Genomic DNA, 487,587 nt, shown 5'->3' on the forward strand with positions numbered 1-487,587 from the left:
TCAGCTCTCTGAGTTTATGGGAAGTACTAGTTCTATTCTGATGATCATGAGTGAGTTTCATAAATGCGAAACTTTGCTTTCGCTTAACTTCGGAACTAAATGACCTACAGACTTGAAATTTAGGATTTTAAGTATGTGATTATAGCTTACTGGATGACCAAAATTTCTGCGTTCTGGTCTTATCCAGAGGTTCTCAAATAGGGGCCTGAAAATGCGGCGAAATGGTTCCAGTAAAGGATGGTACGGCAGTGTTTGCTTCGCGCTCGACTTGGCGGGGGCACTGCCGTGCCCCCCGATTTGTTTTACAAGGGGGCAAAGTTGTTGTTTAACTGCTCGTGCTAATATTGATACCCGAGCAAGCGAAAGATTCCAAAATTGAACCACGAGCGTAGGGTAAAAGCACCAGTAGTCAGCCTTATAACGAAATGTCTATGTTCAAGATCGTATAATTTGCACACTTATGGACCAATAGGTATTATCAATATTTTTTCCGTTCAAGAATTTAATAAAGTTAATTTTTTGTAAAGAATAAAACATAATTAAATTCAACTTTTGGAACTATTTAATTAAATATAATAAAATGGCATTTTTGCCAGTAATCAGCCCCCTGTATACCGATACACAGCCTTTAGGTACCCAGTGGCCAGCCATCCCATTCTAATGGCTGATTAGTGGGTTCGAATAGAGTGAGCTTATTGTCCAGTGGTCAGCCACAGGCTGACTACTGGGTATTTAATGTATTTCAATCAAATAAATTTATAATAACGTAATTTTTTAAAGGGGCTTGATTTAACGACTTATACTTCATTTTAAAATAATAACAAATCCTAAATCCTATGGTCAGCCTCCCCCGGCTGACTACTGGGTTTACGACCTTTTTAAAATTACTGCTTTAAACCCAGTAGTCAGCCAGGGGAGGCTGACTATTGGATTTTGTACAAAAAAGTAGTTTCCAATAGTCAGCCGCCATAAAAATGTTACTTCCACATGGATTAATATTAATCGTTTACGTTTTTCAGATAGTTTAGGTATTAATTAGGTGAAGCAGTCCATATTCTTTTAAAAATAAATCACAATTCGGCTGCTATCGTCTTATCAAAATACCATGTGACATTCCAAAAAAAATGGCGCATATCTCTTAACCTTTCATGTCAGAAGACACCACCACTTTGAATTTTTTTTGTGGATCATCGTAGCGTATTCGTTAAAAAATTAAGGTATTTTTCAATGAATAGCTTATCAATCTATAATATTACCTAGTTTTCGCGTGAAAATTAGAAAAACTTCATTATTTACAGCCAAAAATAGGCAAGAAAGGCTGACTACTGGTGCATGGCTGAGCACTGGTGCCTTTACCCTAGCGAGTGGTTCGAAAAATGGAATCTTGAGCGCTGCGAGGGTTTCAAAGCGCGAGGGTTAAACAAAATTTGCCCCCGAGTAAAACAAAATTTTTCACCACACCAACCCGAAGCAAATATTAAATGTAAAATATCAAACAAAATCAAACCAAATCAAATCCAAATGAATGTTATTAAATATTTATTTAAAAGTCATTTCTACCAGCAAACATAAGAAACCAACTCAAAATTTGCATTGGATTACTTTGTCTCACATGTGAATAAAATACAACTTTGCTATCAGTTTTTGAAGTGCAAAGTAAGCCTTTCCGAGCTGGCATGGCAATTACAAAAATAAACTTAATCCGGGGACAAGGAGAGTTAACTAATAGGAACAAATTGACTTTTGTAATTTCTATTAGTTCTTGCAATTTCTATTATCTGTTTGTAATATTTGGGATTACTGAGCTGTTTGTAGAAATAAATAAACTTTACAGAAATAGTGAAACGTCCATAATTATTACTAAAACTTCATTTTTTCTCCCAGTACAGAACTGTTTTTTTAATTCCTGGTGATGATTTTTCTCTCAGTGTATCGGGCTCCGTATGTTGTACACGTGTAAACGTTACCTTTGACACAATCTCCGGGCGGCGAAATACGGCGCGAGCAGGAAATTGGTCGGCCATTGCAGAATCTTACTAACAGCTTAATGTACGATTCACATCGACGCTGTAACAATATGGAAGTTCTTTCTTTGACTAAAGTGTGGAACTTCAGTCGGTCGGTGTGTGTAAATGCCCTTATACCAGGCGTGGCTCACTCCGTGATTTCGTCGCTTTGCTACAGGTAGCTAAAAGTCCATCCGTTCGACCCCAATTTTGGGGTTTGCCATAAGCCGTGCGTGGCGCTGTCGCCACCTAGTGGCCATATCTGTGCTGATCGTGACAGACGCGTTTTGTTAGAGAGTGAGTCTTCTGTACCTAGTACTATTATTTATTCTGTGCTTATACCAGGATATGAACTCGGGACCTCCTACTTCGTAGGCAGTAGGATCACTACCGACTAGGCTCCTAATAAAGTAAGATTCTTAAAAATATGAATAGTGTACTCCTAGTTCACCTAGTTGACCTTTGTAAAGTATTAAAAAATAATGATATGATACGATCGCTCGCGGTGATTAATACGCGTGAAACGCACAGCAAGTCGTATCGTAACACTATCAGACCTTAAACAAATTGTAACATTAGAATACCGCTCCCTAAAATCCTCTTCGATGATCTGCGCTACCTTTCGCCGGTTTGCGCAGGTCTAGGGGCACAGACATTAACCAGTTCGCCGGACGATATCAGCCTGTCAGTTAATCGCAAAAGGTGACAGCTCCGAACAACTGACAGGCTGATATCGTCAGGCGAACTGGTAATTTGTGGGCCCCTTTAAGTCCACACTTCGCTCTGTCGATTATTTAAAATGAAAAGTGCCAATGCCCCACCATACTGCACGCAGACAGATCTTCCGTATCGTTTATTAATCCCAGACTAGACCCGGCACCCAGTGTTCGCCTAATAAGCGAATAAATTCAATATATGAAACAGTACTAGTAGAGACGAGCTTTGGACTGCTTCCAACATGGTTACGAGACTGCTAACACTGAAGAGTTAGGCAATATTTAGGGTCAAGTTACTTCTCGGAGCGTCCGATAGATGGCGTTAGTGTTTGTTGTTTTTACTAGTTATAAACTAAGTATGGCCACAGAATAAATAATAGTACTAGGTACAGAAGACTCACTCTCTAACAAAACGCGTCTGTTCCGATTAGGACAGATATGGCCGCTAGGTGGCGACAGCGCCACGCGCGGCTTATGGCTAGCCACCAAAATTGGTGTGGAACGGATGTACTTTTAGCTACCTGTAGCAAAGTGATGAAATCGCGGAGTGAGCCACGCCTGGTATGGCTTCAAGCCAACTTATTGCATAAAATAATGGTAGTGGAGACGGACATTGGATGGTTTCCATCAAGGTTGCGAGGAAACTAACGCTTTATGACCTCTCTCTATTTTTTGACAAATCTGAAAGGCAAAAGAAATGCCCGCAACAATACGATGCACGGGTGAGTAATATCAAAATGAGATCGAATTGACAACAATCTGTGAACTCGAATCAGCCCGATCGAAATCCCAGAGAAACATTAGCCTCGATTGTACGAAAGTGGCTTATTGGCGGCGGGTTCATGTGACTCATAATTAACAACCCGTAACGATATTTTCTTCAAAAACTTGCCAAGTTCTCACTCGCAGTAGCCACTGCCACTCCCCCAGGATACTTCTAGAATTTTATCTGAATTCAGCTACAAAGAGGTTTTGGATCAATTTTACCGTTTTATTCCTTGTCCGCCTGTGCCCGGGATGTATAGCCGTTATATAACGTATCGGAACAAAGGATTTAAGGCCTTTATAACACTTTTATGTGACCATTTGTACCTAGTACAGTCAACTGTAAAAATATGGGTGTAGCCAACTTATTCAAAAATTATGTCCCATAGATCTTAATTCACTGACATAAGAGCTATGTGACATATTTTTGAGATAATTTGTGCACCCATATTTTTACAGTTGACTGTACCATTACCCACACTGTTAACTGTACATTGGTGGACCTCTTGTAATAATGTCTTTTGTAATAAGGTCCACCGATGTACAGTTAGGGTATTGCTGTTTGTACGTACCTAAGGTATAGGTTATTCGAGTAACACAGCAGCTCACTAACTATGTTTTTAACTGACGGATGAAAACGAGAGTATAGTCTATGACAAATTAGACAAATATGTACAGTCAGCAGCAATAGTTGCTAGTTTTAAATGATCTTGACACGACTTTATAGTCAAGAGAATAAGAGCGCGTCAAATTTTGAACACCTCGCCCGCCTAGCAACTTATGCTGCTGACTGTACAATTATTAATCCTCAGATATCGAATTCTAGGGGGAATTTAATGCTGGGTATAGAGTTCCTATATCGATAAATTAAATTATCTATACTTTTCCCTAACACTTTATTTTATTAACAATAGTGATCGCTCCAGATGCATTGTCACTGTATAGATACCTACCTATTGTTTGTAAGTATTAGGTATCTTAGGGTCTATAATAAAGTTAACTCGAAATCATAATTTAAAATTATATTTTTACCTGCAAACAAAACTTCGAGTTATCACTATAACATACATACCTACATTTCATTAAATTTTGCCTCTTATTTCGATGTCTGTGATTCTCCTGTCTGTGATTATACTTAGCACGTTTTCATTTGTCCGAGATCCACTCAAAACCTTGTAAATAGGTATTAACATTTTTTAATTTTCTCAAAACAAAACCTCACCAAATAACAGCGAAATATTAAATGTAATTATTGTGTAACTGCAAAATATTAAATGTAAATTAATATTTTTTTACAACGCGAGAATACTGTAAACAGTATATAATGACTTTTCGAATGTGGCTTACTGTTGTTATGTTGTCTCGAGACCGTATCACGAAAAGAAAACAAACTTTAATTAGTTCTGTCCCCGGCTTACAGATGATCCCAACTTGATTAGGTATTTGATAAACGGGACACCTACTGAATAATTCCCTTTTTTCCTCTCTAGGGATTAAATGCCTCCATTTATTTACTTTAGTGGAAGACAGTTGGATAGAGAAAACTAAGGTTTTGATTTTGTTTTGCAAACAGGTAAAGACGACACAAAATATGGTAAATTCGACGACACGCGTGGGCAGCCTATGAAGCCGATCACGATGGTCCCGGGCTTAAATCCTGGTAAGGACATTATTATTCTTATGATGAACACGGATATTTATTTGTTCCTGAGTCATGAGTGTTTTATGTGCTTAAGTATTTATATTATATACATCGTTGTCTAAGTATCCACAACATAAGCCTTATTGAGCTTACTGTGGGACTTTAGTCAATTTGAATATTTTTACTTGTACTGGTTTAATAAATTAGTTTTATTTGGGTACCTAAGAACAAGTAGTATAAACAACAAAAAAAAGCGGCCGAGTGCGAGTCGGACTCGCCTATGAAGGGTTCCGTAGCAGCAAATAACTTAATAAAATTGCGGTTTACGATTTATGACGAATTAAAAAAAAAACGCTCACTAGATCTCGTTCAAACCAATTTTCTGTGGAAGTTTGCATACAGCAGTACAGCCTACAGTTTAATTTTTTGCTCATATTACAGGCCACACCCGGTATATATTTTTTAGTTTTATCATTCTCTTAGTTTAGAAGTTACAGGGAGAAGTTACACACATTTTACCTCTTTGGAAGAGTCTCTCGCGCAAACTATTCAGTTTAGAAATAAATTAAATTAGAAACCTCAATATCATTTTTGAAGACCTATCCATAGATACCCCACACGTATGGGTTTGATGAAAACATTTTTTTTTAATTTCAGTTCTAAGTATGGGGAACCCCCAAACTTTATTGTTCTTTTTCAATTTTTGTGTGAAAATCTACTTACCAAGTTTCAACAGTTTCTTATAGTTTCGGAAAAAACTGGCTGTGACATACACGGACAGACAGACAGACAGACATGACGAATCCATAAGGGTTCCGTTTTTTGCCATTTGGCTACGGAACCCTAAAAAGGCCTCGTAGGTATATTTGTCCCAATTTATTCAACATCAAGATGGAAGAACAAAGCCTTATTCAAACTAACAATGTCACACAAAGCTTAACAATAGTACTTCAAAAGTTCAGGTGTAACCAAGTTGACCCGGAAACCGGATGTCGGCCATGTTGGAATCAATAGCAAGTATATCCTTATGAAATATGCAACGAGTCCTACATACATTAACGGATGTTTTCGGGATCGTATACAGGGTGGCATGCTAACAAGGTCGTTTTATCACGTTTGTAATGTGCAGTGTCGATTCTTGTATAATTTTAGCTTGTTTATGCGGTAGGGGGTCGAAAGACCTGAAGCTAGCTGGCGCGGTTGCACGAAACGGGTTAACGAAAAATAGTATAAGCATTGAGCAACACTAGAAGGTAGAGAGGCAATCGAGAGTACTCTCTCCAGGCGGGTGTTATGCCTGTGAAATAAACAATGTATCACGCAAAATAGGCGCAAGACGTCGAGTTGCGGAAAATCGCCCGTACTACAATACAATACAATGCCTGGGGACCGAAGTCCACTGAGAGCTGGTCGGAAGTTATATATATAATTATATATATAGCAACTATAGCACTTTAAACTCTCACGTTTTGTACACATATTTAATTACACAAACGGGTCTACCGCGATATAATTTCATTTATACCTTTAATTCCGACGTTTCAGCTGAGTTGCACCAGCATGTGGTCACGGAAAGACAATTAAATTATATCGCGGTAGACCCGTTTGTGTAATTAAATAATGTATATAGCAACTGACATTTAAAACTCCGTAAGCGCGATGTAGATCTTTTACTAATTGCGTTCTAGCTTCCTAACGCCATCTGTGTTATGGCACGACGATGGCAGTGACAGCTAGAGGATTCGCCACATATACCTAATTACCTACACTACAATGGCACCAGCGTTGGGCGAGCTCGCTCCATCGTTGGGCGAACTCGCTCCATCGTTGGGCGAGCGAGCTCCATAGTTCTGGGCGAGCTCGCTCCATCGTAGGCCACGTCTACGCCTCGGCTAGTCTGTGGCCATGAGTAAGCCCATTCATAATAAAAAAAAAAAGCGTGCGTGTGCCTAGTCCTAGAACCACTAGGCGTCAATTGTTGATGTGTTAAGGATGACTCATATTAGACCGGGTCGTATCCGGGCCGGAGTTTCCGGCGCATCGTTTTCTGTGGAAAGCATCTCGTGATAACCAGTCATGTCATAGAAAATTAAGCCCCGGAAGCGCCGGCCCGGACATGGCCCGGTCTAACGTGTCATCCTTTATAGTCTTATATTGTTGATGAATAAACGCAGATTTCCGTATTCTACCTAAGTAAACCTAAGTTTCCAAACCAGCAACGGATTCAAGTATTACAACAGTGCTAAACGACATGGAATCCACCGCACTAAGCCGAATTTAAGTAAACTTGACTTCGGCACTATCTATAGTTGACCTAGCGTTTAGGCAGTCGAGACCGCAAGCTGGGTTCTCAGGAAATTCACACATGTGACCCTACAACAACCAACATAACTCTACAACTAAACAAGGAAATTTAGACTTTGAAGCAAGGGGTTAAAGTTAAAAGAACTGCACGTAAATTTTGGACGAGCGCCTAAATTTACAACATTATAACTTACAGCTACGTTAAGTGAAAGCAGACTTTATTCACTTGTAGTAAGGTTGATGGTAAGTGAAAATAAAAGGAGGTTTACAGACTAAATGCCTCATAGGACTAATGCCCCAGTTGTTTCTCTTACGGCTTATAAGTATGTGTCATGTGCTCTGGGGCTTGTAAATGGAGGTGAATTAAAAAATAAAGGGTGGTTCAGGCCTTTTTGGATGGGAATGGGCTTTGCCTAAGCTGATATAATTACCGTTATGTAATAGGCGTTTTATAAAATGACGTTTTTAAGTGCAAGCCCAGCTCGTATACAAATGAGTTTTTTTTATGATATAACACAATTTATGAGGCAAACAAGCACACGAACCACCTGACGGTGACCAATTACCTTCGGCCATGGGAGAACCATGGCCACCTTTCATAATGTCCACAGGAAAGAGGCCCGTTGTCCCGTAGGTTTTTGACACATCTGAGATATTTGTAGCCCCAAACACAACCGATAGTAATATAAATAAATGAATAGTGTTAAATAAATGAAAAACAATGAAAATGACCTCCAGGAGTCGACTATTAGAACACTTTTACTGCCAGAGACCCGCTTGTCGGTTTCTCTGTTCGTAGGCGCTTTTCGCTACATACGGTTTTTCTGTGTTTTCGGCTACGCTCGAACAATATGCCCATCGTGTTCGTACTTATTATTGTGCAAGGTATCAACATGAGATCAAAACTTTATCAACTGATAAAACAGAATAGCCCTCCAAATGAACGTTGCAGGCATTGTTGGATCTCAATCAGGATTCAATCCCGGCTGTTTTCATATCGGCCGATCGAAATATCATCGGCAATGTCGCGAGCAGCGACTGTGAGCGCGTACGGGGGGGAATGGCGGACGGGACCGAATAATCACAATTACTTACCGTAAAACGGGGTGAGTAGATTTCGCGGGGAGAGTTGGGTTATGAATGGGGAGAGAAAGTTCGAGAGGGGGGTGAGAAGGGATTTTAAGGCTAATGCTACAAAAATAATGTATTCCAATTTAAAATGGGGCTATAGTAATACGCATAATAAAAAAAATCGTTCCAACAATCTTCCAAAATCACCTTTGTATGAAAAACCCTCTTACCCCAAATACGAGGCACTACGGGGTGAGGTGGGTTTTCCTCTTTATCGTCAAAGTTATGAAATGGAAATACCCAAAATAAAATACAAACTAAAATACAAACGTCCGAACCACTTATTATACAGGGTGGAAAGGCACGACGATCCTTTCCGCAAAAGGGGGATTGTTTAGCCTAAGCTCTATATTTTCTCCATAGAAACTATGTTAATATGGGCAACCGTTTCTAAATTATGACCTTTTAAACATCCATGCAAAAAACTACTTTGTTCTAACCCTAACAGGTGACAGGGTCAATGAACTTACTTGTAAACAATCAATAAACGACAGGAAATTGTAATAATTTGTTGCCATCCAACTATTCTTAGGTCTGCTTACAACACGGTAAGAATCGTAGCAGGATTTTCGCTTTCTTAGTGGTTCCACTTGTTCAATACTTGAATGAAGTAGTTATTTTATTCCTTAATATTAATAATACTAACCACAACATTGATTACAACGACAGTTCAAATTGTGACATTGACAACCACTCAAAAGTACGCAATCGTCTTATAAATATCTCTGGTTTCCTTGACTGATGAAAAGGTTTTAGTTTCTTAACACGTTTCACAAAATTATTTTCGAATAATTGGAAACTATCTAAAATAATTAAAAATTACAAGTAGGTTGTGTTTGATGCAGCAAATGAACTTGCAAAAATGAAATACTAAGAATAAATCAAGAATAAATACTTCTTAAATACCTAACTAACAAACCTTCTTGCGTGGTAGGAAATAGACAAGAAGTCTGATGTTTGAAATTAAATTGTCATTGAACGTCACTTCATATTTACTTTATTTCATATTCTTCAAATAAAAATGCCGTTGTTAGATGCTCGTGGTTATTTAATTTTGTGGGACTGTGTAAAAAAAAAGTGTACCAAATGGAATGTAAAACTGCGGACGAAATGAGACATTAAAGGCTAATTGCTGCAACATACATCTGCAGAGGAAACATGACGAAGAGCATACACTTATCGCATGGGCAATGTGCGCGGGCTCGGGTGCGGGCTGCGGCGTACATTATAAGACACGGAGGTACATTTGAAAACCGTATGTGAAGAGAAGATAGTGTTAAATATTGGCAAAAAGTAATTATCTAAGGAAGTAATAAAATAGTTTATAATATTTTTGCATTCATTTGATTTATTTGTCATTTATGCGTCATTCATTTCATATATCATTAAATTGCGATTCTGTCAACGATCGGAAAAAAGCGTGAAGTCCCGAGCTTTCCCGACGGAGATCCTTAACCTAGCCGTCATGTGCACATGCTATAGGGTTATCACCAGAGTTAAATAGTAGAAAATTTGGTATTTTTATTTTTTACTCAATTAACGATTCTTACCATTACCAATCTGCTCAGTATCACTTAAACGACCTAATACTTCCGGGAAGGATCGTCGTGCCTTTCCACCCTGTATACACCATTCAGTTTTCACATGTAAAAATAAATTACTAACGAGGTTTGAAAGTCAAATTTCACCCAACTCACCCCATTTTACGGTACTTAATAGCTTATTACCTAAGTTTTTTTTTTATAAATATGAAAATGAATGGAGGCCTTTGCTTGGATAGGTGGTTTTTTGTCCTTCGTAAAACGTCCTAACCAGCGCCATTTCCGCAGAAGTATTATCTCCTTAGCTAAAGGGTTTTGTCCGGTCAATTCCCATAATTTAATATTGGAGATGGTCCGTGGCCAGTAGACTCCTTCGATTCGCCGCAAACACTTGTCGTTCATAAATGAACTATGAGCCCGTATGTTTCCACCGCTGAGCGAGTCGAAGCAAAACGATTTCTCGTCGCATTTCGTGCCCGTACCTTTTATTTAAGTTTATTTTCGCTCAATCCAATATTCCTAATTTTTCCGAAGAAATTGGAGATTCATTTGGTATAGGCGCGAATTTCGTCTGTTATTATAAAATATTATATGTCATGTAATGAATTGGTAAGGTAAACCTTGAACTTTGAAGGAATAACGTTATTTTTGTATTTCATTGCCATTTATTTTATCCGACTGGTACTTAGTTAGACGAAAGATAGAAGGTAAAGCAATGATTTTGGAGTTTAATACAATATGTATGTCCATGTCTACGGTTTGTAGCATTTAATTTTTAGCCAGTGAGAACATGATACATTCATACTTTTTTTTAATGATATAAGAGACAATCGAATAGACGAATCGCCTGACGGTAATCAATTACCGTCGCTCATGGACGCCTGCAGCACCAGACGGATTAGTGTTGGCAAAAGTTCATCTGAGAACATTTCACGTAAGTTATCTTCTCCTTTTTGCGAAAGTCTTAAAATTGTCCAAAGTGTATTGGGGTTATTGCCATAGGTTTTAGGATAACTTAAGATTTAGACTTAAGATCTAGTAATGATTGTTTCAATCGATCATAAATTATTGAAATTTAAAATTGAATTAAACACAATTTGGTATGCTGTTTCAAAATATTTAATAAAACTGAATAATTTGTAAAGACGGGTATTTCCACAATCCGTGGGATAATTCCGAGAAACAGTAAGTAATAGCTTGTTATTGTATAAATATAGATGTGCCCGTCATATGATAGACTCCTATCCATCTGCCGCTGAATCTCTCAATTTCCTCGTTAACATGAGTGACATTCTGCTGCTCATTCTACTGCTGCGATTATGACATTACAAGTGACATTCCATTTCCAACTGCAGCTGCAATACTGTTCATTTTACTATGGAAACGCGTGGCTGTCATTGTCAATTTCCATAGTAAAATGAACAGTATTGCAGCTGCAGTTCCATTTCCAACTGCAGCTGCAATACTGTTCATTTTACTATGGAAACGCGTCGCTGTCATTGTCAATTTCCATAGAAAATGAACAGTATTGCAGCTGCAGTTGGAAATATTCTGTCACTCATTTTATCAAGGAAATTGACAGATACTTACCAGCGGCGGTATCAACGACGAGTTCCAGATTAACATTAGCAAATGTTGCTAGAGAACAGGAGGCGTAGGTATTCTGATTGTAATAACAATTGATAAATTTGATCTGGATTTGTTATGGATATGATCTGTCAGTATCAAAAGTGAAGTTTCTGATTGAAAATCATATCCATTACAAACCCAGATCAAATTCAAAACCTCTTTAATCTTTTTATAATCAGAATTCGCCTTCAGGATGCTTCGAATGGTAGTTCGAATTTAGTATTTACGATTGACGGTTAAACCCATTTATTGAATAACCCCAATATACCTGACGAATCCGCGATCTTCCAAGTACGTATTTATTACTAAACTTAGCTAATAAATCGACGAACACTGACGGATCCTTACTTCTGAGTTTTTTCGTTTGTTCGAAAAGCGACTTTAAATCAATGAATTTACAGTTCATGTTTCGCTGAAACAACCATGACTTAAAAGCAAGCTTCTTAGCACCTTTAAAATGTTAAATGTTTGATTGCAGTTGAAAGTTTTTGCCAAGCTCACTGTACAGTCGCCATCAGATATATCGGAGCGGCCAAGGTGCTCACAAATATCTGAACACGCCTCTATTTTAAAGGCGTTAGAGTGCGTGCTCAGATATTGTGAACGCCTTTGCCGCTCCGATATATCTCATGGCGACTGTACATCGGTGAGATTTTAAAATATACGAGGTGATTTTATAGTGATAAATTATCATAACAATGGGTCCGATTCGGATTTTGAAATAGACATCTTTTAGATATCTTTTAGACATCATTGCGAGATTCTGAAGATACTCTTGAACGCTTTCCTCACGATATGACTTAGAGATCCTATTCACATCTAATAGATAGGTAGGTATCTTACGGTATCTAATGTAAAAGTGACATTGGTTGCCCGAATTGCGCTGCAAAAGAGAACTAAACTATAACGTATCTAGAATGGATCTAGTACGTGATGGTTCTCTTGTGAATACCTTGAAGTTCGAATACGGCAGAATGACCAATGTAGGTACGTAGGTCATACTCTTTACCATGAACTCTGAAACCGTGAAAAAATTAATTAAAACAAAAAGTTTACGTGCTAGTCAATCAGTGCTACACGACGTTAGACCAGGCCGTGCCCGGGCCGACGCGTACGACACATCATTTTCTAGGGTCTCTATTGTTTCCCAAATAGTTTTAAGTCATAATGTATTGTTTGTCCGAATTTTCGTTAGTCATAATTGGTTTTTCTCAGAAACGCGTAACTTTTCAGGGTTGTCATAAAACAAACCTAACCTAGCCTAACCTAGATAGGTTAGGTTAGGTTTGTTTTATGACAACCCTGAAAAGTTACGCGTTTCTGACCTAACCTAGATAGGTTAGGTTACTTAATAACCTTTCAATAATCCTGAAAAGTTAACGGTTTCAGTTTTATGACTAACGATAATATGACAAACAATACATTATGACTTAAAACTTTATGGTAAACAAAGGGACCCCCATTTTCTATGGTTGGTGATTGGAGCTGTTCATAGAAAACGTAGCGCCGGAAGCTACGGCCCGGCCGGGCCCGGTCTAGCGTGAGTCATCCTTTATACCAATTTTTTTGGGTATTTTTATATGCAATTAATCGTTAAAGAATCGTAGCAATATTTATTCTGTCTTAGCAACAAAACTACATATCTATTCTATACTTCAACCTTTCTATCGGCGCCATTCGGAAAATGAATTAGAGATTAACTAGAAACGATATAGTAAAGATATGTGACTTCCCACGGGTAAAGGTTCCTTATGCCGGTTGGCGCTTACGCTATTATTAACGCCGCTCCAATATTATTGCGGCTATATGCGACGTAAGCGCCGGCCGCCATAAGGTACCTTTTTCTGTGGAACGTCACATATCTTCACTATTTCGTATCTAATGAATATCTAATTCATTTCCCGAATCGCGGCGCCAGCCGCCATAAGGTACCTTTTGCAGTGGGACGTCACATATCTTTACTATTTCATATCTAGTGAGTCTCTAATTCATTTCCCGAATCGAGCCGTATGATTGCAAATTTTATTTCAAACTATAAATCTGTGGGCCGTGATAGGTTATTTGATAGATCCAAGGTCGCAGACAACTATTTAGGATAATAATATTTTGTCATATAAGAGGTTTCTAGCCGATAGCAATGTAACCAGTGTTACACTGGACAGGGTTACCATTGTGTTTTCATTGGATTAAGGTACTGTTCCAATTCAGACTACATCAGTAAATTAAGTACTGCTGCAGTAATATGTCGCTGCAATACTGCTGCAGTATATCCAGTCGACGAACTTAACATTAGAACGACGGGGCTCTTCACTGTTTGCTCCCAACGTGTACTTGGTTTCTTCGGCCATCTGAGCAGGACAGGGCCAGATAACCCGGAAAAGCTCATTACTAATTATTACTGACCATGGCAAGGAAGCATAGGAGTGGATGTATGACCACGCGTTTGGCGGACAGAATAACGTCAGAGACCAACGCCACATTGTAGGCTAGCATGCACTGGGTCCAAGACAGAGCGGCTTGGAGAGCGCTGGTGAAAAGTGTCTACATTCGTCACATCCCTCAGCCATGAGGATACGACAAAGAAGAAGAATCCAGCAATGCTGCCGATGATATAAGCAGTAAAATTGCTACTGATATAGCCGAGGGATCTTATGAGCAAAATTGTATAAGTATATTTTCAGAGTAATTGAGATAAAAGGTAAAAACCCGCGCAATTGCCATATCTTCCGCCGCAAATTTCGCGCGGCGCGCCATATCTTTTGTTTCCTTCTAATTTCCTGGCGTTACATGAGTTTTCATTTTACTCACAGCAGTGGCGAATGGGGCCTCTTTGCCCACGGCCTCTCACTTAGGGGGGCCTCGCAAAGCCAACCTTTTTATTACCCTGGGACACTGAAAAAGGCCTCGCAGGTGTAGTTTTCGCCCACGGCTAGATTGGTTCACGCCACTGGCTCACAGCATTGAGCACATATAATACATATATTCATACATATAATCACGCCTATTTCCCGGAGGGGTAGGCAGAGACCACGGATTTAAGATAAGATAAAGATAAAAGATAAAAAATAGTTTATTCAAGTAGGCATATTACAATGCGCTTATGAACGTCAAATAAACCTTTACCGGCTCCAACCGTACACCTCTGCCCCGAGAAGATTTAAATCCCCCCTCAATTGGAGGAGGGTATCCCAATATGGGACCGGCAACAAACTCGGCGGGACACATCTTTTCAAAACATTATTACATCTTATAATTAACATGCATTACGAGTAATTAAGAAAAATACAATTTAAATTACTATAGAATTCATGCAATTATACTCAGTGAGTACATAACTTTATAGAATTTGATATAAAAAATAAACATATATGTACATGAAATCACAAATACGTAGCTCTTTCAGAAAACATATCAAATCTTACAAAAGGAAAAGAAATTAAAATCAATAAAAGAAATGAGAATACATATTATATGAATCTGACTGATTGTTATGAGATGCTTTTATACAATTTGATGTGCTTTCTTACCTGAGCTGAGTCACCTTTAACTCTACACATAATACAATATTTTTAATTGCTACTTGTCGTTATTACAGTTTCTGGTTTGGACCATGCATGTTTGTCTGTCAAGTAGTCCTCGACTCTGTAATAAGCCTTCAACATCAATGACTTTTTTAAGTAATTCTTAAGAGCTGGAAAGGGTAATCTTAAAGCATCCTCAGGTAACTTGTTATAAAAATGAATGCATTGCCCAACGAATGACTTCTGTACTTTACGAACACGAAACTTTCTGATAGCAAGCTTATTTTTATTTCTAGTATTATAGTTATGGACATCAGAATTCTTAGTGAAGGAGTCTAGATTCTTAACAACATAAATAATACTATCATATATGTATTGGGAAGCTACAGTTAAAATATTAATTTCTTTAAAAAGTTCTCTTAATGATTCACGCACCCTTAAATTATATATAGAACGAATGGCTCTCTTTTGTAAGACAAATATAGTCTGTATGTCAGCTGCTTTGCCCCAAACCAGAATACCATATGACATTACACTATGAAAATAACTATAATAAACAAGGCGAGCTGTTTCAACATTAGTCAATTGTCTAATTCTCCTCACAGCGTAAGCGGCCGAACTTAATTTGTTTGCTAGTGTTCTTATATGAGGACTCCATTGTAGATTTTTGCCCAATGTTAAACCAAGAAACAGTGCTTTATCTACCATCTCTAAGCATTCATTATTCAAAAGTATCTTAGTATCGACTGGTTTAACATTCGGCAAAGAAAATCGAATGCATTTAGTTTTCTTAGCATTAAGAAGCAAATTGTTCATAGTATTTCCACTTGCTACGATCCTGACATACCTCTTTCGCTTCCTTCACATTCATAACATTCCTCATACACGCTCGCCGGTTTAGGGTGCTCTTGACCTGGCCTTTCTTCAGGATTTCCCCGATCTGATCAGAGAAAGTCCGCCGAGGTCTACCCCTTCCAGCTCCCACTTCCACTTCTCCCTCATACACTCTCTTCGTCATCCTTCTTTCACTCATTCTTTCCACATGTCCAAACCATGCATCATCAATTTACACAAAACTGTGATCTCATCTCCAACAAAGTTGTGAGAATATTTAGTAGCACCGCAGACCTCTACGGGCCTCGCAATAAAACTTTATAGTGGCATATGTTGCTATAATAAAACCTTTTGCCCAAAAAACTACCTTTTACAATCCGGCCGGGCGCCGGGCAGCCCCGTAAAAATGGACCCTCGTTTTTCAAATCTTAATAGGTTTCGTAGGATATATTTAAATGTACTAAGTAAGTTTTACATCAAATAGGAAAAATCATAAAAAATGTCAGAAAAATGGACGCTTTGAAGAAAATTATTTTTTTCTCACTGGGCTTATAAGAAAACCTTAAGAGGGGGGTATAAGAAAACCTCACGTGTAGTTTTCTACAGTGAACGAAACTAAGAAAAAAAACCTACCACATGAGTAGATACTTTTTCTCGGTTTCGTTAAACATAAATCTTCACTCTGCACTTCAAAATAGCGAGCCTGTTTAACGAAAATAGAAAAATAAACAAGATTTTCTATGTACTTATCTTAAAATTAGGTCGAATGAAAAAAATTCAAAAAAATACACGTGGGGTTGTATGGGGGGAGGGGGGTAGCCAAAAACCTCACCAAATGGTGATATTTGGTGGAGGGGGGGGGGGTCAAAAAGTAGCCGAAAACACCTCGCGTGATTAGTGCACAACCCCTTATGTACCTATACCTACATACGACAGTGTTGCCCTATGACTGTTTTCCCTGTAATACGTTAGTATAGTTTTCAAATCAAGAGTGAACAGGCACCTTCTGGGCGAGCTCGCTACATCGTAGGCCACGTCTACGCCTCGGCTAGTCTGTGGCCATGAGTAAGCCCATTCATAATATATAAAAAAAACTTACATGTTACATGCTAGATTTCCCCACATTCACCTTATAGAAAAAATGTCGCAAGTTTGCCCTTTGCTCATCATCCATACAAATAAATGATGATATAGGTACTTACCTAATATTGGCAACAAATAGTCCATTTAAAAATCAACCCTGCACGTTAGATCATAAAGTCTCTTTTCCAACAACACCTACCAGATACGAGAGTATTATACTCTTTCATTTCTTACGAAGTCCTCGATTGGGTATAAATTAGTTTCTTTGTACAACTTCTACTTCAAAACTATAACGACCTAATTCCATATATATTTCTAAGCGATTCTCGTCCTTACCGCTTTGTTGATATGTCATAGAATAGCTAGTAGAGTTTCCAGGTATTATGAAAGAAGTTATTAATCACATGGTATTGAGACGATACAGGATACAGTTAGGTTTAATGATCCGTGGCTCATAGATCTGCCTAAAAGGAAGTTGTAGGTATTTCTGTCGTTTCGTCATTAAGATAAGATAAGATAAGATAAGATAATGTGAGCGTATTCAAAGTTTTTATGGTAGTTCATTAGCAAAACTACTAAGTATCGGGTCGCCACTTTCCCGGATGAAGGTTGAGGGAGGCGATGGCTGAGATACGCGTCATACTCGTGAACGGGTGCTGTTTGTGGACACTGGAAGCCGATTTTTGAAATTCGACCCCTCGAATTCGTGTATTTCATTAAATAATGTCTCCACTACTATAGTTCGTTTTTTTTAGCATTAGAAAGAACTTGCAAGAAGGTAAGCGATCTTGACATGTCTTTTAATTGAAAAACGCTTTATAAAAATATAAAACTATTACTTATGAAAGCAGAAGAATATAAATGATCGTATTAGATTCATAATTGTTACATATTTGCCGTAACTTATTTTTAAAATATGTTTTTCAATTAAAAGACACATCAAGATTGTTTACCTAATTTCTAATGCTAAAAAAAACGAAGTATAGGCATTTAAATTCTACTAATAAAATTGAAAACGAGTAGTCAATACAACTAGATTCCTAATTTCTATCGCTCGAATTTCAGAAATTAGCATTTCGCCGTTTACCATCGATTTTCGAGTGACGAAATCGAATTATCGAAATCCAAAAATCGCCCCCCTGGTCTGTTTTGCTAACACGAGCTATTATACTCAGAAACTTTATTTTAGATAAGCATGGCACGTACTTTAAATTATCACATTAAAAACAAAACACGAACAAAATGACAATTATTAAAGCATCAAAACCCAAGAGCCTTTTAACCGCAACCAGAATTGACAACCCTAATGGCAATCACGTTAATCATGTTGGCGCGGCGGCCGCAGCGCGCGCTGTGATTGGTCCGCGGCGATGGTAATTGGCTCTGATTGGTGGGCGATACAGAGATTAGGGCTGTCACTGGAGTCGGACGTAATGAGCTAATTGGTAGTGACAGTGGCTTGTTGGTTTTAATCTGCGGTTAGTTCAGCGTGGTTATTTGATATTTTATGCTGAAATTAAATAATTGGTTTTACCGGGTGGGCCCTGTAACACGTAACTGTACATAACATAATTCATTAGGCATTAAAATACTCACGTAAATCTTTTATGAATCTTATTTCATTCGTTTCATAAACCCACTTTCATATTTTAATGCCTTGCATTATGTAGCAGTCACATAATAAACTACTACTCGTAGTAAGTACCTAAGTCTTATTTACATTCAGCAGTAGATACATCTTTGTAAGCACTAGAACTTATACCGGGTGTGGCCTGTAGTACGAGTAAAAAAATTTACTGTAGGCTGTACTCCTCATACTGACCAACATTTGTTCAGCAACTTTTAAAAATAACCTGTGGTTTGATTTTTAATACACTTTAAAATTTATTCTAAGACGCAATGTATTGCGAATTTTGTCGTGTTTAAGGTTAAGCCAAGTAACGTAAAGTTACTTGTCAAGTAACGTCAATCACAATGATATGGCGTGGCGATGGCGTCCATTTAAGATAATATTTATTTTGTATGAAAAATAGGGACACTAAATACTTCATAATTTTCAAAAGTTTTTGAAAAAAACTGTCATCGTTTGAGGAGTACAATCTATGTTTTTATTATTTGCTCATGTTACAGGCCACACCCGGTATAAACTAAGAAAACTAGAAAAATAATTATACTACCTACCCACTGAAAGCTTGTAAATACTTTGTATTGTTTGTAGTTTTATCTCAAACTTGAGCGTCGAGTTGAAAGTCTACCGTCTTACAAATGACTTGAACTCTAAATAAATGACCATAATGTCGCTAAATTTAAAGCAAATTCTGTACATAAAGTTCTCACGGTTCTGACAAAGCTTAATTACAGCTCATTCAGTAAATTAGTTGGGCAAAGTTGAAAGAAACTTCGCGGAGCGATTTTTTGCCCGGGAAAGTTTAAATTGTCCACGTTTAAATTAAGGAACATTTTACACTTAGGCCCGGCTCTGAGATAATTGGAGGGCTTTAAGGTTAGAGTTCATGGGTGTAGGTAAACGAGGACACGGGCTATCATCCTCGGGAACCAGCACCGGTAGCACGGTTGCATTTTTTTCGCTTGTCACCATGCCTGTCATGTTCTAACAAGTATGTAAGTGTGAAAGTGACGGACATAGTGACAAAAAATAAAAATGGAACCATGTTGCGCCCGCAGGAACTTTGGTAGGTTTTTGGTGATATCGCCACCATACCTCATTCGTTAATGTCAAATTTATATGAAAACATGACGTTTATAATGACACCCCGTAATTTTGTTCTGTTCAAATCAGTGCAAAGTTAGCTTAGACGGACTTTACCCACTACCCGTGTTCGTAGAGTTGAGATTTATTGATTACGGGCCCGATTCGGATTTTGAAATAGACATCTATTAGATATCTTTTAGACATCACCAAGATACGTTAATTAACGATATTGTATTTAAGATCTAACCTGTCAAATTTGTCATTTGCGCGAATCTGGAGATACTCTTGAACGATTTCCACAGAATATGACTTAGAGATCCAATTCACATCTAATGAATGAATGAATGAATAATATTTATTTCAGGACTAGTCCCATATTATGTTAGTAACAAGTTTGGTACATACTTAAATTTAGTGTTAGTGCAAAACAACATAACATAAACAACATAAATAAAATAAATAGATATCTTACTCTATCTAACGTAAAAGTGACACTGGTTGCCCGAATTGCGCCGCAAAAGAGAACTAGTTGATATCTAAACTATAACGTATCTAGAATGGATCTAGTACGTGTCGTCTCTTGTGAATATCTTAAAGTTCGAATACGGCAGTACCTACACATCTTATATAAATATTAGGTATAACGTGCCTGATGTAAATCCTCAAGCTTCTGCGATACGTTGCCAGCACTTAGGAGGTAATGAAACAACTATGTAACCATGTAACAATATAAAACGGTGTGCAAACTTGCTTACATCTTCCAAAGTATAAGGCGAAAAATGATTAGCCCCGCGCTCGCATGAATCATTAGTATTATCATAAATAAATATTCAGGGGCGTATTAAATTTCATCCCGCTGAGGCTTGGCGAGGCTCCAACCTATTGGTCATTGATGGCGAGAGAACGGAAGAGGCCTGCGATGTTGAGCGTAGTCTTGGAATAGCCAGTTGTAACTTCAAGGAAAAACGGATTAGACGGCGACCGAAGATCTATCCCTGTATAGTACCTTACCATGATCCTTAATGCGATTCTGTTTAGGATCTAAACTGAATCGCTAAAGGACGGAGCTATTTACTTGACCCCTATTCGACAAGCGACGTTTGACGTATCGTGTTGATCTCCCGTTGATGTGGGAAAAATCATAAGTTCTCGAATACGTAGGTACAATGTCAAAATTTGACATTAACAATCCACAGTTAGGGTGACAACTGCTGACAAGCAGTTGAGTTTTGGTTGTACCAAATGATATTATCCACCGTTGATGGAGTCAACACTCAGTATGCATAAAAATCAACTGTTGATTTGACGTGGATGCGAAATCTGACAGTTGTACATGTCGAATTTGGCCCAAGTTATATCGCAATAAGGACACCATGGTAAGGCCCCAGGTGACATTCGGATGTCAACTTAAAACCATTAGTTATAATAGTAGTTTATGTGACTGCTACATAATGAAAGGCATTAAAATACGAGTGTGGGTTTAAGAAACGAACGAAGTGAGTTTCTTAAAAGGATCACACGAGTGTTTTAATGCCTAATTATGTACAGTTACATACACTACTTTATCTACACACATATTATTACCTTCTATTAAATATTCACTAACCTCATATTTCAACCGACATCCATCGTTGCTGTCTGACTTAACTCGCAGAATTGAGAGGTGGCGGCTCCTAAATATCTTTTTATCACTCATTTTACACGATACTTTTGCTTAAAGTTTGTTTAAAAACAACAATCAAATCAATTTTATAACCTAAAACTAATTAAAAGATGAAACTGTAAGTCAATGGCGGTAAATGAAAACTTTTTTTCACAAATGTCACGCATCCGTAGTTTTTTTTAATTCATAGACAAAAGAATGAAGTCCCTATTCTCATGCCACTCGAGATCAAATGTCGTACGGTTTATATTAAAAAAATATACCGAATTGACGTTTCGTATCGATAATTGTTTTAATATCTATGGATACTAGAATAGACACCCACTTGAGTTTTGACAGCTGTTCCAAATTTAAAACTCATAACCTTACAAAAATCTGTAAAGTTATAACTTTAAAGTACAAATTTTACCTACTACCACAGATAAGAAAGTTCTCATAGTAAAATTGGTTGTGATAATGCTGGTCATTTCCTACGGTTTCTGAATGCATTTTAGAGCAGTAATGATATGTGCGTAGATAAACTATAGTTGTAGCAAAAGCAAAAGCCCCCAACTATGGTCCAAAACTGAACTCAATGATCTCCGTTGAGGTGTGAATATTATTTTGAATGTCATCGCTAAATGTTTTCATGAATGAAATAAAGTGGATACTGGTAGAGAGGCATAAGTGGGGCAAGCCCATATATGGCAGGATGACCTGCATCTTCCTTAACTCTCAGCAGTGGGACCTGAAATCGGTTAGTAAATATAAGTACTGGATTTACAGGTCAGTTCGTGTTTTAGTTATTCGATCTGATTCCGCATATGATACTAATCTGACAGTGTCAAAGAAGACGTTTTTGGTTGAAGAAATGATTTTTTGACATTTGGCGCAGCTGGAAAGTTCAGACTACCGAATGCATGGCAGTCTGAGTTACAATCTTAACGGTTTTAATGGACCTCTTACTACATCTATTAACTTTGTGCATAACACACACACGAAATCCCTCAGACTTCGCTGGTTCGGTCACCTATTAAGAATGGGAGAGGATCGGGCTGCCAAGAGGGCGTACCTGGGAAGACCGACTGGTGGCCGCCCGGTCGGTCGGCCCAGATACCGCTGGGGAGACAGTGTGGAAGCGGATCTGCATCACCTTCAAGCCGATAATTGGCAGGAAACGGCGCATGATCGGGAAAAAAGGCGTGCTCTCGTTTCGGAGGCCAAGATCCTCTTTGGATCGCTGAGCCATATTACCTAGTTAGTTAGTTATGGACCCGGATATGTCCTTAAACCACGTCCAAGACCACCGGTGGACGGGCAGCAGCGTCCCTCAAATTCGGTGTACTCGACTGCGATCACCAACCCGCCTGCCAAGCGTGGCGATTATGGCATTCACCCCCCAAAAAAGGGGGAGGCCTATGTTCAGCAGTGGACGTCTTATGGCTGAGATGATGATGAGTTAGTTATAACACTGTGTGTGTTCTCTATCTCTATCGTGTCGTATCATTTCCAGTTCCTCCACACCCGTGTACTAACTGACTATGCAAAACCCCCAATGCCGCGCACTATCCATTCTCCTTCCATTAAGGGCCGATTCTTTCCGCGATTGTTTGCCTTAAGTGAAAACTTGAACACTTTGATGTCTGAATACATTCGGCTGTTGGTCGTTTGTTCAACTTTGTGACTGAAAAGTTTGAGTTTGAATGTTTCTTCATTGGGGTGATAGAAGCTTAAAGAATGACTCAAGTTGACCGGGCCGGGTCCGGACCGGAGCTTCCGGCGAATCGTTTTCTATGGAAAGTATCACGTGATCGCCTGTCATGTCATAGAAAAATCGCCGGAAGCTCCGGCCCGGATACGGCCCGGTCTATAGTAGATTCAAACCAAACAGACGACCGGGGTCGTAAAACTTCTCATTCACGCTCGCATGGTTGAAGGTGGGATGAGAGAGATAGAGATATGATCCTAGTCGTCGGTTTGGTTTGAGGATAGTATAACGTGATCCTTAAGTTGTTAAAGATTGGTTGGGTAGGTTGGTACTGATGTCTGTTTTCTGAGTAAAATATTATAGCTCCTCTACACAATGGCCCAGCGGTGGACCAACGAGATGGCCATGCGATGGTTATGGCTCCTCTACACGATGGCCCATGGAATGCACCGCACTACGGAATGGGCCACGTGGCCATCGCTGACCACTTTTGGTGTGCGGGCGAAAAACCGACACCGTCGCCATTCCATCGCAATCCCGCCGCGCCATAAGCCATCGGACACCACTACTCTGTTTACAAGCTGGCCCATCTTAATAGCCCAGTATCATGGCCCATCATGTAGAGGAGCCATAAGTGCACATTTGCACAACCATAACACAACATAGCATAACATAAGTGTGCATAAGCTCGAAGAGACATATATAACGCTTTATTGATTTCCGAAACCTGCATAATATTGGTAAGTAAATAAATAAAGAGAAATATTTTATAGGTAAATATTTGTAAAGTCGCCATAGCACCAACACCCACATCCACAGTCATCTTATTTACCTACGAAACGCACACAAAGACGCCAGTCCTGAGAAAAACATGTTCATACCGGCTTAGAATCAGAAATTGGCAGTTTTTAAATTCACTGAGCGTGAACCTAGCTTCTCAAACTTCATATATGTACTTAAGTGTTATTTTATTAAAAATACCGTATATTTTCAAAGCATTTGAAATTCTCTAAAATGTCAAGCCTTTAAAAAATGCTCAAGCAAATAGCCGAGTTTATTTACTGCGTATTCTCAGGGTAGAAATATTTATTTTAGAGATGGAGATTGTATGAAGATAGATATCTCGAAAAATAGACCAATCCATAAAGTACTTATTGTGATATTTGTGCAGCAGACTAGATGGGTGGCTTTAACCACGCGATAAAACAATTAATATCAGTTTTTAACATCGCGTGATTGAAAGAGACAACAACCGCTCACGCTGTCATGTAGACAAACACGAGTAGGTATATCTACTTCCTTTAAGGTTAGATCCCAACTGCAGCGGTATTACTTTACGACATTACTGCTGGGCCTTGGCGAGTGCCCTGTTTATCAAAAGCTCTCCTAGATATTATCTTAAATGTAAATTCACTTTCATCACCCCCCGTCCAGGATGTGAACTTCGTTCCTCCCGTTCTCTCAAACTTTCGATTCCTTCTCACCGTACTGGTTTTATGTCCAACTCTTTCGCCGTTGAGGCAATCCGTCTCTGGAACTCCCTCCCTCTCTCTATTCGACAAGCCCCAAGCAAACCTGTCTTTAAACGACTACTCCGCAAGCATCTTCTGTCAGAAGAATTTAAATAATGTTCTCCGTCTTATCGTTTTATAATGTCTTCGTCGTATATATATATATATATATATATATATATAATTTATATTTATTAGTTTATCTTTGTATCTCCTGCACCAACATTTGTCTCTGTTTGACCCAATGGTTGACTGGTAGAGAATGCCTTTAGGCATTAAGTCCGCCATTTGTACATTTTTCCTGTGCTTGTGCAATAAAGTTTAAATAAATAAATAAAGCTTGTAACTTGTAATACAAGTGAAAGTCCCTTTTTAACAGCTTTTGTTAGAAAGGAACTTCCATTTGTATTACAAGTTGCAAGCTTTTGATAAACGGGGCACAGAGCCTGCACCATGAGTTACTGACAGTGTCAAAACTGACACATACGCTAACATCTACGTAATTTACTTTCTATACATCTCGCTCACATAATATGCGAGACGAGCGAGATGCATAGAAAGTAAGTTACGTTCTCGATAGCGTTTATTTCAGTGCCAAACTCGTGGTAGACACAGTGTGCCACCAACAGGTATGTATTTAAGACTTTTTTCTGTTTTTGTATGCCATACGATGACATTAATAAATGTATGTATGAGAGTTTTGTTTTGCTTTCTGTTAAAGACTTTAAATAAGTATTTAAACACTACTCCGTTTATTGGTATACGCACCATCTGTCGAAAGTATTCGTTGAAATATCTCGAACAAATATTTCGGGAGTTAAATATTCAAGAGCAATCATTAGTTGCCAAGTTTGGGCGTTGCTTTAAAAGTGCCTCGGGGGAAATTAAATGTGGAATTATCAGTTCAGTATTCTCTGAAAAAGTCATTAAAATAAAAATTACCTATATCTGTTAAATCAGGTGCAGCGGACAGTTACTGTACAAATTGCAACTAGAACTGCAAAGCAGTAAAAAAAAACTATAGGGATAGATATATTATCTACACTGTTTCTCATCATAATTTTTAATTCTTAGCCATCTCTTTAATATTATAATAACAATCTACCCAGAACATAAACCTCCTAAAAATCAGCACTTGTATATTTATTTATATATTTTCAAACAAACACAAAACTATAAAAACAAAAAATACCTATATATACACATGTGCAAGTAAAAAATGGGAGCTAGCTCGGCACCGGGTGGTAGGGTGCCCAGAAGGCTGGCACCATTGCCGCGCTGAATGGCGATGCCAATTCGCTGGGCAAGGAAGGAACCAGATGATTTATTTCTGTTGCCGCTATAACAACAAAACTAAAAAGTACGGAACCCTCGGTGGGCGAGTCCGACTCGCACTTGTTTTAACCAACCGCCAATAAATCGAAATCTTACAAACTCACCTCAAGAACATTCAATAAAACAAGCCCGACTGCGACTGAGCGCGATAAATTAACCCGTGGTTCAACAAAAGACTGCCCGTGAATGGGAGCACATTGCTCTGTCAGCCAGACAAAGCGTCGCGGCGATTATATGCCGACACTCATTATAACTTACGGACGCTGTTCACGGGGCGATTTAGAGACGCATAAAATTCTCTGTCTCCAAGATTTTAGTAAGAGAAAAATGTTTTCAGAGTTAAAGAAATGTGGCTTGCGTTTCTGTTACATATTGTTTTGGAAACTTTAAAGCTAGGGGTTTATTATTTAACGTGATATTCGGATGAAGCTGCATTACTGTTGCGGCCTTAACGCGGGCGCTGTATGTATTTGTCAATTTCCTTGATAAAATGAGAAACATTCACGGTCGCATTGCAGCAGTTGCAGGTCGCTGCAAAAATGTTACCTTATGTACCATCCGGATTCAGATTATTCATAAATGTCTCGATAACATATTATCAACAAGGTCATAACCTTTGACGTTTCCTGCAGCACTTCAGTCGGCAGCATTTCCGCAGGAGCACTGAAGCGTGTTAATATTGCCGACTGCATCGGTACCACAAACGTCAAATACGACACCGCCCGGATATTTGACATCTGCGGCAGCAATTTCACGCCGCAATACTATAGCAGTAATGCTGGTGTAGTTTACAGACTAAATACACCATCAAGCGGCCTAGCCAAGGTGAGCATCGCTTGCGCTTACCATCGAATCGCATTGTGTCTCTCTATCACTCTTCCATATTAGTGTGACAGTGACAGTTGCGTTTCGTTCGTTACGTAGCGTTAGCGATTGTCATGTTGTCTACAGGGCCTGATTCATCCAAACTATATTAATGAGTTCGCGTCAAGCCTACGCAGTGCTGTGTTCGTTCCACGAATGGCTAGCTTTACGTAAGAATATCCACCGCAGGTGCTAGTTTATCTCTTGGTTGCCCTTTAGCTGCCTGGGAACAGTTGAAACCATTGTAATTTGACCCCTAGGATCCTAACTATACCTTTATATGCCTATACCTACCTTGTATGGCTTCTCAGTTTCTCCTCTTAGATCATCAAAGCACTAAACCTAATAGCAAAACTAGGAACATCTTCATAGATTGAAACTAAAACGTATTATTACAATAGGTCCAAATCAACCATTATGTTCTTGACATGTTTATACCCACTTCGCAAAGCCAAAAGTCCCTTATCGATGAGCAAATCCCGAATAAATGCTGCGTCATGAATAATAATAGCCTAAACGCACTAAGTCCTATTTCTATACTAAAGCGGAGTCACTTAGGTCCTTTTGACAGTGAGTAGGGTGTTGCCATCACGCAATGTATACTCCTATTGTTATAATACGAGACAGATATATTGGAGTCGTTACTGTGTCGCGGTGGGGTGTGGGTAAGTGGGAGCGGGTAGCGGGGATGGTAGCGGAGCGGGTGGAAAAACGATTGACAACAAGAGAAGACATATGAGCATAGACTAGGAATCCTCTAGACCGAGTTTAGAGCAATTATTACATGCAACCGATGATGCCAAAAATGTGGGGGTGCGCGGGACGAGGTGAGCGAAGTCCCGTGCCGTGATCCGTTCAAAGACACGGACGCCACACAAAGACACTTTCTACTCGAACATGGAGTAAAATTACCGTATGCGTCGCAGAGGGGGTAGCGCGACTATGCTAAGTCAGGAGGATTCCTAGTCTATGAATATGAGAGTAGGTATATACAATTCTTGGCTGGGAAGACCGTCGTATCGTAGAGTAACTCTCGTTTTCGTCTCGCTCAGATAAAGTCAGAAAGGAAGAGCTCTCCTTCTGCTCTACCGAGTTTCCTTAAGTGGAGTGTGCGCGCACACACAAGAGTTAGAAACAAGGAAAGAGCATATAGACAGTCTTGCCTGATAGACGGTCTTATTTATATTGACCTTAGAATCCGTCTATGCTAACTCTGCACCGACTGTGAGGTGACAAAAGTTACAGTACCGTTATAAACGTAATATTTTCATAGAAATTCAGCGTGTATAAGAACGCTTTTGTTGTTGTCTCTGTATAAATTCACATGAGGTGGCCACATGAACTCTGTTATAAAACAACACAACCTAATTGGGTTTGACAGAATTATCTATACTTGGTCAAGCAGATCTTGTCAGTAGAAAAAGGCGGCAAATTTGAAAAATGTAGGAGCGAAGGGATGTCGCCCCATAGAAAATTTGAATTTCGCTCCTTTTTTTCTGACAAGATTTGCTTGACCAGCTATAGATGAGTATTAGTTGCCTGATGAAAAAAAAAGTACAGTATATATTTTACTTGATTTACTTCGCTCAAAAGTTACGTCTTTTTCTGTTTGTTTCTCACTGCACCCACCTTTACACTTTTCTATTTTGCCCTATGGTTGCCTCCTGTTGTACTCTTTTTTATGTGCAATATTTTTTTTAAATAAATATGTAAATAAATACAGCCACCGATAAAAGCGTGTATCGAAAATTAAATGTTTGATGAAAGGCTTATGGCTCCTCTATACGATGGGCCAACGCCGGCCACTCCAAGGGACGCATTTATGCGTTAAAGGGAGCAAGTGATATTGCTATCTTATTCTACCGCATAGCTGCGTCCTTTGGAGTGGCCGGCGTTGGCCCATCGTGTAGAGGAGCCATTATTTGCCATACAAATTCACCGCTCTAAGTATAACTCCACCCCGTCGCCTGCGATCATTTCCCGTCGCATTGTCACCCGTCACCTTGTTATTTATTTCCATTGCTTCATACATAGGGGAGAGTCGAGTTATGAGTTAACCAGGATAAACGGGACCTCGGGAAAGACGGACATCTTAGAAGTATAAAGTGTGACAAGTTACATGTCATTGGATAGTATATTAAACATAGGAAGGTGGATCTTAGGTATCATAGAACTATTAAGCATGACTCACGAGACCGGGCCGTGCCCGGGCCGGAGCTTCCGGCGCATGGTTTTCTATGGAAAGCATCACGTGATCGCCTGTCATGTCATAGAAAAGTAAGCCCCGGAAGCTCCGGCCCGGACACGGCCCGGTCTAACGTGAGTCATCCTTTAAGAAAGTGTTTGTTATATATCACTTCATAGTTTTTTTTATGATATAGGCTTATAGGAGGCAAACAAGCAGACGGATCACCTGGTGGTAAGCGATTACCGCCGCCCATGGACACCCGCAACACCAGAAGGGTTGTAACCGCGTTGCCGGCCTTTAAGATAGGAGTACGTTCTTTTCTTGAAGTTTAGATAAGACATATTAAATATATTAAGAACGGGTCACTCACGTATTCGCCGGTCCGTCACCGTAAACGCAAGCTCCTGATGACAGTCCTCGGTACGGAGTGAAACATGTCGAGCGTTTTTCGACTTAAAATACGTGAGTGACCCGTTCTTAATATACTTATTTAATATGTCTGTGTCTCACGGAAGTTTTGTTATTAAAGTTTAGATAAGACTATTAGGTTAAAATGTTTATAAAATTGATTCGTTATTTTCTCTACACCATACATGTTAAATAAAAACCCCATACTATACAAACACGAGCCATCAAAGCCCGTACGGCGTAGAATCGATATTCTGTAATCGAGGTCTAACGCGCGATAGATATCAATATTGCACGTTGCGATTCGACGGGGCGATTACAGTTCGCCCCTACTATAGAAACTCGAGACAAACTGACAAACCATCTTCAAGATATTCACAAGAGACGACACGTACTAGATCCATTCTATATACGTTTTAGTTTAGATATCAACTAGTTCTCTTTTGCAGCGCAATTCGGCAACCAATGTCACTTTTAGTTACGTTAGATAGAGTAATATATCTATTAGATGTGAATTGGATCTCTAAGTCATATCCCGTGGAAATCGTTCAAGAGTTTCTCCAGAATCGCGCAAATGTCAAATTTGACAGGTTAGATCTTAAACATATCGTTATCGTATCTTGGTGATGTCTAAAAGATATCTAATAGATGTCTATTTCAAAATCCGAATCGAGCCCAAACTTTATCTTTCATAGGTGTGGTGTGTGGTAGCCAAAAAGTATGGTTTCAAACCTCGGTTGTGCTGTAAAGAACAAAAAAAACGGCCAAGTGCGAGTCGAACTCGAGCACGAAGCGTTTACACAAAAAACGGCAAAAGGTCACGTTTGTTGTATCGGAGCCCTGCTTTAATATTTATTCTATTTTGTTTTTAGTATAAATTTGTTGTTATAGCGGCAACAGAAATAGAGCATCTGTTAAAATTTCAACTGCCTAGCTATAACGGTTCTTATTCAGAGCTTCCGGCGCTTACTTTCCTGTGACGTGACAGGCGATCACGAGATGCTTTCCATAGAAAACGATGCGCCGGAAACTCCGGCCCAGACCCTTCCCGGTCTAACGTGAATCGTCCTTTAATTCAAATGGTACCTGTAGAATGACACATGAAAAATTCTGTAAGTAGATGACCTACAGACTTTAAAAACAGTCCAGTACGGCTACCATTACGGCAGTACGGCATTGACAAACGCTATCGTGAACGTAATTTACTTTCTATGCATCTCGCTCGTACTGACATATTACGTTCACGATAGATTTTATGTCAATGCCAAACCGCCGTATTCGAACTTCAAGATATTCACAAGAGACGTCACGTACTAGATCCATTCTAGACCCGTTATAGTTGAGATATCAACTAGTTCTCTTTTGCAGCGCAATTCGGGCAACCAATGTCACTTTTGCGTTAGATAGAGTAAGATATCTATTAGATGTGAATTGAATCTCTAAGTCATAACTATCCTGTGGAAATCGTTCAAGAGTATCTCCAGAATCTCGCAAATGTCAAATTTGACAGGTGAGATCTTAAACATATCGTTATCGTATCTTGATGATGTCTAAAGATATCTAATAGATGTCCATTTCAAAATCCGAATGGGGCCCACACTGATGATAGTCGTACAGTTGCCAATATTCGAGAAAGCAATGTCAGCCACGCGAGTAATTCTCACTTTGATTATCAAAATTCAGGGCAAGGTGAAAATCGTTCGAGTTCCCTTAGTTCGTCCAAAGATACAATCGTCGCGGGCAATGGCGTGTTCTGTTAATAATTGATAGCAATATCTCGGGCTTGCTCGGAGCAATCTCGAGCCGTCACCAGCTACGAGTCATTCTCATTGTCACTGCCATTTCACTTCATCACAGTCATTTTTTAGGGGTACGGACACGGGTAAAAACGGGACCCTATTACTAAGACTCCGTTGTCCGTCTGTCCGTCTGTCAGTCTGTCAGTCTGTCAGTCTGTCAGTCTGTCAGTCTGTCAGTCTGTCAGTCTGTCCGCCTGTCCGCCTGTCCGTCTGTCGGTCTGTCCGTGTCTGTTCGTCTGTCCGTCTGTCCATCTGTCCATCTGTCCGTCTGTCTGTCACCAGTGTCAGTCATGAACCGTGATAGCTAGACAGTTGAAATTTTCACATATTATGATGTATTTCTGTTGCCGCTATAACAATAAATACTAAAAACAAAATAAAATAAATATTTAAGTGGGGGTCCCATACAACAAACGTGATTTCTATTTCTATTTCGGACCAATCTCGAGCCGTCACCAGCTACGAGTCATTCTCATTGTCACTGCCATTTCACTTCATCACAGTGTACCTACTTTAATGTTCATTTTTAGAGTTCTGTACGGGTAAAAACGGGACCCTATTACTCTTAGTAATACTTACTCCGCTGTCCGTCTGTCCGTCTGTCCATCTGTCGGTCTGGCCTTGTCTGTCCGTCTGTCCATCTGTCCGTCTGTCCGTCCGTCTGTCTGTCACCAGGCTATAGGTAATTCATGAACTAAGCGCAGCGTTCAAGAGAGGGTGAAGGAACACATAGCAGCTGTTAAAAATCACCATATAAACAAATCCGCAATAGCTGAGCACTTGCTGACAACAGGAACGAATCACTGGATTGAGCTACATCTACATAAACCCATAGTCCTCTCCAACGAGCGACACTATTATCCGCGGATCGTGAGAGAGGCGATTGAAATTAAAAAACACCCTAAAAACTTCAATCGAGAGGACGGGTACAAATTATCGTCTACTTGGGGGCCAGTGATTCAAATGTTGAAACCAGCGGATATATCTTCGGACCAGTGTACGGATACTGTGAGTGTTGCGTGTCGTGCCGTGGACAATAAAGTATAAACATTAAACATTAACGGGTAGCTGCAATTTCTTTGTCTACCCCGAACATTTTTATAAACTAATTTCGGGTAGTTTAGTGGTGTTTTATTAATATCTCCGTTGACATTTGTTGGGACGTCAGTCTTTCCGTGACCACAGCTGGTGCAACTCAGCTGAAACGTCGGAATTAAAGGTAAAAACAATGAAATTATATCGCGGTAGACCCGTTTGTGTAATTAAATATAGGTAATTCATGAACCGTGATAGCTAGACAGTTGAAATTTTCACAGATGATATATTTCTAATATTGCCGCTATTAACAACAAATACCTACTCTTCAAACTGCCGAATCGACTTCTATAACATAGATTATAAAACATAGAGCTTAGAACCATTGCACCACAAGGTAACTCGCTTTTACGTAAAAATAGGTATCTACGTCAAACGGTCTCTGAGAAAAACGCATTTAACTGATTTGCAAGACCGAAGTGATTCCCTTAAGTGTTACGTGAACAAAGTTTTGTACGGAACACTAAAAACCGTATCGAAATCGGTCCAACCGAGAGCTACGATGCCATAGTCTATGCTTCTGAATAAATCCCAATTGAGCGTTTATCTATGTACCTAAAGGCCAAGTAGTCGGCAGCTATTTTGATTGCACACGTAATGCAAGTGTTATTGATACGTCATAATTTCCCAGAAGTTTGACGTTTAAAATAATACTTGCACTGCGTGTGCTATCAACATCGCTGCAAACTTTGGTCTAATTCTAGCTAATAATTTGATCCAGAGCTGCTACCGCGAAAATCAAATTCGCAAATTGCGGGGATTTTTCTCTTTTACTCCAGTGAAGGCGTAATTAGAGTGACAAAGAAAAATCCCCGCAATTTGCGAACTTCGATTTTCGCGGTTACAGCCCATTTATCATTTGACCAATAGTGATTGAATGTCAATTTTAGCCCTTATTGTCTATCAACTAACACTTAATACGTTATCCGCCCCATTTCACAAATACACGGCGCGATTCGGGAAATCAATTAAAGTTTAACTAGATACGATATAGTAAAGATAGGTGACGTCCCACGGGTAAAGGTAGCTTATAGCGGTTGGCGCTTACGTTATTATTAACGCCACTCCAATATTATTGCGGCGCTATGCGACGTAAGCGCCATGCGCCATAAGGTACCTTTTGCCGTGGAACGTCACATATCTTTACTATTTCACGTCTAGTGAATCTCTAATATCTCTCTAATCTCTCGTAACATCACAAAAGCCACAAAAATCCGGCTCGTTAGAGCACTCGTATTCCCCATATTTCTCTACGCCGCTGAGACGTGGACCCTGCGGGAGAGTGAAAGGAAGAGGGTGGATGCCCTGGAAATGTGGTGCTGGCGAAGAATGCTTGGGGTATCGTGGACCGAACACCGCACCAACGTCTCCATACTCCAAGAGCTCGGCATCAAGCAGCGTCTATCCTCCATCGTTCAAGCTCGCATCCTCACTTTCTTTGGACACGTTTCTCGACGTGGAGATGTATCCATAGAGCGACTGGTGGTGCAAGGCAGAGTAGAAGGTACCCGAGCGCGAGGAAGGTCGCCCATGAGGTGGACGGACCAAATAAAGGCAGCAATGGACGGCCCCTTGCACGAATGCGCTAAACGCGCAGCCGTCAGGGAGGAGTGGAGGCGAGCCGTCAAACGTGTCACAAAGGGAGACTTCCAATGATGACCACGACCGCTCTGTCAAGAGTGTCCCGATCAAGAAGAGAAGAATCTCTAATTCATTTCCCGAATCGCGGCATCAGCCGCCATAAGGTACCTTTTACCATGGAACGTCACATATATCTTTACTACGTGGGCAATACTGAAAGTTTCGGGATTCTGATATATGACACGACTTATTTTTTCTAATGGCTCGATTCGGAAAATGAATTAGGTTTCTACTAGCCTTCAACAAGTTACGATATGGATAATTCAAAGATATTTGTAAGATAGATATGTCATGTCAAATTTGACGATTCCGCGATTCTGGAGGTCCTCTTGAACGATTTCGACAAGTTATGACTTAGATATCCAAGTCACATCTAGTCGATATCTAATGTAGACCTAGTTGATCTCTAGATCGTCTCTAGATCTTGTGATTATCTCGAAATCCGAATACAGGCATAAGTGACCAGTCCAGGAATTTTTTAGTATGCCCTAAGTATTTCACATCTAGTGAAACTCTAATTCATTTCCCGAATCGCGCCGACAGTGTTTGGACACGTCAGCGGCAGCTAAAAGGCCGGCGTGCAAATATTTGCGGCGGCGGCGGCGTGACTTCTCACACGATGAATATCCCTGTCACGGTCCATGTGACGGGTCGGGTTTAGCTGTAGGTGTAGGGAATCGTAACTTTATACCTACTAAAATTAAATTATTATACATTACAAACTAACAGACATACTATAATAAAAATCTTAAAAGCTAAAAATGACTTCCGGTTCGTTCCTTATGCAAAGGTTGTCCATCGCGGTTCAACGTGGCAACGGCGAGCGTGATGGGCTTCTTTGCATCTGGGGGGACGCGTGGCGAATTTGTTGAATAGTTTTGTTAGTTGTTTAGTACCTATATAAGCACGATGTCATCATCTTCCTCTCGTTATCCAGGCATTTTTCCTCGGCTCGTGGAAACCTGGGGTCCGCCTGGCAACTAATCCCAAGAAAACTATTATTCGGATTAGTCCGGTCACCATGGTTTCCTTGACCGAAAAGCGACTGGTAAATATTAAATGATATTTCGAGTTTGTTTATAAATTGTACCTACCAGCACGCCGTAAAAGTGAAAATGGCCAAGGTAGGTACACAAATCACAATATATTATATTGCTGTTGTGCGACATAAAAACATACAACAGTCGTATTTTAAATAATAATTATACTTTTCTCCCTATCTCTCATTTCGACATTCGTGTTAGTTAAAAAGAGACAAAGCTTCAACTATCACAGGGATTTCAGTTTTATGAACAGTCTTAGCCCGCAGCCCACCTGTTACACCGCTACAATCGCTTTCTTTCCCAAAATCCCTTTAAAAAGTAAGTGACATCGAAAAACTGCCAGCAGCACCCGATAACGTTAATAGACATAACGTCGGGGTTTATCCCACCCCACCCTACCCAGTCTCCGGGGACCACGGATTACTTAACGCCGTAGCAGATATGCCACACTAAAAAACTTGGTCGTTTAGTCTTAAAAAAAATATATATATATATTATAGGACATTCTTACACAGATTGACTAAGTCCCACAGTAAGCTCAAGAAGGCTTGTGTTGTGGGTACTCAGACAACGATATATATAATATACAAATACTTAAATACATAGAAAACACCCATGACTCAGGAACAAATATCTGTATCATCATACAAATAAATGCCCTTACTGGGATTCGAACCCAGGACCATCGGCTTCGCAGGCAGAAATGCAGGCTTAAATGATGATAGTTTGTATACGAGATGTCTGTTTTTTCGGAGCGTGAAATTGTGGGCCCTGCCGTGCGGGATCTATAGGGACCGTATGCGTTGGAGGGTCTACTATGCCATCTTGTGGCCTGAATCGGAAACATAAACATGTACATTGCCAAAGCAAGTGCTGCCATCTACCGTTCTCGTACGTTTTCATGTGCATGGTAGGTTCTGCCATCTTGTGTGCTACATCGGAAGCATAAACTTCACATTTACGCCTCGCGCCGTAAAGGTGACATTCCATTTCCAACTGCAGCTGCAATACTGTTCATTTTGGTATGAAAATTGACAGTTGTAACGTAATACGTTACATGGTTCATAAAAATAGACCTTAAGAACTACTATTTACCTAATAAAAATATATTTACAATACTAAACTAATGTACACACTAAAATATACAAAAATACTGTCTTAGAACTAGGTAATTTAGATTATAAAATCATCATCACGCTGGTTAATTTAAATATGTCGCGCCATAGTTATAACATTCACTCACAATAATGTTCACATTCGCGAGTGCATGAACGAATGCATTGATCGGTGCGCTGTGTCATCGCGCACGGCGTTGGCTCGTTCATTTTACCATTGCAGTTGAGTGGAACGCACGTCGCTTAATTATCGATCTCTGCTACGGATCAAATATAGAAACCGTAATCGAATTTTAACTTCGTCCCTACGTGTTCCTCAACCATTATAAAATCACTGTGGTGTTTAATTATGTTTTTAAGTGTACCCCGAATTGGGTAAGTGGATACATTTTATATGCTACTTGCTTAGAATGTTGTAGTGCTATTTTAATGCTTTGGAATTTTAACTTGCATATCGAAATCACAACCATTTCTTAGTAATTGCCATTTAACTAAAGATTTATAACTTCATCACTATAGTTTTGTTCATAGTCATCATGGCCAAATGTTAACCGACCCTCCATTTTGTATTAAAAATATAATTGCATTTAAATTTCTTTCTTTCGTTAAATTACTTCGCCCTTTTTGTAATCTCCGTATCTGAATTGTGAACTTCCACGGCAACACAACTACCATAGTGTTTTTCCGCTTGCCGTTGGTGTTCACAAAGGCTTATGGACCGTTTCTAACGCATTGTCTGATGGCGCGTTCCAGGGTCCAAAGTCCAGAGTGACTTGTTGGCTTCCTGCTTGCCGCCCGCTTGCCGTTTTGCTACTGGCGTGCTTCTGGCCCTTTTCCCGACTCAGCGCCACGCAGTTCGAAGCTGCGCTGAACTCAGCGCCGGACAGAAACACCAGCGCCTACCACCTCGGCACCGTCAGGGGAGTACTTCGGCTGCAAACGACTAGCGGAATCCGATCGTTATAAAGTATTAGCGCGAACCACGACATTTACCCATTTTTACCATCTGAGCTGGTTGTGGTAATAAATAATTATTTTGTACCGTTCTTCTGCCTACTCATTTATAATTTCCCATCCCTAGCGGGACATCTAGTAGGTTTGAACGTTCAAGAACGCGATACAGTGACAGCGACGCGTTAAGTACCGGGAGTGCAGCTGCGGTTAGAAATGGAATGTTACCATAAATCTGACGGCTCCTGTGCTGTCTCCTATAGTTCATGCACGCTCCCTATATTTCTCAGAGCTCTCTGGTGACTGCAAGTATCTTATATCTGATCTTACTTTATCTTATAGTGTGAAGGTGTTGTCCATTGAAGCAACAAACATGACATAATGCGACATCATCGCAGTGAAAAGATTGTAAGCATTTCTCACCATACCATGCTAACGGCACGACATACACAGAAAGCTCATCATATCAGCCCTAATCGTCCACTGCCGAGCATAGGCTTCTCGTCTAGTATGCCACTCGTCCCGGTTCTGAGCCAAATCTCATCGAGAAATGACCCGCAATTTTTCGGATGTCATCTACCCAGCGACCCAACGGACGCCAGCCGAAAGCGGCCACCATTATGTTAACATTTTAGTCCATCTTCCATCAGTCTGCCTAGCAACATGTCCCGCCCAATTCTATTTTAGTTTTGGTAACGCAGAAAGCTAAAATCCAAAAACACGACGGTTAGGTTACCAGATGACAGGAATTTTCCTGACATGTCAGGAATTTTGGCCTTTTGTCAGGAATGGGGACGGAACACGAAAATGTCAGGAATTTTTTAAATGGATAGACTTTTTTTATGAACTACTTTTTTATTGACTTAAATTAATACAAATGATAAATTTTAATAAAACTTAAATTAATAAAACGCGGCTACCAGCTCAATCGGGTGGCCATCGCTAACGGCTCGTCGTCGTCGTCGTCGTCGTGGTCGTCGTCGTCAAAAATCGTCGTCAGGAAAAATATTCGAAAATCACGATTTTTTTCAGGAAATTCTGAATTTGTATCTGGTGACCCTACACACGGTAAACACGAACAATCGTCTTTTCGTCGAAACACGGACATACTCGTATATCCCTTTAATCCCTTACTAACACCCATCTACTCGCAAACACATCAAAGGGTCTACCGCGAACCACGTTCGACGTGTTACCTCTCTGTCGCACTTGTGAATTCGTACGCAAGTGTGACAGGGAGGCAACACATCGAACGTGGTTCGCGGTAGGTCCTCAAGGAGCTTAGTGAGAAGATCGTAACTAGATCGTTTCGACACAGATGTTCAGCTACGACAATAAGCAATCATAAAGGGGCCCACTGATGAACAGTCCGCCGGACGGTATTGGCCTATCAGTTGTTCGGAACGGTCAAAATTTTGTTCTAACTGACAGGCCGATACCGATCGGCGAACTGTTAATCAGTGGGCCCCTTTCATCAGTATGTACTGTATATTCCAAAGTGGCAAATCTGACTGCATCATATAGGTAATCTATGCCGGGAGCTCGGGGACCATAAACTAGTATTGATGAGTCCCGACTCAAAGGGTGCGAATGTGAGCCAGTTCGGGCTCCGCACAACTTTGATGAAGACAACGGCGGGGTGAATAATATAGTCTAGAAAACTGGATTGACTTGCCGACTACCTAACTAGAACTATACTTACCCCCTTATTCATAAACGTGTACTAAAGTTGACAAGCCGATAATAATCGTTTGTCCCTTTCCATCATAGCAATACGTCGGAAAGGGACAAACGATTATTATCGGCTTGTCAACTTTAGTACACGCTTATGAATAAGAGGTTTAGTTTGTATCTTTAGGTAGTTATAACATATATTGGTTAACCAACCAAATACAAAACCACCTGGATCAGTCACTGAACGACTTGTCTTTAACCTACATTATTTGATTGTGTAATGTTTTTATCTACCCTCAACTGGCTTAAGGAGTCATTTGAGGGTAGATTTTGTTTACTTTTAAATACGAGTACCTAAAGATACAGAGTATAGTGTTGGTAGCAGCTCGAGTCTTTTGAACAAATTTTTATCAAGCAGAAATGACTGCGAGCGATACTACATTTTTTTACGAGTTCGTGTCTTGCCGGAGGTGGTGCTTTTTTCCTTTAAGGCGATATGATTCGACTCATCAACGAATCTGAGGGGGTGAGGTGCGCGGCAAACCGTGAAGGGCCCGCGCGTCCCGAACCGCTCGACGAGCACGTGAGCGCGCGCTGTGCGCGGCGGCGATAGCAAACGGGTCACAGTATAAGATCTTATGATGGCAGTATTTTAACCATACCGTGCAAGGGTCACGTTTTTATAGTTTTTATTGTATATGTATATATTTTTTGCATTACGTGTTTCTGATCATTATATTTAGAATTATTATTTTTACAGAGCCATGTGTACTTATTATTTAGTGATCGGTAACAACGTTTTAATTTAATGGCAGCGTAGTAGAATTAAAGTACCGAAAGGAAATAAACATTTTAAGGTGACGGTCAATTAAGGTAAGGTATAGTTCATATCATCATCATCTCAGCCATAAGACGTCCACTGCTGAACATAGGCCTCCCCCTTGGACCTCCATTCGTTCGTACCGGTTGGAAGCCACCCGCATCCGCGCATTGTTCATATAAAGGTAAGGTATAGGTAGGTAGGTAGGTAGGTAAGGTAGGTAGGTAGGTAGGTAGGTAGGTATGTAGGTAGGTAGGTAGGTTGGTAGGTAGGTAGGTAGGTAAGGTAGGTAGGTAGGTAGGTAGGTAGGTAGGTAGGTAGGTAAGGTAGGTAGGTAGGTAGGTAGAACCTTAATCAATCGGGGTGAGAGATTAGCATTTTACTCTTAAATACGACAACCTGATAAGAAAACGCAAACATAATCGAAGAGTTTGTATACTACATTGTAAAACACCGGTTGAGTAGAGAGTAATTTTTTTTTATATGACAAATGGTATTCGGTTTTTGAGTATCAAGGCATACCTAAATAAAGAACACTATTCAATAAATTTCAGCAAATCGCTTGAATACATCCCGAAAAACAATACATTAAAGAAAAATAATAATAAAATCATAAGTCAAAAACTGTCACTAGTAGGATGTTGATACTCAGCAAAAATATCCTTCATTATAAGAGCTACTCACAAAAAAAAAAAAATTTTTTTTTTATCGGGTTTAGGGAAAACTCAGTTAAAGGTCAGATGGAGGAGCGGATGATGGAATTGAATTGATAGGCAGAGCTAGACAAAGATAAGTCTGCAACGATTTTGATTTGGTCTAACTCTATAGGCTTAGTATTTATAACATATTTGTAACAGGTTCCGTTTGGCACCCGTGGGTATAGAAACCTACAAAAGAAAACACAAAGTACAGAAATAGTCTAATTATTTAACAATCACTTGTCTGTACCTGTAAGTCATCTATCGCGTTGGCAATATTTGCAAAATTGCTCTCAACTGTTTTGGAAGAAATGGAGCCAAGATTATTTACATACCTAACAACAAAGGTCAAAATGGTTTACCTCGCCTCCCAATATTAATGTAGGAGACTTAGTGTTGGTCAAGGACGACCGAGTTTCTCCTTGCAGTTGGCCACTTGCAATTGTCCAACAAACACATCCCGGTTTAGACGGCATTGTGCGCAAGGTTACTCTGCGCACAAGAGCTAACAATTCCTTTTTGAGACCTGTTAATAAACTGTGTCCTCTGCCTTATACTCACTAAATCCCCTTCTTTTATCGCATTAATTGCATATATTTTATTTTTTTCGCGCCTATACATGCGCAAGTTCTGTTCTCTCTTTTTTCATATTATGAGAAAGCCACATAGTGCTTTCGGTGGGGGGTGTTTAGTATTCATCCTTAATACCTACTGCTATACTGATTTACTTGAGGTAGCGAGGCTACTGGCCGGCGACACACAAGCAATGGTCTAAAAAGTAATAACTAACGGTGTCAGTGTCACCAAAACATCGCGACAGAAAGGATATCTGAATTCGCAAAATATACCATAAAACAGTGCCTTGAAATAACGAGGAAGCCAGCAGCGAGCAATCCACCCGCCGAGGCCTCTGCCAGCTGCAGACCACAAAATCCCGGTAAGCCCTTCTACAATCTGGTAAAGCAGTATAGTGTAGCGAAGGAACTAACTTAAAAAAACTACAGTCCACTGGCTTTACGCCACACGTACATACCGTAATGTAACAAATTATTTTCAATATTATGTTTTGTTTCTTCCAAATATCTATTAAATAATTAACTGATTGTTGTTGAAAACCTGTTCAAGGACGCCGAATTAATATCTACTATTCCACGTCCTTGAACAGGTTTAAAACATCAATCACTTTCTTTTTCTACCAGATATGGTTCAGTCAAATTAATTTCTTCTACCTTTCTTAGCTAAACTCTAGTTCTACCTAAATTAGCCAGACTCTAAAACCAGTACAGGCAGCAGCAGAAATAGATAAGCAGAATAACATGTTCAAAATGATCGACACAGACCTTATTAAGTATCTTGACATTTCCGTGTCATAATTTTGATTACTAGGCCCCGTAGCTATTTCTGCTGCTGACTGTACAATCCAGTAAATTTTAGTGAAACTTTTATATTTTTATTCAGTCTGGCGTATGCTTTATGTTTATTTATTACTATCGACCCGCCCCGGCCTCGCGCGGGTTAACAAATCGCTTAATAATGCTATAAACTTTTGTATAGGATTTTGCTTTGTTCGTCATTCCCGCAGCTCGACTTTCGGCCTCGCCCAAAATTACTGGGGGTGGAGCATGCTTGGACATTCCAGATAAAGCTCCGGGCCTGACGACCCTCCGCGGGGTCGGCCTTCAGCCTCCTTCGGGCTCGCTTAACCTACCTACCTGGAAATTTGAATTTGGCCTGTGTCCGCCGCCATTTTGGATTTTTCCAATTTTTTTTTCACATAGTAATCTTGGGCCTCCAAGCTCGCCGCATGCCAAATCTCAGCGCATTCGGACCAACATGAAAGAAATAAAAAAAAAGTCGCCCTGTGTGAATTTTTTTAAATGCAGTTTGTTTTGTCTTGGGGCCCTCTATGACATTTGGTCGAGCACCCCCCACCCATCTCGCACCGTTTAAAAGTTGCCATACAAAATTAAAATGACCATTATTTCCGCCATCTTGGATTTTTTCCAAAAAAATTTTTTCATAGGAATTTAGGGGCCTCTATCTTCCGCCATGCCAAATCTCAGCGCGCTCGGACCAACTTGAAAAAAAATAAAAAAAGTCGGCCATTTTGAAAAAATTTAAATGTATTTTGTTTTGTCTTGGGGCCCTCTATGACATTTGGTCGAGCACCCCCCACCCATCTCGCACCGTAATATGAATACTTTTTGAGATATTGGGGAAATTAAAGATCTCTACTTTTCCCCCCTTTTTTTGCTTATAACTTTTGATATTTTGTGTGTGCTACTACACGCTTCGAATACATTTTTCTAGGCATTATGACGAATCTAATGAGGTATCACACGTATTTTTAGGAGTATTATCTCTATTTTTCACCGTGTTCAGTTTCTCGAACAAGACTAATACAACCAAGCACAAGATTAACTGCCTGTAGGCACTTGGAACTCTCAATTATATTTAATTCATGTCGACCGTGGTCAAATATTAAAATTAGTGATATGTATTTAGTTCTTAAATAATTGTATTGCGATATGCCTATTATGGTAATTTTTTCAATTATTTCAATTTGACATTTTATATTTATATAAATTTATGATTATGATGATGAATTTGCACGCTTGACGGGCCTGGCACGTTGCATGCGATCCAAAGCCGGGCGCCTTCGGCATCCTCATACTAAAAGCGTAACACTATACATATATTGTAACATCCCCATACTGTGTCAATCCAAATAAATAATTTCTGATTTTCAAAGGAGTCAAAGAGCACGAAGGAATATAATCATTTTGCAGATCGGACGTAGGTATATCAGTAAAGGTGAAATACTGTAAATACACACTTACATACTCACAATTATATTATCTAGGAATATAATATTATTTACCTACATTGAAATTGGTTGCTGACCTAGTGAAAATACTGAAATATTTTAACTGTTGATGTAGTAAAGCTAGGCGCTTTCAAGCACCTCGTAAAGTATTAGATGCTTCTGTTATCAGAAAGTGTGTTTTTATAGCACTTAGTGACTTTTTCTTACGTTTCATATGCTTTGTTTCCCATTGTTTGTAAATGGTAAAATCACGTGACCGCGCGGAACACACTGACGCAGGTCCGTCCTCTACAAGCGCTGCCGCGCGACTGAAGAGGGCGTAAGTGCGTTCGCGAGTGATTGCGCTTGCGGATTTAGTAGGTATTGAAACATAGAAATTATTTTAATGATGTTACCGAGACAAAGTGATCCAAAACGTCTAGATTATCTTATTACCTATACATTTGTGTAAAAAACAAGTCAAAAAAGTTTGTATAGTAGATATAGTTTGGATTTATTGTTAAAAAAAGGCGTAACTTTGGATTTTTTTTCTATCGAGCAAAGTTTATCTAATCATGTTTTTGAGATCCAAAACGTATCTGCCAGATCCTTAAGTATAAGATATATTTTTTTCACAATTTTAAAACATTGTTTCTTATATTTCTAATGGATTCAAAAAACTGGTTCGCTTAGCTCCTACGGAAAAAGCACGCCTTAATATAAAAATGTCGAGTCTCAAGTCTAAATTTGAAAAAATCGACTGATTATTTTGTAATATATTTGGCTCAATGCTCAACAAACTTCCGAGTCTTCTAATTGTAAGTCACGAGTCGAGTCCTTTATTGAGTATTTTTTAAGCGCAACTCAAAAGGACTCTAGCCTCTGAATGGGTCAAACAGAAAACTGTGTTACGTCTTTCCTGTAGACATACACAAGAGTTAAGGGCTATATAAAGGTTAATTTTCTCATTAACCCTTATCCACGTGAAAAGGTCCTCATTTTATTTAGAGAACTATTATAAAATCATTACTTACATGCCCACAAGCTATATATTAACTATTGCCCACAGGAGAGAAAACTAGTGTGTTCGCGCGAACTGTACATTTTTCTCTCCTGTGGGCAATAGTCAACAGCTTGTGGGCATGTAAGTAATGATTTTATTATAGTTCTCCAAATAAAAGGAGGACCTTTTCACGTGGATAAGGGTTAAATGAGAAAATTAACCTTTACAGCCCTTCCTTAACTCTTGTGTATGTCTACACACAGGAAAGACGTAACACAGTTTTCTGTTTGACCCGAATATAGACTGTCTTTGCAATAACTTTTACGAATTATTACTTAACAGTGAGGACGATGATATCCTTTGTTCCGTTTTTTCACGCCTAAACTACTACACCGATTTAGAGGAGATTCCGTATGGAGATGGTTTGAGTCCCGGAAAGGACAGGGGGATCCCGAAATTATACCCTTTGTGAAATCGAGGGTGAAAAATGTAGACGGAAAAAGTCGTGGGTACAGTCGTCAGATATATCGGAGCGGCCACGGTGCTCATAAATATCTGAACACGCCTTTATAGTCAAAGCGTTAGAGTGCGTGTTCAGATATTGTGAACACCTTGGCCGCTCCGATATATCTGATGGCGACTGTACGAGCTAGTTTAAGGTAATATTTAAACAGCGACAGCAGCAGAGATAAGGTACCGTTCAGTTTCAGACTGCACCAGCAGGTACTATCGCCGTATAAAATTTATTACCGGCCTGTAGGGTTAATATGGTCGGCTCTTTATAATTTCTCACCATGCCTGTCACGTTCTAATAAATATGTAAGTGCGAAAGTGACGCATGATGGCATTGATGGCATAACAGGTGGTAAAACTGCGACCATGATATATGCTGGTTCAGCCTTAAACTTATCACCTAACAGAAATACTTAGCGATAACAGAGAATCTACCGCGAACCACTTTCGACGTATTGTCTCCCTGTCACACTTACGTATGAATTTACAAGTGCGACAGAGAGGCAATACGTCGGATGTAGTTGGCGGTAGCCCCGCAGTTTTGAATGATTCACGGTTAGATTCACTAGACTTTATATCGACCGGGATATAAACCGCGATTACCTTTTGTATTGTTTTCGAGCTCCCGATATTTCGACGCAGTTACATGCATCTTGTTCACGGGTAACTGAAGATAGCGGGTATGTATGTATGTCTATGTATGTATGTATGTATGTATGTCTATGTGTATGTGTATGTGTATGTGTATGTCTATTTCAACCGTTTCAGCTTTATTTTCAACCACAATTTTGAAGAAAGCACCTAAAACCAAACCTTTGATTCAATCCTCTGGCTTCACATACCTACTAAATGTGTGTTCAAATATATTATGTCTTTTATGAGAATATAAATATCTCTAAACCTAACCTATATTATAGTGTACTTACGGTCCGGTTCGAACTTTAAGATACGTCGTACGATATTTCAGTGTCAAAAGTGACGTTTTTGTTTGAAGAAGCGTCACTTTTGACACTGACATATCTAATCCATATCGTATCTTGATTATGTGAAATACCTATCTTACTCTTAAAGTTCGAATCAGGCCATTAGCCACACAAACTCATGATATATATACATTATACCTTTCTCTGAAATCTCTAAAATATATACATAGCGACGAGTTTACCTTCATCAAACCTCCTTTTTTTGCACCTTAATAAAAATGTCCCAATCTTTAACGTAAATTCACTTTACAATATCAGCGCGGGCTATAATGTCGTTATCAAAAAATTGGATACTTTTATTAGCCGCGTACGTGTCTCTTGGCACTTCTCTTCTTTTGTAAGGGGGTGTCACACTACACGATCTGCAGTGCCCTGACTTTAGGCACAGGAAGCCAACTTTAAGGCCTGTGCACACCGGCTGCGTGTGCGTGACGTGCACGTGCGCGTGCGGCGTTGTAGTATACAGATCCTTATGAGAGATGGCACACCGCTTGCGTGACGTGTGCGTGTGCGGCTCAAACATTTTAGCGCACGCACACGCGCACGTCACGCACACGCAAGCCGGTGTGGCTCGGCCTTTAAGCTTACATTGTGTCATCAAAAATATGGCCCCGATTCAAATTTTGAAATACACATCTATTAGATATCTTTTAGACATCACCAAGATACGATAACAATATGTTTAAGATCTAACCTGTCAAATTTGACATTTGCGCGATTCTGGAGATACTCTTGAACGATTTCCACAGGATATGACACAGGATAGATATCTTACTCTACGAGTATCTAACGTAAAAGTGACATTGGTTGCCCGAATTGCGCTGCAAAAGAGAACTAGTTGATATCTAAGGGCGCCCCCACATCTGGCGTCTTTCGAGCGTCGGCGTCTACAATTCTATGGCCGACGTCGACGCAACTGAGCAGCGACGTCATTTTCCATAGCGCTGGACCGACGCCGACAGACGCCGACGCTCGAAAGACGCCATGTGGGGGGGCCCTAAACTATAACGTATCTTGAATGGATCTAGTACGTGTCGTCTCTTGTGAATATCTTGAAGTTTGAGTTTTAATCCTTCGACGCTTAAGAATCAATAATGTCGAACTAAAATTTTTGACGTTTTTTACCTTTTAATGCAGTTAGGTGCAGAAAAAATAACGAATAGCATGCCATACTTAATTGTCTAAATTTTAAATTATTTGTTACTTAGACAGTATTGATTCTTAAGCGTCGCCTTACTAAGTTACTTTCAGAAAATGAGGAGGTACCTACTAGGGTAGATTAGTACCCGAAAGATCGCGCAGTGTAGTAACCCCTTAAACCAGGATTGTGGAAACATTTCCCTCTATCACGGAGACTATAAATTCAGAGCGTGTGTACCGACGCGACGTTGTGTACAAGTTGAAGGGGACGTGGTATTGAAATACGTTTTTTTAGGGTTCCGTACCCAAAGGGTAAAACGGGACCCTGTTACTAAGACTCCGCTGTCCGTCCGTCTGTCACCAGGCTGTATCTCACGAACCGAGATAGACAGTTGAAATTTTCACAGATGATGTATTTCTGTTGCCGCTACAACAAATACTAAAAAGTACGGAACCCTCGGTGGGCGAGTCCGATTCGCACTTGTCCGGTTTTTTATTTAAAAATACCATTTTTGATACAAGCTTTCATGGCTGACTGTACTTTTCTTTCAACAGGCAACATAGTCATTGAGACAAATATGCCCTATTCGAACTTTAAGATACGTCAATGAATAGATCTAGAAACGATAATTATGGATTAGATGTGTCAGTGTTAAAAGTGACAAAAGTGACGTTTTTGTTTGAAGAAACGTCATATTTGACACTGACTGACATTTCGTTTTCTAGATCTATTAACTGACGTATGTTGGCAAATTCACCCTGTGCGAAATTGCAGGGAGTAAGCCAAAAACAACTGACGTATCTTAAAGTTCAAATTGGGCTGAATTACGAGTATGCCAAACCCAAACATAAAACATTAGTTTGCGTCGTTATAGTTATCACAGAGTTCTGCTACCTCCTGTGTCCATAATCAGATTAGCTCGATGGTACCATACCACAGAATTAATAATAGTACTAAGTACAGAAGACTCACTGGTCGTTTCTCAAAAAGTTGGCACCGCCACCTGTAAATAGGTTTATGTTAGAACTTTTTTTTCGTTATGTACTATTTTTATATATAAAAAATTAATACATATTTAGAGAGACTTTTTACACAGAGGCCTAATACTTTGAAAAAGATTTAATAAATATTGATTACAAAAAAAAATATTGTAACTACGTTTATCCGTTAACCTGCCGTGTCCCAACGCGAGGTACTGATGTTTCGAGCTATGAAAACCACACAAAATATTAACTTAATTCAACGGCATTACCGTATTTTATTAACATACATATATCCTTAACTTTTAAAGTATTACTATCGCATAACAATATGATACTTATATTTTAAGTTATTCGGCTTCAAAGTTTGTCCAAGGCAATTCTTAACAGTCACCTGGCGCGTCACGTTCACGACGATTGTATAACCCCCATCGCACCTTTCCCGTCTCACTCCGCACGAGCTGAAGCCATCACTCATCAGCTATCACCTGGTAGGACGAAGACGTGGTTATTGTGCTTCGCAAATAAAACACAAACGACAAAGTATCGGAAATTGGAGTTTGTAATGGGTAAGTACTCTTTATCCTGGAGTCGATATCTTGCTAATTATGTAACCTATCGCATTACTATCAAGATATGTAACGTAAACAATAGTTTAGTTTTATATGCCTAAGTATGGAGTTCATCAAACTAATACATTTTGTGTATTCGCGATATAACTGCCATTTTCCCCATCACCTGCATATCGTCCACCTGGCTAAAACTGCCAGGTGGATGAGATTTTGCGGCAGGTTAATGTCACTGATACCACAACTAATACTCGTAACTATATAATTATATAGCGGTTATATCGCTTTTGTGTGTTAATTTAGGAATAAAAACTATCCTGTCTGTTAAAGCTGCATATTATTGAAATTTTTGTACTTTTGTCTTAAGTCTCGTTAACCTGTCCAAAAAAGTCAGGTGAATGATGCAATGGCAGGTGAACGAAGCGTCATTCACCTGCCATATGACAGGTGATCGATAATTATTTAAAATCCACGTTACATATACTCAAACTAGTTTTGTGACGTCCCACGGGAAAAGGTACCTTATGAGGGTTTTTAGTTTTAGACATATATTAAAATGTTTTGTAAAAAGTATAAGTATATGCAAATTAGTCCCGTTCTTGTCAAAACCCAGTTCTGATGATGGGATCTATGAAGAATCGAGGGAACTCCTCAAATCTTAAAGGCATACATATAGTGATTTTTGTGTTTTTATTTACAAATCAAGCATATACATTCACAAAAGTGACATTGGATGAAGTGGAACTGCTGATGAAGATCAGAACGAAACTCTTCAACGACGCATAGTTCACGTTTGGCGATCTGTCCTCTTCGTTATGTTTGTTAAGCAAGATAAGTTTATAAGCTTCATTTTTGTCAATCTCGAGTTCTGATGATGGGATCCATGAGGAATCGAGGGAACTCCTCAAATCTTAAAGGCATACATATAGTGATTTTTGTGTTTTTATTTACAAATCAAGCATATACATTCACAAAAGTGACATTGGATGAAGTGGAACTGCTGATGAAGATCAGAACGGAACTCTTCAACGACGCATAGTTCACGTTTGGCAATTTGTCCTCTTCGTTATGTTTGTTAAGCAAGATAAGTTTTTAAGCTGCATTTTTGTCAATCTCGAGTTCTGATGATGGGATCCATGAGGAATCGAGGGAACTCCTCAAATCTTAAAGGCATGCGTATAGTGACTTTTGGATTTTCATCAGAAAATCAAGCATTTTTATTAAAAACTGTCGCATTTGATGAAGTGGAACTGCTGATGATGATTAGAACAGAACTCTTCAACGATGCATAGTACACGTTTGGCGATTTAGATTGAGACTTGGATTGGGACTGGGGCTGGGACCCGGACCCAGACTCGGGCCCGGACTCGGACCCGGACTGTGACTCGGACCCGGACCTAGACTCAAACCCGGAGTCGGACCTGGACCTGGATCCCGGCTCTTATCTGAACCTGAACCCGGACCTAACCTGACCTAACCTTGCACCAAACCTGAGTTCCACTAGGTACTGCGAGGGTTCAACATCAGCTCTATCTTGGGTACTGCGCTCCCAAGTGCTCATCAAGACGTGTCGAATGACCAAAACAGCATGTGTCTATGTTGCATCAAACCTGAGTTCCAGTAGGTACTGCGAGGGTTCAGCATCAGCTCTATCTTGGGTACTGCTTTCCCAAGTGCTCATCAAGACGTGTCGAATGACCAAAACAGCGTGTGTCTATGTTGCACCAAACCTGAGTTCCACTAGGTACTGCGAGGGTTCAGCATGAGCTCTATCTTAGTAACCACTTTTCCAAGTGTTCATCAAGACGAGTTGGATGACCAAAACAGCGTGTGTCTATGTTGCACCAAACCTGAGTTCCACTAGGTACTGCGAGGGTTCATCATCAGCTCTATCTTGGGTACTGCTTTCCCAAGTGCTCATCAAGACGTGTCGAATGACCAAAACAGCATGTGTCTATGTTGCATCAAACCTGAGTTCCAGTAGGTACTGCGAGGGTTCATCATCAGCTCTATCTTGGATACTGCTTTCCCAAGTCCTCATCAAGACGTGTCGAATGACCAAAACAGCGTGTGTCTATGTTGCACCAAACCTGAGTTCCACTAGGTACTGCGAGGGTTCAGCATCAGCTCTATCTTAGTAACCACTTTTCCAAGTGTTCATCAAGACGTGTTGGATGACCAAAATAGCGTGTGTCTATGTTGCACCAAACCTGAGTTCCACTAGGTGCTGCGAGGGTTCAGCATCAGCTCTATCTTGGGTACTGCTCTCCCAAGTCCTCATCAAGACGTGTCGAATGACCAAAACAGCGTGTGTCTATGTTGCACCAAACCTGAGTTCCACTAGGTACTGCGAGGGTTCAGCATCAGCTCTATCTTGGGTACTGCTCTCCCAAGTCCTCATCAAGACGTGTCGAATGACCAAAACAGCGTGTGTCTATGTTGCACCAAACCTGAGTTCCACTAGGTACTGCGAGGGTTCAGCATCAGCTCTATCTTGGGTACTGCCCTCCCAAGTCCTTATCAAGACGTGTCGACTGACCAAAACAGCGTGTGTCTATGTTGCATCAAACCTGAGTTCCAGTAGGTACTGCGAGGGCTCAGCATCAGCTCTATCTTGGGTACTGCACTTCCAAGTGCTCATCAAGACGTGTTGGATGACCAAAACAGCGTGTGTCTATGTTGCACCAAACCTGAGTTCCACTAGGTACTGCCAGGGTGAATAGGCAGCAAGATTGAATGTTTATTTACTTATTCACAGAAACTTGTTGTTAAATTAGGAATCGAATCGAAGGTGAGGTGGGTCAGAATCCAAAATTTTAATCATCGTGGTGGACAATAAGTTCCCTTTTTATTGAAGATGACACATTTTTCGATTATTTTTAGAAGGCATTGAAATGATGTGGTGGACAGGTGGATGACACTCATTACAGGTGAATGATGACAAGAAACCAGGTTAACGGCAACGGACACAGGTTAATGACGCCTCTCGATAACCTGTCAATATTTTCATTGGAATTTGTACTTATTTCTCGATAACCTGCTTCTACTATCGATAACCTGGAGACAAAATATCTTTCACCTGCCCTTGATATCATTCACCTGAATTTCAAACGCCTATATCTTCTAAACTAATTGAAGGAATTGCTTCCCTTCCACATTTTCTAATAGTTTAAGTTGCCTTTTAACGATCCCAATAAAAAAAAATGCGAAAATGCAAAATTTTTGAAAAACATAAATTTTAACCTGACGGTGCCAACTTTTGGAGAAACGACCCACTCTCTAACAAAACGCGTCTGTTACGATCAGCACAGATATGGCCGCTAGGTGGCGACAACGCCACGCTCGGCTTATGGCAAACCCCAAAATTGGGGTGGAACGGATGTACTTTTAGCTACCAGTACCTGTAGCAAAGCGACGAAATCGCGGTGTGAGACACGCCTGACCATACTAAGTAATATAGCATTGTTACCGAACTTAGATTGCGTTTTAGCCTTAGATTTAGATTTAGTTTTAGCCTTAGATTTAGTTTTTTGGCTACTGTTAGCGGTCACCGTCTGCGATCTAGTGCCAATCTGACTCTAGCCATTCCACCGAAAAAGTCGCGTGCGTACTGTAGGTCTTTCACTGCCTACTCAGTTAAGCTGTGGAACGATCTACCAGTGGACGTAAGGAAATCGCAATCTGTTGCCTCACTCAAGGAGAAGTTGAAAAAGTTGTGGTTATTAGACTCCTGATGTAGTTAGAACTGAATACTTTATATGTATATATATATATATATTTATATATAGGTTATATGTTTATGTATACATATATGTATATGTGTATTTTATGTAAGTATATGTCTAAGTATATATATGTATAGGTATGTTTATAGTTTATGCGTATTTATACTATTTATTAATATGTACCTAGTACTGTTTTTTTTTTTCTTTAAGTGCTTATTTGCTCTCGTCGTCCTTTATGTGTATCCAAAATTCTCATAGTGCTATTTGTCCATATTAAATTGTCTTTCACCTGTTAGTATCTGATCCTTTCGCATTTTCTCAAAGGTTAGCTGGAAGAGATCCCTTTTAGGGATAAGTTCGCCTTTGTACATAACATTTTTATTTTTGTTTTGTTTTTGTCCATTTTATGTAAACCTGTTTATGTGCAATAAAGTGACATACATACATACATACAACTTATATATTATGTACCGTACTACCTACTTACCTATGTAAACATTCAGCTCAATCGAATGTTAGAAAGTAGATATGACCCGAAAATACATAAGTAAATACCTACACTACATACATTTTCAAGTTAAATAAAAGCTTGTAAAAAACTTGAAACTAAAATAAAATTTTCTATACAGTGTTACCCCATAATACACTCCCCTATCTCTGTGTCCCGCTCTGCTGAACTTATGTCCCCCCAGAGACTCTCTCAGTCGCACAACTTTTTTTATTTTTCAACTCTCATTACAAATTTAAAAGAAGTCGTTTTTAAAACTATAGGTATAAAAATATTTTTGCGCGCCTGGATTTTATAGGTGGATTTTATAAAACCGTTTTTATTAAATCCTTTTGGAAATTTCGGTCGGTGCTGATGGAATTCTCAGTATGCGCGTATTAGTTTTTACATTTTTCTTTTATTGGAATGTTTCATTGAATCCTTCGTTATATCGATTCCAGCGAATCTGTATTCTTTTATTAGTTAAAGCGTATTCATGTCTGTAAATGAAAAACTAAGCACTTTTCAATATTCATATAATTAGAAGTCCGGTCAAGAAATTTCATTTCAGTACCATTTCGGACATGTGATACTGCCTACTTTTACCAATTTTGTCAACTTAATGTGCTACGTTTAAGCAAATAAATCCTTATCTTATCTTATCAAAACACAACCTATCTTTTATCTTTTATCTTGACAAAACGCGAGTTTAGTGACCGCGCACATAATCTCATACTAGAGATTTTGCACACATATGTATGTAGATTTAAGTACTTTCTTGGGAAATAAATAGATTTAATTTTTTTTTTTATCTTTGTCACAGTGGCAATAGTATGAGATCCCTAGCGACTTTCATATTGATTGTCACCGTGTCAAGGTACAAAATTAAAATGGTACTGAAATTAATATCCTTGACCGTACAATATTGAATTACTATACAAAACAATACAATACAATACAATACAATACTCTTTATTGCACACCTCACATACACGTTGTTTACATTAAATGGACAATAACATAGTTCGTACTATAGTTCGTTTTTTTTAGCATTAGAAAGAACTCCACAGAAGCAAGCGTGCAGTTTTTATCAGGCTCTTTAATTGTTAATAATTATTGAATTATCTAATGTAGCGTGGTCAATACATATAATTTACTTCAAATTATTACCGCTAAAAGGGCTGGATTTGGAACCACACGCTTACTTCTGCGAAGTTCTTTCTAATGCTAAAAAAACGGAAGAGATAAAATGTATTCTTGGAAAGTTACAATTTCAATTGTGACGTTATCTATGAAAAGGGACCTTATTGTCGATGGCGCTTACGCCATTGCTAACGATGTTCCGATATAAATACAACGCCGCGCGACGCTGTGCGGCGTATGCGCCATCGACAATAAGGTCCCTTTTCATAGATAATGCCCCAATTTTCCATTAAAGAACATTATAATTAAAAATTTGTTATGATGTTATCTTATATTTTCATTATTTTTCATCGATGCTTCTGTATTGCTGCAAGCAGAGATATATATAACTCCGTATAAGATAAATAATAGGCCAAGCAATAAGAAGTTATAGAGGGAAATGCTAGGAACACAATTTTTGACTCCGTAGCTTTGTTTGGACTAGTTACGAGGTGAACATATCAAAAGTCCCCGGCCGTAGCCCCGGTGCTGGGGGGTAGAGGGGGGAAAGAAGGTCTCATTTTTCGGTTTTTCACTTATATCTTGGAAACTTTGCGTCTTAGCGACATGACTACTAAGACAAACCAAAAGCTGATAAAATTTGTTACAAGTTTTATTCAGTCAAGTTTTTCGATATCTTGAATAGTTTTTGAGATATCCGCTCTTGAAAGTTTATTTAGGGCTTTCAATTTTATCTTGATATCTACATTAGTGAAGCTCTTAGGCCGTGTTTGGTATCATTTTCGTATAAGTCGTGGGTGCTGAATTCATTTTTGGTATCACATTGACACCATTCCTAAGAAAAAACACATAAACTTTAAACAAATACCTTTTTTTTTAATTCCTCTTCACGCTTAAACCGCTCAACCGATTTAATTGAAATTTGGTATGCAGATATTTCGAGTCCCAAGACAGAGCATAAGATACTTTTTATCTCAATAATCATCCTTTAAAGTTGTGAAATAGAGTATGGGGGGAATTCAACTTCGTCGACGAAACTGCATTCCTGAGGTTAATACTGCTTAAGGTAAGGTTTATAGTCATGTTTGGTATCATTTTCATCTAAATCACAGATGTATACCATCCTAAATTTCATCTTAACCGGTTCAGCGGTTATTGACTCCCCATACAAATTTCCACCCCACTTTTCACACCCTCAAAAGATGTTTTTCGTTATAAAAACTATCTTATGTCCTGTGTCGAGACTGAAACTATTTCTATACCAAATTTCAACGAAATTGGTTCAGCGGGTTAAGCGTGAAGAGGGATTTAAAAAAATATGTTTTTTTAAATTTTGGTTTTACTTCGAAATAGTGTTAATGTGATACCATAAATGAATTCAGCACCCCCGATTTGTACGAAAATGATACCAAACATGGCCTAACAGCTTCACTGATGTAGATGTCAAGATAAAATTAAAATCCCTAAATAAACTTTCAAGAGCGGGTATCTCAAAAACTATTCAAGATATCGAAAAACTTGACTGAATAAAACTTGTAACTAATTTTATCAGCTTTCGGTTTGTCTTAGTAGTCATGTCGCTAAGACGCAAAGTTTCCAAGATATCAATGAAAAACCGAAAAATTCGACCTTCTTACCCCCCCTCTACCCCCCAGCACCGGGGCTACAACCGGGGACTTTTGATATGTTCACCTCCTAACTAGTCCAAACAAAGTTACGGAGTCAAAAATTGTGTTCCAAGCATTTCCCTCTACAACGTTTTTTGAGCATTCATTTCCTGACCTATAAAGTCTAAGAAAAAAACGTGCCTCGGACGGCCAAGGAAAAGTCGTTCTCGAATAGATGGCGCCATTACCTTTTTACTATTCTCGGCTAGATGGCGTTAATAATAACAATTTTAACACATATCAGTGAAAGAACATGGGTCAGTAGGGAACAATAAAAATTATGAATCATTTATCCGTAAACATATTTTGATTATTTTATACATTTTGAATTTTATTTTAAGTTTTAATCGTGTGTCGATAGATGGCAGTAAATGTACCGTGACTACAAAATTGACAATGACAGGACCCCTCTATACTATCTATTCTTTTTGCTGCAAGTAAAGCTAATTTAATTAAGACATTCATTTTAAATTAGAAGTTTTCTGTAGACTTCGGGAAGAGAGGCTTAAAAGTAGGTAAGCTAACGGAGGCCTAAAAGTTGTAAAAAACCGGCCAAGTGCGAGTTGGACTCGCGCACGAACGGTTCCGTACCATTACGCAAAAAACGGCAAATCACGTTTATTGTATGGGAGTCCCACTTAAAATATTTATTTTGTTATGTTTTTAGAATTTGTTTTTAAAGCGGCAACAGAAATACATTATCTGTGAACATTTCAACTGTCTATATAGCTATCACGGTTCGTGAGATACAGCCTGGTGCCAGACAGACGAACAGTGGAGTCTTAGTAATAGGATCCCGTTTTTACCCTTTGGGTACGGAACCCTAAAAAGAACCTAAATGATTTATCATGACATTTATTGCGAGCCAATTTTCGTGCCAACACAACGGACGCACGTGTGACGTCAACTCACGTCATCAATCGTGTCGCGCTGACGTAACGTCACAGATTAATGACGCTTCATGCACTTGGTTGACTAATGAGCTCTCAAATAAACCTAGATACAGATATAGTCCGTTTTTTTAGCATTAGAAAGAACTTCGCAGAAGTTCGCTTGTGGTTCTAAATCTGACACTTTTAGCGGTAACAATTTGAAGTAAATTATATGTATTGACCATGCTACATTAGATAATTCAATAATTATTAACAATTAATGAGTCTGATAAAAACTACACGCTTGCTTCTGCGGAGTTCTTTCTAATGCTAAAAAAAACGAACTATAGAATAGTGCATAATTGTTTTCCATCGTATTTTCTCGGAAACGTTCGTATTTGTCATGCTACTTCAGTCAACTTCTTCTTCTTCTTTCTCGCGTTATCCCGGCATTTCGCCACGTCTCATGAGAGCCTGGGGTACTCTTGACAACTAATCCCATGATTTGACGTAGGCACTAGTTTTTACGAAAGCGACTGCCATCTGACCTGAGGGTAAACTAGGCCTTATTGGGATTAGTCCGGTTTCCTCACGATGTTTTTCCTTCACCGAAAAGCGACTGGTAAATATCAAATGATATTTCGTACATAAGTTCCGAAAAACTCATTGGTACGAGCCGGGGTTTGAACCCGCGACCTCCAGATTGCAAGTCGCACGCTCTCACCGCTAGGCCACCAGCGCTTCCACTCGCACTTCGCACTACTTACATATTCTGTAGGGACAAAAAGAATAGATAGTATAGAGGGGTCCTGTCAAAGTAAATTTTGTAGTCACGGTACATTTACTGCCATCTATCGACACACGATTAAAACTTAAAATAAAATTGAAAATGTATAAATGAATTAGTATATGTTTACGGATCTATGATTATTAATTTTTATTGTTCCACAATGACCCATGTTCTTTCACTGATACGTGTTAAAATTGTTAAATATCAAACGGTGTCGCCAACGCCATCTAAACGACAATAGGCCAAAGGTATATGGCGCCATCTATTCGACAGTGACTTTTGCTTGACATCCGAGGCACGTTTTTTTCTTAGACTTTATTTATCTTATACGGAGTTATATATATCTCTGGTAGGGAGGAAACCTTATAGCAAAGAGAATTTGAAATCTAGAGTTACTGTCATGTCATGGTAAATTATGTAGCTACAGCACAGTTCTTTTGACAGACGATTAAAACTGTTAGAACGCCTTTTGACTTTGATCATTATTCTTACACTGATGTGTGTTGATTTGTTAAATATTAATATTAACGCCATCTACTCGAGAGTAGGCTGAAGGTTATGGCGCCATCGCTCGAAAAGATTGCAGATTGCTCCATACCTTTGGCCTATAGTCGAGTAGATGGCGTTAATATTAATATTTAATAAGTTATTAAGTTAACACATATCAGTAAAAGAATAAGGATCTAAGTCAAATGGCGTTATAATAGTTTTCGAAAGATGGCAATAAATTTACAGTGGCTACATAATTTACTTTTCATCACTCTCACTCAGTAAATGTGGGATTGCACGCAGGTTTAGCGGGAGTTATAGAAAAAGCGTTCTCCCTAGGGAGTTATGAAGTTTCTAGTGCCATAATTAACAGTTTTTTGTCTTTATACTTAATTTTTGTATCGCAAGTGTGATGAAAAACATTGTGTGTAACTCGGGGCGTAATAATATTGCAAACTCGAGTCTATAAATCGCTCCGACAAGCCGTCGCGATTTTTTACTCTCGTTTGCAATATTCAACTTACGCCCCATGTTACACAATGTACTATAATATTGATATACCGTCTCTATGCACTCTATTCTCTTTGCTTATAGCGTAGGTCGGTAATGGTAGACTAACTGATAAACCCCCTCCTTAACCCCTAACTAACCCTAATCTAAAGGCATTTGCCTAATAAATTAAACCCACAATAAACCCCCTATTAACTCAAACTACCAAATTCTAATATCTAAATTCCTAATACACCAAGTGGAAATTAACAACTTGGAACCAGACATGGCGGTTATGTTATGAAACTTTAGGCGTCTCTATTTAATATATGAATGGGCCAATTCGAGTTTTAGTTATTTGATCTGTTTTCGATACGATACTGATATGTGAAATAAGTGACGTTTTTGGTTAAAGAAAACCGTCAACCGTCATTTTTGACACTTACAGATCAGTATCTAAAACTCGAATTGGCTTATATGGCTCCAAACACGAATAACTAAAACTCGAATTGGCTTATATGGATCCAAACATGAATTGTGCGTCAAAGAAAGTGGGTTTCAAGCAAAGGATTTTGAACGTTATACCTTTGATTTAAAGTTGTTTATTAACTGGTTTTATGTAATTTCACTTGGAGATTACCGACAGATGTTTGAGTTTCGTGTTAAGGAGTCATTGTATTGTTAATTAAAACTTTTCCGTTCAAGGTCGATCAAGGTCAGATATATCGTTTAGCGATTAGATGAATAAGGACTTCACTTGAAATACTTTATGTCGGAAAAGGCTACTTGCCTGCTAGTCAAATCAGCTTCTTTTTTAGAACTGTCAATAGGATTTGCTAATATGTAATTTACATGAAAACGGGTATAGTGACGTCATGGTCAACTCGCCTACTTTTTATATTTCAATCCGATTTATTAAACAGAAATCGTGCTTAAAAATAACAGCTGTATTTATTTAAGTTTAAGCTGTATATATTTTAAGTAGAGGAAACATCCATATTGCCTGAATAATTATATGTTATTTATCAGCCAAAAGACGTCCACTGCTGGACGAAGCCCTCCACCAAGGATTTCCACAACGTCCCTAGTCCTTACCATAGTCTAATAAGGGGCCCCCCACATCTGGCGTCTTTCGAGCGTCGGCGTCTGTCGGCGTCGGTCCAGCGCTATGGAAAATGACGTCGCTGCGCAGTTGCGTCGACGCTGCGTCGACGTTGCGTCGACGTCGGCCATAGAATTGTAGACGCCGACGCTCGAAAGACGCCAGATGTGGGGGGGCCCTAAAACATGGTCTTCTCCTCCCAGAGTGACACAAGCCTACGTCACAATAACATGGCCGCTATATATAGCGCTATCGCATATTACCATATAGCGCTGTCACATGATGACGTACGCTTGTGTCAGTCAGGTGACCTAGAAAAGACGGGGAGAGAGTATATTATTATACCATGGTCCGTACTATGTGATTTTACGGTAAGTTAAAGATGCGAGTAGACCGTAGACCTCAAGCAAGGTGACGTTATCGTTAGTTTTTTGTTGGTTAATATTATTATTTTTTTACTTTTTCTGTAAAGAAATCTTAACCTAAAATCTAACGTAAAAAGCCTTTCAACAAAATCAATGTTTGTGCCCAATCCCATTAGACGAGCTGTCGAAGAGTACGCGGGCCGCATACAGGGTGGCTTCAGCGGCGCTCAATCTACTGGGAATTAAGAGGAAAATGTTTACGTGAACTATTTATTAAAGGGGAGGCCCCGAAACAAGCGGCTCGCGGCCTTTACGCGGAGTTTTCTGGCCATTCTCTACTTATTATATTTTAGTAACACTTTGGTTACATTTTGATTCATTGAAGTGACGGATGAAGTTATGAACCATATGCAAAATAAAAATCTAACAAATAAGTGATTCTACGGTACACGCCTGCGTTTGCATTTTTTGTTATATTGGTAGTTTAAAAATAAAATTAAAAACGTCATTTTGTTGTGATTATGAGAGTTCGGGCAGTAATGTTTTTTTTTTATAAGGACGTGTCCCACTGCAGGGTAAAGACCTCCCCTTTCTTCCGCCACTCGTCACGGTTTGGTGCATGTTCCCACCAATCGCCGCGAAAAGCGTCGAGGTCATCCCGCCATCTCCTTTTTAGGGTTCCGTACCCAAAGGGTAAAACGGGACCCTATTACTAAGACTTCGCTGTCCGTCCGTCCGTCCGTCCGTCTGTCACCAGCGTCTGTCACGAACCGTGATAGCTAGACAGTTGAAATTTTCACAGATGATGTATTTCTGTTGCCGCTATAACAACAAATACTAAAAACAGAATAAAATAAAGATTTAAATGGGGCTCCCATACAACAAACGTGATTTTTGACCAAAGTTAAGCAACGTCGGGAGGGGTCAGTACTTGGATGGGTGACCGTTTGCTTTTTGCTTTTTTTTGTTTTTGTTTTTTTTGCATTATGGTACGGAACCCTTCGTGCGCGAGTCCGACTCGCACTTGCCCGGTTTTTTTAGGTCTGCCTCTGCCCCTGCTAATCTGCAGTGTCCACTCGGTAGCCAATTTAGTGATGACGCTTTTTAATAGTATATAGCCCTATAAAGCTAGTTTTCAATAAACTGCAACATTGATAACGGATATAAACGGATTGGATATATCAGCGGCCGATCGTAAGATCAGGCAGATCGTAATGTTCCTGTGTGATGTTTTGACGTCGTTGTGATGTTGTGATGTTTTGATGTCGTGATAGTCACATTAAACCAATATACAGTGTGTGTCTGACTATGGGGCTTTAAATCCAGGGCTCGATTCTACTCGCTAAACTGAGCTACTTTTACTATGGCACCAACCCCGAAATCCCGAATTTTTTTTTTACTTTTTCATACATTTTGGCTGATCAGATGTCGATATTTTCTATGGAAAAGCCAAAAAATTTTCCCCGATTTTAGAGTTAGTCCCATAGTAAAAGTAGCTCAGTTTAGCGAGTAAAATCAAGCCCTGGATTTAAAGCCCCATGGTCAGACACACCATGTATAGGTAGGATAGGTCCGTTAGGTTGCTTCAGATGCCCGAAGGGCAAACTGCCCAGAAATCGGAGCCCCGCGTAGCGAGGCTCCGTCGACTCAGGGAACGAGTCAAAGATTTTCACGTTTCAGGATATGCCTAGAAATTTCACGATATGCTTGATCTTACGATCGGCCGCCGAAAGATATACTTATATCCTACTTAGGTACTTTATCTTTTCCAAAAATCCTCGCTGGTTTCCTGGCCACACCTCGCGTAGTATTAGTGCGGGCCCCTTTGTAAGTGATATGTGCAATTAATTACTAACTCTTCCGTACACAGAATCGCATTTACATTCATCTCGGAGATACAACAATAAAGCATTTACTGGTGAGCACGTACGCGTAAATAATGTTTGTTTTGCTGGCCTAGTGCGGTAATAATGAAGTGGTTTATTTACAGGAAAGTCGGTAAGAGGTATATCTTGTTATTGAGAAACATTTATTTGGAAAAAAGATTAAAGGTGAATTGGGCTTTTCATGGCAAAGTGCGCACAGTACCTAAATTCACTGTTTATACCAAAACCTACGTATTATAGTAAATGAAAATTAGATATTATGAAGCAAACTTTATTAACTTTTTAAAGTTTTCGTTAGAGTCTGCCTTTACAAAGCTAGTCTAGTTCCACTGTGATTTTGTCCATGGTATTTATTTATCCTTGATTAAAACATGTTTTTCATTTTGATGTAAAATTTCAATATAAATACAATAATTTTACGCCAGCACCCTCTAAGTAGTTAGACGTCTGGCAGCGATACCAAAATGCTTACAAATGAAGGAAAAGTAGGAAAATTCACTGTTTTAGGCAAGACTCGAACTCCGGGTTACCAGTCCGGCGTTCTATTCTACCAATTACTAGAAACAAAAAAACAACAAATAACGCATCACCTAAAACAGACTTAAACTATCTTTAGGTCAGGCAACGAATTCTCAAAAAAAGTTGTAGAGGAAAATGCTGGGAACACAATTTTTGACTTCATGACTTAGTTTGGACTAGTTAGGAGGAGAACATACCAAAAGCCCCTTGTTGTGTTCCTAGCATTTCCCTCTATACCTTCTTATTGCTTGAAGTACTATACTCTGTACCTATCTTTAGGTATTTGAATAAAAGTAAACAAAATCTACCCTCAAATAAGCCATTTGAGGGTTGATGAAAACATTACATGATCAAATGACGTAGGTTAACGCAGGCCGTTCAGTGACCAGTGACTGGTCCAGGTGATTTTGTATTTGGTTGGTTTACCAATAAATGTTATATTATAATAACTACCTACCTACCCGAAAATGTACAAATTATTTGTTTACATTTATTTAAATACCTAAAGATAAAGCCTATATAGTAACAGCACCAGTCATGGGACATTTAAGAGGAAATTTGGAGTATTTATGATATTTCCCTTATAAATGTAAATGGTCTACCGCTTAGCGTGTTAAAAGATGAAAGTCCTATCCGTCTTTCATGTTTTAGGCGTGTTGTATCAAAGATACTGCAATTAGTTTCCACATATTTAACAAATTAAAACTATGCTTTTTTTCTCCAGTCATGGACACCAAAGTTCCAGTAATGGGCCCCCGGTAATGGACGTGGATCCAGTAATGGGCCCCCTATAATGGACATTGCTCTATCAGTATAAAATATTGAAATGGGGAATAAATTACGGCAAAATAAAACAATTTTTGGTATAAGCTTTTATCGCTGAATGTATTTTTCTTTCCACAGCCAATTATTATTGTATTAGATCCATCGAGACAATTCTAATATACCCTAACACAATTAGTTAGGGTTTAATGCGATAAAGTTCCCATGGCCGCCTCCTGTCTCCATCATCAGATCAGGTCCATGTTATCATAATATTGCATTATCATCCGATTTGCATACTTAATACTTAATAATAAATACTTACACAAAATTTCAACTGAATCGGAAATCGAAAAGTGGCTCAAATTCAGCTACCAAGATTGGACCCACACTAACTAACAGGGCAAGTTAAATAAAAGTTTGGAAAAACGATATTAATTTATCCGAAGTCCGAGAATACCTCCTGATTGACATATTTCTTAACTACATTTTATTTCTGTATTGTTTAAACATGAAATTATGGCATAGCAAGCATCATTCTGTCATTTGTCCCATCATAGGAGGTACGCAGTTTTACAGCTCCTATAATGGGATTGGGCCAAATACCACTATTATTTTACATCTGTGGAGTCACAACATAGTGTGTTGTATACCTTATCTCATGGTAAAAGCAATTAACAAAACACATTCTAGTTTTCATCACGTATTAATTATTTAAAATTTAATAAATTAACTCACCTCTCTTAGCGAAGTTGTTAAGAATTTGTAGTGGTATTTTTTTTCAGTGACACGACAACTTTTAGGTTGACGCCAATTTCTTAAAAAACAACCAAATTTAATAAAACTTAAAACTGAAACAGCTCTAGGACTCTTATTTATGATAATATACAGCCAGTGTTTATAAACTACTTTTAGATACTTATTTTAGAGGAATTATGTTTTTTTGTCCCATTACTGGTTCCACGTCCATTATAGGGTCCACTACTATAAGTGTATCAAGCTCAAACATATGTACTTGCCCTAAACATCCAAAGGTCTAAAACAATTGTCGGCCATCTTTTTTCGTGTCCTCATTCGTGTGTCAGGACCTCGTAACACGGTACTACGGTACTCGTCCCAAGGGAACACAGATTATGACCACATTGGGAAGAGGCAGCGGATCTTTTCCAAGAAGATTAGATTACCGATTTAATCTTCTTCTTCGTTACACTCTTAACAGTGTGGTCGTCGCCATTATGTAGAATTTTGAGCGACTCGTTAACGACACGTCGCCATTCCTCCCGTAGAGCTGCTTTCCGTGGGCATTCGCTTACTGTGGCCGACACACTGGCTTTGATTTGGTCGGTCCATCTCATTGGCGATCTTCCTCTAGCCCTGTTTATTACATACTAGACTTATATCGACCGGGATATGAACCGTGATTACCGTGAACAAGATGCATGTAACTGCGTCGAAATATATGGGGCCTACCCTAAAATCGGGGAAATTTTTTTCGGCTTTTCCATAGAAAACGTCGTCATCTGACCAGCCAAAATGTATGAAGGTGAGGTATGCCCGGGGAAAATTTTCAGATTCTGTCAAATTACCCCATTTCACACACAAGCACACGTCACGCACACTACCTCACTTTACCGGGACAGGTCAGTGACCCATCCTATTTTTTTTAAGATGCAAATGAGAGTATTTTGAGTTTCGTCTTAACAACTAGCCTCCTTTGAGGAAGAGAAACTCTAAAAAAGTTCCATTGAAAGAAGGAAGACAAAACAATATATTTTATGTTGCTCTCCTTGTCTGTTCATGTCACATGTGACGTACTTAAATGTAAATTAACTAAATAATCGAATTCATTAGATACTCGAACTAAATAAACCGAATAAATACAGAAGTCGTCAAATGAAAAAAGTTATTTAGGTACTACTCTAATTAATAGGGCTTTCGATAAGGCACAAATCAATTCAATGACAATTTCATTAAAATCATATGTGTATTCCGATGATATTATTATTATATAACTTACCTTAGCTTAGCTTCAATTTGTATATATTTAGTTATACTACCTAGCTACTAAGCAAAATTTGCATGCTTCTTCAAGTGAAATATAGGGGAGAGCGGGGACAAAGGTAACTGCGGGTGGAAAGTAACTATTGCTCTGTAGGTTTATCTAATAGACAAAATACCACTCCGCTGCTATTAAGCGATAGACAGTGGTGCCCCCTTCACTCAGTCAGCGCATTCAGTCGAAACGAGCGCCACGTGCTATTAGGTTGTGTGAGAGGACGCAACGTGACGCAAAATTTTTCGAATCAAAAGTACGTTTTTTGACTTTTAGTTCTTTGATGTTTATGTTGTATTAAAATTCATACATTTTCTGAATATTTGCATATCCCCTAGAGTGGCATTGTCTGGCTAGGTCTCTATGGTGGCGGGGAGCCGGGAGATGGACAGATATAACAAGCCGTTGAATGGCGGCGCCTCAGATTTAACGGTGGCTTGAGGTTGAGTGGTGCGGCAAATTTAGAAAAATATACGTCAAGTGGCGGCGCCTCCATGGGTGGTCATCGCGAATTTGACGTGTGCTAGAAATTTGACCAATTCTCAAAAATATGTATGATTGAATTGAATTCAGCATAAAATAGCTTTTTTGATTGTATAGGTACCAATGAATTTCATTATATTTATTTGAATTATGCTGGACTTGATCAAATCTCATATTACCAATTATTTTTTCTTTCATGTATAAAAATATGTATAATTAGGAAATAATACAATTGATTGAAAAAAAGCAGTCTTTATGACAAAACATTACATTTAACACGATTCACACAGTTTATTTCACTTTTTATCACTGCGTATTCCATTTGTGTACCTTTGTAAGGACAATGTTGTTAGCAAATAAATTTCTGGTTTCTGAATGTTCGCGGCTCGACGGTCGGTGCGTACGAGGTCTGGTGGGGCGTGAACATCACGCCATTTCTAAAAAACATTATTTTACGCGGGAATTCAACCTTTAAGGAATACCATCCTTGTTTAATGAAGAATGCATCTCGCAATGTGAGCAAGCAAGGCATAGTTTTAATGGTTTTATTTTAGGCGCAAAATACGGCGTCGCACAGAGGCCGGGAGACGGTCTCTGCCACACACGGGCTTGTTGTGACGGAACCGTCTCCCGGTTCACCGCTAATTGGGGAGTGTCTGGCTCCCGGCCTCTGCCACGCAGGGGCATGTTTTAAAAATGGCCGCGCCATTTTTCCTACCGTTCAACCGGAGGCCCTGCCACCCGAAGGGATATTGATTAGATTGATTGCATTTTATTTTTCTCACACACGTTGCGTTTCAAATTCAAAGATATCTTTCATGTTTTCAGAAAAATGCGGTCGGGTACAAAAGTAACAAAGCCATACAAAAGTAACATTTACATCCCATACAATATACCTATTGGATCTATGCCATATTAGTAAACGATGTATGCCATATTTGTAAGTGAAAAAACTCTGACCCCTGAATTATCTGATTAGATAACATGTTTATAAGACAATAATTGATCTCATCACTTGAAATAAAAACAATTTCTAACGAGGAATTAATATTGATTTGTTTTCTTAAAATACTAATGTTTATGTAGTTGAAATGCAAATATTAAAGTGTGTTATCAATAATAATTTACATGATTAGTAGGTACTTTTAGGGTTCCGTAACTGAAAAAGAAAAAACGGAACCCTTATAGGATCACTCGTGCGTAGGGGTCACAAAACCGTGCGTATTTTATAAAACCGGTTTTTCGGTTTTTGTGAGATTGCAAAACCGGGTTTTCGGTTTTTTCGGTGATTTCGATCTTACGTATAATTTGTAAAATAAGCAATTATTTTTAGGTTCAATGTTTTGATATTACGTCTTCCACGACATTTCTATTTACTTTACCAAGACCATATCAATAAATTAATCCAAATCCATCAATAAAGTTTTTAACTAAGCAGTAATTCTAAACCGGTTTGCCTAAGCAACCTATTATATGACAACGGTGTTGACATAGTCCTCCTTCTGGAAATACACCGCTGATGATGCCCAACTCGCTAAACGAGATAAAATACCGGGATTTGATTTGGTAGCGGCATTATAATACCATAAACAATTAATATAGAACTTCGACATGCGGCCGGTCTTCTCTTACTGCCCTGGTCAACGTGATTTCAAATAACATCGATGGCAACAATATCGCCACCACGATTATTCAAATCGGCGGAACGCGGATATGCAGCATATATAATCCTCCACGTAGCTGCTGGCATACTCCACGCCTTCCTTACTTGGAACACCCATCCCTTTACATTTGAGACTTGAATAGCCACCATACCGGCTGGGGATAAAGGAAATCTGACGCCAACGAGAAGGCGATCATGGACTGGGCAGATAGGAACAAAACAACACTGTTTTAGTCGTTTCTCACAAAGGCAAAGGAACTTTCAAATCAGCTCGATGGAGAAGTGAACCCGGACCTAGTCTTCACAACAAGAGCAATAGACGGTACCCCAGTGGCCGCCGAGCTGTACGCGCTAGCGGATTTTCCACACTCTCAACACAGCCTAGTATTAGTTGTCATAGGTCTGAAAAGGTCTGAGTCGTATCCTGCCTAACACCACATCGCGGAAGTTTGCTTATGCTGATGATGCCCTTGTGACACAAAAAGACAGCTTGAAAATTGAACTAAATATCCTGGAAAAGGACCTGGATCTATTAGATGACTATTTCTCTCAGTGGCGTTTGTGCCCCTGCCCTTCCAAGACCGAGGTGTTCTGCGTTCACCAGTGCAACAAACTAGCCAACACGGAGCTGATATTAAAATTCAGAGGCAATCTTCTCCGACACAACTTTCTTCCTAAATATCTCCGAAGCATCCTGGATTGAAGCCTTAACTTCAAGGACCATCAAAGCAGTCTATCTGCAAAACTGGGCAAATAGATATAACGTTGGAGACTAAAAAGCTGTTCATTTATACAATTAGTGCGTATAATGTATTGTTTTTTTAATTTGCTCTTCAAAATAATGAAACTATGTCTACAAAAGTGTAAAATCGAAAAACTCGAAAAAGCCGGTTTTATTAAAGTAAAAACCCGGTTTTGACAATTGGCTGTAAACCCGGTTTTTCCGGTTTTTTCGATTTCGGTGAAACCGGGTTTGTGACGCCTACTCGTGCGTCTGTGTATACGTCTGTCACAGCCAATTTGCTCCAAAACTATTGGACAAATTAAGTTGAAATTTGGTACACATATGGAAGTCTGCTACCCAAAGACGGACATGTAATATAAACAAATGAATTTTAAGTATAGGGGGCTATTTTAAGGGGAATATGAGAAAATTAGAAAACCAAGTTTTGCAAACTATATCGTGTTACATATTAAAAGGGCTTATTTTGAGGATCTCAAATATATATTTTTTTATAATTTTATATAAAACAGTTTAGAAATTATTTAAGAAAATAGGCAAAAAATGACCGCCCCCCCCCCCTTATCTCCGATAATATAGGGTCTAAAATTTAAAAAAAAAAAAATACACAACCTTCTACCTCTAGATGACAGGAAAACCTATTAGAAATCTAGAGTCAAGCGTGAGCCGGACTTAAGAAAGAAAACGCGGTTGGGCTGTTTTAAGGACACAGCCGTAATGGTTTACGTGAAACTAGCTGTGGACAGCTTTTTCGAAAGCCGATGGCCGAGCTACGCGTAGGGCCGTAGGCCCAAGCATCCCTCAGAGGCTTTTTAAAACGCACGGCCGAAGGCCGAGTTGCGGGAGGTTAGTGCTCAAACACAGAACAATTATAGTTCAATTGTCTGAATGCGAAGGTCGAAAGCCCTGAAGGCCCGGAGCCTCCGACAAGTGCATGCTCCCCTGAAAGGAGATTGTCGATTTTGTTCTATCTTTTGCTAAGGGGTCATCCATTAATTACATTACACGTTTAGGGGGAGGGAGGGGTCAAGAAAATGTGACATATTGTGACATGGGGAAGGGGGGAGACACAAACTTTGTGACGTCACTTTAACTTCATCAGTAACCGAAAATTTATTTAAATTATTTTATTCGCTGTACATTTCAATAACAAGTTTTTAAAACGATAATCGTTTTTATTCGTTTAATTTTCTTTCCTTAGCAGTATTGGGTTATAAAATTACTAATATTTCATCATCTCAGCCATAAGACGTCCACTGCTGAACATAGGCCTCCCCCTTGGACCTCCATACGTGCCGGTTGGAAGCGACCCGCATCCAGCGTCTTCCGGCGACCTTAACAAGATCGTCTGTCCATCTTGTGGGTGGACGTCCTACGCTGCGCTTGCTAGTCCGTGGTCTCCACTCGAGCACTTTTCGACCCCATCGGCCATCTTCTCTGCGTGCAATGTGGCCTGCCCATTGCCACTTCAGCTTGCTAATCCGGTGGGCTATGTCGGTGACTTTAGTTCGTCTACGGATCTCCTCATTTCTGATTCGATCACGTAGAGAAACTCCGAGCATAGCCCTCTCCATAGCTCGTTGAGCGACTTTGAGTTTTGAGATGAGGCCGATAGTGAAAGACCACGTTTCGGAGCCGTAAGTCATCATTTCTAATATTTATATCGTCAAAAATATTTTGATAAAATATTTATAATACTTAGGTGCTTACTTAATTCGATTTGGCGATTTCGTAGAAAAAATGTGACATCACACTAGGGGGAGGGGTTTGCCAAATGTGACCAAGTTTTTTTTTTATTATTATGAATGGCCTTACTCATGGCCACAGACTAGCCGAGGCGTAGACGTGGCCTACGATGGAGCGAGCTCGCCCAGAAGGTGCCTGTTCACTCTTGATTTGAAGGTTGCCGGGTTATAAGAACACGGAAATATAGACGCCGGCAAGGAATTCCATTCCTTGGCAGTGCGCATAAGGAAAGTAGAAGCAAAGCGCTTCGTGCGAATTGGTGGAATATCTACCAAGTAAGGATGGAAACCGGCCGTGCGTCTGAAATGTGACAAGGAGGGGGGGAGGGGTCAAAAAACCTAGAAATTCGTGTGACGTAATTAATGGATGACCCCTAAGCGATTGGGCCCAATACCTATACATTACTGGAAAAACGCGTAAGAAGTCTGCAACTAAGCGTGAGCAGGTCTTGATAATAAGAATTGTGGATAAGCTCTGTCAGGGCCACAACCGCAATTGTTTACGTGAAACGTGGTGCGGACAGCTAGTGCGAAGGTTGATGGCCAAGCTCTGCGTTGGGCCGAAGGCCTGACGCATCCGAGAGAGGTGCACCTCCACGCAAGGTCGAAGCATGACCTTTAGGAGGTTAGTGCTCAAACAGAACAAATAATTGATTTAAGTACGAGTAGCTAAGTGAGAAGGCTGAACTGCCGTATATCGCGACCATCGAATTTCGCAAATTGCGGGGATTTTTCTATTACACCAATGAAACCGTAGGTAATTAGAGTGACAGAGAGAAATGCCAGCAATTTGCGAACTTCGAGCTTCGATTTCCGCGGTTATAGCCCTGTTATCTTGAATTAACAGAGATACACCTAACAATGAAAAAAAAATGTAGGCACTATGCTTAACATAATACTTGAACAAAAAAAATGGGTAACTAACTATCCTAAGATAGCCAGCTGTGTGTGGACAAATTGAATAAACAGTTGAATGTACTTAAGAACTTCGCTTTGCTCGCTCGTTCAAAAATGTGTGCAGTACGGAACCCTTGGGACGTGAGTTCGACTCGCACTTGACCGGTTTTTATTTTGATTTGATATATCATATTATATTAAATTACAGCCCACTGTGTCTTGTTACTTTTGACCCACAACGTGTTACTTTCTGCACGCCAACGGGGTGATTAGTAACAAAAAAGGATTTTTTAAAAACAAAATACACAATTATAATGTTAGTCAAGACGTTAATGTACAGATCATGCACTGACGTTATATATGATACATTAAACTCATCAAAATAATAAGGGTTAACCAGAAACTAAGGTCAAAGTACAAAGTGTTACGTTTCTCCCCGCTCTACCCTACGCATCCAAAATTACTGTCCACCTATGTTCATCACTATATGTATTTTTTGCAAATAAATATATGGTTATCTTTATCAATAAATTAAGTCCTGGCAGGGTGGAACTTTCATTTTGGCGGATTCTTTCTCTCTGCATCTGACTGTACCTATAGCTGTTACGGCAATTTTTTGGTAAACTTACGGTTATATGTTCAGACTCTGAATCTCTATAGTAATTTAAGACGAAAATATTTAAAATATATGGACATACCTCTGGTCCTTGAACTACGTCCAAAGAGAGGTATGGGAATGGGAACTGAGAATGACATCTCGCTTCGTGTGGTAGGGCACAGCACAGCGGATGTCATTCCAGATCTAGAGCAGAGCTCAACCTTACAGAAATCTGCAGCCAAATAACACTAGCACTAGACTCTACTCATAGTGTCCTTCCTGCCGGTGAGTATGGTTGCCAGTTATCAACGAGGGGTGCGGAGTGTTAGACTCGGCAACGCGCATGGAGTTGCAGGCGTCCAAAGGCTACGAAGATTGCTTATCATCAGACGGGCCGGGCCGTATGCTTGTTTGTTAGCGACGAGGTATAAAAAATAAAATTAAATATGCACAGAATATCATTGAATTAAAAACTTTGTTTTATTTTATAGTAAATTAGTATAACACTCGATACACAGGCAATCACAATCCAGGCCGCAGCGATTTTGGGCTGTAAGCCTCGTAGGCCAGTAGGTATATATCGGCCTCACAAGCCGCAAAAACTCGCTAGGACTGAGTCTAGACCGTAGCCGTTTATTTATTCTTGATTTCATGAAGGTTTGCAGAACAGTACGTAACCGCATTATACATCTATCTTAGACGGACCTCACAGCAACAAAACAGGTTTACCACTGCACGATTTTCAAGTAGTACACGAAATATTTACATAATGTTCCGTATTAATAGGTAATATTTGAAGATCAAAAGTTCTGTAACATAAATACAAGATCACAACATTGTCTTCACAGTTCATTGACGTTGACGTACAAAAGTACGTCAAATAGGTATGCAATATTAATACCAGCATAATGAAAATTAATTCCAATCAGTAAGTATGAGTCTTCAAACTTTTTTCATTCTAAGCCGGGTTTCAAGGAGCAAATTGCTTAAATGATATTGGAATCGTATTGTTTTAAGGCGTGCTTTTTCCGTAGGAGCTAAGCGAACCAGTTTTTTGAATCCATTAGAAATATAAGAAACAATGTTTTAAAATTGTGAAAAAAATATATCTTATACTTAAGGATCTGGCAGATACGTTTTGGATCTCAAAAACATGATTAGATAAACTTTGCTCGATAGAAAAAAATTCCAAAGTTACGCCTTTTTTTAACAATAAATCCAAACGATATCTACAATACAAACTTTTTTGACTTGTTTTTTACACAAATGTATAGGTAATAAGATAATCTAGACGTTTTGGATCACTTTGTCTCGGTAACATCATTAAAATAATTTCTATGTTTCAATACCTACTAAATCCGCAAGCGCAATCACTCGCGAACGCACTTACGCCCTCTTCAGTCGCGCGGCAGCGCTTGTAGAGGACGGACCTGCGTCAGTGTGTTCCGCGCGGTCACGTGATTTTACCATTTACAAACAATGGGAAACAAAGCATATGAAACGTAAGAAAAAGTCACTAAGTGCTATAAAAACACACTTTCTGATAACAGAAGCATCTAATACTTTACGAGGTGGTTGAAAGCGCCTAGCTTTACTACATCAACAGTTAAAATATTTCAGTATTTTCACTAGGTCAGCAACCAATTTCAATGTAGGTAAATAATATTATATTCCTAGATAATATAATTGTGAGTATGTAAGTATGATATATTTACAGTATTTCACCTTTACTGATATACCTACGTCCGATCTGCAAAATGATTATATTCCTTCGTGCTCTTTGACTCCTTTGAAAATCAGAAATTATTTATTTGGATTGACACAGTATGGGGATGTTACAATATATGTATAGTGTTACGCTTTTAGTATGAGGATGCCGAAGGCGCCCGGCTTTGGATCGCATGCAACGTGCCAGGCCCGTCAAGCGTGCAAATTCATCATCATAATCATAAATTTATATAAATATAAAATGTCAAATTGAAATAATTGAAAAAATTACCATAATAGGCATATCGCAATACAATTATTTAATAACTAAATACATATCACTAATTTTAATATTTGACCACGGTCGACATGAATTAAATATAATTGAGAGTTCCAAGTGCCTACAGGCAGTTCATCTTGTGCTTGGTTGTATTGGTCTTGTTCGAGAAACTGAACACGGTGAAAAATAGAGATAATACTCGTAAAAATACGTGTGATACCTCATTAGATTCGTCATAATGCCTAGAAAAATTTATTCGAAGCGTGTAGTAGCACACACAAAATATCAAAAGTTATAAGCAAAAAAAGGGGGGAAAAGTAGAGATCTTTAATTTCCCCAATATCTCAAAAAGTATTCATATTACGGTGCGAGATGGGTGGGGGGTGCTCGACCAAATGTCATAGAGGGCCCCAAGACAAAACAAAATACATTTAATTTTTTTCAAAATGGCCGACTTTTTTTATTTTTTTTCAAGTTGGTCCGAGCGCGCTGAGATTTGGCATGGCGGAAGATAGAGGCCCCTAAATTCCTATGAAAAAAATTTTTTGGAAAAAATCCAAGATGGCGGAAATAATGGTCATTTTAATTTTGTATGGCAACTTTTAAACGGTGCGAGATGGGTGGGGGGTGCTCGACCAAATGTCATAGAGGGCCCCAAGACAAAACAAACTGCATTTAAAAAAATTCACACAGGGCGACTTTTTTTTTAAATTTTTTTCATGTTGGTCCGAGTGCGCTGAGATTTGGCATGCGGCGAGCTTGGAGGCTCAAGATTACTATGTGAAAAAAAAAGGAAAAATCCAAAATGGCGGCGGACACAGGCCAAATTCAAATTTCCAAGTAGGTTAGGCGAGCCCGAAGGAGGCTGAAGGCCGACCCCGCGGAGGGTCGTCAGGCCCGGAGCTTTATCTCGAATGTCCAAGCATGCTCCACCCCCAGTAATTTTGGGCGAGGCCGAAAGTCGAGCTGCGGGAATGACGAACAAAGCAAAATCCTATACAAAAGTTTATAGGATTATTAAGCGATTTGTTAACCCGCGCGAGGCCGGGGCGGGTCGATAGTAATAAATAAACATAAAGCATACGCTAGACTGAATAAAAATATAAAAGTTTCACTAAAATTTACTGGATTGTACAGTCAGCAGCAGAAATAGCTACGGGGCCTAGTAATCAAAATGATGACACGGAAATGTCAAGATAATAAGGTCTGTGTCGATCATTTTGAACATGTTATTCTGCTTATCTATTTCTGCTGCTGCCTGTACTGGTTTTAGAGTCTAGCTAATTTAGGTAGAACTAGAGTTTAGCTAAGAAAGGTAGAAGAAATTAATTTAACTGAACCATATCTGGTAGAAAAAGAAAGTGATTGATGTTTTAAACCTGTTCAAGGACGTGGAATAGTAGATATTAATTCGGCGTCCTTGAACAGGTTTTCAACAACAATCAGTTAATTATTTAATAGATATTTGGAAGAAACAAAACATAATATTGTAAATAATTTGTTACATTACGGTATGTACGTGTGGCGTAAAGCCAGTGGACTGTAGTTTTTTAAGTTAGTTCCTTCGCTACACTATACTGCTTTACCAGATTGTAGAAGGGCTTACCGGGATTTTGTGGTCTGTAGCTGGCAGAGGCCTCGGCGGGTGGATTGCTCTCTGCTGGCTTCCTCGTTATTTCAAGGCACTGTTTTATGGTATATTTTGCGAATTCAGATATCCTTTCTGTCGCGATGTTTTGGTGACACTGACACCGTTAGTTATTACTTTTTAGACCATTGCTTGTGTGTCGCCGGCCAGTAGCCTCGCTACCTCAAGTAAATCAGTATAGCAGTAGGTATTAAGGATGAATACTAAACACCCCCCACCGAAAGCACTATGTGGCTTTCTCATAATATGAAAAAAGTTAAAAGTTAGACCAAATCAAAATCGTTGCAGACTTATCTTTGTCTAGCTCTGCCAATCAATTCAATTACATCATCCGCTCCTCCATCTGACCTTTAACTGAGTTTTCCCTAAACCCGATAAAAAAAAAAAAAATATTTTTTTTGTGAGTACCTCTTATAATGAAGGATATTTTTGCTGAGTATCAACATCCTACTAGTGACAGTTTTTGACTTATGATTTTATTATTATTTTTCTTTAATGTATTGTTTTTCGGGATGTATTCAAGCGATTTGCTGAAATTTATTGAATAGTGTTCTTTATTTAGGTATGCCTTGATCCTTGATACTCAAAAACCGAATACCATTAGTCATATAAAAAAAAATTACTCTCTACTCAACCGGTGTTTTACAATGTAGTATACAAACTCTTCGATTATGTTTGCGTTTTCTTATCAGGTTGTCGTATTTAAGAGTAAAATGCTAATCTCTCACCCCGATTGATTAAGGTTCTACCTACCTACCTTACCTACCTACCTACCTACCTACCTACCTACCTACCTACCTACCTACCTACCTACCCACCTTACCTACCTACCTACCTACCTACCTACCTACCCACCTTACCTACCTACCTACCTACCTACCTACCTACCTACCTACCTACCTACCTACCTACCTACCTACCTACCTACCTACCTACCTACCTACCTACCTACCTACCTACCTACCTACCTACCTACCTACCTACCTTACCTACCTACCTACCTACCTACCTACCTACCTACCTACCTACCTACCTACCTACCTACCTACCTACCTACCTTACCTACCTACCTACCTACCTACCTACCTACCTACCTTCCTACCTATACCTTACCTTTATATGAACAATACCTTACCTTAATTGACCGTCACCTTAAAATGTTTATTTCCTTTCGGTACTTTAATTCTACTACGCTGCCATTAAATTAAAACGTTGTTACCGATCACTAAATAATAAGTACACATGGCTCTGTAAAAATAATAATTCTAAATATAATGATCAGAAACACGTAATGCAAAAAATATATACATATACAATAAAAAGTATAAAAACGTGACCCTTGCACGGTATGGTTAAAATACTGCCATCATAAGATCCTTATACTGTGACCCGTTTGCTATCGCCGCCGCGCACAGCGCACGCTCACGTGCTCGTCGAGCGGTTCGGGACGCGCGGGCGGGGCTTCACGGTTTGCCGCGCACCTCACCCCCTCAGATTCGTTGATGAGTCGAATCATATCGCCTTAAGATAGTTTACTGCCTTTTTCAACCATTATGCCCCAACAAATCAAATCTAAGATGAGACTCGAGCTCCATCTGATGATAATTATTTACCCTGTTTTTTTAAATAGTATTTGTCTACTGGTATACTTTTTCGTATATGTATATGATTTAATGTCGAAATAAATGCCAAAATCAACTGTCATTTTAATTAAATTTGCGATACGTGTGCTTTGATCCGAGCCCAGCGGGCATCTGATCAAAGAAGTTGCGTGCACGGAACCGCTGATATCATATTTTGGAACTTATTTATTGAATGTGAAATTAAAAAAAAAAGTAATCCTGGTAGTCGCTCAAGCATACAATTGCGCGTTATTAGAAGCAGTTTTCATATTTTTATCTTTTGTGCACAAATTGTTACGAATCTTGAAAGTCCGTTTTAGACCTATGTTCGTGATCGTTTTCTATCGAGCAAAAGTCAAAAACTTAGGATTCTAATCACTCTAATCAGTAGAAAAAGCCCTCAAGTTTGCTAATTGAATGTATGGCAGCTGTATCGTGATCCAAAAAAGAGCTACGGCTTTTAAAAAACTCCGTTTTCTGAACTCACTGCACCTGAAGAAGTAAGCATTTTTTTCGGGATTTCGGGGTTGGTGCCATAGTAAAAGTAGCTTAGTTTAGCGAGTAGAATCGAGCCCTGGATTTAAAGCCCCATGGTCAGACACACCCTAGGGAGCTCGAAAACAATACAAAAAGTAATCACGGTTTATATCCCTTTCGATATGTCTAGTGATACTAACCGTGAATCATTCAAATCTCTTAATTACTCCATTCCAGCTTGTATTATATAAGGTTCGGCAGAGGGCTGGCCATTATTTTGCCCAACGGATCAGCTTTGCCATCCAGCGGCCGGGCAATGCGGCCCCAGCCTTCTGGGCACCCTTTTTTTTTTTGACGGAGTGGGAATGCGTTTATTGGCCCTACCCACTAAACCCACTCCGGCGTTTCACCCTCTCTGCCGTTCGTGAGGGCACACTGGGATCGACTAGGATGACATTCCACCACGGCGCCCTCCGGCAGCCCCGGGTTCTCGCCAGGGCCCCCTCACAATAGGGGAGGATCAGAAACGCTTGATCCCCCCCTTTTCCGAAGACGTGTATGGGGCCGTGCAAAGCGGGTTCGGTACCCGCTGGCCCTACTGGGGCTCGAGGCGAGCATGCGCTCTTCGCCCTCGACCCTGCCGTCTACGTCGGAGAGGAAGCGCGTCAGGAGCCGCTTCTCGCACCCTCTCCGCCGCCTCCTTCGGTGACATGATTTCTTCGCAGAAGGAGGCCACCGCTTCCCATTTCCTCTCGCTACCCAGCATCGCCGCTATTATGCTACGTAGCAAGAGGTCCGCTACCCCCATGGTCGCTCTTTCCACGGCCCAGCGATTGCACTCTTCTAGAGTGTGCTGGGCCGTGTCGTCCGCCGCTCCACATTCGTGGCACTGGGGCCCCGACTCCCTCTGTCGCCCTCACATTATATCGGAGCAACCAAGGTGTTCACAAATATCTGAGCACGCCTCTATTGTCAAGGCGTTAGAGTGCGCGTTCAGATATGTAAACACCTTGGCCGCTCCGATATATCTGATGGCGACTGTACTTGAAAAACCATGACCTTTTTTGATTTTATATCACTCGCTGCCATTCACACCAAGCCCTCAGCCGATCTAAGATTTCGTTTTTACGCCGCCATTAAGTATTCAAAGAGAACCGCAAAACTTCAGGAAATAGGGAGAATGTTCACTTATTTATGCTTAATGACTCATGATCGGATGCCGGTTCTATTTTACTTGACTGAATTGACTACCCTAAATAGCCGAAAGGGATAGTGCAATACATTAGAATGAATGAATGAAATGAAATGTATGGGCCAATAGTTGCCTGAAAATAAACATTTTCATTCATTTCATTCATTCGTTAGAAAAGGACAGCATGACTCGGTTTTGCAGGAAGTTTCTTTGCTTTACGATACCTAGTACTATTACTTATTCTGTAGTATAAGGGAGAACGGGGACGAAAGTAACACTTTTTACTTTCATACTGCTATTTTAATAACAAAACTTCCGTGAGACACAGACATATTAAATATATTAAGAACGGGTCACTCACGTATTTTAAGTCGAAAAACGCTCGACATGTTTCACTCCGTACCGACGACGACGGTCCGTCACCGTAAACGCAAGCTCCTGATGACACTCCTCGGTACGGAGTGAAACATGTCGAGCGTTTTTCGACTTAAAATACGTGAGTGACCCGTTCTTAATATATTTAATATTTCATACTGCTATCTCGACAGGTACCTAACGGGTTGAAATGAAAATATTGGATATAAATTTCGTTTAGGTTATATAAACTTATTTCAGCTTCGTATACGTAGTTGTATTGTAGCTGGCTACGATTGACCCAAATAGACATGTGTTCCAATACGTCACCACGGCCGTAACAAGTGGAGAAATATTTTTATCGCAATATAGGGTGAGAGGAGACACAGATCTCACCTATTAGACACAACATGTTTGTTTTACAATACAATATAATACAAATACTCTTTATTACTTTGTTTCAGAGAAAATTTTCTTATTTTAATGTGGTCATTATAATCGGTAATCAGTTAACTTATAATATCATTATTTGCTGACAATTCATGACTGTTCATTTCTATGGACCGATCGATAGGGCAGTATTGAATAAAAGAAGTGACTTTGTTTTACGTTACATCTTAAAACTTTATACAGTAAAATAATTGCGTTACGAAACTTGCATTTTAAGATGTAATTTTAAATAGGATGAAAATATTCACCCACCATACAGTATCGCACCACAACAGCCGTTACAGGCTTTGAAAAACTCATCTATTTGTTTACAGCATTTTCGTGCAAAATAGTTACGTTACAGCAAAATGAGTAGTTCACAGTTCCACTTTGAGTTCACTCGCTTTGAGTTCCCTCCCTTACCTCGCACTAAACTACGCACATAGAAATTGAATGCAACCACGCTAACATTCCATGCCAAGTACCATAGGCGTACCCTGGTCTCTGACCATAAGCTAAGAATTTCTGTTTCAACCGTACCCTGTTACAACGTACCCAGCCTCCCCTACTTCTGCCCTACCCTTTAAAAAATGCTGCGTACGCCCATGCCAAGTGCTATGTCCGCTGCTCTAGTTTAAGCACCACCAATAGGTTACGGCTGCCTGCCACGTCTCCACTCATCTCGCCTCTGTAAAGCAGGATTAGACTTAGCGTGGCTCGAGTCTTGGCAATATGTGATGACCGCCTGGCTTCGAAATATGGAGCTTCACTGCCAATTCTGTAGGAGGTAGTCTGTGCCCCAGGATTTACGGTTCACATGAAATACGAGCGAAGGAGGGGATATAAGCCATGGGGGAATTAGGTAAATTTAATTTTCGCACGCCCGATAGGTTTTTATGAGTTTATAAGCAGCTTTTCGTTGTTCGGCTATTTGGTTTTTGGGTTCAGGATGATTGCAACCTTTTTTGAATGAACGAAAGTACAGTTAGAAGCAAATATTTGTTGTTTTTACACGAACAGCTCACTTCTCACAGACACCGTTGGGCCAAGGGTTACAGGAATAAAGGATGATTTACGCTAGACCGGCCCGGGACTGAACCAGAGCTTACGGAGCTTCGTTTTCTATTAAAAGCACCACGTGATCACCGATCAGCCGTCATAGAAAATGACCTGTCGGACTCCTCGGCCCGGGCACGCCCCGGTCTAGCGTGAGTCTTCCTTAAAATGAACTGGAAGTAACCATGTTTTAAACATGTTACAGTAAAAAACATTGAGATATTTAACTTCGTCCACCACTTTTTATTTGTCGCCTAAAACGGAGAACTATCTCGAGAACGGCACAACTCAAGGTATGGCCACAAAAGAAACAGTCGTAAACATGTGCAATAATAGAAATTCGCATTATATACTCAGAAATTATTTATGTGCAATGATCATCACAGGCCTTTCAGTCTATTGCAGACTGTACAAACAGTGTCAGGCAGGGCGACGTTTTTCATGGCTATATAAGCCAATACGGGAGCGGCAACCACGACCGCAAAACTGGCAGGTGTAGTATGCCCGCGGCCAACAGATGTCGGGCTGATGACGCTTGGCTCGCCTATTTGCAATGATACAGTATGGGTATGGGGTATGGTTGTGTTTATTGGTTTCTTTAATGTTAAGGCACAGTGGAATTATTGCAGTTACAAAAACAATTGCAATTAAAAACTGGCGTTGTCTCCTCCCTGCCTTTACTTTCTTCCCTCGACCTGTTCAACTCCGGGTTGTAAATTCTCGTGGACCCATGCGGGCACGCATCCTCTATATCCGGTATATGCGTAAGCAGGAACGTGCGGTGCGCGAGCACGCGCGTGAGCGTGGCGCGGGCGTGCGTATTGCAGCTGTGCGCGTTGCGTGGGGCGGTGGACGCCACGCCATACAGAAGGGGCCGGGGTTCTTCGGTGTCGTGTCGATGAAGACGAGGTCGCTGTTGAATACTAGGCCGCCGCCGCTGTCGCCGCGGCATAATGACTTGCCTAGACAAGTAAAAGATATACGAGTATAAAAAAAATTGTTTTGGGTTTACACATATTACTAGCCACCCGTCTCAGCTTCGCGCGGGTTACACAAAACATTAACAAATTATATGCTAAAGCTTCCTCAAGAATCACTCTATTAGGTAATAGATGAAAACCGCACGAAAAATCCGTTCAGTGGTTTGATATTTGGGGTTTAAATGCTCTTTCCAAGCGTTATGGCTGCCATCCATCACGCAACCCCACAGTGTCGGAAAGCCATTCACATGACACCCTTCGGCCAAAACTCCTCCTTGGTAAAGCTTGCAAATAAATTCATTCATTCATTCATTCAAAGGTCGCTATACGTTCAGTCGGAACGCTCACCACAAAATTATTAAAAGTTTCATTTTATCGAGATTTGAACTTCGCAAGCATATACAGAACAAAACAAAAGAGAACGAAATAAGAAAGACGAGAAATATTACGAATGATGAGAATGAAAATTAATGATGAGAAGAGAATAATGATAACATTCCATTTCTGACCGCAGCTGCACTACTGGTACTGAACGCGTCGGTTTTATTGTGAACTTCCATAGTAAAATGAACAGCAGTGCAGCTGTCGTTGGAAATGGACTGTCACCTTTAGAGAACAAAATGGTACCTGAGGTAACGCCCGCACAGATTTTGTCACTGGTAATGTACTTCTGGAAGCCGGGGTCTGCGCTGGCGATGCATTCTTCGATAGGCACGTACGGCATGTACAGGGATTGTAGCGTCTGCGCTGGCGTCCCGTCTTCTGATGTCAGGCCCCAACCCACGATCTGTGAAATATAATGAACGAACGTAAATAATACATTCCTATGAAGGAAAAGGGAAAATCTTCATATCGGATTCCAGAAGAGATTGAAAACTCCTCCAAAAATTCCTAATCTTCTACCTACAAACACAGGTTACAAGATTCTTTTCATTTCTCATGCTCTGAAAGAGGGTCATTGTTGTTCTAAAAGGTGTGCAGGAAGTGATACGTTTCTGCACCAGAGCCAAGATCCAAGTACGATTTTTTTTTATGATAATCAATTGAAATCTGGATGTAAATGGAATGGTTACACAATTCCATTCTGATATTTGACTCTCCATTCCATAAATAACTATACTTTTGCCTAAATTGTTAATTGAAAGGACCCTCAAAAATGAGGTACTATAAAAATGTATACTAAGTCATGTTTTTAAAAAACAAAAGAGTGTTTAACTCGGGTGAAAGGCATCCATTTGACGACCGGTCTGGCCTAGTGGGTAGTGACCCTGCCTGCGAAGCCGATGGTCCTGGGTTCGAATCCCAGTAAGGGCATTTATTTGTATGATGATACAGATATTTGTTCCTGAGTCATGGGTGTTTTCTATGTATTTGTATATTATATATATATATCGTTGTCTGAGTACCCACAACACAAGCCTTCTTGAGCTTACTGTGGGACTTAGTCAGTCTGTGTAAGAATGTCCTATAATATTTATTTATTTTATTTATTTAAAAAAAAAAAAAAAAAAAAATCCTTTCAGCCACGGACTATTGGCGCTCTCACTGCGTCGAGCGCCAAACTACCTCGGCAGAAATGAGTGCTGTTCATCCCTTGGTTAACAATCTTGGTTGGTTGTCAATGTTGTCATATATTATGAAAATGAAAAAAAAATTAAAAATGAAAAATGTTTATTGTGTTAAACAATACAATTTGAATACAATTACAATTGAGTCCTCCTTGTAAGTATATGTATACCTGTATCAGGAGAACCCGCTCTGTATTAATGTATGTCGGTACATAATTTTGATTCAGCTTAATTATGCTACATTTTTATTAATAATTAAATATATTTATTGTTGTTTACTATCAACTATACGATAGTGTTTGTGTGTGTGTGTGTGTGTGTGTGTGTGTGTGTGTGTGTGTGTGTGTGTGCTTCAGTTTCATTATAATTAAGGGATTCTAACCATCTTTTTACAGTCATTTTACATTTAGATAGCGGTAAGTGATAAATTGATAGTTTATTATTTATAGTATTATATAAGTGAGCAGATTGTGCCGTGTTTTGTCTTTTAGCAAACGAAGATTTTACATATGGTGCGGGGACAGCATTATGCTTTCGCCGACGGAATGAAAGTTGCGGTTTGTATGTAAGTGTTTTATGTAGTTTTAAGATAGAATTTAGGATGTATAGTTTTCTAACAGTGAGTTTATTCGAGAGTTTATACAGTTCATAAGTTGGAAATCGGTACGGTTTGGAGTACATGACTTTAAGTAGGCACCTTTGTCCTCGTTCTGCCTGTAGAATTTTCGTTTTGTTGGCTCCTCCCCAGACCGTGATGCAGTACGTTATAATAGATTGAGCAAGTGCGGTATAAATTTGGCTTAGTAAGGGTTTTGAGGCGATGTATCTTATTTTTTTTTAAATCCAGATAAGTTTTCTAACCCTGGAATTAATGTGTTCTATATATTTATGCCATGAGAGTCGCTGATCTAGTATTATTCCAAGGTATTTGGTAGAGGCGACTTTGTTGATTTTTAAGCAGTTACATTGTTGATAATTACTAATTGGGTTGCATGTGTGAATATTTATTTTTAGGTAATCCGGCGGCTGTGAGGTGGTATATTTGGGAAAGCACATGTAATTTGTTTTGGAGATATTTAACGTCAGAAGATTACTGTTAAGCCAAGAGGTAATATGATTAAGGCCTATTTCAGATTTTTTGTAGGTAGATTTCCATGTGCTACCATGGAAAACGATCACGGTGTCGTCCGCATATGAGAAAACACGGCTATCTTCAACGGTAAGATTTGTTAAATCATTGATGTACGCTAGGAATAAGGTAGGGCCAAGAACACTACCTTGAGGCACTCCAAAGGATATCGGAACTGCTTGACTAATGTGACTATCAATCTTCACCTTCTGAGAACGGTTATGTAAATAGTCTTTCATCAACTCCAAAGGTTTACCCCTAATACCCATGGATTCAAGTTTGTGTATAAGTGTGGAGTGAGAAACGGTGTCAAAAGCCTTTTTTAAGTCTAGGAACACTGCCAGACATTTATTTCCGTTATCAACATGTTCAGTAATTGTTTTAGTAAGTGCCAATACTGCGTCTTCGGTAGAGCGACCCTTTCGAAAACCAAACTGTGAATTTGAGATGATATTATACTTTTCGAGATAGTTGATGAGCCTATTGTTAATTAGTTTTTCCATAATTTTTGAGATAGCTGGTAACACTGAAATAGGGCGGTAGTTATTGACATCGTCTCTCTCTCCACTCTTATACACAGGCGTAACTATTGACTGTTTAAGTATAAACTGAAATAAATGTCATATACTAAGAAAAAGTGACCAAGGCCTCCAGTGCCCCAGGCTGGAATCGAACCAGCGTCCTCTGCTATCGCGGCAGGTGCCTGAACCACTCGGCCACCGGGGTCACAGAAACGTTAGTCAAATTTTCCAAGTATATGCACTTTTTTTTACTGAAGGCTTGTGGCGCCCCCTAGCCATCTCTAAGGTAGAACAGTATGGTTCGAACCCTTCTAGCTGGATCATTCCCATGATGATACCGAGCTAGCGAGAGAGATGGCGCTGCCCATCAATACAATGAAGTATTTGAACAAATTAAATTATTTCCAGGAAATATTTTAATTTGTTTTTATCAAGTAGAAACACTACTATATAAATTATAAACTGAAATAAATGTCATATACTAAGAAAAAGTGACCAAGGCCTCCAGTGCCCCAGGCTGGAATCGAACCAGCGTCCTCTGCTATCGCGGCAGGTGCCTGAACCACTCGGCCACCGGGGTCACAGAAACGTTAGTCAAATTTTCCAAGTATATGCACTTTTTTTTACTGAAGGCTTGTGGCGCCCCCTTGTGGTTTTTTTCTTAGTATATGACATTTATTTCAGTTTATAATTTATATAGTAGTGTTTCTACTTGATAAAAACAAATTAAAATATTTCCTGGAAATAATTTAATTTGTTCAAATACTTCATTGTATTGATGGGCAGCGCCATCTCTCTCGCTAGCTCGGTATCATCATGGGAATGATCCAGCTAGAAGGGTTCGAACCATACTGTTCTACCTTAGAGATGGCTAGGGGGCGCCACAAGCCTTCAGTAAAAAAAAGTGCATATACTTGGAAAATTTGACTAACGTTTCTGTGACCCCGGTGGCCGAGTGGTTCAGGCACCTGCCGCGATAGCAGAGGACGCTGGTTCGATTCCAGCCTGGGGCACTGGAGGCCTTGGTCACTTTTTCTTAGTATATGACATTTATTTCAGTTTATAATTTATATAGTAGTGTTTCTACTTGATAAAAACAAATTAAAATATTTCCTGGAAATAATTTAATTTGTTCAAATACTTCATTGTTTAAGTATATTTGGGAAAACGTTATTATGTTTGAAAACATTACGATACTCACCATGCCATCATTCTCACTACGCAGAAAATTAGCCTCCAAGTCCTCGTCAAAGACGACGCAGAGTGGGCGGACCCGAAAGGTGGTTACAAACTCCTTTGCCAAAAGTACTGCAGCAATGTCATCTTGGAAGCTGGTGATGGCGCCGCGGAAACGCGCGGGGAGGTGGATTGCGGATATCTGCGGTGGAAAAGTATAAGATGTTTTTCATTTATCTTGCAATGTTATGGAGGGACTTGAAATATGACGAATGGAACTCTGCTAAGGTGGTGATCGCGTTTGGACTACAACAACAATACAATACAAATCATCTTTATTGCACAACCTCAGAATAAATGTAAATGGAAACAAAAATAATGCATGAAGACAGAGGTAAACAACAGGCAGCCTACATTTTAAATATTTTGTGCAATAAAATACTAATCTGATAATGAACAATATCTACTTGTTGACAGATGTAGCTTGAGCATTCCAACAGATTGGAGCTTTTCTTTTTCCCGAGAATACTAGAAAGGCGATTTCTAGTTTGCTTCATCAGACCATTGGCTTTTTGACAGTAGTGCTAGTAAGCGTGACTCTGTGGACACTAGTGGAATGCTGTAAGTATTCTATTGGAAGTACACCACTTACGTCAGTGTGCTGTGCATCAGAGTCATGGCTTTCTTACCACGGTTGGTAACGTTTGCCGGCCGCGGCCGCGAACTGCGCAGCAGGTAGCGCGCCGCCATCCTGCTCACTCCAAAAACAGTGTGCCGCTGTAAAGAAAGAGCATCATCATCATCATCATCTCAGCCATAAGACGTCCAATGCTGAACATAGGCCTCCCCCTCATGGGGGGTGAATGCCATAATCGCCACGCTTGGCAGGCGGGTTGGCGATCGCGGTCGAGTACACCGAATTTGAGGGACGCTGCTGCCCGTCCACCGGTGGTCTTGGACGTAGTTTAAGGACATACCCGGGTCCAAAGAAAGAACATAGGTTAGCAAATAGTTTTATACAACAGGGACGAAAACTTGTTTAGTTTGAGTTAGGGCATGCAGTTGCACGACGTAAATCTGTGGACATCATAAAATAAAGGATGTTTAAAGGCTGCCTTGTTGTCCTTTATAGGCATGTTTAAAACACCTAAAGAAGGACTCACGCTAGACCGGGACGTGCCCGGGCCGAGGCGTCCGACATGTCATTTTCTATGACGGCTGATCGGTGATCACGTGGTGCTTTCCATGGAAGACGAAGCTCCGGAAGCTGCGGCCCGGCCACGGCCCGGTCTAACGTGAGTCATCCTTAATGCAGTAAAATGCACCCAAAACGTTAACTTTTGTATTGTCCGGAAAAATGCCTTCTCGAACGTTGTTAACCTAGCAAAGTAACGTCTTCTATTCTATTCTTACCTGAAATAACAGCTTTAGTAGTAACCAGCGTCCCGCCACATATCTGCATGTAGGGTTCAAAAGCCTTGCTATATATCCCAACGTGCCAGTGAACCAACGGACCTTCGGATGAAGTAACGGTTTTGCCGCCTGCTATAATTCGTGAATTTTGGAATTCATTCATGTTGGCTCCGTTATTATCTGTTGTTCCTGGATTTTCTTTTTTTTCTTCTAATGGGTTAATATTATGCTCAAGCAAGAGCGTTGGTAAATCTCTGTTTTGTGTTTGTTCTTGATTGTGTCTGTTTGTTATGTTCTTGAGGCTGGTGGTATTTTGACTAACATTGCTTTTTGTCGAATTCTGCCAGTATCCTTTTGAGAGTTCAAAATTTTGACTCGCGAGGATTAAAGCTGTGGATGTAAAATGCTCAAGTTATAATGCCGGGGCCACACTAGGAATATTACGCGAAACTCTGGGGTAAGTAATATAAGACATAAGAACTTATACTATAATATTCATATTATATACGCTCATATTGTATAAGTTTGTTTTGTATACCGTTCAAGGTGTATAACGAACGTTAGATATAACATCAAAATATATACTTTTGTTAAGTATACCGTTATTTAAGTATAATATCATTGTATATAATGATCATTATGTATAACGTTCATAATATCTCAGATTTATAATGTATATTACTCAAAACATCTAACACCAAAATGCATAATGCTCATATTGTATAACCTAACCTACTTTTCTGGCAGCAGTTTGTTTTCTATTGGGGTCGCAGTTCTAACCTAACCTAACCTACTTTTCTGGCAGCAGTTTGTTTTCTGTAGGGGTCGCAGTTCTAACCTTACCTAACCTACTTTTCTGGCAGCAATTTGTTTTCTGTAGGGGTCGCAGTTCTAACCTAACCTAACCTACTTTTCTGGCAGCAGTTTGTTTTCTGTAAGGGTCACAGTTCTAACCTAACCTAACCTACTTTTCTGGCAGCAGTTTGTTTTCTGTAGGGGTCGCAGTTCTAACCTAACCTAACCTACTTTTCTGGCAGCAGTTTGTTTTCTGTAGGGGTCGCAGTTCTAACCTAACCTAACCTACTTTTCTGGCAGCAGTTTGTTTTCTGTAAGGGTCGCAGTTCTAACCTAACCTAACCTACTTTTCTGGCAGCAGTTTGTTTTCTGTAGGGGTCGCAGTTCTAATCTAACCTAACCTACTTTTCTGGCAGCAGTTTGTTTTCTGTAGAGGTTGCAGTTCTAACCTAACCTACATTTCTGGCAGCAGTTTGGTTTCTGTAGAGGTCGCAGTTCTACCCTAACCTAACCTACTTTTCTGGTAGCAGTTTGTTTTCTGTAGGGGTCGCAGTTCTAACCTAACCTAACCTACTTTTCTGGCAGCAGTTTGTTTTCTGTAGGGGTCGCAGTTCTAACCTAACCTAACCTACTTTTCTGGCAGCAATTTGTTTTCTGTAGGGGTAGGAGTTATAACCTATTTAGTATATCATACGCTATTATATTTTATAATCAGTATACTAAAAGATAGTATATACTATGATCGATATACGTTATGTATGTTATATAAACTGAATTTAGAGTATTTGAGTGTTATATAAAAAGTCATTATACAAAATGAGTATTATGTTAATTGACCGTTATTCCTAATAAAAATATTGATTTTGATGTTATAGCACACGTTCATTATATCTTGTGAATGTTATTAATATGAAATTATATATTATGTAGTTATATCTCGTGGGACGCACCCGAAACTCTGCGTATGAGGCGCCACTACCACTATCCGTCACAATCTGGGGGTCTACTACGAAACAAGAAAATCGAAATTTCGTTATCTAGCCTCTCTATTACTTTTGCATATTCGAGCGATAAAGAGGCAGATAACTAAATGTCGATTTTCGCGTTCCCGATAGGCCCTTGTTAACAAACCGTCTTGATACATCAATGTCAATGTGTTTATTGTCTGTGAAAACTTGTCAAAAAACAGTTTAAGTCCAAGATACTCCAAGTTCAAACAAAGAACCACTATTCGAAATTATAGCTAACTTAACAAGATTGTATCTGTATCTTGGCTTTAATTGAAGTAACAATATAAAACTCACCAGTGATCATAATCGAACTTAAGGTCATCATCCTTTTTTATGCACAGACTGGTCCGGATCGACTGGCAGATAAATATACACTGGGGCCTTGTTGGATGTTTTAGGTACTTTTAACAGGTTTGTGTTCAATTACATACGAGTATTTTGAGTGGCGATTGACCGAAGTTGTGACGACAGTGCCAATAATATCGAACTGGTTTATTAATAGCAGAGAGTTCATATCGTCGCTGGAATCCGATAATACTGTATCCCGCACATAGGTATCTACTATCCCCCTTATTCATAAACGTTTGCTAAAGTTGACAAGCCGATAATAATCGTTTGTCCCTTTCCGACGTACTGGTATGATGGAAAGGGACAAACGATTATTATCGGCTTGTCAACTTTAGCAAACGTTTATGAATAAGGGGGTATGTATTTACATTTTTCCTTCTGCACCGATTGGTCTATAGCTCGTGGTAATTAGATGATAAATACAATTATTACAGCGTAAGTAGTTTTCAACATATAAATTACCAGTGAAAATAGAAATGTAATCCACAAAAAATCTTATAAAAAATAGCTATTATGGCATTTGAAAAGGAAAACATTGTGAGAGTTGTGCGTGAAGAGATAACATACAGACAGAAATACATACTAGCAAAAGCAAAGATATAAAAAATGTCCCGCAGGACACAGAATAAGCTAATAAGCAGAAAAAGCTTCCATCAATGTCGAAAGAGCGTCTGTTGTACACGGGCATTAGCGAATAAAAATGTATAAAGAATAAAAAGCGTAAAAAAACATACAAATGACTCGGGGCCACAAACAAACACACGAGACGTGTAAAACCGAGCGCTAACATCGCTGGTGGGACTTTGGAAAAAATATGCGTGGAACAAAGGGTTTGGAGAAAGGGTTCTATTAAAGTTGAAATAATAATAAACATTGATAAAAACCGACTTGACAATACAATTGAAAATAGTATTAATTTCTGATTAATGGTTCCACTTAGTGAAAGGGTACTTTTCCGAGAGTAAATTTTAATGCCCAAATAGTTCTAAAACGCTCATAGATGTTTACATGTAGTCTCCATCAGATATATCGGAGCGGCTGAGGCGCTCACAAATATCTGATCACGCTTCGTCAGGGCGTTAGAGTGCGTGTTCAGATATTGTGAACACCTTAGCCGCTCCGATATATCTGATGGCGACTGTACACGTATTTGAAGTCTTTCATCGATTTCTCTAGGATGATAGTAGTAGCCTTTAGGTTATACCTATATATGTACATACAAGTGTGTAAATAAGGAACTACTTGCAGTTGTACGTTTCACAGACCAGTGGTATTTTTATATACCTGAATATGTTTATACCCCAACTTCCCACGCACATAAGCCGTAGTTTAAGCCGCATTAGAAGCCATAGGCGTTTTCCCCGCTCCCCATCCATTCCCGAAAAAAACACGGAAAAACTCGTACACGGTTCGTTTGTAGGAATTTTCTGCGCGCGAATTTTTTGCTTCCTTTTATATTTGACGAGTTTGTATTAAGCGCGGGATCTCACAGGGAAGCGTTTTCGGCCCAAAAAGTCTCAAGTTAGGGTGTTTTGGTGTAAAGATGAGCTGTTTTTGGTGAGATGGGCGTTGGCAGCGGTAATCTTTAAGCAATTTGTCACGGGCGGCCGGAAAGTTCTTTACAACGTCTTGCTGGGCGCGGGTTTGCACGGGTTTAGTGCTTGTACGAGTACTTGTGAAGCTGGCCATACACACTAGAGTAGGTATGCCTGCACAGTTTTCCCAACTGCACAGGTAAAACGTAGCGTATGTGGCATTCGACTGTGCAGTTTTCTAACCAGCTTTACCTGTGTGCAGTTGAACTGTACAGATAAAACTGCGCAGGCGAGCCGTGCCCTAGAGTGTATGGCCAGCTTAGTAAGTGCGCAAAAAAAATCTAAGAATCATATAGAAAATGTTGTATATTTATCATCTTATAAATAAAGAAATACAATGTAACATAATTCTGTATATATTTACAGAGGTATTCAGAGGATAGCCGTGGTCATATGCCACTTACTGAGTTGACAACACAATAGAGTAGAAACTAAACGATAATTACTAAAGTTGGTCAAGCAGACCTTGTCAGTAGAAAAAGGCGGCAAATTTGAAAACTGTAGGCGCGAAGGGATATCGTCATCGTCTCAGAAAATTTAAATTTCAGGCCTTTTTCTACTGACAAGACTTGTTTGACCATCTTTATTTCTAAAATTTCTATATACGTAAGAGTATACGCCCCATATTTTAGTAACTTAACTTGAACTCTCTCGTGTCAACGCAGCACAGCAAGTAGACTTTTTATCGTTTACACTTGCGTTGAATTATGAAAACGAAAGTTTTTTTACGTATTTATTGTTTAGCCTCGAAATTAAATAGGATTAAAGAGCTTCAACTTGAGGCCTTCTCCTCGGGGCTTTCCTGTTCGAATTCTCCGTAATTGAATTTATCGAAGGGAATCTAATTTATTTTTTCCCGACCTGTAGGATTTGTGTGATGGAAGGGCTTTTAAATAAACATTTTGTTGTGAATAGGGGAATTTTTAATGCTCGTCTCTTGTACTAGAATTTGGAACAGCGTGAATGTATGTGACATTTTCATGCTCAACCTGAAATATTTAAACGTTTATTTTTAGAAATCTGATTATCTATTTACGGATATCTACATGAAAATAAATGATTTATTATAAAATGGAAACTTTGAGTCGAAATTAACAAAATCAGGGGGCCGATTTATGAATTTCGTCCTTCGAAAATCTCTGGAAAACGGCGAAATGCTATTTTTGAAATACGAGCAATAGAAATTGAAATCTAGTGGTATCATTGACCACTCGTTTTTAAATCTATTAGTAGAATTTAAATGCCAAGTAGGTACACGAAATCAAGCCCTCGACTTTAAAAAATCAACCCCCTGTTATAATAGTCTAATTTATTTTATAGTACATTTATGGTCCTATTTTTCCTCACTGGTGCGTAAAATAGCACTTTTCGTGCGATGTCAAAAGTTTAAAGGGCCATATGTACTTGTAAAACGTTGTACGATACACGTGCGAATAGATAATTCGCAACTCGTGTCGATTTAAAACACTCCCTTCGGTCGTGTTTTAATTTATCGCCACTCGTTTCGTATTTTCTCTTTTACGCACTTGTATCGTAAATAACTATTATAGATATGCAAATAAAATCCTATCTCGTCATCAAACACAAAATGAGTGAATGATATCAAAATGAGTTCAAACAAATTGACATCAATGTGTGATTTCGCATCGGCTTATTTATCCAATCACTAAAAAGGGAGTCCCGTGTATTTGATTTGATGTTAATATTGTTAATAAACGCAGAGAATTCATCAATCATTTGCATCAGACATTGTGCGAAATTTAAAACAGGACTGTCGGGGATTAACTCAAATCGAATGTCGCAGATTACGTCTAGTAGAAGGCCCATCACTACTTATTAATCCTACTAATGTTAGTGAATTACGGGAGGGGTGATTTGTGTGTATACTGTATTTTCTGGAAATCATTTTTTTCCATTTTGCGATTTTTGTCATTCGCAATTTTTACAAACGTACACAAGGTGGCTCAGGCAGTGGCGTAGCTAGGGGGGGGGCGGTGGGGGCGATCCGCCCCGGGTGTCACCCATTTAGGGGTGACACCCGACCGTGAACATCAGTGCAATGAAAGCGATGGAGTAAGTCCTGAGCTATTTAACAAAAATTACAATTACTCTTTTTAAATATATTTTACAATTTTGATTGAATTTTGGGGTGACACCCACAATTTCCGCACCGGGTGCCACCCATGCTAGCTACGCCACTGGGCTCAGGCTCTCCTTATACAAGGTGTTTAATCGTACATTACATAACTGATTAAACACATTGTAAGAGTCTTACACAACTGTATCAAGAAAAATCTTATATTCCTTATTGAATCGTATCTTAGTTTTTATTCCGGCTATGAAAAAACCAACCCTCATCTCGACCCCTCTCGCTCACAGTACGTACATTGAACAAGGACATCTTTACCATTAAAACAGGGTGAAGGATAATTGTTTTAGAGCGGAAACGTTAATAGGTGACAAATCGACGGACCTTCCATATAAATAGAGGTCATGCGAATAGATTACCTTCGGATAGAGCCCGCGTTAAGTCCTGGCGCGAAACACTTTCATATAAGTTCATTTTGACGCTTGGAGAGCCTTTACCTACATCTCCAAATGTTATTTATTTATTTATTTAATCTTTATTGCACAATACATGAAGGTACAAGTGGCGGACTTAATGCCTTAAGGCATTCTCTACCAGTCAACCAATGGGTCAAACCAGAAAGATTAAGTAGGTGCAGTGTCTTTAAAGTAAATGAATTTGTAAACAAGACACTATATGAATATAAACTTACACATATACTTAATACAAATAGACTTACATAAACATAAATACTATACATATTTATTTACCCTGTGTGAATCATTAAGTTGACGAAGAAGAAAGTTTGTCAAGGAGATGCTTGCGCAGCATGCGCTTGAATGTGAATTTGGTCTGCGCTTGTCTGATAGAGAGTGGGAGACCGTTATTAACTATTGATAAAGGAAATGTATCTGTCACCATCACCAGTAATATAGGAGTACCGAATTTAGAAATTGTGCTATATATTATACGTTATATTCAGAGGTCGGATAGGGTGAGCTATTTGCCTTATAATATGACGTAAGACATGTCAAATTATAAGGTAAACAGCTCACCCTATCCGATCTCTGGTTATATTATAACCCTCTTAGGACCTCTTGCACCATTCACTAACCCGGGGTTAACCGGTTAAACCTGGAGTTACCATGGCTATCAAGTACAATTTGACACTGGGTTAACGGTTTAACCGCTTAACCCCGGGTTAGTGGGATGGTGCAAGTGGCGCTTAATCGTTCAAGAATAGATCAAACTGACATCAATTTACAAGTTCAAATCAGCCTCTGAGGATAAACTGAGTCAAGTCAATCAATCAAACAAATCATTTATTTTCAGGCAACTAAGGCCCATATACCTATGTATACATTACATACCAACTGTATACCTACATATAGTCGCACCAAACAAAGTCTGCAGCGGATTTGATAGCCCACGCAGTGAAGTGTTATGTATAGGTCATAATAGAAGTTTGACGTTTAACATGACACTTGCACTGCGTGGGCTATCAAAATCGCTGCAGACTTTTTACGGTCTGAGTCAGATGATTTTTGAGTAAGTATTTAAGATTTAAATACTTACTAAAAAATCATCTCCGTCATCATCATCATCTTTCGTTTGCTCCATCTAGTGGTAAGTATGGATCTATGTTTATGAGACATTAAAGGGCGCCAGAAGTATGCCGGCTGTATAATGGTCGTTTTAGATCTAGATCTATAGCCAATGGGATGCTTCGGATGTGTCAGCGATATGAATGGGATAAGATGTGTGATAATCATACTGCCGTATTCGAACTTCAAAATATTCACAAGAGACGGACACGTACTAGATCCATTCTAGAAACGTTATAGTTTAGATATCCTCAGGCCGCCCATACGTCAAACCTTGCCAAGCAAAATGAAACTTTATTTTGTCAACACTAAGTTTAAATTAAAATGGAACAGGAGACCTTTTTATAGATCTCTGGGCGGCTAGAGGATATCAACTAGTTCTCTTTTGCAGCGCAATTCGGGCAACTAATGTCACTTTTACGTTAGATGGAGTAAGATAATGTATTAGATGTGAATTGGATCTCTAAGTCATATCCTGTGGAAATCGTTCTAGAGTATCTCCAGAATCGCGCAAATGTCAAATTTGACAGGTTAGATCTTAAACATATCGTTTCATCTTGGTGATGTCTAAAAGATATCTAATAGATGTCTATTTCAAAATCCGAATCGAGCCCATAGTGTGTGTAAATTCTGTGTTGTTTCTCAAAGTAAAGCGGCACGGCCACGACATTAAGCGACTTACGACGGCGGCAGCGATCGAGCAGGCGTCTGTTCCGTAGCTGTACGCGGCAACCACTACTGCTAGACACCAACATTGGTGTGTTTCAATTGTTTGCTAAAGATTCGCAATAATTCAGACAAAACATACCTAATGGTGGCGAATATGCCGCCTATGGCTCCTCTACACGATGGGCCAACGCCGGCCACTCCAAGGGACGCAGCCATGCGGTAGAATGAGATAGCAATATCACTTGCTCCCTCTAACGCATAAATGCGTCCCTTGGAATGGCCAGCGTTTTGGCCCATCGATCGAGCCATTACGCGTTAAGAAAATTAGATAATTACGGATTAGAGGTATTGCATGAATGTTTTTGAAATTGAATTTAAACCGCGCAAATCGAATCGAATCGAATTTTGTTATTGCTTAAGAAAGGAGACCTAGGCTCTCCGAAACATGTCGCGCGAGTGACTAAAAACAAGTGAGTCTAAACCGTAAACTTATGCAATGTTTTTGAAATCGAAAAAAAAGTCAATTTTAAATTTTCACACATTATTTTACATCGTTTCTTTATGATTTCATGATAGTATAAATGTTTAGTATAACCTGCATAATTCAGCTCTCAGAGAGTGGTTCGACATTAAAAACCACCATATAGAAAAGTCAAGTAGAATGTCCAGTGCTCAACAGTGGTTCTCAAACCTCAGCCGTTATTGTTCGGAGCCATTTACATGCGTGCAGCGGTCGAGTATTAGCACAGGGGCGGATTGAGCTTCGAGAGCTCTTAGCGCGGCCGAGTCACAAGCGGTAGCGTTTAGTGATTTGAATTGATTTTTGAGTCTCAGAGAGGTGCCGATCACTCTTAGTGCAACTAGCTAGTTACAAGCTAGCTATTTTGAAAATGGCGAACTATTGGCTATAAGGCCAATGAGAGCATCTTGTGAAGTGAACATTAAATAATACGCATCTTTCAAAATAACTTTAAGCACCCTGTGTTTACAAATTAATGTGTGTTTATTACGAGTTCATACATTTGTCATGAAGCATATGTACCTACCTAAGAACTCGTACTAAACACTAATCAGCAGACATCGTACATCTTCCAGCATTTTTGGTGCAGCGGAGTGGTGTTAACGGAATTGGTACAAATAATTTCAACCCTAATGATTAATTAGCGTTAATCACGTTAATATTAACCTTAATTTACCATTTCAGTTGAAATTATCTATACCAATTCCGCTAACACTACTCTGCTGCACCAAAAATGCCGGAAAATGTACGATCATTGCTAATCAGTAATTGAAATAGGCCATGTAAGCGAGCCAAATTAGAATGGTATATCAGGTGGACAGACAACAGAAGGTAATGCTGCTGTAGTTGCCACACAAATGACACCATTTATAAAGAGTAGGCAGGTACCTACTATAGGTATACACAAAGGATGACACACGCTAGACTCGGCCGGGGCGGGACGAAGCATCCGGCGCTTCGTTTTCAATGGAAAGCACCACGTGATCACCGATAAGCCGTCATAGAAAATGACATGTAGGATGCCTCGGCCCGGTCTAGTCTAGCATGAGTCATTCTTAAAGTAGGTATGTACCTACTTAAATGCGTAATTTTCATTTAGCAACAACGCCCGCTGCCGCTCGTGGCTTGCGCGGCGCCGCATCCGGCACATTTGCAGGCTGCATACTGTGTGCTCCCGCGCAAGTGTTCTAATGGATGCGTACGAGGGCCCCAGGCGACTAAAATCACTGGGTAATAGTTACATTTACTATTTAATACTGTAACTACTGTAAGACTAGTACAGTCAGCAGCGGAAGTTGCTAAGCGAGCGAGGTGTTCAAAATTACCTTGACGCGCTCTTATACTGTTAACAATAAAGTGTCGTCAAGATCATTTTGAACACCTGGCCCGCTTAGCAACGATTGCTGCTGACTGTACACAAGGGATTTAATATAGGTACATACCTTTTTTGTAAACTTAAAAAATGGGTTATTTCTATACAAAGCCAAGTGAAGTTAATTTTGTTTAAAAGATTAAAAGAAAAGAATAAATGTACAATTTATTGACATTTATTTGACGTATGAATTACCCAATTCATACGTCAAAGCTTTTAAAAAGTGTCAATAAATTGTACATTTAATCTTTTCTTTTAATCTTAATGCCTACCTAGCATATATACCTAGAGACTGCATTTTGAACTATCATACTAAATCAAAGGATTCAAGTTCAAAACCGATTTTATTCTAGAACTTAGGCAGCTCTAAATTCTAAAAGCAAGCAATGATCCTCACTGCAGCAAACACCGAACACCCTAAAAGGATTCTTTTACCTATCTGCTGCAGATCTAGATCCAGACACCGCCGGGTCTAGATCCAGTTCTTTCATTAGGCCGAGACGTAACGCGATTACGAGACAAACTACGGCTTGCGGAGACATATGGCGGCGTTGGGACCGTTGCCGATATCGCAGCGAGTGGGTTTTATGAGGAACGAGGTTAAAACGATATGGTACAAACTTTTTTTATACTACTCCGGTGGCAAACAAGCATACGGCCTGATGGTAAGCAGTCACTGTAGCCTATGGACGCCTGCAACTTCAGAGATTGCGTGTTGCCGACCCTAACATTCCGCACCCTCGTTGAGCTGTGGCAACACTGAGCGAGGTCCACTCTTGTCACGACAAAATGTGTGACTCAATAAAATCAGGGTGCCTAGCCAAGGTGACAAACGCGTGCGCTACGATAATGAAACGCTTTGTGCCTCTCTATCACTCTTCCATAATAGTGCGAGAGTTACAGTTGCGTTTCGTTCGCTACAAAAGTTTTATCGTCAAAACACCGTTGCTTCCACTAACCCCCGACCCCCGACGATGGATGCCCGTCTCGACACAGATATGCCGCTACGAATGGCGGGATTACGTTTGTTTATTCCACAGTTTTGTGCACTCCAAACTCTAACCTCGATATCTACAGTCAGATGTGTTATCGTCATATCATCGTTGCTCCCACTAACCCCCGACCCCCGACGATGGATGCCCGTCTCGACACAGATATGCCGCTACGAATGGCGGGATTACGTTTGTTTATTCCACAGTTTTGTGCACTCCAAACTGTAACCTCGATGCCTCGTCTCCTCTCCGGTCTTAGTTTGAAGAATATCTGGATAAAGTTCGCGGCGTTTCATCTTTCTTGGATAAATTTGAAATTTCGAGAAGTGGGATAGAGCTCGCCAGGCGGGTTTTCACTGTTTGTATGTACCTACATATGTACATAATATAAACAGGGTTAAGAAATAACCTATTTTATTGCTCTAAATATAATGACCGTAAAAGTGACATTCCATTTCCAACTGCAGCTGCAATACTGTTCATTTTACTATGGAAACGCGTCGCTGTCATTGTCAATTTCCATAGTAAAATGAACAGTATTGCAGCTGCAGTTGGAAATGGAATGTCACTCTTAGGTATAGTACCTAAAGTCCTGTAGGTAGTAGGTATTCATGAAAATGATGCCTAAAATTTCAAGTTTGAAACCTATAAGTTCAACCGTAAAGGGACCCACTGATTAACAGTCCGCCGGACGGTATCGGCATGTCAGTTGTTCGGAACTGTCAAAATTTTGTTCTACCTGACAGGTCGATACCGTCCGGCGGACTGTCAATCAGTGGGCCCCTTAAATCTAAAATACGTCTGACAATAGATAGTGATATACTTAAATGCTAATTAGGTGCCACTTCTGCTTTACTCTTCACAACCATTTTTATCCAGCTAGGTGATCTTCCAGACTTTAAATAGCTTATAATATTAGATCTACCTATTTAAGTGATTATTTATTTAGGTACTCTCGTCTTTGTTTATAAATATCCCTAGCTAGACTAACTAGTCTAGGCAATTTTATTTAGTGAATTATTCAAATCACCAAATATTATTTAGTGATTTGACCGGATCTAATCAACTTTCTAATGTAAAATAAATCACCTCGCAAACACCGTTTCATCCTGATTTATTTAAACCCCGACTTAAACCAACAAAGGAATAAAACTCCAAGAAGGGGTTGAATTAAACGGGGCCGTAACCTACCGGAAAGGATTTCCTCAGCAACACTAACCCGGTGATTCGCCGTACGCAATCCCGATTTATCGGTCCGGCCCGGAGCCGGGAAGCCCGCAATCCCGCAATGGATTCCCGAACGAATTAGCCGTTTTATTATTGCATTTTCTTCTGAATAATGACTTTAAACGGTATTTAAGTTGGATTTTAAATGCAGGAGCTTTTAGAGTTTTATGTTTGAGCTTAGAGAAATGGTTTTGAAAGATAATGATTATTGTCCTCGCTTGGTGATGTAAACGAAGCCCCCCCCCCCCAGATCTAGCGTCTTTCGAGCGTCGGCGTCTACAACTCTATGGCCGCTGCTCGACCGACGCAACTGCGCAGCGACGTCATTTTCCATAGCGCTGACCAGACGCCAACGCTCGAAAGACGCTAGATGTGGGGGGGCCCGAAGATGACCTACCTACCTCTGCACAGACTGCAGCGTCAAAGTATGGAAGTGTCATCTTAAGAGTCAAATTACTTATATTCTGCTTATATATACATAGGTATTATACTTTCATTATTACATCATACTCGGTGCAGAATTGGCTTGGACGGACTCTTGTTAGAACGATGGTGAGCAGCGTAGCATATTTTCCTACTTTCAATTAACTTTAGAAATTGCAATGGTCAAACAAATTGAATGAGGCCTGAAATACAATGTAAAATTCACAAAACAATGAGAATGTTCAAAGTGTTTTGCCGCTACATAAGGTATACCGGGTGTGGCCTGTAATATAAGCAAAAAATTAAACTGTAGGCTGTCGTCCTCATACAGACCCACATTTGTTCAGCGACTTTTAAAAATAACTTGTGGTTTGATTTTTAATACACTTTAAAGTTTATTCTAAGACGCAATGTATTGCGAATTTTGTAATGTTTAAGGCGTGACAAACAACATCAATCACAATGATATGGCGTGGCGATGGCGTCCATTGAAAATAATATTTATTTTGTATGAAAAATAGGGAGTCTAAATACCTACTTCATATTTTTTAAAAGTTGTTGAATAACAGTTTCACCGTTTGAGGAGTACAATCTATGTTTTAATTATATGCTCGTGTTACAGGCCACACCCGGTATAAGATAGGTAGGTAACTACCCGTCGGAAAATCGTTAGAGCGCGCAATATTTTCCGTTTACCCGTAACTTCCCGGGCCCGTCTGACGGAAACAGGGAAACACGAACAAAGTTAATAAAAACAAAGGAAAATGTAAAGTTTTTATTGCCCAACATAACGTGTCTATTTCCTATAGGTATGTATACTCAACATAATTACCAAAACAAATCAACACAATATATATTTGCACCTCAGCAGCTCGAACAAGGGTACTTTGCTTCTTAAAAACAGTGAGCAAATTGCGATTTTGCTCACTGAGTCATTTAGTCTCACTTAGTGAGCAAAATCGCATTTTGCTCACTGAGTGAGACAAAATGTCATTCAAGTGACCTTTATAGTCAAATGTCATTTCAACATGCGGGGTCTAATACAAGTTCGATATACTTGGGTTCTATTATTTCTGTCCCTCTAGGTATGTTCTCACTGCTTAGGGTGAAAAATTTTGTGTACTATAACACGAGATCAAAGTTATTTACATCTCGTGCGCTTTTGAATCCCTTACTACGCTCAAGATTCTAAATTAGATTCTATTATAGAATCTTTCGCTTGCACTGAACTCAAAATAAGCACTCGAAGAAATATCAAACTTTGATCTCCTGTTGTACAAATAACTATTGTGACGTCCTACGGGTAAAGGTACCTTATGGCGGTTGGCGCTTACGCTATTATTAACGCCGCTCCATTATTATTGCGGCGCTATGCGACGAAAGCGCCAGCCGCCATAAGGTACCTTTTGCCATGGAACGTCACATTTTGTATGTAGATACCGAATTCGGTTCTGCAATCAGAACAAATGTTACGACCCGGCTAACTATGGTGGCCGCCGCCGCCGGTCGCGCAGTGCCGTGGTCGGGCCGTAAAAAGGCTCTCATCTCGGAGGTTCTCATAAGTCTATGAAATCAGCCACAAATCATTGCCACAGAGTAAACAACGAAGTTGATGAAATGATGACGCTGTAGTACGGATTTTATGCAGTACCTATTCCCGAGGGCCTGGTACAGTCCGCATCCAAAACGCAAACTGTAAGCACAGAATAAATAATAGTGCTAGGTACAGAAGACTCCAGTGTTGCCAACTTGGCATAAATGATGCCAGATCTGGCATATTTTCACTCGCCTTGGCACCAAAATTTTCCATTCAGCATCTGGCATATTTTTTAGCATAATTTAGTCTAAGCCAAGTTTGCACCAACTTGGCAGCAACAATATGCGCCATCACCTTATGTGGTTCATATTTTCATATGAATTTTGTCTTTTGTGGACGGATGGACGTCGACGGACTATATAAAGTTGGTCAAGCAGTAGAAAAAGGCGGCAAATTTTAAAAATGTATGTATGTGTTTTAAGTGTCTAATTTCAAGTGACATTTAAGCATTTTTTTAGCATATTTCAAAAAACTTTGGCATAATTTTGGCATAATCTAGACATCAGTCTAGCATTTTTTCATAATCCGAGTTGGCAACACTGGAAGACTCACTCTTTAACAAAACGCGTCTGTTACGATCAGCACAGATATGGCCGCTAGGTGGCGACTGCGCCACGCGCGGCTTATGGCTTTCCCCAAAATTGAGATGGAACGGATGTACTTTTAGCTACCTGTAGCAAAGCGACGAAATCGCGGAGTGAGCCACGCCTGGAGTACGGATTTTACCTATGCAGTATTCCCGAGGGCCTGTTACAGTCAGCATCCAAAACGCAAACTATAAGACATACCTACCTTACTTAGGTATATGTATTTGGAAGAACAGGGTGGCAGATACTTTTGGCGCGTTGTTTTATCCTCTACTAAAGATGCTGAATTGCTGATGGCTGACTGAGTACTAGGTAACTAGTACTCCTAGTCGGTAAGTAGGTACTTAAGTAGTTTAGGAAATGATATGGAACCCTACACAAACAAATGTCAAACCCCTATATTCATGAGCTCATCTTCCCTACTTAGGCAATGAAATTAGCCACAAATCATTGCCGCACGCATAAATCAGCCGCGAAGTTCGCAGGCAAAGTTGCCCCGTAAAAAGTTGGCCGACATAAATTTGCCGGGTATTTATTTATTTTGTTAGCGAAGTTGGTATTGGGATCGCGAGTTGTGATTAACCTCGGTTAGGGTCTGTCTGTATACGTGTCGTGTTCAGACAAAAGAGTACCTAGAAATACTTTATTAGACAGTGGGAAGACCCTCCTGACTTCGGGCAAACTCGGCTCCGTTCGGCTCAGCAATACTCCGAGCAATTATTAGGGTTGGCACCACTTGACGTCCTTTTGCGTGCACGACCACAGATAAGATAATGATTTGAATTTTAACAACAATAAATAGCCGAAAGGGATAGTGCCATACATTAGAAAGGGATAACATGATTCGTCCCAGAATCGCTGTCTAACTTCGGTTTTGTAGCAAGTGTCCTTTCTGTGCGGTAGTACCTACTAGAATTTATTGTGTGTGTGTGTGTGTGTGTGCTGTGGTGTGTGTGTGTGATGTGTGTGTGTGTGTGTGTGTGTGTGTGTGTGCGTGTGCGCGCGTGTGTGTGTGTGTGTGTGTGCGTGTGCGCGCGCGCGCATGTGTATGTTGTGTGTGTGTATGTGCGCGCGCGTGTGTGTGTTGTGTGTGTGTGTGTGTGCGTGTGTGTGTGGCAACATAATTTTAATAACATTGATAATTTTAATAACTTTAATAACAAAATACATGTAACTTTCGAAAAAACAAAACTGACGTTTGTCTGACAAATACAATCATACACGTATAATACCTGTTTTATACTGTGTATTTTACATGTATTTTAAATGCCATAGATTAACGATTCCAATTTATAAGTATTTCGTCATAATTGCTAATTTCAACCTTTTTATGTTCATTTTAATAGTTCAATATTTACTTAAAGAGTGCGCGAAACATACTTCTAAGTATACAAATACCAAGACCATTTCACAAAAAAATAAAACTTGAAATTTTGCAAAAGTGGTGCCATCTAGCGAGAGTTAAGTTTTGAGTAACCTAGGCGAACCACCTTAACTGATATCGAAATATAGTCTCAGCGGAATGAAAAGTCACCTGTATGTATGAGAGCCAATACGTTCCGAGTCACTATTCATAATATTATATAATAATGCGAAAAATACAATGTATTTTACACGTAAAAAACTTTAACTTGCGAAAGATTCAATCGAAGATCCGCAAGGAAAGATACCTACCTACTGTATTTTATTGAAAAATACAGGTGCCTTTGAAAGATAGGTACTTACATGTATCTTTCATGTAATTTTCATCGCTATTTGTGTCTCAATTTTTGCTTTATTGAGACAGTGAGAAGCGCTGACATTGGACAGGTGGAATACCACTCTTAAGAACGTCGCATATTAGACAGATTATGATCGGGATATTGTGGAGACATGGGATTAATATGAACCCACCTTTATAGCAAAATAAAGGTATAAAGAGAAAGGTATAGGTAATGTCGTTTCTTTGTCCCTATAATAGTGGCCGTTGTAATCGTTAAATACGGCGCTTCGTGAACCAAAGACTTCCTTTGGCAGAATTGGTCTGAAACTGTACTGAAAACAAAGTATTAACTTTTTAACTATTTGCACCATCTAGCGTAAGTCTTCGAAACTCTATCTAGACAACGTTTCCAACATGGAGAATTGGATACTTAGTAGCTGTGGCTTCATCATAGTAGTACCACAAACATCGTATAGATGGCGCTAAACTTAGATTGTAAACCTTGTGTGGAAACGGTTTTTTTGGTGTTCTAGATGTCGCTACTTAATATCCATACCAATCCATACTAATATTATAAATTCAAAAGTGTGCCTATCTGTCTGTCTGTTACCTCTTCACACTAAAACCGCTGAACCGATTTTGTTGAAATTCGATATAGAAATAATTTAAGTCCCGGAGAAGGACATAGGATAATTTTTATCCCGAATATCATCCCTCAAGGTTCTGTTTGCTAACTCTTTACGCTTCAACCGCTGAACTAATTTAAGATGAATTTTGGTAGACATGATAGTTTTTATCAATCAATTCAATCATCATTCCGCGCAGACGAAGTCGCGGGCAGAAACTAGTCTAAAATAAAACTCTATAATTACTATATAATTCTACTTTATTTGACTACTACACACTCAAGCCTTATACTTGTCGTTATGTTTATAATTGATCTTCTTATCAATACCAAGCAGTTGCCGTATAATGAACTCGGGCAAACGCTTGTGGCGCCATCTAGTGGGTAGCGGGGTGTGGTTAGCTTTCTCCAGTTTGCTGGCCACATACTGTTCGGCTGAGAAGTCGTTGGCTTGCTTGATAAGGGCGAGGAGTTCGTTTTGGAAGGCCTTCTCTTTGATTTGGCGGCGGCGTTGTTTTATCTGAAATTAGAGTTAAGTATTTAGACTGAAATGTAAGTACAAGTGGAGAAGGAGTAGTCTACTACAGTCGCCATCAGATATATCGGAGCGGCCAAGGTGTTCACAAATATCTGAACACGCCTCTATTGTCAGGACGTTAGAGTGCGTGTTCAGATATTGTGAAGACCTTGGCCGCTCCGATATATCTGATGGCGACTGTACTAACTAACTTTGTAGACCTGAAGAGAACAAAGTGTGAGGATGTCACTATAAATTTGATGTAGGGTGATGTCGCTAGTTTTCATCCGGTGTCAGTTTCCGTTCACTTGACGAAATTTTAATATAAACCTTCATTGCTGCACAAATTTGAATTTATTTCAATCCTTAATATCTAAACAATTTATCTCATCATTGGCCACAGCATCTTTGCAGATGATAGTTGCAGCGACTAAAGAAAGTATTTTGAGGAGGTAGTCTGCCTCCATCAACTGTGACAATTTATCTATCTACATAAAAATTATATTTCATATGAAGCAAATTAAAAAAGCAAATACAAAAGCAAATAATACATTTGTTTATCTGTCAAGTGGACGGAAACTGACACCGGACGGTAAACTAACACAATTACCCTATATTACTAGACTAGTGACCCGCCCCGGCTTTGCATGGGTTACACAATATCTTAACAAATGATAAAAATCTGTTCAGTAGTTTTTGAGTTTATCACAAATATATTCACTACATTTAATAGATGGTCCATTAAAGAAAGGGCTTATGATTACCACCAAAAAGCTTGATTAGTGAAATAAAATGCTTTAACACATTCAGTGCCTAAACCCAGAATATTGAGTATGTAATGATTTCATTCCCAGGCCGGACGACCTGATAATCGGGATCGTGGTACTACTGCTTTACGACGAAATTTTTGTGGCATGGCGTGGATGTGTTGTTTGCCTGGTTGGCAATGAATGTGTTAAGATTTTTATATTAAGAGTAAATTTTTAGCATAAATATCAGTACAAAAGCCTCACCCTCGCCCAGCGATGCCTCATCCTCTTCCACAGCTTCCTCCTATGATGTTTCTTCATCTTCTTCCTCCTAATAACAATCAGCCGAGCCGCCTGTATCTCCTCTTGCTTAACCGCTGGCAACCCCACCTCATCCTTTCTCCAGTCCTCTACCAGAGGAAGGATAGACCGCGGATTGATTATAGGGATGTACGGAACAGGATCCTGCTTAATCCTGCCTATTATCGGCTTTTCATTAATCTCTACACCGATTTCTCGTGGGCAAAAAGAAATGACTTTTGCCTTTTGGAAAACATCGTGTTTAGACGCCAACACTGGCTTTATATTCGATGGTTTACATTCCTTCAGTGTATTTAGAGCTGTTTTGATGTTTATCAACCGCAAATCTGGAATATAAAGCGGTTATTACAGTCAAATCGCTAAAAATAAGGATTGTGACATAACCTCAAACGGTACTTACATTTAACGGAGTTTTGTAGAGAATTCATCATGATGATGAATTGGGTTTACCTTTTTACATAAATTTACGTCTAAGACATTATAATATTAGTGTTAAATGATTTTTTATACAATAATATCGCAAATAAAATATTACTGCGCTTAGCGACTGTTAGTGACGTTTGATCTGACATTTGACGGATAGTGTTGCCATGTATTATTTGTTAGTGTTGTGCCTCATAAATGTTCGGTTTTCTGTAATAAATTTCACTTGTTGGTAATGTTCGGCCAAGAATATCATAGAAGTTTGATGTTCAAAATAACATTTGCACTTTGTGAGCTATCAAAATCGCTGCAGACTGTTCTTGGTCTAACTCTATGCAAGTTTCTTGGTTTGTTAGTTAGTAATTTGTTAGTATGTATTGACCCACTTTCCAATTTCCGATTGAGCTGAAAATTTGCAAAATACAATATTATGGTACCATCGAGCTAATTCGATGCATTCGATGATGGAGACAGGCCACAGAAACTCTGTGATAAAACAACAACATAATATATCATAAGATCAAAACGCAACATTACGATAAGTAAGACGATTTTAATTTCTTAATAAATATTGCAGTGCCTATGCGGTGGTAGCGACAAGGCCTCATTTCAACCGACTTCTGAAAAAGGAGAGTTAAATAATCGTATTACAATTTTAAATATTTTAGAGATTTAATAGTCCATTTTAAATAACATACGTAAACAAATGTATAGTTGGTCAAACAGATCTTGTCAGTAGAAAAAGGCGGCAAATTTGTAAAAATGTAGGCGCGAAGGGATATCGTCTCATAGAAAATTTCAATTTCGCGCCTTTTTCTACTGACAAGATTTGCTTGGCCATCTATAAGTTCTAAAATTATCTGACATACAGATATCTCATAATTTATTGTTATCAACAAGCACAGAGTAGCTCCCGATCATGAGGCACAGCTTGGACGTCACCGACGACAGCCACGGCCATCCTGTTACCTGGAAAAAAATAGGGTGTCTGTAAAGTCGGTTTACGGACGATAATTTTGCGTGATAACGTCATAAGAAAACATTGATGAAAAATTGCATACTTTGGCCGTAACTTTACCAGGGAGATCTGTCCACAACGTTACCATGGACATCTGTCCACAACATGACACTTTTTCGTGCATGCTACCGGTGTTCATCGATTTATAAGACGTTATCACGTCAAAAGGGCAAGTAACATTCGAATTTACAAGTCATCCGAAAATTCTATGAACCGGATATTTTGGGCTCCGACACAAATACAATTTTAAGCCAACCGATGAAATATAAATATTACTATAATCGAGAGACTACTACCATATTTCATTTGTAAAAATTGATGCAAGAAATAAAAGGCTTTTTTTTATAATCGTGATTAATACAGATCGCGACCAAATACATGAAAGTCGAAATTTAGTTATTTGCCTCTCTGTCAGTCTTGCATATTCGACGACTTAACAACGACTATAGGTATGGCCTTACTATTCCAAGTCCAATTATCGGTAATTTGTAATTGAAGACAGAGCTAATTTGCTTATAAATAATACAAAAAAAGTAAAAAAAAAAGAAAGTATACAGTGAAGGAAGCGAAAGAGGTATGTCAGGATCGTAGCAAGTGGAAATTCGTGGTCTTTGCCTACCCCTCTGGGCAATAGGCGTGATTATATATATGTATGTATAATATAAAAACACATACATTTGCTAGCCAAGCAGTTGGCAGTAGCAGTGACCTCCTGGTCAGTGACACTGTTCAAAAGGCTAATGGCTTGGTAGGCGTTGTCGAGACGACCGCAGCACGCAGCCTGCAGTGCCATACCCTCAGAGATGCTTACACAGTTTTCCTCTTGAAGAGCTATGTCCAGTTCTGAAAAACAAAGAGGGGATTCCATTAAATGTCCCGTACAAACGCATTTAATTTCGTATATTACCTGCATTTTATTACTTTTGAAGTCGATAATTTAACTGATTATTATATTTTCAAGTAAAAAACAATTTCGTACTTAGCCTCTGCCTTCCAACGCAAATCTGATCGGGAGCTAGTTTTCCTAGCTTCTTCAAGAAGCTCGCAGCAAATAAGGCAGCCGAGGCTGCGCTACAAGACCGTGTCTTCATGAGGATACCTGTAAACCATTCATTGGAAGTAATAAATCCATAATAACAGTAGTCCATTTAAGCTAATTTTGCACCAGCTAAATTTGACATATATATCTATGACAAAGTATGGAATAAAAAAATTTAATATTACAAACATAATAAGGAAATAGGTTGTGTGAGATGGAAGTGTGACAACAAACGTCATATTATTTTCATAGACATTTTACATTTATGGTGGTTACATCAGACATCACACAACACGTTAGTAGTTTGGGCATTTTCTAAGTAACTCCTAAGTCGAAACTCACCAAACACTCCCGTATCCGCATAAGATATATTGAAAGCCCTGAACTTCGTGTAGACATCAGTAGCGAAGCCCCCTAACGGCGGCTGCGGCACACGGTCCTCCGCGTGTTGTCCGCTAGAGTTGTTGCCAGTGCCGCAGGCTGACGCGACGATGTTGTGCGTCATTAGACAGCTGGAACCAAACAAAATCTAAAGTTTTTAACTTAAGCTGTTGTAGAATCTCGGTGAAATTAGAAATCGTAAGTATTAAATTACTTATATTACGTATATTATAATGCAATATTATATTAGAAAGTACAACATCATGAAATTGCGGCGCGGTTTTTGTACCAGTCGCTATACCAACTGAGTCTTCGAGCAACACCGGCTTCCGACACGTCGGAAAGGAGGGGCCCAAGCGATATCTCGCCGTACAAATCTTTCTGCCATTTTTCGCGGGGGGAAAGGTGCACACAGTCGCATTTCTCACACACTTACATACAAAATCCAATCTGTAATGACGACACATATACATAGAAAATGACACACGTCAAAGACAAATCTTGCAAACCTCGATATCTTTTTGTGTACGGACGAGTGACTAGTGTCACAACACGCACACTAACACATTTTCGTTAAAGTATGTCATTGTATTCTGAGAGATGTGAAGTCGGATTTGTCGCTCGACCGATCCGCAATTTGTACTGAGCGAGCAAAATCGATAAATCCAACAATTACTTGAGACTAAAATATAATAATTGTATTTAAATGTAATTTAACGTATGATATATGTAAAAAAAAAATATTACATGTGAAATGTAACACTTTCTTTTTGTAAATTTGATGTCCCCGACCTCTTTTTATAACAAAAAACCGAGCAAACAGGCATTTTTGTGCAGCAGTGTTCACGCGCGCGTCTGGACTCGGTCTAGTGAAAAATCCAAGTGCAACTAGTTTTATTACCCGCGCTAGATTAGATTGACGCGCTAATCTTGTACCTCGGCAGAGGGGAAATAGTGCGAATGCCGCCTCCCTTCCGTGTTGCTCGAAGAACTGAGTAGAGTATACTGCATATTATTTTGGTTTCAATATTAAGTTCATCAGTCAAATGATTGAACTTGAGCATAGTAGCAAAGCGTGTATCAAGACGAAATAATTGAACTCTCATTCCTACTAATGTTAATTTTCAAATCTTTCAATGAGTACAGTACGAATCTATAGTTCTATAGGCATGTACATATTCAATTCAACCTATATATATTCATTGATTTATGTTAGAGCAGCTTACTGAAGGTCCGTATTTCCACATCCAGGAACGGCAATAGCGATCCACGTATCAGAGTCCGGACCCAGATCGTGGTACTCAAAGCCACCACGAGCGAACGAAGGTGGATACCATCGCGGCTTCGCTGGTCGATCCTGTGACCGTTGAAAACTTTGAATTATTTCATCGCATTTTAATAGTTATTTGTTTTACAAGGGGGCAAAGTTGTTGTTTAACTGCTCGTGCTAATATTGATACCCGAGCAAGCGAAAATTTTCCAAAATTGAACCACGAGCGTAGCGAGTGGTTCGAAAAATGGAATCTTGAGCGTTGCGAGGGTTTCAAAGCACGAGGGTTAAACAAAATTTGCCCCCGAGTGAAACACAAAATTTTTCACCACACCAACCTGAAGCAAATATTAAATATAAAATATCAAACAAAATCAAATCCAAATGAATGTTATTAAGTATTTATCATCCAAAATCATCATTTAAAAGTCATTTCTACCAGCAAACATAAGAAACCAACTCAAAATTTGCATTTGATTACTTTGTCTCCCATGTGAATAAAATGCAACTTTGCTATCAGATTTTAAGATGCAAAGTAAGCCTTTCCGAGCTGGTGTGGTGAAAAATATTTTATTTTCTGCATTATTTTGTGTAACGACGAAGTGTGGAAATGCGTATAAACGTTGCGAATTGCGATGGTGGTTGCCAAGTCGGTACCTTACCTTGGTCTGGCAATACTGTGTAATACTCTAGAGCATTTGATAAACTAAGTTGTACTATACGCCTAAAACCCAAATTATCTGATACCTACATATTTCATGATCTTCTTGTGGAGAAAATAAACGACGAGGCATACCAATTTTAGTATAAGTAAAAATCAAGCTGGTGAGGATTTGTATTTTGGATTGAAGATAATGTTTGAAAGTGAATAGCAACTACCTACCAGATTAAAATCAATCTTCCTATTAAGTAGCGCCATTTCTTCATAAGGCATCTGTACGTTGTCAACTGCAGACTCTTCTGTTTCATAGCTCTATAAAGTATTCCATAATTTCATTTGCACTTATTCGTTTTGTGGTAATCCATAGGTTTAAATTAATATGATATTAGTGATATTACAACTTCACCTGAATGTGTAACTGAGTGAAAATAAGTAGGTATATTAGACATTAACATGTAATTATTTAATCATTAAGATAATATAAACACGGGCAGCACGGCAGCTGAAAACATACCATAACTATTCCGGGAAAGTTAAATTATTGCAAACGAAATTATAGAACACAAATGTACACCTGAATCCCGTGTCATGAAGTATACTTACCCGTTTACCTTCAATCATTTCGCCATAAGTCATCATCTCATCATGGGGTAAGCCATAACTGCCCATCGTACACGTATCAGAGCGCATGTTTAGCAGCGAAAACATGTCTAAGTCATTCGACGACATGCTGTCAATACGTTCCTCCTCGCAGAAGACGGAGTTGTTCAGTCCGCCGCCCCAGCAGGCTTTCTGGACCAGATCTATCACGAGAACTTCGGGGTGGACGGTTTGCAAGTCCCGTTTGAGTTGGGGCTTGTATAAGTCAATCTCGTGTTGGCGGAAGCACGTTCTGCCAAATTGAGGATAGTTCAATCAAGATTAAGTCACACACACAAAGTAAGAGGACTGAGTCAGCCACCACCACAACACATGCATTCAGATATGTAGGCATGCATAAACAAATCAATGCCAAAAGAGGGACGTGGGCTGAATAGGGCTAAGCGGAGGTCGGCGAAAATCACATTATTTTGAATCAGAATAGTCATCAAGGATTGGGATTCATGTTATTGGTTTTTTATATCACGTTGGTGGCAAACAAGCATGCCATCTGCCTGATGGTAAGCGGCCACCTTAGAGTTAGGAATAATTCCAGGGGTGTTACATGCGCGTTTCTGACCCTTGTTTGAAGAGCCCCATGCCTCATACTTTAGGCCCTTGAGGAAACCTCGGTAGAGAGCTCATTCCACAGCAATTAGAGTGTCCGCATTAGGAAATTTATCTTTAGCCGCACAGTGCGCGACCATTAGGTTCTAGGGTGTGAGGATGAACACCCTGCCCATGGCGAGCGGTGATAGGTAACTTATTAATAAATGTAATTTATATGCTCAAACCACTGAGTATTATTTTAATAATTATTTTTCTTAGTTACCATCCAAAAGGCCATTCAAACATGTGACATACCTGGATGCGATATCTAGCAGGTAGTATTTGACGTCATGGAACGCGGGGAGGGGACATTGGAGGGTGAAAGCGATACTTTGGCGGTCCGAGTTGACAGTTATGTACGAACCAAGCTGTTGGAGCACTCTAGTTTTACTGTAAAATCAATGTGAAAAATTTATTTTAAGTATAGGAGAGTACCCAATTTATTTTAAATACAGTCAAATACCCTATTTATTAAGCCGGCTTACCTGAAGGCACTATAAGCACAGCCAGCAGCGCTGGAACATGTTCGCAGAAAATGGGTAGCTCCGAGCTGGTCGTCACACTCGAAGCGAGAACCGCTCTGTACGGAAAAGTCACTACAATTATATTACCGATTCATAGAAATTATCACATCACTAGCAGCACGGCCAGTATGGTATGGCAACATTAGACCTAATTTGTTTTCCCGCGACCACGTTGCCACTAAAATTCAAAAACTTTCTATGTTCATTAAAGGGGTATCCAGACGGGACTGACGAAATCAGTCGATTCGTTCAGGAAAATAATTGGTCAATCTCATCTAGCGTCCACACGTACACAAATTAAATCACCAATTTGCATTCTACTATGAAAATTGGCATTTTTGTGTCCGCACCTGCTGATGTGATCGGGGATCAAATTGGTATTTGCGTCCGCACGGCCCTGTTCGATCGGAGAATTTCATCAGATTGGCGAAAAATTGTCTCGTCTGGATACAACTTTAAATTAAAATTCGCAACGAGTGGCGATAAATTTCACGTTACACGACGACCGAAGGAAGTGTTTTAAATCGACACGAGTTTCAAGAATTTCCCACTTATCGCACTTGTATCGTATTGTACTGTAAGTGTTATTTACGATAAGAACATCGATACCTATCTTGTTTCTTGCCAACAAACTGTTCTGCAGTCTGCAGTTTGGCAGAAGAAAAAACTGTACAAATAGGGTTTATTTCGAATTTAAACTGTTGTGAGACATACTACAGTTCGTTTTTTTAGCATTAGAAAGAACTTGCAAGAAGGTAAGCGATCTTAACAAGTCTTTTAATTGAAAAACGCTTTTTAAAAATCAAAAACTATTACTTATGAAAGCAGAAGATTATAAATGATCATATTAGATCCATAATTGTTACATATTTGCCGTAACTTATTTTTAAAATGTGTTTTTCAATTAAAAGACATATCAAGATTATTTACCTTATTTCTAATGGTAAAAAAACGAACTATAACATTGAATAAATTTACGGTTTAGACTCACTTGTTTTTAATCACTCGCGCCACAACAACAACAACAAGTGAGTCTAAACCGTAAAATTATTCAATTCAAGGGTTTATTTCGACTGAATAAATGATTTTTTGTGATACCAAATTGGCTAAATTGTATTAGGTATTTCTGGGGGGTACCGCGAAAACCCAAATTCGGAAATTGCGGGGATCTTTCTCTTTTACTCCAATGAAGGCGTTATTAGAGTGACAGAGAAAAATGCCCGCAATTTGCGAACTTCGATTTTCGCGGTTATAGCCCTGGGCGGCTACCGCGAAAACCGAAATTCGCAAATTGCGGGGATCTTCCTCTTTTACTCCAATGAAGGCTTAATTAGAGTGACAGAGAAAAATCCCCGCAATTGACGATTTTCGGTATTGGCGGTAGCCCCCCTGATCTGGTTATCGGTCCGAATTGGCTTCCGACGAGACGGTCCAATAATGCGATCCTGACCTGCTTCATTTGGTGTGCTACAAATTTGAAATATAAACTATTAACTCACCTGATAAAGTATGGTGCAGGCAGCCATCGGCGCCCCATGAGGCTTCGTCGATACCAGATTGATCCCGTTCTTCAGCGTGCACCGGTGGATGTCCATCGGGCCGTAATCCGGTTTGACGCCGCAAGCCCCTAACACTTGGCGACGAGGACTGGTGGAAAATGCTCGGAAATTGGAAAATTGAGGAGAAATTATACGTAGTTTGTTCATGATGGTGTCAATGTCAATGTGAAAGAAGAATTGTTTGTAAAAAGGTAAAAATGCTATGATGACTGCTGCTTTTGATAAGTTTGTTATTCAGTGATATCTAATACCTAGAGTCTGGCTACTGAAATTTTACCTAAATTTTTGGCGGGAAATTCAAAAAATTTTGGGCTGGTCACACTTTGTGTAGTAAGAATTATAGTTTTGATACTCGACAATATTTATGATATTCTGTGTACAAGTAAGGTACCTAAGGAAATAAGTTAAATAAACGTTTACGTGCACTCAAAGTCAGCTCACATAATTTCTACCACTATTTAAAGTACAGTCAACGACAAACACCTAATGTTTACGTTCCAATATTTAGATTTTATAGAAATTTTTCAGAACTTTTAGTTAATCCGTTTCTTTGTACACTTGTCATATTTATGAGATTCAGGCATTAATAAATTCACGTACTTAATCAAAGTAATACGCAAATGTTAGAACTAATACTTAAAGTATCAAAATATTTATAGAGCACCAACCTCCTAATTTATTTATATTTGGTTAGGAGTTGTAAACATTGCAGTTTTTCGTTATACAACGCTACACGTCGACTTCGCACATTGTCGTAATTATTTACGAGCTTAAATAATAGTTAGCGAACCTCACTATAGTCAGTTAGTCACTCAGTATAGAAATTATTAATATTATTTAAAATAAATCCATTATAAACCGCAAACAATTTGAATGAATGACATAAATTGACAACTGACTTTTAGCTTTTTTTTAAATCATAGACAATTGGTGATACAACAACGAAATATCTGTCAACAATTTTTGGTTAGCCAGACTCTACCTTCCTCTATGCCCTTTATTATTTAGACTCGTGCGCGAGTGTGGAGGGGGCTTTATGGACTAGATAAATACACCGCCAAATACTATATTACGCAAAACTCTGCGTAGAGGGCGGCACTAGGCCAATCACATGGCGTGAAACACGACAATCGAAAGTTCGGTTTCTGCCTCACTCTATCAGTCTATTCCAGTGGTGGGCAAACTTTGGGCTATTAAAATCGCTGCAGAATTTTCACAGTCTGACTCTAACTAGAAGTACCTACCCTTTCATCATTTTCATACTTTGTTGCATCAATGTCAAAGTGAAAACTTGTCAAAATAGTTATTTGTACAACAAGAGATCAAAGTTTGATATTTCTTCGAGTGCTTATTTTGAGTCCCGTGCAAGCGAAAGATTCTATAATAGATTCACGAGCGTAGCGAGTGAATCTAATTTAGAATCTTGAGCGTAGTAAGGGATTCAAAAGCGCACGAGATGTAAATAACTTTGATCTCGTGTAGTACAGTCACCTGCAATAATATGTTACTCTTCGAAGGCCGCAAAAATATCTGACACGCTCTTATGGCTCTACAAATAAGAGCGTGTCACATATTTTTGCGGCCTTCGAAGAGTAACATATTATTGCAGGTGACTGTACACAAAATTTTTCACCCTAAGCAGTGAGAACATACCTAGAGGGACAGAGATAATAGAACCCAAGTATATCGAACTTGTATTAGACCCCGCATGTTGAAATAACATTTGACTATAAAAGTCACTTGAATGACATTTTGTCTCACTCAGTGAGCAAAATGCGATTTTGCTCACTCATACTGTCTCACTAAGTGATTTTGCTCACTTAGTGACACAAAATGACTCAGTGAGCAAAATCGCATTTTGCTCACTGTTTTTAAGAAGCAAAGTACCCTTGTTCGAGCTGCTGAGGTGAAAAATTGTTTAAGGCCTAGTATGTATAGTTACTCTATGGTTTACTAAACAAATTAGTGCTGCACTCTGGCGACAGAACATTGCAGTAATACTCTATTACACGTGTTCACGAAATCTATTTTTCCCCCGTTTGACGTTATTATTACTTAATCCGTGTTTGCTTTTCCTATAACAACAAGAGGGCAACAACAAGTTAATGCCTTTACGGTGTTTGTAGACCTTATCTGAACCTTGGCATTGCCTGATTATACATAATTATGTCATGGGTTACAGTATGTAGCGCGGATGCGATAGGTGCACGTGTAGTGTTTTTAACCGAGTTAAAAAACAGTTCTCATTTCGGGGAAACTTTTTAAAATGTACCTATAGACACAGAATAAATAATAGTACTAGCTAGGTACAGAAGATTCACTCTCAAACAAAACGCATCTGTTACGATTAGGACAGATATGACCGCTAGGTGGCGCAAGCGCCACGCGCGGCCTATGACTGGCCAAGTAGCCACCAAAATTGGTGTGGGACGGATGTACTTGTTGCGACGCAACGAAATCGCGGAGTGAGCCACGCCTGTTATTACCGATTACTCGAAGGCTACTTGAGGATTTTTTGCCAAAACAGAATAATTTTTATACACAAACCGAAGAGCCCAGAGGTGCAAAGGGCCTTGATAAGCTCGCACCCCGTCTTCGAATCTTCACCGACCCAAATAGCGGACCGTTGCCAAGAGTGTACCTACAGGGCCGCCGTAGCCACGGCTTCCATCCGCAGGGCCGGATTGCTCCCTAGGCCCACAATCCACAAGGCCTGTGCCTAATAGGGGCCCAGGCAACCTAGCAATGATTTTGAGATGGGGGCCCCCTAAATTCTAAGTACCATACTAAGTGCCTAGGGGCCCTAGGTTTCTAAATCCGGGCCTGTCCGTCCGCCGGTTTCCAACCGAAAGCGATGGCTGCGTTATTCATTTCCCCTCTTCGAATAGTATATAATTAATATGTCCTATCCATCTCCATTTCCTTGTCACGATTTCTTCGTCAGTGGGTGTTTGATATGGGTGTGATGGTAGTCGCTATTGACGACCTGTCTTCTCGTGGGTTAGCGAAGAATATTTTAAGTAAATTATTTATTTATTTTAAAAATCAGTGGTGGCCGAGTGGATATGACGCCCGTCTTTCAATCCGGAGGTCGCGGTTCAAATCCTGGCTCGTACCAATGAGTTTTTCGGAACTTATGACCTACGAAATATCATTGGATATTTATCACTAGCTTTTCGAAGTAGGAAAACATCGTGAGGATACCTGCATACATCTGCGAAGAAATTCAATGGTGTATGTGAAGTCCCCAATCCGCATTGGGCTAGCGTGGGGACTATAGCCCAAGCCCTCTCGCGCATGAGAGGAGATCTGTGCCCAGCAGTGGGACGTATATAGGCTGAATTATTGTATTATTATTTCTTTATTGTGTTAGATAGACGTGTAAAGTTTGAAAAAAAATCGTGCCACGTGTTTGACAGCTGAAGATGGTGGCGCTGTACGATAGAATTCGTCTTTAGGTATTTAATACAGTCGCCTCTTAAGGGGCCCACAGATTACCAGTTCGCCGGATGATAATATCAGTCCTGTCAGTTGTTCGGAGCTGTCAAATTTTGGGTTTTACTGACACGCTGATATCGTCCGGCAAACTGGTAGCCAGTGGGCTCCTTTAGACGTGTCGGGTGGTCACAAATACCGAACAGCCTCTATTACCAAGACATTAGAGACCATGTTCGGATATTTTTGAGCTACTCGTCCCTTCCGATATACACAATCCATTGGTCGTAGGTACTGAAAGTTATTAATTGGCCTTATTGAGCTTACTGCGTGGGACTAGGTTGACCTGTGTAAAATTGTCCTATAATATTTATTTATTAATTAATACAGCTTCTGAGCGAAATTTGATAGATAGCGGCGGTCACTGCAGTAGCAAACAGCCTATCACTTTTATGACATAATCTCTGTTTATCTCCACATTATTTTTAAGCACACGTCATAGTAATTACCATGTTTTAATCTACATTGTGTGTCTATGCGATTGCGGTTTTCAGGACAAACATATTGAAGCGTTAGTTTTGTTTCCTAGCCTATTCTGATGCTCCACTGCTGGACAAAGGAGTCCTCCCTAGCTCCCTATACTTAGCGGCCCACGATACAAGAAAAATTGGATACCGAACCCAATAAGGTCTAGTTTGCCCTCTGGGTTGGAAGGTCAGATAGCAGTGGCTTTCGTAAAAGCTAATGCCTACGCCAAAACTCGGGATTAGTTGCCAAGCGGACCCTAGACTCCTATGAGCCGTGGCAAAAGCTGGGACAACGCGAGGAAGATATATTAGGACTGTTGGACGCTAGAGCACAGAATAAAGGATAGTACTAGGTACAGAAGTTTCACTCTCTAACAAAACGCGTCTATTTACGACAGATATGATATGACCGTAAGGTGGCGCAGGCGCGAGCAGAGCGGCTACCGCGAAAACAGAAATTCGCAAATTGCGGAGATCTTTCTCTTTTACTCCAACGAAGGCGTAATTAGAGTGACAGAGAAAAATCCCAGCAATTTGCAAACTTCGATTTTCGCGGTTATAGCCCACGCGTCCGTTCCGTAGCGTCACGTGACTGCTAGACACCTAAATTGGTGTGGGCCGCATGTACGTGGAGCGATGCGACGAAATCGCGGAGTGAGCCACGCCTCGCTAGAGGTTAAATAGTTTGTTACTACATTCTAATCAAATTGTATTTTAATGGGAAACAGAACTAGATTATCTAAGCATCTCCTTGAAGGCTCCGTGCGGCACGCATTGACTATTAGCAAATTAGCAGTTAACAAAAGACAATTTGTCACAAATTATGCGTTGATGACAAAATAATTGGTTTTTGTTCGACATTTTCTACGTTTATTGGCGTTTGGCATGGGATAGGTTTGAAGTACAGTCCGCAGCATCTATAGTAGCGGATAAAACAAAAGAAATGCCAGAAAAAATTTTGGTTAGTTCCCGATTCACAGGATTCTTGTTTCGTCGGATTCTCTTATGTTATTCGGATTGTCCGATTCATCGGACATCCTAACGAAAACCCGGCGAAAGAGGAATCCGACGAAATAAAAATCCGGCGAATCGGGAACCGACCAATATTTTGTGTCCATTTTAAAATTAAGTAGTTCTATTATATATACCAATTTTTTTTATGAAATAGGAGGCAAACGAGCAGACGGATCATCTGATGGTAAGCGATTACCGCCGCCCATGGCCACCCGCAACACCAGAAGGGTTGCAAGCGCGTTGCCGGCATTTAATATGGGAGTACGCTCTTTTCTTGAAGGGTTATAATTATGTAAGTAAGCAAGCAACTATTAAAATTTACTAGGGTGATTTTTGGGATTATTGAAACCAGCAAAAACTATATCAATAAAGTTTATCCTAAGACAGTGGTGATGTGGTTACCGTACGATTTTGCGAAGGTTCTTCCAGACGTAACATTAGCAGCGATTTTGTTCGTAAAAAATTTTGAAAACATTTAGGTACCTATTATCTTTTTTTTAGTCGAATCGAAGTATAGTACGGTTACGGAATTTAATTTCAGTACCACTGCGTAGTCGTATTGTCACAGAGACAATTGTCACAAGGACCTTACGAAATGGTATGGAAAGAATTTTTTTGACTGTAGGTAGGTAACTTACTACTCTTGATTTTGAGTAAATTTGAGTTTATCGCGAACATACATACACACAAACAGCTAGTCGTGTCAAGAGGCTAGCGTCTCTGCAACGAATTTGCGGCATTGTAACCGCATTATGTCAATTATACCTAATCATAATATTCATAATCCCTCAGACAACTTCGACGAAACTAAACCCAAGAACAAATACAATCCTCGACCATCTTGTAAATCTTAATACCCATTCAAACATCATAAACGCCGAGTTTCACGCTGGGTGGCATTTAAAACCAAGACTCGCCGTAGCAGCTTCAGAAACATTTCATCGCCCAGCGTAGTAGGTTCCAAGATGGACAAATTAAAATTTGAAGAAGGCTCAGAATACCCTAAAGAACTCGACAACAATGATCGTCTTGGGCACTTCAGACAACGCTTCTACATTCAGAAAGGCGTCGTATACATGTCTGGTAACTCACTCGGTCTAGCCTCTAAAGACGCAGAGGAAACTCTTCAAATTGCGGTAGAGAAATGGAAAGAAGAAAGCATTAAAATATGGAATGTGGATGGCAGCAAGTATTTCTTGTATTCCAAATACTTGGCTAAACTTATGGCTCCTTTGATTGGCGTTAATGAAGACGAGATAGCAGTGACAGGATCTACTACAATATCTATACATCAGACGATAAGTACGTTTTATAAACCAACGAAAAAGCGATTTAAGATTCTTGTGGATGATTTAAATTTCCCAACTGATCGCTACGCCGTCGACAGCCAAGTGCAATTAAAAGGTTACAAACCTGCAGAAACAGTTAAGGTCGTAAAAAGCCAAGATGGTAAGTTTCTGGACGAAGACAAAATCATAGAAGCAATGACAGATGATGTAGCTGTTATTCTTCTTCCAACAGTACTTTACAGAAGTGCACAAGTTCTAGACATGAAGAAAGTAACAGATGCTGCGAAAGAGCGTGGTATAATCATCGGTTGGGACTTATGCCATGCTATAGGCTCTGTAGAAATGGATTTAGGGTCTCTTGACTGTGACTTCGCAGTATGGTGCACGTACAAATACCTCAATGGCGGCCCCGGATCCTCAGCAGCTTTATACATTAATAGGAAGCATTTCAAAAAATTGCCAGGTTTGGCTGGATGGTATGGAAATAAGCCGGAAACTCAGTTTCTGCTAAAACAAGAGTTTGAGCATAATCAGGACGGGAGTGGATGGCAGATTGGTACCCCATCTATATTATCAATGGCTCCCATTGAAGGTGCATTGAAGATGTTTCATGAAGCCGGTATGTCTAACATTCGTATAAAATCCTTACGCCTAACTTCCTATTTAATGTTTTTAATTGAAAAGAAGCTTAGTTCTTTCGGTTTTTCTATCGGGAATCTTAGGGAAGACTCGAGACGTGGCGGTCACGTATGCTTGGAGCACGAGGAAGCTTATAGGATCAGCATGGCATTAAAATCGCAAGGAGTAGTGCCAGATTTTAGAGAACCTAATGTGATCCGCTTGGCGCCTATAGCGCTTTATACAAGCTATGTAGAAGTATATGATATGGTTGATATTTTGATAGACATCATGGAAAAAGAAGCGTATAAGGAGTTTAGTGCGAAGAGAAATTTTGTTGTTTAAAATATAGTTATTTACGATATATACAAGTGCGGAAAGAGGAATTCGCGCGTGTATCGTACAACGTTTTACAGTACATATGGCCCTTTAAACTTTTGACATACGCACGAAAAGTGCTATTTCACGCACTAGTGACGTCGTCACGCAATAGGACCATATGTACTGTAAATGTGATTTATTATTTATTAACATTAAATATTATTTTACATTAAGATACTAAAATGAGTTTTACCTATCAATATTTTCCATTGAAAACCAATTTAGCTTAACAACAACACTTAAATTATGGTAAAAATATGCGTACATTACCACTACATACTAGTAGGGTCAAGGTAAGAATACGAAACTATAAGAACTATACTGTTGAAGTATAACTTGGTAAGTAGATGTATTCTGTGCACCCCATTAAGATTTTCACACAAAAATAGAAAAAAAAAACAATAAATTTAGGTCTTCAAAAATGATATTGAGGTTTCTAATATTATTTTTTTCTAAACTGAATAGTTTGCGCGAGAGACACTTCCAAATGTGTCCCCGCCCCGCCCCCCCCCCCCCCTTGTAACTTCTAAAATAAGAGAATGATAAAACTTAAAAAAATATTAGGTACATTACCATGCAAACTTCCACCGAAAATTGGTTTGAACGAGATCTAGGAAGTAGTTTTTTTTAATGCGTCATAAATCGTAAACCGCAATTTTATTATGTTACTTGCTGCTACGGAACCCTTCATGGGCGAGTCCGACTCGCACTTGGCCGCTTTTTTCTTCCATTCGCTTATTAAAGGCAAAATATCAACAAATCCCTATTAGTGGTTATATAGGTTATAGGTTCTCGCGGGCTTGGTTTCCGCAACTCGACGTAATATTATTGTGGTATTGAATACCTACTATAATAAAAACACACAACATTACTTTCAATGGGTCCAAAAACCTAATTGAAATACTCTGGAATTTTTATTCGCTTCCTTTAATTAGTTAGGTTTATAAATGAGTACCTATCAAAATAATAAACAAGTATAGTTTTCATTATTTTAATTTGAAAATAGGCTTAAAACTATTTAATCCAAGTCGCAATGTGATTTTACAACCATTTCTCACCCCTTAGGCATTCAGATGTACACACATAAATCACACCACAACTTATATAAATTAAAAAATAACTATGTATAGTATAAGAAAATAACAAATGTCAAAACATGAATTTTTATCAGTATTTCCCTTTCCGTAGCGGGGGACTAAGTTTACCTTAAAAAATATTAAAATGTTCTATTTTTATGTACAATAATTTACATCACATAGTTTGCTTGATGGATAACAACACTCGATAAATTGCCAACTATTTAATAACATATAACATACCCCGATTCGCGCGCGCACTTGTAATGACATTGTATAACGCTTCACGACATTTCGTGACGCTTCGCAATATTTTGTGACGCTTCACAAAATTTCGTGACGCTTCGCAACATTTTGTGACGCTTCGCATTATTTTGTGACGCTTCACAAAATTTCATGACGCTTTATGCCATTTTGCTCACGACACATGTGCGTTAATCGCTAGTTAGAACAGATATTTCAGTTTTGTCAGAACATTGTGAATCACGCGGGATAGGGCTCAACAAGGAACTACGCATTAAGAACAATGTATGACGAGTACTCTGAAAACACTTCGAACATTTATCTCTTTGAAAAATTGTTTGATATTCAATGTTTTAAATTCATGTGTATAGTTATACAAATTGTAGAAAATTATTGAGGGCGCCACTTACTACGTAACTGTCACATTCGTAAAATGCTTAAACATGGCAACAATTTAGTATGGAATTTTTTTTAGTTCCATTTTATTTAATTTCTACTATTTTATGAAATTAGTGCCGCAATGTAATGTTGATTTACTGACAACACTCTTAACAGTCTTAACACATTCAACACCAAGAACCCGACTGTCGGGTACACTGTTCGTAGCAACTACGCGCTACATACGGCGAAACCGTGGCTACGCGCTACGAGCGTAACCCGTAGCACTTAGTGGTAATGAATGTGTTAACTGACTATCGTTGTACTTTATATCTTAAGGGTCGGTTGCACCAAACCATATGTCACCGTTAAAGCGTTCGCTAAATTTTATTGTATGAAAAGTTTCATAGTATACCGCCGCGGCGCGCCGGGTGACGTTGACCAGTCTGTCAAGGGGGGATGGTGCTGGCACCAAATCTTTGGAACGGGGGTTAAGAATTTCCAATAAAAAATTTTATCTAGTTGTTTAGCACGCTTTTTTTCCGTAGATTAGTTTTAAGGTGACATAAAGACAATTGTACCTAAATATTTTAAGTGTGAGTCCGAATGGTCAGAACGGTGACTTGTCACTCACCATTTGGCGTTGATACCTGATCTTATTAAGATTATGAAATATATGAAGTGCTTTCAGAGCTGTTTCCATGAGATACACCTCGAAGGGAATATGAATTAATGCATTCTACTCTATCAGAATCCCATCTCATAACTCATAATATTACTGTAATTTGTTGAAAACACATAAATAAAGTTAGCTTGATCTTTTCCATTTATATATTTTTTTATTTTACAGCTCTTTTGATTGGGATCAGTTTTCGTTTTTATCAAAATTTATAAAGAGGCGAAAATAAATTCCTATTCAGCCAATATAGGTATTATCTTATTTTAAGATAAATTATCTTTTAAGACCTTTTTTCTGAGATAAAATTTTATTTGGTGCCAGAAGGCTGAAAGTAAATTTAATATAATTCAAAAAAAAGTTTGACATGTGTAATGTAAATGTTTTTAATCATCAATATCAACAGTCACAATAAATGTGTATATGTAATGTCTATCTGTGGCTTCGTATCTCCCAAGCGGACAAGCCGATTTCAGTGCGGTTTTCGGTAAAGGATTGCACACCAACGGGTCTTAGATATGGTGTCGGTATGGCGCGCGCAGCGTGCGACGCGGCGAGCCGCAGTACGCGATACACGGCCATCGTGAACGCTGCTCACACTGTTAGTGCTTGAGAAAGGAGACCTAGGCTCTCCGAAACATGTCGCGCGAGTGACTAAAAACAAGTGAGTCTAAACCGTAAAATTTTTCAATGGTATCGGTATTTTTTTTGGCTAAAATTACAGTAATATAATGTGTCGGGCGCTGTATGAAATGCTATCTGGAGTACTAGAAGACTACATAACAGTTTAGCTACGTATTATGCTAGGGCGTGCTTAATCTTCGTAATCGATGAACCGATTTTGATATTTTTGCAGATGTTTTTGTTCCATTTTATTTATTATCTTTTGTTTATCTTTTCTGTAGTTTGAATTGAACACGCTTCTAACATAATACTATAATTTATTGTACTTCGAACTAATTTAAACTATAGTAAAGTAGTTCACGAGACGACGAGCAACGTCGTACGAATTTCACTTTTATGCGATACTTAATAAGGTTGACTTTAAGAGACCAATTTTTGCTACACTACTTTTTTTTGTAGTTTGCTTTATATTTTGGGTTGCGTTTTTTTTATTAGAATTTTTAATAATTTAATAAACAAAATTACTTGTCATCTATTTCTTACTGCAGACGTGTAAATATATTTTTTCATATAAGTTTGACATTTATGGTGGTATTTAAACACTGTCGCTTGCACGATCAGTGTATTATCTAGTACTTGCTCTAGTAAATCCTGTAGTTCTTTGTATATTTAAGAGTTAAATGTAATTTGACAGAAGTCAAACCTCGGTGACGTTTCGTACGACGCCGCCCGCCTTTGACAGTAGAGCGCAGAGCGGCAATTTAGTATGTCTGTCTGTCTGCTCACAGCGCGCAGGATTGCTCCACGGTCGTGTCTTCTTTCTGGTGATCAAATATAAAACATATTTATATTATTTATATTAGTCGTTATAGTAATTACAAAAACAAGGCACTAGGAAAAACATATATAGTGATGAGGTGACTAAAAACTTTGTAAAGTTTAGATCTACTTAGCTGTATATTTACATATTATATTAGAATAATTAAATTTTTCATATTTCTTTCATATCAATCACAAATAAGTGTACAGCAAAACTAAAGTAGGTACTTATACGTACAGATGTGCAATTTGCTGAGTTTCCATAAAATTCTATAAATTCTCGGAAATTTCATGAAACGTTCTCTAGGAAATATGGGAAATATAAATTTAAAATTGGAAAGTTTCAATTCTCATACAAAAATGTAAGAAATTTTCCGAATTTTTCCTACGTAAAATTTCCGAAACATTTCGTATTTTTGGAAAGTTTCCTTATGCACATCAGTACTTATACGGTATCCAGAAACAAGTTATAGGTAAAACTATTTACAAACTCTGTGTCCTACGAACATTAACAAAAACTAAACATAAAAGGATTAAATTAACATAAACCTCAAAAACGGCACAACATCAAATTCTTTATACTGTGTTAAGTTCAAACTGTCCAAAGTATAAATTGCTTTATTGATATTTATGCCCTACAGATCTAGCCAGCAAGAATCTATTTCTACTGTGATTTTACATAAATACTTAACTAAGTAGGATGAAATGTATAGCCTCAGCCGCCCATACGTCAAACCTTGCCAAGCAAAATGAAATTTTATTTTGTCAACACAAAGTTCAGATTAAAATGGAACAGAAGACCTTTTTATAGGTCTCTGAGCGGCTAGAGGATAGGTAAAACAAACTGTAATGATTTAATTTACTATCTAATTGTAATTCCATAATAATTAATAACAAAGTAGGATACTCAAGCACAAGTTACCGATGGACGTTAAAATCCATTTTGTGAGGACCAAAAGCAATTAGAATTGTTCGGTTCGGCTGCGTATTCGTTTACCTGGGAAATGGTGGTATGTAATTCTAAATTATAACCCGTTTATTCATAAAACTTTACGGGCTTGATTTAGTTAAATTATGTTTTATCCCTTTCTTACAAATATATAAGTCAAAAAGACAGATAAAGACAAACGATTCATAGCTAATTCAGGCCAGTAACGCGTTTATGAATAACGCTATAAGACGTTAGCAGGAAGTAATATGTTATATTCATAAATACTTTTTTTAGATTAGCTATTTTTATTTCTTAAAAGAGTTAATTCTGCGTCGATATAACCCAAAAGACGTTAGTTTTTCGAAAAAATAAAGGGTATATTTTTTTTTAAAACCTCAGTATATAATCTAACATTATTAGTTGTTGCACGTAGAGTCATATGTAGAGTTTACATCGGGCTAGTAGTCTGTGTTCGGGCGGATGGTCTGTCTCCTACGTTGTATGTCTAACATTAGTAACTGTAGAGTCACATGTAGAGTTTACATCGGGCTAGTAGTCTGTGTCCGGGCGGATGGTCTGTCTCCTACGTTGTATGTCTAACATTAGTAACTGTAGAGTCATATGTAGAGTTTACATCGGGCTAGTAGTCTGTGTCCGGGCGGATGGTCTGTCTCCTACGTTATATGTCTAACAACAGTAACTGTAGAGTCATATGTAGAGTTTACATCGGGCTAGTCTGTGGCCGGGCGGATGGTCTGTCTCCTACGTTGTATATCTAACATCAGTAATTGTAGAGTTATATGTAGAGCTTACCTCGGGCCAAGAATCCCTCTGCGACCTGGCGGGTTGTCTCCTGGACCGTAGCGGAGGCTCGGCACGGAGCACGCAGCCTTCATTGATGTGTACTGCGCCGATATCCGAGCCGGGGATCTCGAACATGACTTCTAAGAGTAACGATTCCTGAAACGCAGTACCTTTTATTGTAGCACAATAGGCAATATTACGCGAAACTCTGCATAGGTAGCGCCGCTACCACTTTCTGTCACAATCTGGGGGAATACCGCGAAACAAGAAAATCGAAATTTCGTTATCTAATATCTCTATCACTCTTGCATTTTATGGCAGATAACTAAATTTTGATTTTCAATTTGAGGTCAGATGGCAGTCGCTTTCGTAAAAACTAGTGCCTACGTCAAATCATGGGATTAGTTGTCAAGCGGACCCCAGGCTCTCATGAGCCGTGGCGAAATGCCGGGATAACGCGAGGAAGAAGAAGAACTAAATTTTGATTTTCGCGTTTATCGTTGGGCCCTTGTTAACAAGCCGCCTTGATGATGATTTCGCGGTTGAGGCTTAGCCGGTGTGAGGTGACGTTGACACACTCACTCCGCTTAGGTTGAATCAGCAGTCATGCGAGTTTTCAGTGCTATTTTGTATCAACATCGCCTCCCCTTTGTAGTCTCCTCTTCTTAGTCCTTGCTGCAGGATCTGATGGCTGGAGTCAGCCTACGTATCACTATCAGTGACAATAGATATGTTTCAAAACCCTGTGATTCTTTAGAAGGTCCAACCCGCGGGTTTAAATACTGGTATTAGAATATTTCCATGCAAACAAGATATCTGACCATGATGGCCCGGAGGCCTCTTGCGCCGGTCTTGCGCTCCATGGCGAGCGCGGCGACGGCCCTCAGAGCGTCATCGCTGAACGTCAACTCGCACTTGTCCATCGCGAACAGCAGCTTATATTGATTCACCTAAAAAAAAAAAGTTTTATCTGCATATGTCACACCCGTAGGCCAGATGGCGCTGGCAGCCGCCGCAAGTGGATGCGTTCAGTTCTAGGAGGCCGTGCCGTACAGCTGCGATCGTGGCCTACAAAAATGGACTCGCCGGAACATCAGCGCCGACTCTCGGGTCAGCATTATGCTGAGGTGAGCCCATTTCGTGGTAAACAATATGTAATTATGTATATCTAACGTTATAATGTTACTTTTGTATGTTAAACTAATTCTTCACGAGAAATAAATGATTCATGATAATCATGATTTATGTATCTTTCGGGAAAACAAATACACAAAACATTAGCTGAGACTTTTTTATCTTTTCGTGAGATTAGGTTGATCCTTTAACAATAGTTTACTCGTATAGCCTACCATGGCGTTCTTGGGCTCGGTGAGTATCCGGACGAGCAGGTCCTGGTTGAGAGAGTGGAACGGCACCAGCACAGGGAACCTGCCTACAAATTCCTGCAACATCACATTACATATATGTTAGTTTCGTTTATTATGTTATGTAAGCTTATATTATAGCTATAGTTGGGCCGTATTAAACAAAAAAAATGTTCACTCTGCCACTATTTTAGGGTTAGTTGCACCAACACACAGTAGGCTCTCCGAAACTTGTTGCGCGACTTACTACAAACACGTGAGTGCGAGGCGGTTGTAGTCGGTGTTATGCGAGAGGGGACCAACACTGGTTCACGTTTGTATGGGAAAAAATCAAACTCTAACTAGAAGAAGCGGCACCCTCTCATATTGTTACACTTGTTCTGTTTACTAAATATGCCAAGTTTTGTAATCTTATCTCAACTACACGGAGGTGCTCAAACACTTTGAAATTTTTCAAAGTTGTATGAAATCCAAAAAAATCAAGTTATTATTTTTTTGACTTTTATGTAAGTAGTAGTTTTCACATTATTTGATAGTGTGATTTAAAAGTTATTTGGTGAAAAACCATTTTTATTTCTATTTTTTATGTGAAATTCTAAAAATCTTACATTTGAAAATTTATAAAAAATATAAATAAAAATGTTTTTCTACTTAAAAACTTATAAATCACATGTGCAAATAATGTGAAAACAGATACTTAAATAAAATTCTGCATAATAAATACTTGTTTTTTTTTTGGTTTTCATACAACATACAAATCTTAGTTGAGATAAAATTACGAAACTTGGTGTATTTTATCAGTATAATAAGTGTAACAAAATAAGGGGGTGCCCCGTCGGAAAAAAAAATGTTTTTTGTGCCACCCTAACCAACACAGGTAAATAGATTTCCTTTTACAATTGGGTAATTATACTGTATTAAAGTACGTGTCTCACGATAGTTTAAATTCGATAACAGAAGCAATACACGGTGTAACATGAGTAAACCGAATAATTTTAACCACGCATTTCTGAGGTCAAAAGAAGGAAAAAATGTAATATGAGTTTAGGTCAATTTCACAAAAAAAAAAATTTTTTTTTGTTTTTTTTTTCAATTTTTTGAATGTATTTGTACATAAACAATAAATGTTATTAGTAAACTTGTTACTTAAAATTGTCTTTTTACATTTTTTTTCGTAAAACCTTCTTTTTGCAAGGTGTTACTTGTCACTTTTTGACATCTATCAATAAAGATATTTAGACTACGTCCCATAGCAGCAACATTACCACCAAAAAGGCCTTTTACATTAGGTTACAACAAAAACTTGTTTATTTTTAAATTAATATTATCTCTGAAACTAGGCGTTTTAAAAAAAAGTTTATAGGACATTTTTGTCTCTAAATATGATCAGGAATACGCTGTTAAAATTATTCGGTTTACTCATGTTACACCGTGTATACAGCGTACCGGGATCATGCCGAAGTCGATGAGGTCCCGGGCCTGCACCTTGCGCAGCCAGCCGTCGCGCTCCTCGTTCTCCAGCGCCGCCGAGTCCAGCGGCGACGCGTCAGCGGCTGCGGCCTGCAAACAATAACCAATCAATACAGTTTTCATTTTCTAAACAATTTTATTTATTATTTTTATTATTTTATTTGATACACTAGCAGCTCTTAGAACTCGAAGCACTTGTATTTTAGTTTGCACTTGGGGGTCATCCATTAATTACGTCACACGATTTTTTAAGTTTTTTGACGCCTCCCCCCCTCCTTGTCACACTTGGTCACATTTGGAAAACCCCTCCCCCCTAGTGTGACGTCACATTTTTTTCTACGAAATCGCCAAATCGAATTCAGTAAGTACCTAAGTATTACATATTAATATTTTATCAAAATATTTTTGACGATAAAAATATTAGTATTTTTACAACCCAAAACTGCTTAGGAAAAAAAATTAAACGAATAAAAACGATTATCGTTTTAAAAACTTGTTATTTAAATGTACAGCGAATAAAATAATTTAAATACACTTTCGGTTACTGATGAAGTTAAAGTGACGTCACAAAGTTTGTGTCTCCCCCCTCCCCCATGTCACAATATGTCACATTTTCTTGACCCCCTCCCTCCCCCTAAACGTGTGATGTAATTAATGGATGCCCCCTTGTTAATGTTCTAAAATGTGTATCCAGTCTATTTTTAAAAGTGTTGACCGACGGTGTAATATATAAACTTGAAATGTATACATATCTATATCAATCTATAGATTGACTTCGATCGAAGGGAATTATAATTAATTGTAATAGAGAGGTAAGTCTGACAAAAAAGTGCCCGTCAGTATGACATCAACAGATGGCCTCTTCCTGCGGCATGTTTTACGGTCACCGAATGGGGTTGGCAACTGTCAAAGGTTTACATAGATGACGCCATCGTAGCTCGCCCCTTTCTCTAATCAAAAACTTAACTCTACACTGAGTGTCGAGCATGCAACAAGTGTACCATCACCCACAATGTTAACTGTACACAGGTGGACCTTATGCCTTTAGTAATAAGGTCCACGGATGTTGTGTGAGGAGTGTGGGCGCGTGTGTGTGTGTGTGTGTGTGTGTGTGTGTGTGTACCTGCAGCGCGGCGCGGCGGCCGGACCTGGCGTCCCAGGCGCCGAAGCCGAGGTACTTCTCGTTGTTGCGGCGCTGCACCAGCCTGCCACAAATTATACATCACCTTTAAAGACACATTTCGCCAGTATTGTAATGTTTTCTACAAAGTAAACCAAATTTAAAGTGACGATACTTCGAAATTTCGAAAATAAAGTATCGATTATAAATTAAAACGGTCAAAATGGAATATAATAAAATGCTTATAATTAAAATACATAACGTTTTTGTATATTTGAATTTTTGGGTTTAAAACCATTAAAAAACTCTGAACTGTCTTGGACGCAATTTGGCACAACACGAGAATGGTTTACATTTTATCACCCGCCTGCAAAAAAAGGCAAACTGTTTCGTGAAGAAAATGACAGCGATGACATCTCCAGCTACTAAGAGGCGATGGAAGTCGCAGGCAGTCGCTAGCTTATTATAAATATTATCATTGTAACCTGTCAAGTCCGTTGTAGGCCCCGCTCGCCACGAACAATATGTTGGTGGTGTCCACTTGTACCGCGTCTCCCCTGAGCTTGCGCGAGTTCCGCTCGGGGACGGACACCACGGCACCTTCCAGCATTTTGAGCATGCCCTGTTGAACACCTTCGCCTGAAAAATAATAAATACATATCAGTTTTGATTTTGGGGCTAACAACGTATGACCATTTTTTTTAAAGAAAAGTACTACACATGGTCGATAACTTGTTCGGGATTACTCGGGATAAGAATCGTTGATCTTGTATTATTAAATTCTTCGCTCGCTTAACCTTTTACATCACACTTCGTCTGCCGACGATTGCCTATTTAGTTTTCGGCCTTTATTGTCAATTTTATTCACTGAAATGGTCAAGCAAACATACACGAGAAAATACGCCCGCATTTTGAATATTACCTCATCGCGTTGTTAATCGAACTCATGAAGATTCTGTCAATTTGCCGCCGAGACGTGAAATAATTGAACTAGAAGCGAGGTGGTGCTTGGCCACTCTCATCATCATATATTTAAGAGTATGACTCTTGTCGGTGGAGCAATTTCCATGTTTGGCGGTCCTCCGCCTTCTCTTTGACGCCTTTTCTTTTCGGGCTTGGCCACTCTAAAGATACTATTTCTTAATGCCTTTATGCTAAAATCCCTGGACGGCTATGAGAACCAACAAGTCTATCCTAGAGGAGCTGAAGATCACCACACGGCTCTCTACAAAATGTCAAGAACGCGCACTCAGCTTCTTTGGTCATATCATGCGGTCTAAAAAGCACGACCTAGAAAGGCAAATTATCTTGGGCCAAATAGAGGGCAAGCGAGCGCGAGGAAAAGCACCCACGAGATGGTCTGATGTTGTGAAGAGAGTGGTTGGCGGCAACATGCAGTGCGTGACCCATATGGCTTATGATCGCACACTGTGGAGACGTAGCATACATGGTCGCGATCCTCAGCAATGAGGGACCGAGGAAGAAGGGGAACAGGGAACGAGCAGGGATATAGATATATACCTCCGACGTCCCTGAGCTGATGTATGCCGGGCACTGCTCCGATCTTGTCCACCTCGTCCAGAAACACGATGCCCGTCTGCGCCCGCTCCACACTGAAACCATACGACAAACATTACTTAGGCTACTATTAACTATATTGTTATTTAACTATTTGTTTACTGTATATTATATTCTGTATTTAATGTATATATTTTAAATATGAAAGGGGGAAGCATAAAATGGGAACTACCACTCTACCTTCAATGTCTTCGATTAAAACGAGCTCTAATGTCATATGCTCTAATGTAATGTCGAGGAAATCAATTGCAGTGTCACATATATGATTTCCAGTTTAATCTCAAAGTCAAAATCATGTCAATTGGTAAAAGCTCGCTCTCGCCGCCGACCAACGAGGCTGCGCTATCTAGCCTAGTAAAGATTTAATAAATAAATAAATAAATATCTGGAGACATCTTAAACAAATCAACCTAGCCCCAAACTAAACAAAGCTCGTACTATGGCTGCTAGGCGACAATATACATACATACTTAGATAAATGTCGGAAAATTTATTCAAAGAAATATTGCTCACAGGGCGACCCTGCCAATACCAACAATCTTCAAAAAGGAAAGAAACAAACTTGAAATTGGCGTCTTGCAGTAATTTGGCGAAGCGCTCTCGATGTCTTCACCCATGTATCTACCTTGCGTGAAGGTTGTGCAGTCGACGCAAACGGCACGTCGAGGCACTGCGCTATCGTTTGCGGAGGGTGTTATTATTCATTAGGTGGCAGTGGGCTGTGCTATAATGGTACTGACTTGAAGTTGGCATCCTGCAGCAATTTGGCGATGACGCTCTCGATATCTTCTCCGACGTATCCGGCTTGCGTGAGAGTGGTGCAATCGCATATCGCGAACGGTACGTCCAGGCATTGCGCTATTGTTTGGGCGAGGAGAGTTTTGCCTGAAAATTAGAAAAAAAATTGAATTTAGTTGTAAGGAAAGAGTATTGGACATAAGTTTATTATATATTACTAGCTGTTGCCCGCGACTTCGTCCGCGTGGAATCTTATCTTCAACATTTTACATCTTTAGTACCTATAATTTTCATATCCAAGCAATGTTGAAATTAAGTACTTTTCTTTTTTAGCAAGTTGTATGAAGTTTTATTTCAAGTGGATTTTGATATTGGTTACATTTGGGCTGAAATTACTTTTCTTGTATTCTCATAATACCTATGCCCTTATACAAAGATTAAAGTTCCGCACTCACAAAATATCTGATCTCCATACAAACTTTCAACCTCTTTCTCACCACCTTGAGGGATGATTTTCAAAAGTGCATGAATTCGTTTTCATGTTTTTTCTTTTAATACCTTTTTTGCAAAAAGTTCAAGTTCCTAGCTTAAAATTAAATTTACACCCCAAGACGAACTTTCACCCCCTTTTTAACCCCCTTAGGGGTAGAATTTCCTAAAACGTTGCAATTACTTACTTTTTTTTGTAATCGGCTATTATGTTTTTCTAAGAAGTTTCAAAGCATTTGTAATGGATTCAAACTTTGAACCCCATTTTAACCCTGTTAGGGGATGAATTTTACAAATCGCTGAAATCACTTTCATTGTCTTCTAATAATATCCCCAAATACAAAGATTCAAATCCCGCGCTCGAAAAAATGTATGATATCCATACAAACTTTCAACCACGTTTTCACCACCATAGGGGATGAATTTTCAAAAACGCTGAAATTAATTTCTTGTATTTTAATTTAATACCTTTTTACAAAGTTTCAAGTTCCTAGCTTCAAATAAAATTTGCACCTGAAGACGAACTTTCATCCCCTTTTTAACCTCCTTAGGGGTTGAAATTCCAAGAACGTTGCAATTACTTTGTTTTGTAATCGGCTATTATGCCTTTCTAAGAATTCTCAAAGCATTAGTAATGGATTAAAAATTTGAAACCCATTTTAACCCTGTTAGGGGATGAATTTTACAAAACGCTGAAATTACTTTTATTGCCTTCCAACAATATCCCCACATACAAAGATTCAAGTCCCGCGCTCGAAAAAAATTTTGATATCCATACAAATTTTCAACCCCTTTTTCACCACCTTAGGGGATGAATTTTCAAAAACGCTGAAATCAGTTTTCTTGTATTCTAATAATACATCTTTTAACGAAGTTTCAAATTCCTAGCTCAAATGAAAACTTCAACCCCATACAAACTTTCATCCCCTTTTTAACCCTGTTAGGAGATGAATTTTACAAAACGCTGAAATTACTTTTATTGTCTTCTAATAATATCCCCAAATACAAAGATTCAAGTCCCGCGCTCGAAAAATTTTTTGATATCCATACAAACTTTCAACCCCTTTTTCACCACCTTGGGGGATGAATTTTCTAAAACGCTGAAATTAGTTTTCTTGTATTTAAATTTGATATATTTTTACAAAGTTTCAAGTTCCTAGCTTAAAATAAAATTTGCACCCGAAGACGAACTTTCATCCCCTTTTTAACCCCCTTAGGGGTCGAATTTCCAAAACCGTTGCAATCACTTTTTTTTGTAATCGGCTATTATGCCTTTCTAAGAAGTTTCAAAGCATTTGTAATGGATTAAAATTTTCAACCCCTTTTTAACCCTGTTAGGCGATGAATTTTACAAAACGCTGAAATCACTTTTTTAATACAGTTGCTCAAAAAGTGCTACTTTACGTAGCTGTTTAGCGTGCGGAAAGTTGGTTATCTCGAACTAGTGCTTTTTACTTTTCCAATTTTTTTAAATTTATACTTGTTCCAATTCACGACTACTTATTGATGAGTGTTAATATTAGTTTCCTTTAAACGTCGTAATCAGCATAAAAACCTACCGTTAATGTAAGAATACGAAAAATATTACATATTTCATATTTAATTACTTACCTCTTCATCATTATAACACGTTTAATTTTTAATATTCAATATTGAAAATTCCGTTCTTAATAAGTTGACTGAATGGAACGGAATAGCTGTCAAACGCCCATAGATATAATATACTTAAAGACGACGTCTAACCGAGCTGTCACTGTTACCACTTTTGTTTAGTGTACGATTAACAATGTTTTTCTTATTTTTTCGCAACTGTATTAAAAAACGTCGTTCGATACACGTGCGGAAATGTCATTCTTCACTCGTCCCGAGTCTTGCCACTCGCCTGCGGCTCGTGGCAAGATATCTCGGTACTCGTGAAGTAATGACATACCTTCCGCACTAGCATCGAAATGTACTATTCCTGTCTTCTAATAATATCCCTAAATACAAAGATTCAAGTCCACCACTCGAAAAAATTTTTGATTTCCATACAAACTTTTAACCCCTTTTTCACCACCTTAGGGGATGAATTTTCAAAAACGCTGAAATTAGTTTTCTTGTATTTTAATAATATATCTTTTAACGAAGTTTCAAATTCCTAGCTTAAAAGAAAACTTTAACCCCATACAAACTTTCATCCCCTTTTTAACCCCCTTAGGGGTTGAATTTCTCAAAATCGCTTCTTATCTCTTGTACACTTTATAAATGCAATCTGGTGTGCAAATTTCAACTTTCTGGCTTTTGTAGTTTCGGCTCTGCGTTGATGAATCAGTCAGTCAGTCAGTCAGTCAGTCAGGACACTTGCATTTATATATATAGATTATATTATTCAGAGCCCACTGTGTCCCCCCTTCCTCCACTCGTCTCTATTTAGTGCAATATCTGGCCAGCCTCTCAAGAAGGAGTCCAAGTTATCCCGTCATCGCCGACGAGGCCTGCCGGCTCCCCGGTTAGACTCATGGGGCTCCCACTCTGTGGTTAACTTGGCCCACAAGTCGTCCGGCATTCATAAGTTCATAAGCCCTAATATCGCTTAGTCTACAATATGTCATTTACATTCACAATAGAATGTATAGAACACGCAAAGATATGATTGGTACATGACAACAATACAATACAAAACCTCCTCATTGCACAACCTCAACATAAATTTACAAGAAAACACAAATAATACATAAAGACTAGGGAATGCAAATCGGTTATTTTCGGTTATTTTTTGTATGGAAATAATCGGTTATGAACCGAAACCGCGGTTATTACCATACAAAAAATAACCGATTTGCATTCCCTAATAAAGACAGAGGTAAATAAAAGGCGACCTTATCGCTAAAGAGCAGATAACCTTCAGGTAAAACTTTCCTTTGTTGTTCAGTGGACGAAAATGGCAAGAAGGCATATCTAAATTACAGTTTGTGCTATCCTAAGCTGTTAGCCGTTTAGCCGTTGTGCTACATTCATTATGTTACTAATAAAAAAAAGACTATTTCCCTGGAAATTGAAAATTCACTAACATGATTTGATATATTGCAAACCTCCAATCTACATTCATTTAAAATTATATGATGGGAAATCTTAGTTACCTTACACATTGATAAAAATATTTCCAGTCATATAAGTAATTCAAACATAAATAAGAAGCAAATGCATCACCAAATAAACACAACATTTGCATTAAGTATGACGTCATGCATATAAACATATTTTCATAATAGTTGTAAATACAATAGTTTGATAAGATAAGATTTATAATTTTAGCTTGCACCTTATGTAAATGTATTAAGGTACACATTGCATTGTGACCGTTCTTAAGAAGACAGTAGGACAGTAGGGCTTCACGGTCTATATCGTAATGTTATTAACCGACTTTTAAAAAAGTAAGTTTGTATTGCACCTTTGCATATTTATGTTATTGTTATACAATCAACATAAAATAAATAATTCAATTCACGTAAACAATTTAATGCGTTTAAATCATACCAAGGATTAATTACCTGTAAACATGTTAAGTCTAAAACTGTGTTTCAAATTTGACAGCTAACCTAGACGGAGTTGTACAGTCAGCAGCAGAAGTTGCTAAGCGGGCGAGGTGTACAAAATTACCTTGACACGCTCTTATTCTCTTAACTATAAAGTCGCGTCGAGATCATTTTGAACATCTCGCCCGCTTAGCAACTTCTGCTGCTGACTGTACGGCTCCATACATCATTCGGTAACTGTGGTTGACAATAGTTGACGTTTGACAAAACCTCTACCTCAAAATACATTATGGCGCTGTACAGTCATTTGTAAAAATATGGGTGTAGCCAACTTATTCAAAAATATGTCCCATAGTTCTTAATTCGCTGACATAAGAGCTATTGGGACATATTAGATGACTTGTGCACCCATATTAAATAAATAATAATAATAAATAAATGATCAAGGGTCAGATGCAGAAGGCGGTAATTTTAGACACGGCGCGTATAGTACGTCGGTTCCTCACTCTGCGGCCCTGGCCACCGGCAGCTTGGGCCCTGCCCCGCTGCCGGCGGCACCCTAGGTTAGGTTTTTTATAATGTGTTTATATGTATTTTTTATTGTTTTGTAAGTGTTTTTATATTTTACTTTTATATTCATATTATAAATGACCTAGCCTAAGAAGAAAGATAAATAAAAAATAAAATAAAAAAATAAACGATAATAAATGATATTTGATTTTTTTTTTACAGTTGACGGTACAGAACCATCTTCAGCTGTCAAATTCGTGGGTACGAAGTTAAACGTCATAAACTCATAAATCTTCTGTCTTACTTAACTCTTAACGCGGCGCGGTTATTACATTACTTTCGCCAACAAATTGGTTACACTTCGCCAACAATCTGGTTACAATTGTCCAACAAACTGGTTACAATTCGTCAACAAAATGGTAACAGTTTACTTTTGTAATAAGGTCCACTGGTGTACAGTTAGGAGTGTTGCTGTGTGTACAGTCACGCTCCGTGATTGTTACGCCATTTAGGATTCTAGCTACATTAGACACTCCATAGCGTAAGTATGGAACAACCAATTTAGCTAGGACCATAATTCGCCAACAAATTGGTTACACTTCGCCAACAAACTGGTTACAATTGTCCAACAAACTGGTTACAATTCGTCAACAAAATGGTAACAGTTTACTTTTGTAGTAAGATCCACTGATGTACAGTTAGGAGTGTTGCTGCTTGTACATGTACAGTCACGCTCCGTGATTGTTACGCCATTTAGGATTCTAGCTACATTTGACACTCCATAGCGTAAGTATGGAACTACCAATTTAGCTAGGACCATAATTCGCCAACAAACTGGTTACAATTGTCCAACAAACTGGTTACAATTCGTCAACAAAATGGTAACAGTTTACTTTTGTAATAAGGTCCACTGGTGTACAGTTAGGAGTGTTGTTGTTTGTACAGTCACGCTCCGTGATTGTTACGCCATTTAGGGGTCATCCATTAATTACGTTACACGTTTAGGGGGTGGGAGGGGGTCAAGAAAATGTGACATGTTGTGACATGGGGGAAGTCACAAACATTGTGACGTCATTTTAACTTCATCACTATTCATCAGCAACCGAAAATTAATTTATATTTGTTTATTCGCTGTAAATTTAAATAATGAGGTTTTGGAAGTAGGCAATTTTCGTTCTTAATTGGTTGTGTGTTATACAATTACTAATATTTCTTTTACCAAAAATATTGTTTTATTGAAAAATAATGCCGAGTTAGTATTGCCGATTTCGTTAAAAACAAAATAGGTATAGATTCTCCTAATATCTCAGATTATTATATTCCTATCATAGACTAGGAATCCTCTAGACCGGGTTTAGAGCAATTATTTCATGCAACCGATGATGCCAAAAATGCGGGGGTGCGCGGGACGAGGTGAGCGAAGTCCCGTGCCGTGATTGGTCCGTTCAAAAACACGGACGTCACACAAAGACACTGTCGACTCGAACATGGAGTAAAATTACCGTATGCGTGGCAGAGGGGGTAGCGCGAATATGCTCAGTCTGGAGGATGTTTTGTCTGTAATTCCAATATAATGTAAGTATTCTGTTGAGTAGCGAAGAATTCCTTACAAGGTGTCAAGGTGTATCGTAGACCTTGCTAGTGTTAGCGATCAAGGCGGATTGCTTAATGGTCCGTTTTCCGTGTGAATTAATCGCCGCTATTATAACGTAACGATATATAGTAACAATAAACTATATTTGTTGATTGTTCACGATTTTAGTAAGTCCATCGACAAAATTGAGGGCCGATCACACGTAAAAGCAAGTGTGTAATATAATAGAGACACAGACAAAACATCCTCCAGACTGAGCATAGTCGCGCTACCCCCTCTGCCACGCATATGGTAATTTTACACGATGTTCGAGTCGAAAGTGTCTTTGTGTGACGTCCGTGTCTTTGAACGGACCAATCACGGCACGGGACTTCGCTCACCTCGTCCCGCGCACCCCCGTGTTTTTGGCATCATCGGTTGCATGAAATAATTGCTCTAAACTCAGTCTAGAGGATTCCTAGTCTATCAATAGAGATAACGTAATAATAATCTCTAGCGCCCCACCATAAAGAAAAATTGGGAGTCAAATTTGAATAAGTAAATGATATTAGAAAAATAATTGAATTTGTTTCTTTTAAAAACGAACGAAACAAAACAAAAGTAACTTTGTTTCAGTTAATAATGATTCTAATTTCATTGGAGGTAATTTGTGGTAGAAATATTCGGGTAATGAGAGATAATGAAATGTTATAAATTATAATACCGAGAACCACGTTCGACGTGTTGCCTTGCCTCCCTGTCACACTTACGTACGAGTTTATAAGTGCGACAGAGAGGGAATACGTTCGCGGTAGGCCCTCAGATCTCACAAGACGCATCTGTAAGTTTTCGTCACAACTTTTATTCGTGTCACGTACGAATGACAAATGCATTTACAAAAATAGCTATAGCGAATATAGTTGCACGCGCCTCCCATACTTATAGTGTTTACCAAACTATTGCCAGTTCTGTTAACACGTGTGTCGTTTTGGCAACGGATATACTTTTATAATTTCTTTGGTTGACAAAGTGTGTAAATATAGAATATGTCCGTAATTTTGGAGGTCGAAAAAAAAGCGTGGTATGAATACGTAGAATGGATTTGTCGTTTGGCATAATGTCAACAAAACACAGCTGATTTTACTGTTGGTAAACAGAAATACTTATGTATAAACAATAGTTATTTTAAAAGTTAAAGAATTTGATTTCTGTGCCACATCGTCAATTCGTCGCAGTGACGATGAGAACGATATCGGCTTTCATATTGCTTGTCTCTATGGAAACGTACGAATTGGGACAGAAATCAATGATGGTGTAAAATTTGATGCCCATATTTACTACATTTATAGCAGTTGAAATGACTCACCGCAGCCTGTAGGTCCCAGCAGGAGTACGTTGCTCTTGTCCAGTCTCAGTTCATGGTGTTGTCTCTCCAGGACATCAGTTCCACCAGTCTAGTTGCCCGGACATACTCTATACGACCCTTATATTCGATGCCCATATTTACTACAATTATAGCAGTTGAAATGACTCACCGCAGCCAGTAGGTCCCAGCAGGAGTACATTGCTCTTGTCCAGTCTCAGTTCATGGTGTTGTCTCTCCAGGACATCAGCTCCGCCGGTCTGGTTACCGTGACTTAGGTGCAGGAGATCTGAAATAAAATACATGTAATCATTTTCATCATCATCATATCAGCCAGAGGACGTCCACTGCTGGACATATTCTTCCACCAAAGAGTGCCACAATGACCGGTCTTGCGCCACCCGCATCCAGCGGACTCCCGCTGCATACATGTATATCCCTATAATGCCCTTTTTGACAAAACCTCAGTCTCACCCTACAGATAAAAAGGAGTCCAATTTATATCATACAGACGGTGACTGGCCCTGATAAGATTGTCATCCATAAAAAGAACCTGATTCAGACTTATCACTTTATCAGGATCCAAAACTTTCACCAACTTCGTAAGCAGGAACTATGAAATAGGCTAAAGTTGCCGATAAAAGACTATTACTACTATTAGCATACCATCAGAGTTACAGTTTACAGTTAACAGATGATTGTTTTAAGTACATTTGATTTTAATATTTAGATTCTAATAATTACGAGGATCATATGCTTGGGAAACGTGTTTTAAAAATGTATTTAGAACCTATCTTGCTCAGGCTAACTTTGAAATCCCTGTAGCAAATTGAAAATACAAGATCCAATAAAAAGCCACACAGCACGTTAAAAGTTACAAAACAACGATTACACGTACCGAGATGGCATACTAAACAGTTTTTTGTCGAGCGGAAAAACCGATCCACTTTCCTTGAAACGTGAGAGTGTGACCAATCGATGGCGCCCGACCTTCGGAGATTAGTTGAGCTCTCATTTACTAGGTTTCCATTTTATTTCCCTTTTACAATTATTTACTTGTTACTAAGGACACATTCTTGAGATTTAATTGTATTATAAATATGCATGTCTCAGGAAATTCCAATAAGTTGAAAACATTCACAAAAATTCCTGGAATACAGGTAAGAAAGAAAGTCAATTTGGAAGTGGAAATTTTTATTCTATGACTGATGTAATCTAATCAGATGGCGACCGCCACTATCTCTACTAATATTATAAATGCGAAAGTAATTATTAATTATGTCTGTCTGTTACCTCTTCACTGAACCGATTTAGATGAAATTTGGTATGGAGATAAGGACAGAATAATTTTATCAATCATCATCATTATCATCCCACGCAAACGAAGTCGAAGGCAGAAGCTAGTACTGCCACAGAATAAATAGTAGTACTAGGTATAGAAGACTCACTCTCTAACAAAACGCGTCTGTTACGATCAGCACAGATATGACCGCTAGGTGGCGACAGCGCCACGCGCGGCTTATGGCTTTCCCCAAAATTGGGGTGGAACGGATGTACTTTTAGCTACCTGTAGCAAAGCGACGAAATCGCGGAGCGAGCCACGCCTGGTACTGCACACTTTTTAATTGGTAACTGGATTATTAGCTGTTTACAAAACAAACACTGATTGCATAATTCTGCTTTAGATACATATTGTGTCCCGCTCTAATTATTATTTTACTGCAGCTACCTTTAAAAAATGTAGCTGTGTTTTAGTGCATTGAATAAATAATTGCATTATTATTATATTGCGTTGCTTTTTCGGTTCTATTTATGCAATCTAGAAACTAGTTTCAACTTCTTCCTTATGATTTAATTCAAAGTTCAGTAACATTCGTAACGAGCTGCAAGAATATATAATCTGCCAGACCTTTGCTTTTTGCTCTATCGTAAAATGTTGGACCAAGAACACTTCCTTGTGGCAATCCATGCACTAAAGGCTAAAGGTGATTTGGTGGTATGTCTAAAGGTCTAAAATAGCTCACGTACAAGTGCAATAGGCGTAATTTAAACCTCAGATATGGCTGATTTCATGTACAGCCTGTAAAAACTAAATTTACAGAAGTGCTAACGAGTCAAAAGCTTACCTCTGTGCGTGTGGTGTAAGGGATGATGTGCGTCGCTAGGAGTTCCGCTGGTGACGTTGTTGTATATGCGTTTGTAGTGGTTGTAGACGGCAACGGACAGCACTTTCTTTGCGTATTCTTGACCGACCACGTGTTTGTTTAGGTATTCGAAGATCTTTTTAGGAGGCGGTGGTGGTTTTCTGAAACAAAATTGACCTTCAGTACTCTGGGACATATATACGATGCTTATTTTGGTGACAGTATTTTAGGAGCGACTGCAAATTCAGAGATCATTTGAGGACCATTTAAAAAAGACGAGTTTTATTCTGGATAAAAAAGTACTCGCATATAGAACTATTCGCAAAATACATAAGTTATATATTTTTCTGATACTATTAGACATAATTATTACTGTCTCCCAATTTGTGCCGCTGTGGCTTTTGATGTTAAGGTACAATTGTCAACTTAAATAATAAACAATAATTAAACAGATTGACTTGTTTTTCCGGTAAATACTATTCTTAAAGAAGTCAAGAACACGGAACGGAAGACACTTCGGATATGAGGTTCGCCCCTAAGCAAAAAGTTGTTTACCAGTAGGTATTCATTTATAAAAGTATGTCAATGTTCATCCGTCATCACCAATAAAAACAACAAGTATGGGTAACAAATTATACGATCCCAATTAAGCAGCGTTGCATCACAACTGCGTAATTCCGGATTATAAAGTTTTGACTTTTACGATCACTTTCACGTCTCTATACGTGGTTGTTGTAAAACAGTGTTTTTTTGCACTGACTTTAGGAACTCACCCTTTGACGGCGCGATTCGGGAAATGAATTAGAGATTACCTAGATACGATATAGTAAAGATATGTGACGTTCTACGGCAAAAGGTACCTTATGGCGGTTGGCGCTTACGCTATTACTAACGCCGCTCCAATATTATTCGGCGCTATGCGACGTAAGCGCCAGCCGCCATATGGTACTTTTTGCCGTGGAACGTCACATATCTTTACTATTTCATATCTTGTGAATCTCTAATTCATTTCCCGAATCGAGCCGTGAAGTTGCTTAGGCCGATTTGTGGTATTTTCGATTATATTTTCCATAAACCGAACTTTACATTAACCATATACAGTCGCCATCAGATTTATCGGAGCAGCCGAGGTGCTCGAAAATATCTGAAAACGCCTCTATTGTCGAGGCGTTAGAGCGCCTGTTCAGACATTTTTGAGAACCTTGGCCGCTCCGATATATATTATGGCGACTGTACAAGTACCTTGTCACGTGATATATTTTTACATTTTATACCAGTATTTATTAAAACGTAAGGACCTCTGAGGAGACAGACATGATAGGCGAAACTTTAAGAGTTTTTTGTTGATTAAGGAACCCTGACCCCTGAACCTGGTATCATAAAATTTCAATACGAGAAAATGAAAGTAGAGCTACAGTGGTTCAATAGAAATGGCAAATAAATAAAAAATATGACGGATTTCGTTACCCTTTGAGATATTGACCTAAATTATTACGAAGGTTATTTTCACTCGTGTATCAATATTAACAAATATTATAACTATAAATTGATAAAGATAAAATATTTAAGTATATAAATTGTTGATAAGATCACGGTTGTCCTTAAAAAGTGTGAGATTACGAAGTAATGAAGGTAAATTAGTTTGTTTACATTATTCGCTTTTTCTTTTGATCTACACTACATACCGGGTGTGGCCTGTAACATTAGCAAATAATTAAAACATAGATTGTACAGTCGACGTCAAAGAGAAATTTACAGCCAAAGTAACAAAAAAATGTTTACACGACCTAAATGCTATGACAATAAAGTCGTGTAAATAGTTTTTTGTAACGTTAGTCGTAAAGATCTCTTTGACGTCGACTGTACTCCTCAAACGGTGACACTTTTGTTCAACAACTTTTAAAAATTATGAATTATTTATACTCCCTATTTTTCATACAAAATAAATATTATCTTCAATAAAACATACTTAATTAGCGTCATTAAAATGAAAAACAAACAATGGAAGAAAATAACATAATTATATAACCGTTACCATATTTATTACAAAGTGGATAATTAACATTCATAGCTTCCAATCTGAATGACTTATGATTTGCGATATGATAACAAGTTTAAACGAAAACGATCTCAATCGCTACAATAATAGAGTTCTATTTATAAATGCTACTATTTACAATGTCAGTGATCTTTAGCGAAGGTCAAAAAGTTTCTTACGTCAGAAGTTCGCAAATTGAGGGCATATTTCTCTGTCACTCTAATTATGCCTTAGTTGGAGTAAAAGAGAAAAATTCCCGCAAATTGCGGACTTCGGTGTTCGCGGTAAGCCCTCAGGCGTAATTGACAAGATGAGAATGTAAAAGACGTCAGAGCAGAGGAAGTAGACTTTATAATAAGGGAGTAAAGGCGATAATAGTTTGAGTGGGTTGTTGTATGCAATTGTGCATGAAAACGTGATATCTGCACGTGAACGAGTGGTTTCAGGAAGAAGGTTACAAGCGACAAGACCTATGTACAATGTACTTATGTGGATATAAATAATTATATGCAAAGTCACTTTTTATACGTAGAAATCTTAATACTTACCATTGCCTGATGACAAAGATTGCTATCGAAACTTTATGATAATGACCTCGTATAGGGCACTCTTACTTACTACGTTTCTTTAACTCCTAACATCCAAAGCAGTAGAAAGACGCATGAGTACCTACCATCGTCAACATTATTCATCGACAGCTGACCATTGGTATGCCTTAATGCAACGAGATAAGACCTTCCAATGGTCAAATAAGCGTCTTGTTGTTTGTTAGCAACTTTACTGCTAATCGTTGGACTTCATGCTTTTGAAACAAGATTCTAAATGTTCTAATAGTTACAAATGAGTCGCTTAACTTCAAACTCGGGTAAATCCATCTGTCAGATTATGCGATTTTGGTATTAAGAAAAGGTAATAGGGTCGATATTTGCTGAGAGGGTCGAATGGATTTACCCGAGTTTGAAGTTAAGCGACACAAATGTAGTGCATGATTATTTTCCATCGTATTTTGACCGAAACTTACGGACGCGTCTTGCTATTTCAGCCAGTCTCGGTATAAAAAATACTGACATTGACTGAACTACCATGACAAATACGAACATTTCCAAGAAAATACGATGGAAAAAAATTAATACAATTATGCACTACATGTGTACTCGTAACAGTGTTGGTGATGGTACAGTCAACGGTAAAAATATGGGTGTACAAATCATTTCAAAAATATGTCCCATAACTCTTATGTCAGTGAATTAAGAACTATGGGACATATTTTTGAGTAAGTTGTCTACACCCATATTTTTACCGTTGACTGTACTCGATTTTACGGAATTAGAATAGCATTAATTCTATTTATAAAAACTGCAATGTTTTCAAACCGTTTCTGTTGGAAGCGACAGCTAATTTCACTACCAAACTGTGTAAGTAGCGAACAAAGACAGACAAAGAATAACATAAGCTACAAGAAAGATATAAACACATCTGGCCCCTGTTTCACCAACGTGACAGGTGCGACGAATTGTAAAATCACTGTTGCTGACGTCACAGGCATCCATTGGCTACGGTTACCGCTTACCATCGGGCGGGCCGTATTCCTGTTTGCCACCATCATTGTATTATTAAAAAAAACTTTATGATATCGGAAAAAAACAGATATTTCTCTTGCTCAGTTTATGACAATTGTCACAAGAAACACTACAATTGTCACGAAATCCCGACATATAACTCATTACCTGTCAAGAATTACCTACAATTCTTCTAAATCTTTGACAATTGTCAGAAACTTCGCAGGAGAAATATCTGTTTTATTTCGATATAACAAAGTTTTTTTAAATAATACAATGATGGTGGCAAACAGGAATACGGCCCGCCCGATGGTAAGTGGTAATCGTAGCCCATGGATGCCTGTGACGTCAGCAACAGTGATTTTACAATTCGCCGCACCTGTCACCGATGTGAAATTGGGGCCAGAGCAAACCGTCTTCCGCAATTTCGGTCAAGCACCCCACTATCTATCATGGCAACTAGATATCATTGTTTAGGATACTTACCTAACCTACCTACAGACAGACGAACAACGACCTTTGCAGATGGGGCATTGACATTTACAATGTGTGGTAATCATGAGTAATACGATAATGGCTTTGTTGGTACAGATGTAAGGAAATGTCGCTTAACTTCATCGTGTAAATCCATCTGTCAGATTATGCGATTCTGGTATTAAGAAAAGATCATGGTATAATAATATACTCCGCCTGGTACTCTCTTCCCGTCTTTTCTAGGTCACCTGACTGACACAAGCCTACGTCATCATGCGACAGCGCTATATGATAATATTCGATTTTGTTAATATTGTCACGTAGGCTTGTGTCACTCTGGGAAGAGAAGACCATGTTTTATTAGACTATGGAAAAGATAATAGGATAGATATTTGCTGAGAGGTGAGGTGAGCCTCCCCCTTGGCAGGCCTATGGAACTCTCTGCGCGAGCTCGGATTAGTACCTACGAATCTGCTCCCGTTCACGGTAGAAAAGCAAGCCAGTTGGTTACCACACGCGCTCACGTACGCACGTCACCACGCGCCGCATGTCAATTTTTACGATAGTTACAAGCTACGTAGTAGGTATCTACCTACTATTGAATTTTTTTAATTAAACATGTAATGTTTATTATGTATGACAAATGTATAGTTTTAGATATCTATCTATTTGAAATAGGTTGCATTTTTTTTTGGTACTTAAATGTTTATTTTAACGACAGTCAGTTAACTTTACACCGGAAAGTGCCTACTCATTTTTGCTCTGGTTAACTTATAATTAATTACCTGTATTCATGGGGTTTCTATTATTTTTCTTTATTGTGTAACATTAATCTCTATCTAGTTTTAAATTACACGAAGTTTTCAAAAACTAATTCTTGCTGGGATTATTGCGCGGTTTATAAAACGGCGTAAACACTGCGGTTACTGCAGGGACATATGACCTTTTAAAATGACTATTTCGCAAACACGCATAATCAGAATATTCGGTATAATTTAAGATTTAGCTTTCCTTTTATTTAACTCTGCTGTTTAAGTAGGTATTTATTTATTTATCATTTCTAAGCGTCAGCAACCCTAGCGTTGTGCCGGTGCGCGCGGTGCGGGGAGCAGCGCGTTGAAGGTCACTCCATTGTATTTTTGTGTAGGTATCAAAACGGTAGGTATTTGCGTTTTGTTTGAGAGATAAGTATCTCGTAAGAACTATTATATAATCTGTGCCCTTGGTGATATTTGGTGATTTTAACGTAACCCCCGTCCCGTGCCACAAGATCACGTGATAATTATGATGCGGGTACCCGAATGTTTTTTTTGGGTAAATACTATAGTAAATACGCGTATAAACTAGAGAGTCATATTGTTGTTTTTGGCTTTTCCGCTTTGAAAAAAAAAAACAATCACATGATTTTTGGACGACCCCAAAGTGGGACTGTAGACTGTAGATGAGTACCTACCATAAAATGAGGAAATGAGATGCAACACAAATATTTGAGTAAATACGACAGTGTTACTTGTATAATATAAACATCTTTATAAGTGCGCCATTAATTCAGTGCTTGCGCAACGGATGAAATAAGAATATAATTTATGTTGCAAAACTCGCTACACGTAATTCGTTTGCATAACCATTGTTTATTATTGTCATTTGATACGTTTATTTAATACAATATCATTATTTCAGTTCATAAAAGCCAACTTTAACCACAGGTCTACAATGTACAAAGAATTTAATTTCCGACCCATTTCGTACCTTGTCTCAGTGAGATTTCTAGCTCCTCATACTATTGAGGTTTCTAGCGACATTCATATTTATTGTCACTTTGACAAGGTACGAAATGAGTCGGAAATTAAATTCTTTGACTACAAGATTACCTATCAAAAATGCGACCGAATTCGGAATAATGTCAAGTGTCCATTGGAAGTTAGTATTGAATTTTGAATAGTAATACCTATGTGGTTGCATAAATTATTTGCTTTTGTAACAGTATACCTACTCGTATTCATATGTCTTAGATGCACTTTGATGAGTCTTCTGATTTGAGTCTAAATTTGAAGAATTCGACTGGTTTTCTGAGTCTTTAAAGTCCAGTTCAATTTTCTATCAAATTTTGTCAGAAAAAGACGAATGCTATAAATAAACGATCTACGATGTTTTGTTCCTCAGTATGAACACGATAAAACTGCATTCAACCAGTTGGCGGACATCGAGTTCTAATGAATCAGCTCACGATTTGGCAATTGGATGCTAGCGAATCACGACTTAGCCTGATTCTTGGGGAAAACGTGGTGAGAAAACTACTATTTACTGACGATGTTGTATATTTTACATGTTATTATCGTTAGACCAAGAAAAGTCTGCAACTATTTTGATAGCATACTCAGTGCACGACAAGTGTTATTTATAGGTACGTCATAATTTCCTATGAAACTTCTATAAGTTTGACGTTTAAAATAACACTTGCACTGCGTGTGCTATCGAAATCGTCGTAGACTTGTCTTTGTCTAACTCTATTTAGCTTAAACGCCTTTAACTTTAAAATTACCTATCTTCGACGTGTCGAAAAAGCAGTCTTTATGGTCTTGAGGAAAAGCTAGCTAAAGTTGACATTAACATCTAGTTGCGCGATTAGTTGTAGTACCTATACCTATACATACATCCTTCCACGCAAGACCAGAGTGTGTACTGTCTCTTCCGAAAATCGTTTTTTCCATATTGATATTTTTACCATTCGCAATTTTTACCGTTTTACTTTTTCTCGATCGCATCCTTTTCCGGGAGCATTTCTAACCATTCGCATATTTTCCCATTAATTTTATTTTCCAGTAGCTTATTTTCTTAATATGTTTTCTAACCATTCGCATAATTTGGATATGTATTCTTATTATAATATACGAGAGACTAACTAAAAAATAACTTCTTTTTGTAGATCAATATCGTACAATATAATTAGTACTATTAGTAGGTTACTGTTTTGCTCGCAGTTCACCTAACACACTCCTCCTCGCTTCGCTCGTCGTCGCACCTATCTATTCCGTGATTGCCAACAAATAAAATATAGTGGGAAAATATGCGAATGGTTAGAAAACCTATTCGAAAATTAAGCTATTGGAAAATTCAAATAATGGGAACATATGCGAATGGTTAAATATGATTTCGGAAAAGGATGCGATCGAGAAAAAGTAAAATGGTAAAAATTGCGAATGGCAAAAATATAAATATGGAAAAAACGATTTTCGGAAGAGACAGTACACACTCCAAGACCAACCGTACAAAAAAAGTCATTTGAATTTGAAATCAATAGTAGAGGAAATATGGTTGAATTTATTTTGTTTTGAAAGAAAGGAATAAATACAACTGTAAATGCAACTGTTCCAAAATGGCTGTTCCAAAATGGTTTACTACGGAAACATTTTGGCCCTAGGGGCCGATACAGACGGACTGAAACCCAACTGCAATTTGTATAGGAACTGCACGCCGACTGCACGCCAACTGCATCGTCGAGTGTGTACTGTCTCTTCCGAAAATCGCGTCGGTATCTTCTTGAGATAGGTTAGTACTAGTGGTTGTTTTCAAAATCAGTGCATCGAAGGATGAAGAGACTTTCGGTGATGGTCAATAACTTATAAGCAAGAGTAATAACACTGGGGAGTAATAAATAAAAGTAAGTACCAACGTGCTTTTTTGACAAAAAATGGTTTAGCTGTGTTGCATTTAAGTAGGCATTGCGTACTCTCTAATGTACACTAGAAAGGAAACACCGAGAACTACTTAGTTTTTGAACCAAATAAACTAAGCCAACGACAATAGCCGGAGAACAATTTAGGTAAAAGTATATTAAATAACCCACAGTTATAAATAAAGACCTGAGCTGAGCGTTGCGTCACAGCGCGAAAGCGAAAGGTAGCCTGTGTGTTGCCTATGCTATGCCGAGAGGAGGCGAGTTGATAAAGATATACCAGGTTTTCTAACACTACGAGTAGTATCTTATTAATAATATCTTTCGTCTAACCAACCCTTTTTTTTCATGATGACCCAGGGGGAATCCTTTACGGATCCCACTGGCACGGGAGAAGCTCAGACTAAACCACCTGGGGTGTTCCGCCGCGCGCTTTGTTAGCGGGGTTTCTGGAACTCGATTGTAGACCTCCGATACTCGTCTAACCAACCCTGACCTAACCTAACGTGGTGTTCATTTTTAGATTATGTTTAGTTTAATTCGTCGTAATAACGACGTAGTAACAACCCTAACTAGTCTAGGCTTCTATATTTTCGTCTAAGCGAGACACAAAGTAAAATACAGATACACATAATACTTGTATTTCATACATTGCTGTGATTGCTGACTACGTGACTACTTATTTTTGTTTTGGGTTTGAACAGCCTTTTTGATTTGAACAGGTGAAATGTTTTTTTGCAATAATGCAACGGTCACCTTTTTTTTAGCTACCTTTTAGCAGCCAAGGGCCACATAGAGCACTTTGTTATTTATGAGTTTTATGACTTTATCAGACATTGTCGTTTGTCAATATTACATACAAAATAGCTATGGAGCCGACGGCTGCAATAAAGGAATATTTAACGATTTTCGATTTCGATTAACGCGATTGAGACAAGCGTTTATTATAAGTATGTACACTAGGAAAAGTTGTTAGAGAAACTGATGTTATACGGAAAAATGTTAGCTAAGGAATTAAAGAATACCATAAAAAATCGCGATATGTAACTGGTATTCCTGAGCATTCGACACGCTTCTGTACCATACACAATAACATCAGTTAGTAGCGAGAGAGCGGCAAATCTGACTATAATAGCCGTATAAAACGATATAAAAGTGCACAGATTATCATGCTGCCCTCCTAAGCTAAAAAGCAGTATTTGCATTAAGTTTTCATTGAAAATAAGTCCTTTTAGCTTAGTAAGGCAGCATCGACCTAGGACGTTTTGAAAGCGAGTGTTCGAAAGGAGTATAATGATGCTTGAATGCAAATTGTTCTTGGAGTGTCGTTTAATCCGAGATTGAGATGACTCAAGGCGGGATTCCCCGTTAGGGAACAAAGGTATAAACATACACACGGCGCTTTTAGAATATTTATAAGAAGTTCTTTCGAGTAATCGTAATATAGGGTCAGTAAATAAATAAATAATAATAAATAAATATTATAGGACATTCTTACACAGATTGACTAAGTCCCACAGTAAGCTCAAGAAGGCTTGTGTTGTGGGTACTCAGACAACGATATATATAATATACAAATACTTAAATACATAGAAAACACCCATGACTCAGGAACAAATATCTGTATCATCATACAAATAAATGCCCTTACTGGGATTCGAACCCAGGACCATCGGCTTCGCAGGCAGGGTCACTACCCACTAGGCCAGACCGGTCATCAACACAAATAAAATACCTACATAGTGTCAGTTGCACCAACATAAAAGACGTAGAAGTTTTACTCGACACACCTGACGATTGTGGTTTAGAGGTTATGGCGTTAGCCGCGAAAACTGAATCAGTTCGAATCTAGCCTAGGCCACTGGCGACCTAGGTCACATTTTCTTTAGTATACGACTTCTATTTCAGTTGATAAGGTACTAAACCTGTAGAATCCTAACTTGTTCTCGGCATTATCTTTGATGCTCTTCTTCGTGTCCACTTCGCTGAGTACGACGAAGAAGTGATGACACTTGTCGCATTTGACGAAGTGTGTAACTAACGAAGCTGACATATACTAACCTGTAGAACCCTGACTTGTTCTCATCATTATCTTTGATGCTCTTCTTCGTGTCCACTTCGCTGAGCACGACCAAGAAGTGGTGACACTTGTCGCATTTGACGAAGTGTGTAACTAACGAAGCTGACATATACTAACCTGTAGAACCCTGACTTGTTCTCGGCATTATCTTTGATGCTCTTCTTCGCGTCCACTTCGCTGAGCACGACCAAGAAGTGATGACACTTGTCGCATTTGACGAAGCGTGTAACTAACGAACCTGACATGTACTAACCTGTAGAACCCTGACTTGTTCTCGGCATTATCTTTGATGCTCTTCTTCGTGTCCACTTCGCTGAGTACGACGAAGAAGTGATGACACTTGTCGCATTTGACGAAGTGTGTAACTAACGAAGCTGACATATACTAACCTGTAGAACCCTGACTTGTTCTCGGCATTATCTTTGATGCTCTTCTTCGCGTCCACTTCGCTGAGTACGACGAAGAAGTGATGACACTTGTCGCATTTGACGAAGTGTGTAACTAACGAAGCTGACATATACTAACCTGTAGAACTCTGACTTGTTCTCGGCATTATCTTTGATGCTCTTCTTCGCGTCCACTTCGCTGAGTACGACGAAGAAGTGATGACACTTGTCGCATTTGACGAAGCGTGTAACTAACGAACCTGACATGTACTAACCTGTAGAACCCTGACTTGTTCTCGGCATTATCTTTGATGCTCTTCTTCGTGTCCACTTCGCTGAGTACGACGAAGAAGTGATGACACTTGTCGCATTTGACGAAGCGTGTGGAACTGACGAACGTCTCGACGTGAGTGCACGGGTCGCCGCATTTTGGGCAGGTAAGGACGCCGGATCCGCCTTTTTTACCGCCTGAGGTGCCTGTTGACAATATAGGTTAGGTTAGTCCCAAATTTACAGGCTTAGCTATTAAATATCCTAATACAAATTAAATGGCGCCATCTGGTGAATTGAAACCTATCTAAGAACAGTTGCTGCTGTACCTATCACAGATCATTTACAGAAAATTACAATTAAAGCATTTGTCTCCGCTGGCTTGGCCACCTTGATAGGATAGGTGAAGATTGGGCAGTCTTGCATGCATGCAAGAGCATACTTGCCATACTTGGGTCGACCAACTGGACGCCGTAGGTCATCCTAAATATCGAAGGGCGGATAGAGTGGAGATAGATCTCTCAATCCGCGCAGGACCGAGCAAAATGGCGTGCTCTTGTGTTGAAGGCAGTGTTGGCATCAATCTGAACTAAATCAATCCGGATTGATCAATCGAATTGACGCGTCAATCCGAATTGATCAATCCGGATTGATCAATTCGAATTGAATCAATTCTGATTGACGCGTCAATCCGATTGAATCAATTTGAATTAACGCATCAATCCTCAATTCGGATTAAATCAATTCTCAATCTAGATTAACCATAGTCCCTAAGATTACTTTTCAAAGGTGTAAGTTTTTGGGACTTACTTACTGGACTTAAATTCGATATCTGAGGTTCCCAGAGGTTCAAAAACATGTTCCTGATGTCAGTATTGATTTATTTTATTTATTTTACTTATTTTATTTATTTTATTTATTTTATTTATTTTATTTATTTTATTTATTTTATTTATTTTATTTATTTTATTTATTTTATTTATTTTATTTATTTTATTTATTTTATTTATTTTATTTATTTTATTTATTTTATTTATTTTATTTATTTTATTTATTTTATTTATTTTATTTATTTTATTTATTTTATTTATTTTATTTATTTTATTTATTTTATTTATTTTATTTATTTTATTTATTTTATTTATTTTATTTATTTTATTTATTTTATTTATTTTATTTATTTTATTTATTTTATTTATTTTATTTATTTTATTTATTTTATTTATTTTATTTATTTTATTTATTTTATTTATTTTATTTATTTTATTTATTTTATTTAATTTATTTATTTTATTTATTTTATTTATTTTATTTATTTTATTTATTTTATTTATTTTATTTATTTTATTTATTTTATTTATTTTATTTATTTTATTTATTTTATTTATTTTATTTATTTTATTTATTTTATTTATTTTATTTATTTTATTTATTTTATTTATTTTATTTATTTTATTTATTTTATTTATTTTATTTATTTTATTTATTTTATTTATTTTATTTATTTTATTTATTTTATTTATTTTATTTATTTTATTTATTTTATTTATTTTATTTATTTTATTTATTTTATTTATTTTATTTATTTTATTTATTTTATTTATTTTATTTATTTTATTTATTTTATTTATTTTATTTATTTTATTTATTTTATTTATTTTATTTATTTTATTTATTTTATTTATTTTATTTATTTTATTTATTTTATTTATTTTATTTATTTTATTTATTTTATTTATTTTATTTATTTTATTTATTTTATTTATTTTATTTATTTTATTTATTTTATTTATTTTATTTATTTTATTTATTTTATTTATTTTATTTATTTTATTTATTTTATTTATTTTATTTATTTTATTTATTTTATTTATTTTATTTATTTTATTTATTTTATTTATTTTATTTATTTTATTTATTTTATTTATTTTATTTATTTTATTTACTTTATTTATTTTATTTATTTTATTTACATTATTTATTTCTTTTACTTTATTTATTTTAATTATTTTATTTATAATATAATAAGAACACACCACACAGGTAGATATAAAGATAAACAGAGGAACGGCAAAAAAACTTGTTTATGCTGGAGGCTGTTTTCACCTTAGATATCGATTTTGAATGCAAGCAGTCACTTTCAAAAAATGTCACTAAAATGTCCCGAAAGAGGACACCTTTCAATATTGCAGTCGAAAAGATGTTTAGAAACCTCTGGCTACCTCAGATATCGATTTTAAACGCAATCGGGTAATTTCTAGAAATGTCCCAAAAAAGGGCATCTCTCAATATTTCCCTCGGAAACAAGTTTCGAAACCTTTGGGCACCTCAGATATCGATTTTGAACGCTATCGGTTAATTTCAAGGAAAGTCCCGAAAATGTTCCTAAAAGGACATCCTTCATAATGCCGTCAGAAACATGTTTCGGAACCTTTGGTAAACTCGGACACCGCTTCGGAACGCATTTGGTCAGTTTCAAAAAATGGCCTAAATAAAAAGGACATTAGGTGTACATACAGTAGACAGTAATCGTCAATCCGAATTGACGATTGAGGATTGAGGATTGACCGGTCAATTCGAATTAACGATTAGTAATCGTCAATCTTCAATCAGTAGATTTAGAATTAGTTTCGTCAATCGTCAATCGTCAATTCGAATTGATCGGTCAATCCTCAATCGTCAATCGTCAATTCGAATTGATATTTTGCCAACACTGGTTGAAGGCCAATTCTCATTTAGGGTCATCGCGCCAGCCAAGAAGTAATTAAGTACCTAACTACAACTAAATCGATCAATCCGTCATGTCCTCATGTCATGTATCATTAATTCGTGCCAGTGTTGGCAAAATATCAATTCGAATTGACGATTGACGATTGAGGATTGACCGATCAATTCGAATTGACGATTGACGATTGACGAAACTAATTCTAAATCTACTGATTGAAGATTGACGATTACTAATCGTTAATTCGAATTGACCGGTCAATCCTCAATCCTCAATCGTCAATTCGGATTGACGATTACTTTGTATGTACACCTAATGTCATTTTTATTTAGGCCATTTTTTGAAACTGACCAAATGCGTTCCGAAGCGGTGTCCGAGTTTACCAAAGGTTCCGAAACATGTTTCTGACGGCATTATGAAGGATGTCCTTTTTGGAACATTTTCGGGACTTTCCTTGAAATTAACCGATAGCGTTCAAAATCGATATCTGAGGTGCCCAAAGGTTTCGATACTTGTTTCCGAGGGAAATATTGAGAGATGCCCTTTTTTGGGACATTTCTAGAAATAACCCGATTGCGTTTAAAATCTAGTAGCCAGAGGTTTCTAAACATCTTTTCGACTGCAATATTGAAAGGTGTCCTGTTTCGGGACATTTTAGTGACATTTTTTGAAAGTGACTGCTTGCATTCAAAATCGATATCTAAGGTGCAAAACATGGTTTCAATGGCAATATTTAGATTCTACCAGGGACAGGAACCGGTTACCTTAACCGGGGTTTTTCATAGAGTTATTTTAGAAGCGGTTGTAAAAACCCCTACCATAACGGTAACCGTCTGATAAGGTAACACTTTGATTCGGTAACCGTATCAGATACGGTTAACCTCTGTTACCGGTAACCGAAATAAAAACCAAGTCTATTCAGTTACCTCATTATAAAGTTTTTGACCAGTTCAAACGATTGTAATCTTTACGCACACTTAAATTCAAGTTGTTATTGAATAACCGAGGTTGGCATGAGCGATCTATGAAGCCTCCAGCATAAACAAGTTTTTTTGCCGTTCCTCTGTTTATCTTTATATCTACCTGTGTGGTGTGTTCTTATTATAAATCTTATTATATTATAAATAAAATAAATAAAATAAAATAAATAAAATAAATAAAATAAATAAAATAAATAAAATAAATAAAATAAATAAAATAAATAAAATAAATAAAATAAATAAAATAAATAAAATAAATAAAATAAATAAAATAAATAAAATAAATAAAATAAATAAAATAAATAAAATAAATAAAATAAATAAAATAAATAAAATAAATAAAATAAATAAAATAAATAAAATAAATAAAATAAATAAAATAAATAAAATAAATAAAATAAATAAAATAAATAAAATAAATAAAATAAATAAAATAAATAAAATAAATAAAATAAATAAAATAAATAAAATAAATAAAATAAATAAAATAAATAAAATAAATAAAATAAATAAAATAAATAAAATAAATAAAATAAATAAAATAAATAAAATAAATAAAATAAATAAAATAAATAAAATAAATAAAATAAATAAAATAAATAAAATAAATAAAATAAATAAAATAAATAAAATAAATAAAATAAATAAAATAAATCAATACTGACATCAGGAACATGTTTTCGAACCTCTGGGAACCTCAGATATCGAATTTAAGTCCAGTAAGTAAGTCCCAAAAACTTACACCTTTGAAAAGTAATCTTAGGGACTATGGTTAATCTAGATTGAGAATTGATTTAATCCGAATTGAGGATTGATGCGTTAATTCAAATTGATTCAATCGGATTGACGCGTCAATCAGAATTGATTCAATTCGAATTGATCAATCCGGATTGATCAATTCGGATTGACGCGTCAATTCGATTGATCAATCCGGATTGATTTAGTTCAGATTGATGCCAACACTGATTCGTGCTCATAAGATCCATTTATATTTTCCCTTCAGCAGTAAAGGTTTAAATATACGTAGTCCGTCTCTTCGGTGGTAAATATAAAGTTTAATATTGACGTGCAAGAAATGGCCTAATTGACTATGCCGCAATGAGAGGCGTGGCATTCAAAACTGATATCAATTAGAAAAAAAAGCAAAACGGTCCGACACAGATAATTTCATAATCATTTAGATTTCCAAATTTGGTTACGATTGGTTAAGTTTTGGAGGAGGAAACAGAGGGGTACGAAACCTTGATTTTTGAGATTTTTACGCAGAATTTTTCGCCTTGTCCTTATCGCACTACTTTTAGGTGCCGCTTCCGTTAGCGAGACGGGTATATTTACCTAAAATATTTAAAACTCAGCTCCTGTTTCGTCTTAAGGGAAGGACATTACCATAAATAAAAGTGCGTATTTAGAGGTCAGGGGCGCCTAGCCAATTTAATTGTGAGATTCGTGAGGCAAGGGCAAGGTAACCGGTAACCTCGTGAGACGGTTTGATGACCGTATTAATTTGACCTCAAAAATGTTCAATGACATATCAAACCTATACAATAATAATTCTATTCTTAACATATATGACGCATATACATGTGTAAGCCAATGCGGGACCGGCATTTGCGACCGCATTTGTGGCAGGTGAAGCTGGGAGTCATGTCGGCATCATCAGGTGGATTGTGCCTCTTTGCGCGTTTTCGGGCAACGTCTTGGAACCACGCGTTGTCGTGAATTTCGCGACCTTTCGCGATGGCACCCCTCCATCCATCGCGATCTGACGCGAGCTCCTCCCAAGTGTCCCTATCGATATCAAAAGCGACCAGAGCCTCTACCATCAGTTGGCAGAGTGTTTTTCACTTACACTCGGTGAATAAACGTGCCGTGAGTCACGTTTTACGTTTCTTTACGGTCTTATGTACCTAACTTCACTCCACTCCAAACGATACTGTCCCTTTCTAACTATACTAAAAAACAGAGCAAGAGTTACGAGTATATCGGAGTTTTATACAGCGCCTCTAGGAGTCACCTAATGAACTAAATAACAAAATTGTCAAATTTTCTCACGTCTACGTAATTTACTATCTATGCATCTCGCTCTCGCATATTAGTGCAAGTGAGATGCACAGAAAGTAATGTTACATATACTGATGGTAGCCGTGAATATAGAGGTTAGAGGTAAGGAGAATCCTTTATGACTTTATGAGAAAACTCCTTTAAGGGAGAATATTTGCAAAAACTGGGCACGCTGTCAGCTATTATAATTTTTCTAAATCTCTCCAGAGTAGCGAAAAAAAATACCCATAAACCTAGTTTTTCATTGTATCAATACCGTACTAAAAATCATGGAGAATGGAAGATACTCGTATTTATATACAAGTGGAAAAACGTTTTCTCTTTTTGTATGGACGATTACGTAGTATACTTCCCTCTTAAGGTTTTTGACGGACACTTTTTCATTATTAATTACACGGAGATTGTATTCCTTACCTCTACCATCCACTAAGAGCATTTAGAAGGGAGATGTCATCGCTGTCATTTTCTTTACAAAACAGTCCGCCGATTTTTGCGGGGGAGGGGACGTCAAATGTATTGCTATTTCTACATGATTTGTACGTATCGTACAAAAAGCCATGTCGGTCCATACAAAAGTTTTCACAATTGTGCAAGTTTTTCGGCAGAGGGGTAAGTAATAATGTCAACAAAAAAATAAAGAGTATACCTTCGAGACTACTACGACTATGATATTTGATTTATTCGGTTGTCAATATAAAACAAACGTAGGTGTTCTTTCTTCTCGTATGAGACGCCATTACTATGTAGTCTTGCTTGAGATTAATAAACATTACCTATATGGTGTTAAAACAAGCTTTTCTTTCCTGCTTGGAACCCTAATCCTAAATCCTAACAGTAAGCACTCAATGGCCACTCCAGTTATTAAATGCTCTAAGACCAGTTTTGTCACTTTGTTACTGACTCAACCTTCATTCTACAAATTTTTAAAGATTTGACGTTGCCATAGTTACGAAAATAATAAACACATCAATGTTAGTAAACAGTGTATAAATTAAAATATAATTGTATTCAAGACAAAAATTGCAAAATATGATAATTACGTAAACATCATTAATAATCGAGTTAAAATTATGACATTGCGTGTTAAAAAATAGGAAGCAAAGTATACGGCGCGATTATACAGGCTACTTTTGGCTACATATTTATTACCTATGATGAAAATAATACACACATGAGAAGAAATCTTAAAATATTAAAATAGGTATGTATTATAATGGTCCGCTTCAGTCCGCATCATGACAGCGGCCGTCTCCTACTGCTAAGTAACATTATCTAATAGAGTGTCCGGAAAGAGAAAAGTCGTGAAATTTAGGGGAGCCCATACATTATACCTACGACTCTTCTCTTTCCGCACAGACCCTACGTATGACCTTAATAGCGATTTTAATTTTATAGTACCTATATGATCTCGAGTATATTTCAGTGCCAAGCGCCCCATTTCCAATACAAAATGAACCCACGCAGCGGGTTTTTGGCAATAAATGTGTTTAAATCTTATTTAAATTTTCAGATTCAGAACCACCAGCAAAAGTTTTTGAAGAAAGTTTTATATTTCCTGTTACCAAGTTGACATGAAAAACGATTACCTAGGTACCAAACACAATAATTTGAACAACGGAAAATAAAATAATACTTACTTAGTAAAGAAAAATAAATAAACCCACAGAACATTTGTATGTTTTATTTTATATAAGATAATAATGCTTAATAAAATACGTAGCAATTCTTGTGTAAATATTATAATAGGTCTTGCGGTATGGTATGTCTTATTCTTACTATGTGTTATGTGCACCCAGCAACAAAAACAGCAACATGTCTATGTACCGCTCCTTGTATTGAGCCTTAATTCTTAATACATATGTAACTTCTACATGCATACATGATGCAATCCGGGTTTTCATGGAAATGTTGTTTTCAATCAGCTTCTTGCCTAAAACCAAAAACTGCTCGTAAGCAATGTGATTTTCGCAAATGTAGCAGTAGAAATAGGAAAATATGATGTCAAGTATAACTCATTACCTTTGTACTAAATCAGCCTTTTATCGAACTATTAATTGATTTATCCCTTAAAGTTTTGCTTGAAGTTCACATACTGTTATAAATTTATACATATTACGTTGAAAATTGCATTGATATTCGTGAAAAATCTGCGTATTTGTTGTGTTTACAAGTTGACAGAAATGTCACGTTGGAAACGCACGTATTTTTCGTGTCACTGTCACGTTTACTCGCGTTAAATATTTACGCAGAATAATTCTGGCTCAGTTTTCATTATATAATTAGAAAGAGAGCGTTTTAGGTGTGAAGTTAGGCAAGTATGGAAAACTCGCGTAAAAACGTCTATAACTCATGGTACCAATTGAATTTTTTAGTTCTTTACGTGACCGGTAGAGGCTCTGTACAATTACTCCATACATTTTCCTTAACTTTCTCACTGTCTTCACTTCTCACTGTCATTCACGAAACTGATAGTAGAGCTACATGTCGCGTTTCGCGCAGTCCTTAAAACGCAGCAAGGGACGTCCAATGCGGCGCTTTTGAAATGCTATCTGGCTCAACATAATCTGCCTAGGCAGACGAGTGTTATCCATCCGCTGCACATGCCCAAGCCACCGCAAGCGCCTCTGTTTCAGCAGGGCGGTGATGCTAGGAAGCTGTGCAATTTCCACACGACGACGACGACGACGGTGACGTTGTTCCTCGCTTTCAGACGCTGCATAAATCATCTGTCAAGATGCTAAAGGCCTGAATGATGATGATGGTGATGACATGTGTAAATTCCTGCTGATCTATTTTTGACTGAATTCAAAGAGGAAGAGAATTAAGAGAACGCGAGTCCGACTCGCACTTGACCGGTTTTAGGGTTCCGTACCTCAAAAGAAAAAAACCGGGCAAGTGCGAGTCGGACTCGCGCACGAAGGGTTCCGTACCATAATGCAAAAAAAAAAAAAACAAAAAAAAGCAAAAAAAAAAACGGTCACCCATCCAAATACTGACCCCTCCCGACGTTGCTTAACTTTGATCAAAAATCACGTTTGTTGTATGGGAGCCCCATTTAAATCTTTATTTTATTCTGTTTTTAGTATTTGTTGTTATAGCGGCAACAGAAATACATCACCTGTGAAAATTTCAACTGTCTAGCTATCACGGTTCGTGAGATACAGCCTGGTGACAGACGGACGGACGGACGGACGGACGGACGGACGGACAGCGAAGTCTTAGTAATAGGGTCCCGTTTTACCCTTTGGGTACGGAACCCTAAAAAACGGAACCCTTATAGGATTACTCGTGCGTCTGTCTGTCTATCCGACCAATTCCCATCCCTTTATCTCCGAAGCTAGGTACTGGGACTAAAATATTGAAAAAAAAATCACAAATTACCCTCGGAACGCGAGTCAGACTCGCACTTGACCGGTTTTATAGTAACTTGTGCGTCGTTGCTTAGTGAGAGATTGGAGACGCAATGCACATTGGGCCTAGAAATTGGACAGGTGAAATACCAATCTTAGGCATGTTGATATCAGTTACCGAACCTAGAAATTGGACAGGTGAAATACCAATCTTAGGCATGTTGATATCAGTTACCGAACCTAGAAATTGGACAGGTGAAATACCAATCTTAGGCATGTTGATATCAGTTACCGAACCTAGAAATTGGACAGGTGAAATACCAATCTTAGGCATGTTGATATCAGTTACCGAACTTAAAAATATGGTCAAGAAAACAGCAAGAAAATGATACCGAACAAACGCATATACGAGTATAATTCCCAACGACTTAAGACCTAAGTTACGAAATCATGACTCTCTCCTTGTTAATCCTTTACGTAACAAGTTTTATTGGGTACTTTATTGGGTTACTTCATTTTGTCTTTAATCGGTAAAGGGATTTGCATTTAATTGCTTTGAAGCCTTTTATGGACACAGGTGTGTTTATTGTCTCTTTGTTTTCGCTAAGTCTTAACAGTTTAACACTTAGGAATTAATCACCTTAAGTAAATCTAGTACGTAAATTGGAGAGAAACAGTACAGAGTATTATGGTTGCGCTTAATATGCCATGTATATCACTCGTCTAATATAAAAGCTCGGGTCAGAAAGTGATGTATGCTGTACTTCTCATGCCACGTGATAAGAACAACCTTACCTCCAGTACGGATATGATTGTCGATTCTGTCAACGTGACAACGTGATAAAGACTGTGTCCGTCACTTTCAATTGCGCGGTGTTAATAGTGGCGGTTATTTTTATCACGTTGATAATTGATATAGCCATCTATCATAAGCCAGGTACTAAAAAAAGTGGCCAAAGAGACAAAGAAATATAAAAGTTGTCAACTCTACATCATATCCACAATTACTTTTTAAACATTTCACTCATTATGTCAGTGATAAGATTTTATTTTGTATTACCTTAGTAACAACCGACACATTTCATATTATCGTTACAAATGTCAGTAACGCCCAAATTCGTACCGTTAAATAGTTCATTCAACTTTCGCCTAAATTCGGAAAGATAATAACATTAATAACAATGATGAATATACCTAATCTATGTAAAACTGTTTACATATCTAGTAAAACATCTCCCGGCGGCCAGTATGAGATAAAACTGTATGCCAATGGTCACCTCACCTCGTTTTACTGTCACATTTAATGATACACTCAAGAGAAACATGCGGAGATGTCACATTGAACCCCGCCTGCCAAACCCTTGCTGCCGGCCTAGGAGAATTCAGCATAGGATCGAATGAAGTCGAAGCATACAGTGAAGACAAAAGTGCAAGCCTTCGGATAGCGAAACGTGGCTCGCCAGTTGCTTCAGAGGTACAATTGCAAGTCACTCAAAAGACTAAAGCTTGGGAGTTCCTAAACTACGGAAAATACTGTGGTACCTATTTCTACTGTGGTTGGTTCTTCTCCTAAAAAGTTTACAGACCCCTGCAGGCCTATTATGGATGGCTTTATCCACGTGACAAAATATCCGTCACTTTTTAACAGAGCGCGATTGAAAGTGACGGATACCGTTTTATCACGCTGTCACGTAGACAAGAACGACCATTATGTCGGTACTGATATAGGTTGTAATCTCTAAAAGAAAGTAGCTTGTGACTTACCGTCAGAACTGACAGCCTCCTTTGGCGGGTGCGGACCGGGGGGCTGCTCTGTGCTCTTGCAGAGAGTGTTGCTTGTGCTGAGACATCGCGCGCTCGAACGCCGTAGGGATCGGCACGATTGGACGGCTGTGGACAATAAGAAACAGTTTGAAACAATTAAAAAATGCAGGAATCTCGATATAGATAGAGTAGGATTATCATCATCATCTCATCCATAAGACGTCCACTGCTGAACATAGGCCTCCCCCTTGGACCTCTATTCGTACCGGTTGGAAGCGACCCGCATCCAGCGTCTTCCGGCGGCCTTAACAAGGTCGTCCGTCCATCTTGTGGGATAGAGTAGGATAGTACGGATTTATTTCCTAGAATAAATAAGTATATTTCCAATTTTCCATCTGAAGTAAACCTCATATGAAACTTAGTCAAATTTGCGCTTCGAATTTGAAAACCATAGGTCTTTGCAACATACTTCAAATGCAACTGTTGCAGAGAATTACAAGCAGAATAAATTGTTCATTGGCAGTTTTGTTGTAACAGCCGTAACTGCAACTATGTATTTGTAAATTTATACAAAAGTGGACGGACTATGGTGCAGTCAAACATTGTTGCTGCCAAGTTGGTTAACACAGCGTATACAGACTCTGGAGATACCGTCCCATTGAATTATTATACCTGACCACTTTGAAATTTATCGCTTGACAAATGACAATTCATCGTATATTACTGGCCTAACTAATGGACATTGACGCTAGGGCAGTGTTGGCAAAATATCAATTCGAATTGACGATTGACGATTGAGGATTGACCGATCAATTCGAATTGACGATTGACGATTGACGAAACTAATTCTAAATCTACTGATTGAAGATTGACGATTACTAATCGTTAATTCGAATTGACCGGTCAATCCTCAATCCTCAATCGTCAATTCGGATTGACGATTACTTTGTATGTACACCTAATGTCATTTTTATTTAGGCCATTTTTTGAAACTGACCAAATGCGTTCCGAAGCGGTGTCCGAGTTTACCAAAGGTTCCGAAACATGTTTCTGACGGCATTATGAAGGATGTCCTTTTTGGAACATTTTCGGGACTTTCCTTGAAATTAACCGATAGCGTTCAAAATCGATATCTGAGGTGCCCAAAGGTTTCGATACTTGTTTCCGAGGGAAATATTGAGAGATGCCCTTTTTTGGGACATTTCTAGAAATAACCCGATTGCGTTTAAAATCTAGTAGCCAGAGGTTTCTAAACATCTTTTCGACTGCAATATTGAAAGGTGTCCTGTTTCGGGACATTTTAGTGACATTTTTTGAAAGTGACTGCTTGCATTCAAAATCGATATCTAAGGTGCAAAACATGGTTTCAATGGCAATATTTAGATTCTACCAGGGACAGGAACCGGTTACCTTAACCGGGGTTTTTCATAGAGTTATTTTAGAAGCGGTTGTAAAAACCCCTACCATAACGGTAACCGTCTGATAAGGTAACACTTTGATTCGGTAACCGTATCAGATACGGTTAACCTCTGTTACCGGTAACCGAAATAAAAACCAAGTCTATTCAGTTACCTCATTATAAAGTTTTTGACCAGTTCAAACGATTGTAATCTTTACGCACACTTAAATTCAAGTTGTTATTGAATAACCGAGGTTGGCATGAGCGATCTATGAAGCCTCCAGCATAAACAAGTTTTTTTGCCGTTCCTCTGTTTATCTTTATATCTACCTGTGTGGTGTGTTCTTATTATAAATCTTATTATATTATAAATAAAATAAATAAAATAAAATAAATAAAATAAATAAAATAAATAAAATAAATAAAATAAATAAAATAAATAAAATAAATAAAATAAATAAAATAAATAAAATAAATAAAATAAATAAAATAAATAAAATAAATAAAATAAATAAAATAAATAAAATAAATAAAATAAATAAAATAAATAAAATAAATAAAATAAATAAAATAAATAAAATAAATAAAATAAATAAAATAAATAAAATAAATAAAATAAATAAAATAAATAAAATAAATAAAATAAATAAAATAAATAAAATAAATAAAATAAATAAAATAAATAAAATAAATAAAATAAATAAAATAAATAAAATAAATAAAATAAATAAAATAAATAAAATAAATAAAATAAATAAAATAAATAAAATAAATAAAATAAATAAAATAAATAAAATAAATAAAATAAATAAAATAAATAAAATAAATAAAATAAATAAAATAAATAAAATAAATAAAATAAATAAAATAAATAAAATAAATAAAATAAATAAAATAAATCAATACTGACATCAGGAACATGTTTTCGAACCTCTGGGAACCTCAGATATCGAATTTAAGTCCAGTAAGTAAGTCCCAAAAACTTACACCTTTGAAAAGTAATCTTAGGGACTATGGTTAATCTAGATTGAGAATTGATTTAATCCGAATTGAGGATTGATGCGTTAATTCAAATTGATTCAATCGGATTGACGCGTCAATCAGAATTGATTCAATTCGAATTGATCAATCCGGATTGATCAATTCGGATTGACGCGTCAATTCGATTGATCAATCCGGATTGATTTAGTTCAGATTGATGCCAACACTGCGCTAGGGTTAATATGTACCATCGTTACACTGATCCAGAAATGTGCAGGTTTCTAAGTTGCACAACAATTTTAAGTTATAATATGAAATATGTGCATTAGGTTCTGTTACGAGCCCCGATGCATATGTTTTCGTCAGGTGACCCCATTTTTTGAGGTTCTCGCGTTTGTTCAAAACTAATGTTTTTGTTTAATGATTACTAATATTTAATGCTTATACTAATGTAATTTAATTTTATATGGTAATACTCTGCAATAACTAAATCCAAATACAAGAAATACCGTTTGTACTGAAAGAAAAAAAATAATGATTTTATATATTTTTTTTGACGGGTAGGATTACAACATATGTGAAAAGGGCTATTACCAGGGAAAACAATAGGGCTCTGCCAATGTACTGACAATTTTGTTTCGAGCCCATGCATGCAGCAGTGCTGTAAGAGAGGACAATATGATTTAGGCAACGTTTTTGAAAAGTCCTTTTTTTCAGCAATAAAAGTCTTATGCAATTTTATTATACGATCAAAATAAACTACATTAAACATTGCTATTACGGTTCCCATTACTGGGTCATTATATGTTCATGTGTAAAATTTATTAAAATAAACAAAATTGTTGCGCGGAACTAGACGAAAACATATGCATCGGGGCTCGTAATACATTTTCGTCTTGACTCGGTTAATCTATTGAGCAGATCATATTCACACGACTAATCTTATTTTATCGCGTGATAAACTATCATAAACCCAATATTTATGGATAATTTTGACAGAAATGCATTATGGATGTTTACTACCAAAATGAACCAAACGATCAAAGGCAATTGAGTCATTGTTTTTCCTAAATAAAGGTCAACGGACGTAAGACCTTGCGAACTGTGTGTGATAATAATTAACACGATTTATATAAGGTATTTCGTAATGCCATATAAAATAAACCATATAAAGATAATAGCGTGCATTTGTTAAGTCTTGAGTGGGTAAACAATTGTTTTTGATACTTTTTCAGGTTTTTTTAAATGTCAATGTTAAATTTATATATTAAGAACGGAGCACTCACGTATTTTAAGATTTTCAAGTCGAAAAACGCTCGACATGTTTCTCTCCATACCGAGGAGTGTCATCAGGAGCTTGCGTTTACGGTGACGAAACGGCACAGACTGCGTTTTTCGACTTATACAATGCGTAAGTGACCCGTTCTTAATATATTTAATATGTCTGTGTCTCACGGAAGTTATGTTATTTAAATGTGAATGTTTGTAAGTCTTTTGTTCTCGATCACAAAAATATAAACGGCGTCGAAAAAATTTGGCATTGTACATGACATAGGTATCTCTGAATTCATCCCCTAAAAAGTTGCAATGGGGAATTGGGGGTTAGAGTTTAGTAAGAATAATGGAAGGGGATAGTTTAATTAAAGATTACGCTGACAAAGTTGCAGGACTTGCAGGCAGAGGCTATTGTCATGTGGCAAAGACTTTCTACAAACTCTTTCGTAGCTTTAACTATTGCGTTGGTATACTACACTTCCAGAAGGTCGGTAGAGCAAGAGTGAAACTCTTTCTGGCTGAGTCTGAGCGATACACATATAAATGTCGGCGGCCGATCGTAAGATCAGGCAGATCTTAATGTTCATGTGTATTGTTTTGAGGATAAGTCACATTAAACCAATATACATATAGGTAGCGGGGCTCCGTCGACTCAGGAAACAAGTCAAAAAGATTTTCACATTTCACGATATGCCTGATCTTTACGATCGGCCGCCGACATAAATACGAGTTTGCCCTTAATGATTATGACGGTCTTGCCTACACTACATTTTATATGCCGGTCTTTCCCACGTCGACCTTAAGTGTTATAAATGTCATAATTGTTGTCTTACATAACTACTTCTTAGTCAGTAGGAGCCTTCGTCAGTTGATGACATTGGTGATAAGCGTCACATTTTGTAGTCAAAAATGCAGACAAAAACCCCACAAGCACGTTGCTGTTGACCATGACCCAGAAGGGCTAAGATGGCCGGCTCTTTATCACTTGTCACCATGCCTGTCACGTTCTTACAAGTATGTAAGTGTGAAAGTGACGCATGACATGACAGGTAATAAAAACGCGACCATGATACCACTGCAGGACATAAATTGTGGGTCGATCAACTTTTTCATGTCATGGAGAAAGATTTTTTTCGAAAAAATAAATGTTTTAAATATGATTATTTTTCAGACATTTAGCGTACAAGAACATTTAAAGTTTTGTATGCGATTACGGGCCGCGCACAAATTTTATTATTTTGACAACTTTTGGTGTTATATATGTTGTGCTGTCTCAAAACGTGTCCCCTGGGTTACCCGGGATTTATTAAATAAAACTTCATTTAATCGAAATACATATTCGTCTATTATATAAAGGAGCATAAACTCTTTGCTTCTTTTAACTTAAAATTAAAGAGTCCCTTTTTGGTTTTCCTTAAAATCAACTAATAGTGTCTCCTGAGTCACTTATGTCGTAAAATGTACGAAAAGTTTTTATATTACTCAAATACCGCAACCATGCATATTCTACCTATCGGAATAATATGTTAATGTTACGAAATAATAAAAAAATTATAATTAAAAACATTTATTAATCACTCTCCTCCAGAAAAATGCAAAACATGCCTAAAAATTTTTGGGACATCAACATGGGACAAAAGAACTTTTTTTAAAATAAATCTACGAATTCTAGCGAAATTTTAGCATCGCATTTGTAAATTAGATGTCAATACCTTTTTAATTAAGAGTTAGTAGTGAATATGGTGGAGTACATTTTTTACACTGTTAAGTAAAAACCGAAGCCGACATGCGATTGGGACATGCTTTTTTTGTATGGGAGTCTAAAATTATCTCCTGGGTCACCAAAACAAAACTATATTCTTTCAGTTTTTAAGTTCTTGTTTGAATGATTATTTGGTTAATTTACTATAATATACCAGATAAATTTAAAAACGTTACGATTTGTAAGATTTCAATTTTTATATCGTTGGGACACGATATGACATAAAAAAGTTGATCGACCCGTATGTCTCATGTCTCGTCTTTTCGACTGCTGTGTAAAGAGAGGTCGCACACGGCGACTCTTTGCAGTAGTTAGGCAAAACAGTCGGAAAAAGGCCATGATACTGCAGCTGGTCATATACATAGAACCCTCGCACATGCAAACACGACTCAGTAAGGATTTTATGGTCGTTCTTGTCTATGTGAAAAAATTGTGTCCGTCACTTTCAATAGCGCAGTTTTAAAATGAGATGCATATTTTATCACGTGGATAAAGTTATCCATATACTCGTAATACGCCTATGGAGTTACTTACAATTAGTCCCAGAGACAGCAGCTTTGAGCTTTATCTAGGTTGCAGTTGCAATTTAGCATCGATACAGCCGCGATTGCTCACATTTTGGTACAAAACAAGAGACCGGTTTTAGGCGATATAAGTCACAACTCATAACTAATTTTACTCCCGTATACTGAAACTTAACTTTTGCGTATGTATGATCCGTCTTTAGTCAACTACACGCGGTCCTTAACACTACCAGGCGTGTCTCACTCCTCGATTTCGTCGCTTTGCTACAGGTAGCTAAAAGTACTTCCATTCGACCCCAATTTTGGGGTTTGCCATAAGCCGCGCGTGGCGCTGTCGCCCCCTAGCGGCCATATCTGTCCTGATCGTAACAGACGCGTTTTATTAGAGAGTGAGTCTTCTGTACCTAGTACTATTATTTATTCTGTGACACTACGGTCGAATTACCCATGTCCCATTGTATTGTGTACCAACAACAACGCAACTTAAGCCTTATTGTCACGATATAAGCACCACCAATTGTCAGATTGTTTTGCCGTTAGTACCGGAGGTGTCATGAGAACAATGGATTTTCACTCTGAGTAATCACGAAGTTTAGCTCGAGTTTTTACATTGTGACAGTTTTGTGAACTTTCTTCGGTTTTTAGACATTGGTAATGACTAATGCCGTCTATATGCTCTTTTTAGGGTTCCGTACTCAAAGGGTAAAAACGGGACCCTATTACTAAGACTCCGCTGTCCGTCTGTATGTCACCAGGCTGTATCTCATGAACCGTGATAGCTAGGCAGTTGAAATTTTCACAGATGATGTATTTCTGTTGCCGTTATAATTATAACGACAAATATTAAAAATATAAAAATAAAATAAAATAAATATTTAAGTAAGTGGGGCTCCCATACAATAAACGTGATTTTTTTGTCGTTTTCGCGTAATGGTACGGAACCCTTCGTGCGCGAGTGCGACTCGCACTTGGCCGGGTTTTTAAAATTCTCATACTAGGATTTATTCCACAGTTCAAGGATTTTAAAAAACCCGCATTGTCGCGGGGGGTCATACGCGGGTTCCCTTGACACATAAAATCCCGCCTTGACACGCAAGCATCAAACAGGTTAGCGACGTAACATTGGCCCTACAATGTATGGTAGAGCGTCTCCATACAAACGTAGTCCCCATTCTCCTCATTATGGAAAATAATTTTGAACAATTTATTGCTTTTTAGGGTTCCGTACCCAAAGGGTACAACGGGACCCTATTACTAAGACTTCGCTGTCCGTCCGTCTGTCACCGTGATAGCTAGACAGTTGAAATTTTCACAGATGACGTATTTCTGTTGCCGCTATAACAACAAATACTAAAAACAGAATATAATAAAGATTTAAGTGGGGCTCCCATACAACAAACGTGATTTTTGACCAAAGTTAAGCAACGTCGGGCGGGGTCAGTACTTGGATGGGTGACCGTTTTCTTTTTGCATTTTTTCCGTTTTTTTTTTGCTTTATGGTACGGAACCCTTCGTGCGCGAGTCCGACTCGCACTTGCCCGGTTTTTTTTTATGACATAGAAGCCAAAGGTGTGGAAATGCAAGAAATTTTCTAAAATTAGTTCAGTCAAGTGTTTTAAAACACTGAATGTTAGGGCTCATTTAGACGATGCGAGAACTGCAATATCTTGAAGGATAAGGATAAAGGGAGATACTCCGTTTTTAGGGTTCCGTACCCAAAGGGTAAAACGGGACCCTATTACTAAGACTTCGCTGTCCGTCCGTCTGTCACCAGGCTGTATCTCAGGAACCGTGATAGCTAGACAGTTGAAATTTTCACAGATGATGTATTTCTGTTGCCGCTATTACAACAAATACTAAAAACAGAATAAAATAAAGATTTAAATGGGGCTCCCATACAACAAACGTGATTTTTGACCAAAGTTAAGCAACGTCGGGAGTGGTCAGTACTTGGATGGCTGACCGTTTTTTTTGCTTTTTTTTTGTTTTTTTTTTGCATTATGGTACGGAACCCTTCGTGCGCGAGTCCGACTCGCACTTGCCCGGTTTTTACAATAGGTACTTACATCTAAAAAATAGGCATCTTTACGAAAAATTTAAATTGTTGGTAAATTAATGGGTAAAATGAAAATTAATAAAGTTGCAATTAAAACAAAGACATTTTTAATTGACTATGTATGATGGTAAATTGATAATGGACTGGATAGTATGGATAGTATAAAGTTCGGCCATTTATTATTTATTATTAGAATCAAAATAGAAATGTAATTCCAAGTAGATATAACAAAAACAAACGGATACAATAAAAAATAGTGTCTACAGTTTTTAATGGGCACGACTTAATTACATTTCATAATAACAGTTAGGTATTTTGATATGAACAAACTATTACATCCCTTCCCTACTTCTTCTACCTAGCATTATCCCGGCCTGCCATGCTTTCCTTCACTTTGCGCGATCCTGGGCGTCGTCTCATATGAGCCCTTTCACGCTCATATCTCCTTTCACAACATCAAGCCATAGCTGTTATGGTCTGTCTTGGGGCCGTCAAGGGCTAGGTTAAGGTTGAGGCATATGTTTCCTACATAGACAGCTGGCCTGCAACATCCCTTCCCTACTTATATTATAAATATGGAAGTAACTTACTAAACCACTACACAAATTTAGATGAATTTTGGAATGGAGATAGATTCTTCCCCGGGCAAAGCACAAACTGCAACATTCTTAACTGTCCATAGGTGGACTTTATGCCTTTTGTAATAAGGTTTACGAACTGTCAGTTAACAGTGTGGGCGATGGTACATAGGACAATTTTTAGTACCACAATAATTATCATCCAGACAAAGTTAGTGGCCAGAAGCTAGTTAATATTTTGATGAAAGATCAGACATGCATCTGTCTATGTAGGCTGTAATAATATATTTTTCACCACACCAGCTCGGAAAGAATTACTTTGCACTTCAAAAACGAATAGCAAAGTTGCATTTTATCCACATGTGGGGCAAAGTATTCAAATGCAAATTTTGAGTTGTTTTCGTATGTTTGCTGGTAGAATTGACTTTTAAATGATGATTCAGGGTGATAAATATTTGATAACATCCATTTGGATTTGATTTGGTTTGATTTTTTACATTTAATATTTGCTTCGGGTTGGTGAGGTGAAAAATTTTGTGTTTCACTCGGGGGCAAATTTTGTTTAACCTTCGTGCTTTGCAACCCTCGCAACGCTCAAGATTCCATGCCACTTGCTACGCTCGTGGTTCAATTTTGGAATCATTCGCTTGCTCGGGTATCAATATTAGCACGAGCGGATAAACAACAACTTTGCCCCCTTGTAAAACAAATAACTATTTTGCTAAAGTATGTAGTGTTTAGTTTGTTGCTAGCTTTTAGGGTTCCATATCCAGAGGGTAAAAATGGACCCTATTACTAAGACTCCGCTGTCCATCTGCCCATGCGTCTCTCTGTCACTAGGTTGTAACTCATGAACCGTGGTAGCTAGACAGTTGAAATTATCAGACATGATCATATGTCACACTGCAGATGTATTTTGTTACCGCTGTAACAACAAATACATACTAAAAACAAAATAAATATTTAAGTGGGGATTCCATACAACAAACGTGATTTTTTTGCGTAATTGTACGGAACCCTTCATGCGCGATTCCGACTCGCACTTGGCTGGTTTCATTGACATTAATCTCACCTGATAAAGGTCTGTTTCACTACATGAATAGGTACTGAAACAGTTACTACAGTATAAAATTATCATTATTTGTACACACTATCTATGTCATATAACATATAACCAATATCAGTTACAGTCCTTAATTGGCTATAAAATACTACAGCAATTTAAACTTAAATACATCCGAGGACCTCAGAGGGCAGTGTCAAGCATAAATTATGCGATAATGACCTTGATATAACCAATAATTCAGCGTGTAGGTATCCCAAAAATATTTGCTTAAAGAGTCAAATCAAGGAGAAAACAAGTTTTAGGTGAGCGTTTCGTAATAAAAGCATGACAATACGCGAGAAGCGTATAACATAACCAATTTATTTATACTCTGATTATTCTATCACGTTCTGTTATCAAACATTCGTTGTGATGTAGATTACGCGTGAACACAGCCAGGAAAGCGGACTGCGCCACAAAACTTTGGAGCGTAGCCAATGCACAAAAACAAAACCGAATACGAAAATGTAGGAAACCACTTACCTGATGTCAACTTGCAATTTCTCCCGACGGCTAATCTCCCCACAGACACTAGACTCAACCTCACACTACTCATTGCTCGTATGTTTTGACGCGGTTCACAATAAACATCAGCTCCCAACACTCAAGCGACGATCTAATGAAACGCGAACCAAAGAAATGCTAACTATACTCGCCGTAATTCGCTATTCGCAATTTTTATTATATTTTGTTTGTCAGTGAGAGAATCACGATTCTGTCATGACGCAACACTTTTTATTAGTCAACACCGACACTGTTCGTAAAAGATACAACTATTCGGTGTAAGTACGAAAACTGCACTTTCCTATTTTTTTGTATGATTTTACAAAAACAATTTATTTTCTACATATAAGAGCGGCCATACTGAAGTTCACAGCTGATTTTGATGTGAAAGAAGTTGAAATTTTCTTGTACCACGTTGTTTCGAAACTTGTGCTCTCTAGCGACGGAAAAGAAAAACTGGATGGTGGATGACTGCTTTACCATCAGAGCAACATGTCTTCGATGTCTTCCGTGAAAAATGTGTAGAGGGCGCTGGAAAATGTTGCCAGCAAAATATGAATTAGAAATAAAACCTTGCAAATATTATCATCTTTTAATTTTTTTACGTTAAAGATTAAATAATAATGTTGGTTTCTTACTATGACGGATCCACATGAAATGTATTAACTATTAAATAAGTACAACTCATAATAATTCATATGTTCTATTGAACGTGAACGCATCCTATTCGTGTTGAGTTGAGCAATCTAGCCAACACAACAGCACAAAACGTCAAAGTCGTCCAAAATGGCTGAGACAGAAACTGATAATAACAGTATTATTAGACCTGAGAGAAATAATAAAGTTACAACGGCTACCAATGGGCCCCGTCGCGTTACTATCTATAAAACTGACACTGGGTTCGGTTTCAATGTGCGCGGTCAAGTGTCCGAAGGTGGGCAGTTGAGGTCGATCAATGGGGAGCTTTATGCTCCTTTGCAGCACGTAAGCGCTGTTTTGGAGCAGGGAGCGGCTGAACAAGCTGGTATCCGGAAGGGGGACAGGATCCTAGAAGTGTAAGTACCTAGGCTATGTAATCTGTAACCAGTGGGTGGGTGGCACTGGCTGGGAACCTCCCATGAGAGTTCACAGTATTGTTTGGCAATTTTAAGCCTAGCAACGCCTTTTGAAGCCGGTTGGTTCGTTTAAGAACTGTCTGTAATCTAATTAGAATCATTCATATCCTATGAGAATCAATTGCATCCTGCATAACAACTCAAAATACTAAAATACAATTTTTTTTCCACTTTAATTCATATATAATTATAATTTAACTACCATTGTTTTTTTTTTAATTTATTAGACCATGGCACTGATAAACATCTCAATAATACAATTTTTCTTTTTCCAACTATGTACAAAGAATGTCTTGCAAGTTGCATATTATATTTTTTTGGTGAAATCAGACAAATGAGTCATAGTTTGAAACAGGTTTGTTTAGTTAGTGCAAGTCAGTCAGCTATGAAATTGGTTGCTAAAGAAATATTGTTGTTATTTGGTAACTTATGCAATAATAAAAAAAAGGTTATGTAGTTGCCGAAATTATTTATTGGCGTGTTAAACTAGGTTACATTATTACGGAAATGAAGCGAAAGGTCATTGTCTGATTGTGTAATAATAATGAATGCTGTTTGATAACTATGTTATAATTATTATAAAACCTATTATCTATTAAAAACAATGTTAAAACATTCTACTATTTATATTAATTGTAAATAATTAATAAACTAAACATCATTCATTTATGTACTTGAAATCTATTTTTATTTTTTGATGGCTTCATTTGTTGTTGTTCTTTGATATGTAAATTTAATTTAATATTGTACAGTCTCTATCATGCATTTGAATGTCTTTAAATTAGTAGTTTTGTTCAGATATTTATGAACACCTTGGGCGTTCCAATATATTGCTGATGGTGACTGTAGGCTGTACACTAAACTTTAGGGATGTAACAATACATGATTTTGGCGATACAATACTGATACCGATTTTTGAAGCAAATAATTGGCGATACCGAAACAGATACCGATATCAATGGCACAGTAGTTAGCTCATAGATATAACAAATAAGGAATTATATACTTATTATGCATAAAACATACATATGTATTAATAGACACTCGATTTTGTGAAGTGTGAAAAACTGTAAAACTAATAAATGCCAAATCAAAATCAAAGAAAACATTTATTTAGGTAACCACCAAGCAATCAATGCAAAAGTAAATTCTAATCAGTAATTATAGTTCACTTTAGGTAGTTTTTACCCGACTACGGCAACGCAAAAGGAGGGTTATTTGTTATGGAAACAAAGTGTATTCAAATTATTAGCAGCGTCATTCGTTTTGCGCGCTTTTCAAACTGTAATATCAGCTGAATTTAAATCGGCGATGCCGATATATCGGTCTGCCGATTATATTGACCGATATATCGTATCGGTATTGTTACATCCCTACTAAACTTTCTTTTAAAATTTGGGAATTTTAGTGACATTTCTGCTCAGACTCAGCTTTTTTGATCCTTAAGTGTCCCAAAATGTTCATACCATTCATGACTTCCATTCCTTCACCATCACACAAACTATGAAAAATGGTATAGTACATTTCGATGCTAGTGCGGAAGGTATGTCATTACTTCACGAGTACCGAGATATCTTGCCACGAGCCGCAGGCGAGTGGCAAGACTCGGGACGAGTGAAGAATGACATTTCCGCACGTGTATCGAACGACGTTTTTTAATACAGTTGCGAAAAAATGAGAAAAACATTGTTAATCGTACACTAAACAAAAGTGGTAACAGTGACAGCTCGGTTAGACGTCGTCTTTAAGTATATTATATCTATGGGCGTTTGGCAGCTATTCCGTTCCATTCAGTCAACTTATTAAGAACGGAATTTTCAATATTGAATATTAAAAAATAAACGTGTTGTAATGATGAAGAGGTGAGTAATTAAATATGAAATATGTAATATTTTTCGTATTCTTACATTAACGGTAGGTTTTTATGCTGATTACGACGTTTAAAGGAAACTAATATTAACACTCATCAATAAGTAGTCGTGAATTGGAACAAGTATAAATTTAAAAAAATTGGAAAAGTAAAAAGCACTAGTTCGAGATAACCAACTTTCCGCACGCTAAACAGCTACGTAAAGTAGCACTTTTTGAGCAACTGTATTAAAAAAATCTTTCTACAATAATCTATACAAAAATATCTAAATTTGTGCCATTCTTAATCAAAACTTACTGTCAGTTCTCAATAAGGCACTATTTGAAATAGTCTATTTCGATATATCTTAAATTTGAAATCAACCTTATTGACAATTGACAATGTGGTACCTTTTGGTAGAAAACGTCACATTTCAAAATGCTTATACAGGCCCAATAGAAAAATGCCCGTTCTCTAAAAAATTAATACAGCCATATTAAGGCTTCACTCATGCTAACAACTAAACAAACTGTCAATACAGATTATAAACTGTGGCAATTGTAAAAACAAATACAGCTGCTATTACTCAGTCAAACAATCACATGCTTCGTATGGCTTCCTGAGAAAACCTTACAGTGACTTAATTGGTTCACACAGACAACCTTTGTTTGTGTAGAAGTCTTTTAATTGCACCTTAACCTATTCTTCTTAGTATAAACAGCAACAATCTTAACTGCCCATCGGTGAACTAAGTAATCAGTGCGACTCACGCTTGACTGCATATTTCTAATAGGTTTTCCTGTCATCTATTGAAAGAACTAATTTGTATATTCTTTCAAAATTTTAGGCCCAGTAATTTTGGAGATAAGGAGGGGGGGGGGGCAGGAATGGTAATTTTTGGCTATAACTTAATTGATCCAGTACTTTTGGAGAAAATGGGCTGTGACAGACGGACAGACGCACAAGTGATCCTATTTTCTTTTTGAGGTACTGAACCCTAAAAAATCAAGCGTCCTGAACGGATCTGTATTCTTTACGGTACCAGCGCTTCAAAACTTCTTTTATAGACCTCATTTTTCCTTTCATCATAGCTCACTAAACTTTTTGCAGCGAATGCACAGACGAAAAGTTTTTGCATAATTTACATTGTACCAGTATTACGGTCACGGTGCCATCGTCCTCGCTGTTGACTGACCATTTTTAAACCTTATTACAAAGTCATAAGGTTCATCAGTGGTAGAGGGTCGTAGAGCCAGGAAAGTAGAAGGGAATAAAAGATCTGGCGCGCCGCGTGAAACTTGCGACGGAAGATTTGGCCACCGGCACAGAATAAATAATAGTACTAGGTACAGAAGACTCACTCTAACGCGTCTGTTACGATCAGGAGAGATCTGGCCGCTAGCTACAGCGCCACGCGCGGCTTATGGCTAGCCACCAAAATTGGTGTGGAACGGATGTACTTTTAGCTACCTGTAGCAAAGCGACGAAATCGCGGAGTGAGCCACGCCGCCCACCGGGCGGGTTTGTTCGTTATTTCAATTACTGTGAAAATATACGTCTTTTTAAAATTTTGCTCGTCATATCCCTCTGCTTTATCAATTGAATTAATAGGTACAATTTTTTTTTTTTTTTATAGCCTATATTGTGTCCCACTGCTGGGCAAAGGCCTCCCCTGTCTTTCGCCACTCGTCACGGCTTTGTGCATGCTTAGGTACAATGTTACAGTAAAATTTATGCAAGTTTTAGGTACCATCGCTTAATTCGCCTTTTGTTAATAAGGCCCATTTAACGCTAACATTGTTTAGTACAAGGGGATGTGATACAGACGCTATCGCTGTGCAAATGGGAACGAGTCTGTGCAAACAAGGCCCTAGAACACTAGCTATCCGGTTGTATATCTATATGCATAGATAGGTATATAAAACAGTCGCATTACCGTCGTACTGAGCTAAACCATTAAAGGGTTGGATCTTCAAATTAGCAACAAATTTTTAAAATTTTGGCCGAAGTTTCGGTTTCGGTGTACAAAAGAATGTTTCGGCCAAATGTTTGGTTTCGGTCAAAAACCTGTGAACCCGTCGACTGCGCCGAAAATGGGCATAAGAATCATGTTTTGGCCGAAGGTCCGGTTTCGGCTGAAACTAGTGCAAAGCCGAACCTTCAGTTTCGGTTGAAAACCCAGTTTCGGTCAGACACTACTATTGGAGCTGGCTGTATGTAGTGTAGGTATGTGGTATATTTATGCCTCCGCATTAGTCAAAAAACTTTATGTATAAATGCAAAGTCTTCGACTAATCCAAAGTTCTTGTCCGACTAAAAACCAAAGAAAAAAGAGTGCGTTTCTTGTTGCTGTATCTAGCCTAGAAGTATAATATATGTCATCTTTAGATTCAGAGTTGAGCAACGAATGTTTTTACCTGTTGCGCCTGGACGAGCGGCTAAGACAAGCCAGAGGAAGAGGGCCCTGTCCCACCCATCCTCTCCTGTAGGGTGACAGACTGACAGACCTCCCCAAGAGGACTCGGGTACATGGGGTCGCTACTCCCTAACAGTTCGCTACAAGCTTCTTCAGCTTCAGCAAGCAGTCTTCGACTAATCCAAAGATCTTGCTCAACTAAAGAGTGATTTTCTTGTTGCTGTATCTAGCTTAGAAATAGAATATATGTCATCTTTAGATTCAGAGTTGAGCAACGAATGTTTTTACCTGTTGCGCTGTGTGCGTATTATTGTGTAATGCATTGTCTACTAGTTTTCGCAAACGGTAAGATTTATGGTGCTAAGGTGACTGACAATATATTGTTGCCGCTATTGGTTTCACTGAATGTTTTTAATATAAAATGTGCCTAGGATCGCTCAGTTAGTATAGAGCAGCGGTTCTCAAACTTTTTTGGTGACGGAACCCTTTTGGAAAGCGAAATATTTGACGGAGCTCCAAATGAAATATTTTCGTTCGTCACTGTCGACCTATAAAGAGCAGTTTTTTTTTTCTTATTATTACAAGTATTTTCGCGGAGCCCCAACACAGGCTTCGCGGAACCGTAGGGTTCCGCGGAACACACTTTGAGAATGGCTGGTATAGAGTCAGTCAGATGTCAAATCATGTCATTATTCTAATACCTTTTAAACGAGCTATTCTTATTTATTTATTTATATATATATATTTCGGGAATCTCGGAAACGGCTGTAACAATTTCGATGAATTTTGCTATGTGGGGGTTTTCTGGGGCGATAAATCGATTTAGCCAGGTCTTATGTCTGGGCAAACGCGCGTTTTATATGTTTTCCGAGCAAAGCTCGGTCTCCCAGATATTGAGTAACTAAAGTTAGACAAATATACGTATAGATTCCATAATTAATTACATATTTCGAGGATACTTGTAAAAACACCCTGACTAAATTGATGTAAATCTATCGGTAAACTTATCTCGCTACCTATCTAACCAACAAACATATTTTGAAACCGGTTTTACAAATGACCTAGAAATAATGATAATTGTCACGCGCACTTTAGTTTCTAACAAGGATTAGCGTCACACGAATCTAGCCGCCATACAATCGAAACTATTACATGAAACTTAGGCTTGAACATACATTTGTCTGGTATTTATTTTTCTTGCTAAAATTGTTTTACAAAGAAAATAGAGCGTCTAATTTTTTTTTATGCAAAGCGTTTACTAGCTCTACTTGTATATTTTCTGGGGGTGCACGTAGGCTATTTCATTAGAACATCGGCTCTCAAACTTTGGTAAATAAACTCTTGGAAAGCGAAATATTTAACGGAGCCCTAAATAAAAAAAATTCGTTCGTCGCTGTCGACCAGAATACCTAGGTATATAGAAGAGCTGGTTTTTTTCTTATTATTACAAGTATTTTCGCGGAGCCCCAATAGAGGCTTTGCGGAACCCTAGGGTTCCTCGGAGCACACTTTGAAAATGGCTGCATTAAAAGGGAGGGAAATAGCACAAACCGAATCCCAGGCTGAAATACGCGCAAAGCTACAGTTCGAGTATAATAACTATTACTTGTAGCAAATGTATGCAATATTTAAATGTATTTATCGCTACACATTTATCATAAAAATGCATAACTAACGTCTTTATGAACCGTAAAATTGACTGCATTTATAACATTCATACTTTGATAGTTCCTTTCGGTGAACGCTTACATAATAATGTTGTTTTTAGGGTTCCGTACCCAAAGGGTAAAACGGGACCCTATTACTAAGACTTCGCTGTCCGTCCGTCCGTCCGTCCGTCCGTCCGTCCGTCCGTCCGTCCGTCCGTCCGTCCGTCCGTCTGTCACCAGGCTGTATCTCACGAACCGTGATAGCTAGACAGTTGAAATTTTCACAGATGATGTATTTCTGTTGCCGCTATAACAACAAATACTAAAAACAGAATAAAATAAAGATTTAAATGGGGCTCCCATACAACAAACGTGATTTTTGACCAAAGTTAAGCAACATCGGGAGTGGTCAGTACTTGGATGGGTGACCGTTTTTTTTTGCATTATGGTACGGAACCCTTCGTGCGCGAGTCCGACTCGCACTTGCCCGGTTTTTTTTATAAATATGTGTTGCAATAAGTGAAAGGATATCAAAAGGCCGATATACTCGCAATCATATTCCTTTTGTGTCAACTTAAAACAGGGGTTTTCGGGCTTCGGTCCGCGGCCCAGGCTCGGAAAGGAAAAGGAAGAGTAAAGGCCATGCCACACCGGCTGCGTGTGCGTAGACTTGCACGTGCGCGTGCGTTAACGCATTCACTGCCAGGGGGCGTGGCCTAAGAACAAACTTGTATGACGGTGAACGCACATGTGCGTTAGGGGCAGTGAATGTGTTAAAATGTTAGAGCCGTGCACGCACACGTCACGCAAGCGGTGTGTCGTCTCTCATATGGAACTGTATATTACAACGTGCACGTCTACGCACCCGTTGTGCACAGGCCTTAAAGGTATATCCACACCACAGTCCACTTATTGTGGAGGAGGAAAACTGTGCAAACGCAGTAGTAACATTCGGTAACTTACCTACAGCTATAGTTATTGTTGCATAGTGTTGCTCCATAACAGTTAACTGCGGTAAGAATGGACCTTAAGCCCTGGCCTATAAAGGTGCGTCTAGATCTGTATAAAATATTATAAAAATTTCACGTACTATCGGGAAATTCGAGGACATCCGCGGTGAACCAGTTCAGAAACTTTTTGCCTCGATCCTTACGAGAACACTCAGCAAATGTTTTAGTTTAGCACAGAATAAATAATACCCCAAGTACCCAGGCATAAAAATAGCCAGGGATGCTATGCTAGTTTTGCTGACTGTAGACAACATTGTCAATCTAAAAGAACCAACAAGACCTGGCCCTTGGGTCATAAAGTTTGAAAACCCCTGACTTTAAGGATAGCTCGGTGTTTCATAATAATTGTGTCGAACAAACAACCGATAAGTATTTTATAAACAGTATCATTTTATTTGCAATCGGTTTCAGTGTTTTCTTTAAGCACTATTGATATTTTTTACACTTAGAACGTAAAAACCTAGAGCATTATGTACAGTCAAGTGTAAAAATATGGGTGCATACAACTTACTCAAAAATATGTCCCATAGTTCTTAATTCACTGACATAAGAGGTATGGGACATATTTTTGAGTATGATCAGTGCATCGATACTTTTACCCTTGACGTACACAATACTTTATTGGTAAAATACCTACATAAAATATATGTTTTGCAGTGTCAGTTTAATGAAGAGTCATATTATTAAATACTCATTGTTTTAGATTATGTCTCTGTGTGTGTGTGCGTATTTTTTTACCATATACATTTGTGTTTCAGACGTAAACGAGTTGAAGTGTAGTGCTATTGAAAATAGCGAAAATTATAATTTTTACGGTTGTACAGTTATTTAGTGAAAATGTTTAATAGTATGTATTCATTATACGAACATCAGCTGTCATGTAGACATTCTGATGTTGGCTACACTGCTTTGTACAATGGGTAAGTCAGACAAAGACATATTTATTCTCTCCTTGTCCATTTTCATCCTAACCAGCGTCACGGTTTGCCTTGGCAATTCTATATACAAAACACATAAAAATCTAAATAAATAAATAAAATAAATATTACTACAAAATAAATAAAAATAAACAAAAACACAAAACTTATACTCACTCCATTTTCTTTTTATAACATTTTTTTACAAACGAATTAGTAATACCAGACATAGGTACATAAAATGTCACTAAAGAGGGCCACTGACGAGCCTTCCAACAGTCCAAATAGCGTGGCTGCAATCCAAAATCGGTCCGTGAGTGTCAAAAACGTACAATGTTTAATATTAGGATGCCGTCCATTTGGATGAATCCATTGTAACGGCATCCATTTGGAAGGCTCGTCAGTGGCCTGCTTTAAATGTTCATGCCAAGTTTCAGGTTATTTAAGCATGTCGTTTTAGAATGGTAACTTAACTTCGATTGTATGGATGCGGCTTTGACAGCGGGTTTGTGAGACTCAAGAGAGAAATCTCCTGCATCTGTCTGTCCCATCGCCCACACTGTTACTTGTTCGTAAACCTTATTACAAAAGGCATAAGGTCCACTTATGGACAGTTGTAGTTTGTACAGTCAAAATGGGTGCACAAATCATACTCATAATGTCCCAAAGCTCTTAAGTCAGCGAATTAAGAGCTATGGGCCCACAGACAAAGCATCCTCCAGACTGAGCATAGTCGCGCTACCGCCTCTGCCACGCATACGGTGATTTTACTCCATGTTCGAGTCGAAAGTGTCTTTGTGTGACGTCCGTGACTTTGAACGGACCAATCACGGCACGGGACTTCGCTCACCTCGTCCCGCGCACCCCCGCATTTTTGGCATCATCGGTTGCATGAAAGAATTGCTCTAAACTCGGTCTAGAGGATTCCTAGTCTATGTATGGGCCATACATATTTTTGAGTATGTTGTCTACACCCATATTCTTACACTTGACTGTACTGATGATTGAAGTGGCCTCTCCCCACACAATGTATTTTTGCGACGCATTTTTTCCGCCCTAAACCGCCGTAGTTGACATTAATCTTGTTCTAATTACTAATTACTCGTGACATCTAGATTGTGAGGACCTAATGACCTATTTTGCTATCTGAAAGTTGTTCGCGTTGTTGCTGCTGCATTGGACCCTTAAGTCCTATTATGAACAGTCAAAAGGAATTTGATTTCTGTGTTTCTTCGTGCTATCGAACAAGACTCTTCTTTTCTGCAAAAAATTGTCATCTCGGCTATTAGGCTTCCTGCATGGCCCACTGCATGTGAAACCTTTGACATTTACTACCGTTATTGACATTTAAATTGATTAAAAAAGTAAAATTATTATGATATTTGATGTCACACTGCTACTAGCGGATGGTGCTGGGCCTAACATACGGCGTTGCATGAACAAGAGATTTCCTTTGGCAGGATTGGTCCTTGGGACCCAATGATGGATTCAAGAAGTGGAGCCACCCAGATTTTTGATGTAAATTTTTAGGGGGCTCTCAACTTGATCTTGATATCTGTATCATTTAAGCTACTAGGCCAAGATTGGTATCGTTTTCGTATAAATTGGGGGTGCTGAATTCATTTCTGATATCATAATGACACCATTCCGAAGTAAAAACACATAAAATATGAAAAAAAAAACTTTTTTTTAAAGTCCTCTTCACGCTTAAACTGCAGAACCAATTTAGATAAAATTAGGTACAGAGATAGTTTGAGTCCAAGGGAATAACAAAGCATACTTTTAATCTCAAAAATCATCGCTTAAGGGTGTGAAAAGAGAGGCGGAAATTTGTATGGGGATTCAATAACCGCTGAACCGATTTAGATAAAATTTGGTATAGAGATAGTTTGAGTCCCGAGGAAGAATATAGGATAGTTTTTATTCCAAAAAAAAACCTTATAAATGAAAGGTATGGTGTAGGATTGTATGGGAAATCAATAAACGCTGAACCGATTTCGATGAAATCTATGTCTACATCTTTGATTTAGTTGAAAACGATACTAAACTTGACTTAGAACCTAAACCTAATGAATTATTAACCTCAGACGTCGCAGACGCTTAAAAACCCCCCCACCCCCCACCTGCATCAAAAATCTGGGTGGCTCCACTTCTTAAATCCATCCTTGGGTCCTAAGGACCAATCCTGCCAAAGGAAATGTCTTGTTCATGCAACGCCGTGGTTGACCTTTTTATGCTCTGAGCACACTCAACTATACAGCCTTTTTTAAGGTTCCATACCTAGAAAGGAAAATAGCGACTACCGTGTTTTGCTACTACGAGTATTAGACGCATTTATTGAGTGTGATAAAATGCGCAAAGGCAGCTTTGCGTTCAATTTCGATTTCTCTCGGCCTACGCTTATGCGTCGGTGCAGGCCGGTATTGCTTTCAACTTTCCCTGTTCGCTCTAAAAACCTTAGCTTTAGCTTTTTAATATAGTCTAAACTGTCTAAAGAAACTGTGAAAACTTTAGAGCCATTACAACCATTGTGTGTTATGAAATGAAAACATTTATTTTCAGGCAACTATTGGCCCATAGATAAATACCTTAAAACTAGCATACATATTAATAGAGTCTGGCCATCAAAACGTGATACTGAGATTTTTTTTTTAATTTCAAATATGTAGATATGGCAAACCTTTATGAACTAGGAATACGCAATCTTGATAATTGTCAACAGGTGTCAACTGTCACTGTCACTGTCAATGGTGGTTTGCAAAAAGAAACAACACAGTTTTCCCCATCGTTTATTTAAAAAGTTACTAGATAATCAATCTCAAGGCAATTTTATGTTTATAACATTGTATTATTTTATTTATTAAACAATGTTTTACTCGTACATATAGAAATATACACTGAAAATTAAACTCTGACAGCTTAATAAAAAAATAGAAATTAATAAAGCGCATTCACAAAGTTTTCAGTATAATACAAATAAAGATTTAATAAATAAAATTTTCGTTATGAACTTTAACCACAGCAGTTGGACAGAGTAATTAACAAATATATTTTTTTATTATGGTGGGTAGACTTACCTACCCTCCATATATTTTATGAACATTGATAAAGACAGTTGGAAGCAAATATTCATTATAAAACTATTTGGGGACATAACTTTCTTAGGAAGTGAACAGGCCTTGCTGTGAACTGAACTAATCTAGAACTATTCTACCTATAACTAACTATCATAGTCAAAATCAGATTCCAAAAACTCAACTGGCTCCTCAGACTCACTGCTTGAGTCCCTGTCACTGGTTACATTTATAATGAATGGTTCTAATGTTGTGACGATTCCATCTCGTTCTATATATTTTTGTTCCACGTGCAGTACATGATCAGTGCATTTTTTCCAGTCCTCTGGAGTTACCGTCCCAAATTCCGTCGAAATCGCTTTTTCCACTTCTTTTACACTGAGACCCATATTTTTGCTACCAACTTTCCTTTTAGCTAAACTCCGTATTTGTTCAATGGCGTTAAGGTCACAATGGTATGGGGGCAACCGTAGAACTTCATGTCCATTTTCTTTTAAAATTTCGTCGACCTCATATTTTGGGTCGGGCTTGTATTTGTCCACCAGACACATCAGCTCTTCCTTCGACATGTAAGTTTCATAATCAATTCCATTGGTAGTGAGCCAATCTTGAATTTCTGCCTTTCTCTGATGCATTGTGGGTGGTTTATTTACCTGAGTTGAATGATAACTTGCGTTATCCATTATTATTACACTTGGTTCCCTTAAATTAGGGATTAATTTCTCTTGCAGCCATTTTAAAAAGTTCTGTCGGTTCATGTCGTGATGATAATCAGCTGACATAGATTTTGTGCTAAAAACCAAGAGGGCATTAGGCACAAATCCTTTTTCGGACCCGGCATGTACAATAATGAAACGTTTTCCTGGGGAAATTTTTTCAATCACGCCGCTAGTAGATGGCCTATGCTCTCTCTTAAATCTGTTAACAAGGTACGTAAAGTAGGCACCTGTTTCTTCACTGTGTAGTATTCATTGATCTTCTGCCTGATCGCGTTAATGTCAAAACTATCCAAATTGGCAACTGTTGGTTTATGTGGACGCTTTTTCCCGGGAGTATTCCAAACACCTGCATTTGACTGTCCTTCTTTTTTTATTCTTTTGATAGTAGCTGTACCAACATCTGAAAATGAGAAGAAAATACAATATATTGTTTTTAATAATGGTATAGCTTATGGTTATTGGAAGCATCAATCACTATGTAACCTATTATCTATTATTATATTATAAGTGATCTAAAGTATCCCTATGTGGCAAAGTTCCTAACCCCTGACCTGACCCCGGGAACAATAGCGGGTGGTTTGGTTAATAAATTGTTTTGGTCAACTGATCAGAATCCAATGTGAGGGTCATCTAGTGCCTATCCATTTATACATTTCTATAATAACTGTTTTAGCAATATTATTTAAGATCTTTCCCTCATCCTGGCACTATCCTAGTTGCATCTTAGTAGCCCTACATCCGGTAAAGATATTACTTTTACCTAAATGTCAGTTCTTTGCTTATGCTTATATATACCTATATAATATAAATTTGGATTTGAACACACTTAAGTATATTAATTTATTGTCAGAATATCATACCTGTCATTGCAGAAATTTCTTGCACAAATTGAATTTCCGTTTTGAGCCGACTATTTTCCTCTAGTTGTTGTAAACTCTTCACAGCATTATTAATATCATTCAACTCATTTAAGCTGCTGTCATCGGCTTTATCTCTTATCCTCTCTGAAATAAAAAATATATGCAATAAATATCTTTCAGATTACAATCGGAACATAACCTCTAAATGTAGGAGAAACCACTATTTCAAGCTGAAACCAACAACAAAAACATAACTAAACGAATAATATCTTTAATCCAATGAAATATGTCTTGAAATAACTATGGAGTATGGAGTACAAACTATTCAACAAATATCAAAATCATTACAGTGCACTAACCTGTGGCAGCCATTATTTCATGGAAATATCGTTCTTTCTCGCGAAAGGCAGAGGCTCGCTCTTCTTGTTTTGCTTTAAATTTACACATCATTGTATAAATTAACCTCCTAGCTGAACTTTTTATGGGTTTCGACATAATAACGCAAGATAACCGTTTGTTATTCCGAAAATTGACACGACTTGACAAACAACGTACTAGGGTTTGACAAGTGTTGACTGTTGCCATATAAAGAATTCTGTTCCAAGGTCAATATCACGTTTCGATGGCCAGACTTTACAAAATATATCTTAAAACTAAAAACAAAATTATGGCTGCGGTGCAGTTATTAGGTGCTAGTTATTTTTAGGGTTCCGTACCCAAAGGATAAAAACGGGACCCTATTATTAAGACTCCACTGTCCGTCTGTCTGTCACCAAGTTGTATCTCATGAACCGTGATAGCTAGTTGAAATTTTCATAGATAATGTATTTCTGTTGCCGCTATAACAAAAAATACTATAAAAGTACGGAACCCTCGATGGGGGAGTCCGAGTCGCCTTGTCCGGTTTGTTATTTAAAAAATAAAATTTAATTTCGGACTTACATCAACGAAGACAAATTGCTATTACATAACGGTGACCGAAATGTTACCCAATGGACTAGTCTAGTTCTGTCATAAACTTGAGCGTATTAATGGAAGTCAATTAAGATCAACTTTTGATCGATGGGACAGTTACAGACAAGTAAATTTGGATGCTATTGGTGTTATTGGATAAAATGAATTGATACCCACGACACGTGTCTAAACAATTCGTAGTTTATGATCATACCCGGTTCGAACGCTGGTATGTTTTTACATACATACACATTAGGAAGGTTCACGTTCGTACCTATGGGAAAAATTCAAACTCTAGCTAGAAGAAGCGGCACCCTCTCATTTTGTTACACTTGTTCTGTTGACTAAATATGCCAAGTTTTGTAATCTTATCTCAACTACAAGGGGGTGCTCAAACACTTTGAAATTTTTCAAAGTTGTATGAAATCCAAAAAAATCTAGTTATTATTTTTTTGAGTTTTATGTAAGTAGTAGTTTTCACATTATTTGAAAGTGCGATTTAAAGGTTATTTGGTGAAAAACCATTTTTATTTCTATTTTTTATGATTTTTTTTAGGTGAGATCCTAAAAATCTTACTTTTGAAAAATTATAAAAAATAGAATAAAAATGTTTTTCTACTTAAAACTTATAAATCACATGTGCAAATAATGTGAAAACAGATACTTAAATAAAATTCTGAATAATAAATACTTGTTTTTTTTTTGTTTTCATACAACATACAAAATTCTCAAAGTGGTTGAGCACCCCCTTGTAGTTGAGATCGGCTTTTATCTTGCACGTGCCGTCATAGTAAAACCCTAATTATGTTTGAGTGCAGAGTCTAACTCCCAGACAATACTGCGAAGTAAACCATTATCATACCCAATAATAGATGTAATACTTGTAATGTATGTACAATTTGTACTATATCAATACCGACACATATACTTCGGACCTCTTGCGATTCGCACTTATCCTTAGTTTTTGAATAGTGCTTTATTCATTACTTAAATGATATTTTATAATAGTTGTTGCGGAAAACATGTTTAACCAGTGATATTTGGATTGTGACATTTCGAAAATATATGCTGATTAACTTTTTATAAAAACGAGTGTAATATTCGTATGTTTTAGTTTATTAAAGTGTTAGTTTTTCCTCTGTGTCACATCTTAACTGTGTAATAGAACGATTTTTCGTGCAAAAGGACAAGTGATCGGATAATCAAAAGATATTCGAAATAAACTCTTTCGTATAAACTCAACTTTGTAACGACGCTTGGACGCTTTTGACAGATTTTACATGAAATTATATTTACTGGGGTTCACCTCACATTTAAACTGTTTGAAACATCGGTAGTTTAATGTTCGTTGAATAAACTTTTTGACTTTTGAATACAAATTATTAGATTTCTTTCAGTATTGACGGCCAGATATCTTAAAAACGATCTTCTCATGAGTGTAGGTAATATAAACGCGTGAAAGCGAACGTTAGTCACATCCTTCGATGGGTGCTTAATTTTAGTATAAGTGAACCACAGACAAGACATCCTTCAGACTGAGCATAGTAGCGCTACCCCCTTTGCCACAAATATACGGTAGTTTTACTCCATTTTCGAGTCAAAGTGTCTTTGTGTGACGCCCGTGTCTTCGAACGGACCAATCACGGCACGGGATTCGCTCACCTCGTCCCCCGCACCCCAGTATTTTGGCAGCGTCGGTTTCATGAAATAATTTATCTAAACTCCGTGTAGAGGATTCCTAGTTTATGAAGTGAAGTGACAGTTTGGTGTCAATGGTGAGAGAAGCATACGTGAGATTGGAATCATGTCGGTACAGAGGGGCGGGCGGGGCAGCTTCCACTACAAGTACTACTATTGCACGCGGATCGGCTTTGAGATATACGACCTGGAGACAGAGGCGGAGGCCGAGGCCCAGGAGGCCAAGGGAACTGGGTTCGTATCCACTAGCAGCTATCAAGACCAAACCCCGTTATCAATCTTCCAGATCAGGGTTGGGAAAAAACATACTTACTCTAAATTCCCCATTAGGGGTCATCCATTAATTACATCACACGTTTAGGGGGAGGGAGGGGGTCAAGAAAATGTGACATATTGTGACATGGGGGAGGGGGGAGACACAAACTTTGTGACGTCACTTTAACTTCATCAGTAACCGAAAATTTATTTAAATTATTTTATTCGTTGTATATTTATTTAAATTATTTTATTTATGTTCTGTCAAAAGATGGCAGTAAATTTACAGCGGCTACATAATTTTACTTTGACAATCCACATATAGTATAGAGACACACTCTATTCTCTTTGGTATATACTTTATCGCCATTTTCTTGGTAACAAATTGGTCTACAATGAAACATAAATTATCCTTATCTCCCATATGCATGACCTAAAGCCACTGTTGTTTCCCGTGCAATATTGACTTTATATTGCATAAGCTAATTGCCGTTTAATTGACATTGTTAATGGGATATAAATTATGTCGATAAGTAAATTATTTACTTGACTTTGTATGATTTAATGGCGTTTGTGTTGTACACATGACAAATTTTGATAGTGTGAGCCAAGAGTATCAGGAAATTGCGTCATTTTTGGGTCCTTATCTGTGACTCCGATAAAAGAATGACTTTTTGTAGATAAATAGCCAAGTGATTTAGGATAACCAACCAGGACGGTTTCTAGTTGGTCGACTTAAATAGGCCCCTTGCGGCTGCCCGATCTTCACCCATCCTTTCGAGTAAAAAAAACATCATAAAATTATTAATTAAAATTTGCTTAGGCGAAGTTTGGCACCAACAACGGTAAAGTTCGTGTAGTAGTTACTTTTGCCAATCCTAATTTTCAATGATAACGAGCAACTGTAACATTGATAACGAGGTTTGGTGATAACATGCGTATAATTCTAAAACCTTGTTATGGGCACCTTGATGCCTCGATACTTTGATCCGGCCTCGATCCTCGTACGCGCATCTCCTATATTTAGCCTATTGATAAACCGTCTCCTGGTTAATTTTATACCCTATCGCTTTAGAAATAGAGTTGGAATTTAGATTAACTGATATTTTCCTTATAGATCGTTGGGAGATAAAAGCATTCCAGGCATTCTAAAGTCGTTCAGTTGAAAAATATTGGAATTTTAAGGTCGTTTTGATTTTCCAATTTATTATTTTGCAGCTAATTTTTTTGTCTGGCCAACTGATTTTGTGTGTTACTACTGGACAAAGGTCTTTTTTGTTACTTTCACATGTTCACTATTTTCATCGGTCTGATTTTGGAATAATCAATAGTTATTTCAGTGATCAATTACCTATATTAATATTACTCCATAGACAATCTGTAATAGTGAGATGCTAATATGTTTATGGTGTCAATCAGTTTTTTTATGGGGATCATAAGGAATAATATCTTATAGAATTAGGGCGCCGCTCGTCACGCGAAATAAGATGTATTTGGTCACACCTTTAAAATAAATAAAATCTTAATAAATGTTGTTGCTATTCGTCACGCTCCTTAGTACATCAGCTTTTATAGCCGATGTTTCTTCACATCAAATTAGCTCAGCTCGATGTGATTGTAATATTGTGTTGTCATTGTCACCATCCTTACACACGTTTTTCAGATTTCACACCAATAGACATAGGCAAATGGTTCAAATTTTATTTCCAAAATATGATCCGCACTAACCGAGTGAATAAAAAATGCTTGTCAAAACTTGACTCGAATTCAAAATACTTCCAATCATAATGGAAATATAATGGGGTGTTTTATGGTCGCCACTGTTTTCTTGCCAGTATGGTTTAAATAGTGCCTTATTGTATGTATTTGTATTTGTTTCAGAAACGGTGTGAACGTCGAAGGCGCGACCCACAAGCAAGTGGTTGACCTGATCAAGTCCGGAGGCGACTGTCTCACACTTACAGTCATCTCGGTCACACCAAAGGTAATTCAAACTCTTACTCTTACCCTTCCATAAAGTCTGGATGGATTCGATTTTATTTTTCAAACTATTTTCTGAAGTGTTATTTCGAGCAGAGTGTGTAATCATCATACATCGGGGTTTTCGGTGCGGGAATGTTTTACATACTTTCTAATCACATTTGGACCTTACTACCTACTTTTTAATTCATAGTTTGGTAATTATTTTACAATAAACAAAGTTAATACACGAAATCGTTCCCGCACCGAAAACCCCGATGTATGGTAATCATTTAATTTAAATCCAGTTTACATTACCTCCCTATTGTTGAACAGGAGGCCGAACGCCTAGAGCCATGCGACGACGGCTCAGCGCCGGTCGGCGTGATCGGCGGCGCCGCCAACTCCCGTGCGACCGTCTACCAACGCTACGACTACACCGACAAACGCTCGCTACCCGTCTCCATACCCGACTACAGGTATCTACTTAAATACTTATTGAAAACTATAGAGGACGCGTGAAAGGTCAGAATGGCCGAGTCGCAGAACTGAATTTAACGCCATCTGTTGATTTCGCTGGAAATGAAACAATCGATTTTGAGATATCAGATTACTCTATCTACATTAGCAAACTGAGTTTCCTTCGATTTTTGAAAAATAGGTTACTGTAGACGGCAATACCTAATCTATTTCATATTGAACTAGATATTTTTTGTATAGTGTTAGTCAAAGGACTGTCTCATTTCAAACAGACAGATAATCATACTATCTTTGTCTTACACTAGTACTAGCACCCAAAAAAAAGGATGAGTATAGTTTTTTTGTTAAAACCAAAATATTACTTTGCTGATCCGCGCAAAACGCACGCGCGCGGTTTACGTGGATCAGCAAAGTAATATTTTGGGTTTTAATTAATATGGATCTCCGCAAAGTAACGCCTGATTCTATTCACTAGTTTTTTTGTTCTTATTACTGACAAATTTTGTTTGTCAAACTATAGTAGAGTAATCTCTATGGTTTCTCTATACCACACTCAGCCATACTGATATTTCAGGCGTCCTACACGCGTATTCGGGAAACGAGATAATCACAAGATCTAGAAACGATATAGAGATCAACTAGATTTACATTAGATATCGACTAGATGTGACTTTTGGATATCTAAGTCATAACTTGTCGAAATCGTTCAAGAGGACCTCCAGAATCGCGGAAACGTCAAATTTGACATATCTATCTTACAAATATCTTTAAATTATCCATATCGTAACTTGTTGAGGTCTAGTAGAGATCTAATACATTTTCAGAATTGAGCCGCTAATTTGTTACAATCACTTGACAATTCCACCATCGGACTTTTAGACGCACGGCCGGTTTCCATCCTTACTTGGTAGATATTCCTCCAATTCGCACGAAGCGCTTTGCTTCTACTTTCCTTAAGCGCACTGCCAAGGAATGGAATTCCTTGCCGGCGTCTATATTTCCGTGTTCTTATAACCCGGCAACCTTCAAATCAAGAGTGAACAGGCACCTTCTGGGCGAGCTCGCTCCATCGTAGGCCACGTCTACGCCTCGGCTAGTCTGTGGCCATGAGTAAGCCCATTCATAATAAAAAAAAAAAAAATTTTTTATCGAAGCCTTTGCCTTATACAGGGTGGTGATGGAGCGCAACAGCGGCCGGTCGTACGTCGCGTTCAACGTGCACATGGCGGGGCGGCATCTCTGCAGTCGCCGTTACAGGGAGTTCGCCGTTTTACACCAGCTGCTGAGGAAAGAGTTTCTAGGTATGTAACTGCAGTCAGTAGAGGGAGCATTCCACGGGCTGTCCCGTACAAACGCATTCTATTTCCTGTGTTGCGACTATTTTTTCGGCATTTTAAGCAGGTGATTATTTTCCTGTGCGATATTTTGACCATTTGTCATAGAAAAGGAAACTCTTATACCTGCAAATCTTCAGAAAATTCGCGTTTGTACGGGACAAACGGTAGACAATTTCATGGAATGCACCAGAGGGCAAGCACAAGATTGGCGCGAAAGTATCTCGAGATAGACTACCCGTCTTTTTCTAACTATGTTAACAAAAGAGGGACGGGTACTCTATCTCGCCGCGAGATACTGTCGCGCCAATCATGTGCTAGCCCGGCTGTAAAATTTGGCTCGTTCATTCTTAAAATACTAAATCGACATAAAAATCCGTAGATTTATCGAATCTGCACACAAATTTTCACGAGAATCAATTGAGACTTGTGACCTGTAGAGGATATCAGCCGGACATCGAAAGTATTTTTAGATTTTTACCAAAGACGAAGCGGCGCTTCGCTTTAGCTCGGTCAAAAGTACAGCGCCATCTAGAAAAAGTTTTGAGAGTTAAACAATTTTATAATTTATACTTTCATTCTTTAATTATTAGTGTACATGTGACAGACAAGGCAGTCTATTTTTCCATTTTGAATTTATAATTACCGGTAAGATTCATACGCAACAGACCAATATGTGCAACTAACGCTAAACTACTAGCTTCCTGAAATCCTGCGTACAAATCATTGCACATATTTTCACAACTTTTATTAATTAACTCTAAGAGTTCCTAATTCATAAACAATACCTAATTGCTTCTGGGTCTCAGGAAGCTAGCTAATTTAGACCTTATGTTGATTGTCGCAGGGTTCAATTTCCCGAAGCTGCCGGGCAAGTGGCCGTTCACACTGAGCGAGCAACAGCTGGACGGGAGACGGAGAGGACTCGAACAGTATCTTGAAAAAGTACGTTACGTTTATCTTAAGATGATATTCCATCCTTCCAATATCTTGGTCCAATGTGTATTGGCGTCTCACATTTTGCTTAATGAGAGAGTGAGCAATGCACAAGAAATTGGACCGGTGGAATGCCACCTTTATTCAATGGACCTTTATCTTTTTTATAGTCAAAGAATTTGATTTCTGAGCCACATCGTACGTCCATATAAACCGCCATATGTGACGTTCCACGGCAAAAGGTAAGGTACCTTATGGCGGCTGGCGCTTACGTCGCATAGGGCCACAATAATATAGGAGCGGCGGCGTTAATAATAGCGTAAGCGCCAACCGCCATAAGGTACCTTTAGGTACCCGTGAGACGTCACATATAAGGATAGTGTTTATCAAAAATGTGTCAACCCACATTCATTTTGCAATAAGATGTCAACTCAAAAAATTGACGCTTAAAGTTGACATTTTATTGCAAAATGAATGTGGGTTGACACATTTTTGCTAAACTCCATCCAATTATGTATCACTTTGCGGTTTGGTATTACTTATCCCTTGATATATTGAGGACAGATATACAGACAGCGTTCTATAGTAATCATAATAATCATGGAAATTAATAACGGCCTTTGTTATATTATATTATATTATTTGCAGGTATGTGCAGTACGGGTGATAGCAGAATCAGACGCAGTGCAAGAGTTTCTCACAGACTCTGACGACTCTTCCAACCCATCACCAGTAGACCTAAAGGTAAAAATCGGTTATAATAAATAATAAAATAAAATTCGGGTAGTGTAACGGTGCGTGTAACGAAGCGTTACACTATCGACCTCCATACTATTTCTGGCACCATACAAATTCTAAATTCCTTTTTGAAATTCAAATCCTATTCCAAATTCCATTCAATGATTTTTATTTTCAGTTCGATCACATACTTTGATCGATAAACATCATTTTATCTAACGGACTGTACTTCCCAAGTTTCTAAACACGACCGTTTAAGTGTGATTTTTATTAGTAAACGTAATAATTCATAAGTGCGTGCAGTTCAGTATAGTGCTCGTTTTGTGGCCCTGCACACCTTCCAGATATATATCTACATCATCACCAAGGCACATATCGTAAGTTATTTGATTTCTAACCTTCTGAATTACGAAAGTGTTTTTATACATACCTATCTGTTAACACGTAACCTGTATTGTTACAGGTGCCTTTTTATATAATTAATAAATACCCATCATCGCCCTGGTTCCCGACTTTGATTACCTTCCATCATCCTGGTGAGGCTCCCATCTGCCCCCTCACACTATACTCGTTACTCGAAATAAAATAATTATTTCGAGTAACGAGGACTCATAATCAAAATAATATACAATTAAATTAAAATTACATTAAACGAAATAAATAACATTAACATACACTATTCTAAATACTACGCACAACACAACAAAAATTATTTTAGAACATGCCGGTCGCAACAATGCCGCATGTAGGGGCAGTCGACTCTGTCGGTAATCATGGCCAGGACGGCATTGGGGCGTTATACTTGAACTATGTGTGTAATACATTTTTTTTTCAAAATTGGATGAAAATACTGTCATTATACTTTGTTTCGACTCGGGAACAACACGTTTTTAATGAGGCAATTCATGGGAACTGTAATGAAATATGTAGCTGTTGCATATTAATATTTTATGTTGCTGGTGTTCGATCGGTGGTCGGTGGTGTAAAATTATTATATTTAAATATTCTTTATTTATTTTTACTTGAAAAAATCAAGGAAAATATAAAATATAACTCGTATATCCTAAGGCCCAAGATCATACCTCCTAAGTTCGATGAAATTAAAATCCTATTCAATTGGAACAGAGACGCTTTTGTTTTGTTTCGTTCAATTTTCCAACAACGCAAAATCAACTCTATTATCTCTAATATAGGTTCAAATTTCAGTGGCAAATTTTGGATTTTTTTGTATGGCTGGGCCTTAGCAGGATAAACATGGTCAACCGAATTTACCATTTATACGTTTGTTTTTTTTTTCATCCAGGTGCTCCTTCCCGACAAAGAAGTAGTAACCGTCTCTGTTCTCAAATCCACCAACGCGGATGACGTATACCGGGCGGTTTGCGAGAAAATTGGGCTATCCAAGTCCGTGCAAAAATACTTCTACCTGTTCGAGATCGTCGAGTACAACTTTGGTAAGTTCCACTTGATCGCATCTTTCGGGTTATTCCCACTAGTTACCACCAACAGCCACCAGAGAATAGAAGTATAGAGGGGTCCTGTCATAGTAAATTTTGTAGTCACTGTAAATTTACTGCCCCCTATAGTTCATGCACGGGGCCTATACTTAAGTTAAATTTAAGCGTTTCTTGGGCAAAATTTCTTCTAATCTATTCTTCTATTTGATATTTCAGAACGCAAACTCCAACCGAACGAATGCCCCCACTCGCTCTACATACAGAATTACTCGACGGCATCATCATCTTGTCTCGCTGTCCGCCGCTGGCTGTGGAACCCGCGGCGCGAGGCTGCCGTGTGTGCCGATTCGGCCGCGAGAGCATTCATATTTTGGCAGGTAAGTTTAGCAGGTTAATGATATGACGTGTACGTCAGCTGTCGTTCCGTTGAAGAAAGTAAACTTAAGTAAATAATGATCCCCAGGAAGACCATTTGTGTTCTGGCAGGACTTTGAGTCATGATCATGAAAGTCAGATGTCAATTCGTTGATCGTTTGAGAAAGAAAAATCTAGATTATGGTCCATTGGAGTTGCGCTGAGCGAGGATAGGTAAATGAAGTGATTCTACTACATATATAGACCAAAAACCCAGAACGTATGCGTGTAAATCTACTTTCAAAGGTTATTTGCACCTCCATAAAAGAAATTTGTCAGAACGCAACCTCTATTAATGAAAACCTCTATTATTGACACAACGATATTTTGAACCTCGTTAATTGACACGACCTGCTTAAATGAAAAACCTGGTTAATTGACAAAAAATGGCCGGTCCCTTGAGATTGCAATTATCCAGGTTCCACTGTAGTTTAACCCTTCTTTGCACGGTTTTTTATTTTTGCCCGTAATTAATATATGTGTCACGTAATTGAGTACTGATTCTGGGAAAAATAGTAAAAAAAATTACCATCGATTTTCACTGCGAAATCAGTGTCAGAAGTTGCATAGGCTAAATCATATTTTTGTAAATATATAACTATTAGTAAGGGGTATCAGAAAAATTTTACTACCATCAGAAAGGTACACTATTTGTGATATTCCTATGATATAGTTTGTAAATATAAAATAATTACAAACCCTGAAAAATCTGCTCAAAATCACATACTAAAAATCATCAACTTCCAGGTTTTTCCAAGTATTCCGAAATTTCGTCTTTAAACAAATGTATTTTCTATAAATTTAAATACTGCGTAAATTTATGTCAAAAATCAGAAAATGGATTAGTGTTGAAAGTTGACAATGTTAAAAATAAATATCAATCATCTCCGAAAGCACCTTTATTTCATAGGACAATGTTATGATGGAAATTTCCATCACCATGCAAAGAAGGGTTAAACACATCTCTCGCTACGCTACATTCTCGAATATCTTTGGTGGAAACGCAGTCTTACTGAGCTTACAGAGGGATCAGGTCGATATGTGTAAAATTGTCCTACTTTATATATTTATAACTAGTTTTTGCCCGCGTATTTGTCAGCGTGGGACGATGATGATGATAAAACTATCCTATGTCCTTTCTCGGGCTTCAAACTATTTATATGCTAAGTTTCATCTAGATCAGCGGTCGGCAACCTGCGGCCTGCGGGCCGCATGCGGCTCGTGAACCTGTCACTTGCGACCCGAGAGCCGCCTTGGCTATTTTATATGTAATAGTGACAAACGACAATGTCTCATAAAGTCATAAATATTAACAAAGTACGGCCCGCGTCACCTCCGTTAACTACTATGTTGCCCTTGGCTGCTAAAAGGTTGCCGACCGCTTTTAAGCTTGAAGGGGTGATAAAATAATCAGACACAGTTTCGTATTTATAATATTAATTAAATTTTTTAATAAGCAGAAACGTCTGCGAATGAAACTAATAAGCTTAGAATAAATTTAAAAGTGGAAAAATTACTGTCTCGGGTGAGACTTGAACTCACGGCATTTGGTGAGTGGTGGTGATCTGGTAATTTTTCCACTCTTATAATTATTATTCATAATACTAGTATGGATTTAATATAATTTCCAGGCCGTGGAAGACGTGAACCGCGGCGTGTGCGTCGCAGGTGCGCGTCTCTACCAGCTGAAGGCGCTGCAGGACGTGCGCCGCGCCGCCGACTATCTCGCGCTCGCTCGCACGCTGCCCGGCTACGGCGACGTCGCCTTCCCTCCTCTACGCACCGACGCCTGTCTCACTCCCACACTTAACGTCACCGTCGGTATGTGATATAAGATTTTATAGCTATAAGATTCCGTCTAAGATAACTTTTGACTGAGATTGACGTGACGTATGAAAATATCACACATTTGACGTTTATCACTATCACAGACAAAAATGAGCATAGTCGCGCTACCGCCTCTGCCACGCATACGGTAATTTTACTCCATGTTCGACTCGAAAGTGTCTTTGTGTGACGCTCGTGTCTTTGAACGGACCAATCACGGCACAGGACTTCGCTCACCTCGTCCCGCGCACCCCCGCATTTTTGGCATCATCGGTTGCATGAAATAATTGCTCTAAACTCGATCTAGAGGATTCCTAGTATATGATCACTATACAATACTATACACATAGAGCGTATTTACTCTAAGTGGTCACCCAGGCGTGTGCTCTGGTAGTTTAGTACACGCCCGGTTTGTCCCTGTATTCACCATAACACTTGCACTGCATATGCTATTAAAATCGATGCAGACTTTCCTTGGTCTAACTCTACGTTAAACTTAAAACCGCCTCAAAAATTTAAATTGATTTATTTCTTCCAGGCTGGAATGGATTAAAGCTCACAGCGTGCACGGAAGGCAACGCGCAGACCGCCGAGGTGCCGTGGAGATCCGTGAGGGAGTGGCGAGCCGACGATGACGCGGCCGCAGCTAGAATTACCTATTCCACACACGATCATACGAGGACTATCGCTCTATTTACGCCATACGTAAGTTTCTATATTACTACATAATATCTGGGAGACCGAACTTTGCTCGGAAAATATATAAAAACTCAAAAATGCGCGTTTTCCTAGACATAAGACCCAGCTAGATCGATTTTTCGGCCCCGAAAACCGCCATACCAAATTTCATCGAAATCGGGTGTCATTCTGAATCCTTAACAACGTTTGTCCTAATCCGGAGGTCGCGGGTTCAAACCCCGTCTCATACCAATGAGTTTTTCGGAACTTATGTACGAAATATCATTTGATATTTACTAGTCGCTTTTCGGTAAAGGAAAACATCGTGAGATTTGTGAGGAGACCGGACTAATCCCAATAAGGCCTAGTTTCCCCTCTGAATTTGAAGGTCAGATGGCAGTCGCTTTCTTAAGAACTAGTGCCTACGTCAAATCATGGGATTAGTTGTCAAGCGGACCCCAGGCTCCTATGTGAGCCGTGGCAAAAATTCCGGGATAACGCGAGGAAGAAGAAGAAGATACTAAACTAATAGTCGATTGGCTTTCAAAAGCCAACAAGAAACTTACATTTACATGAATACAGAAACAAAAAGAATTAAGATTTTTTTATTTCTATTCCATATTTAGGAAAATATTTTTTTTTATTAAATAGAAAAACGAAACTATATTTTGTTCACAGTACCAGTTCCTGTGCAATTGCTTGGACAGAATAGCCGAGGAGATGAGCTGGGTCGACACAGGCGACTAAGGAACCCTCAGAGCGCGAGCATAGCTAGTAAGACCGTATTACGCCATCAAAACTCCCAAATTGGTAGGAAACTACTGGCAACATTACCAACACAACTGGAGACTAAGGAACTCTCGGTGCGCGAGCTTAGCTAGTAAGACCGTATTACGCCATCAAAACTCCTAAATTGGTAGAAAACATTACTGGCAACATCGCCAACTCAAAATAAATTAAACCTGGATATACAAAATGGGGCAAAGACGAGAGGAACAAGAGAGTATTATGTTGTAAATAATTTCCGAACACAGACAAGACATCCTCTAGACGAAGCTTAGAGCAATTATGTCATAAAATCGATGCTGCCAAAAATATAGGTGAGTGAGTCCCGTGCCGTGATTGGTCCGTTGCAAGACACGGGCGTCACACAAAGACACTTGATCGAAAATGGAGTAAAACTACCGTATGTTTATGGCTGAGGGGGTAGCGCGACCATGCTCAGTCTGGAGGATGTCTTTTCTATGCTTCCGAATTAGTAGAAAATACTGGCAACATTAGAATCCACAGAATCCAGAAAACACTGGCAACATCCAATCCATTCAGAATCCATCCATGCAACATTTCTGAAGAAACCTAGCAAATTAGGCCGTATTGAAAATTTGGGACAAATAGTGAAAATGTAATCAATGTTGCCAGTACAAAAAAACTACCAGAACGCGAATCGTAGAACGTTATTCTTATCATTATTATAAAATATACTAATGTTAATATAATACGTTTATTTATCTTGATAGTTAAAATATTTAGGTAATGTTACACTATGCAAATTACTCGAAGCGTTAAGTATTTCTTTATATATGGTACCATTACTATTAAATACAGGTCTTTGATCAATATAGTCAGACCGTAAAAAGTCTGCAGCGATTTTGATAGCCCACGCAGTGCAAGTGTCACTTTAAACGTCAAACTTCTATGAAATTATGACGTATAAATAACACTTACGCTGCGTGGGCTATCAAATCCGCTGCAGACTTTTATTGGTGCGACTATATGAATTTGTTATTTTAGTGATGGTACCATATATGTTTATGTAAGGTATTCTATGAACTATATGAGAATTAGTAAGTACAGTTGGACACATTTAACTGATCTTTATATCATCTATTGCCGTTTTTTTCGTAAGATTATGATAAAATTTTGTGGATAGATAGAGTTCCCTATTATAATGCACAGATACATTATAAGCGCAATTTCATCGTATGTCCTAAAAAATCTTCCATCCATAATGGAAGGAACTTACAAAATTTTACCAAAATCTGTCGAAAAGAAATCGACAATTAAATTAAATAGGCCCCTTAACGACTTGGAAACTCATTTCAATACAATTTTCAAGAAACTCTAACAAAACGCGTCTGTTACGATTAGGACAGATATGACCGCAAGGTAGCGAAAGCGCCACGCGCGGCCTATGACCCCGATTAGGATTTTGAAATAGACATCTATTAGACATCAGCAAGATACGATAACGATATGTTTAAGATCTAACCTGTCAAATTTGACATTTGTGCGATTCTGGAGATACTCTTGAACGATTTCCACAGGATATGACTTAGAGATCCAATTCACATCTAATAGATATCTTACTCTATCTAACGTAAAAGTGACATTGCAATTGCCCGAATTGCGCTGCAAAAGAGAACTAGTTGATATCTAAACTATAGCGTATTGGATGGATGGATCTAGTACGTGTCGTCTCTTGTGAATATCTTGAAGTTCGAATACGGCAGTATGGCTAGCCACCAAAATTGGTGTGGGACGGATGTACTTGTAGCTATTGTTGGGACGCGACGAAATCGCGGAGTGAGCCACGCCTGACATTGTATTGAAATGACAATAGGGAGTATTACTGCAATGTTCTGCCAAATGTATATACATACATACATACATACATACATACATACATACATACATACATACATACATACATACATATATACATATAATCATACCCCGGCCGGCGAGAGCAAAAATGCGTTGACAGCTTAATAGTGCGAGGACACACACTTTGGTCGATGTCGATAAAAACAACACGATGTACTGGACCACCGTTATGATATGCAGAAGTATTAATTATTGTTGTAAACAAAATTAAAACCAAGTGTTTGTATTTATTCAGTATTTTATGTAATTTTCGTAATATACAATTAGCATTTTTTCTAAATTTTCTGATTTTAAACTCCTTCGCCTTGCCGATAAAATCCATTTCATCCAACTAAAGGACCGTTCTAAATCTACTGTAGTAATCGGAGCAAAACGAAATAATTCATAGTGATTATGAATTTGTTCTGTATTAGGTAGTTCCACTTCTCTGCCAGATATCAATTTATTTAAATTGTTTAAAGTTAAAATGCCAACGTTCTTCTTCAACACATTCTGATACTTATTGTGAATAACTTTATAATAATAATAATTTTATGTTGATAGTTGGTTATTCTTAGAAACGCGTGGAGGTATCAAGTTGAAATAAATAACAAATACTAATGGCTCAGTTTAAAAAAAAATTGTGCTTAATTAAAAGTCGACTATTCTATCGACATCTATATGTCGATAGAATAGTCGATATTTAATTAAGCACTAGGAGCAGACGCATTTTTGCTCTCGCCGGCCGGGGTATGCATATAATCATGCCTATTTCCCGGAGGGGTAGGCAGAGACCACGGATTTCCACTTGCTACGATCCCTATACATACCTCTTTCGCTTCCTTCACATTCATAACATTCCTCATACACGCTCGCCGGTTTAGGGTGCCCTTGACCTGGCCTTTCTTCAGGATTTCCCCGATCTGATCAGAGAAAGTCCGCCGAGGTCTACCCCTTCCAGCTCCCACTTCCACTTCTCCTTCATACACTCTCTTTGAATGAATGAATGAAAACATTTATTTTCTTTGTCAGCCTTCTTTCACTCATTCTTTCCACATGTCCAAACCATCTCAACATACCTTTCTCAATTTTTGTCACTACATGTACATTATAATTGCCAAATGTACATTATAATTATAATACCTATACAATGCCGTCAAACAGTTTTTGACAAGTTTTCACAGATTATTTGTTAGGAATAAAGGTCTTGTTAAGGTCGCCGAAAGACGCCGGATGCGGGTCGCTTCCAACCGGCACGAATGGAGGTCCAAGGGGGAGGCCTATGTCCAGCAGTGGACGTCTTATAGCTGAGATGATGATGATGATGAAATATGACATTAATGCATCAAGGCTGTTTATTTAGTGTTTGTGCTAGTGGCGCCCCCTACGTAGAGTTTTGCGTAATAATCCCTATTAAAAGTGATTCGTTGGTCAATACAAAATGGTCGTCGAAGTGTCTCTCTGTGTGACTTTTATATTAGGCCCCGTATTTCCTATCCTGTAGTTTTTAAGCAACTTCGAGCCTAGGTTGCTATTAATCTATTATGTCTCAATTTTTATACCCTAATTTTAATTTAGGTAATTTTGTACTTACCAACCTTAACTTAATTTATACTATACTTGTACAATTATATTGAATAAATCATGGAGAATTTGTGTGTAGGAAGGTGCAATGCATTTAAAAAATTAAGTAATTGAATAAAAAAAAAAATATAAGTCGTATGTAAACTCATTGGTCTTAACTGCCATCATCATAATATTCCTATAAATATACACGGTGTAACATGAGTAAACCGAATAATTTTAACAGCGTATTCCTGATCATATTTAGAGACAAAACTGTCGTATAAACTTTTTTGAAATTCGCCTAGTTTCAGAGATATTATTAATTAAAAAAAAAAACGAATTTTTATTGTTACATAGTGTAAAAGGCCTTTTTGATGGTGATGTTGCTGCTATGGGACGTAGTCTAAATATCCTTATTGATAGATGTCAAAATGTGACAAGTAACACTTTGCAAAAAGTAGGTGCTACGAAAAAAAAATGTAGAAAACAATTTTAAGTGACAAGTTTACCAATAACATTTATTTTTATGTACATATTACATTTTTTACTTCTTTTGACCTCAGAAATGCGTGGTTAAAATTATTCGGTTTCCTCATGTTACACCGTGTATAAAATTTTATTAAATGGCTCTCTTTATAGAACTCTCTTAATAGATCGACTGAACTCATTTCATATAAAATTATCTTAAATCATTCCCTTTTTAGATTAAATACTAAGTCAGTCATAATATGGGAAAGTAGCTATGCGGCCTTGATGTTCAAAATGACTTACACACACTCATATTCGTTTAAATATAATTTTCAGAATGAATTGCGTACTAAGCAGAAACGTCTGCAAACGATACGACAAAATGCCTCGGGCGAGACTCGAACTCGCGACAGCGAATTAATAATTTGATATTTTAATTATTTTGTGTTTAGTTCATTTTGAACGTCTCTCCCGCTTAGTATTTTCTGCTACTTTACATACGTTCAAGGAATTAGAAGCATATTTGCATTACGTTCTTATTTGCATGCTATTTTAACCCTTTACGACGGTATCTAATGGTTGATCCATGAAAATGTACTTTAAACTATTTTCCATACATATCCTTGTTATGCGAAGTCAATATTTTTTATATATTTTCTGTAAATATTAAAGGTTAGCGTGTTCCGTGTCATCTGTGTATTGCTTTTAAAGTGAAAATAAGTGAATTATATTCATATAATTTGCTGTTAAATTTGATAAATCTAAATATGTGACGTTCCACGGGAAAAAGTACCTTATGGTGGCTGGCGCTTACATCATATAGCACCGCAATGGTATTGGAGCGGCGTTAATAATAGCGTAAGCGCCAACCGCTCTAAGGTACCTTTATCCGTGGGACGTCACATATGTTTAAAAATCGCTTCACTAGCTAAATGTGTAGATATTTTGTAACGGTTTAATGTTATTTAAGTTATATTTATATATGTGATATGGATTACAGTATTTGTCTCAATGTTATTGAGATTTGAGATATATAATTGTTTTAATAAGTATACATATACAGTGTAGCTTTACAAAACTGGTAGTGGTGTGTTTTGAGTGAGTTATCCAAGTAAATTTGTGACGTTCCACGAGAATAGGTACTTTATCCTATAGCCGCCCAGACATCACAACTTGCCAAGCCAATTGCAACTTTGATTTGTGAAAATTAAGATTCAAATTAGAATGTAATATCAGGCCTTTTTATAGACCTCTGGGCGGCTAGTGGTTATGGCGGCTGGCGCTTATGTCGCATAGCACCGCAATAATATTGGAGCGGCGTTAATAATAGCGTAAGCGCCAACCGCCATAAGGTACCTTTACCCATGGGACGTTACATTTTATATCTATACTTAAAATCCGTGCTATTGTGTATATAAGTTTTTTCCTACTCCTATACAATAAAATGAAGCCTCTCTTACTAATTAATTCATCAATATGGTCCTAAAGTTGGTCAAAGTAAAATGTAAGTAGAATTTGTGTATGTGGTAGCTTGAGTATATATCCCAATTTATTTACGTTTATTTGAATGTCCCATATTTGGAACATTTAAAATATGGAACTTGGTTTATAGCACGTGCCATTGCTTAGGAACAAAAATAGAAGAAATGTAAGCCTGTTATGGGTACATTTATAATTCGATTCCTTTTGGTCACAAATATGTATATTTTAACCTTATTTGTGATGTTTTTATCTACTTTTGCGACGTTTGTTCCATATCTGGAACATCGTGTGATAAAATTAAAACTGTGCTTGTAGCATTCCCTCTTTTATTAAATGTTTAGTAAATCCGTTTCTGTCAAATGTGGCTTTCCATCAGAATAGGTTCCTTATGCTTCACGTGCTTAAGATAAACTTTTCTAACAGAAAATTTCCTTTATGCTCCATTCCATGTGCAGTAAACCTTTTCTTATGGGAATTTCCTTATGCACATGAATAACAAGGACCCTTCTCTGATGGAAAGCCACAATGATATGTAGTTCCATAAAAATTTAACACAAAATGAAGTACTGTTCATGTGATTGTTTTTGTGTTACAAATTAGTATCATAATTTTAATTGTATTTTTATTTACCTACACTGTCGTATTTAGTCGTAATTTATGTTTTTATTCACCCATAAATGCCTAGAAATAGTATTTACTTTGGATTTGAATATGAGTTTTTTAATGTATAAAATATAACCCACTGGGCATGTATGGGTTAACAAATATATTAAAGCCTCTCATGAACATGTCAAGGTGTCAAGTACTTAGTCAAGTTAAATTAATTGTTAGAAGTTAATGGAGAATAAATAAATTAAATTAGGCTTGATGCCGTAACGTATTGTTAGATAAAGCTTGTTTTTAAAGGGGCCCACTGATTAACAGTCCGCCGGACGGTATCGGCCTGTCAGTTAGAACAAAATTTTGACAGTTCCGCACAACTGACAGGCCGATACCGTCCGGCGGACTGTTAATCAGTGGGCCCGTTAAGATGTTTTTATGAAACCATCGCCAGTTAGGCAGCTGTCAGAGCGGCGTCGAGAAAGCGATTAGCGATCTACTGTCTCGCAAGGAACGAATACAATTAATTAAATGCAATACAATTAATTAATAGCAACTTAATTTTTACAGTGAACTGTTAAAATAAATTATGCGAACTAAGGTGTATTTGGGTAATTACGAAAACTCCCTTAACTCCATTAAATAGTCCATTTTCCGAATTACCTGACAATCTTCAGTATTCGCAATTACCCGAATGCACTTTACTTATGTGTGCCGATTAGTTTATTATGTTTCTATGGCTGCTATAAGTATAACTGCTATTATTTCTGTTTTGATGTTTTATTTTATTTTACTGTCATTTTCGGTCGCAGCGACATATATATCGAAAACGTGCAATAATTAAACATATTCAAAGAATTTATTTAAAGATTTAATGTTATCGTTCAAAGGTTTGAATGGATTCGAGGCTTTTTAAAATCAATTCAATGAGAATATTAAAATATCGCAAATATCGGTGCCCGTTTAAGCTATCTTTGTACCGCCGACGTCAAAGATATGTTAACCTTTTGCACGCCAATGACCGATATATCCGCACCACAGGTTCAAAGCCAAAGACCGATTAATCGGTCACAGACGACAGAGGACCATACACCTATGTGCATATACATAAAGTTCAATTTCAGTTTTGACACTTGGGTGACTTGGCGTCTGAGTGACAGCTTTTGTGTTTGACACGGCGTCGAAAAGGTTAACAATTTTGCACCTTACTCCTTTGTAATAAGGCGTAAAACGTAAACATATCTTTGTCGTCGACTGTACCAACTTGAACGGAGCGAAGTGAGGTAGTGTCATTAATAAACGTCATCTTTTCATAAAAGTTTGCGATTGATGATGACATTTCCACACTTTCTCATCGCAAATACCATGCAGAGTTGGCTTGGTCCGATATCGACCTTGTCAGCCATGAATCTCTTCATTTGAACGGACAAATTAGTTCTTAAAAACTATATAGTGTAGTCGAGTGTATCATGTTTTTGTATAAAATAGTCGCGAGTTTCTTATGTTATTCATTTGTGGGTTTCCATCAGAAAAGGGTCCGTATGTTTAATCCGCAATAAGGACCTTTTTATCAGAATTTCTATTGGAATTTCAGATCGATGAGCATTTTCATTTTAACTTGTACTTTGAGGTGCGACTTAATGGTAACATTCCATTTCTAACCGCAGCTGCACTACCGGTACTGAACGCGTTGCTGTCATTTTCAATTTCCATAGTAAAATGAACAGTAATGCAGCTGTCGTTGGAAATGGACTGTCACCTTAAGTCGCATTTCAGTATCGTCTATTATAACTGTCACATTCCTGATAAAAAGTATGGGATGTGGCATTGACCGTCAGTTTAGTGACGATTGCTAACCGGCCGTTTATGGTACCTACACAAGTACACAAGTGAAAATGCCCGGATACGTCCTTATTGCACTTGAAGCATAAGGACCCTTTTGTGTTGGAAAGCCACATTTGTTTTTTTATGTTAAATCATTTTTCATTGCTTGGTAATTTTCTACGTTTTATACTCAATGAAATAATTACATTTTGTTATACACATACGTATGGTCTAATGTCTGTATACAGTCATGTTTTAGACACATTTGACGTATTTAAAAACGCTTTCTTATAATGAATGTAAGAATTGAAGACGCATTGGTATAACTGAAGTAAAATAATCATACAACATGGTTTTCGTTATGTACCTATCTATCTATAAGGAACAATTATAGCAATGTTACTATTATATCAAATGTATTTTTAATCTGTTACTCGAAATTACAGTTTGTATGAAATACATTCCAGTACGTAGCATAGTTTCACTTCATACATACATATAGATAAGTGAGTGTGGTCACAGTTTCAATAAATGAACTTATATCAGTATGTATAGGTATCGCTTAAAATAAAATGTAATATTGAACACTGTTTTTTATTTTCTTTGGGGTTTACGAGGTTTAATTTACCTCTAAAAACAACATTTGAGTCGCTTAACTTCAAACTCGGGTAAATCCATCTGTCAGATTATGCGATTTTGGTATTAAGAAAAGGTAATAGGGTCGATATTTGCTGAGAGGGTCGAATGGATTTACCCGAGTTTGAAGTTAAGCGACACATTTAACCTTTTCGACGCCAACGACAGATATATCTGCGCGGGTCCAACGGCAAATACGGATTAATCCGTCACAGACCACAGAGCAACATAGACCTACGCGCATTTGCATAAAGTTCAATATCAGTTTTGACACAAACTTCGGTGACGTGGCGTCTGAGTGTGACAGCTTTTGTGTTTGACACTGCGTCGGAAAGGTTAACACATTCATTTTTTTTTAATATTGGGGACATCTTACACAGATCAACCTAGCCCCAAACTAAGCAAAGCTTGTACAGTCATCAGCAATAGTATCTTACACAACTATAGTGCCATGCCTTATGGGAAACGATCGCAGAGATAGTTCAGAGCCGGAAACCGCTACCAACTTTTAGTATGTTGTTGGGCATGGCATTGGGTCTCCAAAACTGCCGGGAGACGGCGGCGCCGGCCATCTACTTCAGCGGAATGACGTCATCAAAATGACTCCCGCTTCGTTGCGAATATTGCATACTGCACCCAAACTATGCATAGCACATACACGTGTGGGGTATTAAATGAAAGCCAATTAAATAAACTATATTTTATTTATACAAAGTGTATCAAAATATGCAACAGTTTCAGAGAAATTTACAAAATAATAAAAATTACGTAAAAAAATATTCGATTATTTGGGTTTTACAACCAAACCAAAAGTCGGACGATAAAGCAATGTACTACAACATTAAAGATGACGTCTCAAGCCATACACTGATATCAATAAAATCAAAATTGGACCAAATATGTGGAAATTATGCATCAAAATGTAGATATTTGCCCATACAAATGCATAAAAGTAAAAAAAATCCAAATTGGTCATTTTCAGGATAATCCGCATAAGATTCTAGTATGTTATTAGCAATATGACCTGGATTCTAAAACTGCCGGGAGACCATCTTTATTGTCCCCCAGTCACGAATTATGACGTCATACAAATAATCACTGCCGAATTTCGTAAAATGTAAATTATAGCTATACTATGAGTCACACATACATGTGTGTTACATGTAATGAAAGGTTATTAAATTTAGTATGATTCACCTAAACATTATTTGTAAAAAAAATGTACGGTTTAAGAGCTAGAAACAAAGAAATACCACTTTTTATGGAAAAAGTAGATGTATATCAATTTTATAGCTAAACTAAAATCGTCAATAAAACGTTGCATATAACATTTAAAAAACCAGTTATTCAGCTATACATCACAGTTTAAATTTTACATTTTCGATAAAAACTGTGGAAGTTGTGGAAAAAAAACTAAAGCGCGCCAACAATTCTACCTTAATGCGCTCATATTATGCAAAGAATAGTTCTATTGATCGAGTATTAAATGAATGAACATTACATAAAATACATGAAAACGACATTTTCGAATGGAACCATAATTAAAAAAATAATAATTTACTTGATAAGTAAGCAAAATACTGTTTCTTTAAGTGCATAATCTCCTCCTTTCAAAGTCGGTTTAAATGTGGTTTTTGTGACCTGGGCTACAAAGACAAATAAATTGACACCTAATTTATCAAAATCAATTCAGTAGTTTCATGCAAACGGTACCTTCACATGCACGCATAGATAGCAAATTCTGCCGTAGTCGGACAAAAAATTAAAATTCAATAATTAGACCTTTACTATTATGGCCTGGCGTGGCTTGGCATCAAACGTTAAAACCCTCAGGCCGTAGATGTTAGCAGGCCTAGCGGGCGTCGCCTCGATGAGTTAGCAAGATGCCTTATGGAGGCTTCGAAGGACCAGAGGGGTGACCTGTATTTCGGAGGATCAGAGGGAAAATTCTGCCAGCCTTCTCAGCTTAGCCTTGAAACCCTTGCACCACTCAAGATTCCACTTTTATAAGAATACCCAACTGGCGCGAAGTGGCGCAGAATAGGGCAGAGTGACGCTCTTTTGTGTCAGTGGCCAAGATCCTCTTTGCTTTGGGTCATTGAGCCAGTGATGTATGTATGTATAAGGCTAATCGAGGCTTAAATATATAATTATGTATCGCATTAAGTGAACTGATATGGCATTTACCTCGATAAGGCATTTTGTATTAGGCATGTACCTACTTACTGGCATGTAACTTTACATTTCTCTCATAATGTAGCGTAAGAGTCTATTTCATATTAATATTTACCGCGAGTACAGCAGGAACTGCTGTCTACGTATGTAATTATGTATTTTTTACATGAAACAACTGATCTGATTATGATAAATGAGGTGTCAATTTATTTGTCTTTGTAGCCCAGGTCACAAAAACCACATTTAAACCGACTTTGAAAGGAGGAGATTATGCACTTAAAGAAACAGTATTTTGCTTACTTATCAAGTAAATTATTATTTTTTTAATTATGGTTCCATTCGAAAATGTCGTTTTCATGTATTTTATGTAATGTTCATTCATTTAATACTCGATCAATAGAACTATTCTTTGCATAATATGAGCGCATTAAGGTAGAATTGTTGGCGCGCTTTAGTTTTTTTCCACAACTTCCACAGTTTTTATCGAAAATGTAAAATTTAAGCTGTGATGTATAGTTGAATAACTGGTTTTTTAAATGTTATATGCAACGTTTTATTGACGATTTTAGTTTAGCTATAAAATTGATATACATCTACTTTTTCCATAAAAAGTGGTATTTCTTTGTTTCTAGCTCTTAAACCGTACATTTTTTTTATAAATAATGTTTAGGTGAATCATACTAAATTTAATAACCTTTCATTACATGTAACACACATGTATGTGTGACTCATAGTATAGCTATAATTTACATTTTACGAAATTCGGCAGTGATTATTTGTATGACGTCATAATTCGTGACTGGGGGACAATAAAGATGGTCTCCCGGCAGTTTTAGAATCCAGGTCATATTGCTAATAACATACTAGAAGCTTATGCGGATTATCCTGAAAATGACCAATTTGGATTTTTTTAACTTTTATGCATTTGTATGGGCAAATATCTACATTTTGATGCATAATTTCCACATATTTGGTCCAATTTTGATTTTATTGATATCAGTGTATGGCTTGAGACGTCATCTTTAATGTTGTAGTACATTGCTTTATCGTCCGACTTTTGGTTTGGTTGTAAAACCCAAATAATCGAATATTTTTTTACGTAATTTTTATTATTTTGTAAATTTCTCTGAAACTGTTGCATATTTTGATACACTTTGTATAAATAAAATATAGTTTATTTAATTGGCTTTCATTTAATACCCCACACGTGTATGTGCTATGCATAGTTTGGGTGCAGTATGCAATATTCGCAACGAAGCGGGAGTCATTTTGATGACGTCATTCCGCTGAAGTAGATGGCCGGCGCCGCCGTCTCCCGGCAGTTTTGGAGACCCAATGCCATGCCCAACAACATACTAAAAGTTGGTAGCGGTTTCCGGCTCTGAACTATATTCCCATAAGGCATATGACTACTAGGGCCGCAAAAATATGTGACACGTTCTTATTTGGAGCGCAATAAGAGCGCGTCATATATTTTTGCGGCCCTAGTTGTGTAAGATACTATTGCTGATGACTGTACTATGGGTGCTAGGCGACGATATACATACTTATATAGATAAATACATAGACGACCGGTCTGGCCTAGTGGGTAGTGACCCTGCCTGCTAAGCCGATGGTCCTGGGTTCGAATCCCAGTAAGGGTATTTATTTGTGTGATGAACACTAATATTTGTTCCTGAGTCATGGGTGTTTTCTATGTATATAAGTATGTATTTATCTATATAAGTATATATATCGTCGCCTAGCACCCATAGTACAAGCTTTGCTTAGTTTGGGGCTAGGTTGATCTGTGTAAGATGTCCCCAATATTTATTTATTTATTTTATACATATATACATAGAAAACACCCATTAACTCGGGAACAAATATTAGTGTTCATCACACAAATAAATGCCCTTACTGGGATTCGAACCCAGGACCATCGGCTTCGCAGGCAGGGTCTCTACCCACTAGGCCAGATTCATTGCCACTAAGTGCTACGGGTTATGCTCCTAGCGCAGTGGTTCTTAACCTTTTCAGTCCAGTCACCCCTATGACTAACTAGGGAACCTGATTTTACCCCTCCTCCCAATGGTAATAAAAAATAAAACGTGTACGTTTGTTGTATTGTTATATTAGGTTAGCTTATTACCCCCGTAAAATACCAGTTTTACCCCCACGGGGGTAATTACCCCCAGGTTAAGAACCACTGTCCTAGCGCGTAGCCACGGTTTTACCCGTATGAAGCGCGTAGTTGCTACGAACAGTGTACCCGACAGTCGGCTGACCCTGAATGTGTTAAGGATGACTCACGCTAGAACAGTCCGGGTCCAACATTTTATTTTCTAAAGAAAGCATCACGTGATCACCCGCCATAGAAAACGTAATATCGTACAGACAGTCAAGAAAGTGGTTTACCACTTTTCGACTCTATCAATCAGATAATAGAGTCGAAAAGTGGTAAACCACTTTCTTGGCTGACCGTACCTACTCCTCGGCCCGGACCCGAACGATTCTAGTGTGAGGCATACTTTAAGTATCTCTTTACGCGCCTTTTACTATGCGTTAGTACTTACTGAGGTTGACTGAAGTACGAGTAGCATGACAAATACGAACGTTTCTGAGAAAATACGATGGAAAACAATTATGCACTACAACCGAAAAATTGGTCGTTTCAACATTCACGGGCCCACTATAATAGCCTGATGATGATGATTATGTGAAACTCAAACAATTTCTCGCAACAATAGCTAACCACCGATGATGACCCATAACAAGCTTCAATTTGTGCTAACCGGCCGATCACGACTCGCTAACGAACGCTCAGTGCCGGTGACGCCATCTTGTTTTAGAGGGCCTACCGCGAACACCGAAGTTCGCAAATTACGGGCATAGGTATCTCTCTTACCACAGAATAAATAATAGTATCTTTTAGTCCAAGGGCGTAATTAGTGACAGAGATATATGCCCGCAATTTGCGAACTTCGGTGTTCGCGGTAGGCCTTCAAATGTAACATTACTATTGATTTTTGTATACCTTATTTTCTTGGAAATATGGTTTATGTTCGGTCAGCAGTAGTGTCTACGGCGTAAGTAACCAATAGTAGAACTTATGGCCTTGCAATAGAGTTTACGAACGATCAGTGAATATTTAAAGGCTCCTCTACACGATGGGCCAACGACGGCCACTCCAAGGGACGCATTATGCGTTAGAGGAAGCAAGTGACATTATTATCTCATTCTACCGCATGGCTGCGTCCCTTAGAGTGGCCGGCGTTGGCCCATCGTGTAGAGGAGCCATCAGAGTTTAAATCTAGCAGCGCAATGAAATTGAACAATAGTGCTCCTTAAATATCTTTGTTACAAGGGTTATGCATGTCATGATTGATCATTGAAATATTTGGGAGGGTTAAATTACAAATGAGTAATATAAGACCTTATTTTCTTGGGTATAGGGCTTTTAATGATTAATTAAAGGTGTCAATGTGTATAGTGTTTGGGCGGTTGTGTGGCGAAGGCCGTGCCAGTGCCCAAATCATTGAAATGAGAGGTATGAAATTGTTTGAGGACGCATCATACGTTTAAGATCTTTGGTTGAAAGTTTTTACGTATAGTTGTGGTCTTAATTAGTATATACAAGTATGCAATTAATGGCTCAATTCGAACAATAGGTACTTATAGTCACAGCGGTACGATACCGATCCGTCAGTGTCAAAAGTGACATAAGAATATAAGTACCTAAATTTTGGCTCTACGTTACATAAACCATCAGCTACCTTGAAAGTATAAAACTTGCCCTTTAATATAACTTTGCCCACCGCGTCACAGATCAGTAAAAGCGAAATAACTTCTTATACTACTATTTAATTATAGTGGTAGCGTCGTATTTCCCCCCTCCCCTCACTGAATGAGAGGTGGCTCTCGACGGCTCCCGGTCTGTATCTGCTGAAGACCAGCTAACAATCAACTGTGCCAAGTTTCAGCGCATAGTCACAAAGTGCAAGGTGTCGTGCACTAACAAACCGTACATAGTTACAAATACACTTTCAAAAGAAAGTGAAGAAAGTGTATCTACTTTTAAAAGTTATTTCGCTACCACCACCATCACCAGTGACCCTAACCACCACTAATAATATGGTGGTGGACCATATTAGTACCAGTAATATATTTGATATTGAAGTGCCAACATCAATTGTCAGGCAGGTTAATATAGCTAGTATTGATGTCTGCGATATGAGTAGGGCAGATAATCTCAAGTTCTCCCAGTTAATTCTTTAATGAACTCAATTTTCTTTAGGTGCATCGCAGACGAGATTAATTCTCAAGGTATTACTGTCAGTTGATCATATTTTATTGCGTGAAGAAATAAATGAAAAAAGTTTATTGTATAAATTTAAACATACAAAATCACACACACACATACAGTTTACAGTTTATTTATAATCGAATTTAAAATGTTGTGAGATACACTAATATCAAAATCAAAGTTTATTTATGAATTTAAATAAAAGGATTTTAATTTACTTACGCTATTTTAACCCTTCTTTTATTCTCTTCATCTGTGGTTAAGTAACTAACGTATAGAGCAGAAAAAAGCTTTCTCGAAAAATATTTATATCCAAAAAGACGAATTAGAATTCAGTTAGGATCTAGTTATATCATACAACAGACAAAAGGTTAAATGGTAAGCGATATCTGTAAATGAAGGTTTACGTTCACGGTGGTCTCACCAAAAGCAATACAAAAATAGAGAGAAGTAGAGATTTTATAACACCAGAAAATACCTCGAAAAAAATTATTTGTGGCCACAAATAAATTGCACGTACGGTACACTAGATCGTAATAAATATATTAGGCAAAAAAGAAACGTAAACTTAACCTAACTTATTTTTTGGCAATCAGTCCCAGCCATTACCTGCTAGCACTGCTAGTAACTCTACCTAGTACTACCTACGAACACACTCCCTCTGGTCGGTCCCTCATATTTGACGATCGTCGTCAGTATCAGTACGAACACGAACACACATTGCAAGATAAATAGGTGGTACAGAATAGATGTAGTGCATAATCATTTTTTCCTTCGTATTTTCAAGGAAATGTACGAACGTGTCTTGCTATTTCAGTCAGTCTCGGTACAAAAAGTACGGAGGGTGACTGAAGTAGCATGACAGTTTTCAAGAAAATACGATGGAAAACAATTATGCACTACATCCTGTACTCTGTATCTTTAGGTATTATATAAAAGTAAACAAATAATGTTAAATTTTCAGGTAGTTGCAACATTTATTGATTAACCAACCAAATACAAAACCAAATTTTTTAGGCCACTGAACGACCCGACTTTAACCTACATTATTTGATCATGTAATGTTTTCATCTACATCTTAAGAAGCCATTTGAGGGTAGATTTTGTTTTCTCTTTTTTAAATACCTAAAGATACAGACTATAGCGTGTAGGGAGCCTAAGAGTAAGGCGAGTAGCGGACGAGCGGCAGACGCGAGCGCTTCCTCCCAGACACTATTAGCAGGGATTACTTACTTTCCGCTGCACGCCAGTATATACACGCAATCAAATGTACACTCAGCTGCAGAGATAAAGGGCCCCTACAAAGAAATTTGCATTTTTTTGCAACTGATTGTACAGTCGGCAAAAGTAGCTAAGCAAGCGAACCAGCCGGCCTAGCCAAGCTGACAACGAAACACTTTGTGCCTCTCTCTATCACTCTTCCATATTAGTGCCGTAGTGCGACAGTGACAGTTGCGGTTCTACGGAGCGGAAGCGATTGGCATGTTGGTTACGCGGCCAGACGGTTAAAATGATCATGGTTATTGGTTAGATGCCAGTGGACTCTTTATACTGAATGAACAGTCAGTGATGGACATAGGTACTTTCTTAACTTGAAGATCACAAAACTAATACCTATATACTGATGCAGAGTAGGGTTATACACAAATTATGAGAAAATTAAAATTAGGGGAAATTCAAGACATTGGAACGTAAACTTATGTGTTTGTCGTTGACTGTAAGTATAGTGGTAGAAATTATGTGAGCTGACTTTGAGTGCACGTCAACGTATATTTAACTTATTTCCTTCGGTACATTAAGTGTACACAGAAAATCAAAAATATTTTCTAGTATCAAAACTATAATTCCTGCTACACACAGTGTGACCAGTCCAAGATTTTTTGAATTTCCCGCCAAAACTTTGGGTAATACACAGTGTAACATGACCGAATAATTTTAACAGCGTATTCCTGATCATATTTAGAGACATAAATGTCCCATAAACTTTTTTGAAATTCGCCTAGGTTCAGAGATAATATTAATTAAAAAAAAAAACATATTTTTTATTGTTACATAGTGTAAAAGGCCTTTTCGATGGTGATGTTACTGCTATGGGACGTAGTCTAAATATCCTTATTGATAGGTGTCAAAAAGTGACAAGTAACACTTTGCAAAAAGTAGGTTTTACGAAAAAAATAATTCAAAATCAATTTTAAGTGACAAGTTTACCAATAACATTAAAATTATTCGGATTCCTCATGTTACACCGTGTATAGGTATTTCAGTAGCCAGACTCTAATTTGAAATCGAAGCTTGACTCCCATGTAATCCAGAAAAAAAAAACTTTTCCATAAAACGATATTCGTCGCAGAGTGGATGCGGATAGGAAAATAATTATATGGTATATCATTTGGACTTTGTTGTTGATTTTTGACCGACTAAGTAAGTACATGGTTTGTTTATTGATTCAAGTTACCTAATACTCAAAATAAAAATATACCTACTGCTATATTGCATATTTTTATTCCTCAGCTATAAACCCACTGTGGGTGACCAGCACACAATTCCTACTTAAGTATATGAGTTATTACCAGCATAATACTGTAACATATAATAATATAATCGGTTTGTTTGCCCTGTCAAACACTGATGATGTAAGGTCGGAAAACGTCTTTCGATTTTCACATTCAAGATCATTTTTATAAGGTACGCCGTCCATTGAAAGTAAGAAGCGATGATTATATGTATTACCTTTATTATATTAGTGGTTTTAATAATTGAAGTCTCAAGCACCTAGTCATGAACGACTGTGATATACTCTATATAAATGTTTGGTAAGAGGCTGGTAGAGACAGTCAAACTTGTCTTCAAAAAATTAGAAGCGCAGTTCCTCAGCCCTCGGTGTATATTTGATCTAAAGAGTTAAATAGAGCTCGGCATATATTTTGGAAGAAGAAATAACCGTATTAGAAATTATCAGTTTTAACAACCTCAGAACGGCAAATGTTGTTTTCCCTAGTATTGCAACTCTAAATGTTAAGACGAAACAGGAGCTGAGTTTTAAATATTTTAGGTAAATATACCCGTCTCGCTAACGGAAGCGGCTCCTAAAACTAGTGCGATAAGTGCGAAAAATCCTGCGTAAAAATCTCAAAAATTGAGGTTTCGAACTTGACTGTTTCCTCCTCCAAAACTTAACCAATCCTAATCAAACTTGGAAATCTAAATGATTATGAAATTATCTCTGTCGGACCGTTTTGCTTTTTTGGCTAATTGATATCAGTTTTGAATACTACGCTTCTCATTTCGGCATAGTCAATTAGGCCATTTTGGCCATTTTTGAAGGGCTCTAGCGCCTTAAAAAACAAAAATATCAAAAAAAGCAAAACAGTCCGACACAGACATTGACAATATTAATCTGTGTTGAAAAAATCATTGCTCTAGCATCAAAACCCACGGAGGAAACAGTCGAGTACGTTTGTATGGAGAAATGACCACTCCTGTTGGCTCTTAATCTTTTGACCTACCTACTATAAGACCCGCAACATACCTCCTAAGAGCGGCTTGCTAGCCACATTTTGCCGACCTAGCTGAGCTATAACATAGCTTAGCCAGCAGTGGACGAGCAACCTCACCTGAACGGCGCAGGCAAGTAAAGATAATGAGGCAGTGTGATGCGCGCGCTCGGACTCGCGCTGGTTCTGATTTTACCGGTATTTTAAATGTTCCAAATTCAAACGTGCTATCCAGTTGACACATAGATTGTGTTGTTTTTTTTTTAACAATTATGGCGATGCGTGTCCTTAAAGCCATAGATTGTTTTGTGCTTTAGGCGTTTTTTTCCTAAAATTATAAATGTGACAAGCAAATTAATTTAACTATGTAATTCATAAAAAGTCTGGGATTTATAATTTTATATCATAAAATTCCATCACAACGCTTGCAAATTTCAGTTTAAACACCTTATTTTGGATAACTTGTGAAGTTTTTAAAGTAGAATAATTTTATTTTTAGTGATGATGACTATAAATTTAACCCTTTAGCGCCACTTGCACCATCGCATTAACCCGGGGTTAACCGGTTAAACTGTTACCCAGTGTCAGTACAATTTGACAGGTTTAACCGGTTAACCCGGGTTAGTGGGATGGTGCAAGTGGCTCTTAGACTTTGCGCGCGCTTTTCTTTTCCGAAATAAATGGAGTTAGACCAAATAAGTCTGCAACGATTTTGATAAGCACACGCAGTGCAAGTGTTATTTATAAGTCACAATTTCATTGAAGGTTGACGTTTAAAATAACACTTGCACTGCGTGTGCTATCAAAATCGTTGCAGACATTTCTTGGTCTAACTCTACTCTACTTTTGGCACGTTGTTTCATCCGCTGCTATTGATGCTAACTATGCCACTAAGGTCCACTTGCACCATTCCACTAACCCGGGGTTAACCGGTTAAACCTGGAGTTGCCATGTTTACCGGTACAATATGACACTGAGTTAACGATTTAACCGCTTAACCCCGGGTTATTGGGATGGTGCAAGTGGCGCTAAAGGATTTATAATCATTTTTCTCATTTATTGCTATAAAACACAATTTTCATTACACTCCACTGTTGCCGAGGCGAAATGCTATTAAAACAACAATATGTAATTCTAAATCGCCTATTGCAAAGTCATAAAACGTGTCTAAACCTAGTTTTCTTCGCTTCCTTATTACTTTTCCATTTTACATTAACACCACATGCTATTTCCTGTTTCCTAATAAAATTTTAATTAATTTTAGTTGTTAACTGTACTCTAAACTGTACTCAACTGATATCGTTCTAGTAACAATAATAGTGATTGATAATTTGATATTTATTTTTAAAGAACGTAGATTTTACAGATAGCAAAACTTTTAATAAAAAAAAATTTATATGAGTTTATCTAACTGCTACAAACAAATATTATGTCATCATTAAATCAATATCGATGTTATTATTACGTAATAATAACATTTTCGCAGATAAGAAATTTGTTGTAAGAAAAGTTATACTGGCCGCAATTTTCGATATTTGAAGACATCATATAGAGTTTAATGATGTGTGCAAAAGAACTTAATAGATTTATTACAAGCTTTTGGTCATTTATTTGTTTATTTATTACATACCCAAAATCATCCTTACAGGCAAAGCTAATAGGTATGACAGTGAAATTCTTGACTTAAAAAAAAACGTAAATTCATATAATTTTTCTATAACTTCTCCTGAAATTTTGTTACTTTACCTGCAGTTTTTTTTCAGATATTTACTGTAGATTATAGAAATATCTGTCTATATATGTATGTAGTTTGTGCCAAGCCCTTCTTATTTTTTAGGGTTTTATCCGATTGTAGAGACATTAAAGTACATATGCAAAGCTAAAAATGGTCAAATTATAATATTTTTAATTGGATTTCGATTTCTTAACATCTTACTTATAATATCCCTACCTATACTCTATTAAAGATAGAGTATAGGTAGGTATTTAAATAAAAGTAAACATACAATTTGTACGTTTTTGGGTAGTTATAACATTTATTGGTTAATCAAACAAATACAAAACCGCCTAGATATAAGTCACTGAACGATCTGATGTAATGTTTTCATCTACCCTCAACTGGCTTAAGGAGCGATTTGAGGGTAGATTTTGTTTACTTTTATTTAAATACCTAAAAATACACCCCCTTATTCATAAACGTTTACTAAAGTTGACAAGCCGATAATAATCGTTTGTCCCTTTCCGACGTATTGGTATGATGGAAACGATTATTATCGGCTTGTCAACTTTAGTATGAATAAGGGGGACAGACTATAAGTATAGATTTGAAAATAAACTACCTAGGAACAATCAAACTTAAAACCATCATAAGTATCATAACTAAATGACTTTACATCGTTGTGAATGTGTTTACTGAAGGTCAGTGGAGCAGTTAAACTAAAGACCTGCAGTTAACTAAAGTGATGCGAAGTTGACAACGGACTCAAATAAGGTAAGCTGTAAAAAATATACTTGAATAATGTCCTTTATTTATGCTCATGGCGGTTCCTCACAAGATATTTAAACTTCATTACTTGCCGTCATTGCTTCATTCCTATCCCTACACTATTACTAGAAATACTTAGCGTCACTTGCACCATTCCACTAACCCCGGGTTCCACTAAACGGAGTTACCATGGTTACCAGTACAATTTGACACTAAGGGCCAGTTGCACCGACCACAATTAACAGACCGATCAACGTCAAGCAGCAGAGAACTATGAAACTTTCCATACAATCAAATTTAGCGAACGCTAAATCGGTGACAGACCTTTTGGTGCAACCGACCCTAAGTTAACGGTTTAACCGCTTAACCTCGGGTTAGTGGGATGGTGCAAGTGGCCCTTAATCTCTAGATACCACATCTTTTTAGGGTTCCGTACCCAAAAGGTAAAAACGGGAACCTATTACTAAGATTCCGCTGTCCGTCCGTCTGTCTTTCACCAGGCTGTAACTCTTTTCATAGTTGTCACAGATGATATATTCCTGTTGCCGCTATAACAACAAATACTAAAAACAAAATAAAATACATATTTAAGTGGGGTTGCCATACAATAAACGTGATTTTTTTACGGTTTTTGCGTAATGATACGAAAACTTTCGTGCACGACTCCGACTCGCACTTGGCCGGTTTTTTCTCACCTTTTCCCGAGTCAAATATAGTACAAAATATTTGTTGCCTACTTTCTCGAGTCAAATTAATTTATCCCCGCATCATTGTATCACTATAACAGCTAGTTTTTTTTTCACACACACACAGCTAGTTTCATAAATGATAGACTGATAAGTGTGGAGTGGTACTTCAAATTTTGCTACTAACTTCTTACTATTACTATTTACTTATTTAATATTGAGTGGTTTGTGCAATACTAATACTTGGTACAACAGTTTACATAGGGATGTATACTTACCTACTTATTCAATTTGTGTCAGTTCACCGAATGTTAGATGTTTGGCATAACAATATCTACTAGGTATACATTGGAGATGCCACGAATATTCGGCAACTATTCGGTATTCGGCCTATACGGCCACTTTGTCAAATATTCGGTATTCGGCCGAATGTAGCCTACTATTCGGTCGAATAGGTACCGAATATCTGTTACACCTACCTAAAAATAAAAACTACTAAAAAAAAACAACCAAAAATAGGTATATTTCATATTTAAAACGTATTCTTGGAAAGTAGTTAAATACGAAGGCACGTTTTTGAGCATTTGTTTACTACAAAATATTTTATTTTTGTCATGGGTCTGATTTGATTGACTCTAACTACATTCATTATATAATTCTGTTCATCATAAAAATATATCTTAGAAAACGTTTTGCTTTGTTGGCGAAAAGTTTTCATAGTAATTCTAACTCAAAAGGTTCGCATGTCATGCCGAATATTCGGTATTCGGCCGAGAGAGAGGCCGAATATTAGGTATTCGGTATTCGGCCAAATTCACTATTCGGGGCATCTCTAGTATACATATAATAAATAATGTAGGTTATATCATAGGAAAATATGTAAACTAAGTTTCTGTAAATTTTATGTAAATTCGGTTTTGTACAATAAAAAAGTAAGCTTAGGTAGGTAAGCTTAGAGTATTCATTCCGTATATTATACAGTATACATATACAGGGTGTTACTAACAATGGGGCTTTAAATTCAGGGCTCGATTCTGCTCGCTAAACTGAGCTACTTTTATTATGGCACCAACCCCGAAATCTCGATAGAAATTTTTACTTTTTCATACATTTTGGCTGATCAGATGTCGACGTTTTCTATGGAAAAGCCAAAAAGAATTCCCCGATTTTAGGGTTGGTCCCATAGTAAAAGTAACTCAGTTTAGCGAGTAAAATCAAGCCCTGGAATTAAAGCCCCATGGTCAGACACATACTGTATAAATACCTAATTACATTATTTGTAATATAATTTAGGTTTAAGTTTAAGATAGTTTCAGGCGTTATCAAAATGAGATTTTTGTCTGTTTTCCACTTTGCTAGCATATCTCCAAACATCACATCTAATAAACATGGCCCAAATCTGGCCCTAAAAAAGGAAACATTAATAGAATGTTATAAAAGGTCATGGGTAGCGTAACACAGGATGCTGTCGGCGGTAAATGAATTAGGACAGATTGTTTGATAAGAATTATCTGAAGGCCGCCCGCGAAATGTGATCAGTGTTGCCAACTTGGCATAAATGATGCCTGATCTGGCATATTTTCACTCGCTTTGGCACCAAAATTATCAATTTAGCATCTGGCATATTTTTTACCATAATTTAGTCTAAGCCAAGTTTGCACCAACTTGGCAGCAACAATATGCGCCATCGCCTTATGTGGTTCATATTTTCATATGAATTTTGACTTTTGTGGACGGATGGACGTCGACGGACTATATAAAGTTGATCAAGCAGACCACAAGGTCGCCAAATGTAATGCATTTGAAAAATGTATGTGTTTTAATTTTTTAATTTCAAGTGACATTTTAGCATATTTCAAATAGCTTTGGCATAATTTTGGCATAATCTAGACATTAGTCTAGCATTTTTTCAAAATCCGAATTGGCAACACTGAATGTGATACACAATTACTAAAATTAGATTTATAGGAAGTTTACCAATGTTTAACGGGGGCCTATTTGATCAAGGTGTCTCGGGCGACCGCAGGAGAGGCTCCTTATTCGCACAAGATTAATGATTCGGTTAATGTTCTAATGTATGGGGAAGACAAACAAATTATAGCCATTTTATGAAATTACCTTAATTTTTTAATCCTAACTCTAATAATTTTCTCAAAAATTAAAAAAAAACCGTCAACCGGGACATATTTCATGCTAAAAGGGGGGTTGCGTCAGGGGGAGGGGGTGGGACGCTAGTGTGCGTAAAGCACAATACCCAAAGGTATCATACTACATACGTACATTCATAAAATGCTGGTTATAATAAGTTTTAAAAAACACAATTCGACCGAATCAATGGGGGATGGTGATGTCAAAGAGCACGGCCCGGCAAAGATTAATTATTTAGTTGCCGTTCGAAATCTACATACTGAACTCGACACCGTTTTTAATTTGAGCTGTAACATGATTAATAATATATCAAGGATAAATAGTTAATTATGTAAATGTATTATAATTAATTAACACAGTTCCAAAGGCCCTGCATTCCCGAGAGCACAACTCAATCAAAAAGACCTATGAAATCACGCTTATCAGACCAAACTATACTATATTCCAATGATATAAAAGCTAAAATTGATTGTAATAATAGATCGCGATAAGTATGAATATCAAGGTACTTGTGATGTTTTGTTATAGAGACCTAAATAGAGATCTTTGTTCGTTGCATTTGCATTTGCACATGAGTGACTTGTATGAAGGATGCAGTGACATAATGCAACTTATTGTGTACACATGCGTAAGGATAGGAGTATAGTTATTGTATAACAGTAGAAACTAAGTAACTTTTTTGTTTAAAATTTTTAAGGATTATTTCTTACCTTGACACTTTTTTCCTAAAGGTGACAGTCCATTTCCAACGACAGCTGCACTACTGTTCATTTTACTATGAAAATTGACAATGACAGCGACACGTTCAGTACCGGTAGTGCAGCTGCGGTTAGAAATGGAATGTTACCATAACCCTAATACTTTTCTCAAAAATTAAAAAAAACCGTCAACCGGGATATATTCCATGCTAAAAGTGGGGAGGGGGGGGCCAAAGGTTTCATACTACATTCATAAAATGATGGCTATAATTAGTTTTTCAAAAAACACAATTTGACCGGATTGGGTAATAATCCTGGCTGTCAAAAATTGTTGTTTGAGGCCATTGCTAATGGCTGGTTCTCTACAGTATGTATATCACATCGAACGAGGAAACGAATCACTATTGTCACTAATAATACATAATCGACGTTGACTAAATCGCCTCTAAGTTAACATTGTTCCGTGTGAAATGGACATCATGTTTGTAAATACGGTGTCAGAAAGTTAAACGGTTGGCAACAACAAGCAATCTTCAGCTTGACGTTGCTTAAAAAAAGTAACTAAAACGGATCCCGATTCAGAGTTAACAAAGAATTTGTTATGGTTTAGCACTGGTTTTGATATGACAATCGTCAAGCTCGTGTCAAAACCATTCATCAAAATCATAACAAATTGTGAAATTAGAATAGGGCGTTGTTACTAAAAATCCTATATTTAACTGCCTGTGAAATTAATTGTTATTTTTATCTTTTTTTTTTATTATGAATGGGCTTACTCATGGCCACAGACTAGCCGAGGCGTAGACGTGGCCTACGATGGAGCGAGCTCGCCCAGAAGGTGCCTGTTCATTCTTGATTTGAAGGTTGCCGGGTTATAAGAACACGGAAATATAAGTAGACGCCGGCAAGGAATTCCATTCCTTGCCACTCCTTCCTCCTGGCTCTGCGCTCCACTGAGTCCAAAGCGGCGAGTTGGTATTTAGCTGAGCCATCCCACAGGTGGCTGCAATACTCCATACACGACCGGACTTGAGCTTTGTAAAGTGTTAGAAGCTGTCCAGGTGTGAAGTATCGCTTCACCTTATTTAGGACGCCCAGCTTTCTGGCCGCAGTTTGTGCTTTAGACTCAATGAAGCTGCCGAAGCTGAGGACTGAACTCAGCTCCATGCCGAGGAGTTCCAGGCTGTCGGTAATAGGTACAGATGCACCCCGGAAAGAAGGAGTCAGGTCGAATGGACTCCGTTTTGCGGAAATATCCGGTATATACTCGTATACCGATCTTATTAATTTCTTTATCATCTTCGATAAACCCCATATAGAAGTGTGCGAGTTATGTGACAAAATAAAATATATTTTTAATGCTCATTACTTATTTAATTTTATGACGTCACATAACTAATATCTGTTTTTTAACTCTACCATTGCCTGAGTAAGTACAGTCAAGGTATTAAATATTGACACGGTCAAAGTTCAAAAATATGTATACACGACCTTATTGCCCATACATCAAGGTCGTGTATACATATTTTAGTCACTCTGTCCGTGTCTATATTTATTTTAATTATTTGACTGTAGACATCACCGGCTATTTAAATTCGCTTCAGAGAATAATTGATACCAATTACGTTTTATTTAAGGAAACTTCTCTAATAACACCATACTTACTGAACCGGAGCAACAAGCAACTAGTGTATATTGTTAAAATTAATTTAAAACATCACGCTCGGAAATAAACCTTATTTAAAAGTCATAGAGTACACATTTGTATATACAAGTGAGATTGCCATTTAAGAAGAATAATTGAACGTGGATATTTTAAATGCCAATTGTTTTTCATTTTAGCAATGTTTGTCTTTGAGAGTACATGTTTCGGCTAAAGCTTTTTTAAAGGATTTGCTAAACATTGTTTTAGCAACCGATAATTAGTGACGTGTGTTCTAAGTGGTGAATAATCGAACTCAGGCGGTTTCAATTATCGGTATTCGACTAATTATAAACTTAATTTTCGATTCGTTCGCGCTCATGACCGTTAAATCTTCTAACTTGGGCGGAACGTTTTTAGATTAACTTTAAATTTAGAATGCTGATTTAAATTTGAGTAAAGAACTCTTGAACGCGCATTTGTTTTTTAATAGTTATCTTTAGATGTCTATAGTTGTGTTTTAAAGTATTTCAAAGTGTTAAAGATGATTTGGGACTGTGAATCAGGAAAAAGTTGCTCCAAAAAAAATGTTCAGTGTTTTTGGTGTATTTTCTACGTAGATTACATAATATACGCGGTGTTAACTATAACCCTGCTAAGTTTGTTTATATACTTTGTAATAGTCGCGTAGTTTACATACAATGGAAGGCTTAAAGATGAACTATGGGAAGGATGCTGGGTATTGCCTTATTATTCTGAGGTAAGATGCAATTACTCGTATGTAATTTTAGAAAATTTGTTTGCATGTGTGAGAGATTATGATATTATGAACATTTTAACAAGGTTTCCTATTTACCTAATGACTAAATGTGCCTATTTTAGTAATATTTTATTTTCAATATCAGTGATAAGGAATCATCGATGTTTCATTAAAATAGCATAACGCGCACCAATTCATGAGTGCAATTTTGCACTTGGAAATTAAATTGAATTGTTATCGTTTCGAATAGGTACACTGCTTCCAATATGCTTCACGTGAATACGAGTATTTTAGATGCTAGTGTTATTTTAAACGTTATCATCATCATCATCATTTCAGCCTATATACCTCCCACTGCTGAGCACAGGCCTCCTCTCATGCGCGAGAGGGCTTGAGCTATAGTCCCCACGCTAGCCCAATGCGGATTGGGGACATACACCTTTGAATTTCTTCGCAGATGTATGCAGGTTTCCTCACGATGTTTTTCTTCACCGAAAAGCTAGTGGTAAATATCAAATCATATTTCGTACATAAGTTCCGAAAAACTCATACGAGCCAGGATTTGAACCCGCGACCTCCGGATTAAAAGTCGGGCGTCATATATATCCACTCGGCCACCACCGCTTCAAACGTTATAATATGTTGAAATGGTTTGAACAAATCCACACGTGGAAAAATGAGTGAAAGAAGGCTAATAAAGAGAGTGTATAAGGGAGAAGTAGAAGAGGGAGTTGGAAGGGGTAGACCTCGGCGGACTTTCTCTGATCACATCACGGAATTCTGGGAGAAAGACCAGGGCAAGGGCACGCATGTATGAGGAATGTAATGTTATGAAAGTGAAGAAAGCGAAAGAGGTATGTCAGGATCGTAGCAAGTGGAAATCCGTGGTCTCTACCCCTCCGGGATAAAGTCGTGATTATTTCTTATGTAGGTAATAGTATGTATAATTTCATAGAAGTTGGACGTTTAAAATGACACTTGCACAGTCTACTAATTGCTATCAAAATCGCTGCCGAGTCAGCTTAGTCAGAAGCGCTGGTGGCCTAGCGGTAAGAGCGTGCGACTTTCAATCCAGAGGTCGCGGGTTCAAACCCCGGCTCGTACCAATGAGTTTTTCGGAACTTATGTACGAAATATCATTTCATATTTGCCAGTCGCTTTTCGGTGAAGGAAAACATCGTGAGGAAACCGGACTAATCCCAATAAGACCTAGTTTCCCCTCTGGGTTGGAAGGTCAGATGGCAGTCGCTTTCGTAAAAACTAGTGCGTACGTCAAATCATGGGATTAGTTGTCAAGCGGACTCCAGGCTCCTATGAGCCGTGGAAAAATGCCGGGACATCGCCAGGAAGAAGAAGAAGAGAGAAGTTAGCTTAGACAGTCAGACTATAAGCTGACTCAGCAGCTTTTGTTACCATGATTTGACTCTTTATTTAAACTCTACTTTCTAATAGGTAATAAAATTACAAAGGGCTACACACAATGGCGTCACAGTTACGGTACGGCGGAATGGAAGCTGGTAATCTGCGAGATAATCTCGGCACACAGACGGTATCTCGCGACCTTGGACTTATGTGTACAGTGGCGGGCTAGTGTTACCAAAGACATATGTAACTTCGTATAAGATGAATAAAGTCTAAAGAAAAAACGTGCCTCGGATATTAACAAATAGTCATTCTCGCATAGATGGCGCACAAACCTTTGGCCTATTCTCGGCTAGTTGGCGTTGACACCGTTTGATTTTTAACAATATTAACAATATCAGTGAAAGAACATGGGTCAGTATGGAACAATAAAAATTAAAAATCATTTATCCGTAAACATATTTTGATTAATTTACGCATTTTCAATTTTATTTTAAGTTTTAATCGTGTGTCGATAGATGGCAGTAAATGTACCGTGACTACAAAATTTACTTTGGCAATAATAGCTATTCTCTTTGGTGTTACTAAGGGCGTAAGGAATTCAAGACAATTTTATTTCATAACTAGCGACCCGCCCCCGGCTTTGCACGAGATACGCAAAACCTTAACAAATTATACACAAACCTTCCTCGACAATCACTCTATTGAGAAGTGAAAATCGCATGAAAATACGTTCAGTAATTTTTGAGTTTATAGCGAACATACATACAGACAAATAGACAGACGCAGCGGGGGACTTTGTTTTATAAGATGAAGATTTGCATCCGGCCGATTCGAACATCAGAATCATACCTAATTGAATCATGTTATTTAGTGGTCGTCGCGCCAATACATGTAGCTACGTCAGTGTAAGCGAAATGCAAGCTAACTGAATGATAACAGTTTTGAATGATTCAAGGTTAGTTTCACTAGAGTTATATTCACCGGGATATGAACCGTGATTACCTTAACACACACAAAACAATACAAAAGGTAATCACGGTTTATATTAGAGATGCAACGGATAGTTGTTTGGCCGGATACCGGATACCGGATATCCGGCCTGGACACTGGCCGAATATCCGGTATCCGGCCGCCGGATATTCGGCCGGCGGAACTATACCTAGATCTCGGTTTTTCAGGCGCGCATTCTGCAGGTTTGACCTGTTTCCTAGTAAACTTTCGGCTGGACTCATTTCTAGGTTCGAAATGAGTGCGCGTGTAAGTCAGTGGAATGATTAAATTGTTTTAAAATAATAATCAAGTATGATTATGACCGTGTCTGTTTCTTAAATCCAATTTATTTACTCCGAAACCAAGTTATGTTACTATCCGGTATCCGGCCGGATAGAAGGTCATTATCCGGTATCCTGCCGGATAGTAAAATAATGGCCGGATAGGCCGGATACCGGATAGTAACCGGATATCCGGTGCATCTCTAGTTTATATCCCGGTCGATATAAATCTAGTGACTGAATGATATCGATTATTTTCTCTCTTTCTAAATGTCATTTTGATATCGGACGTGACGCGTTTGATTACCTTAATAATCTATCTACAGATACCTTCCTGTATTATGTACCGTTGAATATAAAGCTAAACAATCAAACGTTATCATACCAAATATTAGCTTCTTAGCTTTATCAGAAGTGTTTAAAAAAATAGCGTCACGTACGGTCGGTGCCCCTTACTTCCCGACCCATCTTAAGTACCCGCGGTGCCATACTAATTGCTTAGAAAACGGGATAGGTACTTATGTTAGGGACTTTGTGTGCACAAGGACCCTTTTCTGATGGAGAGCCACAATTATACTTACCAAAACCAAAAATACTTCAAAACGTGCGTCATTACATTTTTTGTTTAACAATGAAATGACAGGTGTTAATGATGACCGACAAGGCTCAACCTTTAATAATGTCAAGATGTAAAAAAAATGACATCAACATCAAAATTATATTTTTATTTGACACTTAAATTGCGTGTTTTTACGGACTAACTTCCGTCTACGACTACGTTCGCATAATAGTTGTAAATAAAAAAATGAACCCGATATATTTTAAGCCCTGAGAGTTGAATAAAAAAACCCTTCCTAGTAGCTCTATTATGAACATTTGAAAAATACATTACAAATTTAATTTCAAGATCGTCGTATCAAAATCGTTGCAGCCTTATCTTTGTCTAACTCTATATCTACTTAGGTATCTTAATAAAAGCTATTTTTTAACACTAAGCTTTCTTACAGGTAAACAGGTAAAATCATAGGTAGATACCTATCGCAGTAGGTAATCGTTGTAATCACTTTTGGGAAACTTTTCAGTATCTAATGTATCTATTAACTTATCTACTAGTATTTATGGTAAGTATTGAATATTGAATAACATTCAGAGATAGTTAAATTGCTACATAGAAGCCGTACATTGACAGTCTAAGATCTGTAGTTGCACCTTTAAATCCTCCTTACTAAATATGGTATACGCTAACAACATTTTTACTTAAATATGTTACTCAAACCAAATGTTAGCATTAGGTAGGTACAGTATCACTAAACCAACTGATTTGGTCACATGTCTCTGTCATTGACATCGGTTATTGTTCATATTTTTTATTAATTTTAGTGTATTTACCTACTTGTTACTTAATAATTTTTAAAGCAGTTATTTTAGACTACAGTTATTAAAACTGTTTTAACATGAAAATAATGGTGCATTGTTTCAAAGTTTCTTACGGAGTAAGGTAATTATAAAATTGTTGTCTTATATTTCATCAACATTTAACTTCATTATTTTAAGTCCTAACTTCTTTTCCCAGCTGAAATACCTATGAAAATATGAGGCATTATCTATGAAAAGGGACCTTATAGTCGATGGCGCTTACGCCGCACAGCGTCGCGCGGCATTGTATTTATATAGGAGCATCGTTAATAATGGCGTAAGCGCCATCGACAATAAGGTCCCTTTTCATAGATAACGTAACGTAACGTAAATAAAATATAGTAAATTCCACGCAGTCAAAAGAATCACTCCTTAACTCAGAATCGTTTCCAATATTCATAACGTAAAAGAAAGGATAGGTACCCTTCAGGTTTCCAGGTGGCAACGTGATTTTATTTAAATGGTGATTGTTGCTGCCTATACGGACAACTTTACCTAGCACCTTTTTAGACTAGCTTGCACCTCACTTTAAAATATAAATAGAATCGTATATGTGAACATCATAAAGACCTGTGATCGTCTAAGTCATTTGAAACAAAATGAGAAGGATAGAAGCGGAACAGAGAGTGGTGAATTTGAGGAGGAATTTATAACACTCTGATATCAGACGACAACAACCCTCCACTAACCAGAGACCTCTTTTTTCAGATTACTGCTGTATGAAATACCAACATGGACGGCCAACCAGAAATAGCAAAAGGCCTCAACTCCCCCGAACTCAAAAGAAACAAAGAAATCCCTTTCGTGGACGACTTCATCGAACTTGACCATGTCAAGCCAGGAGAACCAACCCGACCAAAACGAGAAACCAAAGAAATACATGCTACCGACTTAGGAGAAGTACATTCTTCACCAGACAGTGATACTATAGTAGTTAATACACCTGAAGGAACGCTTTATATAACTTTAGAACCAGATTCAAGCAAATCTAGTAGAGTTAATAGTCCAAGCACGCAATCGACTGATCTCACGTCGCCTAGTACTTCTAAAGCTGCGGAAGAGTCTATGGCTTTGATACAAAATGAGAAGGATATGGAAGCAGAACAGAGACGGGCGAATTTGAGGAGGAATTCGATTTCGATGCCGACGCTTCAGAATTTGGAGTTGGAGGTGCTGAGGCAGCAGTATCTACAGAATCCGCAGGATCAGGTGAGTTACCTTTGTTTACAGACATAATAATTAAATCAAAAAACTAATAAATAAAAAAATTGTCCCAATTCGTGACCGTTTGTAATTCCATATAGACGCGGACCGTGCTAGGCCCCCACAGTCCTAGGTTTCAACCCCAAACACTGTCGCAAATCAACAACGGTGTTGCATACAGAAACAGTAAAAGCGTACCGCATCGGCCTACAGTATACTTGCCCGTTAACCATTGGACGTACTCGTTAACATATAGCATTAATAGCGTAAAAGCATGCATACGCCGCCATTAAAATTGAAAAGAAAAGAATATACATTTATTTACGTCATCCAACCAGTTAAATTGCGCGAACGATTGACTATCGGCAGCCTTTTAAACTTGGAGATTCTTCGAACTAAGTACAAATATATAAAATTTTCTTGCCAATCTAATTTTGCTAGAAATTGCGTCCAAATCATCATTCAAGGAATCTAGGCTATCTTGACCACGATCAAGGCAATTTCATAAACCAAACAGGATAATCCAAAGGCCCGCAAACAAGATGTAACTATGTTAACAATGTTTGCTTTGGGATTATCACGTTTACTATAAATTTACGCTATTTGGACAGTCATTGCTCTCAAGATAGAGGTTTTTATCAGTTTGGTAAATTAAACACACTATCAACATGGTTTAAAGTTGATTATTAAGATTAGGTACATTGTTTCTTTTTTACTGCGGACATTCTATGCACCTACCCCTAGAGTAAACATTCGATAGCGTGCCGTACTCGTTTGCGTTAGGTTAGGTGTCATTGTAGATGGGATTTTGAGTTTGCAAAACGTCCCGCTTGGCGCGCTGTTCAAATTCCTATACAAATAGACATAAGTTGTCACATAACGCAAACGTTAGCTCGTCACGTTATCGAATGAAAATAATGAAATTTACACTAGATATTCTGTTTTCTACTACTCGTAACATAAAGAAAGTATTAATCGATTTAAAATCTTGAATGACTAATATATCTTAAATCGACGTTATAAAATGGTAATGAAACTATAGAAATATAATTTTACTAAGTTATTATTAACGGTACGTTCTATATTTCTAATCAAAGGAGGAAACTATTATCGAGCTAAGAATAACCTATATCCACACTAATTGAACTAACGAGGTAAAACACGGCAATAATTTGCAAGCGAATTGATAAAACGAACACCATAATATCAGTTATGACAAATAATTCGCTATCGTTACGTCACCTGTTATCACTTCACGTGATACGGACAAATTTGATAGTATGCCGGAAAAGAAATTCGGTCGCTGACAACACAATCTTTAAGACATTAGCGGTAGATGCTCAAACTATTTAGACTCTTGCTTACAATCATTGGAGAAACAATTATGTTAGTAAGTTGTTATCAGAACAGCAAACAAAACAATGAAAATTATCTCGTTCAAATTAAGTACTAACTTGTCAGTTTAAATATACAAAGCGTAGTTTCAATCGTGTCTGTGAAAGTGATAAAATAAAAACAGTTATAAATGAAGTTGGAGATAAGAAAGAAGATTAGTAGATTCTGACAAGGACTGATAAGTGGACAATACTAGAAATGTCAATTGAAGACTATAAGTGATTAAAGATCGTACAACAGTGTAGTGCAATAAAATATAACACTTAAGATCTCTAAAGTTAAATTTAAAGCTCAAGATGCGTATCAGAAAGAAACCCGATTTACGAATACAAATACCGTCATACCCTCATGATTTCGTCGAAATGCCTCCTGAAACTAGACGGAGAATATTAGAAGCGACCACACCAAACACCGCTAGAACTCCAACTGATATACCATTCATAGATGCAGATACTCCACAAGCACAATTCCAAGTTGGCGATCCTTTGTCTCCTATAGATGGACCTCAGCTTGAAGGGGGATTTAGAGCTTCAACCCCTACAGTCAAGATTGTAGAGCCAGAGGAAATTGAACTTAAAAGGGCAGAGAATAAAGATGAAAAAGGTGATAATAAAGATGAAAAAAGTGATAATAAAAATGAAAAAAGTGATAATAAAGATGAAAAATGTGATAACAAAGATGAAGAAGCTGAAAATCCGGTGCAGTATAGGAAGATGAGGAATTCGATATCAATGCCACATGGACTGCATGATTATGAGTTGGAGCAGTTGAGGAGGGAACATGAAGGCAGAGTGAGTAGAATTTTTCATGCTTTAGATTTGTCTTGATTATTAATTAGACCTTTCTAATGACACAGCATGCACATGGTAGGGAGACACGTTACAAGACAAGTGCATCATTTTGCTAAAACTGCATTAGATCTCGGGAAATTAAATGAATTTGTAAAACGAAACATAGGTACAATAGGTACACCTTCAAGTAAAACTTTAAATTTACAGTTTTATAAAATATTTTGAGGAAAGTCTCGTTTACTAGGTAGGTAGGACGTGTTGTTAAATGTGATGTAAACATACCTACATAAATGAAAACGTTCATACGAGACAGGACAGTTTTAGAGTGATAATTACGTAATTATCACTCTAAATAAATTGATAAAATATAATTCCGTCTTTTCAGCAAAAGTCCACTACAAAGATAAAGTCATACTTCATTGGATTAGCAACGAAAACTTCAATTTCATTTAAATCATAAATGTAGTTAAATTTCGCCTCCTTTCTTAGTCAATTCGGCGCGGGGTGCCACTGCCGCCACTAATTGTATAATGGCATCCTGTGGAGTGTGGGGCACTAAATCTTAAGCCGCTAACGGACCGTACAAGGATTTTTAGATCTGGAGTACAATACAATACAATACAAATTCTCTTTATTGCACAACCTCAATAAAAACATTTACAGAGAGACATACATAATACATGAAGTCAGAGGCAACAAAAGGCGGGCTTATCGCTAAAGACCGATCTCTTCCAGACAACCTTTAGATAGTGGATAAATGATAATATTAATTAAATTAAATTTAGTCCAAACTTTGGACTAAAGTTTATATTGCAATAGCGACTGCATTGCTGCAACGCTGCTTTGCATTTATCAGGGACATTGAAAGTTAGATTTCCCGTGGTACCTAATGCAGTCTAACAGTGTACATATATCATTGCAATAACTATTCTAATAAACCTAAATCATAGCAAAAACACGAGTTTTTTGGATTACAAGACTTTTTAGTTTCAAAACAATGGAAGCGGATTGAATTATTGTCATTTATGTTTGGCGATATTGGCCTTGTCTTTTCAATTGCGGTAAAAAAAGAGGTAGAGTTCATATTCAGACAAAACTAATACGCTTATTATTTCAAATACCTACCTGAGCTTGCAAAAGATATATTATGTACCTAAAATAGTATAAAAAATAAACGTGTCAATAGGACTGAAACGAAGATTATCCTATAGCAACCGGTATCTTCATTCATATAAGCCAGTATCTTCATTCATAATATAAGCCATTCCATGTATTACTTTAACAACCACGAATCGTAACGATACCGAAATAGTACCTACAGACCCGCAGTTGGCGTCCCCTCCCGGTGTCTTATTTGCCTACATACATTGGTGCCCGTGAATCTTATCCAGTCCCGTCTTGGCCATGTGACCTAAAACTGTCCACAATCTTCACACAATTTCAATTCAATCATAAAACAAATGAAAAACGCGTTAAAGAAACCGACGATTTAATATTGAAACAAATGAATAACGATTCTAAATTACGAATTTAGAATCAACTGAAGAAAGAATACAATCGAGAAATAGAGGTTTGATTATAAACAATTGAAGACGCTTCTTAAATTCGTATTTTGATTTAAAGTTGGTTTATATTTATGCAAAATGAGCAACGAATGTAAATTAAACGCGTTTGCGCATAAGTTCAAATACGTGTCACCGTTATGGATTGAGTCGGATTCGGATATAAGTAAAAGTAGTGAGGGTGGAGGCCTATGCAACAGTAACAGTGATGACAGTTTGCGATGCAGCAGTGGCAGTTCGGACTCCAGTATCAACAACTTCTTGGATTCAAAGGTAAATAATAAGAAAAGAGAGGCCGGAGGCCTAATGTACAGTAAACTGCAGAGTTAAGTGACCCCCCCCTCCTGAAACCTAACAATAACAGCGATGATAGTTTGAGATGCAATAGTGGCAATTTAAACTCCAGTATCAACAACTTCTTGGATACGAAGGTAAAGCAATAATTATGATACCCTTATATTTGGGTTTATCAGATGCCGGAGGCCTATGTTGCAATAGTGATGATAGTTTGAGATACATTAGTGGCATTTTGGACTCCGGTATCAGCAACTTCTTGGGTTCGAATGTAAAGCAATATTATATTCTTACACCCAGGTATAAAAAAGAGAGGCCAGAGGCCTATGTTGCAACAACAGTGATGACAGTTTGACTCTAGTATTATAAACAACCTTTTTAAACACAAATATGCAATATATGCTGTAGCGAAGCAATTGTAAGCATACGAAGGTTTCAAATACGATTAAAAATTAAAGAGCCTGGAGACCTGTGTCATAGCAAAAGGTTATAATAATACTCATGCACCAATCATTACATGCACCAGTGTCCCATAACTGGGCAAAATGATGTACCTACCTAGTTAAGTAAGATTCTATTAATTTTGTTGACATTTCATATTCATTAACCGACTTCCAAATCTCATAAGGAGGAGGTTATCAATTCGGTTTTGTTTTTTTTTAATTCGATGACCGATCTGGCCTAGTGGGTAGTGACCCTGCCTGTGAAGAAAAAGACCCATTAATGCTTAGGTCGTACTGAGCAACTTTGACTATGGGACTAACCCCGAAAGCGTGAAAAAAATTGGATGTTTCATACATTTTGCAGGTCTGATGTTGAAATATCCTATGGGAGAGTCAATTTTTTCCGCGTTTTCGGGGTTGGTCCCATAGTAAAAGTTTCTCAGTATGACCTAAACATAGGGTCTCTTTCTTTGCCTTTCATTCTAATACATACAGTATAGCAGCAGCTAAGGTGTTCACAAACATCTGAACAAAGCCTCTATTCCCAGGACGCTAAAGTGCATGTTCAGATATTTTAAGCACCTTGGCCGCTCCTATATATCTGACAACAGTATCACATCACATAGTTATAAAAACTTAATCTTCCAGAGTTGTTGGCTCGTTACATTAAGATCTAGAATTGATGCTCACTCGTGCAGTGTTAATTTTATCATTATCATGAGCTTTAAAGAAATATATAACTCTGTCAAAGACACTACGAGTGTTTTCTGATTTTCTAAACTCTTCTTCTTCTTCCTGCCCTTTTCCCACGTTATATGGGGTCGGCATAACATGTTTTTCTCTTCCATTCTCCTCTATGTTTCGTCACGTCAGCACTCACTCCTTTCTTTCTCATATCCTCTCTCACACAATCCATCCATCGTTTTTTGTGTCTACCAACCGCTCTTCGTCCATCAACATTCATCCCTAACATTATTTTGCCTATATGGCATTCATCCCTCTCCCTTCTTATGACATGCCCATACCACACTAACCTACTACTCCTCATCTTTTCTGTTACCGGAGAAACCGCGTCCGTGATTTTCTAAACTATACCCTATTGTAACGTAGTAACGTGGATTTTAACAAACACTGTTCGGTGCACGAGTGTCTTGACAAGTTTTTGTTTAAAATAGGTCAAGACCGAATCAGAGTCACCTCTGAAGGGTCCCGTACAAAGAACTGAGATTTAGATTAATGATTTATATATCAATGTTACTTTAAGCGTTGGCGGCCTATTTGGAAAAGGAAATTCACCGGTTCGGCTCGTACCTATGAGTTTCTTGAAACTTATGTACGAAAAATCATCTGATATTTACCAATATTTTCGGTGAAGGAAAACATAGTGAGGAAACCGGACTAGTCCCAATGAGTCCCTTAGGGAATAGAACACATGATGGCAGCCGCTTTGGAGTAGTGCCTATATCAATTCTTGAGATTAGATTACAGAGCGGACCACAAGTTCCCCAAGTAGCAAGATTCCCAAGGCTGTTGTGTATGTATATAAGTATATAAATAGGTATCTTGATGGATAATAAATTGCCAGCCCTTTGCTACTAAAACTGCCAGCCATATAAGTGTTTCATTCCCGACTAACATTTTCCTATTTAAAAAACCGGGCAAGTGCGAGTCGGACTCGCGCACGAAGGGTTCCGTACCATAATGCAAAAAAAAAAAACAAAAAAACGTAAAAAGAAAACGGTCACCCATCCAAGTACTGACCCCTCCCGACGTTGCTTAACTTTGGTCAAAAATCACGTTTGTTGTATGGGAGCCCCATTTAAATCTTTATTTTATTATGTTTTTAGTATTTGTTGTTATAGCGGCAACAGATATACATCATCTGTGAAAATTTCAACTGTCTAGCTATCACGGTTCGTGAGATACAGCCTGGTGACAGACGGACGGACGGACAGCGAAGTCTTAGTAATAGGGTCCCGTTTTACCCTTTGGGTACGGAACCCTAAAAAGACCCTTGTAGCTTGACATTACAATAATTAAATAATGTTTACAGATTATGATTTAGTGAGGACGATGGTACTATTCATTTGTAACCAAGTGTCAACCCTGAATCTAATAACGCGTAAATGCACCACATCGCTCGATCAGAGCAGTTGATTACTGTAATTAATTAGGGTTCACACCCAATTAGTGATGCAGTCTGTGCAAGGAATCATGCGAGGTGCACGGAGGAATAGGGAGTTTGATTGCATACCTTTGACTCAGGTAAATGATTAATTTTAATATGTATAAATAAAATATAGCACAAGAAGACCTTAAAAAATGAAATGTATAAAAAACATGTTTTAAAAATTACTGATTTGCACGGTAATTATCACTAATTACAGTTTTTAATTTAGGTTATACTTTTTGCTGATCATTTAACTACCACCACCCCTGAAAAAAATGCAGTAAGTAAATATCCATAGATCAGTAACTCTATGATGCCATGAAGTATTCGAACAAATTAAATTATTTTTCAGCAAATATTTTAATTTGTTTTTATCAAGTAGAAACACTACTATATAAATTATAAACTGAAATAAATGTCATATACTAAGAAAAAGTGATCAAGGCCTCCAGTGCCCAGGCTGGAATCCACGCCACCCAGGCCAGGCCAGGGGGCGCCACGAGCCTTCGTAAGAAGTGCATATATGTACTTGGAAAAATTTGACTAATGTCGCTGTGGCCCGGTGGTCGAGTGGTTCAGGCACCTGCCGCGATAGCAGAGGACGCTGGTTCGATTCCAGCCTCGGGCACTTGAGGCCTTGGTCACTTTTTTCTTAGTATATGACATTTATTTCAGTTTATAACTCTATGATGACCCAACATGCAATTACTTTAAACAGAAATTTTCATACTTTTTTAGGGTTCCGTACCCAAAGGGTAAAACGGGACCCTATTACTAAGACTTCGCTGTCCGTCCGTCCGTCCGTCCGTCCGTCCGTCCGTCCGGCCGTCCGTCCGTCCGTCTGTCACCAGGCTGTATCTCACGAACCGTAATAGCTAGACAGTTGAAATTTTCACAGATGATGTATTTCTGTTGCCGCTATAACAACAAATACTAAAAACAGAATAAAATAAAGATTTGAATGGGGCTCCCATACAACAAACGTGATTTTTGACCAAAGTTAAGCAACGCCGGGAGTGGTCAGTACTTGGATGGGTGACCGTTTTTTTTTGCTTTTTTTTGTTTTTTTTTTTGCATTATGGCACGGAACCCTTCGTGCGCGAGTCCGACTCGCACTTGCCCGGTTTTTATTTACCTAACTAGTTGAGAGTAGGTTACCTACTAGTTGCTTATGTAATTTAGGTATAAGTACTTCAAAATTCAAATAAAAACATCGTACTAGCTAGTGTTAAAATCAACATGTATGTATGCTTAATCCTTCAAAAAACTTAGAGACATACCTAGATCTCATAAACCGGTAACACAAAAAACCTTAAGATTAGGAATCTCTTTTTAGGGTTCCGTACCCAAAGGGTAAAACGGGACCCTATTACTAAGACTTCGCTGTCCGTCCGTCCGTCCGTCCGTCTGTCACCAGGCTGTATCTCACGAACTGTGATAGCTAGACAGTTGAAATTTTCACAGATGATGTATTTCTGTTGCCGCTATAACAACAAATACTAAAAACAGAATAAAATAAAGATATAAATGGGGCTCCCATACAACAAACGTGATTTTTGACCAAAGTTAAGCAACGTCGGGAGTGGTCTGTACTTGATGGATGGGTGACCGTTTTTTTTTGCCTTTTTTTTTTTTTGCATTATGATACGGAACCCTTGGTGCGCGAGTCCGACTCGCACTTGCCCGGTTTTTTCATAAGTACGGAATCCTAAAACGAAGTTATCTTATAAACATTATGTTAAAATTATCCTCACATACAATAAACGAAATAACCCAAATATTTATCTACCGTATTGTATGTTTTGTAGATTTGCTATAAATAGATAACGTTCATTGTAATTAGGATTCCTTAATGACTAGTTTTGATGTGGGCGAAACGTGGGAAGGGATATATAAGTACGATAGAACACATAATAGTACTAGGAACTCATATATACCGGGTGTTTCCTGTAACAGGAGCAATAAATTAAACAGTTATACACTCGTAGGTAGAGTTCGTCTAAGTTAATTATTATGACACAATATATTTTTATAACACAATTAAAATTACTTTTAATTTTATATGACACACACATTTTATATGACATAAAAATCGTTCAGAAAATTCTGTTTTGCACAGCAGAATACTATTTTGCTGGCACCACAGTCTCAAGTTGTATTGAGAATTCTCAAGTAATGTGCTAGCTAACCCATATTTATTAAACCTAATTTTTATCAAACAGATACCTAAATATTACCTACGCCACGTCGTATTCGAAACCTTATATTTTTGAATGCTGATTGAAATTATCCATTTCCAAAATTAAACTTTCCTTAATTTGCTATAAAAATTTCCTGAAATGTCCGAGAATATTTTCATCTTTTTGGAAACTTTCCGCAAAGTACCTACATCTGTACACGTGAGCTGCGAAATTGCATGGAGAAATTATGAAGAATTCATTGATAAAGTCGCCATGCACTTATGCGACTGATGGTACCTTCATACACTACATTGACCGAGCTAGTCTCTGCAAGGGTGCAAGCGAACCCCGTGAATTAAAATTACTCATACAAATAACAAATAAGTATGTTTGTGCATGTCATAGCGTTTCTTACTGAGATAACAATCAGTAACATAACACTCGCGATTTGAACAAGACGGTGATTTTCTAAGCTATTCGCCATTTTATTTTTGAAGTGAAAATTTCTTTAGCGGCGCTGTGCACTTTTTGTGATGGGAAAAAATGTTAAACTCGCGACAGGTCACGTGACCGTAAGATTCGTAAGACGTAAGACGGACACGTGACCTGATCGAAAAACTGTTACAATGTCATTGAGTTTTCACTTCTGCCGGCACTCCCGGAGTGCAACCCGTTGTTCTTTTTGAATTTGCAAAGTGAAGCAAGAAAGATACATTAAGTGTTTGAATTCAATTTACATATGATGCGTCGTGCTTGTGTTACAATACCTGACGTTATCAATATTATAATAAATAAGCCTTGATTAGGTTAAATCAGTGGTTCCTAACCTTTTCAGTATTTCGGTCACCCTTATGAACTAGGGAAACTGATTTTACCCCTCCTCCCAATGGTAATAAAAAATAAAACGTGTACGTTTGTTGTATTGTTATATTAGGTTAGCTTATTACCCCCGTAAAATACCATTTTTTCCCCCACGGATAAAAATTGGTCCTTATAAAATGTAAGTATAAACAAAACATATTTACGTACATACATACGTTAGGAACCTAGTACGCGTATTTAATTAAAACAATATGTGAAACGGAAACGGGCTGGGCTTTTAAAAAATACTAATGTTCAAAAGTTAAGGCACGTAAGTACTTAATACATGTATGACAAGTAAAAAATATTAAAATCTTCTACGATTCTTTTAGGATTTAACAAGTGTCTCGGGACAAGAGGGCACAATTATTTGAAGCTGGGGGCTATACAGCAACAGATGTTGGGGTTTTCCAGTCGATATTGGCGGAACCCCTATCTAAACATGCGAAGTTCGTGTACCATTTCTTTGATATCTAGCAACACTAATGTAATGTAGAGTAATGTAATGTAGAGGCCCAACGGAGCCGACATGTCCCATAGATAAAGGCTCCTTCTAAATACGCAGATTTAAAAAAAAAAAAAAAAACAAGTGTTTTTTCACTTTTATTAATACCTAGTTATGGCGTTATATTAAGAAAAAAAAATCTCTTCGATTTTGTTTTTTTGGATAAAATAATTTGAATACGCTAAGTTCATGTTGGAAGAAAAAATAGAAAAACATGGATATAGGCTCAGTTATATTGAAAGAGAGATGAGGAAGAAAAATATCTTGCTTTTCGGAGTCGCAGAGACGGAAACGAGCTACGAAAAACTGGAAAATATTTTGATCGATATCTTTACAAATACAATGAAAATACAGTTAACAAGACTAGAAATAGAAGCTGCAGCAAGAAGGGGAAAAAAAGAAGAAAATAAGATCAGACCTATTGTGGTAACACTATCCACACTTGGGAAAAAAATACTAATTTAAAAAAATAAAAAAATGCTAACTAACTTAAACTATTACATCAAGGAGGATTTTTCGCCTGAAATACAAGAAAAGCGCAAACTCTTATCAGGAGAGGTAACAAGGCTGAGAGACGAGGGGAAAAACGCTGTACTGAAATATGATAGAATCGTCATCCTAAATAACAAACCTGCTAGTCAAACAAAAAACCAAATAAATAACAACAAACGCACCCTATCGTCCTCTCCGGAGACCCCAAATACATCATCTGGCAAGGATAAAATTAACAAAGCAAACAAGAAGAATAAAACCGCCAACAGCACCATTACCTCCTACTGGCCACCTAAGTTCATAACACCCCAAGAAACGGAGACCAATCAAGACCACCAAGAACAAATACCTCAAAACTCATAGCAACTAGAGTTAAGGCCTCTCTCTATCAACGAAAATCTATCAGAACAAAACAATCACAATACCTCTCCCAATACGGCTGGTCCCCGCGGGAGCTGTAGACCACCACCCTCCATACACCAAACACATATAGGAACACTAAACGTAAGATCGTTAGTAGGAATCGGACGCCGAGAAGAATTGGAAAATGCTCTACAAAACATAAAATGGGATATTTTGGGACTCTCAGAAATAAAATTAAAAGGAACAAATATAACAGAACACGACAATTACATCCTATATTACACGGGAAGTAAAAGCGGGAGAAACGGCGTGGGATTTATGCTGAAAAAATACCTAAAAAGTAATATTCTAAGTTTCAACGCCGTGTCAGATAGAGTTGCCAGGCTAGACACGAAACTTACAAACTCTACATTCAGTATCATACAGGTTTACGCACCGACAAAAAAGGCACCCGAGAAAGAAATCGAAATTTTCTATAATGACATAAGAAAAGCACTGAAAAATACTCTGTCGCATGTAATACTAATTGGCGATTTCAACGCAAAAATAGGTCAACAAAAATCAAACGAAAAATTAGTAATGGGACAATTTGGCTACGGAACTAGGAATGAAAGAGGGAACTTATTAATTGATTTCTGCTTGGAAAACGAGCTCTACATATTAAACTCACACTTTAAGAAAAACCTGAAGACAAAGTGGACCTGGAAATCCCCTAATGGAATCACGAAAAACGAAATTGATTTTTTCATAACATGAAGACGCGATATTTGTTGTATAAAAAATATAGAAGTGATAAACACAACTCACCCGACTGATCACAGATTATTACGAGCGACATGGATTTTGAATAGTAAACAAAACAAATCCAGAGCCCACTTTAGACGAAAACAATCCGAATTTCAACCAATTGAGAAGGAAAGCCTCAGGAACATGTTTTTAGAAAAATCGGGTACAATACCTGACGCAAATAATATTCAAGAGGCCTATACAACAATCGTTGGCACTATTAAAGAATGCGTCAATAAATTACCCCGCTTACAAAAGGAAAACAAACTGGATCTTGTCGTTACTGACCACGTAAAAAGCTTAATTAAAAGAAGGACAGAACTAAAACAAAAATCAAATCTATCTACACTAGAAAAGAAAGAAATTAAACGACTCTACGAAAAAATCAGAAAAAACCTAAAAAGAAACAAATGTCAGTATAAATACAATGTACTTAAAGAAGAACTAAGCAAAAGAAGATCAGTAAAAAGAGGATATAAAAGAATAAATAATGGGAAACAATGGATTCCGGCTCTGAAACAAGAAACAGGACAATCTACAACAAACAGACATACTATCATACAGGAAGCTACAACATTCTACCAAAATTTATACAGTGAAAGGCAACGGTCGTCAATTTATACTCTAGAATCAAATCAAGACCTGGATGACAGCGAAGAAGACATTCCGATTATACTAAAAAGCGAAGTATGCCATGCAATAAATTCATTAAAAACAATGAAAAGCCCTGGTGAAGACAACATAACAAACGACGTTATCAAAGCGATAAACGAACCTTTAACTCCTTTTCTTACTAAATTATTCAATGAGATCCTAACACAAGAAAGAATACCTAAACAATGGGAATCGTCTGTAATAACCCTACTCTACAAAAAGGGCGACCCTCACAATATAAGCAATTACCGTCCAATAAGTCTACTCCAAAGCACATATAAGCTCTTCACAAATATAGTGCTCTCGAGAGTGAGGAATGAACTAGAGTTTCAACAACCTAAAGAGCAGGCCGGGTTCAGACGCGGCTACTCTACCCTGGATCACATATTTACAGTGAGACAAATCATTGAAAACTATACAGAGTATCGTAAACCGCTCTACCTATGTTTTATAGACTACTCGAAGGCGTTCGACTCTATATCTCATCAAGCACTCTGGGTCGCCTTAAAGGAACAGGGAATACACAAAAAGTATATAAACATCCTGAAAGTTATCTATCAAAGCAGCAGAGCACTGATGAAACTTGACAGAACTGGCGATACCTTTGAAATACAGCGAGGAGTGAGGCAGGGTGACCCCATCTCACCAAACCTTTTTAATTCACTTCTAGAGCACATTTTTAGGAAAGTAGAGTGGTCAGAATTAGAAATTTATATCTACGGCGAGTATCTGAATCATTTACGCTTTGCCGATGATATTGTTTTGCTATCTGAAAGCCACAAAGATCTCCAGTACATGATCGAAACGTTGAATTTTTACAGTAAGGAATGTGGTCTAGAGATGAACTTAGAAAAAACATGCGTCATGACAAATAGGAAGAAGGAGAGTATACACGTAGAAAATACCAGTATCGAATACGTGACTGAATATAAATACTTGGGACAAGTTATCTCATTTAGTGGTCGCTATGTAAATGAAGTGGAACGTAGAATTCAGAAAGCTTGGAACTCATATTGGTCACACAAACATATTTTTAAATCCAAACTAGACATCACACTGAAAAAAACAGCTATCGACACTGTAGTGACACCGACCCTTCTTTACGGATGCCAAACATGGGCAATAAACAAAGAAATTATCGACAAAATTCAGAAATTTCAAAGAGCCATAGAACGAAGCCTACTCGGTATAAAAATAAAAGACAGAGTAAGAAACACCGATATTCGTAAGAAGACAAATATAATGGACGCAGCGGAAATGGCATGCCGCCTCAAGTGGCGATGGGCCGGACACACAGCGAGAGCGAAAGACGACCGGTGGAGCAAAAGAGTTTTACACTGGTACCCACCAGATGGCGGGCGAGGGCAAGGTCATCCGCTCCGCCGCTGGCGAGACGACATAACCGAGCAGGCAGGCATAGCCTGGGCCAGTCTGGCCGCCGACAGAAAACTATGGTGTGACATGGAGGAGGCCTACGTCCAAAAATGGACAAACCCACATAAAAATACTTAGTAATACCTAGTAGTTTTTAAATTCTTTTCTTTGTAACTTTATTTCAGAATAATACTTAAACTCTTAATTTAATTGTAACATTTATATTTGGGAAATAAAAGGCTTTTATTATTATTATTATTTGTTTGTCCTTTCCATATCTCGGGACCATGGGATCCCGGACCTTTGGGAGGCGTGCGTGGGGCCGAAGCCAACAGCGCAGAGGCCCTTTAAGACAGTTTACTCTAAAAGCAAGGGATACACATGGCGGATACCATCCCCGAGCGCACAATATGATACATCCGGAGATGGTCCCCGCCAGGTGCAAAGACTATTGCAGTGCAGCACTTTTGTGCTGCGATGGGAACTAAGGTCATGGGCTATTGATATGCAAGTTGGATGGACTGGATAATGGGTTATGGGAGGAGACTAGCGGACACCTGCCGTGACAATCAGTCTCAAAATTGTGTAAGACAGGTGGTGACTCGCCTACTCATTTAGTGGGCCCTACAACGGCCGCACGCACAGTGCGACAATAGGGCAACACTTCGGAGCGGCTGTAAGGTTGTCGAGAGGTGAGTCTGCGGTAGCCAGATCCCGGTGATCCGTTCAGCAGGCCGCCGGCGTTATGACATTTTACACTTCCAACCTGGAGCATAGGTCCCGCTCTTGCGACTCCACTCTGGCCGGCCAATCAAGGCAAGCACAGAGGCGAGGGCCAGATGACAGGGCCCTCTGGAATAGGGGTCCGCGGTGTCGCCACTCACCGTCAGCTCGCCACAAGCTGCCCCCGCGGGGTTATTATTATTATCTTTATTTATCCTTCGTCTTAAGTTAGGTTTGTTATAATATGAATATAAAAGTAAAATATAAAAACACTTACAAAACAATAAAAAATACATATAAACACATTATAAAAAACCTAACCTAGGGTGCCGCCAGCAGCGGGGCAAGGCCCAAGCTACCGGTGGTCAGGGCTGCAGAGAGAGGAACCTACGTACTATCCGCGCCGTGTCCAAGATCACCGCCTTCTGCATCTGTCCCTTGATCCAACCACCTAGCGAGAGTCTCTCGAGATGTTGGTCGAGACTCTTCGCTATTAAACCGTTCACTGAAACGACTATCGGGACAATGATCGTCGTATCAACATCCCACATGGCGGTTATCTCGTGAGCCAAGTCTAGGTACTTACTGGACTTGTCCTTCTCGGCCTTCACGAGATTCTCATCATGGGGGATGGTGATGTCAACGAGCACTGCCCGACGTTGCGAACGATCTATTATCACAATATCAGGCTTATTGGCTACAATAGTCCTGTCAGTGATGATAGATCGATCCCAATAGAGCGTGGCACGACCATTCTCGAGAACAGGCGCAGGTGAGTACTTGTAGTACGGGACTTCGCGGTCCACAAGGCCATATAGAAGAGCAAGTTGCTGGTGAATAATCCTGGCTACGAGATTATGTCTGTGCAAGTACTCGCCGTTAGCAAGATGAGAACAACCGGAAATGATATGCCTGAGTGACTCTCCGGGACGGCGGCATGCCCGACAAATGTCGACCGTACCGTCCTTCAGGATATATTTCCGATAGTTGTTCGTCATCATCACTTCGTCTGCAATTGCACAGGCAAAACCCTCGGTTTCTCCTAAGAGGTCCCCGAATCGTAACCAGTTCACCGACGCGAGCAGGTCCCGTGAGGGCCTTGTAGAACCGCCCGTGTAGCACCTTACTCTCCCATGCCGCCTTGCGATCCGCAGTACTTAGTACCACAGGTTTGCGCCAGTTCTCGTTTGCCAAGGAGAGCGGCGTGAGGTTCCTATCTACTGCCACCACATCACGATGCATCCCACACTCGTTGTTAAGGAAATAGTTCCTGAGACTATACACCTCACGGTTGTGGAGGTCCTTGGCGTTTAGGAAGCCTCGGCCCCCACACTTACGTGGGATGTACAATCTCATAACTGACGAGCGTGGGTGTAGCATGCGATGTGTGGTCAGCAGTGATCGGACCCTCCGATCCAGGGCGTCCAGCTCGGTCTGAGTCCACCTTAGTATGCCAAAGGAGTATGTGAGTAGGGGCATTACCCAGGCGTTGAAGGCGCGCACTTTGTTGCCTCCTGACAAAAGACTGTTAAGGACTTTTGTGAGCCGACTGAAAAAGCGCTCCTTCACCGACCGTCTAATACCCTCGTCCTCAATACCCAACGACTGTGACATACCAAGGTATTTATAGGTTTCTGATTCAGAGATAGATCTGAAAGACATTGTCTCAGACAGTTGTAAATTTGTTGAATTTACAACCCTCCCCCGCTGTACATGCATAACCGCACATTTATCGACACCAAACTCCATGTTGATGGCACTACTGAAGACTTCCGTGGTTTTCAGTAGCTCCGACAGGTCCTGGTTGTTTGGTGCAAATAATTTGAGGTCATCCATGTACAGAAGGTGAGAAATGACTTCACCCTCTCTCCGAAGCCGGCAACCTAGTCCCAAATCCTTCAGCAGGGTGCTGAGGGGATTTAAAGCTAGGCAGAACCACAGGGGACTCAGACTGTCGCCCTGAAAAATTCCTCGCTCAATCCTTATAAGATCCTGCGGGCCAGGACGGTCACCCCTGCCTCCTGGTTGACGAAGGACTGTGGTCCACTGTCCCATACAAGCGCTTAGGAAGGCTCTCAAAGCTGCATCAACTTTATACAACTCTAAGACCCTCCCCAACCATGAATGAGGCACCGAATCATAGGCCTTCTTGTAGTCAATCCAAGCGGCCGAGAGGGCACCCCTGTTCCGCCGGATTTGTTGGCAGATGGTCATGTCTATGAGGAGGAGCTCTTTAGTACCACGGGACCCAACCCTACATCCATTTTGAGCGGAAGCCAGAATATTGTTTGCGACAATGTGCGCGTTGATTTTTGCTCTCAAAATGGATGTAAGGAGCTTGTAGAGTGTAGGCAAGCATGTGATAGGTCTGTAATTCTTCGCTTCCGTGGTACTACCGGACTTATAGAGCAGGAAGGTGATACCAGTTGTTAAGGAAGGTGGGAGGGAACCAAGCTCGAGGGCTTGTTGAAATTGTGCTGCCAAGCGCGAGTGCGAGCATCGGAACCACTTTAGCCAGAAGTTGTGCAATCCATCCGGCCCAGGACTTTTCCAGTTCTGGGCCGAGCGGATGGCACAACTGACGTCATCGGGGCTGATGGTGACTGCCCCCATAGGTTCGATGGACTCGCACTCACGCTCGACAACACTCATCCAACCCCCCTCGGTGTGTCCGACAGGCACCGACCAGATGCTACGCCAGAAGTCGGTCATGGCAGTAGCATCCGGCGGCTGCGTGTCGGGCGTACGAAGGTTGGTTTCCTCCCACTTCCGGTACACCTTCTTTTGGTCACTTTGAAAAAGGCGATTCTGCTGGAATCGATCCACACGCTCTCTGTAGCGGCGAATACGGTTTGCCCACGCATAGACTTTCTGCTTTAGAAAGTCGATGCGCTCTGTGACATTGGCCATGTAGTCGCAGGGCCTGATATCCGTCCCCGCGAACGCCTGGTTCACAAAGCGCATTACTCGGGGGCGATTGTTGCCCCCCCTGAAGCAGATCAGCTTTGCGATGAGAGTCCTAAACGAGCTGATACGTCGCTCGATCCGCGCTTGCCATGCAGGGACACCTCCGACGGTCCTAGGTGCACGTTCAGCGTCCGGGAACTTGATGCGAGCAACACGGCACGCCGCGATGGCTCCACAGTACATGATCGAGTGCGTATCATCTAAATCTTTACTAGTCCGTAAATAAGGCTCTAGTAAAGCGTTTAGGGCTCCCATTAGCGCTAGATTGCGTCTATTCATAGGCAAACGTGGTAATCGGGGCCTAGAGTTGGTTGTGGCGCGATACTGCGTAATCGCCTCTTCCAAAGTCCTCCTCAGTTGCTCATTAGCAGTTGTACTCACATTCTGACTCGCGAAGTCCCCGTCGTCGGTACAGACATCAACCCGTGACGCCCCCGGTGCCAGGTCGGGTGCGGGCACCGGATCCGGCGACGTGGTGGGCAGATCTCGCACCGAGGTGAGGTCCGCGCGAGCAGAAAGAGCCTCCTGGCGAAGCCGATCAAGTGTCGCGTCATCCAATCGCTTTAGCCGCTGAATGACGCGCACCTGGTCCGATAATCGCTGCTCTGACACGGTGATGGTAGGTTCAAGAGCCTGAAACAGAGGCAGTATTCTCGAACGATAGGCGGACAGCTGTGTTCCCCCCTCTGTAGCCCCATAATAGGCGCGCATGACATTCTCGTTCATGTCTCGAGTCCATCTCATGCGTCGCACTATACCACCGGTAGCGGGAGCCGTGGGCGGGGCAGGATGTCCCGCAGGCCCCAAGCGTGCCGGCAGCGGTGGCCGCCCTCGTCGCGCAGGTGGTCGTGGCGGCGGCGGCGGCGGCCCGCTCTCGTCACTGGACCCGTCTGTGTCAGGCGCCGTTGCGAAGTCGTCACCTGACGACGATGTGGACGAGGAAGTGGACGAGGCGGGCGGGGGTGGTGGGCGTGCGCTTGTTGTCACCGCTTTAGCTTGACTCCTCGTAATCATTATCAATTTCGTACTGGTGAATGACAAATGTCAACTCGGTAGTGCGACTGCGACCCATGGTCGCGGTGTTTATAATGAATAATATTAATTATCCGCATGATTTACTTATAAACCGAGTACATTATCACTATTTTACGGCAAAAACACCATGTAAAAATATTATTTACGAAAAGAAATTTTACAGGACGTCCGTCAGTGTCAGCGGTTTTTTTTTTTATTATTATTATTATTATGTCTGTCTTTTACAAATTCTCGGGACCATGGGGTCCCGGACATTTGGAAGGCGTGCGTGGGGCCGAAGCCAACACGTAGAGGCCCCTTGTAATAAGACAATTTACTCTAAATGTAATGTGACACCAACCGACGATTATCCCTGTTTGCACTATAGTAGTGCACCCAAGGACAAGCCCCGGTTAGTGTAGGACTATTGCAAGAAAATTATTATTATTAAGTTCATGTTATTTTACTTTGTTTGTAAATGTATATGTATGTTTAATATATACCCAACCCTAATTACGCCTAAAAAAAATTTAAAATGAACTACATTCCGCAAACTTTCCGCAAAGTGCACATCTGTACAGAGTGTACAGTGACTTACAGTGAGCTACAAAATTATATGGAGAAATTATGAATGAATTCATTGATAAAGTCGCCATGCACTTATGCGACTGATGGTACCTTCATACACTACATTGACCGAGCTAGTCTTTGCAAGGCTGCAAGCGAACCCCGTGAATTAAAATTACTCATACAAATAACAAATAACTCTGTTTGTGCATGTCATAGCGTTTCTTACTGAGATAACAATCAGTAACATAACACTCGCGATTTAAACAAGACGATGATTTTCTTAGTAGTAGATTTTCGTAGTTCGCCAAGAATCTGTAACGGGTTTGAAAGGAATCTTCAAACTTCAGGACTGTAAGAAATAGCACCATCTATCACACCTCCAAAGCACTACACCGTCTCAGCACCATTCGCGTTGCGTGTACGCTTCGAGTAGAGTTATAGTTACGCATCTTACACGCTAGATGGAGCTTAATGGAAGTTTAGGAGACGGGAAACCAAGTATAGGATGGCGATGGAAAGTAGATGATTCCGTGCCCCCGACAGTAAGTATAGGCAGATTGATAATAAGGTCAAAGTTTGGTTTTAATGGCCTTCTAGACTAGCCGGTAGAGACCTTTTTTTAGTGACCCTACCTACGAAGCAGGAGGTCTCGGTTTAAAGATAAAAACAGATCGCCATTTGACTTTGATACATATTCTTTCTGATATGTGTTATGTTGTTAAATATTAATATTAACGCCATCTACTCGATTGTAGGTCAAAGGTATCTGTCGAAAGATGGCAGTAAATGTACAGTCGCCATCCGATATATCGGAGCGGCCAAGGTGTTCACAATATCTGAACATGCATTCTAACGCCTTGACAATAGAGGCGTGCTCAGATATTTGTGAGCACCTTGGCCGCTCCGATATATCTGATGGCGACTGTACTGTGGCTACATACACACAAAAACTCTCTATAGGTACACTCTAATATCCTCTTTGGTTTGAGGCTAAGATTCGTGTAATGGCTCCTCTACACAATGGGCCAGCGCCGGCCACTCCATGGGACGCAGCCATGCGGTAGATTGAGATAGCCATATCACTTGCTCCTTCTATCCCATAAATGCGTGTCTTGGAGTTGCCGACGTTGGCCCATCGTGTAGAGGAGCCATAAGATTGACCCGAATGTATTTTATTGTCTTCAATGTACTTTATTTATTTTATTTTGTTGTGTCAGATTCCGGAGCACCATCAGAGCTCAGCGTCAGGGTTCAGCGATGGGGACCCGCAGGCAGACCACAACGAGACTGACGATGATAGAGCCAAGTAAGTCCACAATTATACTGTAAACTTTTTTTATAATATTAGGAGCTTACTGCCGTATTTGAACTTCAAGATATTCACAAGAGACGACACGTACTAGATCCATTCTAGATACGTTATAGTTTAGATATCAACTAGTTCTCTTTTGCAGCGCAATGCGGGCAACCAATGTCACTTTTACGTTAGATAGAGTAAGATATCTATTAGATGTGAATTGGATCTCTAAGTCATATCCTGTGGAAATCGTTCAAGAGTATCTCCAGAATCGCGCAAATGTCAAATTTAACAGGTTAGATCTTAAACATATCGTTATCGTATCTTGGTGATGTCTAACAGATATCTAATAGATATCTATTTCAAAATCCGAATCGGGCCCTTAGTCGCTAAGCGATTATGGCGCTCCAGACGTTCGCGAAAATACAGTAGCATTAGGTATAAGATAATTATTATTATACTTAGTTAATACACAATTTATAAGTCTAAACTGTAAACTCTTCTTCAAACTAGCGTTTTCCGGCTTAGCGCCGGGGTCCACTTTCCTGCTCACCTCTGGGGGTAAGCACGAGTCTTTTAGAATTATACAGGTTGATTCAGGAGACGTGAGCAGAACTAACACAGCGCATTTCGTAAATTATAAGCAACTGTTTCGTGCCAGTATTAGTGAAATTAACGTTAATTTTCTAGTCGTGTTGAAAAAAAAGTTATTAATTTATTTACGACATGCATTGTCACCCTAAAATTATAATACTAAACACGATATTCTGTGTCAAATTGAATGTCATCACTGTCATCACGGTCTGGTTACTTTTGAAAACTCGTATTTCACTCAAGTTTGACCATAGACCTAGGATTTGCTTGCGCTTGACAGACAGCTGAAGTGTGCGAAAGGGAAGCCATCACGTATATGAACATCCCATGAGTGCGAAAGAGTCAGACTACCAATGAGAAAACGTAACCACTTTTGAGTTTGACGACGGCCGCGGACGGCCAAGAGCGTATCACGGTAATTTTCAAATTGAAAAATATACACGGATTAGGACGAAAAGTATTAAATAAAGTAATTCAGTGAAGATGGTGTCTTGTAGTGTGCCGGATTGCAGTGTCACAGGGCCAAATAATCCAAGCAATTACTAATTTCAGAGGATTTATGATATTCCGAACGAAATTTTCATAACGATATTGTGTCAAATTAACAGCGTAATAAGTGTAAGAAGCCGGTTTATACAGTTCATTATAAGTTTTCCTTCCGTTCCGTGCTAATATTTTATCATATTAGTCAATAATTTAGGATATTTTGTGTAAAAACATAAACTGTTCGTTTACGCTAGGGCTTGACAAAATGTTCATATGACAGTATCGATAACTTGTCGGTATATTAATAGCTATGTAATTATTTCTTCACAAGACATCATTAAGATATTAGTTTTTATAACCGACTTCAAATAATAACGATTGTTATACCTTTTTAAAGGTGTTCATGTTTAGCGTGTCATGATAACTTCACTTTGCAACACAGTAAGAGTTACATTAAGATAAGTCTGTAACGATTTTGATGGCAAACGCAGTGCAATTGTTATTTATACGTCATAATGTCGTAGAATTTTAATGTTTAAAATAACACATTTGAAAAAGTAGTCGATAAAGCAATCAAACATCGACAGATTAGTAATATGTTGTGACATGACATCACTATTTTTGATCTCACATAGACAATTTACGCACACACTTGCATTTCATTTTTGGTCACACTTTTGAAGATTGAGAGTTGTTCTTTGTCATATAATTCTTTGAGTTTGACAGTTTATTTTCTTCGTAATCAAAATGCTGTCATTACGGTTAAAAAGGTTTTATGTTTATTAATTAGGTCTTGTAGGGTAACCATGATTGTGGAGAAATAAATTTGCTCTCACAAAAATGTTAAAAATAGGAAAAAGTGTGGTAGTTTCACCTAAATATGACGGTGATCGATCAATTCTCAGTTACGGAGTGTGCAGAATTAGTCCTGCTCACGTCTCATGAATCACCCTGTATACCTCGTCTACAAAAACCCGCTTACCCCCTCTCTCTATCCCCCCTATCTCTCGCTTGCTCCCTCATTGCACAATAAACCTCAGTAATAATCAATATAATCATACAAAGGTTAGCTACCTATCATTTTTTTATAATCCAGCTGTGAAATTGTGTCATGTGTCAAATTAAGGCTCATTGCCAGCTCCAAAGGTCCTTATAACCTTATAGGCGGTAATAAGGCCAGTGTGCCACGGATTGGGCATTGCATGCAGCTGAAGTAAGTGGCGGACGTGGGCGGGGAACAGCTTATAAATAACAGCGTAGTCACTAGGAAAAACCGCGATATAGATTTTTTTACTGTAGTTGGGCATTATTTGTTTGACATGAGTCGTAGCTTGCGAAGTAATACTTTAATTTTTTTTATATCGGCGTCATATTTTTGGTTTTTTGAGGTTTTAGAATACAGTTAGAAGGTTTTACGGCTTATGTGTTACAATATTTCACGCGAAAATTTGATTATTCTGTTTTGATAAGACTAAATATAATTCGAGAGTAAATAAAACTGAGCTACCGTCCATTTGACTAAATTTTTTAATCACTTTGAACTATAAATTCAAGGAACATAAATATTATGGAGATATTTTTAACCATCCTTCAAATAAAACCTCCTTGCACAGCACAATACTGTTTTGGTCTGCAATTCATTTGTAGTTAGATTAGAATTTAACTGATAATACCAGCCTGCAGGTAATATTCCGCACATACTGACATACGTCTTTACTTAATGTGTGTTACCAGTGATGATTTACGGCTCCGAAACGTGGTCTTTCACTATCGGCCTCATCTCAAAACTCAAAGTCGCTGAACGAGCTATGGAGAGCTATGCTCGGAGTTTCTCTACGTGATCGAATCAGAAATGAGGAGATCCGTAGACGAACTAAAGTCACCGACATAGCCCACCGGATTAGCAAGCTGAAGTGGCAATGGGCAGGCCACATTGCACGCAGAGAAGATGGCCGATGGGATCGAAAAGTGCTCGAGTGGAGACCACGGACTAGCAAGCGCAGCGTAGGACGTCCACCCACAAGATGGACAGATGACCTTGTTCAGGTCGCCGGAAGACGCTGGATGCGGGTCGCTTCCAACCGGCACGTATGGAGATCCAAGGGGGAGGCCTATGTTCAGCAGTGGACGTCTTATGGCTGAGATGATGATGACAGACATACGTGTTCAAAATAAATCTATGAGAATAACTACAAATGCCGGCGTTTTTTCTCTGTGGTGTATTTTCTGCTCTACTCTGCGGCGTGCAATCTCAAGGGACATTTAATAAGGAAGCGCGGCGAGCGATGACCCGCGCGCATTGCGAAATCTTTGCCCCTTGCACTCGCTCCCAGACCTCAAATGCCTAGCAATAACTGTAGTCTATCATCCATTTGGGAGAAGGGATTTGAGACCTTAAAGCGCCGTGAGTTGAAGTCACTTTAGCGGTCTGAGTGGATTGCCGTGCGTGCCAGAGCCAAATTGAAGAAAAAAATTAAAATCTTTAAATGCAGTTTTGTTTCTTTATAAAGGGACATAAAGGAATGTCTTCTTTAAGTAAAATGAGCCAGCTTAAAGATTTAATGTAGTTTCCCTCTACGGCCCGACTTATCTTTCCACACTGTATACAATAGTACTAATAGTAGGTACATGTAGCCCGTGTAGGTAGTTTTGTATATGTACCTAGGTACGAATAGTACCTACGCATAGAAGTTTTTAATAAAACCTAGTTTTGAATATAATACAAGTCGAAAATTATTCGATTTCACCTCTACTTAAAGCAATTGATTTATTTACCGCAAAAACTGACAGACAGCCAGCTATTTAATAATACTTAGTTGTATAATATGTATATTATAATATAGCAGTCCGCCCAAGAAGCAGTTTGATGGTGCAAAAAAACATAATTATGATGTCCGTTAAGATATCAGGCCCCGTAGACAACATGCAAATCGCTCACGCTCCGTAACGAACGAAACTGTCACTGTCACACTAATATGGAAGAGTAATAGAGACACACAAAACGATTCGATGGCGAAGCGATAGCGATTGTCACCTTGGCTAGGCCGCCAGTACCTACGGTGTTTCTCAAACGACTATGAGGTCAATTCCAATTTACATTTTGACATGAAAATGATGTCATTTTGTTTCGGACAAATTCTAGCGAAATACACGCGCACATGATAACTAAATTATATAATTTATATGAATGTAAGTTCATTGGCCACTAGGAGACGTCAGACTAACGTCGAATATGATTAAAACAATATTTTTTAAATAAGTATTCGTTCCTATAGAAGTTTCTAGTTTTTTCTAGACGTTTGAAAATTCCGAACAATATTCGATTTCACCTCTATTCAACGCAAATGTTTTACATATTTACCTCAGTCCGTCGGTCAGGCTAACGACATTTACATCGAATGGTAATTAGCAGCCGCCCGAGCGAAGCGATACTGCTACAAAGAAAGCGTAGATTGTTCGCTAAATACCATTGCGATATCTAAAGTTTTAACCGACTTCAAATGAAGGAGGAGATTGTATAATTAGAATTTTTGTTTGTATGTTTTATACATCAGGAACTCCGTCATTTAAGAAAATTATGAAATAAAAAAGGAAAAATTAAATTAACCTTAAAAACGACTCCAAAATGGATAAAATAAATACTATCTTTTTTATATGCGGTAGCAACTGATAATGACTGAAGTCTGTGCCAAGCCAAACAGTTACGATACTGGTCAATGAAACCCCGAAACAACTAATGGACTGCAATTTCTTCTTATAAAACCACATCAGGGCCGATATTCAGTACAAAATCAAGTGTGTTGACGCTTATAAGGTGTGGCTTAGCATCGACTTCAGCTATATCAGTTTCATTTCATATAAAGGGGTTAATAATTGAATTTAACCCTTATGAAGTCGGTTTTTTAAATAACATACTACAAACAACAACATAGTTACATATGATTGTAAGTAATTATGTAATTAGTTGCCGTGTGAGCAAATCCGTGCAAAAAAGTAAATGCCGATAACGTCAATACAATAAAGCAAAAAACAATGTCAATGCTTAGCGTGCGATTCGAAATATAATGTTTTCATATCCATTTAATAGTTAATATTATATAATTAATTAAATAGAGAATCTCAAGAATAATGAATAATAATATGTTTACACAATTTGAATATAAGATAAGTATTAAATATATTCTATCAAAGATTGCACTCTGTTTGAGCGTGCATGCCATACGTAGAAGAACGCGAGATTTGCTCAGTCTGTCGCGACGCACATTGACACACTGCCGCGGTCGCTAAGTTGTGCACATAATAAAATAGAAAAGTGAACTTTCTGTATACGTGAGCTTTAAAATTTTACTGAAGAAAAGTGCGAGTGGACATTCTGTAACTTTTGTTTTTTTTCTTTTCTGTGTAAGTGTGATGTAATTTGGTTTACATAAATTACAAAAACAATGATGACGATAATATGATAAGTGAAAGGTTTAGTATTTATTTTTAGTAATTTTATTTGTTAAAAAAATCTATTTATTTCGATTAAAAGTGCGTAAGTCAATTTTATGTACATATGTGTGTAAATATTTGGTATGAGTGTATGTGCGGGGTCAGTAAACTCGCGTTAGCTCAATAGTTCCACATACCTACTAAATTCATTTACTTTATGTTTTTAGTTGATTCTAGTGCTGTTTTTAAATATGATAATTGAAAAACAACTACAATGAGTAAATTAATTGAAAAATGTAAGTATATATAATATATTATAGCGTCATTTAATTTTTTATTTAAATTTAACACTATACATTTAATTTAAGTATTTATTTTTAAACTTTTTTGCACATAAAAAAGAGTACAACAGGCGGACTTAATGCCGCTATAGGTATAAATATAAATACTTAGTTACCAAATTAACAATGTTGATTTAGGTGTGATTTTTTTAAATCATTTATTTACAAACAATATATACACTGTGGTATTACTAAAAGAAGGCGTGAAAATCATTTTCAGCGTAGCTATCAAATCATGTACTGACGTAATCAAACAAATCACATCGCTAAATCAAAAAAATTACGTCCATTCAATGGCGGTATGGTCAAAATTGTCAGTAAAGTTTTTTTTTTCTAAGATGGGCTCTCTTCATCTCTGTCGTACCGCTCTTGACTGAGCGGTCGTGGTCACGTGGTAAAGATGGACTATGATGTAACTAAAAATAAATAAATTTAAATGTGATAGAACAGTTACATTGAACCCATCTGAAAAGCGCAAACCTAAATCTCTAGATTTAATATTCAATTAAATTCAGTATGTACGAGTATATAACAGTAAATATTTATGTAAATGCCAAACGATAGGTATATAAATAGAGCTACAATTACAACATTGACGTGGAAAGGGAGCGTCGGGCATTGGCGGTCCGGAGCAACATGTTGGCGCGCAGGTTTACGAGGTGTAGTACAGAAGTAAAAACCACGCTCTTTAGAGCTTTCTGTCAGTCATTCTATACCTGTAGCCTGTGGGTCAGCTATACGCAGCGGACCATCAATGCCCTCCGAGTTCAATATAATAATGCGTTCAGGATGCTGTTGGGATTGCCGCGCTACTGTAGTGCGTCAGCCATGTTCGCAGTGGCGCGCACGGATGGTTTTCACGCCATTATGCGTAAACGGGTCGCCTCGATGGCACGCAGGGCGCGGGCCAGCTCCAATAGCATCCTCAACGCATTAGCAAACCGTCTAGACTGTCCACTCACTAAAGTGCTTATCGCCCTACATGTCAGGCCCCGGATTGCATAACGTAGTTTGTTTAGTTTAATTTAATATTCTATATTATTTTATTTTTATTTTCAAAATTTCAAAATTATTGATCTAGACATATATTAATTGACATTACATTATATTAATTGACATTACATAATTTAAATTTACATTTGTTTTTATTATTTTTATTTTTATTTAATTTTATTTAATTTAATTATAATGTCTAAATGTGAATTTTGAATTTTTGAATTTTAATAATTTAAATTTAATTTTATTATGACTTAGGTGTTAATTTAATTTAAGGACTTGGTGATAATTAATTATTTAATTTTAGTTATTTTTGTAATTATTATGTATATGGACTGTTTGTCTGAAATAAACGTTACATTACATTACATTTATTGAGATTAGTTAGAAAACGTATTGATTGCACGCATTGGAGCACGACTTTCAGATTAAATTGCATCTGCTCTATATACAGGGTGGCTAAAAATAAGTGCATTCCCATTGTCAGGGAGTGTTCGGGAATCGGGATTATACTGAGCAACTTTTACTATGGGACCAACCTCGAAACCGCGAAAAAAAATTTGGCTGTTTCATAGATTTTGGCTGGTCTATTTTTTATGGGAGGGTTTTATTTTTTTTTGCAATTTCGATATACTAAAAGTTGCTCAGTAGGTAAAATCCCAAAACCTCCCTGGCAACGGTAATGCACTTATTTTTTAGCCATCCTGTATATAATATTTTATTTAATACTAATGTCAATCATTTTCAATCTAGATTATAACTTTAACCGTTTAACTCGTTGCCTATGCAATTGACTTTTGAAAATCGTTCCCAAGATTATTACAAACTAAATATTTTAGTGTTGTGTATTATGGCCCGATTCGGATTTTGATCCAAGTGTCATAATGACATTATATTAAATAAATTGCGTCAGGACTGTTAGTAAGCTAACATCTTATACAATAATGCTACAGAATACATAACTATACCTATACCTATAGTATGTATCCAATAAGTGTATCAAATAAAAACCTGATTAAAGTAGGCATATACTAAAAAACCGGCCAAGTGCGAGTCGGACACGCGCACGAAGGGTTTCGCAAAAAACACCAAAAAATGTATGACATGTACTTTTTGTATGACAGCCACTTATTTTTTTATTATTTTTTATTATGAATGGGCTTACTCATGGCCACAGACTAGCCGAGGCGTAGACGTGGCCTACGATGGAGCGAGCTTGCCCAGAAGGTGCCTGTTGTATTCTGTTTTTAGGATTTGTTCTTATAGCGGCAACAGAAATACAGCATCTGTGAAAATTTAAACTGCCTTAGCTATAACGGTTCATGAGACGGAGCCTGGAGGTCTGTCTGTCACAGACGGACAGCGAAGTCTCAATAGAATCCTATTTATACCCTTATGCTACGGAACCCTAAAAATATAGTCAATGACGTCATATCATGTGACGTCGCCCTTTCCTAGTAACGTCAGAACAGGTTCCAAAACCGGAATTGCTTGTTTGTTTACATTTCGCGGACCCCCCAAACCGGTTGGACATCAAGACAGTATATTACTTGCTTTTCCTTATCGCTTGTACCTATGAGTCCATTTTTTAGGACATCATTCGTACCTACGGTCTATTCGAACGTATAATTTGTTGTGTGATGCCATTCTTTTCTCGTTCGCTCGTGTGTGCTCGAGCCAATATTATACCTACATTTATTTATTTATTTAATCTTTATTGCACAAAAGAAATACCTTATAGTACAAAAGGCGGACTTAATGTCATAAGGCATTCTCTACCAGTCAACCTTAAGGCTAAGCAGAGAGACTGTGACCGGTGCTACAATTGCAACAGCGGAAACAATAAATAAATTACGAGTAACATATTAATTACCTAATATACAAATATACTATAATAAATATATACCTATATACATAAATATATACCTAAATAAATATATAAAAATAAAACTAAATATACAGTGTGTTTTTTTTAAGTGGGACAGTATGGGGAAATCCCAAAGTATAAGAGATACAGGGAAACTGTCTTAGGAAACATTAGGTACTTTTTTGTGAAAAAAAAAATGGTATAGTCAAAATTTTGGTCAAGTGTGAGTTGTCCCTAAAAATGATTAATTTTGATGAAATTTTTTTTTTGACGCACATCTACTCAGTTTCATGAGGGGATCATTTTATTGTATGGGAAGAAAAAAATCGGGACAGCAGAAGTTAGGTAAATTTAATAAAATAATTTTACATTAAAGTAAATGTTCAAAGTGGCCTCCCTCTTGTCGAATGCAGGCACGAGCGCGTTTCAGAACACCTCTGGTAGCTTTAGACAAGGCGTTGTGATGTATGTTGTTCAAATGATAATGCACTGCGTCTTTTAACTCTTGTACCGAGTTGTAAGTATCTGCATAAATTCGACCTTTAAGGTACCCCCAAATGAAAAAATCCAACGGTGTTAAATCGGGTGAACGTGGTGGCCATTTAATAGGGCCATTTGTGCCCATCCAGCGATCAAGAAAATGTTCATTTAAAAACTGTTTCGTAGCGATACTATTGTGGGCAGGGGCGCCGTCTTGTTGGTAGATGATATTATTCAAATTATTTAATGGAATTGCCATATCTACTAAATCCACAGCCATGTTTAATATTTCCTGATATTTTTGACTATTCAATGTTCCATGGTAAATTTTAATGGCAAAGATTTTATTATCTAATATTGCACACCAACAATTAAAGGAAAAGCGGACCTGGTTATGGGTTGCCGTAGTTCGGAAGGGGTTTGTACGTGCCCAAAAATGATTATTTTTTCTATTGTACATGCCATTGTTTGAAAAATTGCATTCATTTGTCCAAATAATCCGGCTTGGAAAAGACGGGTTTCTAATCGAGCATGCTACAAACCACTGGCAAAATGCTAATCTCCGGTCAGTGTCTCCTGGAAGCAATGCTTGTACAAGATGACCTTCTATGTAACACTTGTACTTGTAAGCCTTCAATACCTTTCGTACTGTAGATTTATGCACACCGATAGTGTTAGCAGCTTCCCTCAATGAGGCTTTTGGGTAGGCTTCAAAATATCCTAAGATTGCGATAGTTGTAAATTCATTTATTACTGTGGCTCGTCTCTTCCGTTTTAATTTAAAACAGCCTCCCTTTCTTAAATTTTTCACCAGTTTGTCAAAAATTTTGCGGTCCGGTTGATCGCGGTCCGGATAACGTTCCCGATACCACTGTAACGCATTCACAGAGCTACGATAATTTACAAAATACGCTTCAATTAAATCTACTTTATGCGAGTTTGGTAATTCCATGACGAAAACTTAACATAATGTTAACTTTAAACAATGAAATATCAAGTAAAATACTGTTTGTTTCAAGAAGTTCCAAATTTAAAATTTGTTTTTTTTTTAAATTAGATTTGTAAGGTAAGGCTCGCGTAAGAATATCTTAAAGTATTTTAAAAAACTGTTGCCTCACTCAAGGAGAAGTTGAAAAAGTTGTGGTTATTAGACTCCTGATGTAGTTAGAACTGAATACTTTATATGTATATATATATATATTTATATATAGGTTATATGTTTATGTATACATATATGTATATGTGTATTTTATGTAAGTATATGTCTAAGTATATATATGTATAGGTATGTTTATAGTTTATGCGTATTTATACTATTTATTAATATGTACCTAGTACTGTTTTTTTTTTCTTTAAGTGCTTATTTGCTCTCGTCGTCCTTTATGTGTATCCAAAATTCTCATAGTGCTATTTGTCCATATTAAATTGTCTTTCACCTGTTAGTATCTGATCCTTTCGCATTTTCTCAAAGGTTAGCTGGAAGAGATCCCTTTTAGGGATAAGTTCGCCTTTGTACATAACATTTTTATTTTTGTTTTGTTTTTGTCCATTTTATGTAAACCTGTTTATGTGCAATAAAGTGACATACATACATACATACATTTAATCCTTTTTAAACCAAATAAAGTGTTCCAAATTCAAATGTAAAACTGGAATAGGCAATATTTTTTAAATAAAAACCTTGCAGTGGGCAGTGGTTTTCAATTTACACGGGTTGTAAAAATGAAAACGATTTTCTTAAATTTGACTAACTTCTGCTGTCCCGATTTTTTTCTTCCCATACAATAAAATGATCCCCTCATGAAACTGAGTAGATGTGCGTCAAAAAAAAATTTCATCAAAATTAATCATTTTTAGGGACAACTCACACTTGACCAAAATTTTGCCTATACCAATTTTTTTTTCACAAAAAAGTACCTAATGTTTCCTAAGACAGTTTCCCTGTATCTGTTATACTTTAGGATTTCCCCATACTGTCCCACTTAAAAAAAACACACTGTATAAATAACGAAGAAACATATTATGATACATGCACGAAATGAAGAAAATTCACGCGTGAATGATAATAAAATAATATCAATTTGATATCGGAATTTAAGTTCGAATTGGCCTCCTTATACTGACAGACAAGATGGCATAATTTTTGCTTACATTCTTTATTATCAGTTTTAATCGTTGTTATCTGCATTTACTCTGTTCTGTTGTTTTGCTCTAGTAACTTGTTTGAGGGAAATAGAGTGTTTTTTCTCAATTAGTAATAAAAATAAAATACCTTATCATTCACGATCACCAGCACTGGAATTACAAAAAGGTAGTTTCGTAACCATGCACTTATATAAAGGAAGAGATTTATTTACTTTACAAATAAATACCTTAAGAATACGATCACTTATATTTATTCTATTATTTTTATCTAATGTTTACAATAACAAATCAGACACGACTATTTTTCTCCCAAAAAACAAAATGTTATAATCGCCAAACTAACTTCTTATAAATAATGACTTTTTGATATGAATATAACATACAGTTTACTATGCTGAATACATTGCCCTATTAACTGGAGATAATATTATCTTTGTAACTGTTCTATTTGTTAATGACTCTAGTGATTGAGCTGCATTTATTTGCTACTAAGTAGGTAGTATAACTTATAGGTTATTAAACAATTAGAAATTGCATTGCTTACTGTTAGGGTGAATTATAATTTTTAGTCGGTTCGAGTCCCGGGCGAGGCAAGCGAGTTTTAGAAAATCTCTAAATGCAGTTTTGTTTAATTTTTAGAATAAAGGAATGTCTCCTTTAAGTAAAATTAGCCAGGTTAAGGATTTAAGGTTTCCCTTCAGGGCCCGACTTATCTTTCCACACTGTATATGAGAAATCGCTCGTTAGTATGAAGATGCGTACAAGCTGAAAACATGCGTACGCATCTCCATACTAACGAGCGATAAAATAAAATATGGCTCATGCTCGAAATGCTGCTCGATGCTGACAGATGTGATTCCAGCCCTATTATTTTCGTAGGCGACATCTAGCATCGAGTAGCGGAATTATCAGTACCGCTACTTGATACGAGAACTTTTGCCCATAGTAAAAATTGTATTGAATAACAATTTACAACTAATATTAAAGCAGAAGGAGTTGAAAATAGAGTTCCGGTTAATACGGTTATAAAATTAGCTACAAATTATTGAGCCTTAGACTTTTTCGTCGTGGCAAAAACTATTGTCAGGTAGCAGTACCTAGTGATAATTCCGCTACTTGATGCTAGATTTCAACTATCAATATAATTTAGTCGTTTTGGTATCAATGTATGGAGTGACCAGTCTATATATTTTTAGTGTTCCGTACAAAACTTTGTTTACGGAACACTTATGGGATCACTTCGGTCTTGTTAGTGTTCCGTACAAAACTTTGTTTACGGAACACTTATGGGATCACTTCGGTCTTGCAAATCAGTTAAATACGTTTTTCTCAGAGACCGTTTGACATAGATACCTAAAATTTGGAACAGTTATAGCAATTACCACCACTCATATTGTGAATAAGTCAAAACTGCTTATTTCTTATTAAAGGGGGAAATTTAGGGGGTTGAGAGGGGTAGGCTGAAACTTTTTTCATTTGTAAGAATCGTGTGGGGTACCATTAGAAAGCTTGCAAAAAATTGAGTCGATGGACTGATTTTGACTTCATTTTAGACTGCAATAGTTTCGTCAAAAAATGCATTTAAAGTTGCAAGTTTTCATACAAAAATTTTCACCTCTGTCCTGGCGATTTTCGCGAAAACTATAGCTAACAGGCAGCTGACCAGTCAATACCCAACTTAAAGAAGCATGGAGACGGCGGGAAAATTATCAGCTTAACTTTATCTTTATTAGTTTTTCAACTGCAGCTTGACCTTTGGTTGCTTAGGGCTAGCTAACTGATGCTTACACTGGTCAATTCATATTAGGCGAGAAACATCCTTAGTTAAAACTTTGGCATTGAAATTTATGACTTATGTCTTTAACATAAAGTTTAATTCTGCTTGCTTATTTTTGTGGGATATTTAATTTTATCTTAATAGCCTACTATAAGTATGAGAGAGATCTACAAAATACGACCTTATTATATTGCAAATAAGTTTCAATTTCGAACGGGCTTTCCAAGCAATGGACTAGCATCTCAAAAATCTGAAAAATTCAAATTAAGAATTCCGTTCTTGACTGTCGTTGTGTTTTTTTTTCCACAATAGGACACATAGAGTTAGTAAGGCGTATAGAGATAATAAAGTCATTTAATATTTATGAACAGCTTTGGCCTCATGTATAGATTTTATTGAGAGTATCTGATTCGTCGAAACAATATACACAATATTCCTTTTCATTAAGTACCATTACATTTCTGTATTAATTGTATAATTATAATATCTATTAATTATATTCAGTACTTATGTATATTTTTGAACGGATCGGTGAGCAACAAGATTCAGGGCTATAACCGCGAAAATAGAAGTTCGCAAATTGCGAGCATTTTTCTCTGTCACTCTAATTACGCCTTCATTGGAGTAAAAGAGAAAGATCCCCGCAAATTGCGAATTTCGGTTTACGCGGTAGCCCCTCAGTCCTGTTACGAGAAAATAATTTTGGAAGACATTAATAAATAGTACCTATATGACAGTTAAATATCACAGTTTTTTAGAAACAAAGGTAAAATTGACGAAATATTTAAAGTAAGCCGATCTTGTATTTTAGCAGTTCTAAATAATATTAAAGTCTATATATATGGCATAGAACTAGAAACAAAATCAAATAAAAAATAATAATGAGTTCTAAATTCAAATTGAAGGAGTTATGTTACATTTTAAGGTATTATAGGCCAAGCGCGCACCACGATATAAATTTTTGCGACACGATTTTAGAATCGCGCTGTAATATATCGCAGAAAATTCACTGCGCGCACTGCGATGAAAATGAAAAAGTCGACCAGTCGCTTGTCATGAAACGTGTCTTTAATATGCGATTGCTGTAAGACTGGTGATCCCCGTCTATTTCCATAATTAAATGGTCAACATCTAGCGTCTCATTTTGAGACTCCATTGGAGGTGCAGGTGCCGAGATGTTGGGGTTTGGAGAGCGAAATGCCGACTGAGGTCCGGCCGGGGTGCGATTTTATTATCATAGTGCGCGCGGGGCCATACAACTCCGCATGCTGCAATTCACTTTGCGACAATCGCGTCGCGAACAATTGCGGAAAAATGTGACAAATCACGATTTAAAAATCGCTGCGATTTTTTTGTCGCATATGCGCGCACTTACATATAAACACATACGTTGCATTTCTGCGACAAAATTATCGCAGGACAAAAAATCGTGGTGCGCGCTTGGCCTTACTCTAAATCATTATAATACATCAAGCATTCGCGAGATGCTCGACTTCGGTATTCAAACACAAAGCAATAGTACAAGAATCTAACTAAATGTAAAGGCCGAAGGAGCGATTCGAAGATCCGAAGTGTCCGACAGACGCGCGCCTCCCGTAACTTTTCCAAGTATTTTTAAGTACAAGTGTCTAAGTCGCAAAATCCAAAGGCTGAAGTCGCATTGGGCCGAAAGTCCGAAGCATCCAGGAGGTCAGTTCTAAACACAGGTAATTAATACAAGTGTCTAAATGCGAAGGCCGGAGGCCGAGCTCCGCGTAGGGCCGAAGGCCCGACGCCTGCAAGATGTCAGTGGTTAAACACAGAACTGACAGCCTGGACGCTTCGGGCCTTCGGCCCTACGCGGAGCTCGGCCTTCGGCCTTCGCATTTAGATACTTATACTATTGTTCTGTGTTTAAGTACTAACATCCTGGACGCTTCGGGCCTTCGTCCCTACGCGGAGCTCGGCCTTCGGCTTTCGCATTTAGACACTTGTACTATTGTTCTGTGTTAAAGCACTGACATCCTGGACGCTTCGGGCCTTCGGGCTACGCGGAGGTCGGCCTTTGGCCTTCACATTTAGACACTTGTACTATTGCTCTGTGCTAAAGCGATGACATTTTGCTAAAGCTCGGCCTTCGGCCTTCGCACTTAGACACTTTGTACTATTGTTCTGTGTGTGTAGTTGAATACGGTACCCTAAAAACAGGCAAACAACCTCTGTAAAAAGTAACGATGCGAGCGGTACGGCTACCATCAGTTTGGCATTGACATAAACGCTATCGTGGGCGTGAACGTAATTTACTTTCTATGCATCTCGCTCGTACTGACATATTAGTGCGAAAGAGATATACCTATAGGAAGTAAATTACGTTCACGATATCGTTTATGTCAATGCCAAACTGATGGTAGCCGTACGGAACACTAAATGCCTCGAGCTATCTCGGACTTGGCCAAATTATTTTCTCTACGCCTTAATACTTATATCTCGTAATAAAGTGTGATAACCGGCCTCCTGACCTTGGTCGGTGTCTGGAAACTGGAAACGTAATGAGGAAGCTGACACTATATGTGGAAGTGCCGTCCTTTCTGCAATCTCATTTTAGCGCGCTTTGTTCTTTGGCTATAGAGATATTTGTTAGAAATGGATATGAATTATCGTCGCGTGTGTTTTGTGTATGTAAAACAGTATTTTTTACTCAGACGAGTTATGGATGACTCACGCTAGACCGGGCCGGGGCCGGGCCGGAGCTTTCGGCGCTTCATTTTCTATGGAAAACACCACGTGATCACCGATCAGCCGTCATAGAAAATGACATGAAGGACGCCTCAGCCCGGGCCCGGCCCGGTCTAGCGTGAGTCATCCTTTAACCGGTAGATAGATTTGTTTATACTTCTTTTCACATGTTGGTAACTTAAAGGTGACAGTCCATTTCCAACGACAGCTGCATTACTGTTCATTTTACTATGGAAATTGACAATGACAGCGACGCGTTCAGTACCGGTAGTGCAGCTGCGGTTAGAAATGGAATGTTACCATAAATGTTTTTGTCGACAGAGCACCGCTCCGCTCCCCACGCCGCAAGCGCCGCGGACGCAGCGAATTCAGCATGGACGACGATGACTACTCACCAAACAACTCGGTCGTATCCGTCAACTCCTTGGCTAGTCTGCTACGGGAAAAGTTGCAAGTAAGTTTGGCTTGTTTGTGTTAGCATGGCCCCTAATCCTGTGCTAGAAGCGTCGGTATTCAACATATATGAAGGTAAATAGTTTGCTCAGCAACTTAGTTTTCATTAACTTCGACGACCGGTCTGGCCTAGTCGATAGTGACCCTGTCTGTGAAGCCGATGGTCCTAGGTTCGAATCCCGGTAAGGGCATCTATTTGTGTGATGACGATTAGCACAGGTATTTGTTCCTGAGTCATGGGTGTTTTTTAAAGATAATGGCCACCGTGCCAATTTATTTATTTTAATCTATTTTCGTTTTCCTCTTCTGATTGAATATTTCATTTCCAGAGCATCCCTCAAAAGATCCGCAAGAAGCCGACCGACTACAAGCTCCGCGCGTTCGTCGGTCTCATGTTCTTAGCTGTTGTGTTCTTCGTTGGCTTCGCGTACGTGCTGTACCATCAACAAGCCAGCAGCCAGGTAGAATCACTTTCTCTCTCTGATCCTAGACAAAGAGCATCCCTCAAAAGATCCGCACGAAGCCGACCGACTACATGCTGTGCGCGTTCGTTAATCTCATGTTCTTAGCTGTCCTTCGTCGGCTTCAGCAGGACAGCAGCCAGCAGCCAGGTAGATATTTGTCCGTTTCCGATTATACCAGTCCTTTACTTTCATTGATTTATTTAATTGCACAAACTTTATCACATGAAATTCAAAAATATTTTGATTGTTTCTACCCACAACATCCCTGACATCCCTATCCATCTTTTGCTTCAAATCGCATTCTAAAATGCCGTTTAGAATTCCATGTAATATCAAGATTAAACTATTTTTATTTAAGTATCACGGTATTGAAGAAGTATTGTTCTTCTTCAGTCGAAATGTTGAACTATAAAGTTCTTCGGTCCCTTAATGTTGAGGATAGTGACACCATTATCCTTCTGTTGAAGCCCAGGTTCCTCCATAGGCTTCTATTCTCTGAAAAAGTATAGTGGTGTATTAAAAAATATGATTTCAGGCATATTTCGACGCAGTGCAATTTAACGAGCCGAAGAGATTGCTGAGAATTCATAGTGCTGATGACAATGAGATACTCAGGGCTAGTCTTGGTAAGTCAACTTATCAGTTTAATCTCTTAGGCTCTAGCCAACTATTATTATTTTCCTGGACATTATCATATCGTACATGATGTAGACAGGACTTGGCAGATATGACCTCAGTTTGGGGCGCAATCATCAACAGAAGTTCCTTCCGAGAAGGACGGATTATTTCGAAGTTTTTAATGGTGTGTCTTTTTCTAGCGGTGAATTTGCCAGCCAAGCAGAAGGCGTTCCCCTGCCTACCAGCGCACCGTCGTGTCGGCTCCGAGTGTCTCGAATGGCAACAGTCCGCTCGTTTCTACCTCAAGTGTCTGCCCCATGACCCTGGCTTAGATAACACTACGTGCTACTCGGTAGAGTGGCAGGCGCTACGTCATGGTAAGAAAGATAGCTTTTTGCTAGTTTCCATTACGCACTGACAGATAGGTACAGAATAGAACTTAAAATAATACAATTTACAAGTGTAAGTGCAAATCAGTCAGTCAATTTTATGTTATCACTTCTGTTTTAAAAGCATAAATCACAAGACGGATTATTTTTATGACTGTTTTGACACTAAATTATTTAGCAAAGGAAACAGCATTTTCACGGATTCAGTAAAATAGTCTTCATTTGTTTTGCTGTTTTCAGACGTCTATCCCACCGACTGCTTTGACTGGAGCGAAACGAAAACCAACTGGTACGGCGGTGGACAAGCGTCCAACCTCTCTTGGCCTCTCAACAACGGAACCATTGACTACACTCCCTTTATCACCGGAAACATACAGAAATCACAGTTTGGAAACGTCCTCACCAGATACCTCATCAACTCTAAAGGTGCAGCCGTCATTATTGACGAAGAAACTCCATTACATATCGCAATCAATAAAGGAATTAAACAAATATGCATCAAAGCACAGCATGATAACTTCGCATACGCCAACAAACTCACAGAATTCCCTGAGATGAGGTACAACATATGCACTTCAAGAGACATGAAATCGTTGCATTCTTCAATACACAATCACCAAAGAGCGCCTTTGTGGGATGGTCTCAAACCAGCAGATATGATGACCTTGGAGTCTTTGATAACTGAACCAGTCTGGCAAATAGCACCAAGGTTCAAGCATGAACTACAAGCAGAAACCATTTCAAAATATACCGAAGATGTTATTAATCTAGGCTTCCTAAAACAAGGACATGTTTTGATTAACGAATATTGGCAGAACGAGATAGGCGATCTAACTGTTGATACTAGTAGATTCGAGACTTTAAACATAACTGTAGACAAACTACACCGAAGAGGTTTTAAAGTAGCGTTCACAATCCAGCCCTTCATAAGCACGGAGAGTAAGAATTTCGCTGAATGTGTGCAAAAGAGACTGTTAGTTAGTGAACGAGAAAGCGATAGAAGAATACCAGCCTTAACCAGATTTAAATCTTTAGCGAGCGCTGGCATGCTAGATATAACTAATAACAGAACAGTTCCATGGTTCACTGAAAAGATACAAGCAGTCATAGATAAATATCACATAGATTCCTTTTACTTAGATTTAGGGACAGCTTATGATATGCCGATGTATTATCAATGTGAAAAGCGGTTAATTAACCCTGATCAATACAAGACCATTTTCACGAAGACATTTGAGAAATCCTTAAACATTATTGGAGTGTCAGGTGCCGTGTCGCTACCGAGACCGCCTATCTTTGTGTCACTACCGCCATTTGAGTCGACTTGGGAAGCGTTACGCTCGGTCATACCAACGATGCTGACTTACGGCATTAGTGGGTACCCGTTCATCATGCCTGGTGCTGTGGGTGGAGACATCTACTGGCCTGGTAGCGAGCAGTTCCTGCCTTCTTCTAAAGGTACTTACTTTGATTTCATCACCACCCTTCTTACTTATATCTATTTTAAAAGATAAACAGTGAAAGAAATACTTGTGAAACTACTTACATGTTATGTATATATTAGGCTTATTATGAATGTTTCTCCATGGAAGCTAAAACTTTTATTTGGCTTGATTTCTTCTCATTTCCCCTATTTTAATAGCACTAGCTAATCTTTGCAGTTGCCTTATTTTACCTTGTCATCCATATCATCATTATATTTTCACCTATTTCTGTCTGCTTAGACCTTTGATTTTTTCCAGGATTACTAGAGTCAAACGCAACAAGCACAGAAACGAAGAAGCTGCCAGAAGTGGAGTTGTACATGCGCTGGCTACAGATGGCGACGTTCCTGCCCGTGATGAAGTTCACACATCTCCCCAGCAAGTACAACGACGAGAAGGTGCTGGAGATGGCGAAGAACTTGACCACGCTTAGGCAGAAGACGGTAAGAAGACATGGAGACAGATATTATTCATAAAACTATTTGTAAACCTGTGTTAAATTTTCTAATAAGCAAACAAGAAGTTTTGACAAAATAATAACCTGATGAATTTGAGACTTAATTTTTGGTGAAAGCACTACATATATATAGGTTAATAATCCAGTAAAAGGAAATTATTTTTTTCGCCAAGGACAGTTTGGCCATGCTTACCCGGCTAGACGTCATTTACCCCCAATTAGATTATGGTATGGAGTGGTCACACTCGTAAAAAAACTCAAAGCAACTCATAACAACATTGAATTAGCGATGTGGATCCATAAAAAGCTAAGTTCATCTATATAGTCCAGATAATTTCCAAACTTAAGTGAGGGAAATATTGCTCGTAAAACCGGTGGCGCCGAACTTTCTTAACTTTTAGGCTTCAATTCAATATATTATGTACGATAGACATGAATAGGAACATTAATATTATCTATTCCCTTTTGCAGATAACCCCTCTCCTCCTAAAATACAAGCGCGAAGCTCTAGAAGAAGGTTTACCTCTAATTAGACCTCTATGGCTGGTGACCGGTGGTGACCCCTTGCTGGTGGTAAAGGACGAGTTTGCGATCGGAGACGACATCGTGGTGGCCCCCGTGCTTTACCCGGGACAGACTACTAGAGAAGGTAATATGTTGTAATTTTCTTTTAGCGAAAATCAAAATTCCTAGAACATAGGACATCTACCGAAGGTACACTAAGTTACACAACTTTTTCTCCTACTACCTTCTGCCTTCCAAAATAGAGTTAGATCAAGAAAAATCTGCAGAGATTTTGACAACACACGCAGTGCAGGTGTTATTTTAAACGTCAAACTTCTATAAAATTACGGCGTAACACCGGCACTGCGTATGCTGTCAAAATCTCTGCAGACTTTTCTTGGTCTAACTCTAGTTGTCTTTCATTTTACGAATAATACGTTAGAAGCTTTTATTTTCAATACGTGCAAGCTTGTCATACTATTCATAGAAACGTTTCTACAGCCCAAACTTAATGAGGATTCATAGTTTTATTTCAGAATTCCTATGGGCTATGACCATTGGTTATTAAATCCGTCCGATTTGTTAGCAAGATTTGACTCTGTTCCAGATGTCCAATTGAATTAAGCGTATTACTACATATATTACAGAACTATCATGTTTGATGGATATCAAAGGGCACATGATCTATAAAATATTTGCAAGCTTGGCCTCAAATAACTATTAAAATTGCGATTTATATATAGGTATTATTATTTTTTTCTTGGTTTTCAGTATACCTCCCAGCGGGCCTTTGGGAAGACGGTATCGACGGCTCTATGCGCAAGGGCAGCCGCTGGATGCACGAGTATCGAGTACCGATCAATCGCGTCGCCTACTTCAAACGGTTACCCAGCGATTTGCGTTTTCGGTAGCCCTATTTAAAGATAACTGATTGCAGCCTTTATGCTGTTGAAATAAGGCTTATATTTGTCAGTTTAGAGACCACAGTAGCATCTTTTGAGTTTCGCTCGTAGTTGCGTCTAGCAGCAGCCATAGAGTTACGGCTCGGCCACGACATAGAGCCTTGCGGCGGCGGTAGCGATAATCATAGATTGGAGCGTGACACAGCGATAGGACCTTTCGCTCCAACCTATGGCTATCGCTACCGCCGTCGCAAGTCGCTGGATGTCGGGTCCCACTGGGTCCAGCCGTTTGAGTTGATTAGACGCCCTCAAGTCACTCGGGAGACGCTAGTGTGAGGGCTATTTTAACAACTACTTGCATCGAGTTGACTTTACTTCACGACAGTAAGCTTTACAATGGTCAGTCTATACAAAGCTGTTAGATACAGTCAACAGCAGAAGTTGCTAAGCGGGCCAGGTGTTCAAAATTACCTTGACACGCTCTTATTATTTTAACAATAAAGTCGCGTCAAGATCAATTTTAACACCTGGCCCGCTTAGCAACTTCTGCTGCTGACTGTACAAGAGTACAGAGTGAGATTTAAGTGCGTTTTTTTGTAAATTTTTGATGACTTCCTCGTGCTCTTCTTCGCTTTACTGCAAGTTGAAAAACACATTGTGACGACATATTGAAAGATCTTGATTTCTCATCTCCTACACTGCCAATTGTGTAAAAATTAAATGCAATGCTCTTGTATTGCATAATCAAAGTAAGTTATATCTATTTATATTTTATTATCTTCAAAGTAATTTGTATTAATTAGGTTCTTGTCATTGACCTCGTTCTGTACTTTCATTTGAATTGTCTCACACAAAAATTAAAACGCAGTGCAGGTGTTATTTTAAACGTCAACCTTCTATGAAACTATGACACACTATAACACTGGCACTGCGTGTGCTGTCAAAATCTCTGTAGACTTTTCTTGGTCTAACTCTATTAATTATCGTTGTTATGAAACAAAAATAACAAATCAAGCTGAGAATTTTAACTTTAATCAGCCTACTGTCAACTGTCTTTTACTTGTCATGTTACTTTCCTCGTCGCTGTATTGGGGTGTTAGCATATTTGATAGTCGTAAGATTTTTTCGATCATATTCTTCTGTATCTAGTCTTTATAAATAATTCAATGTTAGCATTTGTGCCATTTATTTGATGACTTTCTAAAACAAAATAAGATATGTGACGTTATCTATGAAAAGGGACCTTACGGGCGCTTACGCCATTATTAACGATGCTCCGATATAAATACAAAGCCGCGCGACGACGCTGTGCTGCGTAAGCGCCATCGACAATATATGGTCCCTTTTCATACACGGTGTAACACGAGGAAACCGAATAATTTTAACCACGCATTTCTGAGGTCAAAAGAAGGAAAAAATGTAATATAAGTTTAGGTCAACTTCGCCAAAAGAAAAAAAATTGTTTCGATTTTAAATTTTTTGAATGTATTTGTACATAAAAAATGAATGTTATTGGTAAACTTGTCACTTAAAATTGATTTTTACATTTTTTTTCGTAAAACCTACTTTTTGGAAAGTTTTACTTGTCACTTTTCGACATCTAAGTATCAATAAGGATATTTAGATTACGTCCCATAGCAGCAACATCACCATCAAAAAGGCCTTTTACACTATGTAACAATAAAAACTTGTTTTTTTAAATTAATATTATCTCTGACTCTAGGCGAATTTCAAAAAAGTTTATAGGACATTTTATGTCTCTAAATATGATCAGGAATACGCTGTCAAAAGAAGGAAAAAATGTAATATAAGCTTAGGTCAACTTCGCCAAAAGAAAAAAAAAATGTTTCGATTTTCAATTTTTTGAATGTATTTGTACATAAAAAAATAATGTTATTGGTAAACTTGTCACTTAAAATTGATTTTTACATTTTTTTCGTAAAACCTACTTTTTGCAAAGTTTTACTTGTCACTTTTTGACATCTAAGTATCAATAAGGATATTTAGACTACGTCCCATAGCAGCAACATCACCATCAAAAAGGCCTTTTACACTATGTAACAATAAAAACTTGTTTTTTTAAATTAATATTATCTCTGAAACTAGGCGAATTTCAAAAAAGTTTATAGGACATTTTATGTCTCTAAATATGATCAGAAATACGCTGTTAAAATTATTCGGTTTACTCATGTTACACCGTGTAGATAATACTCCACATTTCGCTGTCAAACTCATTCTGGCATAATAGTTATAATGTAACACTCACTGTTTGTAAAATTATAACAGTTATGTTATAATGTAAACTGTTATTCAGGTATAAGAGTAAGTACATATTTATTTCTCATAATAGAATTACACACTCACTTATAATGAGAAACATTTATTCAACGTGTTATTATAGGTAATATTGTGTAATAAAAATAACATTCTTTAACTTCATTGTGTTGAGGAATGTTCTGTTAACTTAACAACAATTTGCAATAGTTATGGTCCATTTTGAAAATATTTATTGATCATTATTTGTATTTATAAAAATCATACTGATGTTAATTTTGCAAACTTTATCTCTTGTAATAGATGTTTATTATTGACCTAAGAATGTGTATAAAAATATGTATAAGTAAGTTATGTATGTATATATAAGGAAATAGTAGGTTCAGACATTCCAATGATTATATTCCTCATATTTTAAATATTTTATTGAGATGCATTAGTTATGATTTAGATTTCCATGATAAATAATTATTTTATGTTTATTAAATAATTTATATTTTTTCCTTTACAATGAAGTATTTTAACTTTTGTGATAATAATAAATACTGTAGAACATTACAATAGCTAAAATAAGCGTATTTTATTAATAGTAATAAGCCGTTTAATACAAAATGTGACTACTTCAGCCATTCCAAAGTTAGTTATTAGATAATTATATGAGATTAATGACTATTTAGAACAATTCATAATAGATTAAAAGAAAAGTGTAAGTTTTGACCACAATGAAAAAATAATTATTAATAAAAAGTATTAATTAATAGTTCGTACACGAAACTTTAAGATCTCTCGCCCTTAATGATGTTATATTTCGAAAATTTTCCAAAAAGTTAAAAAGTTTTCGGTTAGTTATGGAAAAAATTTAATTCCTTTCGATTTCTTTTTCATACAAAAACTTGAGTTTTTAAATATTTTCTTGCGGAATGTTTTACCGTTTTGGAAAGTTTCCGACACAACAGTTGCTGTGTTCGAACTCTGTGATGGTTAAGAAATATCTTGATATGCTTTATGTGATTCCAACATTCCTTTTTTTGTGTGTTGATGTATTAAAACGAATACGTAAACTATGTATAAATGTATAAATATGAAAAAAAAATGCTAAATCTGGTATTTTGCTTATTAAAATGATGTGAGCTTCATTGTTGTTTTATTAAATTGTTTGCGATGTGATCCCTCTCTCTCTCAAAATCTGGGGTGAAAGTTGTTTTGTTTTTAGAAAAAAAGTCGAGAAAGTTGACATCATTTGATTGATCAGTGTTTCATTTCAACACATTATAACAACAAATAGGGTGGAAAGATAAGTCGGGCCCTGGAGGGAAACTACCTTAAATCCTTAAGCTGGCTCATTTTAGTTAAAGGAGACATTCCTTTATTTTTAAAAAGAAACAATACTGCATTCAAAGTATTTTTCTTTTTATTTTCTTCAATTTGGCTTGTCTAAAAAAATCTTAAGTATTAGATTTTATGGATATTTTGTACGACAGACGAGTGTAAGACCTAACGTTTCTTGGAGAAATGTTATCATTAACATTAAGTGAATCGACTAGTAGAATAAAATTGCGAGTTTTTATTTTTTGGAATTTTTAGTCGGTTCGAGTCCCGGACGAGGCAAGCGAGTTTTAGAAAATCTTTGAAGGCAGTTTTGTTTCTTTTTAAAAATAAAGGAATGTCTCCTTTAAGTAAAATGAGCCAGCTTAAGGATTTAAGGTAGTTTCCCTCCAGGGACCGACTTATCTTTCCACCCTGTATAGATTGAGCGTTCCGTGAAAATGCTTCGGGTAAGGATAAATAAAAATACAATAACATTTTAATTGTTTTATTCATTAATGACTTTTACACTTCCATCAAACACGCCGAATGGGGATAGCGACACGACTGATACAATGAATGATTTAATTTTAAATTTACATATAATCATTACAAATACCTAGATCCACATATCATTATTACAATTATTAAATATTATTTTGAGGGTTTTGTCACGAGTATGCTATTTTGTATTAGTTTTGTGCCAAGATACTGTAATGCTGTTATTTTCAATTTAGGTAATGTATAAGTACAAATCAACCAACCTCTAAAAAAAATTTATATAATAGTGAAAATATAGGTATGTGATGTTTTCAACCAAAACCAACATTATTGGTTGTCGACAAGGTTGATTTCAAATCGAAGCTACATGGAAGTAGCGTCTTATTGACTACCGACAATAAGGTCCCTTCTGGTTGAGACTGGCATATAGGTATATATAAAGTTCACTTTTAGTTAATCATGTCTACGATATTCTGTCTTGTCTTGCGTGTAGATACTTTTGATGGGAAGTCAAGTATACCTTTACCACAGAAAAAAATATATAATATACTACTTAATATACACATTATTGTTACTAAAATAAACTACACAATCAAACAATAATCATGAAAATCTATGCATAACAACAACTTGACACAAAACAGAAAAGAAGTAGCATCCTTCCTGTCTCCTCAAAACGGCTGTAACGAAAGCGATGTAACGCATCAGTCTAACCATTAAGCGTGTTGATAATCTAAACGGTGATGTGATGATAATATTTCAAATATCAGCTTTATCATTATCAATTTATTCCCATCCGATATTCGAATTTCCTTAAAATTTTCTAACTTTCTATGGTTAAAGTTCCAGATTCTCGGCACTTTTTTATTTATATAATTTACAAGGTGTATATTATTAATTTATGTAAATGCGTCATTCCTACTAGATCCTGTGATGCTGCGTGAGAATTATATTAGAAGATCTTTATTTTTTTTCATAATCTTTTTTCTATCTTTCACAGAATTTTTACCTAACCGGATCAGTAGAACCATTTAAAAAAGCCCCTGTTTATTTTACGTAGGTATTTGCATGATTTATTATATTTTATTATTATTGCCATTATTTGTCTCCAATGGTGTAAAACCACCCCAAACTTTAGCCTGACCATCATCAACACAGTTTTCATCATTAATACAATCATCACCATCACCACCCCCATCACTATCAATTTCATTATCGTCATCACCACCTCATCACCGTTATAGCTCTAAATCATTAATTACGCCCACCACCCGTTGTTAGCACCACAAAAGCATTCTTACCAACTATGTTGCTCGCCGCTTACAAGTCGACTTTGACATACATATAGTTAGACCAAGACAAGTCTGCAACGATTTTGATAGCATACGCAGTGCAAGTGTTATTTTAAACATCAAACTTCTATGAAATTATGGCGTATAAATAACACTTACACTGCGTGTACTATCAAAATCGTTGCAGACTTATCTGGTTCAATACATTTCGTGTGGTGTTTTTGAAAAAAAAAATGTGTGCCTCGTAAAATTTACAAAATTTCTGCCTTTTTTATTCAGAATCGAAATCATTGTTTATTAGAAAAGGCATTGCAAAAAAAACTCAGTTTCGAGACGGTCTACTTATTATATACAAAGACGTCGGACAAATACTTACTTGGATCAGTTTTTCAAATAAATTAGGTTTACTTACTGATTCTGAATAGAAACAAGAAAAAAAATTATATATAATAAAAAAATAGCCTATTTACGTCTCACTGCTGGGCACAGGTCTCCTCTCAAGCACATGAGGGTTTGGGTAAAATTTTCTATACATACTTTCAAAAAATCTACTTTTTTTACAGAAAAATCCCTTTTCACATTGTATTGAAATGATAGGTCTCAAAATGGACTTGTACGCAGCGAGCAACTATAACTCGGTAATCACATTGTCGTAGAGCCACTCACTGTTCTGGTGTGTGAGCGAGACAGCGCTATACACGTATATAACTACATCCCGCTCGCACACCGAAGAGGAGTGCGGGTCTGCATCCAATGTGAAGACCGTCTAACCTTGGATATGCATCCAACTCGCCAACAATATTTACTTTCTTACACAATTCCATCCATAAATTATACTGAATATTTAGCCAACATTAGAATAAAAGAGGTTAGCGTGTAACAAAGTTTGTGTTTCATATTTTAAAACGAAAAATATGATTTTATTACTTTAACATCCCTTTAAAAGCAAAGGTGTGTAAAAGGTGGCTATAATTTACTCATTATAAATATGTACTTAATCAAACTTGTCTTCATCTTTAAACTATTGATCGATTGGTTAGAAAATACTTATTATAACTATCATATAATTGAATTTTATTATAGTATAACATTGACACCTCACAGCTAGCCTCTTTTCTTCTAACGTTGCCGAAAATCAGGTTTAAACTGTGACTAGGTATACGGATGTCGTGTATACATATTAGTTTTCCATCGTACTTTCTCGGAAACGTTCGTGTTTGTCATGCTACTTCAGTCAACCTCGGTACTTATTGTACCGAGACCGACTAAAATAGCAAGACATGTTCGTACGTTTCCGTGAAAATACGATGGAAAATAATTATGCACTACAACTGTATTGAGCATGTTCAATGTAAAAAGATCAGTATGAGTAAATTTATTAATTATGTACTTAGTGTTTTTTTATTATTAGGCTGATTGGTTTGAGAGTCACAATTTAAACCTATCTTATTGTCTGTACAAATAAAATATATAGAAAAATTAAGTTTGTAAATGGGGCATTATCTATGCAAATGGACCTTATTGTCGATGGCGCGTACACCGCACAGCGTCGCGCGGCATTGTATTTATATCGGAGCATCGTTAATAATGGCTTAAGCGCCATCGACAATAAGGTCCCTTTTTATAAATAACGTCACAAATACTTTATCTTATAAAGACAAGTACCGAGCTATTGAAAAACGCCTGTTGGTTGGTAATATCAATGTGTTGATTATACAACTTTGCGGATTAAATCAGCGTAGGCGCATGAGATTTGATCTTTTTACATATGTCATGTGCTTAGCCAAAGGAATTACAGTTCGTTTTTTAGCATAAGAAAAAGACTTAGCGATATTGACGTGTCTTTTAATTGAAAAAGCAAAATAATGTAACATATTTGCCGTGACATTTTTCAAAAGTGTTTTTCAATAAAAAGGCACGTCAAGATTGTGAAGACCTTTTTTCTGATGCAAAAAAACGTGAAATAGTTTAGAATAAGCTCAGTACTTGCCTTAACGATACTGTCAATGTCACTAAACTATTTATGACATATTTTACTGTTAACTTTAAAAATAAGAATACTTATAGGAAGCGATTCAAACAGGTATGTCTCTTCCACTTTCAAAAGTCATGTATGCTTTTTGTCTTTTTAATATATATTTAGGGAAAATGTGTAAAAAATGTTTGGTGCAAAGATGTTTAACCCTTTTGGAATAGAGTGCACAAGTGCCAGGTAATATGTCATAAATGTTTATTGGCCATTGTCATTCAGCATTGGACTGATGTTGACATGTTTAGATCGATACAAAATAATTCCTTATTCATACTTATTGGACATCCGCCCGATAATATTATACAATCCAATCCAATACAAGCTGACAATCCACCAGCCGAAAAAATAACAACATTTAATAATTTCAATAATGATTTATTTACCAGAGCTATTGATGTTCACTAAGCTGATACAATCTTAATTTTAAATAACATTTTATTATTTCTAATAGTATGCATTAATTAATTAAAGTTCTAGCTATAAAATACAATATTTTGGGCCAGGCTTTCGCCTAACTTAAGCTGATTGGTATTCTTTTAAATTTCTTTAATTTGCTATTATATTATCGGCATACTCAAAGTATGCTGGTTTTTCAGCAACACGACCAGTTTATTTGACATTAGTTTTTAACAGTCATCTCTAAGTCAGAGGTCGAAAGATAATTATCATATTTTGCAGAAATGTTAAAAGAATATCAACCAAGGCCGAGAAGCCTAGAAACAATACAATAACTATGAAGCAGATTCGCCTTACGATCTTTAATACGGCGAACTAAGGTATGACCATCCATGTCCCTGTTTAGTCCCCTACTTAGCATAAACTCACAGAAAACAATATTGTGCTCACATAAACCGACACACAAACACATATACCGATATAATAAACCTTTAACAAAACCAACGCAAAAAATAAATATAGAGTACCATTCTTTATATTACCTGTTTCCATCTTCAATAACATAAGTTGTAACATCTTTAACAATGATTTTGTCATTGTCTTGATCTACTTCCGATGAATTTGAAGATGTAAACTTTTTTAATAGCATTTTTATATTTATTCTTTTATTTTTTTGTTAGATTGTGCTGGTGCTTGCTTTCTTTATCCACTATTAGAGGTTGGCAAAGTAAGCGACAACGGTGTTTCGATCGGCTTAATACTATGGATGACTTAAAATTAATTGACTGAAAATTTTCATTCATCAATCCTTAAAATAAAAATAAGTCCCCTTCATGAATACACACTCGATCATATCGGGCCGTTGCAAGGCAGTGGGTAGGCGTTGGGTAAACGTTTATCTTGTTTTAACAAAGAACAGGTTTCGTTTTTACTATAATTAAGGTAAAGAAGGTACATCGGACCTCGGGAAGCTAGCAGCTTATATCTAGATGGTAAAATAATGATGAGTTCATTAGTTCATATCACATTCGCACACATCCGACATGCGGTAATTGAAAAATAATCTAATGGAGTTATTTTAAAGGTAGTTACTATAATTACATGAGGATTTCGTTTTGGAAACGGTTTTAGAAACTCTAGAACTCAACGGCTTGATCCAGTCTTGCTGAGAACATTTAAACACATTTCATGATAAAATCGTAATGTTGTTTCAAATGTGCTCGGCAAGAATGGAGAGCCTTAGGAACAAAATAACAACTACCTTCTTAGATATTTGGATCGCGACTAGAAATTTGTAAACGATAGGCCAAAAAATCGCCAATAAAATGTTAACGCAAGAGATTCAACTATCACGGTTGACTTCGAAAGTATAACATCGTTATAACTATGTCACAGTTAAACTTCGGCACAACAAGCAAATCACAAACAAAGGTAAATAGAGTGTTCAATTTGTAATAGTCCTACTAAAACATTTACTTTATAATGGGTTAAGCTCTCTACCTAACGATTTAGGCTCACTGGTGTCAGGGGTGACGGGAGCGGCTGGGTAAGGATATATATTCTATCGAACGCCTTCCGCGATTGTGGTCCTTTCAAATGCTGAATCTAATTCCTTAAAGCCAACGAGTATCATTCGATGTGCGGAAGACGTTGATCAGTAAAAAATCTGAACTAAAGCGAAAGGAAGTCAGGATGACAGCCGCTATACTGATGACAAGCGAGGAAAGTTTAGAAATGCAGGATTTTTCCAAACAATCAACGCTTGTTCCAATATAAAATGCTTTGTGCTCAGCGGCTTATCGAGTCAGTCATTCATCGCAAAGCTCGAGTGAAAAACAATGGCTGAAAATCTTAAAGATACATCAGGTCGGCCACGCCTCCTCGTCACCCCGACGTAACAATAGTGTTCACGACTAACAATTATTACATGTGGCTAGTACTAAATCTAGCCTCAAATCTTTAATAGTCTTTTTAAGACAGTTAATACGCTTTATTTAAAATTTCATCCTAATTAAGGTACTTGTCGATCGTCGACGCATCCTGACGTCCATGTCAAGCCTTAACATAAATTGGCGTGCAAGCTAAGTTTGTACAACTATTAAAATTTCACAAATGCGATAGCAAAATAATTTGTCAAAAATTTTGATATTCGCACAAGCGGATTTCGGCTAAACAATATGGACTGGTTACGCTAAATATCGTGTATAAAAGCACTACCGATTGTATAGACCAAATTCAAAAATATCGTCAGAAATATATTTTAAATGGCATGTACTGTTATCGATGAAGCTACTAGAAAACAGTTTAGAAAAAAATGGACGTTTCTGTTCTTAGGTCGAGAATTTGGTATTGACTTTCAAAAATTGGATGCGGTTAAGGATTCGGCCCGTTGTTCGGCACGCCACAGCACTATAACTATGATTTTATCAAACTCTTCTGCAGTCTCTTGATTGCATTCAAATATCACAAAGTCATTGGGGTTACTATTTGCAAGCGTCTCATTCGAAGTAGTGGGCTCTGAGCGCGGCGCTATACTCTGCTTCCATTTTTCCTGGCGCCGGCTGTGGTTGGGGCTCACTTCTTGGATGAGAACGCCACAAATAGACCCGACACCTAGAATTCGAGTCTATAGGCGGCGCAGGAGGTCTCGTGGTCCTGGAGGTTGATGGTGCACCGGGAGGCGGAGGGCGAGAGGTCGATCTTGTACTTTTCGAGGGCCTCCTCGTTCTCTGTTACCCAGTAGCCAAGGACGTCGGTGTCGTAGGTCGGGATTATCGTCACTTCTGGAAAAATTTACGCAAAATGAATATTCGTTGAAAAATAAAATAAACAAATGACGATTTTAAATGTAAAATCACAGCACTTACCTAAATCTTTGTCTTCCCAAGTCTTCTTCGCGTCTAATAAGGCATTATAAATCTCCTTTGACGGCTCAGTACCCGAGAACACGTAGTACCTTGCGCGCACCCGTTTGAAGAACTCCATAGCGGAATAGTAGGAGTTTCCATGATGAGGCACATACGTCAACTCCATGTAAACTGGAGCTACTGCCTTCTTCTTACTAGGAGACTCCGTTATTCGGCTCTTCGCCTCTTTACTCTTCTCTTGGTTGAGCTTATTCTTGTTCGCAACTGAGCTAGCTTGTTTCTTAGGAGTGCTCTTACCATCCACAGGCGGCATAATAGGACTAGGTAAACCTAAAGGCTTACCCCACGATTCTATTGGGTCTTTAGATTTACTTTCACTGCTGAATTCGTGCTTTTCTGTTCTAGATTCTTGTTTGGAACTCGAGGTAGATGTTTCAGTTTTCTTTACTTCAGATTTAACATCTTTCAACGTTAAAGTTTCTTCCTTTGATGATTTTGTTTGTTTAATACTCGAGTGACTTTGTTCACCTAGTTCATATTTAGCTGTAATATTTGAAATTACTTCTGATCCACTAACTTTTTTGTGCTCTTCTATTGCCTTTTCGAAATGTTCGTCTGCCTCCCTCAGGAAAGTGGCGTCAGATTTTACTATTCGCTGTGTTACTTCAGATTTTAGTTTTTCATGAGCCAAGAAATCCTCAGTTAATTTGGATAAAGGTTTCTCAATCGTATGGAATTCAGTTTTTATCTCCGAGTGACTAGAAGATGTGCAAGAATCGTCTTCAGGTAACTGTCCATAGATCGATGTTGACATCGGGTCAGTCGCTGTACTGTAATGCTTTTCGAGTACCATTTCTTCGTTTGATTCTTGATGTTTTGGCTCTAATTCAAAACTGAGGTTTGACCTGGGCGAGTGTGCTACTTGTGACTTTGTACTACTTGGGCTGCCAGGTCCGTCATCGTCACTGTAGTACATGCCGCTACTTTCTGTTGTACCCCAAACCTGAGCAGCTGCCCTCGACCCCCTAGAACTAATATCTGACGGCGGTGATGAAATCCCAGCGTGATCCAAGTCATCACTAGCTGCAGACGAACTGCGCATATCACCTGTTTTCGAAGATAGTTTTGAGAACGACTTTTCACTTTCTCCTCGATCTATTGTTTCTTCATATTCTTCTTTGATTTCCGAAATTGTGGTTTTAGTTGATTTAGTCGTTTTTGTCACACCGTCGCTGCCTTTGCTTACCGTCGTCGTTTCAACTGTGACCTTCATTTTTTCAGGGCTAATTACCTCTTTGGTAGTTACTACGGTTATTGTTTGAGTTATTTCATTATCGCCCTCTTTAATAACTTTTGTATACGTGTCTGTGTCAGTAGTTATTTCGCCTACGGGTGATCGCTGTTTCTTCGGCTTGGTTTCAGGCTTTGGTTCTTCCTTATGCGATAAAGGTAATTTTTCAAGACTTGTTTTTGCCTCCGATACAGGTTGCTTTTCAATTTCTTCTAATTCTTCTGGTGTCCAGTCATCAAGCCCAGTTCCAATAGGCAGATAAGTAATTTGAGTTCTTACATCCTTTGTCGTTTCGATTGAGCCATCTTCCTGAGCATTTTCTGTCAAGGTCTCTGTAACAGTTTTAACTGCTATTTCATTCGTTTCATTGTTTTTTAACTCTTCTTTCGTCACATATGTCGTGACTGTTTGAGTAACTTTACGTCCATACTCAGTAACGATATTTGTCTTTTTATCTACCGAAGTTTTAATTTTGCCAGTTGAATGAAGTCCTTGTAAAGCTGCCTGCAAATCACTATCTGATGTTTTCTGGAATTCTGAAATAGTGATTTTGACGTCCTTTGTAGTTTCTGTGGAACCATCTGGATATTCGTCTACAGTAATCGTTTCTACGGTCGTTCTTATTCGTTTTATACTCTTGTCTACACTGGCCAGTGTTTCTTTCTTAGTTTTAGTTGTAATTGTGCGTTTAATTGTTACTGTTCCTTGCTTAATTTCTTCATTTTTAACATCTGATTCTTCAGTCATATCTTCTACAATCTCCGAATCATCTATATATGTGTCTGTTATTTCTGCGTCATCTTGAGCTGTCTGTGGCGTTTTAAGAGAAAGGTCGGCAATCGATATTTTTTCACTCTTTTTAGTTACTACTGTGCCATCGGGGTGTTCATCTTCTACAACCGTTCTAATAGTAGTCTTTACTTTCCTTGAATGTGTCTCAGCATTCTCAAATTCTTGCCTAATAGTGGTAATGGTGGTTTTCCTAACAATAAAAACGCCATTTTCCGTAATTTCTTCCGTTTCTGAACTTGTGTGCTCGTTTGGCTTTCCAACAGGAGTAAAACCTCCTAGATTTTCGTCAAAGGTTTCAGTACTGTAGTCAGCAACAGAAAGCTTGACGTCTTTAGAAACTTCTGTAGTTCCATTTGGAAGCTTAGTTTCTGTGAGTACTTCAACGGTTGTTCTAATCTTCTTCTTAGATCCATCAGATGATGCTAATATTTCTTTAGTCGTGGTAGTAGTGATGATTTGCTTCACTTGTTTTCCATCTCGCAACACTACCGTCTCTTTAGTATCGACATCTATTGATTTATCTTCTACTTGAGGGAAGTCTGTGAGATCTACTTGAGGAGCATCTGTTTCGATATCATTTATGGCCGTTTTTACATCTACCGTGGTTTTTGTAGATCCATCAGGATATCGGTCAGTTGTTGTGACAGTCGTTACAGTTTTGATTTTCTTTATTGCTCCATGACTATTGGAGTATTTTGTTTTTACAATTCTCGTAACGAGTGTTCTCTTTATAACTATGTTCTTCTCTTTTATTTCCTCAGTTTCCGTAGACTCCGTTTCCTCAGGCTCTCCTTCTGGAGACAACTCCGATAGTATAGCTTCTACTTGGCCATCATCACCCATTTCATCAGCAGTGTCTATGGGCATACTCTCACTTAAACCTTGAACTTTCATAACTTGAATAGTTTCTAGGTTTTCTTCAACGATAGACACTTTTTCACTTGTTTTCGTAATAATAGAGCCATCAGGATGTTCATCTTCAATTCTGGTTATTACGGTAGTCTTAATTCTTTTGACGTTCTTCTCCTTATTATGGAATTCTTCTTTAATAGTGGTGACGGTAGTTTTACGTTTAATAGTTATTCCATTGTCCGTAACATTTTCGACTGCCGTAGTTACATCTTCTAACGGTTTCCCAATTCGCTCGTAGTTTTCAGTTTCCTCATCAGTTGTTTGTAGCTCATAATCAGATACAGATACTCTTACATCTTTGGTGATTTCTGTAACACCATTAGGTAAATGAGTCTCGGTCACAGTTTCAACTGTAGTTTTTACTTTTTTCCTACCTTTGTCCTTAGATGACAAAATTTCTTTAGTAGTCGTTGTTGTTATAACTTGCAATACACTTTTCTCATTCCTGACGACACTTTTCTCCTGTTTGTCTACAGTAACTGACTTATCAACTACCGTGTAATCTGCAAGTTCGAGTGAATCAACTGCTTCTTCCACTTCTACTTCTATGTCTGTAATAGATGTACTGCCATCTACTTTAGTACGAGAAGAACCGTCGGGGTAATTGTCTATAGTAGTTACAGTTGTAACAGTTTTTAATTTCCTTGGAGTTCCATGGCTATCTGCATACGTCGTTTTAACAACCTTGGTGACTATAACTCGCTTGATAATAAACGTATCTTGTTTCACTTCTTCAGAATCAACTGATTCTGTTTCTTCGGGTTCTCCAAGAATAGATAAATTACTAAGGGCTTTTTCTATATTGCTTGTATCTGCGACTGGCTCCTCAGTTTTAACTTCAACATTTCTTTGTACATCTTTAGTACCATCGGGGCGTTCCTTTGTAATAGTAGTTTCAACTGTTGTACGTATTTTCTTGGTTTCATTAACTTTTAGTGTTTCTTTTTTCGTCACAGTAGTGACAGTTTCCATAACATCAACATTATTTTCCTTAACTATGCGTTTGCTTACGTCGGTATCTATAGTAGTTGTTTCAACGTCATCATCGGATTCATCTGATTCCGAAATATACTGAACTTGAGCGGGCAAATCAGAGGTTACGGAAGACTCATCTTTCCTAGTTTCTTTAGTTTGGCTACTCGTTTCAGTTTCAGACTTATCACTTTCGAGGTAGAGTTTATCTATTCTACTATCTTTGGCATATAAATCCATTTGTGAGGTAGATTTAAGACTGGAAGAACATTCCGACAGTAAAGTTTGAGTATCTGTCGTAGTGATAGTTGAACCATCTGATCCCTTGCTCAGTGTTGTTGTTTCTATGGTTGTCTTAATATTTTGTGGTGTACCATCTTCCCTGGAAATCACTTCTTTAGTCGTTACAGTAGTTATTGTTTGAGTTACAACATTCTCACCTTCTTTGATGATTTTGGTAACAGTATCAGTTTCCGTCTTTATTTTACCCATGTTTTGCATAAGAGACATAAGATCTGATTCACTCTCAGATGCTGAATCCTTAATCGGTTTCGATACTTTCTCAGTGGACGTTGAAATCCTCTGAGTTAATACGTCTTCACCTACATGGACAACTTTAGTTATAGTTTCTTCGGTGCCATCAGATTTATCGTAAGTAACTTCGCTTTGAACACCTTCACTTACTTTGATATCTTGAAAACTGCTGGGAGTTTTTGGTAACGGGCTGACAGGTACTGTAGGTGGTGTAGATACTCTATCGCCCTCAGAATAAACTAGTAAGGATTCCATTCCCTCGGTCTTAATTCCTTGTTGTACTGTGTCATCACTAAATGCTTTATGAATTGATTCCATGAACTGCACAGCATCATCTTTGATGTGCGTTAGGCCATCACCTTTCGACATCAACTGATCAATATCCAAAGGAATGCTATGGACTCCAGAATCTGATGCTTCAGAAAGAGGTATTTCATCTTTTGGAGATCCCAACTCTGTTCTTGTAGAGTCAGGAACTGTTTTAGACACTTCCATTTCTTTTAATGTAGATGTATACGATTCGTCGCTGAATCTGCTCAATCTGCTGCTACTGATAGATTGTAATGTTTCAGAATCAGAAAACATTTTAGATCGTTTGTCTTTTTCGGTAGTTTCGAAACTGTATTTTTCTTCTAAGCTAACTTCTTTGGAAACGTCTTCTGATGAATCATGCAATGTCATACTATCTCTGTCTACGCCACTGTCAATTGTAGATATTGATGATAATATATCTGATGCGTCTCTTAGCTTTTCATGCTCTATTGATCTCTTTTTGATAGAATGAGATTTCGTTTCCTCGCTAGTTGATTTATGGCTGGTTTCGTGTAAAGAGGACTCGTGTATTGAAAACATATCAGTTTTCAATGTTTGCTTACTACCACTAATTGATCGTTCTTCGTGTAAATCTTTCCTAGACTCCATACTAGAGTAACTTTCATCAGATTCTGTTACATGGCTAATGCTTTCAACTTTATGTTCTTTGTCTGTTTCCGATGTAATTTTTGATTCAGACGTAGATTCTAATTTTACGCTTTTAACTGCCTTATCCTTCTCATCTATATAATTTTCGTCAGCTGTCATTTCCTTTGTTTCCTTACCAGAAACTTTGGGTTCTTTACCTACTTCAGTCGTAAGTGGTTTTGTTTCTGACGCGGTAAATGGCTTTTCTTCGTCCACTTTTTCAGAAGAGCTAATAATTGTTTCTTCCGACTTATCAGTACTCGGAGTGGTGTCAACCGATGTTTCAATGTCAAGTTTTTTAGATTTGTCGGGAGTGGAAATCTTTTTATCAGGTACATCCTTTTCACTATGCGACGGTAATGAACTCGAAGCCAGATCTAGTGGTGCCTTTTCTGATATGATCATATCAGACAGCGTCGGACTAATTGCCTGTCGGTCTAATGGGGCTTTATCAGATAGTACTGGGCTAGCTGCCTTATCAGACGGTGTTGGGCTAAGTGCCTTTTCTGGCGGGACTAGGCTGGGTGCTCGTTCAGATGGTACTTTCTCCGATAGTGTAGGGCAAGGTGCCTTTTCAGATGCCAGATCTGACGGAGTTGGACTTGGCGCCTTGTCTGACGGTACTGGACTAGCCATTTTTTCAGGGACCTTACTAGCGGCCTTGTCTTTTGGTATACCGATATCAGCAATCAACTTATCAAGAGCTGGATCAACTAATTCTTGTATTACAGCACTGGATACGATACCCTCCAGATTATGCACGCTTGTCTGGCAAATAGTTTCTTCGACGGGTTTGTCTGATTTAGTTGAAGGTGTTGGACTAGGTGCCTGATCAGATGGAACCTTGTCAGATAGTGTAGGGCTTAGTGCTTTTTCTGAAAGTGCCTTATCAGATGGCACGGGGCTTGAAACCTTTTCCGACGGGATCAAACTATCAGCTCTTGATGGTGGTACTTTTTCTGATGGAGTTGGACTAGGAGCTTTCTCTGATGGTATTGGACTTCGCGCCTTTTCCGAAGGTGCCTTTTCAGACGGTGTGGGACTTAAGGCTTTTTCTGATAGTGCTTTTTCCGACGGTACTGGGCTGTGTGCATCTGAAGGAGCTTTGTCAGAAGGTACAGGGCTGAATGCTTTTTCTGACGGTGCCTTGTCAGATGGTATCGGGCTTGAAGCCTTCTCTGACGGTGCCTTATCAGATGGTACCGGGCTTGAAGCCTTCTCTAATGGAGCCTTGTCAGATGGTACCGGGCTGGAAGCCTTCACCGGTGGAGCCTTCTCAGATGGTACAGGGCTTGCTGCTTTCTCTGAAGGTACATTGACAGCTGGATCAGGGCTGGGTGCTTTTTCCGAAGGTACTGGGCTAAGGGCTTTCTCAGATAGAGCTTTCTCAGATGGTGCCTTGTCAGAGGTCGCGGGGCTAGGTGCTTTGTCCGAAGGTACTGGGCTAAGGGCTTTCTCAAATAGAGCTCTCTCAGATGGTGCCTTGTCAGACGGCGCGGGGCTGGGTGCTTTGTCCGAAGGTACTGGGCTAAGGGCTTTCTCAGATGGTGCCTTGTCAGACGGCGCGGGGCTGGGTGCTTTGTCCGAAGGTACTGGGCTAAGGGCTTTCTCAGATGGAGCCTTGTCAGATGGTACCGGGCTTGAAGCTTTCTCTGATGGAGCCTTGTCAGATGGTACCGGGCTGGAAACCTTCTCTGATGGAGCCTTATCAGATGGTACAGGGTGTGGTGCTTTCTCTGAAGGTACTGGGCTAATGGCCTTCTCAGATAGAGCCTTTTCCGATGGGATTAAGCTACCTGGCGTTGGTATTGGGCTTGGAGCTTTGTCAGATGGTGCAGGACTAGCGGCTTTCTCCGAAGGACCTTTATCAGACGATGTAGGGCTTACTGCTTTTTCTAAAAGAGCCTTGTCAGATGGTACCGGGCTTAAAGCTTTCTCCGATGGAGCTTTGTCCGACGGTGCTTTGTCAGACGGTGTAGGGCTCAATGTCCTTTCTGACGGAGCTTTTTCCGATGGTACTGGGCTAGCTGCCTTTTTAGAAGGAACAGGACTTGCTGCTTTCTCTGATGCCTTCTCAGACGGTGCAGGACTGGGCGCTTTGTCAGAAGGCACGGGACTAAGAGCTTTTTCAGAAAGAGATTCCGATGGAGCTTTATCAGACGGAGCAGGACTTAGTGCCTTGTCAGATGGTGCCGGGCTTGCCACTTTCTCAGAGGGGGCCTTGTCAGATGGTACCGGGCTCGCGGCTTTCTCTGAGGGGGCCTTGTCAGATGGTACCGGGGTCACCGTTTTCTCTGAGGGGGCCTTGTCAGATGGTACCGGGCTCGCCGCTTTCTCTGAGGGGGCCTTGTCAGATGGTACCGGGCTCGCCGCTATCTCTGACGGGGCTTTGTCAGATCGTGCCGGGCTTACCGCTTTCTTTGAGGGAACCTTGTCAGATGGTACCGGGCTTGCCGCTTCCTCTGAGGGGACTTTGTCAGATGGTACTGGACTGGTAGCTTTCTCTGAAGGCATCTTGTCTGATAGCACTGGGCTTGGTGCCTTTTCGAAGGGAGCCTTGTCAGATGGCGCTGGGCTTGGTGCCTTCTCTGATGGAGCCTTGTCAGATGGCGTCGGGCTTGGTGCCTTCACTGATAGAGCCTTGTCAGATGGCGTTGGGCTTAGTGCCTTCTCTGATGGGTCCTTGTCAGATGGAACTGGACTTGCTAATTTCTCTGAAGGGGCCTTATCTAATGACAGAGATGTTCGTTTTTGTATTAAACTTGAACTAGTCGAAATCTCAGGTGGCTCTGGGCTATGCTCGCATGGACTAGGTGCGTCTTCAGAAGGTACTTTATCAAATGGCATTGGACTACAAATTTTTGCCTTTTCAGTCGCCATTGGACTGATCGGTTTCTCAAATGGCGTCTCGTCAGAAGTTTGAGTTAGTAGTTTTCCATGTTCTGTTGTTTCAGTACAAATAACATCAACTAGAGGTAAACTAGTTGGCTTTTCAACGGGTATGGGACTTGGTGCTTTGCCATCAAGTTTTTCTGTGGGCGCTGGGCTGATGGGCTTGTCAGATGGTGTGGGACTCAATGCTTCAAAAGGCATTGGACTAGATGCTTTTCCTAAAAGAACGATGTCCGATGGTGTTGGGCTTGGTGCCTTTTCCAAATGAGCCTTGTCAGATGGTGTTGGGCTGGGTGCTTTGTCAGATGGCAGAGGACTAATTGTTTTCTCAGAGGGTGCCTTGTCAGACGGTGTCGGGCTATGTGCCTTCTCAGAGGGTGCCTTGTCAGATGGTACTGGGCTATGTGCCTTCTCAGAGGGAGCCTTATCAGACGGTGTTGGGCTATGTGCCTTCTCAGAGGGCGCCTTGTCGGACGGTGTTGGGCTATGTGCCTTCTCAGAGGGTGCCTTGTCAGACGGTGTCGGGCTATGTGCCTTCTCAGAGGGAGCCTTGTCAGATGGTACTGGGCTATGTGCCTTCTCAGAGGGAGCCTTGTCAGACGGTGTCGGGCTATGTGCCTTCTCAGAGGGTGCCTTGTCAGATGGTACTGGGCTATGTGCCTTCTCAGAGGGTGCCTTATCAAACGGTGTTGGGCTATGTGCCTTCTCAGAGGGCACCTTGTCAGACGGTGTTGGGCTATGTACCTTCTCAGAGGGCACCTTGTCAGACAGTGTTGGGCTATGTACCTTCTCAGAGGGTCCCTTGTCAGCCGGTGTTGGGCTATGTGCCTTCTCAGAGGGAGCCTTGTCAGACGGTGTTGGGCTATGTACCTTCTCAGAGGGTCCCTTGTTAGACGGTGTTGGGCTATGTGCCTTCTCAGAGGGCGCCTTGTCAGACAGTGTTGGGCTATGTACCTTCTCAGAGGGTCCCTTGTCAGACGGTGTTGGGCTATGTGCCTTCTCAGAGGGAGCCTTGTCAGATGGTGTTGGGCTATGTGCCTTCTCAGAGGGTCCCTTGTCAGACGGTGTTGGGCTGTGTACCTTATCAGAGGGAGCCTTGTCAGACAGTGTTGGGCTATGTGCCTTCTCAGAGGGCGTCTTGTCAGACGGTGTTGGGCTATGTACCTTCTCAGAGGGAGCCTTGTCGGACGGTGTCGGGCTATGTGCCTTCTCAGAGGGAGCCTTGTCAGATGGTGTTGGGCTATGTGCCTTCTCAGAGGGTGCCTTGTCAGACGGTGTTGGGCTATGGATCTTCTCAGAGGAGGCTTTGTCAGATGGTACTGGGCTATGTGCCTTCTCAGAGGGAGCCTTGTCAGACGTTGTTGGGCTATGTGCCTTCTCAGAGGGCACCTTGTCAGACGGTGTTGGGCTATGTACCTTCTCAGAGGGAGCCTTGTCAGACAGTGTTGGGCTATGTGCCTTCTCAGAGGGCATCTTGGCAGACGGTGTTGGGCTATGTACCTTCTCAGAGGGAGCCTTGTCGGACGGTGTCGGGCTATGTGCCTTCTCAGAGGGAGCCTTGTCAGATGGTGTTGGGCTATGTGCCTTCTCAGAGGGTGCCTTGTCAGACGGTGTTGGGCTATGGACCTTCTCAGAGGGGGCTTTGTCAGATGGTACTGGGCTATGTGCCTTCTCAGAGGGAGCCTTGTCAGACGGTGTTGGGCTATGTACCTTCTCAGTGGGAGCCTTGTCAGACGGTGTTGGGCTATGTGCCTTCTCAGAGGGAGCCTTGTCAGATGATGTTGGGCTATGTGCCTTCTCAGAGGGCGCTTTGTCAGACGGTATTGGGCTATGAACTATCTCAGAGGGGGCTTTGTCAGATGGTTCTGGGCTATGTGACTTCTCAGTGGGAGCCTTGTCGGACGGTGTTGGGCTATGTACCTTCTCAGAGGGAGCCTTATCAGACGGTGTTGGGCTATGTGCCTTCTCAGAGGGAGCCTTGTCAGATGGTACTGGGCTATGTGCCTTCTCAGAGGGAGCCTTGTCAGACGGTGTAGGGCTATGTGCCTTCTCAGAGGGTGCCTTGTCAGGCGGTGTCGGGCTATGTGCCTTCTCAGAGGGTGCCTTGTTAGATGGTACTGGGCTATGTGCCTTCTCAGAGGGAGCCTTGTCTGATGGTGTCGGGCTCTGTGCTTTCTCAGAGGGAGCCTTATCAGACGGTGTTGGGCTATGTGCCTTCTCAGAGGGCGCCTTGTCAGACGGTGTTGGGCTATGTGCCTTCTCAGAGGGAGCCTTGTCAGATGGTACTGGGCTATGTGCCTTCTCAGAGGGAGCCTTGTCAGACGGTGTTGGGCTATGTGCCTTCTCAGAGGGTGCCTTGTCAGACGGTGTCGGGCTATGTGCCTTCTCAGAGGGTGGTTTGTCAGATGGTGCTGGGCTATGTGCCTTCTCAGAGGGAGCCTTGTCTGATGGTGTCGGGCTATGTGCCTTCTCAGAGGGAGCCTTATCAGACGGTGTTGGGCTATGTGCCTTCTCAGAGGGAGCCTTGTCAGACGGTGTTGGGCTATGTGCCTTCTCAGAGGGTGCCTTTTCTGAAGGTTCTTTATCTGAAGGCATTGGGCTAATTGCCTTGTCAGACGGTGTCGGGCTATGAGCCTTTTCTGATGGCATTAAACTAGATGCTCTTTCCGTTAAAGTTGGGCTTGGTGCTTTTTCCGAACCTTTGTCAGAAGGTACAGGGCTTGGTGCTTTCCCTGACGTTGCAGTCATTTTTCCTTCATCGGTTTTAGTATCATCTTTGATGATTTCATGAATTCCATCGACAAACGATTCTTTTATAATGTGACCTATACCTTTTACACCGGAAACTAATACGTCAACTATCCCATCTTCTTCTGTTGAATCTTTATGGTCATCTATGTGCGTATATTGAGTTGATTCGAGTTCATTAATTTTCTTAGAAACGGATTCTTTCTCAATATGGATTTCTTCAGAATGTGTCGCGTGTTGGGATGTCTTTATTTGCTTCGTGATCACTTCCTGTTCTGATCTATCACTGAGAACCTCAGGGCTAGGAGGTTGTACATCAACTGACACTAGTGTAGAAGGACTTAGATCTTTATCTGTTAAGGGTTTGTCAGTGACAATTAATATTTTATCTTTTTCAGCTGTTACAGATTTATCATCAAATGTAGGTTTTTCCGAACTAATCGCTGGTTCAGATTTTTTGGAGGGGCTAGTAGCATCATCAGTTTTCTTTGTTTCTGGCGAAACAGGTGGCGTAGTAGGCTCCACTTTGTTTGTGGTACTAACCGATTTATCGGAAGGCGTATCCTTCAACACATCTTCAATAGTCTTTTCTTTTGTAATTGAAGAAACAATGGCATCGGTTTTGTGAACCTTATCGTCAAACTGAGTCAGCATGCTAGTAAGCATGAACTTTTCTTTGCCTGGATCAATTAAATCTTCATCTACTAGATCAGGAGATCCAGGCTCGTCATAAATATCTGCCTCGTCTCCAAATGCCGCTTTTTCAGTAGACTTAGATGACTTATCAGAAGACACCAAGCTGGGTTTTTTTTCTGATGATGTAGGGCTAGGTGCTTTTTCTGACGAAACTAAGCTAGGTGTCCTCTCAGATGGAGCCTTTTCTGATAAAGTTGGACTAGGCGCCTTCTCAGAAAGTATTGGGCTTGGGGCCTTTTCTGATGGAGCCTTGTCAGAAGGAACCGGGCTAACGACCTTCTCTGATGGAGCCTTGTCAGAAGGAGCAGGGCTAGGCGCTTTCTCAGACGGGGCCTTGTCAGATGGTACTGGGCTTGGTGCTTTCTCTGAAGGGACGAGACTAGGTGCCCTTTCAGATGGCGCCTTTTCTGATAATGTTGGACTTGGTGCCTTCTCAGATGGTACTGGACTGGCTGCTTTTTCAGATGGGGCCTTCTCAGATGGTACCGGGCTAGATGCCTTTTCCGATGAAGCTTTGTCTGATGGCGTAGGACTTGGAGCTGTATCTGATAGAATTAGGCTTCCTGCCCTCGAAGTCGGCGCTTTTTCTAACAGAGTCAGGCTTGGCGCTTTGTCAGACGGTACTGGACTGTGTGCTTTCTCCGACGGGGCTTTCTCTGATGGTACGGGGCTCGGAGCTATTTCCGATGGGGCCTTGTCAGACGGAGATTTGTCTGATGGCGTAGGGCTTGGAGCTGTATCTGATAGAATTAAACTTCCTGCCCTCGAAGTCGGCGCTTTTTCTGACAGAGTTGGGCTTGGCGCTTTGTCAGACGGTACTGGACTGTGTGCTTTCTCAGATGGGGCCTTCTCCGATGGTACTGGGCTTGGAGCCTTTTCTGATGGGGCCTTGTCAGAAGGAGCAGGGCTAGGCACTTTCTCAGACGGGGCCTTGTCAGATGGTGCTGGGCTTGGTGCTTTTTCTGAAGGAACGAGACTAGGCGCTCTTTCAGATGGAACCTTTTCTGATAATGTTGGACTTGGTGCCTTCTCAGATGGTACCGGACTGGACGCTTTTTCAGATGGGGCCTTCTCAGATGGTACCGGGCTAGATGCCTTTTCAGATGGAGCCTTGTCTGATGGCGTAGGACTTGGAGCTGTATCAGATAGAATCAGGCTTCCTGCCCTCGAAGTCGGCGATTTTCCTAATAGAGTTGTGCTTGGCGCTTTGTCAGACGGTACTGGACTGTGTGCTTTCTCAGATGGGGCCTTCTCCGATGGTACTGGGCTTGGAGCCTTTTCTGATGGGGCCTTGTCAGAAGGAGCAGGGCTAGGCACTTTCTCAGACGGGGCCTTGTCAGATGGTGCTGGGCTTGGTGCTTTTTCTGAAGGAACGAGACTAGGCGCTCTTTCAGATGGAACCTTTTCTGATAATGTTGGACTTGGTGCCTTCTCAGGTGGTACCGGACTGGACGCTTTTTCAGATGGAGCCTTCTCGGATGGTACAGGGCTAGATGCCTTTTCAGATGGAGCTTTGTCTGATGGCGTAGGACTTGGAGCTGTATCAGATAGAATTAGGCTTCCTGCCCTCGAAGTCGGCGCTTTTCCTAATAGAGTTGGGCTTGGCGCTTTGTCAGACGGTACTGGACTGTGTGCTTTCTCAGATGGGGTTTTCTCCGATGGTACTGGGCTTGGAGCCTTTTCTCCTCCTGGAGTCCTCGAAGTCGGCGCTTTTTCTAACAAAGTCGGGCTTGGCGCTTTGTCAGACGGTACTGGACTGTGTGCTTTCTCCGACGGCACTAGGCTTGGAGCCTTTTCTGATGGGGCCTTGTTAGAAGGTGCAAAGCTAGGCTTCTCAGACGGGGCCTTGTCAGATGGTGCTGGGCTTGGTGCTTTCTCTGAAGGGACGAGACTAAGTGCCCTTTCAGATGGCGCCTTTTCTGATAATGTTGGACTTGGTGCCTTCTCAGATGGTACCGGACTGGACGCTTTTTCAGATGGGGCTTTCTCAGATGGTACCGGGCTAGATGCCTTTTCAGATGGAGCTTTGTCTGATGGCGTAGGACTTGGAGCTGTATCAGATAGAATTAGGCTTCCTGCCCTCGAAGTCGGCGCTTTTCCTGATAGAGTTGGGCTTGGCGCTTTGTCAGACGGTACTGGACTGTGTGCTTTCTCCGATGGAGCCTTCTCCGATGGTACTGGGCTTGGAGCCTTTTCTGGTGGGGCCTTGTCAGAAGGAGTAGGGCTTGGTGCTTTCTCTGAAGGGACGAGACTAAGTGCCCTTTCAGATGGCGCCTTTTCTGATAATGTTGGACTTGGTGCCTTCTCAGATGGTACCGGGCTAGATGCCTTTTCAGATGGAGCCTTGTCTGATGGCGTAGGACTTGGAGCTGTATCAGATAGAATCAGGCTTCCTGCCCTCGAAGTCGGCGATTTTCCTAATAGAGTTGTGCTTGGCGCTTTGTCAGACGGTACTGGACTGTGTGCTTTCTCAGATGGGGCCTTCTCCGATGGTACTGGGCTTGGAGCCTTTTCTGATGGGGCCTTGTCAGAAGGAGCAGGGCTAGGCACTTTCTCAGACGGGGCCTTGTCAGATGGTGCTGGGCTTGGTGCTTTTTCTGAAGGAACGAGACTAGGCGCTCTTTCAGATGGAACCTTTTCTGATAATGTTGGACTTGGTGCCTTCTCAGGTGGTACCGGACTGGACGCTTCTTCAGATGGAGCCTTCTCGGATGGTACAGGGCTAGATGCCTTTTCAGATGGAGCTTTGTCTGATGGCGTAGGACTTGGAGCTGTATCAGATAGAATTAGGCTTCCTGCCCTCGAAGTCGGCGCTTTTCCTAATAGAGTTGGGCTTGGCGCTTTGTCAGACGGTACTGGACTGTGTGCTTTCTCAGATGGGGTTTTCTCCGATGGTACTGGGCTTGGAGCCTTTTCTCCTCCTGGAGTCCTCGAAGTCGGCGCTTTTTCTAACAAAGTCGGGCTTGGCGCTTTGTCAGACGGTACTGGACTGTGTGCTTTCTCCGACGGCACTAGGCTTGGAGCCTTTTCTGATGGGGCCTTGTTAGAAGGTGCAAAGCTAGGCTTCTCAGACGGGGCCTTGTCAGATGGTGCTGGGCTTGGTGCTTTCTCTGAAGGGACGAGACTAAGTGCCCTTTCAGATGGCGCCTTTTCTGATAATGTTGGACTTGGTGCCTTCTCAGATGGTACCGGACTGGACGCTTTTTCAGATGGGGCTTTCTCAGATGGTACCGGGCTAGATGCCTTTTCAGATGGAGCTTTGTCTGATGGCGTAGGACTTGGAGCTGTATCAGATAGAATTAGGCTTCCTGCCCTCGAAGTCGGCGCTTTTCCTGATAGAGTTGGGCTTGGCGCTTTGTCAGACGGTACTGGACTGTGTGCTTTCTCCGATGGAGCCTTCTCCGATGGTACTGGGCTTGGAGCCTTTTCTGGTGGGGCCTTGTCAGAAGGAGTAGGGCTTGGTGCTTTCTCTGAAGGGACGAGACTAAGTGCCCTTTCAGATGGCGCCTTTTCTGATAATGTTGGACTTGGTGCCTTCTCAGATGGTACCGGGCTAGATGCCTTTTCAGATGGAGCTTTGTCTGATGGCGTAGGACTTGGAGCTGTATCAGATAGAATTAGGCTTCCTGCCCTCGAAGTCGGTGCTTTTTCTAACAGAGTCGGGCTTGGCGCTTTGTCATACGGTACTGGACTCTGTGCTTTCTCCGATGGGCTTGGAGCTATTTCCGATGGGACCTTATCAGAAGGAGCTTTGTCTGATGGCGTAGGGCTTGGAGCTAAATCTGATAGAACTAAGCTTCCTGCCCTCGAAGTCGGCGCTTTTTCTGACAGAGTCGGGCTTGGCGGTTTGTCAGACGGTACTGGACTGTGTGCTTTCTCAGATGGGGCCTTCTCTGATGGTGCTGGACTTGGAGCCTTTTCAGATGGAGCCTTGTCAGATGGCACGGGGCTAGACGCTTTGTCAGAAGGTGCCTTAGCTGATAGCGCAGGGCTTGTTGTTTTCTCAGATGGTGCTTTTTCTAATAACGTTGGACTTGGTGCCTTCTCAGATGGTACCGGGCTAGATGCCTTTTCCGATGAAGCTTTGTCTGATGGCGTAGGACTTGGAGCTGTATCTGATAGAATTAGGCTTCCTGCCCTCGAAGTCGGCACTTTTTCTAACAGAGTCGAGCTTGGCGCTTCGTCAGACGGTACTGGACTGTGTGCTTTCTCCGACGGGGCCTTCTCTGATGGTACTGGGCTTTGAGCCTTTTCTGATGGGGCCTTGTCAGAAGGAGCAGGGCTAGGCACTTTCTCATACGGGGCCTTGTCAGATGGTGCTGGGCTTGGTGCTTTTTCTGAAGGAACGAGACTAGGCGCTCTTTCAGATGGCACCTTTTCTGATAATGTTGGACTTGGTGCCTTCTCAGGTGGTACCGGACTGGACGCTTTTTCAGATGGAGCCTTCTCGGATGGTACAGGGCTAGATGCCTTTTCAGATGGAGCTTTGTCTGATGGCGTAGGACTTGGAGCTGTATCAGATAGAATTAGGCTTCCTGCCCTCGAAATCGGCGCTTTTCCTAATAGAGTTGGGCTTGGCGCTTTGTCAGACGGTACTGGACTGTGTGCTTTCTCCGATGGTACAGGGCTTGGAGCCTTTTCTGATGGGGCCTTGTCAGAAGGAGCTGGGCTAGGCGCTTTCTCAGACGGCGCCTTGTCAGATGGTGCTGGGCTTGGTGCTTTCTCTGAAGGGACGAGACTAGGCGCCTTTTCTGATAAAGCTGGGCTAGGTGCCTTCTCAGATGGTACTGGGCTCGGCCCTTTGTCAGATGGGGATTTTTCAGATGGCACTAGGTTAGGCACCCGATCTGAAGGCGCTTTTTCCGATAAAGTTGGGCTAGGTGCCTTCTCAGTCGGTACTGGACTTGGCGCTTTATCAGATGGTGCCTTTTCCGATGGCACTAGGCTAGGCGCCCGTTCTGTAGGCGCTTTTTCTAATAAAGTTGGGCTAGATGCTTTTTCTGACAGAACTGGGCTCGGTGCCTCCTCAGATTGGGCTTTTTCAGATGGTACGGGACTAGGGGCCTGGTCGGATGGCACTGGGCTATGTGCTTTGTCAGATGGAACTGGGCTTGCTGTTTTCGCCGATGGGGCCTTTCTTGACGGTTCGGAGCTTGATGCCTTTTCTGAAGGCACTTTTTCCGACAATGTTGGGCTCGGAACTCTCTCTGATGGTATTGGACTAATTGCCTTCTCTGAAGGGGCCTTTTCTGACGGCATTGGGCTTGTTGCTTTCTCTGAAGGAACAAGACTGGGTTTTCTCTCAGATGGTGCCTTCTCTGACAATGTTGGGCTCGGGGCTTTGTCAGTTGGCATTGGACTGATTGCCTTTTCTGAAGGCACTTTTTCAGATGGCGTAGGGCTTGTCGTTTTCTCTGTAGGAACAAGACTGGGTGCTCTCTCAGATGGTGCCTTTTCCGACAATGTTGGGCTCGGAGCCTTATCAGATGGTACTGGACTGATTGCTTTATCTGACGGGGCCTTTTCTGATGGCGCAAGCTTTGTTTCTTTTTCTGATGGAACTGGACTGGATGATTTCTCCAAAAGGGCTTTGTCTGATGGCGTAGGGCTAGGTGCCTTTTCCGAAGGGACTAGACTTGGTGCTATTTCAGAAGGAGCCTTCTCTGATAGTGTGGGACTAAGGGCCTTTTCAGGTGGGGCCTTATCAGATGGTACCGGGCTAGGCGCCTTTTCCGAAGGGACTAGGCTAGGTGTTCTTTCAGAAGGCACTTTTTCTGATAATGTTGGGCTAGGCGCTTTGTCAGATGGAACAGGACTTGGTGCCTTTTCAGATGGGGCCTTCTCTGATGGCACCGGGCTAGGTGCCTTTTCCGTAGGGACTAGACTAGGTGCTCTTTCAGAATGCACTTTTTCAGATAATGTTGGGCTAGGCGCTTTGTCAGATGGAACAGGACTTGGTACCTTCTCAGATGGGACTGGGCTGGGACCCTTCTCTGATGGGACCTTTTCTGACAGAACTGGGCTTGGTGCCTTCTCGGATGGGGCCTTGTCAGAAGGCATTGGGCTTGGTGCCTTGTCAGACGGTACTGGGCTTGGCGCTTTCTCCGATGGGGCCTTTTCAGACGGTACTGGGCTTGATGCCTTCTCAGATAGGGCCTTATCAGACGGTACTGGGCTGGGACCCTTTTCTGATGGGGCCTTTTCTGTCAGAACTGGGCTTGGTGCCTTCTCAGATAGGGCCTTGTCAGACGGTACTGGGCTTGACGCTTTCTCCGATGGGGCCTTTTCAGACGGTACTGGGCTTGGTGCCTTCTCAGATGGGGCTTTGTCAGACGGTACTGAGCTTGGTGCTATCTCCGATGGGGCCTTTTCAGATGGTACTGGGCTTGACGCTTTCTCCGATGGGGCCTTTTCAGACGGTACTGGGCTTGGTGCTTTCTCAGATGGGGCCTTGTCAGACGGTACTGGGCTTGGTGCTATCTCCGATGGGGCCTTTTCAGATGGTACTGGGCTGGGTGCCTTCTCAGATGGGGTCTTGTCAGACGGTACTGGGCTTGGTGCCTTCTCAGATGGAGCCTTGTCAGACGGTACTGGGCTTGGCGCTATCTCCGATAGGGCCTTTTCAGATGGTACTGGGCTGGGGGCTTTCTCAGATGGAGCCTTGTCAGACGGTACTGGGCTTGGTGCCTTCTCAGATGGGGCCTTGTCAGATGGTACTGGGCTTGGCGCCTTCTCAGATGGAGCCTTTTCAGAAGGTACTGGGCTTGGCGCCTTCTCAGGTGGGGCCTTGTCGGACGGTACTGGGCTTGGTGCTATCTCCGATGGGGCCTTGTCAGATGGTACTGGGCTTGATGCTTTCTCAGATAGGGCCTTATCAGACGGTACTGGGCTGGGACCCTTCTCTGATGGGTCCTTTTCAGACAGAACTGGGCCTGGTGCCGTCTCGGATGGGGCCTTGTCAGACGGCACTGGGCTTGACGCTTTCTCCGATGGGGCCTTTTCAGACGGTACTGGGCTGGGTGCCTTTTCAGATGGGGCCGTGTCAGACGGTACTGGGCTTGGTGCCTTCTCAGATGGAGCCTTGTCAGACGGTACTGGGCTTGGTGCCTTCTCAGATGGGGCCTTGTCAGAAGGTACTGGGCTAGGCGCCTTCTCAGATGGGGCCTTGTCAGAAGGTACTGGGCTTGGTGCCTTCTCAGATGGGGCCTTGTCAGACGGTACTGGGCTTGGTGCTATCTCCGATGGGGCCTTGTCAGATGGTACTGGGCTGGGTGCCTTCTCAGATGGGGCCGTGTCAGACGGTACTGGGCTTGGTGCCTTCTCAGATGGGGCCTTGTCAGAAGGTACTGGGCTTGGCGCCTTCTCAGATGGGGCCTTGTCAGAAGGTACTGGGCTTGGCGCCTTCTCAGATGGGGCCTTGTCGGACGGTACTGGGCTTGGTGCTTTCTCAGATGGGGACTTTTCAGACGGTACTGGGCTTTGTGCCTTCTCAGATAGGACCTTTTCTGACGGTACTGGGCTGGGACCCTTCTCAGATGGGGCCATTTCAGACGGTACTGGGCTTGATGCTTTCTCAGATAGGGCCTTATCAGACGGTACTGGGCTGGGACCCTTCTCTGATGGGGCCTTTTCTGACAGAATTGGGCTGGGTGCCTTCTCGGATGGGGCCTTGTCAGACGGCACTGGGCTTGGCGCCTTGTCAGACGGTACTGGGCTTGCTGCCTTCTCAGATGGGGCCTTGTCAGACGGTACTGGGCTTGGCACTTTCTCAGATGGGGCCTTCTCAGATGGTACTGGGCTTGGAGCTTTGTCGGATGGTACTGGGCTTGGTGCTTTCTCAGATGGCGCCTTTTCAGATGGTACTGGGCTGGGTGCCTTCTCAGATGGGGCCTTGTCAGACGGTACTGGGCTTGACGCTTTCTCCGATGGGGCCTTTTCAGACGGTACTGGGCTTGGTGCCTTCTCAGATGGGGCCTTGTCAGACGGTACTGGGCTTGGTGCTATCTCCGATAGGGTCTTTTCAGATGGTACTGGGCTGGGGGCCTTCTCAGATGGAGCCTTGTCAGACGGTACTGGGCTTGGTGCCTTCTCAGATGGGGCCTTGTCAGATGGTACTGGGCTTGGCGCCTTCTCAGATGGAGCCTTGTCAGAAGGTACTGGGCTTGGCGCCTTCTCAGATGGGGCCTTGTCGGACGGTACTGGGCTTGGTGCTTTCTCAGATGGGGCCTTGTCAGACGGTACTGGGCTAGGCGCCTTCTCAGATGGGGCCTTGTCAGACGGTACTGGGCTAGGCGCCTTCTCAGATGGGGCCTTGTCAGAAGGTACTGGGCTTGGTGCTATCTCCGATAGGGCTTTTTCAGATGGTACTGGGCTGGGGGCCTTCTCAGATGGAGCCTTGTCAGACGGTACTGGGCTTGGTGCCTTCTCAGATGGGGCCTTGTCAGATGGTACTGGGCTCGGCGCCTTCTCAGATGGAGCCTTGTCCGAAGGTACTGGGCTTGGCGCCTTCTCAGATGGGGCCTTGTCGGACGGTACTGGGCTTGGTGCTTTCTCAGATGGGGCCTTGTCAGACGGTACTGGGCTAGGCGCCTTCTCAGATGGGGCCTTGTCAGAAGGTACTGGACTTGGCGCCTTCTCAGATGGGGCCTTTTCAGATGGTACTGGGCTTGGTGCTTTCTCAGATGGGGCTTTCTCAGAAGGTACGGGGCTAGGAGCCTTGTTCAAAGACGAAAGTTTATCTGCTAAATTTAGCTCTGTTTCTAGACTGTCGATGATTTCAGTCTGTAGTTTTTGGGGACTGAGGTCCTTTTCAGGTTTATCTGAAAGAGGGGTTGTTTCTGTAAGTTCGTCGGATGTCACGTCTTCCTCTTTGTCCTCCTTTTCTGGACTTGGTTTTTCATGTAATTTATCAATGCCATCCATAATTCCTAAGTCCTTCTCAATTCTTAAGCCCTTTGAAGTTACGTCAACAACTTCTTTTATACTAGTTTCAATAGATTTAGCCAAGTCAGTTGTGTGCTTGACGTGTATTTCATCATCTATGCCTTGTTCTGTTACACTGTCTCGTTTGGATATGCTTTCAACTTTTTCACCATCGATCGACACCTCTGGCTGATATTTCTTTTCTATACTTACTTGCTTTTCATCAAGTTTGTCAGAAGTTTCAGCCTCTATTAGGAGGTGCTTTTCTAATAGCTTGTCAGTTTTTTCGAATATTTGACTGGATATGTCACTAACTACTTTAGTCGCCGTTTCAATGATACTTGATTTTTTTTCGTCGTGAGATTCTTCAGCATCATCTTTTTCCTTGTCAAGGGAAAGTTTACTTTCTTTCAACGAAAGTAGACTATATTCTTTATCCGGGATTTCTTCTTTATGTCCATTTTGGATTTCTGCCTTGTGACTTTCATGCACTTCAGCCGTTGTTACGGTCAAATCCTTATGTGTTTGTGCAGTTTTTGTTTTATCTGTGACAGTCAAATCTTTATAAATGCTACCTACTTTAGCAAAATGGTCTGCTTTTGTCTTATCTTCGACTATACTCTGATCATCTTTCTCTGGACTGGGTTCTTTCGAGTGAACCTTGCTGAGAAGATCATCAGATTTGAGGATGTTTTTATCGATGGTGACGGTTTCTTCAACAACTTCATGGACCTTCTCTTTACTATCCAATTGAGTTGATTTTTTATCAAATAACTTTTCTTTTACCTCTTGCATATCTTTTTGTAATTTAAGGCTCTTCTGAGTTTCATCAAACGTCTGCTGAATTTCATAATGATCAGTTGAAGACACGCCATTTTTAAGAACCTCGTGCTCTTTAGTAGCTTTTGTCATTTGTTCCTTATTTTCACTAGATATTTGTTTTTCTGTTGATATTATTTCATCATGTAACTTTTTAGTTTCTTGGCTTGTGACAAAGTCTACTACATCAGAAGAATGTACTGGTTCATCTGATTTTGTTGCAACCTCTTTGATAGTCTTTTTGGGTGTTACACTTTCTTCAAAAGTATCTCCTTCTAGGTAATCAATACTTGTTCGTTTTTTATCAAAAAGTATTTTTTGAGATATTGCCTCCTCTTTTTTCTTTAGATCAGCCATTCTCTCTTCTAATTTTTCTAGCGTTTTTGCTGTTTCCATAGAAACGCTTAGTCGTTTCTCGGATTTTTCTTCTTTCAAATGTTGACTGTCGTCTTTTTGTTCATCTGTTTCAACTAATTCTTGTACTGTTTCCTTAATCACTTTAGTTAAATCATCCTTCGCTTTTCTTTGGTCATGTGTGTCTTCTTTGATTTCACGTTTAACTCGCTTGCTCTCACTAAGTACAGTTTTGTCTGAAACTTCACTTAAATCTTCAGATGCAATTGATCTTGCAGGAGAAATCTCTTTGACCAAATCAGAAGTCTCTTGTTTAGTGTCTTTTTGTTTTTCTTCTTTTAGAGTCTCACTTGAAATTAACTGCTTTGTTGCCTCAATAGCACTTGTTATCGTATCCGTTTTACACAAGTGTTCGGGAGACTTCTGAAGCATAACTGGGGACTTTTCAGCCATGATTTCTTCTAAACTTTTATCAGACTTTAATACTTCAGCGACATCAGCAACAATTTTTTCTACATCTTTAGGGCTTAAAGGAGGCTTATCTATGCCTTCTAACTTACGTGCCTCTTCAATTTCTTTTTCGACGTCCTCAGGTATTGAAGGTATTTTATCTGCAATAATCTCCTCAACAATAACTATTTCGTCTTTTATGGGAGAGTCTACGGTAGTAATATGAGTCTCTCTTAATTGTTCAGTGTATTGACCATAGTTAAAGTCAGTATCATCGTACTCTTTGACTGGTTCTAGTTCTTTAATAGCGGGGACTTTACTCGGTTCTGGGTACATTGGTGATTCTGGCGCTGATCCCGGAGTAACCATCACCACCTCAGCATGTGACGGGCGCTCTACAGTTTTTAAAACCACATCATGCTGGCTTCCTTTGAAGGACGTTGCAGCTTCCATTTCCTTAAGGGGCAGGTCTTTAGGTACTTTAATTTCATGGACAAAACCAACATTTGGTTTCCTTTTGAATATATCTTCTTCAATTGGGGTTTTCTTTTCTTCGTATGTCCTGTAATCTACTTCTTCGTGTAAAGGTAAGTCTGCGACTTCATCGGGTGTTTTTACTATTTCCCTTAATGGCGCTGGTATAGCTTCTAATTTTGGACTCTTGGCTTTAATGTCTATAAGCGTTTGTGGGGGAACTACTTCCTTTGTTTCTTCTTTGATATGTTTTTCTTCTACTTGCTGATCTTCCTTGATTTCATCAAGAGTTATCCTCTCATCCTCTGGTAAAGTCGGTGCTGTGGTCGCCCCTGATTCGATAGTGGTCGATATTTTTTCATCGGGTTGTGATTCCTGCATTACATTGAGTTCTAACGAATCTTTGGGTTTGACAGCACCATTTTTGCTATCTGATGTTTTCTTTTCACTACTATGGTCCTGTTTTTCTTCAACACTTACAGAGTGTTCTTTTGATTCTTGTTTAATTTCTGTTTTCAATTCTATTGTTGACTTTTCTTCAACATGCTCCTCTTTAAAATCATCCTTCTTCTTTTCTGATTCTTCCTTATCTTTAATGTGCTTTTGTAATTCATCCCCACGTTCTTGACTGGCCTCATGATCTGCGATAGAATCTTCAGTGTATTGGTCAACTTCTTCTTTTTCAATAATTAAGTACTCCTCCTCAAATTCTGCATCAGCTGCTGTTTCAATTTTTACGTCTTCTTTTATTAGTTTTTCAATATCAGAACGTCCTACGAATTCTACTTTTTCTTCAGCCTCACTGTCTCTATTAAATACTGCTTCAATCTCTCTTACGATCTCTTGCTCTTCCCTGTCATCTAATTCTTGTAGTTTAATATCATCAAGTGACTTAGACGTATCCTCGTCTGATTTTTTGGCGTCCTTTAGAATGTCTTCATAATTAACTCTCTGGAGTCCTTTTAGTTTTGAGTCAACTTTCACTGATTTAATAGATTTCGTGGGACTTTTCATAGCTTTCATTCCTTTCACTGGTGAAGCTAGAGGACGCGGTCTTCGTGAAATGGGTTCACGTTTTACTTTAGGTTTGTCTGCAGTCTTCTGAGTGATATCCCGTTTGGGAGATGGCTGTTTGTATTTTGATTCCATGACCCTGCGGTTCGCGGCTTCTTTAGTGCTTTTAGCTGGAGTACTTCCAGGGCTCAGTTTCCTTGTCTTAGCTTTAACTCTATCTTTCACAGCTGGTTGAATGCTGGAGATGGTCGATTTTACTTCTGCTGTCTTTTTCGGAGTGGCCGGCGGCGATTTCTTATCATCACCTGGCTTTTTGTCTAATAAAGTAGTGCTTGTTTTCTTTTCGGTTTTCTGTACCGCAGTCCGGTGACTTATTTTTGTTCTAGTAGTCGCACTAGTCGTTTCACTTTTTCTTACCTCTAATTTCTTACGTTCCGTCTTTTTCACTTCCTGTTTCGATTCCGTTTTAACTTCCTTTACCTCTTTTTCTTCAGTCTTATCGATTCGTTTCTTCTTTTCCGCTACTTTCTCCTTTTTCTTTACCTCTTTCTTTTTACTATCTATCACAGTGCTCTCGTACTGAGCAATTTTATCATCTAATTTGGTCTCTACCCTGCCAGCGATGGCTTCTTGCAGCACAGATTCAATTTTCTTTTCTTCGCCGTCAGTCAATTCGCTGAGTAACTTATTATCTATGATGTTTTTCTCATCTTTAACCTTTGGGGGTGGTTCGGGTTCTGCAATTTTTTCGTCTTTCGTTTTATCTGTCTTTTCTCTGCTTATCGTCGTCCTGGTACTTCTAACTCTTGTCGTAGTTGTAGGTTGCGGGGCCGGCGGTGCAATTTGTCGGCCAGTGCATGTCGGGTGCTGTAGGAACTCAAGGTGTTTGAGTTTTTCTAGGCCTTCGAAGATTTTATGCTGTGGAGTTGAGCCCGGGAACATTATTCGAGTGATGGTGTCATCAGGGTTGGCTGGTCGCCATACGAGGAGCGCACAGATTGAGACGAGATTGGGGATGGGGAAGTTGAAGGCGCTGGAGACGCTGGCTCCCTCGAAGAGCTTCTGTTCACTGTTGTGCCATTTCTTGAGGAAGTCACGCACGTGCTTGGAGTCCTTGGACGGATTCAGGACGTACATATCGAGTGTACCTGGAACGTGAGGATTTAACTTTTATTTTGAGCCGATAATTTGAAAAAAAGTTCTGAAAAATCTGATGTTGCTTAATTAGGTTATTTTGTAAAATTTACCAAATTTGTGGCACAAGTTGGCTCAGGGCTGCAATAACATTGTCGATGCTTCATGTTGAGGTTCTGATTGAAGTCTAAGCTCGGAAGCAGGGCTATGGTAGCACTTCTGAGGCTTCAGGTTGAGAGTAGGAATAAAGATTGAGGCCTTAGCCTAGGTAGTACGTACCGTGACCAACTTTGTGGTACAAGTTAATAGGCTCAGGGCTACGGTAGCACTGTTGAGGCTTCAGGTTGAGAAGTCAGAGCCCTAACGTAAAGATTGAGGCCTTAGCTTAGGTAGTACGTTCCGTGACCAACTTTGTGGTACAAGTTAATATATAGGCTCAGGGCTACGGTAGCACTGCTGATGCTTCAGGTTGAGATGTCAGAGGCCTAACGTAAAGATTGAGGCCTTAGCCTAGGTAGTACCTACCGTGACCAACTTTGTGGTACAAGTTAATAGGCTCAGGGCTACGGTAGCACTGCTGAGGCTTCAGGTTGAGATGTCAGAGCCCTAACGTAAAGATTGAGGCCTTAGCTTAGGTAGTACGTACCGTGACCAACTTTGTGGTACAAGTTAATATATAGACTCAGGGCTACGGTAGCACTGCTGAGGCTTCAGGTTGAGATGTCAGAGGCCTAACGTAAAGATTGAGGCCTTAGCCTAGGTAGTACGTACCGTGACCAACTTTGTGGTACAAGTTAATAGGCTCAGGGCTACGGTAGCACTGCTGAGGCTTCAGGTTGAGGTGTCGGAGGTCCGCCATCATATCGGAGCCCTCCTGGAGGAGGGAAACGAGGAGGGGGTCCGCGTCTTTGTCCCCGTCGGGGCTGGCGAGGGCGCGTCGCTCCTGGAAACCAGAAAAACTGAGTTTTAGGATTTTTAACACAGTAAAAAAATAAGTACAAATGGCGGACTTAATGTCTTAAGGCATTCTCCAGTCCATTATAGGCCAAAATAAAAATTCTTGTATTTGGATGCAGTGAGAAAAATAATATAATCAAAATATCCATCTATAATAATTTAATAATACAATTCACTGCCAGATACATTTATAAGGAGTATCAGAAATACTTTATTATTATGTCAGTTTTAAAACTACTACATTTTTGATAATAAAGTACCTATAGGTACATTGATTAATAAAAATGTCAGTCTTTAAATGTACCTACATGAGTAAGCAATTAAAATCATTTGATAATTTAACCATAAACATAACTATGTTATTTGTTCTAGCAAGAATTTGGGACAAAACAATAAGTAGGTACTTATACATACCTATAAAATAAGGACCACCAATTCTCACATTGTCTTCATTAATATGTCCACACAAAAAATCATTCTTCAATAATTTTTAGGATTATTAACACCGCACTAACGTCGACCACACCTAACGATAAGTGCGTAAATAACGACATACCGCACGGGGTGTAAAGTGATACTTTACACTTCAGTGGATGTCAACCCCGAACTATAGTCCACCAGCACATAGATAATCTACAGCTTCAGAGCGCGGTATCAAATTATAGTAGGGATGGTATTAAAGTATTTCAAATTGTTTTAAGGCGAAAGGGGACGATGTTACGTTACCGGTGCTCCATACAAATGTAGTCTCTATTTTCCTCTCGGGAAAATTTGTAAGTATAGAATAATTATGTTCTTCACTCCTAACTTTTATAATAATCAAAACATCTAAAAAAGTGAATATACCTACAATAAATTATGTATTTAGAAATATTTTCTATAATGTCAATATCCAGGGAGGAAAATGTGGACTACGTTTGTATGGAGCAGCGGTTGTCCACTATCCTTTTAATGTTTTTAACTAAAGGTCATAGCATAAAATTTAAAAACAAACTGTAAAACCAAATCGTAATGTATTTAATATCAAAAACCATGACAACATTTTAAATTTCAATAATTCGCCAGTAGTGTTACGCTAAATTTCAACTGCGAGCGGAGCTGATTTTTTAATCTCCTCTTGTCTCTGACTCGCAACAATAAACTGTAGGTATATTATAAGCACTTTCATCAACAAAGAGAAATAATTATTGTATCCTTCTTGCTTAGTCATAACTCCATCATAACTCTTCCGTAAGTGGAAACCTAACTTTATACGCTGTTATGTTTCTGTATTGTTTCGCACAAAAGCTCTGACTTTCTGTTTTCGCTAACTCTTTTACTGTATGATCTGCTTGATCTTTGATTCTATTATTGTGCGCGGGACAGACAGGCTACAAGTGATTGTAAATCTTATGATTTATTTATATATAAGCTAGTATCAGCTCTGGTCAATATGTAACAGAAAATATCAACTGTAGCTATTCGCTCTGTAACTACGCACATCCCTACTAATGTTATGAATGCGAAAATATCTACCTACCTAACAACTGTCTGTCTATCAGGTCACTCCGTCTGTTACCTCTTCGCGCTTAAACCGCTAAGCCTATTTAGATGAAATTTAGTATAGAGGTAGTTTGAGCTCCGGCAAGGAAGGATTGTTTTTCTCAATCATCAGAAGCTAGTAGCACATAAAGAAGACTTATTGCAGAAATGTAAAATGTTACTGTTTCAACCAAAGTCTACAAATAACTTTCATAACCGTTGAAATAGTTTTAAATATTACAAACAATAATATTTAATGTATATGGATGCATTCTCATGTTCAGTAAGCAGGGTGCAGTCGCGCGTGTAGCTCGGATCGGGTTGCGCACTTGATACCTGACATTGAGAGCGATATGGCGCCAAATAGCCAACTTTACTGCGAAGAGGAGGGTTATGCGCTAGTATAATTAGTACAGCTCACGACCAAGTAATTATTGCCACTACATATTGGTTAGAGCATACTATTAGTCGATGGTACTTACATCCAGGTTACAGAAGAAATGTCGGATCTGCGGATACACAGACGCCTGTGTCTTCCTGCGCAGCCATGCCCGCAGCAGAGCAGTTGTTCAGCCTAGTCAGTCATCCATCTGTCTGTGTGTCTGACCCTTAGACTCACCTCCAGGTTACAGTGGAAATGCCAAATCTGCGGGTACACAGACACCTGTACCTTTCCCTTTCTGCGAAAAAAAGATCTTGAGCCTACAGCGTTGGTTAGCAGGTCAAACACTCACTTCCAGGTTACAGAAGAAATGTCCAATCTGCGGATACACGGACACCCGTGTCTTCCTGCGCAGCACAGCCGCCATTTCCACAGCAGAGCAGTTATTCATTCTTATCAGCCCTCCATTTGTCTGACTGACCCTTAGACTCACCTCCAGGTTACAGTGGAAATGCCCAATCTGCGGGTACACAGACGCCTGTACCTTTCTGCAAAGAACAGTTCTTGAGCCTACAGCGTTGGTTAGTAGATCAGACACTCACTTCCAGGTTACAGAAGAAGTGTCCAATCTGCGGATACACGGACGCCTGTGCCTTCTTGCGCAGCACAGCCGCCATGCCCGCAGCGGAGCAGTTGTTGAGCCTGGTCAGTCATCCATCTGTCTGTGTGTCTGACCCTTAGACTCACCTCCAGGTTACAGTGGAAATGCCCAATCTGCGGGTACACAGACGCCTGTACCTTTCTGCGAAGAAAAGGTCTTGAGCCTACAGCGTTGGTTAGTAGGTCAGACACTCACTTCCAGGTTACAGAAGAAATGTCCAATCTGCGGATACACGGACGCCTGTGCCTTCCTGCGTAGCACAGCCGCCATGCCCGCAGCGGAGCAGTTGTTGAGCCTGGTCAGCAGTACCGCGTCCAGGCGGTCCAGGTGGCGAGCGAAGTCCCACCAGCACGCTTTGCGGGAGAAGCCGCCATCAACTGGAATAAGAAAGGGATTATTAGTTTGGATAACCAACTGCTGTATTCGAACTTCAAGATATTCACAAGAGACGACACGTACTAGATCCATTCTAGATAAGTTATAGTTTAGATATCAACTAGTTCTCTTTTGCAGCGCAATTCGGGCAACCAATGTCACTTTTACGTTAGATAGAGTAAGATATCTATTAGATGTGAATGGATCTCTGTCATATCCTGTGGAAATCGTTCAAGAGTATCTCCAGAATCGCGCAAATGTCAAATTTGACAGATTAGTTAGATCTTAAACATATCGTTATCGTATCTTGGTGGTGTCTAAAAGATATCTAATAGATATCTATTTCAAAATCCGAATCGGGCCCCAAGTAAAGGGCGACGACATGAGTGACTTTTTTTGAAACAGTCATGTAGGTATAAGATAATGAATTCAATATTAAAGGGTAGCCGAAAACACTAATGTCTAAAAATAATCTTACCTATCCGATCTAAATGTAAACTCGATTCTATTACACCGACACTAAATTAATTACAAGGTGTCCTCGAATCATTCAAAGTGGTTTCCGATTATCTAAGTCAACGCTTGCCGGACCGCAATTAATTGAGAGGAGTAGATTCATGTTGATTACTCGATATTGAAAAGGACTTAAGTGTATGTTATTCACGATAAGGTTTTCCCGTGTAGTGATAAAGCTATATTATGTCTCAAAGAACCTAACGCCTAGGCAACTATATCTTCAGTAGGCAGTGTTGGTCTAAACGTTAATGCAATTGAAAATTCTTGACCATTAACCAGTCAAGTTGAACTGTCAACTGTAGCCGTCCGTTACCGTTTACGGTTCAATTGGTACTGGTTAATGGTCAATTGCAATTAACGTTCGGCCAACACTGTCAGTAGGTAATCATAATAGGTAGGTATTATAAGTAGGTAGCTGGTAAGTATTTATAAGTAGGTAGGTACTTATAAATACCAACTGACAGGCAACACACAGCCAAAAGGTCTGTTCGCCGGACGATATCAGCTTGTCAGTTGTTCGGAGCTGTCAAATTTTGCCTTTAACTGACAGGTTACTATCGTCCGGCAAACTGGTAATCTGTGGGCCCCTTAACATCACGTCAGTATAAGAACAATGTTTATAAGATGTCGCAGCGATACGATATCAACCTAAAAGTGTCAAAAGTGACATTTCATCAACCAAAAACGGGTTAATGATAATTACATATTTTTGATGTCATATGGTAAGTAGGTGTGAATTGACCTCATATTCTCTTTACAGTAGCAGTAACTTTCATTCCATATTCATGCCCATTAATTTTGTAAATGAACATCGTTTTCAACAAATCAATAAAAATAATAATTTGTCAACTTGTCCCATTTCCGTTGTTATCCATTTGTCACCAAAATGTTACCGATACAGAATTAATTCGGTAACCGCAATCATGGAGCCGAATCATCGCAATCGGGATGATGTAACGTGCAAACAGTGTGCTGGAATCATATTTGCAATTCACATTTCACTGTTTGCCGATCATATTAAAATTGGTACCTTACAGTGATAGGGAGAGCAGTAGGGAGATTTTTTGATTTCTGTTATATTGTCTTCTCTTCTCTGTCGGACACTTAGAGACATTTACACCTCTAAATATTAAAGATTTTTTTTTGTGTTTTTGTATCAATATTTGTTTACATTATTATTATTATAGTTTTATTTATGTAATTCGACATTTAGAGACCATATACATCTCTAAGTAATTGTAATACGTTAGTTTGAATTGGTAGTTGCAGTTAGTTGTATTTTATAAAATTGTTGAATGTATTGTTATTAGAGAATGCAAATCGGTTATTTTCGGTTATTTTTTGTATGGAAATAATCGGTTATTAACCGAAACCGCGGTTATTTCCATACAAAAAATAACCGATTTGCATTGTTATTACTTTTGCTTCTATGTAAATTCAATTAAAAAAAAATGTTGACGTGTAAAAGTGCCCTTGTGGCCTATTTGCTGATGAATACATGTTGAAGTTTGAAGTTCGGTCACTCGTTACTGAGGATCGTGACCACTTGATTATGCAATTCCAGTGGTTTATGATATTAGCATAGGAATAACATTTTTAATTATAATTGGTAATGCTTCGTTAGAATAAATAAGACTCGTTTGATCTTATTATAAACACGTGTCATTATGAACCAGTTGCATAAACGATTATAATTAAGCTACATAATATAGAGTTATAGACGATAAGCCAAATTTGAAAACATCGTACGCGCCACACCGGGGTTGGCCGATTGAAGTACTCAGCAGATGGCACCAGTATCTAGCTTGCCCTGACAATCCCTAGACTTGTGTAAAAAAATTATGGAATTTTATCCAAGCTATATTTTATTTATCCCTTTAAGCCAAATCTCATAGAAAAAGGCTATGAGTGCGCCATCTATGCAAACCTTTGACAGTTGCCAACCCAATTGATTGTCCGCGTTGGCCGCAAGAAAGCCACCAAATCTTGTATCAAGATACCACTTCTACATGATAATATAACTTGCTACTTAAGTGCTTTAAGCACACTCACAAGACAAACAGAAATGTTGTTACTGTTGTTTTAAAACCCTGTGCGACTGTGAAAAATTAATTAGTTTCTCGTAAATTGGGTCAAACGTGACGGGCCGCCATGCGAGATAATAAGCTGTATGATGAGCTCGTTTAATCACATTTGCTTAAAATATTAATCAATGTTTCAGTAAGAATACGCTTCCAGTAGCCCTTTATCGCCCACTGAGCATAGGCCTCTCTTATAATACCCCACTTGTCCATCTTCTAAATGTGGTCCACCCAACGAGCCAACGGACGCCAGCCGGCCTAGCCAAAGTGACAATCGCTACCTATGGCTACGACAACGAAACGCTTTGTGTCTCTCTTCCACTTCCAGCCAGCTGGCCAGGGTCTTCGTTCATCCAAAAATTGCTATTAGGTAGGTAGGTACGTTAACATATCTGCCATCACTCTGTCTAGCAACATGTCCCGCCCAACTTCATTTCAGTTTGGTAATGACGCAACCCACGAATTAAAGCTTGAAATCGACCATATTTGATATTAGCTGTACAATATATAGTTAGTGCTAAAATGGTTTAAAAGGAGACTTGATATAACTTGCAAAGATACTTAGTCGAAGGTAATTGAATTTCAAAGTATTCTCAGTTCAAAAACGATCTAACTCAGTCTACAACAGCCAGATACGACCTTATCTCTCTAAGCTTCAAATATTGCAACCTCGAATCTATACCGGCTTAGGAAACTTCCCCACCGCAATCTGACCGCTGTTGGATGAGTTTGGTTCAGTTACTTATCGCTAGATGGCGCTAGCGGTAGGAACGGGCTAAATTGGAGTTGGAAGCTTTGCGGTTGACGAGTATCAGGCAACTGGACGGTTGAGGACATATCTTTGGAAACGTAAAATACTTAATAGAATTTGAAGGGAAAACATTGATCCGATCTATAAGCTGTTTGGGAAACTTTTTTTTTTACATGAACATCACTTGTTGCCAATTGTATCTTAAAATCCAATTTGGTATGTATGGTTTATAATGCCACTGCCGCAGTGTGACGTTTTGAAAAAACCGAACTAGTGATATAGCGTGCTGAATTATTTTATATGTTCAAAATGATCTTGATGCGACTTTCTTGTTAAGAGAATAAGAGCGTTAAGGTAATATTAAACACCTCGCCCGCTTAGCAAAATCTGCTGCTGACTGTACCTATAGCTGAATATACAGCTCGCTCAGCCTCGCAGCGGTCGAAAATTTGCCGAACCGCGACCTTTCCAATCCGGATGGAAAGCAAATATTCCTTGATTGGATATAAATTGGACCGATGCTCACGCGGCCCAACGGATACATTTCTATATAGAAACTTTTTTAGCCCACACACATTTATGTCGGTAAATATAACGACAATGTTTATTTTACTGTTTTTTAGCTGTTTCGACTGGGGTTTACTCTGAGCTCTGAGCTGAGATCGTTTTCCATTGGATATCTATATATATAAATGCAAGTGTCCTGACTGACTGACTGACTGACTGACTGATTCATCAACGCAGAGCCGAAACTACAAAAGCCAGAAAGTTGAAATTTGCACACCAGATTGCATTTATAAAGTGTACAAGAGATAAGAAGCGATTTTGAGAAATTCAACCCCTAAGGGGGTTAAAAAGGGGATGAAAGTTAGTATGGGGTTAAAGTTTTCTTTCAAGCTAGGAATTTGTAACTTCGTAAAAAGATATATTATTAAAATACAAGAAAACTAATTTCAGCGTTTTTGAAAATTCATCCCCTGAGGTGGTGAAAAAGGGGTTGAAAGTTTGTATGGATATCAAAAATTTTTTCGAGTGGTGGACTTGAATCTTTGTATTTAGGGATATTATTAGAAGACAGGAAAAGCAATTTCAGCGTTTTGTAAAATTCATCCCCTAACAGGGTTAAAAAGGGGTTGAAAATTTTAATCCATTGCAAATGCTTTGAAACTTCTTAGAAAGGCATAATAGCCGATAAGAAAAAAAGTTATTGAAACGTTTTTGGAAATTCAACCCCTAAGGGGATTAAAAAGGGGATGAAAGTTCGTCTTCGGGTGTAAATTTTATTTTAAGCTAGGAACTTGAAACTTTGTAAAAACGTATCAAATTTAAAAACAAGAAAACTAATTTCAGCGTTTTAGAAAATTCATCCCCCAAGGTGGTGAAAAAGGGGTTGAAAGTTTGTATGGATATCAAAATTTTTTTCGAGCGCGGGACTTGATACTTTGTATTTGGGGATATTATTAGAAGAAAATAAAAGTAATTTCAGCGTTTTGTAAAATTCATCCTCTAATAGGGTTAAAAAGGGGATGAAAGTTTGTATGGGGTTAAAGTTTTCTTTTGAGCTAGGAATTTGAAACTTCGTTAAAAGATATATTATTAAAATATAAGAAAACTAATTTCAGCGTTTTTGAAAATTCATCCCCTAAGGTGGTGAAAAAGGGGTTGAAAGTTTGTATGGATATCAAACATTTTTTCGAGTGTGGGACTTGAATCTTTGTATTTAGGGATATTATTAGAAGACAGGAAAAGTAATTTCAGCGTTTTGTAAATTTCATCCCCTAACATGGTTAAAAAGGGGTTGAAAGTTTGAATCCATTACAAATGGTTTTGAAACTTCTTAGAAAGGCATAATAGCCTATTACAAAAAAAAGTAATTGCAACGTTTTTGGAATTTCAACCCCTAAGGGGGCTAAAAAGGGGATGAAAGTTCGTCTGCGGGTGCAAATTTTATTATAAGCAAGGAACTTGAAACTTTGTAAAAACGTTTTAAATTAAAATGCAAGAAAACTAATATCAGCGTTTTTGAAAATTCATACCATAGGGTGGTGAAAACGGGGTTGAAAGTTTGTATGGATATCATACATTATTTCGAGCGCGGGATTTGAATCTTTGTATTTGGGGATATTATTAGATGACAATAAAAGTGATTTCAGCGATTTGTAAAATTCATCCCCTAGCAGGGTTAAAATGGGGTTCAAAGTTTGAATCCATTACAAATGCTTTGAAACTTCTTAGAAAGACATATTAGCCGATTACAAAAAAAGTAATTGCAACGCTTTTGGAAATTCAAGCCCTAAGGAGGTTAAAAAGGGGATGAAAGTTCGTCTTGGGGTGTAAATTTAATTTTAAGCTAGGAACTCGAACTTTTTGCAAAAAAGGTATTAAATTAAAAAAACATGAAAACTAATTCAAGCATTTTTGAAAATCATCTCCCAAGGTGGTGAGAAAGGGGTTGAAAGTTTGTATGGAGATCAGATATTTTGTGAGTGCCGAACTTGAATCTTTGTATAAGGGCATAGGTACCTATTATGAGAATACAAAAAAAGTAATTTCAACAACTAACATCAAAATCCACTTGACTTAAAACTTCATACAACTTGCTAAAAAAGAAAAGTACTTAATTTCAACATTGCTTGGATATGAAAATTATAGGTACTAAAGATGTAAAATGTTGAAGATAAGATTCCACGCGGACGAAGTCGCGGGCAACAGCTAGTTAAAATATATTATGAAATTTCCGATAATTATCCGTGTCTAAAATTTTGTTATTAACTATGAGTAAAAAGAAAACGACAAAATCCATATATATTTTTTAAGAAACTAATTATTTACGAAAAATACAGCCTTGCTCTACTTTCAGTTTTTCATTATCGAATATATATTAATTATACAGTAAGTTGTTATCTAGTACAAGTAGGTAATAATAGATGAAGTGTAGGTACTTAATACAAACACCAAATACGTATTAAGTGGTGTACACAATTGAGATCGTGAGTGGTTGTCAGAGTATCGTGTTCCGGTAAACAAGAGAGTGTAAATAACATGTACGTGTATGTACAGATCCGGTGTCTCGGGGAAAGACATTAAGATTTGTTTTTTCAGGACCACAAAGGGTTCCCCTACATATATATCTTGAGGGACCCATATAGCACCATGCGACACAACTGAAAACCGCCGTGTCGCCGAAATAATTTTTAGCTTGTAAGATTTTACTATTGTATGTATGTTAGTTTGTAAGGTATGTATCTATGGGCCTTAGTTGCCTGATAATAAATTATATTTGTTTTTTTTTTGATATAGCCAAGAAAAGGGTCATGAATTTAGCAGTGTTCCCATGTGTGTTTGTATTGATTTTGCCGTAGCTAACTAGTCAGTCGAAAATATGATACAGATTTCTCAATATATTAGGATACCACAGTACAAAAATTATTAAATTTCGAATTTTGGTGCATATTTGTATTCTACAGCAAAGTAGGTAAGTGTCTGTGTTTCGGTACCTATGTCAGATTGTCAGGTGTCTCTCTAAAGCCTATAGGTACTTTGGATTAAAAGCATATTTATGAACAGTCAAATTTTTTTCATCCACCTTTAATGAAATTATTTCTATTGCTTATAACAATTACAAATCTATTTTCATAATAGAAAACTAAATTTTTGGCATAAACATTTTTGGAACAAGCTTTTTATCGCTGACTTTACTTTTCTTACCACAGGCAACTAATACTCACCGAGACCATTCTAAAAACCCCAAACACAATTAATTTGCGTTGTTTAATCACAGACTTCCTATGGGCACATCCTGTTTCCATCATCAGATCAGCTCCATGTCATCATAATATAATTGCATTTGATTTACAATGTATGCAAAATTTCAGCTCAATTGAAAATCGGAAAGATGGTCAAATTTTGCTTCCAAGATTTGACACACACTAACTGATTACTGAACATATGACACGAGAAGAAGAAGAAGAACATATGTACATACATAGGTACATACTAAGGCTAAGGGCAAATTAAACAAAAGCTCATGCCCAGACAAAAATAGTAGGTAAGGTAAAGAATTCAGTATTTTATTGCTGCTACCACCGAATAAAACAACTATTACCAGAGATTGCACGAACGACCAAACTTTAGGAAACACGAAATCACCGCCTCATTACGCCTCGGGCCGCCCATTTGCGATTTACGATCTCCTTCGCACTTTATGAGTGTGAGCGGGACAAATTGACCGTATCATCAGTAGACTGATTGTTATTGAGGACATTCTTGGACCTTTTTTGTAGGCATTAGGGATTTTTCCGCTGTTCGATTCGAATTAGAACAATTTGTGGGATTTGGAGACACGCCAATGTGAATGTTGACTCGCTTTTATTGAGTTGATAAGTACGTAATGTTATTCTGATTCACCCATTTGTTTCTATGTTAGACGTAGCCTAGATATCTAAGTAAACCTAAGCCAAGTGGAATAAGTACTAGCCAAGCGGGCCCTGATATATATCGCTATGTGTGTCAGTATTAATTATCATTCAAATGACTGCCTAGGTACTTATATCAAGAAACTCACACTCGAACTGTATAGTTCAAACCCTCTCGTGGAAAAAAGGCTACTCTCAACTTTGGAATGGAAAATATGATGCTCGTACTTCACCCACTGCACTGTAGGTACTCAAACTTAAGCAGGCCACTGACGAACCTTCCAAATGGATGCCTTTACAATGGATTCATCTAAATGGACGGCATCCTAATATTAAACACTGTATTACGTTTTTGACATTCACGGACCGATTTTGGATTGTAGCCACGCTATTTGGACTGTTGGAAGGCTCGTCAGTGGCGACCTTTAGTACCTAAAATTAGTGACGTACGCGCCATGCACTCGCTGCAGGCGATGCTCATCTACACATCGAAACACGAACGATAATTTGCTAAAATTACGAAGTTACCTACATATTTCTAAAATAATACGAGTTATTTATACATGGTGGCCAAAAAATAAGTACATTCCCGTGGCTAGGGAAGTTTTGGGATTATGCTGAGCAATTTTTACTATAGCACCAACCCCAAAATCGTGAAAAAAGAATTACCCTTCCATAATGGACCAGCCAAAATGTGTCAGCCAAGTTTTTTTTCGCGATTTCGAGGTTGGTTCCATAGTAAAAGTTGCTTAGTATAATCCCAAAACCTCCCTGGCAACGGGAATGCACTTATTTTTTGGCCACCCTGTTGTATAACAACATGTACAGTCAACTGGAAAAAATTGGGTGTAGACAACTTACCTACTCAAAAATATGTCCCATAGTTCTTAATTCACTGACATAAGAGTTATGGGAAATATTTTTGAGATGGTTTGTACACCCATATTTTTACAGTTGACACAAAAGTAGCGGATCAAACAAGGCGTCCAAAGTATCTATCTACCGTTCTGTAACAGCTCAACAAAAAGTGATTTCGTTACTATTGATGCTGACTGTACGTGTACAATCAACCACCGCGTGAGCACAGATCTCGCAACGGCCTTGCCTCCACTTGGCGCGCCGCCAGCGAATATTGCCTCCAGTGACATATCTTTTTTCTCATCTCGGTGATCAACTCGATGGCTGGGTTTATGTCAGTGCTAAGTTTCTAGGGTTGAGTTGAGATTTATGTTAAAGCTATAATGTATGATAACTCTATCTAGAGCCATTCTCAAAAATATGCCTGCGATCTAATTGCCGCAATCCATATATATTTTCATACAGAATGTTTGAAAAGAGTCGTGGCGATTAGACGCAACCGCATACATTTCTCCTTTATTCTTCGTTACACTCTTTACAGAGTGGTCGTGGCTATTATGTACACTTTTATGAGAGGCCCACTTGCATATTTATTGTATTCTGTTTTTAGTATTTGTTTTTATAGCGGCAACAGAAATACATCATCCTGTAAAAATTTCAACTGCCTAGCTATCACGGTTCATGAGATAGCCTGGTGACAGACAGACGGACAGTGAAGTCTTAGTAATAGGGTCCCGTTTTAACCCTTTGGGTACGGAACCCTAAAAAACAGATCCCGATATATTAAGAACCTCCTCCCCAAAGTCAGGGAACACGTACAGGGTGGGGTGGCTGAAGCGGATGTTGCCCACCACGTCGGAAGCTTCCACCGCTCCAGGCTCGCTGGAGTAGGGCTCCAGGCATGCTGGAAATCTCACTCACCCAGCATGTTGAAGCCGTTGATCCCGAAGAGCGCGGCGTCCCCCTGCCCGCCAGGGAACACGTACAGGGTGGGGTGGCTGAAGCGGATGTTGCCCACCACGTCGGAAGCCTCCAGCAGGCGCTCCAGGCTCGCTGGGGTGACGTAGGGCTCCACGTATGCTGGGAAAGAAAGACTTCATTAAGAATTATGATAAAAAATTTATTGCATACAAAATAGATACGGTAGAATGAATTTGTGTGACATCAGTTGATGAATAGAATGGTTAGTTAGGTACATAAATATAGAATTCCCAGAGGTCTCCGATTTTAAGCAATTTTGGGAAATTGTTTAAAAATGGGTAACTAACGAAGAATACCTACTTAATAATAATTAAGAGGTCCATATTGACCATTGATGTAGAGGTCCAGTAGTAGTAGTAGGTAAGTAAAAAATATTAAGTGTAACCTTAGTTTCAATCTTTTGAATAAAATAAAATTAAGCCTACAAACACTTCGCACTCGTGCAAGTTGCATGCTTTTCCGAATGAAAAGCATTTGCCGGCCGGCGAGGTAAAATGTTATGCATAATGAGAACGTTTTGAAACGAGTTTAAATTAAAAATGTATTTTTAATAAATCGGCAGGCAGAGGTCTCTTTAGAAATCTCTAGTTAAGAGTTTTATTGTTGTATATTTTAATTATTTTATCCGCCAGCGAACACGAGTTCAGTAGCTTCGAAGAGTAATGTAATATTATTGTAGGTGATTGTACACTTGGTTTAGATCTCATGCTAGTTTTTAAGCTAATTTGCAATTGCATGTTTGATAAAGTAAAATAAAATAAACACTAATCAATGTTGAATTTTAATAAATAATATGTAACCAGCCCCAGTATGAAAGCCAGCCACACCTAGATAGGTGTAGGTACCCATATTGAGCTTACATTAACCAGGATGGCATTTGAAAACTTAATTTTAGCAACCCTAGATTTATTGGGACGAATCAGTGTTCATTCTAGAATTTTCTGCCCTACTAATTCGACACTTAAGACACTGTGACATTTAAAATTGAACTTTATTACGAACGGTTTAAAGTTGTCTATGAACTGTGGAACTTAATTGAATTTATACACTTGAACGCACAGCTTATAATAATGAGGTGAAAATTATTTTAATAAATATTATGGACATGAACATAAGTAAGTTGCGGAACTGAAAGAAAACAACTTTAATTTTTTGTTTAAACGGGCAGATAACTATACAAGTTTTGTTTTCCCTGCAAGGCATTTTCTCAAACCTCTTTGAACAATTGATTGTTTCTGATTATATTTTATTTACTTATCAATCTTCATCAATCTTCGTTGCCGTGTCCGGCAGTGGCCACTCCATCAACAATTCTTATCCGGATTATGTAATGCCTTATGTGCCTCGGAAAACCAAACTTACTTATTGAAAGCTATGGAAAATACAATGATTTACTCTAATAGTTTTCAAAATTAGATTTTATGGTACAACATTAACCATATATTTTCCCCTAAAATGTGTAGTCTCTCTTTGTGTAGTCGTGCAACTTTTTGAATCTGTAAACTTTTTTATGTGAACCAGTCAAATTATTAATAACGCATAGGTACTTTCTGCTAGAAAACTACCATCTTCTACATAACTGCCTTCTACTAAATAGAAAACTACTAAATACTTTACCCACCGCCTTGGAGTGGTAGAAGTAGACCTACTGCCCGATTCGAACTTTAATATTATATAGCTACGTCAATTAATAGATCTAGAAACATGGAAGTGTCAGTATCAAAAGTGTCTTTTTTTTTTTTTTTGGAGAACCAACAGCTATGACAATACCATAGAAATTATAATGGATACAGAAAGCCAATAATACTAAACTAACACTTTTGTTTTTGTTTGAAGAAACGTCACAATATTTGACACTGACGTGTCTAATCCATATCATTATTAAATCTATTAATTGACGTATCTTAATGTTCAAATCGGGCCGCTATAATAAATATTCATGGTATTTGACGACCGGTCTGGCCTAGTGGGTAGTACCCTGCCTGTGAAGCCGATGGTCCTGGATTCGAATCCCGGTAAGGGCATTTATTTGTATGATGAGCGCAGGTATTTTGTTCCTTAGTCATGGATGTTTTATATGTAAAGTGTCATTCTATGGAACTTGCTAACTATGTAAACAAACCGCCATATTGAAATTGTCTCTAAATGATTTATTAATATAAATTACTAAAAAAGCTTTATTAGTCGGAGCAAGGTAGGTAATTGGGAAAAAGACAGTAGAAAAACAAATATAAACTTAGATACTTACTTATATTCTAAATGATTTTGTTTACATAGTTGGCAAGTTCCATAGAATGACACTTTATATAAGTATGTATTTATCTATATAAGTAAGTATATCGTCGCCTAGCACCCATAGTAAAAGTTTTGCTTTAGATTTGGGGCCAGATTGATTTGTGTAAGATGTCCCCCTAATATTCTATTTTCAAGAAATTCTTCACTAAATGTAGTCGATTTCATGAAATACACTGTAAAACGAATTGCAGAAACCTAAGCGATTAACAACTAACGCCAGCTTTCTATAAATACCAAAGAATTTACTCGTCCTTATTGGAAATACTCCAGGTGTCCACATACGGCTGTTTACCCCGCTTCATAATAAGGGCCCCCCCACATCTGGCGTCTTTCGAGCGTCGGCGTCTGTCGGCGTCGGTCCAGCGCTATGGAAAATGACGTCGCTGCGCAGTTGCGTCGACGCCGCGTCGACGTTGCGTCGACGTCGGCCATAGAATTGTAGACGCCGACGTTCGAAAGACGCCAGATGTGGGGGGGCCCTAAATGGCCATTCAAGGCGCTTTTACCCTATCCAAGCGATTACCAACCGGTCTCAGTACATTTTAACATTGTTAGAGTTCAATTCTCTGTAGCAGCTATCGTATTGGAAAGACTAAGAGATTTCAGGATGTATTTCTATACTGTTTAAGGTAGTGTTTCGTGTGGGAGGTGGATATTGGAAAAGGTGTTGGTTATTTGGCGATATAGTGGTGTATTTGGTCGTCATGTATTCTTTGGGCGTGGCGTTAGATGGCTTCGGTTTAGATGTATTATTTAGAGCTTATAGCTTTATTTCAATGGGGGAAAATGTTACAAGTTTATTTCAAATTATGCCTTATCGTAGAGTTATACAAGTCTTTGTCAAGTTTACCTTATTTATGATGCGATAGGTTATTATAGAAACTTCGAACTGAAATCGAGGACCTTTCGCGTAGTTTTACGTATTAGGATAAGTTTGATAAAACTTATATTTGGGTATACAATGATTTATGTATAAAAGATAAAACATTAGAAAACAAAACACGACCTAATAGTTGCTGAAGTGTAAAAGAAGGATTGCCAATAACCAGCATCCTGGAAATTAATTTGAAGAAAAGTTTGAATATTTATAGAATTTTACCAGAAAACTGCTTAAATGCGAGAAGGTTCACGAAATATAGACACTGATAAATGGATGGACACTAAAGGCTCAGTAATTGGGTTCCGGTCGTCATTCAAATACAAATACAAAATTATTCTTCTCTCTTATTTGTCTTCTCCGAGACCACGGGGACAACGCCGTTAAAACTTAAATACGCGATTAAGTCCCGCTGTGCAATTTAATAATATTGTAACAAGATCGGCTACGTCAGCCACTTGCGAGCACACCAGAGACAGCAACGGAGTTGATAGCAGTCGCCGTGGCCGAATCGGCCGTGGAGTTATTATTATTATTTTATCAATGCTTTTTCAAACTGATTGAGTTGTAAATAACATTTGTAGTCTTGTGGTATTTTGTTAAATATTCTTGGGGCCATTCATTCTTCGGGTACAAAATAATTTTTAAGCCGATCGTTTAAAAATTCAAGGTGCAACGCAAGTCTCGGTCAACTTCGCTTTGAGAAGGCTCGACAATAGCTCTGAATGGGCAACTTGGGGCTTAGTTACTGAATAACGAGGTTTATTGAAGTATGCTCTAACTTGTACTTACTTGGACTTTGTAAAATGGCGGAGAAAGGAAAGGGGGATTTGTCCATTCGTCGGGCTCTTTTTCTCGTCAGTACAGTCAAAGAATTTAATTTCCTACCTATTTTGCACTTTGGAGAATTCCACGGGCTGTCCCGTACAAACGCATTTTATTTCATGTGTTGCGACTTTTGGGCATTTAACGCAGGCGATTATTTTTCTGTGCATATTGTTGACCTTTTGTCATAGAAAAGGAAACTGTTATACCTGCAAATCTGCAGAAAAATCGCGTTTGTCCCGACAAACGGTAGACAATTTCATGGAATGCTTCTTTTCACAGTGACAATTGGGATGTTTCCTCTACGACTTGGGAGCCCGATTTCCCGATATAAAAATATCGGGAAATTTCTGTCGAAAAGCATCGTTCGGAGAAGTGAAACTGCTGATGAAGACATTGATTGATATTGACAAGACACACAAGACTGTGATATGAAGTTAGAATGGGAGCATGCACTTTTCTTGAGCGTGTGAAAGCCGTATCAGCGCGGAAATAAATAAATAGTTCATTCAACAGTTAGAACTAAACACTAATGCGCAATTTATGATATCGCTTAAATAAGCTACAACATTATTCAATACACGCTATGAAAAGCCCTTGTATTCTGCCGTCAAGTAAATTAAACAACCCTATAACTCATACGACACAATGTGAGCAATTTACGTGTAACACCCGAAAATTCCTAACACTCGCGTCATGCATAATAAATATATGCTAAACGGGAAATTACGCATTTGCCGGCGGCGGCCTGGAATGTACAAGTTTGCGATCAGATATATCGGAGCGGCCGAGGTGTTCACAATATCTGAGCACGCACTCTAACGCCTTGACAATAGAGGCGTGTTCAGATATTTGTGAGCGCCTTGGCCGCCCCGATATATATGATGGCGAATATATACCTAAGTTTGTTCACTTTGGAAGTTTTAATCTTCTCATTAATGTTCTGTTGTAATTTTAATAACAAAATTTAATGTTTGGGAACCTTTGTCTTGAGAACAATTTCAAAATCTTTTGGCTGCCTTGTGTGTTTTTATTGAAGATTAGCGACCCGTGCCGGCTTCACACGGATATATGTAGTACATGTATGTATGTTAACACTTTATTGTACATAAGACAGGTTAAATTACAATGGAACAAAAAATATATATAATGAACAAAGGCGAACTTATCCCTATAAGGGATCTCTTCCAGTCAACCTTTGAGCAATTGATATTAAATTAAAACATACATGATAGACAAACGAACACTATGTACAAAAAAGTAAACTATGGTGGTGGTGGTGGTACATTGTGATGTTTTGCGTCTAAACTACGTCAAAGATCATACGCCAGTTGCACCAACCACATTTCGTCGGGGGACAAGCAAAAGTCACTAACTAACACCATTGAAATTATTGGACAATAAACCGTGTTAAAAGTAATAAAGTGCATTGTTACTTTAATTTTTTGATAGTACTTAGTGACTTTTGCTTGTCACCCGACGATTTGACAGACTGATCAACGTCAGCCGGCGCGCCCGGCGCCTTAGGGGTCATCCATTAATTACATCACACGTTTAGGGGGAGGGAGGGGGTCAAGAAAATGTGACATATTGTGACATGGGGGAGGGGGGAGACACAAACTTTGTGACGTCACTTTAACTTCATCAGCAGGGGTCGTACAAAAAGTGCGGATGACGTCAAACCACTTATAGGATGATTTCAAATAGTATTTTTGATTTTCATAAACAATTATCACTTATCATTTATCAACCTCTTTATTAAACGATATCGCCACTTGAAATGAGTAAGTACGTTTTTGACTGACACGTTGTCAATCAGATGAACAATAAATTGACTTCGTTATTGTTTAGCTATTGTATCTTCACGATTATATTTAGCTAAAATTTATATTTACTAATGTATAAGAAAACGCTCTAAATGTCATCTTTACTCGAATATTGTGGCAATTTTCCGTTTTTGGAGGTACGTGACACGGAAGTTTAAATACAAACTCAAACATCATCCTGTGTGCAAGATTACGTCATTTTTACGTCATCCGCACTTTTTGTCCGACCCCTGTTCATCAGTAACCGAAAATTTATTTAAATTAATTTATTCGCTGTATTACACTTAAATAACAAGTTTTTAAAACGATAATCGTTTTTAGTCGTTTAATTTTCTTTCCTAAGCAGTTTTGGGTAATAAAATTAGTAATATTTATATCGTCAAAACTATTTTGATAAAATATTAATAATACTTAGGTACTTACTTAATTCGATTTGGCGATTTCGTAGAAAAAATGTGACGTCACACTAGGGGGGAGGGGTTTGCCAAATGTGACCAAGTGTGACAAGGAGGGGGGGAGGGGTCAAAAAACCTAGAAATTCGTGTGACGTAATTAATGGATGACCCCTTACTATGAAAGTTTCCATACATACAAATTTTGCAAACTCTTTAACGATACGAACAATATGTATGAAAATTTGACGGAGAAGACCGCATTCATATAATTTGACGACCCTATAGGGCTTGTGCTTTTGATAGCACACGCCGTAAGCACAACTGTGTATATTGCCAGAATTCCCGTGCAATGAAGAAACTACCGGCTTGATTCAAACTTTAAGATATGTCAGTTTTTTTTATTAGCCTATTAGTGTGTCCTACTGCTGGGCAATGGCCTCCCCTCTTTCCCGCCACTTGTCTCTGTCTCATCATCATCATCTCAGCCATAAGACGTCCACTGCTGAACATAGGCCTCCCTTTTTTTAGGGGGTGAATGCCATAATCGCCACGCTTGGCAGGCGGGTTGGCAATCGCAGTCGAGTACCTAACTACACCGAATTTGAGGGACGCTGCTGCCCGTCCACCGGTGGTCTAGGACGTGGTTTAAGGACATACCCGGGTTGTCTCTGTCTAATGCACATAAATAAAAACGTCACTATTGACACTGACACATCCAATCCATATCGTTTCTTTGACGTATCTTAAAGTTCGAATCGTGCATTACGAAGAACAGAAGATTATGTTACTAAAATTAACACCGTCTTACAGTTATGAACAGACAGTGTGAATGTTTAACTTCATTATACCCCGTATCGTAACTCCTAAACTAGTTAACAAACTACAGCGGGTAGGCTCGTGCATTATGCGCCGCCATCTTGGAACTAGTTGTGGCCTGAATTACTTATCAACTCTGAGTTCTGTGATGTACGACTTTCTGTTGTTCGTTGACTAGGTACCTCGCATAGGTGCTAGTAATAAAAAAAATGTTATTTACGATATAAGTGCGGCATAGAGGAAATTCGAAACGAGTGGCGTTACATTAAATCACGACCAAAGGGAGTGTTGTAAATCGACACGAGTTACGAATTACCTGTTCGCACGTGTATCGTACAACGTTTAACAGTACATATGGCCCTTGCCCTTTGATATAAGCACGGAAAATGCTCTTTCCCGCACTAGTGCGGGAAAGTAGTACCATAATTGTATATGTACTGTAAAACGCTTTTTCGCTGTACTGCAAAACGGATTAACTTGCGGGTATTACAGGCAAAAGGATAGGCGACTCATCATCATCTCAGCCATAAGACGTCCACTGCTGAACATAGGCCTCCCCCTTTGGGGGGTATATGCCATAATCGCCACGCTTGGCAGGCGGGTTGGCGATCGCAGTCGAGTACACCGAATTTGAGGGACGCTGCTGCCCGTCCACCGGTGGTCTTGGACGTAGTTTAAGGACATACCCGGGTCCCGGGGATAGGCGACTGACTTGTAACATTTCGGTGTAATATAGCGTTTAACACATTTCTAACCTAATTTTGCTAAGCATATAACGCATGTAGAAACTAATTCTAATTGAAATGACATATGCAAACTGCATTCCACTCTAACATTCAATGGAAGCCATTGAAACTAATAACAACGTATCCATTCTCCCAAATAAACCCTAATACAACACTATAAAGTCGCTTTTCGTAGAACACGACATTACAAACTACATTTACGCTGCTACGGCGTAGATGGCCGTAGCAACGTTCGTAGCGCGTTCGTAGCAGTAGGGTAACAAGGCTGCAAATTGTGCGAGACATGTTGATGAGCGAATTGTGAGAGTAGGGTGTCTGCAAAGTTGGAATAATTTGAGGCCGCGAGTTGCGAGTAATTTAGGCGGAGTTTTGCGGACGTGGGGGTGTTTGTTTAGTCATGTTGCGGAGTTTCGTCGCGGGGAAATTATGAGTATAACTTTTAGATACTACTCACAACACTGTATATTATGAGCACATACTAAGCTTAATGTTTAAGGTTTAATAATTATGCTTAGAATAATTTGTGACATGATGTTATCTAGTGTAAAATATTATACACTTGTAAAGGAAAGGAAAACTACTATTTTTTTAAGCACGGCGATATTTATAGCTCACCGCTGGGCGAGTAACTATAAATATCGCCGTGTCTCTTTTATTTACACGGGAGTGCTTATCTTTTGTTCGTGTTTATAGCCGATAGCTCATAGCTTACTAGCTCGCGGTGGGACCAGTGCCTAATTGAAACCCTTTAATGATGTTTTCTTTTTAGTTAGATTATAATTTTTTTTACATGTCATAGATTGTCATTGACGATAATGTAGAGGCCAATTAAAACACATTTTTACATCAATATGATATAATAGGTATCTAAAGGATGCCATTTTGTTCTGACTCGCCCATGCGTGTCGCTCGCGCCAATATGAAATGAGAAATGCACGCGCGAATGGTAACTAAAGTGAATCGGATTTTGAAATAGACATCTATTAGATATCTTTTAGACATCACCAAGATACGATAACGATATGTTTAAGATCTAACCTGTCAAATTTGACATTTGCGCGATTTTGGACATACTCTTGAACGATTTCCACAGGATATGACTAAGAGATCCAATTCACATCTAATAGATATCTTACTCTATCTAACGTAAAAGTGACACTGGTTGCCCGAATTGTGCTGCAAAAGAGAACTAGTTGATATCTAAACTATAACGTATTTAGAATGGATCTTGCGAATATCTTAGTTCGAATACGGCAGATCATTAAGATATAATTTTGTTATCAAAGAGTACGATAGAATTGGTTTACTAGTGTAGAACAAGTAAATGAAAATTGAATACCGTTATATCACGATTGAGATTTTGTGACAGAGAAAGATTTTCTCAGTCCTGTCTTGTCTTAAATGTATTGGTACCCTACACAGTAGGTACACACTGTGCACAAAAGGGGTCGTTAGTGGTCACCCTAATAACAGATCTGCATCAAACGGTCTACAATAATTGTGTACGAGAGAGATAATTGTGATATAATAATACATCGTTGCTTATCATGAATAGTGACACAAAACAAAATGAAATGCCATTCGACTTTAAATCTTACCAGTAAAAGATAGAATATTAAATGCAATAGCATTTCATTTTGAGTTGTGTCACTATTAATGATAAGCGTCGACATCTGAATATAAAATATGTTATTGTGCATTCCGTAAGTTTGTCTACCATATTTGAATTCTCGCCTCATCTACTCGAAAGTTAGCTGTAATAGATCCCTATAGGGATAAATTCGCCTTTGTACCTCTGTTTGTGTATTTTTTGTGTAAGTCTGTGTTTGTACAATAAACTACACAAAAAGGGTGGGAGGGGGTATTTTATGATATAGGAAGTAAACTAGCGGACAAATTGCCTGATATTAAGCAATTACCGTTGCCCATAGACACCTGCAACACCAGAGGGGTTGCTAGTGCATTGCCGGTACATAAAATGGGAGTAAGCTCTTTTCTTGAAAGTTTGAAGGTCGTATCCGGAAATAACCCTAAACTGAAAATATATTTCAGTCTCTCATTTTCCCTATAAAGTAAACGTCTATATATTCAACTAAAGCATTTGTACCGTGTAACCAATTTCTGCCAATTCCACACACTTCCAGCGAAAATCGTACACGTATCGCAATCCGATAAAAAATCTGATGGGATCGCTATTGGATTTGACTGTCAATCATTCACGAAACTAGGGCGAGCGGTATTCGGGCTTTGGAAATCGCAATCATTTGATATTGATTTGACAATCTTCAAATAAATGTCATATATACTAAGAAAAAGTGACCAAGGCCTCTAGTGCCCCATTAGTGGCTGGAACAAATTAAAATATTTTCTGAAATTAATTTAATTTGTTTTAATACTTCTAATAGTATCTTCTTCTTCCTAGCCTTAATCCCATTATTTGGGGTCGGCTCTCCTAGTAGGTACCTAATTCTTCGCCAGAACTGTCTGTCCCGGGTCATCTGGGCTGGTATTTTTGCTTTATTTAATGTTTGTAATGGCTTGAGGTTATACAGGTTGACTTATAATTTAGGCATTAAACTTCGGCTAATTTCCTATAATTTTAGTCCAATTAACTAGAGGACTAACCAGGTATTCAATTTTATTATTTTAATTTTCTTGAGCTAATATCAAATCAGTATAAAATCAAGTTGACATTTCTAAAGGTCGAATGCCGCTCCTTGGCGTTTTATGATATTGACATAGCAACCGCTTAGCGGTGAATGCCGATGTTCATAAAAATGTCAATCCATTCCTATGGGAGTTTCATGTGTATGAGGTCAATAGTTTGGTTGATATAAAATTGTGGTTTTTATACTTTTTGTGGTTTTTGGAAGTTCATTGAATCAACTTGACATCGAAATTATATCTAAATGGGTGTGTCCCCCTCACTTAAATACATATTTGTACAAATACGAGCAAAATGGACACGCGAATGATAACTAAATCACATTCATTAATTTCATGATCAAAGGCTTAACAAATTATCAAATCAGAATGAGTCTCCCGTCTATTCGAATGATCGGCAATCGATTTCCATCTTTAATTGAAATATTCGGCCTATATTCGAGCATGAATAATTGAACATACAGCGGACGATTTTAACGGCGGAATTTCAGCGACGGTAAAAATGCAGGTCTCAATAATGATCGTTTTGATTAATAAATTATGGAATAAAATTTTTGCGTTCTTTTTTTAGCTAGAGACATCATCCATAATCATCCATCAATAAATTTAAATTTTAGAGTACCTATAGTTTATATTCAAAATAAGATAACGGGAGGCTATAGATCTTTATAGATAGTAGAGTTGATGGAATTGATGTTGTCGAAACCCATGCAGCCTTACGTAGTTGTTCAAAAATACATTCTAAATACTCACCGACAAAGTCCTTAATGGCTTGCGAGCCAGAATCAAGTATATCCGTAGGGTTGACCCTAGCAATCTTGCAATGTTTCACAAATGGCATGTCTGGGAGTTTGCTCCACTCCCCTTCTCGACTAGTAGAGCATTGTATATTGGTGGAATTGAAGTTGTCAAAACATGCAGGTTTTCTTATGCAATATTATTTTTTAAAACCATAAATATAATTAATAACAAACTTAGAATAAAAGTAACCTAAAATTAAAACTACCTACAAAACTAAAACTAATACCTAAAAAATATATATATAACATAATGTGGGTGATCTAGCCGAATATGCATATATTAGGCTAGATCACCCAGGTCCGAACCCCGTGGAAGGGTTCCCATAAGGCTGGCTGCGTTCCCCCTTTGGATGGCTATGCCCATCCGTTGGGCGAGGAACGAGCCAGCCCTACGGTCCCCGCCGTGCCCGGTGAGCTCGAATATTCTTTTGGAAAGTTGCCGAACTAGTTTATGGGCCCCTGGGCACCACGGTCCCAGAGTTTCGGCTGCAAATACCGCAAATATATGCCGGTCAGTGAGAGCTAGGTATATATTTGCGGCATTTTGCTGCCTCAGCAGCTGCGGCCGCCGCGCCCGCTCTCAATGATGTTGAACCGAGGTGGGACGGTGCAATTGTTCAAAAATACATTCTAAATACTCACCGACAAAGTTCTTAATGGCTTGCGAGCCAGAATCGAGTATATCCGTAGGGTTGACCCTAATCTTGCAATGTTTCACAAATGGCATGTCTGGGAGTTTGCTCCACACCCCATCTCGACTAGTAGAGCATTGTATATTGGTGGAATTGAAGTTGTCAAAACATGCAGGTTTTCTTATGCGATTGTTCAAAAATACATTCTAAATACTCACCGACAAAGTCCTTAATGGCTTGGGAGCCAGAATCGAGTATATCCGTAGGGTTGACCCTAATCTTGCAATGTTTCACAAATGGCATGTCTGGGAGTTTGCTCCACTCCCCGCCGCCGCTGGTAGAGCAATGTATGTCGATGGAGATCGAGTTCTCGTAGGCCCTGATGACGCGTTGGACCTCGTTCTCTTGGTAGGCGTCTGTGAAGTCCGCGAGGGAAAATGTGCCATCCTGCAACAATATAAGGTTGGTTATTGATTGATGTTGCTAACTATGAAAAAGTCTGTTCATGGGTTGGATCAAGTATTTTAAAAGAAAATAAAATCTTGATAATTATCTTGGAAACAAGGACGCAAGAGATTATAATTACGAGTAGGAAAATATTCTAAGTATGTAAATTTTTCCGTAGGACTTGTTCAGGTATTTTTGATAATAGATAGGTATTTATTCAATAGTTCCGTTTTATTTTGTATTATCCTAACGTGCATTATAAGTTTAAATTTAGACGCGGTATTTGACATCATCATCATCATCATCATCTCAGCCTATATACGTCCCACTGCTGGGCACAGGCCTCCTCTCGAGCGCGAGAGGGCTTGGGCTATAGTCCCCACGCTAGCCCAATGCGGATTGGGGACTTCACATACACCTTTGAATTTCTTCGCAGATGTATGCAGGTTTCCTCACGATGTTTTCCTTCACCGAAAAGCGACATAACTACCATTAAAGTTTTCGTTATAAGTGAACATGTTAGCTTGAATATATATTACTGGTACATACTTAACATTATTGTATTATTTAATATAACATTCTCCACGCGATATAGGTATCTAACATACTAAAAGTAAACGTAGGAAAGTACTTAATACGAAAGAAGACAAATGGCCCCACGGAGCACTTAAATAAATCATGTTTGCGAAGAGATTTAATCTATTTAATTTCATATTGATATTGCGGAATCTCCATTGCAAACGAGTTCTAAATTTGAAACTGAGGCAAAGTTTCGTGAATTTATTTCATCAGATATTATTCTGGAATAAAGTTATGCTCAAACTGAGGGTAGGAGATAATGTTTGATATACTCGTATCTCGTTTCGTAAATAATTGGTGACTATATTTTATTAATTATACTAGAAGAGCTTGGGGACCACTCGGCAACCTAACTTTAAGAACATTCCAATAGTCTGACCTTCTAACCTATAGGCAAATAGAATAGATAGTGTAGAGGGGTCCTGTCATAGTAAATTTTGCAGTCACCGTAAAATTACTGCCATATATCGACACACGACTAAAACTGAAAATAAACACGTATACAATTATCAAAAAAATGTGTATATATGGATAAATGATTTTATTATTTTTATATCATTTTGACCCATGTTCATTCCACGATATCTATGTTTTAAAATTGTTAAATATGAAACGGTGTCGTCACGCTATCACGCCGAAGATAGGCCAAAGGTGTGTGCGCCATCTATCCGAGAATGACTTTTTCTTGATTTCCGGGGCACGTTTTTTTCCTAGACTTTATTCATGTTATACGAAGTTATGTCTTTGCTATAGGGGAAACTAGGACTAATTGGGATGAGTCCGATTTCTTCACGATGTTTTCCTTCATTGAAAAGCGCTACGGCACGGCAGGGAGTTTACGGTATCTAATGTTTGATAGTGTACCTATAAATATTGATTTAATGTTTTAAGCAATATTTTTTACTGAAAATGAACTATAACCTTCGGTATACATTGCAAGACAGCATTTAAGAGAAAAATACGATAAATATAATTACACATATGGTAAAACATATCACTATCCCATGGATAACTGATAAACTTCATCGAACGCAACATCAAAACAATTACCCCCTTATTCATAAACGTTTACTAAAGTTGACAAGCCGATAATAATCGTTTGTCCCTTTCCATCATACCAGTACGTCGGAAAGGGACAAACGATTATTATCGGCTTGTTAACTTTAGTAAATGTTTATGAATAAGGGGGTTTGAGTGTAGAATTTGCATCGCCCATAGGTACCTATCTCGCGTTAATAGTGACACAACACCTGACCAAATAACCAACCGGCCGAACCTTTCCTAACGAACCCATCACACTGATGCTGTGTGCAAATCGTTCCAGTGTGTGAGCGAGACAGTATGCACATATACCGGGTGTGGCCTGTAACATGAGCAAATAATTAAAACATAGATTGTACTCCTCAAACGGTGACACTTTTGTTCAACAACTTTTAAAAATTATGAAGTATTTAGACTCCCTATTTTTCATACAAAATAAATATTATCTTTAATGGACGCCATTGCCACGCCATATCATTGTGATTGACGTTGCTTGTCATGTCTTAAACATAACAAAATTCGCAATACATTGCGTCTTTGAATAACCTTTAAAGTGTATTAAAAACCAAAGTACAAGTTATTTTCAAAAGTCGCTGAACAAATGTTGATCAGTATGAGGAGTACAGCCTAAAGTTAAATTTTTTGCTCATATTACAGGCCACACCCGGTATAGTGATATCCCGCTCAAACCACTTAGGTAAGTAGATGCTTAACACTCAACTGTGCGTTTTTAGGGTTCCGTACCCAAAGGGTAAAACGGGACCCTATACTAAGACTTCGCTGTCCGTCCGTCCGTCTGTCACCAGGCTGTATCTCACGAACCGTGATAGTGAAAAAAATGTCAAGGGCTCTTTCACAAGTCAGTGAACATCAAACAATAGAGCTTCAAGAATAGAGCACACCTATTCCCATCTTAAGGGGGTCCCCCATGCCAATGACCTTCAATCTGAATCCCTTAGTTTTCTAATGTTTTTTATAGCCTATCATATTAACAGCAACGGCTTTAAGCAATATAGTATCCCATATTTACTTTAAAGTTCGTTGTCTTCGAGATATTTGGCATCAAAGTTAAACAATTTTAGGCTAAAAAACTGGTTTTCTGGCCATAACTTTTGTGTTAATTAGTTTAAAATTAAAACCTTGGACACGATTTTCGAGACTTCAAAGACGAACCCAAATATGTAGATTTCGTACATGTAATCACTGCAAACTAGATACGAAAAAAGTGTTTTTTTAGACAATGCTTAAAAAATTCATAAAAAAATAAGTATTATTTTTTTCAAAATCCGTTGGACAAAACCGGAGATAAAAGATAGAAGAACCGATAACCGTTTGTCTTATAATTCTATCTATAGTGTAAAAAAAGGAGATACGATTCAAAACTTGTCAAAAATCGATGAAAACCTCGGGTAGCCCCTTAAAAGGCGGCAAGAAGTTGCAAACCCCTCTGGCGTGCGACGGTATTGTTTACCATCAGGCGATTCATGTGCTCGTTTGCCACTTATTTCAAAAAAACCGGACCGGCGTACGGATCCGCGTCCAATGTGAACACCGCCTTAATTGCTGCCCGATCACAGTTGCCAGCTGACCTGTTCCGCTAATTTCCAGACAAATGAAAAACGCCAAAAACGAAAAAAGGGGAAATTTCGCAGAAATTCACGCTTTGTTGCGTGGAAAGAGACGTTCTTTTTTGACACGGGAATTGGATGGTTTTGGAGCTGAATTTCAAGCGTTCTGTTTTGCGATTTTGTGAAATGATTTTTGGGTCGCAGATTTAGGTTTTAACGTAGCTTTTCTGTGAGAAGCTGAACACGTTTTATGTAAATCATTAAACCTAAAATCTTTTGGCTGATTTGAAAGAAAAATAGGAACGACATATTTTTAAAGGATATTTTGCAAACTATACTTTCAGTCAGGTTTTTATTCAGCACACAGAAATAAATACGTACGTGTCGCCATCAACTTTAGATTAGGTCAGGTCCCCACAGAAAAACAGGACTCGCGTACGAAGGATTCCGTATCATTATTACGCAAAAATTTGTTGCATGGGAGCCCCGCTTAAATATTTAAGTTTTTAGTATTTGTTGTTACAGCGGCAACAGAAATACATCATCTGTGAAAATTTCTACTGTCTATATATCACGGTTTATGAGATACAGCCTGGTGACAGACAGACAGACGGACAGAGGAGTCTTAGTAAGTACCCGTTCTTACCCTTAGGGTACGGGACCCTAAAAACTAAATAATAATTAATGATATATTTAATACTGTCACGCTAACCATTAATAAACCCTCCCACATAAATACTATTAAATATCATCATCAATAAGACACGTGATATATTTACAACGACGTTATCAGGACTAGTGACGGCACAGAATACGTCAGTTCCCGAAGCGTACTACACGTGAGCAACACATTTAGTTCTTTATAAAAACCGGGCAAGTGCGAGTCGGATTCGCGCACGAAGGGTTCCGTACCATAATGCAAAAAAAGGTAAAAATAGAGCCCCACTTAAATCTTTATTTTATTCTGTTTTTAGTATTTTTTGTTATAGCGGCAACAGGAATACATCATCTGTGAAAATTTCAACTATCTAGCTATCACGGTTCGTGAGATACAGCCTGGTGACAGACGGACGGACGGACGGACGGACAGCGAAGTCTTAGTAATAGGGTCCCGTTTTACCCTTTGGGTACGGAACCCTAATTATACATGGGTCAAGGAGAAGAAAATAAGTGAGTAGAATAAAGGAGTTTATTATTACGTCAATGGGACCAAATACATATTATCGAGTGTCAGGGCGGACCCGGCGGATACTCCGGTATCGTCTTGGGTCGTCCCATTCGTTCTTCGTCAAGTTCTTAAATTAGCCCTATTCTGCTTTCGTCACTCATTCTACATTGAAAGCCACGGACGATTGTGACGAATGTAGAATGAGTGACGAAAGCAGAATAGGACTAATTTAAGAACTTGACGAAAAACTAATGGGACGAACCAAGACGATACCGATACGCCGTATTACTGAAATAAATTTAAGGCACCTTTTCGATTCAAACTACACCGGCATTATCTAATGACTGTCATGGGACTGTTTCATTTCAATCATAGATAGAGAGAATCATACTTGTCTTACACTAGTCATCATCATCTCAGCCATAAGACGTCCACTGCTGAACATAGGCCTCCCCCTTTTTTGGGGGGTGAATGCCATAATCGCCACGCTTGGCAGGCGGGTTGGCGATCGCAGTTGAGTACACCGAATTTGAGGGACGCTGCTGCCCGTCCACCGGTGGTCTTGGACGTGGTTTAAGGGCATACCCGGGTCCTGGACGTAGTTTAAGGACATACCCGGGTCCACACTAGTACTAGCACCGAAAAGAAAAGGATGAGTATAGTATTCCTGGTTCTCACTGACTGATAAATTGGCATGACCAACTATAATAATTATATTATACATCATAATTTCACAGAAGTATGATGTTTAAAATAACACTTGCACTGCGTGTGCTATCAAAATCGTTGCAGACTTATCTTCGTCTGACTCTAAAAATTATTCGTTAATAACCTTACGGCTCGATTCTGAAAATGTATTAGATCTCTACTAGACCTCAACAAGTTACGATATGGATAATTTAAAGATATTTGTAAGATAGATATGTCAAATTTGACGTTTCTGCGATTCTGGAGGTCCTCTTGAACGATTTCGACAAGTTATGACTTAGATATCCAAGTCACATCTAGTCGATATCTAATGTAAATCTATTTGATCTCTATATCGTCTCTAGATCTTGTGATTATCTCGTTTCCCGAATACGCGTGTTAGTCTACATTATTCGTTACAGTATTTCAATTTCCATCTCCCCAGAATCATCAATTGAACTAGTTCAGTTCCAACTCCCTGTTGTTTTAGCAGAAGCAATTTCCTGCCGACGACATTGGCGCAACACGGATATTCAAGATGGCTGCCTATCGCTCATTTAACTTCTGATATTAATGTTTTGTTTTGATGGATTTTGTATTCAGTACATGTTAATTATAATTTAAGGTCAAAAACATTCTGTGTTCGCGTCTTTCCTGTAGACATACACAAGAGTTAAGGGCTATAAAGGTTAATTTTCTTATTTAACCCTTATCCACGTGAAAAGGTCCTCCTTTTATTTAGAGAACTATGATAAAATCATTACTTACATGCCCACAAGCTGTTAACTATTGCCCACAGGAGAGAAAAATGTACAGTTCGCGCGAACACGCTAGTTTTCTCTCCTGTGGGCAATAGTTAACAGCTTGTGGGCATGTAAGTAATGATTTTATCATAGTTCTCTAAATAAAAGGAGGACCCTTTCACGTGTATAAGGGTTAAATAAGAAAATTAACCTTTATAGCCCTTAACTCTTGTGTATGTCTACAGAAAAGACGCGAACACAGAATGTTTTTGACCCTTAAATGCTTTTTCAAATGAATTTTTATTCATAAAACGTGTAACAATTTTTAAAATCCAATGAACATAATTTCAAAAATTTTGCAGCCCTTTAGATAAAAATATAAATTTGTTATTTAACCTTTGCAGGGCACAGTTAGGGAAAAAGGAAAAAGACTATCCTAATGGCAAAATGGCAAACAAGCATACGGGCCACCTGATGATAAGCAGTCACCGTAGCCTATAGAATAGAAAAAATAGAAAAAGACGGAAATTCTGTCTTTCTTGCTAGATACTATCGGTGCACTCGTATTAAGCTTGCAGACCAGCTTAGGCGCTAGAATTTATTTAAGTTCTACATAAAAATAAAAACCGGGCAAGTGCGAGTCGGACTCGCGCACGAAGGGTTCCGTACCATAAAGCAAAAAAAAAACGGAAAAAATGCAAAAAGAAAACGGTCACCCATCCAAGTAATGACCACGCCCGACGTTGCTTAACTTTGGTCAAAAATCACGTTTGCTGTATGGGAGCCCCACTTAAATCTTTATTTTATTCTGTTTTTAGTATTTGTTGTTATAGCGGCAACAGAAATACATCATCTGTGAAAATTTCAACTGTCTAGCTATCACGGTTCGTGAGATACAGCCTGGTGACAGACAGACGGACAGACGGACGGACGGATGGACGGACAGCGAAGTCTTAGTAATAGGGTCCCGTTTTACCCTTTGGGTACGGAACCCTAAAAACCCCTAAACTTAATTCAAATAAAACTTAACCTACACTATAGTTTGTTTTTTTAGCATTAGAAATACAGTAAACAATCTTGACATGTCTTTTAATTGAAAAACACATTTGAAAATAAGTTACGGGAAATAATTATGTAACAATTATGAATCTAATACCATCATTTATATTCTTCTGCTTTCATAAGTAATAGTTACTGATTATTAAAAGGCGTTTTTCAATTAAAAGACATGTCAAGATCGCTTACCTTCTTTTCAAGTTCTTTCTAATGCTAAAAGTAAGTGCGAGTCGGACTCGCGCACGAAGGGTTCCGTACCATAATGCAAAAAAAAAAAAACAAAAAAAAACGGTCACCCATCCAAGTACTGACCACTCCCGACGCGACGTTGCTTAACTTTGGTCAAAAATCACGTTTGTTGTATGGGAGCCCCATTTAAATCTTTATTTTATTCTGTTTTTAGTATTTGTTGTTATAGCGGCAATAGAAATACATCATCTGTGAAAATTTCAACTGTCTAGCTATCACGGTTCGTGAGATACAGCCTGGTGACAGACGGACGGACGGACAGCGAAGTCTTAGTAATAGGGTCCCCCTGCATCGTACTGGCACAAAGGTGACATTAAATTAAAGTTCATCGAATTACTAATATCAAAGAGAATAGATAGTATAGAGGGGTCCTGTCATTGTAAATTTTGTAGTCACAGTAAATTTACTGCCATCTATCGACACACGACTAAAATTCAAAATGAAAACGTATAAAATTATCAAAAAAATGTATTTGTATGGATAAATAATTTTATTATTTTTCTATCATTTTGATCCATGTTCACTCACTGATATCTATGTGTTAAAATTGTTAAATATGAAACGGTGTCGTCACGCCATCTAGCCGAGTATAGGCTAAAGGTGTGTGCGCCATCTATCCGAGAATGACTTTTTCTTGATTTCCGAGGCACGTTTTTTCCTTACACTTTATTCATCTTATACGAAGTTACATATGTCTTTTCTAATATGTAATTAAGAACTCATCTAATTGTAAATAAAACCAAGCTAATTGCCAATGTTGCCAATGCTATACAAACACAGTGGAGTTGTCAAAACGTCAACATCACGGAGGCATTCCTCGAATCAACTCGTGAATATTTGATTAGTTTCGCCCTGGAATTCTGTAATTAAATTTCACTTTCGGTAAATGTATCGAACGAAAAGAACCTTATTTAAACTTTAATAACATTAACTTTTCAATTAGCTCTGGAGTTAATGGAAAATAAACAATCATTAATGCGTAATGGAAAGGTTAAAAGAAATAGTAATGAAAATCGAAGCCCCTTTGTATAATCACGAATTCAATGGATACTTTTAGATGAATTCAATTTATTTTTAAAAAGTAACCATTAAAACCCTTTCTTTTAAGTGATGGAATATAAGATAAATATAATAGTTAAGTAATAGAATTAATGACATACTTAACACGTTCCCTGTGTACCTAGGAACTAGAAATTGAGTCCTCTCGTGCAACATGCTTTTTGTCAAAAGGTTCATAGCCAGTATGTGCATGCAAAAAAAAGACCTAGCTCACACGTGTACATTTTGGCAATGCTTTAAGTTTATATGGGGTCGTGCATCATTAGTGGTGCATGCATGTATCATATATACCCTAAAATGCTACACATATGACGCATGCACAGGGAACGTGTTAACTTATATCAATATTATTTATGATGTCAAATAGAACCCTCATATCATTACTAAGCCAACAGCTACCAGTACTAATTAACTGGAACTGGAAGAGATCCCTTAAAGGGATAAGTTCGCCTTTGTACTAATGACCAATGTTATTTTTCCTGTTTTGTTTTGATTTTTGTACAATAAAGTGTTTTACTACTACTACTGCTACCAGTACTAATTCATGTTCTAGAAACAAGTTGTATTGGTGTACCTACTTAGTTTCTACGTAGATAAATATTTCATATAACGGAGTGACAGGAAAAATATTATGAAACAGAAAAGCTTTCTGAGAAAACTATTATTACAAATCTAGGTCAGGATTTAATTAACTCCAGGAAAATTGCGTTAACAATCCTTTGAGATCTTAGAAGGTCCTGTAGTGCATTGCACAACGAAGGGGGTAAGTAAAATTTTGCAAACGAGGTCTACAGATTCACGACAGCCACAGGCCGGAGTATATTAAAAACTCGAGCCGGCGTAGACAAGATGTCTGTTTTTGGTGAAGCTGCTGTGGTCCCTTATGCACTGCTAGCAGCGCATATAGGTACAACAGAGATAGCATGATCGTGTAGTACCTGCATGATCCAGGAGCCGTTCCCCGCGGCGGTGTAGCCCGCGTGGACTAGATGCCTGTGTCTGGTGAAGCTGCTGTGGTCCCTCATGCACTGCTAGCAGCGCATATAGGTACAACAGAGATAGCATGATCGTGTAGTACCTGCATGATCCAGGAGCCGTTCCCCGCGGCGGTGTAGCCCGCGTGGACTAGATGCCTGTGTCTGGTGAAGCTGCTGAGCAGGTTCCTCATGCACTGCATCAGCGTGTTCATCTGCGGGTGGATCAGGATCTCCGTCACGAGGTTCTCGGACGCGAATTGGATTAGTCGCTCGCCTGTTAACAAAAGATAAAGATTAGTGAATTGATCTTTATTCTGTAGACCATAAAGTGCATCCATACCGCATTTGTAGAGCAACACTGTGTGACAGTAAATAACTAGGTAAGTTAACGAATGTCAGCAGGTTGACACGCTCTTAAGGTGACAGTCCATTTCCAACGACAGCTGCACTACTGTTCATTTTACTATGGAAATTGACAATTACACCGACGCGTTCAGTACCAGTAGTGCAGCTGCGGTCAAAAATGGAAAGTTACCATTATTCTATTAACAATAAAGTCGCGTCAAGAATAGTCATGATCATTTTGAACACCTGACCCGCTTAGCAACTTCTGCTACTGACTGTACAGTGTTGCTCCACAAAAGTTAGCTGCGGTCTGAATTAACAATTAGGTGCGCTTAACTGTAACATACATGCGTTTAACTGTACATGGTAAGGTTAGACTCTGTAGTCATCATTACTATATTTTTTACGTTTGATCTATCTAAGTATAGGGATTACAACCGTATTAACCTTTTAACCGCCAGCAATTTTTGATCGAGCGTGCTCGTGTCGCCACAGTCAGTAATTGTACCACGCAGAGTAATGTTGGCATAGATACGGGAGTTATAAATGTGCTGTAAAAACCAAATCAGATCTTTGTCTTATTTATCAGACTGTGGCGAAATGAGCTGGATATGTAATGTCTTATATATCAGACTCTGGCGGTTAAAGGGTTAAAAGTAATAATCTGAAAGAAAAGTGGAACTGCATTTAAACATTAAAAAAATGTCCCTTAACATGTGTACTAAAACTAACAAAAATATGGATTTTATATGTCTAAAAATAACCTTTATTCATTCATTCATATTTAGCGCATCAATATTCCAACAAAGCCTTGCTTCTAATACCGAGTAAGGCAAGTATAAAAAGAGTCCTACGACAGTAAAATATTCCGAACCCGCAAACAGGGCTATAAGCGCGAAAATCGAATTTCGCAAATTGCGGGCATTTTTCTCTGTTACTCTAAATACGCCTTCATTGGAGTAAAAGAGAAAGATCTCCGCAATTTGCGAATTTCGGTTTTCGCGGTTGTCCTTATTCCACGAAATATAGTAAAAAGCTTGTTTCGGTAAGTTTTCCTTGAACATGAAAATATTCTGTCCTACATTGCCAAGGTCTCTAGAGCCCTTCAATGTCATATTTCATCGTGTATTATTTACATTTGGCTGTATTCGTGGTGAATATTATTAGCCCGAATGTTGGGTTGAGTTGTTTTTTTAGCACAAAACGTTAGTACATTTAGCAGGTTATTATATTGGGAAAATATTTATTATTGAAATAGGTACTTTACAAGAGTTATTATCTCGGCAAGGTTAAGGTTTGACATGTCTTTGCTGTATATTGTATTAGATATTAGTTCAATTATTATTAAAATACAAAAACACAACCTGCCAAAAAAAATGAATTAGTAAAAGATTCAAACCATAATGGAATGCGTTTTCATAGGCTTCTAGGTGGCTATGTATTATATTTATATAAGTAAAACATGACAGAATCTGTCATCATTATAATCATTCCTACTCTCCTATTTCTCGTACGTATCTACTCATTCTGGCTAATCGTTGATGGCATGACAGACGCCTAACGCCGCGGAAGTTTTGGCCGCTCGATCGAGCGTGAGCGAAATTCGGAAGTTAGACGTGAAGTTACCAAGCGACTCTCTAATGCCGTGCTGGGGATTTATACACGGTTATATATTATATAACAGATACATATAAAAAACGACCACAACAAATACCTTTAACCACGCTATAATTTATAATATGCTATATAATCACGCATAATACCAACTTTCACCGTTTTAAATGTAATAATTTTATTAATTAAATAATACAACATCATCATTTATGACGACGATTTATACATTGCTGTTTAGACAACGGGTTTGGTGACTGTGGAGGCCGATGCGTGAGCGGCACGACCTCCCACAATTTTGGCAGAGAAAGCTCATGCCACCTCAGGTTCCAGGCCACGTAGGCATATTTACCAAAATATGCATCAGTTAATTTATTTATGAAAACGGGTACCGTAAAACATCGGCAGTTCACCTTCTAAACTCCATTGCTCTACACCATTAATTTCCGAGCATTTATCAAAATGAGTACAAACGCTTGGTAAAAGTTTCAAGGTGATACAGTATGGATTGAGTCCGCAATGCGACGCCATCGTAACATTTCTATCGTCATTGTTCGGCTGTCCTTTTTCATGGAAATTCCAACGGAATCCTTGTAAAATAAAATTTACTCGAGACTAAATAAGTAGTCTGTAACTCCACGTAGTTTTTATTAAACTTGCCCCAAGCCTTTATTGTTTTATTTCTGTTAAATTTCAATAAAATCTGTTTAGCCGTTCAGGATTTCAACTTGAGTTTGAGTATTCAAAAGGTTGGAAGGCATCGAACATAGTCGCATTTGAAATTAATTCATTCGATTTCGTAATCTTGCCTAAGGACCTAGTTAAGAAAACGTGATAGTATTTTTTATTATCTTTAACGTTAACTTACTGTTGCATAATAAGCAGATTATAAACCCTATTTTATAAAAATAACTGAGCTAAAAACAGAGGCTTAAAAAGAAGAAAATACTGAAAAATAAAATGAAATTTCTGGTAATACGATTAACTTAAGTTGTATAATAAGCAGATTATGAACTCTGGTTTCAGAAGAAGATACCGAAAAAATAAAATAAATTTCTTAAATACAATACTTAAAGTGTCATTCTATGGAACTTGCTAACTATGTAAACAAAAGTCACTAGTAAATTCATCATTCTTTGACAATTTCAATATGGCGGTTTGTTTACATAGTTAGCAAGTTCCATAGAATGACACTTTAAGTAACAAACCAATTCTAAGAACCTATTAGTCTAATAAAAAAAAAATAGTAAAATTTGCAATTTAATTATGAATAAAGAAGATTCAATTTACATTTAATTACTTCCTAAAATAAAATACGATCAAAAATATTTAAAATATAAATTTTTAACACTGTTATTAGTCTACCTTTTATTCTTTATTCCTTTTGTTTGCCTTGACGTAGGTCTAGGAAAGCTCTCGGCATCACATAACTTATCTAAGTAATTGAAGTGGGTATCGACATCAAGATTAATGGATTCTAAGGTCTATTTCGGTTTCCTGCTTAAAGTAAAACCCATAAATTATAGGCCTTTCGGCACTTGTAAGTAAAAAAAATCAGTATCTTTAGTATAGTTTAAGCATGGAAATATTGGTAATGAGGACATAGGATATTACCATAAGATTTTAAAATCCTTTAGAAAGTTAAAGATTTAAGGTTAATTGGCCTTTTTTTTCGCGAAATTTCAAACATTGCCTAAAGAAATATAATACATAGAGTCTGGCTAGCCAAAAATTGTTGACAGATATTTCGTTGTTGTATCACCAATTGTCTATGATTTGAAAAAAAGCTAAAAGTCAGTTGTCGATTTATGTCATTCATTCAAATTGTTTGCGGTTTTTATGGGGTTTATTTTAAATAATATTAATAATTTCTATGCTGAGTGAGGTTCACAAACTATTATTTAAGCTCGTAAATAATTACGACAATGTGCGAAGTCGACGTGTAGCGTTGTATAATGAAAAAGTGCAATGTTTACAACTTCTAACCAAATGTAAACAAAATACGAGGTTGGTGCTCTATAAATATTTTGATACTTTAAGTACTAGTTCTAACATTTGCCGATTACTTTGATTAAGTACGTGAATTTATTAATGCCTGAATCTCATAAATAGGACAAGTGTATAAAGAAACGGATAAATTAAAAGTTCTGAAAAATATCTATAAAATCTAAATATTGGAACGTAAACATGTGTGTTTGTCGTTGACTGTACTTTAAATAGTGGTAGAAATTATGTGAGCTGACTTTGAGTGCACTTAAACGTTTATTTAGCTTATTTCCTTAGGTACCTTATTTGTGCACAGAATATCAAAGATATTGTCTAGTATCAAAACTATAATTCCTACTACACAAAGTGTGACCAGCCCAAGATTTTTTGAATTTCCCGCCAATAATTTAGGTAAAATTTCAGTAGCCAGACTCTATAATACATACATTATAAAGTCTTAACTAAATCGGAACTAATTAGTTGGCCAATACCTATTATGTACATTGGTGGACCTTATTACAAAAAGTACGAGCCCCGATGCAAATGATTTCGTCTAGTTCCGCGCAACAATTTTATTTATTTTAATAAATTTTACACATGAACATATAATGACCCAGTAATGGGAACCATAATAGCAATGTTTAATGTAGTTTATTTTGATCGTATAATAAAATTGCATGACACTTTTATTGCTGAAAAAAACGACTTTTCAAAAACGTTGTCCAAATCATATTGTCCTCTCTTACAGCACTGCTGCATGCATGGACTCGAAACAAAATTGTCAGTACATTGGCAGAGCCCTATTGCTTTCCCTGGTAATAGCCCTTTTCACATATGTTGTAATCCTACCCGTCAAAAAAAAAAGAAATCATTATTTTTTTCTTTCAGTACAAACGGTATTTCTTGTATTTGGATTTAGTTATTGCAGAGTATTACCATATAAAATTAAATTACATTAGTATAAGCATTCAATATTAGTAATTTTTAAACAAAAACATTATTTTTGAACAAACGCGAGAACCTCAAAAAATGGGGTCACCTGACGAAAACATATGCATCGGGGCTCGTATAAGGTACACCGATGTACAGTTAACAGAGTGGGCGATGGTACACAAAACTCAGATAGAAGGTAGGCTCAAGTGCCTATTCTTCACTTTTGGAATAAGTTCTTATTAATTTGCGTAGTTTTCACCAATGCTTTGTTTCTTATTTAGAAAGTTATTCTTGTGTTTAAATACAGTTAAATTATTAACAGCGCTATCTTCTGAGTTTTTAAAGCAACTGTTTAGTTTTTGAATTTGATACATTTAGTTATTCAATAAAAGTTCAGAAAATAAAATGTACATATTCCGCAATGTACAAAAATTTTCGAGTCTCAGGGGATTAATTCAATCCCGTTCAAAAAAATAACCTTTTTTTGGCATGGGCTAGTAGTTTCTAAATAAAAATGTTTTAGCTCGAAAAATACGGCTGCAAAGTGACTTTGTCCTGAATTTGCATGTCAGCAACATGCGACGGCCTTGCATTTCGTGTTTCGTTAGATCCTTTTAAAAATACATTGAATGGAAAAATATTTATTCACCCCACCTAAGTTAGTCCCAGATTTTGTAAACGATAGAATAATAATATATATTTTTAAATGTTGATGTTTTATACTATACTTATCATTTGAAATTGGATAAAAAAATAATTGCAGAGTAAAAAACCTATTGGTTTGCTCTTTTTTTTCACTCAAACTAATATGTTACCGATACTATATTATCTTTAAATAAAAGTGTAATTTAATGTTACATTTATACCATAGGTCAAATATACAGGGTTCCATCTTTTTTATTAGTTCTGTTTATAAAATAAATTAAGATAAAGAAGGAATAAACTTCAGGCATTTTATTTATTAATTAATTACTTATTTTTGTTTATGTGGCGCAGTCAGTGGGATACGGTGAAATCAATCATTTAATTTTGTTAATTCTATTCAACTTTTTTTAACAATATTATTTTAACCTAATAACGAAAATACTCTACCGGCCTGACTCCCAGAAGCAATTGTTTTGTTTTTGAAATTGGAACCCTTAGATACACAATTAAAGTTGAAAATACATTTTGGATTATGTTAGCTGTTAGTGGAGTATGTTAGTTGGACTTAGGAGGTTACTTCTTAATTCGTAAATACGAATTAAATAGCAAAATATCAACTATACCTTGGTATTCATAAGCGAAACGTTGGCTCGTATATTGGCCACACAATGGCATTAAGCCAGTGTTGCCAGCGGGCGAAGCCAGATTTCGTAACAAAACCTCTTTTGTTCCCAATGCTGCCAACCATTTTTTGCCGTAATATTTTGCAGAAAGATATCTGGCGATGACAGCGTATCGTGTTTTTGGGGTTATGTTGGCAAAAAGGTTATTGTGCGAGTTTCATTTTGGTTGGGATATACAAGACTAGTGCGTTTCCCTTGTTTTTAGGTTATGGAAGGAAAAACTAATAACATAAAAGCTAAGTAAATGAGCTACTAGTATGTACCTACCGATTAAGTCATTTTATGGATTATAAGTTTTAATTAAGTAGGTTTTAATCACGTTTTTTTTCATACACGGTTCTTTGGGCATTTTGGTAGCACATTAGTGAAAATAATTGTTGTTGTCAAAAATAAACCTAATTAATTATCAAAATAAATACTGACATACAGGGTGGAAAGATAAGTCGGGCCCTGGAGGGAAACTACCTTAAATCCTTAAGCTGGGTCATTTTACTTAAAGGAGACATTCCTTTATTTTTAAAAAGAAACAAAATTGCATTCAAAGATTTTCTAAAACTCGCTTGCCTCGCCCGGGACTCGAACCGACTAAAAATTCCAAAAAATAAAAACTCGCAATTTTATTCTACTAGTCGATACAGTTAACGTTAATGATAACATTTCTCCAAGAAACATTAGGCCTTACACTCGTGTGTCGTACAAAATATCCATAAAATCTAATATTTAGTACCTACTTAAGATTTTTTTAGACAAGCCAAATTGAAGAAAAAAAGAAAAATACTAAAATGAGCCAGCTTAAGGATTTAAGGTAGTTTCCCTCCAGGGCCTGATTTATCTTTCCACCCTGTATAAAAGATGAACGACAAACATGTATTTCACTGAGGTTCTTAATTATCTTGTAAACTTTTTTATGTGCAAAAAATTAATAAAAGTTTATTTTGCTCGGGACAAACCTTATGAGGAGTAAAGTACTTTCAAGCTCATTTTATATTATACATTGAAATAAAATCAAGAACTATCATTTAATTTAGTATCCACTATCTTTAAGTAGGTATCTCTGTTTATTTTTCTTAAAAGTGTTTCTCTTACCCAACTTACCTTACATACTATGCGTTAATCTCATACGATCAACAAATATAATCCTCTCAAGCACACTCAGATGATATCTACATTATACATTTCATTGCTCAAAGTCAAACTAACAAGACTGTATGAACAGGGGACTTCCATTGGGTATTACCATTCAGTCCACTGCAAACGAAAGTGGCTCTTAACTCGTTGGATTACGGACCAATTCCGATCGAGAACATAATCCGTTGTGAGAGAATGGAAACGGGGGGACCGGCGGACTGTTATGTGATATTGGAGTTAATTATAGTTAGAATTAGGCTTCTATTTTACTAAATTATGTTAGAGAGTGAATTTGAAAATGTACTGACGCAGATTCGCGTAACTTAGACCCGTATTAGTTAACTACCTAGGACCTAGGTACCTACTGTTTTCGTGAGTTTCGTGAGTATGTAATAATACTGATTTAAACTTTCACATAAGCATAAGGATTCTTTTCATCCTGGAAGTCATCTTAATGAGTGTTACAAATAGGTAATTAATAAAAATGCCTCATCTAAAAATGTTATATAAATACAAAGAAGCCGCAAAAAATGTTATACAAATACAAAGAAGCCGCAAGAAATGTTACACAAATACAAAGAAGCCACTAGAAATGTTATACAAATACAATAATCTCAATAATAAAAGCAAATCGGCAAAGTGTTCCGATACAATATTCATTGAAAATATTTCGCAGAAGGCAAAAATATCAAAAAGCATATTATTACCACGTACCGAACTAAATTTCGGGTACCGTCCTAAATCCTATAACAGGATTACGTGCGTTTGAAGAAACCGGGAAGTGGGAAAAATCTAACACGAGGTATTACTGCGTAATGTAGTTTTCGCTACAATACGAAAAAGGCTATTATTGAAAGAGTTATACAGTTTAAGTATTTCATAAATGTACTTAGGTAAAGTGAGATATTAGGCTAAAAAGAAAATCCAGATTACCGGTAAATAGGAGTTATTGAATATATTTTGCAAGAAAATTTTCTTGCGGGCGTTCCCTCGGGGTGGAAGTAATCCGGGATTACTTCTCGCTTTTTCTGGTAGCCTGGTACTATTCGTAACATAAATATCCACTTGAGAACTTTTAATAAATGAAAATAATGTAGCAAAGCCTACTCAAATTAGTTATTAATATTTTTGAATGGATCAAATAATTTAAACGTGTACTGTCGCCATCAGATATATCGGAGCGGCCAAGGCGCTCAAAAATATCTGAACACGCCTCTATTGTCAAGGCGTTAGAGTGCGTGTTCAGATATTGTGAACACCTTGGCCGCTCCGATATATCTTTTTAGGGTTCCGTACCCAAAGGGTAAAACGGGACCCTATTACTAAGACTACGCTGTCCGTCCGTCCGTCCGTCCGTCCGACCGTCCGTCTGTCACCAGGCTGTATCTCGTGATCTGTGATAGCTAGACAGCTGAAAGTTTCACAGAATGATGTATTTCCGTTACCGCTATAGCTACAAATATTAAAACAGAATAAAATATACATTTAAGTGGGGCTCCCATACAACAAACGTGATTTTTGACCGAAGTTAAGCAACGTCGGGCGCGGTCAGTACTTGGATGGGTGACCGTTTATATAGATAATGGTACGGATCCCTTCGTGTGCGAGTCCGACTGGCACTTGGCCGGTTTTTTTATACCACGTCGGTGGCAAACAAGCATACGGCCCGCCTGATGGTAAGCAGTCACCGTAGCCTATGGACGCCTGCAACTCTGATGGCGACTGTAGCTGTACCTTACTAGCAGTTTTTTCGTCCATACGTTACAATTTTATTTTTCATGATGTCACTCTAAATGTTGTATTGACTCGTGAAAGAGCTCTTGAAGCCAACTTACAAAAATATATTTATTAACCGACTTCCATTTCATAGAAGGAGGAGGTTCTGTATTCGGTTGTGGCTATTTTTTTTTTTTTTCTATGTACGTTCACCGGTTACTCCGACATCCGTAGTCCGATTTGAGTAATTCTTTTTTTGATCGAAAGGAGCTACCTCCGAGTTGGTCCCATTTTAATTTGGTTCTGTTCTGATGATGGGATCCATGAGGAATTGAGGGAACTCCTCAATTTTTAAAGGCACATGCATGGTGATTTGAGTGTTTTCTTAAGAAACTCGAGCATTTTCTCCCGAAAACCACCACTTTGATGAAGTAGACCTGATGATGATGATTGTTTTGATGATAATGATGATGATTTTTTTAAATGTAGTACGTTCACCGATTACTCCGACATCCATAGTCCGATTTGAGTAATTCTTTTTTTGTTTGAAAGGAACTACCTCCGAGTTGGTCCCATTTTAATTTGGTTCTGTTCTGATGATGGGATCCATGAGGAATTGAGGGAACTCCTCAATTTTTAAAGGCACATGCATGGTGATTTGGGTGTTTTCTTAAGCAACTCGAGCATTTTCTCCCGAAAACCACCACTTTGATGAAGTAGACCTGATGATGATGATTGTTTTGATGATAATGATGATGATTTTTTAAATGTAGTATGTTCAGCGATTACTCCGGCACCTGTGATCCGAATTGAGTAATTCTTTTTTTGTTTGGAAGGAGTTGCCTCCTAGGTGTTTTCGTATTATTTTTGGTTCTGGTCTGATGATGGAATCCATGAGGAACTGAGGGAACTCCTCAGTTTTTAAAGGCACGTGTAAAGTGATTTCGGTGTTTTCTAAAGTAACTCAAGCATTTGCTTCCGAACACCGCCAATTTGATGTAGTGCAAGTGTAGCCGTACCACGAGTTTGACATTGACATATTCGCTAAGTTAGCGACGCTAACGTCTTCGTAACTAACTTTTTATGCATCTCGCTCGCACTAATATGCCAATACGAGCGAGATGCAAAGAAAGTAAGTTACACACACGCTAGCGAATAAATCAATGTCAAACTCTTGGAAAGCTGGTAAGGCTACTGATCGGGGGTTAGGGTTAGGAGTTAAGGGGTCGGGGATAAAGGGGTCGGGTAATGGTGGTTGTAGGGCTGCTGGTTCAGGGCCGAGGGGTACATGGATCAGGAGTTGATACGCTGTGAGGTAGAGTGATCGGGGGGGGGGTTGAGAGATTGGGTCAGTGGCGGGGCGGAGGATGGATTTAGTGTAGTGACAGGAATTGTAATTTCCCAGACGTACTCGAGAAAATTCCTGATTACATATTTATTAAAGTAGATACACGAATTTAGTGTTAATCATGATGTTGTTTTTCATTCATGCGTCGCGCTCTTAACAATGCGTTAAAACTAAAAATGGAAAAATAAAAACTTTTTACAAAAAAAAGAAAACCGACTTCAAAAAGGATGAAATAAAATATTATCCATTTTAAGTCTATGCGTTACCAACTGATATGTTTGAAGTCGGTGCCAAGCCAAGTAGTAACAATACCCGTCAAATATAATCAGCCTTATGACTATAAATCCCATTAGAACTGTATTAATAACTATTATAAATGTATAAGTAATTCTGTCTGCCTCTTTGTAACCTTTTCATGGCTATACAACTGAACCGCTTCAGGTGACATTTGGCAAGAAAGTAAATTCCTTGAATTGTTTTATATTATGAAGCGTAGTTCTCTGAATAAGGGACGGGAAATAACTTCAGTCCCAATCTCACGCTTGCGTGCCGACTAACATGGTACGGACTGTGCTAAGAAGGTTTGATCGTGTGTTCTGAGGTGTGTTCTTAGGTACATTCGACGTCAAAGATATGGTTACACTTTTGCACCTTACTCCTTTGTAAGAACACGAAAAGTGTAAACATATTTTTAACGTCAACTGTACCTACAGAAAGTACGTTAATTGTCGTCGTGTAAGGCAAACCAACGTACATCCTTATCGATTCGCACCAAAATCATGGTATGCTTCCAAAGTTGGCTTGGCACCGACTTCAAACATATCAGTTGGTAACGCATAGACTTAAAATGGATAATATTTTATTTCATCCTTTTTGAAGTCGGTTTTCTTTTTTTTGTAAAAAGTTTTTATTTTGTATCTGTAGTTACATACCTACACCTAGAATTCGTAATAGCGACTGAGCCAGGAAAATATAATATATGTGTATACAACTAATTTCAAGAAATTTTCGGCGCATTAGCAAAGAGGCTGGTGGATGTAACTGGGGACCGTAGGGCTGGCAGCTTCCTCGCACAACGCATAAGCATTGCAATTCAGCGAGGTAATGCTGCCAGCGTCTACGGGACCCTGCCGAGGGGCGATTTTTTTATTGTAGTTTAGGTTTTATTTTTATTAATTTAGTATAATTTTAGTTTATAAGTTTTTATACAACATTTATATTGATTCAATAAATTTTATTTCAAGAAAACTTTGATAATATAAACCTTCTTAAGTTCTTGAGAGATCGTAACCAAAATTCACAACCGTAAATGACATTAAGGTAAATTAGGTTCGCCAGAAATGGCGGAGATGTAACGATATAAGATTTGGGTCTAATTTATGAATTTGCGTTTTCGGTTGGTAATGTGTTTTTAGAGTCTGATAATGATAATTTACGCAATTTATGTATGTTTTTATGGTACCAAAGTTATCAATAAGAAAAAACGGTTATGTTTATGAAATATGTACAAGAATACCTAACTAATGTAGGTGTATATTTACATCATATCCGGTAAAAATAGCCAAAAATATCCTTTTCTATAATATGAAAAATTGGGTACCAAATTGTTTAATTTGGGTAGGTAAAGTCACTTGCAATAATATGTTACTCTTAGAAGACCGCAAAACACGCTCTATGGCTCTACAAATACCTAAGATCGCGTCAGATATTTTTGCGGCCTTCGTGTGTAACATAATGTTGCAAGTAACTGTAGAACATGGCTAGTAAGTTGTTTAATTAAAAAACCGGGCAAGTGCAAGTCGGACTCGCACACGAAGGGTTCCGTACCATAATGCAAAAAAAAAAACGGTCACCCATCCAAGTACTGACCCCGCCCGACGTTGCTTAACTTCGGTCAAAAATCACGTTTGTTGTATGGGAGCCCCACTTAAATCTTTATTTTATTCTGTTTTTAGTATTTGTTGTTATAGCGGCAACAGAAATACATCATCGTTTCAACTGTCTAGCTATCACGGTTCGTGAGATACAGCCTGGTGACAGACGGACGGACGGACGGACGGACGGACAGCAGAGTCTTAGTAATAGGGTCCCGTTTTACCCTTTGGGTACGGAACCCTAAAAAAAAAGATATTAGACTAAACGGTCAGATGCATTGATCCATCCATCGCATACGTCTGCTTAGTGTCTCGTTTGATCCCCAGCCAAACCATACGACACATGTGGCTAATCACACCTAGGGCACCTAAAATGCACATACAGACTTAGCAAATTTCATTCGGTAGCGTGACGAGTGTTCGCGTTTGCACTATCACGCATATTCGGGAAACGAGATAATCACAAGATCTGGCGGCGTAGCACGGTCGCGTTTTTATCCCTTATCACCATGCCTGTCACGTTCTAACAAGTATGTTAGTGCGAAAGGGACGCGCATAGTGATAGTCGATAAAAATGGAACCGTGCTGCGCCCGCAGGAGACGATATAGAGATCAACTAGATTTACATTAGATATCGACTCTAAGAGTGACATTCCATTTCCAACTGCAGCTGCAATACTGTTCATTTTACTATGAAAACGCGTCGCTGTCATTGTCAATTGCCATAGAAAATGAACAGTATTGCAGCTGCAGTTGGAAATGGAATGTCACTTTAAGTCATAACTTGTTGAAATCGTTCAAGAGGACCTCCAGAATCGCGGAAACGTCAAATTTGACATATCTATCTTACAAATATCTTTAAATTATCCATATCGTAACTTGTTGAGGTCTAGTAGAGATCTAATTCATTTCCAGAATCGAGCCGTTAGTCTATTTTTGTATTGGATTTTGAACAGCGCGCCAAGCGGGACGCTTAGGAAACTCGTAATCCCATACAAAATGACACTTAACGCAAATGCGTAAGTCACGTCACGAATGAAATTTACACTGGGTGTACTGACATAAATAAGACATTCTGCAAAAAGCCGCTTTCCCACCAGTTTTTAGTGTTCCGTACAAAACTTTGTTCACGGAACACTTATTTTTTTCTATGTTGTATCATTTGTGTGAGTCAATCGGTCCTCGCTAGAAATACGGGCGGCCGATTGCTCTTTGTCGGATAGAAGCGGATATGTGATGTGTCTAGTAGGTGTAAATTACAAATTTGTTAGAGCAGGTCTCCGCAGCGAATACGGGTGGCCTTGTCCTAAGTTTCCAGGTCTTCGCCGGGATTGTCGGTTTCATGGTGTAAGTCAGGTAAGCAATTGTATTAGGTCTTATTAAAGGTTTTTAAGGTGTCAAATCAGCTTCCTATTTTGGGACTGACAAAACGATTCGCTTATATAGAATCTATACGAAAAAGAGTATAGTGACGTCACGGTCAACTCACCTACTTACTATATTTAAAATATAATTGTGTTTAAAATAACTGCTATCCATGTTTTTCTAATAATTATCTGGTGTTTATTTTCGTGCACGGTGTGAAATGGGACCATTTCGTGACACTTTATTTTTCACTGTTTTTTCTATGTAAATATGTCTATTGTCTGTGTGTTTACGAATAAAAACTATTCTATTCTATTCTATTTTATTCTAAATAATTTATTTTACGTAGAGGATACTTCCCTATACTGAATATTGCCCCTCAAATCCGCGACCTATCCATGACCTATTGGATCCGTTTTATGGGTTTTCCCGTCCAGCGGGGACCTAACGACGTGTACGGCTCGACGCAATCATTTTCAGATCATTGGACATTTTTGGTGGAAGGAATTAGAACCGCGAATTGGGGCATCAAACATTTTACTCGACATAGGTTAAATAGGCCTTAGATTATAGTTGCGAGCCTTTCATGGGTTAAACTGGCTTTAGATTAGCTATAAGTGCGAGCCTTTCAGTTCAAAAAACTTCAAAAAATTCATTTTTTTTTGTCTGGTTTTCTCCTAAGTGCCTCCTTTTATGTTTGACACTTGTGTTAGGAGGTATTCGCTCTTTCATACAGTGATAAAGTTAAGAATATGTTTAACAATGTATTGGGCTGTTTTTAAATTTGTTGCCGTTTTATTCTCGCAATCACGAAATCTCAATTTGGAACAAAAATGTACGTAATTTTCCGGTAATATATCTGGGAGTTGAAATAAGATAGCAGTGATGCTTACCTAATTAGAAATGTGTATTTCGACACTTACCGTAAAATTATACACACAACATTATATGTATAGTTACAGATTCACTTTATTCAGAAATTGTATATGTGCTTTTAAGTTATTTCACTTTTACTGAACTATGACGCGGTGGGCAAAGTTATATTAAAGGGCAAAGTTTTATGATTTTACGGTACAACCGGGAGATAATTAAAGATCGAATTACGCTTTGGAGCCTCCATAGCCACGCGGAATGCTGAAATGCATAGGCTGTCCCTATATCAACTCAGAGGAAGTAGCTATGCGGCTCGATTCGGGAAATGAATTAAAGATAAACTAGACACGATATAGTAAAGATATGTGACGTCCCACGGCAAAAGGTACCGTATGGCGGTTGGCGCTAACGCTATTATTAACGTCGCTCCAATATTATTGGGACGCTATACGACGTAAGCGTCACATAACTGTACTATTTCATATCTAGTACATCTCTAATTCATTTCCCGAATCGAGCCGATGATAGAATAAGGAACTATAGTAGTTATAGAATCTTCCTCTTACAATCTCGATGTTATTTATCCATTGAGCTTACTGTGGGACTTGCAGGTTCTGTCTGGAGTCAGAGGACTGCAATGCACATTCTCTGTTCCTGTGGACCACTAATATCAAAAAGAACTACCCACGTAGGACGGCAAGTACTGTAAACCTATGAGGTACAGAACATTACGGCCCAAAGAATCTGGAATTTTCTGGATGCAACGGGCATTAGTAATGAACTATAGGCCGTCACAATAGGTCAATGCTGGTTGATGCGACACTCAAAGGCCCACAACACCTCAATAATAAATACTGTAAGACTTATTAGGAGATAACATACGCCAGAGCTTGTCCAATAGACACCCGCTTCATCATACAATGTTTCACGGTAATAAAGAACGGTATCACTGCAACCTTTTATACTGTTAAACAAAGTATCATGCTAAAACAGAGGTTAATCTGCAGCGCCGTAAAAACACCGTAAAACTCGATGGCAAAAGCTTTAAGCTGGTAACGCGATTTACTTACAAAGTGTAAAGTTTAAATACGATCGATTAGCGGGCATAATAATTACTTATTTAATGTGTCTGGTAGAGTTTGATTATGATATTGATTTAATTTAAATATTTGAGGCCTTTGAGCCGTTGTTTCTTGCAACTATCAGTTTTCACTTAGGTTTTCTCTAGAGAACTACTTTCAAAACAGGAGTGTACAAGCTTTTAAAGGGTCAGGGCGATCCTGGAATTGCAGGTATCCTTAGGCTACAGTGGACGCTTAGCTGCCTTTGCATTAAGAAGAAGATGAGAGAAGGCGTGCAGGAATTAATCAACAGCATTGGTTGTAGGTTGTAGGTCATCCACATCTCTTCTTCTCTCCGCTGGCTTACAACTATAGAGATACCCCGAATAGTGGTTTTGCCCCGAATATTCGGTATTCGGTATTCGGCCCCTTTCTCGGCCGAAGCGCTGATTATTCGGCGACCGAATAGTAGGCAACTCTTTTTAGGTAGGTGTAGCATATATTCCAAATAGAGGCCGAATACCAAATAGTTGCCGAATATTCGTGGCATCTCTAATTACAACCAATGTTTCCGCTCATCTCCGGTCGTGGAAAAGCAAACCTAACACGTTGATTGCCAAGCCAAAGATGGCGAACATACCGAGATGGCCAACGAATAGGTAAATCCCTTCTCTAGTGGCCAAAACGAATGCCATAAGCCAATACGCTACGGCCACTATTTTGCAGCGCGAACAAATTTGTAAGTCTATCACGCGACATCGCGTCATCGGCCACAGGGTAATCGACTGCATCACGCGACGTCGCGTGATGTGGCAATCAACGTGCTAAAAGGTAAGAAGGTGACTCACCGTATCTGGCCTCCTCCCCCTCGGGTGCCTGCGCCGTGAGGGTGGCCAGCTCGGCCTCCAGGTCCACCTGGTGCTCGTTTGAATCCCATGATAGTAGCCCTGTAACAAATGAAACACGTTCAGTGACTAAACTGGAAGAGTGGCCATCATCATCGTCATTAGTTGGTCACTTCGTGAGCCACTTCACGTGGAAAATTCCAAAAACAAAACGCGTTTATTACGACAGATATGACCACAGGGCAAGCGCGAGCAGGCGTCCGTTCCGTAGCGGTGCGCGGCAACTACTACTGCTAGACACCAAAATTGGTGTAGGCCGCATGCACTTGTAGCGATGCGATGAAATCGCGGAGTGAACCACGCCTGCCTAGTATAGGGCGAGAAAAATTGCGAGCTGCTTCACTAGGCAATTCCGTTGCGAGAAGGCTAGTTGGGACCCGCCTTAAGGATGACTCCGCCAGAGCTTCCGGCGCATTGTTTTCTATGGAAAGTATCACGTGATCGCCATAATTTTTTCTTATCTAACGCAAAATCTCTGCCTTCTAAAAACCTTCAAGAAACAAAAATAAATTACATTGCTTTAACAATATTTCCCGTCGAATCTTCACGGGATTTTATAAAGGTAATAAAATAAATTCGCGTTAGACCCGTCTAAAAATGTGAGTTAATAAATACGAAGTTGACTATAGGTAGGTACTATAATTATATGAATGCACGTCCTCTAAAACTTGCACAACTTCACATCGACCAACAATTTCCTACATCGGTTCCGCCCACTCAACTAGTTACGAGTTTGTATTGGCCGTAATGTATATTGTATGAAGTTAGCGGCTTTTAACTCCCTGAACGCGGGCTTGCAAAATGGGTATACATTATTAACTTTCTTGCATTTATTGCATCTAATTTCTATAAAAGTACCTACCTCTATGATGTAGTTTTAATAACTAAGACTTGATTTCAAATTTCAAATCATTTATTTATTCATTGAGACACAAACATATTAAATGGAAGCAGCAGCCCGCAGTCTGCGTCGGTCCGCCAAAGCATGCTCCCGATGAAGCTACTCGTTATAGAGCTATTTTCGAGATAAAAAACTTGAGTTAACCGTTTTAATTTATTTAATATGTCTACAATGTAGGCAAACTTAATTAATACTGTTTTAAAGATAAAGGTCACGCGGAGTTTCTTATATTTATTTCTCAAAGCGCATTGTTATACTTGTAGATTGGAAAATAAAAATTTACATTTCTAATATTCAAAGGGCTAAAGATTTTTAAAGTTTTCATAAAAGAAAAAGATTTATTTGAGATTAAAACAACGTACACAAAGACCTTACACAATACTCAAGAACAAAAAGATTTGAGCTTAGTTAAGGCTAGAAAAATGAAACTCTATAATCAATCTTATATTAAAAAATCTAAGAAAGCGAGAACCTTTTGAAAAAAATTATATACTTACTATAATGTCAAAAACGCTTCAAGACCATTATATTATTTCTACTCAAGTAACACTAACACCAGGTAATTCTACCAAACTTTCAACAAATTCTAAAAGCATCAGTGTTATTTTAGATGAAACGGAATTAATTCCATTAAAAAGTCGGTAGAAATACTTGAAGTCGCGAGGGAAATCGATCTGACGTCATATTTGTTCAGCCGTTTTAAGCATAGACGTTGAGCTCAACAAATATAACCTTTTCACAACAAAATAACGAAGCAGAATAATACAATTGATACTGTAGTAATTCATCAGCATAATGTGATAAGGTTATATAACGATTTACGTATGATTTAGTTTGATTAATTTTATTTTGTTGGTCAGTTTTACATCGACAACATGATGTGAATCTCGTATTGACAGTAATGTGAAGTGTTTGTGCGCAATTTTGTTTTAATTATGACCATGGAACGTTACCAGACGCCTTTTCTAAATCAGGTAGGACTTCATAGAACTAAGTACAATTTCGTATGTTTCGGCCCGGCCGAATATTTGGCCGTTTTTGCCGAAGCCGAAACTACGGCCGAAATATGATTTTTTGTCCGAATCTGGCCGAAATCGAAACAGAATATTCAGTCAGACACTAGTCCATATAGAGCGAGCCACTTCGCGTGGGAAATTCCATTCTTTAATCATGATTAAAAATGAAAATAAAAATATCATTTTTGGCTCCATAGACGTAGGATAAATCAACATCTAAATACCTATATAAAACAGCCGCGTCATGTAGATACCGATAGACTACGCACAGCCTATAGACTATTGAAGGAAGGACCTTGATATTGTATGAAAGTTTGCTTCTACACGACGACATCTATGTGGACGAAGAGTAGCTAGGTAAGGTACCTACTCAAAGTGCTATATATTCTTTTGTCGGTGCTACATTTTAAGTTTTTACGTAGTCTAGACTTGTTTTTCTGCCTCCATCTAACAGTACCTACGTGCTCAGAAATATCTAGTCAGTTTCCTTTTTGCTAAAATACTTACATTATTCGCAGATGTATATGCAGGTTTCCTCATGATGTTTTCCTTCATCTGCGAAGAAATTCAAAGGTGTATGTGAAGTCCCCAATCCGCATTGGGCTAGCGTGGGGACTATAGCCCAAGCCCTCTCGCGCTCGAGAGGAGGCCTGTGCGCCCAGCAGTGGGACGTATATAGGCTGAATTATAATTATTATTTTTACTTACATTATTTACTGACGCAAGCAGTAACATTACCGTAATAAAATATTCTCTTCCATATTCAGCAATGAAATAAAATTACACGCTTTTCTTTGAAAAAAAACAAGGTCAAGTTCATTGTTCTTTATTGACTTGTTTACCTCAGTGGCATAGCAACCACAAACTGATATTTATTGTCCACAAACCTACGCAGCCTACAAATCATTTGAAGTAGGTCGCTAAAACGATTTATTGTCTTTTCGGTCACATTTAAGGACTTACTGCCGTATTTGAACTTCAAGATATTCACAAGAGACGACACGTACTAAATCCATTCTGGATACGTTATAGTTTAGATATCAACTAGTTCTCTTTTTTTTTCTGGCTTACTCCCTGCAATTTTGCACAGGGTGAATTTGCCAATGTCGGTGTTGACTTTCACACGTGAGGAGAATGTTCGGTATAATAATTTTGCTTTTTTGGGAGGATGTAGTTGGGGAAACCTAAAAACAAATAATTGTTATGAACTAGTTCTCTTTTGCAGCGCAATTCGGGCAACCAATGTCACTTTTACGTTAGATAGAGTAAGATATCTATTAGATGTGAATTGGATCTCTAAGTCATATCCTGTGGAAATCGTTCAAGCTGTCAAATTTGACATTTGCGCGATTCTGGGGATCCCCAGAATCGCGCAAATGTCAAAGACAGGTTAGATCTTAAACATATCGTTATCGTATCTTGGTGATGTCTAAAAGATGTCTAATAGATTTCTATTTCAAAATCTGAATCGGGCCCAGAACCTCTAGTCTACATTTCATTCGATAGCGTGATGTACGTTCGCGTTTGTGTTATGTCTATTTTGTATGGGATTTTGAACAGCGCGCCAAGCGGGACGTTTCGGAAACTCATAATCCCATACAAAATGACACTTAACGCAAACGCGTACGTCACGTCACGATACCTATCAAATGAAATTTACACGAGGGGCGCTGATGCTTACTTATTCGTACATTAAAGGATTACTTTTGATTTGGGTGGAGAATGATGAAAGCTTGTCTTAATCTAGAAGAATTAGATCTAAATTCTAGGGTACCTATAAAAAAACGGGTTAATGCAAGTGGTCTGACTCGACTCAAAGTTGATTTTTCCCTCTAGTCCCAGCCGGCCTAGCCAAGGTGACAATCGCTATCGCTTCGACAACGAAACGCTTTGTGTCTCTCTATCACTCTTCCTTATAAGTGCGACAGTGACAGTCGCTACGGAGCGTTAGCGATTGGCAGGTTGGCTACGCGGCCTGTTTTGTTTGACTGATTTATCAATTTTATCATTATTTTTACAGTAGGTATGTTACCAAGATTGATCCTTATGTTTTATCCTTCAAGAAAAACAAACTACCTATTATGGTTTAGTTTATAATTTTATTTTCTATTTCTCTAACGAGGAATCTAACGACCTTACAGTCTATAAGAAACACTCGAAAATACTTCTCTCTCCATTTTTACCAGTTGCAAAGCGCAGAATGAAATGAAAATACCTACTCAAAAATTTTAGCTTTGTTACTGGATCGGAATTTGAAACCCCATTTGAAAAAGCAGTATTTTATTTTAACAGTACATTTATATGCAAAAACCTTTAAAATAACGAGTGAATGAGTTTTAAACAAAATGTCAGTGAAATGACGCAGTTGAGTTGATAATGCTTCCTGAAATAACATTTATTGCTAAGTAGGTCACTTTCATCGGTTTTAAATCGAATTTATTTTGAAGAACAGGTACAATTAGATTTAGTATATTTAGGTACGTACTATTATATACATACGTAAGTCGTGAAGAGATCACACAATTTAACTATTGTTTAAGTCAAAACCTGGTTTAGATTTAAGTCAATTGCTATATTTACATACCTATTATAGTATTTTGCTTCTTGTGAAGTGAAACATAATATACCTATTGTTTTTTTACTCGGTAGCCGTTGTTATGACTCTTGTAATGCCTTTCAAATACAAAATTTATTGCAATCTTGGAATCGTTTACTTGCTCTGCTTTCAAATTTTCGTCTTCTTTTATTTTTGATATGTCCTTTGGTAAATAAGATAAAAACTTGTCACCTCAGCAGCTCGAACAAGGGTACTTTGCTACTTAACAACAGTGAGCAAAATCGCATTTGCTTAGATATCATAGAATCTTTCGCTTGCACTGGACTCAAAATAAGCACTCGAAGAAATATCGAACTTTGATCTCTTGTTGTACAAATAACTATTGCACAATTTCTTACAAATACTTGTTCCTTTTTAATTTTTCTTGTTTCCAGATATTCGTTGCGAGTGGAATACTCAGCACGATCCTGAGTTGCGGCCTTGGACTGGGGTTTTTAGCTGCCTTTCTTGACAAGAACCCTCTAGAAGACAATGCGAGACATGTCGAGAACACATCAATTCGTTTTATTGGTAAATAACTTCTAATCACTAATATAGGTACAAAAATATTTTCGGAATACTTTGTTCAAACGTTCGAGGTTGAGAAAAGATACTGGTCTTAAAATTAAAAGAAGAGGGAACAAGAGTGAGCTATGTAGTTTATTTTTGAAGTACCGCAAAACACTATAACATTTCCCTTTCAACACTTTGCCCACCGCGTACCTACTACTAGTACTAGAAAAATAACTTAAGAAACTGTATCTGCAACTACTTTTAAGTTATTCGCTTTTACTGAACTGTGACGTGGTGGGCAAAGTTATGTTGGAAGGGCAATGTTATAGTGTTTTACAGTAGGCATTACCTACAATGCGCTTATCAACGTCAAATAAAGCTCACCGGCTCTCTAAAATCCCTAAATTAGATATTCTAAATAATTTTTTGAAATTCGTAAAATCCAGACATGGTATGTTTGTTTGAAAATTATAAAAAAAATAGTTACCATACAAAATATTCTACCTAAAGAAGGTAATCTTGTTAAAATAGTGGAACTGTCATTGAAACTAAGAAATGTTTTATTCAATCCAATCACATTGATAAAAAGTGTACTTACATTTTCCTTTATCCTTGAATCACACTTAGTTGAATAATTAAACAGAAAAGTAAGATAACAGTCCTATCTCGGCGTCTAAGTAATATTAATTTTCCTTTGCAGAAACTGCCGGCGAGGTGGCGTTCGTACCATCCATTTTGATAATACCTTACATAATGCAGAAGAAAGGCCGCCGGATAGCGGCCATTGCGACAATCCTGCCACTTCTATTTAGCTGGTTAATCAGTTTCGACGCCAAGCATTTCACTGGGCTGCTATTGGTTAATATTCTTCACAATATCGCACTTGGTGGAGCGGCGACGATCAGCAGTATCATTATTTCTGAAATGTGCAGCCCCAAGTATCGAGGAACGTTTCTTATGCTTGAAACCGCTATGATATCTTTAGGTGTATTACTAAGCCATATCTCAGCAATCTATTCTTGCTGGGAATTAATTTCTGCATTAGGACTCTTAACAGCTTTTTACGGATTAATCGGTTCTTATCTATCACCAGAAAGCCCCTATTGGCTTATAAGTAAAGGTCATATGGTGATGTGCGCAGAAAATTTTCACTGGCTGAGAGGACGCGATCAAGAAGCATGCAAGGAATTAGAAACGTTAATGCTGACTTATAAGATTCAAATTCAATTGGAGGCAATGAAGCCTGTAAGGAAATTAGGCGCTCGAGAAAAGATCCTGGATTATCTACGGTCATTAATAAAAGTGGATTTTCTAAAGCCTCTCTCTATAATAATATTGCTGTTCAGCTTCGTAGGTTTTGGAGGTGAAAATTTCGTTTCCAACAGCTCTTTTAGGAACATATTCAAATTAGCAAACGGGAAATACATAGGGACTATTATTTTAGATGTTCTAGCTTTAGTGTGTTCATTAACCGCTTGCGTTTTGCTGCAGGTTGTTCGAAGGAAAACTTTATTCTTATTTACAGGATCTTGTTGTATTATATTTTTAGGTTTAATGAGTTTGTTCGTTATAATGCAGTCGCTTCATTTGTTTTCTAAGGACTATTTGTGGTTGTTCTTGACTGTAGTTACAGGTTTTGCTATGTTTATGTCTTTAGGGACTACAGCACTGCCGTTCTCGGTTCTCGGTGAGATATTCCCTATGTCTTACAAAGGAGTGGGCAGTTCATTAACTTGTGCGTACTTATGGGCATTCGGGAATACTATTTTGAAATTCATTCCGACATTGACAACTTTGTTAGGCTTGCATTGGATTTTATTGATGGCGATTATTCTAATGATTTCTATATTATTTTTTATTAATAAAGTACTGCCAGAGACAGGAATGAAGTCTTTAGTAGAAATAGAACAACTAATGAAGAGCGAAGATGACTATGAAGCAGTGACAGTATTAGAAGAAGAAGATAATCAACAATTTGATAGGCTGCAACTATTTCTTGTATAATATAGATATCATCGTTCCGTTGTGAATTAAACGTAGTTATCAAATTGTAACTTAATCGCGTAATACGTTTTAAGATTTACCTCCGACATTTCTAGGACGACGTTGTCCCCGTGGCCTTGAAGAAGACTGGCTAAAGTTGACTTCAACATCTAGCCGCGTAAGTTGTATTAAGACCCCTTTACAATTTAATAATGTGTAAAAATCGTGAGAATTAAATATAGTTCTTCATAAATTCATAATAAAAAAAGTATATATAGGTAGCTTTTATCCAAATTCCATCATGACATTATTATAAAAGTTTACATGGTGTACTTATCATTGTTAACAGCATTTAAATCTTAAGAAATGAAAAGGACTATAAAAATGTAATTAAATTGTAACTCTCCTGACATTGTGTTTGTCATAATAAAACCTTTTTCTACAACGTTGGTTTTATTTAATCCCGAAAACTTCAGAAAATGTCCTAAATATACCTCTTTTATGTAAGATAATACGTGATTATAAACGTTTGCTCTTTTGTTCTCCGCCTCGTTTTCCATACAAATAAATTAGCAACTCACTATCCTGCCCTTTTGTTGAACAAAGCCTTTAAATGCCAGGTGTCGTATACAGGGTGAGCCACAACTATCCGAAAAATTACGCATATATACCTGATTTACGTTTAAAAAATAATGTATCAATAGAAAAAATAATTTATTTACATACAAGATGTATCAAAACAGATTCAATTTAGCATTTTTGTGTGACTTTCTAGAACAAACAAATTCAATTTAGTTCCGTAGCGTATTTTATGCTTCTGTAGAACAATGGAGAACTGACAACTGGTAAGTTAATAACGTTCAATTGATTGGAATGAAATTGCCTGATTATTTTGTTGACTCGTTTATTTGGGAAAATGCTGAATATTTTAACCTAAAAAAGTTAAGTATGCTCATCGTCGCCTAATACCCATAATACAAGCTTTGCTTCAATCGAAGGTATAAGGTTCGTCCTCAAATATTTAAGTTTTTCACTCTCTATGACCACTCTGTATACCCAAAGCGAGGAAATTTGGAGCATTGGACCCATCTCATGCTAATCTTAGACCGTCAAACCGTGCCATACATTATGAGAGCCGACAGCCTACACTAGAACCAAAACGGACTAAGTCCCAGTCGTTTCCTATATTCATATGCCGTTTGGAGTTAACGTGGACATTTGTCGGCTTAAGAACTACTACGACTAAAAGGCCTTAAGTCACAATAGTTTCAATTATACATGGGTTGTTTAGTACATGGAAGGATATTTGTCGTGGGCAAAAGATTAATTTGGGACATTTTTGCGATAGGTTCCAGTAAAGGGTTCGTCAGTTTCTTGTTGATGGAGATAGATGGCGTTGGTAATTTACGCTTTTGTGATAGTTTAATGTCTTTTGCACTACCTAAGATGATTGATGATTCTACTAGTGTACATAAATCAGTGTTATAGTGATCGGCCGATAAGAAGTTAATCGTGACAGGTGTCAACTCCGTACAAATTATAACCTAAAACGGAGTTTGAGGTTGTTGGTATGTTGTGTCCCTCACGGACGCACGCGTATAGCACGTCTATAGGATCCTACCATCTATGTATCGGCCTACTCGTAACACTATAAGTACGCAATCGAAATTGCATCTCGTGGCAATGCAGTTGCAATCCGAATTTAACCTTCCTGGACTATAGCTACTCTGTGTAGTAAATGTTTCCCTTGATCAAAGTATAAACACTTTGACAGGGTTATTGGCTGTCGAACGCAGCTCTCAGCCAATTTGTGGTAGCCGTAATTTCATTAAAGTAGTAAATCCACCTATTAGGCACCGAGGAATATTTACGTAGAACTTTTATAAGAAGAATTATAAATTAATTTCATACCTATAGCCGGCCATACAACTTTGTCAGTAGAAAAAGGCGCGAAATTCAAATTGTCTATGGGACGATAAGCGATAACCCTTGGCACCTATATTTTTTTAATTTGCCGTTTTTATCTATTGACGGAACTGGCTAGACAGACTATATATCATCCCATGTCTTTGAAATAAAAATTCTTATCCATTGATCACATACTGTTGTTCAAAATACGCTAACGCACTAAGGTCCTATTAAAAACTTGTACGTCAAAATCTCAAGGAGGGTTCATAATAAATATTCTTAGGGACGCGACCACACCGGTCGGTGATCAGCAGTTTCAAGGGTTCCGTAATATATAGCCCCTTGAAAAGGTATTCTATGATAAATAAGGCCAGTTATGTAGAAGTGTTCGTACATTTTTTTTATATTATTTAACAGGACCTTTATACTATTGTGAAAAGAGCGTTTTTGAAAAAACCGATAGAACGCCGCCCGGTTGGTCGACTTAGGTATCGATGGGCCGATGTGGTGGACGCTGATCTGCGCGAGCTCCGGGTTGAAAACTGGCGAGATATGGCACAGGACCGGGATCGGGGCGAGCAGTCGTGTTGGAGGCCAAGACACACTATGGATCACTGCGCCAAAGAAGTAAGTTTATACTATTGTACATATCGGCCCTATATCAAGTCCGCTTCTTATAGCTACACAAATTACGGCAATAAGATTTTGTAAATTTGCTACTTGCGTTTACTGGCAAGTGTATAAACTCGCATCATCACCATCATCAGCCCGTTTCAGTCCACTGCTGGACATAGGCCTCTCCCAAGGTACACGCCACGTGGCCCGGTCTGCCGCTTTATGCATCCAATCACTGCCCAGACGTTTGTCCAAACGCAGTCTCCACTCCAGGACACGCTTACTCCAGCGATTATCGGTTCTGCGACATATGTGGCCAGCCCATTGCAACTTCAACGTACTAACTTGCCATGCTATGTCGGTCACCTTGGTTCTCTGGCGGATCACTTCGTTCCGAATTTTGTCCTTCAGAGAGACTCCGAGCATAGCTATTTCCATAGCACGTTGAGCGACTTTAAGTTTATGGATTAGCCCCACAGTCAGTGTGCTGAACTCGCATCAAACACTAATTAATGTGTAAACAGACCCCAATGTGAAGGCCAGTCACACTTATCCCGCAGACACACTTAAATTAAGATTCTCTCCACCTCCAATTTCCTGGAAGGAGTGTTTCCCAAAGGGCAACTTATTCCTGACCCTTATCTAGTTTTAAGACAACAAGGATGTATGTGCTCTAACTGACAATGCACATACAGCGTTCTGTAATTAAGGGGGTAGAGGGGTAAATGAGGGTAACGACCTTAGGTCGACGGACCGAACGAGACCGACCTAATAAAATGTAGATAGTATTGTTTGTGAAAACAGCTTAGTGGAATTAAACCATTCTATTTGAAATTCTATTTGAAAAAGGGGGGTAAAGGGTCTCCACAATGGATAATGATTGGAGGAGGAAATGCGTTCATCGCATTTGTTTCTCACGTCATATACATTGTGGATACCAATTCCTGGTCCACACCTCCTCGCGGTCCCCCCTGGTAACTGGTATGAGTAGTACAAAGAACTTTAGTTCGTGTACTACTTGTACCAGGCAAACGTGGCAGGAAGAAGAAAACTCGCCAAGACGCACTGGCCAGCGTGGCGTTTTAAGGCTCATACCCTCTTCATATGACAAGTACGCATAGAACCCGGCCCTCAGTCCCCAGCGGCCTCACTATCCCAGGCTCCGGCAGCAGTCCTGGTAACGGTGGGGCAGAGGGTGCTAAGAATCTCTGGAAGAGATCCGGCTGCCACTCGAACACGACGACCCTGACCCTGGCGTGTTACAACGCCAGGACGATGCGAACGGATGACCGATTGCTTCAAGTACAACTGGCACTAGACAACATCAAATGGGATGTAATAGGTTTGTCAGAAGTAAGGCGAAAGGGCGAAGACCTCATTAAACTTAATTCTGGCGACTTATTTTACTACCGAGGTCACGAGGACTCCTCTTATGGGGGAGTTGGATTTATGCTGCACAAAAGTATCTCATCGGCAGTTAAGAATATAAAGAGCATATCAACCCGCGTCTGTTTTGTAGTGTTGGAACTGAACAAACACTACTCTATCAAAATAATCCAGGTATATGCACCAACCTCGGGCCGTACGGAGGAAGAAGTGGAAACCTTCTATGACGACATACAAAAAGCTCTTGATGAATGTCCGTGCCAGTACTACACTATAATTGGTGACTTTAATGCCAAGATTGGGCCACAGCTACCCAATGAAAAATCTGTCGGCAAGTTTGGACTGGGGACTCGCAACAACCGGGGACAAACTCTAGTCAACTTTCTTGAACAAAAACATCTATACGCAATGAACACATTCTTTCAAAAGCGTGCATCAAGAAAGTGGACCTGGGCTAGCCCTGGCGGCAAGATAAAGAACGAAGTAGACTACATTATAAGTTCCCGCAAAGATGTAGTCACGGATGTAACCGTTCTTAAAAACTTCAGGACCGGCAGTGACCACAGGCTAGTGCGGGCAACATTGAGGTTTAACCTGAAAAAAGAGCGAGCAAGAATGGTTGCCACTACCATCAGATATTATAAGGAAGACACTGCTCTACTTCAGGAAGAATTCCGCGTAGATCTCCAAAATCAATTCGACGGTCTGGAAGAGGAGAACCTCGATGTTGACCACATAAATAATTTGCTGATTAAGACCATGACAGATACGGCTAAAAAGCACCTCGGCAAACGAAGAAAGAAGGAAGATAAGTTAACACCCGAGTCGCTGGCACTACTGGAAGAAAGAAAGCAACTGAAACATATCACAATAGCAGATCAGAGAGAAATAGAAAAATTAAATAGAACAATAAGTAAATCAATTAGAAAAGACTTAAGGAAACACAACACTAAAATCATAGTAAATACAATAGAACAATACAGAGGTCCAAAAGTTTTTAGAAGAAAGCTAAAAACAGGTACAAAGGAAATAGTGAAACTTAAAGACGATGATAACAATTTAGTCACAGATCGGGACCAAATTGTTAACATAGTTGAAAATTTCTACAAAAACCTATACTCCTCGCATGCCGGAAAGCCAACGTCAACCACAACCGATGTAAGAGCACCACCCGTACCGTACATAGAAGACAATAACATACCACCAATAATAGTTAGCGAAGTTAGAAATGCTTTGTACCATATGAAAGCTGACAAATCTCCTGGTGAAGATGGCATAACAGCCGATCTACTACGCGCTGGTGGCGAGCCTGCCCTTACTATTCTCGCAAAACTCTTTAACCAGGTCATACAGGATACTCGAACTCCAGAGTCTTGGAAAACTGCCATCGTCACAGTCATACACAAAAAAGGAGACATTTCAAAACTCGCTAACTATCGCCCTATAAGCCTCCTTTCACATACCTACAAGCTTTTTTCCAAAGTCCTCTGCAACCGCATCACTCGTAACCTTGACGAGTGCCAGCCTCCCGAGCAGGCCGGCTTCCGAAGCGGATTTTCTACGGTAGATCACCTTCACGCGGTAAAACAGCTGATGGAGAAATGTCACGAATACAACCGGCCCTTGTGCATGGCCTTCGTCGATTATGAGAAGGCCTTTGACAGTGTCGAGCATTGGGCCGTGTTTGACGCTCTTCATCGCTGTTCAATAGATGCGCGCTATGTTGATTTGCTTCGGGAGCTGTACGGCTCGGCAACCATGCGAGTTCGTCTTCACAAGACAAGCGACCCGATATCCATCAAAAGGGGCGTGCGACAAGGAGACACCATTTCACCCAAGCTTTTTACGGCGGTACTAGAAGACGTCATAAAAACGCTTGCATGGGACAAGACCGGTATTAACATCCATGGTGTCTTTTTGTCGCACTTGAGATTCGCCGACGATATTGTTTTGTTTGCCGAGTCCCTGGATGATCTTCAAAGCATGATTCAAGGACTATACCATGCTTCTATAAAGGTAGGTCTTAAGATGAATATGTCCAAGACCAAAGTTATGACGAACATCACTGGCAATTCGAATCTCACCGTAACGGTGGGAGACGAAGAGCTGGAGGTGGTCGAGCAATACGTGTATCTTGGACATATTCTATCTTTCGACAAAAAACATCAGGAAAAGGAGATCTCCAGAAGAATCCAGTTGGGTTGGGCGGCATTCAACAAGCTTGCGGACATCCTCAAATCTGAAAACTTTCCACAATGCCTGAAAACTCGCCTCTTTAATCAATGTGTCCTGCCCACCATGACATACGGTGCCGAGACATGGACGCTCACTAGGGGGGCTGTGCATAAAATACGAGTAGCACAAAGAGCCATGGAGCGCTCCATGCTCGGCATTAAACTGCAAGACCGAGTGAGGAATGTCGAAATCCGACGCCGCACCAAGGTGCGAGACGTGGGGGACGTCATCTCCAAGCTTAAATGGAGTTGGGCGGGACATGTTGCTAGGCAGAGTGATGGCAGGTGGACCAAAAGGTTGACGGATTGGTGGCCACTTTCGGATGAAAGAAGCGCCTGGCGTCCGTTGGCTCGTTGGGTGGATGACATTCGGAAAATTGCGGGGCACTTTTGGATGAGACTAGCCCAGGACCGGGATAAGTGGCGTACACGAAGAGAGGCCTATGCTCAGCAGTGGGCGACTGAAGGCTAGAATGATGATGATGATGATGATTTGAAATTCATTTTGAATTTATGCTTCGGAAGAATTTGAATGTGAAATTATGTATTTTGGAATGTGTTGTATTGATCCACATTTTGATAGTTGAAATTAAAATATTTTTCTAAATTTAAACAATAAGTAGAAGCTGCCATTATGAACGGCTACACTTACAAGATCTATAATAGAAGAAATAAATCTGTCCTTGATTATTTTAATAAATTGTAAGTATAGAGATTCTTCACACTAATAGACAACCGAAAAAATATATAATTTGGAACAACTGCAAAATTTTATTCCTTAATTGTAAGCAAGTTTGAATTTTTAAAAGTTCATAAAAATTAAAAAAAAATACGGTAAACATCATAGTTTTTCAAAGTCGCAGTCAAGACAGTAGCAAAACTACCCAATTTGCCAAATATGTACATAGTTAAATATTAAATAAATAATCCATTAGAAAAGCCTCTTAATACAATCCAATTTCTAATCTGACTACAAAAACCCCTCGACCCATAAATATGAAATTATTTAGAATACAAAACTGATTAACACCCTAATGAAAACATTCATAATGCAGAAGCAATTAATTTCAAAATGGAGTCTCTAACGGCTGGAGACCACTCTGGGAATGGCGCGATTGGATTGACTTAAATTGGATTAAGATTGAAAACGGGTCGTTAATTTTTTGATGGATTAAAATCATATGACGAAATTAACTGGAAGACAAAGTCGAAACAACCCAGAGTTAGACCAAGGTAGGTCTGCAACAGTTTTGATAGCACACGCAGTGCAAGTGTTATTTTAAACGTCAAGCTTCTATGAAATTATGACGTATAATATAATACTAGCACTGCGTACGAGCATGCTATCAAAATCGTTGCAGTCTTTTCTTGGTTCACAGCATTATAGGGACAAACATCATGGGAAATAAATTCTGGAAAAAATATGATAAATATGATAATATTGTATATAACAAAAGGTACCTAATAATTACCTAGGCACTCAATATTATGAATATGTACTTAATAATCTAACGACTTATAAGTTATGACTACGACTAAGATTTACTTGTTACAAACTGTGGTATAAAATGAATATTTTATGTTTAAAAACTGAATTTAATTGAAGGAATAATGTCCGTAGCTTATACTCCGCTTACAATAGTTATAAAAAAGGCTATTTTCTACTTTGACACTAAATTGTACCGAATAACCCTAAAAATAAAAATTCTAACAAGTTAATCATCGTAGAAAGTTACTTAGTTTGACATAATCCCAGTTACGTTGACTATAATTACTATAATTCCATGATCGCGTGATATATACTCATGATTTTACTGAAACAATACGAAGCCACGTTACAAATGTAGGAAGTCACCTGTAATAACGCCTTGCACAACAAAGCGCAAAAAACTCCGCCTTATGGTAAGATCGTGTCGAAAATTTCGTGCTTTGTACGTATAAAGGAGCCCACTGATTACCAGTTCGCCGGACGATATCAGCCTGTCAGTTAATCGCAACGAAAGCCGCCAGACTCCGATGGCTCGGGCACGTAGTCCGGATGGGAGAAGACCGCGCAGTCTGGAGGGCGTACTCTGGAGTACCAAGTGCCCGAAGGTCGTCTGGACGCCCTAAGTACTGCTGGAGAGACGAAGTGCAGAAAGACCTTAGCAAACTCGGCGCCGTCGACTGGACAGAATCGGCTTTGGACAGAGTAGCATGGCGGTCTTTGGTGTCGGAGACCATGATCCACTTCAGGTCGTTGCGCCAAAGCAGTAAGTGGGTAAGTAAATTAAACGCAGAATTTGACAGCGCCGAACAACTGACATAGGCTGATATCGTCCGGCGAATTAATAATCTGTGGGCCCTTTTAAACACACAGGAAAGAAGCATAACTCATACTAAAAAAAGTTTATGGTCCAGTTTTGCAGTTGGCGCTGGCAGCCGCCGCAAGTGGATGCGTTCAGTTCTAGGAGGCCGTGCCGTACAGCGATCGTGGCCCACAAAAATGGACTCGCCGGAAGATCAGCGCCGACTCTCGAGTCAGCATTATGCTGAGGCGAGCCCATTTCGTGGTAAACAATAGGTATGTAATTATGTATATCTAACCTTATCATGTTACTTTTGTATGTAAAACTAGTTTAACACGGAAAAGTAAATGATGTATGATTTACAAGTTTTCGTAAAAATCAGAGCAAACAGTGGCCAAAACGCAGAACAACACTAAAAGACGATGATGTTTTGTTCATCATTGCATGTGTTTGTCGTCGCCGTTAGGCGAAACACAAAGTCATTAGGCAACCCAGTTCCAAGCTTCGCTCCGAGCTACAGGTAAACTGGGTTAATTGTGGCCGGAAACGGCATGGATCACCGAATTAACTATACGCCTCACTACAGTCATCCCAGTCACATACCTAACACAGGGGGCCTCCTTAGCTTGGAAAACGTATAAAAACTCAAAAATGCGCGTTTTTTCCAAGATTAGACTAGATTTATCGCCCCTGAAAACCTCCATATAGCTAATTTTATCGAAATCGTTAGAGCCGTTTCCGAGATCCCTGAAATATATTTATAAATAAATAAGAATGGCTCATTATAAGGTATATTAGATTAAATAGCTTAGGGTATCATCCTTGCTTGAAGCTTGTCCCAAAAATGAAATTGTTGCCCAAAATTTATTTTAATTAGAATTCCGCAGCACAAACACAAATTAAATAGTTACCGGTCTTCTTCTACGATTCCTTCATACATTTTATTCACCAATTTAAATAATTAATGAAAGAACAGCAGCTGGATCCAGGTGTTACCTGCAACAACAAAAATAAACTTTTAATTATTATTTTTGAAATACACTGTTTTTTTTTCTATTTTAATTTAGCGTCAAGAAAAGGAATAAGAATTAAAATGAAACACTGTTATTAGAATGTTAATTAGAAGTCGAAAAATACCTGATTGAAAATGCGACGATATATTTTCTAAATTTGATTTGGTATTGATATTATTGATAAGTTTTGGATCAAATTCGATTTGATTAAGTTATGCGGAAAAAGTTGGAAAACCTTGGAGAAGATCGACAAGTAAATGTAATTTATCCCAAAATGTATTTCGCATTCTTCTATTCATAAATTTAAATAAATTTATATTTTCGGTTTAAAAGCCAATTTTTTTAATCAAATTTTTATATCGAAAATATGCCGCTGAGCATTCTGTATCAAATCGAGATAACATTATTAATGTTCAAATATCACTCCAGCAATATTTTTTTCGAAGCATTTGAAAATGGAACGCAGGTTGTCAACGACGTTTAAAGGCCGGTGTTGCCAGTACCGTTTTCCGCTGGAAATTGCATTCAAACTTTTTAATACGCTTGCTTGCTTTTTAATACGGCATATTTTGCCTCTTTCAATTAAAATTACCGTTTTCTATGAAAGGCTTGCTATGAATTTGTGAGGTTGACGTAGTTGTATTTAATCAAAAGAGCAGGTATCTCAAACATTGTCGATTCGAATAAATGATTCACATTTCAAGTGACAACCTATTCCGAACGTGACTGCAGTAATGAGGTCGCCATTAGGCAGACCCATAAATAATAGATGTGCCTTCAAAGCGGACTATTCTGTGCTGATTTGATTCTGAAAGGGTGGAGAAACTTATTGATAGGCCTCAGAGGCCTTAGGGCGTCCACTAAATAGCTGGCGAGTATAAACGGAGCGACTGGCGCGGACATACTGTGACGGATTTTACCTACAATGGCACTCAAGTGCAGAAGTGTAGAGCAGAAGGTGTTCCTTTCTGACTGTGTCTGAGCAAAGTACGTATTCAAATACGATAGTTCTTGTCCCAACCGTGTTATGTGCGTATTTGCGTAATAAATGATTTGACATGAACCAAAAATTTTTATACCGGTCTTCACCACATTCACCTTAATAACCAAAGCTCGGTGACAATGCACTATTATGATAAAATCAAGCTGGGGGCAGATTTTTGACATTCGACCGCTCGATTTCGTGTATTTCGTTCAATAATATCTCCACTACTAGGCTTTTAAATTCTACTAATAGAATTGAAAACGAGTGGTCAATAATACCACTAGATTCCCAATTTCTATCGCTCGTATTTAAAAAATTAGCATTTTGCCGTTTCCATCCGTTTTCCGAGTGACGAAATCGAGCGATCAATATTCAAAAATTGCCCTCCTAGTCTGATTTTAGAAACCTGAGGTATTGTTTTCAACGCATCATGCATTGAGTTTCGATTTGTTAGAACCGTCTCGATGAAAAGCACAGACTATTGTAAAAGTTTGTATCAAATATGTCATTTTTCACTTCTACCGGTATCTTTTTGGGGCTGTGGTAGGGTTAGAATCGGTGGTACTTTTTGACATTCATAAGAGCATTGTAATATTCCTACATTGAAGAATAAAGGCTCTTCACTTTGACACTAAACTAAAGACAGGAACGAACAGAATACAGACGCGATCGGCATGAATTTTCATGATTCATCAACTGTTTGTTAGTGGGGGAATCTCGTTCAATATCGGCTATAAATGCGGCAGTTTGGAGGTTATGTCACCGTTAGTTGCTTTGTGGGGCAGTTAATATTGGGTAACGACTTCTTAAGAGATATAGTCAGCAACTATACTTGTCTTATTGATGTGGGAAAAAAAAGAAAAATTTATAGCGCTCGATTTCATCACTCAAAAATCTGTGGAAAACGGCGAATTGATATTTTTGAAACTGAGTAATAGGAATTGGGAATCTAGTGGTATTGAGCAATCGTTTTCAATTCTATTAGTAGAATTTAAATGCCTAGTAGTGGAGATAGTTTTTGAAGGGAGTCACACGAAATCGAACGCTCGAAATTCAAAAATCTGCCTAAATATAGTTGGTTAAACCAAATTTGTCAGTAAATAAGAACAAAAAAACTACACTTATCCTTTAATTTAAACCCGATATATAAACTAATTTTATGATTAATTTTTCTAATAATTATACAATTTATACTCGTAATGAAAGCTGTAGCACTTCTATGTATACATACGATAACAATTTCATCAGTAATTTAAAAATCTCATCATAAAATAATTTATCCCTTAAGTCAAGCATCTTTAGAAGCACTAAATTATTGACTTCGTTAAAATACTTCTTTATTTGCTCCACAAACTTCCCTGGTAACAAAGAAACCTTTAACATTGGAACAAGTTTATCTTCGTCACTTAACAGAAGCGTAACGGAGCGTCGCCAGTTGGGTCGTTCCCGAAATCTTCTCAAATTACTGGGCATTCCCGGGAAAAACAATAAGGAACGGCCGAACTCTGATAATAAAATGTTTAACAAACCGGGAATGACTCAAGGGCAAAGTGAACAGAAATGTGCTTAAAGCACAGAAGTAGATATCTAAATGTATTAACTTTTTTTTGGAGGTTTCATTGTCAAAATTGATTTTTCTTTGTATGAAATACATGCTGTGTTTTTGTTGCACTTAAAATATCACTAAAGTGCTTATAAATAGGTACCTAAATATGTAATATTTCTTTCTGTGCAAATAGTTTAGTTGTTGGTGAATCAAATAAATAAAATAAAAATAAAAGTTACACACGTTTTCATTGCGGGATGTTACTTAGGAAAAACAGGTACAGTTGAAAGTTTTAATTTATGATTATGACCCATTTTGGACCTTGTCACAGTGACAATAGTATGAGGTCTCTAGCGACTTTCATATTGATTATCACTGTGACAAGGGACGAAATGGGTCATAAATTAATACTTAAAACCGTAATACATTACCATCATCATCATCATAACTTAAGAGCTTTGCTCTTGTCGGTGGAGCAATCGCCAATTATTTCTTTCTTGTGCCAGTCTTTTAATTTCCACATACGACGCATTATTTTTTATTTGGCTGAGATAACTGATTCTAGGTCTCCCTTCTTCTCTTATCTTTTCAATCCTGCCTTCCAGGACGTTTAGGAAAAAGGTATCATGCCGTATAAGGTGTCCTAACATCATGCCTCTCCTATTTCTTATTGCATTTAACAAGCATCGCTTTTTTCCTATCATTCTCAGGACCTCTTCATTCGTCTTCTTTTCCGTCCACTCCTCCGTAATACATAAACGACAAAAAGTTGTTGTTGTGACAACATAAAAATGCCGTTTGCCAGCTAAGTGCCAGCAAGCCTGCAAAAACTGCAATACTTAAAGAAAACTTAAGCTTCTAAAGAACTTGAAACCTAACTGATGCGCTATTTCCTCCACTAAGCCCCACAAAGACTGCAAATGCAAAGTTTTCAATAAAACTTATCGCCGACTCGCGAGGGCGAGCCAATGAATAATGTTTAATATCGGAATAACAAGTGGGTGTTGGAATGGACTATTTATTTTGGTAATTGATACCGAAGCTAACTTTTCTTGTTATGCAAGCAGAGGTTGTATTACAAAATGCTGTTACGGGATTTTGGTAAATACCTATTTGGGATTGGGAGCGGATTTTTAGCGGCGGGTTCCTATATGTGACTCTTAACTCGACTGACGACTTTAACCCTCCAGGTGTGAAAACGTTTAAACCCTAAACACAAAGCCTACAGCACTAAAACCCAGATTAAGTCAAGGGTCGGAAATTCGGGCGGGCATGCAAATGCGGCAGTTATGTCTTTATTCGCATTCGGAAATTTTAAATATAATAGGAAGGGAGATGTTGGCGGCGCCTGAGTTTTATTTTAATGGCGGACATTATAAGGGATTGGTGAAATTGTACTGGAAGCTGTTTTTGTGTCGAATTTAATGTTTGTTAGGTTTGTTTGGTAACATAAATATATACCTACATACGTATGTATAGAGGGGTAGGCAGAGACCACGGATTTCCACTTGCTACGATCCTGACATACCTCCTTTCGCTTCCTTTACTTTAATAACATTTCATATACCTAAATATAGTTATATCCTTGGAAAATAATATTAAAGCATAAATATTGGGATAAATTGCTTATTTTTTTTTCTAAACATATATTAAGTAGATAGGTAAATAGCTGTTATGGACGAGACTATTAAAGCCAATATTGGAACAATGGCATCCAACGATGAAAATATAATAACGGTAGCGTGCCAGCTGTTTTCCGAGGCACAAGCCATGGGAGGAAGCGGGAGCGTATCCAGGAATATAAAATATACTAGTAGTTCGCCCCGAACTGTGAACTCGCGGTTCGCCAAAAAGATCAATTGAATGTAGTCTACTTAGTCCGAGATGGGCATTTCGTAATTGATTCCTGATTCCACGATTACTTGAAATTACTTTGTAATCTGATTACCGATTCCCAGATTACTTTGCAATCTAACAATACCGAATTATTTGAGGAATCAGGAATCAATTTTCGAATACTACAATTACGAGTAATTGGAATCAATGTAGATTCCTCATTACAGGAGTATATTACTTGACTCCTTTCAGATTACATTTCGTACTACTACTATCAAAAGTACAATTCGATAGTAGATATAGATGGTGTTGACTTACTAGGATGCATCTACCTATACCTTATTTGAAACAGGTGTGCAGAATTCGAAAATGATGATCCTGACCATTAAAACGACATCCATGACGACTTTTATGATATAGTGCATGGCCGCCATTTTACAATCCAAAATGGTCATCATTTTCGAAATCTGCGCCCCCCAAAACCTATAAAACGACATCCATGACGACTTTTATGAGATAGTGCATGGCCGCCATTTTGGAATTCAAAAAGGTCATCATTTTCGAAATCAGGGCCCCCTAAAACCTGTAAAACCACATCCATGACGACTTTTATGACATAGTGAATGGCCGCCATGTTGGATTCCAAAATGGTCATCATTTTCGAAATCTGCGCCCCCTAAAACCTATAAAACGACATATATGACGACTTTTATAACATAGTGCATAGCCGCCATTTTGGAATCCAAAATGGTCATCATTTTCGAAATCTGTGCCCCCTAAAACCTATAAAAAGACACTTTTTTTTTTTTTTTTTTCACAGATCAACCTAGCCCCAAACTAAGCAAAGCTTGTACTATGGGTGCTAGGCGACGATATACATACTTATATAGATAAATACATACTTATATACATAGAAAACACCCATAACTCAGGAACAAATATTAGTGTTCATCACACAAATAAATGCCCTTACTGGGATTCGAACCCAGGACCATCGGCTTAGCAGGCAAGGTCACTACCCACTAGGCCAGACCGGTCGTCAAAACCCATGACGACTTTTACGACATAGTGCATGGCCGCCATTTTGGATTCCAAAATGGTCATCATTTTCGAAATCCGGATCCCCTAAAACCTATAAAACGACATTCGTGACGACTTTTATGACATAGTGCATGGCCGCCATGTTGGATTTCAAAATAATCATCATTTTCGAAATCTGCGCCCCCCAAAACCTAAAAAACGACATCCATGACGATTTTTATGACATAGTGCATGACCGCCGTCTTGGATTCCAAAATGGTCATCATTTTCGAAATCTGCGCCCCCCAAAACCTAAAAAACGACATCCATGACGATTTTTATGACAAAGTGCATGGCCGCCATGTTGGATTCCAAAATTGTCATCATTTTCGAAATCTGCGCCCCCTAAAACCTATAACACGACATCCATGACGACTTTTATGACATAGTGCATGGTCGCCATTTTGGAATCCAAAATGGTCATCATTTCTGAAATCTGTGCCCCCTAAAACCTATAAAACGACATCCATGACGACTTTTATGACATAGTGCATGACCGCCACCTTGGAATCCAAAATGGTCATCATTTTCGAAATCTGCGCCCCCTAAAACCTATAAAACGACATCCATGACGACTTTTATGACATAGTGCATGGGCGCTATTTTGAAATCCAAAATGATCATCATTTTCGAAATCTGTGCCCCCTAAAACCTATAAAAAGACACCCACGACGACTTTTATGACATAGTGCATGGCCGCCATTTTGGTTTCCAAAATGGTCATCATTTTCGAAATCCGGGTCCCCTAAAACCTATAAAACGACATCCATGACGACTTTTATGACATAGTGCATAGGCGCCATTTTGAAATCCAAAATGGTCATCATTTTCGAAATCTGTGCCCCCTAAAACCTGTAAAAAGACACCCACGACGACTTTTATGACATAGTGCATGGCCGCCATTTTGGATTTCAAAATGGTCATCATTTTCGAAATCCGGGTCCCCTAAAACCTATAAAACGACATCCATGACGACTTTTATGACATAGTGCATGGCGGCCATGTTGTATTTCAAAATAATCATCATTTTCGAAATCTGCGCCCCCCAAAACCTAAAAAACGACATCCATGACGATTTTTATGACATAGTGCATGGCCGCCGTCTTGGATTCCAAAATGGTCATCATTTTCGAAATCTGCGCCCCCCAAAACCTAAAAAACGACATCCATGACGATTTTTATGACAAAGTGCATGGCCGCCACGTTGGATTCCAAAATGGTCATCATTTTCGAAATCTGCGCCCCCCAAAACCTATAAATACCACATCCATGACGACTTTTATGACGTAGTGCATGGTCGCCATTTTGGAATCCAAAATTGTCATCATTTTCGAAATCTGCGCCCCCTAAAACCCATAAAACGACATCCATGACGACTTTTAGGACTTAGTGCATAGTCGCCATTTTGGAATCCAAAATGGTCATCATTTTCGAAATCTGCGCCCCCCAAAACCCATAAAACGACATCCATGACGACTTTTATGACTTAGTGCATGGTCGCCATTTTGTAATCCAAAATGGTCATCATTTTCGAAATCTGCGCCCCCCAAAACCTATAAAACGACATGACGACTTTCATGACATAGTGCATGGCCGCCATCTTGAATTCCAAAATAGTCATCATTTTTGAAAAAAATCTAAAATTAAATAGAAAATATTATAAATGTGTAACAAACCGAGCACTTTCATTTGATACCAAACTCGACCATACTTTCTTTCAATAAAAATGACCAGAATAGCTAGACCCCTCACAAATGGCTTTTTAGCATTTTAAGCTTTTCTAGCTCAATAACCTCTTGTTCGAGCCGGCTAAAAATTTACCCCCTTATTCATAAACGTTTACTAAAGTTGACAAGCCGATAATAATCGTTTTTCCCTTTCCGACGTATTGGTATGATGGAAAAGGACAAACGATTATTATCGGCTTGTCAACTTTAGTAAACGTTTATGAATAAGGGGGTTAATGTCTAAAATATAATGCCCTCATCTACACGTTTACCCAATTTCATTTAAATTAGAACAAATTAACTTAAGTTCTTGAGTATCAAACTATCTTCTGACAGTTCAGCTTAAAAACATCGAAATGCCGGGACGTGCCGCTAGCCAGCCGCGTGATCCAAGTCGAATGTAAGAACTTCGCTTCGCTTCGCTCGCTCGTTCGATAATACTAATATCAATAGATACAGCTTTCAATATCAGTTTCAGATAGGGCATGTAGCGTTCGCTACTCTAACGCTGCAAGTATTAGACAGAACTGAAATGTCCAGACCCTATTTTTCTTTTTCAATTAGGATCGGGAGAGTTCATTATTCTCGTGGGCTGCCACGATGTTTTGCAAAATTATCTATCTGCGACCCAAGAAAAATCCATAATTATTGTCTTTGTTTTCACTTGCCTAGAGTCTAGGCAATTCCTAAACAGTAAGATACTCGTAGACGACTGGTAACTAGAGCTACCACAAGCAAGTGTGTGGTTTTTAAATTCATACGAGTGTGAGACGATTGCTCGCTCATATATTATTGCGCGCGAGATGCACTACGATTTAAAGTCGAGTACGAGTTAAAGTGATTATGATTTAGATTTTCACAATCTGTTTTAATTTGATATTGGTATCATAACAATATCAAAACTTTAACAGATTGTAAAATCTAAATAACACTCTAGTTTATTTAGCTCCAGAATGCTGTAAGCAATATTAATGCACGCTTCTGGCTATGACTTAAACCCTAAGGGCGCGGCCACACGATCAATACTAGACGCACACGTCATCGTGTGTGCACAGCCTTAACGCTAACTGGTTCTATTTCTAGATGCTCCAAGAACAATATTTGTTTGTTTTTAATCAATTAGCGTTGTTATTATCTTTCAGCTCGGCATAATGGAGATGTGATTCTGAATTGATGTCTTCGTTTCCTAATTTCAAATAAATTCAAGAACAAAAACGAGTCACTTTGTATAGTTTGTATAAGTATAAATTCTATTAAATTCTATTAAACAGCCACGTATTCACTTAAAACAGTGTATGGGATACACTGTTTCTTAAACACTATGTTACAGAAACAATGTTTCGGGTCACATAGTGTGAACGATGTGAGATACAAATGAACTTGGCGAAACACAATAGTGTTTACCGCAACTGTTTCCGTGTTTCGGAAACACGTGGATTCCTGTTTCCGAAACCGTGTTTCTAAACAAAATGTTTATAGTAAATATGTGGCTAAAACACCGTTTTTTGTCCTGTTTAAACCGTTTGAATTTGTCCAAAATAACTGATATTTATCAATCTTGTTTGACAGTGCTAATAGAATACTGCAAATATTTGAATAATTTCCTACAAAAATGTTACTAAAATATTTTCTAATGTATCATTATATTAACAACATAACACTCGCATTACGTATTTAGATACATAGGTATAGGTAAGTATAAGCGTATATTGTATAAAGGGTTTCTAATGGCGGTAATTCATCATCGGGCGCCATTATGTTACGCAAATATTTCACAGATTTTTTGGTGCTTTGGAAAAACCTTTCTTTTCCAGCTAGTGGAAAAATCAGAGATACCTACTGTTGGTGTGCATTGGCATATTTAATTTTCGAGGTATTATGTACATAGTATGTACATGATCTTACGATCATAATTATGTACTTATACTGAGATTATACCGCAAAATCTTTGGCTCAAAAACTTTTATTACAACTTTTATTTTGCCTGCTTAAAAGAGTTGGCAGAGTTGGCAGATTTGAACATTTCAGCATTTGCGGCTGACTTAACCCAATCATAACCCCTGACCTTATACTTAAGAAAGTATACCTAATCATAAATAATCTACCTGCGTAGATACAATAGTGAAGCTGAATTTAATAACCGATTAAACTTTATACCGCGACAGATAACAAAACTTTGCTCTCACGGAAAGTTGTAAAGTCTTATAAGATTAAGCATTCGGTAACTTTGCATGGCGCCGCGTGTGTGGAAAGTTTATTCCAACATTTCACACCTCTAGAGGCCAATTCTGTTGTGACAATTTGATAAAGTCTGGATCCTGTTTTGATACGACCTTATGACGTCATAAGGCAACTCACGCAAACCAGTAAGTGCGAGCGAGATGCCTTGTGAGACGAATCCAGATTATTACATGAGTATTGCTATTTTATTATTATTTTGATCACATAGTTCAATTTACATCCAACTAAACAAGGCAATAATTAATATCTTGCCCTAAATTAAACTAACACACAAAAAATGCTATTCGAAAAACTCACCCCGCGCCCCTCTTGACGCGCCACGTTTATTTTTGCTTGCATCTCTTTTTCAAACAAACAAAATTGCATTTTATTTCCTAGTTTTTACAGTGTACTTTTCAATGCTATACGTAATGTATTGGTACTAAAAGCCTAGCCCAGATTTCACATCCCAGCCGGCATTCGATAAACGAAATTGATTAGGGATGTACCGACTAGCCGCCGACTAGTCGGGAAAGCCGACTATTCGGCCTCATTTGTAGCCGGGATTAGTCGGCGACTAGTCGGCAAAAATGGCCGATTAGTCGGCACTTTATAAGTGACTGAAAAACGGGGCAAAGAAATAAACAGCAAACATTTACCATACGCTTTTCACCGATTTTACCCAAATTCCTATTTGGGGTGATTACAAAAACTTTTGTTTGAATTATTGACCGCTTGGTCGCTTTGTTAGCGAATTGTCCGGTTGTTGTATGAAATATAGCCTTAGGATTTTCTTATTTATTTTATTTTTCAGCGGTACTATTTATAATATGACGAATAGCGCGACTAAAGGGGTAAAACGGTTGTTTTTAAGAGCATCTGAACCAAACTAAACTCCGAATAAAACTTATGATCCGGCCGACTAGTCGGCTAATCGGCCATCCGAGCGCCGATTAGTCGGCTAGTCGGCCAAGTCAATAGTCGGTACATCACTAAAATTGATTCTTCCATCGCTTCCCAACATAAAGCCCTAAGTACACAAGAAACACATACAATTCTCGTGTGTGTTCCAGAAGGTCCGCAGCTGCGCTTGAACTTTTCCAATTTCGTGTAATCCCTGCCTTATTTACAGTTGTGTTGAAGGCTTTGATGTCATGTGAATCTCAAATGTACACTTGTACCATAGTCTAATAAAACATGGTCTTCTCTTCCCAGAGTGACACAAGCCTACGTCACAATAACATTGCCACTTTATATAGCGCTATCGCATATTTTCATATAGCGCTGTCGCATGATGATGTAGGCTTGTGTCAGTCACGTGACCACGAAAATACGGGAAGAGAGTACCAGGCGGAGTATATTATTATACCATCACGGAGAAAAAAATCTAGTGTTCTTTACCAGAATATTGTAGATTTAACTTGATTTTATTGTATTATATGTGACAACTAGACTTTTTTTACACATTAATAGAAAATTCTAGTTCTTTACAACATCATTTCTAGTTCCTATTACCCACTTACCTAGTACCGTAGAAAATAAATTTTGTGTAGTATACAAAACCTATCTGTAGCCATCATTATAGGACAGGGTAGAGTTTATCAGATATTTCATTAGTGTTCAATATCATTACTGCGGACTGAAATAATCAACAATTTCTGTTTACTATATGCAGTATTGGAGAATACCAGATTTATGTTTGTGTTAAATATAATTGTTGTGGCATGAAATAAACAGTATGTTCTGTTTACTATATATATTGTAGAGTTTAACGGGTTTTATATTTGTGTTTAGTAAATCATTATTGCGGACTGAAATTGTAATATACTGTCGAGTGAAACAGAGTTAGGTTAAATATCTTAGGTGAGTCTTCGCTTTAACATGCTTTTGTTGCGACGAAGACTTACCTAAGTTGTTTAACATTATTCTGTTTAACTCGGCAGTAAGTACCTACATTGGCTTAGTCCGCAATAATGATGTTTGTGGTATAGGTGTGGTGGCCTGAAACATAAACAGAAAAATCTCAATCCTAATAATTACTATGAGTAAAGTAAAAACAAACTTTTCTTTTTAAATTCGTTTTATTTTTAGTAGTACATAACATAAATTTAACACAGAGATCATTTTGGTAGCAAACACAACACACAAACAGAACACTCCAATATAACCTTATCACTATTAGCAACATATGTATAAATTTTCAATTAAACCGCAATTCGCTTCGTCCGCACTTGTTCACTACACACAGACACTTTTTTTTGCTAAAACCGGTGATCTAAACAGGAATGCAACCTGATTCATTTATTATTGGTGACACTTGAAATGAACTCTGTCCGGACTTCGGTGAAAATGACAGAATGTTCTGGGCGCTGCGTGCGGCGGCGCAGGGGTGCGGGGGGCCGCAGTTAGCTCATGTCGTGGACCGAACAGTTTTTCGTTACAGGCAAATAATATTTTGTTTAGTGTGCAATAATATTGTAATGCCAACAATTTTTATTGTTGCTGGAACCACTTTTTATTGTTATCATTAAAAAGAGTATGTTAGACAACAGAGAACGTATCTAGTTATGAGTAAAAATATTCATAGTAATCAAGAAATTTCGAGTAAGTAATGGGTATTAAAAATCCGCTAACAGGTACGAGAAAATCTAGTACCTATAAATGAATTACATAAGGTGGACCTTAAACAAAGATTTTGTAATACACACTTTTATTATTGGTGTGTTAAACTAGATGATAGTGAACCGAATTAATAAATATTGTAAACATCGCAATTATTGTAAAGTGTTGTATGCTAAATGCATATTTTACTCTGTTACTATTAGTTTGTTACCAAAACGATATCAGAGTTTTAGTGTACTAGAATATTTTAACTAGAATATTCTAATATTGTCCAAAATACGAGTCTATTAAACATGGCTGAAATCTGTTTTCCTACACCAGAATCATAACTACTATACAATCTGGTAATATTGTAAAATATTTTTTTCTCCGTGATGACTTGTACCTACAGTGAGATCCGTTTGTCTGTCCATCGTGTCTTCAGGACACCTTCAAAGTTTATATACAGGTGTCGTATTTGTGTTTTATATAGGTAGATTACAAAAACGAATAAAATTAAATTGACTGAGTGAAGAAAAGATTTTCGGTTTCGCTTGGGCCAAAATGTATGTCGGATGTTTTCCTCTCCAGGTCGCACATGTCAACCGATTCTTGTGAAATTTGTAATCGGATTCAGAATTGTTTTGTTTCTTATGTTTCTGGAAATTTCACAGAACGGCGGATCCATGGGGGTTCGCGAGGTCTACAGCTTACAGAGTCACTTAGTAATATGTAACAGCTATCTATATATATTATAGCATAGTCAAATGATAAAATTTAAACAATTGGAGTAAATACTAAATGAGAATTGAATGCATGATTGAATGATTGATGCACTCACTCGTTCTCGTCTTCGTCCAAGTAAGACGCGTTACAAATGTTGTCGAAATGAGATCAATTCATGAAACGCGAACACCACTGTTAGGGCTCATTTAGACGATGCGAGAAGTCGCATGCAAGTTTCATTACATTGCGGCTTTTGATCGGTCGATTGACCAAGTCGTAACCAACAGTCCGCAATGTAACTAAAATCGCATGCGAGTTCGAGCTCCATCTAAATCAGCCCTTATTTATTTACTCATATCGTACTGAAATCAACGAAGCGTTAATGCAAGTGCAATTGCAACTGAAATGCAGCCAAGAGCTGAGCAAACCTCGACGCTATCCAAGTACTCGACACCGGCACCCATCTACTGTTCACGAGATTTGGCTTAGGCGTAGACCACAGTTTGATAACAGTACGTAGGTGGTATCGGGAAACAAATTAAATCTTTAAAGCAAATCATTGCGTCTAATAAACTTAATAAATGTAATAAAAATCAAAACATAAGTTATTTTCAAAAGTCGCTAAACAAATGAAGGGATGTTTACAAAAACAACATAACTGCTTAGAGCGGTTGACACTTTTTTAAGAACATTGTTAATCGTTTCAGGTGTCAACCAGTGTAGCCAGTTATATGTTGTTTTTGAAAACATCCCTTCAAATGTTGGTCAGTTTGAGGAGTACAGCCTACTGTTTAATTTATTGCTCCTGTTACAGGAAACACCTGGTATATAAAATAATTCCCGGATACCAGCAGGCCTATTATGGATGGCTTTATCCACGTGACAAAATATCAGTCATTTTTTAACACAACGCGATTGAGTGACGGATACCGTTTTATCACACTGTCACGTTGACAAGAACGGTCATCATATCCGTACTGGCCTCGTAGCCAACATGCCAATCGCTTACGCTCCATAGTAGCGATCGAAACGCAACAGACAAAGCGTTTTGTTAATTGTCGTAGCGATAGCGATTGTTACCTTGGAGCATTGTATTATCCGCTACTATTAATGTTGATTATACTGTTCCACCAAGTTGACTGTGTACCTACTGTCGCTTAATTTGAAGCTTCGCAACCCGCGGAGCGCTTCGGTTAACAATAAACAGGGCTATTGTGTTGACGATATTGCAGCTCGGTGCTTGAATAAAGTTTAGATAATGAAAGAACTAAATCTCTTTATTATTAATAATGTCACATTTGTTACTATGATTTCGAAATTGCTTGCTATGATGTCGATAACACAATGGATCGATTCCATAACAATCGAAATTGAATTAATCCCTAGTTTTATCGCCTTAAAAATAAAACAAATGATCAACTTAAATTACCATTTTACTGGTCTTTTTACAAGCTTTTACAAGTTTAGGTAGGTTCTTAACTATGCCTGGGACACGCGCGTTTAACTTTTTTAGTCTGATGGTTAGAATGAAAAAGAGGGGTGGCCGCGCCGCGCTGCCTGACGATGTGTCGTATACTTTAAACTTCTATTTGATACTCATATTGACGGTATTGTAAGTAGTGCCCTGAAAACGCTAGGCTTTATAATGCGCAGTTCCGTTTAAGTATTTTACTCAGGCTAAAACACTTAAAATCTTGTTTTGCTCTCTAGTTCGAAGTAAACTTGAATACGCATCCCAAATCTGGAACCCCTGCTATAATACATACATAGATAGGATAGAACGTGTGCAGAAAAAGTTTCTAAAGTATTTGAGCCATAAACTTAAGTGCCCCTCTAATCGAACTGATTACTTAGTTACTTGTAGGAAACAGCATCTGGTACCATTATTCGAACGACGTGAAATTGCTGATGTTATATTCCTCCTTAAAATCATAACTGGTGAAATAGATTGCCCGGAATTGCTCCAGCAGATCTCATTCGTAACCCCTTCTCGGTTAAAAAGACACTTTCCTCCTATCTCATTAAAGCGAACATCATCCAACTACAGACGTAATAGTTTTCTTAACCGTGCGAGCCGTAATTTGAATAAGCTAACGAAAGAGCTTGACATTGATATATTTAATTGTGACATTCCCTCCGTGAGGCGTAAATTGACGGAAATGTGTTTCAATTAGGCACTTTTTATTTATCTCGTAAGTGAGTGCTTTGTATATGTAGTATCTAAGTTATAACATAACACTTTATTTTGTTCTTAGTTTTTCAGTTATTTTTTTTTTCTTTGTTTTTACACTATTTAATTGGTGTCCTGTCACCGGTAGTAGGCTTTGATTATGTAAGCGAATGTTGTTAGTTTTGGTTTGAGTCTTATCTCTTTCATGTGTGCGATGTGTGTGTGTGTGTGTGTGTGTGTGTGTGTGTGTGTGTGTGTGTGTGTGTGTGTGTGATGCGTGTTACTTAAGTATATGTTTTTACTACATATCTATTTGCGAGTTCCTGTAATTGGCTCTATATATCTATTTATGATTCCATTGTCATTTAGTTAGGTGCTGTCACCGTCTATGTTGGCATCTTTGAGCTGCAGAGCTACATTTTCATACATCCATTTGATTGGTGTGGCGAAGATAGCGGTGATGCCACAGCCTATACGGCGCGATCTATTTAGCCTATTATCTAGATCTAGCGGCGGGTCTAGTCTGTAGGTATCTTTAGGTTTTTAAATAAAAGGAAACAAAATATACCCGCAAATGGCTCCTTAAGCCTTGAGGGTAGATTAAAACATTACATGATCAAATAATGTAGGTTAAAGTTAGGTCGTTGAATGACAGATCCAGGCGCTTTTGTATTTGGTTGGTTAACCAATAAATGTGATAACTACCCGATACAAATTGTTAGTTTACTTTTATTTAAATAAGTACCTAAAGATACAGAGTATATGTAGCATTGGTTACATTTTTGCCGCCGAAAAACTGGGCTAGTTTATTATTCACCGCTTCAGCTTACTCGTTAAATTTATTACACCTAGGTATCCTAGGAGTTCTAGTTTCACAGCGCAAGATGAAACGGGTATAAAGTCTCCACTTTATTTCCCATTTAGTTTCGAGAAAGCTAAAACCTGAAGCCTTAGTGCAAGTGGGCGGATAAAGTTCTACTTTAAAGAGTCGCGGTGCCATCTGGGTAACCGGGTCACGTCAGAAGCGTTTGATGAGAAATGCCAGCTTTTTGCGACATTTGTACATATACTTTAGGTGTGTGATGGACTTATTTTTCAGTTTGTCTTTAAGAGGAAAGGGGACGACGACCGTTTCTCCACTCAAACGTAGTCCCAATTTTCCTCTCAGGATATTGACATTATGGAAAATAATTTAACAGAATTTGATGTATATTAATCATAGCTACGTGTTAAGCTATATCTTGGCAATTGCAGAGCAATATAGATAGGCAATTAATTTAAACTTGATATGATTTATATATTATTATGGTGACCTGGTATCATATTTGACTTATATAAAATAAAATTTATAATTTTTAGAAAATTAGGTTAATCTATAATGAATTATTTATAATGTAATTTAATAATATGGCTGTATATATTTTTAGAAATAAGATTACAGTTTGACATGCATGTATTAATATAATATAATTTAATTTTATGAAGTGATATTGTATCTAGTATGTAAGTGCTTTGGTTTAGAACTGTAAACTTGCATATTTGGAAATAAATAATAATAATAGCTATGCCCCTGAGTTTGCCTTTTTTAGATTTTTTGATTACTGTAAAAATTATGAACGTAAAACAGATTTCTTTAAAAATTTTACATAAATGCTTCTAACTCGTATTAATAATTAAAACTTTGAAAAAAATCTAATGTAGGGGCATAGCTGCGGTTGATATAGGTACAACAAATTCTGTTGAAATATTTTCAATAATGTTAATATCAAGAGAAGAAAATAGGACTAGATACGTTTGTATGAAAATGCTATTTCGCGCGGATCCTCCAGACCTCCACTTATCGCCTTAATGATATTCAGCGTCACAAATAAGGCTAGCAAGCCCTTAAATTAGTAAAAGTTCACAGACATTTGAGAGCTCACTCTGAAAATCGTCGATAAACTGAAAAACTCGAACATCCCAATCCTGTAGTTCCCAATTGGAATTATACATCTGACGGGTCTGAAAAGTTGGCAACTTTTAATGAGCACGCGAAAATAGAACCTTCCCCAGTGAACCTGGGATGTCAAGGTATAATTATACACCCAAGTAATAATTACATGCCTACCCAAGGCTGTTATTAGTAAAGCTAACCGAAAACTCGCTTCAGTATAAATGGTCAGTAGGCTAGGTAAAAAGAAACTTATCTTTGGAATCTCATCTACCTTTGAAGGTCCTCAAGTATTGTATTTTTTAACATTTCCATTATTGTTTCCGATTTGTGAATGATAAATTGCTAATTTCATAATTATACAACTAGAATTTGTTATTAAATTCAACATGATGATTCTAAGATCGGTCATTCATTCTCTTGCCCTTGTCCCATTCACTTGGGGTCGGCGCAGCATGTCTTTTTCTTCCATAGCTCTCTCTCGCCCGTCATCTTCTCATCATTCGCTTGCGTCCGTTTCATATCATCTCTCATACAGTCCATCCACCTTTTCCTCGGTTTTCCTCTCCCGTTACTTCCCTCCACATTTATTCGTAATACCTTTCTCGTCACATGACTTTCATCCCTCCGCATCACATAAAAGATCAGTACAAGGGCTTATGGATGAACAAATTAAAGGTCTGGTGCTCTAGAAGCGAGATTTATGTAAGCGTTGGCAGCCATCTTGATCTGAATAATATGTATATTCCAGCCTTCCTGCCTTTTGTTATTTGACCTGGAATTACAAAAATACTGCAGCGTAATAAGTTTAGGCTAATCGAGCCATTTATTACGGTGTTTCTAGGGCGAATGAAAGAATGGCGAGTAAATGTTATTAACCCATTTTTATTTTTGCGGAGTCATGCTTGTGAAGTAGGTGAATGTCATCACTTTTTCATGTAGATGGCGGTGGTGATACACTACTCTATTTTACTCTTTCCTACATGGTCCAATAGAATGTCAAAACACTTGTTTACTTCCGTAATATTTGTAACGTCAGCTTTCAAAGAGTCTTTCGAGTACTTAATAATTTTTTGCAATTCCACGTACTTATTTATAACTCACGTGCCGTAATATAACATTTCAACGCCTCCGAAAAGGCCCACATGAATGAAATATCGCGCATCGCAACGGAGTACAAGTAGGGATGTGCTGAAACAGCTCCTGTTAATGGTAATATTACAGAACATCGCCTATATTTCCCTACATATAAAATATATGTATGCCTTTTTCGTTTTGGCATAGTATCGATTTACTACTGAATCTATCTAGTTATATGACGTTTTCAATCTTAACAATATCCTAAGGAACTAAGGAAGGTTAATTCGCCTCCACTTGTCCCTAATAGTCCCTATACACCAAGGCAAAAAAATAACCGCATTGCCGTTGCCAGGGAGACTTTGGGGTTATACTGAGAAACTTTTACTATGGAACCAACCCCGAAAACGCGAAAAAAATTTACCCTCCCATAGAAAATGGATCAGCCAAAATGTAATGAAACAGCCAAAAAATTTTTTCGCGAATTCGGGGTTGGTCCCATAGTAAAAGTTACTCAGTATAGTCCCAAAATCTCCCTGGCAACGGGAATGCAATTATTTTTTAGCAAGCCTGTATATTTAGTCAAGTTCTAAACTTGTTTTTTTTTGTTTTGTTTTGTTTTTTTTTTTTTGGGTTTTAGCATTTGAAAAATGGTAAACGATCAACGCTTTTTAAAAATTAGTAACTATTACTTATGAAAGCAAAAGAACGTAAATTTGATTTATAATTAATTTTGAACCCTCATAGTTGATAGGTTTGAGTTTTAGTCATCAACTAGTTTTCCGCCGACGTGATATAACCTACATAATTAATATCTCCTGCCTAGGGACTGGTGTAATGGCTATAATGAGACAGCCCATCCCTACGCGTGATATTTGGAGCGGCGATTAATTCGGCGGTGACGCACGGGCGAGAATTAGCGGCTTTTTAGGGCAAGAATGTTAATGGATTGAAATGGCACCGCGGTATGAATACTTTTTATTGAAAATGGCGATTACGTCACAAAGGACGTGTCATGACTTCTGAGAATTCGTGGTGAAGGTGTAGAAATGTAGGTATATAATATACGTATGAATTTTCTTCTCAGAAAAAATAAGGCCATATTTCGTGTGTATAAGCTGTTAAATCTAAATTATAATGAGATATAATTATAAACTACATAAAACGGCTTAGAACAGGAAGTCGGTCTTTATTCTTTATCTATTTAAGTAAGTTTCGTTTTACTGTTATTAATCACATGTCACGTTTCGATTTTTTAATTCTGAATGATAATCATTTTTGATCCAAAATTAAATCCAGATTGCTTTTTAGTGTGAAATGAAATTGTTTGTATGTGACCGGAACCCCTAGTATAAATTTAATTCGATAACGTGACGAGCGTTGCGTTTGCGTTGTCTATTTGTGTACGGAATTTTGAACAGCGCGCCAAGCGGGACGTTTTGGAAACTCGAAATCCCATACAAAATGACACTTAACGCAAACGCGTACGTCACGTCACGCTATCGAATGAAATTTACACGAGGGCTACAGAATATGCCCCAACAATGTTTAGAGTAGATGTTTTTGGCTTACATTTGGGGTTGACCTAGATGCTGACTGTAACTACCAGCCCTTGACCTCACTGACAGACAGACGCCGATCATTTGTAACGGTAATCCCGCCGTCCGCGCCTAAGTAATTGATACGCGGCAATCGGGCCAGACCCGAGATTTGCCGAGATTCGGGTCGAGATGCGGGCTATAAATTATGGAAACTGAAACCGTCGTTACCTGAGAGATTAACACATGTTTCGTATAAAACAGCTTATTCGTCATTTTGAAACAAGTTTTTTTTTTATTTGTTAGGCCCGGCGCCCACTATCGGCATGGCACGGTAAGGGATCCGTCGGCATATTGCCGAGGCATCCTAGGGCATGCCGAGGCGTCCTCAGGCATGCCGAGGTGTGCTTGGGAACATACCTCAGGCGTTCTCAGATATATCAAGGCGTCTTAGACACGCCAAGGCGTTCTTTAATATCATTTAAATAAAATTTTGATGTCAACTGTATGTTTGGATTGGCTTCCTGAGCTCTTGTCGGTGGAGTAAACCTAAGTATTTTATTTGAGAGCCTTTCACTTTATATCAATTACATATACATATTTAAGTTCCTTCCTCAAATTCCCCTTTAAATAGGAGTTAGATGTAAAGAAGCAAGACAATATCGTGTAATTAAATTACAATAATTTTTCTTTTAATTTAAACTGCATGTGAATGTTTAATAAATCTCTCTTTGTAATTACCATGTATGTTGTGGAAATGAATAAAGTGTTTATCTATCTATCTATCTATCTATCTACAATAGTTTAAAGTAAAAGTAAAAAAAGTTAATCATACTTTTATACCTAGATGTTAAATTATTTTATAACATGCAAAAAATCTACATGTTTAAAAAATTTAAAGTAAAAATTATTTATTAACCAAGAATAATTGCTTAAATACAGTATGAAAATTATTGACGACTTCCACACTGGGCTATGCCTGTGTCGTGAAAGTCAGCTACAGGCGGAAATTAACCAAGTAACAGCGGCTTGAAAATTATTTCTTCGTGATATAACTTCCATTACCACAACTAAGTCATAATATGTTAGCACGCTTTCGTTTATCAATCAAAAAAACAAAAGAAAATGAAAAATATTTTGCGAAGATAGAAAACAAAACTCTTAAAGTATTGATAGATTGACGCCCACGTCAGCGCTAAGTGGACACCTGATACTTTGAAAGGTCACGAACTTACCTCAGGCTTCGAGTTACACCCTGACCTGGCCTTTGTTTCACGGAAGGGAATGACAAGCAGTAAATATAGAAACAGATATACGCAAATAGATATCATCATCATCATCATCATGCTCCTCCTAGCGTTTGTTCCGTACTGTAACACAGGATAGAGCGAAGTGGAAGGAGGAAAGCGGACCTCTCCTTCCACTTCGCTCTATCCTGGACATTACCTGGACGTTTCTTCAAACTGGCAGTGTTTAAATATTTGGCAATGACATGTCAGTTGCAATTATAATTTGCGTGGATTAAAAACACCAAGCAAGTTAAAACAAGGAACTACGACTAATTCAAAATTACGCTTTGACATCATAGTTATGTCATTTTGTTTTCATTCGCCCGGCGTGTCGCTCGCGCAAATGTACGAACATGTACAAGCAAAATGCACTCGCGAATAATAACTAACGGTCCGATTCGAGCTTTAAGATAAGTCAAATATTATTACGACTAGATACGATATGGATTAGATAGGTCAGTGTCAAAAGTGACAACATCAATACACTAAATAATTTAGCTTTACAATTTACATCTACAACAACGCAACGTGTTCCTTTATTTTCTAAAATACAATATCAAACACAATATAATAATATATGATTATAAGTCACAATATCATATTATCGAAGCATAATCGAAGCCCTACGAAGTCTTACCCTAACTGTAGCACCCTTTCATCCATCTTTCTCTTGACCTTTGGTATAATGTTACTGACTTTTACCCTTTTTCTTTTGTAGAGAATGCACAAAAAACGTCAAAGAAAGTTAATGTTTTCTAGAAACTTTAACGCTCGGGCTGTTTTACGTGTCGCACTGAAATACTAGCAGCAGTAACGTTGTTTCAATCCAAACGGCACCTTTAACCTATCTACTATTTTTTCTGAACGACATGTTCGACTCGTAGAATATGGCTCATGGTAGAAAATGTGTTATGTATTTATTCATTAAATAGGTACTTAATGCATTAATCAGGCGTGTAGCCCGCGTGTACTAGTACCTAATCAGTCTATCGAAATTAGATTGCAACAAAATTGAATTTCTAAATTGGAATTTAGGATTCGCCTATGACATTCGCTAATGTCACCTTTAACATCGATGTAACTGTAATTTCCTAAACGTATAATTAGTAACTGCCAATCAAAACTACATAACCAAGCTTTTTTAAATCCCAATTAAAACTTGTCTATGTAGTTAAGTAAATGTAATCTTTTAGCGACACGACAGTTAAGTTAACCGAATGTTTAAAAGTTTATTATAGACTCATAATTCGTAACGAAAGCTCTAAAATCTAAACTTTACCGTACACAAAGCTATTAAGCTACAACTGTAAAGTCACCGCTCACAGTTCCGAACAAAAGCCAGCAGAGCAGCCGTCACTCTCGGCCACAATAAAGTCTTCAAGAAGGCTCAAGTTTGTCACAATAACTTACTTAGCTTAGCTGCGGGTTTGTTCTGTGCAACTAGAATGAACTCACTTTTGTCGTCTGTTATCATGTCCGTCACTGTTTGACAAGTGCGAGAGTGACGCGATAAAAATACAACCATTAGTATGTTATTATTTACTTTAATGGAATTTAATATTTTTCCCGGCGTCTCGAGCACGGCTTTGTCCCCGTATTCTCAGGAAAATACTGGCTAAAGTAAAGTATATTCATCTTTACGTGACTTATCATGTAAACAAACGTGACGTCAAAGTGTCATTCCAACAATACGATTTATAGATAATCTAGAGATCGTAATGTCAGATGTTTTTGGGGTGATCCGTTCGTCACTGCGATTATTGATAAAAAACTTATAAAAAAGGATAATTATTTTTCAGTGGTTATTTGGTTGATTTCAATACTTTGTGAGTTTCTTTAAATATACAACAACATCTTAAGTGATGATTATTGTCTGATTCCAGAGAAAAGTGTGATAATGTCTTCGAGAAGTGTTTGTTTACATGATAGGACAAGTAAGGATGAATACACGTTAGACATCAACGTCTTCTAGCTGCGCGAGTTTTTCGAACTACCCACACTTGGTCTTGTTTTTTTATCAATTTGTTAGTTTTTGCACACGAGTGATGTCATTCGGTCTAAACACGTCACTAACGATCTATAAAAATGTTACAAGTCTGTATCCAGCTTGAGTGGCGCCATGCTTTCGACAGATTCCAGGGTCCTTAGAGCCGAAGTCTGAAGACCCTCGGAATTCGGAGTTACCTAGACTTGTAGAGCACTCGACACTTCAGCAACGCTCGTTTGATCTTCGGGGTGGTATAAGCGAAGTTTCGAAACAATGAGTACGTCATCATCATCATCATCTCAGCCATAAGACGTCCACTGCTGAACATAGGCCTCCCCCTTTTTTGAGGGGTGAATGCCATGATCGCCACGCTTGGCAGGCGGGTTGGCGATCGCAGTCGAGTACACCGAATTTGAGGGACGCTGCTGCCCGTCCACCGGTGGTCTTGGACGTGGTTTAAGGACATACCCGGGTAATGAGTACGTATACATGTATATTTATTAAATATATTAATACGGTTTTGAAGTAAAAAATGTCTAGGGGTTTTAGTGTAAATTTCATTCGATAGCGTGACTGAAGCATAGGTACGCGTTTGCGTTAAGTCTCATTTTGTAAGGGATTTCAAACAGCGGGCCAAGCGGTACGTTTTGAAAACTCAAAATCTCATACAAATTGACACTGAACGCAAACGCGTACGTCACGTCACGCTATCGAATGAAATTTATGTTATAGTCAATGTGAGCTTTTTTTATTTACAATGATTTAGCAAACTTTTCTAGCGAATTTTGACTAAAAAAAATTGTGACCAGCATTAATGCATTTTCTACACGTGCAGCCTCTGGACTAGTTATACGCAGAAGACGATCAGTTCCCTGCGCGACCAATATAATAATGGTTTCAGGATGTTGTTGGGGCTGTCCCGTTTCTGCAGCGCATCGGGCATGTTTGCACAAGGTCGCACGGATGACTACTATGCCATAATACGCAAGAGAACTGCCTCGTTGCTCTGCAGAGTGCGGGCCAGCTCCAACCCCATCCTGGCCACTGTAGCGGGCCGATACGACTCACCTATAATTCGGCATTTTGAGCGTGTTTTAACCGCTACTAGGTGATTAATTATTGTTATTGCTGTCTGTATGTGTGTGTGTTTGTCGATTTATGATTTTGTTCCACTAACACTTAGTTTTTAATATTAATTGTTACTAACCATTATGGGCCGTTGTTGTCTTTTAATAAATAAATTAAATTAAATTAAATTAATATATCGGTGTCTCATCACTGGAGTTTTGTAATTAAAATCACGTGACTCATCTTCCATCACGACTATAACTGCTATGCCTACAAATTACGTAGAATTCATCGCCAAAATGTTATTTTCCGTGTTTACCGTACAAAAGACTAAATACCTACTTACAGCGATCAATCTTCGTCGCGAGGGCCCTTACCTGAAATAAGATAAGATTATTAAATAAAGGAGCAAAATAAATGATCCCGAGTCTTTTTCCAAGGACTAGGATTTTTCGAGCTTCGTGTTGTATTGTTACACGTGTCTTACGAAGCATATGAAGAATACTTGTAGTACTTAATAGATAATTGTATCTACATAGTCATAATAGATACAGATGTTAGTGAAATCAAACCGTGAAAAGTCTGCAGCGATTTTGATAGCCCACGCAGTGCAAGTGTCATTTTAAACGTCAAACTGCTATGAAATTATGACGTACCCTATACATAAACGTAAACGTAAACGTTCGAACGAACAAACAGTGACGTTCCGTTGAACGTACCGGAAAAGGTACCTTATGGCGCCTGGCGCTTACGTCTCATAGCCTTGCAATAATATTGAAGCGACGTCAATAACAGCTATAAAGTACCTTCACCCGTGGTAGGACGTCACAAATAATTTCCACAAAAAGCATCAAACCAGAGCGCCTACCGCGAACCACGTTCGACGTTTTGCCTTTCTGTCGCACTTATAAATTCGTACGTAAGTGTGACAGGGAGGCAACACGTCGAACGTGGTTCGCGGTAGGCCCTCTGCGCCTCTCTGCCGGCTATTCTCGTCGAATTACGGTGACAAAAGAGATTCGTTAACACCGGAACTGTATTACTGCACTAGAGCACTAACGAGGGGCGTTAGAGCACTAGATAAAGGGGGTGCTAGCTCGTAGGAGGGGCTAGTAAATAGAGAAGACTGACAACCTCCATACAACATCACACACCGTGCGCTTCATTCAACACAACATACTTAGTTAATAGCAGACATTTCATCGGAGCCACGCTGTTCGGTCGCCAAAATGGTGTTTAGTTTATGATAAGTATACTACGTATATTATATTATTAACCTATTTTAGTCTGTTGGCTGTATCTATGGGCCTTTGAGCTTTGTTGCCTGACAGTGAATGATTCGAAAATTGATTGATTGATTAAAAAATTGATGGGGCCACTAAATATGACCAAAACGCTTTTATTGTGATTTTATTGTTGTTTTATATCTGTGTCAGTGGCAGCAAGTCCAATTTTACGTTTCACGTAAATAGTAGTAAGGTGACAGATTTCGTGCGCAAATTACTAAAATGTAAATAATATTTAGGGTCATCTATTTACATCAATGAGGGGTCCCGCAACATTGTCAGTCTTTTATTACTAGCCTATGTTCATCCTTAGGTAAAGATAGGGATAAAAGTTAACGATATTGTGTTTATGACGATAATAGCACATGATAACATTAATGTAGGTACATGGTTGTAATTAAGTTAGGAATCTGCGCCTAGGAGATGTGAAACAGGTCACATTACTACACGTAATATACCTAGCTTTCATCACACTTGTTAGATGCGGATGCGGTCCGTAAACCCTAAATTTTGACCCAGTAGGGCTGTACTGTACAGTTGTATTCCTGAATTACGAAGTCGTGTTAATTAAGCCCTCACCTTCGGCTTCTGGCTTCAATTCACACTTGCACAGTACAGTACAGGAATTACGATCTAGTGTTAATTAAGTCCTCACCTTCAGCTTCGGGCTTCAAATCACACTCGTTCGTAAATTCTTGTTTACTCCCCTAATACACAATGTACTACCTACCTATTATATTATTCGTTTGTAGTACTTATTTTATTTGCTTATTACAGATTATACCTAACACTAGCACTTAAAACTTTACCTTAACCAGTCGTTCAAAATTCATAAACTTATTCTGAACTTACAGTACCTAATACAGTCTGAAATACAGACCTGAATATTCATTGGTACCTTTTCACGTCTCCGTAGTAGTTTTAAACTAAGTTCAAGTGCTTTCAAATTGCCGTCACACACAGCTTTCCAATTTTCAGTCTAAGGGGTGCTAAGGGCAAAAGGCAGTAAGTCTATGTGAAATAAAATTATTTATGGAAATATTACTTTAGTGAATAGAATTAGGCGTTACTTTGCGGAAATCCATATTAATTAAAACCAAAATAATACTTTGCTAATCCGCGGAAAGATAACGTATTAGTCAATCAGTGCTAATCCGACATACTTAATACATGTGTATTTTTTACATGCAATTAATGTTGACGGTCTGACGTCCGGTCAACATCTCCTGAAGATGTTTTAAAATAAGCCATTTAATATTGCAGTATTCTGTTTCCACTTCCTTTTCACCTGCCATTATTATCACTCGTGAAATCACTTGAGATCCTCGGCGTGAAGTAATTTCTGAGAAATCACTTAAGATCCTTGGCGTGAAGTAATTTCTGAGTGGTGAACACAGGCGCCGTTATCGTTATAATAATTTGCATAAAACTGGTCAGTATTTCTGCAGTTTATACAGGTTTTTTTTACTATAGCGTATTATTGATAATAGAAAAATATTGAGTTTGTGTATTATAATTATAAACCACAATTTCCAGACTCATATCTAATGCCTTTGTAGGCAGTCACAAAAACTATTTTTATTAAGTTATAGCAGGAAAGTTACTAGTAACAGATTCAGAGCAGTTGTGACATTATTATTACGCTACCACACGCTACTTAGGTTAAAAGTCCTAAGCTTCGCCACGCAACCTGTTCTTTTTTTATAATCCGTAGAAAGTCCTTTATTTTAGGAAAACACTTCAGGTTCTAAAAGCAAATCGAATTCTAAAAATACGACCTAAAGCTTTCCCCATTATCCCAACGGCTATAAACAGAAAGGGAAACCGTTTATATCCATTATAAAACCAATTTAAATTGTAAGTTACTTACTCCAAAAATGAAATTTTACTAGCTTTAAGTTGTAATGTAGGTATGTATGTTTTTCAGTTCAAATCTTGGAAGCTAAATTAGAGCCACTTTACATTATTCGATTGAGCTGAAACTTCTCATACATATCGTATCATAAGTCGCAAACCTCGTAACTCCATTTCAAGGAAATAGTAATTGCTAATTTAATATGTTACTTATTTGAATTGTATTGATTATTTTTATATTGTTTTATTTTATTTTAATGAATTGTAATTTAATTGAAATGGACCTAATTAATGAATAACCCTTTTGACATGTAAAGTTTGTAATTTTATGAATAAATGAATATGAAATATGAAATATGAATACCTTAGCCAACAATAAATAAAGTCGTAAACCTCGTAACTCCCCCGGAGAAGTTCCGATATGTAAGTCGGGTGACAATGCAATATTATGGCACCATCGAGCTGATCATCGAACTGATCATGTTGTTTTAAGTATTCTAGCAAATAAAATAATTCTGATTCTGATTCTGATCTGATGATGGACACAGAAGGTGGAACTTTGTGATAAAGCGACGCAGAGGCGACGCAATCTAATTGTGCTTGACTGCTTGGGTTTGTTACAATTACAGTCTTGATTAGTATTTAGTATTAGTATAGGTAGTATAGGTAGGTAAAGCGGCCAAGTTAAAGTGGGACTGGGCTGGTCATGTCTGCCGCATGCCGAATGACTTATGGGCCAAGATAACCACGGAGTGGGTGCCCCATGAGTCGAACCGGAGATGCGGCAGACCTCGTCGGCGATGGCGGGATAACTTAGACTCCTTTTTGAGAGACTGGCCAGATGCAGCTCAAAATCGGGAAGAATGGAAGAAGAGGGGGGAGGCCTTTGCCCAGCAGTGGGACACAATGGGCTCGTAATAATTAATAATAATAATAGGTAGCTTGTAGAAAGAAACTCATAGTCATCGTTATAATAGTCTATAGGCAAATTAAACACAAGTCCTCTCCTTCACGATTTTCGTCGACATCTCTTCTAAATACCTAAACCCGGTATGGATGTGTTCCTCGTGGTCTCTAGAATACGAATTGACCGGTTTTAGTTTATGGAGGGGGGGACGTGACGAGAAAAAGGGGGGGAAAGTGGGCGGCCGACCAGCATTGATATTTGTTCACATCTTGAGTCCTATGGGACCTATCGGTTCGTGTGAGATGTCTTTTGAAAGAGTATTAAACGTGCTATTATTGTTTCATAATAACCGTAGTCATAACTGTAGTCGTTTACAAAAAAATATATATATACGATTTTTCACCGTGCATGGATGGCATAAGTACTGACAAAACATGCGTCTAACTAAATAACTTATAACTTTACCGCAATTAATGTTATTACAAAATATACGTAAATTTTATTAGCTTTCCAAAAATATAACTTTTATTAGTGTATGATATTATATAACCAAGTAATTACGAATTTTGTTCAGCACGGGTCACTACGCAGCGTCACATAAATGGCGGGCGACCGACGTCAACTTTTCATTATTTCTCGGGTTCTAATTTATTGATCCATTGGTGATAGGTACCAGTTGAAAGGTTATTATTAAACGTACTATAATTGTTTTCTAATAACTGTAGTCATAACTTTAGTAATGTACAAAATATTTTTAAATATATGATTTTTTTACCGTGCTTGGATGGCATAAGTACTGATAAAATATGCGTCTAACTCAATAAATTATAACCTTACTCCAATAATAATCGTACAAAATGGACGTGAAATTTAATTCTCTCTTCTTCTTTATATTTAAGAGCTGTGCTCTTGTCGGTGGAAATTTAATTAGCTTTCCAAAAATATAAGTTTTATTGGTGTATGATATTATATAACCAAGTAATTACAAATTTTGTTCAGCATGGGTCACTAAGCGCTATCACGTAAATGGCGGACGACCGACCTCAACTGTTCATTATTTCTCGGGTTATATATTGGTGATGGATACCGTTAGAAAGAATATTAAACGTACTATAATTGATTTCTAATAACCGTAGTCATAACTGTAGCCATTTACAAAATAATTGAAAATATATGATTCATACCGTGCATGGACCAAGTACTGGTAAAACATGCTTCTAACTCAATAGATTATAACATCACCGCAATAAATGTTTTCAAAATATACGGGGAAATTTATGAGCTATCAAAAAATATAAGTTTTATTGCTGTATTATGTTGTATAACTATGTAATCATGAATTTTGTTCAGCATAGGTACTGTGCACCGTAAATGGCGCGCGGCCATCGTTGAGTTTTCATTATATTTCAGGTTCTATTTTTCTAATACTTGGTGCATACCATGTGCAAGCATATTAAATTTTCTGTGAATACTTGATTGTTTGAAATCTGAGGCGTAAAATTAACTATTTTAAAAATATTAAAGATGATGTTTAATTTTTACCTAAGAGGTTTGCTTAGTGGCTGAAAAAAGTTGAGAAAGAGATAATGTAGTAAATATAGCGTGATATTTGTGGAATAAAATCAACAAACTATTGATTAACTTTCCAAAAATATTGTTTAGTTACCGTACAACTATAAACATATATGTATGCCAGGACCAATTTCGCCAAGCAAGCAAGCAAACACACGGCGTGGCGAGCGCCTGGTAGACCAGCAGCATTCTATTATTGTTTGACAGTACATTTTATAATGTAGCTATCCGAAATGTGAGCGATATAAAATGATGGTTTGTTTTTTGTTTTGTCTTTTATCACAGGAAACTTAGTATGTTTTGGCAAAAACCCAGTTATAGGTTTATAACATCGTTAAGTTCGTAGCTTTCATGATTGCAAGACCACTGCATATAAAGTACTTAATATCTGTGTTGTTATTTGACTCACGTCTACACGTAGCACGTTTTCAAACCCACTCCGTAGTTAATAATTTAAAATTATCTTGAGATCTGAGGCTTGTGGCGTTTTAAAGGGATTTAAGTGACTACTATTTGAGTAGCAGCGTAGGTCCACATAGGTGATAGTTTCATCTTTAGATGTTAAATTAGCATTTATGGTCATCATTTGTAATAGGCACTCAAGAAGGTAATTGCACATTATTTTCCTTTGCCACTATTTACTTTCGTTGCATTTTTGTAAGCTCACAATATGATAACTTGAAGTAAAATCTAATGGCGAGTAAATAAAAACGAGTACTTATTTTAGTGCACTGATGCAGGCGTTATCTGCGGATTTATTTTGGCGAAATTAATTATAATGTCAACAACGAAGTACATATATGTATTACTAAAACAAAATTTTAAAGGGCCTCTGATTCTTTACAAATTTATCTTAATGTAAATAATGTAATATATTTTTATTTGTGGTCTACCACATTTAATATTGAAAACAGTGAACAATAACTATCCGTGAAGTCTGGTTTTAAGTATAGTATGTAGTAGTAAACATTAGGTCAATATTGAGTAAAATATCTATATTTCTTTACTATTTTATTTTACGGTCGAATTTATAGTTTTTGCTTACCTATTGATTCATTGGCGTTTGGCATTGTAGTTTTAGCTTATAAGTATGGCTTTATTGACAGTTATGAGATTAGAGAGTGCTACGGTATTTAAATAACGCTCGTCTGTAACTACATGTATCTATAATAGCGACTCATAACTTTTCTATTCGACTGTAAATCATACAAGAGAGTTAAGTAGCGCTTGCGATATAAAAAGCTATAAGTAGAAAACTTTATCACACGTTTAGAACCTTAAGTGCAAATTGCAGATTATTACTCATATAGATGTTAAGCTTGTTCAATTCACTTTGAGCTATAAGCTATAACACTAGCAGCTTAACATGCATTATAGCGCCCAAAACAGCTACTGTAGATCTTAAATCTTTAGATGAACCTTTTAAACACTTGTATGTCACCAGAGCCTGTAAACTGTAAAATAATACTAAATATGTAGCTATTCTAGATATCTAGCCAGGCTATGTCTTTAGGTAAGAAAATAGGTGTTAAGTGTCTGTTAGGATTTATATGACGGTGAGCAGTGAGCCATGCTGAACAAAATTCATTATTACTTGGTTATATAATATGATACACCAATAAAACTTATGTTTTTGGAAAGCTTATGAAATGTCTTGTATATTTTGTAATAACATTAATTGCGGTAAAGTTATTATTTATTGAGTTAGAAGCATGTTTTAGCAGTACTCATGTGCATGCACGGTAAAAAATCATATGTTTTCAATTATTTCAAAAATGACTAAATTTATGACTACAGTTATTGGAAACCAATTATAGTACGTTTAATATTCTTTAAAATGGTATGTATCAGCAACTGATCAATAAATAGAACCCGAGAAATAATGAAAAGTTGACGCCGGTCGCCCGCCATTTACGTGACAGCGCTTAGTGACCCATGCTGAACAAAATTCGTTATTACTTGGTTATATAATATCATACACCAATAAAACTTATGTTTTTAGTAAGCTAATGAAATGTCTCGTATATTTTGTTATAAAATAATTGCGGTATAGTTGTAATTTATTAAGTTAGACGCATATTTAATCAGTACTCATGCCATCCATGCACGGTAAAAAATCAAATATTATAAAATAGTTTGTAAACGACGAGAGTTATGACTACGGTTATTATAAAACAATAATAGCACGTTTAATACTCTTTCAAACGACACCTCATACGAACCGATCGGTCCTATAGGACTCAAGATGTGAACAAATATCAATGATGGTCGGCCGCCATCTTTGCCCTCCTTTTTTTCGACCTGTCCCCCCCCTCCATAAACTAAAACCGGTCAATTCGTATTCTAGAGATCACGAGGAACACATCCATACCAGTTTTAGGTATTTAGAAGAGATGTCGACGACTTTTTTCAAAACAGGCCGGATTCCTACAGACTATAAGCTTGTATCAAAAATTATTTTTTTGACTATAATCTTAAATTTAAACTCAATTATTGCCCGATACCTACTTGTCAATACTGTCACCGATAATATATCTATATTATACATTATTACAAAAAATTAAAAGTAGATAAGTAAAAAGATAAATGTGTTAAAAAAGAAATCACATCAAAAATAGACACTAGGCTTTCTCCTCATAAACTCTTAAATGAGTCACGATTCTCAAAATGAGCACCACAAACTCCACAAAGGGACAAAAGCAGTTCTTATTGACTCAAACCCGCTTCAAGGCTGTTCAAAGAAAAGTTCAGGAAATCTAATGATATGGAAATACAGCCACAGTAAAGGCTATGGCAGTAACCTACCATTAAATATTTAGGACTTAAATGATCGTAACGATGCACACAACGACTATATATAAAATAATCTAAGTTAATCCAAGCTAGCTATGTCCCTTCAACTTATATCATTAGTCACCTTTTTAAAAACTTGGGCCTTAGATACACATTTGTTTGTTTATAGACTACTGTATATAAATCTACTCTGAAACGGCCTTCGCTTCGCTATCTCAGCTTCATTTAGGGGCTTAGATAAAATATGAAAGATGGCGACGATTACGTAATTTCTTATTGGGATCTTCTTTTAAGCCGTTTTGGGCCATTATTTGGATTTTGGGTGTTTATTGGTTTAGAATGGTTTCCCCAAATTATAAAGCCTTACTGGGGCAAAGAATTTGCGCATGCATGATAATCAAATGACATTAGTATTCGGTTTTGTAAACGAACTACGGTGTATTCGGGTAGTTTTGGAAATGGGGTAATCCCATTTTTTTAAATCATCATATTCTGTTTTAATAAGAGACCCTTTTGGAATCATCCGCTTCTTTTTTAAATGATTTTTCCTTCCGGAATCCACATTACTTATTTATTTGATAAAATTAAAAGTTTTAAAGCTTTGAAAGTAATATTAAATATATTAAGAACTCCGTACCGTCCATTCTTAATATATTTAATATGTCTGTGTCTCACGGAAGTTTTGTTATTAAAATTGCTAATCTTTGAAAGTAATGTCCTACTTTATCCCAAATACAGACCTACTTTATTAGTTGTCAATCTAAGCCATTCTTATTAAAAACCCGCTTTATTCCATTGTCCTTTTTATAGTACAATCTGGAGATAGTACCAGCAACCAATTACCGCGACGAAAGCAATTAATATTCATTTGTCCCGCTCATTGGGAAGGGTTCCTTGTCGGCATCTGAATTTATTGGGAGTTTTATCAATGTTCTCGGCGAGGAGTTTCATTGTGTACGTATCTTGTTGAGGTACTTCATTGTTGATGTAATGAGTTTGTGAAAACTCTTAATTAAATGTATATTCCAGAACCCCTAGTGTACGTGACGTCAAGCTATCGAATGAAATTTACATTAGAGGTACCGGTAAACAAAGACATATGTAACTTCGTATAAGATGAATGAAGTCTAAGGAAAAAACGTGACTCGGAAATCAAGAAAAAGTCATTCCCGGATAGATGCCGCACACACCTTTAGCCTATTCTCGGCTAGATGGCGTGACGACACCGTTTTATATTTAACAATTTTAACACATAGATATCAGTAGTGAACATGGATCAAAATGATATAAAAATAATAAAATCATTTTATCCGTATACATTTTTTTGATAATTTTATACGTTTTCATTTTGAGTTTGTGAGTAAATTTACTATGACCACAGATTATATAATATTGTGTATTCTTTTTGCGGTAAGTAAGTGTGTTAGGTTGAGGACTGCCAACCATAAGTTAGTGATGAAGATGGTAATGTTGCCGTGTAGAGCGAATGGCGGAAAGAAGCGGCAGGGATCAGGGATTAATCCAAATATATTTGGATAGTTTCAAAATGCCTGAGGATTGAGGTTCAAAGGCCTATAACTCACTGAAGCCCTTGTTTAACTTGTTTATTTTACAGATGTTGTGCACAATTATTTTCCATCGTACCTATTTTCACACAAACATACGATCGTATCTTGCTATTTCAGTTAGTCTTGGTACAAATAATACAATTTTATTTTTGGTGGCTTTTATCGCTGACTGTACTTTTCTTACGACAGACAACTAATACTCATCGAGACAATTCTAAAAACCCCTAACACAATTAGGTTGCGTTGTTTCATCACAGACTTCCTATGGCCACCTCCTGTTTCCATCATCAGATCAGCTCGATGGTACCATCATATTTCATTGTAATCCGATTTACACATGCATGCAAAATTTCAGCTCAATCGGAAACCGGGAAGTGGATCAAATTTAACTTGCAAGATTTGATTACACACAGACAGACAGACAACGGTCAGGTGAAACTAAATAAAAGCTTGTAAAAAGACTGAGGTTACTGAAGTAGCATGACAAATACGAACGTTTCCGAGAAAATACGATGGAAATCAATTATGCACTGTACTTATATGTACCTACGTTCAAACTTGTACTTTAATTCTACCCGTTCATTACATTTGACATTTTTCTACAGTTTTTGAAATTAGATTAGTACCTACCTACCATATTAAGCTACAGTAATTTTATATACAGTTCTCCGTGTTTTTTAGTATTCTATAGTAATTACAATAATTTATCAATTGTGACATGTTATGCATCGTACTGCAAAACTTTTCTAATATAACTTCAGACTAACTTCGTCGGACTTCGATACCCCAGCACAGTACAACTGGAGATCGGTTTATTTTCCTCTCTAAATATGTACATCTACAATTTAAACGATTGTATGAAATTTAAGTCGAAATTAGGGTAAATGCGCCTTTTATAATACCTATACAGAATAATTATACAAATATAGCACTTTTGTGACTCAAAACAACTACGTATTGCCTAGAAAATGTACTTACCTAATGCAATAACATAGAACAGTAAATTAGGTACCTATTTATTATTATAATAGATTAAAAATGTACCGTGTCTAAAATGGCAGCCGTGAAACATCATTTAAATTTTTAACTTCTTTTTTCTTTAATTATTATATTGAAAAAAACACCTTGGTAATTTACAGTTAGCGGCATATAGTAGGTAGCATCCAAAGCATTCAAATAGTTCGATACTCCATAATAATTTGTATGTACCGAACAATTTGAATACTTTGGATGCTTTTATTCCCAATGATATTTCTATTTTCATTGAATTACTTGTAGAAGCACTAGCGGAAAAAAGTGAAAAGCATTGCTTTTTTTAAAGTTTCTTCTATCTATAGCATCTATATTATTTGATCGAAAGACTTGATTATGTAAACAGTTCTGAATGATTCACGGTTAGTTTCACTAGACTAAAAAATGACGAAAAAGAAAGGAATCAAGGTAGAAGATAATCAAGGTTCAAATCCCGGTCGATATAAGTCTTTATTATGTTATCTGCTTGTGGTTACAGCCATTATATTATTTTACTACAAATAGCTCGTTTCATAAACACTACAAATAGTACTTATTTATAACTAAATCTTAATTAACTTTATGAACAATACACGACCCACGTCTACTCGACAGCGGTGTAGCCCCAGCTTAACTAAGCTCAGTCAAACCTATTTGTAATTACGTACCTATACTAATTAGTCACGGCTAATTAATGTCAGATATGATTAATAGCTTAATTAATTACATTTGCGGTTAGTTATTACCTACAAGTAAGGACTTTATAGACGTGTAATATTTCTATTAAGCTTATGGTTCTAACCAATCAAAGCATTGCTCTGGTAAAGAGTGTCAAGTACAGTTTAGCTTAATTATGTTATTTACACGTTCATCATCATCATTGACCTTTACATCTTCTTCAGAATTTTATTACAGCTGCTGTGTATTCTGAGAGTCGCATCTTTTCTTGTGACTGAACAAACCGATGCGGGCTCTGCATTGCTTCCCGCAACGGGCACAATTAAATTTGGCGTTAGCTGGAGGTGGCGGTTGTTGTCTCCTTAGATTATATTATTATGTCTCCTTTCCAATCTGTCCAGATTAACCAGAATCATTCCAGCGATTATAAAAGACTATAATATGATACGCGGCAAGCTGCGCTGTAGTTGCAAGTTTTAAATAATTATGGTACCTATTCATTTGATATTAATTTTAGATTAGAAATGACGTTTTAAATGTTTTAATCAATTGTCGAAAGATGGCAGTAAATTTACTGTGGCTACAAAATCTACTTATAGCAAACCACCTCTTCTTAGGTATGTACCTATATCAAATTCTCTTTGGCTTCGTAAGTAAGTATGTAAGCAAGTAAAACTTTATTATAGGGAAGAGAGGAATACAGTTACATCAGATAGAACATAAATATAGCATAAGGGCGAACTTATCCCTAAGAGGGATCTCTTCCAGATGATGTTTGGTGGGTTTCTACCTACACAACATGTTTGTACGACATTATGACGTCGCGATGTGCATGCGCCGCAAGTACCTAACTAATTCGTGGCTTGCCTCGTTGTTCGTTGTTGGTTTAGCACGCTACAAGTTTTATTTATTCAAATCACGGCGCTGCACACGCCAGCTTTTATACTTTAACTTTGTAAAGGACAGGCTGAAGCGATTGGTTAAATTGAAAGAATACGTCGCCGTGTGCCTGCTACACTGCCACATCTCAAAAAACCGTTTTTTCGAGAAATCGCGTCTCAAAGTTGTGAGAGTATAGTTCAGGGTGTTTAATAGGATCTTACTCCTTTAGTTTTAGGTCTATGAATTTAAAATTTAGCTTTTTTTACTCGGAATGATATAACCCTCCTTATGACCACGCCACTTTTTAAAAGAAATGTATATTTTTTAAGACACAAGGCCATAAAGACAGGTATTTAGAGTTGTGGCCGTGTTGCAGAAACGTTTTTTAAAGATTTTGGGATGCGGCCAAATTTAAACACAAAATTATTGGATAAAGGTTACCATGCAAATATAAATAAAAACACCAAAATAGTTAAAATCCCTTTATTTTATCAATTTTGATAGGAACAAGATCACTGTACGCGATAATATGTGTAACTCAACTAATTATTATGTTCTAGGACGCAACTCAAAAGCTTCATTTAAAGCGTGTGCTATATTATATAGCACACGCTTTAAATGAAGCTATAATAGCCACAACTCAAAAGGGCCGTCTGAGGGCCTACCGCGAACCACGTTCGACGTGTTGCCTCTTTGTCGCACTTGTAAATTCGTAGGTAAGTATGACAGGAAGGCAACACGTCGAACGTGGTTCGCGGTAGTCCCTCAGTTCATGTGCGAACGCCGCGGGAGCAGGCGGCAGACTGGTAAGTGGCTGTATTGCAGGGAATCGTCTGACAATTTATGGTCAAATGCATAAGGCCACTTGTGAGAAAAAGGCTCTTAAAGACCTTTTTTGCTATGGCTCTCGAAATAAGGTCGTAAATTGAACAATTTTGAATACGAATCTGCAATAATCAAGAAAATTAAAAATTTTGAATTGTGGCCGTATAGCAGGCACACAGCGACGTATGAAAGTAACATGAATACTTTGGAAGATTAGGAGGAGGCAGACTAAAAAAAAATGGCGGGACGCCCTCGAAAAATTTTGTAGTGACTGGTGGTAGAATGCACAAAATAAGAAGAAAATAAATATTTTCAGTTTCCATTTTCAATACGTTGTGTCAACACAATCTTACATCAGTTGACCACATAATTTGTAATTGTGACATATCAATCTGACATTTTAGTAACAAGAGCGTACAAAAACAGACTGTAATCTATTAAGGGGTCCACTGATTACCATTTCGCCGGACGATATCAGCCTGTCAGTTAAACGTAAAATTTTACAGCTCCGAACAACTGACAGGCCGATGTCGTCCGGCGAACTGGTAATTTGTGGGCCCCTTTAGAGCCAGCTGATGTGGTCAACTGTCTGTAGAGTCAAACAATTCTGTACTTTGTCACAGTGACCAATTTACCATGAGGTCTCTAGACTCTCTAGGGACTTTCATATTGATTGTCACTGTGACAAGGTATTACACACACACACACACACACACGCACGCACGCACGCACGCACGCACGCACGCACGCACGCACGCACGCACGCACGCACGCACGCACGCACGCACGCACGCACGCACGCACGCACGCACGCACGCACGCACGCACGCACGCACGCACGCACGCACGCACGCACGTCGTGTGCTCGATCAGTGGAGACCGTGCAGTTGGTGCTCCGGACGAAGATCCACAAAATCGGACCGAAACATATCGAACGTTTATCCGCATTAATAATACGTAAGTAACCCGTTTAAAATATTTCTAATAATACATTTTGTTACACACGAAGCATCGATAAACAAGCCGATCGGTGTAATATTTCTTCCTGCGGCTGTTCCCGTCTAGTTCGTAAAGTCTAAGAGCTCGTTATTGTGGTAAAGGTCTAGATTTATTTGAGTTTGCCTCTGCTTTCATGTTGGTAACAAAACTTTATGGTCTATATTTTCTTATATATGATTTTAACGGGTATTGGGAGGAGAATAACCTCAGTCATTTATTACGATCGGCTATGGATGTTTTTTCATCTAAATTGTGACTTTCCGTCGCAATAATGCTGAATGATAAGTTGAGAACACTGTTTGACGTATTTAATTACACAAACGGGTCTACCGCGATATAATTTCATTGTTTTTACCTTTAATTCCGACGTTTCAGCTGAGTTGCACCAGCTGTGGTCACGGAAAGACTCGCCGAAGATTTATATCGCGGTAGACCCGTTTGTGTAATTAAATAAGTGTACAAAACGCGAGAGTTTAATGTGTTATACTGTTTGACGTATTTCAAACGTCGTTTCAAATGACGTGTTTTGTTTCAGTATTCAATCTCGTGATATTGATTGAAATCGACCGATTTGATCAGTCCCGTCTGGATACCACTTATTTATTCTGACACTAACGTCAAGTCATATCGACGAGTATTCTCTGTTGACAGAAATATATTATTTAAGTGCAAGAATCCCGTCCACAGAGAATCTTTTACCTTAGTCCACAAAAGTAACGAAGTTTTACGACACAGTATTGGCTGATTTTATGGCCCCCGCGGCCATGGCAAATTGAATTTTATTGCCGAGCGCTACGGTGCTATTTTAGGTGCCCTGGCGCTAGGCTTTGTACAAAGCGTGCCTGTATTTGAGGATTTTATTGTTGAATTATTGAATCTGTTGTTCATTTTGGAACTTGAAAGCGAAAATAAATAAATAAATAAATATTATAGGACATTTTTACACAAATTGACTAAGCCCCACTCAAGCTCAAGAAGCTCAAGAAGGCTTGTGTTGTGGGTACTCAGACAACGATACATATAATATATAAATACTTAAATACATAGAAAACAACCATGACTCAGGAACAAATTTCTGTATCATAATACAAATAAATGCCCTTACTAGGAAAATGTCCAAACTTTGGAAAAAAGGACCCTTCAAAATCTCAATCTCAATTATACACGGTATGATATGAGTATAATTATTGGCTACCTTCCTAACTGGGTCGGTCTATTAGTCTTTTTGCATTTGAAAAGATTGGTAGCTTAATAGGTACCTACTGAACATTTTAAAATATTAATGCCACTGTAAGTCTAACTAAAGTCCCATTTAAACCGTTTATATCATTTATTAAAAGGCTTACACAACGTCAGTAGGTTTTATAAAAGTCTATTGTTCGCCTGGGGCTATTGTAAGCTGGCTTAACCCTGCGCCAATGAAAAGAGAGCCTTATTCATTCTGCATTTGAGTTCACTTTAGAAATGAATGGGCAATAGACGTCGATCCGCAATTTTTTGCCGCAATTAAAATTGTAGGCGCTAATTCTAGCTTATTAATGGTTGTTGGGATTAATGGAGACTGTTTACAAACGACTAGATTCAAACCAAGAATACTCTGCAGCGATTTGATAGCCCACGCAGTGAAAGTGTTATTTTAACGTCACGCTTCTATGAAATTATGTCGTATAAATGACACTTGCACTGCGTGGGCTATCAAATCCGCTGTAGACTTTTTTTGATCCGACTCTATTAGAAAGGAGGCTCATACTTCAACCGTGTTATCTTTAAAATGTGTAATGAAACCCGATTGATAAATATTTTTTATACCATGTCGGTGGTAAACAAGCATACGGCCCGCCTGGACGCCTGCAACTCCATAAATTCCCTTTAGATCATGCGCGACCATTTAGGTTCTAGGGTGTTGAACAGAGGTGTTGGCAAAAAAAATATGGGGCGTAGGTCCCTACGCGGTCGACCAACCCTCTTAATGCTAGAAATGTTTCGCACCAAAATAATTTTCTTCTACGTTTTCCTAATCCGCACACGATACAAATGTACCGTAATGCAGACGATACAGAGAACATTAAACACCCCTGTACGGCAGTTAAGTAAACTTGCCTTTTTTTTACAATTGGTCATAAGTATTATTATATGTTTCTAATGAACACCAAAAGCAAAGTATTCAATATTGAAGCTTCAAAACAATTCAATTTTTTTCTCAAACATGCAATGAAATATTGATGTTATGTTCCTTATAATAGGCTGCGAAGTATGACGTTTCAGGTGCGGCTAGGACAAAAGGTAGTTAATGGAATTTCATACAAATCTTGCAGGCCTAGGCCGGCAAAGTCCTCTTTTTTCATTTTCATTTCACAGATAATTGTGACACAGCATCTTGGCATTCATCCATTAAAAAAAAAACTAGAGGCAGTATTTGCTTTATGGTTCGTAATGACACTCTGCCACTACGCCTATAAAAAAAAAAAAACAATGTTTGCTATAATTTGCAGTTTTAATTTTATAAAATCAACATGAACTTAATAAATAATACATTATTAACCAAATTCAATAATTTTAAATTATAAATACCTAATAACTACACAAACAGTTTGAACAACTAGCTCCTGGAATCAAAATTATTACAAAAGAAACGCTTCACCTCCTTGGTTGTCCCATCTTGGACCAATCTTTTGAAAATTTCATAGATACAAAAATTCAAAATTTTAAGGCATCCTCACATCGTCTGATCAGAATTAATATACATTCGGCGTATTGTATCATTAAACATTGTTTATTCGTCCCAAAATTTACTTACATTCTCCGCGGATCACACCTTTGGAAACACCCTTCTTTGTTATCAAACTTGGACAACTTAGTTTTAGAAACACTCACCACCATTTTCAACATTTCTTTTGGCGAAAGAACATGGACCCAGGCTAGCCTACCCATTAGGTTGGGCGGCCTGGGCATCCGCAAAATTTCCAGCGTGGCGCTACCCGCTTTCTTGGCTTCGGTACACGGTGCTCAAAACCTCATCGGGAAAATTTTAGCCCCTTCCCTTGGGGCCCTGGAGGCTTTGCACTGTACCGAGGCCAAGAACGTATGGCATTTAACATGTCCTAACACAGACCCGCCTGTCAACCCATGTTCGCAGGGGCAGTGGGACGAGCCTCTCTGCCGTCTAACTAGGAACCGTCTCCTAGATTCGGCACTTAGTCCGACAGATCGCGCTCGTCTTCTTGCCACTGCGGAATGGGAGTCGGGTCTGTGGTTACAGATACTACCATCCACAACTGTGGGCACATTGCTGGATAATACTACATTCCGTTTGGCCACATGTTTAAGAATAGGGGCATCAACAAACATACCCCACCGGTGCCAATGCGGAATTATGGTGGATAATCTGGGCCACCACGGCCTCTCATGCAGCCGTAGCGCTGGAAGGATCCCCCGCCACGCCAGCCTCAACGACGTCATCCGAAGGGCCCTTGTCAGTGCCAAGGTACCGGCGGTCCTCGAGCCCAACGGTCTGGCCAGGGTCGATGGCAAGAGGCCTGACGGAATGACGCTGGTGCCTTGGAGTATGGGACGGCCACTTGTCTGGGACGCTACGTGCGTTGATACTCTGGCGCCGTCCCATATTCCAGGCACCAAAGTTGGCGCTGGTGCGGCCGCATCCTCGGCCGAAAGCCTCAAACGCCGCAAATATGTCACACTAGGTAGTAGCTATATATTTGCGGCGTTTGGTGTGGAAACCTTGGGGCCGTGGGGACCTAGCGCGCGTCGCCTCTATGGGGAGTTATCAAAGCGCCTCATAGAGGCCTCCGGTGACCAGAGGGCTGGCCTATATTTTGCCCAAAGGATCAGCATTGCCATCCAGCGGGGCAATGCGGCTAGCCTTCTGGGCACCCTACCTACGGACCATGACTTAGGGCAAATTTTTTATTTATAAGTTTTAGTGATTTGTTATAAAGTTGTAAAAATGTTATTAAATAAAATTATTTTTTACTACACAAATAAAAACATTTAAAATATTTCATCTAAACGTTAGCGGTAAAAAGGTCTACTCAAACACGCGTAGTTATTTTTTTTTTAATTGTTATGGAGGTAAAGTTGAAAAATTTTCATTCTGTTTTATTGGATTTGTGGTGCGTTGTTGATTTTTTTACTTTAATATGAGTTCGGACGAAATAATGAAATTAATATTAATTGTAATCGTAGGTGTTGGAATTGGCAGCGTAAGCAGAATTGATTTTAAATAACTTGCTGCCTCTGCCGCAAAGTAAAAGACGAAGTGTGTATATGGTTGCTTATGGCAATTTTATTATATGAGAAACTAAGAAAAATGGTTTACAGTTTATTAGAAACAGTTTTGTGGCATATTTTAAATGAATGTAACTACAAATTCGTCAACACTGTGGAAATTATACTTATTTACTCCATGCATAAAGCAACGATGTATGTGAAACATGATATCAACATGAAAGACTATGTAAACTTATGTGACGAAAACGACAGTCAGACGGATACAAGGCGAAAAAATCAAAGATACATGAAAATATACGGGTAGTAAAAATACACGACTCGTGTAAAACATACGCGTGATAATGATATAGGTACTTGTTGGTTATATTTTGGGTGTAGTTTACTTTTAGTTTTTTCTATAAATAAAACTCGGGTTTCGTGAATTTTTTATTTTATTTATTTCATTGCATGTTTGAGAAAAGCACTATACATACCTCGGCGGGAAATGGGGTTGCCCGCGCTCAGACCTATCCGGCCTCGCTTCGCTCGGCCGTCTATATGTCTTCGGCCGGCAACCCCTTTCGTCCCGGCCTCTGTAGTAATGTACTATTCCGTTAACCAATACCGTTCCAAATTTAAATATCAAACTTCGATTCGCCCATTTGTATTCACGATAAGCCAATACCAACCGTCCAATATAATTGTGTCATCTCAATTTCAAATTGCGAACGTTTTTGTGGCTTAATCACGCGACAGTGATGGTTAGATTAGAGATAGCTGGGTAAGTAAGGGATGGATAGTGTTTATCAGCTTGGCTTTAGGCAGATTTATCGCTGTTGCTGACAGTTATTAGTTTAGCAACGTTGTAGGTTGTTTTAGGTTTCTGTTACGCTGGTGCTAGTGACGTTTCGAGGGCAATCTAAGCTGCTAGATTGTCACATGAATTGGATTAAACAGATTTAGGTTGTAACGTGTTTTTGTATACAAAATGTATATTTACATAAACAGTCGTATGGTTTGCTAACACGCGTTATGGTAACATTCTTGCAATTTTTTAAACATGGCATTCTATATTTAAAAATAACTTTACATCTGTAACGATCGCTAGCCATCCCAGTCAGGTAACTACTACGCTTACGTACGCCCCCCGCCCGCCTACCGCACGCGTCTGTGGGGGCAGCCAACCTAGTGCAACTATTGATTGAATGCCTTAACTTCACATTTTCGGGTTATGTAAGCTATTGATCCTGACGTTTAGAGGTCACTCACAAACAAATGTACATTAGGATTAACTAACCAATGATAATTATATTCTGAATGCCTAAATATTTATAATTATAATAAAAGTGCGGTTCAACTCATATATTATTATGATCTTTAGTACGAAAATGTACCTACTTATTGAGAGTTATAGGGCACAGCAAATGGGCTAAAATAATACCATTTCTTCTTCCTCGCGTTATCCCGGCATTTTGCCACGGCTCATGGGAGCCTGGGATCCGCTTGACAACTAATCCCATGATTTGACATAGGCACTAGTTTTTACGAAAGCGACTGCCATCTGACCTTCCAACCCAGAAGGGAAACTAAGCCTTAGTGGGATTAGTCCGGTTTTCTTGCGATGTTTTCCTTCACCGAAAAGCGACAAAATATATTAAATGATATTTCGTACATAAGTTCCGAAAAACTCATTGGTACGAGCCGAGGTTTGAACCCGCGACCTCCGGATTGAAAGTCGCACGCTCTTACCGCTAGGCCACCAGCGCTTTACCATTAAATAATACCAATTACGACTTACGACAAATTATACTTGGATCATATTATCCTTTTAAAGATAATATTAAGTTTTGTGGAAGTTTATCCTATGTCTCCTTTGGGTATATTTAGATTATCTACCTACAATGTCATTCCGGATGAAAACATTACCGTATGAAGTAATACAAGTAGTCACAGGAGACGTGGCTAGAAAAATAAACTCAATTTCTAGACTTCGCAGTAGGTAATCGAGATCTAATCATGTTTTACTGTCACAGATAAAATAGAGCCGCTATGTAGAACAAGTGGATATAATATATTTTTAGAATGCGATCCGTACGTTTCTAAAATACCAGATTACAGTTTTAGTAAGAGAAAAGGGCTTCATTTTTCTAAAGTACAATTCTCAGGTAGTCAAATACACACATGAGGGGTGTATTCAACAATGTGTATAAGTATACATAGAACTAGAATCGATAATTTGTTGATCCTTCAAGATCTTTTTAAAAACATTCACAACGATTTTTTGAAATCCTATGCTTTCAGTTATTTCAATCAGTTAACAATTTATTATATTTAATTGCTACAGAAGTTCAAATACTGAAAGATAAAACCGTATAATATTTTACTAGAAACCTAAAATCACTAAAGTGCCAACTAGAAACCTAAAATCACTAACCTGGCAATATTTTTTAGTAAATCTGGCAGCAATTTTAATCTTTTTGAAGCATTCCAAAGTAACGAAGCCGGATTAGATTGGCCGATGGCTGTTGAAATGAAAACCCCATTCAGAACGGAGCGCTGAGCGGGTTAACCGAACAATGATTGTCAGCGTTTGAAGGGTTAGTGTGAAGTGAGATTGCAGTGAAATGAATAAAATTGGTCATTTTAGTGTTAATTTTAAAACGTTTTCATACCGGCTTTTTATTGCTCAGGTTAGGAGAGTGTCGCCTTGGGTAACGCGTAACGATATTTGATTTGTATCATATAATTTAGCTGTCATTCCAATATTAATCCAATATGGTTTACAGTAAATATATTATGTTGTTAATTTACCGCCCTATGTAGTGCGGTAACTAGCACTATACGTGCGTATGTCGAAAATTTTAATGGCGTACTGTAAAACGTTACACAATCCAAGTGCGAAAATATTCGCACCTCGTGTCAATTTAAAACACTTCCTTTGGTCGTGTTTTAATTTATCGCCACCCGTTGCGAATTTCCTACTTTTCGCACTTGTATCGTAATCTACTGTTTGATACAAATACAAATTATTTATTGAGAACAGTATAGTACCTACAGTTCTTAAAGACTAAGAATTTATAGAGACAAGTGGTTTACAAATGCCTGAACTAGGAATCCCTGTGTTTGATGTCAGGTACACGTTCGAATTGGCCTGAAAAACTCAATAAAACTCCCATGTGCACAAAATCATTTTCTTATAACCCATTCCGGCCCTGAATAATAGAGCGCCGTCTACTCAAATAGCGGCTTTCAATTTTTCCCCCGCTGGCTTCATACGCAAATCACATTTCCGCCCTAGGCCAAGAATTTCAATTTTACAAGCCCGGCCGGTATTAAATCTGCACTGAGATTTTTAAAGTACCTATGCTGTAATGGTATGTCAGGGCGATATGAGTGTAGATGAAAATAAATAGGATGGGTGCATTGGAAGCAAATTACTTTACTCCGAAAAATCGGGCAAATAGTATTATAATTCATACATACATACATAATATAATCACGCCTATTTCCCGGAGGAGTAGTAGTAGTAGTACCACGGATTTCCACTTGCTACAATCCTGATATACCTCTTTCGCTTCCTTCACATTCATAACATCACATTCACATTTCATTCATTTAATTTTTCTAATTCACTACGAGGAAATTGTATGGAAACTTTAACATTTTCTAGTCCAAAATTGCAATATTTCCAACTAAGTGATTATTCATTGTAGCAGTACATCACTACTTACGGTACAGCTAGCACAGTGGGTCGTAGTGTATACGCCCGGGACAAAGTTGTATTGAAATTGCAAGAGACGCCGAATGTCGCGGATGTTAATGTAGTCAACGCAATCTTGGGTGTTAAACGGTTTAGCTTTGGAGTTAGAATTTAGAGTAGAATAGCTCAAACTCGGTTGTGACTGTATTGACATGTTGTTAGAGTTAGGACGTGTATAGATTATCAATCATGCTGCCAGAATCCATCTTAGGGAATTTAGCACCAATTTGAATAGAATAAAGGGGATATTAAAAAGGAGTAATCATAAACTTTGTTAATGGGGCAATTGCACAAAAGATATTGCCATAATTATGGATCGAAGTGTATCCGTAAGGGCTCCCGAAATTATAAGATAAGATATTATAAATGTCATATTTTTATAGAAATTTGACATTGCCACGCTTTGTCATTGCAAAATTAAAAGCCACGCAGAGTTATCTTGGTCCAACTCTACATGTATTATGGATACAGTATCGTATCATAATTTGTATTATACAAAAATGCTTACAATAATAAAATGCCACGCTCTTATGGCTCTGCAAAAAATTAAGTTAGATGTTTGTGTGCATCGATGCACAAGATTTTATTTTTCAGATGACTGTAAATAGTAGGTATTTATTTATAGCTTAATTAGTTTTAATTGAAATGAATGCAATAATAGCTATCAATTAGTAACATATTTATTGTTTCATGCTGTAAAATTTTCCGCATTTTTTAGAGTATGAAAATTGAAAACCAACTCATATTTGCGATGAAACCTAGGCGTTAATATTTTGACCTTAAAATTTAGTTGTCAAGCGGACCCCAGTATCCCATGAGGCGTGGAAAAATGCCGGGATATCATGAGGAAGAAGAATAATTTAATCATACATCACAGACAGGCAGGGCATAGGGTAATCGTGATTATTGACACACAAATATCAGGAATGTAAAAAAAATATCCCGCCCCTTTTACGTAGTCATTGCCATTGTTATTCGGTGTCGTATGTGTAAAAAAAATCTGCTTTATACGTATTAAGTAAATGAAATTATCTAAGTGTTACAATTTTGTCCCTTACAATTTAGCTAGCCCACTGTGCGTGGTCGTTGACATTGATATTAGCGATGCGCGAGCGTTGCACCCGCCGGACCGAAATAGTCGCGACGGTAGCGGATTTAGACTGTCTAGATTTGCACATAGCCTAGCTAGGGCGTAGGGCGTCGGTCTAAATATGGCTGAAGTTACGATCGGTTTGGAGAAAATAATTGAGTGTGCTGTGAGGAAGATGTGATAATGATAATAAATTAAGTAGAAACTATTTTTAATATTTTCCGGTTAACCAATATATACTTATTGGTAACTTGATAAATATTTGTCATAGATACAATGGCTAGAATATTAAATAAATGCATCAAAGAAACTGTTTCTGCATAGCCATTTTGCTGAGACGCCAGTCGGACGCACCTGGGATAGTCGGTGACAGACGTACATACCATACCCAATACATTTCGTACTTTTCGTAACTAAGACGAGGTTAAATCATATTTTATTCACTAAAGCGGACGGGCTGTTAAACACGCTTTGAAAAGAGTTTCATAGCTGCCTGAAGGCGTTAAACTTGTATTTTTTAACCGACTTCCAAATCCCAAAGGAGGAGGTTATCAATTCGGTTGTATGTTTTTTTTTTTTTTTTTTTTATTTTTTTTTTTATGTTTGTTACTCCATATCTCCGTCATTACTGGACCGATTTTGAAAATTCTTTTTTTGATTGAATGTATATGCATACAGATTGGTCCCGTTTCTATCAAAACCCAGTTCTGATGATGGGTTCCATGAGGAATCGAGGGAACTCCTCAAATCTTAAAGGCATACATATAGTGATTTTTGGGTTTTTATCATCAAATCAAGCATATACATCCAAAAAAGTGACATTTGATGAAGTGGAACTGCTGATGATGACCAGAACGGAACTCCTCAACGACGCATAGTTCACGGTTGGCGATTTGTCCTCTTTGTTATGTTTGTTAAGCAAGTTCAGTTTTTAAGCTATATTTTTGTCAAGCTCGAGTTCTGATGATGGGATCCATGAGGAATCGAGAGAACTCCTCAAATCTTAAAGGCATGCGTATAGAGATTTTTGTATTTACATCAGAAAATTAAGCATTTTCATTAAAAACTGTCGCATTTGATGAAGTGGAACTGCTGATGATGATCAGAACAGAACTCTTCAACGACGCATAGTTCACGTTTCGAGATTTTTCCTCTTCGTTATGTTTGTTAAGCAAGTTAAGTTTTTAATGCACATTTTTATCAAGCTCGAGTTCTGATGATGGGATCCATAAGAAATCGAGGGAACTCCTCAAATATTGAAGGCATGCGTATAGAGATTTTTGTGTTTACATCAGGAAATTAAGCATTTTCATTAAAAACTGTCGCATTTGATGAAGTGGAACTGCTGATGATGATCAGAACAGAACTCTTCAACGACGCATAGTTCACGTTTGGCGATTTTTCCTCTTCGTTATGTTTGTTAAGCAAGTTAAGTTTTTAAGCCACATTTTTGTCAAGCTCGAGTTCTCATGATGGGAACCATAAGGAATCGAGGGAACTCCTCAAATATTAAAGGCATACGCATAGATTTTTTTGTATTTTCATCATAAAATCAAGCATTTACTTTAAAAACTGTCACATTTGATGAAATGGAACTGCTGATGATGACCAGAATAGAACTCTTCAACAACGCATAGTACACATTTGGTGATTACGAATTTCGATTTTGACTTGGACTGGGTCCCGGACTCGGACCCAGAACCGGACTCATACCCGGATCCGGTTCGGACCCGGACCCGGACCTGGACTCGGACCCGGGCTCGGACCCGGACTCGGACCCGGACCTTGACCCGGAAAACCACTATGATACCTTAACTAAATAAACCACTTTGATTACCTACCATAAAATGTGTAAGTATATAAGTATGATGATGCCAATCTTACTAGCCCCTCCCGCTTAAACCCCCGTACACCGCAACGCATGCGCCGTTAAGTGGGTTAGGTTAGGTTTGAACTGCGATCCTCACAGAACCGAACTGCTATCAGAGAAGTGGGTTAGGTTAGGCTAGAACTACGACCCTTACAGAAGCGAAATTCTAGTAGAAAAGTGGGTGGTTTTACCTCCTTTTCTACATAGTAGGTATACCATCTACAATAATCTTTCACCGGCCCCCATAGAAGTCGGTTTTTTTTTTCTTAAAAATTATTCGTATTGCTTATAAGTCTGGATTTTATAATTTCATCAAAACAATAATCGAATTGAATAAAACCAAGGTCATAGTTAACCTATGCAAAGATGAAATTTTGTCCATAGGCTCTTTGCTCTTAAATTCATATCTAGTGACAAGGGATGTATTTAGTAATTAATGGCTCTGTGGGACTCCTATTTTTAGGATTCAAAGAAATAATTAATCACATGAAAGTAATATGTATTAATATTTATCCTGACATTACAAGAATCCAAATTCGACAAATCAAGTGACACCTACTTATGTATCGTTGACTTAGCGGCCTGCTTCGCAGGCGGAGGTAAGCAACTGAAAAAGGTTCGCCACAGCTCCTCTGCACGATGGCCCAGCTCTGAACCATCGAGTTGGCGTAGCTCTTGACCATCGAGATGGCCTAGCTCTGGACCATCGAGATGGGCATGCGATGGTTGAGAGCACGCACTATGGAATGGGTCACGTGTAGATGCGTACGCACCATCGCTAGCCCAATATTTTTTATGAAAAACCGACACCGTGGCCATCCCATCGCCATAAGCCATCCGACACCACTACTCTTTCGACACACTGGCCCAGCTTAGTGGGCTAGTATGATGGCCCATCGTGTCGAAGAGCCATAAAATTTGTCACCGCCATTAATTGATCAAGGCAAAAAGAAACCGGCGCCGGCGTCGTCTCTCGACGATAAAAACTTTGCATGCGCCATAATTGGACTGCAAAAGAAACCACTGTGCATGCAAATATTCAAGCGTATTTTGTCACTGACACATATTTGGAATAAAATATTTGGATTTTATTCTACGCGTAGAGTAAATAGAATGTAAATATATATTATACAACATTATTTTATGTATTTTTATATATTGGAAGAACTTCAGTTATATTAAAAGACGACATAATGTTGAAGAAGGATGAGATTTTCCATTCGTCAGAAACTTTTTAATAATGTAGCTGTCATGTATTTGATAGGAACTGGTGGGAGACAGGTAAAAACCGGGATACGTGGAAAGGGAGGAGGGAGGCCTTTGCCCAGCAGTGGGACACTCTAGGCTCATATAAATAAATAATGTAGCTGTAGGTAATTAAAAACTTACCACGCTCTCTCTCAATACTGGTTCTCAGTGCACAGTGTCGGTTCTATACGTAGTAATAATAGTTCAATGTGTGTCATTTGCAAGGCATGCAGGATGGTAAATAACTGGCCAAAAACACTGTCATTTCAGTATCTGGTACATAAAAACAAAGATTTAGAAGTACCTTGCAAATTCAAGTAGGTTACATAATTCGTAATTGTCCTAAGCGTACCTCAAGGACAAAATTAGTAAATTACATTTGATTTTTGGACCTACTAACTATATCACGCCATCTGTCGTGAGTCAAGCGAGCTGTGACTACCATATATGTACGTAGCAATGCATCTTTTCGCACACCTTTGTATTAAGCAATAGAGTTGAAAATTGTATAATCGGACGTTTAAAACAATTGTAATTTCGCGCACAAAGTAAGTGCGGTCGTGTGGATCGTATCAGTTAAGTAATAGAGACGAGTTTGGAATGTTGCTTTGTATAATTATGTGGTAGAATTATGTTCTGTTGATCAGATAAGTGTCTTAATGGTCCGTGACGACTGAAAGAATAATGTTGAAGTAAACGTGTCACTAAAGCTAATCATGCGATAGTAATTATAATCTAATTTCGATAATTGGTTTTACAAAAAGTGCAACTGGTTAAGGCAAAATGGATTGAGCACCAGGTTTTTGTACACCTCGGTAATGTTTTACCAAACACCAAAAACTGGCGTAGAAAAAAGGTGTCATGTTTTTGTGTAATGGACCTATGTATTATGTGATGTAATAGGCATGTGTTAGACACACTGTGGCTTAAACAGTTTGTGGTTGATTGTATATCTAATATTAAACACTGAGTCTCTTATCAATCAATCAATCAATGCATTTATTTTCAGGCTACTAAGGCCCATAGATACATACCTTACAAACTAACATATATACAATAATAAAAATCTTAAATAGGTACTTAAAAATCATTTTCGTGACGCAGTTTTCTGTTGCGGCGTTACTTGCTCTGGTGTAGGATTCGGTAGATTCCGATATATTATTAATCTTATATATTTATGGTTTCATCTATTTACACTAGATAGAGCAATAAAAATTAACAGGTACCTATGTAAATATTTTATTTATCAAATCATACATTTTGTGTGAAGATAATGCACATTTTAGAAACTATATTTTTTGCAAGAAAATCGTGTGTGCTTCGTCTGAAAAGAAATTTAAAGTATTTGATAATTAAGTTATTTATTCGAATGTAACCATGAAAATGACTATACATTTACCCTCCTCCAATCGAGGAGGGATTTAAATCTTCTCGGGGCAGAGGTGTACGGTTGGAGCCGGTAAAGGTTTATTTGACGTTCATAAGCGCATTGTAATATGCCTACTTGAATAAACTATTTTTTATCTTTATCTTTATTTCGGAAATTTCTCATATTATAATTTTTCTGTGGAAATCTAAATTTCCCATTTTCAAAACGAAAGATTCTTCTGTTTCCTGTTAAATTTTTCAGAAATTTCCGAAAACATTACGGGCTTACTTTCTAAAAACTCGAGTATTTTAACACACTCCTCCCACCAGAACCCAACTCTATATGCACTGCATTTTGCATGCGAGTGCATTGTAAGTCAGCAACAGAAACAATAACGCTAAAAATAGCCGGTCTAGATCCGGCGGCCGCAAATCACAACTGTCAGATCGTATCGGACCATCGAGAAAGTTGAGAACAGTGGGCCAAGTTACACGATGTAGCGGGTTTCAGTTTGTAATAAATAGCGATTTTAGCAACTTTTTTTACCTCCAATAAATAGGTAATCAATCAAGGACAGAAATGATAATAAGGCTAAAAATAGCCGTTCTAGATCCGGCGGCCGCAAATCACAACTGTCAGATCGTATCGGACCATCGAGAAAGTTGAGAACAGTGGGCCAAGTTACATGATGTAGCGGTATGCCAATGAAAAGCATATTGAGCATTTTTGTAATATTTAGCGATTTTAGCATTGTTTTATTTTAGTCTAAATCATGGACAGAAATAATAGCCGCTCTAGACCCGGCGGGCGCAAATCATACAGCTGAGCTGTCAAATCGTATCGAACCATCGAGAAGAGAGTGGGCCAAGTTACACGATGTAGCGGGTTGCAGTTTGTAATAACTAGCGATTTTAGCCGTTTTTTTTTACCTCCAATAAATAGGTGATAAATCAGGGAAGTATCGGAACCTGCAATAAATAGGTGATAAATCAGGGAATGCTTGAGACGCAGTGTGCGTAGCTAAAGGACGTTCTACACTTTACAAAATCTGCGCTGCACTGCGTGAATTGGGTCGCCTGTGTGCCAGCATTTGCTTAAGCCTTTAAGATGGAAATAAGCTCTTTTATTGAAGATTTGAAGGTTATATCGCTTCGAAAAAACTACAAACCGCTATGCGCTCATAACTTGCGCCTCCAGATTCGATCTGGGCGTTTATTTCCGCGCGTACAAGAGAACAGACAATGGCAGGAATAGCTGTGACTCATGATGGATGCCTTTTACTGGGGACTTACACGTCTGGGTTGGTCGTATACCGGGTGTGGCCTGTAACACAAGCAAATAATTAAAACATAGATTGTACTCCTCAAACGGTGACAGTTTTGTTCAACAACTTTTAATAATTATGAAGTATTTAGACTTACTATTTTTCATACAAAATAATAATATTATTATCTTCAATGGACGCCATCGCCACGCCATATCATTGTGATTGACGTTGCTTGTCACGCCTTAAACATTACAAAATTTGCAATACATTGCGTCTCAGAATAAACTTTAAAGTGTTTTAAAAAATCAAACCACAAGTTATTTTTAAAAGTTGCTGAACAACTGTTGATCAGTATGAGGAGTACAGCCTACAGTTAATTTTTTTGCTCGTATTACAGGCCACACACGGTATGTTTATATTAAATCACAATAACATAGTGTCAGCCCCCTCTCACAATCACAATACCCTCTGTAGTAAGTAGTTCGATATTTAGGAATAGTAGGTAAGTATTATGGCCCGTCTACACGATGGCCCAGCGCTGGCCATGTGATATGGTTATGCCTCCTCTGGGTCTCTATTGTTTCCCAAATAGTTTTAAGTCATAATGTATTGTTTGTCCGTATTTTCGTTAGTCATAATTGGTTTTTCTCAGAAACGCGTAACTTTTCAGGATTGCCATAAAACCTAACCTAATCTATCTATAGAATAACCTTACGAAAATCCTGAAAAGTTAACGGTTTTAGTTTTATGACTAACGATAATATGACAAACAATACATTATGACTTAAAACTTTATGGGAAACAAAGGGACCCCGGCTGCTCTACACGATGGCCAGCGCTGGGCCAACAAGATGGCCATGTGATGGTTGAGAGCACGCACTATGGAATGGGCCACGTGAAGATTCGTACGCACCATCGCTGGCTTGTTGTGCACCTTTGATGTGCGGACGAAAAACCGACACCGTGGCCATCCCATCGCCATGCCGCCGCGCCATAAGCCATCCGACACCACTCTACACGATGGCCCACCGTGTAAACGAGCCATTAGTATAATTTTCATAATAAAATAAATGAGTAGGCCATTTTAGGGACAGATGGCAAAGTTTGGTTACATTATAATTGTATGTTTCTACTATATAATATAACTGTTGTTTATTCAGCTCTAGTTTTATGAATTCAATTATCTATTTCTTGACAAAATTAAACTATTAATATTTTACTTGGGCAAAGTTGCACACCAACAGTGAAGATATCATGGTTCCCTACGGTATATATTTATACCTACTCGTGGACAAAAGGAGAAATGCAAAAACAAGGTTTAATTAGTGGCCAGCACTTAAAGTAATTTCAAAATTAGTAAGGTGGTGGTACTGGTGCTCGACGCAGTCCCAGTAGGTACCTACATGTCATCTTGAAACTTAAGTCATTGTCAATAGAGGTGACAGAAAGGTGTCATCTATTGGGCATTAGCATGTAGAGCACTAGTAGTACCACCACCTTGATTAAACCTTTGTTTGCGTCCCTCTAAATTTATCCATTTATCCTTATTTTCAATGAATCGCAACATTGATAACGGTATTTTCTTCCTACAGTTTATTCTCGAGCTACTAAGCCCATAACGTTCACAGAAAAGTGAATAAGACCCCGCCCCAGAAATACTCGTTTATTAGAAGATAGCTCGGCTCAAAAGGCATTGTAAGTTTTCTCAAAAGATTTTCCGCGCGCGCTCCTCAAAGGCGCTCGTTTAGCGGTCTAGCGTCATAAATGCCGAGTGCAGTTGGAATGCAGTTGGAATGGAAAATTTCCTAATATACACTTATCGCATCTATATTGCATATTGGATTATATCGGCCTGATTCGAACTTTGAGCATTTTTTTGACGTATCTTAAATTTCGAATCAGGTCGTATTGCAAGGGCAAACTTCAACCAAATCCTGCTCGTCACGGTCCCAGTACATGTCATCTTTGAAATTAAGTCATTGTCAATAGATGTGACAGCAGGGTGTCATGTCATCTATTGGGCATTAGCATGTCGAGCACTAGTACGTTTACCTGATACTTAAACAAAAATGACGTAAAAATGTCTAATTTTCCTTCATTTTCATATGTATAATTGTTATCGTTACGTACCTAAGTAGGCTATAATTTTCAGAATAATTGAGAGCGCGACGGCCTTATCTTCCATCGCAAGTTTCACGCGGCCTATATCTTTTGTTTCCTTCTAATTGCCTTGCTTTACCCTCCCTCCTGAATTGACTTAACTTTATCTCATTTACCTACTTATTAAAAGGGTCTTTCATTTAATTCACGCAAGAAAAATATATCTCATATCATTTTCTCAATACACAACAAGAGCATTGTCAAAGAACACATCGAAGTGAACTATTCCAAGCATTTCAAACTCGAGAACGTTTGAGCATCACTCGCTCGGGTTCTCAAAGTGTAGTGTCGAGCATAAAGGTGTAGTTTATATCCTTGGTTTAACTTCAATGCATTCACATTTTGTAAAAGACGTTAGAGACAACTTAAATACTTTTTTTTTTAAGTTTTTTGTTGTTTCTCAGTAACTCTTGTATAATGGTCACTTTAACGGTGTAAAGTTTTAAAATAATGTTTTTTTTAAGTTAAGATTAAAGGTGTTTTATTACGGTGGCCTAAATTTAAGAGGTGTGTGTAAGTATGTGAGTTGTTACTTAGACCCATGACAATTATTTATTATTCTTATCTTCGTGCTAATAAGCCGTTTCAATTAGGTACCTAACTTATGTAGAGTTAGACCAAGAAAAGTCTGCAGCGATTTTGATTTCAACACTTGCACTGCGTGTGCTATCAAATCAAAATCGTTGCAGACTCTTCTTGACATTAACGTATATATATATGGACTGGCCTTACGAGCACTAAAATGGTACTAGTTTAACGGTGTGACTCACGAATTCCAGCCAATCGTGAAGTCTAACGCAGCTAGCTGCGACCAGTCTGGCCTGGTGGGTATAGTGACCCTGCCTGTGAAGCCGATGGTCCTGGGTTTGAATCCCAGTAAGGGCATTTATTTGTGTGATGACACAGATATTTGTTCTTGAGTCATGGTTGTTTGCTATGTATTTAAGTACATATTTATATATTATATATATCTTTATCCGAGTACCCACAACACAAGCCTTCTTGAGCTTACTGTGGGACTTAGTCAATCTGTGTAAGAATGTCCTATAATATTTATTTATTGATTTATTTATTTATTTATATAAGCGCGCGTGATTCGAACTCATCAACCAATCGCGCGCGTGATGCGAACTCTGATGAGTTCACATCAACCAATCGTGTTGTACCGGTGTCACACCGCTGCGCTGTACTGGCCCCTGTCATGCCTCATTATTATTGTCGGTAGGGCCAGTCCCTATAGTTCGTTTTTTTTAGCATTAGAAAGAACTTGAAAGAAGGTAAACGATCTTGGCATGTCTTTTAATTGAAAAACGCTTTTTAAAAATCAATAACTATTACTAATGAAAGCAGAAGAATATAAAAGATCGTATTAGATTCATAATTGTTGCATTTTTGCCGTAACTTATTTTTAAAATGTGTGTTTTAATTAAAAGACATATCAAGATTGTTTACCTAATTTCTAATGCTAAAAAAACGAACTATACATATCTATGTCAATGCTTCTTGGTTTAACTTTAGCTACAGGTTGTATAAATATTTCAATTTCGAGTAAGTACCTACCATGACTGTTTATTAGCTCCTGATTTCCTGATATTTCAAATAACTATCTACACTAATTTATCAATTATCAACGAACAACCGTCGACAAAAATTTATCGACTATAACGTGATACAACAGCAATTAATAGTCTTATCTGTCCATCGATGGACCTTATGCCTTTTGTAATAAGGTTTACCGATGGTTAGTTAACAATGTGGGGGATGGTACGCCGTATTTTATTACTGAAACGGAGTTTTAATTGGGATGGTATTATGTACAAAGCTTTCACTTTACGCGTTCGATAGCTGCTGAAGTATTGAATAAAATAGGCGGGATATTGGCCTTTTGAAATATAGTTAATTGGTTTCGGTTATATACAAGTTTTGAATAGAAGTACATATATTAAATAAAAGATAAAAATTCTCAGAAATAATGTGTTCAGACTTAAGGATGACTCACGTTAGACCGAGCCGTGTCCGGGCCGGAGCTTCCAGGACTTACTTTTCTATGATATGACAGGCAGACAGATCACGTGATGCTTTTCATAGAAAACGATGCGCCGGAAGCTCCGGTCCGGACACGGCCCGGTCTAACGTGAGTCATCTTTTATTGAGATAAAAATTTACGTAATAGCCATCTACCCGATTCGAACTTTAAGATACGTCAATTAATAGATCTAGAAACGATATGTGTTAGATGTGTCAGTGTCAAAAGTGACGTTTTTATTTGAAGAAACATCACATTTGACACTGAAATATTTAATCCATATCGTTTCTAGATCTATTAATTGACGTAACTTAAAGTTTGAATCTGGCCGCATATATTTCACAAGTTCCAGGCTTTGCTTCCACCAGAAGGACAGATAGAAATTGAACCGAAAGTCGACTTTTAAGATAAAAACAATGTATATTAACTCACAGGTCGCGTTAGACCCGTCTATAATGTGTGTGTGTGTGTGTGTGCGGGCGGGTTTAACGGGTATAATGTGAGTTAATATGTGTTCAAAACGAAAAAAGTTTAAAATATTATAAAAACAATCTATAGTTATTAAAGCATGAAAGGAAAGGTCTAACAGACTGAATTGATCTGTCTCTGATGTCTCTGATCAGAGCTATATCACCTAAATGAGGTCTTAGCCCCCCCCCCCCACATCTAGCGACTTTCGAGCGTCGGCGTCTGGTCAGCGCTATGGAAAATGACGTCGCTGCGCAGTTGCGTCGACGTTGCGTCGAGCAGCGGCCATAGAGTTGTAGCTATAAACATCAAGTACTTCAAGTACCTACAGAATATCAGATAAGTTGATAAATTCTAATGGGCCGTGAAACGACCGAATTCTCATAAAATTAACCGAATCAATATTGCGAGCGTGACTAAAAGGAATTTCAGGCGAAAAAGTATTTCGAATAATGCTGAGTACCTATCAAATTGATGACACATTTTTGTCATTATCATAATTATTTTTATATCGTGAGATTTTGAAAACGTCCTTAGGCCGTATTTTTTTATTATTTGTTGTCGATTTTAGGGTTCCGTGCCCAAAGGGTATAAACCCTAATACTAAGGCTCCACTGTCCGTCTGCTTGTCTGTCACCAGGCTGTATCTCATGAACCGTGATAGCTAGACAATTCAAATTTTCACAGATGATTTAGGTATTTCTGTTGCCGCTATAAAATACTAAAAACACAATAAATAATATTCGAGCCGGGCTCCCATACAACAAACGTGACTTTTTTGCCGATTTTGCGTAATGGTACGGAACTGGTATGGTACGATACAATTTTGATAAAAATTGGTGGAGAAGTTCCCTTAACTGTATATACAATAGAAGCGCAATTTTACCGTATGTCCTACAAAATTTATGAGCCTATGGTTCAATTAACCCCGGGGTAGACCGGTACGGGAAGTACGAGAGACGTTTAAAAATATGAATTGAAATACTGCAAAATACAATACAATACTCTTTAAATATAGCACACCTTACATACTCGTAGTTTTCAATAAATGTACAGTAACATAAACAAAGGTAACAACATGCGATCTTATCGCTTAAGAGCGATCTCTTTCAGACAACCTTTGGGTACAACCACAAAATACAGCCAATCCTTCCAAACATCCAACAAGCAAGCCTTTAATAACATTGATAAAGCCTCTTATGGCTCCTCTACGCGATGGGCCAACGCCGGCAACTCCAAGGAACGCATTTATGCGTTAAAGGGAGCAGGTGATATTACTATCTCATTCTACCGCATGGCTGCGTCCCTTGGAGTGGCCGGCGTTGGTCCATCGTGTAGAGGAGCCCTTAGACATAAATGGAGACAATTCCATTTTCCTCGCCCTCATCAAAGCGTTGAAATCAATTCACTAGTTAATAATTCGTCGCAATCACGGCTCGGGCGTAATGTGATTGTCGCCTCGCTGTTGCTGGCAAACATTAACGAAGGGGAGACTGGGGCTAGTTGGGACAATGTGGATGTGGCGTTTAAAAAACCGGGCAAGTGCGAGTCGGACTCGCGCACGAAGGGTTCCGTACCACAATGCAAAAAAAACCAAAAAATAACGGTCACCCATCCAAGTACTGACCACTCCCGACGTTGCTTAACTTTGGTCAAAAATCACGTTTGTTGTATGGGAGCCCCATTTAAATCTTTATTTTATTCTGTTTTTAGTATTTGTTGTTATAGCGGCAACAGAAATACATCATCTGTGAAAATTTCAACTCTCTAGCTATCACGGTTCGTGAGATACAGCCTGGTGACAGACGGACGGACGGACGGACAGCGAAGTCTTAGTAATAGGGTCCCGTTTTACCCTTTGGGTACGGAACCCTAAAAAGGTAGATAGAAATTGGCTTTAAAGACGTTGATTTCCAAGTTCCAACTTTGAATGAGAACCCCACCCCGAATCATTGCCGTCGCGTCAATCACTGTCTAACCCCAAACGCGCTTAACCGGGTTAGCTGTGGCCTTCGTGATTGCGAGTGCCATGGCCAACTCGGCATTAGGTCATCTGTTTTGTACCTAGATTTTAAGTTTTAGGGTGCCCAGAGTTTCGAAGTCAGAGCCACTGGCCAATTTTTTATTTCCGTTGTCGATTTTTGATAAATTCTGGTAACTTTGAAGAGCTCCTCATTCTGGGCGGAATAAACATGAAATCTCAATTTGGGACAAATAAATGTATATGATTTTCAGTTGGTTTACGAAAATTCCATACGTTTTCGTAACTCAGGGGTATAGGACATACTCGTAGGTACCTACGGTGAAAATGCGCCTATCGTCGGCTAAATTTGCAAACCGCTTAACTCATTTGTAGGATATAAGAGGTTTACAACTATAGCCGACGTTATATATTCTATCTATAGAATAGGAAACTATCTATTCACCAAAAAACCTGTGAACATAAACGACAAGAGAATAAATGCCAATTAAAAATTACAACGCTAAACTCCGAAATAGGTTTTCGAACGTAGGTGCATATTGTGTTGGTATTGTGCTACATGATTATATATTATTACTTGCAATAACACCTTACAAAATACTCATATAAAAACATATACTTATGACACTACTTTGTTTGAAAACCCATAAAAGCTTGTCGTATTAGATAGGTATATATTTACAGGTAGATACCTACTACCCATAACTATACGCTGCTCTTCACCTTGTAAGCTAATATTTCAGTCGCAGTTTATATATTTACCTAGAAGCTCTTAACAATTGCGCATTTATTTAACCATAACCGAAAACCCACAACATAAATTCACTTTACGATAAATCGTCGCCAATTTTCCGTTGGAGATAGCATTTTAAATTCAATATCGCGTATGTAAAGCGAGTGACACGCGCACGTGAATTATCGCATGTATTTGGACCAATATTTCGTAGGCTACGGTAAATCTTGGAAAATAAATATTGAATCACAGGTCTTACGTATTGAATTCCTTTTTTGGTTGGGCCGTCTTATAAAAAACTAGATTAGAACTAGATTTGTGTCCAGATATAAAAGAAAACACATAACCTTTCAATCATTCACACCCAGTTCAAAGGCTTGTCAAAAGTGAATATCAGGTAGGTAGATAAACGGGACACACAAAGCGGACAGCATGCAAAATTATTAGTGAGTAAAACTATGATGAATGACCTGGAAGATGCCCGGCAAACGGAAATATGGTTGTCCTAAATTTACTTGGCGCTGTTCCGTGGAGCAAGAGCTGGGTCTATTGAGGATGCGGTGAGAGGTTACTCAGACTACCCAGGACCGGGGTCAGTGGAAGAATATGATTGTAGCCCAACTCCCTAATGGAGGGTTACAGGATTGTTTATTTATTTATTTAGGTAATTACAACACAATATCTAAACCTAATTACAAAAGTATTGTTAAACCAGTAAGGTTTGTCTCTATACTCCAAATCGGATGGAAAGGAGAAGAAGAAAACTAAGATGAAAAGTATCGCCAGCATCCTTGGTACAATGCCTCAGGGGCCTATTTTAGATTTAAGCTAGTTATTAATTTCGTTTACTTGTACCACTGTATATATATTGTATGTAAATAAATGATAAAAAAAAGATGAAAAGTTAAGGGCAGCGTGATTCAAATGCCTAGATTTTTTTCCCTATCTTGTCGACACATTGCAGTCACTCTCAATAAAACAAAACCGAAGCGCGAGATTCATATATGTGTCGCTTAACTTCAAACTCGGGTAAATCCATTCGACCCTCTCAGCAAATAACTACCCGATTACCTTTTCTTAATACCAAAATCGCATAATCTGACAGATGGATTTACCCGAGTTTGAAGTTAAGCGACTCATATGAAGGTGCGACATCATGTATTCATGATATCTGTCTTCCCCGCGTGTGTTGCGGTGGAGGACTTGAACAAAAAGGACTTAGAAATTGACAAATAGGATCTCATTTTCACTAAACGTATAACTAAGAAACTACAAAATACGCAGCAACAGAGAGGAGGGTCTACCGAAATTTCGATAGAGCAATAGAGAGACAGGCCGCGTAGCCAAGATGCCAATCGCTTACGCTCCGTAGCGATCGAAACGCAACTGTCACTGTCGCGCTATTAAGGAAGAGTGATAGAGAGATATAATGCTTTTCGATGTCGAAGCGATAGCGATTGTAACCTTGGCTAGGCCGGCTGATTACAGAATTACGATTTTTGATTTTCGCGGTAGACCCTCGTCCCTCTGTCTGTTATTGCCGTATTTCGTAGTTTTAAGTTTAGTGAAAATATTCCAATCCTACGTATATGTATAGAGCTACAACTAGATCTGTGTGTTAATGAACTAAAAACAGTGTAAAAATACTTTTAATTTGAAAACATATAGGTGAAAGTCATATGAAGGTTTATTCCACTAAATTAAAATAGGGCTATCCCACTTCTCCTTAATTCACTGTCACCACAAGAACAATTCACCAGAGTGTCACACAACTAAAATTAGATTTGCGACAATGCGTGGCTCAAGACTTATTCAACTTTGTACCTTAACCTACGTAGTTAAGGTTTGTTTTTCTTTACCCGTTTTCCGAAGGATCTGGTTTGTCATTTGGATTGATAGAGTGCTTCCAAAGCTGGAGCAAAATTCCTTTACAAGTGAATTCCTTTATTCGTCGGTTAACTTTTACACTCAGTAGGAGCTTCAAAAAAAATATAACTTTGTCGAGACAGTGACGCGTATGGCAGCTACATTGATAGTTAATACCCTGAGACCTTACCTTAAGAAATCTTTATTATGTGGTGTTGAATTTACAGCTAAGTTATAAAAGTTATTATGCCAAACATCGACTATAGTGTGACATAAAATAGTAGAATATAATAAACTTTAACTAAAAAAAATCATACTAAATTGTTGCCATGTGTAAGCATTTTATGTCAAAAATGTGACGTAGGAAGTGGCGCCCTCATTTATTTTAATTACTTTTTTTTTTGTTGTAATTTAGCTTTATCAGAAGTGTTAAAAAATAGCGTCACATACTGTTATTTTTAAACTGGATAACAAATACCTCAGAAACCTCTTTTATCAGTAGTACTCATAGTCACCCTAATGAGAACAAAAGAAAAATGGCGCCACAATGTCGTAAAAGGACATTTGTGACCTTCCACGACAAAAGGTACCTTATTGCGGCTGGCGCTTACATCGCATAGCGCCGCAATAATATGGGAGCGGCGTTAATAATAGCGTAAGCGCCAAACGCCATAAAGTACCGTTACCCGTGGGACGTCACATTTATGTAAATATATGTCACTGGCAATTTGCACCGTCCCCGATTGTCGTGGCATTTATTTAGGAGCCGATTCTGATCCCGCGTAAAACGATATTCGTAATTTCTTTATCTAACTGTCCATCGCTCAAATACGCAAGAGCGATAGAGAGGCAGATAACGAAATTTCAATGTTCGTTTTTCGCGGCAGAGCCTCTGATGGCACAAGTTAAGTTTCTAGTGTTTTACGGTTGATTTAGGGCGCCATTAGCGAAATTAAACTGTCAAAAGGTGTACGTATTAATTATACATGACAGATTGCGATCGTTTTTTTAATAGGTCAGTGTGGAGTCGAGACCTACTTGAATGACATGCTAAAAAGTGTAAAAACTCACCCAACTCGTATGAGCCAAAAACTTGTATCGTACATACCTGTAAAATAATAAAAGTTATTAACATTTATTAGGTAAAAATTATGCCTTCAGGATTTAATATATTTTATTTCATCTTTGTATCTCCTTGGATTTCACGGGCCTACAAATCCCGGTCTTTTGATAGGCCTGGGATATAGAATATATAGATCCAACACGTAGAGGCCCTTTGGAGAGCTTTAATGTAGAACGCGATGAGTCATTATTATATATTACTATTAAATAGGTATGAGAAAGAAATTTACACTAGGGGTACTGTCATATTAGATTTTAAACTAAAATTAGTTGTGGTATCTCTATAAAGAACACGAGTAACTATTTCTTTCACTAACTTTCAACGCCTAACTATCACGTCAAAGTTTCTCAAAGTTACGACATGTTTCCTTTCCGATCCGTCTTTTGAACGTCTAACATTCTTTTACCCATACTTCCACATTCTAACTTTAGCAATTGAAACCGGGAGTGCATAGGAAATTTAATACCGGACTTTCTTTGATTCCCAGGAACTGTGTTATTCCTACCGGTACTATAGTCAACCAGTTTAAGCTCTAGATTTGTAGCAACTATACGTTATGGAGCAGTAGATTTAGCCAGCAGAGGTTTTTGAAAAATTGTAGCGCTTTTTTATCACAATACGGTTGCCAAAAAATATGAATAGCAATCTTGAGGCCTAAATTAATTAATGAAGTAACTAATTAGTTAATTAAGTTAAATTAGTTACGCTCGATAGAAAAAAAATACGAACATAGTTTTTTACAAGAACTAAAAATATGAAAACTCGTTCTAAAAATGCGCGTTTTTATTTTTGATCGTAGGTACTCATCGATCACTTTTTGTTTGTTAACACTTACAAAAATACCAAATTCAAAAACACAATATTTGCGGTCCCGGGCACGCACAGCCATCTCACTCAGGCTTACGCTCACTGAGAGAAGAACCTGAACCCACGGGGCCTTAAAATAGACCAAGATATATTGGACGATAGGCGAGCTCATGTGCCAAGATATATTGGACGATAGGCGAGCTCATGTGCTAAGAATATTATATTCCCGGCCCGGAAACCTCGCGTGATGACACGAGGGAAAATTTGCATTTTCCGTGCCTCGTGCGAAAATGAGCTGCTTTTGGGCAAAATAAAATGGAAATTAGCGTACATTTTGGTTTGTAGCTGTGAAAGTTTGTCAAATATGAGCGTTTTAATGAGGTGCTTGAGCTTTTGCTATTGCTTTTGTTATGTGGTTTATTATATATCTGCAAACAAAGCTCCGTGATATTACATAACATAACAAACAAAGCTCAATATCAAATGTTGACACTGACTTGTGATATCCAGATCAAAATTATTACTTGTTATTTTAATCAGAATGCGCCTCCCGATCTCCCTTTTACGCAAAGTACATTCGTCAGGTGACTAGCAAAAGTCACTAATTACTAAAAAAAAATTAAACAAAAATCAACCTTCTTTTAATACTAATATGGTTCACTAATATGGCTCTTGGAGTATGGTCTCCATACTCCAAGAGCTCAGCATCAAGCAGCGTCTATCCTCCATCGTTCAAGCTCGCATCCTCACTTTCTTTGGACACGTTTCTCGACGTGGAGATGTGTCCATAGAGCGACTGGTAGGTAGTGCAGGGCAGAGTAGAAGGTACCCGAGCGCGAGGAAGGTCGCCCATGAGGTGGACGGACCAAATAAAGGCAGCAATGGACGGCCCCTTGCACGAATGCGCTAAACGCGCAGCCGTCAGGGAGGAGTGGAGGCGAGCCGTCAAACGTGCCACAAAGGGAGACTTCCAATGATGACCACGACCGCTCTGTCAAGAGTGTCCCGATCAAGAAGAAGAATATGGCTATGAACTTGTGGTGGTACTTAGTGCGTTTGCTTGTCACCCGACGATATAACAAAGTGTCATTACCGATGTAACATTCATTACCCAACACATGTCTGCCTCGAAACTCGCAACTTTATCGACACAAAATTGTCACTTTGTGCTTATGTTGTAAGTAATTACGTCTACATTGTACCACTTACATGTAGAAATTACCTGAACAATAGAAGCGGTTGTAAATCATTCGAAGTTTATTGCATGTCACAAGTCAGTTGAAACTGTTGAAATTAGATTTTTGCTATAATCAGTTGGTACAACTTAGTATGTACAATTTAGTACAGACCGGCTCAGTTGACGTCAATATGTTTACAATTTTCGCGTTATTACAAAGAAGTACCGGAGTACGATTTGTACCGACTTGAATCTAGAACAAGTTAAAAAAAATTAAAAAACATTTATTTCAAGCTATTTCGCTCATATTTTTACATTATTTACATTTAGATAATAACATTAGACAATTAATAAATATAAAACATACAATTTAAAAATTAATAAACATGGATATAAAAATGACATCTACAAAAATTAACATTAAAATTTAAAAATGATGGAGTGTCAGTACACTCTAAATTGTATGTTTTATATTAAAAACGCAGTATAAACGTCAAACTTTCATATAAATTTAACATCAATAATGAGATTGCCACACTTTGTCAAAACAAATGCCATACAGTTAGCTTGGTCCGACTCTAACCAAAAACGCATGTTTCACGCAACTCCATCATAAAAAGCACCATTACATAACGCCAATTACAAATGCCACTGACACCATAAGGTCGCCGACGAGACGTGCCTCAGACCCACCAGCGTATCCTGAACTTTCCGTTCTATGTAATTTCCCCTCTGACCTCCGTTTTGTTACTCGAAGAAAGGGCGGGGCGGGTCGTGGTACAATGGACGTTTTTATAGAGTGAGTCATAATGAGTCAGTCCGAATTTGGGTAGGGTGAGTATGGCTTCGGATTGAAGGGGGATAGTACGTATAGTTTGTGGTGTGAGTCACAGTTTAGTGTTTAGGGGGGTTCCGTGATGTAGATCGAATTGTCTGATACTCGTAGTCTGGGGGTTATGGGTGAAACATTCGTTTTATAGTATCGAATGCATAAATGAATACTTAAGTTGGTTTTTATTTTAGTTGTAGTTTAATTTATTTATTGTTTATTTTTATGATTTATCTCCTATATTAGTGATATTGTTGTCGTTATTGCATAAAGCGTTATTACAGCAATTAAATAAATATTGTATCTTTAGACTTAGGTTAGGTATTTGATTACATTACGCCAAGGAGTAAAATCCAATGAACTACCAATGTACGTCCTATGTAGTTTATTATCACGATATGACACGCCGTGTCTACTAACATGCAATAGACCATTGGTAGATGGGTTTAGCTATAATACGTTGAAATAACGTTTACAAATTGTCAGGTCAGTAAACTACCTATATATTAGACGCAAAAATAGTAAAGAACAATCTGTTCATGATAATGTATTCCTCTTGTATTTGCTCCATATTTGTTTGTCACTAATTACTTAGCCGTCTCATCCCCTGTCAATGATACTAAAAGACGAGTCCTCTTAAATCATAACATGTAGCCACCATGGCAGGGTTATCAAATATCAAACTATGTCAACACGGAAATCAATCACTTTTTTAAACTGTAAAATTAAGTAAACAATTCTCATTAAATTGTAACGTGTGGCCACCCCGGCGGTGTTTCCTGTGCGGCGAATCGATTGGGGCCGCGTTTGTTACCAACTTAGTACTTCGTACCGGGAACAGGTACCTATTTTACGAGTACCGGAACTACAGCGGAGGAACTAAATATACTTTATCGTTCCATTTTAGGTTTTCACTTTGAACTTCGCTAACTATGATTACTTACGTTATTTGTATGTGTAAATACAGGCAGAGTTTGCCTAGAAATATAATATATACCTAAGCTTTTTTTTCGCGCCGAATATGTGTTTAGATAGCTAAACACATATTCGGCGCGATTCGGGAAATGAATAAGAGATTCACTAGAAATTAAATAGTAAAGTTATGTGACGTTCCACGACAAAAGGTACCTTATGGAGGCTGGCGCTATTATTAACGCCGCTCCAATATTTAGCCGGGGCAATGGCACTTTTTGCCGTGAACGTCACATATCTTTACTATTTCGTATCTAGTGAATCTCTAATTCATTTCCCGAATCGCGCCGATAGCGTTACCAAAGATAATCAAAATTCTAGTCTAAATTTAAACTCCAAGGTCTTTTTTGGCATTCTTTATCAGTCTACCACAAGGCCAAACAGAGACATGCAATTGTGTGTCATATTTCAATGCAAAAACCCTTTACGAGTGATTACCGTTACATACACATCCAGACAGACAACCGTACATATATGTAGGTATAATGATAAACTAAAAACTACACAAAAAATATTTAAAACATTTTTTCTACATAACCCAAAAAACATTCAAAAACAGCCGCGCAATCTAGTTAATTAGGAAGTTGCTAAAACAAACATTACAATTTTTTCAAGCAAACGACAAAAATGTCAACTGAATTGTTTAAGAAAGACGCAATTTACTGGTGACCTTGACCAACAAACGTCAACTGGAGATTTATTGTATGCGCTTTTAAATTGTATTATAATGCAATGGGTTGTGGCTTGCAATATTTATTTTTCCCCACGCTTCTTCCACTCAGAATAATCTTGTATCTGTTAAATTCCTTGATAAAATCAGTATCGGCTGTAAGCCCAAATGCGGCGCCGAACGTTAATCATTTTATCAAGCAAATTGACAGAGCACGCGTCAAGGCCGCAGCAGTAACGTCACACGAATGACTTAAATTGACAACTGACTTTTAGCTTTTTTTTTAAATCATAGACAATGGTGACTCAACAACGAAATATCTGTCAATAATTTTTGGCTAGCCAGATTCTATTTCATATCTAGTGAATCTCAAATTCATTTCCCGAATCGCGCCGATAGCGTTACCAAAGATAATCAAAATTCTATTCTAAATTTAAACTCCAAGGGCTATTTAAGCCCGCAGCAGTAACGTCACAACAGTAATGCAGCTGCAGTTGTGACGCCAACAGCGTTGAGAACTTTCAATTTGGGTACTGGGGGTGTTTTTACTATATCTATGCCATGTAGTTCGGTTTAATAATGTCAAATTAAGTTGGGTGTTTAAAATTGGAACCCTGCTCTTAGTTATATTGCCTCCCGCGTTGTGGCGCCGGCCGCGATCGATCGTCTGTCTAAACAGAAGGATATTGCTACGAGCAGCCGGAACCTGGATGCCTACGTTGTGATTTTATATCTACTTACTCGTAAGTTGCAATAAAACAAGAACTGACTTCACAAAACAATTCAAAATGCCATCATTTTATGCTCTTCATGTGAATTTTTATCATGATTACAGCAAATTTTCCGTCGTACGTACCGTTTTTGAACTACAAAGAAATAACTGAAAAAGAGCAAAATTTTTTCCATGATTCTGGAATGGAGCAAACTCGGATTATGCTAAATTAGAACCAAATGAAGAAACAGCTTGCTAGGAATTAATTTCTGGGAAATATTTATTTGATTGGCCTATTTAATAGTATTCGATCGTATATATATATAAATAGTCAGTATTATTTACAGCCGCTAGGAAGCTGGAAGCTTAGGATTTGACTTTAAACGACACGACAAAACAAACGACAAAGGTCAGAAGTTGCTAACTGAGTGAGGCGTTTTAAATGATCGCCACACGCTGACTCTTGACATCTAGTGGCTCTGTGATCTTAACGTAGATTCGCGAAAGGCCATGGCTCCGCCATTTTGAAAATAATCCAAAAAGTGGATCAGCAAAAAATTCTTACCACACTTTACGAAAATTGTTTGAGAAATACAGCCAGAAATGTAGAGAACAGCCGGACAGACAGAAGAAAGTATATTTGCCGAAGTTGAAACGATGACCTTCGCTCTGCTTTAAGGCTGTGTTCAGATGATTTTGAACATCTCTCCCGCTTGCTACTTCTGCTGCTGGTTACATTCAAGTTCAGCATGTCAAGTGCAGCTTGCTAGCGAACTGAATTTAACAATTTTAGTAGGTACAGTCGCCATCAGATACCTATATCGGAGCGGCCAAGGTGTTCACAATATCTGAACACGCACTCTAACGCCCTGACAATAGAGGCGTGTTCAGATATTTGTGAGCGCCTTGGCCGCTCCAATATATCTGATGGCGACTGTACACATGCATCTCTAGATACTTTAGTTCGAAATGTCAAAGTGCTGTTATTCAGTTCGAAACTAGAACTCGGGGCACTTGTAGAATACTTCTCCTACTTCGGACTTTGGATTTCAATTGGACCCAATTCACAAAGGTTTTACAAGCTTTGTGAGTATATTGTGTGACTCAAAGTTTACAACTTTAGGTTAGTTGAGGCTTGGGGTCAAATAACGTCTAGTCATAGTTGCTGTCGATACTATCAAGAATTTAAGCAGGATTAATGGGTCTTATAAGACGCTTAAAGTGACTCAGAGCCAATGGAGCGAAAAATGCCGGCACGACTACAGTAACATGACGATGCTAAAGTGAATTAGGAATGAGGGATGCCTCAAAAAGCACGGTTGGATAGCCAGGAGAGTTGCCAGACACATACCAAATACCTCCCAAGTCTTGAATGGCATATTACCATAAATGCCAGGAAATATAGGTAAATAGATACTGTAGGTAGTTCCGTTATCCTTTCCCGTCCCTTCAGCCCTAGGATCTTTGAATTTAAATAAAAGGTTTCATTCACTCTGGACGTCATGTATAAAATTAAATAAACATTACCCTAAATGTCGGTTGTTTGACTTTTGGCCACGACCGTAGGACCCAAAAATGGCTAATGTGACTAAAACCCGTATTAAATGTTACACTTAACTTGTGTTTCACGTTGTGTTTGTCCTAGAGAGCCTGGGTAACTAAACCCCAAGACCTGGCAGTTTTTACGAAAGCAACTGCCATCTGACCTTTCAACACTACTGGGGAAACTAAGGCTCATTAGTCCGGATTTTCTCAAGATTTCCTTCACTGAAAAGCAATTGGTAAAAATGAAATGATGTTTTGTAGGTACCAGTATACATCCTAGAGGCAGGATTGAAAAGATAAGAGAAGAAGGGACTAGGTCTCCCTTTATTATTTATCTCAGCCAAATAAAAAATAATGCGTCGTATGTGGAAATTAAAAGACTGACACAAGAAAGAAATGTTTGGCGATTACTCCACCGACATGTATATAAGTTATGATGATGATGATGATGATGATGATGATTAACCTATACATTACCGTAGGTATTATTGTTAGGTTCAAATAAGTCATTGGTAAAATAAACACCAAAGAGAATGGAAGGCGACGGTCTGACTTACTAAAGATACCCACCCTAGCCCTGTGGTAAAAACTCATTGATTCATATTCTCAGAACTAATTCACAAAAATATTTTCAAATCTCTATATGCCTCCTGGAAATTTGCCAAAGCACACCACTATCAATTTAAAAGAACATACACTAGTCCATTTTCCACTTACATAATGCCTTCTTACCACATATAAATCTAACGGTTATTTTATGGTCCAAACTATCCAACGAGCCTTTACGGCCATGCCCATGGCTGGTTTCAAGGTCAATTATGGCGTAATGTAATGGCTAAGTGACCTAAATGAAAATATAGCGCATGATGACCTAATAAAACTGTTTTATAACTTGGTGGTAACCCAAAAAGGAAAACATATTTTGTTTATTTATTTAAGAAATTGAAAAACGGGCCAAAAATTTAAAAGCCGGACTTGCGCACGAAGGGTTCCGTAGCCGTACCATTACGCAAATACGGCAAAAAAAATCACGATTGTTGTATGGGAGCCCCACATAAATACTTATTTTATTTTGTTTTTTTGGATTTTTTGTTACCTATATCATCTGTGAAAATTTCAACTGTCTAGCTATCACAGTTCATCTGATACAGCCTGGTGATTGACAGACGGACAGTAGAATCTTAATAATAGGGTCTCGTTTTTATCCTTTGGGGATGAAACGGTAAAAAACCTTTAAATGATTAACAAAACTTTTTAGTTAATCATTTAAATGGTTTTTTTATGTCTGAATAAATGAAAACCAATTTGTAAGTAAGAATACCTCTCCACTTTTTGTTCTTCTTCCTCGCGTTATCCGGCATTTTGCCACGGCTCATGGCAACCTAATCCTATGATTTGACGTAGGCATTAGTTTTTACGAAAGCGACTGCCATCTGACCCAGAGGGGCAACTAGGCCTTATTGTGATTTGTCCGCTTTCCTCACCACGTTTTCCTTCACCAAAAAGCGACTGATAAATATCAAATAATATTCATACATTTATTTAGAAAGAAAGAAAGAACTCTTTGTACAGTCAACGCGCACTTGCCCCCCATGGTCCAAAAGTTTTTCGTACATTAGTTCCGAAAAACTCATTGGTTCCTCTCCACTATTATAATTAGAATAGAATAGAATAGAATAGAATTAGGTAAGTAATTTGTCTGACTTCACAACTTTGCCAGTAACTAACTCCTCTAACTTCTCAGTTAAACGGAAATAGTATTGTTAGATTTAATTTCCGTTCGCTTCCATTAAAAGAAAATAGCAGCCTGCAAAGAGCGTTTTTCATAAACTTTTCCTCTCGACTTCCCACCTAGTTGCTTTTAATTACATTTTCTCTGTAAATCTTGGGAAGTGTTTTTCCCCCCATCCCCCCTTCTATACTTCTTCATTAGCGGATTATTAAGGGCTTCTCTAATTAAGGCCATTTGTTTTAAGTACCGTCGGTTTGACTAGTTATTTGTTCAGGTTTGAAATAGTCTCACTAAAGGTGACAGTCCATTTCCAACGACAGCCGCACTACTGTTGCGACGTTACTGATTTTACAAGGTTTTATTTAGTTTCCCTGTCAAGTGCTATTACTAATTGCTAAGTACTTGACAGAGATTTGTGGAGAAATTGGGGGGAGGCCTTTGCCCAGCAGTGGGACACGACAGGCTCCAAATAATAATAATAATATTTAGTTTCACCTGTCCCGTTGTCTGTCGGTCTGTAATCAAATCTTGCAAGGTAAATTTGATCCACTTCCCGGTTTCCGATTGAGCTGAAACTTTACATACATACGTAAGTCGGGTGACAATGCAATATTATGGTGTCATGGAGCTGATCTGATGATGGAGACCGGAGGTCGCCATAGGAACTCTGTGATAAAACAACAAAACCTAATTGTGTTTGGGGTTTTTAGAAATGTCTCGATGAGTATTAGTTGCCTGTGGGAAGAAAAGTACAGTCAGCGATAAAAGCTTGTACCAAAAATGAAATATTTGCCAAAAACTTATTACAAGCTTTTATTTAGTTTCACCTGTCCCGTTGTCTGTCGGTCTGTAATCAAATCTTGCAAGTTAAATTTGATCCACTTCCCGGTTTTCGATTGAGCTGAAATATTGCATGCATGTATAAATCAGATGACAATGCAATATTATGGTACCATCGAGCTGATCTGATGATGGAGACAGGAGGTGGCCATAGGAACTCTGTGATGAAACAACGTAGGAAATTGACAATAACATCGACGTGTCCGAACAGTAGTGCAGCTGCGGTCAGAAACGGAATGTTGCCTTTATTCTGGCGCCATCGGTAAAATACTTTGACCGGCCAACCCCATTAATAGGTTAACTAGAAGAGATCCCTTTTAGGAATAAGTTCGCCCTTGTACTGTATTTATGTTCTATCTGATGTACCTGTATGCCTCTCTTCCGTACAATTAAGTGTTACTTACTTAATATGTATGCGACGCACTGATACCTATTTAGAATATGCAATTTGTATGTTATTGTTATTGAAATATTCAGTTTAAAATCTGTAAGCTAGCTCGGATTTCTCGTGTTTATTTGACCTAATAGGCTAAGGTCATAGACATACTGAATCAAGTACTAAAAAGAGCGCACGCGTGCATAATGGCTCAGTCGTAAAATGTGCAAAAATCGCCGCTTGCGTCAGTGTCTGGAGTTTGTTGAATGCGACAAGTCATGGGCGAGTAGCGTTTTTTTACCACCACGCTGACAATCGACAACTGACACTGACAATTTCCTGTCCAGAAGGGCTAAGAGTGACATTCCATTTCCAACTGCAGCTGCAATACTGTTCATTTTACTATGGAAACGCGTCGCTGTCATTGTCAATTTCCATAGAAAATGAACAGTATTGCAGCTGCAGTTGGAAATGGAATGTCACTTTAAGATGGCCTGCTCTTTATCATTTGTCACCATGCCTGTCACGTTCTAACTCTAACAAGTATGTAAGTGCGAAAGTGACGCATGACATGGCAGATGACAAAAATGTGACCATGATACCGCTGCGGTTCCTGCTCAGAAAGTAACGACAGTACCTTTAAATTATAGGTAGGTATTTATATTATCAACAGCTGAAAAACTCTCTGAGCACATGGAGAAAAGAAAAGAGAGTTTGTTTTCACTGGAAAGTATCTGCTACTAAGGGAAACTTATTATATGTAAAATAGTACTTTAATGTAACAAAACAAAGACCTTACCAACTGAGAAGTATCCAGGCATAGCAATTGGTATGTAAATGTAGGTTTAATTGCTGCTGGATCGTCTCTGTTTTCATTTTGTTTGCGTTCATTATAAGGGTAGGATAATCAGATGGACTATACTTACTAAATACTAGCTTCGGTTATGTTTCATAAACTTAACTATCCAACCTTTTAATTTTGTTACCTTCTTTTATTACCTTCCCAAATTAAAAGAAGCAAGTAGTTGACTCTGTAACAAATACCTAAACTCCGTCTTGAAGGTTGTCCGGAAATACCGCGGGTGACAGTTCATTGACGATTGAGATGTGCGAGGCAGACAGTCTCTGGAGAAAAGCACAGTTGAGTATATCTCTATCTTGGGTCAATCTTGTTAAATAGCAAATCCAACAAACAGCCGTATTCGAACAACGTATCTCACGTCAAATACTAGATATTGAAAAGATATGGATCGGATATGTCAGTGTCAAACAAGTGTCAAAAGTGACGTTTTTGTTTGAAGAAACGCCAATATTAATCAATATTTAGTATTTAACGTATCTCATTGTTCGAATACGGCTGAAAGTTGTGCTACATGTATTCGTACAAATTCCCGCTATCTCTCATGGCTTGGTGCTAATCTCGGATGAATCACGACGAATTCAAACACTTAGCTCACTTGTCTCCAAGGTCGCGGCAGGCGACAGGAAAACAGCACATTTCTAACCAGATAATAAGGCGTTGATGCATCTTATCTTTATTGTCTTTTAGATTGATTTTGATTGTTTTTTAGATGTCGTTAGCAATCAAGCATTTGGATCTTCAAGCTGTCCGAACGCTTTTAAATATACATACATCACTGGCTCAGTGACCCAAAGAGGATCGTGGCCTCTGAAACAAGAGAGCGCCATTCTGCCCTATTCTGCGCCACTTCACGGCAGTTGGGTATTCCGAGGGCGGACAGGTCTCTTTGGGCTTCGGCTTTAAATATACATATATACCGCAAATAATAAAAGTTATTATAGTTCGTTTTTAGGGTTCCGTACCCAAAGGGTAAAACGGGACCCTATTACTAAGACTTCGCTGTCCGTCCGTCCGTCCGTCTGTCACCAGGCTGTATCTCACGAACCGTGATAGCTAGACAGTTGAAATTTTCACAGATGATGTATTTCTGTTGCCGCTATAACAACAAATACTAAAAACAGAATAAAATAAAGATTTAAATGGGGCTCCCATACAACAAACGTGATTTTTGACCAAAGTTAAGCAACGTCGGGAGGGGTCAGTACTTGGATGGGTGACCGTTTTTTTTTTGCCATTTTGTTTTTTTTTGCATTGTGGTACGGAACCCTTCGTGCGCGAGTCCGACTCGCACTTGCCCGGTTTTTTGCTTTTTTTTTGTTTTTTTTTGCATTATGGTACGGAACCCTTCGTGCGCGAGTCCGACTCGCACTTGCCCGGTTTTATTTTAGCATTAGAAAGAAGGTAAGCGATCTTGACATGCCTTTTAATTGTTAAGTTAATTTTTAACTATTAAGTCCGCTTTAAAAAAAGCGGACACATCAAGATTCTATACCTTTTATCTAATGCTAAAAAAACGAACTATAATAGCTGGCTATCTTTCATATCGAGCGATAGGGAGGTAAATAAACAAATTTCGATTTTCGTGTTTTGCGGTAGATCTTCTGATAATGTCTTACGCAAAAGAGTCTATCGGCGCGATTCTGGAAATGAATTAGAGATTAACTAGATACGATATAGTAAAGATATGTGTCGTCCCACGGGTAAAGGTACCTTATGGCGGTTGGCACTTATAGTTTGTTTCTTTTAGCATTAGAAAGAACTTCGCAGAAGTAAGCTTGTGGTTCAAAATCGGACACTTATAGCGGTAATAATTTGAAGTAAATTATATGTATTGTATTGACCATGCTACATTAGATAATTCAATAATTATTAACAATTCAAGAGCCTGATAAAAACTGCACGCTTGCTTCTGTGGAGTTCTTTCTAATGCTAAAAAAAACTAACTATACGCTATTATTAACGCCGCTCCAATATTATTGCGGCGCTATGCGACGTATGCGCCGGCCCCCATAAGGTACCTTTTCCGTGGAACGTCACATATCTTCACAATTTCATATCTAGTGACTCTCTAATTCATTTCCCGAATCGCGGCGCCAGCCGCTATAAGGTACCTTTTGCAGTGGATGAGACATATCTTTACTATTTCATACCTAGTGAGTGTCTAATTCATTTCCCGAATCGAGCCGTATCCTTGGAGTTACAAATTCAAAATTGCTTTTGAGTTTGGGATTGCCTTTGGCATAATAAGTATTCAGTAGGGTACGGTCAAACTAATCCAATTTATTTTGCAAGACCTAAAACCTATTACGAAAAGACTAACCTTATAGGAGTTCCGGTCCTCAAAAGGTCTAACTTAATTCTAGACCCTCGGGTGGGCTAACGATACAGTTCCTAGATTAAATCTTACTTTTGCATTTTTTTCGATCTTACTTTTGCATAATTTTAAATTTTATTGCCTTATTACTACTGACATATTTCTGTTATTAAATATTTTTATGCTAATCACTCATCATAACGAAAAATTGACATATATTTCATATTTATATTTCTTGTGAATTCTACCCTGACGATCCTTTTTGGGAGATAAAATATTAAATTATATAATGGTTTAAGGAATTCTTGCATGTTAGTTTTTAGTTTTTGACGATTGTGATGTAAATTCTTCTAATTTTGGCTTAGGCAAAGTTGTACTGTAATTTATTTCATGAAATAAATAATCTAAATCTAATCTAATCTAATTAGCATCCAGACACTTTCGGCCCGATTCGAACTTTAACGTCACGTTCGACGATACGTCACTTTAACGATACGTCAGTTAATAGATCTAGAAACGATATGGATTAGATATGTCAGTGTCAAATGTGACGTTTCTTCAAATAAAAACCTCACTTTTGACACTTACACATCTAATCCATATCGTTTCTAGATCTATTAGTTGACGTATCTTAAGTTCGAATCCGGTAGTTTGAAAGAGTTTTAGTAGGTACGCTTTTTATGTCTCTGTAAAATGAGATTTTTATTTTATGTGTGTTGAAAAGTAAGTGATTTTAGTTTACTAGTCAATCTACGTGAGTAACAAAGTTCACTACTTTGTTACGTACAAATTAATAATAGATTGTATCACAAGGGAGCAAAATAACATATTTACGGTGAGGGCCTACATACAATCTAGAACGAAGCAAAGGATTCTAAAATAGAATGTTGAGCGTAGTGAGGGATTCAAGTGTTAACGCTCGAGGTGTAAATAATTATGCCACCACCATGTGACACATACTGCAATTCACATCACCTGTCAACATTTTTTTTCTAATTGTAAAATATCCTTTATTTACATACAAGATATATACAATGGTACTACTAAACGAAATTATTAGATATGTTCCAAAATATTATTAAAGCTACAAACCTCCTTGTTCTAAAGTCGGTTGAAGTATTTAAATACCTTAAGAATCCTGAGACGTTTAAATTAGTTTCTTTATAAAACAAAACAAACATTAATTAAAATTCTGAGAACATTTATCACAGTAAGCTTGTTGTTAGTACTGTACAGTTTGTACATTTTTGGGGCTTGATTTAATAGCGGCTTTAGCTGTCGAGACCAAATGTTCTTTAAACATTTTTAAGAATAACAAGGCCCAAGGGTTGAGGATTAAGTCGTGATATGACAAATAATAAGCAAAATAAAATATGGTTCCCTATGTAACATGCATTCGGTTGGTTGAAGCTTTCAAACAAAAAAGGGATTTTTCTGCCCTCCGGCTTGAAACCGTTAACTTTCGGCCCGCTACGCTAAAGTTGCCGTTTTCTAGCTTCGTCGGACAGAAAAATACGGCCAAGTCAAACTTTAAGATACGTCAATTAATAGATCTAGAAACGATATGAATTAGATACGTCCGTGTCAAATGTGACTTTTCTTCAAACAAATGCGTCACTTTTGACACTGACACATCTAATCCATATCAGTGGGGACTGGGGAGACACTCCTGACTTCGGTCGAACTCGGCTCCGTTCGGCTCAGCATTGCTCCGAGCAATTATTAGGGTTGGCACCAATTGACTTCCTTGTGCGTGCACGACCACAGATAAGATAATCACTTGAATTTTCACAACCCTAAATAGCCGAAAGGGATAGTGCTGTATATTAGAAAGGGATAGCATGATTCGACCCTGAATCGCTGTCAAACTTCGGGTTTGTAGGAAGTGTCCTTTCTGTACGGTAGTACTATTATTTCTTCTATGTCCATATCGTTTCTAGATCTATTAAGCGACGTATCTTAAAGTTCCCATCAGGCAGACAGTATACATACCTCGGCCAGTGACAAAGCCTCAGATCACATTACATGTGATGTAAGACATTTATTAGCAAGCAAGTTTGAGTTGGATTACCTGTAACAAAACAAAATGTAATTAGATAATCTCTATGATTATCATCATATTCTAAAAGCCTCAAATAATTATACGAAAATAAATTATTCCGGCGCAAATCAATAATTCCCAGACAATATTTAGCGGACGTTTAAAGGTGACGATTTGATGGGACCTAATTTCTGCCTATTTCAAATTGGAATCCATTAATCCTTGGGCTAATGTATGGAGCCTTATGTAAATACGTGCGAGCCTTAGCCAGCAGACCGTAATCCACTTACTATATTTCCTACGGCTTCGCGAAATTCGTGCCAAAAATGAAGGTTATACGTTAGTACATTCTTTTTTGGAGCATTTCTAGCGACCTGATTCGCACTTTAAGATAGGTACGACAAAAAATTGCAAAAGATACATGGACCGGATATGTCAGTGTCAAAACTGACGTTTCTTCAAACAAAAACGTCACTTTTGACACTGACATATCCGATCCATGTCGTATCTTTAGCAAATTTTTGACATAGGTCTTTAAAGTACGAATCAGGCCGTAAGTCGGTGGCAAAGAAACATAATGTATGTGTCGGCGCCCGGTCGGAAGATCAGGCAGATCGTAATGTACCTGTGTAATGTTTTGACGATAGTCACATTAAACCAACATATAGGTAGGATAGGTTCGTTAGGTTGCTTCATATGCCCGAAGGGCAAACTGCCAAGAAATAGAAGCCCCGCGTAGCGGGGCTCCGTCGACTCAGAGGGTCGGGTCAAAGATTTTCACGTTTCACGATATGCCTAGGAATTTCACGATATGGCTGATCTTACAATCGGCCGCCGACATATGCATCGAGTACCTAAAGCGTTATTGCCGCAAATGTCAAAAATTCGGGCATTAACATCGATTTTGATTTATTGCGGCAGCAATGCAGTAGGTACTTATAATACAGTAATTACCATACTTTTCAGATGTGTTGCCAACTGCATTAACGCAAGAAACATCAAATTTAACATAAAACACGTACATTTGTACAATTACAAATCTAATTTTACAATTTTCATTTCTATCAATGCAAATAAATAATTTCTGATTTCTGAAATAGTTTGGATACTTTGGATACAATTACTTTTTTTAATATTTCTTTGCCACTCTTGTGGATAAAATACAACTTTCTCATTATCTTTTGAAGAATCACGAGAACCCCTATGAGCTGATAATGGTACAAAAAGTAGAGTTAGACTAAGATAAGTCTGCAACGATTTTGATTTATCGGTTAATAATGCGGACGGCGAATCCAACAACACTTAATTGACCAATGTTAGACCTTAATGTCATAGTTATAAGGGTTACGTATCGTCAGATAACGGACAATGATACACGCGTTTCGCACTCTCCTGCCAAATCGACCGTGAAACCATTTGCAAGTCCATGGCGGTTATCACACTGGATGCGAATCGAGCGTCACTCTGATGTGCGAGCGGGATGTCGCTATAATACGCGCATAACGTTGTCTAGCTTAAACATCGGAGCGACGTGCGAATCGCATCCAGTGATAAACGCCAATAGGTCACGGCGTAGCTCTTGTTGCTGGGGCGTAGAGTTCATTTTGGATTGGCAGGTGGAAGTGTGAGAAAAAGTGTGTCTGAGAGTTACTTTTGTAATACACGACAATTATAAGTGTCTGTACATTTAAAGTAAGTATTTGTATATTAATTTCATAAATATCCCTACTAATATTATGAATGCGTAGGTAACTCAGTTTGTTTAGGCTATAGGGTAGGGTAAAAACGGGATCACAAATACAAAAAACAGAATAAAATAACAGATTTAACAACTTGTTACTGTTTCGATCTTATTTAATTACACAAGCGGGTCTACCGCGATATAATTTCATTGTTTTTACCTTTAATTCCGACGTTTCATGGCTCCTCTACACGATGGGCCAACGCCGGCCACTCCAAGGGACGCAGCCATGCGGTAGAATGAGATAGCAATATCACTTCCTTCCTCTAACGCATAAAGTCCCTTGGAGTGGCCGGCGTTGGCCCATCGTGTAGAGAAGCCATCAGCTGAGTTGCACCAGCTGTGGTCATGGAAAAGACTAATTAAATATGTGTGTGTGTGTGTGTGTGTTGTGTAATTAAATATGTGTACAAAACGCGAGAGTTTAAAGTGTTTAGATCTTATTTTCATACGAACTTGAATATCGCTTACGCCGATTAGTGCATGCAAAACCAAGAAAGCCGTGCATGAATTCACCATGACGGTCACCAACGCTACATCGAAACCAAAACAAATCAATAAATTAGAATCATTCTCAAAGCTACATTTATTTTCAGATACAGCCGTCTCGTGAATAATTAAGGCCAATTAGGCTTTGTCTTTTTAATGGTGCCTGATTTGCCTTTCTTTGTTATGTCCAAAATTACTAAAGGCTTATCTTTACACATTAATCGCTCAGCCTATTGCCTTATAGAATTAACAGGGTAATTATTATTTACGAAAACAGGACTTAATCGCGTATAATTAAGATTTAAAATTACCTCCGACGTTTTGGGGAAGGCATTACCCGTGGTCTCGTAGAAAGACTGGCTAAAGTTGATATCAACATATATTTAGCTGCACGAGTACCACATGTGTGTAACAATGTAAACATTATATCTTTGACGTCGACTGTACATGTAGCAAACTACTATCTCCACTAAAAAAGAAAACAGTATTTAAGATCAATTCTCAATAAGTAAGTACATAATATATAATATGTATAGTTACGGTAATTCGAATCTTGGTTGATTGTTTCTCAACTTTAAAGGCCCCAAAAACAGTGGTCAAGGATGGTCCATGACAAGCCATCACCATTGTGGAAAGAGGGCAATGGAATACAATGGCGGACGACTGTGTAGCGTGGCCTATGGTGTTCACATAGTGGCTAACGATTGCCCATGTCGCCCAAGCCACTGCCAAGGGCGATATGGCCCATCGTTAGCCACTGTGTACTGGGGCCTTAACTTTTTTTTTTTTATATTTATTGCAACTTTGAGTTGTTACATAACATTGGTTCCTGGCTCTTAAAGTAGGTTTCCCTGTGTCTCTTTTTCCATTCATTTTGCATAGTAGAGATAGAGATGTTACTCGGTCGACACACAATATCTATACTCACGGAGTTTGGTTTTTTAATTTCCTACTTAAAAGAACGGTGTTTGCGCGTTTGTCCGTTTTATTGCTAAAATAAGGAGTATTACTTACCTATCATTTATTATATAATAATATCTAAGTGATCTAATTTAACTACCTACATATTGTAATTAATAACTTGAAGTTTTTATGTTTGTTTTCTAAGTTATTGCATAAGTTGTTTAATTAAGATTATGTTACGATACGTCCAGATCTAGATCCCGATGTGGATTGCTCGTTTTATGACCTTTATGCAAGCCTTGCATGAGTTGCACTAATTAAGTGTGCAATCGAAGCAAATTTGCATGTGCACTTTCGTAATTTTTAGTGCTCCGTGCAAAACTTTGCTCTCGGAGCACTTATGATATCACTTTGGTCTTTAAAATCGGTTAAATGCGTTTTTTTATTTGGTGTTCAGTTTTTTACGTCACGTGTTGATAAAAAAATGTTAAGTTTGAAGAGTGGCATCCTAGGTGGACAAAAATTATCCTTGCGTCGAAAATATCATCTTAGGTTTGTGTAACTCAGAAGGAGATGATTTGTAGGACATAAATACGGTGTAATTGCATTGTACAGAATACGAAACTCCATCTATCTTCCAAATTTTATCGCGTCCGCGATTTCGTCGCGTCGCTACAAGTACATGCGGCCCACACCAATTTAGGTGTTCAGCAGTACTAGCAGTAGTAGTTGCCGCGCGCCGCTACGGTACGGACGCTGCTCGCGCTTGCGCCACCTTGCGGTCATATCTGTCGTAACAGACACGTTTTGTTAGAAAGTGAACTTTCTGTACCTGGTACTATTATTTATTCTGTGGTATGACGTAAAAAGGAAATCGACAACAAATAAAAAAGGCTCATTTGCTAAATAAAATTGACTCGCTGAGGCGCGTGCAGCCAATAGCAATACGTCTCCCTGCGCATTGCGCATGATTCAGCGCGGAAGCGCGCTTCCTTGGAGGGGGTCATGCAGCTGACCTAAAGGGTCACCGTTGCATTCTGAATCTATTTTTACCCGGGTACGCAAACCCAAATAATCCTGTTTACTCTTGTTTACTGTCGTGCGTGGTATTTCCGTACCGATACGACCTTCAAACCTTTCAGAGAGAAGCGTAATCCCATTTGAAATGGCGGCAACGCACTTGCAACTCCTCTGGTGTTGCAGGTGTCCATGGACAAAAGAAGCTACGACACATATATCATAAAAAAATAATTCGTTTGGTTTTATATTTGTGCCATTACGGATGATGATGTTGATGATGTTGATGATGTTGATGGTCGTTCTTGTCTACGTGACAGCGTGTAAAACGGTATCCGTCACTTTTAATCGCACTATGTTAAAAAGTGACGGATATTTTATCACGTGGATAAAGCCATACACAATAGGCCTACAGATATCTTAGGCCTGTATGTCCTGACAACGGCGACGCTGTGGCTGACGTGAAGCGCGTCTTTTGTTATATTTACTTTTTATCGCGAAACATTTGTACAAAATCGAAGGTCGGTCGATCAACTCTGATCGATTTAGAACAGCCAAAGCACTTGCTTTATCTTTATTTCTATTAAAAATGTATTCTTGTCAAATAGCAGCAGCAACAAAAATACTATGGTGGGCTAGCATGAGTTGCGTTCTCGCGCGCGAGTCGCGCTAGACGCTAGATGTATGGAGTCGTGAGAACTTTATTTACGCTATCAGATCAGCATTACAACCAAGCTCTTCAAACCGGACTCAGAATACTGGAAAATCCTTACCAGCTCTGTAGAATACATACAAAGTCGCCCCGGGATGTCACATACCGTGGACGTCACACCCGTCCACGTCACAGCCTGTATACGGAGTATGTAGCCCGCGACCGGACGCAAAAACCTAATTACCAGCACTCCAGTGGACTGCGACGGAGCGTTATCAAACATCTTGACTATAACTATTTGTCGGACGGGAGAAATCCAATAATTCCTGGTTGCATACGGTAATTAGTTGTAATTATTCCGTCAGTCTGCTAATTGCCGATGAACTGACCATTGGTTTGTGGGTTTTTGGTCAGAAACTTATAATTTAAGTACCTGGAATATCTTACACCTAGAAACGAGTAAAATATACCAGGTGTGGCCTGTAATATGAGCAAATAATTAAAACCTAGATTGTACTCCTCAAACGGTGACACTTTTGTTTAACAACTTTTAAAAATTATGAAGTATTTAGAGTCCCTATTTTTCATACAAAATAAATATTATCTTCAATGGACACAATCTTTAGGACATTTGATTGAAAATGCTACATAATGAATTACAGTTATTGTTAAATACTGGACATTGAAGCAATCAACATTTTTCATTTTCTAAGTGCCTCGGTTGAACCTCGGTACTTACATTACTGTTTGGATATTTTATTGAAAATGATAAAGTTTAGTGACGTCTCTTTTGTCTCCTAAATATAAGCAAACATACTACTTTTAAGCATTTTTACGCAATATCTTAATAGGTACTACCCGAAAGCTGTTTTACCCCACATTTTGTTTAAAGAGCCTAAATTTAATTTTAATAATAGTTCCAGAAGAGTTTATTTTTAAAGTTCCGACAATTTAAAACATTCATAATTACATCAAATGAACAAACTAAGCCAACCCTCTGCGCCCTTGCCCTCAATCAAAATACCTGCCGTACCCAACCCTAAATCAAAATGCCTAAACCCTACCCAAACCGCAATCGGTGTCCGCGGTTATCCGTCAAACGTGACCTTGACCTTTCACATTTGTACTTATATACATATATTTTGGATACAGTACCGCTCAATACTCGTAATCAACCAATCAAACTTTTATTGATAAAACAGACGTGTTTAACATACATATCAACACATTATTTCTATTACAACACACATTATTATTTTATACATAAAAACATTACTTACACAGAATATCATTATTAATTTAGGTAAAATTATTTCAGCTTACATATCATAATACTTTAATACTTTTAATGCAAATTATAATCTATTTTTATATTATTATTATGTATTTAATATACGAATTTAATTTTAATTATCAAGATGATTAACAGTATAACTTATTTCTATCACATGTAGTGAATATGAGTAAATATTATTTTGTTTAATTTAAATCTAAAATAATTAATAAACCTAATAATACCTAGTATTATGCCTAATTTATTGATTTTGATATTATGTTCGATTATTGACTTACAAAATGTTTTTCATAAAAGAATGAGAAACAAGATGATTGACAAAAATAGCAAAACTTAAAAATCCTTTTATAGGTTTAAACATGTTATTAAATTAATAATAATGGCCGAATGGTAATACTGAGCTATTTTTACAAAAAGTAAAAGTATTCCATTGAAGAGCTTAATTTTCTTCAGTATTCCGAGGTTGGTCTCTTTATCAAAAGCAATTAGTATGATCTATACCTTCACCTAGTAAATATGTAAATGTTTGCTTACATTAGTTCTACGAACTACGAATATAGCTAGTTACCTTTTAAATTAATTTGTAGTTAACTAGTTTTATTGTTTACTTTAGCAGTTAAATTGGTGTTAGTTGAGGCAGAGGTATAAAAGTTTACTTCAATTAAGAACCCCTGCCTCTGCCAATATTTCGCCTCACCTTTGACCTTGGCCTATTTCAAATATTTACAGCTTTCAAAGTCTAATAATTTATTTGCTATAGGTATACAAGCTTTGATTTTGCGATGTGCATGCCATCATGAATCAACAGGATTCATTTAATCTTTTAATACTAGCTATTGGAATATTAGTAATTACGTGGTCACATTAATTTTATCTTATGTTGTGCTTTTTTATATTTTTTTTATGTACTCTTCCATTAATACACTTAAGGTTAAGTACACTTATTTAATTTATTTTTCTAAAAGTGTGTTAAGTCGATAGCGATATGTCAAAATGTAAATACAAAATTTCACAAATTGTTCTCAGCTAACCTCAACTTAGCATGGTATTCTATAAATTACAGATTTTTTTATGTATAATGGATAAACGGGAAAAGACGATCATGAACTTTTAAGATTACTTCCGTAAGTAAACGCAGTAATATCATTATTTCATCAAATGTCAGTCTGCTGTAAATTTTTTGAGAATTAATTTGAACTAACATACAATACCTACCTACCTAATAATAACCATATTACGGTTATCGGATAAGAAAGTACTTAATAAGACTTATTATTCATGTATCTACATTGTAACATGGTTATAACAAAAACCAATAATTACTGCAATTACTAAACAAAAGCGTTTAAAAACTAATTGATGCATTACAAGAGTGGCCCTAACACTGTCCCTTTAGCGACTCCATACAAATGTAATTATCCGTGTTGAACCGCTATTACTCATGTCCATACAAAAAACGTACATACATACATACATTCACTGACGCAAGTGAAAAAAATTAATTGAGTGATTACGTGTTTTTATTCAATTACGTGTCAATATTGAACATGTAGTTATTAATGCGTTTTGTGCAGTGTTGTATAATTTTCTCGTAAATATAAATAACGTGATTTAAAAAAAAAGTTAGAAAACTATATTAAGTTTGGAAAGTATATTGTATCTATATTATAATAATTATTTTTTATCGGATTACCTATTTTCTTAATTGGTTATTTTATTGTTTTAACAAGCTTTTATTTAACTGTTTGTATACAGGTTGTGTCTGACTATGGGGCTTTAAATCCAGGGCTCGATTCTACTCGCTAAACTGAGCTACTTTTACTATGGCACCAACCCCGAAATCCCGAAAAAAAATGTTTACTTTTTCATACATTTTGGCTGAGCAGATGCCGACGTTTTCTATGGAAAAGCCAAAAAATTTTCCCCGATTTTAGGGTTAGTCCCATAGTAAAAGTAACTCAGTTTAGTGAGTAAAATCAACCCCTGGATTTAAAGCCCCATGGTCAGACATACCATGTATTTTCAAATCAAATCTTGCAAGCTAAATTAGACTGACAAGTGACATTATTGGATTGGGCTGAAATTTCACATAAGTTAGGTGACAAACAATTAATCGAGCTGGGGACCGATTTTTGAAATTCGACCACTCGACTTCGTGTATTTCGTTAAATGATATCTCCACTACTAGGCGTTTAAATTCTACTAATAGAATTGAAATCGAGTGGTCAATACCACTAGATTCCAAATTTCGATCGCTCGTATTTCATAAATTAGCATTTCGCCGTTTTCCGCTGATTTTCGAGTGACGAAATCGGCCGATCGAAATTCAAAAATCGGGCCCCTGATCTGATGATGGCCATAGGAACTCTGTGATGAAACACCGCAACCTAATGTTAGTTACCTGTGTTTAAATAAAAGTTCGGACAGCGATATAAAAACTGAATTTTAAGTATTTTTTTAACAATAATCTTATTTAGCTACCTATACTATATTTACTCATTGGAATTTTAAGAGTACAACATTTTGTATAAATAATGAAAAAGAACGCAATGGTTTAATTACTTTTAAATATTTTTATACATAACATGCAGTAGGTACATAACCGTAATCAATGAGTGATTTGAATAATCCACGTGAGAACACTTAAATATGTTTCGAATAAAGATGAAAATGAAAGTGGAGAACATAATTCGATAAATTTCAGAGCTCAATTGAACTACTTTCACTGAATTTAGGCATTGAAAGTTAAGTAGATAGGCTTTTATTCGAAATGGCTGAGGCACAAAAGAACATTCTTATTTCGAGATTGGAGCCCGATTCTGATGTGACAAATTGTTTCGGTTTTGATTTTATATCGATACGACCTTGAAGATATATGCGAAATGAAGTAAATATCGTACGTGAGATGCGCGTTAATCAACAAAACAATCGAAATCAGTTTTAGTACCAAAACGACTATTATTTTTATAGTCGACATCTAGCATCGAGTAGCGGAATTATCAGTACTGCTTTAGTATCCGAATAGTAGCTTAAGGCGAAACAGGAACTGAGATTTAAATATACCCGTCTCGCTAACGGAAGTGGCTCCTAAAACTAGTGCATTAAGGACAAGGGGAGAAATCCTGCATTAAAATCTCAAAAATCGAGGTTTCGTACTCGACTGTTTCCTCCTCCAAAACTTAACCTATCATATTCAAATTTGGAAATCTAAATTATTATGAAATTATCTGTATCGGACTGTTTTGCTTTTTTGGCTGATTGATATCAGTTTTGAATACCACGCCTCTCATTGCGGCATAGTCAATTAGGCCATTTTGGCCATTTTTGAAGGGCTCTAGCGCCTTAAAAAACAAAAATCTCAAAAAAAGCTAAACGGTCCGACACAGATGTTGACAATATTAATCTGTGTTGAAAAAATCATTGCTCTAGCTTCAAAACCCACAGAGGAAACAGTCGAGTACGTTGTATGGAGAAATGACCACTCCTGTTGGCTCTTAACTTCAAACCGTCGCATTCAGGTATACTTTAGGTACAGACGTGTGAAAGAAAACATCTGCATCGCAATTTCCCATTTCGACCAACTGATCCATTTCCTAATGCAATCAACAATGAATCTAAACCCTCTAAAATTAACGTTTACAATCAAACGACCAATCGTTCAAATCAACACAGCGACACACACATTCGAATAAGATAAAATGGACTGTAAAGCACATGAAATAAGATTGAAAATCGTTCGATCAACGGTCAAGTCGATATGATCACTGTAATTGCTTCCCGCGAACGATGCGCAATTTACGATTCGATTTTTTTCTCGATTCGATTTTAGTCGTTGCTCTGATTTTTTGCTCGTTTCGTTTTGGCAATTAAGTAACGATGTATTGACACTCGTAACTTTATGACATAGCACGGCATAGTTAGGGCCATCAGAATACCCATACTTAGATCTTGACTTGGACATTCCTGTTAAGTTTATTTTAATTTAAATAATAAAAACCTTTACTTGATTCCGCTTGGAAGCTCTGGTGGCCTAGCGGTAAGAGCGTGCGACTTTCAATCCGGAGGTCGCGGGTTCAAACCCCGGCTCGTATCAATGAGTTTTTCGGAACTATTAGTCGATATTTTACCAGTCGCTTTTCGGTGCAGGAAAACATCGTGAGGAAACCGGGCTAATCTCAATAAGGCTTAGTTTCTCCTCTGGGTTGGGGGCAGATATATGGCAGTCGCTTCCGTAAAAAAAACCGGGCAAGTGCGAGTCGGACTCGCGCACGAAGGGTTCCGTACCAAAAAGCAAAAAAAACGGTCACCCAATCAAGTAGTATACTGACCACTCCCGACGTTGCTTAACTTTCGTCAAAAATCACGTTGGTTGTATGGGAGCCCCATTTAAATCTTTATTTTATTCTGTTTTTAGTATTTGTTGTTATAGCGGCAACAGAAATACATCGTCTGTGAAAATTTCAACTGTCTAGCTTCACGGTTCGTGAGATACAGCCTGGTGACAGACGGACGGACGGACGGACAGCGAAGTATTAGTAATAGGGTCCCGTTTTACCCTTTGGGTACGGAACCCTAACTAGTCTCTACGTCAATTCTTGGGATAAGTTGTCGGACCCTAGGCTCCCATGAGCCATGGCAAAATGCCGGGACAACACGAGAAAGAAGAAGACTTGATTCCCCTTGGGGATTTTTGCCAAATTATTTGATCTTTTAGCGCTAATTATTCCGATTTCTTTTGATAACATAAAATGATAACACCAGCACGACTTAAGAGGTGACGTTACCTCAAGAAATTAGAAAGAAACAAAAGATAGTGCGCGCCGCGTAAAATTTTCGACAGAAGATATGACCGTCCCGCAGATTTTTATGTTTAGGTACAGTCAGTACAGCGAGTGAGGTGTTCAAAATTACCTAGATACGTTCTTATTCTCTTATGAATAAAGTCGCGTCAAGATCATTTTGAACACGTGGCCCGCTTAGCAGCTTCTGCTGCTGACTATATGTACCCTACGGACCCTACCCTACTCACAATAAATCTGAAAATTGACTTCTGTTTAAAATTTTGTTTGTCAGATCTCTTCGGCTATATATATCTGTAATACCTCACTTTGTTTTGTTCAAGTCGATGCAAAGTTAGGTCAGACGGACTCTACATAATATGTATGTAATTGTCCCATTAAATTTGGTCGCGGAGCGGCGGTCACGTCACGTCATAATCCTTATTACGCGTCCTCGCTTGCGGGGCTTCCGCGCTCGCGATGTGTTAACACACTGCCAACACGCGGCCAAAATTATACCACTATCAGAGAAATAGTGTAACGTTGATACGTTTTTTGATATATTATAACGGATATTTTATAAAACTGATATGAATATTAGATACTATAAAGATAATTGTGTTTAGAATAACTGTACGAATAAAATGAAGTTACTCCCTGAATAGGTGTGATATTTTTTTTTAACTTTCTCGCGTGCCCAAACCACTTCACCCATGCAATTAAAAAGTAAAAGGCCATGTTTTTGGCGAGGAACAGAAGCTTACTAAGCGTCCATGTCCCGGCACCGTAGGTCATGGTGGACAGGACACATGGTTAAAGAGGCGAGTCTTCAGGCATTGTGTTGGCAAATTTATTGAATGCCGTCAAACCCAGCTGAATTCTAATAGAGATCTTTTGCTGGTGAGTTTTATGAAATGATTGAATATGTCCAAGATACGAGTATTGCTCGACGATCTCTTGTATTTCGTTCCCAACCTTAACGATTGGAATCAATTTACCAGGGATTTTAAAGTCTACAAAATATTTTTAAAAACTCCAGTATGATCTTCATAACCAGTCTAATTTATGATATCCAAACAACACTGGCCTTGGCTAGCTGCATCTGTGACGTCACAGTTAGTCATCGCGTCTCAACCATCTAAACAGATGTCAACCGTCTCCGCCAGTGAGATCACTGCGTTTGCGACTAATCAAATTGTGAAATTGTCACTTGCAAGGTGTACATACTCGTATTTCACATATTTCATAAAGGACCAGGACCCCTATTCGACAAGCGACGTTTGACGTATCGTGTTGATCTCCCGTTGATGTGGGAAAAATCATAAGTTCTCGAATACGTACAATGTCAAAATTTGACATTAACAATCCACAGTTAGGGTGACAAGCATACCAAACCGAACCACCCTTAGTTTAGAGTTGAGTTTTGGTTGTACCAAATGATATTATCCACCGTTGATGGAATCAACACTCAGTATGCAATAAAATCAACTGTTGATTTGACGTGGATGCGAAATCTGACAGTTGTACATGTCGAATTTGGCTCCAGGACCCCTATTCGACAAGCGACGTTTGACGTATCGTGTTGATTTCCCGTTGATGTGGGAAAAATCATAAGTTCTCGAATACGTACAATGTCAAAATTTGACATTAACAATCCACAGTTAGGGTGACAAGCAAACCAAACCGAACCACCCTTAGTTTAGAGTGGAATTTTGGTTGTACCAAATGATATTATCCACCGTTGATGGAATCACACTCAGTATGCAATAAAATCAACTGTTGATTTGACGTGTAAACTTGTGTAAAAACTGTGTACTTGTCGAATTTGGCCCCAGTAAACATAGGAAAAAAGTGGTTTCAGCACAGAATAAATAATAGTACTAAGTACAGAAGACTCACTCTCTAACAAAACGCATCTTTTATGATCAGCATAGATATGGCCGCTAGGTGGCAAGAGCGCCACGCGCGGCTTATGGCAAACCCCAAAATTGGGGCCGAACGGATGTACTTTTAGCTACCTGTAGCAAAGCGACGAAATCGCGGAGTGAGACACGCCTGGTTTCAGTTAAATCTGACGAAGTTTTAGTATAATGTTAATTTTATTTGGCTCTCCTGATTATTTTTTTGTATGGGCACAACTCTCTTAGAAGTATACTTTCAGAAATAATCAATGTAATGGTTTTATACAAAATGTTTGTTAACAATTTTTTTTGTAATTCCTCCTCTTTGTCCGGTTTTTGCCAACCGCTTCATTGGTTAACCTTTACTTTTAAGTTTGCGATTTATACCATCTTCTTTTATTGAGGTGTGCAATAAAGAGGCTTGTTCATGTTAAATATCCATTTCTCTAGTGTTTCTTTCAGTTTTGGTGTACACTTAACACGTTTTTTGTAATATATTTCACGAACTTTTCATACAAACTTATATCGTCCAAATACTGTATTTTTCTTTCAATATTAGGTAACCTTGTACTTATTGACATGATTCTAACCCAAATTATATGAGCTTGAATTGTTTTATCATACAGTTCCTGTGGCCACTATCAGTCTTCAAGACCAGTTCGATGTCATTCATAATATTGCATTGTACATAAAGAGCCTAATTCCTAATTTCCAAGATTTGACCCACGTATGTAATTGCAATCTTTAGTGTACGAATGTTACATAAAAACGTGTACCTATATATAATTGAAACATCCTAAATACGAACTACTAGTATACGAACGAACTAGGTAACACGGAAAGTTAAATAAAAGCTGGCGGAATGTGAACTATTGATCGAACGTATTTTAACGATGAATTTTTAAATAAGCAATCAGAATTCCATTAGACTCGCCGCCACTTTTTCTGTTAAGTGCAATACAGAGTATAGTGTTTGAGTTACTGCTTTTATAATAAAATGGTTTTTACCGAACCCCACCCTGTACAGCTACCACGCCACGTTGGCGACTAGGTTACACATACGCAGGGCCCGATTCGGATTTTGAAATAGACATCTATTAGATACCTTTTAGACATCACAAAGATACGATAACGATATGTTTAAGATCTAACCTGTCAAATTTGACATTTGCGCGATTCTGGAGATACTCTTGAACGATTTCCTCAGGATATGACTTAGAGATTCAATTCACATCTAATAGATATCTTACGCTATCTAACGTAAGTGACATTGGAATCCCGAATTGTGCTGCAAAGGAGAACTAGTTGATATCTAAACAATAACGTACCTATCTAGAATGGATCTAGTACGGGTCGTTTCTTGTGAATATCTTGAAGTTCGAATACGGCAGGCACTATCTAGCAGTTATTTATTTATTTGTTTTTATTAATACACAGTACAGAACATATAATTAAACAGGTCCCTGCAAAACTGTATCCACAGTTTGCCTGCAGGTAAGAGTCTCTACAGTTGAGAGTCGTTAGTTTTCGCCCCAAGACACAGAATAAATAATAGTACTAGCTACAGAAGACTCACTCTCTAACAAAACGCGTCTGTTACGATCAGGACAGATATGGCCGCTGGGTGGCGACAGCGCCACGCGCGGCTTATGGCAAACTCCAAAATTGGGGTCGAACGGATGTACTTTTAAATAGCTCCCTGTAGCAAAGCGACGAAATCGCGGAGTGAGCCACGCCTGCCCAAGACCACGGACTGTCCGGCGGACACAAGTACTATACGTGAAAGATCACGGTCTGTCCGGCCGATACGAGTATACGGAGAGCTTCCCTTTTGTATAACCATCTTGTAGCGTATTCATTGTAGATATGTGGTCGTAATATACAATATACCTATATAGATACATTTCAACATCAACCATCAGTGGCATATTTTTTTTGGGAGGCAAAATTGTTTCTAACCGACTTCAAAAAAAAGGAGGTCATCAATTCGTTGAAATCTTTTATTATGATTTTTAAGTATACCTACTTAATGCCCAATTCGAACTTTAAGATACGTCAATGAATAGATCTAGAAACGATATGGATTAGATGTGTCAGTGTCAAATGTGACGCTTCTTCAAACGAAAACGTCACTTTTGACACTGACACAATCTAATGTAACGATATGGATTAGATATCATCTCAGCCATAAGACGTCCACTGCTGAACATAGGCCTCCCCCTTTTTTGGGCCGAATCGGGCCGTTTCATTTGCAAAATTATCGCTTAAGTTTAAGCGGAGTTTAGTAACCGATATCGTATCATTAACCGGTTGCATCGACTGTTATTTAACCGTTCGTTAACATAACGTATAATTAACCTTAATTCACGATCCAAACACTGTTACTGAACACGAGCATAGAGTTAGACCAAGAAAAGTCTGCAGCGATTTTGAAAGCCCACGCAGTGCCAGTATTATTTTAAATGTCAATCTTCTATGAAATTATGACGTGGGTATAAATAACACTTGAACTGCGTGGGCTATCAAAATCGCTGCAGACTTTACTTGGTCTAACTCTAGCTGTGATTTTGTTTTGATGCTCAGTGACTCTGTAAGCTGATGGCTTGGCATTTCTGTCTTTGAAGAATTTCCAAAAATTACAAAAAAAATATCGTACCTGCTACCGTATTCGAACTTTAAGATAGGTATTCATAAGAGACGACACGTACTAGATCCATTCTAGATACGTTATAGTTTAGATATCAACTAGTTCTCTTTTGCAGCGCAATTCGGGCAACCAATGTCAGTTTTACGTTAGATAGAGTAAGATTTATGTATTAGATGTGAATTGGATCTCTAAGTCATATCCTGTGAAAATCGTTCAAGAGTATCTCCAGAATCGCGCAAATGTCAAATTTGACAGGTTAGAACTTAAACATATCGTTATCGTATCTTGGTGATGTCTAAAAGATATCTAATAGATGTCTATTTCAAAATCCGAATCGGGCCCCTGGTCACAAATTTCACGAGAATACATAGGTTGAGAATAACAGTCACAAATACACGAAAACATGTAACTGAAACTGTAATACAGCCGATTGAGTATAAGCTAGGTCGTTTAGTAATGCGACGCAGGCAACCCTCGTTGTGGAATTCAAATCGCGTGATATTGGGGTAATTTCAATTCCAGAATTCATAATTATGAACCCACTTTTATTTTATTAGCATGGAAAAAATATGGCGGCTCCACGAACTATGTGATAGTCACTACACATAAAACAAAGTCCCTTGCCGCGTCTGTCTGTTTGTGTATTTATATGTTTGTTCACAAAAAACTCAAAAACTCCTCAACGGATTTTCATGCGGTTTTCACTTATCAATAAAATAATTTGGCCAAGTCCGAGATAGCTCGAGGCATTTAGTGTTCCGTACGGCTACCATCAGTTTGAATTTAGAACTCATTATTATTTTTTATTTGATTTTGTTTCTAGTTCTATGCCATATATATAGACTTTAATATTATTTAGAACTGCTAAAAAACAAGATCGGCTTACTTTAAATATTTCGTCAATTTTACCTTTGTTTCTAAAAAACTGTGATATTTAACTGTCATATAGGTACTATTTATTAATGTCTTCCAAAATTATTTTCTCGTAACAGGACTGAGGGGCTACCGCGTAAACCGAAATTCGCAATTTGCGGGGATCTTTCTCTTTTACTCCAATGAAGGCGTAATTAGAGTGACAGAGAAAAATGCTCGCAATTTGCGAACTTCTATTTTCGCGGTTATAGCCCTGAATCTTGTTGCTCACCGATCCGTTCAAAAATATACATAAGTACTGAATATAATTAATAGATATTATAATTATACAATTAGTACAGAAATGTAATGGTACTTAATGAAAAGGAATATTGTGTATATTGTTTCGACGAATCAGATACTCTCAATAAAATCTATACATGAGGCCAAAGCTGCTCATAAATATTAAATGACTTTATTATCTCTATACGCCTTACTAACTCTATGTGTCCTATTGTGGAAAAAAAAACACAACGACAGTCAAGAACGGAATTCTTAATTTGAATTTTTCAGATTTTTGAGATGCTAGTCCATTGCTTGGAAAACCCGTTCGAAATTGAAACTTATTTGCAATATAATAAGGTCGTATTTTGTAGATCTCTCTCATACTTATAGTAGGCTATTAAGATAAAATTAAATATCCCACAAAAATAAGCAAGCAGAATTAAACTTTATGTCAAAGACATTTTTTTTTTTTTTTTCCTAGCCTATTTCAGTGTCCCACTGCTGGGCAAAGGCCTCTCCCCTTAATTTCCACGACTCCCGATTTGGTGCTTCCTCCGGCCAGTTGTTCAGGAAGCTGTCCAGGTCATCTCGCCATCTCCGTTTGGGCCTGCCGCGGCCACGTCCCTCTACCGGCATCCACTTGGTGGCTAAGCTAGCCCACCTCTCCGGATGCATGCGGTAGACGTGACCGGCCCAGTCCCATTTGAGCCTAGCGGTTTTCTCGCCTACGTCAGCAATGCGGGTTTTGAAGCGCAGCGTGGTGTTTCTTATGTGATCAGTTTAGTTTAACACCTAGAATACTGCGCTCCATGGCGCGTTGGCAAACCTTCAGTTTGGACTTCTGAATCTCTGTGAGTGACCAAGTTTGAGCGCCGTAGGTTAGAACAGGCAGAATACATATGTCAACGAGTTTGCGCTTCAGTGACATAGGAAGGTCGCCCTTCATCAGCTCCTTCATGGACCAGTAGCTCTTCCAGGCATTTTGAACACGGCGCTCAACTTCCTTGTCTTGCCTGTTACTGAAAGAGACTAGCTGGCCCAAGTAGATGTACTCGTCAACATAGTGTATGATCTGCCCGTCCACCTCGACACTACTACGTTCCTTGCTATTGGTCATCACTTGAGTCTTTGCGCGATTCATTTGAAGTCCAACCTGAAGGCTTGCGTTGCTCAGATCTTGGAGCATTTGCTGTAGTTCTGCTGCAGAAGGGGCAAAGAGAACAATGTCGTCGGCGAAACGAAGATTTGATAGCCTTCTGTCACCGACGACTATTCCCTTAGCCTCCCAGGAAACCGCCAGGCTCTTGAAAACTTCTTCGAGGGTGCTTGTGAATAGTTTAGGAGACAGCGGATCACCCTGTTTAACACCTCGTTGTATAGGGAACGACGGACCGGAGTACTGAAGTTTTATATCGGCGGTGCTATTGCTGTATATATTTTTGATTAAGTTTATATAGGTGGGATGAATATTTTGATTTATTAGTGCGGTTACTATGGCAGAATGGGTTATGCTATCAAATGCTTTTCTGTAATCAACAAATGCTAAATACAGGGGGATCTTAAATTCATTATGCTTTTCAATGATTTGGTTGAGTGTGTGGAGGTGGTCGGTGGTGGAAAATCCGGGACGAAAGCCAGCCTGTTCGGGGGGTTGATGTCGATCGAGTTGCCCAGCAATGCGACACTCGATGACTTTAATAAATATTTTATAAATATGAGACACCAGACTGATAGGTCGATAGTTGCCTATGTCGAACTTATCGCCTTTCTTGTACAAGAGTATCATATTAGAATGAAGCAGTTTTTGGGGGAATTTTCCTGTTTTTAAGATGTTGTTGAATAATTTGGTGAGGGGAAGTGAAAGGTTGGTCTTTCCGAAAACTAGTTCTTCCGTGCTAATCCCGTCCACTCCAGGGCTTTTGTCGAACTTCATCGTGGACATGGCTTTACCCACTTCCTCGCTTGTGATGGGAGAGATAGTTTCAGCGCAGTAATACTCTGGTGTGCTATTTGCGTTGGATGGATCCGAATATAGGGATGAATAGAATTGTGTGCAGATGTCCATAATTTTGCTCCTGTCACTATGCTTTTGACCGTTTTCATCCTTTAAGCTGGTGATCCATGATTTGCCTTTCGTTATTCCATTTTTTGCGGTTCTAAGTGATCTGTTATTGATAAGTGCTGTTGCGACTAGATTAGTGTTGTGGTTGCGAAGGTCGGTCCGGATGCTTCGTTTAGTCTTCCTGTCTATTGCACGGTACTCAGCAGAGCCTATTTCGAAACTAGTCCGCTCTTTTATTAAATTCTTTGTGGCAGTCGACAATACAGTGCGTTTCTTTTGGATGGTCTTGATTTTACTATTCGCGGATTGAACTGCTTTCAAAATGTTGTCATATTGAGTTTCTGTATCGTCGACGTCTAAGTTCAATGTGCTAAATTTGTTTTGCAGTTCCAAATTATACTGATCATAGTTGGCTGTTAGTGTGGCTCTGTCTAGTTTTTTGTGTCGTCTTGAGAATATGCTTTTGCGGTTTATTTTGAAATTAAATTTTAAGGTGGTTCGAATAGGTCTGTGGTCTGAGTTAAATTGAATTTTATTTAAAATTCCTGTATTACTTATTATGTCATTGTTTGTAGTAAGTACGAAATCGATCTCGTTTTTGGTTTGCCCATTTGGTGGTCAAAGACATAAGTCATAAATTTCAATGCCAAAGTTTTAACTAAGGATGTTTCTCGCCTAATATGAATTGACCAGTGTAAGCATCAGTTAGCTAGCCCTAAGCAACCAAAGGTCAAGCTGCAGTTGAAAAACTAATAAAGATAAAGTTAAGCTGATAATTTTCCCGCCGTCTCCATGCTTCTTTAAGTTGGGTATTGACTGGTCAGCTGCCTGTTAGCTATAGTTTTCGCGAAAATCGCCAGGACAGAGGTGAAAATTTTTGTATGAAAACTTGCAACTTTAAATGCATTTTTTGACGAAACTATTGCAGTCTAAAATGAAGTCAAAATCAGTCCATCGACTCAATTTTTTGCAAGCTTTCTAATGGTACCCCACACGATTCTTACAAATGAAAAAAGTTTCAGCCTACCCCTCTCAACCCCCTAAATTTCCCCCTTTAATAAGAAATAAGCAGTTTTGACTTATTCACAATATGAGTGGTGGTAATTGCTATAACTGTTCCAAATTTTAGGTATCTATGTCAAACGGTCTCTGAGAAAAACGTATTTAACTGATTTGCAAGACCGAAGTGATCCCATAAGTATTCCGTAAACAAAGTTTTGTACGGAACACTAAAAAGGAAAGGAAATGAAGAAAAAAGAAGGAAGAAGAAGAAAGGAAGGAAAGAAAAAGGGAGAAAAGGAGGAAGGTTTAGGTGTACAATGTGCTAACCCGTGCGAAGCTGGGGCGGGTCGCTAGTGGAAAATAAAAAGTAATGGGTACCATATTTATTTGTTTTAGACCTTGATTTTAAAACGTTAACTATACTCAAGGAAATTTAGAAAAACGCAAAATTAAAGTTTAATTACTAATTTTGAAATTACTTTAGAATTCAGATGCTGCAATCCAGTTAATAAAACTTATTTTGGATTCCTCTTTTGTCTAAGTATATGTTTGTTATATCTGAAGCAGAATAGAACTAGGTATTTAACAGATAATCAAAATATTTCTCACAGACTTAACGACAATTAGAAGACAATTTGTAAGCCCACTTCACCGTGAAAAGTTAACAAACCGCTGGTCCAATTCTTTCATACTTTCTACGCCTCGTAATACTTTCCAAATTTGTGCATATTCAGCTTATCTTTCCTGATAAGATAACATATAATCTAGACTGCATTACTATATTTTGTATAATTAGGTATAGATGGCCGACTGAGTAATGCATACCAATAAAGATAGCAGGATAAACGAAAGATTCCGAACAAAATAAATATTATTGTCTTCGGTTACCGTGATATTAGTTACTCATGATATAAAATTATTGAATCTGTAAAGGGTTGCAGGAAACGTCGGGATGTAATATGAATTCAATATACGCGATATAGTCCGTTTCAATAGTTTTATTATAAGAGAAATATTTCCCATATTTTATTTTACAAACCGCGAATTGAACCTACTTTTACATTAATTGATCGATGGCACGCATTTGAAAAGAAAAGTAATGTTTCACTATAGTGAGAGTATTAAATGTTGTTCTAAATATTTATCTTGAATGCATTCCACGCATTTTATTGCCTTGTTTAACAATTTTATAATAATAATATACTCTCTAACACTTAGAATAAAATGCATCATAATTACAATACTACCTAAGTTCTACTTATACCTAACAAAACCGCGAAATTAAACTTAGTTATATTTTATAATTCCGTACCCAAAGGGTAATAACGGGACCCTATTACTAAGACTCTCCGCTGTCCGTCTGTCTGTCTGTCTGTCACCAGGCTGTATCTCAAGAACTGTGATAGCTAGACAGTTGACAATTTTCATAGACGATGTATGTCTGTAACCGCTATAACAACAAATACTAAAAACAGAATAAAATAAATATTTAAGTGGGGCTCCCATACAACAAACGTGATTTTTTTGCCGTTTTTTGCGTAATGGCACGGAACGCTTCGTGCGCGAGTCCGAGTCGCACTTGAACGGTTGTTTTCCTTCGCTGTTGTGTGCGTCAAATTAAACTACACAAACTTGCGAATCGTTTGTTAGCCGTCGGAGAACCGACGAGTTTCCTCGACCCGCAAAGCCGGCCGGCGAACCGGCGCAGCCGCTGTTATATCGCCGGCCATTTTGAACTATCAGCTGCCTGACTATAATCTGCCGTATTCGAACTTCAAGATATTCACAAGAGACGACACGTACTAGATCCATTCTAGATACGTTATGGTTTAGATATCAACTAGTTCTCTTTTGCAGCGCAAAACGGGCAACCAATGTCACTTTTACGTTAGATAGAGTAAGATATCTATTAGATGTGAATTGGATCTCTAAGTCATATCCAGAATCGCGCAAATGTCCAATTTGACAGGTTAAATCTTAAACATATCGTTATCGTATCTTGGTGATGTCTAAAAGATATCTAATAGATGTCTATTTAAAAATCCGAATCGAGCCCAATGCCTGTTCAGTATTCAACCTGGCTGTTTGGGGGTTAAGGATGACTCACGTTAGACCGGGCGGTGCCCGTGCCGAGGCATCCGACATGTCATTTTCTATGACCGCTCATCACTCTCATCAGTGATCACATGGTGCTATCCTTAGAAAACGAACCTCCGGCCCGGTCCCAGCCCGGTCTAGCGTGTCATCCTTTAATCGGTAAATTTACTGACTATTTTAATAACAAAAGTTCCGTGAGACAGATATATTAAATATGTTCCGTCACCGTCAACGCAAGCTCCTGATGATACTTCTCGGTACGGAGTGAAACATGTCGATCATTTTTCAACTTAAAATACGTGAGTGACCCGGTCGTTATATATTCAATTTACTGCCACTGTAATTGTCTGTTAGCAAAGCTGTCAGCCAAATCAATAAAGTCCTACTAAACTAACTCGACTTATAAATGCCATTTGCAATTACAAAGTATGGCAATGTCATAATTAATGTTAAATTTCTGTGAAAATATTACTTTTATAATTAAACTTTGTTCTATTCAAGTGCAAAGTTAATTTAGGCAGACTCTGCTTTTTTCGTACCATTGACAACTTAGGAAAACTTAAACATTCAACAAATAATTATAATTTTCATTAAACTGCATATAAAAGTGCAAACCGTCGGAACCGTGCTAACTGTCGGAAAATCTCGAAAAGCCGGCCGGCGAACCGGCGCGGCCGCTGTTACGTCGGCCATTTTGAAATGTCAGTCAGCTGTCAAACTGTCTCGGTGTTCAACTGGCCGTTTGGGGGTTAATCGGTCAATTTACTGGCACTGACTGCAACCGAACTATGCTTTTTAACACTGCAAGAAACTGAAATTTTATTACCAGCCTGTCATCTCGCTGTTTGATAATTTCTCGTATGACGAATAGCCTTTCTGTTGTGCTAGCCCTACTTTTGTTTAGTCAGTCAGATTTATGAAAATTGTTAGAACATAAACTTTATATTATAACAATTGTTGAAATAAATTAATTTAAGTATTGTATTCAACAATTATTGCAAAAATTACGTAATCTAAAACATGACACTAACCTTCATTGTACTTATTAGAAATTTCTTACAGTAAATTAGAATGTCATTATGCATTAACATTTAGAATATTGAGGTAATAAAAGTTTTAAATCACAAATAAAATAATATTGTTATTCAGTTTAACAAAATAAATTTACGGGTGAATACCGATTTAACAGAATGAAATAGTTTTATCTTAACGTTTTATCATTTTACGGAGTTCCTCTCTTACTTGTCTACAGTTAAAAAGTAATTTCCTTCATGAATGAATAAACAAACAGGTCTTTAATATAATCGCCATAAATAATCACGCAAAAAACTTTATAGAAACTTCTTGCCGCTCAAGGTGTAAAAACACAATGAACAATAATATAAAGGGGCTCTCCGTCCAACACAATAAAATGTAGCACATTTGATTGCATTCATGACGTAATATTATGCAGAAAATACTTAGGAAATTCCTCAAGTACTGAAGAATTTTGTATCAAAACACTAAAAAGTGTCAAGTGAAAAACTCATAATCTTCTCACACTATCACCAAATTCACATCACTGACGTCTGTCACCCTGACACTTACCTTTGACAAGCCGCTGCAGTATAATCTCCTTATGCTCGTGCGTGTGAGGCTCACCGATGACCGCCAGCAGGTAGCACCCGGTCAGGGGGCTCGGGGGCGGGACAGAGGCCGAGACCTCGGTGCCCAGCGACAAGGAGCGCTCCTCGTCGTTCTCCATACCGGCCAAGCGGACAACCGGCCCGCTCGACCACTCCGAACGGAATGATATTTGTGAAACTCGCGGACCGCCGTGCGCGCGCATTGAACCAAAATCGACCGTATCTTTACGCAGACGCGTCGGCGTCTCAACCCTTAACTTCCCTCCTTCTCACCCTTGTGGGAAATGTACAGGTTTGAGAGGGTCGGAGGAGTTCATAGGGCGTGTAGTTGCCGGTAGCCGGCGCACACGTGATCTGCATTGCGTCTAAACAGACGAAGTAACCTCAGCTCTCAGCTGTTCGGGAATCGATAATGATATAATCATATGTAACGTGTCCTGGTGCATTTTGTATGCCATTCAAAGGATCAGCCTTAATACCAAGCATAATCATTTATACTCTTAAAACCATTTTCTTGTTTTTCATAGAGATTTTCTTACAACGTGACCGGATTTTTATGTAGTATGTCCTGGAGCATTATGCCTGCATTCAAAGGATTAGCCTTGAAAGAAAGAAAGAAAGAATGAAAGAAAATACTTTTATGACAAACAAACACAGATGACAAAAACATGTTGACAAATAATATATACAATGTATACATTTAAAACAAAATGCCATAAAAAAATTATTTTTTCATACTACGTCGGGGATAAACAAGTTTATGGCCTGCCTGATGGTAAGTAGTCTCCGCAGCCTATGGGCGCCTGCTCTTAATTAACTCCATTCCTACCGTAGTCGGATTAATTCAACCATCAGTACTTTATTGGTCTCTTGATTAGTAAAAGGACTCCTCATTAAAAGCGATGACGGCGATTCTTAAAAACCCTTATAGATGTTATCTACCAAGAGGCCTAAATTAGCTGGCTATATACCTACAGGGTGTCCCTAAAACCAGCGCCAAGACTTAAAGGGCCCACCAGCTGTTCTATAAAGCCTTTAATTCTTGGCGTTGGTTTTAAGGACACCCTGTACACATAGCATAGCAAAGTGTGATCTGTTTGCGGCTGGATGGGAATGTGAGTACCGCGAATGCTTGAAGTATTTACAATACTTATGATATGATGGATGATAGGCTAGCTAGTACCTACCTACATGTGATAATTTCTTACGGCTCGATTCTGAAAATGTATTAGATCTCTACTAGACCTCAACAAGTTACGATATGGATAATTTAAAGATATTTGTAAGATAGATATGTCAAATTTGACGTTTCCGCGATTCTGGAGGCCCTCTTGAACGATTTCGACAAGTTATGACTTAGATATCTAAGTCACATCTAGTCGATATCTAATGTAAATCTAGTTGATCTCTATATCGTTTCTAGATCTTGTGATTATCTCGTTTCCCGAATACGCGTGTTAATCTATTAATCGAATTGAAACTATTGTGAGACATACTAACATTGAATAATTTTACGGTTTAAAGTGACATTCCATTTCCAACTGCAGCTGCAATGTTCATTTTACTATGGAAAGCGTCGCTGTCACTGTCAATTTCCATAGTAAAATGAACAGTATTGCAGCTGCAGTTGGAAATGGCATGTCACCTATATACTCACTTGTTTTCAGTCACTCGCGCGACATGTTTCGGAGAGCCTAGGTCTCCTTTCCTAACCTAGGCACCTAGGCACAGTGTGAGTCTAAACTAAACCGTAAAATTATTCAATATCAATCTGTTCCCATATCTAGTGTCTTATGTTTTGTTTTATGTACTCGTATTCTTGTTTTGTTAATTTATTAAACTTTAGTTTCTCGGTGCGTTGGAGTGAACTGTAATGCCGGGTAAATAAATGTGTTAATAAATAAATCTATGCTCGTAGGTACCTATAGTGTTACTAGAGAACACTGAGGAGCTACCGCGAATACCGAAATTCGCAAATAGCGGGGATCTTTCTCTTTTACTCCAATGAAGGCGTAATTAGAGTGACAGAGAAAAATGCCCGCAATTTGCGAACTTCGATTTTCGCGATTATAGCCCTGTTCCTGCCTTAACCCCCTCCAGGGACGTTAACCCGCAACTTCGTCCAATTCCACTTCAACCGCAGTTGGATTAATTCAATCATCAGTACTAATTGATCCCCACGCTCGTAGTTACCGCTTGGCAACCGCTTTCCGTCGATAGAATCGGACCAAATTAACTCTGCATAACACTTGTAATGATAAAGTTACGCTATATTCAATTCAATAGCTTTAATGTCAAAAAACACATGTCAAAATATACAATAGGTACAAGTTATACATATTCTCTAAAAATCATATATTTACATACAAAATATATAGTTACAGTGGTACTACTAAACAAAATTAATAACTATAGTCCGTTTTCTTTTGCATTAGAAAGAACTTCGCAGAAGTAAGCTTGTGGTTCCAAATCCGACACTTTTAGCAGTAATAATTTGAAGTAAATTATTAGTTAAATACGGTTGAATATTGTTTAACCTTAGATTTTATAATGACGAAGCCTGTTGCGGATATCATCCTTGGTATGTTTGGGCATGTTGCTGATTTGCATTTGTAGCCACCGGACGAAGCCTGCGTTGCGGATTTCTTATTGCAAACATATGTAAGTACATTAAGTTAAATAATAATAAATAAATAGTAAATTATATGTATTGACCACATTAGATGGCTACATTAGATAATTCAATAATTATTAACAATTAAAGTGCCTGATAAAAACTGCACGCTTGCTTCTGTGGAGTTCTTTCTAATGCTAAAAAAAACGAACTATAGCTTCAATCTAAAATAGGCCCCTGAGGCATTGTACCAAGGATGCTGGCGGCATTTCCTCGCTGTATCGCAATGCTGATACGTTCTGCGAGGTAGCCGCCAGTTCTTTAGTCACCAATTACGTCAACCAGACGCTCCGCGATTTCTGCGAACAACTTATGCGCGCTGGGACCCCATGGACCTAGAGGTTGAACAACTCCATATGTTATCATTAATGTCTTTTTTTTATTTCGTCGAATGACAAGCAAAAGTTACTAAGTACTATCAAAAAATTAAAGTAACAATGCACTTTATTACACTTGTAACACGGTTTATTGTCCATTAATTTCAATGGTGTTAGTTAGTGACTTTTGCTTGTCACCCGACGATTTATTTATGAGCAACTTTACACAGAACAACCAAGGCCTAGTTTGCCGTCTGGGTTGGAAGGTCAGACGGCAGTCGCTTTCGTAAAAACTAGTTGCCTACGCCAAATCTTGGGATTAGTTGTCAAGCGGACCGCATGCTTCCAGGAGTCGTGGCTAAAATGCCGGGATAAAGCGAACAAGATGATGATAATATTTTTAGGGCTAAGCCAATCCATAAGTATTCCTTAGAAGTCAAATTCAATTCCGTGCCCATTCAGACATAAAATTGCTAAGCAAAAACATGATTTGCACATCTACACCTGGATTAGACAAAAATAACACTTATTTCTTAGTAGATATGGTTAAAAATTGAAATTAGTTCAAGTTTCATTATAGATTACGCTAAGTCTGCGTTAAAAAGGTAATTTGTCTTATTGCTTTTTGTTCTAACGTCTCCTGACGTTGGAGCGTGAAAAGATGAAAAACTCTTGGTACATAATATACTTTTAATTGCTAAGTAATATAAAATATTATTTCAAGTTGTTAACAGAAACGACGTTTATGTTACTTTTAATAGAAAGTTCGTTTCCATCTACATATACACCGTGTTTTTATTGAATTCCGTTAACTTCGGGGTATGGTTAAGTACGTTTAAGAGAACTAATTGGCATAGTTTATTTTTCAAAAACAAATTTTTTTTTGCTTTTTTAAAAAAATATTTAAAATTAAAAAGTAATTAAATGTAGGATATATCGTTGTTGTAACACGGACATTACATTTAACTCAACCAAACAATTGAAATCTGTGACATATCAATGTCATTTCGAACATTGATCGACCGAGATGGTACTAAAGTTTAGTAGCAAATGTATGAACTCATTCTAAACACTAATCAATAAGTAAACCGGCCCTAAGGCAAGTGTACACACTTGTAGAGGCCTTATAAGAAAAAACTAAATTATTGATTATCTCCGAAATGGAGCTAATTAGAATATCGGTGTCTTTGAGAAAGTTACTTGATTTAAGCTCAGGAATGCACCCTTGCAATTAACGGAAATCAAAAAAAAACACGGTGTATATGTATAAGCGGTAACTTTAAATTAAATACATCATATAAATTTGATGTACCTACTTCCATCTTCTCATAAACAATAATAAAACGAACAATGATACATAATAATCTAAAATAAATAATAAGAAAAACCGGACAAGTCCGAGTCGGACTCGCCCACCGAGGGTTCCGTACTTTTTAGTATTTTTTGTTATAGCGGTATCAGAAATACATCATCTGTGAAAATTTTAATTGTCTGGCTATCACGGTTCGTGAGATACAGACTGGTGACAGACGGACGGACGGACGGACGGACAGACAGCGGGGTCTTAGTAATAGGGTCCCGTTTTACCCTTTGGGTACGGAACCCTAAAATACTTTTATGTGACAATCACAAACATCTGCGAAATTGCATGTAAAAATTATAAAATTTATGAATGAATACATTGATAAATTCGCCATGCACTTTTTCGGTTGATTTTATATGAATACAGGACCATTTTCCGAAATTGTCTACCGTTGCCCCTATTTCTGAAGATTTGCAGGTAGAGTTTGTTCGGAAAGAGAAGAGTCGTTGAATGTATTGGGCCTGATATATTCCAATACTCTTACCGCACAGACTCTATAGATAGATGTTTTTAATGTCACCATGGATGTGAAAAATACTCAGTAAAATAATCATCGACGAAACTTTTAAGTAAATGTATGCAGATACAAATACAAATACAAATACAAATACTCTTTATTGCACACCTCATTACAGAAAACAATACAAATAATACAGGAAGAAGAGGTTAAACAACAGGCGGTCTTATCGCTAAAAAGCGATCTCTTCCAGACAACCTTTAGGTAGCGGAAATTAATAAATACTCGTAATAAGAAACTTTAAAACTCGAATGCTGCCATCGAGCTACCTGCTACACTCTGCCCGACACTTTAAGATACGTCAATTAATAGATCTAGAAAGGATATGGATTAGATGTCTCAGTGTCAAAAGTGACGTTTTTGTTTGAAGAAACTTCACATTTGACACTGACATATCTAATCCATATCGTTTTAAGATCTATTAACTGACGTATCTTATAGTTCGAATCGGGCCACAATTCTAGTTTATTAATATAAGTATTTCGGGGATCTCGGAAACTAACGATTTCGATGAAATTTGCTATATGGGGGTTTTCGGGGGCGATAAATCACTCTAGCTAGGTCTTATGTCTAGGAAAACGCGCATTTTTGAGTTTTATATGTTTTCCGAGCACAGCTCGGTCTCCCAGATATTGTAGATAATAAGAAACTTTTAAACTCGAATGCTGCCTTCGAGCTGCCTGCTACCTCACACAAGGCGGATTAGCTACGTGTAGGCTTACATGGATAAAGTACAGGCTTTGAACAGAAACAGAGCTGTTTCCAGGTTGCTAACAGGCCTATTCGGAGTTCGAGATAATCACAAGATCTAGAGACGATTTAGAGATCAACTAGATCTACATTAGATATCGACTAGATGTGACTTGGATATCTAAGTCATAACTTGTCGAAATCGTTCAAGAGGGCCTCCAGAATCGCGGAAACGTCAAATTTGACATATCTATCTTACAAATATCTTTAAATGATCCATATCGTAACTTGTTGAGGTCTAGTAGAGATCTAATACATTTTCAGAATCGAGCCGAGAGCTGTTTCCAGGTTGCTAGGTCTTTGTAACATGTCTGACTTGATTAATGGGTTGAGGTAATATTTCATTGTTTTCAAGATGTGTAAAGCCTTGCTGGTAGGCTTTTAGAGGGATAATTATACTTGTAAATATGTATAAACAGGTCCCAATGCCTAGCCACACTTATTCAGCAGCCTCACTTGTGATTATAAAGTGTAACAATGTTAACATTAATCTCAAATTTACATGAAATTGTTCTATTAAACTTAATTTTTCTTTACATAAAATTTCTTTATTTAATATAAAATATAAAATTATATTTACTAAAAAAATATTTATTACAACACAATTAAGTAAATATAAAACATTAAATTAGCTTACAAATAATAATACAAACTATAATATCTCTAAACTAAATACACTTAAAATAAAAAGCCTATAAATAAAAAACGTCCCCCGAGTCACTGCCGATGGGCAGTGTGCCCAGAAGGCTGGCCGGCGCATTGCCACGTTGTATGGCAATACTAATGCGTTGAGCAAAATACTGGCCAGCCCTTATGTTTACTATCTAGTATACATTATAATCCTAGACAGTGTATAACCTGAAAAACAAGATAGTTTCGTGAGCTTTTAACTTTAAAAATAAGCCAAGGCCTATAAAACTTTTCTTTTAATTACACTAATGAATCTTTATTATTACGATACATACATGTATAAGTGATTTACTATGCTTGTTTTGAAGAACTCGCATTTATGTCACGTAGGTTTTTAATACTTACATATTAAAGTTAGTACAAAATTAGCTTGGACACAGAATAAATAATAGTACTAGGTACAGAAGACTCACTCTCTAACAAAACGCGTCTGTTACGATCAGCACAGATATGGCCGCTAGGTGGCGACAGCGCCACGCGCGGCTTATGGCAAACCCCAAAATTGGGGCCGAACGGATGTACTTTTAGCTACCTGTAGCAAAGCGACGAAATCGCGGAGTGAGCCACGCCTGGCTTGGATACTATCCAATGGATAGACTCTACGTCGATTTGTACAAAATTGTGCTTTAACTGTCGTTCAAACATCATATTTGGCATTTTGTGTTTACCAAGTAAAACTCATTCTTTCTTGGCATAGGTTATGCTGTGCTCATTTCTCGGAACTCGGAACATCTGCCAAGTTTGAGACGACATTAATATTGTTTGGCATATTTCACGGAATCTTGGACTTCAACCGAAATTTAACTTGACTTTTACTCAATGACGGCAAAGTCAAAAAGAAGGGTGATATGTTCGAATTCAGAGTACAGTACTGCTGCGTGACATTGCTGTCGACTGCATGCAATGTCAAGATTTAACATTAATGCAATAAGTATTGTAGCCGCCGTGCAGGCCCCAATTTCACCATGCAGGGTGACAGGTGCGACAATTGAAAAATATCACTGTTGCTGACGTCACAAGCATCCATGGGCTACGGTTACCGCTTACCATCGGGCGGGCCGTATTGCTGTTTGCCACCATCATTGAATTATTAAAAAATTGTTTATTATATCGGAAGAAAACAGATATTTCTCTTGCTAAGTTTATGACAATTGTCACAAGAAACACTACAATTGTAACGAAATTCCGACATATAACTCATTTCCTGTCAAGATTCACCGACAATTCTACAAATATGTCGACTAGAAAAAATAATTCTTGTTTCACAACATAATTGTAATATACAATTTTGTAGCAAAATGCCTGTCATGTTTGTAAGTATTTACATAGAAAATATTTTATAATATTGTAATATGTCACCTGTCGCTTGACAATTGTCGCTCGACATATGTCACTGACAATTGTAGCCGTGGTGAAATTGGAGCCGGTCAGGATCTCAACGACACAAATAAAAAGCTTCGATTTGAACTCAATTTATACTTCCAAAGTACTGGTTTAAAAGGGTTTCTTAACTAAACGGTTAAATGCAGAAGTGGTGGTTATTGTATGGAGCCTGATGAAAGAGTGATTTGCAATATTTGATCAGTACAAAATGTGGTTTAAATTTAGGTGCCTCTAATTGGCCGCGACACAGAGTACTGGAGCGCTCCTCCCAGCTTGCTTGCCAGCTTGGTGATTTAGAAAAAGTATCCGAATAAGTACCTACTAGCCGAGCCCAGCTGATGTGATACCGATGATTTCTATAGGATAGCCAAAATGAGGAACTCTTAGGGCCCCCCACATCTAGCGTCTTTCGAGCGTCGGCGTCTACAACTCTATGGCCGCTGCTCGACGCAACGTCGACGCAACTGCGCAGCGACGTCATTTTCCATAGCGCTGACCAGACGCCGACGCTCGAGGGACGCTAGATGTGGGGTGGTCCTTAGGGATAAGTTCGCCCTTGTACTATATTGATGTTCTAATTGATGTACCTACCCGTATTCCTCTCTTCCGTACAATAAAATGT

At 38.3% G+C, this 487,587-nt stretch overlaps 10 protein-coding genes, 2 long non-coding RNA genes and 1 pseudogene across 20 annotated transcripts; 7 read left to right on the forward strand and 6 right to left on the reverse strand.

Moving 5' to 3' along the window:
- Positions 1 to 80,304: 80,304 nt before the first annotated feature.
- Positions 80,305 to 86,574, reverse strand: LOC134669424 (modular serine protease-like; annotated as a pseudogene).
- A 17,206-nt stretch (positions 86,575 to 103,780) lies between these two features.
- On the reverse strand, positions 103,781 to 105,679 carry LOC134669194 (uncharacterized). Its single transcript, XM_063526714.1, has 3 exons — positions 105,523 to 105,679; positions 105,066 to 105,448; positions 103,781 to 104,055 (listed from the first exon to the last, which is right to left on the reverse strand). The coding sequence occupies exons 1-3, from the start codon at positions 105,551 to 105,553 to the stop codon at positions 103,816 to 103,818; spliced, it is 654 nt and encodes a 217-aa protein (XP_063382784.1). The 5' UTR covers positions 105,554 to 105,679; the 3' UTR covers positions 103,781 to 103,815.
- A 589-nt stretch (positions 105,680 to 106,268) lies between these two features.
- LOC134669306 (cytochrome b-c1 complex subunit 2, mitochondrial-like) lies at positions 106,269 to 113,281 on the reverse strand. The gene is made up of 11 exons (XM_063526812.1): positions 113,186 to 113,281; positions 111,648 to 111,742; positions 111,418 to 111,552; positions 110,518 to 110,806; positions 110,137 to 110,226; positions 109,210 to 109,340; positions 107,945 to 108,114; positions 107,543 to 107,662; positions 107,239 to 107,406; positions 106,925 to 106,995; positions 106,269 to 106,632 (listed from the first exon to the last, which is right to left on the reverse strand). The coding sequence occupies exons 1-11, from the start codon at positions 113,279 to 113,281 to the stop codon at positions 106,438 to 106,440; spliced, it is 1,560 nt and encodes a 519-aa protein (XP_063382882.1). The 3' UTR covers positions 106,269 to 106,437.
- Positions 113,282 to 119,138: 5,857 nt separating this feature from the next.
- LOC134669337 (kynureninase-like) lies at positions 119,139 to 120,481 on the forward strand. Its single transcript, XM_063526850.1, has one exon. The coding sequence runs from the start codon at positions 119,187 to 119,189 to the stop codon at positions 120,471 to 120,473; it is 1,287 nt and encodes a 428-aa protein (XP_063382920.1). The 5' UTR covers positions 119,139 to 119,186; the 3' UTR covers positions 120,474 to 120,481.
- A 1,008-nt stretch (positions 120,482 to 121,489) lies between these two features.
- On the reverse strand, positions 121,490 to 173,913 carry LOC134669419 (ATP-dependent Clp protease ATP-binding subunit clpX-like, mitochondrial). Of its 3 annotated transcripts, XM_063526994.1 has the most exons (15): positions 173,451 to 173,913; positions 163,288 to 163,413; positions 152,413 to 152,614; positions 141,907 to 142,085; positions 139,953 to 140,069; positions 132,333 to 132,477; positions 131,536 to 131,627; positions 130,500 to 130,653; positions 130,018 to 130,099; positions 128,871 to 128,984; positions 127,410 to 127,502; positions 126,882 to 127,010; positions 126,070 to 126,216; positions 125,248 to 125,322; positions 121,490 to 124,327 (listed from the first exon to the last, which is right to left on the reverse strand). In XM_063526994.1, the coding sequence occupies exons 1-14, from the start codon at positions 173,521 to 173,523 to the stop codon at positions 125,257 to 125,259; spliced, it is 1,719 nt and encodes a 572-aa protein (XP_063383064.1). In that variant the 5' UTR covers positions 173,524 to 173,913; the 3' UTR covers positions 121,490 to 124,327; positions 125,248 to 125,256. The 3 variants fall into 3 exon arrangements, with proteins under 3 accessions (XP_063383064.1, XP_063383062.1, XP_063383063.1); XM_063526992.1 differs by lacking the exons at positions 152,413 to 152,614; positions 163,288 to 163,413; positions 173,451 to 173,913 and adding an exon at positions 152,005 to 152,147; XM_063526993.1 differs by lacking the exons at positions 125,248 to 125,322; positions 152,413 to 152,614; positions 163,288 to 163,413; positions 173,451 to 173,913 and adding an exon at positions 152,005 to 152,147.
- Positions 173,914 to 174,231: 318 nt separating this feature from the next.
- LOC134669418 (sorting nexin-27) lies at positions 174,232 to 206,882 on the forward strand. Of its 3 annotated transcripts, none has more exons than XM_063526989.1 (11): positions 174,232 to 174,526; positions 191,869 to 191,971; positions 192,283 to 192,425; positions 193,597 to 193,727; positions 194,608 to 194,705; positions 195,345 to 195,440; positions 196,738 to 196,888; positions 197,108 to 197,268; positions 198,937 to 199,126; positions 199,671 to 199,837; positions 200,489 to 206,882. In XM_063526989.1, exons 1-11 carry the CDS (start codon positions 174,258 to 174,260, stop codon positions 200,555 to 200,557), a joined length of 1,578 nt encoding a protein of 525 aa, XP_063383059.1. In that variant the 5' UTR covers positions 174,232 to 174,257; the 3' UTR covers positions 200,558 to 206,882. The 3 variants fall into 3 exon arrangements, with proteins under 3 accessions (XP_063383059.1, XP_063383061.1, XP_063383060.1); XM_063526991.1 differs by lacking the exon at positions 174,232 to 174,526 and adding an exon at positions 182,301 to 182,430; XM_063526990.1 differs by lacking the exon at positions 174,232 to 174,526 and adding an exon at positions 189,790 to 189,966.
- On the reverse strand, positions 185,945 to 187,694 carry LOC134669195 (uncharacterized). The gene is made up of 3 exons (XM_063526715.1): positions 187,440 to 187,694; positions 187,081 to 187,224; positions 185,945 to 186,620 (listed from the first exon to the last, which is right to left on the reverse strand). Exons 1-3 carry the CDS (start codon positions 187,663 to 187,665, stop codon positions 186,382 to 186,384), a joined length of 609 nt encoding a protein of 202 aa, XP_063382785.1. The 5' UTR covers positions 187,666 to 187,694; the 3' UTR covers positions 185,945 to 186,381.
- A 74-nt stretch (positions 206,883 to 206,956) lies between the features above and the next one.
- LOC134669196 (uncharacterized) lies at positions 206,957 to 208,978 on the forward strand. The gene is made up of 2 exons (XR_010098869.1): positions 206,957 to 207,567; positions 207,758 to 208,978. It is a non-coding gene; the product is annotated as an uncharacterized LOC134669196 (long non-coding RNA).
- A 10,153-nt stretch (positions 208,979 to 219,131) lies between these two features.
- Positions 219,132 to 277,611, forward strand: LOC134669407 (myogenesis-regulating glycosidase). Of its 5 annotated transcripts, XM_063526935.1 has the most exons (12): positions 219,132 to 219,181; positions 221,402 to 221,474; positions 232,163 to 232,663; positions 253,019 to 253,107; positions 269,252 to 269,384; positions 269,713 to 269,844; positions 270,383 to 270,473; positions 270,666 to 270,842; positions 271,095 to 272,312; positions 272,597 to 272,781; positions 273,267 to 273,444; positions 274,071 to 277,611. In XM_063526935.1, the coding sequence occupies exons 3-12, from the start codon at positions 232,187 to 232,189 to the stop codon at positions 274,208 to 274,210; spliced, it is 2,820 nt and encodes a 939-aa protein (XP_063383005.1). In that variant the 5' UTR covers positions 219,132 to 219,181; positions 221,402 to 221,474; positions 232,163 to 232,186; the 3' UTR covers positions 274,211 to 277,611. The 5 variants fall into 5 exon arrangements, with proteins under 5 accessions (XP_063383005.1, XP_063383004.1, XP_063383009.1 ...); XM_063526934.1 differs by lacking the exon at positions 219,132 to 219,181 and having other exon boundaries at positions 221,332 to 221,474; XM_063526939.1 differs by lacking the exons at positions 219,132 to 219,181; positions 221,402 to 221,474; positions 232,163 to 232,663 and adding an exon at positions 236,532 to 236,678.
- Positions 234,264 to 234,879, forward strand: LOC134669278 (uncharacterized). The gene is made up of 2 exons (XM_063526781.1): positions 234,264 to 234,676; positions 234,731 to 234,879. The coding sequence occupies exons 1-2, from the start codon at positions 234,349 to 234,351 to the stop codon at positions 234,877 to 234,879; spliced, it is 477 nt and encodes a 158-aa protein (XP_063382851.1). The 5' UTR covers positions 234,264 to 234,348.
- A 661-nt stretch (positions 277,612 to 278,272) lies between the features above and the next one.
- Positions 278,273 to 479,447, reverse strand: LOC134669307 (microtubule-associated protein futsch). The gene is made up of 11 exons (XM_063526813.1): positions 479,234 to 479,447; positions 361,197 to 361,295; positions 344,882 to 345,054; positions 335,425 to 335,653; positions 323,271 to 323,429; positions 313,549 to 313,730; positions 310,604 to 310,775; positions 304,166 to 309,846; positions 300,401 to 303,940; positions 284,869 to 299,146; positions 278,273 to 284,784 (listed from the first exon to the last, which is right to left on the reverse strand). Exons 1-11 carry the CDS (start codon positions 479,388 to 479,390, stop codon positions 284,615 to 284,617), a joined length of 24,840 nt encoding a protein of 8,279 aa, XP_063382883.1. The 5' UTR covers positions 479,391 to 479,447; the 3' UTR covers positions 278,273 to 284,614.
- Positions 299,187 to 300,053, forward strand: LOC134669446 (uncharacterized). The gene is made up of 2 exons (XR_010098904.1): positions 299,187 to 299,241; positions 299,782 to 300,053. It is a non-coding gene; the product is annotated as an uncharacterized LOC134669446 (long non-coding RNA).
- LOC134669197 (facilitated trehalose transporter Tret1-like) lies at positions 363,083 to 368,294 on the forward strand. Its single transcript, XM_063526716.1, has 3 exons — positions 363,083 to 363,128; positions 366,162 to 366,297; positions 366,980 to 368,294. The coding sequence occupies exons 1-3, from the start codon at positions 363,090 to 363,092 to the stop codon at positions 368,281 to 368,283; spliced, it is 1,479 nt and encodes a 492-aa protein (XP_063382786.1). The 5' UTR covers positions 363,083 to 363,089; the 3' UTR covers positions 368,284 to 368,294.
- Positions 479,448 to 487,587: the final 8,140 nt, after the last annotated feature.

The sequence above is a fragment of the Cydia fagiglandana genome, chromosome 12, assembly GCF_963556715.1.
Source record: "Cydia fagiglandana chromosome 12, ilCydFagi1.1, whole genome shotgun sequence".
NCBI classification, from domain to species: Eukaryota; Metazoa; Arthropoda; class Insecta; order Lepidoptera; family Tortricidae; genus Cydia; species Cydia fagiglandana.

Coding starts and splice junctions, on each gene's coding strand:
- LOC134669418 (XM_063526989.1), top strand. CDS start 174,258: ATGGCTGAGACAGAAACTGATAATAACAGTATTATTAGACCTGAGAGA. Junction 193,728..194,607: donor GCTGAGGAAAGAGTTTCTAG/GTATGTAACTGC, acceptor TGATTGTCGCAG/GGTTCAATTTCCCGAAGCTG. Junction 194,706..195,344: donor TCGAACAGTATCTTGAAAAA/GTACGTTACGTT, acceptor TATTATTTGCAG/GTATGTGCAGTACGGGTGAT.
- LOC134669278 (XM_063526781.1), top strand. CDS start 234,349: ATGCGTATCAGAAAGAAACCCGATTTACGAATACAAATACCGTCATAC. Junction 234,677..234,730: donor TGATAATAAAGATGAAAAAA/GTGATAATAAAA, acceptor GTGATAACAAAG/ATGAAGAAGCTGAAAATCCG.
- LOC134669419 (XM_063526994.1), bottom strand. CDS start 173,523: ATGAGTAGTGTGAGGTTGAGTCTAGTGTCTGTGGGGAGATTAGCCGTC. Junction 163,414..173,450: donor AAATTGCAAGTTGACATCAG/GTAAGTGGTTTC, acceptor TATTGTCCACAG/CCGTCCAATCGTGCCGATCC. Junction 152,615..163,287: donor GGAGGCTGTCAGTTCTGACG/GTAAGTCACAAG, acceptor TATTGTCAACAG/GCACCTCAGGCGGTAAAAAA.
- LOC134669407 (XM_063526935.1), top strand. CDS start 232,187: ATGGACGGCCAACCAGAAATAGCAAAAGGCCTCAACTCCCCCGAACTC. Junction 272,313..272,596: donor GTTCCTGCCTTCTTCTAAAG/GTACTTACTTTG, acceptor GATTTTTTCCAG/GATTACTAGAGTCAAACGCA. Junction 272,782..273,266: donor CCACGCTTAGGCAGAAGACG/GTAAGAAGACAT, acceptor TCCCTTTTGCAG/ATAACCCCTCTCCTCCTAAA.
- LOC134669195 (XM_063526715.1), bottom strand. CDS start 187,665: ATGGCAACAGTCAACACTTGTCAAACCCTAGTACGTTGTTTGTCAAGT. Junction 187,225..187,439: donor TGAAATAATGGCTGCCACAG/GTTAGTGCACTG, acceptor TTTTTATTTCAG/AGAGGATAAGAGATAAAGCC. Junction 186,621..187,080: donor AGAAATTTCTGCAATGACAG/GTATGATATTCT, acceptor TCTCATTTTCAG/ATGTTGGTACAGCTACTATC.
- LOC134669337 (XM_063526850.1), top strand. CDS start 119,187: ATGGACAAATTAAAATTTGAAGAAGGCTCAGAATACCCTAAAGAACTC.
- LOC134669194 (XM_063526714.1), bottom strand. CDS start 105,553: ATGATGAATTCTCTACAAAACTCCGTTAAAT. Junction 105,449..105,522: donor TCTACAAAACTCCGTTAAAT/GTAAGTACCGTT, acceptor TTTATATTCCAG/ATTTGCGGTTGATAAACATC. Junction 104,056..105,065: donor TGAGGCATCGCTGGGCGAGG/GTGAGGCTTTTG, acceptor CTCTAATTTCAG/ATAAAACAACGCCGCCGCCA.
- LOC134669306 (XM_063526812.1), bottom strand. CDS start 113,281: ATGGACATCCACCGGTGCACGCTGAAGAACGGGATCAATCTGGTATCG. Junction 107,663..107,944: donor TGCGGATACGGGAGTGTTTG/GTGAGTTTCGAC, acceptor AATGGTTTACAG/GTATCCTCATGAAGACACGG. Junction 107,407..107,542: donor CGTTGGAAGGCAGAGGCTAA/GTACGAAATTGT, acceptor TTTGTTTTTCAG/AACTGGACATAGCTCTTCAA.
- LOC134669197 (XM_063526716.1), top strand. CDS start 363,090: ATGACCATGGAACGTTACCAGACGCCTTTTCTAAATCAG. Junction 363,129..366,161: donor AGACGCCTTTTCTAAATCAG/GTAGGACTTCAT, acceptor TCTTGTTTCCAG/ATATTCGTTGCGAGTGGAAT. Junction 366,298..366,979: donor CACATCAATTCGTTTTATTG/GTAAATAACTTC, acceptor TTTCCTTTGCAG/AAACTGCCGGCGAGGTGGCG.
- LOC134669307 (XM_063526813.1), bottom strand. CDS start 479,390: ATGGAGAACGACGAGGAGCGCTCCTTGTCGCTGGGCACCGAGGTCTCG. Junction 310,776..313,548: donor ATTTCTTCTGTAACCTGGAA/GTGAGTGTCTGA, acceptor TCTGGTTTCCAG/GAGCGACGCGCCCTCGCCAG. Junction 309,847..310,603: donor GTACCACAAAGTTGGTCACG/GTACGTACTACC, acceptor CTCACGTTCCAG/GTACACTCGATATGTACGTC.